The sequence below is a fragment of the Ranitomeya variabilis genome, chromosome 5 (genome assembly GCF_051348905.1).
Source record: "Ranitomeya variabilis isolate aRanVar5 chromosome 5, aRanVar5.hap1, whole genome shotgun sequence".
Classification (NCBI taxonomy): domain Eukaryota; kingdom Metazoa; phylum Chordata; class Amphibia; order Anura; family Dendrobatidae; genus Ranitomeya; species Ranitomeya variabilis.
The window spans coordinates 322754735-323331450 of NC_135236.1; the positions used below are offsets into that span (position 1 = coordinate 322754735).

The 576716-nt window shown below is 44.1% G+C and overlaps 1 protein-coding gene across 2 annotated transcripts; it reads left to right on the forward strand.

Moving 5' to 3' along the window:
• Positions 1-183229: 183229 nt before the first annotated feature.
• Positions 183230-473036, forward strand: SEMA3E (semaphorin 3E). Of its 2 annotated transcripts, none has more exons than XM_077264657.1 (17): positions 183230-183814; positions 348286-348446; positions 367964-368023; positions 370421-370540; positions 407849-407942; positions 417952-418071; positions 418847-418986; positions 422333-422447; positions 424585-424654; positions 429194-429338; positions 432133-432355; positions 441555-441646; positions 442032-442073; positions 445719-445885; positions 446944-447011; positions 448624-448763; positions 469823-473036. In XM_077264657.1, the coding sequence occupies exons 1-17, from the start codon at positions 183712-183714 to the stop codon at positions 470276-470278; spliced, it is 2316 nt and encodes a 771-aa protein (XP_077120772.1). In that variant the 5' UTR covers positions 183230-183711; the 3' UTR covers positions 470279-473036. The 2 variants fall into 2 exon arrangements, with proteins under 2 accessions (XP_077120772.1, XP_077120773.1); XM_077264658.1 differs by having other exon boundaries at positions 183582-183814; positions 445722-445885.
• The last annotated feature ends 103680 nt before the right edge of the window (positions 473037-576716 follow it).

Here is a 576716-nt window from a genome sequence, read left to right on the forward strand (position 1 = left end):
ATCTTGATGCAGAGTAACTGGGGCCATACAAAGTTAAAAATCAGAAAAAAAGGTAATAGTTATGCAATGTATTTTTACAATATTTCATGATTAATTAAAATTAAATGTCTCAATCAGCCAAAATATTTAAGATGCCAAAGGGATTATTTCCGGTGACAGCTGCCAATAAATGCCCACATTGACTGTACAGAAGAGCTCTTGCCTCTTAATGTACCAGGTGTAGCGTGTAATATTTGTGGCATGCAATATATCACCACTTATGAATTTGACAAGCAAGTGTCACCACGCCCTATCATGCCCCCCGCACCACCCCAGCTCTACCCACTTTGTCAAAGCTGGGAAAAAATGGCATAAAAGAGCCAAAGGTAGCAACATTTTTCTGCAGCCTCATATTGCTAAAAATAAATGTGACTTTTCAAAGCTTTTATTCCAGTTTTCTGGTGTAAAAGCTATGATGAATCAGGGGTTTTCTTTTCAGGTTGCTCAAGACGTATTTTACTTAAATATAACCTATTATATTATTCCAGTTCAAGAAACTGAACTAAACTAAGATGTGCAAGAATCATTAAAACAGGAATAAATCAATGATAACTCTTAAAGAGGACATTTCACAAATAGTAGCCTTATAAACTGTGTAGTCCTGCACAGTAGCAGGAACGTAGATAGCTTTTTTTTCCCTTTTTGTTCTTTTTCCCCTACTGTTATGGAGATACAGAACACTGAAATTACCAGCATTAAATATGCAGATTTTTCTATCATTCAATGGGGCATTTAATTTTGTTCAGCTATATGACACTGTCCAATTATACAAAGGCACCATCATAAGGAGGAAAAGTTAAATGCCTACAGTTCTGAATGAAATGAACTGCCCATAGAGAAGTCCAGAACTCTTTTTGATTCCAATGTTTCAACCTACTGTATTAGATGCTGCTGTCCACTGCAATCATGAATCATATTTATCGATTGTAATCAAAGGTTGCTCATGAAGCCTAGTATTATGGTTTGAAAATCTTAGGCCACATTCACAAATTTAGTATTTGGTATTTTGTCTCAGTATTTGTAGGCCAAAACCAGAAGTGGGTGAAGAATGTAGAAGTGGTGACGTTTTTCTATTTCTCCTCTGATTTCCTGAACAAAACCGGACATTTTCTGCAAGAAATCCGCATGAGTTTTTTTCGTGTTTTTCTTGCGTTTTTTGTGCGTTTTTTTCTGGAGCTTCCCAATGCATTAAATAGCAGCAAAAATGCGAAAAATCCGCAAAATTAATGAACATGCTGCATTTTTTACCGCGGAAAAAAACGCATCATGTGCACAAAAACTGCAGAATGCATTAAAAATGATGGGATGCTTAAGTATGTGTTTTTTAAGGTTTTTTTTCAGCGGAAAATGGCCAAAAAACATGAAAAAACGTGAAAAATCCTGAACGTGTGCACATAGCCTTAATGTTTCAGATCAAATTTAAATATTACACAAAGATAACACAAGTAAACAAAAAACACAGTTTTTAAATTAAGGTCTTTATTATTAATGGAAAAGGAAATCCAAACCTACAGGGTCCTGTGTGAAAAAATGATTGCCCCCCCCATAAAACATAAATTAACTGTGGTTTATCACATCTTTGGGAAGCGGAGTTCAAATTCACCATGCCTGATTACTGCCACACATGTTCTCAATCAAGAAATCACTTAAACAGGACCTACCTGACAAAGTGAGGTAGACCAAAAGATCCTCAAAAGCTAAACAACACGCCACAATCCAAAGAAATTCTGGAACAAATTTGAAACAAAGTAATTGAGATCTATCAGTCTGGAAAAGGTTATAAAGCCATTTCTAATGGTTTGGGTCAGGAAGGGGGCAAACACTTTTTCACACAACTGTATGTCATCATCTACATTACTTCTTATTTCTACGTTACCAGTACTTTATACATGACCACTGTACTGCTAGCAGGATATGTGTCATTAATAGTGTTGAGCATTCCGATCCTGAAAATATTGGGTATCGGCCGATATTCGCTGTATCGGAATTCCGATACCGAGTTCCGATATTTTTGTGATATCGGAAATCGGAATCAGAAGTTCCCAGTGTATGGTTCCCAGGGTCTGGAGGAGAGGGAGACTCTCCTTCAGGCCCTGGGATCCATATTCATGTAAAAAATAAAGAATAAAAATAAAAAATATGGATATACTCACCCCTCCGGCGGACCCTGGACCTTAGCGGTGTAACCGGCAGCCTCCGTTCGTAAGAATGCAGTGAGTGTAGGACCTGCGATGATGTCGCGGCTTGTGATTGGTCATGTGAGTGGTCACATGAGCGGTCACGCAACCAATCACAAGCCGCGACGTCATCGAAGGTCCTTCACTCTGCATTCTTTATATCCATATTTTTCATTTTTATTCTTTATTTTTTACATGAATATGGATCCCAGGGCCTGAAGGAGAGTTTCCGCTCTTTCAGACCCTGGTAACCATACAGGATACCTTCCGATATTTGTGTCCCATTGACTTGTATTGGTATCGGGTATCGGTATCGGCGAGATCCGATATTTTGCCGGTATCTGGCCAATCCAATCCGATACCGATACTTTCGAATATCGGAAGGTATCGCTCAACACTAATCATTAATAAAACCTATCACACATTCGATTTCAGATATCACTGACACTTTATAAAATAACTTTTTTAACCACTTCATGACCATGCATTTTCCTTCCTTCCTGTGCAGGCACATCTTCGTTTATCATACATGCGCTTTTGGCTCCTTTTTCTTCTTGTTTGGATATTAAAATAATTTGTATTTTTTTTATTGTGATAAATGGGGTTTAATTAGTACATATTTTAATATTTTTATTTTTGGCTGATATAGATGGAAAATGTAAAGAAAAAAATAAATACAAGCCTATTTTTCACATACTTTTATTTTATATTTTATTTATGACTCCACTGGACTACTGCAAACATTTAACATTGTTTTCCCACATTTTATATGAATTATTTTATATTCTGAACTTATCTTTTTCAATGGGGATGGAGCTAAAAGAGCAATTCAAACTGCTAGTGTCTTTTTTATAGTTTCACTTTATTTATTTATTTATTTATTTATAATCATGGTTTTTATTTTTTTTTTCATTTATTTTGCACAATGTAACCTCTATGTGGTTGTGTAAGACCTTTGGGGGTCATTTGAACACACGAAAGCATTTCTTTTGTTGCTGACTTCCTCTGTAAGTGGAGATGGTATATTCAACTCAGTTACAGGAGAAAAACAGTCTCTTCTCTGCTCAACAGTGCTGACTGGACTTACTTTGACCCTGCTGCTTCTGTACTCTCCCTACACCCAGAGTTCACTTGATCTCTGGGTTTGGAGGAGGAAGCACTCTCAGTGCATCCTAACATGTACACATACTGCTTGTTCACGATGGCATATAAGGCAATGGAGAAGATAGACATGATAATTAATTATGTCTGCCTTTTTTGCATGAAGTCTAGTTATGTTTGACAGTTGGCTTCCTGTCCACACAGCTACATAATGTGTGCAGCAGTTCTATTATGCACTGATGTCAAAGAACATCGTTATTAGTGTTGAGCGATACTTTCCGATATCGGAAAGTATCGGTATCGGAAAGTATCGGCCGATACCGTCACAGTATCGGAATCCAATCCGATACCGATACCCGATCCCAATGCAAGTCAATGGGACGAAAATATCGGAATTAAAATAAACCCTTTATACACTTGTAGGTTCATTCTACATGAAGGAAAACAACTAAGAATATTGTAGGATGTATTGGGGGACGTGGCGGAGATATTAAAGGGACAGAGGTTTAGCCCAATGTAATAGAATAGCAGGATTTTTTATTTTTTTTTATGAAGTTCGGCGTTAGAAAGAATTTGACTATGTTTTTTTTTTTTTTTTTATGTCAGATATTGATGTTTCACTACTTCCACGCCCTTCACCTTCTTTTTTACTTCTCCCACGCTTTCTTCTTAATTATCCTCATCATCAGCTTCTTTGACATCAACTTCTTCACCTTATTCATCTTCTTCTTCATCTTCTACCTATTATTTTTTGGGTTACATTGTTCATATTCTTTTTATTTTACTATTATCTTCATCATATTCAACTTCTTCATCATATTCTTATTTGTGACAGGCATTCCCGTAGTTGTTATCTATAAAAGTTTGAAGATTACACCTTCCGTTCTGCCTGTCACAAAACAGTTACATTTGTCCGCGTTCAGTTTGGCCTGCAGCATCAGGCTTTATCCAGGGGCACCACGAGGAGGAACGGACTCACCCCCATACACTGCTTAGTCTTCTTCTGCTTATAATTTAGATAATATTTTTTGCTCTGATATTTTGTGTTATGCTTAATGTCCTTCTGCTCTTTGTTCTGCAGCCTCTTGTTCTTCTGCTTCTCGGTCTTCCAGGTCGTCGTCGTCTCCAGGGTCGTCGTCTCCGGGGTCGTCGTCATCGGGGTGGTCTTCAGGGTCGTCGTCTCCGGGGTCGTCGTCATCGGGGTGGTCTTCGGGGTCATCGTCTCCAGGGTCGTCGTCATCACGGTGGTTGTCGTCTCTGGTGTCGTCGTCATCTTAGGGGTGGTCTTCTGGGTCATTGTGTTTAGTCTCTTGAACTTGGAAATGTAGCAGAAGGTACAAGAAGGCTGAGAAAATGCCGAGAACCAGCTGATGGAACTGGAACTCGGATGGCTACCCGAAGGTCCAAGAGCCAATGGAACTACCGAGGACCAGCTGACGTTACTGGAACCCGGTTACTAAGCAGGAGGTACCTGTGCTGAAAGCACTACCAAGGACCACCTGACGTTGGTGGAACTCGGATACCCAGAGGGAGGCACCTAAGCCAAAGGCTCTGCCCGGAACCAGCTGACGGTACTGGAACCAGGATGGGGAGCAGAAGGTACAAGAGCAAAAGACACTGCCGAGAACCAGCTGACGGTGCTGGAACCCGGATGGGTAGCCGAAGGTCCAAGAGCCAATGGAACTACCGAGGACCAGCTGACGTTACTGGAACCCGGTTACTAAGCAGGAGGTACCCGTGCCTGAAAGCACTACCAAGGACCACCTGACGTTGGTGGAACTCGGATACCAAAGGGAGGCACCTAAGCCAAAGGCTCTGCCCGGAACCAGCTGACGGTACTGGAACCAGGATGGGGAGCAGAAGGTACAAGAGCAAGTGTCTGCGTGGCTTTTGCAGGACACGATGCCGGCTGCACAGCAGGGGAACAGCTGGCGGTGCTGGACCCCACTGACACATTGGCGAGGTGTTTTTCTCTGTGCAGCTAGCACATCTGGGCCCCAACTGGCGGTTTGTTAGAGCCCAGGGTCAGCAGGAGGAGGAGCAGGAGGAGGAGGAGCAGGGGGAGGGGAGTGTAGGCCGAAGCCTGCACTGGCGGCAGCTTTGGGTCTGTTGTGTCTGCGTGGCTTTTGCAGGACACGTTGCCGGCTACACAGCAGGGGAACAGCTGGCGGTGCTGGACCCCACTGACACATTGGCGTGGTGTTTGGCTCTGTCTAGCCAGCACTTCCGGACAGCAACGATCGGTGTTGGAGCCCGGGCTCTGCAGGGGGAGCAGAGTGTAGGCCGAAGCCTACTTGAACCGATTTCAAAGGTCACCTTTAACCCCCCCTCAGGGGTTAGAAAGTAGAAGAGCCACAGCTTATGCAGCAGTAGTGCTGCACAAGTCAAAGGTTGCTCTTTTAATTTTTCTCCTTGCACACGCTGAATGAAACACATATAACATTCAGCCCTTTATACAGTCAAACTGTGTTGGAGGCGCGAGTTCCCTTTGTAATGAGACGCAGCACAGATGTCAAGAATCCCACCTTGGTGCTGGGTGCAGCCTCCCGAGCGTTGTTATTTGCTGTACAGGAGTCTGCGCTGTCGTGTTATCCCCTGGCCTAGCGCCGTTAGCGCTGCCCATCTTCTGGCATCATGTAATGTCGGCCGGTGCGGTTCGCGATGACCATGAATCCCAGCCCCGCAGTGTCTTAACATTGTTAAAACACTGCGGGGCTGGGATTCAGGGCCTGGCGCAGCACATATGTTGGCCTCTCACACTCGGGTCCTTACACCCGCTTCAGACTGTGCGGCGTCATCTGATCCCTTATCGCATGCCACGGCCATGAAGCCGCACAGTCCGAAGAAGGCGGAAGGAGAGGAGGGACAGGCGAACTGATGCACTGATCCTGCCCATGAATCACACCCTCGCAGTCCCAATAAATAAGACACCGAGGGGCGTTGTGTGGGTCAGGGCGGCCGCAGAGGCGCAGCCAGCCAAACAATGATGCCAGAAGACGGGCAGCGCTACCAAGGGGGTTGCAGCGTGTCATTACAAAGGAAAGTCACACCACCGGGACGGTTAAATGGTCACACAGAGGACACATTTCAGACGTGTTTTCAGTTCCACATGTGCGAGGAGAATACGTTTCTGAGCCACCTTGCACACATGCAGCATTACCGCTGTACAAGGTGGCTGGATAACGTAAAAACGCCTGGGGGAGGGGGGACAGGTTCCCTTCAATTTCAGTTCTTGTGTCTGCGTGGCTTTTGCAGGACACGTTGCCGGCTGCACAGCAGGGGAACAGCTGGCGGTGCTGGACCCCACTGACACATTGGCTGGTGTTTTTCTCTGTGCAGCTAGCACATCTGGGCCCCAACTGGCGGTGTGTTAGAGCCCAGGGACAGCAGGAGGAGGAGCAGGAGGAGGAGGAGCAGGGGGAGGGGAGTGTAGGCCGAAGCCTGCACTGGCGGCAGCTTTGGGTCTGTTGTGTCTGCGTGGCTTTTGCAGGACACGTTGCCGGCTACACAGCAGGGGAACAGCTGGCGGTGCTGGACCCCACTGACACATTGGCGAGGTGTTTGGCTCTGTGCAGCCAGCACTTCCGGACAGCAACTAGCGTTGTTGGAGCCCGGGCTCTGCAGGTGGAGCAGAGTGTAGGCCGAAGCCTAATTGAACCGATTTCAAAAGTCACCTTTAACCCCCCCTCAGGGGTTACAAAGTAGAAGAGCCACAGCTTATGCAGCAGCAGTGCTGCACAAGTCAAAGGTTGCTCTTGTAATTTTTCTCCTTGCACACGCTGAATGGAACACGTATAACATTCAGCCCTTTATACAGTCAAACTGTGTAATGGAGGCGCGAGTTCCCTTTGTAATGAGACGCAGCACAGGTGTCAAGAATCCCACCTTGGTGCTGGGTGCAGCCTCCCGAGCGTTGTTATTTGCTGTACAGGAGTCTGCGCTGTCGTGTTATCCCCTGGCCTAGCGCCGTTAGCGCTGCCCATCTTCTGGCATCATGTAATGTCGGCCGGTGCGGTTCGCGATGACCATGAATCCCAGCCCCGCAGTGTCTTAACATTGTTAAAACACTGCGGGGCTGGGATTCAGGGCCTGGCGCAGCACATATGTTGGCCTCTCACACTCGGGTCCTTACACCCGCTTCAGACTGTGCGGCGTCATCTGATCCCTTATCGCATGCCACGGCCATGAAGCCGCACAGTCCGAAGAAGGTGGAAGGAGAGGAGGGACAGGCGAACTGATGCACTGATCCTGCCCATGAATCACACCCTCGCAGTCCCAATAAATAAGACACCGAGGGGCGTTGTGTGGGTCAGGGCGGCCGCAGAGGCGCAGCCAGCCAAACAATGATGCCAGAAGACGGGCAGCGCTACCAAGGGGGTTGCAGCGTGTCATTACAAAGGAAAGTCACACCACCGGGACGGTTAAATGGTCACACAGAGGACACATTTCAGACGTGTTTTCAGTTCCACATGTGCGAGGAGAATATGTTTCTGAGCCACCTTGCACACATGCAGCATTACCGCTGTACAAGGTGGCTGGATAACGTAAAAACGCCTGGGGGAGGGGGGACAGGTTCCCTTCAATTTCAGTTCTTGTGTCTGCGTGGCTTTTGCAGGACACGTTGCCGGCTGCACAGCAGGGGAACAGCTGGCGGTGCTGGACCCCACTGACACATTGGCTGGTGTTTTTCTCTGTGCAGCTAGCACATCTGGGCCCCAACTGGCGGTGTGTTAGAGCCCAGGGACAGCAGGAGGAGGAGCAGGAGGAGGAGGAGCAGGGGGAGGGGAGTGTAGGCCGAAGCCTGCACTGGCGGCAGCTTTGGGTCTGTTGTGTCTGCGTGGCTTTTGCAGGACACGTTGCCGGCTACACAGCAGGGGAACAGCTGGCGGTGCTGGACCCCACTGACACATTGGCGAGGTGTTTTTCTCTGTGCAGCTAGCACATCTGGGCGCCAACTGGCGGTGTTAGAGCCCAGGGTCAGCAGGAGGAGCAGGGGGAGCGGAGTGTAGGCCGAAGCCTGCACTGGAGCAAGTTGAAAGGAAACCTTTAACCCCCCCCCCCAGGCGTTTGTAGCTGGAAGAGCCATCGTGTACAGCACTAATGCTGGAAAAGGTAAACTTAGCTCTTTTAATTATGGTCCTTGCAGATGCTGAACCTAACACTTATGAAATGTGTCCCCTCACAGCTTTCAACCGTCCGGTCGGTGGAACTTTCCTTTGTCATGTGACGCAGCACAGCCATCATTTTTACCCCCTTGTCGCCGTGCGCCGCCTCCTCAGCGTTGTTTGAATCTGTCCCGGAGCCTGCGCTGTTAGGTTACCCCTTGGCCATGCACACATTTTGCGCTGCCCGTCTTCTGACATCATTTGCTGTCAGGCTGGCTGCGCCTGTGCGGGTGCGCTGTCCGAGATTCAGCCTCGCGGTGTCGTCTAATGTAATCCCACCGCGGGCCTGGGATCCGTGTCCATGCGCAGTGCATATCCTCGCCTCTCACTCCCCTCCCTACGGCTTCTTAAGACTGTGCGGTGTCACGGCCGTGGCATGCTATTAGGGACCAGCTGACACCGAACAGTCTTTAGAAGCCGTAGGGAGGGGAGTGAGAGGCGAGGATATGCACTGCGCATGGACACGGATCCCAGGCCCGCGGTGGGATTACATTAGACGACACCGCGAGGCTGAATCTCGGACAGCGCACCCGCACAGGCGCAGCCAGCCTGACAGCAAATGATGTCAGAAGACGGGCAGCGCAAAATGTGTGCATGGCCAAGGGGTAACCTAACAGCGCAGGCTCCGGGACAGATTCAAACAACGCTGAGGAGGCGGCGCACGGCGACAAGGGGGTAAAAATGACGGCTGTGCTGCGTCACATGACAAAGGAAAGTTCCACCTACCGGACGGTTGAACGCTGTGAGGGGACACATTTCATAAGTGTTAGGTTCAGCATATGCAAGGAGCACCACGAAAAGAGGCACTTTTTCCCTTTGCATCATTACTGCTGCACAAGGTGGCTCCTTCAGTAACAAACGCATGGGGGGGGGGGACAGGTTCCCTTAAATTTAACTTGTTGTGCCTGCGTGGTGGTCGCAGTACACGTTGCCGTATACACAGCAGGGGAACAGCTGGCGGTGCTGAACCCCACTAACACATAGGCGAGGTGTTTGGCTCTGTGCGTACAGCACTTCTGGACGGCAACTGGCGGTGTTGGAGCCCAGGGACAGGTGGAGGAGGAGGAGGAGGTTGGAGGAGGTAGGAGGGATTGCCACACACACAGCAGGGGAACAGCTGACGTTACTGAACCCCAATAACAGAGGAGGGACTGTTGACTGTGCGTACAGCACTTCTGGACGGCAACTGGCGGTGTTGGAGCCCAGGGACAGGTGGAGGAGGAGGAGGTTGGAGGAGGTAGGAGGGATTGCCACACACACAGCAGGGGAACAGCTGACGTTACTGAACCCCAATAACAGAGGAGGGACTGTTGACTGTGCGTACAGCACTTCTGGACGGCAACTGGCGGTGTTGGAGCCCAGGGACAGGTGGAGGAGGAGGAGGTTGGAGGAGGTAGGAGGGATTGCCACACACACAGCAGGGGAACAGCTGACGTTACTGAACCCCAATAACAGAGGAGGGACTGTTGACTGTGCGTACAGCACTTCTGGACGGCAACTGGCGGTGTTGGAGCCCAGGGACAGGTGGAGGAGGAGGAGGTTGGAGGAGGTAGGAGGGATTGCCACACACACAGCAGGGGAACAGCTGACGTTACTGAACCCCAATAACAGAGGAGGGACTGTTGACTGTGCGTACAGCACTTCTGGACGGCAACTGGCGGTGTTGGAGCCCAGGGACAGGTGGAGGAGGAGGAGGTTGGAGGAGGTAGGAGGGATTGCCACACACACAGCAGGGGAACAGCTGACGTTACTGAACCCCAATAACAGAGGAGGGACTGTTGACTGTGCGTACAGCACTTCTGGACGGCAACTGGCGGTGTTGGAGCCCAGGGACAGGTGGAGGAGGAGGAGGTTGGAGGAGGTAGGAGGGATTGCCACACACACAGCAGGGGAACAGCTGACGTTACTGAACCCCAATAACAGAGGAGGGACTGTTGACTGTGCGTACAGCACTTCTGGACGGCAACTGGCGGTGTTGGAGCCCAGGGACAGGTGGAGGAGGAGGAGGTTGGAGGAGGTTGGAGGAGGTAGGAGGGATTGCCACACACACAGCAGGGGAACAGCTGACGTTACTGAACCCCAATAACAGAGGAGGGACTGTTGACTGTGCGTACAGCACTTCTGGACGGCAACTGGCGGTGTTGGAGCCCAGGGACAGGTGGAGGAGGAGGAGGTTGGAGGAGGTTGGAGGAGGTAGGAGGGATTGCCACACACACAGCAGGGGAACAGCTGACGTTACTGAACCCCAATAACAGAGGAGGGACTGTTGACTGTGCGTACAGCACTTCTGGACGGCAACTGGCGGTGTTGGAGCCCAGTGTTGTGAATTTGGATTCTGGGCTCCCCCGGTGGCTACTGGTGGAATTGAACTTGTGACATCATCTTCCCTGTTCACCTGTTCTGATTAGATCTGGGTGTCGCTATATAACCTGGCTTCTCTGTTAGATGCTTGCCGGTCAACAATGTTATCAGAAGCCTCTCTGTGCTTGTTCCTGCTCCCAGACATCTACTAGATAAGTTGGACATTCGTCCATGTTTTGTTTTTGTATTTTGGTTCCAGTTCACAGCTGCAGTTTCGTTACTGTGTCTGGAAAGCTCTTGTTGATCAGGAATTGCCACTCTGGTATTATGAGTTAATGCCAGAGTCCTAAAGTAATTTCTGGATGTGTTTTGTTAGGGTTTTCTACTGACCATGAAAGTATGCTTTCTGTCTTCTGCTATCTAGAAAGCGGACCTCAAATTTGCTAAAACTATTTTCCTGCTGCGTTTGTTGTTTCATCTCATATCACCGCCAATATATGTGGGGGGCTTCTGTCTCCTTTTTGGGCATTTCTCTAGAGGTGAGTCAGGTCTTATATTTCCCTCTGCTAGCATTATTTAGTTCTCCGGCCGGCGCTGGGCATATAGGGATAAAAAGTAGGACATGCTACCTGGCTACTTCTAGATGATGCGGTAGGTTTAGTTCATGGTCAGTATAGTTACATCTTCCAAGAGCTTGTTCCTATTGAGGCTTATGCTAGTTCTCTGGCCATGGAGATCATGACAGTTTGACCGGCCCACTAAAGGGTTAAAATCCTTGGCTGAGAAAGGAGAGAAATAAGAAGTCTGCTGAAAATTTTTTTTTTTTTTTTTTTTTTCTCTAGTAGTTAGTGTGCTCTTAATTGGATCACTTGCCAGTCTGTCTATGCTGCAGTCTTTCTTTTTTTTCTCTCTCCTTCTAATCTTTGAATGGCTCTATGTTCACCTGTCTATAATGGATCTACAGAGTGTAACTGCAGGTTTGAATAATCTCGCCACGAAAGTACAAAGTTTGCAAGATTTTGTTGTTCATGCTCCGGTATCAGAGCCGAGAATTCCTTTGCCGGAATTCTTCTCAGGGAATAGATCTAGCTTTCAGAATTTTAGAAATAATTGTAAGTTATTTTTGTCCCTGAAATCTCGTTCTGCTGGAGACCCTGCACAGCAGGTTGGGATTGTGATTTCCTTGCTCCGCGGCGACCCTCAAGATTGGGCTTTTGCATTGGCACCAGGGGATCCTGCGTTGCTCAATGTGGATGCGTTTTTTCTGGCCTTGGGCTTGCTGTATGAGGAACCTCATTTGGAACTTCAGGCAGAAAAAACTTTGATGTCCCTATCGCAGGGGCAAGATGAAGCTGAAATTTACTGCCAAAAATTCCGTAAATGGTCTGTGCTTACTCAGTGGAATGAGTGTGCCTTGGCGGCTACTTTCAGAGAGGGTCTCTCTGATGCCATTAAGGATGTTATGGTGGGGTTCCCTGTGCCTGCGGGTCTGAATGAGTCCATGACAATGGCCATTCAGATCGATAGGCGTCTGCGGGAGCGCAAACCAGTGCACCATCTGGCGGTGTCCACTGAGAAGACGCCAGAAAACATGCAGTGTGATAGAATTCTGTCCAGAAGCGAGCGGCAGAATTTTAGACGGAAAAATGGGTTGTGTTTCTATTGTGGGGATTCTACTCATGTTATATCAGCATGCTTTAAGCGTACTAAAAAGCTTGATAAATCCGTTCCCATTGGCACTTTACAGTCTAAGTTTATTTTGTCTGTGACCCTGATTTGCTCTTTGTCATCTATTACTACGGACGCCTATATCGACTCTGGCGCCGCTTTGAGTCTTATGGATTGGTCCTTTGCCAATCGTTGTGGGTATGATTTAGAGCCTTTGGAGACTCTTATTCCTCTGAAGGGGATTGACTCCACCCCATTGGCTAATAATAAACCACAATACTGGACACAAGTGACTATGTGTATTAATCCGGATCACCAGGAGACTATTCGTTTTCTGGTGCTGTATAATCTACATGATGATTTGGTGCTGGGATTGCCTTGGCTGCAATCTCACAACCCAGTCCTCGACTGGAGAGCTATGTCTGTGTTGAGCTGGGGATGTAAGGGGGCTCATGGGGACGTACCTTTGGTGTCCATTTCATCATCTATTCCCTCTGAAATCCCTGAGTTCCTGTCTGATTATCGTGACGTCTTTGAAGAACCCAAGCTGGGTTCACTACCTCCGCACCGTGAGTGCGATTGTGCTATAGATTTAATTCCGGGTAGTAAATACCCAAAGGGTCGTTTATTTAATCTGTCTGTGCCTGAACATACTGCTATGCGAGAATATATAAAGGAGTCCTTGGAAAAGGGACATATTCGTCCATCGTCATCTCCCTTAGGAGCCGGTTTTTTCTTTGTGTCAAAAAAAGACGGCTCTTTGAGACCATGTATTGATTATCGGCTTTTGAATAAAATCACGGTTAAATATCAATACCCATTGCCGTTGCTGACTGATTTGTTTGCTCGCATAAAGGGGGCCAAGTGGTTCTCTAAGATTGATCTCCGTGGGGCGTATAATTTGGTGCGGATCAGGCAGGGGGATGAGTGGAAAACCGCATTTAATACGCCCGAGGGCCACTTTGAGTATTTGGTGATGCCTTTTGGTCTTTCTAATGCCCCTTCAGTCTTCCAGTCCTTTATGCATGATATTTTCCGCGATTTTTTGGATAAATTTATGATAGTGTATCTGGATGATATTCTGATTTTTTCGGATGATTGGGACTCTCATGTCCGGCAAGTTAAGAGGGTTTTTCAGGTTTTGCGGTCTAATTCTCTGTGTGTCAAGGGTTCTAAGTGCGTTTTTGGGGTTCAGAGAATTTCCTTTTTGGGATATATTTTTTCTCCCTCTTCCATTGAGATGGATCCTGTCAAGGTTCAAGCTATTTGTGATTGGACGCAGCCCTCTTCTCTTAAAAGTCTTCAGAAATTTTTGGGCTTTGCCAACTTTTATCGTCGATTTATTTCTGGTTTTTCGGATGTCGTTAAGCCATTGACCGATTTGACTAGACAGGGTGCTGATGTTGCTAATTGGTCCCCTGATGCTGTGGAGGCCTTTCAGGAGCTTAAGCGCCGTTTTTCTTCTGCCCCTGTGTTGCGTCAGCCTGATGTGACTCTTCCTTTTCAGGTTGAGGTCGACGCTTCTGAGATCGGGGCTGGGGCAGTGTTGTCGCAGAAAAGTTCTGACTGCGCCGTGATGAGGCCTTGTGCCTTCTTTTCCCGTAAATTTTCGCCCGCTGAGCGGAATTATGATGTTGGGAATCGGGAGCTTTTGGCCATGAAGTGGGCGTTTGAGGAGTGGCGCCATTGGCTCGAGGGGGCCAGACATCAGGTGGTGGTATTGACTGACCACAAAAATTTGATCTATCTTGAGACCGCCAGGCGCCTGAATCCTAGACAGGCGCGCTGGTCATTATTTTTCTCTCGGTTTAATTTTGTGGTATCGTACCTACCGGGTTCTAAGAATGTTAAGGCGGATGCCCTTTCTAGGAGTTTTGAGCCTGATTCACCCGGCAACTCTGACCCCACAGGTATTCTTAAGGAGGGAGTTATCTTGTCAGCCGTTTCTCCAGACCTGCGGCGGGCCTTGCAGGAGTTTCAGGCGGATAGACCGGATCGTTGTCCGCCTGATAGGTTGTTTGTTCCTGATGATTGGACCAGTAGAGTCATCTCTGAGGTACATTCTTCTGCATTGGCAGGTCATCCTGGAATTTTTGGTACCAGGGATTTGGTGGCAAGATCCTTCTGGTGGCCTTCCCTGTCACGAGATGTGCGAGGCTTTGTGCAGTCTTGTGACGTTTGTGCTCGGGCCAAGCCTTGTTGTTCTCGGGCTAGTGGATTATTGTTGCCCTTGCCTATTCCTAAGAGGCCTTGGACACACATCTCGATGGATTTTATTTCAGATCTGCCTGTTTCTCAGAAGATGTCTGTCATCTGGGTGGTGTGTGACCGTTTTTCTAAGATGGTCCATTTGGTTCCCCTGCCCAAATTGCCTTCTTCTTCCGAGTTGGTGCCCCTGTTTTTTCAAAATGTTGTTCGTTTGCATGGTATTCCTGAGAATATCGTTTCTGACAGAGGAACCCAATTTGTGTCTAGATTTTGGCGGGCATTCTGTGCTAGGATGGGCATAGATTTGTCTTTTTCGTCTGCTTTTCACCCTCAGACTAATGGCCAGACCGAGCGGACTAATCAGACCCTGGAGACATATCTGAGGTGTTTTGTGTCTGCTGACCAGGATGATTGGGTTGCTTTTTTGCCATTGGCGGAGTTCGCCCTCAATAATCGGGCCAGCTCTGCCACTTTGGTGTCCCCGTTTTTCTGTAATTCGGGGTTCCACCCTCGATTTTCCTCCGGTCAGATGGAATCCTCGGATTGTCCTGGAGTGGATGCGGTGGTGGAGAGATTGCATCATATCTGGGGGCAGGTGATGGACAATTTAAAGTTGTCCCAGGAGAAGACTCAGCTTTTTGCCAACCGTCACCGTCGTGTTGGTCCTCGGCTTTGTGTTGGAGATTTGGTGTGGTTGTCTTCTCGTTTTGTCCCTATGAGGGTCTCATCTCCTAAGTTTAAGCCTCGGTTCATCGGTCCGTATAAAATATTGGAGATTCTTAACCCTGTTTCCTTCCGTTTGGACCTCCCTGCATCCTTTTCTATTCATAACGTTTTTCATCGGTCGTTATTGCGCAGGTATGAGGCACCGGTTGTGCCTTCCGTTGAGCCTCCTGCTCCGGTGTTGGTTGAGGGTGAGTTGGAGTACGTTGTGGAAAAAATCCTAGACTCCCGTGTTTCCAGACGGAGACTCCAGTATCTGGTCAAGTGGAAGGGATACGGCCAGGAGGATAATTCTTGGGTCACTGCATCTGATGTTCATGCCTCTGATCTGGTTCGTGCCTTTCATAGGGCCCATCCTGATCGCCCTGGTGGTTCTGGTGAGGGTTCGGTGCCCCCTCCTTGAGGGGGGGGTACTGTTGTGAATTTGGATTCTGGGCTCCCCCGGTGGCTACTGGTGGAATTGAACTTGTGACATCATCTTCCCTGTTCACCTGTTCTGATTAGATCTGGGTGTCGCTATATAACCTGGCTTCTCTGTTAGATGCTTGCCGGTCAACAATGTTATCAGAAGCCTCTCTGTGCTTGTTCCTGCTCCCAGACATCTACTAGATAAGTTGGACATTCGTCCATGTTTTGTTTTTGTATTTTGGTTCCAGTTCACAGCTGCAGTTTCGTTACTGTGTCTGGAAAGCTCTTGTTGATCAGGAATTGCCACTCTGGTATTATGAGTTAATGCCAGAGTCCTAAAGTAATTTCTGGATGTGTTTTGTTAGGGTTTTCTACTGACCATGAAAGTATGCTTTCTGTCTTCTGCTATCTAGAAAGCGGACCTCAAATTTGCTAAAACTATTTTCCTGCTGCGTTTGTTGTTTCATCTCATATCACCGCCAATATATGTGGGGGGCTTCTGTCTCCTTTTTGGGCATTTCTCTAGAGGTGAGTCAGGTCTTATATTTCCCTCTGCTAGCATTATTTAGTTCTCCGGCCGGCGCTGGGCATATAGGGATAAAAAGTAGGACATGCTACCTGGCTACTTCTAGATGATGCGGTAGGTTTAGTTCATGGTCAGTATAGTTACATCTTCCAAGAGCTTGTTCCTATTGAGGCTTATGCTAGTTCTCTGGCCATGGAGATCATGACAGCCCAGGGACAGGTGGAGGAGGAGGAGGTTGGAGGAGGTTGGAGGAGGTAGGAGGGATTGCCACACACACAGCAGGGGAACAGCTGACGTTACTGAACCCCAATAACAGAGGAGGGACTGTTGACTGTGCGTACAGCACTTCTGGACGGCAACTGGCGGTGTTGGAGCCCAGGGACAGGTGGAGGAGGAGGAGGTTGGAGGAGGTTGGAGGAGGTAGGAGGGATTGCCACACACACAGCAGGGGAACAGCTGACGTTACTGAACCCCAATAACAGAGGAGGGACTGTTGACTGTGCGTACAGCACTTCTGGACGGCAACTGGCGGTGTTGGAGCCCAGGGACAGGTGGAGGAGGAGGAGGTTGGAGGAGGTAGGAGGGATTGCCACACACACAGCAGGGGAACAGCTGACGTTACTGAACCCCAATAACAGAGGAGGGACTGTTGACTGTGCGTACAGCACTTCTGGACGGCAACTGGCGGTGTTGGAGCCCAGGGACAGGTGGAGGAGGAGGAGGTTGGAGGAGGTTGGAGGAGGTAGGAGGGATTGCCACACACACAGCAGGGGAACAGCTGACGTTACTGAACCCCAATAACAGAGGAGGGACTGTTGACTGTGCGTACAGCACTTCTGGACGGCAACTGGCGGTGTTGGAGCCCAGGGACAGGTGGAGGAGGAGGAGGTTGGAGGAGGTAGGAGGGATTGCCACACACACAGCAGGGGAACAGCTGACGTTACTGAACCCCAATAACAGAGGAGGGACTGTTGACTGTGCGTACAGCACTTCTGGACGGCAACTGGCGGTGTTGGAGCCCAGGGACAGGTGGAGGAGGAGGAGGTTGGAGGAGGTTGGAGGAGGTAGGAGGGATTGCCACACACACAGCAGGGGAACAGCTGACGTTACTGAACCCCAATAACAGAGGAGGGACTGTTGACTGTGCGTACAGCACTTCTGGACGGCAACTGGCGGTGTTGGAGCCCAGGGACAGGTGGAGGAGGAGGAGGTTGGAGGAGGTAGGAGGGATTGCCACACACACAGCAGGGGAACAGCTGACGTTACTGAACCCCAATAACAGAGGAGGGACTGTTGACTGTGCGTACAGCACTTCTGGACGGCAACTGGCGGTGTTGGAGCCCAGGGACAGGTGGAGGAGGAGGAGGTTGGAGGAGGTAGGAGGGATTGCCACACACACAGCAGGGGAACAGCTGACGTTACTGAACCCCAATAACAGAGGAGGGACTGTTGACTGTGCGTACAGCACTTCTGGACGGCAACTGGCGGTGTTGGAGCCCAGGGACAGGTGGAGGAGGAGGAGGTTGGAGGAGGTAGGAGGGATTGCCACACACACAGCAGGGGAACAGCTGACGTTACTGAACCCCAATAACAGAGGAGGGACTGTTGACTGTGTGTACAGCACTTCTGGACGGCAACTGGCGGTGTTGGAGCCCAGGGACAGGTGGAGGAGGAGGAGGTTGGAGGAGGTTGGAGGAGGTAGGAGGGATTGCCACACACACAGCAGGGGAACAGCTGACGTTACTGAACCCCAATAACAGAGGAGGGACTGTTGACTGTGCGTACAGCACTTCTGGACGGCAACTGGCGGTGTTGGAGCCCAGGGACAGGTGGAGGAGGAGGAGGTTGGAGGAGGTTGGAGGAGGTAGGAGGGATTGCCACACACACAGCAGGGGAACAGCTGACGTTACTGAACCCCAATAACAGAGGAGGGACTGTTGACTGTGCGTACAGCACTTCTGGACGGCAACTGGCGGTGTTGGAGCCCAGGGACAGGTGGAGGAGGAGGAGGTTGGAGGAGGTTGGAGGAGGTAGGAGGGATTGCCACACACACAGCAGGGGAACAGCTGACGTTACTGAACCCCAATAACAGAGGAGGGACTGTTGACTGTGCGTACAGCACTTCTGGACGGCAACTGGCGGTGTTGGAGCCCAGGGACAGGTGGAGGAGGAGGAGGTTGGAGGAGGTTGGAGGAGGTAGGAGGGATTGCCACACACACAGCAGGGGAACAGCTGACGTTACTGAACCCCAATAACAGAGGAGGGACTGTTGACTGTGCGTACAGCACTTCTGGACGGCAACTGGCGGTGTTGGAGCCCAGGGACAGGTGGAGGAGGAGGAGGTTGGAGGAGGTAGGAGGGATTGCCACACACACAGCAGGGGAACAGCTGACGTTACTGAACCCCAATAACAGAGGAGGGACTGTTGACTGTGCGTACAGCACTTCTGGACGGCAACTGGCGGTGTTGGAGCCCAGGGACAGGTGGAGGAGGAGGAGGTTGGAGGAGGTTGGAGGAGGTAGGAGGGATTGCCACACACACAGCAGGGGAACAGCTGACGTTACTGAACCCCAATAACAGAGGAGGGACTGTTGACTGTGCGTACAGCACTTCTGGACGGCAACTGGCGGTGTTGGAGCCCAGGGACAGGTGGAGGAGGAGGAGGTTGGAGGAGGTAGGAGGGATTGCCACACACACAGCAGGGGAACAGCTGACGTTACTGAACCCCAATAACAGAGGAGGGACTGTTGACTGTGCGTACAGCACTTCTGGACGGCAACTGGCGGTGTTGGAGCCCAGGGACAGGTGGAGGAGGAGGAGGTTGGAGGAGGTTGGAGGAGGTAGGAGGGATTGCCACACACACAGCAGGGGAACAGCTGACGTTACTGAACCCCAATAACAGAGGAGGGACTGTTGACTGTGCGTACAGCACTTCTGGACGGCAACTGGCGGTGTTGGAGCCCAGGGACAGGTGGAGGAGGAGGAGGTTGGAGGAGGTTGGAGGAGGTAGGAGGGATTGCCACACACACAGCAGGGGAACAGCTGACGTTACTGAACCCCAATAACAGAGGAGGGACTGTTGACTGTGCGTACAGCACTTCTGGACGGCAACTGGCGGTGTTGGAGCCCAGGGACAGGTGGAGGAGGAGGAGGTTGGAGGAGGTTGGAGGAGGTAGGAGGGATTGCCACACACACAGCAGGGGAACAGCTGACGTTACTGAACCCCAATAACAGAGGAGGGACTGTTGACTGTGCGTACAGCACTTCTGGACGGCAACTGGCGGTGTTGGAGCCCAGGGACAGGTGGAGGAGGAGGAGGTTGGAGGAGGTTGGAGGAGGTAGGAGGGATTGCCACACACACAGCAGGGGAACAGCTGACGTTACTGAACCCCAATAACAGAGGAGGGACTGTTGACTGTGCGTACAGCACTTCTGGACGGCAACTGGCGGTGTTGGAGCCCAGGGACAGGTGGAGGAGGAGGAGGTTGGAGGAGGTAGGAGGGATTGCCACACACACAGCAGGGGAACAGCTGACGTTACTGAACCCCAATAACAGAGGAGCGACTGTTGACTGTGCGTACAGCACTTCTGGACGGCAACTAGCGGTGTTGGAGCCCAGGGGCAGGTGGAAAAGCAGAGGAACACAATGTAGGCCGAAGCCTGAGAAAGTCGAAAGGGAACCTTTAACCCCCCCCCAAGGCGTTTGTAGCTGAAAGAGCCAGCTTGTGCAGCACAAAAGATGCAAAAGGAAAAGGTGGCTCTTTTCATCATGCTCCTTGCAAACACAGAACTAAACACTTATAAAATGTGTCCCCTGAAGCCGTGAAACCGTCCCGGAGGTGGGACTTTCCTTCGTAATATGACGCAGCACAGCCATCATTACTACCCCCCCGCCGCCGTGCCCCGGCTCCTCAGCGTTGTTTGATTCCGTCCCGGAGCCTGCGCTGTTATGTTATCCCGTGGCCAGGCACACTTAGCGCTGCCCATCTTCTGACATCATTTGGTGTCAGGCTGGCTGCGCCTGTGCGGCCGCGCTGGCCGAGAGCCCGACTCGCAGTGTCTTCTGATGTAATCCCACTGGGGGCCTGGGATCCATGGCCATGCGCAGTGCATATCCTCGCCTCTCACTCCCCTCCCTACGGCTTCTTTTTCAGACTGTGCGGTGTCACGGCCGTGGCATGCTATTAGGGACCAGCTGACACCGAACAGTCTGAAGAAGCCATAGGGAGATGAGTGAGAGGTGGAGGTTCAGATATGCACTGCGCATGTCCATAGATCCCAGGCCCCCAGTGGGATTAAATCAGAAGACACTGCGAGGCGGGCTCTCGGCCAGCGTGGCCGCACAGGCGCAGCCAGCCTGACACCAAATGATGCCAGAAGACGGGCAGCGCTAAGTGTGCCTGGCCACGGGATAACATAACAGCGCAGGCTCCGGGACGGAATCAAACAACGCTGAGGAGCCGGGGCGCGGCGCCGGGGGGGTAGGAATGACGGCTGTGCTGCGTCATATTATGAAGGAAAGTCCCACCTCCGGGACGGTTTTACGGTATCAGTGGACACATTTTATAAGTGTTAAGTTTTGCGTGTGCAAGGAGCAAAACCAAAATAGCTACCTTTTTCCTTGTGCAGCATTACTGCTGCACAAGGTGGCTCTTTCAGTAACAAACGCCTTGGGGGGGGGGGGACAGATTCCCTTACATTTCAGTTGTTGTGTCAGCGTGGCGGTCGCATGACACATTGCCGGCTACACAGCTGGGGATCAGCTGACGTTACTGAAACCCAATAACACTGGGTCGTATGTTTTGACTGTGCAGACGGCACGTCTGAGCCTCAACTGGCGGTGTTGGAGCCCAGGAATTTAAGTTCAGGTGGTAGAAAGATGAACACAACAGGAGACCTGGATAACGTATACAGTGACCTAATTATTTAATCAGGAGGAGGAGTGGCAAATTCCTGCGAGATCCAGGCCTTGTTCATTTTCAGAAAAGTAAGCCGGTCAACGTTATCGGAGGATAGTCGCATGCGACGGTCAGTTAGTACACCACCTGCAGCACTAAAGACACGTTCCGATAATACACTGGCCGCAGGGCAAGACAGCACCTCCAATGCATACTGGCTTAGCTCTGGCCATGTATCCAGCTTTGAGACCCAAAACTTGAAAGGGGAAGAGCCGTCTGGGAGTACAGCAAGAGGGCAAGACATGTAGTCTGTCACCATCTGACGGAACCGTTGCCTCCTGCTGACTGGAGCCGTCTGTGATGGTGTAGACTTTTGTGGGGGGCACACAAAACTGTGCCACAGTTGGGCCATACTGGTCTTGCCTTGGGCAGAGGCACTGCTTCTGCTCCCTCTTTGTGCAGAGCCTCCACCACTGCCTGGACGCACTGAGCTGCTTTGGAATGCAGTAGCAGCACTTCTCTCAGTTGGAATGGAGAAGATGATGGAACTGACCAGTGTGTCTTGGTACTCCCGCATTTTTCGCTCCCGGTTCAACGGTGTGATGAGGCTTTCTACGTTGTCCCGGTAGCGAGGATCGAGGAGGGTGAACACCCAATAATCAGACATGTTGAGAATGTGGTCGATGCGGCGGTCGTTTCTCAGGCACTGCAGCATGTAATCCACCATGTGCTGCAGACTGCCAACTGCCCAAGAAACGCTGTCCCCAGCTGGAGGCGTGATCTCTGCCCGCTCGTCATCACCCCACCCTCGCTGTACACACTGAGTACTGGACAATTGTGTAACTCCCTCCTCTGGACGGATGTCTTCCTCCTCCATTGACTCCTCCTCATCCTCCTCACAAACTGTCCCCTGCCTACGCGTTTGTGAGGAACCACGTGGCGCTGACTGTCCAGAAGATGATGGAAGTGGTGAATCCTCATCCTCCACCTCTTCCACAACATCATCCCTTAGCGCTTGCAGTGATTTTTCAAGCAGGCAGATAAGGGGGACAGTCATGCTGACTAGTGCATCATCTGCACTCGCCATCCGCGTGGAATAATCAAAGGGACGCAAAACCTGGCAGACATCCTTCATAGTGGCCCACTCTGTGGTTGTGAAGTCTGTACGGCGCTGACTGCGACTTTTTTGCGCCTGATACAGCTGGTACTCCATTACAGCTTGCTGCTGCTCACACAACCGCTCCAACATATGTAACGTGGAATTCCACCTGGTAGGTAGGTCACATATGATGCGATGTTCCGGCAGGCGGTGTCGGCGCTGCAGAGCCGCAATGCGCGCTTTTGCCGTGCTGGAACGCCGCAAGTGAGCACACTCTAGGCGGACCTTGTGCAGCAGTGCATCAAGATCCGGATAGTCCCTCAAAAAACTCTGCACGACCAAATTGAGCACATGTGCCAGACATGGGATGTGAGTGAGGTTGCCGAGGCCCAGGGCTGCCACCAGATTTCGGCCATTATCACACACTACCATGCCTGGCTGGAGATTCGCTGGCTCAAACCACACATCGCTCTCCTGCTTGATGGCATTCCAGAGCTCCTGCGCTGTGTGGCTACGATTCCCCAAAAAAATTAATTTCAAGACGGCCTGTTGACGTTTGGCCACGGCTGTGCTCATGTCGGTCGTAACAGGTACACGTTCATCACGGGTCCATGTGGAGGTGGACTGTGACGGCTCCTGCAGCGATGATTCTGAGGAACTGGTGTAAGAGGAGGAGTCAATGCGTACAGAATGGATTCCTGCAATCCTTGGAGTGGGCAGGACACGTCCTGCGCCACTCGCACGGTCTGTACCCGGCTCAACTACATTAACCCAATGGGCAGTGAGGGAAAGGTATCGCCCCTGTCCATGTTGACTGGTCCACGCATCGGTGGTGAGGTGGACCTTGCTACTGACGGCGTTCAGTAGCGCGTGTTTTATGTGTCCCTCCACATGCTTGTGCAGGGCAGGGACGGCTTGCCTGCTGAAGTAAAAGCGGCTGGGCACATTGTACTGTGGGACTGCCAATGACATCAAGTCACGGAAGCTGTCAGTCTCCACCAGCCTGAATGACAGCATTTCCAGTGACAGAAGTTTGGCAATGCCTGCAGTCAGAGCCTGTGCTCGTGGGTGGTTTGACGAGAAAGGCCGCCTTTTCTCCCATGCCTGTACTACCGATGGCTGTAGACTGGGCTGGGAGTGTGTGGATGACTGGGAAAGTGGTGCTGCGGGTGGAATGACAGCGGGTCTCTGGACAACAGGGCCAGAGGTTCTTCCACGGCGATCCTGGGAGGAAGCCGAACCAGCTGCGTGTGAGCTAGAGGAAGAGGCAACACGAGCTGAAGAGGTGGTAGCTGCCGCTGTTGGTTGGCCTAGCTCTTCAGTGTGTTTGTCTAACTCCGCCGGGTGCCTGTTGCGCACATGTTTCCACATGTTGGAGGTATTGAGGTTGGCGACTTTTTGACCTCTTTTGATTTTTTGATGACACACCTTGCATCTGACATAGCAAATGTCATCTGCAACTGTGTCAAAAAAGGACCAGGCACTGCAAGTCTTGGGAGCCCCCCTTTTGACTTTTGGAAGAGACATGCTCCTTACGGGTGCCAAAGCGGAGGCTGCAGGATCCGCAGTCTTCCCCCTCCCTCTCCCTCTTTGGGCCGTACGGGGAATCTCTTCCTCAGAGCTGCTCCCACCACCTTCCTGTCCCTGACGCCAAGATGGGTCAAGGACCTCATCATCTACACTACCCTCTGCCCCCAACTGCTCCTCCTGGGTAGTCTCAGCAGCAGAGCACGCACCAGTAAGTGGCACCTGAGTGTCATCATCAGCTGATGCGGCCTGCGAGGTGGTGACCGGAGCCACTGGCCCACCCGCCTCTTCAGAGGAAGACAGAAAAAGCGGTTGGGCATCACTGCACCCTGCCTCTTCTTCCATTTCTCCAATGCTGCTTGGCTGGCCCCCTGTTTCCAAGCCAAGAGATGATTCAGAGAACAGAAGTAGAGACTGCTCCTGTCCTGGGATCTCTGTCTGCCTGGGCAATTTTGCAGGTGGTGAAGAGACAGATGGCTGCTCTCCAGTGCTCTGTGTCTGAGAGGATGTGGCACTAATGGAAGTTGATGCATTAGCTGCCATCCATCCCACAACGGCTTCAATTTGGTCTTCACGCAGCAGCGGTGTACGGCGCTCGGCGACAAAGCTGCGCATGAACGACTGTTCCCTTGTGAAAGTGGGTGCTGATGACTCACCGGTGCCCGCAGCAGGCACAGAATCCCCACGTCCCCTCCCTGCTCCGCGCCCACGCCCACGCCCACGTGCCTTACTCACTGCCTTCTTCATCTTGGTTGACTGATAAAGATAAGCAGAAAAGTACTAACGGCTTTGTGTGCTTATTCCTGAGCAACTCCTCCTAACAGGTATAAGACACACTAATTTTCTAAAGTGTGGACTAGACTTGAATATGAGCTAATGTGGCCTACACAAATGTAAAGTGGTGTGTAACTGGTGTGTTTGGTGAACTTTATTATTTATTTATTTTTTTGGGGCTGAACTGACAACGGATAGAGCTGCAATCACACGGAGACCGTGCAGACAGCCGTAAACGGCGCTGCAAGGCCCAAAAACCCTCCTCTACTTTATCCTATGTAGTGTTTTTCCACAAATTAGCTGGAGACGGGTGGAAAGACACTAATAGGATTTTTTAAAATAAATTAGCAGCAGACTACACTACTTTGAAAAAAAAGAAAATTGATTTGGCGGTATGACGCAGTGAAAAACCCTGAGCTGCAGACAACCAGGCTACGGCTGCTCACAGACTACAGGGCGAGCTGCAGTCACACGGAGACCGTGCAGACAGCCGTAAACGGCGCTGCAAGGCCCAAAAACCCTCCTCTACTTTATCCTATGTAGTGTTTTTCCACAAATTAGCTGGAGACGGGTGGAAAGACACTAATAGGATTTTTTAAAATAAATTAGCAGCAGACTACACTACTTTGAAAAAAAAGAAAATTGATTTGGCGGTATGACGCAGTGAAAAACCCTGAGCTGGAGACAACCAGGCTATAGCTGCTCACAGATTACAGGGCGAGCTGCAGTCACACGGAGACCGTGCAGACAGCCGTAAACGGCGCTGCAAGGCCCAAAAACCCTCCTCTACTTTATCCTATGTAGTGTTTTTCCACAAATTAGCTGGAGACGGGTGGAAAGACACTAATAGGAATTTTTGGAAAAAATGTGCAGCAGCCTGCACTACTTCAAAAAAAAAAAAAAAAAGGACAGTATGAGGCAATGAACCACCCTCCCTGAACTGAATACAACCAGCTATGGATGGCCTATGTGGCTGCACTCAGACTAGAGAGTGGGCTGCACTCACACACACACACACAGAGAGACCTTGCAGATCGCTGTGAAAACAGCGCTACAAGGCAAAAGGAAGGTGAATAGTAGGTGAACACAGCGGTTGCTAAATTAGCCTTTGGAAAGCACAAAGAAGCAAATCGCTATCTCTAAACTGTCCCTCAGTCAGCAAACAGCGTCCTGTCACTAACTGAATTCACAGCAGAGTGATCGCAAAATGGCGCCAGCGACTTTTAAACTGCATCATGACATCATTTCAGCAGCCAATCACAGCCATGCCAGTAGTTTCATGCCCTCCATGCTGAACAGGATGTGCCCACACTTGAAATCATTCTCATTGGCTGAATTTCTGCATTTTGAATCTGGGAACTTCCGATTCCGGTATCCGATACGCGGCAAGTATCGGAATCCCGGTATCGGAATTCCGATACCGCTAGTATCGGCCGATACCCGATACTTGCGGTATCGGAATGCTCAACACTAATCGTTATACAATGGAATGGGGATCACTTAGATATTTAAAATCTATGAGCAGCCCTGAAGTAGTTAAAGGTAATCTGCCAGCAGATTTTTGTCATTTAATTTGAGATTAGGATAATATAGGACAAGAGAGGCTGATTCCAATGATGTATCACTTAGTTTGCTGGGAGCATCAGTTTGATGCAAAGTTAGTTTTATGTTACATGAAGCTGAAAAACAATAGCCTTACCAACTCCAGGTCAGATTATCAATACACTAGCAGGATGCAGCAGACAACCAATGATAAAGATGGGGCAACACAGAGCCAAAATATCAAGCAATACTTCATTTATTTTATACATTACTTTTCATATCTTTATTGCATAGTTTCTATCTTTTTGCAGGGTACAGCCAGGCCCTTTACTGTTGGTTGGGTGATTTGGAGTCTCTGTCATGTGGGGTGCACTTATATAGTGCTTGACAGTCCACCTGATCTAACAGTATGGGCATCATTAATAGGCTGTAGGCCATGTGCACACGTTCAGTATTTTTCGCGTTTTTTCGCTATAAAAACGTGATAAAAACGCGAAAAAAATGCTAACATATGCCTCCTATTATTTACAGTGTATTCCGCATTTCTTGTGCAAATGTTGCATTTTTTTCCGCGAAAAAATCGCATCGCGGAAAAAAAAGCAACATGTTCATAAAAAATGCGGAATTGCGGGGATTCCGCACACCTAGGAGTGCATTGATCTGCTTACTTCCCGCACGGGGCTGTGCACACCATGCAGGAAGTAAGCAGATTATGTGCGGTTGGTACCCAGGGTGGAGGAGAGGAGACTCTCCTCCACGGACTGGGCACCATACAATTGGTCAAAAAAAAGAATTAAAATAAAAAATAGTGATATACTCACCTTCGATGTCTTCCCGTCTCTCAGGTGCATGCTGCCGCTTCGGTTCCTATAGCTGGTGTGCGGTGAAGGACCTGCGATGACATCATGGTCCTGTGATTGGTCGCGAGACCGGTCATGTGACCGCTCACGTGACCGTGATGTCATGGAAGGTCCTGCGCACACACACACCAGCTATAGGAACGGACGCCGCTGAGGAGATTTTTTTATTTTTTTAATTATTTTTAAACATTCTATCTTTTACTATAGATGCTGCCTAAGCAGCATCTATAGTAAAAAGTTGGTCACACTTGTCAAACAGTATGTTTGACAAGTGTGACCAACTTGTCAGTCTGTTTTCCAAGCAATGCTACAGATCGCTTGGAAAACTTTAGCATTCTGCAAGCTAATTACGCTTGCAGAATGCTAAAAAAAACGCGAAAAAAACGGAAAAAAAACGCAAAAAAAAAATGCGGATTTCTTGCAGAAAATTTCCGGCTTTCTTCAGGAAATTTCTGCAAGAAATCCGGACGTGTGCACATACCCGTAAGCCAGACACTGTGCATCACACATATCTGGGTAACTGGCGCCCTATGCAAGTTTCATCTGTGTACATTTTTAATACTAGGCAACCACCCCTCCATGAATTAGTAGGTACGTGAGTGGCTGTTCATCAGTATTTTGCACCTGTGTTATTTTTCCTGAATTTATGTCTTTTGTGAGCCCTAAATTGTCTATTGACAGTAAGTTGCTTACCAGAGAAGGGTTGGAACATTGCCCAATTCAGCACCAGTCTGGCAGTCATAATCTCCAAGTGATAAAACCTTCATTGTAAGTAAAGAGCACACAGACTAATATGTGACACATAATTCAAATTTATATTTTAGCCACTATTTCCTGCTGTCTATATAGCAAAAACCTGCTGCCAGATTCCCTTTAATTAATTGCCTTCAAATTTACAAACATTTGGAGGCATTGAAGGATACTCATACTAGGTAGACTGGTGTGCTTTTCTAGGCTGAGGACGCATCTATATACTGTCACCGACAACTTATATTAGCCCTGAGAAGAGCGATTTTTTTTTGCCCATGACAAAAGTACTATTTGTCGAATGATATTCTTTGGGGGAAAATTTTTCAATAGGCAAGCCACTCATAAAACGTTCAAAAATCCACCCAGCATGGTTTTGAAGAGTAGAAATGTTAACATACAGTCCAATATTATACAACTAAAGAGTTTTTTTTTAGGTCAACATGCTGACTATACATACAGGATAAATAAATATATATATGTATGTATATATATATATATATATATATATATATATATATATATATATATACACATACACAGTATATATTATTGTCATTAGCAATTATCTAATGATCAATTGAAATTCTTCCGTTTGGTAAACAGAATTAGGTTCACTATTTGGGCTTAAGTCATCTGGAAAATCTACATCTCAGACTGCCGAGGGCACATTACTTGGACAAACATGTGCCTAAAGTAAACTTTTCAACAAGAAGTTTATCTATCACAAAGACAACATTTATCACAAAGATAACATTTATCACAAGGTCAAGTGAATCTGAAACCATTACAACCCCAAGTAACCACAATCTCCACACAAGAAACCGTACGTATTTTCAGACATCTGTTTCACGAGTAGATTCCAAAGTAATATAAACATGAATATAATGTGTTGTTTCAGATTCAATTTCACCACCTCCTGTAAAATAACACAGAGGTGTAATGTAATCTGGAAAGTTTTGCAGCCACTGTTCAATTTCACTTTCTAGGTCTTTGCATGTATATTTCTTTTTAATCTTTTACTTACAATGGCTGAATACTTTAGTATCTTATTCCTGAAATAACATTATTGTAACCAACACTTAAGTTATTTACCTGAGGGGAGCATTACATCGGTATCACAATGATATTATCTATATTTAAAATTCATGTAGCAGTGAAGTAAAAAATCTGTTGGCATCAGAATGATTAATGTCCTTCATGAAGTAACATTTTATAACCTTTCTCAATGATCTGCAGTCTCTTTTAATAATAGCTCTGGTCCTACCGTTGCCTTAAGTCTGCTGTCTATGGCCTCACTATTTTGTCAGCTGTTTGAGCCTTCCTGCCTCTGAGCAGGAAGAATATACAAAAGTGTGCGGCATGAGAGTGCAGCATGGAAACACAGAGGAGATCTTTACTGTTGTCTTACTGCTGTTTTCTACTTTATTCTGAACGCTGTTATCAAGAGGCAATTGTGTATTAGGAAGCAGGGTGAAGAGGCTAGAAATAGCAGCTGCTAAAAACGCAGTCATAGCTTTCTGTGAGTTTCTTTGAACAGTTTACAGTGAGGACATAAAGGGCTACAACCACTTCTCATCCTGTGCATTACAAGTTCCAAATTAGTAAAATGTCAACTAAATGTAATTGGAAGTAATTCTATCAGTACTGAATACTGATTTCTTGCATTGTCGATTAAAGGGACATTGCGTGCGCAATGCAATTTTCAGTGGCGCACGCACAGTATGCTTTGCCCATCTACGGGCAAAGCCGAAAAGCATTACTGCGCATGCGCCCGCACACTATGTCCTGCATCACAGCTAAATACTTCTGTGGCATGCGCAGTAATGCTTTTGGCTTTGCCCGCAGTTGGGCAAAGCATACTGCGCATGCACCACCGAAGATTGAATTGCGCACACGCCAACTATGGCGCACACAAACTCTAATTCACTAACATATTGTGGACAACAGGGACAGACGGGGTGGAGAAATGAAGAGGAAATGGCGCCCATCGGACAGTTAAAAACTCATTTAAATATCCCGCCAATTTGAGGTGACAGGTTCCCTTTAACCTTCTACAACCAGCTATATCCCGTTCTTGCAAAATAACCCTTTACTGTAGATGCAGCTATGTCTTAATCTTGCAGAGTGACACTTTAGAAACAGCTGTATCTTCCTCCTTTATCTTGGCGGCAGAGTGCACAGACACATCTTATTGTGAATAACAATAAGACATTTGTCATCTTATTTGTCTTTCAATGAGTCACTGCCTTTTGGAGTTTATTATCGAATTAAATCATCATGTTAGTGATTTCTTTTGGCAAATTAAAAAAACAATAAGTGAATAACAGAACAAATGGTGAAAACGGGCAAATCCTGCCAAATCAGAGCACATGGCTCCACTTCAAGGAATGAGAATCTCACCAGATTTTGTGCTCATTCTGGTAAAATTAAAGGAAAACCTGCATTGCTGTAATACTGAGGGAAATGATCTGTCTTGCTCTTGTTAATGATATCTATTTGAGAAAAGTCTTAGAATTTCATCTACTGTCACTTTTTATGTTGTTCTCATTACTTTTAAGTCTTATTTAATTTTATGGTTCAGGAAAGAGGATCTATTATCTACATTAACCCCATATATGGAAAGCTGACTACACCTCTTGCCTTAATATTAGCTTTAATATAACATTATTAGTGACTATTAATAATATCGGCTCAGTCCCCGCTTGTCAGATGTCTTTCACATCTGAGACTCCACATTGATACTTGGTACTTCAGCCACTAATACCTAGGATTAATCAAAGCCAGGTTAAACATACAGACTGATCAATTTAAGTATTGCTGAGAGATCCTCGTAATTACTCCTTATATACTCTAGTACATTGATGAACATCTTGATGACCGAAACGTTTATGACCACTTTATGTATTTTTTTGGAACATATTAAATCTTTTCACCTCGACTAAACAAAGAGTGCCAAGTTGTTTACACAACATTTCTAAGGAGAGGACACCTCTGAGGATAAGAGGTATCTGGGAACTTGTGCGACTATCATGGACAGTTAACGGATGCTAATCCGCACTAGGTACACCGGGCTTAGTGAGGACCCTGGGTACTGTAGAGCCAAATAGTTGCTGGTCGGTGCACGGGGTGCTGTATGTTTCCAAGTTCCTGAAGTGAGGTTTATGCTGTACTAATAAACCGAATGGACTTGTAACCCTGAGGGTCCTGGGTATATTCCTCAACAACCACCCAAGTGAGTTCTCTCCCGTCCAAAATAGTGGAGACATGTTACAATATATATTGTGTATGCACTGTATATACATACAGTATATAACTCTAGAGTCCTCAGTGATAAAATGCTCTCAATTTTTCAAGTGGATGAAAATTGTGAGTGGAAGGCTTTGAACATGAATGAGAAAAAAAGTTTACTAGTTTGTTTTTATTTGCTTTATTTTTCATTTCAATAACAGGTACTGCAGTTTATTAGATACATATGTACTGCAAATTACATAGTGGACGATCTGTATCATTAACTATCATTCTATTTGAGTGATTGTATATGCAAATGTGTTATCCCATCTAATTGTTTGGTCATGCTGTCCAAATAACACTGACATCTTTACTGTCCAATTTATAATGGTGTCCCACATTACCATGCATTATACATGAGCTGTTATCTTCTCTGAGCAGTTATGTTACATATAGCCATTAAAATCTTCAGTATGTCATGGTGCCTGGTTCTCCTATCTCTACTTTGTATACTTACATTGTCATAATTCTCTCTTTACACTACATCAACCATTTATTGCCCACATTCATTCATTTATCAGTAGACACTTGGGTTTATTTGATGCCCTTTGTGACCTAATTATTTTGTAAGGCATACCATTAACTGTATACAGATTAGGATTTGTTTCTTGTCTATTACTCAAATGGACAAGTATTAAATAAATATGAAGAATTACACCTGTACACTTACAGCATGATCAGTTCTTCACAAGTATTATTTTCATTTTGTTTTTAGTTGGTTTACACTATAGATTTATATTTTGGTTTGTAAGAGACACAGATATGTTACTGGGGTGATAAAAAACAAATGGATATGAAAGTGATACAATAGTTTGTATATTCTTGTGCTTTCCACATGGAAATTCGAGTTTTCTCTGGAAGCGTAGCAAATGAATAATCCCAGATGAATTAACAAGTCAAACATTGATAACTGGTGCCTATACCATAAGACACTGTCATTATGAACTGGCTAGAAGATCATCTATAAATGGTACTTAACGTATTTATTGAAGAAAGACTCAACATACACATAGAATTGTATTAGGCCATGTATGGAGAACAGCTTCTATAATGCAAATAATGATTTCATGCGGTACTGTTTTCTGTGTATTTAGATGTCCAACTTTCCAAAACAATTGATATGCATTTAAGAGGAGATCAGCATCAAGATTAGGACTGAGATACAAATAGTCAGGATTCTGCCTCAAATTCTAGGGTTCAAGATAAGTTTTCCCGCCATCAGTGTACCCATGTAGATGCAGCAAAATCTATTGGTGTTTAAATGACTTCCTGTGGCTAAGGGGGTTGGTCCTCCATTATTAGAATACTGGTTGGGCCACCAAACATGGCCAGCAATTTTGCCAGTACCATGATTTATCATACATCATCTTTATTATCATTATATGTATACACTTTTAGCCCCTGAAGATTCAGATCAGTAACCAATTATTGAAGAAACACGTAGGGCTATCTCTGCAGTTCTTAGCGCTATTAATTTATACTATACTAATATTGACAGCTGTCAGTCAGTTCCTATATGAACAGTGAACCATGAGGATACCTCTGCTGTTCCTAGGGCTATCAATTTAGGGTTATATTCACAAACACAGTTGTTAGTCCCTATAGTATTATAGTAGTAGGAAATAATATTCGTTACTGTACCAATTAGTGGCTAATATACAAACTACCTTGGCTATCTTAGTATGGTTCAGGGCCTTGTAATATAAATGTTGTTGTTATCAATATGAACAATGATAACTATCAGTTAGGTTCTAAAGGTACCTTCACACATAACGATTTCGTTAACGATATCGTTGCAACGTCACGCTTTTTTGTGACGTAGCAACGATCCCACTAACGATCTCGTTATGTGTGACAGCAACCAACGATCAGGCCCCTGCTGGGAGATCGTTGGTCGTAGGGAATGATCAGAACCTTTTTTTGGTCGCTGATCACCCGCTGTCATCGCTGGATCGGCGTGTGTGACGCCGATCCAGCGATGTGTTCACTTGTAACCAGGGTAAACATCGGGTTACTAAGTGCAGGGCCGCGCTTAGTAACCCGATATTTACCCTGGTTACCATTGTAAAAGTTAAAAAAAACAAAAAACACTACATACTCACATTCCGATGTCTGTCACGTCCCCGCCGTCAGCTTCCCGCTCTGACTGTCAGTGCCGGCCGTAAAGAAGAGCACAACGGTGACGTCACCGCTGTGCTCTGCTTTACGGCCGGCACTGACACAGTCAGTGTGGGAAGCTGACGGCGGGGGATGTGACAGACATCGGAATGTGAGTATGTAGTGTTTTTTTTTTAACTTTTACAATGGTAACCAGGGTAAATATCTGGTTACTAAGCGTGGCACTGCGCTTAGTAACCCGATGTTTACCCTGGTTACCCGGGTGCTGCAGGGGGACTTCGGCATCATTGAAGACAGTTTCAATGATGCCGAAGTCGTTCCCCTGATCGTTGGTCGCTGGAGAGAGCTGTCTGTGTGACAGCTCCCCAGCGACCACACAACGACTTACCAACGATCACGGCCAGGTCGTATCGCTGGTCGTGATCGTTGGTAAGTCGTTTAGTGTAATGGTACCTTAAAGTATATAATCAGCAGGGAACCAAATTCCTGAGTTGATATTCAATATATGGATAATTGGTGTGGTGAAATATGTGTATATATATATATATATATATATATATATATATATATATATATATATATATATATATATATGTGTGTGTGCAGTGGACTATGTATAGATTTATTGTGTCACTGGCAATAATGTAACATCTGTCTTGAAAGCTGCATGTCGCACCCAGGTGTTAATATGTATTTTCCTGGGACAAGTAGACTTCTGTCCCCAAATCTCACCAGGGGGTCGTGCTGAGATCCAAGAAGAAAGGTAACATTTGCCACCTCCTAGCTCTTGGAAGAGAGATGTTAATTACGGCCTGATAGTATCTCTGTGACAGCTGTTACACAAAGGATCTCAAGGGAAGTAATATATTCATTGGGGGGCGCGGCCGTGGTCCAATCAAAAACCAAGCAATTATGATATTAACCTGAGGGGCTGGTCTAGAAACCTGACCTCCAGACCAAAGATATAAATTAGACCTGTATACAGAGACACATGTTCACATGTGAGGGCAGCCTGAGACACTGATGTGTTCCACCAACTCCATTCACTCCCCCTCAGGGAGCAGAAAGCAAACTACCAGTTAGATGATTTCTGTAAGTTTTCTCCTGTTATTTTATACTGTTTTGCATAAGTTGTATGTCTTTTTATTATCATATTTTTATACCTTTTTCTTACTGTAAGCATTGAACTTTTTGTATTAAAATATAAAACTTTAACAAGTTGAACCTTAAATCTTCTAAAAGAATCCATAGCCTGAGGTGTGTGAGCCTTATGAGTGGTAAACATTATTATAGTGCTTTGTTCCAAAGCACTATACTGTTATTCCACCGTGGATAACTTCTTCTTATTATAGTGCTTTGGAACAAAGCACTATATTGTAATCCGATCGTGGATAACTTCTTATTATAGTGCTTTGGAACAAAGCACTATACTGTTATTCCACCGTGGTAAACTTCTTCTTATTATAGTGCTTTGGAACAAAGCACTATACTGTTATTCCACCGTGGTAAACTTCTTCTTATTCTTATTATTCAGTCCGCACGTAATGTGGCCCGAACCGCTAAACTCACAGACTCCAGTGAGGTGTCATTTCGAAGCCAGCGTCCCCAAGAGGTGTGCTAAGTATTTTTCGTGCCGATCGGATTTGTAGTTTTTGCGCAATTTGTGTTTGAAAAAAGTCTTTCAATGCGTTTCAATGGAGAAATTTTCCTATACGTTTATAATGGCCTGGTTTCTGAGGCAATTTCTAAAAATAACTGCCACCTGGCTGATTAGCTCATTGATATGCGCAGTCAGACACAGTTACTATGCCAACGCCTATGAAATCTACATCAGCTCACCAGGTCACAAGTTTTGTCAGATAATATCAGCTCTTAAAGTGACAGTACAGCACAATTCCAAACCACTATCTGTAGTCTTATGATTATTAGATGGTGGCCCGATTCTAACTCATCGGGTATTCTAGAATATGCATGTCCACGTAGTATATTGCACAGCCACGCAGTATACAGTGCAGAGCCGTGCAGTACACAGCGCAGAGCCGTGCAGTACACAGCGCAGAGCCGCGCAGTACACAGCGCAGAGCCGCGCAGTACACAGCGCAGAGCCGCGCAGTACACAGCGCAGAGCCGCGCAGTACACAGCGCAGAGCCGTGCAGTACACAGCGCAGAGCCGCGCAGTATAAAGCGCAGAGCCGCGCAGTACAAAGCGCAGAGTCGCGCAGTATAAAGCGCAGAGCCGCGCAGTACACAGCGCAGAGCCGCGCAGTACACAGCGCAGAGCCGCTCAGTACACAGCGCAGAGCCGCGCAGTACACAGCGCAGAGCCGTGCAGTACACAGCGCAGAGCCGTGCAGTACACAGCGCAGAGCCGCGCAGTATAAAGCGCAGAGCCGTGCAGTACACAGCGCAGAGCCGCGCAGTACACAGCGCAGAGCCGTGCAGTACACAGCGCAGAGCCGCGCAGTATAAAGCGCAGAGCCGTGCAGTACACAGCGCAGAGCCGCGCAGTACACAGCGCAGAGCCGCACAGTACACAGCGCAGAGCCGCGCAGTACACAGCGCAGAGCCGCGCAGTACACAGCGCAGAGCCGCGCAGTATAAAGCACAGAGCCGCGCAGTACACAGCGCAGAGCCGCGCAGTACACAAAGCAGAGCCGTGCAGTACACAGCGCAGAGCCGCGCAGTATAAAGCGCAGAGCCGTGCAGTACACAGCGCAGAGCCGCGCAGTACACAGCGCAGAGCCGTGCAGTACACAGCGCAGAGCCGCGCAGTATAAAGCGCAGAGCCGTGCAGTACACAGCGCAGAGCCGCGCAGTACACAGCGCAGAGCCGCGCAGTACACAGCGCAGAGCCGTGCAGTACACAGCGCAGAGCCGCGCAGTACACAGCGCAGAGCCGTGCAGTACACAGCGCAGAGCCGTGCAGTACACAGCGCAGAGCTGCGCAGTACACAGCGCAGAGCCGCGCAGTACACAGCGCAGAGCCACACAGTATAAAGAGCAGAGCCGCGCAGTACACAGCGCAGAGCCGCGCAGTACACAGCGCAGAGCCGCGCAGTACACAGCGCAGCCATGCAGTACACAGCGCAAAGCCGCGCAGTATAAAGCGCAGAGCCGCGCAGTACACAGCGCAGAGCCGCGCAGTACACAGCGCAGAGCCGCGCAGTACACAGCGCAGAGCCGTGCAGTACACAGCGCAGAGCCGCACAGTATAAAGCGAAGAGCCGTGCAGTACACAGCGCAGAGCCGCGCAGTACACAGCGCAGAGCCGCGCAGTACACAGCGCAGAGCCGCGCAGTACACAGCGCAGAGCCGCGCAGTACACAGCGCAGAGCCGCGCAGTATAAAGCACAGAGCCGCGCAGTACACAGCGCAGAGCCGCGCAGTACACAGCGCAGAGCCGTGCAGTACACAGCGCAGAGCCGCGCAGTATAAAGCGCAGAGCCGTGCAGTACACAGCGCAGAGCCGCGCAGTACACAGCGCAGAGCCGTGCAGTACACAGCGCAGAGCCGCGCAGTATAAAGCGCAGAGCCGTGCAGTACACAGCGCAGAGCCGCGCAGTACACAGCGCAGAGCCGCGCAGTACACAGCGCAGAGCCGCGCAGTACACAGCGCAGAGCCGTGCAGTACACAGCGCAGAGCCACGCAGTACACAGCGCAGAGCCGTGCAGTACACAGCGCAGAGCCGTGCAGTACACAGCGCAGAGCCGCGCAGTACACAGCGCAGAGCCGCGCAGTACACAGCGCAGAGCCGCACAGTATAAAGAGCAGAGCCGCGCAGTACACAGCGCAGAGCCGCGCAGTACACAGCGCAGAGCCGCGCAGTACACAGCGCAGAGCCATGCAGTACACAGCGCAAAGCCGCGCAGTATAAAGCGCAGAGCCGCGCAGTACACAGCGCAGAGCCGCGCAGTACACAGCGCAGAGCCGCGCAGTATAAAGCGGAGAGCCGCGCAGTACACAGCGCAGAGCCGAGCAGTACACAGCGCAGAGCCGCGCAGTAGACAGCGCAGAGCCGTGCAGTACAGAGCGCAGAGCCGCACAGTATAAAGCGCAGAGCCGCGCAGTATACCGCGCAGAGCCGCGCAGTACACAGCGCAGAGCCGTGCAGTACACAGCACAGAGCCGCGCAGTATAAAGCGCAGAGCCGTGCAGTACACAGCGCAGAGCCGCGCAGTACACAGCGCAGAGCCGCGCAGTACACAGCGCAAAGCCGCGCAGTATAAAGTGCAGAGCCGCGCAGTACACAGCGCAGAGCCGCGCAGTACACAGCGCAGAGCCGCGCAGTACACAGCGCAGAGCCGCGCAGTACACAGCGGAGAGCCGCGCAGTACACAGCGAGGGGGCCGAGCAGTACACAGCGCAGAGCCGCGCAGTACACAGCGCAGAGCCGCGCAGTACACAGCGCAGAGCCGCGCAGTACACAGCGCAGAGCCGCGCAGTATACAGCGCAGAGCCGCGCAGTACACAGCGCAGAGCCGCGCAGTACAGAGCGCAGAGCCGCACAGTATAAAGCGCAGAGCCGCGCAGTACACAGCGCAGAGCCGCGCAGTACACAGCGCAGAGCCGCGCAGTACACAGCGCAGAGCCGCGCAGTACACAGAGCAGAGCCGCGCAGTACACAGCGCAGAGCCGTTCAGTACATAGCGCAGAGCCGCGCAGTATACAGCGCAGAGCCGTGCAGTACACAGCGCAGAGCCGCGCAGTACACAGCGCAGAGCCGCGCAGTACACAGCGCAGAGCCGCACAGTATAAAGAGCAGAGCCGCGCAGTACACAGCGCAGAGCCGCGCAGTACACAGCGCAGAGCCGCGCAGTACATAGCGCAGAGCCATGCAGTACACAGCGCAAAGCCGCGCAGTATAAAGCGCAGAGCCGCGCAGTACACAGCGCAGAGCCGCGCAGTACACAGCGCAGATCCGCGCAGTATAAAGCGGAGAGCCGCGCAGTACACAGCGCAGAGCCGAGCAGTACACAGCGCAGAGCCGCGCAGTAGACAGCGCAGAGCCGTGCAGTACAGAGCGCAGAGCCGCACAGTATAAAGCGCAGAGCCGCGCAGTATACCGCGCAGAGCCGCGCAGTACACAGCGCAGAGCCGTGCAGTACACAGCGCAGAGCCGCGCAGTATAAAGCGCAGAGCCGTGCAGTACACAGCGCAGAGCCGCGCAGTACACAGCGCAGAGCCGCGCAGTACACAGCGCAAAGCCGCGCAGTATAAAGCACAGAGCCGCGCAGTACACAGCGCAGAGCCGCGCAGTACACAGCGCAGAGCCGCGCAGTACACAGCGCAGAGCCGCGCAGTACACAGCGCAGAGCCGCGCAGTACACAGCGCAGAGCCGAGCAGTACACAGCGCAGAGCCGCGCAGTACACAGCGCAGAGCCGCGCAGTACACAGCGCAGAGCCGCGCAGTACACAGCGCAGAGCCGCGCAGTATACAGCGCAGAGCCGCGCAGTACACAGCGCAGAGCCGCGCAGTACAGAGCGCAGAGCCGCACAGTATAAAGCGCAGAGCCGCGCAGTACACAGCGCAGAGCCGCGCAGTACACAGCGCAGAGCCGCGCAGTACACAGTGCAGAGCCGCACAGTACACAGCACAGAGCCGCGCAGTACACAGCGCAGAGCCACCCAGTATATAGCGCAGAGCTGCGCAGTACGCAGCGTAGAGCCAAGCAGTATGCAGCGCAGAGCCGCGCAGTATACAGCGCTGAGCCGCGTAGTATACAGCGCAGAGCCCCGCAGTATACAGTGCAGAGCCCCGCAGTATACAGCGCAGAGCCGTGCAGTACACAGTGCAGAGCCGCGCAGTACACAGCGCAGAGCCGCGCAGTATACAGCGCAGACACGCGCAGTACACAGCACGGACACGCGCAGTACACAGCGCAGAGCCGCGCAGTACACAGCGCAGAGCCGCGTAGTATACAGCGAAGAGCCACGCAGTATATAGCGCAGAGCCGCGCAGTACAAAGCGCAGAGCTGCGCAGTATACAGCGCAGAGCCGCGCAGTATACAGCGCAGAGCCGCGCAGTATACAGCGCAGAACGCGCAGTACACAGTGCAGAGCCGCGCAGTACACAGCGCAGAGCCGTGCAGTACACAGCGCAGAGCCGCGCAGTACACAGCGCAGAGCCGCGCAGTACACAGCGCAGAGCCACGCAGTACACAGCGCAGAGCCACGCAGTATACAGCGCAGAGCCGCGTAGTATACAGCGCAGAGCCGCGTAGTATACAGCGCAGAGCCACGCAGTATACAGCACAGAGCCACGCAGTATACAGCGCAGAGCCACGTAGTTATACTGCCCAGTCACGTAGTATATTGTCCAGTCACATAGTATACTGCATATCCCTGTTAAAAAAAAAAAAAAGAATTAAAATAAAAAAGTTACATACTCACCTCCTGGAGCGGCCGGTATCTGATGGTTGTTGCACCTCCTAGAGCGGCCGGTACACGATGCTTGTTGCACCTGGAGTGGCCGGTACCCGATGCTTGTTGCGCGCTCCGGTCCCAAGAGTGCATTGCGGTCTCACGAGATGATGACGTAGCGGTGTTGTGAGACACAACACCAATGATATACCCAATAGTGGTTCACCATATATAGAATATATACCTACAAAGAAAGGCACCACACAAATACTCAATTTTAGAACAGTTTTTATTTATATACTTTAGAAGACTGAAAAAATAGTCATAAAAAGCCTACAATAGGCAGCAGGTAAAATACACTTAATGCAGGAAAAGGGGAAGACACCTGGTGAGACATCATAATCATATATAAACACATGTGTGTGATGTATGCTCACATTGTATGGGATTAGCACATATGCTCTAGGATATATAATAGATAATAAATATAATGAGCCAATCAAAAAATAATAAGTTACTAACAAATTATAATGTTTAAATAAGATATGTGGTCAGATACATGAGGCTTGTGCCATATAGGACCACATAAAAACAAGTGTTATAGAAGGAGCCCATATACACATATAATTCAGTTTACATATGAGTACATATTTACCCAACAATAGAGCAATGACCAGGCGTCCACCACACAGACAGAAAGACGGAAGTGCCCTTAGACAATTAGATAGTAGATTACCCCGCTCACCAATTCGGAACCCGAGAGGCCCGGCCCACCAAATCGGAACCCGAGGGGCCCGGCCCACCAAATCGGACCCAGAGTGACCCCGCCCACCAAATCGGACCCAGAGTGGCTCCGCCCACCAAATCGGACCCAGAGTGACCCCTTCCACCAAATCAGACCCAGAGTGACCCCTTCCACCAAATCGGACCCAGAGTGGCCCCTTCCACCAAATCGGGCCCAGAGTGACCCCGCCCACCAAATCGGACCCAGAGTGACCCCACCCACCAAATCGGACCCTGAGGTGCCCAGCCCACCAAATCAGACCCTGAGGTGCCCAGCCCACCAAATCGGACCGAGTGACCCCACCCACCAAATTGGTCCCTAAGGTGCCCCGCCCACCAAATCGGACCCAGAGTGGCTCCGCCCACCGAATCGGACCCAGAGTGGCCGCGCCCACAGAATCGGACCAAAAGTGACCCCGCCCACCGAATCGGACCTAGATTTACCCCGCCCACAAAATCAGACCCAGATTGACCCAACCCACCAAATCGGACCGCCTGAGGGGCACCCAAGTGTCAAAGTCTTGCAGGGGCAGCCCGGGCACCATTCCAAAGCACTATCTGTAGTTCCTTCAGGAAATACCCATCTAGTTCTTATTATTATTCAGTCCGCACGTAATGCGGCCCGAACCGCTTCACTCACAGACTCCAGTGAGGTGTCATTTCGAAGCCAGCGTCCCCAAGAGGTGTGCTAAGTATTTTTCGTGTCGATCGGATTTGTAGTTTTGGCGCAATTTGCGTTTGAAAATGTTTTTTCCCCTCATTGTAATGCTTTTCAATAGGGAAATTTTCACATAGGTTATAATGGCCGGGTTTCTGAGGCAATTTGAAATGTACCTGCCACCTGGCTGATTAGCTCATTGATATGTGCAGTCAGGCCCAGTTACTATGCCAACGCCTGCGAACTGTACATGACCCCAGCACAGTTTTGCCAGATAATATCAGCTCTTAAAGTGATAGCACAGCACAATTTCAAAGCACTATCGGTAGTCTTATTATAATTATTGCCCCGCTCACCAAATCGGACCCAGAGTGGCGCCGCCCGCCAAATCGGACCCAGAGTGGCGCCGCCCGCCAAATCGGACCCAGAGTGGCGCCGCCCGCCAAATCGGACCCAGAGTGGCGCCGCCCGCCAAATCGGACCCAGAGTGGCGCCGCCCGCCAAATCGGACCCAGAGTGGCGCCGCCCGCCAAATCGGACCCAGAGTGGCGCCGCCCGCCAAATCGGACCCAGAGTGGCGCCGCCCGCCAAATCGGACCCAGAGTGGCGCCGCCCGCCAAATCGGACCCAGAGTGGCGCCGCCTGCCAAATCGGACCCAGAGTGGCGCCGCCCGCCAAATCGGACCCAGAGTGGCGCCGCCCGCCAAATCGGACCCAGAGTGGCGCCGCCCGCCAAATCGGACCCAGAGTGGCGCCGCCCGCCAAATCGCACCCAGAGTGGCGCCGCCCGCCAAATCGCACCCAGAGTGGCGCCGCCCGCCAAATCGCACCCAGAGTGGCGCCGCCCGCCAAATCGGACCCAGAGTGACCCGGGCCACCAACTCGGACCCAGAGTGACCCGGGCCACCAAATCGGACCCAGAGTGACCCGGGCCACCAAATCGGACCCAGAGTGACCCGGCCCACCAAATCGGACCCAGAGTGACCCGGGCCACCAAATCGGACCCAGAGTGACCCGGCCCGCCAAATCGGACCCAGAGTGGCGCCGCCCGCCAAATCGGACCCAGAGTGGCGCCGCCCGCCAAATCGGACCCAGAGTGGCGCCGCCCGCCAAATCGGACCCAGAGTGGCGCCGCCCGCCAAATCGGACCCAGAGTGGCGCCGCCCGCCAAATCGGACCCAGAGTGGCGCCGCCCGCCAAATCGGACCCAGAGTGGCGCCGCCCGCCAAATCGGACCCAGAGTGACCCGGGCCACCAAATCGGACCCAGAGTGACCCGGGCCACCAAATCGGACCCAGAGTGACCCGGGCCACCAAATCGGACCCAGAGTGACCCGGGCCACCAAATCGGACCCAGAGTGACCCGGCCCACCAAATCGGACCCAGAGTGACCCGGCCCAGCAAATCGGACCCAGAGTGACCCGGCCCAGCAAATCGGACCCAGAGTGACCCGGCCCACCAAATCGGATCCAGAGTGACCCGGGCCACCAAATCGGACCCAGAGTGACCCGGGCCACCAAATCGGACCCAGAGTGACCCGGGCCACCAAATCAGACCCAGAGTGACCCGGGCCACCAAATCGGACCCAGAGTGACCCGGGCCACCAAATCGGACCCAGAGTGACCCGGCCCACCATATCGGACCCAGAGTGACCCGGGCCACCAAATCGGACCCAGAGTGACCCGGGCCACCAAATCGGACCCAGAGTGACCCGGGCCACCAAATCGGACCCAGAGTGACCCGGGCCACCAAATCGGACCCAGAGTGACCCGGGCCACCAAATCGGACCCAGAGTGACCCGGGCCACCAAATCGGACCCAGAGTGACCCGGGCCACCAAATCGGACCCAGAGTGGCCTCAACCCTGAGGGGCTACAACTACCAAACCAGCGCCTGAGGGGCACCCAAGTGTGAAAGTCTTGCAGGGGCAGCCCGGGCACCATTCCAAAGCACTATCTGTAGTTCCTTCAGGAAATACCCATCTAGTTATTATTATTATTCAGTCCGCACGTAATGCGGCCCGAACCGCTAAACTCACAGACTCCAGTGAGGTGTCATTTCGAAGCCAGCGTTCCTGAGAGGTGTGCTAAGTATTTTTCGTGTCGATCGGATTTGTAGTTTTGGCGCAATTTGCGTTTGAAAAAAGTGTCTCAATGCATTTCAATAGGGAAATTTTCCAATACGTTTATAATGGGCCTGATTTCTGAGGCAATTTCTAAAAATAACTGCCACCTGGCTGATTACCTCATTGATATGCGCAGTGAGACCCAGTTACTATGCCAACGCCTATAAACTCTACCAGCCCACCAGGTCACAAGTTTTGTCAGATAATATCAGCTCTTAAAGTGACAGTACAGCACAATTACAAAGCACTATCTGTAGTCTTATCATTATTGCCCCGCTCACCAAATCGGACCCAGCCCACCAAATCGGACGAGAGTGCCCCCGCTTGCCAAATCGGACCCAGAGGGCCCCCGCCCGCCAAATCGGACCCAGAGTGGCGCCGCCCGTCAAGTCGGACCCAGAGTGGCGCCGCCCGCCAAATCGGACCCAGAGTGGCGCCGCCCGCCAAATCGGACCCAGAGTGGCGCCGCCCGCCAAATCGGACCCAGAGTGGCGCCGCCCGCCAAATCGGACCCAGAGTGGCGCCGCCCGCCAAATCGGACCCAGAGTGGCGCCGCCCGCCAAATCGGACCCAGAGTGGCGCCGCCCGCCAAATCGGACACAGAGTTGCGCCGCCCGCCAAATCGGACCCAGAGAGGCGCCGCCCACCAAATCGGACCCAGAGTGGCGCCGCCCGCAAAATCAGACCCAGAGTGGCGCCGCCCGCCAAATCGGACCCAGAGTGACCCGGGCCGCCAAATCGGACCCAGAGTGACCCGGGCCGCCAAATCGGACCCAGAGTGACCCGGGCCGCCAAATCGGACCCAGAGTGGCGCCACCTGCCAAATCGGACCCAGAGTGGCGCCGCCCACCAAATCGGACCCAGAGTGGCGCCGCCCGCCAAATTGGACCCAGAGTGGCGCCGCCAGCCAAATCGGACCCAGAGTGGCGCCGCCCGCCAAATCGGACCCAGAGTGGCGCCGCCCACCAAATCGGACCCAGAGTGACCCGGGCCGCCAAATCGGACCCAGAGTGGCGCCGCCCGCCAAATCGGACCCAGAGTGGCGCCGCCCGCCAAATCGGACCCAGAGTGGCGCCACCCGCCAAATCAGACAGAGAGTGGCGCCGCCCGCCAAATCGGACCCAGAGTGACCCGGCCCGCCAAATCGGACCCAGAGTGACCCGGCCCGCCAAATCGGACCCACAGTGACCCGGCCCGCCAAATCGGACCCAGAGTGACCCGGCCCGCCAAATCGGACCCAGAGTGACCCGGCCCGCCAAATCGGACCCAGAGTGACCCGGCCCGCCAAATCGGACCCAGAGTGACCCGGCCCGCCAAATCGGACCCAGAGTGACCCGGCCCGCCAAATCGGACCCAGAGTGGCGCCGCCCGCCAAGTCGGACCCAGAGTGGCGCCGCCCGCCAAGTCGGACCCAGAGTGGCGCCGCGCGACAAGTCGGACCCAGAGTGGCGCCGCCCGCCAAGTCGGACCCAGAGTGGCGCCGCCCGTCAAATCGGACCCAGAGTGGCGCCGCCCGTCAAATCGGACCCAGAGTGACCCGGGCCACCAAATCGGACCCAGAGTGACTCGGGCCACCAAATCGGACCCAGAGTGACCCGGGCCACCAAATCGGACCCAGAGTGACCCGGGCCACCAAATCGGACCCAGAGTGACCCGGCCCACCAAATCGGACCCAGAGTGACCCAGCCCACCAAATCGGACCCAGAGTGGCGCCGCCCACCAAATCGGACCCAGAGTGGCGCCGCCCGCCAAATCGGACCCAGAGTGGCGCCGCCAGCCAAATCGGACCCAGAGTGGCGCCGCCCGCCAAATCGGACCCAGAGTGGCGCCACCCACCAAATTGGACCCAGAGTGACCCGGGCCGCCAAATCGGACCCAGAGTGACCCGGGCCGCCAAATCGGACCCAGAGTGGCGCCGCCCGCCAAATCGGACCCAGAGTGGCGCCGCCCGCCAAATCGGACCCAGAGTGGCGCCGCCCGCCAAATCGGACACAGAGTTGCGCCGCCCACCAAAATCGGACCCAGAGAGGCGCCGCCCGCCAAATCGGACCCAGAGTGGCGCCGCCTGCAAAATCGGACCCAGAGTGGCGCCGCCCGCCAAATCGGACCCAGAGTGACCCGGGCCGCCAAATCGGACCCAGAGTGACCCGGGCCGCCAAATCGGACCCAGAGTGACCCGGGCCGCCAAATCGGACCCAGAGTGACCCGGGCCGCCAAATCGGACCCAGAGTGGCGCCGCCCGCCAAATCGGACCCAGAGTGGCGCCGCCCGCCAAATCGGACCCAGAGTGGCGCCGCCAGCCAAATCGGACCCAGAGTGGCGCCGCCCGCCAAATCGGACCCAGAGTGGCGCCGCCCACCAAATCGGACCCAGAGTGACCGGGGCTGCCAAATCGGACCCAGAGTGGCGCCGCCCGCCAAATCGGACCCAGAGTGGCGCCGCCCGCCAAATCGGACCCAGAGTGGCGCCGCCCGCCAAATCGGACCCAGAGTGGCGCAGCCCGCCAAATCAGACCCAGAGTGACCCGGCCCGCCAAATCGGACCCAGAGTGACACGGCCCACCAAATCGGACCCAGAGTGACCCGGCCCGCCAAATCGGACCCAGAGTGACCCGGCCCGCCAAATCGGACCCAGAGTGACCCGGCCCGCCAAATCGGACCCAGAGTGACCCGGCCTGCCAAATCGGACCCAGAGTGACCCGGCCCGCCAAATCGGACCCAGAGTGACCCGGCCCGCCAAATCGGACCCAGAGTGGCGCCGCCCACCAAGTCGGACCCAGAGTGGCGCCGCCCGCCAAGTCGGACCCAGAGTGGCGCCGCCAGCCAAGTCGGACCCAGAGTGGCGCCGCCCGCCAAGTCGGACCCAGAGTGGCGCCGCACACCAAGTCGGACCCAGAGTGGCGCCGCCCGTCAAATCGGACCCAGAGTGGCGCCGCCCGTCAAATCGGACCCAGAGTGACCCGGGCCACCAAATCGGACCCAGAGTGACCCGGGCCACCAAATCGGACCCAGAGTGACCCGGGCCACCAAATCGGACCCAGAGTGACCCGGGCCACCAAATCGGACCCAGAGTGACCTGGGGCATCAAATCGGACCCAGAGTGACCCGGGCCACCAAATCGGACACAGAGTGACCCGGGCCACCAAATCGGACCCAGAGTGACCCGGGCCACCAAATCGGACCCAGAGTGACCCGGGCCACCAAATCGGACCCAGAGTGACCCGGGCCACCAAATCGGACCCAGAGTGACCCGGGCCACCAAATCGGACCCAGAGTGACCCGGGCCACCAAATCGGACCCAGAGTGACCCGGGCCACCAAATCGGACCCAGAGTGACCCGGGCCACCAAATCGGACCCAGAGTGACCCGGGCCACCAAATCGGACCCAGAGTGACCCGGGCCACCAAATCGGACCCAGAGTGACCCGGGCCACCAAATCGGCCCCAGAGTGACCCAGGCCACCAAATCGGACCCAGAGTGACCCGGCCCACCAAATCGGACCCAGAGTGACCCGACCCACCAAATCGGACCCAGAGTGACCCGGCCCACCAAATCGGACCCAGAGTGGCCTCAACCCTGAGGGGCTACAACTACCAAACCAGCGCCTGAGGGGCACCCAAGTGTGAAGGTCTTGCAGGGGCAGCCCGGGCACCATTCCAAAGCACTATCTGTAGTTCCTTCAGGAAATACCCATCTAGTTACAGTGCTTTGGAAAAAAGCACTATACTGTTATTCCACCGTGGTAAACTTCTTATTATTATAGTGCTTTGGAACAAAGCACTATACTGTTATTCCACCGTGGTAAACTTCTTATTATTATTATTCTTATTATTATTCAGTCCGCACGTAATGCGGCCCGAACCGCTAAACTCACAGACTCCAGTGAGGTGTCATTTCGAAGCCAGCGTTCCTGAGAGGTGTGCTAAGTATATTTTGTGTCGATCGGATTTGTAGTTTTGGCGCAATTTGCGTTTGAAAAAAGTGTCTCAATGCGTTTTAATAGGGAAATTTTCCAATACGTTTATAATGGGCCTGATTTCTGAGGCAATTTCTAAAAATAACTGCCACCTGGCTGATTAGCTCATTAATATGCGCAGTGAGACCCAGTTACTATGCCAACGCCTATAAACTTTACATCAGCCCACCAGGTCACAAGTTTTGTCAGATAATGTCCGCTCTTAAAGTGACAGTAGAGCACAATTCCAAAACACTATCTGTAGTCTTATAATTATTGCCCCGCTCACCAAATCGGACCCAGCCCACCAAATCGGACCAGAGTGCCCCCGCTTGCCAAATCGGACCCAGAGTGCCCCCGCTTGCCAAATCGGACCCAGAGTGGCGCCGCCCGCCAAATCGGACCCAGAGTGGCGCCGCCCGCCAAATCGGACCCGGAGTGGCGCCGCCCGCCAAACCGGACCCAGAGTGGCACCGCCCGCCAAATCGGACCCAGAGTGGCGCCGCCCGCCAAATCGGACCCAGTGTGGCGCCGCCCGCCAAATCGGACCCAGAGTGGCGCCGCCCGCCAAATCGGACTCGGAGTGGCGCCGCCCGCCAAATCGGACCCGGAGTGGCGCCGCCCACCAAATCGGACCCGGAGTGGCACCGCCCGCCAAATCGGACCCGGAGTGGCGCCGCCCGCCAGAGTGGCGCCGCCCGCCAAATCGGACCCGGAGTGTCGCCGCCCGCCAAATCGGACCCGGAGTGGCGCCGCCCGCCAAATCGGACCCAGAGTGACTCGGGCCACCAACTCGGACCCAGAGTGACCCGGGCCACCAAATCGGACCCAGAGTGACCCAGGCCACCAAATCGGACCCAGAGTGACCCGGCCCACCAAATCGGACCCAGAGTGACCCGGCCCACGAAATCGGACCCAGAGTGACCCGGCCCACCAAATCGGACCCAGAGTGACCCGGCCCACCAAATCAGACCCAGAGTGACCCGGCTCACGAAATCGGACCCAGAGTGACCCGGGCCACCAAATCGGACCCAGTGTGACCCGGCCGACCAAATCGGACCCAGAGTGACCCGGGCCACCAAATCGGACCCAGAGTGGCACCGCCCGCCAAATCGGACCCAGAGTGGCGCCGCCCGCCAAATCGGACACAGAGTGGTGCCGCCCGCCAAATCGGACCCAGAGTGGCGCCGCCCGCAAAATCGGACCCAGAGTGGCGCCGCCCGCCAAATCGGACCCAGAGTGGCGCCGCCCGCCAAATCAGACCCAGAGTGGCGCCGCCCGCCAAATCGGACCCAGAGTGGCGACGCCCGCCAAATCGGACCCAGAGTGGCGCCGCCCGCCAAATCGGACCCAGAGTGGAGCCGCCCACCAAATCGGACCCAGAGTGGCGCCGCCCACCAAATCGGACCCAGAGTGGCGCCGCCCCCCAAATCGGACCCAGAGTGGCGCCGCCCGCCAAATCGGACCCAGAGTGGCGCCGCCCGCCAAATCGGACCCAGAGTGGCCTCAACCCTGAGGGGCTACAACTACCAAACCAGCGCCTGAGGGGCACCCAAGTGTGAAAGTCTTGCAGGGGCAGCCCGGGCACCATTCCAAAGCACTATCTATAGTTCATTCAGGAAATACCCATCTATTTCTCTCTGTTATCAGCCATTCCCCTGTCCTGCTTTCAGTCTATTCTCCCTGTTATCAGCCATTCCCCCATCCTGCTGTCAGTCTTTTTCTCTGTTATCAGCCATTCCCCTGTCCTGCTGTCAGTCTATTCTCTCTGTTATGAGCCATTCCCTTGTCCTGCTGTCAGTCTATTCTCTGTTATCAGCCATTCCCTTATCCTGCTGTCAGTCAGAGTGACCCGGGCCACCAAATCGGACCCAGAGTGACCCGGGCCACCAAATCGGACCCAGAGTGACCCGGGCCACCAAATCGGACCCAGAGTGACCCGGGCCACCAAATCGGACCCAGAGTGACCCGGGCCACCAAATCGGACCCAGAGAGACCCGGGCCACCAAATCGGACCCAGAGTGACCCGGGCCACTAAATCGGACCCAGAGTGACCCGGGCCACTAAATCGGACCCAGAGTGACCCGGCCCACCAAATCGGACCCAGAGTGACCCGGCCCACCAAATCGGACCCAGAGTGACCCGGCCCACCAAATCGGACCCAGAGTGACCCGGGCCACCAAATCGGATCCAGAGTGACCCGGGCCACCAAATCGGATCCAGAGTGACCCGGGCCACCAAATCGGACCCAGAGTGACCCGGCCCACCAAATCGGACCCAGAGTGACCCGGGTCACCAAATCGGACCCAGAGTGACCCGGGCCACCAAATCGGACCCAGAGTGACCCGGGCCACCAAATCGGACCCAGAGTGACCCGGGCCACCAAATCGGACCCAGAGTGACCCGGGCCACCAAATCGGACCCAGAGTGACCCGGCCCACCAAATCGGACCCAGAGTGACCCGGCCCACCAAATCGGACCCAGAGTGACCCGGGTCACCAAATCGGACCCAGAGTGACCCGGGCCACCAAATCGGACCCAGAGTGACCCGGGCCACCAAATCGGACCCAGAGTGACCCGGGCCACCAAATCGGACCCAGAGTGACCCGGGCCACCAAATCGGACCCAGAGTGACCCGGGCCACCAAATCGGACCCAGAGTGACCCGGGCCACCAAATCGGACCCAGAGTGACTCGGCCCACCAAATCGGACCCAGAGTGACCCGGCCCACCAAATCGGACCCAGAGTGACCCGGCCCACCAAATCGGACCCAGAGTGACCCGGGCCACCAAATCGGACCCAGAGTGACCCGGGCCACCAAATCGGACCCAGAGTGACCCGGGCCACCAAATCGGACCCAGAGAGACCCGGGCCACCAAATCGGACCCAGAGTGACCCGGGCCACTAAATCGGACCCAGAGTGACCCGGGCCACTAAATCGGACCCAGAGTGACCCGGCCCACCAAATCGGACCCAGAGTGACCCGGCCCACCAAATCGGACCCAGAGTGACCCGGCCCACCAAATCGGACCCAGAGTGACCCGGGCCACCAAATCGGATCCAGAGTGACCCGGGCCACCAAATCGGACCCAGAGTGACCCGGCCCACCAAATCGGACCCAGAGTGACCCGGGTCACCAAATCGGACCCAGAGTGACCCGGGCCACCAAATCGGACCCAGAGTGACCCGGGCCACCAAATCGGACCCAGAGTGACCCGGGCCACCAAATCGGACCCAGAGTGACCCGGGCCACCAAATCGGACCCAGAGTGACCCGGCCCACCAAATCGGACCCAGAGTGACCCGGCCCACCAAATCGGACCCAGAGTGACCCGGGTCACCAAATCGGACCCAGAGTGACCCGGGCCACCAAATCGGACCCAGAGTGACCCGGGCCACCAAATCGGACCCAGAGTGACCCGGGCCACCAAATCGGACCCAGAGTGACCCGGGCCACCAAATCGGACCCAGAGTGACCCGGGCCACCAAATCGGACCCAGAGTGACCCGGGCCACCAAATCGGACCCAGAGTGACTCGGCCCACCAAATCGGACCCAGAGTGACCCGGCCCACCAAATCGGTCCCAGAGTGACCCGGCCCACCAAATCGGACCCAGAGTGACCCGGGCCACCAAATCGGACCCAGAGTGACCCGGGCCACCAAATCGGACCCAGAGTGACCCGGGCCATCAAATCGGACCCAGAGTGACCCGGGCCACCAAATCGGACCCAGAGTGACCCGGGCCACCAAATCGGACCCAGAGTGACCCGGGCCACCAAATCGGACCCAGAGTGACCCGGGCCACCAAATCGGACCCAGAGTGACCCGGGCCACCAAATCGGACCCAGAGTGACCCGGGCCACCAAATCGGACCCAGAGTGACCCGGGCCACCAAATCGGACCCAGAGTGACCCGGGCCACCAAATCGGACCCAGAGTGACCCGGGCCACCAAATCGGACCCAGAGTGACCCGGGCCACCAAATCGGACCCAGGGGGACCCGGGCCACCAAATCGGACTCAGGGGGACCCGGCCACCAAATCGGACTCAGGGGGACCCGGCCCACCAAATCAGACCCAGAGTGACCCGGCCCACCAAATCGGACCCAGAGTGACCCGGGCCACCAAATCGGACCCAGAGTGACCCGGGCCACCAAATCGAACCCAGAGTGACCCGGGCCACCAAATCGGACCCAGAGTGACCCGGGCCACCAAATCGGACCCAGAGTGACCCGGGCCACCAAATCGGACCCAGAGTGCCCCGGGCCACCAAATCGGACCCAGAGTGCCCCGGGCCACCAAATCGGACCCAGAGTGCCCCGGGCCACCAAATCGGACCCAGAGTGCCCCGGGCCACCAAATCGGACCCAGAGTGCCCCGGGCCACCAAATCGGACCCAGAGTGCCCCGGGCCACCAAATCGGACCCAGAGTGGCCCCGCCCACCAAATCCTCAACTACCAAACCAGCGTCTGAGGGGCACCCAAGTGTGAAAGTCTTGCAGGGGCAGCCCGGGCACCATTCCAAAGCACTATCTGTAGTTCCTTCAGGAAATACCCATCTAGTTCTCATTATTATTCAGTCTGCACGTAATGCGGCCCGAACCGCTTCACTCACAGACTCCAGTGAGGTGTCATTTCGAAGCCAGCGTCCCCAAGAGGTGTGCTAAGTATTTTTCGTGTCGATCGGACTTGTAGTTTTGGCGCAATTTGCGTTTGAAAATGTTTTTTTCCCTCATTGTAATGCATTTCAATAGGGAAATTTTCCCATAGGTTATAATGGCCGGGTTTCTGAGGCAATTTGAAATGTACCTGCCACCTGCCACCTGGCTGATTAGCTCATTGATATGCGCAGTCAGGCCCAGTTACTATGCCAACGCCTGCGAACTGTATATGACCACGCCAGCACAGTTTTGCCAGATAATATCAGCTCTTAAAGTGATAGCACAGCACAATTTCAAAGCACTATCTGTAGTCTTATTATAATTATTGCCCCGCTCACCAAATCGGACCCAGCCCGCCAAATCGGACCCAGAGTGGCGCCGCCCGCCAAATCGGACCCAGAGTAGCGCCGCCCGCCAAATCGGACCCAGAGTGGCGCCGCCCGCCAAATCGGACCCGGAGTGGCGCCGCCCGCCAAATCGGACCCGGAGTGGCGCCGCCCGCCAAATCGGACCCGGAGTGGCGCCGCCCGCCAAATCGGACCCAGAGTGGTGCCGCCCGCCAAATCGGACCCAGAGTGGCGCCGCCCGCCAAATAGGACCCAGAGTGGCGCCGCCTGCCAAATCGGACCCAGAGTTACCCCGCCCGCCAAATTGGACCCAGAGTGGCGCGTCTCGCCAAATCGGACCCAGAGTGACCCCGCCCGCCAAATCGGACCCAGAGTGGCGCCGCCCACCAAATCGGACCCAGTGTGGCGCCGCCCGCCAAATCGGACCCAGAGTGGCGCCGCCCGCCAAATCGGACCCAGAGTGGCGCCGCCCGCCAAATCGGACCCAGAGTGACCCCGCCCGCCAAATCGGACCCAGAGTGGCGCCGCCCGCCAAATCGGACCCAGAGTGACCCCGCCCGCCAAATCGAACCCAGAGTGACCCCACCCGCCAAATCGGACCCAGAGTGACCCGCCCACCAAATCGGACCCAGAGTGGCCTCAACCCTGAGGGGCTACAACTACCAAACCAGCACCTGAGGGGCACCCAAGTGTGAAAGTCTTGCAGGGGCAGCCCGGGCACCATTCCAAAGCACTATCTGTAGTTCCTTCAGGAAATACCCATCTAGTTCTTATTATTATTCAGTCCGCACGTAATGCGGCCCGAACCGCTTCACTCACAGACTACATTGAGGTGTCATTTCGAAGCCAGCGTCCCCAAGAGGTGTGCTAAGTATTTTTCGTGTCGATCGGATTTGTAGTTTTGGCGCAATTTGCGTTTGAAAATGTTTTTTCCCCTCATTGTAATGTATTTCAATAGGGAAATTTTCCCATAGGTTATAATGGCCGGGTTTCTGAGGCAATTTGAAATGTACCTGCCACCTGGCTGATTAGCTCATTGATATGCGCAGTCAGGCCCAGTTACTATGCCAACGCCTGCGAACTGTATATGACCACGCCAGCACAGTTTTGCCAGATAATATCAGCTCTTAAAGTGATAGCACAGCACAATTTCAAAGCACTATCTGTAGTCTTATTATAATTATTGCCCCGCTCACCAAATCGGACCCAGCCTGCCAAATCGGACCCAGAGTGGCGCCGCCCGCCAAATCGGACCCAGAGTAGCGCCGCCCGCCAAATCGGACCCAGAGTGGCGCCGCCCGCCAAATCGGACCCAGAGTGGCGCCGCCCGCCAAATCGGACCCGGAGTGGCGCCACCCGCCAAATCGGACCCGGAGTGGCGCCGCCCGCCAAATCGGACCCGGAGTGGCGCCGCCCGCCAAATCGGACCCAGAGTGGTGCCGCCCGCCAAATCGGACCCAGAGTGGCGCCGCCCGCCAAATCGGACCCAGAGTGGCGCCGCCCGCCAAATCGGACCCAGAGTGACCCCGCCCGCCAAATCGGACCCAGAGTGGCGCCGCTCGCCAAATCGGACCCAGAGTGACCCCGCCCGCCAAATCGGACCCAGAGTGGCGCCGCCCGCCAAATCGGACCCAGTGTGGCGCCGCCCGCCAAATCGGACCCAGAGTGGCGCCGCCCGCCAAATCGGACCCAGAGTGGCGCCGCCCGCCAAATCGGACCCAGAGTGACCCTGCCCGCCAAATCGGACCCAGAGTGGCGCCGCCCGCCAAATCGGACCCAGAGTGACCCCGCCCGCCAAATCGAACCCAGAGTGACCCCACCCGCCAAATCGGACCCAGAGTGACCCCGCCCACCAAATCGGACCCAGAGTGACCCCGCCCACCAAATCGGACCCAGAGTGACCCGCCCACCAAATCGGACCCAGAGTGGCCTCAACCCTGAGGGGCTACAACTACCAAACCAGCACCTGAGGGGCACCCAAGTGTGAAAGTCTTGCAGGGGCAGCCCGGGCACCATTCCAAAGCACTATCTGTAGTTCCTTCAGGAAATACCCATCTAGTTCTTATTATTATTCAGTCCGCACGTAATGCGGCCCGAACCGCTTCACTCACAGACTACAGTGAGGTGTCATTTCGAAGCCAGCGTCCCCAAGAGGTGTGCTAAGTATTTTTCGTGTCGATCGGATTTGTAGTTTTGGCGCAATTTGCGTTTGAAAATGTTTTTTCCCCTCATTGTAATGTATTTCAATAGGGAAATTTTCCCATAGGTTATAATGGCCGGGTTTCTGAGGCAATTTGAAATGTACCTGCCACCTGGCTGATTAGCTCATTGATATGCGCAGTCAGGCCCAGTTACTATGCCAACGCCTGCGAACTGTACATGACCACACCAGCACAGTTTTGCCAGATAATATCAGCTCTTAAAGTGATAGCACAGCACAATTTCAAAGCACTATCTGTAGTCTTATTATTATTACAGTACACAGCGCAGAGCCGCGCATTATACAGCGCAGAGCCACGCAGCATACAGCGCGGAGCCGCGCAGCATACAGCGCAGAGCCCCACAGTATACAGCACAGAGCCGCGCAGCATACAGCGCAGAGCCGCGCAGTATACAGCGCAGAGCCGCGCAGCATACAGTGCAGAGCCACGCAGCATACAGCGCGGAGCCGCGCAGCATACAGCGCAGAGCCCCACAGCATACAGCGCAGAGCCCCACAGTATAAAGCGCAGAGCCGCGCAGCATACAGCGCAGAGCCGTGCAGTATACAGCGCAGAGCCGCGCAGCATACAGCGCAGTGCCCCGCAGCATACAGCGCAGAGCCCCGCAGCATACAGCGCAGAGCCCCGCAGCATACAGCGCAGAGCCGCGCAGTATACAGCGCAGAGCCCCGCAGCATACAGCGCAGAGCCCCGCAGTATACAGCGCAGAGCCCCGCAGTATACAGCGCAGAGCCCCACAGTATACAGCGCCCACCAAATCGGCCCCTAAGGGGCCCCACCCACCAAATCGGACCCAGAGTGGCTACAACTACCAAACCAGCGCCTGAGGGGCACCCAAGTGTGAAAGTCTTGCTGGGGCAACCCGGGCACCATTCCAAAGCACTATCTGTAGTTCCTTCAGGAAATACCCATCTATTTCTCTCTGTTATCAGCCATTCCCCGTACTGCTGTCAGTCTATTTCTCTCTGTTATCAGCCATTCCACTGTCCTGCTGTCAGTCTATTCTCTCTGTTATCAGCCATTCCCCGTCCTGCTGTCAGTCTATTCTCTCTGTTATCAGCCATTCCCCTGTCCTGCTGTCAGTCTATTCTCTCTGTTATCAGCCATTCCCCGTCCTGCTGTCAGTCTATTTCTCTCTGTTATCAGCCATTCCCCGTACTGCTGTCAGTCTATTCTCTCTGTTATCAGCCATTCCCCTGTCCTGCTGTCAGTCTATTCTCTCTGTTATCAGCCATTCCCCGTCCTGCTGTCAGTCTATTTCTCTCTGTTATCAGTAATTCCCCTGTCCTGCTGTCAGTCTATTCTCTCTGTTATCAGCCATTCCCTTGTCCTGCTGTCAGTCTATTCTCTGTTATCAGCCATTCCCTTATCCTGCTGTCAGTCAGAGTGACCCGGCCCACCAAATCGGACCCAGAGTGACCCGGCCCACCAAATCGGACCCAGAGTGACCCGGCCCACCAAATCGGACCCAGAGTGACCCGGCCCACCAAATAGGACCCAGAGTGACCCGGCCCACCAAATCGGACCCAGAGTGACCCGGCCAACCAAATCGGACCCAGAGTGACCCGGCCCACCAAATCGGACCCAGAGTGACCCGGGCCACCAAATCGGACCCAGAGTGACCCGGGCCACCAAATCGGACCCAGAGTGACCCGGGCCACCAAATCGGACCCAGAGTGACCCGGCCCACCAAATCGGACCCAGAGTGACCCGGGCCACCAAATCAAACCCAGAGTGACCCGGGCCACCAAATCAAACCCAGAGTGACCCGGGCCACCAAATCGGACCCAGAGTGACCCGGGCCACCAAATCGGACCCAGAGTGACCCGGGCCACCAAATCGGACCCAGAGTGACCCGGGCCACCAAATCGGACCCAGAGTGACCCGGGCCACCAAATCGGACCCAGAGTGACCCGGGCCACCAAATCGGACCCAGAGTGACCCGGGCCACCAAATCGGGCCCAGAGTGACCCGGGCCACCAAATCGGGCCCAGAGTGACCCGGGCCACCAAATCGCACCCAGAGTGACCCGGGCCACCAAATCGGACCCAGAGTGACCCGGCCCACCAAATCGGACCCAGAGTGACCCGGCCCACCAAATCGGACCCAGAGTGACCCGGGCCACCAAATCGGACCCAGAGTGACCCGGGCCACCAAATCGGACCCAGAGTGACCCGGGCCACCAAATCGGACGCAGAGTGACCCGGGCCACCAAATCGGACCCAGAGTGACCCGGGCCACCAAATCTGACCCAGAGTGACCCGGGCCACCAAATCGGACCCAGAGTGACCCGGGCCACCAAATCGGACCCAGAGTGACCCGGGCCACAAAATCGGACCCAGAGTGACCCGGGCCACCAAATCGGACCCAGAGTGACCCGGGCCACCAAATCGGACCCAGAGTGACCCGGGCCACCAAATCAGACCCAGAGTGGCCCGGGCCACCAAATCAAACCCAGAGTGGCCCGGCCCACCAAATCGGACCCAGAGTGACCCGGCCCACCAAATCGGACCCAGAGTGACCCGGGCCACCAAATCGGACGCAGAGTGACCCGGGCCACCAAATCGGACCCAGAGTGACCCGGGCCACCAAATCGGACCCAGAGTGACCCAGGCCACCAAATAGGACCCAGAGTGACCCGGGCCACCAAATCGGACCCAGAGTGGCCCGGGCCACCAAATCGGACCCAGAATGACCCGGCCCACCAAATCGGATCCAGAGTGACCCGGCCCACCATATCGGATCCAGAGTGACCCGGCCCACCAAATCGGACCCAGAGTGACCCGGGCCGCCAAATCGGACCCAGAGTGACCCGGGCCGCCAAATCGGACCCAGAGTGACCCGGCCCGCCAAATCGGACCCAGAGTGGCGCCTCCCGCCAAATCGGACCCAGAGTGGCGCCGCCCGCCAAATCGGACCCAGAGTGGCGCCACCCGCCAAATCGGACCCAGAGTGGCGCCGCCCGCCAAATCGGACCCAGAGTGGCGCCGCCCGCCAAATCGGACCCAGAGTGGCGCCGCCCGCCAAATCGGACCCAGAGTGGCGCCGCCCGCCAAATCGGTCCCAGAGTGACCCCGCCCACCAAATTGGTCCCAGAGTGACCCCGCCCACCAAATCGGACCCAGAGTGGCCTCACCCCTTTAGGGGCTACAACTACCAAGCCAGCGCCTGAGGGGCACCCAAGTGTGAAAGTCTTGCAGGGGCAGCCCGGGCACCATTCCAAAGCACTATCTGTAGTTCCTTCAGGAAATACCCATCTAGTTAGTATTAATATTTCCGGGACTCATCGCCCGTGTATTCGGTGAGTGGTGGCAGCGTGTATGAGCGGGTGTGTGGCCTGGGTCAGTGTGTGATTTATGCTCCCATTATAGCATAGGACAGAGGTTGGATGCTGGACTGAGAGTGGGGAGATAGATTAACCCTTGCAGGCACAACCCAAGTCGCGTGCTGAGAGCGGGCACGTGACGAATTAGTTACACCACGGAGAAGGGATCTGTGACAATTGGTGGCAGTGGTGGGAGATAATTATTTTTATTAGAGCATCAGTGCATGGTTTAACAATTATTCCCTGTACTAAAGAATTGGTATCCTTGCGAGGAATGCATCAGTTCTACAAGGTTCAACTCAGTGCTTACTTAGACATACTTGCAAACAGTTTCCCTTCCTCATTTTTCTTTTCTATCTTTTACTTGGCAAAGGCTGTTCATCGATATGGCAGCCCTGTACAAGAAGCTGAGCAAAGAGGCTCTGACCTAACACCAGAAGTGTATCGGAGAAAGTTCCGGAACCTACAACGTGGATCAACTGACAGCTATGCAGATGTTGTGAGCACCTTGAGGACCACGTTCCACCAATGGATCAGGGGACATTCTGTTAACAGTTTTGAGGACTTAATGGATATTATGGTCAAGGATCAATTTCTTTACATGTGCCCCACGGATGTATGACAATTTGTTTGTGATCGGGAGCCACAAACTGCGGATCAGGCTGCAAGGATTGCAGACTATGCGGCTAACAGGTGCGGAAGCCATCGGGATTCAGCTGGAGGGGAGGTAAGCCAAACGGTGGCCCTTCTCCCTCTGCCGGCCAATCACCCAAGCTGTCCAAGCCCACCTTCTATGGGGCCCCAGGGAATAGATATTCTCTAGGTGATGCACACCGGTGCTTCTCCTTTAACAAAGTGGGACATGTTAGCGCTGTCTGCCCTGATAGGGGAGAAACGCCCAACTACAACCAAAAAGCCATCTGTGTCCCCATCATCTGTCCTCTTTGTGGCCAGCTCTGATGTGAGGGCTAATGAAAACTGTCAATCTGTCACTTTTGGCAATACCACCATTGGTCTCAGGGACACTGGGGCAGAGGTGACCCCGGTGCATCCAGCCATGATAACCCCTGCCGATATCATACCAGGGAAAACTGTGTCTTTAACCGGGATTGGAGGGGTCAGCCCTACCATGCCCCTGGCCCGTGTGTACCTGGACTGGGGAGCAGGGAAAGGATTGAGGGAAGTGGGAATATCAGAGGCTATCCACACCAATGTGTTGCTAGGCACGGACCTGGGGAGGATGGTGTCCCACTATGTTCCTCCCTTGCAAGTAAATGATACAGAGAAGGTGGAAGCAAGTGACCCACCTGAGATCCCGTGCGAGGAGGGAAAATGTCCCAATGCACAGGACTGTAAATATGTGGCAGCTGTCAGGCTGGGGCTCAGACTCAGGCCCAGAGATTAGAGGATGAGTCTCAGACAGAACTGCCAGGACAGGAGGCCCATGCTGTGGTCCTGGAACCTCCTTACATGGCAGACCCAACAAGGTCCCTGATAACAGACACTGAAGACTCAGATTCAGACCAGCGCCTGGCAGTCACACTAGGCCAGGGCCTGCAAACTGACAGTAAGAGCTTCCAGGAGGCCCTTTGGACAGATGTCAGTCTGGAAGGGCTCAGATGTCTTGCAGACCAACCCCCTGCCACTTCTGACAAAGAGAGAATATACTGGGACCAGGGCAGACTGTATACAGAGACTATTCCCACTGATACTACAGAATCTTGGGACTCTGAAAGGCTCTTTGCAAGTCCCTTATCCATTTAAGGAACAATTATTGAGATTTGCCCATGAAATTTGTTAGGCCGGACACCTTGGAATACAAAAGACTAAAGCTCGCCTGACACATAACTTCTATGGGCCCAAGATGGGGACAGATATTGCCAATTACTGTCGATCATGTGTAGTTTGTCAGAAAGCTGGAATGTCCGGAAATATACAGAGAGCTCCATTGATACCACTGCCTGTGATTGATGAGCCTTTCCAGCGAGTGGCTGTGAATATCATAGGGCCACTTGCAAACCCTAGCAGCTCTGGCAAAAAGTACATCCTCACAGTGGTGGACTATGCTACATTATACCCGGAAGCTGTGGCACTGTCCTCCTTCCAAGCAGACAAAGTTGCGGATGCTTTACTGACTCTCGTGTGGGTTTCCCCAGGAAAATGTTCACTGATCAGGGAACCCAGTTCATGTCCGATCTGATGGAAAGCCTCTGTGAAAAAATACAATTACAGCATTTTGTGGCCAGCGCCTATCATCCCCAAACCAACGGACTCTGTGAGCGTTTTAACGGAACATTAAAGCAAATGCTCAAAATGCTGGTGGAGACTGTGGGGAGAGACTGGGAGCGGTACCTCCCCCATTTGTTGTTTGCCTACAGAGAGGTACCCCAGGCGTCTACTGGATTTTCCCCCTTTGAACTAGTTTATGGAAGGAGGGTCAGGGGGCCACTTGATTTGATTAAGGACTGTTGGGAGGACGACCCCAGAACTACTGGAGTCTCAGTGGTCGAATATGTACTGCGGCTCAGAGAGAGAATGCAAAAACTGAGCAACCAGAAGGTCTGGTATGACCGTAATGCTAGACTGAGTGCCTACGAGGAGGGACAGAAGGTGTGGGTGTTGGTCCCTATGTTACAGAATAAATTGCAGGCCACATGAGAGGGACCATCCACTGTACACAAGCGGCTAAATTATGTTAATTATGTGGTGACACTAAATGAGTATACAAAGCGTCAGAAAGTATTTCATGTGAATATGCTGAAGGCTCATCATGCCAGGGAGACCAGTGTCTTACCTGTCTGTAGCCTGCCTGAAGAGGGGGAGGCTGATCTGTTGCTAGATGTGGAGGCTGGGACTCAGTACATGGAGTCCCTGGAGTCAGCAGAGTTTAACAATGTGCTATCCCACAGTCAGAGGTCTGAGCTGATGGGGCGCTCAGCGAGTTCACTGAAGTCTTCACAAGGGAGCCTGGGAGGACGCACTTAGCAGCTCACCATGTGGACACTGGTACTAACCCCCCAGTATGGCAGTCTGCATACTGTGTGTCAGCAGAGGTGAAGACACACATGAGGGAACAGGTAGAGGAGATGCTGAACCTCAAAGTGATACAAAAATCCCAGAGTGCCTGGGCCTTGCCTGTGGTTCTTGTCCCAAAAAAGGACCATACTACCCGGTTCTGTGTAGACTACAGGAAATGAAATGTACTGACTACCTGTGAGGTCTACCCCATGCCGAGGATAGATGAGCTGTTAGAGCAGCTAGCTAAAGCATTGTACCTCACCATCATGGACCTAAGTAGAGAATACTGGCAGATACCCCTGACCAGAGAAGCTCAGGAGAGGTCTGCCTTTATAACGCCATTCAAGCTGTTTGAGTTTCTGGTGTTTAGGGTTGAGCGAAACAGGTCGGCCATTTTCAGAAGTCGCTGACTTTTGGCAAAGTCGGGTTTCATGAAACCCGACCCGACCCCTGTGTGGGGTCGGCCATGAGGTCGGCGATCTTCTGAATCTGGTTTCGGAATTCCGATACCAAGTTCCGATATGTTTGCGATATCGGGAATCGGTATCGGAATCCATATTTAAGTGTTAAATAAAGAATCAAAATAAAAAATATTGATATACTCACCCTCGGACGTGCCCTGGTACTAACCGGCAGCCTTCCTTCCTAAGAATGAGCGTGTGAATGACCTGCGGTGACGTCGCGGCTTGTGATTGGTCGCGAGCGGTCACAGGGGCGGTCACGCGACCAATCACAAGCCACGACGTCATCTAAGGTCCTTCACGCGCTCATTCTTAGGAAGGAAGGCTGCCGGAAAGAAGCAGGGCGCATCCGAGGGTGAGTATATACCTAATAGGAATACACTCACCCTCGGACGCGCCCTGCTTCTTTCTGGCAGCCTTCCTTCCTAAGAATGAGTGCGTGAAGGACCTTAGATGACGTTGCGGCTTGTGATTGGTCGCGTGACCGCCCATGTGACCGCTCGCGACCAATCACAAGCCACGACGTCACCGCAGGTCATTCACGCGCTCATTCTTAGGAAGGAAGGCTGCCGGTTAGTACCAGGGCGCGTCCGAGGGTAAGTATATCAATATTTTTTATTTTGATTCTTTATTTTACACATTAATATGGATCCCAGGGCCTGAAGGAGAGTTTCCTCTCCTTCAGACCCTGGGAACCATAGTATCCCATTGCACTGCATTGGGTTTCGTGTTTCAGCCGACCCCGACCCCGACTTTTTTATAGGATCGGCCGATTTCACTTGACCCGACTTTTGAGAAAGTCGGGTTTCGTGAAACCCGACCCGATCCTATAAAAATAAAAGTCGCTCAACCCTACTGGTGTTGCCATTTGATATGAAAAATGCCCCTGCCATCTTCCAGAGGTTGGTCAATCACTTATTGGAAGGATGTGATTGCTTTGCCGTCGCTTATCTTGATGATATAGCCATTTTTAGTGATTCTTGGGAGGAACACCTCATACATATTTCTCAGGTGTTGCAAAGCCTTAAAACTGCAGGTCTTACTGTTAAGCCAGGGAAAAGTCAGGTAGCCATGTGGGAGGTACAATACCTAGGACACCGGGTGGGGGGAGGACTGATAAAACCTGAACCAGGGAAGGTAGAAGTCATTACAGCCTGGGTCACCCCATGAATCAAGAAGCAGGTACTGTCCTTCCTGGGTACAGCTGGCTACTATAGGAGGTTTGTACCAAACTAAAGTGCTCTGGCTAAACCATTAACTGATCTGACCAGGAAGAAACTTCCCAAAATTGTTTCCTGGAGTCCTCAGTGTGAGGAATCATTTTCTGCCCTAAAGTCGGCATTGGTTAGTTCACCCATCCTGCAGGCTCCAGATTTCACTCGCCAGTTTGTAGTGCAGACAAATGCCAGCACCTATGGGCTAGGTGCGGTTCTCAGCCAGGTGAACCAACAAGGAGAGGAGCACCCAATTCTTTACCTAAGCAGGAAACTCCTGCCCAGAGTAGTGGCTTATGCCACCATTGAAAAGGAATGTTTGGCAATTGTGTGGGCTCTGCAGAAGCTGCAACCATACCTCTATGGGCACAACTTCACCGTGATCACAGATCATAACCCATTGAGTTGGCTCAGCAGAGTAGTTGGGGACAACAGGAAATTGCTTAGATGGAGTTTGCTACTTCAGCAATATGATTTCATAATTCAGCATAAGAAGGGAGTCAATCATGGCAATGCTGATGGCCTATCTCGCCAAGGTGGGGTGGAACCAGATACGTGCTCGGGAGCTGACCTGTAAGTCAATCCGCATACATGTTCATAATGAGGGATGTGTGGTGAAATATGTATATATATATGTGTGCAGTGGACTATGTATAGATTAATTGTGTCACTGGCAATAATGTAACATCTGTCTTGAAAGCTGCATGTCGCACCCAGGTGTTAATATGTATTTTCCTGGGACAAGTAGACTTCTGTCCCCAAATCTCACCAGGGAGTCGTGCTGAGATCCAAGAAGAAAGGTAACATTTGCCACCTCCTAGCTCTTGGAAGAGAGATGTTAATTACGGCCTGATAGTATCTCTGTGACAGCTGTTACACAAAGGATCTCAAGAGAAATAACATATTCATTGGGGGGCGCGGCCGTGGTCCAATCAAAAACCAAGCAACTATGATATTAACCTCAGTGGCTGGTCTAGAAACCTGACGTCCAGATCAAAGATATAAATTAGACCTGTATACAGAGACACGTGTTCACATGTGAGGGCAGCCTGAGACACTGATGTGATCCACCAACTCCATTCACTCCCCCTCAGGGAGCAGCAAGCAAACTACTAGTTAGATGATTTCTGTAAGTTTTCTCCTGTTATTTTATACTGTTTTGCATAAGTTGTATGTCTTTTTATTATATTTTTATACCTTTTTCTTACTGTAAGCATTGAACTTTTTATATTAAAGTATAAAACTTTAACAAGTTGAACCTTGAATGTTCTAAAAGAATCCATAGCCTGAGGTGTGTGAGGGGTAGACATTATTAGTATTATTATTTCCGTGACTCATCGCCCGTGTATTCGGTGAGTGGTGGCAACATGTATGAGCGGATGTGTGGCTTTTATGCTCCCATTATAGCATAGGACAGAGATTGGATGCTGGACTGAAAGTGGGGAGATAGATTAACCCTTGCAGGCACAACCCAAGTCATGTGCTGAGAGCAGGCACGTGACGAATTAGTTACACCATGGAGTAGGGATCCTTGACAATTGGTCTTTAGTGTGGTATAGGTTATCTTATACTGAGACTCACAATTGAGACCTATGTATTACTGCAATATATAACATAATACTTACATTAGGAATGTGTATTGATTGACCAGTTTGTAAGACAATAGGAATCCGTGGTCAACAGACTCACCATCCTAGGTACTTGGAGATGATTGGGGATTCATTTTGTAAATATTATTTTAAATGAAATATTTAAAGTTATGCTTTAAAATCACTATAATTACACCAATTGGATTAGATGGTGAATTACTAGATGCAGCGGTTCAAAGCAGCTGTATAAGTTAACTGGTTTGACAGAGGAAAGGCTTTTTTGTTACCCTATTGTCTCACTATTCCTTGGAATAGTCTGTGGAGTGCTGATGGGTTGCTATGGCAGTATGGAACCTAGCAATGGCCTAATACAATGCTAAACATAAAAGTACAAGTCCTAAAGGTGAATTAATAAATTTAAAAAAAAACAAAACACAGAAAAATAAATCCCATTAAAAAAGCATTATGTATAAAAGGAAAAAAGTACACGTAATTGGTATCAATATACCTGTTTCAAAGCAAGATGTAAATCACATTATTTGTGCCACTTTGCATATGATATAAAAATAGTAATTTTTGGTCATATGACCTCCAAATAAAATGTAATAAAAATCCATACAAATGTCACAGTAGCCTAAAAAGGCATTAACAAAAACATCAACTCATCATAGAAGAAACAAGACTTCAAAAGCACAGTTGATAGAAAAATAAAAAAGTTAGATAAAAAAGCACAAACATATGCAGATTTTAAAGGGATCCTGTGAGCAGGATTGTGCACAGTAACTTATAGACATTGTCAGGTTGGCGCCATTATGCAGGGTGGGCCATATATATGGATACACCTAAATAAAATGGGAATAGTTGGTGATATCAACTTGCCGTTTGTGGCACATTAGTATATGGGAGGGGAAAAACTTTTCAAAATGGGTGGTGACCATGGTGGCCCTTTTGAAGTCAGCCATTTTGGATCCAGTTTTATTTTTTCCAATGGGAAGAGGGTCATGTGACACATCAAACTTATTGAGAATTTCACAAGAAAAACAATGGTGTGCTTGGTTTTAATGTAACTTTATTCTTTCTTGAGTTATATACAAGTTTCTCTTTGTTTGCAGCCATTGACACGTCGCAGAGGTTACACGTGAGGAGCAGATAAATATTGTGTTGATGTCTGGTGAACGCAGTACCCGGGTCATTGCAGCAGATTTCAATGTAAGACACCCTACCCAAGAAAACTGTCATCATTCCCATGTTTAGGTGTATCCATATAAGTAATCAATCCAAAAAAGTTTGCCTCATCACTGAACACATGTTCTGTGTAAACTGAGGGTCCTGTTCCAATTTTTGTTTTGCCCATTCTGCAAATTCAGCGCGCCGATCTGGGTCATCCTCGTTAAGATGCTGCAACAGCTAGATTTTGTAAAGGTGCCATTTGTGAGTAGTTAATATCCGCTGAAGGGATGTTCGACTGATGCCAGATCGGTTTTGAGTTAATGATTAGGGATGAGTAAATTTTTAAATGTTAAGTTTGGACTACGATCACTAAATTTGCAATATTCACCAATTTATTTGTCAAATATTTGCCAAACACAGCTGAACGCCATTACAGCCGATGGGAAGCAAAAACAAAATCATACACAACACTGTGAAATGGCCCAAAAGCTGCCAAAACATGTCAAATGAGGGACAGACACTAGGAAAGTGGCATCAATTCACCCACAATACAAATTGTAGCATGGCATGGCAGTAATCAGCATGAGGTGTCGGGGTCTGGGCCAGCATTTACAGCTTTGAATTGAATGTCAAAGTTAGACAATGTGGGTGAGGGATCAATGTAGGCTTGCTGTGCTGGGAGCCCTGATACCACATGCAACAGCTCAACCTGCTTTCATGCTCAGCCACATTCAGGTGGCACAAATATCAGTTTCATAGACTACTATTGTCAGAAAACTCTAAGAATAGTAACACGGGTAGTTGACTCAAAGCAAGTGGAGGCCTGACGGTCTCGGAGGTCTACTACCACAGGCAGCATGCATGAAAGAGACCCAGCCAGTCTACAGTCTACACATTTAGAAAAATTAGTGACAGACACCAACAAAGTGACATCAACTGCAATAGAGTAGAACCAACCCAGCAGATGGAGACTGTAACGGGCCAGGTGGGGGAACCACCTTGGAAAGCCTAGAGGGTCATAACTAGGTGGCCTACCAAATCCCAACTCGAATAAGTGGCAGCAGGCAAAAAATGTGACCAAAGGAAGGACAAGTAGGTGGCACCAGGTGTTACTCCAGGGCTGATCTACAGAGGGTGGCAGCTGACACCCTCAAGCGTGTAGGCTGCTACAGCCTGAAGGAGGGATGAAGAATGCAGGCAGGCACTGTAGGGACACTGGAACCACAGGTGCAGATGGGACTGGATGAGGAACAGAAGAGCACTGGCAGGTGTGGGCTGGAGCGGGTGTTAGACAGATGAGCCATGAGAGGTGTGATCTGGACCTGCTGATGGACAGAACAGGTATGAGCAGACAGGTACAGGATAGATAACCAGATGGGCGGATCTGGGGAACCTGACAATTAGCAATCATGCAAAGCAAACTAACAACCTAGCTCAGGCCCCTCCATATTGGAGAAGCCTTAAATAGAAGGTGATGCCCAGCTATAGGCTGGGAAAACCTTATGTTGACGTGGGCGGTCCCTTTAAAAAGGAGGGAATGCACATGTGCCCTAAGCATAGGGCCTGGACCAACAACTGAACCTTGGGGGAAACTAACACATAGGTGAGATGAGGAGGTGGTGTGTGAGAGGGAGACACAGAATGTCTATAGTAAAAGGGAATGGTCCACTGTGTCAAAGGCAGATGCCAGGTCCAGGAGAAGGAGGAGGACAAACAGTGTTGCTTTGATTTGGTGGTTAGTAGGTCATTGGTGACTTTAGTCAGGGCAGTTTCAGTGGAATGGTGTGGTCTGAAGCCAGATTGTAAGCAGACAAAGAGGAAAAGTGGGAGGACAGTTCAAAATGGACGTGTTGTTCCAGTAGTTTGGAGGCATAGGGGAAAAATGAGATGGGGTGATAGCTAGACACAGAGGATAGGTTAAGGGTGGACTTTTTGAGGATGGGTGTGATTGAGGTGTGTTTCAATCAGGAGGGTAAGACACCAGTTGTTAGTGATAGATTGAAGAGGTGGGTTAGGCTTGGTATGAAGAATGTGATAAGGTTTGGAATTAAGTGGGACTTTTTGGCTCAAGTCCACAGGTGGTGAGGCAAAGTCTTCAGCTGAGATGAGAGAAGAGGGAGGGGGTGCTGGTGGGCGGAGGAGAGAATTTAAAGTACTGAATAGCTCTTTAAGGTTGTGAGACAGGTATGATATGAGGGATGAGAAATAGGTATGTTTCGCTGCAGTGAGCAATTGCATTTTTACAACTTCTGTTACTAGACAGGCTACCCCACTGCTTTTCTTTGGCAGCCGCACAGCTGTACACTTTAAAGATGAGGGTCAGAAAGAACATGTGCTCCAGTAGAATACAAGTGCTGCATCAAGTGGCCTCTGCTCCTCTTCCTCCACCTTAACATCGCACACAGTACAGTCCTCAGAGATGGCACCCCAATTACCCTTGATTTCCCCCACATCATAACTCTCCAACCGCCCAACTGACTGTTGAGATCCACAGATGGCTGAGTCTGCTGATCTGTTCACACATTGCATGCCATTGGCATCAGAACTATACTCCAAAGATTCACAGAGTCAAGAGGAGGAAATCATCTGCACCGATGCCCACATTTTTTTCTGTTTGATCCAGGGCCGGATGAAGTAGGGTCTGAGCAGAATCCAAACCCTCGTCAACAGACGTTAACCCCGGTGTGGAGGTGATCCATTCACAAACTTGAGGCGCCCGTGGACTGTATTTTGCTGTCAGGGCAGAAAGAGGAGGAGGATAGGATGATGATAATGAGGTAGTAGATCACCCTTGATGTAAACCCAGAGGCATGCAGCTGAGTAGCTCAGCAGAGGAGGAGGTAGATGAGGAGGTTATTTTGAAGCTTCAAGCAGACACAAAGTTATGCAACCATAACAAGCAGTACATCCTGAGCCCCAACTCAGGCAGTGGCCAGCGGCATTCGCAGGTCTGCAGTTGCCCAGTTGCCTCTTTTTTTCATACCAGCAAAAATGTTAAAAAATTACGTTATCTGCCAATTTTTAAAAAAACGACATATTAGAGTTTAATAAAACTCAATAATTTGAGTACTACATGCATGAACTGCACATGCATGACCAACATGCGTTAATCTTGGAATCTCACTGTGCTAAAATGGAGACTAGGGGGCCTCACCAACCAGCATCCATCGTATCAACCTCATCTTCTGATTCTTCCTCCTCCCTCATTGTGGCAAGCGTTGTCACACAGGTCTACTGGCGCAGAATCTCCAATTGTTTACCACCCACAGTTGGAGTGACTGAGAGGTCAGCTGATATGGAAGTGGACATGCCTGCTGTTTTTGACTGATCTTACATATCAAGCACACCCCATCTTTCTCAATCCACCGTAGCATCTCTGCATGCACCTCTCTCACAGTCCAGCAGCTTGTCTTGTTCACCCTACCCTACCCTACAAGTCCTCGCTTGTGTAGTTGTGCTTGCATAAAAGATTGTTTCTTCCTACACATGGTAAAGCGAAGCGCTTGAGCTTCACCATCTTCAATATACTAATAATAATAACGCGTTATTTATTTATTGAAAAAATATTCCGCAGAGCTTTACAAGTCAGCAGTTCATATAAAACAGTCAAAAGTTGCAAAGTTTAAGATAATCAAACAATTAAAGCAAAAATAATTATGACCCTGCTATACAATCTACAATGAGGTGGGGGTGATACAAAGTACAGTTGCTTATTTACAATGATGGTCCAACCATCTTAAGGAAATGTAGAGTAGATAAAGGCTGCATGAGGCTTTTGGATGCGGTTGACTTTGATGGCAAATTATGTTCAGAGAAGTTGAGAATAGACTATATATAATAAGGACTTTGATTAGAGAACGTGCTAGGCTGCTCTAAAAAGATGTGTTTTAGGGAGGGCCTAAAAATGTTGTGGTTATACTCCTAATTTCATGGGGGACAAAGGGTAAGAGGTGAGTTATCTAGGTAGAAGATTGAACTGAGCTGAACAAAGACCAGATCAGGGGTGTTATCATCTTTGTGTGTCTCAGAGGTTAAAAACTGTGAGAAGCAGCAAGAATTGGATACAGATAGAATTTGGCATGCAGTTGTGGAGGTGGGGCTGCTGAAGTCTCCCAGGATAAGGGTTGGCAATTCTGAGGACATGAAGTGTGGCAGCAAGGCAGAAAAGTGGTCAAGGGAGTGAGTGGGTGAGCCTCTGGGATGGTATATGTCTTCTTACTTGGAGGGGGAGGGGATGGATGACCCTGATGGTGTCAAACTCCAAAGAAGAATGGCGTCCAATGAGCCTATATTTATAACTTTTTAAAAACAGGATTGTTGTTGGCAGCAAAGAGTGTGGAGTTAGCAATGATTGTGTGGTGGGATATACACCTATTCCATACATTCTAATCTGGAGGTGGATAAGCCCTACGCTCAATATTAGTGTTCCGAAAAATTATTATTGTGAACAGCCTGTGGCCTCCTCGAATGGTCGTCGACCAATCACTAAATAGTATAACTGAACTAACAGACAACAGGGGTTGGAGAGCTAAACTACTAAACAGCTATGATTGTAGAATGAAACAAATACACACCAGAACATGGAGAGCTAAACTAATAGACAACAGGGGTTGGAGAAATAAACTACTAAACAGCTTGTGTTGGAGAACTAAACTAGTACACCCTAGAGATATAGAACTAAAGCACTAGACACCAAGTTGTCACTAGACACCAAGTCTTGGAACCCCCAGGGTTTGCGGAACAAACCTCTGTATCTAACACTATCTCCAGTGCTTCTGCCTCCTCCACCTGCTCTATGGCCTCCACCTGAACCCTCAACCTCTGCCATAATTAAACATATGTTCTAACAGTTCAGAGAGTATCCCCCCCACCTCCGTACTGTGCAGCCAGGGCTCACCACAATCAGGCAGTGTTTAAACTAATATGCCTTGGAGATAGAAGTCATACAGATCTAGAGTTGTGGACAACTATCCATGCTGAGTTTGAGCAATGGCTGTCTACACTCAACCTGGAGCCAGGGAAGGCCATGTGCAATAACGGTCCAAACTTGGTGGCGGCCCAACGCAGGGTCAACCTCACACACATGCCTTGCATGGATCACATCCTCAAACTGATGGTACAGCAATTTCAATTCCACTGCCCCAGCCTGGATGTGCTGCTGCAGAAAACACTGTTGTGTGCTCACTTCCACCATTACACTTAGGTTTGTATAGAGATCTTTCTGACTACTGGTTGACCAGTTGATATGCGATGTGACTACACCATAGAATTCAACTCTGCACATGTTGTAGCGACTGTAGCAGCAGCGCCGAGACCTGGTGCAGTATGGCATTATGCATAGCCTGGCGCAATGCAGTACGGACGTGGTGCAATTCACAGTTGTGCAGTGGACACAGATAAAGGACCTCTGCACGCTTCTGCACATTTTCTAAATGGCTACTAAGATGGTTAGCGGTGATGATGCCATCATCAGCATCACTATTACTGCATGCTGGCGCACACTTTAAATAGTCTGGGTGAGGAGGTAGTGGTGGTCCCGAATAAAGAGGAGGAAGCAGAGGAGGAAGCCTTTAGGGTCAGCAATATAAGTTCCGGTCTGTCAACTCATAGGCAGTTGCCATGGGAGGAACAAATGGAGAAGGACCATGAAAAGGATGAGAAGGAAGAGGTGATGGACACGCAATAGTTAGTAAATGAAGACGATAATGATTCCCTCTCTGTTTTCCGTGGTTGCCAGGAGGGAATGGAGAAAGAAAGATTGAGTGTTATCCCACCACCAACACACTGTAGAGTTGGATCTCATGAAAGAAACTCATGAGTGCCTTTTTGCAGCACTATCTGCACCATGATTGTTACCCTTACAGTTATGATTTGAAATAGTGCTGACTACTGGGTTGCCAGTGTGTTCTATCCACGATCCAAAAGTAAATTTTGACAGTTGCTTCCCCCCTCAGAAAGGGACACACCCATGCTGCAGTATCACAACTTGCTTGAAGACAAACTTGACAGTGGTTTTTCCCAACACAGCAGTGAGGCACACAGCTTCCATCTCAGTGATAGGCTTCCAACCCCAGAGTTGTCAACACTAGGGTTGAGCGACCTTTAGTTTTTTAGGGTCGAGTCGGGTTTTGTGAAACCCGACTGTCTTAAAAGTCGAGTCGAGTGAAATCGGCCGACCACAGTGAAAAGTCAGGTTTCGGCCGAAACACGAAACCCAGTGAAGATAATTTTTTTTTTTTTTTAATCTCTCTCTCTCTCTCTCTCTCCTCCGTCCCAGAACAGAAAATTTCGATTTCCACATTCCAAATCGCTACTGCGCACAAGCGATAACATGACGATAGGCGTTCACTCCCCTAACACCTATGTCATCACTCTGCCCACGCTCATTCATTGGCTGAAAAAATGGCGCTAATCGCGTCATACGAAACGCGACTTTGGCGCCAAGATCGCGTACCGCATGGCCGACCCCACACAGGGATCGGGTTTCATGAGACGCCGACTTTGCCAAAAGTCGGCGACTTATGAAAATGAACGACCCGTATTGCTCAACCCTAGTCAACACAAAACCATTAGCAGTCTTGCAGCGCTGGAGTACTGTGTTCTAACCCCACCAAGGACAACATCTGCAAAGAGTTTGCATGTTCTCCCCGAGTTTGAAAGGGTTTCCTCCCATTACTTATTTTTCTACCCACACTTCAAAGACATACAGATACTAAGTTAAGATAATATTTTAGCCCCCAATTTTTTTATTTTCACAAGGGTAAAAGGATGAATTGGACCCTAAAAGATGTTGTTCAATTTGTCTTGAGTACACTGATACCCCATATATGGGAGGGCACGGAAGGGAAGAAGTGATGTTTTGGAATGCAGACTTTGATGGAATGGTCTGCGAGCATCATGTTGCGTTTGCAGAGCCCCTGATGTGCCTAAACAATAGAAAATCCCCATAAGTGACCACTAGTGTATCGAAATAGTGTATATGCAGAAATAGGCATTCAGGACCTGAAATTACGTCACGGCTTGCTGTGATTGGTCGCGTCGTGGCCACATGGGCGGCACGCAACCAATCACAAGCCGTGACATAATTTTAAAATGCGCGCGTGTCCTGCCTCCCGTGACGTCACGGCTTGTGATTGGTCGCGTCGCCCATGTGACCGCGACGCGACCAATCACAAGCCGGAACGTAATTTTAAAATCCTGAATGCCTAGAATTAGGCTTCCAGGACCTCAAAATTACGTCACGGCTTGCTGTGATTGGTCGCGTCGCGGCCACATGGGCGGCACGCGACCAATCAGAAGCCGTGACGTCGCGGGAGGCAGGAAATGCGCGCATTTTAATCAAACAACGCTGCCGGTTCCCTCGGTGAGGTCCAGGTTGCGTCGGAGAGGTGAGTATAGCAATATTTTTTATTTTAATTCTTTATTTTACACATTAATATGGATCCCAGGGCCTGAAGGAGAGTTTCCTCTCCTTCAGACCCTGGGAACCATCAGGAATACCATCCGATACTTGAGTCCCATTGACTTGTATTGGTATCGGGTATCGGTATCGGATTAGATCCGATACTTTGCCGGTATCGGCCGATACTTTCCGATACCGATACTTTCAAGTATCGGACGGTATCGCTCAACACTAGTGACCACATTTTGGAGACTAGAACCCCCAAGGAACTTATGTAGAATTGCCTAAACAGTGGCAGTGCCCAACACGTGCACCTTTTTGGAACTATTCTACTGTTTCCTGGTATGTGAATTTTATAATGTAGTGGCAAACATGAATTGTGCAGTGTTTGTCAGGTTGTCATACATCAGTTGTGTAGTGTTCATCAGGTTGTCATACCTCAGTTGTTTAAGTCAGAAATGAATTTCATAGTGCAAGGAGGAGTGGTACAGTCTGAAGCATTCTTTCATACACAGGCCAGATATCTTGAGGCAGGTGTCACATTGATAAATGGTTTCCTTGCGCATTCCCCTTTTGTAACTCACTCGGCACTTCTTTTGCGACTTACCTTTTTTTTTTAGTTAGAGGGACCTCCCCCAGGAAATGTTGACCTTGTATGATATGAGTACCTTCAGTTCCGAAAGTACTGGGGCCCTCTACTTCCTGATCTCCAAAGATTAAGGCCGTGGTCACTACCTCCTTGAACTGAAGGTATGACGTATCGGTCTGGCCTGTACATCATGACAGCAGGAAAGCGTTGAGTATTGCCATCTGTATGATGTGCATGGCCATCTTCTTGTATCACTCCTTGGCCTTTCTAAAAGCACTGTACAGCAGGAGGAGTTGATCAGAGAGATCAATGCCCCCCATGTTTTAGTTGTACCCAATATATAGTTCGGTTTGCAGACATGTGCAGCGGTACCTCGTACATTGCCGAGGGTGCTGCTATCACCATGTATGGTGGTCAAGAAAAAGACATCCCTCTTGTCCCTGTACTTGACAACCAGCAGGTTATCACTACATTGGGCTCTGCTGTCACCCCTTCTGAGCATCTGCCCAATTAACATTTTCATGAGGCCTCTGATTTTTGCGGACAGTATCACAGGCTGTGGTACCTTGAGCAGAGAGGGATTTGAAAAGTTGGATGCTGGTATAAAAGTTATCCACGTAGAGGTGATAATCTTTATCCAGCAGTGGGTGCACCAAATCCCTCACAATTTTCTCACTCACTTCCAGGACAGGGGGGCATTCATGGGGTTCAATCCGGGTGTCCTTCCCTTCATAAACGCTAAACCTGAGGGTGTACTCTGAGGTACTCTCACACAGCTTATAAAGTTTAATTCCATACCTAGCCCTTTTATGGGACAGGTACTTATGGAATTTGAGCCTCCCCTTGAAATGAGTTAAGGACTCATCCACTCGGATGTCCCTTTAGGGCATGTAGACTTCACCAAACTTTTTATTGAAGTGTTTGATGACCGGCTGAACTTTGAACAGACTGTCAAAGTTGGGGTCATCTCGGGAAGGAGGCTATGCATTATCAGAATTTGTTGATGGCCTCATAACATGTCTGGGCCATGACCATTCGAACACTGGAGCGTTGTATAAAACATTAACACTCTAATATTGCCGAAGTTCTGGCTTCTTCAGGATCCCCATGTGAAGGACCAGGCCCCAAAACTGCATCATTTCAACTGCGCCTACAGGAGATCAGTTAGAAAATGATGAATCAGGGTTTTGTAGCAAAAATTGATGAGTATACAAATTAGTTTGTCCCACCATCAGGTTATCAAAATCCTCAGAGAAAAAGACTTTGAAAAATCTATTTCTGTGAGGCTGGTGGTGTCAAACTTGATTCCTGATTGTGCCACAAAATCAGGAACCAGTGACTCATAATTTTCGGGGGGTGAGGCCCATAAGAGTTAAGGAATGGGGACGCTGGTTCATCTTCTGTTCTGGAACATCTGCGTGCAGGTCAGCAGCACCAGAGGAGGAAGATGATGAGGAGGAAGAGGACGAGGAGGACAAATCTGAAAAATAAAGAAATGTGGGATCCTCTCCCTTGCTATCCATGTCGGAGGCAAGAAAAGCACTTGCCTCTTCCACTGGATAGCGCTTTTGGTACAAACGGGATCACATTTTTTATGTATGTGGTGAATGTGTTAGTCCTTTATTTCACTGTTTGTGTGTGTGAGATAGTGCTTGGTGTAAACTTTGTTTGAAAAGAAAAAGCTAAATGAAAAAAGCCACAACCAGGGAAAAAAAGTCAGTGAAAATAAAAGTGTAAAACAGCAGGCATGAGCTCTGATGAGTGATCTGCATCACTTATCAAAGCTCAGCATCTGCTGGATATGCCCACGGGGTGGTGCTAAAGGTTAGTGAAAAAGAAAAGTGGAAAACAGCGAGCAAGAGTGCTGATCGATGAACTGTCACCAATCAACGCTTGGCGGCTGCTCATGCGACCATGGTTATTAGAGTGTTGGGGGGTCTGCAATACGAAGATAGATTATTACACTTGAGGTTATTTAGTTTGGAAAAGCAAAGGCTAAGGGGTGATCTTTTTACAATGTATAAATATATGAGGGGACAGTACAAAGACCTTTCTGATGATCTTTTTACTCTCAGATCTGAGATGGGGAGACAGGGCATCCTCTACGTCTGGAGGAAAGAAGGTTTAATCATAATAATAGCCGCGGATTCTTTACTGTAAGAGCAGTAAGACTATGGAACTCTCTGCCATATAATGTTGTAATGAGTGATTCACTACTAAATTTTAAGAGGGGACTGGATGCCTTTCTTGAAAAGTTTAATGTTACAGGTTATATATACTAGATTCCTTGATAGGGCGTTGATCCAGGGAACTAGTCTGATTGCAGTATTTTTTTTCCCCAAGCTTAGTGTTTGCCGCAGGGTTTTTTTTTGCCTTCCTCTAGACCCACATGTTAGGCTATGGGTTGAACTAGATGGACTTAAAGTCTTCCTTCAACCTTAAATATTATGTTTCTATGTTACTATGTAAGATGTAATGTGATTATGTATAGCTCCAGAGGCACTAACAAGGTATTGACTGACACACATCGTACCACTGTGACATCAAAATATGCATATAGAACAGTGATGTCAGATGCCTAGTTAGCGCCAGAAGCCCTGGTATTGAGAGGTGCAGCTTGAAGAACATGCGCTCGTCAGGAGAAGGAAAAAAGAATCGCAGAGGACTGAATGGTGGGAGAGTTGCACAGTGGTTTTTTTTTAACCTTTTGAAGATCTTCTACAGTACTGCAAATTGTGGTCACATCAGCCAATTTGATTAATTTCATGAAGTGAAGAAAAAACTTTTTGTTTCTCCAGTGATCAGTCCAATGGTAGAATAAAGTATACCTTTTATTTATCCATTAAATAGCATGAAGTGAAGTGCAAAAAATCCATACTCTGGACAGCACAATTTTTTTGTCAAATTTTAGGAAAATTAAATTCCACTCTAATGAATTCGCTTATCTTTAGTACCAATATAATAAAGAGGTTCCTAAGCTACATGATTCTTTTTCTGATATTATCATCTCAGATGGTACCTAGTGTTAGAATATGTAGACTACAGTATGTGCCAGTGATATTTGCTTTATTGGCAGAGATACTACGTTGCAAATTATTGTTAATTTCTCAGACTACTTATAAAACTTCTGAGAATGTTTGAAGTCATGACTCATGTGGAATCAATTTTAACTATTTTGCATTTTGTCTAATCCCTGACCAGCCAAGCTCAATGTGGGCAATGATTCCCGTTTAAAGCCTATCTTTTGATAATACATATGGGCTTAGTTAGTGGTTGCGAATTTCTTGATTGTTTAAAGAGACTTGGGCTATAGCCTAAGAGACCAAGGAAGCTGTTAGGAATTTCACACATGTTAAATGAGTGCACTCTCACAGCCTGTGAGGCACAAAATACAGCAGGCGATGTCTCTCTCCATATCCTTGCAAGGAAATGGTTCTGCCACGTTTAATCCATCACCAAAAGCTAAACTACTGCCATAACAAGGTGCTCTGGCTTTACTGATTTCAAAAAGAGATTAGATAGTAAATGTCAGCACAGAAATCTTTTGTTGAGTCTTGCCCTGATCTGAACTTACATTTTTTTGTTGCAAGCAATCACCTTGGCAAGGTCTTAAAAAGAAAAGCTCTTTGCTTTTTCACTGACCCACAACTATGCCTACATTTTAAGGACAGTACAATTTTCATGGCTTGCATCCCAAAACAACATGAGAACTCAGCAGCTATTTATATTACAAATAGAACGTCCCCAGCAACAAAGTAACACATTACTGACCCCTCAGGAATGTAAGATCTCCAGGGTCTTTTCTAGGTAGAGTTTAAAATAGATTTTTTTTCTATATTACTTCAAATTACAAGATATACAAGTAGAAGAAAAATACCCTCATTTACAGTCTATATGGCAAGTGCAGTTACTGAATGTAATGCTTTTCAAAATTAAAAGGTTTTTATTCATTTTAGATATAGGAAATGCCATACAACACCATCAGACCAACTTTAAAGTGAAAATCTATCTTTATTCAAGATTCAAACAATAGAAACTACAAACAATACCAATTGTGAAGCTGAAAACCATAAAACGCTTTACTTTAAAATTGCCAACATAAAAAGTGGCCAAATATTGCTTATGTTTTATTGCCGTTTCTGTTTTTTTTTTTTTGCTTACTTATTTTTTGTAAATCAGCCAAATAGTTCCAAAGATATGGCCCTTTCAATTTATTTCATATCCTTATAGTCTATTACAAGGGGGCATTGCCCGCAGGGAAATTATGCAGAGCCCCCCACCCGGAATCATGTGTGGTATGCAGCCTTGTCAAAAATAGCACCACGTAAAAAGACCCTTATGTCTGAAAGTGTATGGCAAATTTACAAAAAGCAAAAGCCAGAAGCAAAACAAGTGCAACAACTGCCCAGATTTGACCTGGTAGCATAGAATGTCATAGTGAGTTATGATCTGATCTATACATAGAGGATAGAGATAAGACATCAATACCAACAAGGAAAGCAATGGGTCAACAGCCGGATTATTACAAACAGTAGGTGAAAAGTATATACTATAACTAAGCTAATATTGTTTATCATTCTCACATGCAAAGTAGACCCATATTAGTGCTAAGAATTAATTTTCTAATTATTAGTTAATATTATTAATGCAAATGTTTTGACACAAAATAAATACGGTACATTTTTAAAACATCAATAAAGAATTTTATATTTTGACAGGTGTATAAACTATTTTCTTATACCCTGCTCATTTTTTAAAATGCATAACTTTTGCGGTCGTTCACCAGGTGCAGAATTTGAGCTGTCGTACACACTCTGTAGACCATGACAGTGCTCTACTTTTTACTTTTCCCTTTTGCTGGTAATCAAATTTACGTGTGAGCCCACACCCATTTTTTATTTTAATTCTTAATTTAACATATGATGTACACAGCGTCTGCTGAATACAACTCCCATCATTGTCGCTTGGTCGGGTTTATCTCTATGAGACCAGACGAAAATGATGAGAGCGGCCTTCAGCACTCAGCGCATGGGAATAGCGCAAACTGTGCCGCTTCTTCCCAGGCACTTGTACGTGTCACCCGGGCAAACTGATGGCAAATGGAAGTCACACAGATGCAACACATGGGAGGATAACAGATACACGGATGTCACATACGTACAAACAGATGGCACACGGACATGGACCACAGATCTCACCAGTACTGGTTTTTCCAGTACAGGAATCATCAGGATTAGGCCGGGATCACACATGCGAGAAACACGTCCGAGTCTCGCATGGTAATACCTGGCATTGCCGCCATCACTCAGGAGCGGAGAGTGCGGCCACATAACAATACATAGAGCTGCACGCTCCGCTCCTGAGTGACAGCGGCAATGCCAGGTATTACCATGCAAGACTCGGACGTATTTCTCGTATGTGTGATCCCGGCCTTAGTGAAGGGGACCTTAATAATCTGAAAATCGGTGCTCACTGAAGACAGATATTACTCCTGCATGGAGAGTAAAAGATCATCTCAGGATGGAAAAAGAGGCAGATTTCCGAGATAAGATATAAACAAAGATGCTTACTTTCACTTTTCTATTAATTAATGAAATAAAAACTAAAACTATAAATACTCTTTAAAAACCCCTTAACCCCATAAGGACCCTGGATATTTCCATTTTTGCTTTTCCATTTTTTGCCCCCCTTCTTCCCAGGGCCATAACTTTTTATTTTTCCATCAATATGGCCATGTGAGGGCTTGTTTTTTTGCGGGACGAGTTGTCCTTTTGAATGGCATCATTGATTTATGACTTATCATGTACTGGAAAGCTGGAAAAAAATTCCAAATACAGTAAAATTGCAAAAACGTGCAATTCCTCACTTGTTTTTTGGATTTTTTTGACCATGCTCACTAAATGCTTACATTGACCTACCAATATGATTTTCCATGTCATTATGAGTTCACAGACACCAAACTTGTCTAGATTCTTTTTTATTTAAGTGGTGAAAAAAAAATCCAAGACCCGTAGCGTCTCTATTTTTCGAGATCTGGGGCCGGGTAAGGGCTTATTTTTGTGCGCCGATCTGACATTTTTATTGATACCATATTGGTGTGTGTAGGATCTTTTGATCGCCTGTCATTGCATTTTATTGCAATGTTGCAGCATCCAAAAAATAATAATTCTGGCGCTTCTATTTTTTTTCTCGCTACACCGTTTACCAATTGGATTAATTCTTTATATATTTTGATAGATTAGGCAATTCTGAATGCGGTGATACCAAATATGTGTACACTTGATTTTTTTATTGTTTTATTTTGAATGGGTCGATTGGGGGGTGATTTGAACTTTTATATATTTTTTATCTTTTAATTTTTTTAAAAACTTTTTTTTACTTTTAACTTGCTTCAATAGTCTTCATGGGAGACTAGAACCTGCGATCATTCGATCGTTTGTACTACACAGAGCAGGGCTGCAGAAAGTGCTCATAGATATCTGGCTATGACAACCACAGGGGTCTCCTGCTGACCCAGGGTTGTCATGCCAAACCATTGGTGATCCACGGTAATGTGACACGGGCGACGATGGAAGGAGGTAATGACGTGCTTATTCGGCTGCCATTATTCGGTGAATAACGTTGATAGCATCACTGGGGACAGTAAAAACTGACCCAATTATGTTCTCCGGGGTCTCGGCTACCCCTGCTAGCCGAGACCCTAGAGATTTTTCAATGCTGGGGGGCACTATAACCTTATTTCTCAGCTCCGTTAAAATGGCGCAGAGGAATAAGTGCCCTTAACTGCCTCCGTTAAAAAGCGTATCGCCGGTCGTTAAGGGTTTAAAAGAGACTAATAATGATATTTATTATTTTTGTAGAGCCAACACATTCTGCGGCACTTTACAATTTTGGTAGGGACTTGTACAGACAATAAAGACATTACAGAATGAGCATAACTTAGATAACAAAAGGAGTAAAGGCTCTCAAGCTTATAATCTAGGAGGAAAGAGGGGAGACACAAAAGATAAATAGTAAAATGTTCTTACATTGTACAATACAATACTTCACTTTTTTAACATGATCGCCATTATTCATTGAATAATGGCGATGCTGTGAACAAGGATGGAAAAAATAGCTCTGATCGCGTTCTCCAGGGTCTCAGCCACCCTCGTTAGCTGACACCCCAGAGATTTTCTGATGCCTGAGGGCACTATTCACTTACTTCTCAGCATTGTTAAAAAACTGGTGCTGAGGAATAAGGCCTCTTAATTGCCTCTGTTAAAAGGAGTATCATCGGTCATTAAGGGGTAAAACACCAGCAAATAAAAATATCGACCCCTTTGCTGAAGTAAAAATGTATATATTGTGTGTGTATCAACACTTTTCCGACTATTCATGATCTAACTAACTTGCTAGAGACTGGTGATGACATGTGGATCACCAGACTCTAGCAAATTATTTAGATCAGAGGTGTCAAACTGCATTCCTCGAGGGCCGCCAACAGGTCATGTTTTCAGGATTTCCTTGTATTGCACAGGTGATAATTTAATCACCTGCACAGAATGATTCCAGCACCTTGTGGAATGCTAAGGAAATCCTGAAAACATGACCTGTTGGCGGCCCTCGAGGAATGCAGTTTGACACCTCTGATTTAGATCATGTGCAGTGCATGATCTTACTAACTTGTGTTAGTGCAGCATTGCAGCATACTCCTGCAGCGCTATTCTTTATAACTGCGATCAGAGTGCTAAAAGTGAAATTTAGTGTAACTTAGTAAAAACATTAAAAAAGATAAAAAAATTGTTAATATTAAAAAAAAATCAGAAAATATAAAAAAAAATGTAAATATATGGTACCAATAAATTAGTATTTCTTTTTAAAAAATACAAATAAAAACAAAAAAGTACACATCTGGTATGGCTGCATCCAGAACGACAAGCACCATAAAACTGTCACACTAGTTAACCCCTTCAGTGATTACAGAAAAAAAATACAGTGGGGGAAATAAGTATTTAATCCCTAGCTGATTTTGTTAGTTTGTCCATTAACAAATATGTGAACAGTCTGTATTTTTAAGGGTAGGCTAATTTTAACATTGAGAGATAGAATATCAAAAATAAAATCCAGAAAATCACATTGTATGAATTATATCAATTTATTTGCATTTTCAGTGAGAAATAAGTATTTGATCCATCTGGCGAACAAGACTTAATACTTGGTGGCAAATCTTGTTGACAAGCACAGCAGTCAAACTTTTTTGTAGTTGATGATGAGGTTTGCTCACATGTTAGGAGGAATTTTTGTCCACTCCTCTTTGCAGATCACCTCTAGATCATTAAGATTTTGAGGCTGTCGCTTGCCAAATCGTAGCTTCAACTCCCTCCATAAGTTTTTTTATGGGATTATGATCTGGAGACTGGCTAGGCCACTCCATGACCTTAATGTGCTTCTTTTTGAGCCACTTCTTTGTCACCTTGGCTGTATGTTTTGGGTCATTGTCTTGCTGGAAGACCCAGCCACAACCAATTTTTAATGTCCTGGTGGAGCGAAGGAGGTTGTCACTCAGGATTTTTGGTACATGACTCCATCAATTCTCCCATTGTTGTGGTGAGTTAGTCCTCTGCCCTTAGCAGAGAAACACCTCCAAAACATAATGTTTCCACCTCCATGCTTCACAGTGGGGACAGTGTTTTTTGGGTTATAGGCAGAATTTCTCTTCTTCCAAACATGGCTAGTTGATTTAATACCAAAGAGATCAATTTTTGTCTCATCTGACCACAGCACCTTCTCCCAATCACTCACAGAATCATCCAGATGATCATTGGCAGACTTCAAATGGGCCTGCACATGTGCCTTCTTGAGCAGGGGGACTGCAGAATTTTAAACCCTTACGACATACAGTAATGTGTTACAATGATTTTCTTGGTGACTGTGGTCCCAGCTGCCTTGAGATCATTAACAAGTTCCCCGATGTAGTTTTGTTCTGTGCAAACCTGAGGGTCCTGTTCCAATTTTATTTTTACCCATTCGGAAAATTCAGCGCGCCGATCTGGGTCATCCTCGTTGAGATGCTGCAGCAGCTGGATTTTGTAAGGGTGCCATTTGTGGATAACTAATATCAGCCAAAGTAATGTTTGACTGATGCCAGATCGGCTTGCTGAATTTGTAGAATGGGCAAAAAAAAATTGGAACAGGACCCTCAGTTTACACAGAACATTATGTTCAGTGATGAGGCAAACTTTTTTGGGTGGGCCACTTATATGGATAAACCTAAATAACATGGGAATGGTGACAGTTTTCATGCATAGGGTGTCTTGCATTGAAATCTGCTGCAATGACCCGGGTACTGCGTTCACCAGACATCAACACAATTTCTATCCGCTCCTCACATTTTAACCTCTGCGACATGTCAATGGCTGTAAGCAAAGAGAAACTTATAAATAACTCATGAAAGAATAAAGTTAAGTTAAAACCAAGCACACCATTGTTTTCTTGTGAAATTCTCAATAAGTTTGATGTGTCACATGACCCTCTTCCCTTTGGAAAATATAAAGTTGGATACAAAATGGCCAACTTCAAAATGATCGCCATGGTCACTACCCATCTGGCAATGTTTTCCCCCTCCCATATGCTAATGAGCCACAAACAGGAATTTGATATCACCAACCATTCACATTTTATTTAGGTGTATCCATATATATAGCCCACCCTGTAATTCATGGATATTAGATATTCGAATAAATCTTAATGAAGTATCTCCACGTGACTTACGGTGTGCAATTCCTTTTTTCCATTCCCTTCTTGCAGCAGAATGTCTGTATGTGTCTCTAGCTCCTCCTCTCCATTGAATTTTATGCGCAGCAACTGCCATCTCCTATCACAGTAATGTGAAAGTCTGCCTTCACTAAAGATACATCTTGCCCATGAACTGAGAGTGAATAATCAGTCCAGGAACAGACAGAAGCAGATTAATACCATACGATATGTTACAAAGTTTCCAATCCTCACTTATATTGTTGATTAAAGAAAAAAATAAGGCAACTATTTCGTTTTAAGTTTTGCAATTTGTGCTATTAAAAGGGATCATAAAGGTCCGAAACCTACCAGTTAACTGATTTTCTCTTATTTTCAAATTACTGCTTGGAAGTTTTTATTTGAATTTAAAGATTAAAAGTTTTTACATTTACATTGTGACTATGTGCTCCATTCATCAGCATAATGCTTAAAGTAAATAATTGAGTTAATTAAAATGTATTCAATAAATAAATTATTGAACAAGCAACTCTTAAAGTTAATACCTATACAGCATCTTTTGGCTGAGAACAGTATATTAGTGTTTATAACACATGTATTGAGCTAATACTACTTCATTACCTACCACTGCATTAGTATAATATAGACCTGACTATTAGGGATTAGTTCCTTTACTAATTAAGCTCCCCTTAGGCTCTGCACCTGAGAATTGTGCAGTCTTGAGATTAAATGAGGGCCACAAAAAGGAGCATAACATATTAAAGAGAGAAAAAGGACAAAAGGGTGATTTAGGTGCTCATCAACATACACAAAAACATTACCACCCAGACTAAATACAGACTAATTGTTGAGTGACCTTTTTTAACTAGTGAAAAAAATTAGTACAATAAAAGAAGAAAATGATCTAAAAAATGTTTTGCAACATAGAACATAAAGTATACTTCTTTAATGAATTTTATAGCTAGATGAAAGGGGAAAAAGGAAATCATATTATTACTTATATAGCATCATTGATGCCATGGTGCTGTACATGAGAAGGGTTACATACAAAATATACATATAATTGACAGTCAACAAACTAACAATGACAGACTGGTACAGAAGGAAGAGGACCCTGCCCTTGAGGGCTTATATTCTGCAGGATGATGAGAAAGGAGACAGTGGGTCGAGGAGTTGCTGTAGCTCTGGTGGTGTTGAGATGACAACGTGGTCATTGCAGGCAGTAAGCTATCTTGAAGCAATCGGTTTTCAGGTTCTGTCTGATGGATCCAAATGTGGTGGATAATCAGAAGTGTTGGGGCACAGAATTCCAGAGAATGGGGGATATTCAAGAGAAGTCTTGGAGGCACACAGAATCATATATTTCTATTTGATTGTGGCTGATTGAGTATGAAGTAGAGGCTTTTAATCATGGTATCTTCTTAGAAATCGAGGAGGGAAATGGAAGGCTCCTGAATTGAGAAAATGTGGCATTATCCCTGCTATCATAAATGTCATACAGTAAGAAAAAGTAGGCAAGGTACAGGGTAGATTGCACCATTGACTAAGAAATGTAAAGGTGATGTTGCTGAAGCAACTTTTGAGAAGTTAATTTATAAGAAAACATCCTGGAGAATTAAGTGGCATATGACGATTCAGATTTACTAGAAATAGCCTCTGAAAGTGGTGTGCAAATACTAAGAGGGAGTACTGTTCCCATTAAAGTGTAAACTAACCTTCATAAACAAGAGAAGCATAGCAGATAAGCCAAGTAGGAAATATACAGACCGATATGCTGAGTAGGGTTGTGGACTTCATTCCCTTCCTCTATTGTTTGATCACTCACTCCCATAAACAACTGATTCACTAATATATAGGTGTATCGTTCTTTTTGTTTGTTCTAAAAAGTGCAGGTTTTTCAAGCAAAATGGCACAATACTGGCTACTGGCTGTACTGTTTGGTGTAAATAATACCAAAAACATGTCCCTTTAATATGCAACTCTTAAATCATACTATGATGACAAATCCATTTGTAAAAATCCAGTTTTTCTATTTCACATATTTCCATCAGTATTGCTAACAAGTGATTTCAATGTATTAAAAAATGTGCAATTGCAACTTAATGGTAACTTAATGATAGGCCTAAGCAATCATTCCTTTATTGGTGGTATCATTTAGACTACATGCATTTCTTAATAAAATTGTGTCTTTAAATAATTACTTAACTCTCTATACAGAAAGTTACATGGTGTGAGCATCCAGCTGCCAATTTATCTTAACAATGCCTCCTGCTTTTATTAATAGATTTTATCCTCAAACTCCTGTTTATCAGCCTAAAAACAAATACAATTCACAGTTTTCATTTTATGGAGTAAATTACCAAAATTTCAGCAACAGTAAATAAATGTGGAATTTTGTTCACCAGGAGTATAAATGTGAAGAGATTTTAAAGCACATTTGCAAATATCTACTAAAGCATATACCCAATTTAGTAAAGGTTTGAGTCATAAACCATATCTTGTTACCTGGTATTTGCAATATTATATTGTGTTTTGAAACATTTTAATCTTTGACCCAAAACTATAAAATTAGGCCAAACACTATTGTGGTAAAAGGAAATTCCTATTATTTTCAGCAACCATAAGCATTTGCTGTCAGAATGAATTACTGATACTGACATTTTTTTTAACAATGGTTTAAAAATCAGCGAGTATGCAGACATAGAAATCAAGTATTATGACTATATTGACCAAATCTTAACACAAGGACCTTCTTGCTGTGGGAAAAATAGTCTTCCTCTTGACAACCTAAAATCATAACACTAAATCTGTCACATTTATTTGAGATAAGAGAGTGCATTAGTGAACTAATGATTTTACGCTTTAGTAAAATCTAAACAGACCTTCAGTCCACAATGAATAATTACTAATCAGAACATTTTCTACTACTGTGGGAAATTAGATGAATTTGCACTGACGGGATTTTTCTCTTAATCATCAGCCATAAGAATATGTATAGGTCTTTCAAATGATAAGACTTTCTATAAAGAAAAGGGATCTTTGCTAATTGTAAGTGGCAAACTGAAATTAGACTTTCTTCTCCATATTCCCTTTCACTTGTTTTTGCATATGCATAATAATGTAATTTTTACTATTATTATACTATTTAAAGATCCCACTAGTGAGCTCTGTATTCACCTATTCTTTGTACTGTAAATTGAAATTCCAGTTATCTAATGTTTGACAATAAGTACGGAAGTAATATGTGTATATCAATCCTTCCTGCCTTAAACTCTAGCTAAAGGCTTAAAGAATAACAAAACTTTTTCTTCTATTTTTTCTAGGCATTGACGTGATATTTATTTTTGTGAGACCCCATTCATAAGTCATGATATTTCCAGTACAGTAAAAACCAGTACCAGGGCTATATGTCCAAGTGTACGTGTGTGACATCCGTGTGGCATCCGTGTGACATCCGTGTGACATCCGTGTGACATCCATGTGACAAGTACTGGAATAGAATGCAGAATAGAAATGACAGATGTATAGGTGTTAGATGTGTAAAGATAGATAGATAGATAGATAGATAGATAGATAGATAGATAGATAGATAGATAGATAGATAAATAGATAGATGCAAAAAGGAAGGCAACACTCCATTAGTATTCCAAGTGATATTGGATTTTATTCAGACCCATATGGTGTAGTAATGTTTCAGCTCAACTGAGCCTTTCTCAAGTTCAGCCGAAACGTTGCCACTCCATGTGGGTCTGAATAAAATCCACTATCACTTGGAATACTAATGGAGTGTTGCCTTCCTTTTTGTTTCTATGGAATTCTGGCAAGTAATGGATGTATTGCTGGGGAAGCCTGAGCACCTGATGTGCTAATATTGTGCTGTTCCATTTTTTCTGCATAGATAGATATCACTGATTCTATGGTCTTAAATGTTGCCCATATATTGGTGCCCTTAATGCTTCTAAATAAAGGAAGATTTTTATCCATCAAACTCTACCATCAAGGAAGAATTTGATTGGCTACAAATTTAATCTTCAGCGAAACAACCCCAAACTTACATCCAATGTCACTATCTTCAGCATGTAAAAGAACAATGAGTCCAGTTAGAGATTATATGGCCCCACAGAACTCTGATTTCAACATCATCAAGACTGCCTGAGATTGCATGAAATGACCTAAAGAGAATCCTACATCCACAGTAAATCTGAAGTTAGTCCTAGTGATGAGCGAGTATGCTCATTACTCGAGTTTCTCCGAGCATGCACGGGTGGTCTCTGAGTATTTCGGCATGCTCAGAGATTTAGTTTTTGTTGATGCAGCTGCATGATTTGTGACTGCTAGACAGCTTGAATACATGTGGGAATTGCCTGTTTGTTAGCATGCTCTGAGAAACTCGAGTAACGAGCATACTCGCTCATCACTAGTTGGTCCTCCAGTATGACTTGAATAACCTTCCGACCATTTTTCTTAAAAAAATGGGTTACAAGTAGTGTTGAGCATTCCGATACTGCAAGTATCGGGTATTGGCCGATACTTGCGGTATCGGAATTCCGATACCGGGATTCCGATACTTGCCGCGTATCGGATACCGGAATCGGAAGTTCCACGATTCAAAATGCAGAAATTCAGCCAATGAGAATGATTCCAAGTGTGGGCACATCCTGTTTAGCATGGAGGGCATGAAACTACTGGCAAGGCTGTGATTGGCTGCTGAAATGATGTCATGCTGCAGTTTAAAAGTCGCTGGCGCCATTTTGCGATCACTCTGCTGTGAATTCAGTTAGTGACAGGACGCTGTTTGCTGACTGAGGGACAGTTTAGAGATAGCGATTTGCTTCTTTGTGCTTTCCAAAGGCTAATTTAGCAACCGCTGTGTTCACCTACTATTCACCTTGCTTTTGCCTTGTAGCGCTGTTTTCACAGCGATCTGCAAGGTCTGTGTGTGTGTGTGTGTGAGTGCAGCCCACTCTCTAGTCTGAGTGCAGCCACATAGGCCATCCATAGCTGGTTGTATTCAGTTCAGGGAGGGTGGTTCATTGCCTCATACTGTTCTTTTTTTTTTTTTTTTTCAAGTAGTGTAGTCTGCTGCTAATTTATTCAAAAAAATCCTATTAGTGTCTTTCCACCCGTCTCCAGCTAATTTGTGGAAAAACACTACATAGGATAACATAGAGGAGGGTTTTTGGGCCTTGCAGCGCCGTTTACGGCTGTCTGCACGGTCTCCGTGTGACTGCAGCTCGCCCTGTAGTCTGTGAGCAGCCATAGCCTGGTTGTCTCCAGCTCAGGGTTGTTCACTGCGTCATACCGCCAAATCAATTTTCATTTTGTTTTAAGTAGTGCAGGCTGCTGCACATTTTTTCAAAAAATTCCTATTAGTGTCTTTCCACCCGTCTCCAGCTAACTTGTGGAAAAACACTACATAGGATAACGTAGAGGAGGGTTTTTGGGCCTTGCAGCGCCGTTTACGTCTGTCTGCACGGTCTCCGTGTGACTGCAGCTCTATCCGTTGTCAGTTCAGCCCCCAAAAAATAAATAAATAATAAAGTTCACCAAACACACCAGTTACACCACTTTACATTTGTGTAGGCCACATTAGCTCATATTAAAGTCTAGTCCACACTTTAGAAAATTAGTGTTTCTTATACCTGTTAGGAGGAGTTGCTCAGGAATAAGCACACAAAGCCGTTAGTACTTTTCTGCTTATCTTTATCAGTCAACCAAGATGAAGAAGGCAATGAGTAAGGCACGTGGGCGTGGGCGTGGGCGCGGAGCAGGGAGGGGACGTGGGGATTCTGTGCCTGCTGCGGGCACCGGTGACTCATCAGCACCCACATTCACCAGGCAACAGTCGTTCATGCGCAGCTTTGTGTCAGAGCGCCGTACACCGCTGCTGCGTGAAGAACAAATTGAAGCCGTTGTCGGATGGATGGCAGCTAATGCATCAACTTCAATTAGTGCCACATCCTCTCAGACACAGAGCACTGGAGAGCAGCCATCTGTCTCTTCACCACCTGCCAAATTGCCCAGGCAGACAGAGAGCCCAGGACAGGAGCCGTCTCTACTTCTGTTCTCTGAATCTCTTGGCTTGGAAACAGGGGGCCAGCCAAGCAGCATTGGAGAAATGGAAGAAGAGGCAGGGTGCAGTGATGCCCAACAGCTTTTTCTCTCTTCCTCTGAAGAGGCGGGTGGGCCAGTGGCTCCGGTCACCACATCGCAGGCCGCATCAGCTGATGATGACACTCAGGTGCCACTTACTGGTGCGTGCTCTGCTGCTGAGACTACCCAGGAGGAGCAGTTGGGGGCAGAGGGTAGTGTAGATGATGAGGTCCTTGACCCATCTTGGCGTGAGGGACAGGAAGGTGGTGGGAGCAGCTCTGAGGAAGAGATTCCCCGTACGGCCCAAAGAGGGAGAGGGAGGGGGAAGATTGCGGATCCTGCAGCCTCCGCTTTGGCACCCGTTAGGAGCATGTCTCTTCCAAAAGCCAAAAAGGGCGCTCCCAAGACTTGCAGTCCCTGGTCCTTTTTTGACACAGTTGCAGATGACATTTGCTATGTCAGATGCAAGGTGTGTCATCAAAAAGTCAAAAGAGGTCGAAATGTCAGCAACCTCAATACCTCCAACATGTGGAAACATGTGCGCAACAGGCACCCGGCGGAGTTAGAAAAACACACTGAAGAGCTAGGCCAACCAACAGCGGCAGCTACCACCTCTTCAGCTCGTGTTGCCTCTTCCTCTAGCTCACACGCAGCTGGTTTGGCTTCCTCCCAGGATCGCCGTGGAAGAACCTCTGGCCCTGTTGTCCAGAGACCCGCTGTAATTCCACCCGCAGCACCACTTTCCCAGTCATCCACACACTCCCAGCCCAGTCTACAGCCATCGGTAGTACAGGCATGGGAGAAAAGGCGGCCTTTCTCGTCAAACCACCCACGAGCACAGGCTCTGACTGCAGGCATTGCCAAACTTCTTTCACTGGAAATGCTGTCATTCAGGCTGGTGGAGACTGACAGCTTCCGTGACTTGATGTCATTGGCAGTCCCACAGTACAATGTGCCCAGCCGCTTTTACTTCAGCAGGCAAGCCGTCCCTGCCCTGCACAAGCATGTGGAGGGACACATAAAACACGCGCTACTGAACGCCGTCAGTAGCAAGGTCCACCTCACCACCGATGCGTGGACCAGTCAACATGGACAGGGGCGATACCTTTCCCTCACTGCCCATTGGGTTAATGTCGTTGAGCCGGGTACAGACCGTGCGAGTGGCGCAGGACGTGTCCTGCCCACTCCAAGGATTGCAGGAATCCATTCTGTACGCATTGACTCCTCCTCTTACACCAGTTCCTCAGAATCATCGCTGCAGGAGCCGTCACAGTCCACCTCCACATGGACCCGTGATGAACGTGTACCTGTTACGACCGACATGAGCACAGCCGTGGCCAAACGTCAACAGGCCGTCTTGAAATTAATTTTTTGGGGGAATCGTAGCCACACAGCGCAGGAGCTCTGGAATGCCATCAAACAGGAGAGCGATGTGTGGTTTGTGCCAGCGAATCTCCAGCCAGGCATGGTAGTGTGTGATAATGGCCGAAATCTGGTGGCAGCTCTGGGCCTCGGCAACCTCACTCACATCCCATGTCTGGCAATTGTGCTCAATTTGGTCGTGCAGAGCTTTTTGAGGGACTATCCGGATCTTGATGCACTGCTGCACAAGGTCCGCCTAGAGTGTGCTCACTTGCGGCGTTCCAGCACGGCAAAAGCGCGCATTGCGGCTCTGCAGCGCCGACACGGCCTGCCGGAACATCGCATCATATGTGACCTACCAGGTGGAATTCCACGTTACATATGTTGGAGCGGTTGTGTGAGCAGCAGCAAGCTGTAATGGAGTACCAGCTGCTTCAGGCGCAAAGAAGTCGCAGTCAGCGCCGTACAGACTTCACAACCACAGAGTGGGCCACTATGAATGACGTCTGCCAGGTTTTGCGTCCCTTTGATTGTTCCACGCGGATGGCAAGTGCAGATGATGCACTAGTCAGCATGACTGTCCCCCTTATCTGCCTGCTTGAAAAATCACTGCAAGCCCTAAGGGATGATGTTGTGGAAGAGGTGGAGGATGAGGATTCACCATTTCCATCATCTTCTGGACAATCAGCGCCACGTGGTTCCTCACAAACGCGTAGGCAGGGGACAGTTTGTGAGGAGGATGAGGAGGAGTCAATGGAGGAGGAAGACATCCGTCCAGAGGAGGGAGTTACCGAATTGTCCAGTACTCAGTGTGTACAGCGAGGGTGGGGTGATGACGAGCGGGCAGAGACCACACCTCCAGCAGGGGACAGCGTTTCTTGGGCAGTTGGCAGTCTGCAGCACATGGTGGATTACATGCTGCAGTGCCTGAGAAACGACCGCCGCATCGCCCACATTCTCAACATGTCTGATTATTGGGTGTTCACCCTCCTCGATCCTCGCTACCGGGACAACGTAGAAAGCCTCATCACACCGTTGAACCGGGAGCGAAAAATGCGGGAGTACCAAGACACACTGGTCAATTCCATCATCTTCTCCATTCCAACTGAGAGAAGTGCTGCTAGTGCATTCCAAAGCAGCTCAGTGCGTCCAGGCAGTGGTGGAGGCTCTGCACAAAGAGGGAGCAGAAGCAGTGCCTCTGCCCAAGGCAAGACCAGTATGGCCCAACTGTGGCACAGTTTTCTGTGCCCCCCACAAAAGTCTACACCATCACAGACGGCTCCAGTCAGCAGGAGGCAACGGTTCCGTCAGATGGTGACAGACTACATGTCTTGCCCTCTTGCTGTACTCCCAGACGGCTCTTCCCCTTTCAAGTTTTGGGTCTCAAAGCTGGATACATGGCCAGAGCTAAGCCAGTATGCATTGGAGGTGCTGTCTTGCCCTGCGGCCAGTGTATTATCGGAACGTGTCTTTAGTGCTGCAGGTGGTGTACTAACTGACCGTCGCATGCGACTATCCTCTGATAACGTTGACCGGCTTACTTTCCTGAAAATGAACAAGGCCTGGATCTCGCAGGAATTTGCCACTCCTCCTCCTGATTAAATAATTAGGTCACTGTATACGTTATCCAGGTCTCCTGTTGTGTTCACCTTTCTACCACCTGAACTTAAATTCCTGGGCTCCAACACCGCCAGTTGAGGCTCAGAAGTGCCGTCTGCACAGTCAAAACATACGACCCAGTGTTATTGGGTTTCAGTAACGTCAGCTGATCCCCAGCTGTGTAGCCGGCAATGTGTCATGCGACCGCCACGCTGACACAACAACTGACATGTAAGGGAATCAGTCCCCCCCCCCCCCAAGGCGTTTGTTACTGAAAGAGCCACCTTGTGCAGCAGTAATGCTGCACAAGGAAAAGGTATCTATTTTGGTTTAGCTCCTTGCACACGCAGAACTTAACACTTATAAAATGTGTCCACTGATACCGTAAAACCGTCCCGGAGGTGGGACTTTCCTTCGTAATATGACGCAGCACAGCCGTCATTCCTACCCCCCCGGCGCCGCGCCCCGGCTCCTCAGCGTTGTTTGATTCCGTCCCGGAGCCTGCGCTGTTATGTTATCCCGTGGCCAGGCACACTTAGCGCTGCCCGTCTTCTGTCATCATTTGGTGTCAGGATGGCTGCGCCTGTGCGGCCGCGCTGGCCGAGAGCCCGCCTCGCAGTGTCTTCTGATTTAATCCCACTGGGGGCCTGGGATCCATGGACATGCGCATTGCATATCTGAACCTCCACCTCTCACTCATCTCCCTATGGCTTCTTCAGACTGTTCGGTGTCAGCTGGTCCCTAATAGCATGCCACGGTCGTGACACCGCACAGTCTTAAGAAGCCGTAGGGAGGGGAGTGAGAGGCGAGGATATGCACTGCGCATGGCCATGGATCCCAGGCCCCCAGTGGGATAAAATCAGAAGACACTGCGAGGCGGGCTCTCGGCCAGCGCAGCCGCACAGGCGCAGCCAGCCTGACACCAAATGATGTCAGAAGATGGGCAGCGCTAAGTGTGCCTGGCCAAGGGATAACTTAACAGCGCAGGCTCCGGGACGGAATCAAACAACGCTGAGGAGCCGGGGCGCGGCGCCGGGGGGGTAGGAATGATGGCTGTGCTGCGTCATATTACGAAGGAAAGTCCCACCTCCGGGACGGTTTCACGGTTTCAGGGGACACATTTTATAAGTGTTTAGTTCTGTGTTTGCAAGGAGCATGATGAAAAGAGCCACCTTTTCCTTTTGCATCTTTTGTGCTGCACAAGCTGGCTCTTTCAGCTACAAACGCCTTGGGGGGGGTTAAAGGTTCCCTTTCGACTTTCTCAGGCTTCGGCCTACATTGTGTTCCTCTGCTTTTCCACCTGTCCCTGGGCTCCAACACCGCCAGTTGCCGTCCAGAAGTGCTGTCCGCACAGTCCCAACAGTCGCTCCTCTGTTATTGGGGTTCAGTAACGTCAGCTGTTCCCCTGCTGTGTGTGTGGCAATCCCTCCTACCTCCTCCACCTCCTCCTCCTCCACCTGTCCCTGGGCTCCAACACCGCCAGTTGCCGTCCAGAAGTGCTGTACGCACAGTCAACAGTCCCTCCTCTGTTATTGGGGTTCAGTAACGTCAGCTGTTCCCCAGCTGTGTGTGTGGCAATCCCTCCTACCTCCTCCTACCTCCTCCTCCTCCACCTGTCCCTGGGCTCCAACACCGCCAGTTGCCGTCCAGAAGTGCTGTACGCACAGTCAACAGTCCCTCCTCTGTTATTGGGGTTCAGTAACGTCAGCTGTTCCCCTGCTGTGTGTGTGGCAATCCCTCCTACCTCCTCCACCTCCTCCTCCTCCACCTGTCCCTGGGCTCCAACACCGCCAGTTGCCGTCCAGAAGTGCTGTACGCACAGTCAATAGTCCCTCCTCTGTTATTGGGGTTCAGTAACGTCAGCTGTTCCCCTGCTGTGTGTGTGGCAATCCCTCCTACCTCCTCCTACCTCCTCCTCCTCCACCTGTCCCTGGGCTCCAACACCGCCAGTTGCCATCCAGAAGTGCTGTACGCACAGTCAACAGTCCCTCCTCTGTTATTGGGGTTCAGTAACGTCAGCTGTTCCCCTGCTGTGTGTGTGGCAATCCCTCCTACCTCCTCCTACCTCCTCCTCCTCCACCTGTCCCTGGGCTCCAACACCGCCAGTTGCCGTCCAGAAGTGCTGTACGCACAGTCAACAGTCCCTCCTCTGTTATTGGGGTTCAGTAATGTCAGCTGTTCCCCTGCTGTGTGTGTGGCAATCCCTCCTACCTCCTCCTACCTCCTCCTCCTCCACCTGTCCCTGGGCTCCAACACCGCCAGTTGCCGTCCAGAAGTGCTGTACGCACAGTCAACAGTCCCTCCTCTGTTATTGGGGTTCAGTAACGTCAGCTGTTCCCCTGCTGTGTGTGTGGCAATCCCTCCTACCTCCTCCTACCTCCTCCTCCTCCACCTGTCCCTGGGCTCCAACACCGCCAGTTGCCGTCCAGAAGTGCTGTACGCACAGTCAACAGTCCCTCCTCTGTTATTGGGGTTCAGTAACTTCAGCTTTTCCCCTGCTGTGTGTGTGGCAATCCCTCCTACCTCCTCCTACCTCCTCCTCCTCCACCTGTCCCTGGGCTCCAACACCGCCAGTTGCCATCCAGAAGTGCTGTACGCACAGTCAACAGTCCCTCCTCTGTTATTGGGGTTCAGTAACGTCAGCTGTTCCCCTGCTGTGTGTGTGGCAATCCCTCCTACCTCCTCCTACCTCCTCCTCCTCCACCTGTCCCTGGGCTCCAACACCGCCAGTTGCCATCCAGAAGTGCTGTACGCACAGTCAACAGTCCCTCCTCTGTTATTGGGGTTCAGTAACATCAGCTGTTCCCCTGCTGTGTGTGTGGCAATCCCTCCTACCTCATCCTACCTCCTCCTCCTCCACCTGTCCCTGGGCTCCAACACCGCCAGTTGCCGTCCAGAAGTGCTGTACGCACAGTCAACAGTCCCTCCTCTGTTATTGGGGTTCAGTAACGTCAGCTGTTCCCCTGCTGTGTGTGTGGCAATCCCTCCTACCTCCTCCTACCTCCTCCTCCTCCACCTGTCCCTGGGCTCCAACACCGCCAGTTGCCATCCAGAAGTGCTGTACGCACAGTCAACAGTCCCTCCTCTGTTATTGGGGTTCAGTAACGTCAGCTGTTCCCCTGCTGTGTGTGTGGCAATCCCTCCTACCTCCTCCTACCTCCTCCTCCTCCACCTGTCCCTGGGCTCCAACACCGCCAGTTGCCATCCAGAAGTGCTGTACGCACAGTCAACAGTCCCTCCTCTGTTATTGGGGTTCAGTAACGTCAGCTGTTCCCCTGCTGTGTGTGTGGCAATCCCTCCTACCTCCTCCTACCTCCTCCTCCTCCACCTGTCCCTGGGCTCCAACACCGCCAGTTGCCGTCCAGAAGTGCTGTACGCACAGTCAACAGTCCCTCCTCTGTTATTGGGGTTCAGTAACGTCAGCTGTTCCCCTGCTGTGTGTGTGGCAATCCCTCCTACCTCTTCCTACCTCCTCCTCCTCCACCTGTCCCTGGGCTCCAACACCACCAGTTGCCATCCAGAAGTGCTGTACGCACAGTCAACAGTCCCTCCTCTGTTATTGGGGTTCAGTAACGTCAGCTGTTCCCCTGCTGTGTGTGTGGCAATCCCTCCTACCTCCTCCTACCTCCTCCTCCTCCACCTGTCCCTGGGCTCCAACACCGCCAGTTGCCGTCCAGAAGTGCTGTACGCACAGTCAACAGTCCCTCCTCTGTTATTGGGGTTCAGTAACGTCAGCTGTTCCCCTGCTGTGTGTGTGGCAATCCCTCCTACCTCCTCCACCTCCTCCTCCTCCACCTGTCCCTGGGCTCCAACAACGCTAGTTGCCGTCCAGAAGTGCTGTCCGCACAGAGCCAAACACCTCGCCAATGTGTTAGTGGGGTTCAGCACCGCCAGCTGTTCCCCTGCTGTGCAGCCGGCAACGTGTACTGCGACCGCCACGCAGGCACAACAAGTTAAATTTAAGGGAACCTGTCCCCCCCCCCAGGCGTTTGTTACTGAAGGAGCCACCTTGTGCAGCAGTAATGATGCAAAGGGAAAAAGTGCCTCTTTTCGTGGTGCTCCTTGCACATGCTGATCCTAACACTTATGAAAAGTGTCCCCTCCTACCGTGATACCGTCCGGTTGGTGGAACTTTCCTTTGTGATGTGACGCAGCACAGCCGTCATTCTTACCCCCTTGGCGCCGTGCGCCGCCTCCTCAGCGTTGTTTGAATCAGTCCCGGAGCCTGCGCTGTTAGGTTATCCCTTGGCCATGCACACATTTTGCGCTGCCCGTCTTCTGACATCATTTGGTGTCAGGCTGGCTGCGCCTGTGCAGCCGCGCTGGCCGAGAGCCCGCCTCGTACTGTCTTCTGATTTAATCCCACTGGGGGCCAGAGATCCATGGACATGCGCAGTGCATATCTGAACCTCCACCTCTCACTCATCTCCCTACGGCTTATTCAAACTGTGCGGTGTCAGCTGGTCCCTAATAGCATGCCACGGCCGTGACACCGCACAGTCAGAAGAAGCCGTAGGGAGATGAGTGAGAGGTGGAGGTTCAGATATGCACTGCGCATGTCCATGGATCTCAGGCCCCCAGTGGGATTAAATCAGAAGACAGTACGAGGCGGGCTCTCGGCCAGCGCGGCCGCACAGGCGCAGCCAGCCTGACACCAAATGATGTCAGAAGACGGGCAGCGCAAAATGTGTGCATGGCCAAGGGCTAACCTAACAGCGCAGGCTCCGGGACTGATTCAAACAACGCTGAGGAGGCGGCGCACGGCGCCAAGGGGGTAAGAATGACGGCTGTGCTGCGTCACATCACAAAGGAAAGTTCCACCTACCAGACGGTATCACGGTAGGAGGGGACACTTTTTATAAGTGTTAGGTTCAGCATGTGCAAGGATTATAATTAAAAGAGCTAAGTTTACCTTTTCCAGCATTAGTGCTGTACACGATGGCTCTTTCAGCTACAAACGCCTGGGGGGGGGGTTAAAGTTTCCCTTTCAACTTGCTCCAGTGCAGGCTTCGGCCTACACTCTGCTCCCTCTCCTCCTCCTGCTGACCCTGGGCTCTAACACCGCCAGTTGGGGCCCAGATGTGCTAGCTGCACAGAGCCAAACACCAGCCAATGTGTCAGTGGGGTTCAGCACCGCCAGCTGTTCCCCTGCTATGCAGCCGGCATCGTGTCCTGCAAAAGCCACGCAGGCACAACAGACCCAAAGCTGCCGCCAGTGCAGGCTTCGGCCAACACTCTGCTCCATCTCCTCCTCCTGCTGACCCCGGGCTCTAACACCGCCAGTTGGGGCCCGGTACTGCCAGCTGCACAGAGAAAAACACCAGCCAATGTGTCAGTGGGGTTCAGCACCGCCAGCTTTTCCCCTGCTGTGTAGCCGGCAACGTGTCCTGCGACCACCACGCAGACACAAGAACTGTAATTGAAGGGAACCTGTCCACCCTCCCCCAGGTGTTTCTATGTTTTACAGCCACCTTGTACAGCAGTAATGCTGCATGTGTGCAAGGTGGCTCAGAAACGTATTCTCCTTGCACTCGTGGAACTGAACACGTCTAAAATGTGTCCTCTGTGACCATTAAAACGTCCCTCAGGTGTGATTTTCCTTTGTATTGACATGCAACAAGCTCCTTGGTAACGCTGCCCGTCTTCTGGCATCATTGTTTGGCTGGGTGCGCCTCTGCGGTCACCTTGCCCCACACAACGCCCCTCGGTGTCTTATTTATTTTGACTGCGAGGGTGTGATTGACGGGCATGAACTATCATGATCTCTGCAGGCAGAGATCATAGCAAGCCTATAGAGGGACAAGCTCTCGGAAGATGGAACTATACTGACCATGAACTAAGCCTGCCGCGCAACTAGAAATAGCCAGGTAGCATTTCCTATTTAACGCTAGATGCCCAGCTCTGGCCTAAGACCTAAATAGCTAGCAGAGGGAAATATAAGACCTGGCTCACCTCTAGAGAAATATTCCAAAGAAGACAGTAGCCCCCCACATATAATGACGGTGAGTTCAGATGAAACAACAAACGCAGCAGGAAAATAGTCTTAGCAAATTTGAGGTCCGCTTACTAGATAGCAGAAGACAGATAGTATACTTTCATGGTCAGCAGAAAAACACTAACAAAACACCATCCAGAGATTACCTTAAACTCTGGCATTAACTCATAACGCCAGAGTAGCAATCCCTGATCAACGAGAGCTTTCCAGACACAGTAACAAAACTTCAGCTGTGAACTGGAACAAATAGGCAAAACAAAACATGGACAAAAGTCCAACTTATCTAGTAGTAGTCTAGAAGCAGGAACAAGCACTGAGAGGCATCAGATAACATTGGAGACCGGCAAGAAACCACCAGAGAAATGAGCTTAAATAGCGACACCCACTACTGATGGAATCAGGTGAAACAGGAAAGAGGATGACAAGTCCAATTCCACAAGCGGCCACCGGGGGAGCCCAGAATCCAAATTCACAACAGTACCCCCCCCTCAAGGAGGGGGCACCGAACCCTCACCAGATCCACCAGGGCGACCAGGATGAGCCCTATGGAAGGCACGAACAAGATCAGAAGCATGAACATCAGATGCATTGACCCAAGAATTATCCTCCTGGCCGTAACCCTTCCAGTTGACCAGATACTGGAGTTTCCGTCTGGAAACACGAGAGTCCAAAATTTTCTCCACAACGTACTCCAACTCACCCTCAACCAACACCGGAGCAGGAGGCTCAACTGAAGGTACAACAGGTACCTCAAACCTGCGCAATAACGACCGATGAAAAACGTTATGAATGGAAAAGGACGCAGGGAGGTCCAAACGGAAAGAAACAGGATTAAGAATCTCCAATATTCTATAAGGGCCGATGAACCGAGGTTTAAACTTAGGAGAAGAGACCCTCATAGGGACAAAACGAGAAGACAACCACACTAAATCTCCAACACAAAGCCGAGAACCAACACGACGATGACGGTTGGCAAAACGCTGAGTCTTCTCCTGGGACAACTTCAAATTGTCCATAACCTGCCCCCAAATGTGATGCAATCTCTCTACCACCGCATCCACTCCAGGACAATCCGAGGATTCCACCTGACCGGAGGAAAATCGAGGGTGAAACCCCGAATTACAGAAAAACGGGGACACCAAGGTGGAAGAACTGGCCCGATTATTGAGGGCGAACTCTGCCAATGGCAAAAAAGCAACCCAATCATCCTGGTCAGCAGAGACAAAACACCTCAGATATGTCTCAAGGGTCTGATTAGTCCGCTCGGTCTGGCCATTAGTCTGAGGGTGAAAAGCAGACGAAAAAGACAAATCTATGCCCATCCTAGCACAGAATGCCCGCCAAAATCTAGACACAAATTGGGTACCTCTGTCAGAAACAATATTCTCAGGAATACCGTGCAATCGGACAACATTCTGAAAAAACAGAGGAACCAACTCAGAAGAAGAAGGCAACTTGGGCAGAGGAACCAAATGGACCATTTTAGAGAAACGGTCACAGACCACCCAGATGACAGACATCTTCTGGGAAACAGGCAGATCTGAAATAAAATCCATCGAGATGTGTGTCCAAGGCCTCTTAGGAATAGGCAAGGGCAACAGCAGTCCGCTAGCCCGAGAACTACAAGACTTGGCCCGAGCACAAACGTCACATGACTGCACAAAGACTCGCACATCTCGTGACAGAGAAGGCCACCAGAAGGATCTTGCCACCAAATCCCTGGTACCAAAAATTCCGGGATGACCTGCCAATGCAGAAGAATGTACCTCAGAGATGACTCTGCTGGTCCAATCATCCGGAACAAACAGTCTATCAGGCGGACAACGATCCGGTCTATCCGCCTGAAACTCTTGCAAGGACCGCCGCAGATCAGGAGAAACGGCCGACAAAATTACTCCCTCCCTAAGGATACCTGTGGGTTCAGAATTACCAGGAGAGTCCGGGTCAAAACTCCTAGAAAGGGCATCTGCCTTAACATTCTTAGAACCCGGTAGGTATGACACCACAAAATTAAAGCGAGAAAAAAATAAAGACCAGCGCGCCTGTCTAGGATTCAGGCGTCTGGCAGTCTCAAGATAAATCAAATTTTTGTGGTCAGTCAATACCACCACCTGATGTCTAGCCCCCTCGAGCCAATGGCGCCACTCCTCAAACGCCCACTTCATGGCCAAAAGCTCCCGATTCCCAACATCATAATTCCGCTCTGCGGGCGAAAATTTGCGAGAAAAGAAGGCACAAGGCCTAATGACGGAGCAGTCGGAACCTTTCTGCGACAACACTGCCCCAGCTCCGATCTCCGAAGCGTCAACCTCAACCTGAAAAGGCAGATTCACATCAGGCTGACGCAACACAGGGGCAGAGGCAAAACGGCGCTTAAGCTCCTGAAAGGCCTCTACAGCATGAGGGGACCAATTAGCAACATCAGCGCCTTGTCTGGTCAAATCAGTCAGTGGTTTAACGACATCCGAAAAACCAGCAATAAATCGGCGGTAAAAGTTGGCAAAGCCCAAAAATCTCTGAAGACCCTTAAGAGAGGAGGGCTGAGTCCAGTCACAAATAGCTTGCACCTTGACGGGATCCATCTCAATGGAAGAGGGAGAAAAAATATACCCCAAAAAGGAAATTTTCTGGACCCCAAAAACGCACTTAGACCCCTTCACACATAAAGAATTAGACCGCAGAACCTGAAAAACTCTCCTGACCTGCTGGACATGAGAGTCCCAGTCATCAGAAAAAATCAGAATATCATCCAGATATATTATCATAAATTTATCCAGAAAATCGCGGAAAATATCATGCATAAAAGACTGGAAAACTGAAGGGGCATTAGAAAGACCAAAAGGCATGACCAAATACTCAAAGTGGCCCTCGGGCGTATTAAATGCGGTCTTCCACTCATCCCCCTGCCTGATCCGCACCAAATTATACGCCCCACGAAGATCAATTTTAGAGAACCACTTAGCACCCTCTATACGAGCAAACAAATCAGTAAGCAATGGCAATGGGTATTGATACTTAACAGTGATCTTATTCAGAAGCCGATAATCAATACATGGTCTCAAAGAGCCGTCTTTTTTTGAGACAAAGAAAAACCCAGCTCCCAAGGGAGAAGAAGATGGACGAATATGTCCCTTTTCCAAAGACTCCTTTATATATTCCCGCATAGCAGCATGTTCCGGCACAGACAAATTAAACAAACGACCCTTTGGATATTTACAACCCGGTATCAAATCTATGGCACAATCGCACTCACGGTGCGGAGGTAACGACCCAAGCTTGGGTTCGTCAAAGACGTCTTGATAATCAGAGAGGAACTCAGGGACTTCAGAGGGAATGGACGACGAAATAGAAACCAAAGGTACGTCCCCATGAATACCCTTACATCCCCAGCTCAACACAGACATTGCTCTCCAGTCCAAGACTGGGTTGTGAGACTGCAACCATGGCAATCCCAGTACCAAATCGTCATGTAAATTATACAGCACCAGGAAACGAATAATCTCCTGGTGATCCGGATTGATACGCATGGTTACTTGTGTCCAGTATTGTGGTTTATTATTAGCCAATGGGGTGGAGTCAATCCCCTTCAGAGGAATAAGAGTCTCCAAAGGCTCTAAATCAAAACCACAACGATTGGCAAAGGACCAATCCATAAGACTCAGAGCGGCGCCAGAGTCAACATAGGCGTCCGTGGCAATGGATGACAAAGAGCAAATCAGGGTTACAGACAAAATAAACTTAGACTGAATGGTGCTAATGGAAACAGACTTATCAAGCTTCTTTGTACGCCTAGAGCATGCCGATATAACATGAGTAGAATCCCCACAATAGAAACACAATCCATTCTTCCGTCTAAAATTCTGTCGCTCGCTCCTGGACAGAATTCTATCACACTGCATACTTTCTGGCGTCTTTTCCATAGACACCGCCAGATGGTGCACCGGTTTGCGCTCCCGCAGACGCCTATCAATCTGAATAGCCATTGTCATGGACTCATTCAGACCTGCAGGCAAAGGGAACCCCACCATAACATCCTTAACGGCATCAGAGAGACCTTCTCTGAAAGTTGCCGCCAAGGCGCACTCATTCCACTGAGTAAGCACAGACCATTTACGGAATTTTTGGCAGAAAACTTCAGCTTCGTCTTGCCCCTGAGATAGTGCCATCAAAGTTTTTTCTGCCTGAAGTTCCAAATGAGGTTCCTCATAAAGCAAGCCCAAGGCCAGAAAAAACGCATCCACATCGCGTAACGCAGGATCCCCTGCTGGCAATGAGAAGGCCCAATCTTGAGGGTCACCCCTGAGCAAGGAAATCACAATCCTAACCTGCTGAGCAGGGTCTCCAGCTGAACGAGACTTCAGGGACAAATAAAGCTTACAATTATTTCGGAAATTCTGGAAGCTAGCTCTATTCCCTGTGAAGAACTCCGGCAAAGGAATTCTCGGCTCAGATACCGGAGCATGTACCACAAAATCTTGTAAATTTTGTACTTTCGTGATGAGATTATTCAAACCCGCAGTTACACTCTGGAGATCCATTATTGTCAGGTGCACACAGAGCATACAGAGATTAGGAGGAGAGAGAGAGAAAAGACTGCAGCAAGGCAGACTGGAGGAAAAAAAAAAAATTTCAGCAGACTTCTTATAACTCTCCTTTCTCAACCTGGGTCTTTAACACTTTCTGGCCGGTCAAACTATCATGATCTCTGCAGGCAGAGATCATAGCAAGCCTATAGAGGGACAAGCTCTCGGAAGATGGAACTATACTGACCATGAACTAAGCCTGCCGCGCAACTAGAAATAGCCAGGTAGCATTTCCTATTTAACGCTAGATGCCCAGCTCTGGCCTAAGACCTAAATAGCTAGCAGAGGGAAATATAAGACCTGGCTCACCTCTAGAGAAATATTCCAAAGAAGACAGTAGCCCCCCACATATAATGACGGTGAGTTCAGATGAAACAACAAACGCAGCAGGAAAATAGTCTTAGCAAATTTGAGGTCCGCTTACTAGATAGCAGAAGACAGATAGTATACTTTCATGGTCAGCAGAAAAACACTAACAAAACACCATCCAGAGATTACCTTAAACTCTGGCATTAACTCATAACGCCAGAGTAGCAATCCCTGATCAACGAGAGCTTTCCAGACACAGTAACAAAACTTCAGCTGTGAACTGGAACAAATAGGCAAAACAAAACATGGACAAAAGTCCAACTTATCTAGTAGTAGTCTAGAAGCAGGAACAAGCACTGAGAGGCATCAGATAACATTGGAGACCGGCAAGAAACCACCAGAGAAATGAGCTTAAATAGCGACACCCACTACTGATGGAATCAGGTGAAACAGGAAAGAGGATGACAAGTCCAATTCCACAAGCGGCCACCGGGGGAGCCCAGAATCCAAATTCACAACAATGAACGCTGCATTTCTTCGCCTGTCCCTCATCTCCTTCCGCCTTCTTCGGACTGTGCGGCTTCATGGCCGTGGCATGCGATAAGGGATCAGCTGACGCCACATAGTCTGAAGCAGGTGTAAGAACCCAAGCGAGAGGCGAACATATGTACTGCGCCAGGCCATGAATCCCAGCCCCGCAGTGTTTTAACTATGTCACGCAGACACAAGAACTGAAATTGAAGGGAACCTGTCCCCCCTCCCCCAGGCGTTTGTACGTTTTTAAGGCCACCTTGTACAGCGGTAATGCTGCATGTGTGCAAGGTGGCTCATAAACGTATTCTCCTCGCACATGTGGAACTGAAAACACGTCTGAAATGTGTCCTCTGTGTGACCATTTAACCGTCCTGGGGGTGTGACTTTCCTTTGTAATGACACGCTGCAACCCCCTTGGTAGCGCTGCCCGTCTTCTGGCATCATTGTTTGGCTGCCTGCGCCTCTGCGGCCGCCCTGACCCACACAACGCCCCTCGGTGTCTTATTTCTTGGGACTGCGAGGGTGTGATTGATGGGCATGAGCAGTGCATCAGTTCGCCTGTCCCTCATCTCCTTCCGCCTTCTTCAGACTGTGCGGCTTCATGGCCGTGGCATGCGATAAGGGATCAGCTGACGCCGCACAGTCTGCAGCGGGTGTAAGGACCCGAGTGCGAGAGGCGAACATATGTGCTGCGCCAGGCCATGAATCACAGCCCCGCAGTGTTTTAACAATGTTAAGACACCGCGGGGCTGGGATTCATGGTCATCGCGAACCGCAGCGGCCGACATTAAATGAGGTCAGAAGATGGGCAGCGCTAACAGCGCTAGGCCAGGGGATAACACGACAGCGCAGACTCCTGTACAGCAAATAACAACGCTCAGGAGGCTGCACCCAGCACCAAGGTGGGATTCTTGACATCTGTGCTGCGTCTCATTACAAAGGGAACTCGCGCCTCCAACACAGTTTGACTGTATAAAGGGCTAAATGTTATACGTGTTTCATTCAGCGTGTGCAAGGAGCAAAATTAAAAGAGCAACCTTTGACTTGTGCAGCACTACTGCTGCATAAGCTGTGGCTCTTCTACTTTGTAACCCCTGAGGGGGGGTTAAAGGTTACCTTTGAAATTGGTTCAAGTAGGCTTCGGCCTACACTCTGCTCCCCCTGCAGAGCCCGGGCTCCAACACCGCCAGTTGGGGCCCGGTACTGCTAGCTGCACAGAGCCAAACACCAGCCAATGTGTCAGTGGGGTTCAGCACCGCCAGCTGTTCCCCTGCTGTGCAGCCGGCAATGTGTCCTGCAACAACCACGCAGGCACAACAGACCCAAAGCTGCCGCCAGTGCAGGCTTCGGCCTACACTCTGCTCCATCTCCTCCTCCTGCTGACCCCGGGCTCTAACACCGCCAGTTGGGGCCCGGTACTGCTAGCTGCACAGAGAAAAACACCAGCCAATGTGTCAGTGGGGTTCAGCACCGCCAGCTGTTCCCCTGCTGTGCAGCCGGCATCGTGTCCTGCAAAAGCCACGCAGACACAAGAACTGAAATTGAAGGGAACCTGTCCCCCCTCCCCCAGGCGTTTGTACGTTTTTAAGGCCACCTTGTACAGCGGTAATGCTGCATGTGTGCAAGGTGGCTCATAAACGTATTCTCCTCGCACATGTGGAACTGAAAACACGTCTGAAATGTGTCCTCTGTGTGACCATTTAACCGTCCCGGGGGTGTGACTTTCCTTTGTAATGACACGCTGCAACCCCCTTGGTAGCGCTGCCCGTCTTCTGGCATCATTGTTTGGCTGCCTGCGCCTCTGCGGCCGCCCTGACCCACACAACACCCCTCGGTGTCTTATTTCTTGGGACTGCGAGGGTGTGATTGATGGGCATGAGCAGTGCATCAGTTCGCCTGTCCCTCATCTCCTTCCGCCTTCTTCAGACTGTGCGGCTTCATGGCCGTGGCATGCGATAAGGGATCAGCTGACGCCGCACAGTCTGCAGCGGGTGTAAGGACCCGAGTGCGAGAGGCGAACATATGTGCTGCGCCAGGCCATGAATCACAGCCCCACAGTGTTTTAACAATGTTAAGACACCGCGGGGCTGGGATTCATGGTCATCGCGAACCGCAGCGGCCGACATTAAATGAGGTCAGAAGATGGGCAGCGCTAACAGCGCTAGGCCAGGGGATAACACGACAGCGCAGACTCCTGTACAGCAAATAACAACGCTCAGGAGGCTGCACCCAGCACCAAGGTGGGATTCTTGACATCTGTGCTGCGTCTCATTACAAAGGGAACTCGCGCCTCCAACACAGTTTGACTGTATAAAGGGCTAAATGTTATACGTGTTTCATTCAGCGTGTGCAAGGAGCAAAATTAAAAGAGCAACCTTTGACTTGTGCAGCACTACTGCTGCATAAGCTGTGGCTCTTCTACTTTGTAACCCCTGAGGGGGGGTTAAAGGTTACCTTTGAAATTGGTTCAAGTAGGCTTCGGCCTACACTCTGCTCCCCCTGCAGAGCCCGGGCTCCAACACCGCCAGTTGGGGCCCGGTACTGCTAGCTGCACAGAGCCAAACACCAGAAAATGTGTCAGTGGGGTTCAGCACCACCAGCTGTTCCCCTGCTGTGCAGCCGGCAACGTGTCCTGCAACAGCCACGCAGGCACAACAGACCCAAAGCTGCCGCCAGTGCAGGCTTCGGCCTACACTCTGCTCCATCTCCTCCTCCTGCTGACCCCGGGCTCTAACACCGCCAGTTGGGGCCCGGTACTGCTAGCTGCACAGAGAAAAACACCAGCCAATGTGTCAGTGGGGTTCAGCACCGCCAGCTGTTCCCCTGCTGTGCAGCCGGCATCGTGTCCTGCAAAAGCCACGCAGACACAAGAACTGAAATTGAAGGGAACCTGTCCCCCCTCCCCCAGGCGTTTGTACGTTTTTAAGGCCACCTTGTACAGCGGTAATGCTGCATGTGTGCAAGGTGGCTCATAAACGTATTCTCCTCGCACATGTGGAACTGAAAACACGTCTGAAATGTGTCCTCTGTGTGACCATTTAACCGTCCCGGGGGTGTGACTTTCCTTTGTAATGACACGCTGCAACCCCCTTGGTAGCGCTGCCCGTCTTCTGGCATCATTGTTTGGCTGCCTGCGCCTCTGCGGCCGCCCTGACCCACACAACGCCCCTCGGTGTCTTATTTCTTGGGACTGCGAGGGTGTGATTGATGGGCATGAGCAGTGCATCAGTTCGCCTGTCCCTCATCTCCTTCCGCCTTCTTCAGACTGTGCGGCTTCATGGCCGTGGCATGCGATAAGGGATCAGCTGACGCCGCACAGTCTGCAGCGGGTGTAAGGACCCGAGTGCGAGAGGCGAACATATGTGCTGCGCCAGGCCATGAATCACAGCCCCGCAGTGTTTTAACAATGTTAAGACACCGCGGGGCTGGGATTCATGGTCATCGCGAACCGCAGCGGCCGACATTAAATGAGGTCAGAAGATGGGCAGCGCTAACAGCGCTAGGCCAGGGGATAACACGACAGCGTAGACTCCTGTACAGCAAATAACAACGCTCAGGAGGCTGCACCCAGCACCAAGGTGGGATTCTTGACATCTGTGCTGCGTCTCATTACAAAGGGAACTCGCGCCTCCAACACAGTTTGACTGTATAAAGGGCTAAATGTTATACGTGTTTCATTCAGCGTGTGCAAGGAGCAAAATTAAAAGAGCAACCTTTGACTTGTGCAGCACTACTGCTGCATAAGCTGTGGCTCTTCTACTTTGTAACCCCTGAGGGGGGGTTAAAGGTTACCTTTGAAATTGGTTCAAGTAGGCTTCGGCCTACACTCTGCTCCCCCTGCAGAGCCCGGGCTCCAACACCGCCAGTTGGGGCCCGGTACTGCTAGCTGCACAGAGCCAAACACCAGCCAATGTGTCAGTGGGGTTCAGCACCGCCAGCTGTTCCCCTGCTGTGCAGCCGGCAACGTGTCCTGCAACAGCCACGCAGGCACAACAGACCCAAAGCTGCCGCCAGTGCAGGCTTCGGCCTACACTCTGCTCCATCTCCTCCTCCTGCTGACCCCGGGCTCTAACACCGCCAGTTGGGGCCCGGTACTGCTAGCTGCACAGAGAAAAACACCAGCCAATGTGTCAGTGGGGTTCAGCACCGCCAGCTGTTCCCCTGCTGTGCAGCCGGCATCGTGTCCTGCAAAAGCCACGCAGACACAAGAACTGAAATTGAAGGGAACCTGTCCCCCCTCCCCCAGGCGTTTGTACGTTTTTAAGGCCACCTTGTACAGCGGTAATGCTGCATGTGTGCAAGGTGGCTCATAAACGTATTCTCCTCGCACATGTGGAACTGAAAACACGTCTGAAATGTGTCCTCTGTGTGACCATTTAACCGTCCCGGGGGTGTGACTTTCCTTTGTAATGACACGCTGCAACCCCCTTGGTAGCGCTGCCCGTCTTCTGGCATCATTGTTTGGCTGCCTGCGCCTCTGCGGCCGCCCTGACCCACACAACGCCCCTCGGTGTCTTATTTCTTGGGACTGCGAGGGTGTGATTGATGGGCATGAGCAGTGCATCAGTTCGCCTGTCCCTCATCTCCTTCCGCCTTCTTCAGACTGTGCGGCTTCATGGCCGTGGCATGCGATAAGGGATCAGCTGACGCCGCACAGTCTGCAGTGGGTGTAAGGACCCGAGTGCGAGAGGCGAACATATGTGCTGCGCCAGGCCATGAATCACAGCCCCACAGTGTTTTAACAATGTTAAGACACCGCGGGGCTGGGATTCATGGTCATCGCGAACCGCAGCGGCCGACATTAAATGAGGTCAGAAGATGGGCAGCGCTAACAGCGCTAGGCCAGGGGATAACACGACAGCACAGACTCCTGTACAGCAAATAACAACGCTCAGCAGGCTGCACCCAGCACCAAGGTGGGATTCTTGACATCTGTGCTGCGTCTCATTACAAAGGGAACTCGCGCCTCCAACACAGTTTGACTGTATAAAGGGCTAAATGTTATACGTGTTTCATTCAGCGTGTGCAAGGAGCAAAATTAAAAGAGCAACCTTTGACTTGTGCAGCACTACTGCTGCATAAGCTGTGGCTCTTCTACTTTGTAACCCCTGAGGGGGGGTTAAAGGTTACCTTTGAAATTGGTTCAAGTAGGCTTCGGCCTACACTCTGCTCCCCCTGCAGAGCCCGGGCTCCAACACCGCCAGTTGGGGCCCGGTACTGCTAGCTGCACAGAGCCAAACACCAGCCAATGTGTCAGTGGGGTTCAGCACCGCCAGCTGTTCCCCTGCTGTGCAGCCGGCAACGTGTCCTGCAACAGCCACGCAGGCACAACAGACCCAAAGCTGCCGCCAGTGCAGGCTTCGGCCTACACTCTGCTCCATCTCCTCCTCCTGCTGACCCCGGGCTCTAACACCGCCAGTTGGGGCCCGGTACTGCTAGCTGCACAGAGAAAAACACCAGCCAATGTGTCAGTGGGGTTCAGCACCGCCAGCTGTTCCCCTGCTGTGCAGCCGGCATCGTGTCCTGCAAAAGCCACGCAGACACAAGAACTGAAATTGAAGGGAACCTGTCCCCCCTCCCCCAGGCGTTTGTACGTTTTTAAGGCCACCTTGTACAGCGGTAATGCTGCATGTGTGCAAGGTGGCTCATAAACGTATTCTCCTCGCACATGTGGAACTGAAAACACGTCTGAAATGTGTCCTCTGTGTGACCATTTAACCGTCCCGGGGGTGTGACTTTCCTTTGTAATGACATGCTGCAACCCCCTTGGTAGCGCTGCCCGACTTCTGGCATCATTGTTTGGCTGCCTGCGCCTCTGCGGCCGCCCTGACCCACACAACGCCCCTCGGTGTCTTATTTCTTGGGACTGCGAGGGTGTGATTGATGGGCATGAGCAGTGCATCAGTTCGCCTGTCCCTCATCTCCTTCCGCCTTCTTCAGACTGTGCGGCTTCATGGCCATGGCATGCGATAAGGGATCAGCTGACGCCGCACAGTCTGCAGCGGGTGTAAGGACCCGAGTGCGAGAGGCGAACATATGTGCTGCGCCAGGCCATGAATCACAGCCCCGCAGTGTTTTAACAATGTTAAGACACCGCGGGGCTGGGATTCAAGGTCATCGCGAACCGCAGCGGCCGACATTAAATGAGGTCAGAAGATGGGCAGCGCTAACAGCGCTAGGCCAGGGGATAACACGACAGCGCAGACTCCTGTACAGCAAATAACAACGCTCAGGAGGCTGCACCCAGCACCAAGGTGGGATTCTTGACATCTGTGCTGCGTCTCATTACAAAGGGAACTCGCGCCTCCAACACAGTTTAACTGTATAAAGGGCTAAATGTTATACGTGTTTCATTCAGCGTGTGCAAGGAGCAAAATTAAAAGAGCAACCTTTGACTTGTGCAGCACTACTGCTGCATAAGCTGTGGCTCTTCTACTTTGTAACCCCTGAGGGGGGGGTTAAAGGTTACCTTTGAAATTGGTTCAAGTAGGCTTCGGCCTACACTCTGCTCCCCCTGCAGAGCCCGGGCTCCAACACCGCCAGTTGGGGCCCGGTACTGCTAGCTGCACAGAGCCAAACACCAGCCAATGTGTCAGTGGGGTTCAGCACCGCCAGCTGTTCCCCTGCTGTGCAGCCGGCAACGTGTCCTGCAACAGCCACGCAGGCACAACAGACCCAAAGCTGCCGCCAGTGCAGGCTTCGGCCTACACTCTGCTCCATCTCCTCCTGCTGACCCCGGGCTCTAACACCGCCAGTTGGGGCCCGGTACTGCTAGCTGCACAGAGAAAAACACCAGCCAATGTGTCAGTGGGGTTCAGCACCGCCAGCTGTTCCCCTGCTGTGCAGCCGGCATCGTGTCCTGCAAAAGCCACGCAGACACTTGCTCTTGTACCTTCTGCTCCCCATCCTGGTTCCAGTACCGTCAGCTGGTTCCGGGCAGAGCCTTTGGCTTAGGTGCCTGCCTCTGGGTATCCGAGTTCCACCAACATCAGGTGGTCCTTCGTAGTGCTTTCAGGCACGGGTACCTCCTGCTTAGTAACCGGGTTCCAGTAACGTCAGCTGGTCTTCGGTAGTTCCATTGGCTCTTGGACCTTCGGCTACCCATCCGGGTTCCAGGACCGTCAGCTGGTTCTCGGCACTGTCTTTTGCTCTTGTACCTTCTGCTCCCCATCCTGGTTCCAGTACCGTCAGCTGGTTCCGGGCAGAGCCTTTGGCTTAGGTGCCTCCCTCTGGGTATCCGAGTTCCACCAACGTCAGGTGGTCCTTGGTAGTGCTTTCAGGCACGGGTACCTCCTGCTTAGTAACCGGGTTCCAGTAACGTCAGCTGGTCCTCGGTAGTTCCATTGGCTCTTGGACCTTCGGGTAGCCATCCGAGTTCCAGTTCCATCAGCTGGTTCTCGGCATTTTCTCAGCCTTCTTGTACCTTCTGCTACATTTCCAAGTTCAAGAGACTAAACACGATGACCCGGAAGACCACCCCTAAGATGACGACGACACCAGAGACGACAACCACCGTGATGATGACGACCCTGGAGACGATGACCCCGAAGACCACCCCGATGACGACGACCCCGGAGACGACGACCCTGAAGACCACCCCGATGACGACGACCCCGGAGACGACGACCCTGGAGACGACGACGACCTGGAAGACCGAGAAGCAGAAGAACAAGAGGCTGCAGAACAAAGAGCAGAAGAACATTAAGCATAACACTAAATATCAGAGCAAAAAATATTATCTAAATTATAAGCAGAAGAAGACTAAGCAGTGTATGGGGGTGAGTCCGTTCCTCCTTGTGGTGCCCCTGGATAAAGCCTGATGCTGCAGGCCAAACTGAACGCGGACAAATGTAACTCTTTTGTGACAGGCAGAACGGAAGGTGTAATCTTCAAACTTTTATAGATAACAACTACGGGAATGCCTGTCACAAATAAGAATATGATGAAGAAGTAGAATATGATGAAGATAATAGTAAAATAAAAAGAATATGAACAATGTAAGAAAAAAAATAATAGGTAGAAGATGAAGAAGAAGATGAATAAGGTGAAGAAGTTGATGTCAAAGAAGCTGATGATGAGGATAATGAAGAAGAAAGTGTGGGAGAAGTAAAAAAGAAGGTGAAGGGCGTGGAAGTAGTGAAACATCAATATCTGACAAAATAAAAAAAAAAATTAACATAGTCAAAATCTTTCTACCGCCGAACGTCATAAAAAAAAAAAACCTGCTATTCTATTACATTGGGCTAAACCTCTGTGCCTTTAATGTCTCCGCCACGTCCCCCAATACATCCTACATTATTCTTAGTTGTTTTCCTTCATGTAGAATGAACCTACAAGTTTATAAAGGGTTTATTTTAATTCCGATATTTTCGTCCCATTGACTTGCATTGGGATCGGGTATCGGTATCGGATTAGATCCGATATTTTGACGGTATCGGCCGATACTTTCCGATACCGATACTTTCCGATATCGGAAAGTATCGCTCAACACTAGTTACAAGTCTACCTAGAATAATTGATGCTTTTAGTTGTTTTGAAAACAAAGGACCATCACATCAAACATTTATTTAATTTAGCTTTCTCTTTTGTTCATTTATTTTGTGCTTTTATTAATTGTTAAAATAAACTTATAACTTTATTTTTAAAAATTTTGCAGTAAATTCTAAAATGTTTCCGCAATACTGTACTTTATTATCTTATTTTGCTTCCTTATCTCACAAAAACAATGATGCATTACTACTTTAATGCAAAGTTCATGCTTCTTTAGAAGCTGCTTAGAACTACTGATCATGAAATATCCATAAACCACATCCATACAGTCTGTGTATGGGAATTCTCTTGTCTGTGTATAGGTGTGAGGAAAGTCCTGTACACAGACTGTTTGAATACAGTGTGCATATTTTTGGTAAGCAAGAACAAGTGACACTACTCTGTCCTCCTCCTCCTGGACCTGTCTTCTGCCTCTTGGACCACTCCTCCTATTACAGATTCTCTCATCTCTTGGCATCACAGACTTGGCCCTATCCTGGATCTCATCATATCTAACAGACCAGAAATTCAGTATCTCCCTCTCCCACACCACCTCCTCATATTGCCCCTTTGTCTGTTGGTGTTCCCCAAGGCTCAGTTCTAGGACCCCTACTCTTCTCCATCTACACCTTGGAACATCTCATAGAATCCCACAGTTTACAATATCATCTCTACACTGATGACATGCTGATCTACCTATCTGGACCCGACCTCACTTCCTTACTGACCAAAATCCGACAATATCTGTCTGCTATTTCATCCTTTTCTGCTTATTTTCTAAAACTGAACATGGACAAAACAGAATTCATCATCTTTTCCCCATCTCACTCTACCCCTCCCCCGACCTATCCATAAATGTCAATGGCTGTTCACTTTCCCCGGTCCCACACGCTCGGTGCCTCGGAGTGATCCTTGACTCTACCCGCTCTTTCAAGCCACATATCCAAGCCCTTGCTTCCTCTTGCCGATTCCAACTCAAAAACATTTCCCGGATCTGTGCATTCCTTGACCATGAAACCACAAAAACACTAGTACATGCCCTTATCATCTCCCACCTTGACTACTGCAACCTCCTTCTCTCTTGCCTCCCCTCTAGCACTCTGGCACCACTCCAATCCATCCTAAACTCTGCTTCCCAACTAATCCACCTGTCTCCCCATTACTCCCCAGCCTCTCCTCTCTGCCAGGCCCTTCACTGGCTTCCTATTGTCCAGAGGCTACAGTTCAAAACACTAAAAATAAGAAAAAGAAGCGCACATAGAGTAATACCTTCAGGTATCGCAATCACCTGGACCCCCACAAAACAGACTCACCTGGTCTGGTTGTGATAAGTCACAACTCCCTTGGATAAGCACGTATTACCCCCATTGACCATGTGCCTGTGAATACACCTAGGAGATTGGAGATCTTGGCTAAAAAAGAAACATATTGGATATTTAAGTTGGGCACTTTAAGCCCTGGTGGATTGAATGAGGTAAGTGACCTCTTCTAGAAACCAATCTATAATATAACGCTGGGAGCGTCACTCTGTCCGAAGCCTCTATAGACTGCGCAAGCGCAAGCGCCGGCGCAGTCTGGACCGCACAGAGCGACGCTCCCAGGAGATCGCGGTATGCGTAAGCGCTGAACGCACACCGCGATCTCCACCGGACAAGCAGGGACGAGCCAGGAGGCGGAGGGTGAGTATACTTACCTGACCCGTTCCCCCGACGCGCTTCCGGGCCGTGACTGTCCCCCTGTTCCCGGAATCGGCGCCTGCGCAGTCCGCGCTTTCCGGCGCCATTTTCTTGAAGACACATTGCAGTGTCTTCAAGAAAATGGCGCCGGAAAGCGCGGACTGCGCAGGCGCCGACTCTGGGAGCAGGACCAAGAAAATGGCCGCACCCAGCACCGCCGCCGCGCCCAGCACAGCCACGCACAGCACAGCCGCCGCACCCAGCACAGCCGACCATAGCCGCCCACAGCCACGCACAGCCGCCCGCTGCACCCAGCACAGCTGCCCACAGCCACCCATAGCCACGCACAGCCGCCGCACCCAGCACAGCCGACCACAGCCACGCACAGCCGCCGCACCCAGCACAGCCACGCACAGGCGCCCACAGCCACGCACAGGCGCCCACAGCCACGCACAGCCGCCGCACCCAGCACAGCCGACCATAGCCGCCCACAGCCACGCACAGGCGCCCACAGCCACGCACAGGCGCCCGCTGCACCCAGCACAGCCGCCGCACCCAGCACAGCTGCCCACAGCCACCCATAGCCACGCACAGCCGCCGCACCCAGCACAGCCGACCACAGCCACGCACAGCCGACCACAGCCACGCACAGCCGCCGCACCCAGCACAGCCACGCACAGCCGCCCACAGCCACGCACAGCCGCCGCACCCAGCACAGCTGCCCACAGCCAGCACAGCTGCCCACAGCCACGCACAGCCGCCGCACCCAGCACAGCCGACCACAGCCACGCACAGCCGCCGCACCCAGTACAGCCGACCATAGCCGCCCACAGCCACGCACAGGCGCCCACAGCCACGCACAGCCGCCCGCCGCACCCAGCACAGCTGCCGCACCCAGCACAGCTGCCCACAGCCACGCACAGCCACCCATAGCCACGCACAGCCGCCGCACCCAGCACAGCCGACCACAGCCACGCACAGCCGCCGCACCCAGCACAGCCGCCCACAGCCACGCACAGCCGCCCACAGCCACGCACAGCCGCCGCACCCAGCACAGCCACCCACAGCCGCCGCACCCAGCACAGCCGCCGCATCCAGCACATCCGCCGCACCCAGCACAGCCATGCACAGCCGCCACAGCCACGCACAGCCGCCACAGCCACGCACAGCCGCCTACAGCCACGCACAGCCGCCGCACCCAGCACAGCCGCCCACAGCCACGCACAGCCGCCCACAGCAACGGACAGCCGCCGCACCCAGCACAGCCGCCGCACCCAGCACAGCCGCCCACAGCCACGCACAGCCGCCCACAGCCACGCACAGCCGCCGCACCCAGCACAGCCACGCACAACCGCTGCACCCAGCACAGCCACCCACAGCCGCCGCACCCAGCACAGCCGCCGCACCCAGCACAGCCGCCGCACCCAGCACATCCGCCGCACCCAGCACAGCCGCTGCACCCAGCACAGCCGCCACAGCCACGCACAGCCTCCGCACCCAGCACAGCCACGCACAGCCGCCTACAGCCACAGACAGCCGCCGCACCCAGCACAGCCACCGCACCCAGCACAGCCGCCGCACCCAGCACAGTCGCCCACAGCCACGCACAGCCGCCTACAGCCACGCACAGCCGCCGCACCCAGCACAGCCTCCCACAGCCGCCCACAGCCATGCACAGCCGCCCACAGCAACGGACAGCCGCCGCACCCAGCACAGCCGCCGCACCCAGCACAGCCGCCGCACCCAGCACAGCCGCCCACAGCCACGCACAGCCGCCGCACCCAGCACAGCCACGCACAACCGCTGCACCCAGCACAGCCACCCACAGCCGCCGCACCCAGCACAGCCGCCGCACCCAGCACATCCGCCGCACCCAGCACAGCCGCTGCACCCAGCACAGCCGCCACAGCCACGCACAGCCTCCGCACCCAGCACAGCCACGCACAGCCGCCTACAGCCACGGACAGCCGCCGCACCCAGCACAGCCACCGCACCCAGCACAGCCGCCGCACCCAGCACAGCCGCCCACAGCCACGCACAGCCGCCACACCCAGCACAGCCACGCACAGCCTCCCACAGCCACGCACAGCCGCTGCACCCAGCACAGCCACCGCACCCAGCACAGCCGTCCACAGCTGCCGCACCCAGCACAGCCGCCCGCACCCAGCACAGCCACGTCACATACAGCCGCCCGCACTCAGCACAGCCACATACAGCCGCCCGCACTCAGCACAGCCGCCCGCACTCAGCACAGCCGCCCGCACTGATGGGGGCGCAGGATGGAGCAGCACGTGATAGGATGGGGGCGCAGGATAGGAGCACATGACAGGATGGGGATGAGGATGGAGCAGCACATGACACGGTGGAGTGGCACATGACAGGATGGGGGCGCAGGATGGAGCAGCACATGACACGGTGGAGCAGCACATGACAGGATGGGGGCGCAGGATGGAGCAGCACATGACAGGATGGGGATGCAGGATGGAGCAGCACATGACACGGTGGAGCAGCACATGACAGGATGGGGGCGCAGGATGGAGCAGCACATGACAGGATGGGAGCAGCACATGACAGGATGGGGGCGCAGGATGGAGCAGCATATGACAGGATGGGAGCAGCACATACCAGGATGGAGACCATATTCCAATATAAATGCTCGCCACCCGGGCGTAGAACGGGTTCAATAGCTAGTATCTAATATCATGAATTTTCATCACATTGACATTTCTCTGTGATGGATTTTTTTGATGGTTGAAGTTCCTCCGTGTGACGATGTGGCGAGAGACTATTGACTATAGTGGCCCCCATTTTCCATGAATCCAGGTGGCTGACTGGTCTAGGGTGCTGCTCATTTCTTTGCAGTGTCTGTAGACCTCTAGATCAAATGGGTTCAATTCCTGAATGAACCGTTGAAATAGAGTATATGGGAATTTACCCTCCCCCCTACTTCTTTCATTTCATGTGATTCTTGTTCCAATTAATCCTATTGATATTGAAGTACACTACAGACACGCTATGTAGTGTCAGTTATCTCATATTGGCCCTTGGTTTCTTTTGCTATGGGTCAATATATGATATTTTAAGTGTTTTGAATGGGTTAAACTGGTGAATCAAGATAAATAGTTGCCCTCACCTTAGACCACTTGGTGGTTTAGTGGTATAAGACGGAGGTTTAATCTCTGGAGGATAGTTTTTAGGTTTCTTCCAGCGTGAGTTCTAATCCTGGTTTATCTGGATACCAGAAATGTTTACATTTGTTTTTATTATTTATTGATGAATATATATGGTTTTAAAGATCGATCATTGTGTTTCAATGTATTTTAATGTTTTGTATCCAATATTATGGGTGTATTTACAAATTTTTGATCTAAAGTGGGTGTTCCCACCAGAAGTGATGTCGTAAGAGGGTGCAGTTTATACATGTTTTGTGTTTTTTTGATTGTATTCGTGGGTATATATACCTGGTTTTACTGATGAATCTTGATGCCCTGATGAAGTGGCCTGTTTGCCACGAAACGCGTAGGCTAATAAACAGAGTGTGTGTGTAACTCTGTTACCTTCATTGTGGTCTGCGCGGCTTCTATCCTCCGGTTCTATTTCTTTCCATGTGAAAACACTAAAAATGACATACAAAGCCATTCACAACCTGACTCCTCCATACATCTGTGACATGGTCTCCCAGTACCTACACACACACCCAACCTTCGATCGTCTCATGATCTCCTTCTCTACTCCTCTCTCATCTCTTCCTCCCTCAACAGCATCCAAGACTTCTCCCATGCTTCCCCTATACTCTGGAACAATCTACTCCAACACATCAGGCTCTCGCCTATCACGTAAACCTTCAAAAGGAACCTGAAGACCCACCTCTTCCGACAAGCCTACAACCTGCAGTGATCCCCAGTCTACTGAACTGCTGCATGACCATCTCTACCCTCTCCTAATGTATCCTCACCAATCCCCTGTAGACTGTGAGCCCTCACGGACAGGGTCCTCTCTCCTCCGGTACTTGTGTGTGCATGTACATGTAAAGTGCCATGGAATAAATGGCGCTATGAAAATGTATAACAATAATAATAATAAACAGTACGGATAAGCGAACGTGCTAGGTGATACTCGATTATAACTGGGGTATCATGTTGCTCAGATGTGCTCATTACTTGGCGAGTAATGGGCAGTGCTCAATGTAAAACTCGACTACCTACCCCACATCTTTGGTGACTGTTATGCAGCCAATAAGCATGTGGGGATTGCCTGTGAGTCACTGTAATGCCGTAGCCATCTTTTTTGTGGCATTACTGTGATAGGCTGTCCGTGTTACATCATCAGAGGTTATAAAAGGACAGGCGTCACCCAGTTCGGCACACTGATGCCATTGCACAGCTCTGTGACACTTCATATTGGAGGGAGACAGTGCTTGAAAAGGCCTGTGTGCACAATATAAGAAATCAGAGACTTGTAGTGTGGATATTGGTGCAGACTTCTAAGAGCTAATCGTTTGTAGCACATACAATCTGCATTTATCCTAGGGAGGGAGAGAGAATGGCAGGAGCAAGAAGAGGGACATAATCCAGTTTGTAGACAGGGATTAGGCCTGTGCAGTATGTTGGCAAATATATTACTGCATTTTTTTGTGAATATATTTTCATTAATCTATTATTACGTGCTTTGAGGATCTTTTTGCATTATATAAGACTCCCAAAAATCATGAAAACATTTTTGTGGGCTACAGTTCTCAGTTGTACCCTGTTCTGTAATGTGTAGTAAATTTCTTTGAACTCTAAAACTGCTAAAAAGCTTTTTAAAAATTTGTAGGCCTCCATGTTTCAGACATAAAGTGTCATGTGGTCTGTGAACATTTCTGTAATCTGTCAAACTGCTAAAAATCTTTTTAAAAAATTGTGGGAATCCATTTTTCAGATAAACAGTGTTACTTTGTTTGTGAAGATTTTTGTGAGGTCTAAAAGTGAATCAAAGCATTTAAAAATGTTGTAGGTTTCCATTTCTCAGACATACAATGTTACGTAGTGAATATTTTTTGTTGTCTAAAAGTAAGAAAAAGCTTTTAACATTTTTTGTAGGTTTCCATTTCTCAGACATGCAGTGTTACATGGTCTGCGAGCATCTAAGTGACCTCTAAAACTAAGCAAAAAAATTGAAACATTTTTCTGGATTGAATTTGATTGTCATCTATACACTTTTGTGTTCTTTCTGTTGCATTATGGTGGAGTGAACTCACAAAAATCACTTTGTTTCCTGCAGGTGGTCAATCTTTTTCTTTTTTTTTAAATAAACTTTTTAAAATAAACTACCAATTACAAAATGCATAAGGCATACATTAAAGGACAGGGAAGTGGAAGTGCTGATGATGGTGCACGCAGATGCTGAGGACGTGGGACAGGTGCAGCTACGCCTTTTGCTGGAGCACAAAAAACACACCCATCCACAACATATAGGTTCCTGTCCCACTTTGCAGGGAGGCACGCTACACCAATTCTGAAGCCAGAGCAGTGCTAACAGATGGTTGGTTGGACAGCAGATAATGCTTCCAGCAGGCTTGGCAGCTCCACACATCTTCCACACGGTCCTGGAAAACTTAAAGGGAATCTGTTACCTCATTTTGGCCCTATAAACTGCGGCCACCACCATCAGGGGCTTATCTACAGCATTCTGTAATGCTGTAGATAAGCCCCCGATATAACCTGAAAGATAAGAAAAGCAAGTTAGACTATACTTACCCAGGGGCGGTGCCATGTGGTCCGGTCCGATGGGCATCGCAGGTCCAGGTCCGGCGCCTCCCATCTTCATGCAAGGATGTCCTCTTCTTTGCTTCCTGTCACAGCTCCTGCGCAGGCATACTTTATCTGCCCTGTTGAGGGCAGAGCAAAGTACTGCAGTGCGCAGGCGACGGAAAAGGTCAGAGAGGCCCAGCGCATGTGCACTGCAGTACTTTATGCTGCCCTAAACAGGGCAAATCAGTACACCTGTGCAGGAGCCGAAAAAGAAGCAAGGAGGATGACAACATCGTATGAAGATGGGAGGCGTCGGACATAGACCTGCAACACCCATCAGACCCTAATCCGGACCGCCCCAAGGTGAGTATAATCTAACTTGTTTTTCTTATCTTTCAGGTTACATCGGGGGCTTAACTATAGCATTATAGAATGCTGTAGATAAGCCCCTGATGGCGGTGGCCGCAGTTTATAGGGCCAAAATGAGGTGACAGATTCCCTTTAATGCTCAATCTGATCCTACTTCTTCCCACCATATTGAGTCCCAGTCCCACACTAGCACATTCCAAGAAGCTCTTTACCACTAAATTTCTTGATTATGGCCTCTCACCCTGCATGCTTCATGAGCAACAGGATGAAATGCTATTTAGTGATGCACAAAAATTAGAACAGCCATGGCCAAAAGAACAGGAAGGTGGGAAAAAGGCAAATTTATTATAAGGAGGAGTAGGATGAGACACAGTTGCCACTAAGTTTTGCTGTTGTAAACTCACAATATCAGGAGGAACAGGGTGCGTTGGTGGAAGATGAGGTGGTAGATGACAAAATCACCGACCAAACCAGGGAAGCTGGCATGCAGCCGTGCTGAGGGGGAGAGATCAGCAGCACTGAAACAGACAGGAAGAGGCAGTTGGGTGACAAAAGGGAGAAGGTGGGTAACTGTTTTGTAGAGCACAAAGAGTACTGAATTTCTCTGTCAAAGAGGTAGGCTTTCCCTAGTCTGGGACTATTTTAAAGAGAGTTCTGATGCAAACAAGATGGTAAGATTAGCAGGGGCATGACCACTAAATACCTAACCACCACCAGCATAATCGGGCACAAGTCATTTAAGCACTCAACTTAGTGGGCAGAACACCTGGGTTCAAGACTGGTGCCACCAGATGACACTACTGCCTCTTTGCCTGTGCTAAGTGCTTCCCAATCTCCTGTCCAAAACCCTGGTGCAGCTGCTTCTTGCCCTGCACCTATACTTGCATATTCTGACTTACAGACACTTCCAAATCCTTGTCCCAGCTCAATGTTCAGCTGTCCCTACCCCAGGCCTTTGAGCGAAAATGAAAGTTCCCAGCAGCCCACCCCAGGCCCAAATGCTAAATGGGCTGCTTGCCATGGAAATTGATCCATTTAGGCTGGTAGACAAGGACAATTTCTGCTGACTCTTGGCGGCAGCCGTCCCTCAGTACTCGTCCCCAGGAAACACTTTTTCTCCCTGTCTGGTGTCCGCGCCTGGTACCAGCACATGTCCAGGAACATCACCCATCCCATTACCAACACACTTACTGGCACTGTCCACTTAACAACTGACACATGGACAAGCACTTGTGGCCAGAGATGCCATATTTCACAGAGGGCACACTGGGTGAACATAGTGGAGGCTGGGGCTGAGTCACATCTTGACACCGTGCATGGGCTCCCAATGCCAAGGATTGCTGGCCCTACTTCTATCAGGTTAACTCCTCTTTCTACAGCAGTTCCTGCACCCCCTCCTGCTCCTTCTCGTGCTCTATTTACGATGTGGTATCTTAGAGCACATCATCCACATCAGCTGGAAGCTGGAAGCTCTACAGCACTGCCTGTTGTGAATTCTGCTCTTGGGCTCCCTCCGGTGGTTATAAGTGGTAGCGCTGCTGTCTCTGGATCGCAGCATTCATCAGGTGTGTCCACTTTTTGCAAATCTGACTGGGCTATTTAGTCTTGCTTGACCCTTTAGTCAGTGCCAGTTGTCCATTGTTCCTGGAGGATTCACATCCCTGCCTGGTCTCTCCTGCTTTGCTGTTCATTTCAACAAAGATAAGTTCTGGCCTTGATTTTTGCAGTCCACTTGTTGTGGGCCTTATTGTTCAGTTCTTTTCCATGTTTTTGTATTGTCCAGCTTGGTCTGTATAAGGATTTGTTTAGCCAAACTGGTATCTCTGGAGATGCAGATATACCCTCCATATCTTTAGTTAGATGTGGAGATTTTGTATTTTCTGTGGTGGATATTTTCTAGTGTTTTAATACTGACCGCATAGTACTCTGTCCTATCCTTTCTATTTAGCTAGAAGTGGCCTCCTTTGCTAAATTCTGATTTCACTCTGTGTATGTTTTTTCCCTCTCCTCTCACAGTCAATATTTGTGGGGGGCTGTCTATCCTTTGGGGATTTTCTCTGAGGCAAGATAGTTTTCCCTTTTCTATCTCTAGGGGTAATTAGTCCTCCGGCTGTGTCGAGATGTCTAGGGAGTGATAGGTACATTCCACGGCTACTTCTAGTTGCGGTGTTAAGTTCAGGGTCTGCGGTCAGTACAGGTACCACCTTCTCCAGAGTACGTCTCATGCTGCTCCTAGGCCACCAGATCATAACAGTACAACTGGCCAACAATGAGTTAACCGCATCTCAGAAGAGGGGAAGGAAAGTGCTGAGCCATTTTTTTTTCTGTAGTCTGTTGTGGGTTTTTTTCCCTCTTTACCTCTGGGTGTCTCAGGAGTTTGGCGCTGGCATGGATGTTCAGGGATTGGCTTCTCATGTGGATCAACTTGCTGCTAGAGTACAGGGTATTTCCGATTATATCGTTCAGACTCCGGTTTTAGAGCCTAGAATTCCAACTCCTGATTTGTTTTTGGGGGACAGGTCCAAATTTTTGAGCTTTAAAAATAACTGTAAACTGTTTTTTGCTCTGAAACCCTGTTCCTCTGGTGATCCCATCCAGCAGGTTAAAATTGTTATATCTCTGCTGCGTGGTGACCCCCAGGATTGGGCATTTGCCCTGGAACCTGGGAATCCGGCTTTGCTTAACGTAGACACCTTTTTCCAGGCGCTTGGGTTATTGTATGATGAACCTAATTCAGTGGATCATGCTGAGAAGACCTTGTTGGCCCTGTGTCAGGGTCAAGAAGCGGCAGAATCATATTGCCAGAAATTTAGAAAATGGTCTGTGCTGACTAACTGGAATGAGGATGCCTTGGTGGCAATTTTCAGAAAGGGTCTTTCTGAATCCGTTAAAGATGTTATGTTGGGGTTCCCCACGCCTGCTGGTCTGAGTGATTCTATGTCTCTGGCCATTCAGATTGATCGGCGCTTGTGCGAGCGCAGAGTTGTGCACACTATGGCATTGTCTTCCGAGCGGAGTCCTGAGCCTATGCAGTGTGATAGGATTGTGTCTAGAGCTAAACGACAAGGATTCAGACGTCAGAATAGGTTGTGTTATTACTGCGGTGATTCTGCTCATGTTATTTCTGATTGCCCTAAGCGTACCAAGAGAATCGCTAGTTCTGTTACCATCAGTACTGTACAACCTAAATTTATGTTATCTGTGACCCTGATCTGCTCATTATCGTCATTTTCTGTCATGGCATTTGTGGATTCAGGCGCCGCTCTAAACTTAATGGACTTAGAATTTGCCAGACATTGTGGTTTCCCCTTGCAGCCTTTGCAGAGTCCTATTCCTTTGAGGGGCATTGATGCTACACCGTTGGCTAAAAATAAACCTCAGTTTTGGACACAGCTGACCATGTGCATAGCGCCAGCCCATCAGGAAGATTGTCGTTTTCTTGTGTTGCATAGTTTGCATGATGCTATTGTGCAGGGTTTCCCATGGTTGCAGGTGCATAATCCTGTATTAGATTGGAAATCTATGTCTGTGACTAGTTGAGGTTGTCAGGGGGTTCATGGTGACGTTCCTTTGATGTCAACTGCCTCCTCCCCCTCTTCTGAAATTCCTGAGTTTTTGTCAGATTTCCAGGATGTATTCAATGAGCCAAAGTCCAGTTCCCTTCCACCGCATAGGGACTGTGATTGTGCTATTGACTTGATTCCAGGATGTAAGCTCCCTAAGGGCCGACTTTTCAACCTGTCTGTGCCAGAACATACCGCCATGCGGAGCTATGTTAGGGAGTCTTTGGAGAAGGGGCATATTCGGCCATCTTCTTCACCATTGCGATCAGGTTTTTTTTTGTTGCCAAGAAGGATGGCTCCTTGAGACCCTGTATTGATATCGCCTCTTGAATAAGATCACGGTCAAATTCCAATACCCTTTGCCTTTGCTTTCTGATCTGTTTGCTAGGATTAAGGGGGCTAGTTGGTTTACTAAGATTGACCTTCGAGGGGCATATAATCTGGTTCGTATTAAGCAGAGGGACGAATGGAAAACTGCGTTTAATACGCCCGAAGGCCATTTTGAATACCTTGTGATGCCATTCTGACTCTCTAATGATCCATCTGTGTTTCAGTCCTTCATGCATGATATATTTCGGAATTATCTTGATAAATTCATGATTGTATATTTGGATGATATTTTGATTTTTTCAGATGATTGGGAGTCTCATGTGAAACAAGTCAGGATGGTATTTCAGATCCTTCGTGATAATGCCTTGTTTGTGAAGGGGTCTAAGTGCGTCTTTGGAGTACAGAAGGTTTCTTTTTTGGGCTTCATTTTTTCTCCCTCATCTATAGAAATGGATCCAGTTAAGGTTCAGGCCATTCATGATTGGATCCAGCCCACATCCATGAAGAGCCTTCAGAAATTTTTGGGCTTTGCTAATTTTTATCGCCGTTTCATTGCCAACTTCTCCAGTGTGGTTAAACCTCTGACGATTTGACAAAGAAAGGCGCTGATGTGACGAATTGGTCCTCTGCGGCTGTTTCTGCCTTTCAGGAGCTTAAACGCCGATTTACTTCTGCCCCTGTATTGCGTCAGCCAGATGTTTCTCTTCCTTTTCAGGTTGAGGTTGACGCTTCTGAGATTGGGGCAGGGGCCGTTTTGTCTCACAGGAATTCTGATGGTTCCTTGATGAAACCGTGTGCCTTCTTTTCTCGAAAGTTTTTGCCTGCGGAATACAATTATGATGTTGGCAATCGTGAGTTGTTGGCTATGAAGTGGGCATTTGAGGAGTGGTGACATTGGCTTGAGGGGGCCAAGCACCGTATTGTGGTCTTGACCGATCATAAGAATCTGATTTACCTCAAGTCTGCCAAACGGCTGAATCCTAGACAGGCCCGATGGTCCCTGTTTTTCTCCCGTTTTGATTTTGTGGTCTCGTATCTTCCGGGTTCTAAGAATGTTAAGGCTGTTGCCCTCTCTAGGAGCTTTTTGCCTGATTCTCCCGGGGTCCTTGAGCCGGTCGGCATTCTGAAGGAAGGGGTGATTCTTTCTGCCATCTCCCCTGATTTACGACGGGTTCTTCAGGAATTTCAGGCTGATAAACCTGACCGCTGTCCAGAGGGGAAACTGTTTGTTCCTGACAGATGGACTAGTAAAGTGATTTCTGAGGTTCATTGTTCTGTGTTGGCTGGTCATCCTGGGATTTTTGGTACCAGAGATTTGGTTGGTAGGTCCTTTTGGTGGCCTTCTTTGTCACGGGATGTGCGTTGTTTTGTGCAGTCCTGTGGGACTTGTGCACGGGCCAAGCCTTGCTGTTCCTGCGCTAGTGGGTTGCTTTTGCCTTTGCCGGTCCCTGAGAGGCCTTGGACGCATATTTCTATGGATTTTATTTTGGATCTTCCGGTTTCCCAGAGGATGTCGGTTATCTGGGTGGTTTGTGACCGGTTTTCCAAGATGGTTCATTTGGTACCTTTGCCTAAATTGCCTTCCTCTTCTGATTTGGTTCTATTGTTTTTTCAGCATGTGGTTCGTTTGCATGGCATTCCGGAGAATATTGTGTCCGATAGAGGTTCCCAGTTTGTTTTTAAGTTTTGGCGGGCCTTTTGTGCTAGGCTGGGCATTGATTTGTCTTTTTCTTCCGCATTTCATCCTCAGACAAATGGCCAAACCGAGCGAACTAATCAGACTTTGGAAACTTGTTTGAGATGCTTTGTGTCTGCTGATCAGGATGATTGGGTGGCTTTCTTGCCATTGGCCGAGTTTGCCATTGGCCTTAATAATCGGGCTAGTTCTGCTACCTTGGTTTCACCCTTCTTTTGTAACTCTGGTTTTCATCCTCGTTTTTCTTCAGGGCAGGTTGAGCCTTCTGATTGTCCTGGGGTGGACTCTGTGGTTGACAGGTTGCAGCAAATTTGGGCTCATGTTGTTGACAATTTGGTGTTGTCTCAGGATGGGGCTCAGCGTTTTGCTAACCGTCGTCGGTGTGTTGGTTCCCGGCTTCGGGTTGGGGATTTGGTCTGGTTGTCTTCCCGTCATGTTCCTATGAAGGTTTATTCCCCTAAGTTCAAGCCTCGGTTTATTGACCCTTATAGGATTTCTGAGATTATCAATCCAGTGTCTTTTCGTTTGGCCCTTCCAGCCTCTTTTTCCATCCATAATGTTTTTCATAGATCTTTGTTGCGGAAATATGTGGTGCTCCGATGTTCATGCTGAGGATTTGGTTCGTGCCTTTTATTTGGCTCGTCCGGATCGGCCTCGGGGCTCTGGTGAGGGTTCGGTGACCCCTCCTCAAGGACTGGGTACTGTTGTGAATTCTGCTCTTGGGCTCCCTCTGGTGATTATAAGTGGTAGCGTTGCTGTCTCTGGATCGCAGCATTCATCAGGTGTGTCCACTTTTTGCAAATCTGACTGGGCTATTTAGTCTTGCTTGACCCTTTAGTCAGTGCCAGTTGTCCATTGTTCCTGGAGGATTCACATCCCTGCCTGGTCTCTCCTGCTTTGCTGTTCATTTCAACAAAGATAAGTTCTGGCCTTGATTTTTGCAGTCCACATGTTGTGGGCCTTTTTGTTCAGTTCTTTTCCATGTTTTTGTCTTGTCCAGCTTGGTCTGTATAAGGATTTGTTTAGCCAAGTTGGTATCTCTGGAGATGCAGATATACCCTCCATATCTTTAGTTAGATGTGGAGATTTTGTATTTTCTGTGGTGGATATTTTCTAGTGTTTTAATACTGACCGCATAGTACTCTGTCCTATCCTTTCTATTTAGCTAGAAGTGGCCTCCTTTGCTAAATTCTGATTTCAGTCTGCGTATGTTATTTCCATCTCCTCTCACAGTCAATATTTGTGGGGGGCTGTCTATCCTTTGGGGATTTTCTCTGAGGCAAGATAGTTTTCCCTTTTCTATCTCTAGGGGTAATTAGTCCTCCGGCTGTGTCGAGATGTCTAGGGAGTGATAGGTACATTCCACGGCTACTTCTAGTTGCGGTGTTAAGTTCAGGGTCTGCGGTCAGTACAGGTATCACCTTCTCCAGAGTACATCTCATGCTGCTCCTAGGCCACCAGATCATAACAACTGCCTAAGCGAATTGGCAATAGGCTTTGCCGTCGGGTTTAGCCACAACAGACAGGCACTTTCGCTTGTCAACAGAGAATGCAGACAGGCACACTCTGATAAAAATTAACAAAGCCTGGATTAGCCCACACTTTTCTACACCACCAGATGACAGGTGCACATAAGGTGTTTGTATACTCTTTTTCCTTCTTCCCCTCCCCAGGAGCTGTGGTATGATCAGACCATGCTCTTGTATAGTCAGACACAGCAATTACACACTATATAGCAAGGGCACATTTATAATATTGAAGTACAACAGTCTATTAGAAAATGTGAGCACTCACCATCCGCTAAAATCCACTTCTTTATTATGACATGTAGTCAAAAGGCAGGAAGAATCAGGGAACAAACGTGATTCCACAAGATGATGGCCATTTCACACTGCCGCGCTTCCACGGGTCTTGGACCCACCAAGACCCGTGGAAGCGCGGCAGCGCGAAATGGCCATCATCTTGTGGAATCACGTTTGTTCCCTGATTCGTCCTGCCTTTTGACTACATGTCATAATAAAGAAGTGGATTTTAGCGGATGCTGAGTGCTCGCATTTTCTAATAGACTGTTGTATTTCAAGTTTGGATTTTTTCATGGAGAGCACCCGATATCTGCATGGGCATTTACGCATGATGAGGACATAGAATAAGTGTGTGCAGGTGACATAAACCAGCTGTTGGTGCAGCTTCTTGCTCTTTTTTTTCCAGACATTTATAATATTATCTCAGTACAGGAACATTTTTTAGAAAAACAAATCCAATTGTGGAACTTATTATGTCTCTTGATTAAATGGTTGATTAAAATTAACTTTGTTCATGGGAAAACCATTGCCTCATTGCTGTTTTAAAATGGTGATTCGGAATAAGGCTGTAGCACCCCCCCAGAGTCTGAAAATCTCTGGGGTCTCGGGAGCTGAGACCCCAGAGAACATGATCAGAGTCATATTTTCTGGTGTCCAATCACATGATTACCATTATTTAGTGAATAACAACAATCAAAAAAAAAGTGTACCGGTTGTTTCAATTATTTCTCTCTCTTCTGACAAGATTTACATGCCAGAGAAGAGAGAAATGATGCCCCCCTTTCAAAGTCCCTTCAAATGTGAGGTGGTCCCTATAAAAAATGGCTTTGTGAATTTTGTTGGAAAATTTTGAAATTGCTGGTCAACTTTTAACTCTTATAGCTTACTAGCAAAAAAATTTTGATTAAAAAATTGTGCTGATGATAAGTAGACATGTGATAAATGTTATTTTTTAAATTTTTTGTGTGGCATATCCGCAGAGTAACTCACCAATGCATGCTGCAGTTGAAACTCCACTATTACTTGCTGCTGCTAGAGAAGTGTCTTTAATGGCTAGAAGGTTGGAGGAGTGTTTAAACTAAGGATTGGGGGGAGGGTATTCAATTTATAGGAGGGGAAGATAGGGCAGATAGAGACCTGGGCACAAATAAGGAAGTTGGGGGTGGCGGTGGCATGGGGGGTGAGGTTAGAACAGTTAATAATTTAAGAAAGAATAGAGGTACAGAGAGGAACATCAAGTGCATGTATACTAATGCCAGAAGCCTCGCCAACAAAATGGACGAATTAGAATTAATGTTGTTGGAGCATAATTATGACATGGTGGGGATATCTGAAACATGGCTGGATGAAAGCCATGACTGGGCTGTTAACTTGCAGGGCTATAGCCTTTTCAGAAATGACTGTACAGATAAGCGAGGGGGTGGGGTGTGTCTATATGTAAAATCATCCTTATAACCCATACGGCGTGATAATATAGGTGAATTTAATGAAAATGTAGAGTCCCTGTGGGTGGAGATAAGGGGAGGGGGAAAAAATAATAAATTACTGATGGGGTTTGTTATAAATCTCCAAAAATAATGGAAGCAATGGAGAATATCCTCGTAAAGCAAACAGATGAAGCTGCGACTCAAGGAGAAGTCATTATTATGGGGGACTTCAACTACCCTGAAATAGATTGGGGAACAGAAACCTGCAGTTCCAGCAAAGGTAATCGGTTTTAGACAACTATGAGACAATTACCTTTCACAACTGGTTCAGGACCCAACAAGAAGGGGGGCACTGCTAGACCTAATATTAACCAACAGGCCAGACTGCATAGCAAATATAAGGGTTGGGGGTCACTTGGGGAATAGTGATCACAAAATAATAAGTTTTCGTGTATCCTTTAATAAGATGTGTAGTAGAGGGGTAACAAGGACACTAAACTTCGGGAGGGCAAATTTCCAACGGATGAGAGATGATCTTGGTGCAATTAACTGGGACGATATCCTGAGACATAAAAATGCACAAAGAAAATGGGAGACGTTTATTAGCATCCTGGATAGGACCTGTGCACAGTATATACCGTATGGGAATAAACATACTAGAAATAGGAGGAAAACAATATGGCTAAATAGAGCTGTAAGGGGTGCAATAAGTGACAAAAAGAAAGCATTTAGAGAATTAAAGGAAGTAGGTAGTGATGAGGCACTAAATAAATACAGAAAATTAAATAAATTCTGTAAAAAGCAAATAAAGGCAGCAAAAATTGAGACAGAGAGACTCACTGCCAGAGAGAGTAAAAATATCCCAAAATATTATTTAACTACATAAATAGTAAGACACTAAAAAATGAAAGTGTTGGCCCCCTTAAAAATAGTCTGGGGGAAATGGTGGATGAGGATGAGGAAAAAGCCAATATGCTAAATGACTTTTTTTCATCAGTATTTACACAAGAAAATCCCATGGCAGACAATATAATCAGTGATAACAAAAATTCCCCTTTAAGTGTCACATGCTTAACCCAGCAGGAACTACGGCGGCGTCTAAAAATTACTAAAATTGACAAATCTCCGGGCCCTTATGGGATACACCCCCGAGTACTGCAGGAATTAAGTACAGTCATTGATAGACCATTATTTTTAATCTTTAAAGAGTCCATAATAACAGGGTCTGTACCACAGGACTGGCGTATAGCAAATGTGGTGCCAATATTCAAAAAGGGGACAAAAACTGAACTCGGAAATTATAGGCCAGTAAGCTTAACCTCTACTGTGGGTAAAATCCTGGAGGGCATTCTAAGGGATGCTATACTGGAGTATCTGAAGAGGAATAACCTCATGACCCAGTATCAACACGGGTTTACTAGGGACCGTTCATGTCAGAATAATTTGATCAGCTTCTATGAAGAGGTAAGTTCCGGACTGGACCAAGGGAACCCAGTAGATGTAGTGTATATGGACTTTTCAAAAGATTTTGATACGGTGCCACACAAAAGGTTGATACATAAAATGAGAATGATGGGGATAGGGGAAAATATGTGTAAGTGGGTTGAGAGCTGGCTCAGGGATAGGAAACCAAGGGTGGTTATTAATGGAGCACACTCAGACTGGGTCGCGGTTAGCAGTGAGGTACCACAGGGGTCAGTATTGGGCCCTCTTCTTTTTAACATATTTATTAATGACCTTGTAGAGGGCATTCAGAGTAGAATTTCAATATTTGCAGATGACACTAAACTCTGCAGGGTAATCAATACAGGGGAGGACAATTTTATATTACAGGATGATTTCTGTAAACTAGAAGCTTGGGCTGATAAATGGCAAATGAGCTTTAATGGGGATAAATGTAAGGTCATGCACTTGGGTAGAAGTGATAAGATGTATAACTATGTGCTTAATTCTAAAACTCTGGGCAAAACCGTCAATGAAAAAGACCTGGGTGTATGGGTGGATGACAAACTCATATTCAGTGGCCAGTGTAAGGCAGCTGCTACAAAAGCAAATAAAATAATGGGATGTATTAAAAGAGGCATAGAGGCTCATGAGGAGAACATAATTTTACCTCCATACAAGTCACTAGTTCGACCACACTTAGAATACTGTGCACAGTTCTGGTCTCCGGTGTATAAGAAAGAAATAGCTGAACTAGAGCGGGTGCAGAGAAGAGCGGCCAAGGTTATTAGAGGACTGGGGGGTCTGCAATACCAAGATAGGTTATTACACTTGGGGCTGTTTAGTTTGGAAAAACGAAGACTAAGGGTACCGTCACACATTGAAATTTCCATCGCTACGACGGTACGATTCGTGACGTTCTAGCGATATCGTTACGATATCGCTGTGTCTGACACGCTACTGCGATCAGACACCCTGCTGAGAATCGTACGTCGTAGCACATCGTTTGGAACTTTCTTTTGTCGCTTGATCACCCGCTGACATCGCTGGATCGTTGTGTGTGACAGCGATCCAGCGATGTCTTCACTTGTAACCAGGGTAAACATCGGGTAACTAAGCGCAGGGCCGCGCTTAGTAACCCGATGTTTACCCTGGTTACCAGCGTAAACGTTAAAAAAACAAACCGTACATACTCACCCGTCGGTGTCCTTCAGGTCCCTTGCCGTCTGCTTCCTGCTCTGAGTGCCGGCCGGAAAGTGAGAGCAGATCACAGCGGTGCTGCGCTCTGCTCTCACTGTACGGCTGCACTCAGAGCAGGAAGCAGACGGCAAGGGACCTGAAGGACACCGACGGGTGAGTATGTACGGTTTGTTTTTTTACGTTTACGCTGGTAACCAGGGTAAACATCGGGTTACTAAGCGCGGCCCTGCGCTTAGTTACCCGATGTTTACCCTGGTTACCGGGGACTTCGGCATCGCTCCAGCGCCGTGATTGCAACGTGTGACTGCAGTCTACGACGCTGGAGCGATATTCATACGATCGCTGCGACGTCACGGATCGTGCCGTCGTAGCGATCAAAATGGTACTGTGTGACGGTACCCTAAGGGGTGATCTTATTATAATGTATAAATATATGAGGGGACAGTACAAAGACCTTTCTGATGATCTTTTTACTCTCAGATCTGAGATGGGGAGACAGGGCATCCTCTACGTCTGGAGGAAAGAAGGTTTAAGCATAATAACAGACGCGGATTCTTTACTGTAAGAGCAGTGAGACTATGGAACTCTCTGCCGTATGATGTTGTAATGAGTGATTCATTACTTAAATTTAAGAGGGGACTGGATGCCTTTCTTGAAAAGTATAATGTTACAAGGTATATACACTAGATTCCTTGATAGGGCGTTGATCCAGGGAACTAGTCTGACTGCCGTATGTGGAGTCAGGAAGGAATTTTTTTCCCCAATGTGGAGCTTACTCTTTGCCACATTTGCCTTCCTCTGGATCAACAGTTTTGCAGAATATTGTAGCTAAAAAGAATGGTGTCATTCCTAATTTGACCCACAAAAAAAATGCCTCATACTTCTACGTCGACTGAAATGTATAATATACGTTATGGCTCTTGAAAGAAGGGGATTGAAAAATGCTATATAAAATCGAAAATTGACTGTGCAGTCAAAATACTACTAATCCATCAAAAGCATACTGTGAAACAGATTGGAAACCTCACAGTAGTCATCCAGTTTCTATTGTGAAACAATCTTAGTTCATTATTATATATATTATTTATTGGAAACATTAGTGTAATTAAAGTTTGAAAGTTTAATTTCCTTCATTTTTGTTGATAAATTCACTAAATAATTCACTCATAAAAAAAATCACAGAAAAAAGTAGCCATGACCCCAAGATAAAAGGTCAAGGCAGCACAGGTGCAAAATATTTTTTTTTAACAAACACTCACACACCTACACATCTACTATCCTATGATGTTTAGTATTGTAAGATAATAATCATTCTGAGTTTTTGGAATAATTTTTGCAGCAGAAACTTGCTGGAAACTCCCCAAATCTACATCAAAAATGCAAAAACTCCTGAAAAAGCAGTTTCTACTCAGGTTCCACTCCAAAAACTCAGCTTAGTATGCACACAGACAATGCATGTACAAGGTGCCAGTCACACAGACACTTGTGCTGACTTACAGCCTTTGACCACGTTCATTATTTGGACAGTATTTTACATCCATATTTATAAGTAAAAACTAGGAGAGATAAAATCAGAGGAAAAGTAATCATAGAGACATGTCACAACTTCTGAATTTTCAAATACTTACCGAAATACTGTCACGTAAATGTGGCCTATTGGTGACACCAATAGTATTAGATCATGCAGACTGCCTAGTCAATATAACTGCATCCCACATTGAAAGAGACCTCAATTCCCCCCACCAACACTATAGGGTCCAGTTGTATCACTCAAAGACGAAAAATACACAAAGTATTAGCTGAGATTTTAAGTTATGCAATGCTAGGGCTAGCAGAATGCACTGATTAAATATAGATGTTTTTATTGGTGCACCGTGCAGGAGGAACCTGCTGCTAGCAAATGACGGCACTATATGGCGGTTTAAGCGAACTCTGTTACTTCACAGAGTCGCACGGAAACAAGACGCTGTGCCCTGTTAACCCCACAGGAGTTCACAGCTAACTGCTGAGCTGAAGGCAGTCTGTGGTCACACACACATACAATCTCCTCACCAGAGAAGCCGGTATTCTAGGGGCTTATTTCAGCCGGGGCCCTAGATCCACACACACAATCTCCTCGCCGGAGGTGCCGGCATTCTAGGGGCTTATTTCAGCCGAGTCCCTGAACAAACATAAATGTGACCACACTGACGCATGCACATAACAGATTTGATACTAGCGCATGGCCGTGTGGCCATGCGAGCCTTATATAGCTGCAGCAAGTAAAAGACCTTCCTAGAAGGACCAATGAGAGACTGCCATACCTGAGCATGTGACCCTAGATCTCCACTGAGAGATCTTGCCCTGGGCATACTCAGTGTGTGCAGAGAAGGACTTAGTCCTAGCACCTACAGGACCTTCCTGAAAGGACCAATGGACTTAGCTGCAGTATCTGACCATGTGACCCTCGATCCCCACTGAGAGATCTTACTCAGGTAATGCTCAGAACGAGAAAAGCAGGACTTAGTCCCAGAAGCATCTGCTCGCCGCTGCCCAGCACTGACTTCAATGGCAGAAGCAGGAAAAGTAGCAGTAACTCTTTGTACAGAGTGGGACTGAGCATGATGCTGGGACCGACGTCTCCGCTGAGCAGGCTCCACTGCAGCAGGAGAAGAATGGGAGACAGCAGCGGAGATGGCCCGAGATTCCCCCTGTGCAGAGGCGGGAACTCGACAACTAACATTACCCCCCTCCTTGGGCCTCGCTACGCTCAAAGGCGGCAATGAGCTGCAGAGCCCGAATGTGCTCAACAGGCTCCCAGGACCTGTCCTTTGGACCATAACCCCTCCAATCCACCAAATAAAATATTTTGCCACGTACCACCTTGCACCCCAAAATAGCGTTCACCTCATAATCATCCGAAGATGAACCCGATGTCCCAGCAGATGACTCAGAAAACTGGGCCTTATGAGGGACACATGAAATGTGTCAGTGATACCCAGGCGTGGAGGAAGGGCCAGACGGTAGACCACAGGGTTAACCTGTTCTGGACCTTGAAGGGACCCAAGTAGCGAGGTGCAAACTTAGTGGACTCAACTCGCAGCCTGATGTTACGGGCGGAGAGCCACACTAAGTCGCCAGGAGCAAAGATCGGAGCGGGGCGCCGATGTGCATCGGCGGAGGACCTCATTCTCACCTTGGAGGCCCGGATGGCATCCTAAGTGCGGTCCCAAATGTCCCGTGCCTCCACAGCCCAGTCTGCTACCCTGGAGTCGGCAGAAGACGCGGGCATAGGCACAGGAACCCGCGGATGCTGACCGTAATTAAGAAGGAATGGAGTCTGAACAGTGGAGTCGGCTACGGCGTTGTTAAGCGCAAACTCCACCCACGGTAGCAAGGATGCCCAGTCATCCTGCCTAGCAGAAACAAAATGTTGCAGATATGTGACCAGAGTCTGGTTGGCCCTTTCTACCAACCCATTCGTCTCAGGATGATATGCTGAAGAGAGATTCAACTCAATGCTGAGTAGATGACAAAGCTCTCTCCAGAACCGAGACGCAAACTGGGGACCCCGGTCACTGACAATTTTGTCCGGCATGCCGTGTAGGCGAAAGACATGTTTAATAAACAACGCTGCCAGAGCCCGTGCAGAAGGTAGCCGTGGAAGAGGCACCAAATGCACCATTTTGGAAAAATGGTTGGTGATCACCCAAATAATGGTGCAGCCACGGGACTTGGGTAAGCCCACCACAAAGTCCATCCCGACCATCTCCCAGGGCCTGTCTGCCACCGGCATGGGATAAAGTAAACCAGCTGGCCATTGTCGAGGAGACTTATTTTTGGTGCATGAGACACATGCCCGAATATAGTCTCCGACGTCACGGGCCATATGTGGCCACCAGTACGTCCTCGCCAGAAGCTTAGATGTCCTTTTGGTCCCAAAGTGTCCACCCACCCTGGACGAGTGAGCCCAAGAGAGAACCTCCGGTCGCAAATTTGCTGGCACGAAAGTCTTACCCGGGGGCACAGACTCTAGCGAAACCGGAGCCACAGTCCTCAGACTCTCAGATGGGACAATAAGCTGAGGTTCCTCCTCCGCTGATGACACTACGGAGCTGGAGAGAGCATCAGCACGAATGTTCTTCTCCCCGGAGAGAAAATGGAGGGTGAAATGGAACCGGGAGAAGAACAGGGACCATCTGGCCTGGTGAGAATTTAGCCGCTGGGCAGTCTGAATATAGACCAAGTTCTTGTGGTCGGTGAAAACTTGGAAGGGAAAACGAGCCCCCTCCAAGAGATGTCTCCACTCCGAGATGGCCAACTTCATAGCTAGCAACTCCCTGTCCCGATGGAATAATTCCTCTCTGCTGGTGTGAAGGTCTTAGAGAAAAAGAAGCAGGGATGCTTCCGACCTTGAGCATCCTTTTGGAATAGGACTGCTCCAGCACCGACAGACGAGGCATCCACCTCCATTATGAAAGGTTTATCTACATCAGGGTGATGTAGAATGGGAGCACTAGCAAAGTGGGACTTAATAGAGAGGAAGGCCTTGGAGACCTCTTCTGACCACAACTTGGGATTTGCTCCCTTTTTGGTGAGGGCAACCAATGGAGCTACCAAAGTTGAGAAGTGGGGAATGAACTGGCGATAGTAATTAATGAACCCCATAAAGCGCTGCACCGCTTTGAGAGAATGGGGTTCTTGCCAGTCCATCACAGCCTGTAGCTTGGCAGGATCCATAGCCAATCCTTGGGTGGAGATGATATAGCCCAGGAAAGGCAAAGACTCCTGCTCAAACACACACTTCTCCAACTTGGCATATAGGGAATTTGCCCGTAGGAGGTTGAAGACTTTGCGCACATCTCTCCGGTGGGAGTCTACATCTGGAGAGTAGATGAGAATATAATCCAGGTAGACTACAACCGAGGTGGAGAGCATATCCCGGAAGATATCCTTTACAAAGTCTTGGAAAACGGCGGGGGCATTACAAAGCCCAAAGGGCATCACCAGATATTCATAGTGCCCATCCCTGGTGTTAAAAGCCGTCTTCCATTCGTCCCCCTCACGGATGCAAATCAGGTTGTAAGCACCCCGCAGATCTAATTTAGTAAACGCTTTTGCTCCCCGAAGCCTGTCAAAAAGCTCAGATATCAGGGGCAGAGGGTACTTGTTCTTAACGGTGATGGCGTTAAGACCCCTGTAATCTATGCATGGACATAATTCTCCGTTCTTCTTCTGCATGAAGAAGAAACCGGCCCCTGCAGGTGACAAAGACTTCCTAATGAATCCCCTTGCCAGATTCTCCTGGATGTACTGAGACATTGCCTCCGTCTCTGGGAGAGACAATGGGTAGACTCGACCCCGGGGAGGCTCTGCACCAGGCAAGAGGTCAATAGGACAGTCATAGGGGCGGTGAGGTGGAAGAGTCTCCGCAGCCTTTTTGGAGAACACATCCGCATAGGGCCAATATTGCTTGGGGAGAGAGGAGAGATCTGCGGGTACCTCTGTAGTAGCAACCTGAATGCATTCCCTCTGACATCTACCCCCACAAGATTCACTCCATCCCAAAATCCTGCCTGTGGACCACTCAATATGAGGAGAGTGGTACCGTAGCCAAGGTATCCCTAAGAGGACCTCATCAATTCCCTCAGGAACGACGAGCAGAGATATTATCTCCTGATGAGATGGCGACATGGATAGAGTAAATGGGATGGTCTGGTGTGTAATCTGTGAGGGCGGTGTCGACCCATTCACCACTCGTACGGTCACTGGTTGGGCGAGCATCACCAGAGGTATTGCGTGTCGTTGGGCGAAGGCAGAAGACATAAAATTGCCCTCCACCCCGGAATCCACGCAAAGCTCTACCGAATAAGTGGATGGGCCAATGGTAATTGTCCCCTTAAAGGACAATTTAGAGGCAAACGTTGCCGTGTCTAGTGAACCTCCACCTACTACCACTAGACGCTGACATTTCCCCGACCGCTGAGGACATCTGGTGGCAAGATGTCCTGACTGCCGGCAAACATGACAGACCCTAAGTGCACGAGCGGTCCGGGACTTAGGCCTCGCTCGTAGCACCTCCATGGCCTCATGTGACTCGGGTTCCTGGACCGGAGATTCCAAAGGTTTGGCGAAGGTGAGAGCCAGCCGAAACCTCTGCCTGCATTGGGCTCGCTCTAACCTCCACTCATTAAAACGGAGGTCAATACGAGTAGATACAGCTATTAACTCCTCCAGTGTGGTGGGAATTTCCCTAGTGGCCAGAGCATCCTTAACATGGTCAGCCAGCCCCCTCCAAAATATAGGGATGAGGGCTTTATCCGACCACTCCAGCTCAGATGCTAAGGTGCGGAAGTGGACGGCAAAATGGCTGACCAAGGACGAGCCCTGAGTCAATGCCAACAGTTGGAGCACCGTATCATGGGTGACTCGAGGTCCTAAAAAGACCTGTTTCAGAGAGCTCAGAAACAGCGGAGCACTCTGCACCACATGATCGCCACGCTCCCACAGCGGCGTAGCCCACTCCAACGCCCTGTCCGACAGGAGAGACATAATGAATCCCACCTTTGCCCGCTCTGTAGGGAAACGTGCAGCCAGGAGCTCGAGGTGTATAGAGCACTGGCTCACAAAACCCCTACATGATTTGCCATCACCAGAGAATTTTTCTTGCAGCAGGAGGCGAGACAGGGTCGGAACAGGAGTGGCAGTGGACAAAGCTGCTGCAGCCACGCTAGCAGCCTGAACAGCTACTGCGGTAACATCCACAGCTGAGGTTGTGCACTCGAGAGCCGCCAACCTACCCTCCAGCTGCTGGATGTACTGCAAAGATTGCTGTTTGTCCGCCATTGCTAGCCAGACCCTGGCGCTAGTATTATGTTAGGGCTAGCGGAATGCACTGATTAAATATAGATGTTTTTATTGGTGCGTTCGCAGCCCGGAGTCCACCGTGCAGGAGGAACCTGCTGCTAGCAAATGGCGGCACTATATGGCGGATTAAGCGAACTCAGTTACTTCACAGAGTCGCACGGAAACAAGACGCTGTGCCCTGTTAACCCCACAGGAGTTCACAGCTAACTGCCAAGCTGAAGGCAGTCTGTGGTCACACACACATACAATCTCCTCACTGGAGAAGCCGGTATTCTAGGGGCTTATTTCAGCCGGGGCCCTAGATCCACACACACAATCTCCTCGCCGGAGGTGCCGGCATTCTAGGGGCTTATTTCAGCCGAGTCCCTGAACAAACATAAATGTGACCACACTGGCGCATGCACATAACAGATTTGATACTGGAAAGCCGGAGAAGCCGTGCGGCCATGCAAGCCTTATATAGCTGCAGCAAGTAAAAGACCTTCCTAGAAGGACCAATGAGAGACTGCCATACCTGAGCATGTGACCCTAGATCTCCACTGAGAGATCTTGCCCTGGGCACACTCAGTGTGTGCAGAGCAGGACTTAGTCCTAGCACCTACAGGACCTTTCTGAAAGGACCAATGGACTTAGCTGCAGTATCTGACCATGTGACCCTCTATCCCCACTGAGAGATCTTACTCAGGGCATGCTCAGAACGAGAAAAGCAGGACTTAGTCCCAGAAGCATCTGCTCGCCGCTGCCCAGCACTGACTTCAATGGCAGAAGCAGAAGAAGCAGCAGTAACTCTTTGTACAGAGTGGGACTGAGCAAGACGCTGGGACTGACATCTCTACTGAGCAGGCTCCACTGCGGCAGGAGAAGAATGGGAGACCGCAGCGGAGATGGCCCGAGATTCCCCCTGTGCAGAGGCGGGAACTTGACCCCTAACATGCAAGCTCACAATGCATGGTGAGAGGTTTGTCTGCATTTTGCAGTACATTAGTATAGTGACGAGGTATTTGTATGTACGGCTGCTTTTTTCTGTGATTTTGTTTCATTATTTTTGGTGCTCAGTATCACAAAAGTCAACCTAAATCATTTTATTTTTTGTATTAATGGTACAATAAATAAATAATTTTTGTACATAGAAACCTAAAAAGCCTCAGAGGGTTTGTGCTTTTTAAAAGACACTGTAATATTGTATTTGTAATTCTAAAATTAACAAATTTACATTTTATGTTCTTTTTTGGGGTTATAATGTATAATTAATATATGATTAATTTTCTCTTGTTGCCCGCTGTGAGTGACATGATGTAAACCTTGATTGTTCATTGTTGAACATCTAAATTAGGCCTGTCACTTATTACTCTGCGTTAAACCTTTTTATATTCCGACAGCACCCTTTTAAATAAACGCTTTTCCCATTTCATGTGATGACTGATGGCTATCACAGATCGGTGTACATATACAAAGCAAAGTTCATTCAACACTGCTTATTTCTAAACTAGATCCAATATTATGCCAATTTGTCAAAATGAAGTGAGCTTTTGGAAGACGTAAGAGGTCATCAGATAATCTCTTGCCAGGAGAAGCAAGGACATTTTATTGAAACGTGTGTTATTTTGTATATCTGCTCACACTAAGTTTTTGAAAAGGTTTTCAATTGATGACAGATATTTCATTAGCCTCAACATTGTTAAAGAGAATAAATAATAGCTTTAATTTACTGGAGAAATATTCAATTTCCAATGGCAATAAGGGCTCCATGCCAAGATGTTTTGATATATAACCAATATTTAAATACTGACATCATGTGTGACTCACAGTAACACTTTGTCCAATAATACCCAGTATAATACACTTTTATGTTAGTGGTTGAAATAATTGTTAAAGTGCTTAATAATTAAACAATGCTTTCATCAGGTTTCTGTCTTGCAGCTAAGTGAAGTTTCCTAGTTCTGGCAATTGGTGGGTGCCTAGGTTCTGAGAACTCCACAGATCGCTCAAAAGGTAGTAAAAATGAGCTCCACTTAGCAAACGAAATCACTCAGCTCCTGCTTCAGTGTAGTTTTATAGATGTCTAGATTCTGAAACCCCATTGAATGCTATAAGGACTGTGTAGAAAAGTACAGATTATCAATCAAAAGTGCTCAGTTCTTGCATGAATGGGAGCAAGTCATGAATCCATAGGTGAGCTGAGCATTTCTTCTTGTTGAGCAGTGCTGTACAGTCAATTGAGCAATTGTTGAGAATTTCAAAACCTGGACCACTAATCTACAGCACATAAAAGGAAATAGCACATGTAAATAACATTGTAAATTATAGGTGTACTTTAATTAAAACAACTGGGGAAGACAAAAATTGAATGCTAGACTGGGGCTCTACTAATGGTTCTCCCACAACGTGTGTTTCCGTTTTCATCCACTAACATCAATTTACTGATGCTGGGAGTTGAAATAAATATCTTTTTTTAGTCTGTCCTTTTCGATATGCATTTATAGCACTGAGTAAAATATAATGTACTGTTAATAGCATCACTTCTTCAAACGCATGATTTATCAGTTAGCTTTCGATGCTTCTGTGTGCGTAAATGATTTGTGTTTTTGACATGGCAACAAACATTGAATTTAGATGTAAATTTGGAACCATAGTAAATTCTTTCCTGAAATACTAATTTTGAACTACATGTTATTTTATTTAAATCACATCCAATGCAAAAGGAAAAAATATCAACTGATACTTTTTTGGATACAAGACCTTCACCATTTGGTGGAATCCAGCAGAATAAATATGTAAACTATACTATTTGAAAAACATTAATTATATCTGTATTTAAATATATCATGCATAAGCGGAGATTTGCCTGAAGAATGTATCCATGTTAAACTTATTGCAGGCTACCACGTAGCATAGGAATGCATTCTGATGTTTCCATTCTTTTCACTATGTGTTTGTAATCATTCTATATACCAGTGATTTTGCCCTTAACTTCTCATTTTCCTTGTTATCTATTTATGGGCCATTTCCTTTATGAGCCAGTCACTAACAGAGTATACTCCTAACAATACTGCTGCTATTACTTCTTGTACAATGGGTAAACAACGCTACTTGTTATATAGATTTATAGAACCATAATACTGTCTAAAATTTAGGAGAAGAAAAACTCAAATTGCCCTAAGGGTAACCAGTCAATGAATAGAAGAAGTGATTAACTGCACACTTAAATTGCTTAAGGTAACAATAAAAGGCAACATATTTGAAGAAAGGAAAAAAAACTACAGCCAGACACAAAGGTCATATCAGGTCACTTTGAAGATATAGGATGGTAAGCTCAAAGCAAGTGTCAACCCACTAAGTTGTAGGTGTATGAAAAGGCTTTCTAATCACTAGTCCCGTAATTTAAGGAAACATCTAGTAAGCAGAAGATAACCTTTTAAAGCTTTCAAATGAGATTCCTCTCATGGTTGTGTTTAACAATCAGTTGGTAAAGTCATGTGAATTCTTAGCTACTTTACGTCCACACTGGCCAATTTTGTTCAGTTGAAGATATATATATATTTGGTCTTAAATTTTACTCTTCAAAAAGTTTAGGAGATATTTCCAAAATACAATTATTAAATATTCTTAACTGGCCCTCGGTCTTCCATATGATAAGTTGGCTGTTTCAGAAGTTCAAACAAATACAGAATTTATAATGTAGAATTATGTAAAATAGGAATTAACGATTATATAGGTAGATATTTTCCCTCAAGTGCATGCCATGACCCAACAGGTTAATACTGTAATAGGTTGTTGATTACTTTTAGTTAAATATGATTGAAAGCATCAAACCCATATGCATTTTGTGCAAAAAAACCTCTTTGTTGGATCTTTAGTATTCATGCTTGTGAAGTACCCTTCAATGAAGATGTTGCAAAGGCATATCCCAAAGCTTTACCTGAACTCAACACCTAACAGAAAAATACTCAAAGATCCACCGAATCCAAATTGAATTACATTGTATGTGATCTATGTATTGTGGAGAGATTATTTAAATCAGTTACTCAATGAGACGCTCAAACAATCAGAGAAGCTATGTCTGGAATCATGATGCAGGCTCTTGGCATGTAACTTGTAGATGAGACATTGAGAGAGCTTGTTGCTAGTGTTGGAGAGCTTCAGGGGCACATGAAGTGGTTCTCATATATGAAGTAGAAAAGAGAAAGCATTACTAAATAGTGTTGGTGGTTGGCGTGGCAAGCAGAGCTCAGCAGGTCAATGTGAAGGATACCAGTAAGAGCTAGCAGAATTAGCCTGTTCAGCAGAAGATGTGGATGTAAGAAAGGACCAGTAGTTGAATAGATGCTGTCTACGGTCCATTTATTTTCTCCTAAAGACCTGAACCATGAGGCCTTACATGACACTCACAGCTAAGTGTTTGCTCCTCAGTGTTAAAAGAAGTCAAAGACTGAAGGAATTGGACTGACAGTATGATAAAGTCATTTATACGTACTCGGAAGAAGGACAAATCAAGACCATGTTAAGATACTGTAAATCAATTTGCTGCTGAAAGAACCTTTGTAGAATGCTAACAATGGAGCTAGGGCAATAAACACCTGGTGCTACATCCTTGGTATTCTGCACTGGAGGGTGGCTTTTCCATGATTCACTGAGATACTTTTCTGGCAATAGATTAAAGTCTACGATCAGCAGATATAGGAGAAATCTACAATGGTGATCAAGTACCGAAGCCTCAAAGAGATATTTCTGCTCCAAAAACATTAGTTGTTCTTCAGCAATTAACAAATAAATATTCTTTAATGCAAGAAGGGATGTCCTTAGTAAAGCCATCAAAGATGCCAGATGCCATATGATAGACTTATAAAATGCTTGGGGAATTAATACCTTTCTTGTATATTATCATGTAATTGATAGCAATATTTTTTCTTCTGCATGAAATAATATATGACAAAAATTTTATCCCTGAAGAAAGCGCTGCACAACACAAAGAAGGTTCTCTGATGAGCTGGCATGTGTCCAACTTAAATACTAAGATTCACTCTATTAGTCTGCTATTAATTTTATAGAATGCATTTGCAATCATGGTTACACATTCTCGTATATCAAAGAAGTTGTCTCACAGATGTGTTCTGTTCCAAAACATGCATGATATCACTGTGTAAAACAGTTGTTTTAATACACCCTATTATGACATAATACTTACTATGGGTCAAGTCTGCAGGTTAACAAAATGTTTCAATGTCATGATGCAACAGAAAGAATTTTACTATCCACCCTGTATAACAGTCATTAGTATGACATTGAAAAATATCTGGGGATCTGACTAAAAAAATCTGTTCTATGTTGGTTTACACTCTGCTCTTCGCTCACTCAAGTTTTCTTCATTATTGTCAGTAAACCATTATTCATAGCCTCTCAGTCTTCACCAAACGGTTCATTTTGGCAAAGTATTTGCTGACACACATTGTTTTAGATATGACTAGCTTGTTCTTGTGGCTTTTTATGTTTGCTTTACGGGTCACTAATAAGACATCTATTTTCAATTCAAAAATCAACATCGGGGCATTGTTTATATAAAAAAAAAGTTGACTTGTACATTTTTCTAAATTAACCAGGCCATTTACCGCCACATATTTTGAGCGGATTTTTTATGCATGCTTTTTAAAGAGCTGTACTTTATTCTCTCATTCAGATAGTCAAATAATTTTTGTATTTTTTGTGACACATGGGGCTTCATTTCTCTTTCAAAATCATACTCTTTTTTTTATTTTCAATATAGGAAATGCATATGTATTTAACCTTGTTTTAATTTTTTTATGAACAAACGGACAACTAACATAACTTAAAATGTGTTCCCCTTTTTGCATAAATAATTTTTATACATCGGACTTATTTTTTTCTACAGTGCATTGCTAATGACAATGATTTGGATTGGCACAGGTTTTATTTATTTATGTATTTGTTTATTAGCTTCTGTTTATTTATTTACTTATTATTTTTCAGTTATTTCACAGATTGTGCCCCCAATAACATCAGGAACAACATTTAGGGGGCATTTCAACATTTGATTTTTTTTATGCCTGATTTTTCCAACAACTGAGGATAGTATATTAGCAGAAGTTATTGTGGAAATGTAGCTATTAGCGCTTCCTATATCCACAGCACTTGTCCTGTGCTGTGTATGCAACAAACTGGAAGTTAGAGACAGTAATGAACCGTCATTGTCTTTTCTGTGGGAACTCGGCTGTGTTTGACAGCCAGCTACTAGACCCCGCAGCTGCACAATGTGCATATAGTAATGTTTTAGAAAATCACTGCAGAGTAGAATGTGGACCACCCTGACATTTATTGCCTTTGAGTGGTCAAGAAGCAGTTAACTTGAAATCATGCAAAATCATACAAAATATAATCACACTATTTGCTTCCACAAATATTTCTCCCAAAATATTGGCAAAATAGTTAAATAAGAAATGGCAAGTAAAAAGTAATGGTCAATCAAATCTTGCTTTATTTACTTATACACTGACTAGCAAAAGGGCAACGATGTTTTGAACTTTTGACTGTCAGGCTCCATATCTCACCATCCTCTACTTTTTGAACGTGAAATGATCATCATTTTATAGACAATCATCTTGACTATCGCATACATAAATTTGATTTGCAACTATTTTGCATCTGATTAGTTATGGAGATTCGTGTCAAGTCACTGAATTGTTACTTTTTTGCTCCTGGTGGTGAAAAAATATTTTTCTTTCTGTATACTACAAATTACAACCTGTTCTCACATTCCTTAATAGTTCAGGGTGTTATTAGGTTGATTCTCAAGTGAAAGGTCACTGTCTCGAATCGAGAAACCGCATCATCCAACTCATTGATAGTGTTCTCTTGGCCAAGAAAAATGCCAAACTACATCATTATTTTAGTGCCACGATAGTTCTAAGAATACGAAATGAAGTCTGGCCAAGCCATTCAAAAGCCAAGAGGTAGATGTTCAGGCAAAATATCGTAGTCAACAAGTCAGCTCATCACAAGGTCTATCAGTTCTGGTGCAATAAACAAGGCAATGGAGGTGGCTCATATGCTTCGTAATAGTGAGATCATGGATGTCCATGCAAGTGCCATGCAACGCACATTAGACAAGTGTAGAATAGCGGTCCAAAAAAAGGCAAAGAAGCCCCGACTTCGAGAAGCTTCGGCTCGAGTTTGCCAAGAAGTATTAAATGTGGACAGTAGAAGATTGGAACCAGGTGATTTAGAGCAATCAGATGAAAATCTATGGACTAGGCTCTGTTGAGGGCAAATGGGTCTGGAACAAACAAGGGAAAAGAGGATAACAGATTGAGAAATTGAAGGAAATGTCAAGTTCAGTTGAAGAAGCCTGATGATATCGAGTTGTTTCATAGCCAAAGGCATTGGATACTTGACCAGGATTGATGGTAGTCTCAATGCTGATATATACTGTATGTGAGTGTCCTACAAGGTGAGTTACTTCACACACTTGAGTACCATGGGTATGAAAATGACAACATAGTATTCCAGTAGGACAACAACCAGAAGCGTACGTCGAGACTGGCAAAGAAATGGTTCAAAGAAAATGAAGCAGAGGTGCTGGATTGGCCCTTACAGTTCCCAGACCTCAATCCATTTGAACACTTGTGGGTACAGCTGAAGAAAAAGTTGTATATTGTACATACCCAAGTGAGTCGAACAGTATGCACCAACTTTGGGAACATGTAGAAGAGACCTGGGAACAGAGTTTGGTCAAGACCTGCTTGATAATCACGAGCATGTCCAGAAAGAGTCAGGCATTGCAGAAAGTCAAAAGTGAATTTAAAGAATACTAAAAAAAGAATAAAAATCAAAATTTAGATTTTTAGGAGCAATGTGCTGACATGACAAAGAATCTGCATAACTAATCATATGCAAAATAGCTGCAAGTTAAATTTATGTCTATGATAGCCAAGAAAACTGTCTATGAAATGTTGGTAGTTAGAGATGACCGAACCCGAACGGTAAAGTTCGGGATTTGAACATGGTACCAAACCCTCAACATGCACTTTTGACCGTACATACGTTTTCCTTTTTTGGTTCGGCAGACTAATAAAGCTTGTTGAAAGGCAGCAGCTCAGCCAATCAATCAACAAGCTTTTTGTCTGTGGACACTTCTGCAGCCATCCCAAACAGGCTGTGTGTCACAACTCTGTTGCTAGGTGTCCTGAGACCAAGGGCTCCTTCCTTGACCATAACGCTAGGTGAGCCCTAGCTTGTCCTATTCCCTGGATTACTTCTGATGGTTAAGATGCTGGGGACACGTACCTTGCCTTAGCTCCTGAATCCACCCTCAGTCTGTACCCTTCCACCCAGGGATTAGAGAAGTAGTAGTATACAATAATACACCAACTAGACAAACAAGGTAATACCAATCATGCAAATATACTCACACAAACAACAGAGGTAAACACCGGGGAGTGGAGGATGGGGTAAAACCCCATAGGAGAAGAATGGGAATTAGCACACACCCAAAATCTAGAAACATTCTCAGATAAATCTATGAAATGCCTTCTCAAACAACAGCCACAGACCACCATTTCCTAACCATGCAGCATCAAGCTAATTCTGGCAATGAGTGCTAGCCAGGACCCAGAATATAGAGGAGAGGGGAGTGGTCAACAGTGAACAGCTGAGAACCTGAATGCAGGAAAGCTTCCAAGAACTCTCAAATTAGCAGATTAACCTCTGCACTATTAAAAGAAACCTGCACCAATTAATATAAAGGTGAAGTGTTTCCAAACAGTGCAGTGGTAGGAGAAATCAGACGCTGTGATCTCCTGGCTCGTCTTTTGCGGTAAACCCATGACATTGTGATTGGCCGAAGCAGCACGTGACCTGACCTGTATGGAATGTTGCCCATTTCTTATGTGAGAAAAATGGGCTTGGGTAGTATGTTTACCATCTGTATGCAGGCTGGATCATGAGTGCTGCTGCCATTAAGCTCTGATTAATGTAGGGAGAGGGCTCAGCTGGTGTGAGGGACATTGTTAGGTAGCGCAATTTTCTAGAAAGCTGCTATGTGCACCCATCACGTGTCTCAGTGGGAAAACTGTCCCATAAAGCCACTGTGTGTGCGCTGCACCCATATGTGTGGAAGTTCTGTGCCAAAAGCCGCTGTGGGTACTCTTCCCCCCGCCTTTGGGAGTACTGTCTAAAAATGCTGCTATATGTACTCTGCAACATCGCCTGTGGGAGTACTGTGCCTTTAAGCTTCTGTGTGTACTATGGCCCCCACCTGTGGGAGTACGGTGCCAAAAAGCTGCTGTATATACTCTGCACACCTGCCTGTTAGGAGCACTATGCCTTTAAGCCACAGTGTGTACTCTGCACCAATATATGTGGGAGTACTAAAGCCACTGTGTGTGTACTCTGCACCACCACATATAGTAGCACTGTATCAAAAAGCTGCTGTGTGTACTCTGTACCACCACCTGTGGAAGTGCTGTGCTAAGAATTCTCTCTGTACTCTGCAGCCATGTCTGTACAAGTAAAGGGCCTTCAAAATAAACTATGCCGCTGTGTCTGTATGAATAGGATGCCTAGATAAAAAATAAACTGTGCCTCTGTATCTTTACAAATTGGGGGACTAAAAAATAATTATATTCTACTACTCTATCTGTATGAGTTGTGGCTGTGCCTTAAAAATTTGTATTCTACCGTTGTGGCCGGGCCTAAAAAAATAACTGTTCCTCTAAACCTCTGTGTATACTCTGCACCCCTCTGTGGGAGTACTGTTCCAAGAAGCCTTTGTGTCTAAAAAAAAATTAAACTGGTATTTTTTGGGGGAAACTAGTGTGTCTTCAACAGCAGAAAAAAAGGCAGCAACACTTACCTGCCTAGAACAAATGCACTGCAGGCTGCAGCCAGCCCATAAAGCAAGATGTTAGCAACACAGGGGCAAAATACCAGATCAACAGCCACCCTCCACATACCCACTCCTGGAGGGGGTGACTGCCCAGTATACAAGTTCACCATAAAGGCCCACAAAGGGTGTTGTTCACACAATGGTACTGCATAGTGTCTGGTTCACAGCCTATTAGTCACGCCCCTACTTTTCAATTAGGCGGGCTGGCCAGTACACTCTCAATGCATCCCAGTGCAAACACTCCTCATGCGAGACCAAACGTGTTTGGGCTTGGCTGCACCCCGAAAAGTATAGTGCAAAAAAATATACAAAAATAGTGAGGTATCAGTTGATATTTTGGCCAAAATACACAAGCTGGTAACCCACGCCAAGAGTCCCCACGCTTACGAGTCCTACACTAAACTATATAGCAAAGCCACTAGAGACTCAAGGTCTACAAAAATTCAATAGTGCAAAAAAGATGCAAAAATAGTGAGGTATAATTTATAAAAACTATTTTTCAAGCCAAAATCTTTGTGTTTCTCAAATCATTATGACATCATAGCCAATCATTATGTTCATATAAAGCTAATAATTAAGTCAAAGCAACACATATAGTTCAGTAATTCAATGTAGAATTTTATATATATAGAATATGAATAAACCAAACAATTACAACTGAGAAATAGCATAATCCTGCCAGGGAATAGCACCCTGAGGAGAAAGAAAATAATTTGTGTAAATATCCCTCACTTTTAGGCCAGAAAGGGGATGCCGCAGAGGAGGGCCATGTGGTGTAGGACTACCCACATTATTAGTCAACATGTCTTGAACACTATCAGCTGAGGAGCAATCATGATGTCGCGTAAAATTGTGTAAAATAACACACGCTTTTATTACTTCATTAACATTAGCCTCACTCAGCTGAATGGCAGACTGGAGGACACGCCATTTGGCACGCAGAATCCCGAAGGCACACTCCACCAGTCGCCGCACCCTGGAAAGCCTCAAATTAAACACCCGCCGCCGGTGGTCCAGGTTGTGCCGGGGATGAGGCCTCATCACATGCCTCGTCAATTGAAAGGCCTCATCTCCCACAAAAACATATGGCACGGCTTCAGCATTGGAGCCTGGGAGTTGTCATGATGGGGGGAGGTCAAACTGATTTTCACGTAGCCGCTGACCCATAATGGATGAATTGAGGACCCTAGAGTCTCCAGTTTGCCAATAGGCCCCAATATCTACAGTTATAAACCTGTAGTTACTGTCAACTACAGCTAACAAAACTACAGAGAAAAACTGCTTATAATTGAAGAATTGGGTGCCCGAGTTTGGCGGCTTACGCACCCTGAGATACTTCCCATCCAGGGCTCCGATGCAGTGAGGGAATTGGCAAGTGACATTAAATCCACGGGCTATTTTGAGCCAATCATCCACTTTTGGCTCAGGCATGACAAGTTCGTGGAGTTTTGACCATATTTCCATACATGTTGCACGCCCAATGCCAGAAATAGTGGATCGTCCAATGAGAAACTCCAGATGTAGGCCGCCATAAGACAATCCAGTTGACAGGAAGCTGAAACTACAGACCAAATAAGATTAGCTAAGTTAAAATCCAAAAAAACAGAGTTAAAAACAAAACAGTATAAATGTAAAAAGGCAGGATAAACAGTGTAACTTGCAAAATCTTCACTGGGTATGTAATTGAACATTGTAAATACATATTTTGTATCAGCTTTGTGTCTAATTTACACATATAATTTTATAGAGCTGCTAAGAAACAACATAAAAAATAAAACATCATCAACATACAGTATGTAAGGATGGTGAATATATACCGTAAGGTAAGGAGAAGACGTTCCTCTGCAGATATGCATTTTCGCATACTAGTGTCCTGAAATGTTAGTCCTGGACGTACTGTCTCCAACATGATGTCAAAGGTTGGTATTGTCTTTCGACAGTAAAGAAAAAATTTGTCAGGATGTGCCCGCAGAGCTCTATACAGCCTCTGAAAAGGTCCTTTACTGACGCGTTGTCTCAAAAGTGGATGCACCCACATTCTTCTCCTCCTTCACGGATCCACTATCACGGGGTATGGCTGGCCAAAGCGACAAGAAAACACCCAGTTAAATAACACCCGCTGAGTTGGGGTGAAATGCACCAGCTCAGACATGGTGCCAACATACCAACAATACACCAACAGATGCACTCCCACAAAATGGCCAGATGGGAGTGTGCCACCTGTTGCAGAGGCTTTAAATAGGGTTGGTGATGATGATTTTAATCAAATTCAGGCCTGAAAACCGTTAAATGTCCATTTTGTAAGGTTGCGAGAAAAACGCATTACAGATGTCATACGGATTACATACGCAGAAGTACATGCGCAAAATACGCTGCCACACCCTGCCTACTGATGACATACGGATCACTATTTTGGGATAATTTCTGCGCATTACGCATGTAAAATACGGACCGTATTTCCCTATGCTGAGTGTGACACCAGCCTGAGAGGGCTGAGACACACTGGAAGGGTGAGACAAACCTGACATTACAGACACATTGAGAGGTGAGGGGGGAGGAATTGAGATAGTCTGATGTTTCTTTTTCCCTTTTTGGAATTGGCGCTGCGGTCTGGGGAGCCTCGGTGGGCTAATTTCTTGCGGCCTGGTCATAGTGGCCAAACTGTCAGGGTCTATGTGCCGCTGCTGCTGCATGGTTGCGGTTGGAAGTTGGAAGGCCATGCCAGGGTCCTGCTGCTGTTGCATGGTTGTGGTGCGGAAAGCCATGCTAGGGTCCTGCTGTTGTTGCATGGTTGTGGTGCGGAAGGCCATGCCAGGGTTCTGATGCTGTTGCATGGTTGTGGTGCGGAAGGCCATGCCAGGGTCCTGCTGCTGATGCATGGTTGTGGTGTGGAAGGCCATGCCAGGGTCCTGCTGCTGTTGCATGGTTGTGGTGCGGAAGGCCATGCCAGGGTCCTGCTGCTGCATGGTGGAGGCAGTGGAGGAGGTCCAAGCAGGAGCAGCAGTTGTCATGGTGGTGGCGGTGGGCTGTCCAACAGCACTCGGCATGGTGGTGGTGCTGTAGTGGTGTCCGGCAGTGCTTGGAATGGAGGTGGCCGTGCAGTGGTATGCAGCAGAGCTTGGCATTGAGGTCAAGCGTGACAGTTTGGGCACAGGTGGATATGCCACCACTGTCTGCTGAAAATACTGACTCTGCTGCATAGCCTGCATGTAAGCAGCATTGCAGGCCTGCAGGCCACTAAGCTGGAAATCAGGAGTAAGGTGTTCCGACATGCCCTGTTCAATTTGATTGAAAAAATGATGTGCTGGCCTCTGGAGGTCAGCTTTCACTTGGTCAAGGCTTTTTGTGACCTCCTGGATACATGTATTCATATTGTTTATGGCACTATCCCATCGCCTTGAGTCCATCATGAAAGACCGAGCTCAAGTGCAAAAACTCGGGCATGAGTGACCTGTCCGAGGCCCTCTGCCGCTGCTTGGAAGAGCCCCCCAAAAAAGAGGCAGAGTCAGAGGACTGGGACAGGGGAACACCTGATTGACCAGCTTCCTGGCCTCCAGTCTGTGTGGCAGGCCCACTTGCTGCAGTGCTGCTGGAAGGCTGGGATGGGTCCGTGGCTGTTTGAGGAAGGATCGCTCCAGAACCAGGGTCAAGAGTGCTGCTCATGTGCTGTGAAAAAAGAAGAAAAAAACACATTACTACCAAACATTTACAATAGTAAAGCGCCATCTTTTGTGGAATAGAAAAATACAGATTAGGCAATCCAACACAACCCATTACACCACAATCAATACTTACGTTCTCTGGGCAAGGACCGGTCTCAAAAATGCAAGGATGCGGTGATACTTGTATTTGCAGATCCTTGCTCCAGAACCACTAGGAACCCAGCTCTCTTGACGAAGGTCCATGTTGAAGCGATCCTTCATCGAACGCCAACGTGTTTTGACTTTGAACACTGTTGAAAAATATAAATAATGGTTACACAATGCACTTTTGACCATGATGATCACACAACTGTGTGTGATGACAGAAACTCTCAGGAGTTTCTCTCATCACACACAGTTGTGTGATCACAGCAACGCGTGCGTTCACAAACGCAAGCAAACGCATGTGCTTGCGAATGCATGCATTCTCATAGACCGTAATGCATTTTTTTCCTCATTCCTTCCACTAACAACCGCATACATATTTAGGTGGCAAATTGACGCCTCTAAAATTACTACATGTAGCGTTTACCATGCCAAACCGCAGACGACGAAATGACGCATGCGTCGTCTAATGCGGCAAAATGCAACCGATCGCAGACACATGCGTCCCTAATGTAAAAGATAGGAATACACGACGCATGCAGATAACTGCAGCACAAACGCTGCGGGCACAACCACAAATGTGAAAGCAGCCTTAGCAAACATTTAAATATTCGCCAAACTGAACGAAACTCAAAGGGTTCGCTCATCTCTAGCTATCGCTAAAAAAAACAGAAAAAGGATTCAGAAGGACCTAGATAAGCTTTAACAACGAGTGGCGACTAATAAAATGATATTTAACAGGGAGAAATGCAAGATTCTACATCTGGGCAAGAAAAACGAAAATTACACATGCGGAATGGAAGGAACAGCATATGTGAAAAAGACTTGGGTATACTAATTGATCACAGAGTTTACATGAGTCAACAGTGTGATGCAGCAGCTAAAAAGGCAAACACAGTTCTAGGATGTATTAAGAGTAGCATAGAGTCTAGATCATGTGAAGTAATTATCCCCCTCTACTCCTCCTTGGTCAGACCTCATCTGGAATACTGTGCCCAGTTGTGGGCACCACATTTTAAAAAAGATATTGAAAAACTGGAACAATTTCAGAGGAGAGCTACCAGGATGGTGAGCGGACTGCAAAGTTTGCCCTGTGAGGAATGGTTAAAGGATCTAGGAATGTTTATCTTGCAAAAAGGAGGTTAAGAGGAGACTTAATAGCTCTCTACAAATATCTGAAGGGATGTCACAGTGTAGAGGGATCATCATTATTCTCATTTGCACATAGAAACACAAGAAGCAATGGAACGAAGCTGAAAGAAAGAAGATACAGATTAGATATTAGAAAAAACTTTTTGACAGAGAGGGTGATCAATGATTGGAACAGGCTGCCATGAGAGGTGATGAGTAGTGATGAGCGAGTTTGCTCAATATTCGAGTTTTCCGAGCATGCTCGGCTGTTCTCTGAGTATCTTGGGCGTGCTCGTATATTGCTCGTACATTATGTTTGAGTCCCGCAGCAGCATGATTTGGGGCTGCTAGACAGCCTGAATACATGTGGGGATTCCCTAACAAACAGGCAATCTCTGTATGTGTTCAGATTGTCTAACAGCTGCAAATCATGCAGCTGAGGGGACACAAACATAATCTACGAGCATGCCCAAAGTACTCGAACACCCGAGCATGCTCAGAAAACTTGAGTAATGAGCACACTCACTTATCACTAGTGATGAGTTCTCCTTCAATGGAAGTCTTCAAACAGAGGCTGGCCATGTTGTCTGAGATGCTTTACTGAATCCTGCACTGCATTGAGTTGGACACAGTGAGCCTGGTGGTCCCTTCTAACTTTAACATTCTATAATTCTATAAAGCACTTTAAAAACTGCAGAAAGTAGTGCTACTTTTAAAATATATGCTGTCTGGGTGGTTGAGTTGGAAAAACACATATTTGGTCAGTAGTATTAAATAAGCAATGTAAATGGCCAAGATTATCAATGATCTAGTTACTTGTGAAAACAATCTACCCATAACATAACCAGTGAGGTCGTTTTTACATTATTCATAAACCTGCTGTATGACTGTATCACCACTTAAAGAGTAGTAGAAGCAAAATCAGAGAGTGTGAGGTTATGTGGAAATAATTTGTTGGGCAAGATCTTTATATTATGTAAGCTTATTCTGGATCTGTTTTTAGAGGTTGTACAGCTATAATGACCTTGCTGTCAGAAAGCATATAGAAAAGCATATGTCCCTTCAGAAAATATGGTTTTCACTATGCTTCTTAATATGTCTTTAATACACTCTATTGTCATTTATTTCAAAGCACTTAAAGATATTTCAAGCTTTTTATCAACATTTTTAATGGTGTTTGTTGTGGTTGGTTTAACTTTGTATACATTTCCTTCATCCCTAAATATCACTAACACCAAAAACTAACTAAAAAGAATAAAAAAGCAAAAATGCTATGAAGTATATTTACTATATTAACCCCTTCACGACCTTGGACATACCCAATACTTCATGGTTGGGAAAGACTTTCCGAATTTGGATGTACTGGCTACGTCATGGTGATTGAGGTCGACACCCGGCTCCCACTGCCAGGAGAAGTGCCCACACTGCTCCTGGCAGTTTAACCCCCCTCGATGCTATGATTGGTATCAATCACAGCATTTAGAAGGCAGGAAGAGGGAGTGAGCTCTTTCTGCCCTCTGATCGTCACCCCTGTAACATCATCGCAGGAGCCCGATCATTGCCATGATTACCTGAGGTCATCATGACAATATCCGGGTCACCAGACTCTAGCAAAATTGTTAGACAATGTGGAGAACATGGTCTACGAAGCTTGTGTGAGAGCAGAAATGACAAAGACTAAGGGACTAAGTAAAAAAGAAAAAAAAAAGAAAAAATCAGAAAAAATTAAAAAAATATATATATATCACAGAATAATTAAAGATAAAAATATATTGTACCCATAAATTTGTATTTTTATGTAAAAAAAACAAACAAGAAAAGTACATGCTTGGCATAAATAAAAACTGGGGAAAAAAATATGCTTTTTCATCATACTGCCGAACAAAATGTGGACTAAAATGCAATCAAGAAGACTAAAGTAAATAAAAATGATATTGCTGAAAATGTCATCTTCTCCGGCAAAAACAAGCTGCCAAATGACTCCATCAATTTTAGCACACGTAGAACATCATGAAAAAAAAATATTCCTGAATTGTTGATTTATGTTCATTCTACCTCCAAAAAATTGGAAGAGAAAATGATCAAAACCTTTATGTGCCCAAAAGTGGTACCAATAAAAACATCAACTCATCCCGCAAAAAAAAGCCCTCACATGACTCTGTCGGATGAAATATGGAAAAATTATTGATCTCAAAATATGGCGATGTAAAAAATTGTTTTACAATAAGAAAGCATTTTTAGTGTGACAGCAGGCAAACATAAAAAAAATCTAAATCTGATATCCATTAGAATATAGCCATCTAATCACTTATACTGCATGAGGAACGGCATAAACGATAAAATTAATTCTTCAACTGCTGTTGATTTGTTTATTTTGCCTCCCAAAGAATACAGTAAATCTGCTATAGTGTACAGTATGTAGATTTTTCCAAATTTTTCCACCGATTGTAAATAAATATTTAGGCATTCATTTCATCAAGCAGTTGACACTAGAATAATGGTCTAAAACTTTAAAATGTCAAAAACAATTGTGAATCTCATAGTTGAGCAAAATGTTTGCGTATTTAAGCATTTTTACTTCAACTCCGCAGGCTCCTCCAACTTTTTGAGTGAGCAGGGCTTTGTCTGAATGGGTGTGGCCCAACTATGGCCTGACAATGAATCAATTATGTCACAAAAATGGTGTAAGTCATGAAATAAATTGACTTCAATCCCGGCCTTATGCATGAGAGCTAAAAGATTAAATTAATTAAGAGGAATGTGTTTGCTAATGAATTTGTCACATGTTACTCCAGCACTGTTCATCAAGACGGGCATGTAAAATGCTAGTAATGATGAATCGAGATATGTGGTTTTGCTCAGTTGAGAGCTCATTGGACTATATATCTGGCATTAGTTGATTCACTAGTAGATTAAAAAGTATTATGCTAGCAACAAAAGCTGTTTGTAACCTAATTATGACTAGCAGCCACCCATGGCTTACAAGAAAAAATAATTTGGATATATCTTATGGAGTTTCTTTGTTGCGTGATGTAGACATTAGTGCCTTCTGTATAAGAGACATGAGATCTCATGCATACAACCTATAAATGATCAAATCTGCCATGATTCAAATTCACTAAATCATATGGACTTTCCATGGTGATTTGATTTGCAGTAAACATAGTCAATGCAAATTGAAAATTTCTTATTATGCTCTGAAGTCTCTCCAGATCCCAGAGCATAATAAAGGTAGGTGAAGCAGAAGTCCAGTGTGGGTGATATCCAGAAAAAATAACTTTTATTCCATTTTCATTAAAAGCACATAAGTCCAAAATCCATCTTTATATCCAGAGACACAAAGCGGGTCATTCATACCAGTGACAGTCACAGGCTTAAAGGGCATTTAAAATCATACGTGTTTCAACAGTCGTGCCGCCTTAATCATTGTGATCACAATGCACTTTAAGCCTGTGACTGTCACTGGTATGAATCACCCGCTTTTGTGTCTCTGCATATAAAGATGGATTTTGGACTTATGTGCTTTTAATGAAAATGGAATATAAGTTATTTTTTATGGATATCACCCATGCTGGACTTCGGCTTCACCTTCATACTACTTGCAGCACTGCATGATCCGCGTGGTGGGACTGAGAGGAGTTGAGCTGATCTTTGTTGCTTTTTTCTTTCATAATAAGGGTAAGATTTAAAAAGAAATGAATATTCACCTAACCGCTCACCTGACCTGCTGTCCCCATAGCATGTCGCCTTGTCCTTCATGCGTCTTATATTCTCCTTCCCCCTTTACCTTTGACATCTTCACTCCAGGCCTTGGATTCTGGCTTGCCTTGGCCTCTGACAACACTAGTGCCCGCCATTTTGATAAATTCGTGTAGAGGGTATTGCAAAAAATCCATATTCTTTAAATAACCTTTTTTTTTGTAAAATACAAGGAGAATTCAATTCCACCCAAATAGCTTCAGTCACCTCTAATACAGGCTGCTTTATGAAAATGTTTCCTACAGCAGCCAGTCAGGTTCATTTTTCAGAGCATGTTAAAAGAAAAAGGAGGGACCTGATTAGTTCATATTGGTGTAACTGACACGTTTTCCCAAAAAAAGTTTTGGTGTATGAGAATCTTCTGTGTTCCTCAACATACTACATGTAATGGCATAGTTTTTACTGCTAGATTGCCACGATACTCTGTCCAGAATCCTTTATTTTGGCTCATATCCAGGAGTTTGTTAGATATGTGTGTCCATGTATGTGTATATAATCTTAAAACAAACAAATAGACAGCATTTGTGAGAATTCTGCCAGTTTAGTATTTGTATTCTCTTATTGTGCTACTATTTAGGGAATTAGATTCTATTTTTCCTGACGCTATAAATAAATGACAGGCCTTGATGGTTCGAATGATGTAATTTACTGATCACATCTTTTAGTGTTTTAACAAAGAGGTGTATTACTGAGTATAATGACATGCTTCAAAAGTGTAGCATTAGGTATAAATACTTACTTGCAAAGGTTTAAAATTCTTAATTATTGGTTGTGACCAAAATCGGGCAGAAAAACCTCTGATTTTACTGTGAGAATTAAATCATATACTAGTGACAGGAGCCAACTATAGCATGTACCAATGATTGCATATGAATTGAATCAACATAATGAACCAGAATCCCCCTGCTAAATATAGGCTAGACTGTTCACATGGCACAACCCAGTTTGAATTCTGAAATAAATCCCATTTTCTTAAAATATACCCCCAAAACGCTAATCTCAAGTTGTCCTGCTGCTGAAATCAAAATTTGGAACTTTCAAGAAGTATTGTTAGGTTAGTAGAATACAGTTTGTTCACACTTGGTAAGCCTATGCATTATAAAAAAAATCTTCAAAAACTATAGAATTTTTGGAAGAAAGTATGCAAATTGTCTCTTCAGAGAGGAAGAGGACTGGAACTCTAGTGCCACCTATTGGAAGTAGTAATCCTAAAAGTTAATGTCGACTCTTTAACCCCTTCCTGACATCCGACGTACTATCCCGTCGAGGTGGGGTGGGCCCCCATGACCGCCGACGGGATAGTACGTCATAGCCGATCGGCCGCGCTCACGGGGGGAGCGCGGCCGATCGCGGCCGGGTGTCGGCTGCATATCGCAGCTGACATCCGGCACTATGTGCCAGGAGCGGTCACGGACCGCTCCCGGCACATTAACCCCCGGCACACCGCGATCAAACATGATCGCGATGTGCCGGCGGTGCAGGGAAGCATCGCGCAGGGAGGGGGCTCCCTGCGGGCTTCCCTGAGCCCCCCGCAGCAACGCGATGTGATCGCGTTGCTGCGAGGGTCTTACCTCCCTCCCTGCCTGCTCCAGACCCGGATCCAAGATGGCCGCGGATCCGGGTCCTGCAGGGAGGGAGGTGGCTTCACAGACGCCTGCTCAGAGCAGGCACTGTGAAGCAGCCTGCACCTCTCGCAGATCGGTGATCTGTCAGAGTGCTATGCAAACTGACAGATCACCGATCTGTATTGTCCCCCCCTGGGGCAAAGTAAAAAAGTTAAAAAAAAAAATTCCAAATGTGTAAAAAAAAATTAAAAAAAATATTCCAAAATAATGAAAAAAAAAAAAAAATATTATTCCCATAAATACATTTCTTTATCTAAATAAATAAAAAAAACAATAAAAGTACACATGTTTAGTATCGCCGCGTCCGTAACGACCCCACCTATAAAACTGCCCCACTAGTTAACCCCTTCAGTAAACACCGTAAGAAAAAAAAAAAAAAAACGAGGCAAAAAACAACGCTTTATTACCATACCGCCGAACAAAAAGTGGAATAACACGCGATCAAAAAGACATATATAAATAACCATGGTACCACTGAAAACGTCATCTTGTCCTGCAAAAAACAAGCCGCCACACAGCATCATCAGCAAAAAAATAAAAAAGTTATAGTCCTGAGAATAAAGCGATACCAAAATAATTATTTTTTCTATAAAATAGTTTTTATCGTATAAAAGCGCCAAAACATAAAAAAATGATATAAATGAGATATCGCTGTAATCGTACTGACCCGAAGAATAAAACTGCTTTATCAATTTTACCAAACGCGGAACGGTATAAACGCCTCTCCCAAAAGAAATTCAGGAATTGCTGGTTTTTGGTCATTCTGCCTCACAAAAATCGGAATAAAAAGCGATCAAAAACGGTCACGTGTCCGAAAATGTTACCAATAAAAACGTCAACTCGTCCCGCAAAAAACAAGACCTCACATGACTCTGTGGAGCAAAATGTGGAAAAATTATAGCTCTCAAAATGTGGAGACGCAAAAACTTTTTTGCTATAAAAAGCGTCGCTGGTTTCACACTTGCGTTTTTGTCTGCAGCGTTTTTTGCACAAAAAAACGCATGCGTTTTTTCCCTATATTTAACATTGAAAACGCATGCGTTTTTTTTGTACACGTTTGGTCGCGTTTTCAAACGCATGCGGTTTTTTTCTGCATGCGTTAATTTTCAGAAATACAGCCTGCAGTATTTTCTTGCGTTTTTAAGCACATGCGTTTGTTTGCGTTAAAAACGCATGCATTTTTATCGAAAAAAAAAACAGAAAACACACTGAAAAGCCACCCACCACCATCATTGTGATAAAGGGATCCAAACCCTAACCCTAACTCTACCCCTAACCTCACCCCTAACCGTTTAATGAACATTTTCTGACAGTCATAGTGCCACGTATTTCAGTGCCACGTATTTCAGTGCCACGTATTTCAGTGCCACGTATTTCAGTGCCACGTATTTCAGTGCCACGTATTTCAGTGCCACGTATTTCAGGGCAACGTATCACATATTTCAGTGCCACGTGTTTCAGTGCCACGTATTTCAGTGCCACGTATCACGTATTTCAGTGCCACATATTTTAGTACCACGTATTTCAGTTGCACGTGTTTCAGTGCCACGTATTTCAGTGCCACGTATTTCAGTGCCACGTATTTCAGTGCCACGTATTTCAGTGCCACGTATTTCAGTGCCATGTATCACGTATTTCAGTGCCACGTGTTTCAGTGCCACGTATTTAAGTGCCACGTATCACATATTTCAGTGCCACGTATTTCAGTGCCACGTATTTCAGTGCCACGTATTTCAGTGCCACGTATTTCAGTGCCACGTATTTAAGTGCCACGTATCACATATTTCAGTGCCACGTATTTCAGTGCCACGTATTTCAGTGCCACGTATTTCAGTGCCACGTATCACGTATTTCAGTGCCACGTGTTTCAGTGCCACGTGTTTCAGTGCCACGTATTTAAGTGCCACGTATCACATATTTCAGTGCCACGTATTTCAGTGCCACGTATTTAAGTGCCACGTATTTCAGTGCCACGTATTTCAGTGCCACGTATTTCAGTGCCACGAATTTAAGTGCCACGTATTTCAGTGCCACGTATTTCAGTGCCACGTATTTCAGTGCCACGTATTTCAGTGCCACGTATTTCAGTGCCACGTATTTCAGTGCCACGTATTTCAGTCACGTTTAGGGTTAGGGGTAGGGGTAGGGTTAGGGTTAGGGCTAGGGTTGGAGGTAAAGTTAGGGTTGGGGCTAAAGTTAGGGTTGGGGCTAAAGTTAAGGTTGGGGCTAAAGTTAGGGTTAGGGTTTGGATTACATTTACGTTTGGATTAGGGTTGGGATTAGAATTATGGGTGTGTCAGGGCTAGGGGTGTGGTTAGGGTTACCGTTGGGATTAGGGTTAGGGGTGTGTTTGGGTTAGGGTTTCAGGTAGAATTGGGGAGTTTCCACTGTCCAGGCACATCAGGGGCTCTCCAAGCGCGACATGGCGTCCAATCTCAATTCCAGCCAATTCTGCGTTGAAAAAGTAAAACAGTGCTCCTTCCCTTCCGAGCTCTCCCGTGCGCCCAAAAAGGGGTTTACCCCAACATATGTGTTATCAGCGTACTCGGGACAAATTGAACAACAACTTCTGGGGTCCAAGCTCTCTTGTTATCCTTAGGAAAATAAAAATTTGGGGGGCTAAAAATCATTTTTGTGGGAAAAAAAAGATGTTTTATTTTCACGGCTCTGCGTTATAAACTGTAGTGAAACACTTAGGGGTTCAAAGTTCTCACAACACATCTAGATAAGTTCCTTGGGAGGTCTAGTTTCCAATATGGGGTCACTTGTGGGGGGTTTGTACTGTTTGGGTACATCAGGGGCTCTGCAAATGCAACGTGACGCCTGCAGACCAATCCATTTAAGGCTGCATTCCAAATGGTGCTCCTTCCCTTCCGAGCTCTGTCATGCACCCAAACAGTGGTTCCCCCCCACATATGGGGTATCAGCGTACTCAGGACAAATTGGACAACAACTTTTGGGGTCCAATTTATCCTGTTACCCTTGTGAAAATACAAAACTGGGGGCTAAAAAATCATTTTTGTGAAAAAAAAAAAGAATTTTTATTTTCACGGATTTGCGCTATAAACTTTAGTGAAACACTTGGGGGTTCAAAGTTCTCAAAACACATCTAGATAAGTTCCTTGGGAGGTCTAGTTTCCAATATGGGGTCACTTGTGGGGGGTTTGTACTGTTTGGGTACATCAGGGGCTCTGCAAATGCAACGTGACGGCTGCTGACCAATCCATTTAAGTCTGCATTCCAAATGGCGCTCCTTCCCTTCCGAGCTCTGTCATGCGCCCAAACAGTGGTTCCCCCCCACATATGGGGTATCAGCGTACTCAGGACAAATTGTAAAACAAATTTTGGGGTCCAATTTATTCTGTTACCCTTGTAAAAATACAAAGCTGGGGGCTAAAAAATCATTTTTGAGAAAAAAAAAAATATATATTTTCACGGCTCTGCGTTATAATCTGTAGTGAAACACTTGGGGGTTCAAAGCTCTCAAAACACATCTAGATAAGTTCCTTAGGGGGTCTACTTTCCAAAATGGTGTCACTTGTAGGGAGTTTCAATGTTTAGGCACATCAGGGGCTCTCCAAACGCAACATGGCGTCCCATCTCAATTCCAGTCAATTTTGCATTGAAAAGTCAAATGGCGCTCCTTCCCTTCCAAGCTCTGCCATGCGCCAAAACAATGGTTTACACCCACATATGGGGTATCAGCGTACTCAGGACAAATTGCACAACATTTTTTGGGGTCCAATTTCTTCTCTTACCCTTGGGAAAATAAAAAATTGGGGGCGAAAAGATCATTTGTGTGAAAAAATATGATTTTTTATTTTTACGGCTCTGCATTATAAACTTCTGTGAAGCACTTGGTGGGTCAAAATGCTCACCACACATCTAGATAAGTTCCTTAGGGGGTCTACTTTCCAAAATGGTGTCACTTGTAGGGAGTTTCAATGTTTAGGCACATCAGGGGCTCTCCAAACGCAACATGGCGTCCCATCTCAATTCCAGTCAATTTTGCATTGAAAAGTCAAATGGCGCTCCTTCCCTTCCAAGCTCTGCCATGCGCCCAAACAATGGTTTACACCCACATATGGGGTATCAGCGTACTCAGGACAAATTGCACAACATTTTTTGCGGTCCAATTTCTTCTCTTACCCTTGGGAAAATAAAAAATTGGGGGCGAAAAGATCATTTTTGTGAAAAAATATGATTTTTTATTTTTACGGCTCTGCATTATAAACTTCTGTGAAGCACTTGGTGGGTCAAAGTGCTCACCACACATCTAGATAAGTTCCTTAGGGGGTCTACTTTCCAAAATGGTGTCACTTGTAGGGAGTTTCAATGTTTAGGCACATCAGGGGCTCTCCAAACGCAACATGGCGTCCCATCTCAATTCCAGTCAATTTTGCATTGAAAAGTCAAATGGCGCTCCTTCCCTTCCAAGCTCTGCCATGCGCCCAAACAATGGTTTACACCCACATATGGGGTATCAGCGTACTCAGGACAAATTGCACAACATTTTTTGGGGTCCAATTTCTTCTCTTACCCTTGGGAAAATAAAAAATTGGGGGCGAAAAGATCATTTTTGTGAAAAAATATGATTTTTTATTTTTACGGCTCTGCATTATAAACTTCTGTGAAGCACTTGGTGGGTCAAAGTGCTCACCACACATCTAGATAAGTTCCTTAGGGGGTCTACTTTCCAAAATGGTGTCACTTGTAGGGAGTTTCAATGTTTAGGCACATCAGGGGCTCTCCAAACGCAACATGGCGTCCCATCTCAATTCCAGTCAATTTTGCATTGAAAAGTCAAATGGCGCTCCTTCCCTTCCAAGCTCTGCCATGCGCCCAAACAATGGTTTACACCCACATATGGGGTATCAGCGTACTCAGGACAAATTGCACAACATTTTTTGGGGTCCAATTTCTTCTCTTACCCTTGGGAAAATAAAAAATTGGGGGCGAAAAGATCATTTTTGTGAAAAAATATGATTTTTTATTTTTACGGCTCTGCATTATAAACTTCTGTGAAGCACTTGGTGGGTCAAAGTGCTCACCACACATCTAGATAAGTTCCTTAGGGGGTCTACTTTCCAAAATGGTGTCACTTGTAGGGAGTTTCAATGTTTAGGCACATCAGGGGCTCTCCAAACGCAACATGGCGTCCCATCTCAATTCCAGTCAATTTTGCATTGAAAAGTCAAATGGCGCTCCTTCCCTTCCAAGCTCTGCCATGCGCCCAAACAATGGTTTACCCCCACATATGGGGTATCAGCGTACTCAGGACAAATTATACAACAACTTTGGGGGTCCATTTTCTCCTGTTACCCTTGGTAAAATAAAACAAATTGGAGCTGAAATAAATTTTGTGTGAAAAAAAGTTAAATGTTCATTTTTATTTAAACATTCCAAAAATTCCTGTGAAACACCTGAAGGGTTAATAAACTTCTTGAATGTGGTTTTGAGCACCTTGAGGGGTGCAGTTTTTAGAATGGTGTCACACTTGAGTATTTTCTATCATATAGACCCCTCAAAATGACTTCAAATGAGATGTGGTCCCTAAAAAAAAATGGTGTTGTAAAAATGAGAAATTGCTGGTCAACTTTTAACCCTTATAACTCCGTCACAAAAAAAAATTTTGGTTCCAAAATTGTACTGATGTAAAGTAGACATGTGGGAAATGTTACTTATTAAGTATTTTGCGTGACATATGTCTGTGATTTAAGGGCATAAAAATTCAAAGTTGGAAAATTGCAAAATTTTCATAATTTTCGCCAAATTTCCATTTTTTTCACAAATAAACGCAAGTTATATCGAATAAATTTTACCACTAACATGAAGTACAATATGTCACGAGAAAACAATGTCAGAATCGCCAAGATCCGTCAAAGCGTTCCAGAGTTATAGCCTCATAAAGGGACAGTGGTCAGAATTGTAAAAATTGGCCCGGTCATTAACGTGCAAACCACCCTTGGGGGTGAAGGGGTTAACGAACCTTGTCACATGACTCAGCCAAAACAAGAATCTCAGTTTGCAGACACTGTGTTTCTGGGTACTGCCCCTCATCAGTGCAAAGTGTGAGATCTAGTTTGGCTGTGTGAGAGGCGTCTGACTGGGATCCAAGAAGTATCATTACTTCTTGGATCCTGCAAAAAAGTTACCCCTGGAAAAAGCCTTACCCCTTAGACCTCAGTCCAGAGCCTCTCACCTAGCCAAATCAGTTTTAATACTTTGCACTGATGAGTAGAGATGAGCGAATATTTCAGTGTTCGGTTCGGATTACGTTCGTCAAATTTGTAATATTCGCCGATTAATTCACCTAATGTTTGCCGAACATAACCGAATGCCATTCATGTCAATGGGAGGCAAAAACAAACACATGCACAACACCTTCTAATGGCCCCAAATGCTGCCAAAATGCATCAAATTAGGGGCAAACACCAGGAAAGTGGCCTCCATTCACCCACAGTATTAATTGTAGCATGGCACTGCAGCAATCAGTCAAGCTTGAGGTTTCGGGGTCTGGGACAGCATTTACAGCTTTCAATTTAATTTCACAGTAAGACGAGGTAGATGAAGGATCTGTGTAGGCCTCTGTGCTGGGAGCCCTGTTATGATCTGGTGGGCTAAGAGCAGCATGAGACGTACTCTGGAGAAGGTGGTACCTGTACTGACCGCAGACCCTGAACTTAACACCGCAACTAGAAGTAGCCGTGGAATGTACCTATCACTCCCTAGACACCTCGACACAGCCGGAGGACTAATTACCCCTAGAGATAGAAAAGGGAAAACTATCTTGCCTCAGAGAAAATCCCCAAAGGATAGACAGCCCCCACAAATATTGACTGTGAGAGGAGAGGGAAAAAACATACACAGACTGAAATCAGAATTTAGCAAAGGAGGCCACTTCTAGCTAAATAGAAAGGATATGACAGAGTACTATGTGGTCAGTATTAAAACACTAGAAAATATCCACCACAGAAAATACAAAATCTCCACAGCTAACTAAAGATATGCAGGGTATATCTGCATCTCCAGAGATACCAGCTTGGCTAAACAAATCCTTATACAGACCAAGCTGGACAAGACAAAAACATGGAAAAGAACTGAACAATAAGGCCACAGCATGTGGACAGCAAAAATCAAGGCCAGAACTTATCTTTGTTGAAATGAACAGCAAAGCAGGAGAGACCAGGAAGGGATGTGAATCCTCCAGGAACAATGGACAACTGGCACTGACTAAACAGTCAAGCAAGACCAAATAGCCCAGTCAGAATTGCAAAAAGTGAACACACTTGGTAAATGCCGCGACTCAGAGACAGCAGCGCTACCACCTACAACCACCGGAGGGAGCCCAAGAGCAGAATTCACAACAGTACCCCCCCTTGAGGAGGGGTCACCGAACCCTCACCAGAGCCCCCAGGCCGATCCGGACGAGCCAAATGAAAGGCAAGAACCAAATCCTCAGCATGAACATCGGAGGCAGCAACCCAAGAATTATCCTCCTGGCCATAACCCTTCCATTTGACAAGATACTGAAGCTTCCGCCTCGATAAACGAGAATCCAAAATCTTCTCAACCACATACTCCAACTCCCCATCAATCAACACCGGGGCAGGAGGATCAACAGAGGGAACAACAGGCATCACATATTTCCGCAACAAAGATCTGTGAAAAACATTATGGATGGAAAAAGAGGCTGGAAGGGCCAAACGAAAAGACACTGGATTGATAATCTCAGAAATCCTATAAGGGCCAATAAACCGAGACTTAAACTTAGGGGAATAAACCTTCATAGGAACATGATGGGAAGACAACCAGACCAAATCCCCAACCTGAAGCTGGGAACCAACACACCGACGACGGTTAGCAAAACGCTGAGCCCCATCATGAGACAACACCAAATTGTCAACAACATGAGCCCAAATTTGCTGCAACCTGTCAAACACAGAGTCCACCCCAGGACAATCAGAAGGCTCAACCTGCCCTGAAGAAAAACGAGGATGAAAACCAGAGTTACAAAAGAAGGGTGAAACCAAGGTTGCAGAACTAGCCCGAGTATTAAGGGCAAACTCTGCCAATGGCAAGAAAGCCACCAAATCATCCTGATCAGCAGACACAAAGCATCTCAAATAAGTTTCCAAAGTCTGATTAGTTCGCTCGGTTTGCCCATTTGTCTGAGGATGAAATGCGGAAGAAAAAGACAAATCAATGCCCAGCCTAGCACAAAAGGCCCGCCAAAACCTAGAAACAAACTGGGAACCTCTATCGGACACAATATTTTCTGGAATGCCATGCAAACGAACCACATGCTGAAAAAACAACGGAACCAAATCAGAAGAGGAAGGCAACTTAGGCAAAGGTACCAAATGAACCATCTTAGAAAACCGGTCAAAAACCACCCAGATAACTGACATCCTCTGGGAAACCGGAAGATCCGAAATAAAATCCATAGAAATATGCGTCCAAGGCCTCTCAGGGACCGGCAAAGGCAAAAGCAACCCACTAGCGCGGGAACAGCAAGGCTTGGCCCGCGCACAAGTCCCACAGGACTGCACAAAAGAACGCACATCCCGTGACAAAGAAGGCCACCAAAAGGACCTACCAACCAAATCTCTGGTACCAAAAATCCCAGGATGACCAGCCAACACAGAACAATGAACCTCCGAAATCACTTTACTAGTCCATCTGTCAGGAACAAACAGTTTCCCCACTGGACAGCGGTCAGGTTTATCAGCCTGAAATTCCTTAAGAACCCGTCGTAAATCAGGGGAGATGGCAGAAAGAATCAACCCTTCCTTCAGAATGCCGACCGGCTCAAGGACCCCAGGAGAATCAGGCAAAAAGCTCCTAGAGAGGGCATCAGCCTTAACATTCTTAGAACCCGGAAGATACGAGACCACAAAATCAAAACGGGAGAAAATCAGGGACCATTGGGCCTGTCTAGGATTCAGCCGTTTGGCAGACTCGAGGTAAATCAGATTCTTATGATCGGTCAAGACCACAATACGGTGCTTGGCCCCCTCAAGCCAATGTTGCCTCTCCTCAAATGCCCACTTCATAGCCAACAACTCACGATTGCCGACATCATAATTGCGTTCCGCAGGCGAAAACTTTTGAGAAAAGAAGGCACACGGTTTCATCAAGGAACCATCAGAATTCCTCTGAGACAAAACGGCCCCTGCCCCAATCTCAGAAGCGTCAACCTCAACCTGAAAAGGAAGAGAAACATCCGGCTGACGCAACACAGGGGCACAAGTAAATCAGCGTTTAAGCTCCTGAAAGGCAGAAACAGCCGCAGAGGACCAATTCGTCACATCAGCGCCTTTCTTCGTCAAATCGGTCAGGGGTTTAACCACACTGGAGAAGTTGGCAATGAAATGGCGATAAAAATTAGCAAAGCCCAAAAATTTCTGAAGGCTCTTCATGGATGTGGGCTGGATCCAATCATGAATGGCCTGAACCTTAACCGGATCCATTTCTATAGATGAGGGAGAAAAAATGAAGCCCAAAAAAGAAATCTTCTGTACTCCAAAGAGGCACTTAGACCCCTTCACAAACAAGGCATTATCACGAAGGATCTGAAAAACCATCCTGACTTGTTTCACATGAGACTCCCAATCATCTGAAAAAATCAAAATATCATCCAAATATACAATCATGAATTTATCAAGATAATTCCAAAATATATCATGCATGAAGGACTGAAACACAGATGGAGCATTAGAGAGTCCGAATGGCATCACAAGGTATTCAAAATGGCCTTCGGGCGTATTAAAAGCAGTTTTCCATTCATCACCCTGCTTAATACGAACAAGATTATATGCCCCTCGAAGGTCAATCTTAGTAAACCAACTAGCCCCCTTAATCCTAGCAAACAGATCAGAAAGCAAAGGCAAAGGGTATTGGAATTTGACCATGATCTTATTCAAGAGGCAATAATCAATACAGGGTCTCAAGGAGCCATCTTTTTTGGCAACAAAAAAAAAACCTGCTCCCAATGGTGAAGAAGATGGCCGAATATGCCCCTTCTCCAAAGACTCCTTAACATAGCTCCGCATGGCGGTATGTTCTGGCACAGACAGGTTGAAAAGTCGGCCCTTAGGGAACTTACAGCCTGGAATCAAGTCAATAGCACAATCACAGTCCCTATGCGGTGGAAGGGAACTGGACTTGGGCTCATTGAATACATCCTGGAAATCTGACAAAAACTCAGGAATTTCAGAAGAGGGGGAGGAGGCAATTGACATCAAAGGAACGTCACCATGAACCCCCTGACAACCCCAACTAGTCACAGACATAGATTTCCAATCTAATACCGGATTATGCACCTGTAACCATGGGAAACCCAGCACAATAGCATCATGCAAATTATGCAACACCAGAAAACGACAATCTTCCTGATGGGTTGGTGCCATGCACATGGTCAGCTGTGTCCAAAACTGAGGTTTATTTTTAGCCAACGGTGTAGCATCAATGCCCCTCAAAGGAATAGGACTCTGCAAAGGCTGCAAGGGGAAACCACAACGTCTGGCAAATTCTAAGTCCATTAAGTTTAGAGCGGCGCCTGAATCCACAAATGCCATGACAGAAAATGACGATAATAAGCAGATCAGGGTCACAGATAACAGAAAGTTAGGTTGTACAGTACTGATGGTAACAGAACTAGCGATTCTCTTGGTACGCTTAGGGCAATCAGAAATAACATGAGCAGAATCGCCGCAGTAAAAACACAACCTATTCTGACATCTGAATCCTTGTCGTTCAGCTCTAGACACAATCCTATCACACTGCATAGGCTCAGGACTCCACTCGGAAGACAATGCCATAGTGTGCACAACTCTGCACTCGTGCAAGCGCCGATCAATCTGAATGGCCAGAGACATAGAATCACTCAGACCAGCAGGCGTGGGGAACCCCACCATAACATCTTTCACGGATTCAGAAAGACCCTTTCTGAAAATTGCCGCCAAGGCATCCTCATTCCATTTAGTCAGTACAGACCATTTTCTAAATTTCAGGCAATATGATTCTGCCGCTTCTTGACCCTGACACAGGGCCAACAAGGTCTTCTCAGCATGATCCACTGAATTAGGTTCATCATACAATAACCCAAGCACCTGAAAAAAGGTGTCTACATTAAGCAACGCCGGATTCCCAGGTTCCAGGGCAAATGCCCAATCCTGGGGGTCACCACGCAGCAGAGATATAACAATTTTAACCTGCTGGATGGGATCACCAGAGGAACGGGGTTTCAGAGCAAAAAACAGTTTACAGTTATTTTTAAAGCTCAAAAATTTGGACCTGTCCCCAAAAAACAAATCAGGAGTTGGAATTCAAGGCTCTAAAACCGGAGTCTGAACGATATAATCAGAAATACCCTGTACTCTAGCAGCAAGTTGATCCACACGAGAAGCCAATCCCTGAACATTCATACCAGTGCCGAACTCCTGAGCCACCCAGAGGTAAAGAGAGGGAAAAAAAAAAACACAACAGACTACAGAAAAAAAAATGGCTCAGCACTTTCCTTCCCTTCTTCAGAGATGCGGTTAACTCATTGTTGGCCAGTTGTACTGTTATGATCTGGTGGCCTAAGAGCAGCATGAGACGTACTCTGGAGAAGGTGGCACCTGTACAGACCGCAGACCCTGAACTTAACACCGCAACTAGAAGTAGCCGTGGAATGTACCTATCACTCCCTAGACATCTCGACACAGCCGGAGGACTAATTACCCCTAGAGATAGAAAAGGGAAAACTATCTTGCCTCAGAGAAAATCCCCAAAGGATAGACAGCCCCCCACAAATATTGACTGTGAGAGGAGAGGGAAAAAACATACACAGACTGAAATCAGAATTTAGCAAAGGAGGTAACTTCTAGCTAAATAGAAAGGATATGACAGAGTACTATGCGGTCAGTATTAAAACACTAGAAAATATCCACCACAGAAAATACAAAATCTCCACAGCTAACTAAAGATATGGAGGGTATATCTGCATCTCCAGAGATACCAGCTTGGCTAAACAAATCCTTATACAGACCAAGCTGGGCAAGACAAAAACATGGAGAAGAACTGAACAATAAGGCCACAGCATGTGGACAGCAAAAATCAAGGCCAGAACTTATCTTTGTTGAAATGAACAGCAAAGCAGGAGAGACCAGGAAGGGATGTGAATCCTCCAGGAACAATGGACAACTGGCACTGACTAAAGGGTCAAGCAAGACCAAATAGCCCAGTCAGAATTGCAAAAAGTGAACACACCTGATAAATGCCGCGACTCAGAGACAGCAGCGCTACCACCTACAACCACCGGAGGGAGCCCAAGAGCAGAATTCACAACAGAGCCCTGAGACCACATGCAACACCTCTACCTGCTTTCATGCTGAGCCACACTCAGGTGGCACAAATATCAGTTTTGTAGACTCCCATTGTCAGAAAAATTTAAGGATAGTAAAACAGGAAGTTGAGTCCAAGGAAGTGGATGCCTGGCGGTCATGGAGGCCTACTGCTACAGGCATGAAGGAGACCCAACCAGGAGTCTAGGCATTTACAAAAATTAGTGGCAGACACCAATAAAGTGGCATCAATTGCGATAAAGTAAAATTAGTATAACAGGGACCGACATCTCTTCCACTACAAACAACTCAGCAGATAGAGACTGTAAGGGGCAAGGTGGTGGAATCACTGTCCTGTATCCCCCTGAAAGCCTGGAAGGGGGGACTAGGTGGCTTATCAAATCCCTACTCGGACTAGTGGCAGCAGGCGAAAACTGCAACCCAAGGAGTTACAAAGAGGTGGCACCAGGTGCTACTCCATGGGTGACCTACAGAATATGGCAGCTGATCCCCTACAGTGAGTAAGCTGCTATGGCCCAAAGGAGGGATGGAAAATGCAGCCAGGCACTGTAGGGGCTCTGGAACCACAGGTGCAGATGGGACCAGCTGAAGAGCAGAAAAGCACTGGCAGGTGCAGTGTTATGATCTGGTGGCCTAGGAGCAGCATGAGACATACTCTGGAGAAGGTGGTACCTGTACTGACCACAGACCATGAACTTAACACCGCAACTAGAAGTAGCCGTGGAATGTACCTATCACTCCCTAGACATCTCGACACAGCCGGAGGACTAATTACCCCTAGAGATAGAAAAGGGAAAACTATCTTGCCTCAGAGAAAATCCCCAAAGGATAGACAGCCCCCCACAAATACTGACTGTGAGAGCAGAGGGAAATAACATACACAGACTGAAATCAGAATTTAGCAAAGGAGGCCACTTCTAGCTAAATAGAAAGGATATGACAGAGTACTATGTGGTCAGTATTAAAACACTAGAAAATATCCACCACAGAAAATACAAAATCTCCACATCTAACTAAAGACATGGAGGGTATATCTGCATCTCCAGAGATACCAGCTTGGCTAAACAAATCCTTATACAGACCAAGCTGGACAAGACAAAAACATGGAAAAGAACTGAACAATAAGGCCACAGCATGTGGACAGCAAAAATCAAGGCCAGAACTTATCTTTGTTGAAATGAACAGCAAAGCAGGAGAGAACAGGCAGGGATGTGAATCCTCCAGGAACAATGGACAACTGGCACTGACTAAAGGGTCAAGCAAGACTAAATAGCCCAGTCAGAATTACAAAAAGTGAACACACCTGATAAATGCTGCGATTCAGAGACAGCAGCACTACCACTTACAACCACCGGAGGGAGCCCAAGAGCAGAATTCACAACAGGAGACAATAGGTTGAGGATTGTAGCAGCTCCGGTGTTGGTGAGGCGGTAGCTTCGGTAGTGGTGAGGAGGCAGCAGGGTCAGTGCAGGCTGTAGGCTTTCCTGAAGAGGTGTAACAACTCTGATGGCATCACGGCATGGCCTCTCATCTCTCACACTATCTTACCGACTGCTCCAGGTCATATTGCTGTGTGCATAGGGGGGCAGCACCTGAACTCTCTGGTTCTTATAGGAATCAGGTGCACCTGTCTAATCTGTTTCTGACCAATTACCAAGAGGCCTTCAGTATTTAGTGCAGCTCCACCCAGTGGACTGGGCCTGTGCAATGTGTTAGCTCAGTTTGTGTTTAGCTTCAGAGTTTGCCAGGCCTTGCTCTGAGTTACTCCCTCTCTAGAGGCTTTTTTCAGTTTTCTTGCCTTGATCTTGTTGTCCGCCCTCCAGTAGGCAGAATATCCTGGTCCCTGTGTCTTTGTTCTTGTTCCTTGTCTTGTTCCATTACCTTGTCTGAACTTAGTCTTATCTCGGTCTCCTTGTCTGTGGCTTCCTTCCCTGCTGTGTCTTTCCTTGTGTTCTCAGTCTGCTTATGCTCCGCACTCTTGTGACTCTGCCTGCTCTTTACCTTTGTGGCTTTACCTCTGCTCTGCACTCCTGCAGTTCTGCTCCGTTCTACTCTGCTCTGCTCCTGTTGCTGCAGTAATCTCTTGCTGCAGCTCCTCTCCGCATTTCCTTGCGGTTCTGCTCTGCTTTGCTGCTGCAGAAACCTCTTGCTGCAGCTCCTCTGTGCATTCCTTGTGGTTCCACTCTGCTTAGCTTCTGATGCTGCAGTAATCTCTTGCTGCAGCTCCTCTCCGCATTCCTTGCAGTTCTGCTCTGCTTTGCTGCTGCAGAAACCTCTTGCTGCAGCTCCTCTGTGCATTCCTTGCGGTTCCACTCTGCTCAGCTTCTGTTGCTGCTCCATCTCCTGCTGCTCTACCATTCCTATCCGCAGCCTTGCGGTTCTCTTCCTGTGTGAACAGGTCCCAACTTGTTCCTTCATACTTCATTCCTTTCTGCTTGTTTTCTGACCTGCACCTCCAGTGTGAACAGGTCCCTACCTGTTCCTTCATACACCACACCAACCAGCCCTGTGTCTCTGCCGTACCTGCTAGCCCTGTGTCTCTGCTGCACCTGCCAGCCCTGTGTCTCCGCTGTACCTGCCAGCCCTGTGTCTCCGCTGTACCTGCCAGCCCTGTGTCTCTGCTGTACATGCCAGCCCTGTGTCTCTGCTGTACCTGCCAGCCCTGTGTCTCTGCTGTGCCTGCCAGCCCTGTTTCTCTGCCGTGCCTGCCAGCCCGGTGTTTCTGCCATACCTGCCAGCCCTCTGTCTCTGTCGCTCCTGCCAGTCCTGTGTTTCAGCCGTGCCAGCCTACTCGTCTGAGTTTCATCCGTGCTCATCTACTAGTCCTGCCTGATGCCTGCACCAATCCTGGTGTTCCTGTTTCCCAAATGGGATCAGCAGCCACAGCCAGACACCACCATGGAGTAGCACCTGGCAGCTGCCTGCCACACAAGTCTGACCTCACCATCAGAGGCTCCAGAGAAGACCAAGGCTGCTCTCATAGTCATGCCCTTTCCAGGGTTGTCTGGTTTGTGGCACGGTGGGGCCACAACCCCCCCCCCCCCGAGCTCTCGTCCGCTCCAGTTAGGGCGTGAGCATGACAAGAGGTGAGTTTTCAGGTTCCATCTGAAGGATCCTAATGTGGTTGACAGTCAGATGTGTTGGGGCAAAGAATTTCAGAGGATGGGGGATATTCTGGGGAAGTCTTGGAGGCAGTTGGGTGAGGAGCGGATAAGTGTGGAGGAGAGAGAAGGAGGACTTGGGAGGACCAGAGATTACATGAGAGAAGATATCGGGAGATTAGTTTAGAGATATATGAAGGAGACAGGTTATGGATGGCTTTGTAGGTCAGTATTAGTAATTTGAACTGGATATGCTGAGAGAATGTGAAGAGATTTTCAGAGGAGGGAAGCAGACGAGTAGCAAGGAGATGGATTAGTCGGGCAGCAGAGTTAAGGATGAACTGGAGAGGTGCAAGGGTGTTAGCAGGGAGGCCACAGAAAAGGATGTTGCAGTAGTCAAGGCGGGAGATGATGAGGGCATGCACAAGCATTTTAGTAGATTGACAATTGAGGAAAGGATGGATTCTGGAGATATTTTTGAGCTGGAAGCGACAGGAGGTGGAAAGAGCTTGGATGTGCGGTTTGAAGGGTAGGGCAGAGTCAAGGGTTACTCTGAGGCAGCGGACGTCCGGTACGAGGGAAAGAGTGATGTCGTTGATTGCGATAGATAGGTCAGGTATGGAAGATCTATGAGATGGAGGAAAGATGATGAGTTCAGATTTGTCCACACTGAGTTTGAGGAAGCGAGAGGAGAAGAAGGACGATATGGCTGATAGACACTCCAGGATTCTGGACAGAAGAGAGGTAACGTCTGGACCATAAAGGTAGATCTGAGTGTCATCAGCATAAAGGTGGTACTTGAATCCATGTGACTTTATGAGTTGTCCCAGGCCAAGTGTATAGATTGAGAAGAGTAGGTGTCCTGGAACAGAGCGGGATGAGGCTGGGATGAGGAGGTAGTGTGGGAGTGAGAGACGCTGAATGTGCGGTTGGAAAGGTATGAGGAGATCCAGGATAAGGTGAGGTCTTTGATGCCAAAGGAGGAGAGGATCTGTAGTAGGAGGCAGTGATCAACTGTGTAAAAAGCAGAGGACAGGTCTAGAAGGAGGAATACAGAGTATTGTCCATTAGCTTTGGCTGTAAGTAGGTCATTAATGATTTTGGTCAGGGCTGTCTCAGTTGAGTGATGGGGCGGAAACCAGATTGTAGATTGTCAAAGAGCAAGTTAGATGAGAGGTGGGAGGAAAGATCAGCGTGGACGTGCTGCTCCAGGATTTTGGAAGCAAATGGAAGCAGTGATATTGGGCGATAGTTGGACATAGCTGTTGGGTCGAGGGTTGGCTTTTTAAGGATAGGTGTGATTGTGGCATGTTTGAAAGCAGAAGGGAAGGTGCCAGAAGGTGCCAGAAGTAGACATTGATTTTCCATGTATTTTCTATTAGACCCAGACTGGTGTCACCAATTCTTTAATTCAAAACTCTTGACTGCAAAATGTAGAGATCTTTGGCTTTCTGTTTTTGAAGCACCTGCCTCACATTCTCCCACTTCTATACAAACCATATAGACCTATAACCATTGTTCTAGACAGGATCCTCCTTTGGTGTCCAACACAATAACTCTGCCACCTCTGTACCCCTATAAACTAATAATGTTTTCTCTGTGCTTCTTTGTAGTAATAATGCTCTCATATGACTGAATACAGTTATACATCACCATATAGTAACAATGTCCTCCTGGTTCTTCTTTAACTTTAACCCCCTTGTGCCTCCTTTAATGATAACCCACCATATACTTTTATGCAGTAAATACCTGGTAACCCCCTTATAATAAAAACTACCACTCCTATGGTTTCTTTTAATACCCTGTGCTTCGGATAACAATGATACCCATTTTTCTTCCTTATAATGATACATCAAAGCCTTGCATGTGTAGTATAATGGCCATCACAGCCCCCCATACACAGTATGATGGCCAACACAGCACCTCGTACACAGAATAATTACCCCAGAGTTCTCGAACACAGTAAGATGGCCACCACAGCCACCCATTCACAGGATGATGGGCCACATAGCCCCCCATACACAGAAGGATGGACTCCACAACCCATCAGTATTATGACTGCACAGCCCCCACATACAGTATGATAGTTATGACAGCCCCCCATTCAAAGTATGATAGTCCCATTGTTCCGTACACAGTATGATGGTAACCATAGCCCTCAAAATACACAGTATGATGTTCTATAACCCCCTATATACAGTATAATGGCCCAGAGCCCCTGTATTCAGTATGATGCACTATAGCCCCCTACATGTAGTATGATGTCCCTATTCACATATAATGGGCCATAGTTTCCTATATACAGCATGATGCTGCAAAGCACCCTATGCAAAGTGTGATGGATTGTAGCCCATCTATAAACAATATAATGACCCATAACCACCTTATACATGTGAGTGTGAGTGTTTTTTCATGAATTCATTGTTGGGGCCATTCAATTCATAGGTGGGCTATATGGGGCCATTATACTGTTTGCATGTCTATGTGGGGACCATTATACTGTTTGGAGAGCTATGTGGGGACAGGCATACTGTCTGAAGGGCTATGTGTGGCCATTATACTGTTTGAAGAGCTATGTGCGGGCCATTTTTTTTAATAAAGTAACTTTATTGAAGTTTTCCATTAATTTTTACACGCACATATTACCTGCTTCGGGTAAACACAGAAAATTAAGAACAACTGGGAATGGGGAGAATGGGACATGGAAAGGGAAAGACCAAATTGCATTAAAAAGAAAAATTCCCATTCTACAAACAAAAAAAGGGACAAAACACACAGCCATCACCACTGTAATTCCTAGAAAGAAAACATCCCTTTTGGACCTTCTAGCCATGCAATCATTATTATTGTTCATGGGATAAACATGGATCATATCTCTCGTAATCCTCTTTATTATATCAAGCCCAATGTATATCTCACTATTTCCCTTGACAGGAGCCCTGGTTAATCCATCTAGGCACCCCAAAGCTGTTCAAATTTATTAATATTGCCTCTTTTTTTGTACACAACTTTTTCCAAACTTATAAACCAATTTATTTTGTTGATATATTACTTTTTTGATGGGCTCTCAGTATCCAACCATTGTTGCGCTATTAGTTTCCTTGCTAAATACAGCATTCGTGCTATAGCTATTTTACCCGGCTCAGTTGTCAGTAGATTTCCCACATACCCCAGCACACAAACTAAGGGCGTAGTTTCCAATACCACCTTAAACACTAGTCTAATTAATCCTAGTACTTTCCGCCAGTATATCTCCAGTTTAGGACATGACCACATCATATGAAGTAGATTAGCCATATGGGGGCCATTTTACTTTTTGTAGGGCTATATGGAGGCTATTATACTGGCTATTATACTGTTTGGAGGGCTATATAGAAGCCAGTATATTGGTTGAATGGCTATGTGAAGGCCATTATACTGTTTAGGGGGCTAGTGGGACCGTTATACAGTCTGAAGAATTATGTGGGGACCATCATATAGTGCATGGGGTTGGGTGTTGGCCATCATATTGCACGGAATCATGGTGGGGGCCTGATAGTGTGTGGTGGACTGTGGGTGCATCATACTGTGCTGTGGTCACTGAAGGGGTATCGTACTATGTTGGAGTCATTGTGTGGGGTATCATAATTTGCATGGTGGGTACTTTAGGGTCATCATGCTTGCTTGTGGAGGGTACTGTGGAGGAATTCATTGTAGGGTATCATACTGTGCTGTGGGGGCACCTTTGTTGGCATCATTCTTTACGGGAGCCATGAAAGGGGCATCTTATTGTTTGGGAACACTAAAGGGTTTCAGGAGGAGCTAAATAACTTTACGAGAGCTGCAGTGTTGTGAAATATGCTCTTCTTTGACCATGTTGAATATTTTTTTTTAGTTGGAGGAGGGGATCCCACTTAAGACTGTCCCATGAATTCTGTGTACGCACCTAGCACCCACCTGTGTATAAACACCAGCAAAGCAGGCATCTGCTCCAAAAAAGGGATAATTTGTGGACTGTTTTTACAATTTTCAAAGTCTAAAAAGTATGTCAACGCTGTGCGTTGTTAAACTGGTTGTTGGTTACCGCCTGTTACTATCCATTTTCCCATAGACAGATATATTGAGGTCACTTTGACATTTCTGAGTCTGTGTTTTTATTAAATAGCTTAAACGAGGTTCAATATACTACAATTGTATTCCAAAATATGTGATCATCTTTACTCACTGTACTGGTTAATCCATCTTTACTCACTGTACTGGTTAATCCACTGTACTACTGACTGTTTCTACTTGCCAGTTCTGTAGAAAAAATAGAAAAATATGAGATTCAAACCTATTATTGAGTTGCTAATTTTAACAATTTTCTTTAGCATAAGGCTACAAATGACCAAAAGATCTAAAGTCAAGAAAAAATTAATAAACATACTTGCTACATTCCATAAGAACATGATGAACTCCCACACAGATAAACTATGTTGGCTCTTAATCCCAGGTGTTTATATTTATCATATCGTGTCAGCAAGCGGGCGTAGATATAGGTTCTCCATAGTGGTCAAATAGACTAAAGATGCTAAATCTATTCTTGACAACTCATCAAGCGAGTGATAGGTAAACTTTCTTTACAGGGTTACATGGCTAAATGATCCTTCTTTTTTTCTCCCTCTGTTCTATGACTAATGAATAGACAGCTTTGTTCCAGCTACTTGGATTATGTCCACTGCAGTGTTTGTTAAAATATGTCATTGAATTTTCTGAAACAAATTTTAATTTTACACTAATCTAATTATTAAAACAGTTTATGACTGAAAAAATAGCTTGACTCTATTGCCATTATAGCTTTAAGATAAACATCTGAGTCTGAGAGTCAGGTTACTAAGACTAAACTGCATTGAAAAATGTTAATACTATTGTGAGACAACAGTCAGACTATTTCTGACTATAGTTTTTCAGCAGAAAAGCATAGCTATCTTGTCAGGTACATTTTTACCGTAAGTCATCTTGTATGTACATGAGTGAAATATGATTTCTGGCAGCAGTCATCTTTGGCTTTCTGCTTTTGCAACCCATGCTTCACATTCCCCCACCTCTACACAAACGATATAACCCTATAACCATTGCTCTAGACAGTATCCTCCTTTGGTGCCCCACACAGTATCATTGCCACCTTTATACCCCTGTACATTAATTATATTTTCTCTGTGCTTCTTTACAGTAATAATGCTCCCCTGTGAATACTTGAAAGGATACCTGAGTTCAAGACATCGGGTCACACGGAAGCTCCAGTGTCTGATTGTTGACTCCTTTATTTGAAAAAAAATGTATAACAGTTATATTCACCTTTATGCCTAATCCATTGATGCCCATGTCCCCTAAAAAAATATAAAATAATAAACAACCAGATCCCTCACCTATCCAATGTGAAGATAATACTTACTGTCCCACAACGATCCTGATGACTTGGAGAGCAGTCACATTACTGACCGTTCTCCACACCAGCTGGCTCACACTGACACAGGAGCGTAAATGCTCCTGCTGTGTGTAGTGCTAAGCTGTTGTCAGAAAGCTCACCAGAGGTCAAAGTTGATGGACCCCGGTGACCTCAATTAAAGCACTGCTTGCTGCATTGGAAATTTCTCACTCAGCTAGTGGTATCGTAAGTGAGGTCTCTAGGGTTCATCAGCTATGTTATCCATGATCAGTGTCAGTGTGCCATGTGTGTTGCTGTATGCTGCATCCCTGTGTCCCTATGTCTGTGTCACAGTGCTAGCGATGATTTCACTCAGGTCACCACAGTTCATCGGGCCGCTCACAATTTACTGCCCGTGGAAACAACAGCTTCAGTGATCTCAATGACATCACCGCAGGTCACTGTAAATGCGCCTTGATGCTCAGCTCAGAGTCTCCTGGATGCCAGACTGAACAATCGCTTCATGCCATCATTTATCAAGGCATTCAGGTAAACAGAGATGAATTACAGCATGGGACAAATGCATTATCATCGGGCGGGTGAGGAATATGGTACTTTTTTATTTTTTATTTTATACTAATAGTTAAAAGAGGGAGGGGAGTATCTATTACAAATAAAGGAGTCTGTCTCTTTCAACGAAAGGACTTTATTCTGGCTGTGTATTTTTTACAATATGACTATGGGGCTAGCATTGGGGGCATCTTATAGACAACTTTCCATTATTAACCCCTGAGATTGATGTCAACAGCCATAAAAAAAACTGACATCAACCGCAGCCCTATTACCACACTTGCCACCGTACCAGGGCAAGTGAGAAAAGCGAGGTTAATAGCCAGATGTGATGCATCGCATTGATGCAACATTTCTGGGGCCACTGAGGGCTAATGGGGAGCCAATATACTCTGCCCCTTCGCTGGCTATTAATATGAGCCCATAGCTGTCTGTTTATCCTTTGCTGGTTAGAATTTATATGGGGATCCTATATCCTTTTTTGGGGGGATCCCCCTGTAAACTAACCAGTAAAGACTAAGCAAACAGCTGTGAGTTGTTATTAACAGACTGGGAACATATAGGGCTAATGGTCCCTGCCATAGATTATTATTAGCCCCCAGTGGTCGGGTCCTCCTCAGCTGGTTATGAAAAATACATGGGAGCCCACGCCTTTTTTCAATTTATTTAATACATGAAGGCCGATGACTGCAACTATCATCAGCATCACCTGCTCTCGCTGATCTCAGGGGACAATGATAACAGTTGCAGTTAGAGAGATACACACTTGCCTGTCACTGAATACAACTATCATCAGAGTTACCTGCTCTCATTGATCACATAAAGAGCTGGCAACAATGATGAGAGCTGCCTTCAGCACTCAGCACTGGGGAAGAGCACGAACTGTACGGCTTTTCCCAGGTGCCGGTATTTGTCACACTAATGACGCATGAATGTCATATGTGTATCATTAGTGTGCACATGTGTGGCACGCATTTTGTCTGTAGTGCTGGCAAGAAACAGACATGTCTGTGGGTGCACACCACCACTAAACACAATGGATATGCGTGTGTCTGTATTTGCTTCCTTAAAAAACGGACCCCATACAGATATGAAAAACGGATATGTGAAGAGGGCCTAAAATAGATCTTTTAGACCTGATGAGACTGATGTACTTACATATAAAAATCACATTAAAATGGTTGAATGATTCTCAAATTATAATTACATTTTTATGAGTACAGGTGGAGCTGGAGTTATAAAATGTAAAATTCTAATATTAAACAGGGAACATTTCATAAAGGTATATATAAAAAAATGAAAGCGGCGCTGGTGATCTAGAGTATATAGCTACCTGCAGCGAAAAAACACACAATCACCACCAGATTGTGAAAAACTAATACAAAAAATATATAAAAGACTGCACTTCTCAGGTCTAATCGGAGACCGGAGTGATTTATATTTGGTAAACAATAACTGTGTCTTTTATTGGGGTATAAACTGCGATACAGCTACACATTGGAATATTGATTGCATGAACGGGTTGTGGATAGACACTTATGTGGACATCCGGACTATACAGTATATGCAATTTTATTATCTCATAACTTATCTTGGCAATTCGGTTGTTATCCAGAGTGTACCAGCGCGAAAAAATTATTTTATATATTTTTTAACATTTCATAAAGGATTATACAGTCATTCACATATTTTTTTTAAAGTGAATATACAAGCATCATCAAGTCTAAGAGGTCCAATTAAAATGAATGTGTGGCACAACAGGAGGCCGGTTGCCACAATGGCATTGCCTTCCTCAGGGGGGTGATGCCATGCTTGGAAGCAAGAGGGGTCCCCTTTCCAGGTATTTTCAGCATACAACACCTTTCCTGACTCCATACCAGAAAGGGGAGCTCTATCCCGTTTTTCAGGGGAATTTTCCTATAAGTTCTGGTCTAGAGGCGGAGTTAATCAGTTTCAGTCAGAGAGCAGACAGTGAAGGAGGAAGAGGCAAGAAGTGAGGAGAATCTGGGGGATAGGAGCTGCAACTGAGCTCACATCAGGACTAAGCGGCAAAGACTGGACACCGGAGTCCATGTTTGTGTGGGAACTTCAGGCTCCGCAATTAAATCCAGAGGACAGGAGATTGCAGGTCTCCTGGCCCAAGCTAACACCTGAAAGCACAGCAGCATACAAGAGCCCGGAGTCACCATGAGGGAGTGACACCTGGAACAGGCTCAAGCTGCCTGCCATGTGGGTAGTGTTTCACTTAGTGGACAGACTGAGAGAAGGACTTAAGGAGAACTAAAAGCACCAAGCACCCAGAGAACAGTCTAGTAGGAAGGCCTCCAACCTCACTTGGCTAGGGGGGACTCCGAATTGCTTCCAGGTTGCCCAGATCACCATCACCAGCTGTGACTTGTGCCCCGGACTGCACCTTCAACCTGAGGTTAAAGGTAAAGAAACTACAGTCCCTTTGTCTTCTAGTTATTCCCGCACCCTCAGTCCTGGACCCTCATTCCTGCACCCCAATGTCCACAAGTCCCTTACAAAACTGTACTGGTAGCCCTGGGGCCCTGCTCCACCTGTGAGGAGCAGATTCATCCAAGCTGCATCACCATCAGCCCCAGCAGTCTACATAAGCAGTATCAGCCATTTATAGCTGAACACCACAGGTGGTGTCATGAACAATCCTCCTTTCCCTATACAAACTTTATTCCCATTTCCACCATCATCCATTCTCTATTCTTCATCCTTTTAATTGCACGACAAGGGCCACGAACTGGATCACTGCTATCGTGACCACCCCTTTAAGAGTCGTTTGACCTGGTTCCGAGTATCCCACGGCCCTAGCGGGTTTTGAAAATGCAGATTGTATTTTGAAATCTAGTGACAGATGCCCTATAAATTAGTTTGGTTAAGCGATTAAGTATTTAGATTCTAGTGTATAAACTATCTATTGTCAATAGGGATGAGTGAACCCTTAGATGTTCAAATTCATTGGGTTCAGCCGAACCTTTGTCCAAATTTCGGTTTGGGTACCAGAACTCTACCCGAACTTGAACCCAAACCCCATATAAGTTAAGGAGGACCCAAACTTTGGTGCAAAATGGTATTGGTAAGGGCTATGGGGGCTGCCAAAGAAAGCAGAGTAGAGTTGAGTGAATTTGCTCGGGTCCCTGCTTATTCGGCAAGCTATAGCGCTTACTGAATAAGCTGCAGAGGGAACCCGGCTTCCTGGATCGCTCCTGCTAATCAGCTGTTCAGCTCCGCAGCTGCATGTGTCTCAGCTGTTTCACTGTCACAACACATGCATGTAGAGCCTATTTGTTGGGTTCTCCACGCATGTGTTGTGACTGTCACATAGCCGCAGGGACCTGAGCAAATTCGCTCAACTTTAAAGCAAAGTACCCTCACACAGTCGCTGTGTTCCCACAAAACTCTGAACACTGAAACAGACTTCCAGAAGTCCATGTTCTGAGTTCAGCACTAGACACTAGGGTGTCCGGTATGAGCCCAGAACTTTATTGTTCAGGTTTGCTATCTCTAATTGTAAATATGTATTTCCTGCAATTTCTGACCTTGAATAAAGAATTATTTTACTTTGCTTTCTTGTGTAGTCAAATACAATTTCCTAACCTATCAAAATAGTGCATTGCGAAAAAATGTTAATTGGGCAATGACACAAACAGCTACTGTGCAGTTGGTAGGAGTTGCCTGCCAGATGAGTAGTGAAGTACTTTCTCTCATCTTTCGCCGATCTCATGAGCTAGAGAGGGCAGCATACAGCCTCGCATCCCTGCTGCTAAGATCTAACAGCTTTTAAAAATTATTTTTTTCCTTTCTAATTACATAGGGTGAAAGGTGAATTAAAACGAACTGTCTGGCAGGTTTTAGCAAGGAGCAGATTTCTCAGCAGCTTGTAGCAAGGAGGCGTTTATTTAAATGGCTTGCAATAGAATGTACTGATTGCCTGGTTCTTCTGAACGCAGGACTAGGAGACAGCACAGCACTGGCAAGGACTGAGGAATGACATGTCTGTCTGTAAACAAATGTCATGCAAAGAGACCACTCTGTAATACACATTGTAATGAGGCATGACAAATAGGAAATGTGCACTAGGAAGAGAAGGGATTCCTAAGGGAGACACAGACGGCACTGAAAAGAAAGCTATTTTCCAAACTCCAGCAGAAAAACTAAAGTCTTTCCTAAGGAGAGCCACACAGAACTGACCAGCATGGCATATCTTCTCATTAACACTTTGCTTTTTCTTGGACTTCATGTATTTTCATCTTTTGCCACCGACACCAGCCAGCCGAGACTTCGCTTGTCCTATAAAGGTAAGATGGCGATATTAATTACTAATAAAAGTCTAGAATCTGTTTACTGAAATAGATGTAAAAGTAAGACTTACTATTCGACAGCTTTAAAAATTGGAATTTGTTCAGCCAGGGCATCTTTACACGTCACATTTGGAAACTGTATGGATAAAGGTCACTATCATCGCTTATTTTTCATATGTGATGACAATGCCTAATTATTATTCACTTTTTACATGTTAAAGCCATAAATTGTTCATAATATGCTGAAAAATATCTACAGTATACTCAAAAATTCAATGATGCAAACTAAGGACATTTAATAACGGTGCAATTTTAAGCCAACAAGATGTTAAGTAAATTGAATGGTTTTACGCATCAGGATTAAAGAACTGAAAGAAAAACTATAATATGGGGTTGTGTGTGATGTGTAATTGCTGTGCTGTAGCTGTATATGAAGGGAAATATGATGCCATAATTACAGAATACTCAATTTTCCTAGGTCAGATGTTGTGTTACAGATTCTTCAAGGCTAACAGATCATAAGTGCAGCTGTTCATAAAGCATGTTATATAACAGACACCACAGTAATACTTTAGAACTGCCATACAACAGAATAGAATTATTCTAATGTGTCCATATGACTTAAATGACTCATCACATACATTAATTAAATATAAAAAAAAACATAATAAACTAAACCAAGATACTTACTTTATAATGGAACTTTTAGCCCATTCTTATCCTAAAAAATGCTAGCTGGAGAAGCTTGTGGAGGGAACTGTGAATGCAATTATCTTTTTGCAGATAACTGGAAATATAGCTATTATGTTCCTATTAGTATTCTGACATACACTACCTGCAGTCTTTATCATAAAGCTTTGGTTTCCCAATTGGGCCACAACACTTTTGTTTCCGATTATAAATTAGAAAAAAAAGAAACTGCATAATATACTTTAAATCTGGACATGAGACAAGAGATAAATATTGAACAGATTAAATAATTTTGATAGGCCTTCATAAAGTGATCATGTTCTTTCATGCAAACTACTAATAGCTGACAATGTGAGATCTGTTGTCATTTTTGTTCTTTAGTTGACTTAAAATCACCCACTACTTGATACTTGTAAAATCAATGTAATGACCAATAAATACCAATTAGTCTTAAAATGAATGCTCTTGTTTTCTCTTTTTCCTTCCAACTGAATCCTATATTTTATGCCGAAATTGTAAATATGTGTAATCCTATCAGCCAAAGATATATGTCAGATTCTCATGGCGGGAGGCTGATTTAAATCTCCTGTCTAGAGTAAACTTAAAAAGTTAGAGTTAGAAAAAAAATGATTTGTCGATTTTCCAGAAAAATGTGTCTATTTTCCAGAGCCACATTTGCCCTTGTGCTACACCTATACTTGCTGCTCAACCTGATTTACTTGAATAGGCGTAAGCTGTATTACCAGATAAAGAATAAGAAGCCAACCTTGTTCCTTTAATACTGGACAACCTCTTTAAAGAATATTATTTTATAGAAACAAAATCTCACATCATCCTAATTTAAAGACGTTAAACCATTTTCCACTTTTGTCACATTGCATTTACTGTTTCTAACCAATGCTTAAATATATTCTGCTATAGCCTACAGAAGAATCCATTGTGATATTGATTCAAATTACAACCTTACTTTGAATTGTCTATTCTGTATTACTATGGATTGCATTAACAGGATTTCTATTAAATAGTCTCAAATCTATATATATAATTGTCTAAGGGTTTTTCCGTCTGTCTGTCTGTCTGTCTGTCTGTCTGTCCTGAAAATCCCGCATCTCTGATTGGTCGAGGCCGCCAGGCCTCGACCAATCAGCAACAGGCACAGCATGGCGACAATGATGTCATAATGGAAATCCCGCGTCTCTGATTGGTCGACGACGCCAGGCCTCGACCAATCAGCGACGGGCACAGTATCGATGTAGATGTCATAATGGTTGCCATGGCGACGATGATGTCATAAAGGTTGCCTCGACCAATCAGCGACGGGCACAGTCTGCCGCGAATTCTGGAATCATCATTGTCCATATACTACGGGGACATGCATATTCTAGAATACCCGAAATGCAATTCTGGTGTTTAAAATTTTTCATTGATTTACAGAGTTTACCATACTGACAAAATCTATATATATATATAATTGTCTAAGGGTTTTTCTGTCTGTCTGTCTGTCCTGGAAATCCCGCGCCTCTGATTGGTCGAGGCTGCCAGGGCACAGCATGGCGACGATGATGTCATAAAGGTTGCCTCGACCAATCAGCGACGGGCACAGTCTGCCGCGAATTCGCCTCGACCAATCAGCGACGGGCACAGTATCGACGTATATGTCATAATGGTTGCCATGGCGACGATGATGTCTAAAAGGATGCCTCGACCAATCAGCGACGGGCACAGTCTGCCGCGAATTCTGGAATCATCATTGTCCATATACTACGGGGACATGCATATTCTAGAATACCCGATGCGTTAGAATCGGGCCACAATCTAGTCTCTTATAATTAGTAAAAGTCTTTATTCAGCTCCTTAGTGACTTTTAATCCTGAGTACTAATTACAGTAAGGTCCTGAACATTCGTGTGGCACCCCAGAGTCCAGTTGCCATGGTGACATTGCCTCCCTCTGTATGGTGATGTCATGCCTGGGTGAAGGAAGCGGTCCCCATGCCAGGTAATACACAGCATGCATCACAATTCCTGCTCCAGGCCAAAGGGGGGAGCTCTAGACCCGACTTCAGGGGAGCTGCTCTCTCTGGTCGAGAGGAGGAGTCAGTTTAGTCTGTGAGGAGATAGTGAGGTGAGAGGAGCAGAGACAAGGGCTCTGGGGAATTGCAGCTACATCAGAGCTGACCCCGGGGTGGAACGCTGACAAGGAGGATGCCAGAGTCCTTGGCTGTGTGGGTGCTGTAGGCCCCAATAGCCGAATCTGGAGGGCAGGGGACTGCAAGCTCCATGGCCACACCGAACACCGAGAGGCACCGCAGCAGACCAGGAGCCCGGGGCTGCCAGTGAACAGGCAGTGCCATCATAGGCTTGTGCTGTCTGCCATACAGGTCGAAGCCACCATGCAGGAGAGGGCCGCAGCTAGCTACAGGCAGCAGTGACCCAAAAATAGAGCACAGCAGGAAGGCCTCAAACCCAACCTGGCAAGGTGGACCCCTGATTGCTTCCAGGCTAGCCAGACTCCTTCTGTCATCTGTAACTGGTACCCCTGATTGCATGTTCATCTACCAAGAAGTAAGGGTAAAGAAAAATGCTCTTTTCTGCTTCACATGCTTATTTTGTGCACCCCAACATTCACCACCACTTGAACCGACTGTTATTTCTGCCATGGGGAGCTGTACCATCTTTGCTGCATCACCACTGGCCCCAGTGGACCTGAAACGCAGTGCCGGCCATCCCTTGCCGGACACCACGGGTGGCGTCATGAATCAATCCCATATAACTTTCCACTTGCATTTCTATTGCACACCCAGGGCCACAGAGTCAAGTGACAGCCCCATGACTTCCCCAAAGAACTGTCTGACCCAGTTCCGAGTATCCCACAGCCCTGGTGGGCTTCACATTCGCACTCTGCATAAACTGTCCAGGTGAGATGTACTTACAGTAAATACAAAATATACAAACATGCCTTGGAAAACAAACCTACAACATGCCCTCATTTAACCTGTCCCACTTCCAAAATTTCAACCGTTTTCCTATTTCTCTTCACTTAGAAATACAGGTGCCTCTATTCATCATAGTTACATGCAGCCATTGACACACATATACGTCATCGGCCGTGTCCCTGCCTTTGATGCCGGTTCTGGTGCTGAGCCTGCATGCTTCCCCACACTTGATGGCTGATTTAATCAGCCATCAAGTTCCTCTGACAGCCGCAGATGGATACAAGATCCACCTGTTGCTGTCCATCAATTAAATGCCACTGTCAATCACTGACAGTGGCATTTAACATGTGCAGACAGGAAATGTGTCATTGTTCCCACCCATAGGTGCACTTGCCACATAATCGCATTACCCCAATGGATTGTCTTTACAGCTAGAGATGTGTTGAAGACCCTCTGTGCCTGTCATCACAATCTTCCTGTGAACACAGGCCTGTGGCCTAAGTTCATAGATCGCAATTTCTGTTATGTGTAGCACAGGCAATCATACAATTGCAGCCAGAAATCTCCTAAAAGGACTGTTAAGACTGTAAATAGTAGAAAAAATGATTTAGAAAATATGAACATTTTTAAAAAAACATCGAAGTTCCAATCACCCCCCTTTTTCCCCATTAAAAATAAAACAAACAAAAAATATGCATATTTAGAATCATTGCATTCAGAAATGTCCGATCTATCAAAATATAAAATAAATTAATCAAATTGGTAAATGGCGTAACGAGAAAAGAAATCAAAACGCCAAAATTACATTTTTTGGGTAGCCACAACATTGCAATATAATGCAATAAAAAGCAGTCAAAACATTGTATCTACCCCAAAATGATTTCAGTAAAAACATCAGCTCAAGGCAAAAATAATAAGCCCTTACGGCCCGAGATCTAGAAAAATTAGACCATTATGGTTCTTGGAAAATGGCAACAAAAGCAAAAAATATATATATTTTTTTACAAATTTCAGAATTTTTTTTCATCACTTAAATAAAAAAAAACTATGCATGTTTGGTATCTGTGTACTCATACTGACCTGGGTAATAATATTTCCAGGTCAGTTTTACTAAATATTAAACAGGGTAAAAAAAAATCTCCCAATAAATAGAGGTTTTTTGCAATTTCATTGCATTTGGAATTTTTGCCATTTTCCAATACACTACAGCTCTGGCAAAAATTAAGAGACCACCACATCAAACCCTGTCATGGGAAGCCCAATCTCCAGACCTGAACCCCATTGAAAACCTCTGGAATGTAATCAAGAGGAAGATGAATAGTCACAAGCCATCAAACAAAGAAGAACTGCTTACATTTTTGCACCAGGAGCAGTGTGAAAGACTGGTGGAAAGCATGCCAAGACACATGAAAGCTGTGATTAAAAATCATGGTTATTCTACAAAATATTGATTTCTGAATTCTTCCTGAGTTAAAACATTAGTATTGTTGTTTCTAAATGATTACGAACTTGTTTTCTTTGCATTATTTGAGGTCTAAAAGCACTGGTTATTTTTTTTTTTATTTTGACCATTTCTCCTTTTCAGAAAAAAAATACAAAATGTATTGCTTGGAAATTTGGAGACATGTTGTCAGAAGTTTATAGAATAAAAGAACAATATATATTTTACTCAAAAATATACCTATAGAGAGAAAAATCAAACAAACTGAACATTTTGCAGTGGTCTCTTAATTTTTGCCAGAGCTGTATATAGTTTTAAGTATCGGTGTAAAGAAAAATGAGTAATGTAAAAATGCTTTTAAAAATAGAAGTATTAATAGTTTGTTTTTATTAATGATCAAAATGCTAAGTGCATAAACAAAAGAGAAATCTAAATCTAATCAATATTTTGTGTGACCACCTTTTGCCTTCAAAACAGCATTAATTCTTCAAGGTACACTTGCACATAGTCAAGGATTTTGTAGGATTATAGTCAGGCGAATAACTGACTAATTATACCAAACAGGTGATAATGATCATCATTTCTATATGTAGGTTGAGAAAGTAATTAATTAAAGCAACAACAGCTGTGTAGGAGGCTTAAATCTGGGTGAGAATTAGCAAAGCTCTACTACAAAAGTGATGTTGAGATGTATAATGTAATGTTGCAGGTTATACACCAACACAATATTGAGCACAGCAACAAAACACAAGGAAAACCAAAGAAATTAGCTGGTACACTTGTTGGTATAAGTAAAAGGTGCAGGTGCATATTCACGCTGTGGCCACTAACAGAAAAAACAGGATAAAACAGTGAGCAAATACCCTGCAGTAAGTAAATAAATCAGTAGTAGTACCTGTAAATAACATAGGGTATGTAGTTAAGGTTATATTGATCAATAGGAAGTTCTCTCTCAGGCAAAGATTTCATGACAGATTGGGGTGTCAAGTTGTGCTTTTCAAGCACTTTTGAAGAAGCACCAAGAAATGGTCAACATTTGGGACTGTGAGGCTGCGTGTCCACGTTCAGGATGGCCGGCGGTATCGCCGCAGTGGCGAAGCCGCTCGGCGCTAAGCCCCGCCCCCTTCTGGGACGCGATGATGCCGGATGTGTTAACTGTACACATCCGGGATCATCGCCCCCCTCCCATAGGGCCCTGTGTTATGCCTTGCGGGGATGCTGCGTCCCCGCAAGGTGTACGGACATGCTGCGATCTGAAAAGACGCGCAGCATGTCCGGAGTCGCAGGCCCGCCGCGTGCGGGTTTCCACGCATAGTGGACACGGGATTTCCAAAAATCCCCTCCACTATGCTGGAACATCTGGACGCTGCGTGTTTGACGCTGCAGCGTTTACTGACCGTGGACACATACCCTAAAGGTACCTTCACACTAAATGATTTACCAACGATCACGACCAGCGATACGACCTGGCCGTGATCGTTGGTAAGTCGTTGTGTGGTTGCTGGGGAGGTGTCACACAGACAGCTCTCCAGCGACCAACGATGCCGAAGTCCCCAGGTAACTAGGGTAAACATCGGGTTACTAAGCGCAGGGCCGCGCTTAGTAACCTGATGTTTACCCTGGTTACCATCGTAAATGTAAAAAAAAAAAAACAGTACATACTCACATTCCGGTGTCACGTCCCTCGCCGTCTGCTTCCCGCACTGACTGTGAGTGCCGGCCGTAAAGTAAAAGCAGAGCGCAGCGGTGACGTCACTGCTGTGCTCTGCTTTCCGGCCGGCGCTTACACAGTGCAGAGAAGCACAGCGCCGGGGGACAGACACCGGAATGTAAGTATGTAGTGTTTGGGTTTTTTTACGTTTACGCTGGTAACCAGGGTAAACATCGGGTTACTAAGCGCGGCCCTGCGCTTAGTAACCCGATGTTTACCCTGGTTACCAGTGAAGACATCGCTGAATCGGTGTCACACACACCGACTCAGCGATGTCTACGGGAGATCCAGCGACGAAATAAAGTTCTGGCCTTTCTGCTCTGACCAACGATGGCACAGCAGGATCCTGATCGCTGCTGCCTGTCAAACTCAACGATATCGCTAGCCAGGACGCTGCAACGTCACGGATCGCTAGCGATATCGTTAAGGCTGGGGTCACACATGCGTGTTTTACGTACGTAAGAGCGCAAAAACTACGTACGTAAAACTCGCATTACATACGGCACAATGCTTCTCAATGGGGCTGCTCCTATTAGCCGTATATTACGGTTCAGTATTATACGGCGTTCTGCGGCCGTACAAAATCGCAGCATGCTGCGTTTGTCAGCGTATTGCGCAAATAATACGCCAATGAAAGTCTATGGGGGCGAGAAAAATACGGATTCCACACGGACCAGCAGTGTGACTTGCAAGAAATACGCAGCGGTGTTAGTGAAAAGTCGGTAATTCAATTGCCGGCTTTTTCCTTCTCCTTCACATACCCGACAGGATATGAGACATGGTTTACATACAGTAAACCATCTCATATCCCCTTTTTTTTTGCATATTCCACACTACTAATGTTAGTAGTGTGTATGTGCAAAATTTCAGCGCTGTAGCTGCTGAAATAAAGGGTTAAATGGCGGAAAAAATTGGCGTGGGCTCCCGCGCAATTTTCTCCGCCAGAATGGTAAAGCCAGTGACTGAGGGCAGATATTAATAGCCAGGAGAGGGTCCATGGTTATTGGCCCCCCCGTGGCTAAAAACATCTGCCCCCAGCCACCCCAGAAAAGGCACATCTGGAAGATGCGCCTATTCTGGCACTTGGCCACTCTCTTCCCACTCCCTGTAGCGGTGGGATATGGGGTAATGAAGGGTTAATGCCACCTTGCTATTGTAAGGTGACATTAAGCCAGATTAATAATGGAGAGGCGTCAATTATGACACCTATCCATTATTAATCCAAATGTATGAAAGGGTTAAAAAACACACACACACATGATTTAAAAGTAGTTTAATGAAATAAACACAGCGGTTGTTGTAATAATTTATTGTTCTCGCAATCCATCAGGAACACCCTCGCTTGGAAAAATAATAAACGCACAAGATACATACCTTCTGGTGAACCGTCTCGTACCACGAAGTAATCCATCTGAAGGGGTTAACTAATATTACAGGCAGGAGCCCTGCTAATGCAGCTGTGCTCCGTGCCTGTAATCCCCGGCGAATGAATGAAATGTAGGTCATTGACCTACATTTCCTTCAGTCGCGGTGATGCGCCCCCTGGTGGATGTCCTCATATGACCTGGAGCGTGGGAAAAAGTTCCCAGGCTGCAGTTCATGAGAACATCCACCAGAGGGCGCCTCACCGCGACTCAATGTAAGTACAGATCACTGCTTTCCTTTCAGCACCCGGGGATTACAGGCACGAGCGAGTGGTTTATCGCAGCTCTGCCTGTAATATTAGTTAACCCCTTCAGATGGATTACCTCATGGGACGAGACGGTTCACCAGAAGGTATGTATCTTGTGTGTTTATTATTTTGCCAAGCGAGGGCCTGGAAATGGATTGCGAGAGCAATAAATTATTACAACAACCGCTGTGTTTATTTCATTAAAATCCTTTTTAATCATGTGTGTGTGTGTTTTTTAACACTTTCCAACAATTGGATTAATAATGGATAGGTGTCATAATTGACGCCTCTCCATTATTAATCTGGCTTAATGTCACCTTACAATAGCAAGGTGGCATTAACCCTTCATTACCCCATATCCCACCGCTACAGGGAGTGGGAAGAGAGTGGCCAAGTGCCAGAATAGGCGCATCTTCCAGATGTGCCTTTTCTGGGGTGGCTGGGGGCAGATGTTTTTAGCCAGTGGGGGGCCAATAACCATGGACCCTCTCCTGGCTATTAATATCTGCCCTCAGTCACTGGCTTTACCGCTCTGGCGGAGAAAATTGCGCGGGAGCCCACGCCAATTTTTTCCGCCATTTAACCCTTTATTTCAGCAGCTACAGCGCTGAAATTTTGCACATACACACTACTAACATTAGTAGTGTGGAATATGCAAAAAAAAAGGGGATATGAGATGGTTTACTGTATGTAAACCATGTCTCATATCCTGTCGGGTTTGTGCAGGAGATATGAAAAGCCGGCAATTGAATTACCGGCTGTTCACAGATATCGCGCTGAAGTAAATATAAATACAGAATATATATATATATATATATATATATGTGTCTCAATGACATATATATATATATATATATATATATATATATATATATACTGTATATATGTTTTCCCTAACATTTGAGCACATAAATCCATTAGATGTCGGTTTTGCAAGCCTGCGCGAAAATCTCGCAGTACGGATGCCATACGGATTACATACGGAGGATGCCATGCGCAAAATACGCTGACACACCCTGACTACGGATCACTATTTTGGGAACATTTCTCCGTATTACGGCCGTAGTACGGACGTATAATACGTGGCGTATTGTCTTACGCCATGTGTGACTCCAGCCTAAGTGTGAAGGTACCTTTAATGTAGTGTTTGGCCAAGGACATTTAGTGCAGCAGATGAAAGACTCATCATTTTATCTCCCTTCCAAATCAGAAAGGGTCCTCAGCTCAGAAAGAGAAGCAGCCAATGGGACCAACCAGTTATATTCATGTGCTGTTTGGAGAAATTTGGCCAGAATTTGGTTCATGAAAATAACTGTGTCCAAAAGCCATATCTTCGATATAGAAACAAGACCAAGTGACTCAACTATTCTCAAAACATAGGAAATAAAGTATAGAAAATGACAGCAGTTGCTCTGGACTGATGAGTCAAAATTTTACATTTTTAGTTATAACTAAAGTGCTGGAAAGTGGTACAATAATACACTGCTCAAAAAAATAAAAGGAACCATAAAATCCCATATCCTAGATATCACTGAATGAAATATTCCAGTGGTAAATCTTTATTCATTACATAGTGGAATGTGTTGAGAACAATAAAACCTAAAAATGATCAACGTAAATCACAACTAATATCCCATGGAGGTCTGGATTTGGAATGATGCCCAAAATCAAAATGGAAAATGAAGTTACAGTCTGATCCAACTTCAGTGGAAATACCTCAAGACAAGGAAATGATGCTCAGTAGTGTGTGTGGCCTCCACGTGCCTGTATGAGCTCCCTACAATGCCTGGGCATGCTCCTGATGAGGCAGCGGATGGTCTCCCGAGGGATCTCCTCCCAGACCGGGACTAAAGCATCCACCAACTCTTGGACAGTCATTGGTGCAATGTGACGTTGGTGAATGGTGAATGAGACTTGATGTCCCAGATGTGTTCAATCGGATTCAGGTCTGGGAAATGAGTGGGCCAGTCCATAGTTTCAATGCCTTCATCTTGCAGGAACTGCTGACACACTCCAGTCACATGAGGTCTGGCATTGCCCTGCATTAGGAGGAACCCAGGGCCAACCGTTCCAGCATGTGGTCTCACAAGGAGTCTGAGGATCTCATCTCGGTACCTAATGGCAGTCAGGCTACCTCTGGCAAGCACAGAGAGGGCTGTGCGGCCCTCCAAAGAAATGCCACCCCACATCATTACTGACCCAGTGCCAAACCAGTCATGCTGAAGGATGTTGCAGGCAGCAGATCGCTCTCCACAGCGTCTCCAGACTCTGTCATGTCTGTCACATATGCTCAATGTGAACTTGCTTTCATCTATGAAGAGCACAGGGCGCCAGTGGCGTATTTGCCAATCCTGGTGTTCTGTGGCAAATGCCAAGCGGCCTACATGGTGTTGGGCTGTGAGCACATCCCCCATCTGTGGACGTTGGGCACTCAGACCATCGTCATGGAGTCAGTTTCTAACCGTTTGTGCAGACACATGCACATTTGTGACCTGCTGGAGGTTATTTTGGCAATGCTCCTCCTGTTCCTCCTTGCACAAAGGCCTGCTGCTGGGTTGTTGCCCTCCTACTGCCCCCTCCACATCTCCTGGTGTACTGGCCTGTCTCCTGGTAGCACCTCCAGCCACTGGACACTATGCTGACAGACACAGCAAACCTTCTTGCCACAGCTCGCATTGATGTGCCATCCTGGATGAGCTGCACTACCTGAGCCACTTGTGTGGGTTGTAGAGTCCGTCTCATGCTACCACAAGTGTGAAAGCACAGCCAACATTCAAAAGTGACCAAAACATCAGCCAGAAAGCATTGGTACTGAGAACTGGTCTGTGGTCCCCTCCTGCAGAACCACTCCATTATTGAGTGTGTATTGATAATTGCCAATAATTTCCATCTGTTGTCTATTCCATTTGCACAACAGCATGTGAAATTGATTGTTAACAGTGTTGCTTCCTAATTGGACAGTTTGATTTCACAGGAGTTATATTCTGTTGTTTAAGTGCTCCCTTTAAATTTTTGAGCAGTATATATCTTCAATCAAAAGTGTAACATGGTGTAGGTTTCTTGTGCATCTGGGGCTGAATTTCAGCAAATCATGTTGGGGATTTGGCCATTAGAGATGAGAGAACTTAACCCCTTCACCCCTGGAGCTTTTTCCGTTTTTTCGTTTTCGTTTTTCGCTCCTCTCCTTCCCAGAGCCATAACTTTTTTATTTTTCTGTCAATATGGCCATGTTAGGGCTTATTTTTTGGGGGACGAGATGCACTTTTGAACGATACCATTGGTTTTACCATGTCATGTAACAGAAAACGGGAAAGAAATTCCAAGTGTGATGAAATTGGCTTTTTTGCTAGGTTCACCAAATGCTAAAACTAACTGGCCATTATGATTCTCCAGGTCATTATGAGTTCAAAGACACCTAACATGTCTACCTTATATACTCGAGTATAAGCCAACCTGAGTATAAGCCGACCCCCATAATTTTGCCACAAAAAACTGGGAAAACTTGTTGACTCGAGTATAAGCCTAGGGGGGGAAATGCAGCAGCTACCGGTAAATGTCAAAAGTAATAATAGATACCAATAAAAGTAAAATTAATTGAGACATCAGTAGGTTAAGTGTCTTTGAATAGTGTCTTTGAATATCCATATTGAATCAGGAGCCCCATAAAATGCTCCATACTGTTCATTATGGCCCCATAAGATGTTCCATATTAAAATATGCCCCATATAATCCTGCATAAAGGTTAATAAAGGCCCCATAAGATGCTCCATAGACACATTTGCCCAATATAATGCTGCACAAATGCTGATTATGGCCCCATAAGATGCTCTATAAAGATATTTGCCCCTTATAGTGCTGCACAAATGTTATGGCCCTATAAGATGCTCCACACAGACACTTGCCCCATATGCCGTAGTGCCCTACAAACGTTAATTATGGCCCCATACAGACACTTGCCCCATATAGTGCTGCACAAACATTATGCCCCTATATAGTGCTGCAGAAACGTTATGGCCCCATATAGTGCTGCAGAAACGTTATGGCCCCATATAGTGCTGCAGAAACTTTATGGCCCCATATAGTGCTGCAGAAACGTTATGGCCCCATATAGTGCTGCAGGAATGTTATGGCCCCATATAAAGCTGCAGGAATGTTATGGCCCCATATAGTGCTGCAGGAATGTTATGGCCCCATATAGTGCTGCAGGAATGTTATGGCCCCATATAGTGCTGCAGGAACGTTATGGCCCCCATATAGTGCTGCAGGAACGTTATGGCCCCCATATAATGCTCCAGGAACGTTATGGCCCCCATATAGTGCTCCAGGAATGTTATGGCCCCCATATAGTGCTGCAGGAATGTTATGGCCCCCATATAGTGCTGCAGGAATGTTATGGCCCCATATAGTGCTGCAGGAATGTTATGGCCCCATATAGTGCTGCAGGAATGTTATGGCCCCATATAGTGCTGCAGGAATGTTATGGCCCCATATAGTGCTGCAGGAATGTTATGCCCCATATAGTGCTGCAGGAATGTTATGGCCCCATATAGTGCTGCAGGAACGTTATGGCCCCATATAGTGGGGCAGGAACGTTATGGCCCCCATATAGTGCTGCAGGAATGTTATGGCCCCCATATAGTGCTGCAGGAATGTTATGGCCCCCATATAGTGCTGCAGGAATGTTATGGCCCCATATAGTGCCGAAGGAATGTTATGGGCCCATATAGTGCTGCAGGAACGTTATGGCCCCATAGATGCTCCATACAGACACTTGCCCCATTTGCTGCGATAAAAAAAAAAAATCACATACTCACCTCTCCGTCGCTCAGGCCCCCGCACTTTCAATAGTCACCTCTCCTCGTTCCGGGCGCCGATCTGTCTCCAGCACTGACGTTCAGCAGAGGGCACGCACTGACCACGTCACCGCGCCCTCTGACCTCAGCGTCACTGCTGGAGACAGATCGGCGCCCGGAACGAGGAGCAGGTGACTATCGCGCAGCGCTGCGCTCCCCTCCTCGTATACTCACCTGGTCCTGCCGCTGTGTAGATCCTGCTTCTCCGACGCCGCAGCGCTTCATCCTGTACTCAGCGGTCACATGGTCCCGCTGATTACAGTAATGAATAGGTGGCTCCACCCCTATGGGAGGTGGAGCCGAATATTCATTTACTGCAATGAGCGGGACCATGTGACCGCTGAGTACAGGAAGAAGCTGAAGCTGCTGCTGCTGGCGCCGGGGAAGCAGGGACCGCGCCTGGACTAGGTGAGTATTTTTAGACAGCCCCCGCTCCCCCTCCCCAGCCGACCCCCGGTATGACTCGAGTATAAGCCGAGAGGGGCAATTTCAGCCCAAAAAAGTGGGCTGAAAATCTCAGCTTATACTCGAGTATATACGGTAGGTTATTTTTTATCTAAGTAGTGAAAAAAAATTCCAAAATTTGCAAAAAAAAAAAAAAATTGCGCGATTTTCCGATACCCGTAGCATCTCCAGTTTTCATGATCTGTGGTCAGGTGAGGGCTTATTTTTTGTGTGCCAAGCTGGCGTTTTTAATGATACCATTTTGGTGTAGATACGTTCTTTTGATCGCCCGTTATTGCATTTTAATGCAATGTTGCAGAGACCAAAAAAACGTAATTTTGGTGTTTTGATTTTTTTTCTCGCTACGCCATTTAGCGGTCAGGTTAGTCCTTTGTTTTTATTGATAGATCGGGCGATTCTGAACTCGACGATACCAAATATGTGTAGGTTTGATTTTTTTTTAATTGTTTTATTTTGATTGGGGCGAAAGGGGGGTGATTTGAACTTTTATATATTTTTTATTTTTTTAATATTTTTAACACTTTTTTTTTCTAATTTTGGAATGCTTCAATAACCTCCATAGGAGGCTAGAAGCATTTACAACTTGATCAGCTCTGCTACATAGAGGTGAAGTACAGATCACCTCTATGTAGCAGAAATGCAGGTGTACTTCGTACGCCGATCACAGGGTGGCGCTCAAAGCAATCGGCCATCAACAACCATAGAGGTCTCAAGGAGACCTCTGGTTGTTATGGCAATGCACCACTGACCCCTGATCATGTGACGGGGGTCAGCGTTGTGAGCACTTCTGGCCGCACGGCTGGGAGCACTAGTTAAATGCCACTGTCAGCGCTTGACGGCGGCATTTAACTAGTTAATGGGCACTGGCAGATCGCGATTCCTCTCGCGCTCATTGCGCGCACATGTCAGCTGTACAAAACAGCTTACATGTCGTGGCTTTGAGGTGGGCTCACCGCCGGAGCCCACCTCAAAGCATCTGCCAGCTGACGTACTATTCCATCAGCTGGCAGAAAGGGGTTAAAGTTCAGGGTTCGGACAAGGCAGTTAGTGTCTGGTGCCAATCGCCAAACACTGACTTCTCCTGGAAGTCTGTTACAGTGTTTGTAGCTCCGGGGGAAGTCCAGGAGAAGAGAGCCAGGATTAATGGTGTTACAATGCGTTGAAATACAGACAGATACTTATTCATCATGTAATACCATTTGGTGGCATCTGATTGGCTCCAAATGTATTCTGCAGCAGGACAATAACCTCAAACTTACGGCCCTGATCTGAACATCAATGATTCTTTGTATGATTTACGCAAGCGTACATTAAAATAGGATCTGTGGTTAGCGCTCCAAGATATTTGGAACACTCTAAATTGTGAGCGCCAGTTGGAGCAATAATGATAATGTCTGTAGTATGCTGTTGAACTATATTAATAAGCTATATTAATAAGCCAGATTAATTAATAAAAAACAGTATGCAAATGTACCTTGATGCTGTTTTGAAGGCAAATTGTGGCCACATCAAATATTGGTTTGGTTTAATCTAGATATCTTTTTTTGTTCATTCGTTTTGCATATCGTTAATTGATGAAACTAAACTATTAACACTTCTATTTTTTTAAAGCATCCTTACTCTTCAGCAATTTTTCCACAACTGCCTAATACCTTTGTACAGTACTGTAGATGGCACAAGACTGCTGAGTCCAATGGTTGGTTGCAAACCTCAAGCTCTGTAGTAGTGATGTCATTGCTGTAGCCATGTAACAAACATTTTTAGACACATGATGATGAGTATTCCATAAAAAGGGGTAAATAGAGAAAACACATGCAAAGTTATGCATGAGATAGGCAGATCTATGTCAGCCATTAATAGAATGTTAGTCATACATGTCACATACTGTACATATCAGCAATATATAGGTGTGTGTGCACGCATATAAATAAATATATATATATATATATATATATATATATATATATATATATACATATATATGTATTTATTTACAATATATCAGCATACTATATGAACTGTATAGATGATGGATATTATGATAAGGCAGAACAGAAATGTAGCGCATAGGCTATTTGAGCAGACATGACTAGTGCTTTAGAGACTGGTAAAGTAATAGCTCTTCCTCAATTAAATGTTGATTATTTGTAACCTTGAGGAAGCGCAATGTAGGCTGAAAGTGAACACAAATACCCCTTGTGGAAGTTTCAGAGTTACAGGCTTGCTTTTATTCAGGACTAAAATAGACAATATCACAGCTTTAGACCACAATTTCCTAAAAAAAGTTGATCAAAGCAACTTTTATTTCTTCTTGTATAAAATACTGCTTTGTGTAATACCCTAAGGAGCATAGATGGAGTGTATACACTTAAATACAATACAATATGCCAATAGATAAAATAAGAAGCCTTCCTTTTATTCTCTTTATTCAATCTATGAACGTCTTTTTTCAATAAAAAAAAATAATTTGTGTGATATTTGTAAATTAGCACTAAAAATGTGTTTTAGTATATTAGCTGGGAAGTACCATTGTGCATTTTCCGCAAGAATACTACTATCATAAATGACAGTATTATTTATACGTGTTACCTTATACATTTGAAGAGGGTACAGGATATTAACAAGGATTGTCATAGGCCGGGTTCACACTTGCGTTTGGCTTGTGATTGGTCGCGTGAGCGGTCACATGGGCGGCCGCGACCAATCACAAGCCGTGACGTCATCTAAGGCCCTTCACGTGCTCATTCTTAAGAAGGAAGGCTGCCGGAAAGAAGCAGGGCGCGTCTGAGGGTGAGTATATACCTAATAGCAATATACTCACCCTCAGCTTCTTTCCGGCAGCCTTCCTTCCTAAGAATGAGCGCGTGAAGGGCCTTAGATGACGTCACGGCTTGTGATTGGTCGCGGCCGCCCATGTGACCGCTCACGCGACTAATCACAAGCCGCGACGTCACCGCATGTCATTCACGCGCTCATTCTTAGGAAGGAAGGCTGCCAGTTAGTACCAGGGCGCGTCCGAGTGTGAGTATATCAATATTTTTTATTTTGATTCTTTATTTTACACTTAAGTATGGATTCCGATACCGATTTCCGATATCGCAAACATATCGGAACTCGGTATCGGAATTCCGATACCAGATTCAGAAGATCGCTGACCTCATGGCCGACCCCACACAGGGGTCGGGTCGGGTTTCATGAAACCCGACTTTGCCAAAAGTCGGCGACTTCTGAAAATGGCCGACCCGTTTCGCTCAACCCTAGTGGTGACATGTTTCTATCATAGTTTACCTCTGATTGCTCCACTCCTGATTTTGGCTTACAGATACTGAGGTAGAAAGCTTACCTACTACTGAACATATGAACATGGCTTTACTTCTCCTAATAGTGGTGGGTGGGTATTGGCTCCTGCGCTGATGTCATGTCAGCAGCACGGTAGTCGATCAGTGAGCTTAGCAGGTCTGATCATGTAAACAGTATACTCCTCCCAAAGCCCCACTCAACGCCTCTGCACTTTCTGATTGGCTGCCATGTTATCAATATGACATCAAAGCAACAGACAATACCGGACACTCAGAGCAGCACTAGAAACCCACTGCTGGACCCAGGGAGGGTGAGTAAAAAGTGGTTTGTTGTTTAGTTTTTATTAAACAAACTGCAGACAGGAATGAATATTTTCTGAAAGGAGACAACTCCTTTAAAGAGCATTTCCTCTTTCTCAACCTCCAGTCAATTCAAACTTCTCCAATGTGGTCGGGGACTTACAGTAGTATCCCAGATCCAGTGACTTATCTTGAGATACATGGAGTCAGATGACCAGTTTAAAAAAAAAAATCCATGATTTTTTCAAACTTTTTTGGGTTATATATGTGCTATATGTGTCTGTGTGTTACCATACAGAGGAAGTGATGTGCATTGCCGTCTGTCCTGGTGTTGCTAGCATCTGTTGATAAAGCATAGCACTTATATAATAAAATATAGGAAAATTCATGTAAAGCTAAGGTGGATAAACCTGCATTTATATGAGATTTGCACACCCGTGCATTTAAACGATCCAATACCAGACTTTTTCGTGTGCTCCCTAAAAGAATATTTACTGTAATACAGCTAAAATACTATTTTAATGAGTGTTCACTATTTTACTATCTTCCATTTCATGGCTTTGACTTGTGCAGTTCAATTGCTGAAGTTGATTTAGTTAGTGGTCCTGGAGCCTAACGTCTGAAGAAGTATTACCCTGTGATAAGATGCAGAAAGACACACAGCTTGGTTGCACCTGGAGCAGTCTGGCATTTGTATCTTCTCTCGGCATACACTAAATTCCCTCTGATAAATGTCAAAATGGAATTCGCTCAAAAATTCTTTGCACAGTTATATAGAGGAATTGTGATTTGTAGTTACTATAAAATATTGAATTCCAATTTGTTGTTTAAGGATTACCATATGGCCCCCAATGTGAACTATTCTATAGATAAACTATTTTACTTTGTTTTTGATAACTTCATATACTTAATAAAAACTGAATGCCATTTTTAAGTTTCCTTTTTTCCTTTTAATTTTTGCATGCCGTCCATCTGAGCTGCAAGTAAGCATGACCAAAGTAGGATCTGACACCTCTTCTGTTCTCATGATATGTAATAGGCCTCTTTTTTATGGTTACTTGGGTAAATAGCCTAACAACGTTAGCGATGTAGTGACCATTACATGAGATACGGCCAAGTTTGGTAAAAATGTATTAGTAACCTGAACTGTGTTGGTATTCTTGTATTTTACAAGCCCCTAAATAAAGTGCACAGATACCTAGGTATCTTCTGTACCCCTTATAGCTATGTCATTAGCTCCTGGGTTATAATATTATAAACGAGATTAATTTAGGTATATTCTGCTAAAGCAAACCCAGTCTTATCCAATATATGGAATGGATAGGATACAATTGTTGATTAGCTGATTTGATTATTGTTTAAATTATAGAGACATTGATGGACGGTAGAATCAAAGAGAAGTTCTAATATCATGAAATCCCTACTTATTCTGGACACAGTAGTCAAGAGAGCTGTTCTTCACTGTCAATCATTGAGTTGAACCCCCTTTTGCCTTTTTAAGTCCAGAATGTGGAGGGATTTCAATTACTAAAATTCAATTATTCCAAAACTTTATATCAATATATATCAATCTGCTCAGCTTATTCTGCTCTACAACATCTGGCCTATAAATTGCTCAGCGTTTCCAAGCTCAAAAGTTGTTTTTAAATCAAGGCAATTGTGACCCAATATTCACAGCATTCTCTATTAAAACCTCTTTAGATCAGTTCAGAAATGTAGTTGCCCTTAGTAATTTGTGGCATTTGACGTTGTGCACCATTGGGTTATCACAGAGTGATGGTATTGTCCATGTCCATGACGTATTTTATCTACAAAAGATCTTCTGTTCTGTAATGATTTAGCAGAGGTGTTGTACTGAATTTGTGCATTGCCACTAGAGTAAATATCTGGAACTTCACCTCTAAATGTCTTACATGTGGTATTGATCTCTGCATCAAAGCAGCAGACGCTACATAAGGAGCTTAAGCATTTGTATGATGCAGTTCAGTTTAATACAACTCTACAGATCTTACCTTTGATGTTATCCTCCACAGTAAGTTGTTTGCTAGTTATCTCTTGATGCGCTACTTCCCAAACATTCACAATGTTCACTTAATGGAAGAGGCATAATATGGATGATTTATTTCTGGTAATGGCAAAGGAACAACCTTTAATGATAACATCTGATCTATTACTTCCACTTTCCTTTTCTCTCAAGCCCTAGGGTAGCTCTGTGTGATAGAACTTTATGAATATTTTGAATACCACACTCCTGATTGCAGTCGGTATACTGAAGGTCGTTACATAACTGAAGCGTCTATTGTATGTACAAATTTTTGACAGCATTATTATTTATTTATATAGCACCATTGATTCCATGGTGCTGTACATGAGAAGGGGTTACATCAAAATATAAATATCACTTACCGTAACAGACCGTTTCAGAGGGAAGAGGACCCTGCCCTTGCGGGCTTACATTCTACAGGGCATTAAAATCGTTCCCTATACATCCGTTGCACGCCAAGTTTAATTTAACTATGTGTTAAGGTCTGGGACCCTACTTGAGCACCAACAACTGTTGTGCCATGTTTTACATTTATATTGCTTGTAGGGTATTGGCACACTCAGGAAAAATTGGACCTTCGTTTATTGCAAAAATAAATCCTATTAGCCATTAGAAAAATTAAAAATCTGAGGCTAAAGCAACATTCTAGTGATAAAAATTTAATTTATCCTTTCTTCACCGCTCAGTGGTATACAATTATGTGAGGCACATGTGGTGTCAATATGATCATTGCACCCCTAGATTAATTTATTAGGGGTGTAGTTTGTAAAATGAGTTCACATATAGGGATTATGTTGTTCTGGCACCTCAGGGGCTCTGCCAATATGATATGGCACCCTTCAACCATTCCAGCAAAATCTGAACTCCAATATGGCACTTCTTCCCTTCTGAGCTTTGCACTATGGTGCAAAAGTAAAATTCCCCCACAAATGGGTTATCACTGTACTCAGGAGAAATTGCACAACAAATTTTATGATGCAACTTCTTCTGTTACTGAACCAGAAACACATGGGCTACTTGCACATTGAACAAGTCTGTAGGAACATGTTCACACCACCAAGAAACTTGAAGACACAAAAGAGCACAGTGAGGTCAAAAATACTTTGTTGTAAAAAAAAATCACAGTAATAAGCAAGTGCTAGTCAAAAGATGGAAAAACACAGGGTATTTAGTTGATATGTTTTTTTGCATTGCCACACGTCGCAACCGTCGTGCGTCATGTTGCGTCGGACCGTCGCCACCAAAAAATGTTGCTTGTAATGTTTTTTGGTGCGTCGTTCCCGTCTTTTCCGACCACGCATGCGCGGCCAGAACTCCGCCCCCGCCTTCCCGCACCTCACAATGGGGCAGCGGATGAGTTGAAAAACAGCATCCGCTGCCCCTGTTGTGCGGCGCATATTTTTTCAGTGCTACCATTTTCTGATACATATGACTTTTTGATTACCGTATATACTCAAGTATAAGCTGATGCACCTAATTTTACCATGGAAAACTGGGTAAGCATATTGACTTGAGTATAAGCTGGGTATGCATTGTCCCCTCATCCCTTTCCTGCGATATATGGCTCCCCATCTTGCCATGGTATGTGTGGCTCCCCCATTTTGTCCTGGTACGTGGCTCCCCCATTTTTTTCTGATATGTGTGGCAACTGCATCCTGTCCTGGTATGTGGCTCCCCTGTTTTGTCATGGTATGTGTGGCTCCCCCATTTTGTCCTGGTATGTAGCTCCCCCATTTTGTCCTGGTATGTGTGTGTTTTGCCAAGAACTCAAAGGGCTCAGATACAGCTTTAAAAGCAATTAATTTTATTACAACAATTAAATGATTACAGAAAATAGGAAATAGTGTGATATTGCGTACACTTTTGCATAACATAAACCACAATGGTAAAGTACATTGCACACCACATAAGCAAAAAGCAAAACTTCACCAGGAAATGACATCATCTATCCATAACATCAACCATAAGAAGCCAAACGGCAAAGACAGAAAATTCCTGGGATATCCACACTGTAGACCCACATGGGCGTCCCCTCCGGTCTACCGGTTACAGGCTTCTGTCTTAGCTGAAATCTTCTCCAGCTTATGTATTGTTTAGAAAAAAATGCTTGCGTAACAAAGTGTTACACAAACTCTAACAAGTTCTATTTGTCCAATATAATATCTCTCTTCTAAGCGTCCAGCTCTTCACATGTCGAATTACACAGGACAAATACGTCACCCCTGATATGACGTGCCAAAAACTCTCCTAGTACCGGATATTCTACCATATTATAAACACGGCATTTCTCACTAAACAGTAATAACAAAACTATGCAGTAATTGGATGAATATAAATAATAATAATAATAATAATAATAATAATAATAATAATAGTACACTTTCCCACTGAAGAATATAAACATACACCATTCTCACCAAACAGCAATAAAAGAACTATATAATAATTGGATGAATACTAAAAACAAGCATGTTCTCACTAGAAAATATGCAGCCCAGGTGTTAGGAAAATTACAGAAGATACACAGCTAAACTATTACTGTTTAATATCTTAAAGGGATCTTTAAAGGCAGGCTACCAATATAGGTTCCCAATGGTCATTAATATATTAGCACTACAATCCACCCTTGACCATCAGGAAACCATATATCATTTATATACAATAACATATCCTAAGGGAATAGCTTCAGCAGATAAATGATACATTGATAGGAAAGAAGGAATGCATTGCAAGGCAATGCAAGCACAGATTATAGCAAAAATTACACCTAAAATATAGCATAAATAGCCAAAATCAAGTAACCAGGAAAATAACCAATAGCACCATTTACCATTACTTTGCGTGATGTGATCAATATCATCATGTAACTGATCTATCTGCTGGAACTGTAAATCCTGGCTATGATCTGACAAGTTAAAACAACACATACCTTCAAACTCTTGACACCTATGATAGTGAATTAATAACCAATAATCTATAGTTGCTCTATTCTGTAAGATAGCTTTTCGGTAACTTTGTTCATCTAATAATATACCTTCTAAGGCTCTACTGGTAGTACCAATATGGGTTCCGGATGGTCATTAATATATTAGCACTACAGTGTGGCTCCCCCTGTTGTATGCATGGCTCCACGTCCACATGGCTCCACTGTCCCACATGGCTCCACTGTCCCATATGGCTCCACTGTCCTGCATGGCTCCCATGGTCCCACACCCCCCTCGTCCTACTCACCCTCCTCGTGCGTCCCTGCATCTCTGTCCATTTCTATGTTAGCTTACTGACTGAGCACTCCTCCCTTCACCATGTGGTTTTTAATTACATCTAATCACACTTGGCTCTGGCCAACCCATATATGTAGGCTTTACTGAGAGAGGTGTCCACATTCACCCATGCATACAGACATTAGTCTTCGGTAAGTGTTCACATTTGGACAGGGAGGTCAGGGACCCATCAGATTAATGAGACCACCTTGACGATGGTTGATTGGCTCACACTATTTGGCCAAATTCTGTACAAAGCATCTCAAATATTTTTCCTAAAGTTCAAAAAGCCATTTTGCTATTCATATTTCATGTATTTCATATTCGACATGCTTTGGCACAATAGAGTGCAACCTTTTTTTGTATATTGCATCTCTGTCCAGGCGCCGGCAGCTCTTCCTTGTTCCTGTGCTCAGCGGTCACGTGGTACAGCTCATTAAGGTAATGAATATGCGCTCCATGTCTATTGGAGTAGAGATGCGTCCAAATTCATTACCTTAATGAGCAGTACCACCTGACCGCTGAGCACAGGAACACAAAGAGCTGCCAGTGCCGGGACAGCGATGCAGGGACTGAGCTGCAGCAATGAAGGGTGAGTATTGATGTCTTCTGGAAGCTGGCAGCTGCAGCTATCATTGTGCTACAGCCGCCGTTTCCCCGCTCACCCTCCCGTGCCAGTTTTCTGGACAATGACTCATGTATAAGCCGAGAGGGGGGGTGTTTTCAACACAAAAAAATGTGCTGAAAATCTCGGCTGATACACAAGTATATACAGTACTTTTTATTACACTTTTTTGAATTTACAAAGTAAAAAAGAAACAATAATTCTGTTTTTTTTTTAACTATTCACACACACTGAAAAAATAAATTTTATATTCATTTTTGGAGATCTCACCATATTCCAAGACTCATAACTTTTTTATTTTTCCAAAGTTAGATATCGACGAGGTCTTATTTTTCCCAATACAAGTTCCCTTCCAATTTTGTTTACACAGAAATTTTGAAATTACTTGTCATTTAATTTTTTTGTGAAGCTGCATGAGCAAGATTTAGCAATTCAATATACACTACTCAAAAAAATAAACAGAACACTAAAATACCTAGATATCACTGAATGAAATATTCCAGTTGCAAATCTTTATTTATTACATAGTGGAATGCAGTCAGAACAATAAAACATAAAAATGATCAATGTAAATGAAAATTAATATCTCATGGAGTTATGAATTTGGTATGATACTCAAAATCAAAGTGGAAAATCAAATTTCAGGCTGATCCAACTTCAGTGATAATGTCTCAAGACAAGGAAATGATGCTCAGTATTATGTGCAGCCTCCATGTGCTTCTTTGACCTATCTACAATGCCTGGGCATGCTCCTGATGAGGGGGTGGATGTTCTCCTGAGGGATCAGCATCAGTAAACTCCTGAACAGTCTATTGGGCAACACGGCATTGGTGGATAGAATGAGACATGATGTCCCAGATGTGCTCAATTAGACTCAAGTTTGGGGAACATGCAGGCCAGTCCATAGCATCAGTGCCTTCATCAGGCAGGAACTGCTGACACACTTCAGACACATGAGGTCTAGCAATGTCATCCATCAAAAGGAACCCAGGGCCCATTGCACCTGCATGTGGTCTCACAATGGATCTGATGATCTCATCCAGATACCTAATGGCAGTCAGGGAACCACAGACTAGTACATGGAGGGCTGGAAATGCCTCCCCACACCATTACTGACCCACTGCCAACCAATCATTCTGGAGAATTTTTCAGGCAGCAGAATTTTCTCCAGACTCTGTCACGTCTGTCAAATGTGCTCAGTGTGAACTTGCTATCATCTGTGAAGAGCACAGGGTGCCAATGTTGAATCTGCCAATTACCCTGCGTAGAGTTGTGCTGTAATCATAACACCTAATTGTTTTTGTCAGGCCTTATACCACCCTCATGAAGTGTGTTTCTGACAGTTTAAGCAGACACGTGGATGTTAGTGGCCTGCTGGAGGTCATTTTTCAGGAATTTGGCACTGCTCTTCCTGTTCCTCCTTGCACAAAGGAGGAGATAGCGGTCCTGCTGCTGGGTTATTGTCATCTTATGGACCCATCTAAGTCTCCTGATGTACTGGCCAATGTCCTGGTATTTGCTCCATGCTCTGGACACTGTCTTAACAGGCACAGCTACCCTTCTTGCAACAGCTTGCATTGATGTGCCATCCCGGATGATCTTCACTACCAGAGCAACCTCTGTGGGTTGTAGATACCACATCATACTACTGTACAGTACCGCTGGTGGTGAGAGCAATGACAAAATGCAAAAGAGGCCAAAAAGGATAACAGAGAAATGGTGTGTGGTCACCACATCCAGAACCACTCCTTAATAGGGGCTGTCTTGCTAATTGCCTATCATTGCCATTTGTTGTCTGTTCCATTTACACAACAGCAGGAGAAATTGATTCACAATCTGTGTTGCTTCATAACTGTACAGGTTGATTTCACAGAAGTGTGATTGACCTGGAGTTACATTGTGTTGTTTAAGTGTTCTCTTTTTTTGTGTGTGCAATGTATTATTACTATTATTATTTATTTTAGGGCACCATTGATTCCATGGTGCTGTACACAAGAAGGGGTTACATACAAGATACAAATATAAATTACTTTCTATATGAATAGGAATAGGCATAGTTTTTTGTATTTTTGTATGTTTTTTTACAGTGATAGCTTCTGTAATGTTATAGTTTTATACGATAGGTCAATGCAGTTACTATGACATTCAACTTACATTATATCATTTTTTTATGACTTGCTACTTTTCCACAAGATAATCACTTATTAAAGAAAATATTATTTTGGGGGGGGCATCATGTTCTTAAAGCCATAACGTTTTAAATTTTTTATTTATAAAATTGTATGATGGCTTGTTTTGTGAAACAAGCTGTAAAATTTATTGGAACCATTTTGGGTCATGTATTACCCTTTTTGATAACTTTTTATTTGGTTTTAATAAGGTGGGATGAACAAAGATGGCAATTCTCGCTTTATAAATTCTATTTTTATTGCATCTGTCACCATTTGGGATAAATAACGATACAGTATAACATAGTGTTATGGTATGCTTCAATACGGATGCAACGATGCCAAATGTGTGTTGTTTTTAAGCTACCTTTATTTTTCCACATAAACTGTGATTTTGGGGGTGAAGTGAGTTTTTACATTTCTTTCTTAAATACCAAACATTTTATTGAGCACAAAAGGGGACTAGAGCATACCAACTTATTATTAAATTACTAATACACAGATAACTTTCAGTAGCGCTGTGTATTAGACTATCCTGTGAGTGCTGACAGGTATCTTATCAGGTCCAGTAGGATCTAATAGAATGCAATGTTTAGAGATAGGCGGACACCTGGATGTTCAAGTCCAGTGGGTTCGGCCGAACAGTTACAAAAAGTTCGTGTTCGGGTACCAGAGCAGTACCAGGACTTGAACCCGAACCCCATTCATTTGAATTGGGGGCCCGAACATCCAATGTTTACCACGCTGTCATGTGCATGACAGTGCAGCAAACACCGCTTCTGATCAGCGGTAAAATCATCCCCGCCGCTCAAAGAGCCGCGGTTCCCACACTGTCAAAAAGACATCGTGAGTGCTCAGCTGTGATCGGAGGTATAAAGTTTACCTCCTGTCACTGGTATCAGTGGATGGGACTGCAGCTCCTATCATCTGACACCTGCTGCTGCTAATAACAGCGAGAGCAGGAGTGACTGATGGGTGTATTCATTAGCCGGCTCCTGCGCTGTAAATAAATTTTAAAAAATCGGCGTGGGTTCCGCTGTATTTTTGATAACCAGCCAGGCAAAACTCACAGCTGGGGGCTGCTACCCTCAGCTGTCAGCTTCAACAAGGCTGATTATCAAGAATAGAGGGGTCCCCATGCCATGTTATTTAATTATTTTAATTAATAATTTAAAAAAACAGCATGGGGTCCCCCCATTTTTGACAACCAGCCTTACTAAACCTGACAACGCTGCTATTCTCAGGCTGGTAAGGGGCCATGGATATTGGCCTCCCCCAGCCTAAAAATAGCATCCCGCAGCTGCCCAGAAAAGGCACATCTATTAGATGCGTAAATTCTGGCACTTTACCCAGCTCTTCCTACTTGCTGGGGTTCTGGGGTTGATGTCACCTTTGTATTGTCAGGTGACATCAAGCCCACAGCTTAGTAATTGAGAGGTGTCTATAAGACACCTCTCCATTACTAATCCTATAGTTGTATTGTAAATACACAGCCAGAATAAAGTATTTTCTTAAAAATAAAACAAAACACAGTTTGCTTTTTTATTTAAGAATAATTAAAACACAGTTATACTCACCAAACGCCTATTTCACCAAAGTCCTCGTTCTCCTGTAATAAACCAAAAATAAAAAACAACATTATCCCTCACTTATCCATCGTTCTGTCCCACGCCGTAATCCATGTCTGGGGAAAAAATCCATGTCTGGGGAAAAACAGTTTTCAACATGGATGGTGCCAAGTTACGACCCTCCAGGCTGAGAACCACTGGTGAGTGAGCTGCTGCAAGTGCAGCCTCAGTGAGTGGCTCTGATGTCATCGAAGTTTTTAGCCAGGTCTCAGTCCTTCTCACCCTTTATTCACATTGCATCACTTGATGTATGGTAATGTTTTAATACTAGAGGTTAGGACTGTCCCAAATAGGGATGCCTTGACGTGGTGAGATGACTTTTACAATTTTTTTAAATCAAAATGATGTTAGCTAAGTACCCTATATTATTTTCATGCACTATTGCTATTTATTTATTTCCTCCAGGTTACTTTTTGATTTTCATTTTTGGATTTGTCTGTTTACTGGCCAATATGTGGCCAATACGTGTATTGGTGGCTTCTCTCTCCAAATTAGTTAGGCCCAATAAATACATTAAAATATTTAGAAAAATAAGTAGAAAACCTCAGAGTGTTAGCCACAGATTTTAAGGACTAACTGTAATTTGCTGCAAATTTAATCATCATGAATCAAAGTTTTGGACAAATTTGCCAAACCTGGCAAATTCGAATTTCAAAAGGTTCAATCATCTCTAGTTTTAACCTCTTCTCTACATATGATGTATATTTACATCATATATCATGTTCCTGATTAGGTGCGAGCTGTCATGTGCCTTTAACAGTCATGGGTGGAGCGGTGCTTCACTCACTGCTGTTAACCTGTTAAATCTTTCTGTCAACCTCTAACAGCAGGATTTAACACACATGGGTGGGGCGCACATAATTTCACGCTCCCATCCCTCTGACAGGGCGCGGATGGGTTGTCATGACAGCTGAGTGTCTGCTGGAGGTTCCTGTACCTGTCATTATGTTTCTTCTGTGAATGACGGCTCATGGCTGAAGCACTGCTGTGTATAGCATAGGAGATCAGACGATCGCTGCTTCAAGTCTTCTAACTACTAAAATAAAGTAATGTGAATAAGCTTTTAAAAATATTAAAAAACCCACAAAATTTCCAATCACCCCCCTTTTGCCCCATTGAAAATAAAACAATTAAAAAAGGAAAAAATACACATATTTCACACTGCTGCACATATTTGTCCAATCTATCAAAATATAAAATAAATTAATCCTATCAGTAAACAGCATAATAAGAAAAATAATCGAAATGCCAGAATTGCATTTTTACCCCAAAATGGTATCAATAATAACATCAGCTCAAGGCACAAAAAATAAGCCATCACCCAGCCCCAAACTCCCAAAAATAAAAAATGTACTGGGTCTTGGAAAATGATGACAAAAGTAAAAAAAAAAATTCATACAACTTTTGAAAAAAAAATTCACCATTTAAATAAAAAAGAACCTTATACATGTTTGGTAGCTGCATACTCATTCTGATCTGGGCAATCATATTGTTAGGTCAACACAATTGTAGAAAAAAATATAGAAAACCGGCACTAGGCACATGTAAATCAGTCAACTCTGCTTTTAAAAGACAGGATTCGTTGCGGACTATCTGAAGTGTGCAAATAGCAATCCACAGGTGGTGCTCCACTGAAGAAAATATGTAAACGATCCAATAAATAGAACAAAAGAAGTGGCACTCACCAGGATGTTGCTGAACAGTGATGCGTCCTTTATTGTAGTTTCACAACATGACAGGCTTTACATGGAGAAACGGCTGGTAAGTAGAGGGGTACGGGGAGCGAGGAAAGGACTAAGGCCGTAGGACTACGACCTGTGGAAGCGCACGAGCGCGAAACAGACGTAGTCCTTTCCTCACTCCCCGTACCCCTCTACTTACCAGCCGTTTCTCCATGCAAAGCCTGTCATGTTGTGAAACTACAATATAGGACGCATCACTGTTCAGCAACATCCTGGTGAGTGCCACTTCTTTTCTTCTATTTATTATATTGTTAGGTCAGTTTTACCATATAGTGAACATGGCAAATAAAAAACCTAATAAACAACTGTGGAATCGAACTTATTTTGCTATTTCACCGCGCTTGGAAATTTTTCCCGCTTTCCAGTACACAATATGATAAAATCAATGGTGTCATTAAAAGTCTTCTTGGTAACACAAAAAACAAGCCCTCATACAGCAATATTGACAAAAATATAGAAAATATATGGCACTCCTAACTTGTGTAGTGGTGCCCAAGTAGGGTTCCAACCCGTAAAATATATAGAAAAATATTTGGCACTCAAAAAGGGTTACTGTGTTTTCTATTTACCTATTTTTATTTCTATATGTCCTATACAGTCCCGATGAAGGTCAAAGTGTTATGACCTAAATGGTAAAATTATAAAGATTACCGAATAAACAAATTATTTGTTCACGGCAACCCGTCTTGAGTGCCAAGGAAATATAAAAAAGCTATGGCGCTTTTGGAAGAAGGGAAGGAAAAAGCAAAAATGAAAAAAATAAAAAAAAACGTAAAATTGTTCTATACTTCTCAATGTCTAACATAATGAAAGTATATCTTCCCTTAAAATATGTTTTTATTTAATTAAAATGTCATATTTTATTCCACCAACATTCTATACAGAAGGGTCAATAAAGCATAGTAGCTAACGTAAAGTTACCAACATATAGAAAATGTTGTATCATGTTGGTTATGTTATTTTTGAGACTGAATGATTTATTTCTTACTGCTGACACTTTACAACTTCAGCTCCACTAGGATTTCCATGACTTTTATGTTATATCCATGGGAACCTGTGAAGTTCACAGTTTACATAGAGAATGCACTGTACAGTGAGTATATTTGTGTTTTACTCTGGGGTCATTGAACACCTTTTAATAAAGTTCATCTATGACTTGCATGTGGTTTTAAAAATATGTAGAACTACGACAGAGTCACACATTCAATTTCATACAAATAATATACTAAAGAAGCAAAAGAATCAGACTAAAGTATAGAAGTATAACTCACATAGTAAATTAGTACAAGGATAGAATAGTCATAAAGCTATTTTCTTTGTGAAATAAGACACAGTATTGACAATTCACACTCTATATTAATCACAGTGATCAGCAAATGTGTTCAAAATCGAATTGGACAGTCACACGAATTTGATCAGAAAATTTGCTGAACATGGAAGATAATGAATGGTGTTTATTATGCTACAAGGTCTCTCCAAAAATCAGAGTATAATGCATTGAAAAAAAATAGGTTCACAATATAAATATACTTTTCCTCATTAACCAGTTCAAGACCAGGACATCCCCCCCCCCCATTATGATGGTAAAAGGAATTTGGATGGACAGTGGCTTTTTGTTTATTTTTACACTGTATTTCTTATGTATTTTTTTATTTACTGTACATATTGTACCCCCTGTAAGGTTATAAAAAACCATTGGGGGTATTTAAATGTTGAAATATTTTTATTTTTATTCAGTCACAAGAGAAATGCAGCCTCCTGGCTTCATATCTGAGTTACAGTATCTGGGTCTCCTATGACCCATCAGCTCCTGGCCCTCGTTATGCACAGCGATCACATGACTTACTATTTCACAGTGTGTATTTGGTTAGCCACAGTGTTTGTGTGATCCTGTATAGAGTACAACACACCGAAAAGTAAGAAAAAGTCAGCAGGTGATTATCAATCCAATATGTAATCAGATAGGGGTTAGAAAGGAATGTGCCAATTGTATGGGTTGTTTTTTTTTGCTAAATCAATGATAAAATATCAGAACACCTCTTGACCCTTGATGTGACCAAAGTTCCATTCAAATTCATTTTTATTGAAATGTCAACCATATGAACACCATCGGTGAGTTAATAAATGTAATATCCCATTACTATTATCTACATCATAACTTTGTCATCTACATCCAGACCAATTTGTTCTTCTGAGGGTTCGCTCACACTAGCGTATAACAAGGGCAAGTGCTTGGTGATGTTTTATCGGATAGCACTCGGCCCAGTATTGTACTATGGGGCAGTGCAGATCTGTGATTTATTTATCCTGCCATTTTGCGTCAAATTGCGAATGCATCCGATGATCGGATAACGAGCATCAAAACAAGTTTATGGGTACATGTCAACCATCTGACAGCACTCGAATGTCATCTGAGTTCAGTCCAATATATGCGCATAGAGACAATGGTGAAGTTGGAAAAATGTAGTTATCTCTCTTCTCCGTACCTGTGCTGCGATTCTGTCATACAAGAGAATCAGATCACACTCAGATGACTTTTTGATCAAACACTGGCAGAGTTTGATCCTAGTGACATTAGCATAATCATCCCGATTCTCTCGCATGAGAGAATCTACTCTTATATTTCCCCAAATTGTCAATTGAAGACATTTTGCTTCTAATTTTGCAAGCTATAAGTTAGAATTAGGTTAATATCAGCTCGTGTACAAACCTGCAAATACAAACAGAAATCAGAGGGATAAAATTAAAATGGCTGAGGGAAATTAAATATATGGTATTGAAGTGTAAGAAGTAAGTTAAGTATATGGTATTGAAATCAAGTTTGAGAAAAAAAAGTGATGAAACGTGAAAAAAGAAAGAAATCTTGAATTTTCTGCAATCATATTTGAGATTTGGTGGTTGAAGGAATCCAAAGACCTGCGGCTTTGGAAAGTTTGCCTGATGTGTGCTACACTATCATTATGTGCTGAGAGCCTTTGATTATTTTTCATATTTCCTTAGATGGAATTCTGTATCGCTATTAGTGGTATGGGTGTTGTTTGTTTTTCTCTCACTGTATTTCAGCAGGTGCTTCCTTCCACTCTACTATGCATATGTACATTGAAATGACTAATTCTAATATCTTAAAAAGCGTATTTTATTTTTAGAGATATATAAAATCGGTGACAGAACTGATTAAGACATTTAATTTAGAAGATTGGACTTGTCATGAAATGGCCTCCCATGTGGTTTGGTCTGATGGTCGTCTCTGATCTTCATCCTTCATCTCCTCTTTTCATACAACTGCCGTCCTTCTTCAATGCTTCACGTGTTTGACGCATCGTACGTCATCCCCACAATGTCCCCCATTGTGTTCCTGTGCGGGCGTATCTCTCTGCCCTTCTGAGCGCAGGGCATAGCCCATGGTTATGACCCATAGGTTAAGTCGGCAAATGCGCACTATAGTACTTTGCAGAGGTGGATCTATGCAGGAGCATGATGGAGGACACTGTGGGGATAACGTAGGATGTGTCATACACATGAAGCAGGGAAGGAGGATGGTGACTGAAAGAAGAGGAGAAGGCGCAGGATCAAGACGAGAGAGTCCCATTGGACTGGGCCAAGCCTCCTGTGAGTATACTAAAACATCTTTTTTGTGTCTTGCAAAGAGGATTGAGGACATACACACAGCATTCTAGTATTCTGTAAAAGAGGCCTTAAAGGTGCTGGCCGTACTTTACATGTGGAAAACCTAGTGACAGGTTTCCTTCAACTCAGCATCATATACTCTCCTTTCAAATACATATTAGTATGAATTTATGAAACTCGACAATGATGCACCATCAAATTGGGTGGTCAGCAAAGACATCCCCTACTGTATATATGATATTATTACAGAATTTAATGCCACTTTATGCCATTTGGGGAGAAAGGCATAAGGTAATTTGCCACTACTCGCCCCCCAAAAATATTCTTTTTGATTTCTTATAACAATTAGAGCTAATATTCAAACAATAAATGTATGCAGTTATATAAGCATGAATTTTATTTTGTTTCAAGAAATTAATAAAAAAACAGAAAGCATTAAAATGTTATTTAATCTTGTAGGCTTTCTTAATCTTCTCATATTTTTTTCACAATGTAACATTTCATCTTCTATATTCTTATTTAAAATAAATATTGAGATGATCACTTTACATTTAACGTACAGAAAAGTAAATCTTATAATTCTAAGCACCAAATATGGCCAAGAACTAGCAAAATGTATAAAAGATACATGAAGTGATCAAAATTTGTATATGAACACTTAGTGATCAACATTTACCAATATGGCGATAAAATATATACTTTACATTACCAGTTAGGAACCAAGACATCTTGTTGCAAATAGTTTACTCTGAGAGGAAGATGTTATTAAAATGATGAAAGGCATATGACTCTGTCATGCTTGTAGGATGCCAAGTGTTAAGTGCTTTGAACTGCTTGCCTGCCTGCTACTACCCAGGGCTTTACTGTGTTGTGTCAAGAGTAGATTAACCATATAGTTCATAACTATCTTAAGGAAAGTCTACTTACTGGTCTATCATTATCTATTATTCTTGTTAAATCACTGAACTATTCATATGAATACTCCTGAAAATAGAAATACAAATGTGTTTAATGATACAAATGGCAAAAGTAGAAAAGAAAAGCCTCACCATGCAATGAGTCGTATGGCTGCTCTCATTAGGTATGCGTGGATCCAGTAACCGTTGACCACCAATAATAGATGCATAAAGAAAAAAGGTTCCACGTCACAAAAGAAAATAAAATGAAATTTAAATCTTTATTCCATTCAGATAAAAAATTAGGACATCCATGGTGCACAATTAAAAACATGTTCATTCTGACGCGTTTCTGGCCGAAGCCCTTAGTCGTGTGCCATGGATGTCCTAATTTTTCATCTGGGTGGTATAAAAATTTTAATTTCATTTTATTTTAATTTCTGATGTGAATCCTTTTTGCCTTATGCAAATATGCTTAATGAGGAATAATTAAATAATCCTGTTAAATATTGATCATGCTGACTACAATAAATTTAGTTAACAAAGTTAGATAAAGTTTAATAAGGAAGGTCAGGTTTGGATTTCATCCCATTTTATTTTGCTACCTTGCTATTGCTTAAAATTACAAAAACACAAGGAGTGGCTTGTTTGAAGGTGCAATTAAGCCATCCTGCTACACCAAGGTTTTAGAAAACTAAATATTTAACCCCAGATGAAAGAAAGCTAAGCTAACTTTTGACAATACATTGCTATGGGGAAATGCTTTTGTGTTTATAGAGGCACACCTACCTGTGACTTGATTTGATAACAGTTGTCTCCACATTATGACCAGAATTGAAACTACCAGACATTTCAAATTGGCTGATTAATTTACTTCATTGAAAGACGTATGTAGGTCTCTACCAGAAGAACCTATAGCCCCTGCGAGACAAAAGATGTGAAACCTGGCAGACCTACAGCTATGGGGCCTTTGTAACAGCCTGACACCTTAACATCTCAGATTTTACAACATAAATTTCCAGTATTTTAGCAAAGAATTGTTTTAACAAAATATGAATTACAAGCTAGCCCCTATTTGGTAATGTAAGAACAGATAACTTCAACCCAGTACATCAGTATGCATTGCTGGCTCTAATATACTTTTAATAGCCTGAAATACCAAATTAAATTAGAGTGATGGTCACACATTTACACCACCGCCTTATTTAATGTCAATAGGACTTCCAGTGAAAGTACATTGAGCACAACAACCGTCTATCTCCAACAATCTCATAGATGAAGAATAGAGCACCAACACACGAGTAGCCAATGCTCCATTAGGCATTTCAGAGCCCTGTTTTCAGGATCATCAGTTGGACCCCTAGCAATTAAGCTATCGACTATACTGTGACAGGATGATAACTTGTAGATTTGGACGACATTTTTAGTTAGGCTGTTATGTGATATCTACTTTTTACAATACATGTATCCTCTGAATAATGAAGTGCTTAAGAATATATTTGAGGCTGAGCTGTTTAAATTAAGATAATAATTAAGTACCAAGTTGATAAGTATAAAAGTTCATGATAGTATACATAAGGGACGTAATGTAATGACAGATAGGTTGAAATAATTGATGTGTTAGGATCTTCTGATTATCTGTTGGTTTTACACATGCCAGATAACTTTTATCATCTTGAAACCCACATTGTAAAGATCTGTTCAGTGTTCTTCTGCAGACATTCTTAGACTCCATGCAAAAGAAGACAGCTATCATAAATATGACCTCAAGAATGTCTCAAAAACATTAAAACAGGAACAAATGTGTCAAGGTAGGGTATACATTGTCAAAACTCAGACTGGCTCACAGGAGAACAGGTGAATCCTAGGGTGGACCCCAGGCAGGAGTTGGCCACCACGCTCTTAAATGAGCAGAACTTAGCACGATACATTTGATTCATTATGTACAAAGGCCGCATCCTATTAATTTCACAATCTACCCAGTTCATTGTTATATAAATTTGTTAATGAGAATAACGTTACATTTTCATGTAACTGAAAAGTGTGGCCCTGGAGTTAATATTAATGTTGGGCCCATTGTACATTGCCAGAATGAATAACATGACTGATTCAGCATTAAAAAGAAAAGTGGCAGAGTACTCTAAATTCATCCAGATTCTAGAGTTGTTCTAGTAACAGAATAAAAAAAGGAGGCAAAGAAAGCAGAATAGGGATGTATCCAATGTATTGAAATGTGTTTAAGTAAGGTTACATAACCTGATTTAGATGTGTATACACAACATTTGAATCACTTATACATCCAGCTGCTGTAGGTCCAACAAATCATCAGACTGGGAAAACACAGATAAGGAGGAGTTGCAGATAATCTGCGCTGCTAGTATCCCATATAATAAATCCAAATCCATACCAAAAGTACATGTGTTTTTTCTTTATTTAGTCAACGCATTACGAAGTACTACAAGCTTCTTCATGAGGACATGAAAATATGTTTTTATACTTTCCTTATGTAGAGTAGTTTTAGAGCACACAGAATCAATTTACTGTATACATAATAAGTTTAAAAACCTGGACTAACCAGAGGAAGCATTATCTCCGTGTTCTGTAGCTGCAGTCACACCTCCAGGACATGATTAATAGGTCCTGTATCTTCACAGTTTGTGCTCCTCTTGGCATATATCTTCCTTTATTAATGCTCTTCCAATAGCCCAGTGCTGAGCATATCTGTGACAGGAGAATAGTAATTAGCATAAAACTCTGAAGATGCATCAGTGCACAAATTGTATATCAGGACCAAAGGGTGTTTCCGCACCTAAAGAATCTGGATTAGTATCAGTAAATAAATGCCCCCAAAGACTAGTCCTGGTTCATTAACATACAATGAGGTGCTCTATATGAGTGTTTTTTTTCTCCAATATATGTAGTTCCAAAATACAATAAACATATTAGTGGAGTAAATTAATAAACATCTAAAAGGTAATTGGGGGGGCAGATTAAAATTTTCAGGGGACCTGGCAAGTTCCTTTTAGTAGTATATACAGCTCTGGCAAAAAATTAAGTGACCACTGCAAAATGTTCAGTTTGTCTGATTTTTCTCTTTATAGGTATATTTTTGAGTAAAATGTAAATTGTTCTTTTTTTAATATAAACTACTGACAACATGTCTCCGAATTTCCAAGCAATAATTTTGGGGTTTTTTTCTGAAATAATGTAAGGAAAGCAAGTTCATAATCATTTAGAAACAACAATACTAATGTTTTAACTAAGGAAGAGTTCAGAAATCAATATTTTGTGGAATAACCATGATTTTTAATCACAGCTTTCATGCGTCTTGGCATGCTTTCCACCAGTCTTTCACACTGCTTCTGGCACAAAAATGTAAGCAGTTCTTTGTTTGATGGCTTGTGACCATCCATCATCCTCTTGATTACATTCCAGAGGTTTTCAATGGGGTTCAGGTCTGAAGATTGGGCTGTCCATGACAGGGTTTTGATGTGGTGGTCTCTTAATTTTTGCCAGAGGTGTATATGGATACCATGAGAAAGGCTTTTGTATTTGCCTGAAAAATTAACTAAGATTCATAAATCAGTAAAAGTTTTAACTATTTAGTTAGTTTTTGCCACAAATTTGAACTTTGACACTTCCTATTGATTATTCTGAAATGTTGTTATTATCAGCATATAGTATTGTTCACTTTACTGCAAACATGTGGGCTGCAGAGCTGGCAGTAGTGATTAGTCCCCTACTCTTGATGGAATTCATATTTCCCTAGAGCTACACAACTAAACTATATTCATACTCTACCATATTCATAAATTGGGTGTTGGGGAGGAAATCATAGTGATCTATATAATTTCATAGGGAAAAACACAGTAAATGCACAATAATCTCATTGTACATGCGAATAAATGAAAAGTTGGGATCTTCAATTAAACATGCAACTGTAGGCACTGCTCCCATTTTAGTCTTATATTTGTGCTATCAGAGAAGAGCAATGTATCTTATCAAGATCCGCAACCTCAGCAATCTAGGAAAATTGGTAAAGGTCAAATGGTTCAGGGTTCATAAAAGGAGTCTTCAGTAGTGTTGAGCGATACTTTCCGATATCGGAAAGTATCGGTATCGGAAAGTATCGGCCGATACCGTCACAGTATCGGAATCCAATCCGATACCGATACCCGATCCCAATGCAAGTCAATGGGACGAAAATATCGGAATTAAAATAAACCCTTTCTTTCCTTGTAGGTTAATTCTACATGAAGGAAAACAACTAAGAATAATGTAGGATGTATTGGGGGAGGTGGCGGAGACATTAAAGGCACAGGGGTTTATCCCAATCAAATAGAATAGCAGTATTTTTAATTTTTTTATGACGTTCGGCGTTAGAAAGAATTTGACTATGTTAATTTTTTATTTATTTTGTCAGATATTGATGTTTCACTACTTCCACGCCCTTCACCCTATTTTTTACTTCTCCCACACTTTCTTCTTCATTATCCTCATCATCAGCTTCTGTGACATCAACTTCTTCACCTTATTCATCTTCTTCTTTTCTACGTATATATATTTTTTTTTTTTTACATTGTTCATATTCTTTTTATTTAACTATTATCTTTTTTATATTCAACTTCTTCATCATATTCTTATTTGTGACAGGCATTCCCGTAGTTGTTATCTATAAAAGTTTGAAGATTACACCTTCCGTTCTGCCTGTCACAAAACAGTTACATTTGTCCGCGTTCAGTTTGGCCTGCAGCATCAGGCTTTATCCAGGGGCACCACGAGGAGGAACGGACTCACCCCCATACACTGCTTAGTCTTCTTCTGCTTATAATTTAGATAATATCTTTTGCTCTGATATTTAGTCTTATGCTTAATGTTCTTCTGCTCTTTGTTCTGCAGCCTCTTGTTCTTCTGCTTCTCGGTCTTCCAGGTTGTCGTCGTCATCTCCAGGGTCGTCATCTCCAGGGTCGTCGTCATCGGGGTCGTCGTCATCGGGGTCGTCGTCATCGGGGTCGTCTTCAGGGTCATCGTCTCCAGGGTCGTCGTCATCTCGGTGGTTGTCGTCTCTGGTGTCGTCATCATCTTAGGGGTGGTCTTCCGGGTCATCGTCTTTCGGGTCTTGAACTTGGAAATGTAGCAGAAGGTACAAGAAGGCTGAGAAAATGCCGAGAAACAGCTGATGGAACTGGAACTCGGATGGCTACCCGAAGGTCCAAGAGCCAATGGAACTACCGAGGACCAGCTGACGTTACTGGAACCCGGTTACTAAGCAGGAGGTACCCGTGCCTGAAAGCACTACCAAGGACCACCTGACGTTGGTGGAACTCGGATACCCAGAGGGAGGCACCTAAGCCAAAGGCTCTGCCCGGAACCAGCTGACGGTACTGGAACCAGGATGGGGAGCAGAAGGTACAAGAGCAAAAGACACTGCCGAGAACCAGCTGACGGTACTGGAACCCGGATGGGTAGCCGAAGGTCCAAGAGCCAATGGAACTACCGAGGACCAGCTGACGTTACTGGAACCCGGTTACTAAGCAGGAGGTACCCGTGCCTGAAAGCACTACCAAGGACCACCTGACGTTGGTGGAACTCGGATACCCACAGGGAGGCACCTAAGCCAAAGGCTCTGCCCAGAACCAGCTGACGGTACTGGAACCAGGATGGGGAGCAGAAGGTACAAGAGCAAAAGACACTGCCGAGAACCAGCTGACGGTACTGGAACCCGGATGGGGACCTATTCAAGCTTGTCTTCCTAGGGCCCCAACTGGCGGTGTGTTAGAGCCCAGGGACAGCAGGAGGAGGAGCAGGGGGAGGGGAGTGTAGGCCGAAGCCTGCACAGGCGGCAGCTTTGGGTGTGTTGTGTCTGCGTGGCTTTTGCAGGACACGTTGCCGGCTACACAGCAGGGGAACAGCTGGCGGTGCTGGACCCCACTGACACATTGGCGAGGTGTTTGGCTCTGTGCAGCCAGCACTTCCGGACAGCAACTAGCGGTGTTGGAGCCCGGGCTCTGCAGGGGGAGCAGAGTGTAGGCCGAAGCCTACTTGAACCAATTTCAAAGGTAACCTTTAACCCCCCCTCAGGGGTTAGAAAGTAGAAGAGCCACAGCTTATGCAGCAGTAGTGCTGCACAAGTCAAAGGTTGCTCTTTTAATTTCGCTCCTTGCACACGCTGAATGAAACACGTATAACATTTAGCCCTTTATACAGTCAAACTGTGTTGGAGGCGCGAGTTCCCTTTGTAATGAGACGCAGCACAGATGTCAAGAATCCCACCTTGGTGCTGGGTGCAGCCTCCTGAGCGTTGTTATTTGCTGTACAGGAGTCTGCGCTGTCGTGTTATCCCCTGGCCTAGCGCTGTTAGCGCTGCCCATCTTCTGACATCATTTAATGTCGGCCGGTGCGGTTCGCGATGACCATGAATCCCAGCCCCGCAGTGTCTTAACATTGTAAAAACACTGCGGGGCTGGGATTCAGGGCCTGGCGCAGCACATATGTTGGCCTCTCACACTCGGGTCCTTACACCCGCTTCAGACTGTGCGGCGTCATCTGATCCCTTATCGCATGCCACGGCCATGAAGCCGCACAGTCCGAAGAAGGCGGAAGGAGAGGAGGGACAGGCGAACTGATGCACTGATCCTGCCCATCAATCACACCCTCGCAGTCCCAATAAATAAGACACCGAGGGGCGTTGTGTGGGTCAGGGCGGCCGCAGAGGCGCAGCCAGCCAAACAATGATGCCAGAAGACGGGCAGCGCTACCAAGGGGGTTGCAGCGTGTCATTACAAAGGAAAGTCACACCACCGGGACGGTTAAATGGTCACACAGAGGACACATTTCAGACGTGTTTTCAGTTCCACATGTGCGAGGAGAATACGTTTCTGAGCCACCTTGCACACATGCAGCATTACCGCTGTACAAGGTGGCTGGATAACGTAAAAACGCCTGGGGGAGGGGGGACAGGTTCCCTTCAATTTCAGTTCTTGTGTCTGCGTGGCTTTTGCAGGACACGTTGCCGGCTGCACAGCAGGGGAACAGCTGGCGGTGCTGGACCCCACTGACACATTGGCTGGTGTTTTTCTCTGTGCAGCTAGCACATCTGGGCCCCAACTGGCGGTGTGTTAGAGCCCAGGGACAGCAGGAGGAGGAGCAGGAGGAGGAGGAGCAGGGGGAGGGGAGTGTAGGCCGAAGCCTGCACAGGCGGCAGCTTTGGGTGTGTTGTGTCTGCGTGGCTTTTGCAGGACACGTTGCCGGCTACACAGCAGGGGAACAGCTGGCGGTGCTGGACCCCACTGACACATTGGCGAGGTGTTTGGCTCTGTGCAGCCAGCACTTCCGGACAGCAACTAGCGTTGTTGGAGCCCGGGCTCTGCAGGTGGAGCAGAGTGTAGGCCGAAGCCTAATTGAACCGTTTTCAAAAGTCACCTTTAACCCCCCCTCAGGGGTTACAAAGTAGAAGAGCCACAGCTTATGCAGCAGCAGTGCTGCGCAAGTCAAAGGTTGCTCTTGTAATTTTTCTCCTTGCACACGCTGAATGGAACACGTATAACATTTAGCCCTTTATACAGTCAAACTGTGTAATGGAGGCGAGAGTTCCCTTTGTAATGAGACGCAGCACAGGTGTCAAGAATCCCACCTTGGTGCTGGGTGCAGCCTCCCGAGCGTTGTTATTTGCTGTACAGGAGTCTGCGCTGTCGTGTTATCCCCTGGCCTAGCGCCGTTAGCGCTGCCCATCTTCTGGCATCATGTAATGTCGGCCGGTGCGGTTCGCGATGCCCCTGAATCCCAGCCCCGCAGTGTCTTAACATTGTTAAAACACTGCGGGGCTGGGATTCAGGGCCTGGCGCAGCACATATGTTCGCCTCTCACACTCGGGTCCTTACACCCGCTTCAGACTGTGCGGCGTCATCTGATCCCTTATCGCATGCCACGGCCATGAAGCCGCACAGTCCGAAGAAGGCGGAAGGAGAGGAGGGACAGGCGAACTGATGCACTGATCCTGCCCATGAATCGCACCCTCGCAGTCCCAATAAATAAGACACCGAGGGGCGTTGTGTGGGTCAGGGCGGCCGCAGAGGCGCAGCCAGCCAAACAATGATGCCAGAAGACGGGCAGCGCTACCAAGGGGGTTGCAGCGTGTCATTACAAAGGAAAGTCACACCACCGGGACGGTTAAATGGTCACACAGAGGACACATTTCAGACGTGTTTTCAGTTCCACATGTGCGAGGAGAATACGTTTCTGAGCCACCTTGCACACATGCAGCATTACCGCTGTACAAGGTGGCTGGATAACGTAAAAACGCCTGGGGGAGGGGGGACAGGTTCCCTTCAATTTCAGTTCTTGTGTCTGCGTGGCTTTTGCAGGACACGTTGCCGGCTGCACAGCAGGGGAACAGCTGGCGGTGCTGGACCCCACTGACACATTGGCTGGTGTTTTTCTCTGTGCAGCTAGCACATCTGGGCCCCAACTGGCGGTGTGTTAGAGCCCAGGGACAGCAGGAGGAGGAGCAGGAGGAGGAGGAGCAGGGGGAGGGGAGTGTAGGCCGAAGCCTGCACAGGCGGCAGCTTTGGGTGTGTTGTGTCTGCGTGGCTTTTGCAGGACACGTTGCCGGCTACACAGCAGGGGAACAGCTGGCGGTGCTGGACCCCACTGACACATTGGCGAGGTGTTTGGCTCTGTGCAGCCAGCACTTCCGGACAGCAACTAGCGTTGTTGGAGCCCGGGCTCTGCAGGTGGAGCAGAGTGTAGGCCGAAGCCTAATTGAACCGATTTCAAAAGTCACCTTTAACCCCCCCTCAGGGGTTACAAAGTAGAAGAGCCACAGCTTATGCAGCAGCAGTGCTGCGCAAGTCAAAGGTTGCTCTTGTAATTTTTCTCCTTGCACACGCTGAATGGAACACGTATAACATTTAGCCCTTTATACAGTCAAACTGTGTAATGGAGGCGAGAGTTCCCTTTGTAATGAGACGCAGCACAGGTGTCAAGAATCCCACCTTGGTGCTGGGTGCAGCCTCCCGAGCGTTGTTATTTGCTGTACAGGAGTCTGCGCTGTCGTGTTATCCCCTGGCCTAGCGCCGTTAGCGCTGCCCATCTTCTGGCATCATGTAATGTCGGCCGGTGCGGTTCGCGATGCCCCTGAATCCCAGCCCCGCAGTGTCTTAACATTGTTAAAACACTGCGGGGCTGGGATTCAGGGCCTGGCGCAGCACATATGTTCGCCTCTCACACTCGGGTCCTTACACCCGCTTCAGACTGTGCGGCGTCATCTGATCCCTTATCGCATGCCACGGCCATGAAGCCGCACAGTCCGAAGAAGGCGGAAGGAGAGGAGGGACAGGCGAACTGATGCACTGATCCTGCCCATGAATCGCACCCTCGCAGTCCCAATAAATAAGACACCGAGGGGCGTTGTGTGGGTCAGGGCGGCCGCAGAGGCGCAGCCAGCCAAACAATGATGCCAGAAGACGGGCAGCGCTACCAAGGGGGTTGCAGCGTGTCATTACAAAGGAAAGTCACACCACCGGGACGGTTAAATGGTCACACAGAGGACACATTTCAGACGTGTTTTCAGTTCCACATGTGCGAGGAGAATACGTTTCTGAGCCACCTTGCACACATGCAGCATTACCGCTGTACAAGGTGGCTGGATAACGTAAAAACGCCTGGGGGAGGGGGGACAGGTTCCCTTCAATTTCAGTTCTTGTGTCTGCGTGGCTTTTGCAGGACACGTTGCCGGCTGCACAGCAGGGGAACAGCTGGCGGTGCTGGACCCCACTGACACATTGGCTGGTGTTTTTCTCTGTGCAGCTAGCACATCTGGGCCCCAACTGGCGGTGTGTTAGAGCCCAGGGACAGCAGGAGGAGGAGCAGGGGGAGGGGAGTGTAGGCCGAAGCCTGCACAGGCGGCAGCTTTGGGTGTGTTGTGTCTGCGTGGCTTTTGCAGGACACGTTGCCGGCTACACAGCAGGGGAACAGCTGGCGGTGCTGGACCCCACTGACACATTGGCGAGGTGTTTGGCTCTGTGCAGCCAGCACTTCCGGACAGCAACTAGCGTTGTTGGAGCCCGGGCTCTGCAGGTGGAGCAGAGTGTAGGCCGAAGCCTAATTGAACCGATTTCAAAAGTCACCTTTAACCCCCCCTCAGGGGTTACAAAGTAGAAGAGCCACAGCTTATGCAGCAGCAGTGCTGCGCAAGTCAAAGGTTGCTCTTGTAATTTTTCTCCTTGCACACGCTGAATGGAACACGTATAACATTTAGCCCTTTATACAGTCAAACTGTGTAATGGAGGCGAGAGTTCCCTTTGTAATGAGACGCAGCACAGGTGTCAAGAATCCCACCTTGGTGCTGGGTGCAGCCTCCCGAGCGTTGTTATTTGCTGTACAGGAGTCTGCGCTGTCGTGTTATCCCCTGGCCTAGCGCCGTTAGCGCTGCCCATCTTCTGGCATCATGTAATGTCGGCCGGTGCGGTTCGCGATGCCCCTGAATCCCAGCCCCGCAGTGTCTTAACATTGTTAAAACACTGCGGGGCTGGGATTCAGGGCCTGGCGCAGCACATATGTTCGCCTCTCACACTCGGGTCCTTACACCCGCTTCAGACTGTGCGGCGTCATCTGATCCCTTATCGCATGCCACGGCCATGAAGCCGCACAGTCCGAAGAAGGCGGAAGGAGAGGAGGGACAGGCGAACTGATGCACTGATCCTGCCCATGAATCGCACCCTCGCAGTCCCAATAAATAAGACACCGAGGGGCGTTGTGTGGGTCAGGGCGGCCGCAGAGGCGCAGCCAGCCAAACAATGATGCCAGAAGACGGGCAGCGCTACCAAGGGGGTTGCAGCGTGTCATTACAAAGGAAAGTCACACCACCGGGACGGTTAAATGGTCACACAGAGGACACATTTCAGACGTGTTTTCAGTTCCACATGTGCGAGGAGAATACGTTTCTGAGCCACCTTGAACACATGCAGCATTACTGCTGTTCAAGGTAGCTGTAAAACATAGAAACACCTGGGGGAGGGGGGACAGGTTCCCTTCAATTTCAGTTCTTGTGTCTGCGTGGCGGTCGCAGGACACGTTGCCGTCTACACAGCAGGGGAACAGCTGGCGGTGCTGAACCCCACTGACACATTGGCTGGTGTTTTTCTCTGTGCAGCTAGCACATCTGGGCAAAAACTGGCGGTGTTAGAGCCCAGGGTCAGCAGGAGGAGCAGGGGGAGCGGAGTGTAGGCCGAAGCCTGCACTCGAGCAAGTTGAAAGGAAACCTTTAACCCCCCCCCCCCCCCCCAGGCGTTTGTAGCTGAAAGAGCCATTGTGTACAGCACTAATGCTGGAAAAGGTAAACTTAGCTCTTTTAATTATGGTCCTTGTACATGCGGAACCTAACATTTATGAAATGTGTCTCCTCACAGCGTTAAACCGTCCGGTAGGTGGAACTTTCCTTTGTCGTGTGACGCAGCACAGCCATCATTTTTACCCCCTTGGCGCCGTGCGCCGCTTCCTCAGCGTTGTTTGAATCTGTCCCGGAGCCTGCGCTGTTAGGTTAGCCCTTGGCCATGCACACATGTTGCGCTGCCCGTCTTCTGACCTCATTTGGTGTCAGGCTGGCTGCGCCTGTGCGGGTGCGCTGGCCGAGATCCCGCCTCGCAGTGTCGTCTAATGTAATCCCACCGCGGGCCTGTGATCCGTGCCCGTGCGCAGTGCATATCCTCTCCTCTCACTCCCCTCCCTACGGCTTTTTCAGACTGTGCGGTGTCACGGCCGTGGCATGCTATTAGGGACCAGCTGACATCGCACAGTCTGAAGAAGCCGTAGGGAGGGGAGTGAGAGGAGAGGATATGCACTGCGCACGGGCACGGATCACAGGCCCGCGGTGGGATTACATTAGACGACACTGCGAGGCGGGATCTCGGCCAGCGCACCCGCACAGGCGCAGCCAGCCTGACACCAAATGAGGTCAGAAGACGGGCAGCGCAACATGTGTGCATGGCCAAGGGCTAACCTAACAGCGCAGGCTCCGGGACAGATTCAAACAATGCTGAGGAGGGGGCGCACGGCGCCAAGGGGGTAAAAATGATGGCTGTGCTGCGTCACACGACAAAGGAAAGTTCCACCTACCGGACGGTTTAACGCTGTGTGGGGACACATTTCATAAGTGTTTGGTTCAGCATGTGCAAGGAGCATCACGAAAAGAGGCACTTTTTCCCTTTGCATCATTACTGCTGCACAAGGTGGCTCCTTCAGTAACAAACGCCTGGGGGGGGGGGGGGGGGGTCAGGTTCCCTTACATTTAACTTGTTGTGTCTGCGTGGCGGTCGCAGTACACGTTGCCGTATACACAGCAGGGGAACAGCTGGCGGTGCTGAACCCCACTAACACATTGGCGAGGTGTTTGGCTCTGTGCGTACAGCACTTCTGGACGGCAACTAGCGGTGTTGGAGCCCAGGGACAGGTGGAGGAGGAGGAGGTTGGAGGAGGTTGGAGGAGGTAGGAGGGATTGCCACACACACAGCAGGGGAACAGCTGACGTTACTGAACCCCAATAACAGAGGAGGGACTGTTGACTGTGCGTACAGCACTTCTGGACGGCAACTGGCGGTGTTGGAGCCCAGGGACAGGTGGAGGAGGAGGAGGTAGGAGGAGGTAGGAGGGATTGCCACACACACAGCAGGGGAACAGCTGACGTTACTGAACCCCAATAACAGAGGAGGGACTGTTGACTGTGCGTACAGCACTTCTGGACGGCAACTGGCGGTGTTGGAGCCCAGGGACAGGTGGAGGAGGAGGAGGTTGGAGGAGGTAGGAGGAGGTAGGAGGGATTGCCACACACACAGCAGGGGAACAGCTGACGTTACTGAACCCCAATAACAGAGGAGGGACTGTTGACTGTGCGTACAGCACTTCTGGACGGCAACTGGCGGTGTTGGAGCCCAGGGACAGGTGGAGGAGGAGGAGGTTGGAGGAGGTAGGAGGAGGTAGGAGGGATTGCCACACACACAGCAGGGGAACAGCTGACGTTACTGAACCCCAATAACAGAGGAGGGACTGTTGACTGTGCGTACAGCACTTCTGGACGGCAACTGGCGGTGTTGGAGCCCAGGGACAGGTGGAGGAGGAGGAGGTAGGAGGAGGTAGGAGGAGGTAGGAGGGATTGCCACACACACAGCAGGGGAACAGCTGACGTTACTGAACCCCAATAACAGAGGAGGGACTGTTGACTGTGCGTACAGCACTTCTGGACGGCAACTGGCGGTGTTGGAGCCCAGGGACAGGTGGAGGAGGAGGAGGTTGGAGGAGGTAGGAGGGATTGCCACACACACAGCAGGGGAACAGCTGACGTTACTGAACCCCAATAACAGAGGAGCGACTGTTGACTGTGCGTACAGCACTTCTGGACGGCAACTGGCGGTGTTGGAGCCCAGGGACAGGTGGAGGAGGAGGAGGTTGGAGGAGGTAGGAGGAGGTAGGAGGGATTGCCACACACACAGCAGGGGAACAGCTGACGTTACTGAACCCCAATAACAGAGGAGGGACTGTTGACTGTGCGTACAGCACTTCTGGACGGCAACTGGCGGTGTTGGAGCCCAGGGACAGGTGGAGGAGGAGGAGGTTGGAGGAGGTAGGAGGAGGTAGGAGGGATTGCCACACACACAGCAGGGGAACAGCTGACGTTACTGAACCCCAATAACAGAGGAGGGACTGTTGACTGTGCGTACAGCACTTCTGGACGGCAACTGGCGGTGTTGGAGCCCAGGGACAGGTGGAGGAGGAGGAGGTTGGAGGAGGTAGGAGGAGGTAGGAGGGATTGCCACACACACAGCAGGGGAACAGCTGACGTTACTGAACCCCAATAACAGAGGAGGGACTGTTGACTGTGCGTACAGCACTTCTGGACGGCAACTGGCGGTGTTGGAGCCCAGGGACAGGTGGAGGAGGAGGAGGTTGGAGGAGGTAGGAGGGATTGCCACACACACAGCAGGGGAACAGCTGACGTTACTGAACCCCAATAACAGAGGAGCGACTGTTGACTGTGCGTACAGCACTTCTGGACGGCAACTGGCGGTGTTGGAGCCCAGGGACAGGTGGAGGAGGAGGAGGTTGGAGGAGGTAGGAGGAGGTAGGAGGGATTGCCACACACACAGCAGGGGAACAGCTGACGTTACTGAACCCCAATAACAGAGGAGGGACTGTTGACTGTGCGTACAGCACTTCTGGACGGCAACTGGCGGTGTTGGAGCCCAGGGACAGGTGGAGGAGGAGGAGGTAGGAGGAGGTAGGAGGGATTGCCACACACACAGCAGGGGAACAGCTGACGTTACTGAACCCCAATAACAGAGGAGCGACTGTTGACTGTGCGTACAGCACTTCTGGACGGCAACTGGCGGTGTTGGAGCCCAGGGACAGGTGGAGGAGGAGGAGGTTGGAGGAGGTAGGAGGAGGTAGGAGGGATTGCCACACACACAGCAGGGGAACAGCTGACGTTACTGAACCCCAATAACAGAGGAGGGACTGTTGACTGTGCGTACAGCACTTCTGGACGGCAACTGGCGGTGTTGGAGCCCAGGGACAGGTGGAGGAGGAGGAGGTTGGAGGAGGTAGGAGGAGGTAGGAGGGATTGCCACACACACAGCAGGGGAACAGCTGACGTTACTGAACCCCAATAACAGAGGAGGGACTGTTGACTGTGCGTACAGCACTTCTGGACGGCAACTGGCGGTGTTGGAGCCCAGGGACAGGTGGAGGAGGAGGAGGTAGGAGGAGGTAGGAGGGATTGCCACACACACAGCAGGGGAACAGCTGACGTTACTGAACCCCAATAACAGAGGAGCGACTGTTGACTGTGCGTACAGCACTTCTGGACGGCAACTGGCGGTGTTGGAGCCCAGGGACAGGTGGAGGAGGAGGAGGTAGGAGGAGGTAGGAGGGATTGCCACACACACAGCAGGGGAACAGCTGACGTTACTGAACCCCAATAACAGAGGAGGGACTGTTGACTGTGCGTACAGCACTTCTGGACGGCAACTAGCGGTGTTGGAGCCCAGGGACAGGTGGAGGAGGAGGAGGTTGGAGGAGGTTGGAGGAGGTAGGAGGGATTGCCACACACACAGCAGGGGAACAGCTGACGTTACTGAACCCCAATAACAGAGGAGGGACTGTTGACTGTGCGTACAGCACTTCTGGACGGCAACTGGCGGTGTTGGAGCCCAGGGACAGGTGGAGGAGGAGGAGGTTGGAGGAGGTAGGAGGAGGTAGGAGGGATTGCCACACACACAGCAGGGGAACAGCTGACGTTACTGAACCCCAATAACAGAGGAGGGACTGTTGACTGTGCGTACAGCACTTCTGGACGGCAACTAGCGGTGTTGGAGCCCAGGGGCAGGTGGAAAAGCAGAGGAACACAATGTAGGCCGAAGCCTGAGAAAGTCGAAAGGGAACCTTTAACCCCCCCCCAAGGCGTTTGTAGCTGAAAGAGCCAGCTTGTGCAGCACAAAAGATGCAAAAGGAAAAGGTGGCTCTTTTCATCATGCTCCTTGCAAACACAGAACTAAACACTTTTAAAATGTGTCCCCTGAAGCCGTGAAACCGTCCCGGAGGTGGGACTTTCCTTCGTAATATGACGCAGCACAGCCATCATTACTACCCCCCCGCCGCCGTGCCTCCGGCTCCTCAGCGTTGTTTGATTCCGTCCCGGAGCCTGCGCTGTTATGTTATCCCGTGGCCAGGCACACTTAGCGCTGCCCATCTTCTGACATCATTTGGTGTCAGGCTGGCTGCGCCTGTGCGGCCGCGCTGGCCGAGAGCCCGACTCGCAGTGTCTTCTGATGTAATCCCACTGGGGGCCTGGGATCCATGGCCATGCGCAGTGCATATCCTCGCCTCTCACTCCCCTCCCTACGGCTTCTTTTTCAGACTGTGCGGTGTCACGGCCGTGGCATGCTATTAGGGACCAGCTGACACCGAACAGTCTGAAGAAGCCATAGGGAGATGAGTGAGAGGTGGAGGTTCAGATATGCACTGCGCATGTCCATAGATCCCAGGCCCCCAGTGGGATTAAATCAGAAGACACTGCGAGGCGGGCTCTCGGCCAGCGTGGCCGCACAGGCGCAGCCAGCCTGACACCAAATGATGCCAGAAGACGGGCAGCGCTAAGTGTGCCTGGCCACGGGATAACATAACAGCGCAGGCTCCGGGACGGAATCAAACAACGCTGAGGAGCCGGGGCGCGGCGCCGGGGGGGTAGGAATGACGGCTGTGCTGCGTCATATTACGAAGGAAAGTCCCACCTCCGGGACGGTTTTACGGTATCAGTGGACACATTTTATAAATGTTAAGTTTTGCGTGTGCAAGGAGCAAAACCAAAATAGCTACCTTTTTCCTTGTGCAGCATTACTGCTGCACAAGGTGGCTCTTTCAGTAACAAATGCCTTGGGGGGGGGGGGACAGATTCCCTTACATTTCAGTTGTTGTGTCAGCGTGGCGGTCGCATGACACATTGCCGGCTACACAGCTGGGGATCAGCTGACGTTACTGAAACCCAATAACACTGGGTCGTATGTTTTGACTGTGCAGACGGCACATCTGAGCCTCAACTGGCGGTGTTGGAGCCCAGGAATTTAAGTTCAGGTGGTAGAAAGATGAACACAACAGGAGACCTGGATAACGTATACAGTGACCTAATTATTTAATCAGGAGGAGGAGTGGCAAATTCCTGCGAGATCCAGGCCTTGTTCATTTTCAGGAAAGTAAGCCGGTCAACGTTATCGGAGGATAGTCGCATGCGACGGTCAGTTAGTACACCACCTGCAGCACTAAAGACACGTTCCGATAATACACTGGCCGCAGGGCAAGACAGCACCTCCAATGCATACTGGCTTAGCTCTGGCCATGTATCCAGCTTTGAGACCCAAAACTTGAAAGGGGAAGAGCCGTCTGGGAGTACAGCAAGAGGGCAAGACATGTAGTCTGTCACCATCTGACGGAACCGTTGCCTCCTGCTGACTGGAGCCGTCTGTGATGGTGTAGACTTTTGTGGCGGGCACAGAAAACTGTGCCACAGTTCGGCCATACTGGTCTTGCCTTGGGCAGAGGCACTGCTTCTGCTCCCTCTTTGTGCAGAGCCTCCACCACTGCCTGGACGCACTGAGCTGCTTTGGAATGCACTAGCAGCACTTCTCTCAGTTGGAATGGAGAAGATGATGGAACTGACCAGTGTGTCTTGGTACTCCCGCATTTTTCGCTCCCGGTTCAACGGTGTGATGAGGCTTTCTACGTTGTCCCGGTAGCGAGGATCGAGGAGGGTGAACACCCAATAATCAGACATGTTGAGAATGTGGTCGATGCGGCGGTCGTTTCTCAGGCACTGCAGCATGTAATCCACCATGTGCTGCAGACTGCCAACTGCCCAAGAAACGCTGTCCCCAGCTGGAGGCGTGATCTCTGCCCGCTCGTCATCACCCCACCCTCGCTGTACACACTGAGTACTGGACAATTCGGGAACTCCCTCCTCTGGACGGATGTCTTCCTCCTCCATTGACTCCTCCTCATCCTCCTCACAAACTGTCCCCTGCCTACGCGTTTGTGAGGAACCACGTGGCGCTGACTGTCCAGAAGATGATGGAAGTGGTGAATCCTCATCCTCCACCTCTTCCACAACATCATCCCTTAGCGCTTGCAGTGATTTTTCAAGCAGGCAGATAAGGGGGACAGTCATGCTGACTAGTGCATCATCTGCACTCGCCATCCGCGTGGAATAATCAAAGGGACGCAAAACCTGGCAGACATCCTTCATAGTGGCCCACTCTGTGGTTGTGAAGTCTGTACGGCGCTGACTGCGACTTTTTTGCGCCTGATACAGCTGGTACTCCATTACAGCTTGCTGCTGCTCACACAACCGCTCCAACATATGTAACGTGGAATTCCACCTGGTAGGTAGGTCACATATGATGCGATGTTCCGGCAGGCGGTGTCGGCGCTGCAGAGCCGCAATGCGCGCTTTTGCCGTGCTGGAACGCCGCAAGTGAGCACACTCTAGGCGGACCTTGTGCAGCAGTGCATCAAGATCCGGATAGTCCCTCAAAAAACTCTGCACGACCAAATTGAGCACATGTGCCAGACATGGGATGTGAGTGAGGTTGCCGAGGCCCAGGGCTGCCACCAGATTTCGGCCATTATCACACACTACCATGCCTGGCTGGAGATTCGCTGGCTCAAACCACACATCGCTCTCCTGCTTGATGGCATTCCAGAGCTCCTGCGCTGTGTGGCTACGATTCCCCAAAAAAATTAATTTCAAGACGGCCTGTTGACGTTTGGCCACGGCTGTGCTCATGTCAGTCGTAACAGGTACACGTTCATCACGGGTCCATGTGGAGGTGGACTGTGACGGCTCCTGCAGCGATGATTCTGAGGAACTGGTGTAAGAGGAGGAGTCAATGCGTACAGAATGGATTCCTGCAATCCTTGGAGTGGGCAGGACACGTCCTGCGCCACTCGCACGGTCTGTACCCGGCTCAACGACATTAACCCAATGGGCAGTGAGGGAAAGGTATCGCCCCTGTCCATGTTGACTGGTCCACGCATCGGTGGTGAGGTGGACCTTGCTACTGACGGCGTTCAGTAGCGCGTGTTTTATGTGTCCCTCCACATGCTTGTGCAGGGCAGGGACGGCTTGCCTGCTGAAGTAAAAGCGGCTGGGCACACTGTACTGTGGGACTGCCAATGACATCAAGTCACGGAAGCTGTCAGTCTCCACCAGCCTGAATGACAGCATTTCCAGTGACAGAAGTTTGGCAATGCCTGCAGTCAGAGCCTGTGCTCGTGGGTGGTTTGACGAGAAAGGCCGCCTTTTCTCCCATGCCTGTACTACCGATGGCTGTAGACTGGGCTGGGAGTGTGTGGTTGACTGGGAAAGTGGTGCTGCGGGTGGAATGACAGCGGGTCTCTGGACAACAGGGCCAGAGGTTCTTCCACGGCGATCCTGGGAGGAAGCCGAACCAGCTGCGTGTGAGCTAGAGGAAGAGGCAACACGAGCTGAAGAGGTGGTAGCTGCCGCTGTTGGTTGGCCTAGCTCTTCAGTGTGTTTGTCTAACTCCGCCGGGTGCCTGTTGCGCACATGTTTCCACATGTTGGAGGTATTGAGGTTGGCGACTTTTTGACCTCTTTTGATTTTTTGATGACACACCTTGCATCTGACATAGCAAATGTCATCTGCAACTGTGTCAAAAAAGGACCAGGCACTGCAAGTCTTGGGAGCCCCCCTTTTGACTTTTGGAAGAGACATGCTCCTTACGGGTGCCAAAGCGGAGGCTGCAGGATCCGCAGTCTTCCCCCTCCCTCTCCCTCTTTGGGCCGTACGGGGAATCTCTTCCTCAGAGCTGCTCCCACCACCTTCCTGTCCCTGACGCCAAGATGGGTCAAGGACCTCATCATCTACACTACCCTCTGCCCCCAACTGCTCCTCCTGGGTAGTCTCAGCAGCAGAGCACGCACCAGTAAGTGGCACCTGAGTGTCATCATCAGCTGATGCGGCCTGCGAGGTGGTGACCGGAGCCACTGGCCCACCCGCCTCTTCAGAGGAAGACAGAAAAAGCTGTTGGGCATCACTGCACCCTGCCTCTTCTTCCATTTCTCCAATGCTGCTTGGCTGGCCCCCTGTTTCCAAGCCAAGAGATGATTCAGAGAACAGAAGTAGAGACTGCTCCTGTCCTGGGATCTCTGTCTGCCTGGGCAATTTTGCAGGTGGTGAAGAGACAGATGGCTGCTCTCCAGTGCTCTGTGTCTGAGAGGATGTGGCACTAATGGAAGTTGATGCATTAGCTGCCATCCATCCCACAACGGCTTCAATTTGGTCTTCACGCAGCAGCGGTGTACGGCGCTCGGCGACAAAGCTGCGCATGAACGACTGTTCCCTTGTGAAAGTGGGTGCTGATGACTCACCGGTGCCCGCAGCAGGCACAGAATCCCCACGTCCCCTCCCTGCTCCGCGCCCACGCCCACGCCCACGTGCCTTACTCACTGCCTTCTTCATCTTGGTTGACTGATAAAGATAAGCAGAAAAGTACTAACGGCTTTGTGTGCTTATTCCTGAGCAACTCCTCCTAACAGGTATAAGACACACTAATTTTCTAAAGTGTGGACTAGACTTGAATATGAGCTAATGTGGCCTACACAAATGTAAAGTGGTGTGTAACTGGTGTGTTTGGTGAACTTTATTATTTATTTATTTTTTGGGGGCTGAACTGACAACGGATAGAGCTGCAATCACACGGAGACCGTGCAGACAGCCGTAAACGGCGCTGCAAGGCCCAAAAACCCTCCTCTACTTTATCCTATGTAGTGTTTTTCCACAAATTAGCTGGAGACGGGTGGAAAGACACTAATAGGATTTTTTAAAATAAATTAGCAGCAGACTACACTACTTTGAAAAAAAAGAAAATTGATTTGGCAGTATGACGCAGTGAAAAACCCTGAGCTGCAGACAACCAGGCTACGGCTGCTCACAGACTACAGGGCGAGCTGCAGTCACACGGAGACCGTGCAGACAGCCGTAAACGGCGCTGCAAGGCCCAAAAAGCCTCCTCTACTTTATCCTATGTAGTGTTTTTCCACAAATTAGCTGGAGACGGGTGGAAAGACACTAATAGGATTTTTTAAAATAAATTAGCAGCAGACTACACTACTTTGAAAAAAAAGAAAATTGATTTGGCGGTATGACGCAGTGAAAAACCCTGAGCTGGAGACAACCTGGCTATAGCTGCTCACAGATTACAGGGCGAGCTGCAGTCACACGGAGACCGTGCAGACAGCCGTAAACGGCGCTGCAAGGCCCAAAAAGCCTCCTCTACTTTATCCTATGTAGTGTTTTTCCACAAATTAGCTGGAGACGGGTGGAAAGACACTAATAGGAATTTTTGGAAAAAATGTGCAGCAGCCTGCACTACTTCAAAAAAAAAAAAAAAAAGGACAGTATGAGGCAATGAACCACCCTCCCTGAACTGAATACAACCAGCTATGGATGGCCTATGTGGCTGCACTCAGACTAGAGAGTGGGCTGCACTCACACACACACACACACAGAGAGACCTTGCAGATCGCTGTGAAAACAGCGCTACAAGGCAAAAGGAAGGTGAATAGTAGGTGAACACAGCGGTTGCTAAATTAGCCTTTGGAAAGCACAAAGAAGCAAATCGCTATCTCTAAACTGTCCCTCAGTCAGCAAACAGCGTCCTGTCACTAACTGAATTCACAGCAGAGTGATCGCAAAATGGCGCCAGCGACTTTTAAACTGCATCATGACATCATTTCAGCAGCCAATCACAGCCTTGCCAGTAGTTTCATGCCCTCCATGCTAAACAGGATGTGCCCACACTTGGAATCTTTCTCATTGGCTGAATTTCTGAATTTTGAATCATTGAACTTCCGATTCCGGTATCCGATACGCGCCAAGTATCGGAATCCCGGTATCGGAATTCCGATACCGCTAGTATCGGCCGATACCCGATACTTGCGGTATCGGAATGCTCAACACTAGTCTTCAGTTATTGGGTATGCAAAACGCTGAAAGGGGAAAGGGAGTGTGGAAAGGTTATTAGCTTTCCTTGCAACACTAGATAATGGTAACATTGTTATTATTAGGGTTCAACACAGAAAGTTATGGGGGCTTTTATGGCCTTTAAGTTACCAACTGATGAGCTACCACGTGCTTCATGTTGAATGAAAGACTAGGTAATAGACTTAAGGTACCTTCACACTAAGCGACTTTACAACGATATCGCTAGCGATCCGTGACGTTGCAGTGTCTTGGATAGCGATATCGTTGTGTTTGACACGCAGCAGCGATCAGGATCCCGCTGTGAGATCGCTGGTCATTGCTAAAAGTCCAGAACTTTATTTCGTCGCTGGATCTCCCGCTGACATCGCTGAATCGGTGTGTGTGACACCGATCCAGCGATGTCTTCACTGGTAACCAGGGTAAACATCGGATTACTAAGCGTAGGGCCATGCTTAGTAACCCGATGATTACCCTGGTTACCATTGTAAAAGTAAAAAAAAAAACACATACTCACATTCCGGTGCCCGGCGTCCGCTTCCCTGCACTCCTCCTGCATCCTGTGTAAGTGCCGGCGAAGTCACCGCTCTGCTCTGTGGGAGATGCCGGAGATGTTCGGCGCTGACACAGGATGCAGGAGGAGTGCAGGGAAGCGGACGCCGGGCACCGGAATGTGAGTATGTGTTTTTTTTTTTTACTTTTACAATGGTAACCAGGGTAAACATTGGGTTACTAAGCGCGGCCCTGCGCTTAGTAACCCGATGTTTACCCTGGTTACCAGGGGACTTCGGCATCATTGGTCGCTGGAGAGCCATCTGTGTGACAGCTCTCCAGCGACCACACAGCGACTAAACAGCGACGCTGCAGCGATCGGCATCGTTGTCTGTATCGCTGCAGCGTCGCTTAGTATGAAGGTACCTTTAGAAACAAGAAAGGAGCACATTTTCTGGTGGAGTCTACTGAAGTAAAAAAGCCGTGAAACAACTCAATGGTGTCTGTGGGGGGTGTGACTGATATATTTAAATCTTTTGACCCTTTTATACATATACAGTGGCATGTAAAAGTTTGGACACCCCTTGTCAAAATTACTGTAATTGTGAATAGTTAAGCTGAAGATGAAATGATCTCTAAAAAGGCCCCAAAAGATAAACATGACACATTTCCTTTGTATTTTTAGGCAAAAAATATAAATATATATTAATATTTTACATTTTAACAGTTACAAAAAAGGAAAATTGGCCGATGCAAAACTTTGGGCACCCTGCATGGTTAATACCTAGTAGCACGCCCTTTTGAAAGTATCACAGCTTGTAAATGCTTTTTGTAGCCAGATAAGAGTCTTACAATTCTTGTTTGAGGGATTTTTATTCATTCTTCCATGGAAAAGTCTTCCAGTTCTGTGAGATTCCTAAGTCATCTTGCATTAACTGCTATTTTTAGGTCCACAGATTTTAAATGATGTTCAGATTAGGGGACTGTGAGGGCCATGGTAAAACATTCAGCTTGTGTCTTTTGAGGCAGTCTATTGTGGAATTTGACGTGTGTTTAGGAGTACTCATTATCAATTTGCAGAAGCCATCTTCTTTTCAACTTCAACTTTTTTTTACAGATGGTGTTATGTTTGCATCAAGAATTTGTTGAAACATCATTGAATCCATTATTCCCTATATCCAAGAAATGTTCCCCAAGTCATTGGCTGCAACACAACCCCTAAGCATGAATGATTTACCCCCATGGTGGCGAGATGTTCTTTTTCTAAAATACAGTATCTTTGATCATTGTGGCCAGAGAGTTCCATTTTAACCTCATCGATCCACATGACTTGTTTCCAAAATGCATCAGGCTTGTTTAGATATTCTTTTGCATACTTCTGAAGCTGATTTGTATGGTGAGAACGCAGGAGAGGTTTTTGTCAGGTTTATCTTCCATGTAAGCCATATTTGTGCAGAAGTCTTTGAACAGTATAACAATGTACCTCAACTCCAGAGTGCTAAATCTTTCTGAAAGTCTTTTGCAGTCAAGCGGGGGTTCTGATTTTCTTCTACAGCAATCCTTCAAGCAGCTCTCGCTGAAATTTTGCTTGGTTTTCCAGACTGTATCTTGAGCTCCACTGTTTCTGTTAACTGCCATTTCTTAATTACTTTTCAAAGTGAGAAAAGGGTAACTTAAAAATGCTTTGCAATCTTCTTATATTCTTCTACAGCTTTGTGGACCTCCACCATTTTCATTTTACGAGTGCTAGGCAGCTGCTTAGAAGAACCCATTGCTTCTGTTTTTTGGCACAAGGTTAGAAGAAACTGGGTTTTTATAAAGCTAGGAAATTTGCATATCCTGGTATTTTATAACAATGATAGTGAACAAGCCATAACCCCAAAATGCTAATTAAGGTCTGAAACCTTGGTCAAAGTTATCTGAGCACACAAATCTCCAAGGGTGCCCAAATTTTTTCATCAGCCCATTTTCTTTTTTGTAATTTTTAAAATATAAACGTGTAAAATATAAATAAATATATGAATTATAGTGAAAATAAATTAGTTTGATTTTTGTGTTGCATACTGATCCTATTTAGCAGCTGACTCTGATATCACTTTGCAATGAGGTCTGAAGAGCTTTAAACAAAGCCTCCACTAAAAAGCCCTGCAGGAAAAACATATGTACTGTAGGCTTATGATATATGATCTGTGGAATCAGTTATACAGTGAGGTGCTATTTGCATACAATTTGCCTTTATAAGTAGCACATTATTACCATATCTTTACTTCTGTCTCAATGTCCTCAACAAGAAATGTTTGTAACATGAATATAAATCATCTTTATTAATACTACTGTGCGCTGCTTTGTTTTTATGCTGTCTACATGTCACTTGCCAAGATGACCTTAATGGGACTGCCCGCTGATAACAGCAGGAGACTGCTTTCACAGAACACAAGATGAATCTAATCTTTCTTTGCCTGTGACTATTTTCCAACTAGAAAATGTGATACTTTACAAGTTCTATTCTATCTCACATCTTTGGAGGCGTGAAAGTTGTGTGAAAAACAGATTAGAAGACACATTATAATAGTGGGGCTTGTACGTGAGAACACAGATCTTACTGTTCCTTTTTCTTTGTATTAGTTTTATTTGCTGAAGTTCATTTTTTATAATATCATACAATCATTTTTTTCAGAAGAAAATGCTTCTCGTGTTCTGTCACTTTGGTTCCCATAAACATCAAAGTCATTGACATCTACAGTATGATCATTCTGATGATTTCATGAATTGAGTGTAATGAGTAGTGTTGAGCGATACTTTCGGATATGCATAGGTATCGGTATCGGATTGGATCGGCCGATATCCAAAAAATATCGGATATCGCCAATACCGATACCCGATACCAATGCATATCAATGGGACACAAAATATCGGAATGGTTCCCAGGGTCTGAAGGAGAGGAAACTCTCCTTCAGGCCCTGGGATCCATTTTCATGTATAAAATAAAGAATAAAAATAAAAAATATTGATATACTCACTCCTCCGACGGCCCCGGCTATCACCGGTCCAAGCGTCTGCCTCCGTTCCTAAGAATGTAGGGAGTGAAGGACCTGCGATGACGTTGCGGCTTGTGATTGGTCGCGTGACCACTCATGTGACTGCTCACGCGACCAATCACAAGCCGCGACGTCATCGAAAGTCCTTCACTCCCTGCATTCTTAGGAACGGAGGCACCGCTAAGGTCCAGGGTCCGCCGGAGGGGTGAGTATATCAATATTTTTTATTTTTATTATTTATTTTTTACATGAATATGGATCCCAGGGCCTGAAGGAGAGTCTCCTCTCCTCCAGACCCTGGGAACCATACGCACTGCACAGTTCCGATTCCGATTTCCGATATCGCAAAAATATCGGAACTCGGTATCGGAATTCCGATACAGCAAATATCGACCGATACCCGATATTTGCAGTATCGGAATGCTCAACACTAGTCATGAGCCTAATGTAATTTGAGTGGTCATTGTTTGTGGTAAGGGAATAATTGCCTAAATCCCACAGTATTCTACTGCGTTTCGGTGGTGGCTAATTTCTGCTAAATTTCTTAACATTGTGCTCAACCACATCCTGGGTTTATTGGCTCCCTATGAGCAAAGAGTGTGTTGGTGTGTTGGTGTGTGTATGTGTGCATGTGTGTGTTAAAGGGAATCTGTCACCTCATTTTTACCCTATAAACTGCGGCCACCTCTGTCAGGGGCTTATCTACAGCATTCTGTAATGCTGTAGATAAGCCCCCGAAGTAACCTGAAAGATAAGAAAAACAAGTTATACTCACCCAGTTGAGGTCCTGGTTCGGTTCATGTCCGATGGGCGTCGCAGGTCCGGATCCAGTGCCTCCAATCTTCATACGATGTCGTCATCCTCCTTGCTTCTGTGGCGACTCCTGTGCAGGCGTACTGATTTGCCCTGCTGAGGACAGTGTAAAGTACTGCAGTGCGCAAGCATCGGGCCTCTCAGACCTTTCCCGGCGCCTGCGCACTGCAGTATTTTGCTCTGCCCTCAACAGGGAAGATAAAGTACGCCTTCTCAGGAGCCGTGACAGGAAGCAAAGAAGAGGACGTCATCGCATGAAGATGGGAGGAGCCGGACCCAGACTTGCGATGCCCATCGGACCGGACTGCACGGGACCTCCCCGGGGTGAGTATAATCTAACTTGTTTTTCTTATCTTTCAGGTTACATCAGGGGCTTAGCTACAGCATTACAGAATGCCATAGATAAGCCCCTGATGGTGGTGGCCACAGTTTATAGGGCCAAAATGAGGTGACAGATTCCCTTTAAAGGAAATTTAGTTTGTGACTCCCCCTTTGTAGTGATAGTTGTGACAGCCAACATCCGATTTACCACAGGTGGTGTTAGAAGTGCAGTCAGCTTTCCCAGCAAACACCTGTGACAGCTAAAAGAAGTACTGCTTGTCCTGGCTGAAGGCAGCCACAAACCTGCATGTGACATCAGGAGAAATGGAGAAACGGCTTAAGCATTTGATAGAAGCACAGCAGCAACAGCATCAGCAGTTACAGCAGCAACAGATGTCACAACAAGAGACCAGTAAGCTGCTTATACAACAGATGCAACAGCAGCACCAGCAACAGATTGACTTGCTTGCAGAGGCAGTTTGTGGAAGGCTGGCAGCCCCTCCCTATGTCCAAGTGATGACACATACATCTGGAAGGCAGTAATACAAGGAATTAAAAAATGACTCCGGGTGATGATGTGGAAGCATTTCTGACTGTTTTTGAGCGGGTAGCAGAGCGTGAGAAGCTACCACCAGAGCAGGGCGGAGGTGTTGGCCGCCTATCCAACTGGTGAGCCCCAAAAGGCTTATTATAATTTGGCATTACAGGATGAACTGGAGTATGTCAAATTAAAGACTGAAATTTTGGCACGTGCAGGAGTGACTACGTCGGTCAGAGAACAAAGGGTTCACTACTGAGTGTTTTACGAGGACTAACAGCCTCCGATCTCAAATGTTTAATTTACTGCATCTTGTACAAAAGTGGTTACAGCCAGAGTCCTCCTCTCAAGCCCAGATGGTTGAATAGGTGATCAATGACAGATTTGTTTACTCACTTCCTAGTCCAATGCAGACCTGAGATGCCCAGGGAGAACCCCAGAATGCGGATGAACTGGTGGGCCTAGTGGAACGGTACCAGGTGGTTGAGAGGTCCCTAAGAAAGCCAGGGGGTGGTGCCTCCCCATACTGGGATACCCAGTGGGAGCCCGAGGGGTACTACAGCCAACATGGGCATGAGTCCTTGATCCCAAAGAGTAACTGAGGGGTTGTCATGGGCCATTGTTAAAGACTTGCTCTGCTGGAGGTGTTGCAGTCTGGGACATAGAGCTGCCCATAGTTCTTTGTCATCCTAAGAGATGGACTGCAGCCTAGAGAGGCGCTGCTCGTATTATGTCATCCTGCCTGCAGTGTGGACTATCAGTCACAGGCATGTCCCATGACAATAAATGGGGTGCTGGTGTCAGGACTCAGACTCAGGGAGTTTAGTTACCCTGATAAGGGCTACACTCCCTACTAGTTTATCCCAGGGAAACACGTGGGTATCCACTGTATTGGTGGCGATGCCAAGGATTGCCCCATCATCAGAATAATGATAAAAATGAACCGTGGTACTGAGCCCCATGAGGTCGGGGCAGTTAAAGACTTGCTACACCTGGTGATCATTGGGCGGAACTTTAGCTTGCTCTGGGACTTGTTGGAAATTGCGAGGGTGCCCACTAATGCAGACAGGAGTTGGGCCACCCATGAAGATTTCCCATCGCAGTCGGAAGCGGATGAGTTTCCCCTGTGTGTCCTTGCTGATGACAAGGATGAGATAGTTGCCAGTGAGATAGAGATTCCTGAGTTGGTGGTTTCTGGGGGGAAATTTGGGACTCCTCAAATGTGGGATCTTATGTTAAAAAATGTCTTTGACAATATGGCTGTGATACATGGGGCTGCTCAAGAGCCAGGAGCCGATACCAGGTTTCCATATTTCACTTTAAATGAAAAACTGCTCTATCTGGACAGTAAAGATCAGTTGTTGGTGCCAGGTCCCTGTAGGCATACAATATTAGATCTGGCCCATTCTCATGTCTTGAATAGGCATTCAGAAGTTGGCAAAACTCAAGAGGAGGTCCTTCAGAGGTTCTACTGGCCTGGGTGTCACCAAGACATTGCTAAATTCTGCCAATCGTGCTCTACCTGTTAGCCAACTGCTGCCATATCCCATTTCCGCAGTCCCTTAGTGTCAGTGCCCATTATAGAAGTTCCATTTGACCGGATTCCCATGGATCTGGCTGGGCCCTTAGTTAAGTCCACCAGGGGTCATCAATACATCACAGTGGTAATGGAATATGCAACATGATACCCAGATGTGGTGCCACTGAGAAACTCCTCCACCAGGAGTGTAGTGCGAGAGCTAGTTGATATTTTCTCCCAGATGGGCCTGGCAAAGGAGACCCTGATAGACCAAGGGACACTGTTCATGTCCAAGGTAATGAGGGAGTTGTGTAAGGCATTCCATCTTACCCAATTCAGTATTTCAGTGTACCATCTGCAAATAGACAGCCTGGTGGAGAGGTTCAACAAGACATTGAAATCTATGCTGAAGAAGGTCGTGGAGAAGAATGGCCGAACTGGGATTGATTGCTACCATACCTACTGTTCTCCATTAGAGAAGTCTCACAGGCTTCTGTGGGGTTTTCACTATTTCAGCTGTTATACTGACAACACCCTCGAGGACTTCTAGACATTGTAAAGAAGACCTGGGAAGCAGAGGTTACACCCAACTGAAGCGTAATCGAACATGTGGTCCAAATGCAGGACAGGATCGCGAGGGTGATGCCAAATCTCAGGGAGAGCTTCCTCCAAGCACAAGAGGCCCAGGTAATGGTCTAAAATCGGTCAGCAAGACTGAGACAGTTTAGTCATGGAGACCAGATGTTGGGGTTGATCTCCACAGTGGAAAGTGAGCTCTTGGCCAAGTGGCAAGGGCCATACGAGGTGGTAGAAAAGTTGAGTGCCATCAACTACAAGGTCCACCAAGGAAGGAGAAGAAAGTAGTACCAACTGTACCACATCAACCTGCCAAAACCATGCAAGAAAGGGAACGGATGGAAGCTACATGCCTTGGAGCCAGTCCGAACCCAGAGTCAAGGATTTCACAATGGCAGAAACACTGTCACCGGCCCAGAAACAACAGTGCCGTGAGCTGCTTCAGCAGAACCGGAACCTGTTTCTGGAATTACCAGGCTGTATGCAGGTTATGGAGCACAAAATCCTGACTGAACCACATGTGAGAATGAACCAAAAGCCGTATTGGATTCCCGAAGCCCGCAGCAAGGTGGTCTCCAAGGATTTGAGGTGAATGTTGAGCCTGGGCATTTTCGAGGAGTCAAAGAGCAGCTGGTCAAGCTCTATTGTCCTTATGCCAAAGCCGGATGGGGATTGGCACATCTGTAACGACAACAGAAGGCTAAATGAGATGTCCAATCTCAACGCATATCCGATGCCCCAGGTAGATGAGCTCAATGAGAGGCTAAGGTCAGGGGGTCACCCTGAACCTAACTAAAAAGTACTGGTAAATTATCCTATCCACATGTGCCAAGGAGAAGACAGCCTTCTTTACACCTGAAGGGTGCTTTCAGTATAGTAGAATGCCATTTGGACTACAAGGAGCCCCAGTTCCAGAGGGCCATGGACTGGATCCTAGCCTCTCACAAAAAGTATGCTGCCACTTATTTGAATGACATTGTGAGCTTCAGCCTGGATTGGGGAAGTCACCTGCAGAAAGTCCAGTCGGTTCTGGATGCACTGAGAAGGGCAGGGTTTACCTTGGGAAAGAAGAGGCAAAATATTTGGGCTATATCATCAGAAGGGGCGAAATAAAGCAACAAATAGGCAAGGTAGAGGCAATCCAAAAGTGGCAGCAGCTGGTCTCCAAAAAACAGGTTAGATTGTTTCTGAGAATATTGGGATACTATCGGTGATTTATCCCGAATCTCATCATGATAGCCTCCTCCTGACTGATTTTCTCAAGGTTTATAAACACAGTCTAGTAGTATGTATAATAATGGAATATATCCCCAAAAATATGATGTCTGCACCTCCCCAAATAAATAGGAAAAAGAGGGTCCATTCCACCAATTGATAATTTAAAATAACCAGTATTAATTTCCAAAATTTAAAACAATAATAAAAATTCAAGCAAGACTAACGAAAGTAACAAGTGCAAGGTCTATACATCAAATGAAATCAATCCAAGTGAACATAAGCTCATAGGTATAATAATTATATTTCAAGTATATCACTAATAGTCTATACAGTGGGGCAAAAAAGTATTTAGTCAGTCAGCAATAGTGCAAGTTCCACCACTTAAAAAGATGAGAGGCGTCTGTAATTTACATCATAGGTAGACCTCAACTATGGGAGACAAACTGAGACAAAAAAATCCAGAAAATCACATTGTCTGTTTTTTTATCATTTTATTTGCATATTATGGTGGAAAATAAGTATTTGGTCAGTAACAAACAATCAAGATTTCTGGCTCTCACAGACCTGTAACTTCTTCTTTAAGAGTCTCCTCTTTCCTCCACTCATTACCTGTAGTAATGGCACCTGTTTAAACTTGTTATCAGTATAAAAAGACACCTGTGCACACCCTCAAACAGTCTGACTCCAAACTCCACTATGGTGAAGACCAAAGAGCTGTCAAAGGACACCAGAAACAAAATTGTAGCCCTGCACCAGGCTGGGAAGACTGAATCTGCAATAGCCAACCAGCTTGGAGTGAAGAAATCAACAGTGGGAGCAATAATTAGAAAATGGAAGACATTCAAGACCACTGATAATCTCCCTCGATCTGGGGCTCCACGCAAAATCCCACCCCGTGGGGTCAGAATGATCACAAGAACGGTGAGCAAAAATCCCAGAACCACGCGGGGGGACCTAGTGAATGAACTGCAGAGAGCTGGGACCAATGTAACAAGGCCTACCATAAGTAACACACTACGCCACCATGGACTCAGATCCTGCAGTGCCAGACGTGTCCCACTGCTTAAGCCAGTACATGTCCGGGCCCGTCTGAAGTTTGCTAGAGAGCATTTGGATGATCCAGAGGAGTTTTGGGAGAATGTCCTATGGTCTGATGAAACCAAACTGGAACTGTTTGGTAGAAACACAACTTGTCGTGTTTGGAGGAAAAAGAATACTGAGTTGCATCCAACAAACACCATACCTACTGTAAAGCATGGTGGTGGAAACATCATGCTTTGGGGCGGTTTCTCTGCAAAGGGGCCAGGATGACTGATCCGGGTACATGAAAGAATGAATGGGGCCATGTATCATGAGATTTTGAGTGCAAACCTCCTTCCATCAGCAAGGGCATTGAAGATGAAATTTGGCTGGGTCTTTCAACATGACAATGATCCAAAGCACACCGCCAGGGCAACAAAGGAGTGGCTTCGTAAGAAGCATTTCAAGGTCCTGGAGTGGCCTAGCCAGTCTCCAGATCTCAACCCTATAGAAAACCTTTGGAGGGAGTTGAAAGTCCGTGTTGCCAAGCGAAAAGCCAAAAACATCACTGCTCTAGAGGAGATCTGCATGGAGGAATGGGCCAACATACCAACAACAGTGTGTGGCAACCTTGTGAAGACTTACAGAAAACGTTTGACCTCTGTCATTGCCAACAAAGGATATTTTACAAAGTATTGAGATGAAATTTTGTTTCTGACCAAATACTTATTTTCCACCATAATATGCAAATAAAATGATAAAAAAACAGACAATGTGATTTTCTTGATTTTTTGGTCTCAGTTTGTCTCCCATAGTTGAGGTCTACCTATGATGTAAATTACAGACGCCTCTCATCTTTTTAAGTGGTGGAACTTGCACTATTGCTGACTGACTAAATACTTTTTTGCCCCACTGTATATATATATATATATATATATATATATATATATATATATATATATATATAGGTACAACCAATGATTACCATGTAAAGTGCATGTGCCACACAATCACAGGGTATTATGTGCCTAAATCTATGCTAAGACAGCGAAATCGCTCTCAAATAATGGGATAATAGTGAAAATAAGGTGCTTTTGAAATACTTACATAAAGTACCTTAGAGTTTAAATAAGGTAGACTTGTTTAAGTGTCACCACCCCAACGACTCCGTTTTGTCATATGATTCTTCAAAAAGAGACGTCGGGCACTCAGACCATCCTCATGGAGTCGGTTTCTAACCGTTTGTGCAGACACATGCACATTTGTGGCCTGCTGGCAGTAATGTTGCAGGGCTCTGGCAGTGCTCCTCCTGTTCATCCTTGCACAAAGGCTGAGGTAGTGGTCCTGCTGCTGGGTTGTTGCCCTCCTACTGCCCCCTCCACGTCTCCTGGTGTACTAGCCTGTCTCCTGGTAGCGCCTCCAGCCTCTGGACACTACACTGACAGAAACAGCAAACCTTCTTGCCACAGTTCCCATTAATGTGCCATCCTGGATGAGCTCCACTACCTGAGCCACTTGTGTGGGTTGTAGAGTCCGTCTCATGCTACCACTAGTGTGAAAGTACAACCAACATTCAAAAGTGACCAAAACATCAGCCAGAAAGCATTGGTACTGAGATGTGGTCTGTGGTCCCCACCTGCAGAACCACACCTTTATTGAGTGTGTCTTGATAATTGCCAATAATTTCCATCTGTTTTCTATTCCATTTGCACAACAGCATGTGAAATTGATTGACAAACAGTGTTGCTTCCTAAGTGGACAGTTTGATTTCACAGAAGTTTGATTTAGTTGGAGTTATATTCTGTTGTTTAAGTGTTCCCTTTATTTTTTTGAGCTGTATATATATATATATATATATATATATATATATATGTGGATATATATATACCGTATATACTCGAGTATAAGCTGACCCGAGTATAAGCCGAGACCCCTAAATTTGCCACAAAAAAACTGGGAAAACTTAATGACTCGAGTATAAGCCTAGGGTTGAAAATGCAGCAGCTACCGGTAAATGTCAAAAATAAAAATAGATACGAATAAAAGTAAAATTAATTGAGACATCAGTAGGTTAACTGTTTTTGAATATCCATATTGAATCATGAGCCCCATATAATGCTCCATACAGTTCATGATGGGCCCCATAAGATGCTCCATATTAAAACATGCCCCATATAATGCTGCACAAATGTTCATTATGACAACATAAGATGCTCCATAGAGACATTTGCCCCATACAATGCTGCACAAATGTTGATTATGGCCCCATAAGGTGCTCCATACAGACATTTGCCCCGTATAATGCTGCACAAATGCTGATTATGGCCCCATAAAATGCTCCATAGACACATTTGCCCCGTATAATGCTGCACAAATGCTGATTATGGCCCCATAAGATGCTCCATAGAAATATTTGCCCCGTATAATGCTCCACAGATGCTGATTACGGCCCCATAAGATGCTCCATACAGACATTTGCCCCATATAATGCTGCACAAATGCTGATATAGCCCCATAAGATGCTCCATAGAGATATTTGCCCCATAAAATGCTGCACATGGCCCCATAAGATGCTCCATACAGACATTTGCCTCGTATAATGCTGCACAAATGCTGATTATGGCCCCATAAGATGCTCCATAAACTATTATGCCCCACATGCTGTTGCTGCGATTAAAAAAAAAATAACATACTCACCTCTCGTCGCTCAGGCCCCCAACACTTGCTATAGTCACCTTCCTCGTTCCACCGCTAGGTGCTGCTGTCTTCTGCATCCTCTGCACTGAGTTTTCAGGCAGAGGACGGCGCGCCCACTAATCACGACATAGCGCCCTCTGACCTGAGCATCACTGCAGAGGACACAGGAGATGGAGCAGCGCTGACGGTGGAACAGGGGACAGGTGAATATCGCACACTGCCCCCATCCTACTCACCTGCTCCTGGCGCGGTCCCTGCACATCCCTGGTTCTCCGAGCACCGGCAGCTTCTTCCTGTATTGAGCGGTTACATGGTACCCCTCATTACAGTAATGAATATGCAGCTCCACCCCTATGGGAGTGGAGTCGGGTCCATATTCATTACGGTAATGAGTGGTACCATGTCACCGCTCAATGCAGGAAGAAGCTGTCAGCGCCCGGAGAACCAGGGATGTGCAGGGACCACGCCAGGAACAGGTGAGTATGATTAGACAGCTGCTGCTTCCTCTCTCCTGCCGACTCCTGAGAATGACTCGAGTATTAGCTGAGAGGGGCAATTTCAGCCTAAAAAAATGGGCTGAAATGCTAGGCTTATACTTGAGTATATACGGTATATATATATATATATATATATATATATATATATATATATATATATATACTGTACATATATACACAGTGGGTAAGTAAAGTATTCAGGCCCCTTTATATTTTTCACTCCTTGTTTCATTGTAGACATTTGGAAAATTCAAAAAAGTTCATTTTTTCACATTAATTTACACTCTGCACCCTATCTTGATTAAAAAAAACAGAAATGTATACATTTTTGCAAATTTAATAAAAAAGAAGAGCTGAAATATCATATGGTCATGTTTAATTAAACTGATAGGACTTGATTTGGAAAGGCACACACCTGTCTATATAAGACCTCACAGTGCATGTCAGACCAAATGAGAAACATAAGGTCAAAACAACTGGCCAAGGAGATCAGAGACAGAATTGTGGCATGGCATAGATCTGACTAGGGTTGAGCGACTTTTCCTTTTTTGAGGTCGAGGTCTCAAAAGTCGAGTCGAGTGAAATCGGCCGATCTTCTTGAAAAGTCGGGGTCGGGGAATGACTGAAACACGAAACCCAATGCAAGGTAATGGAAAATCTATATATTTTTATATTTACTTCAGCGCGATATATGTGAAAAGCCGGTAATTCAATTGCCGGCTTTTAATTTCTCCTGCCTAAACCCGACATAATATGAGACATGGTTTACATACAGTAAACCATGTCATATCCCCCTTTTTTTGCATATTCCACACTACTAATGTTAGTAGTGTGTATGTGCAAAATTTCGGCGCTGTAGCTATTAAATTTAAGGGTTAAATCGCGGAAAAAATTGGCGTGGACTGCCGCGCAATTTTCTCCGCCAGAGTGGTAAAGCCAGTGACTAAGGGCAGATATTAATAGCCTAGAGAGGGTCCATGGTTATTGGCCCCCCTGGCTACAAACATCTGCCCCCAGCCACCCCAGAAAAGGCACATCTGGAAGATGCGCCTATTCTGGCACTTGGCCACTCTCTTCCCACTCCTGTGTAGCGTTGGGATATGGGGTAATGAAGTGTTAATGCCACCTTGCTATTGTAAGGTGACATTAAGCCAGATTAATAATGGAGAGGCGTCAATTATGACACCTATCAATTATTAATCCAATTGTATGAAATGGTTAAAAAAAACACACACACAATATTGCAAAGTATTTTATTGAAATAAACACACAGGTTTTTGTAATATTTTATTGTTCTCTCAATCCACCTGAAGACCCTCGCTCTGTAACAAAGGAAACATAATAAACCAACAATATACATACCATCCGTAGATCTGTAACGTCCCACGATGTAAATCCATCTGAAAGGGTTAAAATATTTTACAGGCAGGAGCTCTGCTAATGCAGCTGTGCTCGTGCCTGTAAACCCCGGGGAATGAAGGAAATGTAGGTCAATGACCTATAGTTACCTTCAGTCGCGGTGATGCGCCCTCTGCTGGATGTCCTCAGGAACTGCAGCCTGGGAACTTTTTCCCACGCTCGACGTCATATGAGGACATCCAGCAGAGGGTGCATCACCGCGACTGAAGGTAACTATAGGTCATTGACCTACATTTCCTTCATTCCCCGGGGTTTACAGGCACAAGCACAGCTGCATTAGCAGAGCTCCTGCCTGTAAAATATTTTAACCCTTTCAGATGGATTTACATCGTGGGACGTTACAGATCTACAGATGGTATGTATATTGTTGGTTTATTATGTTTCCTTTGTTACAGAGCGAGGGTCTTCAGGTGGATTGAGAGAACAATAAAATATTACAACAACCTGTGTGTTTATTTCACTCAAATACTTTGCAATATTGTGTGTGTGTTTTTTTAACCATTTCATACAATTGGATTAATAATGGATAGGTGTCATAATTGACGCCTCTCCATTATTAATCTGGCTTAATGTCACCTTACAATAGCAAGGTGGCATTAACCCTTCATTACCCCATATCCCACCGCTACACGGGAGTGGGAAGAGAGTGGCCAAGTGCCAGAATAGGCGCATCTTCCAGATGTGCCTTTTCTGGGGTGGCTGGGGGCAGATGTTTGTAGCCAGGTGGGGCCAATAACCATGGACCCTCTCTAGGGTATTAATATCTGCCCTCAGTCACCGGCTTTACCACTCTGGCGGAGAAAATTGCGCGGGATCCCACGCCAATTTTTTCCACGATTTAACCCTTAAATTTAATAGCTAGAGCACCGAAATTTAGCACATACACACTACTAACATTAGTAGTGTGGAATATGCAAAAAAAAGGGGGATATGACATGGTTTACTGTATGTAAACCATGTCTCATATCATGTTGGGTTTAGGCAGGAGAAATTAAAAGCCGGCAATTGAATTACCGGCTTTTCACATATATCGCGCTGAAATAAATATAAATATAAATATATATATATATATATATGTGTCTCAATGACATATATATATATATATATATATATATATAAAAACGAAACCCGACTTTGGAGCAAAGATTGCCGACGGCCGACCCGATCCCACAGTGAGATCGGGTTTCACGAAACCCGACTTTCCCAAAAGTCGGCGACTTTTGAAATTGGCCGATCTGTTTCGCTCAACCCTAGATCTGACCAAGGTTACAACAGACTTTCTGCAGTGCTCTAGGCTCCTAAGAGCGCAGTGGCCTCCATAATCCTTAAATGGAAGAAGTTTGGGACCACCAGAAGTCTTCCTAGACTTGGTCGTCCAGCCAAACTTATCAATCATGGGGGAAGAGCGTTGGTGACAGAGGTAAAGAAGAACTCCAAGATCACTGTTGCTGCGCTCCAGAGATGCAGTAGGGAGATGGGAGAAAGTTCCACAAAGTCAACTATCACTCCAGCCCTCCACCAGTCAGGCCTTTATCGCAGATTGGCCTGACGGAAGCCTCTCCTCAGTGCAAGACATTATTATTATTATTTATTTATATAGCACCATTAATTCCATGGTGCTGTACATGAGAAAGGGGTTATATACAGAGTTATAGATATCAATTACAGTAAACAAATTTACAATGACAGTCTGGTACAGAGGGGAGAGGACCCTGTCCTTGCGGACTTACAATCTATGGTATAATGGGGAAGAGACAGAAGGTCGGGGTGCAGCAGCTCTGGTGGTGGTGAGGCGGCAGCTCGGGTGGTGGTGAGACAGCAAAATAGTTATTGCAGGCTGTAGACTTTCCTGAAAAGAGTGGCAGAGGATACCGAAATCCAGGTGTGAAAACTTGTTGCATCATTCCCAAGAAGACTCATGGCTGTACTATCTCAAAAGGGTGCTTCTACTGAATACTGAGTAAAGGGTCTGAATACTTATGACCATATCATATTTCAGTTTTTCTTTTTAAATAAATTTGCAAAAATTACTTCATTTCTGGGAGTTTTTTCAGTCAAGATGGGGTGCAGAGTGCACATTAATAGAAAAAAATGATCTTTTTTGAATTTACCAAATGGCTGCAAGGAAACAAAGAGTGAAAAATTTAAAGGCGTCTGAATATGTTCTGTACCCACTGTATATAAACTGTACATATACACACTGCTTTGAGTTAACATATGCAAAGATTCATACAAAAAAAAGCCTTTTTCCCATATGCTATAATTTAATTCAGGTGCCTTATGCCAACATATTATTCATTTGTCATTCCAACAAAATGTAAAGCGTATGCGTATGCTATCTAGCACAAAGAAGGCTTTCTTTCTCTTGTCTAATTGCAATAAATGTATGTTTCGTTGATCATTTCCAAGTCACGCTGCCATTATCATCCGCAGACTGTCCGTGGTTAGAGCAGGAATTGAGTTTCACACATGAATTCAAACAGATATTTACCTCTTTTTACTGTAGTAGAGCACATCTGTTTTCTTTTTATAGCATGTGATTTGTCAAACCTTTGCTTCATGTCATTGGTGTTCTCCATGTTTTACCAACACTGTACTTGTTCTGCATTTTTTAGGACAGATTTAAGCTAATTAGTAAATAATTTATTTCTTACAAGAAAAAGTCACTAGTTTGTACTTCACAAACATAAGAGTAAGAATATGACTTCCTCAATTTACATAGTTTCTAGTTTAACTGGCCTAAATTATTAAAAATTAAGAAGACATAAGGTAGACTGGTTGCCCATTGTAGCCAATGAAATTACTGAATTTTCTCCTTTTTTCAAGTCTTTATATGACTAGTCTAGGTACTGGAAAAATACAATTTTATCTATAAGCTGTACATGCGGTATAAATATATAAATAAGGTCGTAGAACCAAAATAAAAATATGTCTTGTATTCATTTTTTTTTTAAATAGCTTTTAAATTACACGCTAATTAGTCTGGAAGTGCAATGTGGGGATAGAAATGCATTTCCTAGCTAATTTGAAGGTAGATGTAAAGATCATTGTCTCAACGCTGTCCCTTGGATTACCACAAGACAGATACTATTTGTACGGTTATAAGTTATATAGCAATACTACTAGCTTCATTAGTAAGCCCATCCTAATGGCTTCCTTTTAAAAAGTTGATACATTTTCATGATATATTATATTAAAACTAGATTCTCTTGCATTGAGCAAGGCGGCACATGACTCGTCGCCATCTGACCGTATGTATACAAATCACATACTTGCGGTCACTAGCTCCTCACTTCCATCGTCAATGCCGTAGAATCCTCAAGTTACGCAGTGCACATGCTGTAAGAATTAACAAGTCTGCAGTCACATAGAGTGACTCCAGACTTGTAGCTTAAGGCCAGACAACCAATTAAAGCTAGATCAAATTTTTATGATTTTTAAGGGGTTTCAACAGTATTTTCCATAAATATCAGATAGCTGTGGGTCCCACCTCTGAGACTGTTCGTATCTTGTGATTGAGATCACATTTTGTGACATTGTGAATGGCGAGGTTGCTGCACATGTATGTCTTCTTATTCATTTCAGAGGGCATTGTAGAGCACACTTGGTTGACTTTTTTCAAAACCTCCATACAATTGAGTGAGGCGAAGCATGTGTAGCCACTATATTATTAACAACATGAACTGGACCAGTTCTTAGATGTTATGAGACCCATATCTACCAGCTTCTAGGCATATGCTGTAAATTGTGCAAGGTTGGAATAATCCTTTACCTTTCTTCATTGTATACAAGGTGTAAGGCAGCTAATGGACACATAGTTAATAGGTTGTCATCTGTGATGTAATCCTGCAATATCGCTCTAGTGCAAATAGCACTAAGGATTGTTTGGTGCATCTTGGCCAGGTTTTTCGAGTGGCCTGAGACATGGGCGGGTTTGGCTGCCCGCATACCCCAACTCTGGGTGTGGTTAACAGGTTAAAATGATCCATTGTTTGGAACATGGCTGTCTGTGGAGAGAGAAGTCCCTTGTGTGGGATATCGAGACTGAGTCAGTGTACTAGATGCTATCCATCCTGTGTGACCAGGACTGGTTGACAAGGGACTTTGTCCAAAGAACTGTTCTCCTTGTTTTGCTTGTACTGAAGGTTGTTTATTTTTCCTTTGCTTGTGGATAGTTTATGATGCAGTAATAAACCAACATGGACGTTTAAATGGAAATCTTCCTGTTTTACCTCCCAATGCACCCAATTGAGTAGCATTCCCTACAAGGGACAGCCTGTGTAGCAGCACAGGAGCTCAAGAGGTAAGAGGGCCTCTTCCACTTCTAAAGCAGCAAGCACCTTTTGTCTCTGACACAATAAAAAGTGCATTATGATGATATATTGGCCCCAAATAACCCATATAAATTTTTTGCACAGGGGCCCTCTTCTGTCCTCTTAATGTTCATCCCTGGTTGTATATACTAAACCACAGAGCCTGCTTTTTTTGTGAACTCTATATTCAACCATTTAAGTAAATGTTACTGACTAGCACCATGACGGGAGTTAAGAAATCTTTAAAACATAGCTTTGGGAATTCTCTGGAACGTAATGGAGATTGTATTATCACATGCATATAGAAGACCAACTAGTTTAATTGATGGTTAAACTAGAAAGCCATTTAGGGACATGTCAAATATGCAATTAAAGTACTGTTTTTACACACTGCACTCTCCTAGTAAATTCCATCGCATATTTGTTAACGAAGTCCCAAAATGGATGTAAATGCATGTGAATGGTCATTTTGAGACTACATTCATTTCTATGTGCCAGAGTAAAATGCAGCACTTTAATTGCTTATTTGACAAGTCTCCTAGGGCCTTGTATGATGTCCAGGCTCCACTAATAGCAGTCATGTTTATTAGCAAAATGACAACTTATGGCGCTTTGTATTAATTCCCTATACTGTGAACAATGTCAGTAAGTGTTATGGCGCTATCGCACACTTTTGACCTTAAATTAATGAACATGTTACTTTTTTACATATTTATGCTAATATGGTGTCTTTAGTTTCTGATCTACTTCACCTGAAACTTGAAAATTCTAATTTTCGCATTAATTTGGAGTTATTGTACCTCTCAAAAAAAGGCATCACATGAATGGTCTGATATTTCAATTGAAGGTGTGAAATGCTTTAATAGTTGATCATCATTAGGGATGTGTTGCCCAAGCAGGCAGTTTGCACTAATTTCTGTACATCAGATAGTTTAGCAGTTTTACGCAGGTGGATATGGTTAAATGATCCCTATGTATCGCTAAAATAACTATACATGTACGACAGGCCAGAAGTGTCCTAAAGGATTTCCTTTGGGTTATGCTGCAACAGATTTATGAACTGTCCTATGACATTTTAAGATATATGCAGCAGATTCAGAGGTATTACAATTATAACACCAACACTATGGCTATGTGACTATACATCATCCCACATATGGTAGTAAATCAGTTAATAACTTTAACACCAAATGTGGTATAGGACATAAGAGCATGACTTCAATAAATCATTCCGACAATGGCAATATTTTACAGTTGGCTTTGAAAACAATTGGAAGGTTGCATATAAATAACATATAAAATTGCTTGCAGATTTAGCCATCAATGAGAACCTAAGCCTGACCGTGTAATGTAATGTAGCCTATAGGAACTTCCAAAGAATTCATCCCACACTTTCTCCATGAGATCGCGTTCTCTTTGCTGCAGTAGGTACCATTTCACCATCTACTACTGTTTATTTTGTCTCCTACATTAAGGTTTTAGAGCTAACTTTCCTGTCTCGGGAATGCTCTCTGGAATTTAGCTCAAAACTTTGTTTGACTCTGCTGATTTTCTATATAGGATCTATTTAGTCTCTCTGTCAAAGCTGTCTTACATGTCATTGACTAAAAACGGCAATCTGCAAAGTGCAACGTTATTTATATATCGTAGAGAAAGAAACTACTCTGCTTCTGGTGTAATGTTTTGGCTGACATGATGCTTTATATCTGTCAATGCAGATGATTGTGTACATCAAATTTAACCATTTGTGCTTGTAAAACTTCCTCCAGTGTATTGTAAGCTCAGTAAATTTGATCCCCGTTAAAAGCACAGTATCAGCGGGGGGTGAATGGTTACTTGTTCACAGCATCTGCGCACATTTATCTGGATTAATAAAATACAGCCATATGTCCTTATATATATATGTTCTATACATAAACACGTGTCTTTAAGAACCAGATGTCAGTGTCTGTCCCACAAGGCATGAATACTGTGTGTGCCCTGTGCATGGAACCTCTTTAATATCAACCTATTCAACCTTATGTATAATTTGATTTACATCACTTCCCACTGTTTAGATTTATCCTTTTATGTCTCTTTCTTAGCTCTTCAAAAGTATTTACTGCGCTACTGATATCCTGCCAAGATCCATACATAGAATATTGTATCTTATACATATCCGAAGCTGGACAAAACTTTTCAGCATGGAAACTACTTTTGGAAACACAGTAGGTCATCTAGTTTAGGACCAAAAATAGACACATGTGACATGTAGTGTGCACTGCAGCACATTATTGCATGTCCCTTTTTAAACACCCCCATGAGACCAAGTTCACATGACCGTACATTCGATCTGAGTACTGTAGGTAAAAAAAAATGACATCACATGAATAGCAGTAGAACCAATTATTTTTAATAAAGCTGTTCAGATGAGCGTTTCTTTACATGGAACAAATATGGGTGTGAAAAAAAACCTCAGAATGAACAAGTTTCTTCCATATATCAGATGAAAGACAAGGTGAAGCAAAAAAATGCAAACTGTGTGAACGCTGCCAAGGGAGGCGATGATGTAGACCTGATCAAGGAGCCTGAACGGTTCTGAAACACATAGTGCAATAAAGTATATACTCACCTTGAACCCTCATCATCGTGTCCTTGGCAGCACTAACCCAGTTCACTTTTATGCTTCACCATAAACAATCCCAGTACCGGCAGGCCCAGGATTTGGCAAATGCAGCTGCAGCCCATGGACGGAGACACTTTATACAAGCAATATGAAAAGATGAGTGGAACAGCTCACAGTTTATCATTGTGCCCCATGGTCTATCTGCACTAGGAGCGATTTTCTGGCAATCTCCTTTTATATATTAGATGAGACTCACCTCTTCAAGTCTGTCGGTACACAAAAAAAAAACCCTATCACGTACGGAGCAACTGTAAAGCATCCAATTTTTATGAATTCATTTTAATTTTTCAATAAAGGAAACTGTTTTTGATCTTGTAAATTTTAATATTTGCTAATGTATAAAAACGGAGGCCACACGGATGGTATTGGGATGACAATTGAGATGTAATTTGTCTGGATGAAACTTGAATGGTTTCTTTATATGCTCATGTGAACTTAGCCTTAAATTGATGGTGGTTCCAGCTCTTCCACTCCCACTGTCAACCAGCTGTTTGAAACGACGATGCCACAAAGAAAAAAATAATACCCTCAAGAATCAGCAAGTTGCAAGTGAAAATAAACATTGAAAACACTACCATGTTCGCACAAGTGGCAAGTATTGCACATGCTCCACACCTAATAAACTCTTTCCTGCTGTGGAAAACAATGTACTGTATATTAGCCTTAATTTGTTAAAACTTGAAAGTGTTGCTGTTGTGACAATAATCCCTGTACATAGTTCCTATTAGAATCTTTATTATTATTATTATTATTCTTTTTTATAGCACCATTTATTCCATGGCGCTTTACATGTGAAATACGGGGCAAATATAGACAAATACATTAAACATGAGCAAAAACAAGGCACACGGGTACATAAGGAGGGAGGACCCTGCCCGCGAGGGCTCACAGTCTGCAGGGGATGGGTGATGATACACTAGGAGAGGGCAGAGCTGGTTGTGCGGCGGTTCAGTAGGTTCAGGATCACTGCAGGCTGTAGGCTTGTCGGAAGAGGTGAGTCTTCAGGTTCTTTTTGAAAGTTTCTATGGTAGGCGAGAGTCTGATGTGCTGGGGTAGAGAGTTCCAGAGTATGGGGGAAGCACGGGAGAAGTCTTGGATGCGGTTGTGGGAAGAAGAGATGAGAGGGGAGTAGAGAAGGAGGTCTTGAGAGGATCGGAGGTTGCGTGTTGGTAGGTACCGGGAGATCATGTCACAGATGTATGGAGGAGATAGGTTGTGGATGGCTTTGAAGGTCATTGTGAGGGTTTTGAACTGGAGTGTCTGGGCGATAGGAAGCCAGTGAAGGGCTTGGCATAGGGGAGAGGCTGGGGAATAGCGGGGAGACAGGTAGATTAGTCGAGCAGCAGAGTGTAGGATGGATTGGAGTGGTGCCAGAGTGCTAGAGGGGAGGCCAGAGAGTAGGAGGTTGCAGTATTCGAGGTGGGAGATGATAAGGGCATGCACTAGTGTTTTTGTGGTGTCACGGTCAAGGAATGCGCGGATCCGGGAAATGTTTTTGAGTTTGAGGCGGCAGGAGGAGGCAAGGGCGTGGATATGTGGCTTGAAAGAGAGGGCAGAGTCGAGGATCACCCCGAGGCACCGGGCGTGTGGGACTGGGGAAAGTGAGCAGCCATTGACATTGATGGATAGGTCTGGTGGAGGGGTAGAGTGAGATGGGGGAAAGATGATGAATTCTGTTTTGTCCATGTTCAGTTGTAGAAAGCGAGCAGAAAAGAAGGCTGAAATAGCAGACAGACAGTGCGGGATTTTGGTAAGTAAGGAGGTGAGGTCAGGTCCGGATAGGTAGATCTGCGTGTCATCAGCATAGAGATGGTACTGCATACCGTGGGATTCTATGAGCTGTCCCAGACCGAAGGTGTAGATGGAGAAGAGTAGGGGTCCTAGAACAGAGCCTTGAGGAACACCGCCGTAATACAGGGTCAAATTGTAGTTTTGCTTTACACAATAGATAAAGCAGATCCTGGCACTCATGTGTTGAATGAATAATTGCTCTTTATTCTGTGCAAATTCTATTCGGACATTTCAGCCCATCCTAGACTATTTTCAACAATCAATCAAGATTGTTGAAAAAAGCCTGGGATGGGCTGAATCGTCCAAATAGAATTTGCAAAGAATAAAAAGCAATCATTCATTCAGCACGTGAGTACCAGGATCTGCTTTAGTGTAACACCCCAGGTAACTGGTTGTTACATATTATCATCCTCCACGAGCACCACAGCATTATCTGGAGTCTTGACCCATTACTGCGAATCATCATTGCTATACACAATAGCTGGCTGGGTCAGAAGATCCACCTTTCATTTCACTCAGAGGAAATGTAAGTCCAAACATATGATTATAAAGCTTTCCCACAACTCTGTTGAATGTAACAGACATGCAAACCTGGTGGCATGATATAAAGATTAACTGGCCTCCATGCTGAAAGTTCTAGAGATTTGCTGAAGATTTCAGCCTATTATTTATCCATTGCTATTGTAAATAATTAGGGTGATAAGATAATTTCATTGCATTAGTTAAGTTGCTTAAGCAGTCAAATATGGGAAATCTATAATATGAAGGTGCACTAATAGCCCAGTACAATAACAGTGGCATAACTTATCTTTTAGATGTCAAGAAGAGAGCAGTAGAGAAGAGTGGCAAAATTCAAAAACTTATTCCCCTTGAATGTAATGTCCTTTATTTTGCTTCAGGGTCTCTCTAGACCCCAAAGATTAGTAAACATAAGATGTAAAAAATAAGAAAAGTTGTTATTATCCTGATCTTACCGCTCACCTGTCCTCACCCCCCACCTTCTTTCCTCACTGTCAAGCATATGGTCCTCGACACATCTCCGGATCACACAGTACACGCTGAAATTCTTGCTCTGATGATGTCCATGAGAGTTCTGCACAAAGGGTCCCAGCTTAGCGTGAAAAAAACAGAGATTTTAGCGCAAGCGTTAGTAATAAGAGGATGCGGCAAAGGCCAGACGGATAATGTTGAGGAGTAGAGAGGTGAGCGGTAAATGAGTATAAGGATTTCTTTTACTTTTTTATTCTTTTGATGGACCTTTAAAGCTCAAACCAATGGCAATTAATGGACACCATTTTGCTGAATCCATGCTGAAATGAATAAAAATAAATGTTCATTTGGGCAAATGTGAATTGTTGTAAAATTTGCATATAATTACGTCCAACTCAAACATATTTTCTCATCTCTGGAGAATAGGCGTTGGAAGACATGTAGGAGATAGGAGAGAAATCTGAGACCATTTTAAAATTCAAAGTAATAATTGTCCATTTACTGTTTCTACTGCAATCTTCTAACCCTTCATCAGTAATAACTGTTGTACAGTATAAAGGACTCTATTAGCCTGGTTTCATGGTGTATCTCAAGGGGAACTTCAGAGAAACCAGAAAGTGAAATGTTTCTTAGAATGTTTACATGGCAACTTATAAAGTTTCAGTTGTTTAAGGGGCTTTATCTTTGAACCTTCACATCAGTTCTATGAAACTTAATTGTATACTTTTTATAATGTAAGTATTAATAAACTATACCTGTTACGTCTTTTCCTATGAAATGTACAGTACTGTCTGACTGTTCCCACATCAACATTGCAGGATTTACATGCAGGGTATATATCTTAAGATGCACTTCTACATTTGCATGTGGTTCTGTGCCTTTGAGGAAACCATTTGACCTTTCATTTCCTAACAGACTCTAATTTCTGGAATTATTTAGCAAAGTCTATCACAAGCACAACTCGCTAATGACCTTTCAGAAAAAATGCCGTGGAACATGTGTGGAACTGTAACAAATATTAGTTAAATAACCTTTGTCATGTGTTCACTTTAACTCTTTTGTTCTACAGTCTGTGTTCACCTTCATTACCAAGCCAATTTTTTAAATTCTGACCAGTGTCACTTTATGCAGTAATAACTCTGGAAAACTTCAATGTATCTCAGTGCCACATTGTACTTCATGTTAATCTAATATATAAAGCTGAATGTGTGTATGTGTGTGTATGTGTGTATGTCCGGGATTGGCATCTGCACCGTCGCAGCTACAGCCACAAAATTTTGCACAGTCACACGTCTGGACCCCGAGAGCGTCATAGGCTATGTTGTGAGGTGAAATTTTAACCCCACGCTTTCCAATTCACCAAACAATTTTGCCCCTATCTACATAATGGGGAAAAAGTGAAAGGAAAAGTGTTGGAGGCGTCGCAGCTACAGGCACAAAATTTTGCACAGTCACACGTCTGGACCCCGAGAGCGTCAAAGCTATGTTGTGAGGTGAAATTTTAACCTCGCGCTTTCCAATTCACCAAACAATTTTGCCCCTATCTACTCAATGGGGAAAAAATGAAAGGAAAGGTGTTGGAGGCAAATTAACAGCTGCCAGATGTGAACAAGGGGGACTTAAAGAATGAGAGCGATGGCGCCAAAGAGTATATACTGTACAGTTGCTAAGGTGGGGCCCCGACATGGGATAATCACGACACCACCACGGGGATGTGAACACACACACAAAATGCGCCACACACTACCACGTGCTCGAACACATATACCACCCTCAGCGCACATTTCACCACACATACACCAACCTCTCCCACATAAAAGTCGAAACACAAAAGTCGCCGCTCAATACTCGCCACGCGCAAAACTCTCCACATGCAAAACTCGCCACACGTGCAAAACTCACCTCATGGAAAACTCGCCACACGCAAAACTTGCACACGCGGAAAAATTGCCACATGCATAAAAGTTGCAACACATGCAAAAGTTGCCTCACACAAAACTTGCACATACTCAAAAGGCACCACACATAAAACTCACCACGTGCAAAACTCACCATGCGCAAAACTTGCTGCACACAACTTGCTACACTAACCTGTCACATGCAACTCGACACACAAAAAGTTGCTACACGCATGTCGCCACACAAAACTCATCTCACAAAAGTCGCTACATGCATGTCGCCACACGCAACTCAACACACACAACTTGACACACGAAACTCGCCCTAAAACACACACAAGTCTGGTATTATCCTTCAAAAATAAAAATCTGATTAATAAGCAGACAAACTACAAGAGCAACAAATGTACCATATAGGAATCCGGCAGCTGTCAGTCACATGACCAGTCTATTATGTGTATGTGTGAGCTAATATATACTGCCAGGGGGTGGGCTTACTGTTGGCTGGGGATTTATCAGGCTGCCAATTTAGCTTACAAATACTGAGGTAAAAATACTGACCAAATAACGCGTGAACGAGGTCTAATACAGGAGGATATGACATACAGATATATACTATATACAGGAGGAGATGACACACAGGTATATACTATTTACAGGGGAGATGACACACAGGTATATACTATATACAGGAGGAGATGACACACAGATATATACTATATACAGGAGAGATGACACACAGGTATATACTATATAGAGGAGGAGATGACATACAGGTACATACTACATACAGGAGGAGATGACATACAGGTATATACTATATACAGTGAAAATGAAAAGGTGTGAGTGCAAAATGAGAGGAGTGAGGGAAAATAGTGGAGTTTTCGGAAAATGACAGATGTGAGGTCGAAATGACAAGTGTTAGGGGGGAATGAGAGGAGTGAGGGGGAAAATAAGAGGAGTGAGGGGGAAAATGAGAGGTGTGAGGGAGAAAATGAGTGATGTGAGGGGGAAAATGAAAGATGTGATGGGGAAAATGAGAGGCGTGATGGGAAAATAAGAGAAGTGAGGTGCTATAACTAACCACAGATATTTACTATGCCCAGGCAACGCCGGGCTCTTCAGCTAGTGGTACATATATATTGATATTTTTGTGTTTGTTTGTGAAAATATTGGAATTTTGGTAAAAATATAAAAAAATTTGCAATTTTCAAGCTTTTAATTCTATGACCTTACAACAGATAGCTATATCACACAAAATAGTTAATAAATAAAATTTCTCACATGCCTACTTTACATCAGCATCATTTTTTAAGCAAACTTTTTTTGTTAGAAAGTTATAAGGATTAAAAGCTAATCATCAATTTCTAATTTTTCTAACAAAATTTACAAAACCATTTTTTTAGGGACCATATCACATGTGAACTGACCTTGTGGGGCCTATGTGACAGAAAATACCCCAAAGTGACATCTTTTTAAAAAGTGCACCATTCAAAGTTCTCAAAAGCATATTTTACCAGAATTAAAGCAATATGAAAGGAAAAAAATAAAATTTTACTTATTCCCTGCAAAAATGTTACTTTAGCCCTCCATATGTAGTAGAAAACTACTCTTTAGCTCGGAAGGCATGACTCTTTAGCTGGAATGGTTGCGGATGCCATGTCACATTTGAAGAGCCCATGACCCGCCAAAACAGCAGGCATCCACAGAAGTAACTCAATTATGGAAACTACACCACTTGTGGAATTCATCTAGAGAAGTAGTGAGTATTTTTAACCCTCAGGTGATGCACAGAGATATGTCACATTGGGCTGAGTAAATTAAATATTACCATTTTTTTCAATAAAATATTGCGTTGGCCCCAAGTTTGTAATTTTCAAAAGGGGTAATAGGAAAAACAGTACAGTTTGTCGTGCAATTTCTCTTAAGTACGCCAATATACCATACTGTAAGTGGTTGAAAACTACTTTTGAAGCACAGTGCAAAGCTCAGAAGAGAAGTTGGAGTGCAGATTTTGCTGTTATGGTATGCGTGTTCCATGTCACATAGCCAGAGTCCTTGAGGTCCCAGAACAGCAGAACCCCCCATAAGTAATCTAATTTTGCAAACTACACCTCTCAATGAATTCATCTAGGGGTGCATTGTTCATTTTGACACCACATCTGTGTGACAAAATTTTATACCATTGGGTAAGTGAAGAAAAAATAATTCTATTTTCACCACAAAAAAAATTGTTTTATCTCCAGATTTTACATTTTCACAAGGGAAATGGGTAAAAATGGTACCAAAATTTGTCACAAAATGGCAATACCCCATATGTGGCTGTACAGTATTGCACAGCACACATTGAGACTTTGGATGGAAGAATCGCTATTTGACTCCATGTGCACATTAGATGATGTCTTCAGTGATACCATTCTTATTTACATGTTTTTTATCGCATTTTATTCGACTTTTTGTTCAGCAGTATGATAAAAATGCCTAGCTTTTTGCCACTTGTATTATTTATTTTTTCAACACATGGGTTAGTTAATGTGGCATTTTTAACCCCTTAACCCCCAGAGCTTTTTTCAGTTTTGCATTTTTGTTTTTCACCCCCCTCCTTCCAGAGCCATAACTTTATCATTTTTCCATTGATATGGCCATGTGAAGGCTTATTTTTTGTGGGACAAATATACTTTTGAGCAACACCATTGGTTTTACCATGTTGTGTACTAGAAAATGGGAAAAAAAATCCAAGTGCAGTGAAATTGCAAAAAAAAGTGCAATCCCACACTTGTTTTGTGTTTGGCTTTTTTGCTAGGTTCACTAAATGCTAAAATTGACCTGCTATTCTCATTCTCCAGGTCATTATGAGTTCACAGACACCAAATATGTCTAGGTTCCCTTTTATCTAAGTGGTGAAAAAAAATTCCAAACTTTGCTAAAAAAATTTTTCACAATTTTCCGTTACCCGTAGCGTCTCCATATTTCGGGATCAGGGGTTGAATGAGGGCTTATTTTTTGCGTGCTGAGCTGACATTTCTGATGATACCATTTTGGTGCAGATACATTCTTTTAATCACTCGTTATTGCATTTTAATTCAATGTCGTGGTGACCAAAAAAATGTCATTCTGACACTTGGACTTGTTTTCTCGCTACTCCATTTAGCGATCAGGTTAATCCTTTTTTTATTGATAGATAGGGCGATTCTGAATGTGGCGATACCAAATATGTGTAGGTTTGATTTTTTTTATTGTTTTATTTTTAATGGGGCGAAAGGGGGGTGATTTAAACATTTATATATTTTTAATTTTTTTCATATTTTCAAAAATATTTTTTTTTATTCTGGCAAGCTTCAATAGTCTCCATGGGAGGCTAGAAGGTGCCACAACTCGATTGCCTCTGCTACATAGAGGCGATGTTCAGATCACCCCTATGTAGTAGAATTGCAGCATTGCTATGAGCGCTGACCACAGGGTGGGGCTCATAGCAATCTGGCATCAGCAACCATAGAGGTCTTCAGGAGACCCCCAATCACGTGATGGGGGTCACCGGTGTGCACATTTCCGCCCATAATGCCAGAAGCACTTGTTAAATGCCGCTGTCAGAGTTTGACAGCAGCATTTAACTAGTTAAGAGGCGTGGGCAGATCTCGATTCTGCCCACGCCTAATCCGGGCACATGTCAGCTGTTCAAAACAGCTGACATGTCCCAGCTTTGATGTAGGCCAGAGCCGGCATCAAAGTGGGAGTACTGACCTCTGACAAACTATTCTGTCCAAGGTCAGAAAGGGGTTAAAAATTCAAATATGTGTACTTGCTTTGCGTATTTTTGTTATTACATACGTATAAGTATTTATTGGTTTAATATTGTTTTCTTTTTTTATTTATTTTGTGATTTTTGTTTATCTGATCTCTGGACTCATGCATTGCAATACACATGTATTGCAATGTATGAGACCTGTTCACTTTACACTGGCAAATTGCCTGTTATACCCTGCTGCTGGCTTAGTCTAACAGGCCACCTTAGTTGGTGGATCATAATTTGACCTCCTGCTGCAATGACAATCATCGGCTCACCCATGATCATGTTGCGTGGGGTGTCAGAAGGGTGAGAGAAGAAGGCCTCTCCCTCTCACAAACTAATAACTGCCACAATCGCTATGGATTGTGGCATCTAGAGGATAACATGGGGTTAACATCATAGGGACCTGAGCCAATCAGGTCCCTATTATATTGAAGGTCAGAGCTATCGCTCTGCATTGGAATCCCAGTGCATGACTTTTGGAGCCCTGAGTGCTGCAAGATCAATGACCATAGAGAAATGTAGCGACTGCAAAAAGCACAGCAAGCACCAATGTTTATTTACCATCGGCGGTCATGAAGGGGTTAAGGGATGCTCAGAAAATGTTTATGATATTCATCAATCCCAATATCTGAACAGCATTAAGGATTTTGTATGCCCCAGCAATACTAATTCAGAAGGGGAAATGTACTATTCAACGATAAAATCTATCTTCCAGAACAACATATTCATCATAACAATATGCCGACCAATTGTTTGATTGTACTATTGTACTGGTTGTTATAATCATATTTACTTTAAATAAGAAAACGTAATGAAAACTTCTAAAATGGTAACTTGATAGTTTCAAAGATAACACATGATAAAGCCGATTACCCAAAGTACAGTGTAACAAATGCTATAAGTTTCCATTGACAAAAGCAATGAGGCTGAATAAACATCTGTAAAATATTTTCGAGGAAGGTTTAAGGTAAAAGCTTTCTTTTCACAAAATCATCTGTATCCAATATAATGAATCTAATTGTAATACTTCTGGTATACTGGTGGAATGTCCCCTTGTGTATAACGTGGAAAAGTAGAATTGTGAAATTATAAGACTATATTGCGGAAAAATGTCTTTTTTACACACATCACATTATAAAATGTATGTCTATGAGTAAAAAAAAAAGGATAATATTACAGAATACCCTATCCATCTTTCCATGTAAAGTATCCAAATAGCGAAAAGCCATTTTTTAGTGTTTGTAGTGACCTCTTTGATTCTGTTTCCACCACATAGATACAAGAGTCAATGTATGTGGAATATACAGAGGAATAGCGTTCGCTGCACTGTTTATTTAGACTGGTGACAGGTTGTTCTTTTGGAGCAGAATGAAATGCTATTGAAGCCTAAACCAACACTGGGAAGCAGAAAAACAGTGCATGAAGTGTGGAGTTTATCTCATAGGCTTAACTGCTGATAATACAGCCAGTAACAACTGAACAAATACACCTATCTTAGCATATTGGCTGTCTCAGCAAACTCTTTATTCTATGTAGCTAATGGAAGCTCTATTTATTATTTCCTTTTTTCATATATACTGATTTAAAGGGAACCTGTCTCCTCCAGAAATGCTATTTACTTGCAGCTATGGTGCTAATCTGTAGATACATAAAATATACATAATGTCTTACTGAGCCGCCAATACAGGGGAAAATGAAGTTATATTCCACCTGCAGCAACTCAATTCCAGTCACCGGGGTGGTGCAATGCCAGATTAAACCAATCAAGACTCCTAGACAATCAAAACCTCCAGAAAATTATTTCTTAATACATTTTTAAATCTTACCAACAATATTTTATGACCAATTGCAAAACAAAATTCAGTTAATCAAACTTCATAATAACCCAGAGGAGATAAGTAACTATTGTTGACCTTGGGTGTATGCCTATATTTACTCATCTGTGTTCCCATAATTTTCACTTATAAATATTCTATTATGAGGTAGTCAGGAAAAACACACGGCCACTTACCTCAACTCTATTCCTTGTTTTGACTAATCATGCAGTTGCCATGCTCGATAGCATAGATGCCCTTCCTCTACTACTTCTAAATTCTCAAATATACCCAACAGCAGCTGAACCATCATTTCACTGCCACCTGCTATAATGTTCACTTTAGAGCTCCGTTTCTTCATCTGGCCTCCAATAAAACGGCCATAAAACTGATTGAAAAATGTATTTCAATATCAAATCAATATTATTTTTTCCATTTTGCGGAACTGACAAAAGATGTGGTGTCTTTATTATCATAGTACTTATTATGACTAATTGGTAATCCGTCACTGCGGCGGTGTAGTAAATAGTGATAGGCGAACCCAAAAGGTAAAGTTTGGAGATCGTACCGAACATCTACTGACCAGGGTCTAGGGTCGGCTGTGTGACATCGGGAGAAACACTGGACCTGATCGGCAGTACGTTTGTTACTGTCAATGAGAATGCTGCAATTTCCACGCTGCCACACAGTAACTACTCTCATCATCGAACGCCTGCTTTTGCTGGTGCTTAGCATTGCTCTTCCCATTAGCCCTGGTGAGGTAGCAAGTGGAGTAATAGTTGTGGGGTTAATGTCAGCCTTGTATTGTCAGGTGACATCAAGACCACAGGTTAGTAATGGAGAGGCGTCTATAAGACGCCCTGTTACGCTCAAAAAGCAAAGGTATTTATTTAAATGAAGCTTTAACAAACAGAAAGAGGTGCCTGAGAGAAGAACCCTCTGGACCACAACACTGAGCCACGTAGTGGAGCACCAGGCAAGGTGTACCCCCATACAGGGATTCCCCTGTCACAACACCAGATGGCCTAAATGCCGCAGTACCCGGACCAGAGGGACGACCCGTACAGACCGTATTAACAAGACGATGGAATTCAGGCTCTGTCAGTGAAGAGAATCCTGGAAGCTCTGTGTAGTTTCGGAAAGGCTGATCCAGCCGGCAGCAATATCTGGATGGTTCCATGAGGAGCAGCTTAGTCAGCCTGGAGTGGAAACTGGAGAGTCCAGAAGGATCCAGAATAGGGAACTGCCCGTGGAGGATTCTGAGGAGACAGAGGAATTAGAAAACCGAAAGTAATGAACTACACTTTGCACAGCAGAGCACAGCAGAGTGTGGCCTGAGCAGAAGGCCACAAACAGCAGAATGAACACATTGCCCAGGCACCTCCCATAATAGGAGGATGCCTTTTATGCACAGAGCATCAAAGCACAGAGACCCTTAATAAAGAACAGGTGCTCTGCTGTTTTAAGTATGTGCAGGAAGCGGGGCACGCCTCCTGAGAGCATTTCCAAGAGACCTGCCAAGAGGATGCAGATTCTTAGCAGAGAAAGGAGCTGCTGATCGTCTGGAGCCACGGACAGGGTGAGTAGTACTAGTGGAGCTGCGTGAAAGGTGCCGGTCTCCCTTCGCTGCGGAGACCGGACCTGCAGCTGAGGGCATGACACGCCCCCATTCCAAACCCCATAGTCAGATTGTATTAAAGACAGTTCTAAATTATATTAAGAAAAGGCAGTTAAAAGGAATAAAGGAGGTCAAGATAAGATCTAGAAGACCAATCAAAATTTCAGTGAGAGCCTGTCGAAGGATTGCTAGAATAGCAAATAAGATCCCTTGAGTGACTGCAAAGGACTTTCAGAAAGATCTAGCAATCTTTGCAGTTCTGGTACATTGTTTTATTGTTCAGAAAACTCCTGCATATATATGGCCTTAATGGAAAAGTCATCAGAAGTAAACCTCTCCTACATCCTCACCATAAAAGTCAGGGTCAGAAGTATGCAAAAGAACATCTAAACAGGACCGATGCATTTTGGAAACAAGTCCTGTTGCCCGATGAGGTTAAAATAGAACTCTTTGGCCACCATTTTCATTGTGGAGATGTGTGGAGAAAAAAAGGCACAGAATTTTAGGGAAAGAACATCTCGCCAAACATTAAGCATGGACATAGATCAATCATGCTTTGGGGCTGAGTTGATCCAAAGGCATGGGTAACATTTCACAGTTAGAGGGAAGAATGGATATAAACATAACACCATCTTTAAAGCAGCTGAAGTTGAAAAGAGTATGGCTTCTATAAATGAATAATGATCCTAAAGCACACGTCAAAATCCACAACAAACTACCTCAAAAGGCGCAAACTGAAGGTTTTATAATGGCCCTCAGAGTTCCCTGATCTGAACATCATTGAAAATCTATGGCTAGACCTCAAAGTAGCAGTGCATGGAAGATGACACAGGAATATCACAGAAGTGGAAGAATTTTCCAATGAAGAATGGATGAAAATCCTTCGGTCAACAATTAAAATACACCACCACCGCAGACACCAGTACTTTCGCTGCCATAGCCCTGAACGGGACTCCTACACCCATCCAGGGACCTCCAGGGAAAAGTGTTTAATGCATCGCAGAAGTGGGATAAGAGAAGTCCTGAGTACAATTTTTTTTTTTTTTTTTTCCCTTTGCTGCAGTCTGTCCAGCTTCTCTCATCCCCTTAATCTCTGGGTGGCTTTGAGTTCAGCTGCAGACATGGATATTCAGAGTCTGACTTCTAGTGTGGATCATCTTGCTGCAAGGGTGCAAAGCATTCAGGATTTTGTTGTTCGCAGTCCTATGTCTGAGCCAAAAGTACCTATTCCTGAGTTGTTTTCTGGAGATAGATCTAGGTTTCTGAATTTTAAGAATTAATTGTAAATTATTTCTTTCTTTGAGACCTCGTTCCTCTGGTGATTCCGCTCAGCAAGTTAGAATTGTTATCTCCCTGTTACGTGGCGACCCTCAAGATTGGGCTTTCTCCCTGGCGCCAGGAGATCCTGCATTGCTGAATGTGGATGCGTTTTTTCTGGCGCTTGGTTTGCTTTATGAGGAACCTAATCTTGAGAACCAGGCAGAAAAGGCCTTGCTGGCTCTCTCTCAGGGCCAGGATGAAGCTGAGGTGTATTGTCAAAAATTCCGGAAATGGTCGGTGCTTACTTAATGGAATGAGTGTGCCCTGGCTGCAAATTTCAGAGAAGGTCTTTCTGAAGCCATTAAGAATGTTATGGTGGGGTTCCCCACGCCTGCAAGTCTGAATGACTCAATGGCTTTGGCCATTCAGATTGATCGGCGTTTGCGGGAGCGCAAATCTGTGCACCATCTGGCGGTGTTTTCTGAACAGAGACCTGAGTCTATGCAATGTGACCGAATTCTGACCAGAATTGAGCGGCAAAATCATAGACGTCAAAATGGGTTGTGCTTTTACTGTGGTGATTCAACTCATGTTATCTCAGCATGCTCTAAGCGCTTAAAAAAATCGCTAAAACTGTCACCGTTGGTACTATACAGCCTAAATTCATTTTGTCTGTTACTTTAATTTGTTCTTTGTCATCCTACTCGGTTATGGCTTTTGTGGATTCAGGTGCTGCCCTGAACCTGATGGATTTGTCGTTTGCCAGGCGCTGTGGTTTTGTCCTGGAGCCTTTAGAATTCCCTATTCCACTGAGGGGAATTGATGCTACACCATTGGCTGAGAATAAGCCTCAGTATTGGACTCAAGTGACCATGTGCATGACTCCTGTACATCAGGAGGTGATTCGCTTTCTTGTGCTGCATAATTTGCATGATGTTGTCGTTTTGGGTCTGCCATGGTTGCAGGCCCATAATCCAGTACTGGATTGGAAAGCTATGTCTGTTTCAAGTTGGGGTTGCCAGGGAATTCATGGCGATGCTCCTTTGGTGTCAATTGCTTCTTCCACTCCTTCTGAGGTCCCTGAGTTTTTGTCGGACTACCAGGATGTATTTGATGAGCCCAGATCCGGTGCCCTACCTCCTCATAGGGATTGTGATTGTGCTATAAATTTGATTCCTGGTAGTAAATTCCCTAAGGGACGACTTTTTAATTTGTCTGTACCAGAACATGCCGCGATGCGGAGCTATATAAAGAAGTCTTTAGAGAAGGGACATATTCGCCCGTCCTCCTCCCCTCTTGGTGCAGGATTCTTTTTTGAAGCCAAGAAGGATGGTTCTCTGAGACCTTGTATTGATTATCGTCTTCTAAATAAAATCACGGTGAAATTTCAGTATCCTTTGCCATTATTATCTGATCTGTTTGCTCGGATTAAGGGGTCCAGTTGGTTCACCAAGATAGATCTTCGTGGTGCGTATAACCTTGTGCGTATTAAGCAGGGGGATGAATGGAAAACAGCATTTAATACGCCCGAAGGCCATTTTGAGTACTTGGTGATGCCTTTTGGACTCTCTAATGCTCCTTCTGTGTTCCAGTCCTTCATGCATGACATCTTCTGAGAATATCTGGATAAATTTATGATTGTGTATCTGGATGACATTTTGGTCTTTTCTGAGGACTGGGAGTCCCATGTGAAGCAGGTCAGGATGGTATTTCAGGTCCTACGTGCTAATGCCTTATTTGTGAAGGGCTCAAAATGTCTCTTCGGAGTACAGAAGGTTTCCTTTTTGGGTTTTATTTTTTCTCCTTCTACTATTGAGATGGACCCAGTCAAGGTCCAGGCTATTCATGACTGGACTCAGCCTACATCTGTTAAGAGTCTTCAGAAGTTCTTGGGTTTTGCTAATTTTTACCGTCGCTTCATCACTAATTTTTCTGGCGTGGTTAAACCCTTGACGGATTTGACCAAGAAGGGTTCTGATGTGACTAATTGGTCTCCTGCGGCCGTGGAGGCCTTTCGGGAGCTGAAGTGCTGGTTTTCTTCGGCTCCAGTTTTGTGTTAGCCTGATGTCTCTCTTCCTTTTCAGGTCGAGGTTGATGCTTCTGAGATTGGAGCAGGGGCTGTTTTGTCACAGAGAAGCTCTGATTGCTCTGTGATGAAGCCTTGTGCTTTCTTTTCGAGAAAGTTTTCGCCTGCCGAGCGGAATTATGATGTTGGTAATTGGGAGTTGTTGGCTATGAAGTGGGCATTTGAGGAGTGGCGACATTGGCTCGAGGGAGCTAAGCATCGTGTGGTGGTCTTGACTGATCACAAAAATCTGATTTATCTTGAGTCTGCCAAGCGGCTGAATCCTAGACAGGCTCGTTGGTCGTTGTTTTTCTCCCGTTTCGATTTCGTGGTCTCGTACCTGCCTGGTTCGAAGAACATGAAGGCTGATGCGCTTTCTAGGAGTTTTGTGCCTGACTCTCCGGGAGTTTCAGAGCCGGCTGGTATCCTCAGAGAGGGAGTGATTTTGTCTGCCATTTCCCCAGATTTGCGACGAGTGCTGCAGAAATTTCAGGTGGATAGACCTGACCGTTGCCCACCAGAGAGACTGTTTGTCCCAGATAGATGGACCAGCAAAGTTATTTCCGAGGTTCATTCTTCGGTGTTGGCAGGCCATCCTGGGATTTTTGGTACCAGAGATTTGGTGGCTAGGTCCTTCTGGTGGCCTTCCTTGTCGCGGGATGTGCGTTACTTTGTGCAGTCCTGTGGGATTTGTGCTCGGGCTAAGCCTTGCTGTTCTCGTGCCAGCGGTTTGCTTTTGCCTTTGCCTGTCCCGAAGAGGCCTTGGACGCACATTTCCATGGATTTTATTTCGGATCTTCCAGTCTCTCAGAGAATGTCTGTCATCTGGGTGGTGTGTGATCGTTTTTCCAAAATGGTCCATTTGGTGCCCTTGCCTAAGTTGCCTTCCTCCTCCGATTTGGTTCCTCTATTTTTTCAGAATGTGGTCCGCTTGCACGGCATCCCTGAAAATATTGTGTCTGACAGAGGATCCCAGTTCGTGTCCAGATTTTGGCGGATCTTTTGTGCTAAGATGGGCATTGATTTGTCTTTTTCGTCGGCCTTCCATCCTCAGACGAATGGCCAAACCGAGCGAACTAATCAGACCTTGGAAACTTATTTAAGATGTTTTGTTTCTGCTGATCAGGATGATTGGGTGACTTTTTTGCCATTGGCCGAGTTTGCCCTTAATAATCGGGCTAGTTCTGCTACTTTGGTTTCGCCTTTTTTCTGCAATTCTGGTTTTCATCCTCGTTTTTCCTCGGGTCAGGTTGAGCCTTCTGACTGTCCTGGGGTTGATTCTGTGGTGGATAGGTTGCAGCAGATTTGGAACCATGTGGTGGACAATTTGAAGTTGTCACAGGAGAAGGCTCAGCACTTTGCCAACCGCCGTCGCGGTGTGGGTCCCCGACTTCATGTTGGGGATTTGGTATGGCTGTCTTCTCGGTATGTTCCTATGAAGGTCTCCTCTCCTAAATTCAAGCCTCGCTTCATCGGTCCTTATAAGATTTTGGAAATCCTTAACCCGGTGTCATTTCGTCTAGACCTCCCAGCGTCGTTTGCCATTCATAACGTGTTCCATAGGTCTTTGTTGCGGAGGTATGTGGTGCCTGTGGTTCCTTCTGTTGAGCCCCCTGCCCCGGTGCTGGTTGAGGGCGAATTGGAGTACGTGGTGGAGAAGGTCTTGGATTCTCGTATTTCTAGACGGAGGCTTCAGTATTTGGTTAAGTGGAAGGGCTATGGTCAGGAGGATAATTCCTGGGTTGTCGCCTCTGATGTTCATGCGGCCGATTTGGCTCATGCCTTCCATGTGGCTCATCCTGATCACCCTGGGGGTTTTGATGAGGGTTCGGTGACCCCTCCTCAAGGGGGGGGTACTGTTGTGAACTCTGTTTTTGGGCTCCCTCTTGTGGTCACAAGTGGTACTGTGTGAGTGCTGTCTTTGGGCTCCCTCTGGTGGCTCTTTGTGTCATTCTGCAGGTCTGAGGCTGGATCAGCTGTCTCGTTATCTGTTAGCTGGTTTCCTATTTAGCTCTCCTGGACTATCAGTTGTTGCCTGCTGTCAATGTATTCAGTGCTATTTTGATCTCTCCTGCCTACCTTCGTTATCAGTCTCTCCAAGAGAAGCTAAGTTTTCTTTGTTCATTTTTTGATCATCAGTGTTCAATATGTTTCTTGGTTATTTATTTGTCCTTGTCCAGCTTGCTAATATGTGATTTCCTTGCTTGCTGGTAGCTCTACGGGGCTGAGTTTCTCCCCTCACACCGTTAGTTGGTGTGGGGGTTCTTGAATTCTCAGCGTGGATATTTTGTATAGGGTTTTTTACTGACCGCACAGTTCCCTGCCTGTCTTCTGCTGTCTAGTATTAGTGGGCCTCATTTGCTGAATCTGTTTTCATTTCTACGTTTGTATTTTCCCCTTACCTCACCGTTATTATTTGTTGGGGGCTTCCTATATCTTTGGGGTCATTTCTCTGAGGCAAGTGAGGTCTTATTTTCTCTATAGGGGTAGCAAGTTTCTCAGGCTGCGTCGAGACGTCCAGGAATTTAGGCACGTTCACCGGCTGCCTTTAGTGTGTTTGGTTAGGATCAGGTTTTGCGGTCAGTCCAGTTACCACCTCCCTAGAGCTTGTTCTATGTTCAGTAACTTAGCTAGTCCAATCTGTGATCCTCAGCCACTAAGGATCATAACAATCCACCCTTGGCTGTTAGAGGCACATGACAGCTGATCAAATCAGCTGTCATGTGCCGGCAAAAATGTGGGCTGAGTGCCGGAGCCTGCATCACAGGAAGGGACACCATCTTGGACTTACTAGGTCATGAAGGAGTTAAAGGCTATCTTGGAAGTAGATGATATCATGGGAAGACTCAATAGGTGGCATCCTGGATTTTTTAAAGTGAATTTTTCATCAAGTATTTTCTATGTAATCTGAGGACAGCATGTGTTAAAACACTGAACTTAATGATGTGTCACATGTACGGCTGTGTGATGTTTATTTAGACTGAAACTTACATCATTTTGTGATTAACACTGCTGTGACTAGCTGGTTACATGAACCCTGGTCCAACTCCACCGTGTTCTGTGATAAGCACCTCACTATCTATAGAGAGAGCCTGGTGTGGGTGGAGTTAACTTTCTCAGCTCTGCTGTATTGCTAGATCTATAAACTCTGATTGCGTCAGATCTGCTGCACCTTGTAAAGTAAGTGATACACCGTTGGATTCGGAGTCTTCTTGCCTACATCATGCTGCTCTCAGATGAGGTAGTAAAAATCTGCTGACAGATTTCTTTTAACTCTTGTTGCTAACTAAACACTGATATCTTCCTGCTATGCAGAAATTACAATCACGAAACTCAGTCAATGTCCATATAGGGGCTTACAATGTAACTTTCCTATCTTTGTCATACAGACTACATCCAATTTCATAGAATGCCAATTAACCTATTGGCATGTTTTTAGGGTTTGGGACTAAACCAGAGTACACAGAGGAAGCCCACTCAAACATGAGAAGATCTCATCAAGTCTGCACTCCCAGATGTTGTCCTTGGTCAGATTCAACCTCAGGATCCTGATGCTACAAGGCAATAGTGCCAACAGTTGAGCCTCATTGCTAACCTCAAAATTCATTGTAATGAGACTTTGAGAGCTGGTGAAATGGTTCATTGACGACCATAATCAGGCTAGTGTTTATACAGCATGTTACATATGATGCCACTAAGTTTGCCAGGTGGAAAGGTCTGAGTCTGTGAATTATATCTAAATTATGTTGGTTATGCTCTGAAAAGAAATTAACTGAATATTTTACATTTCAGAAATGTGCCCTCTAATTATGAAATTCACGAGTTACACAACAATTATTCTTAACCAGTTCAAGACCAGGACATTTCTCCTTCATAAACAGGCACTTTTTTCATACATGTGGTTTTAAGCTCTCATTTCTTTTTCTCATTCAGATGTTCAATTTATTTTTGCCTTTTTGTAATATGTGAGGCCTCATTTTTGTCATTTTTAATTTTTTGTCTGTTATTGGGGAAAGCAAAAAATACAAAAAATGAAATGTATACCTATTTTTTTTAATGTTATGACCACAAGTGACCAGCAAATTACATTTGAAAGTGTGTTCATCTTTCAGTAGCTTTTATCTTTATATATTGCATGTTTGTTGTTTTTGTTTTGGATTGGCAGTGACTTTCTGTCACTTTCAAATCGAGCATAAGAGCATGGCTTCACTATGAATTGTGAATCAGGGCCATGGGAAGAAGAGCTGACAATTTCTTCCTCCATCTGTTTAATTATCCCTCCTCCCCCTTGTGGGGCTGAAGGTCTGTGATGAAGTCACCTCCTGTGATGTGGTCAGTTTAAATATGAAACAACAGTTTTGGGGGGATTTCATTACACTTTTTTGTCCATTTGTAAATATACTGACTTCAAAGCAACATGGCCAATGTCCCAGACTGTGTTGGGCCACTTTTCCAGACATGAATATTGGGTTTGTAATGACAGATGTGCGTTCTATAGATATGGCAGACTTATTTTTGGCATTGTGTTGCTGTGTTGCATTCAACACATTCAGCTGCATTGCTGTATGACCTTGCCCAACAATGATAGAGAATATGGTGTTAATATCTTTTGCCTGGAACCTCCAGGGGGTCAAATATTTTTAAGATTGGCAATCTTATCATTTTTGGTAACTAAACCCACATTTTATTTATCGGCCCTCATCTGAAGTCACCAGGGAAGGTAGTCTGGAGTGACTGGTATCTGATAAAACCTCTGTTCAGTGCTGGGAGATACAGAATGCTGTAATCACTGCTCCATTTTCTAAATTGATTGCTCCTCTTAGCAAGATCTGGGCCATTCCTATGACAACAGGTCTAGTAATTTTCTTTTGTTTAACCCTTTTTGTGACTGTATATGCTGTATTGTTATATAATTTTACAAGCACTGCCAAATTATTGGATTAAACATACAAAATGCAATAGCTTAATTTTTCTTGCTCTATACACTGCACCCTTCAAGCCTCGTGAGACTCAACGTTACCAGTAATAGGCATCCAATCGGCCTGTAATAAATGATTGCTTATGGGAGCTAGTCTTTCTTTGGTTATTGGAAAGATTGGTAGTGACTGTACCGAAGTGTATATATGTATATATATATATATATATATATATATATATATATATATATATATACACTCACCGGCCACTTTATTAGGTACACCTGTCCAACTTCTTGTTAACACTTAATTTCTAATCAGCCAATCACATGGCGGCAACTCAGTGCATTTAGGCATGTAGACATGGTCAAGACAATCTCCTGCAGTTCAAACCGAGCATCAGTATGGGGAAGAAAGGTGATTTGAGTGCCTTTGAACGTGGCATGGTTGTTGGTGCCAGAAGGGCTGGTCTGAGTATTTCAGAAACTGCTGATCTACTGGGATTTTCACGCACAACCATCTCTAGGGTTTACAGAGAATGGTCCGAAAAAGAAAAAAAATCCAGTGAGCGGCAGTTCTGTGGGCGGAAATGCCTTGTTGATGCCAGAGATCAGAGGAGAATGGGCAGACTGGTTCGAGCTGATAGAAAGGCAACAGTGACTCAAATCGCCACCCGTTACAACCAAGGTAGGCCTAAGAGCATCTCTGAACGCACAGTGCGTCGAACTTTGAGGCAGATGGGCTACAGCAGCAGAAGACCACACCGGGTACCACTCCTTTCAGCTAAGAACAGGAAACTGAGGCTACAATTTGTACAAGCTCATCGAAATTGGACAGTAGAAGATTGGAAAAACGTTGCTTGGTCTGATGAGTCTCGATTTCTGCTGCGACATTCGGATGGTAGGGTCAGAATTTGGCGTAAACAACATGAAAGCATGGATCCATCCTGCCTTGTATGGAGCATCTTTGGGATGTGCAGCCGACAAATCTGCGGCAACTGTGTGATGCCATCATGTCAATATGGACCAAAATCTCTGAGGAATGCTTCCAGCACCTTGTTGAATCTATGCCACGAAGAATTGAGGCAGTTCTGAAGGCAAAAGGGGGTCCAACCCGTTACTAGCATGGTGTACCTAATAAAGTGGCCGGTGAGTGTATATATATATATATATATATATATATATATATATATATATACCATATTTTTCGGACTATAAGATGCACTTTTGTTCCCCCAAATTTTTGGGGAAAGTGGGGGGGTGCATCTTATAATCCGAATCTGTGTGCTGTGCTGTGCTGTAGAGGAGGGGGGCAGCTCTGGAGTAGTTTCAGAAGGCTGGGGTGGGCTGCCTGCGGGCTGCTGAGACAGCAGGAGGTCCTGTGCTCCCGCTCATTAGCCTCATGTAATATTCACTGCACCTGCTGTCCATCACCTCGGTGCTGAACCTGTGCCGAGTTAATTTACAGGGGAGCAGCGAATATTAGGCTACTTTCACACTAGCATCGTACTCGGCCCGTCGCAGTGCGTTGGGCCAACGTACCGACGCTAGCAGTGAATGCGCCGCACAACGGGGGCAGCGGATGCATTTTTCTAGCGCATCCACCGCCCCATTGTGAGGTGCGGGGAGGTGGGGGCGGAGTGGAGTGAAATGGCGGTCCATCGGCAGCAAAAAACGTTACATGTAACGTTTTTTGCAGCTGACGGTCCGCCACAACACTGCGCAACCGTGGCAGGATGGTTGCGACGTGTGGCAAAGCGTCGCAATGCGACGCTAATGCAAATCAATGGTGAAAAAACGCATCCTCCAAGCACTTTTGCAGGATGCGTTTTTTCAACCAAACGACGCATAGCGACATGCAGTGCACGACGCTAGTGTGAAAGTAGCCTTACATGTGCCTGCACTCTCCCCCCTACCATCATGGATATGACGCCCGGTCAATCTTATATGCCCACCCCTGTGCTGCTGGCAGGCACATGCTTCCCCCTGTGCTGCTGGCAGGCACATGCTTCCCCCCCGTGCTTCCCCCCTGTGCTGCTGGCAGGCACATGATAAAATAACAAACATTTAACTCACCTTTCCCTGATGGCTCCGTGCTCACAGCTCCTCGGTTGCTTCCTGTGTCTGTGCTGACATCCGATCATGTGATCAGCACAGCTCAGTGATGACATCGCTGTGTGCCCAGGTCACATGATCCGATGCCTGGGAAACAGGAAGCGCAACCAAGGAGCTGTGAGTGTGGAGCCATCAGGGAAAGGTGAGTTAAGTATTTGTTATTTTATCATGTGCCTGCCAGCAGCACGGGGGGGCATGTGTCTGCCAGCAGCACAGGGAGGGGGAAGCATGTGCACTGTATATATATACTGTATATACCCATGCAATATGCAACATTGCTTTTACTTATTTACTTACAGCAGGGCATATGTTCATTTTGTTTCTATTTTAGGTTGTGTCTGTTTAATGGCCAGTGTGAACATGCTCATATATTTTGCATTCAGTCCGACTTGTATTCCAGTTCATTTTTTTCGGTTAATCCTGGATAATATACAACAAGGCCCTTTACTCAAGATAGACTTAGCCACATTTATCAAACAGTGATTGTGTATTCTGTAGGTATACCACAAATGTTTACGATTGAAAATACTTTTTGGCCATGGCGAAGTTCCTGAAACCAAAGATTGCTATTTGTTGCTACTATATTGCAACGTAACGCAAATGAGTGGCGACCTTGAGGATACTGACACAAGCAAGTCGCAAAGACTTTTTGTGACCTGCTTGTCACCATTGTGGATATATATTGGTAATAATGCAATACCATTTACTTGTCCTGCTCTTCAATGGAGCAGGAACAAATAGTGATCTTTGGCCAGGCGATCTGTATCACAACCAAAGTCGGTGAGTAGCCACAGCATAATCTATGTAAAAAAGCAAATCACCCCTTTGACTGTCATTTTATGGGTCCCAATTACTTAACTTCAGATGCTTTTTATTAGTGATTTTATTTTCTAACTAAAAGCAAAAGTGCAATATTTGCAATATTTTAAGACTCTATGTAAAGCATAGTTGTGATATGTTCTAAAAATATTATGATGTATATTGTGGTATTATGTCAGTTTTTACTATAACATATATTTTAAAAACATTGATAATCGCTTAAAGAATAAGCATATTTTCAGTAACTTTTCAGCGTAAGCTGCTCTATGTGACTACATGAGCAACAACATAATTTTTGGCCATTGTAAGACTTGTATCCTGCATTTTTACCAGTTTCCCCTGTGTAGACACTGTTAGGGCTAGCGGAATGCACCAAATGAATAGAGAGACTTTATTATAATATATGTATGCGTTCGCAGCCCGGGGTCCACTGTGCAGGAGAACCTGCTGCTAGCAGATGGCGGAACTAAATAGCGGTATGAGCTACCTCTGTTACTTCACAGAGTAGCCGTGAACTCAAAGCACTGCGCCCTGTTAATCTTCACAGTGGCACAGGCTAACTACCCAAACGAGAGCAGTCAGTGGTCATGCATGCACACAAAACTCCTCGCCGGAGGTGCCAGCATTCTAGGGGCTTATTTCAGCCAGGTCCCTGAATACTCAAACACTCAAACTCCTTGCCGGAGGTGCCAGCATTCTAGGGGCTTATTTCAGCCGGGTCCCTGAACACTATCATACGTGACCATACTGGCGCAAAGTACAACATAGAACAATACTAGCGCATGGTCGTGCGGCCATGCGAGCCTTAAATAGTTGCAGCACGTACAGGACCTTCCTAGAAGGACCTATGAGAGACTGCCACAGAGCGTGAGCACCTACAGGACCTTCCTGAAGGACCAATGGCCTTAGCTGCAGTGTCTGATCATGTGACCCTCGATCTCCACTGAGAGATCTTACTCTGGGCATGCTCAGAACGAGAAAAGCAGGACTTAGTCCCAGAAGCGTCTGCTCGCCGCTGCCCAGCACTGACTCCAATGGCAGAAGCAGGAAAAGCAGCAGTAACTCTCTGTACAGAGTCAGACTGAGCGAGATGCTGGGACCGACGTCTCCTCTGAGCAGGCTCCACTGCGGCAGGAGAAGAATAGGAGACTGCAGCGGAGATGGCCTGAGATTCCCCCTGTGCAGAGGCGGGAACTCGACCCCTAACATTACCCCCTCTAGGCCCCCCTCCTTGGGCCTCGCTACGTTCGAAGGCAGCAATGAACTGCGGAGCCCGAATGTGCTCAGCAGGCTCCCAGGACATATCCTCAGGACCGTAACCCTTCCAGTCCACCAAATAAAATTTTTTGCCACGAACCACCTTGCACCCCAAAATAGCGTTCACCTCGTAATCGTCCGTAGATGAACCCGATTTCCCGGCAGATGACTCAGAAAACCGGGACATGTATACGGGCTTAAGGAGGGACACATGAAAGGTGTCGGTGATACCTAGGCGTGGAGGAAGGGCCAGACGGTAGACCACAGGGTTAACCTGTTCGAGGACCTTGAAGGGACCTAAGTAGCGAGGTGCAAATTTAGTGGACTCAACACACAGTCTGATGTTGCGGGCGGAGAGCCACACTAAGTCGCCAGGAGCAAAGGTCAGGGCAGGGTGCCGATGTGCATCGGCGGAGGACCTCATTCTCTCCTTGGAGGCCTGGATAGCATCCTGAGTGCGGTCCCAAATGTCTGGCACCTCCACTGCCCAGTCTGCCACCCTGGAATCAGCAGAGGACAGGAACCCGCGGATGTTGGCGGTAATTAAGGAGGAAAGGAGTCTGACCGGTGGAGTCGGCTACAGCGTTGTTAAGGGTAAACTCAGGCCACGGTAACAAGGATGCCCAGTCATCCTGCCTGGCTGAAACAAAATGTCACAAATAAGTGACCAGAGTCTGATTGGCCCTCTCAACCAACCCATTCGTCTCGGGCCGAAGGAGAGATTTAACTCAATACTGAGTAGATGACAAAGCTCCCTCCAGAATCAAGATGCAAACTTAGGACCCCGGTCACTGACAATCTTGTCTGGCATACCGCGTAAACAAAAGATATGCTTGGTGAACAAGGCTGCCAGTGCCCGTGCAGGCGGTAGCCGTGGAAGAGGCACCAAATGAACCATTTTGGAAAAATGATCGGTGATCACCCAGATAATGGTGCAGTTACGAGACTTGGGTAAGCCCACCACAAAGTCCATCCCGACCATCTCCCAGGGCCTGTCTGCCACTGGCAGAGGATAAAGCAACACCAGCTGGCCGTTGCCGAGGGGACTTGTTCTTGGCGCAAGAGACACTCGCCCGAACATAGTCTGTGACATCACGAGCCATATGAGGCCACCAGTATGTCCTCGCCAGTAACTCAGATGTCCTTTTGGAACCAAAATGACCACCCACCCTGGACGAGTGTGCCCAAGAGAGAACCTCCGGTCGCAAACTGGATGGTACAAAAGTCTTGCCTGGAGGCACAGACTCTAACGAAACCGGGGCCACGGTTCTCAGGCTTTCAGTGGGGACAATAAGCTGAAGCTCCTCTTCCTCCTCCACAGATGACACAACGGAGCGAGAGAGAGCATCAGTGCGAATGTTCTTCTCCCCAGAAAGAAAATGGAGGGTGAAATTAAACCGGGAGAAGAACAAGGACCATCTGGCCTGGTGAGAATTTAACCGCTGGGCTGTCTGCAGGTACACCAAATTTTTATGGTCTGTGAAGACTTGGAATGGAAAACGAGCTCCCTCCAAGAGATGTCTCCACTCCGAGAAGGCCAACTTCATGGCTAGCAACTCACTGTCCCCGATGGAATAGTTCCTCTCTGCTGGTGAGAAGGTCTTTGAAAAGAAGAAGCAAGGATGCTTCTGACCTTTAGCATCCTTTTGGAAGACGACTGCTCCAGCACCAAATGATGAGGCATCCACCTCCATGATAAATGGCTTATCTACATTGGGGCGATGTAGGATGGGAGTGCTAGCGAAGTGTGTCTTTATGGAGTTAAAGGCCTTGGAGACCTCCTCAGACCACAATTTGGGATTCGCCCCCTTCTTGGTGAGGGCAACCAAGGGAGCTACCAAATTTGAGTAGTGCGGAATGAACTGACGATAATAATTAATGAACCCTATAAAGCGCTGTACCGCTTTAAAAGAATGGGGTTCCTGCCAGTCCATCACAGCCTGTAGTTTAGCAGGATCCATAGCCAATCCCTGGGTGGAGATCATATAGCCCAGGAAAGGTAAGGACTCCTGCTCGAACATACACTTCTCCAACTTGGCATAGAGGGAGTTTGCCCGTAGGAGGTCGAAGACTTTGCAAACATCTCTCCGGTGGGAGTCAATATCTGGAGAGTAGATGAGAATATCATCCAGATAGACTAAGACCAAGGTGGTGAGCATATCCCGGAAGATGTCGTTCACAAAGTCTTGGAAAACTGCTGGGGCATTACAGAGCCCGAAGGGCATCACTAGATATTCATAGTGCCCATCCCTGGTGTTAAAAGCCGTCTTCCATTCGTCCCCTCATGGATGCGAATCAGGTTGTAAGCACCCCGCAGATCTAGTTTAGTAAACACCCTTGCTCCCCGAAGCCTATCGAAGAGCTCAGATATCAAGGGTAAAGGATACTTATTTTTAATGGTGATGGCGTTAAGACCCCTGTAGTCTATGCATGGACGCAGTTCCCCACTCTTCTTCTGCACGAAGAAGAACCCAGCCCCAGCAGGTGACACTGACTTCCTGATGAACCCTCTTGCCAGATTCTCTTGAATGTACTGAGACATGGCCTCCGTCTCCGGGAGAGATGACGGATAAACTCGACCCCAGGGAGGCTCAGCACCAGGCAAGAGATCAATAGGACAGTCATAGGGGCGATGGGGCGGAAGGGTCTCTGCTGCCTCTTTGGAGAACACGTCTGCATAAGACCAATATTGCTTGGGGAGAGAGGATACATCTTCGGGAATCTCTGTTGAAGCAACCTGAACGCACTCCCTCTGACACCTACCCCCACAAGATTCACCCCAACCCAAAATTCTGCCTGAGGACCACTCGATATGAGGAGAGTGGTACCGTAGCCATGGTATCCCCAACAGGACCTCATCAATTCCTTCAGGAATGATGAGCAGAGATATAATCTCCTGATGGGATGGCGACATGGACAGAGTAAGAGGGATGGTCTGGTGTGTTATCTTTGAGGGCAGTGTCGACCCATTCACCACTCGTACTGTTACAGGTTGAGCTAGCATAACCAGAGGTATTGCGTGACGTTGGGTGAAGGCTGAAGACATAAAATTGCCCTCTGCCCCATAATCCACGCAGAGCTCTACCGAGTGGGTGGATGAGCCAATAATTATTGTCCCCTTAAAGGACAATTTGGAGGCAAACGTCGCCGTGTCTAGTGTACCTCCACCTACTACCACTAGACGCTGACGTTTCCTCGGCCGCTGGGGACATCTGGTGGCAAGATGTCCTGACTGCTGGCAAACATGACAGACCTTGTGTGCACGAGCGGTCCGGGACTTAGATCCCTCATGTGACACTTCCATGGCCACATGTGACTCAGGAACCAGGACCGGAGATTCCAGAGGTTTGGCGAAGGTGGGAGCCAGCCGAAACCTCTGCCTACACTGAGCTCGCTCTAACCTCCGCTCGTTAAAATGGAGGTCAATACGAGTGGAGACTGATATTAACTCATCCAGTGTGGCAGGAATCTCCCTAGTGGCCAGAGCGTCCTTAACATGACCAGCCAGCCCCCTCCAAAATATGGGGATAAGGGCTTTATCTGACCACTCCAGCTCAGAAGCTAAAGTACAGAAGTGGACGGCAAATTGGCTGACCAAGGACTCACCCTGAGTTAATGCCAGCAGTTGGAGCGCCGTGTCATGGGTGACTCGAGGTCCTAAAAAGACCTGTTTCAAAGTGTCAAGGAACAGCGGAGCACTCTGCACCACATGATCACCATGCTCTCACAGCGGTGTAGCCCACTCCAACGCCCTGTCCAACAAGAGGGAAACAATAAATCCCACCTTAGCTCGCTCTGTGGGAAAATGTGCAGCCAGGAGCTCGAGGTGAATAGAGCACTGACTCATGAATCCCCTACAGGACTTGCTGTCTCCAGAAAATTTATCTGGCAGCGGAAGGCAAGATAATGTCGGAACAGGGGTGGCAGTGGACAGGGTTGCTGCAGCCACGCTAGCAGCCTGTACAGCAACTGCGGTATTATCCACAGCTGAGGTTGAGCTCTCGAGAGCCGCCAACCTACCCTCCAGCTGCTGGATATACTGCAAAGATTGCTGAATGTCCGCCATTTACTAACCAGACCCTGGCGCTAGTATTATGTTAGGGCTAGCGGAACGCACCAAATGAATAGAGGGACTTTATTATAATATATGCGTTTGCAGCCCAGGGTCCACCGTGCAGGAGAACCTGCTGCTAGCAGATGGCGGAACTAAATAGCGGTATGAGCTACCTCTGTTACTTCACAGAGTAGCCGTGAACTCAAAGCACTGCGCCCTGTTAACCTTCACAGTGGCACAGGCTAACTACCCAAACGAGAGCAGTCAGTGCTCATACATGCACACAAACTCCTCGCCGGAGGTGCCAGCATTCTAGGGGCTTATTTCAGCCAGGTCCCTGAACACTATCATACGTGACCACACTGGCGCAAAGTACAACATAGAACAATACTAGCGCATGGCCGTGCGGCCATGCGAGCCTTAAATAGTTGCAGCACGTACAGGACCTTCCTAGAAGGACCAATGAGAGACTGCCACAGAGCGTGAGCACCTACAGGACCTTCCTGAAGGACCAATGGCCTTAGCTGCAGTGTCTGATCATGTGACCCTCGATCTCCACTGAGAGATCTTACTCTGGGCATGCTCAGAACGAGAAAAGCAGGACTTAGTCCCAGAAGCGTCTGCTCGCCGCTGCCCAGCACTGACTCCAATGGCAGAAGCAGGAAAAGCAGCAGTAACTCTCTGTACAGAGTCAGACTGAGCGAGACGCTGGGACCGACATCTCCGCTGAGCAGGCTTCACTGCAGCAGGAGAAGAATTGGAGACCGCAGCGGAGATGGCCCGAGATTCACCCTGTGCAGAGGCGGGAACTCGACCCCTAACAGACACTATCTCAGATTTGTAATTCACTGATAAATGGGTGGAAGGAGACTAACTGTAGTGATCTCTGCCATGAACAGTACAGCACACAGAGAGGAATAACTGCTCTCTATTTATTTTTTAGCATATACAGATATGCTGTAGTAGCTTGGGGAATATTGGACAGCAGTGGTAAGCTGTCTTGATCTGAACCAAGTGACATAAAATACTTGATAGAAAGCTCTACACAATTTTTCTGCCTCCCTCTGCCTGTTTCCTCTCCCTGTTCCTCACTTCTCACCTCTCCATAGAGTATAATGGGCACCTGTGGTATGTCTTGTCTGAGCAAGGCCGATTTGAACTGGTTTTTCAGAGTGGATGACAAGTTCAGGAGACGGAGAGGGGAGGAAGACATGTGATAAGGGAGGAAGGAAGCTGATTTCCCTGATAACATATATTAGGAAGATTCTTATGTTTACCTAGATTGTTGATTTCTGCAAACTTTTTGAAAATAAAATTCCACTGCAATTATAAATCCATGTTTTCTACTATACATCTATGCATACCGTTATATTCCAAAATGTAGGTATGAATCTTTTCATAATGAAAAAAATAACTGATCATCACCCAAACAAGCTATTGATCCCCAGATATATGCAGATACTGACAACCTGAAACATAAATCTTCAAAACAAAGTCACGCACATATACAAGTTAACAGTAAACAACTTCTCTCTATTCTAAACACCTAGAACAAAATATTTTTAAAAGTTAAAGTTGTATACAACTATGAAGAAAAATAAAATTCTGTCTTGCTAAAAACTGATTTTGTGTCTAATGATCTGAATGCAGAAAGCAAGCGAATCTATTCCTCCCCTGCATCTATGGTCCTGGCAATGCAGTGTACAGACCTATTTGTTATCTGCCCACTGCATAGTCATATCTCAAGGTGAGTAAGCACTATATGAACAAAATGGGTCTACAACACATAATAAATCTGACACTTTCTGGGTCTTTCATTTTTTGCTGCACTATGAGCAGAATTCTGGTGCATTTTTGAGCTGTCTTGATTTAAATCAATAATGTTTAAGGAAATTTTTCTTAGAGAAGTATTTTTTCATTAAAAATTCTGCATAGTTCTTTCCTTAGGTTCAGATGCAGTGAAACTAAGCAGCTCCAGATGCATCATTTTTAGACCTTTCTATCGATGTGTTGGCAAACAGTTTTAAATTTCTCATGGGTGTTACATGAGTAGTGCTGATAGGTATGACAAAATTCTTGACTCTAAAGTGTCAGTCAAGTATGTGACACACACTGGCTATGTCTTCTGAGAATCACCATCCTTATCCATTGTCTATTCTTTAAACTAATGAATGTAAAGTATCTTTCAGTTGGATTCATAAAGGGGTATTGTTCCATGATTTCATACACTCTAGGTGGTCCAAAGTGTTATACCAATGGTAAGAAAAATAAGGAATGGGTTCTCATTATAACTCAAAAATGAGTAATTATTAGTGACAAAAAATTGTAATAAACTTATTGAAATGGTAAAGGTTTAGTTAAGTTAAGCTAAGCGTATATTGCTATGATGGCTTCCATCATTAAACATTACTAAGGAATAGAGATATGAAGTCATAATTTACTTCTATTGTTAAGATTCATAGGCCATTTCGACATGGCTTAGTCGTGTTCACAAGGTCTAAGATCTACACAAAATAGCATTATAAAACCCTGAACACTCCATGTGCCACTTTTATATGGAGATTAGTGTTGAGCATTCCGATACTGCAAGTATCGGGTATCGGCCGATACTTGCTGTATCGGAATTCCGATACCGAGATCCAATATTTTTGTGATATCGGGTATCGGTATCGAAACAACATTAATGTAAAAATGTGTAAAAGAGAGAATTAAAATAAAAAATATTGCTATACTCACCTCTCCGACGCAGCCTGCACCTTACCGAGGGAAGCGGCAGCGTTCTTTGTTTAAAATTCGCGCTTTTCTTTCCTTTACGTGAGTCCCGGCTTGTGATTGGTTGCGTGCCGCCCATGTGACCGGGACGCAACTAATCACAGCAAGCCGTGACGTAATTTCAGGTCCTTCAGGATTTTAAAATTACGTTCCGGCGTTGTGATTGGTTGCGTCGCAGTCACATGGGCGACGCAACCAATCACAGCAAGCCGTGACGTAATTTCAGGTCCTTAAGGATTTTAAAATTACGTCCCGGCTTTGTGATTGGTTGCGTCGCAGTCACATGGGAGACGCAACCAATCACAAGCCGTGACGTCACGGGAGGCTGGACACGCGCGCATTTTAAAATGGGCGCGTGTCCAGCCTCCCGTGACGTCCCGGCTTGTGATTGGTTGCGCCGCGATCAACCAATCACAAGCCGGGAGGCTGGACACGTGCGCATTTTAAAATTTTAAAATGCGCGCGTGTCCAGCCTCCCGGCTTGTGATTGGTTGACCGCGGCGCAACCAATCACAAGCCAGGACGTCACGGGAGGCTGGACACGCGCCCATTTTAAAAAGCGCGCGTGTCCAGCCTCCCGTGACGTCACGGCTTGTGATTGGTTAATGGCGGCCATGTTGCCGGGACGCGGACCAATCACAGCAAGCCGTGACGTAATTTCGTCACGGCTTGCTGTGATTGGTCCGCGTCCCGGCAACATGGCGCCGTGACCAATCATAAGCCGGGACGTCACTGGAGGCTGGACACGCGCGCTTTTTAAAAAGCGCGCGTGTCCAGCCTCCCGTGACGTCACGGCTTGTGATTGGTTAATGGCGGCCATGTTGCCGGGACGCGGACCAATCACAGCAAGCCGTGACGTAATTTCGTCACGGCTTGCTGTGATTGGTCCGCGTCCCGGCAACATGGCCGCCCTGACCAATCACAAGCCGGGACTTCACGTAACCAAGTAAAAGCGCGAATTTGAAACAAACAACGCTGCCGGTTCCCTCGCTGAGGTCCAGGCTGCGTCGGAGAGGTGAGTATAGCGATATTTTTTATTTTAATTCTTTCTTTTACACATTTATATGGATCCCAGGGCCTGAAGGAGAGTTTCCTCTCCTTCAGACCCTGGGAACCATCAGGAATACCGTCCGATACTTGAGTCCCATTGACTTGTATTGGTATCGGGTATCGGTATCGGATTGGATCCGATACTTTGCCGGTATCGGCCGATACTTTCCGATACCGATACTTTCAAGTATCGGACGGTATCGCTCAACACTAATGGAGATACTATTCCTTGTAATATGGTGTCTAATGACTACAATAATAATACATCTGCTTTGGTCCATGAAAAGGAACCCAAATTTTCAGTAAAATCTCTAGATTTAATGTTTTTCAATTTTTTTACATGTAGTCTACCCTAAAACAGTCCTTAAGGCTTTATTGCCATCTTAACTATACAACGTAAGTAGATAGATGGCAAAGCATGCCCATCAACATCAACTAACCATTTATTGTCTTTTGGACTAATACAATTAGCTAAGCAGCGATCAGCAACTTATCAGTTATCCTGTGATAGTTGATAACTTGCTAAGCTGAGAATAACATTTATTTACATAAGGTATTGTTCTACCTTATTCTAATATAGTGCAACCAACACATACACATTGCTACATACACTAGTAAAAGTTGCAACCCTGATCATGCATAGAATGACATTATTATATAACGCACTATTGAATAGTATTGTCATGGTTTGTTTGGAAGTTTTGGCTGGGACCTCAGGGGTTAAGACTTTTCAGCCTCACTCTGGCTGTGTTAGGGCTTTATATGGCCCCAGCTGGGCTCTGGTCTTTGTCAGTTATACTTCTCCCCTTGGCTGAGTAGTTTGACCCTTGTGTGCTTGTGCCTTATGCCTGCTCTTGTGTGTTATCCTGTTACTGACCCAGTTCTGTCCCCCGTTTTTGCTGTTGTCTATTGATTCTGTACTGCTCATTTGTTCTGCCTGGTTTCTGACTTCTGCTCTGTTCTGACCACTCGTTCTGCCTGCCTCCCTGGTACGTTTGCTGCCCTGTCTGGTTTCTGACACTTGGCCTGTATTTGATTCCTCTTTTTTACCTTGCTTCTTTACCTCGCTGACCTCTTGGTTTTGACCTTGACTCTCCTGACCTTCTCTTGATCTGTCGGCGCCTGCCGTCCTCCTCTGTCTTCTCTGGGAGTGCTGCGGCTTGCTCTGCCACCGGTTCCACCCCCAGCAGTCACATGCTGCAGGTCCTGCACACCTGCAGTTGCGCCCCGTCCCAGGTAAGCTTTCTGTGCGCTGCATTGCCCCACTCATCCAGAACATATCGGAACACGTGTACTGAGTTAGCCTTACCAGTCACGGTGTTCCTCACAAGTATCCCAAACCTCTGTTTTACAACACAGCTTCTTCTTCATCATGTTGTGGGGTGTTTGACATTCATCAGTGCAAAGCAGCGGTACTCATTTGGCTGGGTAAGAAGCATCTGACAGTTATCTGTAAAGTGAGTTTCTGGTTTGGCTTCTTATCCTAAGTCATTTGGCAAGAACTTTAAAAGGTTGATATTGATTTTTAGGATTGATACTTCAAATAGTTGACGCAAGTGTTCGAAGACTCCTCCTCTCTAAAGAGGCTATTTGCATATTTAAATTCCCACGGAAACTTGAATGGCCTATAAGTCACCATAGGCAAACTTCACAAGGAGAAACTTTACACATTATATCCCATCAGACCAGCCAAATTAATACTCCTGCTTTGCACTGATGTAAGGCAAACACAGGCCTTTAGTTTAAAGAATCATAGATATGTATTTTATAATAAAGTGGAATTAATATAGAAACTTTTATTAACCTTCCAATTAAGCAAAATGCTTCTCAACAGGAATTACAAGAGATCTTTTATATGTAATAGTCACAGATGAGAATTTCATTCAGTCAGCCCATCACTTAGTGACATTTATGCTTGGTATTTTTGGCATAGACAGGCTGAAAGCATTACGGTAAGAGAAGCACAATAGACCTGCTGTTTTATATGCTTTTGCTCTTAAAAATGTCCCTTCCTGTGCCCAGTTTACAAAAGCACTTTTGGCTGCTTTTCATCTGTTACTCTTCAGTGACAGGCATGTTCTCATGTGAGCTTTTTAAGATATTCTTACACAATATCTGTATTATAGCATCACTATATAAGATAAACACACATGGATCATTTCTGCAGCTAAGTGTTAATTAGATTTTTAGTAATTTTATTTGAAGGATTAGAAGAATAAGACTTTTAAGTCATATTTTGAGCAATACTAATCTGTGACCCATTGAGTTGCCATAAATCAATAGAGAATTTATGAGAAGTAGATCTTTAACCGTAAACACCACCAGATGCATTGTAGTAAACATGCTACAATATTTCTATGCTTTAGGGTCTTTTTTAAAAAAACCTAAATATATCAGTCTCTTAAAGATTTTGAATTCTCGTTTCTAGTGCATACCTCTAAGACCCTGATTATCATTGCTGCCTCTCCAGTTTTCTGTAGTAATTTGCTCATTTTTAGTTGCTTTAGTATTGATGCCTTATGTTCTGAATGCTTTGCCCAATTTTTAAATTGTCTTTTTAAGTATTTTTTCATTACTCATCGACAACTTTGCTTATCCAGAAGTTTTAGGCAAATTCATGAAATGCAATTGTTATCAAATTTCGCATTTTCTTTGTCCATCTCACTACAATGTTACCCCAGAGGAAAGTTTCTGAAAAAGTTTTCAATTTGGCTCATTTTTGCAACTTTTTAAAGGATTACGATGTTTGATGCTAAAAAGATCAAAGAAAAAAATAAAGAGCATTTTTTTATGCTAAATTCATGAACCGCATGCACAATTTTGAAGAATTTGGAGAGAAAAAAACATCCGCAAAACAAGTCAAGAAAAGAAAAGTGAAGATGTCTTGTTTTTTTATTATACTATTATACTATTTAATTTTATATATTTTCCAGCACTCAACACACCATCTGACAAAAACGCGTATAGCGAAAAACAATTGCCATGCTTTATGTTTTTCTTCAAACGTAAAGAGTTCTCCGTAATATCTGTGTAAATTAATCTCGAGTATATAGCCTTTACTGGTGGCTTCAGGTCTTCAAAAATTCTACATTTAGTAATACCACCTCTAAAGGAAAAAAGATGATTCAAGAATACCTATGATAAAACCATATGACAATATATTTTATAATACCTATGAAATAGACATTTAGAAATGTAAAATCAGAAGGCTGTTTGATACCTGTCAGCTAATAAGCCTATGTGCACATGTCGCATCTCCCCAGCTTGGAAGTAATGTAGGAGGAAGGCAGACTTTATGTCTATTCAAGACTTGCATTTGAATATTCATGAACATCTGCTGATATCAGTGTAATTATAGAAGAAATGATAATCTTTTTATGATAAATATCTACTGGTGACATCATTTCCAGTACATTCACAGTATTTTCTGTAACTCTAAGCATTTTTTACTTCTCAGCTGTTGATTGTGCACATGTTCTTATGTTCTGATTGCCAAAATGGCCCTCAAAAATGATCTACAACCTCACCATTGATAAACCATATGTAAATGCGGTGGCATAAATTATTTGGAGTGAATATACAATATTATAACAGTCCATTTCTACAGTACAGAGTGTAAGGGTACTGTCACACAGTGGCACTATGGTCGCTACGACGGCACGATCTGTGACGTTGCAGCGTCGCTTGATTATCGCTCCAGCGTCGTAGACTGTGGTCACACGTTGCAATACATGGCGCTGGAGCGATAATTTCATGACGTATTTGCGATGTAGAAGCCATTGGTTACTGTGCGCACATCGTATACAACCTTTGTCACACGATGCAATCATGCCGCCACAGCGAGACACTTGACGACGAAAGAAAGTTTCAAACGATCTGCTACGACGTACGATTCTCAGCGGGGTCCCTGATCGCAGTAGCGTGTCAGACACTGCGATATCGTATGGATATCGCTGGAATGTCACGGATCGTGCCGTCGTAGCGACCAAAGTGCCACTGTGTGACAGTACCCTTATTTTATCACATGTACTTAGTTATTCAGATCTCATTTGCTTACTGCTGTCACTATGGGGCCTGATCTGCATGCAGCAACTATGCACATCAATAGACTACCTAGGGGTAATCAGAATGAGTAACAAGGTAACAAAAGAGATAGAGCACCTTTCTAAACAGAAGGAATGCAGTACAAAGCCAGATGGAGAATGCCAGCTGTCTAGACTTTGAAAGACTGCAGCTAGAGATGCACTAGAGGAGGACAGTGTTTCATCTAATACATCTTTTCTACCAGTTCTACAAGCTACAGTAAGCTACCATTGGTCTTAAGACTAGTGTTGAGTGATACCTTCCGATATCCAGAAGTATCGGTATCGGATTGGATCGGCCGATATTCAAACGCTGACAGCGGCATTTAACCAGCGCTCCCTGCCGCACGGCCGGAGGTGCTCGCACCGCTGACCCCCGTCACATGATCGGGGGTCATCGGTGCATTGCGATAACAACCAGAGGTCTCCTTGAGACCTCTATGGTTGTTGATGGCCGATTGCTTTGAGCGCCACCCTGGGGTCGGCGTTCAAAGCAACCCTGCATTTCTGCTACATAGATGTGATCTGTGCTTCACCTCTATGTAGCAGAGCCGATTGTGTAGTGCATTCTTCTAGCCTCCTATGGAGGCTATTGAAGCATGCCAAAATTTAAAAAAAAGTGTTTAAAAATATAAAAAAATAAAAAATATATAAAAGTTCAAATCACCCCCCTTTCGCCCCAATCAAAATAAAACAATAAAAAAAATCAAACCTACACATATTTGGTATTGCCGCATTCAGAATCGCCCAATCTATCAATAAAAGCAAAGGATTAACCTGATCGCTAAATGGCGCAGCGAGAAAAAAATCAAAACGCCCAAATTACATTTTTTTGGTCGCCGTGACATTGCATTAAAATGCAATAACGGGTGATCAAAAGAATGTATCTGCACCAAAATGGTATCAGTAAAAACGCCAGCTCAGCATGCAAAAAATAAGCCCTCACCTGACCCCAGATCACGAAAATTGGAGACGCTACGGGTATCGGAAAATGGCGCAATTTTTTTTAGCAAATTTGGGAATTTTTTTTACTACTTAGATAAAAGAGAACCTATACATGTTTGGTGTCTATGAACTCATAATGACCTGGAAAATCATAATGGCAGGTTAGTTTTAGCATTTGGTGAACCTAGCAAAAAAGCCAAACAAAAAACAAGTGTGAGATTGCACTTTTTTTGCAATTTCATTGCACTTGGAATTTTTTTCTTATTTTCTGTTACACGGCATGGTAAAACCAATGGTACTGTTCAAAAGTACATCTCATCCTGCAAAAAATAAGCCCTCACATGGCCATATTGATGGAAAAATAAAAAAGTTATGGCTCTGGGAAGGAGGGGAGCGAAAAACGAAAGCGAAAAAGCAAAAAAAGCTCTGGGGAGAAGTGGTTAAAATTAAACAATGACACGCAAATGAAGTGAAAACTTTCTGGTTTAATTAAAGGGGTTGAACAAAAATATCCTGTGAAACCTTTAGGAATTGCAACCATTTTTCTACAAAGTCTCCTCAACTTAGGGGCTCAAAAGTAATTGGACAAATTAATTTTACGATAAATCAAATGTAATTTTAATACTTTGTAGAGAATCCTTTTCAAGCAATTACTGGCTGGGGTCCGGAAGCTGTGGAAGTCACCAAAAGCTGGGTTTCCTCCCTTCTGATGCTTTGCCAGGCCTTTACTGAAGCTAACTTCAATTGTTGCTTGTTTATGGGTTCTCCTACCTTAAGAGTAACCATAGTTTTAATGTTTACTTCAAATATCAATAGTATATGTAAAAATAAGCAACTTTGTAACATATCTTGCTAAATATACAAAATGTATTACATCAAAAGATTCACATAGTAAAAATGGATATCATAGGTCAAGTACATGATTAAAGTGAACTGTGCCCAGGTGCGATAAACTGACCAAAGGTCCACACTAGAAAACCGGGGAGGATAGGCATGTGTTGCATATAGATAATTAGTCAGCGACCTGGTGTTGAATATTATCCCTCAAAAACTCAGTTCCTTTTCAGAAAACCACCCGTCGCTCTATAACAGTAATAATGAAACAACAGCCTATTTATATGTCACGAAATAAAGGTAATAATTACCCATTTCCAAACTCCAGTTCCTGTGAGGACCTTGATCAAGGTACGCCCCCGGAAGAAGGCATCAGCCGAAACGTGCGTAGGGACAGAGCACTCATAGGTATGTGGAACCTCTGTTAGTTATTTATAATATTTACCCTTTTGCTGCTAGGCTGCAGTGGCCGTATAGGTTAGCACTATTTGCACTTTACCCTTAAGCTGCCAGGCTTCAGCGGCCAAATTGGTTAATACTATTTGCACTTTAGGTATTTCCTGGTCTCAATATTATTTATGCTGCACTAGTTTATTTTGGTTGTTAGGTGGATTTTGTACTGGGTCTTAATATTAGCACAATTGCACGATTCAACACTTTATTATCCCACAATTTAGTTGGGTTTGCAATACTGCATGTGTTATTTGCACTATTTATGCCCTGATTATTATATTATATATTTTTTTTAGTATTTGGCATAAGTGCACATATATATTTGGGTTTGTGCAATATTGTGGTATATTTTTAGTCACATTTACTCAGTTTTCACATATATATTTATTTACGTGCAATATTTTATACATTTTTTTCACTATTTTTATCACACATTTAGTATTTTTTTCTTGCATGAATAATTTATTACGATCAGGGAATATAAATGTTTAGTTATTTATTCATTTTAGTGCAACATTTACATTATATATGAAATATAGGGGTATTTATTTATTTATTGGAGGTGTCCTATCATGCCATTATAAATTGTTCTATAGCTATCAGCTTTATTTTATTTATTATTAAATTTTATTGTAATATTACTAATAAAGAAATAATTTTAATACTATGTCTTTGTGTTGCACTTTTTATGTTTGGATGATTTACGTTTAATGGTGCAGGACGTATATTTTGCATACAACTGGTTACTGTTCTGATTTATTGATTTATGAAGTAAAGAGTAAAATGACAGTTATACTTTAGGTTTTGTCTTAATGCATGCTTGATGAGGATGATATCTGGTTATTGACTTATCCATTGAAGTAAATTCCACTTCTTTGCCTTAGAACTCAGTTGTTTTTTCAGTATGGTTTGGGTCATTCTCCAACTGTACAGTGAAGAGCCGTCCATTCAACCTTGCTGCATTTGGTTGAATCTGAGCAGAAATTATAGCTCTGTACACTTCAGAATTCATCTGACTGCTTCGGTCTTCAGTCACATAATCAATAAATACTAGTAACCCAGTGCCATTGGAAGCCATGCATGTCCATGCCATCACATTGCTTCCACAGAGGATGTAGTGTGCTTTCCAAGCATCCTTCATACTTTCTTCTTCCCGTCATTCTGGTATAGGTTGATCTTAGTTTCAGAATGATTTTCCAGAACTTTTTTAGATTTTTTTTGCAGAGTCTAATCTTAAGGCTAATTAATGGTTTGCACCTTGTTGTATTTGCTCTTTTGAAGTCTTCTCTTTATGGTAGACTTATATAATGAAACATCTACTTACTGAGAGTGTTCTTTACTTGGTTGGATGCTGCAAAGGTGTTTTTCTTCACCATGGAAAGAATTCTACATTCATACACCACTGTTATCCTCTGTGGATGTCCAGCCCGTTTTCAGTTCCCAAACTGACCAATGCGCTCTTTGTTTTTTTGCAGAATGTGGCTAAATGTTTATTTGGCGCTCCTAACATTTCTGATATCTCTCTGGTGTATTTCTAATTTTTTTTAGCCTAATGATGGTCTGATTCTCTTCCATTGAGCATTTCTTTAACCGTTTATTGTGGGTTCACAGTAATGGCTTCAAATGCAAATGCCATGCCTGGAATTAGTGCCAAACCTTTTACCTGCTTAATTGATAATGGATTAATGAAGGAATAGCCCATGCAGAAATTTAAGAGCTTTTGAAATAATTGTCCAAATACTTTTGGTCCCTATAAAAAGAGGCAGCTACATATTAAAGAGCTGTAATTCCTAAAGCCTTACTCTAATTAAGGTGTGCATAACCTCAAATTAAAACTGAGAGTCAGCACTTTAAGACCATATTGATTATATAATTGTTTCTTGAAAATGTTTTGGTAAACAGCTAAAATGATAAATATTTCTAGACTTAACTGTATATATTAATTTATTTTTGCTTAATTGAAGGTATGAGTGTTATGGTTCTCAATGGCAAGAGAACATAGCCCAGCAAACATAAGAACTAGCTCTTGGAAGGATGGAAACTAAACTGACCATGAACTAAACCTGCCGCAACAACTAACAGTAGCCGGGTAGCGTAGCCTGCGTTTTATCCCTAGACGCCCAGCGCCGGCCGGAGGACTAACTAATCCTGGCAGAGGAAAATATAGTCCTGGCTCACCTCTAGAGAAATTTCCCCGAAAGGCAGACAAAGGCCCCCACAAATATTGGCGGTGATTTTAGATGAAATGACAAACGTAGTATGAAAATAGGTTTAGCAAAATTGAGGTCCGCTTACTAGATAGCAGGAAGACAGAAAGGGCACTTTCATGGTCAGCTGAAAACCCTATCAAAACACCATCCTGAAATTACTTTAAGACTCTAGTATTAACTCATAACATCAGAGTGGCAATTTCAGATCACAAGAGCTTTCCAGACACAGAAACGAAACTACAGCTGTGAACTGGAACAAAATGCAAAAACAAACAAGGACTAAAGTCCAACTTAGCTGGGAGTTGTCTAGCAGCAGGAACATGCACAGAAAGGCTTCTGATTACAATGTTGACCGGCATGGAAGTGACAGAGGAGCAAGGCTAAATAGCGACTCCCACATCCTGATGGAAACAGGTGAACAGAGAGGATGATGCACACCAGTTCAATTCCACCAGTGGCCACAGGGGGAGCCCAAAATCCAATTTCACAACAGTACCCCCCCCTCAAGGAGGGGGCACCGAACCCTCACCAGAACCACCGGGGCGATCAGGATGAGCCCTATGAAAGGCACGGACCAAATCGGAGGCATGAACATCAGAGGCAGTCACCCAAGAATTATCCTCCTGACCGTATCCCTTCCATTTGACCAGATACTGGAGTTTCCGTCTGGAAACACGGGAGTCCAAGATTTTTTCCACAACGTACTCCAACTCGCCCTCAACCAACACCGGAGCAGGAGGCTCAACGGAAGGCACAACCGGTACCTCATACCTGCGCAATAATGACCGATGAAAAACATTATGAATAGAAAAAGATGCAGGGAGGTCCAAACGGAAGGACACAGGGTTAAGAATCTCCAATATCTTGTACGGGCCGATGAACCGAGGCTTAAACTTGGGAGAAGAAACCCTCATAGGGACAAAACGAGAAGACAACCACACCAAGTCCCCAACACAAAGCCGAGGACCAACCCGACGCCGGCGGTTGGCAAAAAGCTGAGTCTTCTCCTGGGACAACTTCAAATTGTCCACTACCTGCCCCCAAATCTGATGCAACCTCTCCACCACAGCATCCACTCCAGGACAATCCGAAGATTCCACCTGACCAGAAGAAAATCGAGGATGAAACCCCGAATTACAGAAAAAGGGAGACACCAAGGTGGCAGAGCTGGCCCGATTATTGAGGGCAAACTCCGCTAAAGGCAAAAAAGCAACCCAATCATCCTGATCTGCAGACACAAAACACCTCAAATATGTCTCCAAGGTCTGATTCGTCCGCTCGGTCTGGCCATTAGTCTGAGGATGGAAAGCAGACGAGAAAGACAAATCTATGCCCATCCTAGCACAGAATGCTCGCCAAAATCTAGACACGAATTGGGTACCTCTGTCAGAAACGATATTCTCCGGAATACCATGCAAACGGACCACATTTTGAAAAAACAGAGGAACCAACTCAGAAGAAGAAGGCAGCTTAGGCAGGGGAACCAAATGGACCATCTTAGAGAAACGATCACACACCACCCAGATGACAGACATCTTCTGAGAAACAGGAAGATCCGAAATAAAATCCATCGAGATGTGCGTCCAGGGCCTCTTCGGGATAGGCAAGGGCAACAACAATCCACTAGCCCGAGAACAACAAGGCTTGGCCCGAGCGCAAACGTCACAAGACTGCATGAAGCCTCGCACATCTCGAGACAGGGAAGGCCACCAGAAGGACCTTGCCACCAAATCCCTGGTACCAAAGATTCCAGGATGACCTGCCAACGCAGAAGAATGAACCTCAGAAATGACTTTACTGGTCCAATCATCAGGAACAAACAGTCTACCAGGTGGGCAACGATCAGGTCTATCCGCCTGAAACTCCTGCAAGGCCCGCCGCAGGTCTGGAGAAACGGCAGACAATATCACTCCATCCTTAAGGATACCTGTAGGTTCAGAATTACCAGGGGAGTCAGGCTCAAAACTCCTAGAAAGGGCATCCGCCTTAACATTCTTAGAACCCGGCAGGTAGGACACCACAAAATTAAACCGAGAGAAAAACAACGACCAGCGCGCCTGTCAAGGATTCAGGCGTCTGGCGGACTCAAGATAAATTAGATTTTTGTGGTCAGTCAATACCACCACCTGATGTCTAGCCCCCTCAAGCCAATGACGCCACTCCTCAAAAGCCCACTTCATGGCCAAAAGCTCCCGATTCCCAACATCATAATTCCGCTCGGCGGGCGAAAATTTACGCGAGAAAAAAGCACAAGGTCTCATCACGGAGCAATCGGAACTTCTCTGCGACAAAACCGCCCCAGCTCCGATTTCAGAAGCGTCGACCTCAACCTGAAAAGGAAGAGCAACATCAGGCTGACGCAACACAGGGGCGGAAGAAAAGCGGCGCTTAAGCTCCCGAAAGGCCTCCACAGCAGCAGGGGACCAATCAGCAACATCAGCACCCTTCTTAGTCAAATCAGTCAATGGCTTAACAACATCAGAAAAACCAGCAATAAATCGACGATAAAAGTTAGCAAAGCCCAAAAATTTCTGAAGACTCTTAAGAGAAGAGGGTTGCATCCAATCACAAATAGCCTGAACCTTGACAGGATCCATCTCGATGGAAGAGGGGGAAAAAATATATCCCAAAAAGGAAATCTTTTGAACCCCAAAAACGCACTTAGAACCCTTCACACACAAGGAATTAGACCGCAAAACCTGAAAAACCCTCCTGACCTGCTGGACATGAGAGTCCCAGTCATCCGAAAAAATCAAAATATCATCCAGATACACAATCATAAATTTATCCAAATAATCACGGAAAATGTCATGCATAAAGGACTGAAAGACTGAAGGGGCATTTGAAAGACCAAAAGGCATCACCAAATACTCAAAGTGGCCCTCGGGCGTATTAAATGCGGTTTTCCACTCATCCCCCTGCTTAATTCGCACCAAATTATACGCCCCACGGAGATCTATCTTAGAGAACCACTTGGCCCCCTTTATGCGAGCAAACAAATCAGTCAGCAGTGGCAACGGATATTGATATTTAACCGTGATTTTATTCAAAAGCCGATAATCAATGCACGGCCTCAAAGAGCCATCTTTCTTAGCCACAAAGAAAAAACCGGCTCCTAAGGGAGATGACGAAGGACGAATATGTCCCTTTTCCAAGGACTCATTTATATATTCTCGCATAGCAGCATGCTCAGGCACAGACAGATTAAATAAACGACCCTTAGGGTATTTACTACCCGGAATCAAATCTATGGCACAATCGCACTCCCGGTGCGGAGGTAATGAACCAAGCTTAGGTTCTTCAAAAACATCACGATATTCAGTCAAGAATTCAGGAATCTCAGAGGGAATAGATGATGAAATGGAAACCACAGGTACGTCCCCATGCGTCCCCTTACATCCCCAGCTTAACACAGACATAGCTTTCCAGTCAAGGACTGGGTTATGAGATTGCAGCCATGGCAATCCAAGCACCAACACATCATGTAGGTTATACAGCACAAGAAAGCGAATAATCTCCTGGTGATCCGGATTAATCCGCATAGTTACTTGTGTCCAGTATTGTGGTTTATTGCTAGCCAATGGGGTGGAGTCAATCCCCTTCAGGGGTATAGGAGTTTCAAGAGGCTCCAAATCATACCCACAGCGTTTGGCAAAGGACCAATCCATAAGACTCAAAGCGGCGCCAGAGTCGACATAGGCATCCGCGGTAATAGATGATAAAGAACAAATCAGGGTCACAGAAAGAATAAACTTAGACTGTAAAGTGCCAATTGAAACAGACTTATCAAGCTTCTTAGTACGCTTAGAGCATGCTGATATAACATGAGTTGAATCACCGCAATAGAAGCACAACCCATTTTTTTGTCTAAAATTCTGCCGTTCACTTCTGGACAGAATTCTATCACATTGCATATTCTCTGGCGTCTTCTCAGTAGACACCGCCAAATGGTGCACAGGTTTGCGCTCCCGCAGACGCCTATCGATCTGGATAGCCATTGTCATGGACTCATTCAGACCCGCAGGCACAGGGAACCCCACCATAACATCCTTAATGGCATCAGAGAGACCCTCTCTGAAATTCGCCGCCAGGGCGCACTCATTCCACTGAGTAAGCACAGCCCATTTACGGAATTTCTGGCAGTATATTTCAGCTTCGTCTTGCCCCTGAGATAGGGACATCAAGGCCTTTTCCGCCTGAAGTTCTAACTGAGGTTCCTCATAAAGCAACCCCAAGGCCAGAAAAAACGCATCCACATTGAGCAACGCAGGATCCCCTGGAGCCAATGCAAAAGCCCAATCCTGAGGGTCGCCCCGGAGCAAGGAAATCACAATCCTGACCTGCTGAGCAGGATCTCCAGCAGAGCGAGATTTCAGGGACAAAAACAACTTGCAATTATTTTTGAAATTTTGAAAGCAAGATCTATTCCCCGAGAAAAATTCAGGCAAAGGAATTCTAGGTTCAGATATAGGAACATGAACAACAAAATCTTGTAAATTTTGAACTTTCGTGGTGAGATTATTCAAACCTGCAGCTAAACTCTGAATATCCATTTTAAACAGGTGAACACAGAGCCATTCCAGGATTAGAAGGAGAGAGAGAGAGAAAGGCTGCAATATAGGCAGACTTGCGAGAGATTCAATTACAAGCACACTCAGAACTGAAAAAAAAAAAAAAATCTTCAGCAGACTTCTCTTTTCTCTCCTTTCTCTGTCAATTAATTTAACCCTTCTTGGCCGGTCAAACTGTTATGGTTCTCAATGGCAAGAGAACATAGCCCAGCAAACATAAGAACTAGCTCTTGGAAGGATGGAAACTAAACTGACCATGAACTAAACCTTCCGCAACAACTAACAGTAGCCGGGTAGCGTAGCCTGCGTTTTATCCCTAGACGCCCAGCGCCGGCCGGAGGACTAACTAATCCTGGCAGAGGAAAATATAGTCCTGGCTCACCTCTAGAGAAATTTCCCCGAAAGGCAGACAAAGGCCCCCACAAATATTGGCGGTGATTTTAGATGAAATGACAAACGTAGTATGAAAATAGGTTTAGCAAAATTGAGGTCCGCTTACTAGATAGCAGGAAGACAGAAAGGGCACTTTCATGGTCAGCTGAAAACCCTATCAAAACACCATCCTGAAATTACTTTAAGACTCTAGTATTAACTCATAACATCAGAGTGGCAATTTCAGATCACAAGAGCTTTCCAGACACAGAAACGAAACTACAGCTGTGAACTGGAACAAAATGCAAAAACAAACAAGGACTAAAGTCCAACTTAGCTGGGAGTTGTCTAGCAGCAGGAACATGCACAGAAAGGCTTCTGATTACAATGTTGACCGGCATGGAAGTGACAGAGGAGCAAGGCTAAATAGCGACTCCCACATCCTGATGGAAACAGGTGAACAGAGAGGATGATGCACACCAGTTCAATTCCACCAGTGGCCACAGGGGGAGCCCAAAATCCAATTTCACAACATATGAGTACATTTTAGGAGCTTGTATGGTGTCTGAGTAGTGTCATGGATCTGGTTTGGGGTCTGAATGTGTTTGTAGGTCTGAAATTGAGCTGTAGCCCTGTCACAGTGCGCATGATTCATAATACTATATGATATTTAGTTTAGAAAGTTTACACATCAAATATCCCTCATATTGATTTAATAATACCATGCACAAAGTTTAACCAAGTTTTTCTCTATTAATAGTTTTATATCTCTGTGACTGCTTATCTACTCTAAACTAGGACTTGGTTGGATACTTTACCTACAGCTATTTTACTATGGGATCCTATGTGGAAAATGGCAGGCAGATTAGCATCCTGCCAGGTTTCAATCAGTAACAGCACTTGCGGATGTATTGTGCACTTTTATGCTCATCATCAACTGCCCGTAGGGAGCTATACAGACTCCAATCTCCAGCTGTTTCGTCTCAGTTTTTTATTGAGAAGGATAAGCCTGCTATCTTCAAGCAACTGGGTTTTAACCATTTCTGAGTATCTTATATAAAGCTACTAAAACCTACAATATTTGTTGTCTAAATCTTTTAAAATTGCTAGATTATCTTTCCTATTATGACTTACTCATATATACCCAAATTAAGGGCACTAAATGATCAACAATCGATGCACATTTATCACTTTGCCTTCATTAATATCTTGTTACCACATGCAGATAGCATTAAGCAATGCACGTATGGATCTGTAATAGATTATTATGCGCACATAAGTTGCCATTATTCTTGGCAGTACGAGATTATTGTGGATGAGAATTTTTAAGAATGGTTGTGCACTATAATCTTTCATGCAGGGCCATATTTGCCACTAGGCACTTGAGGGCACGTGCCTAGGGGGGGACAATGCTGGGGGGCGGCACCTGAGCTGAGCAAGGTTGTTTTTTTTTCACCTTAAACCCTGCCCGCCCGCTTGCCTCCCTGAAGACACGTACAGTATGATTCATACTCACCTACTCCAGCGATGCCTGGTCTGGTCTCAGTGACAGCAGCTAGTCCTGTGTGAGCGGTCACGTGGTACCGCTCATTAAGGTGATGAATATGGATGCATATTCATGACCTTAATGAGCGGTACCACATGACTGCTCATGCAGGCAGAATGTGATGTGCCGGGACAGAGGTGGAGGATTCTGTTCTGCATGGGCGGTGTGGAAAAGGTGAGTATGACTGTATGACAGCCAGGGAGGATAGGGGGAGGATGAAGGAGGACGGGGAGTCTCAGCTGAGCCATACAAGATGGGAGCGGCGGGAACCGATGAGCCATGAATGGAGGGGCCAGGGGGAGAGATGAGCCCTACAAGATGAGAGTGGCAGGGAGTAGATGAGCCATGCATGGAGGGGGCCAGGGGGGAGAGATGAGCCCTGCAAGCAGGGAGCAGATGAGACATGCATGGAGGGGGCCAGGGGGGAGAGATGAGCCCTGCAAGATGAGAGCGACGGGGAGCAGATGAGACATGCATGGAGGGGGCCAGGGGGAGAGATGAGCCCAGCAAGATGAGAGCGGCGGAGAGCAGATGAGCATGCATGGAGGGGGCCAGGGGGAGAGATGAGCCATGCAAGATGGGAGCTGATGAGCCATGCATACAGGGGGAGGAGATGAGCCAGAGCCACCCATGCATACAGGGAGGGGGAGATGAGCCACGCATACAGGTAGGGGGATGACAGCCACCCATGCATACAGGGAGGGGGAGATGAGCCACACATACAGGGAGGGGGGAGATGAGCCACCCATGCATACAGGAGGGGGGAGATAAGCCATGCATACAGGAGGGGGGAGTCGGGAGAGATGAGCCATGCATGATGGGAGCAGGGAGCCAATGAGCCATGCATACAGGGATACAGGGAGGAGGGGGAGATGAGCCATGCATACAGGATGGGAGGGGGTGGGCCATTATACAGTATGCATGGAGCATCATATATGGCCATTATACAATATGGAGCATCATGTGTGGCAATTATACAGTATGGAGCACTGTGTAGCCATTATACAGTATGGAGCATCATGTGTGGTCATTATACAGTATTGAGCATCACGTGTGGCTATTATACAGTATTGAGCATGATGTGTGGCCATTATACAGTATTTAGCATGATGTGTGGCTATTATACAGTATTGAGCATGATGTGTGGCTATTACACAGTATTGACCATCATGTGGGATGATTATACAGTATGGAGCATTATGTGTGGCTATTATACAGTATTGAGCATCATGTGTGGCTATTATACAGTATTGAGCATGATGTGTGGCTATTATAGAGTATTGAGCATCATGTGTGGCCATTATACAGTATTGAGCATCATGTGTGGCTATTATACAGTATTGAGCATCATGTGTGGCTATTACACAGTATTCAGCATCATGTGGGATGATTATACAGTATGGAGCATTATGTGTGGCTATTATACAGTATTGAGCATCATGTGTGGCTATTATACAGTATTGAGCATGATGTGTGGCTATTACACAGTACTGAGCATGATGTGGGATCATTATACAGTATGGAGCATCATGTATGGCCATTATACAGTATTGAGCATCATGTGTGGCTATTATACAGTATTGAGCATCATGTGTGGCAATTGAACAGTATTGAGCATCATGTGTGGCCATTATATAGTATTGAGCATCATGAGTGGCTATTATACAGTATTGAGCATCATGTGTGGCCATTATACAGTATTGAGCATCATGTGTGGCTATTATACAGTATTGAGCATCATGTGTGGCTATTATACAGTATTGAGCATCATGTGTGGCCATTATACAGTATTGAGCATCATGTGTGGCCATTATACAGTATTGAGCATCATGTGTGGCTATTATACAGTATTGAGCATCATGTGCGGCTATTATACAGTATTGAGCATCATGTGTGGCTATTATAGAGTATTGAGCATCATGTGTGGCCATTATACAGTATTGAGCATCATGTGTGGCCATTATACAGTATTGATCATCATGTGTGGCTATTATACAGTATTGAGCATCATGTGTGGCTATTACACAGTATTGAGCATCATGTGGGATGATTATACAGTATGGAGCATTATGTGTGGCCATTATACAGTATTGAGCATCATGTGTGGCTATTATACAGTATTGAGCATCATGTGTGGCTATTATTCAGTATTGAGCATCATTTGGGATCATTATACAGTGTGGAGCATCATGTGTGGCCATTATACAGTATTGAGCATCATGTGTGGCTATTATACAGTATTGAGCATCATGTGTGGCTATTATACAGTATTGAGCATCATGTGTGGCCATTATACAGTATTGAGCATCATGTGTGGCCATTATACAGTATTGGGCATCATGTGTGGCTACTACACAGTATTGAGCATCATGTGTGGCTGTTATACAGTATTGAGCATCATGTGGGATCAGTATATAGTATGGAGCATCATGTGTGGCCATTATACAGTATTGAGCATCATGTGTGGCTAATATACAGTATTGAGCATCATGTGTGGCTATTATACAGTATTGAGCATCATGTGTGGCCATTATACAGTATGGAGCACTGTGTGGCTATTTTTTTTTATTTATAATTATTGCTTATGAAACAGTGTGATCAGCAGTGCTAAATGGGTGTGGTTGGAACGTGGATATGGGTGTGACTAGTTGTGAAAATGGTGTGGTCAGAGGAATGGCCTAAAATTTGCCGCGGCGCACTACGCGCGTTGCAAACTTTATACTTTTTTCCCTTCAAAAGTTGGAAGGTATGGTACCACATTTGCCAGATCGTGACAAGTGCCGCAAATCCCATAGGGAATGAATGAGGCCAAACGCAGTGTTGCTGTAAGTGATCCGTTACGCAGCAGATGCAGAAAAACTGCCCGATCTGCTGCAAAAGGCTACTTTCACATCAGCGATTCTTGCCAAAGTCACTGCTGATAGTGTCATACTCACCAAAGGGGGAGGCAGCACTAAAAGTGCCTAGGGCAGCAGAAACTCTAAATACGGCCCTGCTTTCATGGCAAATACAGTTTGTGATATGAGGATTTGAAAGAAGAAATGAAGAAGCACCATATTTACAATTTGTCAATTGGAGGATAAACCTGTGTTTGTTTATCGATGGAGATACAGTAGATAACCAATTTTTTTTAGCTATGTGTAGTTGTTTTCTATTGTTCTTGGTCCCAAACGTTAACTCTTTCACAACCTTGAGTTTTTCTGTTTTTGCGTTTTGTTTTATGCTACCTGTCTTCCCAGAGGCATAACTTTTTTATTTTTCTGTCTGTGTGAGGGCTTGTTTTTTGTGGGACGAGTTGTACTTTTGTAAATCACTATTCGTGTTACCATATTGTGTACAGGAAAAAAAAGGAATAAAATAAAAATTCTAAGTGCGGTAAAATTGCAAAAACAAGTGCAATTCCACACAATAAAAAAACACACATATGTGCTATTACCACGTTAATAAAAGTCCAATCTATCAAAATATAAAAATAATTATCTTGATCCGTAAACAACGTAAATGAAAAAAATAAAGCATGCCAAAATTATATCTTTAGCTTGCTACAATACCACAAAAAATGCTCTAGCTAACTAACAAAATGTCTTATCTATCCGAAAATTGTATCAATAAAAATGTTTTGCCCCACAAAAATAAGCTGTAAGACAGCTCCATCAACCTAAAATTGAAAATGTTATGGGTCTTGGAAAAAGGTGACACAACCCCTAACATTTTTTTTTGCAAACTTCTGTTTTATTTTTTCACCACTAAACAATAAAAACTGGACATGTTTGGTAATCATACTTAGGAACAATCATATTGCAAGGTAATTTTTACCACAAAATGTACACTGTAAAAACAATTCCCAAAAAACAATGTCAGAATTGCATTTTTTTCACAGTTTCTCCACACTTGGAATTGTATCTCTGTTTTCCAGTACATTATGTGTTAAAATGAATGGTGTCATTCAAAAGTACAAACTCGGTCTGCAAAAAACAAGCTGTCATATGACTATGTGGACAGAAGAATAAAAAAGTTATGGCTTTGGTAAGAAGGGGAGGAAAAAAATGAAAACTCAAAAATGGAAATTGGCTGTGTTGTGAAGGAGTTAAATATATTTTTCATATTGTGGTTTTCCATTAAAATTAATGCAGAACCCTTTGAAACCACTGCAAGAAATCTGCAATGTGTGGACACTGCTTTGTAGTATAGTTATCAGTACATATGAGTAAATATGTCTAGATTTGAATTCAGCAAGTCATGCCAATTTTACCAGGTAATTTGATTTGCAGCAAATGTATTCTCTGCAAGCTTAATGTCCCTTATTATGCTGTGGTGTCTGGTCCCTGGACACAGAGCATAACAAATGTAAGAAAAAATAAGAAAACAGCTAATACCCACCGCTCATCTCCGCTGCTCACTGTCCCCATATGATCCTTGGCTCCTCTTCTAACCACCACCGAACATTGAAACCTTGGCATCTTCTCACTAGGCCACAACTTCTGATTGTGGTGTATTACATTTGGTTCTCAAACAGATTGAAAATGGGAGTTTCAGTGTAAGTCTGTGAATAGTAATCAAAAACTCAGTGTGTTTTGATTGATAAGTAATCATAAAATATACATTGAAAACAAGGAGGGTAATATTACATTTCTTAGCTTCACACATGCAGTATTCATGGTCCAAGTATGGACTGCGATATTGGGACCAGACATCATCTACTGACCTGAACTCAGCAGCTCTGTAAACTTTGACTATGACTATGAGACTGTTAAGTTGGTGTCAAGAGACCCGTAGCCTGTCCGGACATCATGGTCTGTACTGGGACCATATATGTTGGACTTTTAAAACCAGCCTAACAGTGATTGATACAAACTTATTCAAAAACTCTGACAGTTCTGTTCTTCCTTAACATACAAATCTTTGAATGTTAAAATGTCCAAATTCAGCCACAGATGCAATGTAGTGTTGACTAGAGATGATCGAATTTGATAGGGTCAAGGCTTATTTGGCAAGCTATAGTGCATACCGAATTACCTGCAGATGGAACCCGGCTTCCTGGATTGCTCCGGCTGATCAGCTGTTTGGCTCCGCAGCTGCATGTGTCGCGGCTCCTCATGCATTGTGACTGTCACACAGCCATGACACATGCAGCTGCTAAGCCGAACACCCGGAGTGATCCAGGAAGCCGGGTTCCCTCTGCAGCTTATTTGGTAAGCGCTATAGCTTGCCGAAAAAGCCCCGAGCCGATCAAATTCGCTCTTCTCTATTTTTGACCAATAACAGTAAAATAAAATTATATTTACATGAGAATAGAAGTGTTCATGTTCACGTTTTCTCTGTCCGTTACATCGTCATTGATTAATTACCATGCTAAGTAAACAATGTAATCTCTAATCAAGCTTCACTAGGGTTATGAATATTTATTTTACATCCACGCACATGTACTATACTTTACTTCAACCAGATCCATGCTTGGAATTCCTGACAGATTTTTTGCTAGCACGTTTTCTTGTTGATTAGTTCAAGCTATAATTAATAGTATTATTCCTTAGGGTGGGTTCAGTCAGTATGAAAAATGATACGGGTTGCTTACTATGTAAGAAGCAGACACTTGTTATTTCATAATTACCGTACTTTATTTATTTCAAGAAGCAGAAAATGGATACTCTTATTCATTAATCCCAAATCTATAGAGAGATACAATCTAAGGATCCTGTTTACTGCAGGTATCACATTCAGTGTGACCTGACAGATTGTAATGGGCTGTCATTTCCAATCATAGGCACATTTTCTTAAAATATGCAGTAAGCTCGACATTGAAATCCCATTCTCTATCTTAATTCTTTTAGTGTACATTAGTGTCACCTTTCATGAACCCAATGTGTACCTTCACTCTTCAATGATATTGTCTGTGACACAGTTCTCTAAAGTACTTTTCATTTTGGACTAGCTTCCTTTATAAGTAAAATATTCTGTTCATAGTGCAGGAAATCCATGGCAAATTATCATATTGTGGTGGATCTCCTGTTACTGCCAGTGTTTTATATTAGTTTGCATTTGGTTGTCAAGATAAATTAGCAAATTAGTATTGCTAATATGCCCAGCCATTTTCTTAATCTGCTATGATAAAGATAAATTTCTATACATTTGATAAAAAAATGAAGATGTACAGTATATAATAATGCAGTGTTTAATGGAAATATTAACTATTTCAATTATTTTCAGCAGATGAGATAAGCTGCACAAGTAATGCAGAAGTAGTTAGTTCTAGTAATTAACATATATTAAACAGCACTTGGTTGGTCAATTGTAGAATATGGTTTATGGATTATACAGTTCACCTTGAATAACCCATAGTTAGTTGATATGCCAGGACAATGTTTCTACAATATTTGCATAAGCCAGCAAACAGAAAAATGATTAGTAATCTATTGGTTTTCCTTAATACTCCTTGGCAAAGCAATGTTTGGAATGTACAATTATGGTTATACCTAACCAATAACCATGCATTTATGTAGTTTATTTGATATTTAATGCTACCTACTGTATATAATAAAATCTTAAGCAGAACTGGTCTAAAAGGAATATTCCAAACTTTCATTAGTTACACAACGCATTTTGAATAATACAAAATGTCATCCTTTTCCTACAGTTTTCATAACCATGTATAATGTAATGGGTTTGTAAAAACTGGTTGCAAAAGGATCTTTGCCAAGTATTATTCCTTGATTATGCTTTTCCAGACAGGCTTATAATGTCTCAATGTAAGGGTACCGTTACACAAAACGATTTACCAACGATCACGACCAGCGATACGACCTGGCCGTGATCGTTGGTAAGTCGTTGTGTGGTCGCTGGGGAGCTGTCACACAGACAGCTCTCCAGCGACCAACGATGCCGAAGTCCCCGGGTAACCAGGGTAAACATCGGGTTACTAAGCGTAAAGGTACCGTCACCGCTGTGCTCTGCTTTTACTTTCCGGCCGGCAGTCAGTCAGTGCGGGAAGCAGACGGCTAGGGACCTGACGGACACCGGAATGTGAGTATGTACGGTTTGTTTTTATTTACATTTACGATGGTAACCAGGGTAAACATCAGGTTACTAAGCGCGGCCCTGTGCTTAGTAACCCGATGTTTACCCTGGTTACAAGCGAACGCATCGCTGGATCGGTGTCACACACACCGATCCAGCGATGACAGCGGGAGATCCAGAGACAAAATAAAGTTCCAAACAATCTGCTACGACGTACAATTCTCACCAGGGTCCCTGATCGCTGCTGCATGTCAGACACAGCGATATCGTATGGATATCGCTGGAACGTCACGGATCGTACCGTCGTAGCGACAAAAGTGCCACTGTGAGACGGTACCCTTAGAATTATCCTTTTAATTCTATAATTAGCATTGGATCCTAAATACACAGAAAAATTTTACCAAAATGACTTCTCTGCCAGTTGCCAAGGTCTCAAATCTACATCATGTTAGAAAAATAAAACAGAAAAGCATAAGATAGGTAGGCTAGGTAAACTAGGCAGGTATATACCTGTACTTATTTTAAATTACCATATATACTCGTGTATAAGCTGAGTTTTTCAGTACATTTTTTGGTGCTGAAAACGCCCCCCTCGGCTTATATACAAGTCACGATACAGAAAGCACACATCAAACTCACCTACCTGCGTGCCCTGGGTGCTGGCACTGCATCTTGTTCTGGCCACCAGAGCCTGTCTGCGACTCTTCCTGTGCTCAGTGGTCACGTGGTACTGCTCATTAAGGTGATGAATATGGACGCGTCTCCACTCCCATAGAGGTGGAGTGCATATTCATCACCTTAATGAGGGGTACCATGTGATCGCAGAGCACAGGAAGAGCTGGAGGCAGGTACCGGCGGCTGGAACGAGGTGCAGGGCCAGCACCCAGGGCACGCAGGTAGGTGAGTATAATGTGTTTTTTTTCAATAGGAAACATGCACACAGGGATAGGGAATAAGGAGGCATGCATACAGGGACGGAACTGGGAGGCATGCATACAGGGACAGGGAGGGGGGAGGCATTCATACCAGGGCAGGGAAGGGGGAGGCATTCATACCAGGACAGGGAAGCGGGAGGCATTCATACCAGGACAGGGAAGGGGGAGGCATGCATGCGGGGACTGAATGGGGGAGACATGCATACAGGGACTGAATGAGAGAAGGCATGCATACAGGGAATGAATGGGGGAGGCATGCAGACAGGAGAAGGGATGGGGAGGCATTCATACCAAGACAGGGAAGAGGGAGGCATGCATACAATTACAGGTACAGGGGAGGCATGTAGACAGGGACAGGGATGGGGAGGCATTCATACTAGGACAGGTAAGGGGGAGCCATGTATAGCAGGTCAGGGACAGGGGAGGCATGCAAGCAGGGACAGGGATGGGGAGGCATTCATACCAGGACAGGAAAGGGGGAGCCATGCATAGCAGGACAGGGATGAGGGGACAATGCATACCCGGCTTATATTCGAGTCAATAAGCTCACCCAGTTTTCCGTGGCAAAAGTAGGTACCTCGGCTTATATTCGGGTCGGCTGATACTCGAGTATATACGGTACTTCAAATTACCAGTGTGGAAACTAATTTGTCAAAGAACCTATTGAACAATACTGAACTGATAGAGGGGGAACGTAGAGTGACTACCAATAGTGACACAGAAAACCAATTAAATTCACACTGCTAGGATTTACAACAGAATACAGCTTTTTATGATATTGGTTCTAATTGCCGAATTATTGTCCCATCACATGGACAAATGAGGAGCAGAATGGCGATGGATCCAGGAGCGAGCAGTGGTAGTTGAATATATAAATACATTCACACTATGTACATGAACATATACACACATTTAATAAAAAAAATAGATGGGAGTGCTTCTTTAACGTACCATTCCAAAGTGGATAACCTCTTTAAATTGATGTTGTACTCAATGCACCATCAAAACTTTTCATGATCAATTTAACAAATGGACAGTAGCCCACAATGAAAAACCAAAGTTTGTGAAGAATGACCAAATACAGTGTTACTCTCCAATATTTCCAAGATCTTCTCAAACTAAAGGGGGGGGGGGAGTGGCACATTTCTACCTTCATTATACAATTGTGTGTCACATTTCTACCTTCATTTTACGATTGCATGAGCTTTAGGTGTGATATCTGTTGCTTATTTCATGCCAACATTTTCTGCAATGCTGCAAAAGATTTTAATCTAATTACCATCAGTATGTATGTCATGTATGAGAAGAAAACACATAAGTATATTTAGGTATAGAACAACAGAACCCATCATTGATCCACATTACCTATCTAAATCAGAACATGATTATAAATGATGCTTGTAGCTGACCATTCTTCATGTATTGTTCTAAGGGTTAGCCAGACTTATCCAGTCTTAGAATTACAAAAACTAATTTCACTCTGTTTGGAAATTTTTATTAATTAAGTATTGACTTGACTGATAAAACATAAAAAATCTGACAACAAATCTAGCACTCATTATTCTACATATGATACACATGTTATGGGGTTATTTAATAAGGTTAACCACTATACAATTCATTTTTTCTAATGGAGTATACATCAAGCAGCTCCAGTGAAAAAGGGTAATTTAGTCAAATGAAAATCCCATTATAGCATCTAATGTGCTCTAGAATACATTTTTACCCAATTTCAAAGAGAATATGGATCCAACTCTTGACCTAAAATGTATGTGGAATTTGGAGCTCAAAGTATTAACCCTGCCAATCTATTTAACAGGCATGTGATTAAAGTGATTAAAGCTTCCTTTAAAATGACATGTGGAAAGAATTGAAATAAACGTAATATGTCACTGACCAGTTACTCAAGTATTGCTTTACAAAAATATTACAAATGAATGAGACATTCAGTGGAGCAGAACAGGCAATACAGCTTGCTCTGTTTGGACACTGCCCTTCATTAACTTGCTTAGTACGGTAATTTCTCCCATTATGTAATAATGTTTATATTAACATCTAGTTCTTCCAAACTTGTACAAAGTAGAGAAAGAGAAAAGTAGAACTAGGGCTTAATAAGTCAGTCATGCTTAATATTCAAAAAGTTGTATTGTGAAATCAAAGGGGTTGTCCAATTTGTGGAAAGTGGGCTCTAAACTCTATAAAATACTTACTGTAGGTTAAAAAACTCAGCAATTACTCGCCCACCCTAAGCTCAGCATGGAGTTTTGGTCGCAGTGGTCATATCACATCAACCGCGGGTGTCACCACTCCAACCAGTCACTGAGCTCAGCAGCTGTGCCGAAGTAAACTGCTTGTCATACTGCTCTGAGTGCACAAGCACTGAGCTCAGGTGGAATGGTGATGTGTGCTGTTGACATGACATCACCACTGCAGCCGAAACACCAGGACCAGAGAAGCAGCGGGAAGCTAGTGCTGAACCCGGGCAGGGTAAGGACCTGCTGAGTTTGTAATTTTTGGTATTTTACACAGTTTGTGGCACACTTTCCTCAAAGTGGACAACTCTTAAAGACTTCCATGCATCATATACACATGCATACAGGATTATATTTCTTATATAGGCCACAATGAAATAATAATACACCTTAAAAATATAATTTTGAAAGAAGTACTGTATTTTCCGGCGTATAAGATGACTTTTTAACCCCTAAAAATTGTCCCAAAAGTCAGTGGTCGTCTTATATGCCAGGTACGGCATGTGCAGGGAGCGATCCTGGATGTTCCCAGGGTCTGAAGGAGAGGAAACTCTCCTTCAGGCCCTGGGATCCATATTCATGTAAAAAATAAAGAATAAAAATAAAAAATATGTATATACTCACCCCTCCGAGAAGCCTGGCTGTCACCGCTGCAAGCGTCTGCCTCCGTTCCTAAGAATTGCAGAGCGTGAAGGACCTTCGATGACGTCACGGTCAGGTGACCGGTCACATGAGCGGTCACGGACCAATCACAGGACTGCAACGTCATCGAGGGTCCTTCATGCTCTGCAATTCTTAGGAACGGAGGCAGACGCTTGCAGCAGTGACAGCCAGGCTTCTCGGAGGGGTGAGTATATACATATTTTTTATTTTTATTCTTTATTTTTAACATGAATATGGATCCCAGGGCCTGAAGGAGAGTCTCCTCTCCTTCAGACCCTGGGAACCACAAGCCGTATAAGATGACTGGGCGTATAAGATGACCCCCGTCTTATACAGTGGGCATATCCCAAATTCCATATTTTATATGGAAAAGTTGGGGGTCAACTTATACGCCCAGTCGTCTTATACACCAGAAAATACGGTAGATTTGATTCAACATATATGTGTGATTAGATATACAGTAAATAAGTATGTTTTATAACTATACAAGACATAAGGAATGGAGTCTAAAGCACCAGACATGTGGTGTCAGGATAATTTTTTTCTCCTGTCATCTATGGATAACTATTGTGACATTAGTTTCTGTACCATACAATACCTGAAGCTGCTAATTAGTTACGGTATAATAACTCTTATCATTCTGGATTTTTTTATATGGCTTCAACTATTTCAGAGATTACTGCAGATTATAATGAAGACTACAACTTGAGTATATTTATGCCTTGCATATTTGTTATGCCACACTTAGGCCACCTTGGTTATTATTAATAGCAAACAAGTTGGCATTTCCATACTGTTATTAGTCTTATTGGCCTGATGTACATCTTGTCTTAAATGTATTATTTTATTCCAACATTGTTTACGTTCATTCTTCTGATTGAAAATCATTAGATTTTATCATAAGGGACTAATTATTGTTTTAGTAATGAGAACCAAAGATTTCATTGCTGTTTTTACTGACCTTGACCTGACATGTCAATTCTGATTGCTGCCACCTGCACCAACCTTGGGCTTGGCCTTCAAACTGCCTTTACATTATGAGTCTATGCCTGTGATCCTGTTTGGTTTTATTATTTCCTGTTCAAATACTCACTGTCTACTATCTCTGAACTCTATGACTGGATGCCTCTTGTGTTCCCAGGAGAGTGCGGCATTCCTAGACATTCTTCACAAAGGGACATGACAGTCAATGAAGTTTCAGGGCAAAATCACAGGAAAGGTTAGGCTCACTGTCATTCTAGCTCAAGAATAGAAACCTAAACAAAAGAGATATGATAGAAACCCTGTAGATATAGCATGGAGCCATGAGTTGAAATTCTAGCCTTTCCATGTTTTTAAACAATCCATAAGCACATTACTATTCAAGTCTATAATATGAAAGTGAAGAATCTTAAATGATCAACATCAGTGTGTCATAAAACAAATGTGTTGCAAAATTCAGAGAAAAAAAAAAGAAAGAACTTAAGAGTTTTCCCGGGAAATCATTGCTCACGAACCACCCCTCAAAGAGAAAAGAATCGCATATAATATACTGTATAATCATTCTGACATTTGATCTCTTTACAAAAAGGGGCATCAATAATAATAAAGAAGACAAAGGAGAACTCTTAAGAACTGAAATCCTAGTATGAAGATCAGTTAACACAAGCTAGGTTTACATTATATTCAACTTCCTAGTAAGTTTGTGGGTTTTCCTTTAGCAGATCCAAGATATATGTGAATATTTAAACCTCTTGTGAAAAAATTAATGTGACATGTCTATAATTGTTCAAAACATTTACATTAATATTATAGATATGTAATTTTAATTAACTACTTATCCTTAGATCCCATGGAATGAAGTAAGCTGAATCCAAGTAGAATTGTCATGTGAAATCTGGTTTGGAATGAGGGAGAGTGAATAATAATCTAAACAAACATTATACATCATGGACTGAGAGAAGATAGAACAATGTTATATCTGAACAGGATTAAGATTGATAAAACACCTGTCCCTCATGGCTTTGATACTATATAACAAGTTCATTTTTATGAACAGAGAAATATAGGGATGTTGTGAGTCCCTGATGAACTGGGACTCACTATAATGTGCTTCTGTATGTGAAACTACATGCTACTTGTCTTTGGCAATGGAACAGATATGATATGGTAGCTTTTAGCTAGAGAAATGTAATTTAATGACGTTGTCCAACAAAGTTCATTGTAATCAGTATTCTTGGAATAATAATAATTTCCACAATTGGATGTGTTAAAAAAATGTTCCTGTGCTGAGATAATGTTATACATGTGCCCCTGCTGTGTACTGTGTGATGACCGTGTCTGACAATACAAGGACGTTGTCTGATTGTATCACAGCTACTGGCCAGGGAAGGAAGAATAAGGGTATACAGACATTATAGCATGGGATCACAGCTGATTCTTTGAGGTAAAGCATTTTTTAAAAATCAGCAGGAAATGCTTTACCTTACAGAAAAAAATAGCTGTGATCCTGTGCTGTCCTGTCTGTATCCTCTCTTTTGCTTCCTCCCCTGCCCAGGAGCTGTGGTATGATCAGACCATGTTCCTGCACGGTCAGACACAGCCATTACACAGCACACAGCAGGGGCACATTTATAAGATTATCTCAGCACAGGAACATTTTTTAAAACATCAAATTGTGGAACTTATTTTTTATACCAAGATCTATTGATTAAAATGTACTTTGCTCATAAGACAACATCTTTAAGCTTGCTACAAACTGAATTTAGAATTGCATTCATCAGGGAAAGGTAAAAAGGAACGTTTACTTTCATGTAACATACAATCTACAGGGTGTCTAGGTAACCACTTAGGAAAAGTAAGGGTCACTACTGTACTCCAGTGCATAGTTACATACATAGTTATTAAGGTTGAAGGAAGACTTTAAGTCCATCTAGTTCAACCCATAGCCTAACCTAACATGCCCTAACATGTTGATCCAGAGGAAGGCAAAAAAAAAACATGTGGCAAAGAGTAAGCTCCACATTGGGGAAAAAAAATTCCTTCCCGACTCCACATACGGCAGTCAGACTAGTTCCCTGGATCAACGCCCTATCAAGGAATCTAGTGTATATACCCTGTAACATTATACTTTTCAAGAAAGGCATCCAGTCTCCTCTTAAATTTAAGTAATGAGTCACTCATTACAACATCATAGGGCAGAGAGTTCCATAGTCTCACTGCTCTTACAGTAAAGAATCCGCGTCTGTTATTATGCTTAAACCTTCTTTCCTCCAGACGTAGAGTAGCCCCCTTGTCCCTGTCTCTGGTCTATGATTAAAAAGATCATCAGAAAGGTCTTTGTACTGTCCCCTCATATATTTATACATTAAAATAAGATCACCCCATAGGCCGGCCTCACACTTGGCGTAAGACAATACGCCACGTATTATACGTACTACGGCCGTAATACGGAGAAATGTTCCCAAAATATTGATCCGTAGTCAGGGTGTGTCAGCGTATTTTGCGCATGGCATCCGCCGTATGTAATCCGTATGGCATCCGTACTGCGAGATTTTCGCGCAGGCTTGCAAAACCGACATCTAATGGATTTATGTGCTCAAATGTTCATTAAAACATATATACAGTATATATATATATATATATATGTCATTGAGACACATATATATATATTCTGTATTTAGATTTCATTCAGCGCGATATCTGTGAACAGCCGGTAATTCAATTGCCGGCTTTTCATTTCTCCTGCACAAACCCGACAGGATATGAGACATGGTTTACATACAGTAAACCATCTCATATCCCCTTTTTTTTTGCATATTCCACACTACTAATGTTAGTAGTGTGTATGTGCAAAATTTCAGCGCTGTAGCTGCTGAAATAAAGGGTTAAATTGCGTAAAAAATTGGCGTGGGCTCCCGCGCAATTTTCTCCGCCAGAATGGTAAAGCCAGGGCAGATATTAATAGCCTAGAGAGGGTCCATGGTTATTGCCCCCCCCCCCGTGGCTACAAACATCTGCCCCCAGCCACCCCAGAAAAGGCACATCTGGAAGATGCGCCTATTCTGGCACTTGGCCACTCTCTTCCCACTCCCTGTAGCGGTGGGATATGGGGTAATGAAGGGTTAATGCCACCTTGCTATTGGAAGGTGACATTAAGCCAGATTAATAATGGAGAGGCGTCAATTATGACACCTATCCATTATTAATCCAATTGTTGGAAAGGGTTAAAAAACACACACACACATGATTTAAAAGTAGTTTAATGAAATAAACACAGCGGTTGTTGTAATAATTTATTGTTCTCTCAATCCATCAGAAACACCCTCGCTTGGAAAAATAATAAACGCACAAGATACATACCTTCTGGTGAACCGTCTCGTCCCACGAAGTAATCCATCTGAAGGAGTTAACTAATATTACAGGCAGGAGCCCTGCAAATGCAGCTGTGCTCCGTGCCTGTAATCCCCGGCGAATGAAGGAAATGTAGGTCATTGACCTACATTTCCTTCAGTCGCGGTGATGCGCCCCCTGGTGGATGTCCTCATATGACCTGGAGCGTGGGAAAAAGTTCCCAGGCTGCAGTTCATGAGAACATCCACCAGAGGGCGCATCACCGCGACTCAATGTAAGTACAGATCCTGCTTTCCTTTCAGCACCCGGGGATTACAGGTACCAGCGAGTGGTTTATCGCAGCTCGTGCCTGTAATATTAGTTAACCCCTTCAGATGGATTACTTCATGGGACGAGACGGTTCACCAGAAGGTATGTATCTTGTGCGTTTATTATTTTTCCAAGAGAGGGTGGTCCTGATGGATTGAGAGAACAATAAATTATTACAACAACCGCTGTGTTTATTTCATTAAACTACTTTTAAATCATGTGTGTGTGTGTTTTTTAACCCTTTCCAACAATTGGATTAATAATGGATAGGTGTCATAATTGACGCCTCTCCATTATTAATCTGGCTTAATGTCACCTTACAATAGCAAGGTGGCATTAACCCTTCATTACCCCATATCCCACCACTACAGGGAGTGGGAAGAGAGTGGCCAAGTGCCAGAATAGGCGCATCTTCCAGATGTGCCTTTTCTGGGGTGGCTGGGGGCAGATGTTTTTAGCCACGGGGGGGCCAATAACCATGGACCCTCTCCTGGCTATTAATATCTGCCGTCAGTCACTGGCTTTACCATTCTGGCGGAGAAAATTGTGCGGGAGCCCACGCCAATTTTTTCCGCCATTTAACCCTTTATTTCAGCAGCTACAGCGCTGAAATTTTGCACATACACACTACTAACATTAGTAGTGTGGAATATGCAAAAAAAGGGGATATGAGATGGTTTACTATATGTAAACCATGTCTCATATCCTGTTGGGTTTGTGCAGGAGAAATGAAAAGCCGGCAATTGAATTACCGACTTTTCACTAACAGCGCTGCGTATTTCTCGCAAGTCACACTGCAGGTCCGTGTGGAATCCGTATTTTTCTCGCCCCCATAGACTTTCATTAGCGATTTTTTTGCGCAATACGCTGACAAACGCAGCATGCTGCGATTTTGTACGGCCGTAGAAAGCCGTATATTACGGAATCGTAATATACGGCTAATAGGAGCAGCCCCATTGAGAATAATTGTGCCGTTTGTTTTGCGAGTTTTACGGACGTAATTTCTGCGCTCTTACGTCCGTAAAACTCGCTAGTGTGAGGCCGGCCTTAGCCTTCGTTTTTCCAAACTAAACAGCCCCAAGTGTAATAACCTATCTTGGTATTGCAGACCCCCCAGTCCTCTAATAACCTTGGCCGCTCTTCTCTGCACCCGCTCTAGTTCAGCTATGTCTTTCTTATACACCGGAGACCAGAACTGTGCACAGTATTCTAAGTGTGGTCGAACTAGTGACTTGTATAGAGATAAAATTATGTTCTCCTCATGAGCATCTATGCCTCTTTTAATACATCCCATTATTTTATTTGCCTTTGTAGCAGCTGCCTAACACTGGCCACTGAATATGAGTTTGTCATCCACCCATACACCCAGGTCTTTTTCATTGACGGTTTTGCCCAGAGTTTTAGAATTAAGCACATAGTTATACATCTTATTACTTCTACCCAAGTGCATGACCTTACATTTATCCCCATTAAAGCTCATTTGCCATTTATCAGCCCAAGCTTCTAGTTTACATAAATCATCCTGTAATATAAAATTGTCCTTCCCTGTATTGATTACCCTGCAGAGTTTAGTGTCATCTGCAAATATTGAAATTCTACTCTGAATGCCCCCTACAAGGTCATTAATAAATATGTTAAAAAGAAGAGGGCCCAATACTGACACCTGTGGTACCCCACTGCTAACCGCGACCCAGTCCGAGTGTGCTCCATTAATAACCACCCTTTGTTTCCTATCCCTGAGCCAGCTCTCAACCCACTTACACATATTTTCCCCTATCCCCATTATTTTCATTTTATGTATCAACCTTTTGTGTGGCACCGTATCAAAAGCTTTTGAAAAGTCCATATACACTACATCTACTGGGTTCCCTTGGTCCAGTCCGGAACTTACCTCTTCATAGAAGCTGATCAAATTAGTCTGACATCAACGGTCCCTAGTAAACCCATGCTGATACTGGGTCATGAGGTTATTCCTCTTCAGATACTCCAGTATAGCATCCCTTAGAATGCCCTCCAGGATTTTACCCACAGTAGAGGTTAAGCTTACTGGCCTATAATTTCCGAGTTCAGTATTGTCCCCTTTTTGAATATTGGCACCGCATTTGCTATACGCCAGTCCTGTGGTACAGACCCTGTTATTATGGACTCTTTAAAGATTAAAAATAATGGTCTATCAATGACTGTACTTAATTCCTGCAGTACTCGGGGGTGTATCCCTTCCGGGCCCGGAGATTTGTCAATTTTAGTGATTTTTAGACGCCGCCGTACTTCCTGCTGGGTTAGGCAGGTGACATTTAATGGGGAATTTTTGTTATCACTGATCATATTGTCTGCCATGGGATTTTCTTGTGTAAATGCTGATGAAAAAAAGTCATTTAGCATATTGGCTTTTTCCTCATCCTCATCCACCATTTCCCCCAGACTATTTTTAAGGGGGCCAACACTTTCATTTTTTAGTTTCTTACTATTTATGTAGTTAAAGAATATTTTGGGATTATTTTTACTCTCTCTGGCAATGAGTCTCTCTGTCTCAATTTTTGCTGCCTTGATTTACTTTTTTACAGAATTTATTTAATTTTCTGTATTTATTTAATGCCTCATCACTACCTACTTCCTTTAATTCTCTAAATGCTTTCTTTTTGTCACTTATTGTGCCCCTTACAGCTCTATTTAGCCATATTGGTTTCCTCCTATTTCTAGTATGTTTATTCCCATACGGTATATACTGTGCACAGGTCCTATCCAGGATGCTAATAAACGTCTCCCATTTTCTTTGTGTATTTTTGTGTCTCAGGATATCGTCCCAGTTAATTGCGCCAAGATCCTCTCTCATCCGTTGGAAATTTGCCCTCCTGAAGTTTAATGTCCTTGTCACCCCTCTACTACACAACCTATTAAAGGATACATGAAAACTTATTATTTTGTGATCACTATTCCCCAAGTGACCCCCAACCCTTATATTTGATATGCGGTCTGGCCTGTTTGTTAATATTAGGTCTAGCAGTACCCCCCTTCTTGTTGGGTCCTGTGAAAGGTAATTGTCTCTCATAGTTGTCAAAAACCGATTACCTTTGCTGGAACTGCAGGTTTCTGTTCCCCAATCTATTTCAGGGAAGTTGAAGTCCCCCATAATAATGACTTCTCCTTGAGTCGCAGCTTCATCTATTTGCTTTACGAGGATATTCTCCATTGCTTCCATTATTTTTGGAGATTTATAACAAACCTCTATCAGTGATTTATTATTTTTCCCCCTCCCCTTATCTCAACCCACAGGGACTCTACATTTTCATTAAATTCACCTATATTATCACGCCGGATGGGTTTTAAGGACGATTTTAGATACAGACACACCCCTCCCCCTCGCTTATCTGTATGGTCATTTCTGAAAAGGCTATAGCCCTGCAAGTTAACAGCCCAGTCATGGCTCTCACCCAGCCATGTTTCAGATATCCCCACCATGTCATAATTATGCTCTAACATTAATTCTAATTCGTCCATTTTGTTGGCAAGGCTTCTGGCATTAGTATACATGCACTTGATGTTCCTCTCTGTACCTCTATTCTTTCTTAAATTATTAACTGTTCTAACCCCACCCCCCCATGCCACAGCCACCCCCAACTTCCTTATTTGTGCCCAGGTCTCTATCTGCCCTATCTTCCCCTCCTATAAATTGAATACCCTCCCCCAATCCCTAGTTTAAACACTCCTCCAACCTTCTAGCCATTTTCTCCCCCAGCACAGCTGCACCTTCCCCATTGAGGTGCAGCCCATCCCTAGTGTAGAGCCTGTAGCCCACTGAGAAGTCAGCCCAGTTCTGCAGGAACCCAAACCCCTCCTTCCTACACCAATTCTTGAGCCACTTATTAACCTCCCTAATCTCCCGTTGCCTCTCTGGCGTGGCACGTGGTACAGGCAGTATTTTGGAAAATACCACGTTGGAGGTCCTTGCTTTCAGCTTGCAGCCTAATTCCCTGAAATCATCTTTAAAGACCTTCCACCTACCTCTAACTTTGTCATTTGTGCCAATGTGCACCATGACCGCTGGGTCCTCACCAGCCCCTCCCAGTAATTTGTCCACCCAATCAGCGATGTGTCGGACTCGAGCACCAGGTAGGCAGCACACCATCCGACGATCCCTGTCTTTGTGACAGATTGCCCTATCTGTTCCCCTAATAATTGAGTCCCCCACTACCAGCACCTGTCTGGCCTGCCCTGCTCTCCTATTTCCCTCCTTACTGTAGCAGTCACTCCTCCGGCTTTCAGAGGACATGCCTGGCTGCAGCAGTGCTACCCCTGTACTGGCACCCCCTCATCTGCCAACTTAGCAAACTTATTGGAGTGTGCCAGATCAGGAATAGCCTCCCTGGCACTCTTCCCTCTACCCCGCTTTCTTAATGTCACCCAGCTAGCTACTTCACTGTCCTGCAGCTCCATCCTACCATCCCCCCTCATCTATCCCATTGAGCGTCTGCTCAGTGAGCAGAAGACTCCTCTCCATATTGTCTATGGATCTCAGTGTTGCCAGCTGCACATTTAGATCCAGAATCTGGGCTTCCAGATGCTCAACGTGCTCACATCTCACACAGTGTATGCACCCTCGACCGGCTGATCAAGGACTGCATACATGTGGCAAGATGTGCACTGGATGGCATTAACAATAGTGGAGCACATTTCCTAATGGGGATTGCACCAGACAGAAACGTTAAATAAAAATAAATACAAAGTATTAATAAAATACAGACAGCAATTCAGCAATTCCTCTCTTGGAAACTCCCTGAATCCAAAGTCACTGAATCACAAGTCACACTTACCGCCGTTCACACTTACGCTCAGGTCACACTCAGCTCGCTCACACTCGCTAAGCTTAAGATCTAAAGATTTTTTTCCCCCCCTCAGCAACAATCAATAGGGTTGAGCGAAACGGGTCGATCATTTTCAAAAGTCGCCGACTTTTGGCTAAGTCGGCGTCTCATGAAACCCGATCCGACCCCTGTGCTTGTCGGCCATGCGGTACGCGACTTTCGCGCCAAAGTCGCGTTTCAATGACGCGAAAAGCGCCATTTCTCAGCCAATGAAGGTGAACGCAGAGTGTGGGCAGCGTGATGACATAGATCCTGGTCCCCACCATCTTAGAGAAGGGCATTGCAGTGATTGGCTTGCTGTCTGCGGCGTCACAGGGGCTATAAAGGGGCGTTCCCGCCGACCGCCATCTTACTGCTGCTGATCTGAGCTTAGGGAGAGGTTGCTGCCGCTTCGTCAGAAGCAGGGAGAGCGTTAGGCAGGGTCCACTAACCACCAAACCGCTTGTGCTGTAGCGATTTCCACTGTCCAACACCACCTTCGGTGTGCAGGAACAGTGGAAGCTATTTTTTTTTTTTTTCCTCAGCGCTGTAGCTCATTGGGCTGCCCTAGAAGGCTCCGTGATAGCTGTATTGCTGTGTGTACGCCACTGTGGAAACCAACTGCTTTTTTCAAAGCACATATCCTCTTGTTCCTTTCTGCACAGCTATCTTTTTTGTTTGTCCACACTTTTTATTTAATTTGTGCATCAGTCCACTCCTATTGCTGCCTGCCATACCTGGCTTAGATTACTGCAGGGAGATAGTAATTGTAGGACAGTCCCTGTTTTTTTTTTTTTTTGTGGGAGATTAAGATTGGCATTTCTGCTACAGTGCCATCCCTGTGTGTGCCATCTCTCACTGAGTGGGCCATAGAAAGCCTATTTATTTTTTCCGTGATTTGTGTTCTAAATTCTACCTCAACACAAAAACACTACATCAATCAGTGGTAGAAAAATATTGGCCTCAGTCAGGGCTTGTGTGCCACTGCTGTGTGTGCTATCTCTTATTCAGTGGGCTATAGAAAGCCTATTTATTTATTTATTTTTTTTCTTATTATTTGGTTTCTAAAGTCTCCCTTAAAAAACAAAAAATACATAAAAAACAGTGGGAGAGTAATATTGCCCTTTCAGCTTGTGTGCCAGTCTTGACTCCTGGGTGTGCCACCTCTCTCTCTCATTCAGTGGGCCATAGAAAGGCTATTTATTTTTTTGGTTTTTTTAATATTATTTGGTTTCTAAAGTCTCCCTGAAAAAAAAAAGACATAAAAAAACAGTGGAAGAGTAATATTGCCCTTTCAGCTTGTGTGCCAGTCTTGACTCCTGGGTGTGCCACCTCTCTCTCTCATTCAGTGGGCCATAGAAAGGCTATTTATTTTTTTGTTTTTTTTAATATTATTTGGTTTCTAAAGTCTCCCTGAAAAAAAAAAAAACATAAAAAAACAGTGGGAGAGTAATATTGCCCTTTCAGCTTGTGTGCCAGTCTTGACTCCTGGGTGTGCCACCTCTCTCTCTCATTCAGTGGGCCATAGAAAGGCTATTTATTTTTTTGGTTTTTTTAATATTATTTGGTTTCTAAAGTCTCCCTGAAAAAACAAAAAATACATAAAAAAACAGTGGGAGAGTAATATTGCCCTTTCAGCTTGTGTGCCAGTCTTGACTCCTGGGTGTGCCACCTCTCTCTCTAATTGTGGGCCATAGAAAGCCTTTCTTTTTTTTTTTTTTAAATATTATTGGGTTTCTAAAGTCTCCCTTAAAAAACAAAAAATACATAAAAAAACAGTGGGAGAGTAATATTGCCCTTTCAGCTTGTGTGCCAGTCTTGACTCCTGGGTGTGCCACCTCTCTCTCTCATTCAGTGGGCCATAGAAAGGCTATTTATTTTTTTGTTTTTTTTAATATTATTTGGTTTCTAAAGTCTCCCTGAAAAAAAAAAAAAACATAAAAAAACAGTGGGAGAGTAATATTGCCCTTTCAGCTTGTGTGCCAGTCTTGACTCCTGGGTGTGCCACCTCTCTCTCTCATTCAGTGGGCCATAGAAAGGCTATTTATTTTTTTGGTTTTTTTAATATTATTTGGTTTCTAAAGTCTCCCTGAAAAAAAAAAAAACATAAAAAAACAGTGGGAGAGTAATATTGCCCTTTCAGCTTGTGTGCCAGTCTTGACTCCTGGGTGTGCCAACTCTCTCTCTCATTCAGTGGGCCATAGAAAGGCTATTTATTTTTTTGTTTTTTTTAATATTATTTGGTTTCTAAAGTCTCCCTGAAAAAAAAACATAAAAAAACAGTGGGAGAGTAATATTGCCCTTTCAGCTTGTGTGCCAGTCTTGACTCCTGGGTGTGCCACCTCTCTCTCTAATTGTGGGCCATAGAAAGCCTTTTTTTTTTTTTTTTTTTAAATATTATTGGGTTTCTAAAGTCTCCCTTAAAAAACAAAAAATACATAAAAAAACAGTGGGAGAGTAATATTGCCCTTTCAGCTTGTGTGCCAGTCTTGAATTCCTGGGTGTGCCACCTCTCTCTCTCATTCAGTGGGCCATAGAAAGGCTATTTATTTTTTTGGTTTTTTTAATATTAATTGGTTTCTAAAGTCTCCCTGACAAAAAAAAAAATAAAAAAAACAGTGGGAGAGTAATATTGCCCTTTCAGCTTGTGTGCCAGTCTTGACTCCTGGGTGTGCCACCTCTCTCTCTCATTCAGTGGGCCATAGAAAGGCTATTTATTTTTTTGGTTTTTTTAATATTATTTGGTTTCTAAAGTCTCCCTGAAAAAAAAAAAAACATAAAAAAACAGTGGGAGAGTAATATTGCCCTTTCAGCTTGTGTGCCAGTCTTGACTCCTGGGTGTGCCACCTCTCTCTCTCATTCAGTGGGCCATAGAAAGGCTATTTATTTTTTTGGTTTTTTTAATATTATTTGGTTTCTAAAGTCTCCCTGAAAAAAAAAAAACATAAAAAAACAGTGGGAGAGTAATATTGCCCTTTCAGCTTGTGTGCCAGTCTTGACTCCTGGGTGTGCCACCTCTCTCTCTCATTCAGTGGGCCATAGAAAGGCTATTTATTTTTTTGGTTTTTTTAATATTATTTGGTTTCTAAAGTCTCCCTGAAAAAAAAAAAACATAAAAAAACAGTGGGAGAGTAATATTGCCCTTTCAGCTTGTGTGCCAGTCTTGACTCCTGGGTGTGCCACCTCTCTCTCTCATTCAGTGGGCCATAGAAAGGCTATTTATTTTTTTGGTTTTTTTAATATTATTTGGTTTCTAAAGTCTCCCTGAAAAAAAAAAAAACATAAAAAAACAGTGGGAGAGTAATATTGCCCTTTCAGCTTGTGTGCCAGTCTTGACTCCTGGGTGTGCCACCTCTCTCTCTCATTCAGTGGGCCATAGAAAGGCTATTTATTTTTTTGGTTTTTTTAATATTATTTGGTTTCTAAAGTCTCCCTGAAAAAAAAAAAACATAAAAAAACAGTGGGAGAGTAATATTGCCCTTTCAGCTTGTGTGCCAGTCTTGACTCCTGGGTGTGCCACCTCTCTCTCTCATTCAGTGGGCCATAGAAAGGCTATTTATTTTTTTGGTTTTTTTAATATTATTTGGTTTCTAAAGTCTCCCTGAAAAAAAAAAAACATAAAAAAACAGTGGGAGAGTAATATTGCCCTTTCAGCTTGTGTGCCAGTCTTGACTCCTGGGTGTGCCACCTCTCTCTCTCATTCAGTGGGCCATAGAAAGGCTATTTATTTTTTTGTTTTTTTTAATATTATTTGGTTTCTAAAGTCTCCCTGAAAAAAAAAAAAACATAAAAAAACAGTGGAAGAGTAATATTGCCCTTTCAGCTTGTGTGCCAGTCTTGACTCCTGGGTGTGCCACCTCTCTCTCTCATTCAGTGGGCCATAGAAAGCCTTTTTTTTTTTTTTTTTTTTAATATTATTGGGTTTCTAAAGTCTCCCTTAAAAAACAAAAAATACATAAAAAAACAGTGGGAGAGTAATATTGCCCTTTCAGCTTGTGTGCCAGTCTTGACTCCTGGGTGTGCCACCTCTCTCTCTCATTCAGTGGGCCATAGAAAGGCTATTTATTTTTTTGGTTTTTTTAATATTATTTGGTTTCTAAAGTCTCCCTGAAAATAAAAAAAAAAAACTTAAAAAAACAGTGGGAGAGTAATATTGCCCTTTCAGCTTGTGTGCCAGTCTTGACTCCTGGGTGTGCCACCTCTCTCTCTCATTCAGTGGGCCATAGAAAGGCTATTTATTTTTTTGGTTTTTTTAATATTATTTGGTTTCTAAAGTCTCCCTGAAAATAATAAAAAAAAAACTTAAAAAAACAGTGGGAGAGTAATATTGCCCTTTCAGCTTGTGCGCCAGTCTTGACTCCTGGGTGTGCCACCTCTCTCTCTCTAATTGTGGGCCATAGAAAGCCTTTTTTTTGTTGTTTTTTTTTTTGTTTTTTTTTTAATATTATTTGGTTTCTAAAGTCTCCCTGAGAAAAAAAAATAAATAAATTAGGTGGGAGATTAATATTGACATTAGTGCTTGAGTGACAGTCCTGCGTGTGTGTCATCTCTGTGATTTTGTGCCACAGAAAACAGAGTGTGTAACATTGTGCCTGATTTTCCTTGTGGTCTCACCAACCTGTTAAGGGATATTGAAATCATACTGAAGTTATAGCTCACCGTGTAAGTTGTTTGACAGCAACAAATAAAGTTACTTTGGTTAAGATTTTAAAACAATGAGGAAATCTGGTGCAAGAGGTCGTCGTGGGCGTTCATTGTCAGCTGGTAATGATGGTAGTGGTAGTGGAGCATCAGGTGGTCGTGGGGATAAAAATATTCCACCTAAGTCTGGAGCTGTGGAGCCAGTTTCGTCGTCAGGCTACACAAGGCCTCGAACGCTCTCTTTTCTGGGAGTAGGAAAACCGCTTTTAAAGGCGGAGCAGCAACAGCAAGTTTTGGCTTACATTGCAGACTCAGCCTCTAGCTCTTTTGCCTCCTCTTCCGAAACTGGTAAATGTAAAAGCAGCGCATCGCTTGTGGATGTTCACGGTCAGGGACAAGTCGCTTCCTTGTCCTCCTCAGCAAAAACTACAACAAGAGAGAAGGATGCAGCAGGCGACACAACGGGTCACTCCATGGAGCTCTTTACACATACCGTGCCTGGCTTAGAAAGTGAAACATTTAACAGGCCATGCCCATTACAAGTATATTCTGACATGGAGTGCACTGATGCACAGCCACAGCCAGAGTACTATGCTGCTCCTTTGACTCAGACCACCACATTGCCCTCTCAGGGTACAGATCCACAATCAGACCCTGATGAGACTATGTTGCCCCGCCACGAACGCTATACCACCGACCGACACAGTGACACAGACGAAGTTGCACACGAGCTCGAAGAGGAGGTAATAGATGACCCAGTTATTGACCCCGATTGGCAGCCATTGGGGGAACAGGGTGCAGGCGGCAGTAGTTCAGAAGCGGAGGTGGAGGAGGGGCCGCAGCAGGCATCAACATCGCAAAAGGTTCCATCTGCCGGGCCCGTATCTGGCCCAAAACGCGTGTCAAAGCCAAAACCTGTTGGAGGACAGCGTGGCCATCCGGTTAAAGCTCAGTCTGCAATCCCTGAAAAGGGATCCGAGTCTAGGAAGAGTGCAGTCTGGCATTTTTTTAAACAACATCCAACTGATCAGCGCAAAGTCATCTGTCAAAAATGTTCAACTAGCTTAAGCAGAGGTCAGAATCTGAAAAGTCTAAATACTAGTTGCATGCATAGACACTTAACCACCATGCATTTTCAAGCCTGGACTAACTACCAAACGTCCCTTAAGGTTGTAGCACCCTCGGCCAATGAAGCTAGCCAGCAACGCAACATCCCTTCCGTCACTGTAAGGCCACCATTTTCCGCACCACCGGCAGTATCTGTGCAGGTTTCTTTGCCAGCCAAAAGCAGTCAGGGTCAGGGAACCACCAGTTTTGTAGGAGGAAATATTGCATCTAGGGCACCGGCGGAAACAATACCGTCTCCAACCGTCTCTCAGTCTGCCATGTACACCGGCACACCCGAAAGTTCCACGATCTCCAGCTCTCCAGTCCAGCTCACCCTACATGAGACTCTGGTTAGAAAAAGGAAGTACTTATCCTCGCATCCGCGTACACAGGGTTTTAACGCCCACATAGCTAGACTAATCTCGTTAGAGATGATGCCCTACCGGTTAGTTGAAAGCGAAGCTTTCAAAGCCCTGATGGAGTACGCTGAACCACGATACGAGCTACCCAGTCGACACTTTTTTTCCAGAAAAGCTATCCCAGCCCTGCACCAGCATGTTAAACAGCGCATCGTCCATGCACTCAGGCAATCTGTGAGTACAAAGGTGCACCTGACTACAGATGCATGGACCAGTAGGCATGGCCAGGGACGTTATGTGTCCATCACGGCACACTGGGTGAATGTGGTGGATGCAGGGTCCACAGGCGACATCAATTTAGGGACAGTTGTGCCTAGCCCACGGTCTAGGAAACAGTTGGCTGTAGGCGTTCGCACCCCCTCCTCCTCCTCGTCCTCCTGCAGAAGCTACAGCTCTTCCACAGAACGCAGTCTGCCAACCACTCCATCGGCAGATGACACTGTTGCACACCAGTTGTCCCATTATGGGCCAGCTACTGCCAAGCGTCAGCAGGCTGTATTGGCTATGAAGTGTTTGGGCGACAACAGACACACCGCGGAAGTTCTGTCCGAGTTCTTGCAACAAGAAACGCAGTCGTGGCTGGGCACAGTAGATCTTGAGGCAGGCAAGGTAGTGAGTGATAACGGAAGGAATTTCATGGCTGCCATCTCCCTTTCCCAACTGAAACACATTCCTTGCCTGGCTCACACCTTAAACCTGGTGGTGCAGTGCTTATTGAAAACTTATCCTGGGTTCTCCGACCTGCTCCTCAAAGTGCGTGCACTTTGCTCATATATCCGACGTTCGCCTGTACACGCCAGCCGTATGCAGACCTATCAGCGGTCTTTGAACCTTCCCCAGCATCGCCTCATCATAGACGTTGCAACAAGGTGGAACTCAACACTGCACATGCTTCAGAGACTGTGCGAACAGAGGCGTGCTGTTATTTATTTGTGGGAGGATACACGGGCAGGCAGTAGGATGGCAGACATGGAGTTGTCAGGTGTGCAGTGGTCTAAGATACAAGACATGTGTCAAGTCCTTCAGTGTTTTGAGGAATGCACACGGCTGGTTAGTGCAGACAACGCCGTAATAAGCATGAGCATCCCCCTAATGCGTCTGCTGATGCAAAGTTTGACGCACATAAAGGAGCAGGCGTCTGCACCAGAGGAAGAGGAAAGCCTTGATGACAGTCAGCCATTGTCTGGTCAGGGCAGTGTACAGGACGAGGTAGCGGGTGAAGAGGAGGTGGAGGACGAGGAGGATGATGGGGATGAGTATATTTTTAATGCCGAACCTTTCCCGGGGGCACAGGAAATTGGTTGCGTGTCACGGCCGGGTTCTGGTTTTTTGAGGGACACAAGTGACGTAGATTTGCCTGCAACTGCCCCTCAACCAATCACAACCGGAGATTTGACAACTGGAACTTTGGCCCACATGGCGGATTATGCCTTACGTATCCTAAAAAGGGACACACGCATTACGAAAATGATGAACGATGACGATTACTGGTTGGCCTGCCTCCTTGATCCACGCTATAAAGGCAAATTGCAAAATATTATGCCACATGAGAACTTGGAACTAATATTAGCAACCAAACAATCAACTCTTGTTGACCGTTTGCTTCAGGCATTCCCAGCACACAGCACACGTGATCGTTCTCACACGAGCTCCAGGGGGCAGCAGACTAGGAGTGTTAGGGGTGCACACATCAGAAGTGGCGTTGGACAGAGGGGTTTTCTGACCAGGTTGTGGAGTGATTTTGCTATGACCGCAGACAGGACAGGTACTGCTGCATCAATTGAAAGTGACAGGAGACAACATTTGTCCAGTATGGTTACTAACTATTTTTCATCCCTTATCGATGTTCTCCCTCAACCGTCATTCCCATTTGATTACTGGGCCTCCAAATTAGACACCTGGCCAGAATTGGCAGAATATGCATTGCAGGAGCTTGCTTGCCCGGCAGCAAGTGTCCTATCAGAAAGAGTATTCAGTGCTGCAGGTTCAATATTAACCGAAAAAAGGACTCGTCTGGCTACCCAAAATGTTGACGATCTAACATTCATTAAAATGAACCACAACTGGATTTCGAAATCTTTTGCCCCACCTTGCCCGGCCGACACCTAGCTTTCCTATGAAAAGCTCTTGCCTGTGAATTACTTTTCTAATGTCTAATTTGCTGCAGCTGATTGTACAGCATACGACATGTTTACACCTCCCTAAATGGCAAAACTCCCCACACGGGGCCGTGGTATCGCGACTTGGCGCAAGCACCCGTGAGACTGCTGTTTGTCTGAAGAGGTGGGTGTGCTCGCTTTTGGTTGACGGCATTGCTACTGGGTCCCTCATAGTACAATGTAGTGTCTCTGGCGGTGGCGGTGCGCACCCAACGTCAGACACACCATTGTAACATGAGGGGCCCTGGGGCGGTCCCGCCGGCCTCAAGAGAGTTCCCCCCTACCCCAGCTCAAAATGTGCTCTACCACGTGCAAAATTATGTCGCACAGCTCCACCAATCTTTAGTCTATTCGCTGACATCATTCAATGTCTGGCACTGACAATACAAATTTGTAGACATCTATGATGCAACTTAAAGTAGTCTGTGTCTGTGTCCTATATTGGCACCATTAAATAGTTACTGCCAAATTACTATGTCAGAAACTCAGTAGATGAGCCCACCCCTGTACCTAAGTATGCCACCTTTTTTTTTGTTTTGGTTGTTTTGCGAGACATTAACATCTATTTATATTTTGGGAGTACTGGGACAGACACTCCTTGCACTACTCCTCCACTCACCACCAAGCTGCCTGTGTATCCATGTAACCGCTGTAAAGCTGCCATGAGCCTATTGTTTGTTATTTTAGGCCTTTGATAGCCTGTCTGCGGTCCCTACTTTAAATACTCCTCCACTCATCACCAGCTGCCTGCCCGTGTATCCATGTAACCGCTGTAAAACTGCCATGAGCCTATTGTTTGTTATTTTAGGCCTTTGATAGCCTGTCTGCGGTCCCTACTTTAAATACTCCTCCACTCATCACCAGCTGCCTGCCCGTGTATCCATGTAACCGCTGTAAAACTGCCATGAGCCTATTGTTTGTTATTTTAGGCCTTTGATAACCTGTCTGCGGTCCCTACTTTAAATACTCCTCCACTCATCACCAGCTGCCTGCCCGTGTATCCATGTAACCGCTGTAAAACTGCCATGAGCCTATTGTTTGTTATTTTAGGCCTTTGATAGCCTGTCTGCGGTCCCTACTTTAAATACTCCTCCACTCATCACCAGCTGCCTGCCCGTGTATCCATGTAACCGCTGTAAAACTGCCATGAGCCTATTGTTTGTTATTTTAGGCCTTTGATAGCCTGTCTGCGGTCCCTACTTTAAATACTCCTCCACTCATCACCAGCTGCCTGCCCGTGTATCCATGTAACCGCTGTAAAACTGCCATGAGCCTATTGTTTGTTATTTTAGGCCTTTGATAGCCTGTCTGCGGTCCCTACTTTAAATACTCCTCCACTCATCACCAGCTGCCTGCCCGTGTATCCATGTAACTGCTGTAAAACTGCCATGAGCCTATTGTTTGTTATTTTAGGCCTTTGATAGCCTGTCTGCGGTCCCTACTTTAAATACTCCTCCACTCATCACCAGCTGCCTGTGTATCCATGTAACCGCTGTAAAACTGCCATGAGCCTATTGTTTGTTATTTTAGGCCTTTGATAGCCTGTCTGCGGTCCCTACTTTAAATACTCCTCCACTCATCACCAGCTGCCTGTGTATCCATGTAACCGCTGTAAAACTGCCATGAGCCTATTGTTTGTTATTTTAGGCCTTTGATAGCCTGTCTGCGGTCCCTACTTTAAATACTCCTCCACTCACCACCAAGCTGCCTGCCCGTGTATCCATGTAACCGCTGTAAAACTGCCATGAGCCTATTGTTTGTTATTTTAGGCCTTTGATAGCCTGTCTGCGGTCCCTACTTTAAATACTCCTCCACTCATCACCAGCTGCCTGCCCGTGTATCCATGTAACCGCTGTAAAACTGCCATGAGCCTATTGTTTGTTATTTTAGGCCTTTGATAGCCTGTCTGCGGTCCCTACTTTAAATACTCCTCCACTCATCACCAGCTGCCTGCCCGTGTATCCATGTAACTGCTGTAAAACTGCCATGAGCCTATTGTTTGTTATTTTAGGCCTTTGATAGCCTGTCTGCGGTCCCTACTTTAAATACTCCTCCACTCATCACCAGCTGCCTGCCCGTGTATCCATGTAACCGCTGTAAAACTGCCATGAGCCTATTGTTTGTTATTTTAGGCCTTTGATAGCCTGTCTGCGGTCCCTACTTTAAATACTCCTCCACTCATCACCAGCTGCCTGCCCGTGTATCCATGTAACCGCTGTAAAACTGCCATGAGCCTATTGTTTGTTATTTTAGGCCTTTGATAGCCTGTCTGCGGTCCCTACTTTAAATACTCCTCCACTCATCACCAGCTGCCTGCCCGTGTATCCATGTAACCGCTGTAAAACTGCCATGAGCCTATTGTTTGTTATTTTAGGCCTTTGATAGCCTGTCTGCGGTCCCTACTTTAAATACTCCTCCACTCATCACCAGCTGCCTGCCCGTGTATCCATGTAACCGCTGTAAAACTGCCATGAGCCTATTGTTTGTTATTTTAGGCCTTTGATAGCCTGTCTGCGGTCCCTACTTTAAATACTCCTCCACTCATCACCAGCTGCCTGCCCGTGTATCCATGTAACCGCTGTAAAACTGCCATGAGCCTATTGTTTGTTATTTTAGGCCTTTGATAGCCTGTCTGCGGTCCCTACTTTAAATACTCCTCCACTCATCACCAGCTGCCTGCCCGTGTATCCATGTAACTGCTGTAAAACTGCCATGAGCCTATTGTTTGTTATTTTAGGCCTTTGATAGCCTGTCTGCGGTCCCTACTTTAAATACTCCTCCACTCATCACCAGCTGCCTGTGTATCCATGTAACCGCTGTAAAACTGCCATGAGCCTATTGTTTGTTATTTTAGGCCTTTGATAGCCTGTCTGCGGTCCCTACTTTAAATACTCCTCCACTCATCACCAGCTGCCTGTGTATCCATGTAACCGCTGTAAAACTGCCATGAGCCTATTGTTTGTTATTTTAGGCCTTTGATAGCCTGTCTGCGGTCCCTACTTTAAATACTCCTCCACTCACCACCAAGCTGCCTGCCCGTGTATCCATGTAACCGCTGTAAAACTGCCATGAGCCTATTGTTTGTTATTTTAGGCCTTTGATAGCCTGTCTGCGGTCCCTACTTTAAATACTCCTCCACTCATCACCAGCTGCCTGCCCGTGTATCCATGTAACCGCTGTAAAACTGCCATGAGCCTATTGTTTGTTATTTTAGGCCTTTGATAGCCTGTCTGCGGTCCCTACTTTAAATACTCCTCCACTCATCACCAGCTGCCTGCCCGTGTATCCATGTAACTGCTGTAAAACTGCCATGAGCCTATTGTTTGTTATTTTAGGCCTTTGATAGCCTGTCTGCGGTCCCTCCTTCCACTAGGCCTCCACTGACCAGACCACTGCTGCCCGTGTACCCCTGGAACCAATTTTAAAGTGCCTACAGCCAGCCCATTTTATTGTGTTAGGCCTTCGAAGCCTGTCTGCGGTCCCTCCTTCCACTAGGCCTCCACTGACCAGACCACTGCTGCCCGTGTACCCCTGGAACCAATTTTAAAGTGCCTACAGCCAGCCCATTTTATTGTGTTAGGCCTTCGAAGCCTGTCTGCGGTCCCTCCTTCCACTAGGCCTCCACTGACCAGACCACTGCTGCCCGTGTACCCCTGGAACCAATTTTAAAGTGCCTACAGCCAGCCCATTTTATTGTGTTAGGCCTTTGAAGCCTGTCTGCGGTCCCTCCTTCCAATAGGCCTACACTGACAAAGGTACACCTGACAACAGACACATGGACCTGTAGGCATGGCCACGGAAGGTTACGTGTCCTTTGTGGCTCAATGGGTTAATGTATTGGATGCATGGTCCACACAGGGGACAGCCTGCTAAGTCTGTATGCAGTCCCTAATTCAAGTTGTCCTCAACTGAATAAAGCTGAGCTTCTACCTTCTGGCTCTCATTAAGTGTTTTTTAAAAAACAAAATGGTGGTTCCGGCCTACTAACGGTGTCTGCCCCTGCCTGGTGTTGCCCTCAACTGAATAAAGCTGAGCTTCAACCTTCTGGCTCTCATTAAGTGTTTTTTAAAAAACAAAATGGTGGTTAGGGCCTACTAACGGCTTCTGCCCCTCCCTGGTGTTGCCCTCAACTGAATAAAGCTGAGCTTCTACCTTCCGGCTCTGATTAACTGCTGTTTTTAAACAAAATGGTGGTTCCGGCCTACTAACGGTGTCTGCCCCTGCCTGGTGTTGCCCTCAACTGAATAAAGCTGAGCTTCAACCTTCTGGCTCTCATTAAGTGTTTTTTAAAAAACAAAATGGTGGTTAGGGCCTACTAACGGCTTCTGTCCCTCCCTGGTGTTGCCCTCAACTGAATAAAGCTGAGCTTCTACCTTCCGGCTCTGATTAACTGCTGTTTTTAAACACATTGCTGGTTCCGGCCTACTAACGGTGTCTGCCCCTGCCTGGTGTTGCCCTCAACTGAATAAAGCTGAGCTTCAACCTTCTGGCTCTCATTAAGTGTTTTTTAAAAAACAAAATGGTGGTTAGGGCCTACTAACGGCTTCTGCCCCTCCCTGGTGTTGCCCTCAACTGAATAAAGCTGAGCTTCTACCTTCCGGCTCTGATTAACTGCTGTTTTTAAACAAAATGGTGGTTCCGGCCTACTAACGGTGTCTGCCCCTGCCTGGTGTTGCCCTCAACTGAATAAAGCTGAGCTTCAACCTTCTGGCTCTCATTAAGTGTTTTTTAAAAAACAAAATGGTGGTTAGGGCCTACTAACGGCTTCTGCCCCTCCCTGGTGTTGCCCTCAACTGAATAAAGCTGAGCTTCTACCTTCCGGCTCTGATTAACTGCTGTTTTTAAACAAAATGGTGGTTCCGGCCTACTAACGGTGTCTGCCCCTGCCTGGTGTTGCCCTCAACTGAATAAAGCTGAGCTTCAACCTTCTGGCTCTCATTAAGTGTTTTTTAAAAAACAAAATGGTGGTTAGGGCCTACTAACGGCTTCTGTCCCTCCCTGGTGTTGCCCTCAACTGAATAAAGCTGAGCTTCTACCTTCCGGCTCTGATTAACTGCTGTTTTTAAACACATTGCTGGTTCCGGCCTACTAACGGTGTCTGCCCCTGCCTGGTGTTGCCCTCAACTGAATAAAGCTGAGCTTCAACCTTCTGGCTCTCATTAAGTGTTTTTTAAAAAACAAAATGGTGGTTCCGGCCTACTAACGGTGTCTGCCCCTGCCTGGTGTTGCCCTCAACTGAATAAAGCTGAGCTTCAACCTTCTGGCTCTCATTAAGTGTTTTTTAAAAAACAAAATGGTGTTTAGGGCCTACTAACGGTGTCTGCCCCTCCCTGGTGTTGCCCTCAACTGAATAAAGCTGAGCTTCAACCTTCTGGCTCTCATTAAGTGTTTTTTAAAAAACAAAATGGTGGTTAGGGCCTACTAACGGTGTCTGCCCCTCCCTGGTGTTGTCCTCAACTGAACAAAGCTGAGCTTCCACATTCTGGCTTTCGGCCTATACTATCAGATATTAAACTGCATTTGGCCTACTAGTGTGGTTAGGCCCTTGAAACAGTGTCTGCTGCTCTTGGGTTTGCTACTCCACTGAACAAAGCAATGCCGCCTGTTTAGTCCTGTTACCAATTTTGATCTGCATTTAGCCTACTTTATTCTTTGGCCCTATATCTGTTTCCTCATCATCCTGCCCATTGCCCAGCCACTGCTAGATGAGTCTGCTGGTACATTGACCTAGACCACTACATTCCCCTTGTACTCTACACAGCCAGAATCTGACCCTGCTGAAAGTAAGGTTCCCCTTCCCGCATATTATACCACCTTACACAGGGACAAAGAGGAAGGTGCAGATGAAAGTGCAGGTTCCTTCATCAGGTGGGGGGGCATACTCGTTGGTGACGTCACTGGCACAGGGCCACTCAGAGTACGCAAAAGTGTCGCTGCTGGTGGGAGGCGCCCCCGCCATGCAAACACACCGCCGTACTTTGAGGGGCCCTGTGCCAGTGCCAATGCGAACGAGTGGGCCCCCCCTGCTTGCTCAGGATCACAGCACTTGCAACGTTGAAATACTTACCTCTCCCTGCTCCACCGCCATGACGTAGTCCATGTTTCCTGGGCCCACTAAAACCTTGAACCAGCCCTACCCCCACAACTTTTGCCAAATGACCCCCAATTTCCAGTGCCCAACTATTATTATAAAGTTAATTAAGATTGACAAGCTTCAGAAAACAAGAATGGATGTTTTTGGCAGTAAAATGTGCACTGTAGGTGTTTTCCTGGCCTCCACTCACTGCCGGCTATGCTTCCCCATTGACTTGCATTGGGTTTCGTGTTTCGGTCGATCCCCGACTTTTAGCGATAATCGGCCGACTTCACTCGACTCGACTCTGGACTAAATCGGGTTTCACAAAACCAGACTCGATCTTAAAAAAATGAAAGTCGCTCAACCCTAACAATCAACCTTGCTGTTCAATGCTCTACCAAAAAGGACTTGAGTCCCAAACAGCTGCCCCTTGTAACCCCTTAATTATGAGCCCCCACCCTAAGATAACCCCTTGTGAATATAGCTACTCCCAATTCAGCAACTCACACCAATTCACACAGGTATTTGTTAAAAGCTTTCCAAATACCCCTTCACTGAATCACAAGTCACACTTACCGCCGTTCACACTTACGCTCAGGTCACACTCAGCTCGCTCACACTCGCTAAGCTGAAGATTTAAAGATTTTTTTTTTCCCCTCGGCAACAATCCACCTTGCTGTTCAATGCTCTCTAGAATATGTATTTTATTAATCTCATTACTAATACACATGATTACAAAATTAAATAATTACAAATACAGAAGGCAGATGAGGTAAACCAATATCTGGTACTGAAGGGCACTTTGAACTCACCATAAAAACTGTAATAGACCTCATATGGAGTCATACAGTTGCAGTCAAAATTACTCAACCCCCGATTACAAATTAGGTTATTATCAAAATCTTCAAACTATCTTCTGTTAGTAATAAGCCAGTCAAGTAAAAACAATTTAAATAACTCAACCCAACTAATAAAACAAGTGGCTTCCCTAAGTTCAAGACAAAATGACACTTTTAATAACAACTGTAGTCTCAAAATTGTTCAACAACTTAATGATAAGTGTCTTTAGTAATAGTAGGTTAACCTTTTGCTGTTATAACACCAGCATCTGGCAAAGTTCATGAGCAATCTTAGCCCATTTCTCATGGGCAATGGCCTCCAGTTCACTAATATTCTTGGATTTGCTTACTGCAATCAGCTTCTTCACATCTGACTAAAGATTTTCTAAGGAGTTCTATGTCTGTGACAGTCACTCCATAATCATCAGGACTTCTTCTGAAACCAAGTCATCATGGACTTTGAGGTATGATTGGGATTATTGTCCTATTGGATATCCCAATGACGGCCAAGCTTCATTTTCTCTTAGGATTTCATGATACTTGATTGAAGTTATCTAGTCATGTTCATGCTGGCATGGTTCTAGTGTAAGAGGAAACAAAATACTCCCCAGAACTTCACTAAGCCACTGCCATGATTCACTGTAGGCAGGGTATTTTTTTTGCATATTCTTCATTCTTCCTCCTCCCGACATACCAATACCTGAAAATGGCAAAATATTAAAATTAATAGTAAAAAATATGCGCGTATCAGGACAGAAATGACATATATACCATATATACTCGAGTATAAGCCAACTCGAGTATAAACCGACTCCCCTAATTTTGCAACAAAGAAGTGGGAAAACTTATTGTCTCGAGTATAAGCCTAGGGTGGAAAATGCAGCAGCTACCGGTAAGTTTCAAAAATAAAAATAGGTACCAATAAAAGAAAAATTAATTGAGACATCAGTAGGTTAAGTGTTTTTGAACATCCTTATTGAATCAGGAGCCCCATATAATGCTCCACACAGTTCATGATGGGATCCATAAGATACCCCATACAAAATACGCCCCATATAATGCTCCATAAAATTTATGATGGTCCCCCTAAGATGCTCCATATTAAAATATGCCCCATATAATGCTGCACAAATGCTGATTATGGCCCCATAAGATGCTCCATACGGATATTTGGCTCATATAATTCTGCACAAATGCTTATTATGGCCCTATAAGATGCTCCATATAAACATGTGCCACATATAATGCTCCATACAGTTCATTATGGCCCCATAAGATGCTCCATATAACAATGTGCCACATGTAATGCTCCATACAGTTCATTATGGCCCCATAAGATGCTCCATATAAGAATGTGCCACATGTAATGCTCCATACAGTTCATTATGGCCCCATAGATGCTCCATATAACAATGTGCCCCATATAATTCTCCATACAGTTCATTATGGCCCCATAAGATGCTCCATATAACAATGTGCCACATATAATGCTCCATGCAGTTCATTATGGCCCCATAAGATGGTCCATATAATAATGTGCCACATATAATGCTCCATACAGTTCATTATGGCCCTATAGATGCTCCATATAACGATGTGCCCCATATAATGCTGCTGCTGCAATAAAAAAAATGACATACTCACCTCTCGGCGCGGCCCGCTGCTCTTCAGTGTCCCGTCTCTCTGCAGTCACTGTTTAGGCAGAGGGCGGCGCGCACACTAATACATCATCGCGCCCTCTAACCTAAACAGTCACTGCAGAGGATGCAGAAGACGGGGCGGCGGTGGATCGAGGAAAGGTGAATATGAAATACTCACCTGCTCCAGTGCTGGCAGCTTCTTCCTCTGTTCTGCGGTCACTGGTACCGCTCATTACAGGAATGAATATGCGGCTCCACCCCATATGGGAGTGGAGTCCATATTCATGACTTTAATGAGCGGTACCATGTGACTGCTGAACAGGGGAAGAAGTTGCCGGTGCCGGAGACCATGGGACATGCAGGGACCGCGTCAGGAGCGCCAGGAGCAGGTAAGTATGTGACCGTCGTCGCTCCCCCTCACCCGCTGACCATAACTCCAGTATAAGCCGAGAGGGGCACTTTCAGCCCATTTTTGTGGGCTGAAAATCTCAGCTTATACTCGAGCAGACCCACTTGCCTTATTTTACAATTATATTCCCCAAACACCTAAAAAAAATTAATTAATTAAATAAATTACAAGTGGTATGATGCAATAATCAATATAGATGATAAAAAAGTGCAAATAATGTCCATAGACCAGAAAATTCAACAGACCATTCAACAGATGGGATGTGGCAACCCTTTAAGGTACATTGTAATCATTTTGGTACTTTTCCTCTTTGCACCTTTGCATATTTTTGTTTCTTTTGATAAACTATGTGATGACCATAATGGTCTGTTGAATTTTCTGCTCTACACTGTGCATTTTTTTATGGCACATTTTTGCAATTTTTATTTTATATGTTTACCACATTGATATGTCTATGGACATTATTTGCACTTTTTATCATCTATATTGATTATTGCATCATATCACTTGTCATTTATTTAATTAATTATTTTTTTTAGGTGTTTGGTATGCCCAAGTGGGGAATATAATTGTAAACTAAGGCAACTGGTTCTGCCATTTTGTATTTGATATTTTACATATATATTTATTTTCTGTCCTGATATGTGCACATTTTTTACTATTAATTTTATTATTTTGCCATTTCTACGTAATAAAGGCATTTTATTACTGATTTTCTGCTTGTGATATTTTTTTGACAATCCATGTTTTTGGTTGGTGTGGTTGGTCTCCCACTGGGTCAATGTAGTGGGTGCTGGGACAGAGACGGAAGTTGTTCCAGCAAATGTGCTACCACCACCGAATATTTCTGGATGTATCTTGGTACATGTTGCCTCCTCCTCCTACTCCGCTTCCTTCACCACCTCCTCATCAGGTCACAGTGAGCCCTGCATTACCGATTTCAGCTCAGCCAGGGGGAAATTTTAGCCATGTGTTCTGCAACTCATTTGTTTGGTGGGGCAGATCCCATACTGAGCAGGAGCTGTGGACAGGGATCAAACAGCAGACAGACGAGTGGTTGGTGTCTGTGAACCTCAAGCCCAGCCAGGTGGTTTGCGATAAAGGACAAAATTTGGTAGCAGCTCTGGGCCTCACATGTCTTGCCTGGCGCATCTGCTGAACTTGGTGGTACAGGGCTTCCTGAAGAACTACCCACTTATGTATGATTTGCTTCTGAAATTGTGTGCAGTGTGTGCATGACTACGACGTTCTCACCCTGCTACTGCAGCATCACTTCTGCCTTCCAGCTCAATGCCTTTTATGTGAAGTACCAAAAAGGTAGACCTCCAGAGACTGTGTAAGCAGCAGAAAATAATTTCACCATGAAGGAGTGGGCCTCCATGTGGGACGTGTGTGCCATGTTGCGCTGCTTTGAATATTCCACCAATATGGACAGCATTGATGATGCCCTAATCAGCGTTACTATCTCACTGCTATGTCTACTTAAAAAACCCTTCAGTGGATGATGGATGAGTTGGTTGCACAGAAGAAAAGAGGAGCAGGAGGACCAGGCAACATTCATACACATGACTCGGAGGATGCATTCCTGTAACAACAGTGGCCTGGTACACAAGAGTCCAACCAAAGGACAGTTTTGGAGGATGAGGAGGATAATGAGGAGCGGCTCACGGACATCACTCAAGCGTGGCTGGGGAGATACAGAGGACCCACAACATACAACTCCCTCTGAGGACAGCTTGTCATTGACTATGGGCAGCCTGGCACAAATGAAACAATACATGCTGCGGTGTCTAGGTAATGTAGAGTTGCCAGTATTATTACCAGTTCTGATTACAGGGTTTCAACACTGCTTGATCCCTGCTACAAGGACAACATATAATCTTTACTTCAGTCCTTGGACTAGAATTGCAAAATGTGTGAATACAAGTACATGCTGGTAGAGAAACTAATGATGGCTTTCCCACCTGACAGCAAAGGCTCAGTGGAAGAACAAGGTAGAGGCAGAGGAGGAAGTTGTCAACACAGCTGGGGCATCGGCAGCAGCTCAGAAAGCAGGTTAGCATGGCTGAATTGAGGAAACAATTCCTCCACATGCCACAACATCCAGCACCATCATCTGATATGGTCCATATTAGCAAGAAGCAACATTTCCACAACATGGTGGAAGAGTACCTGTCCACATGTCTCCATATTATAACTTATGGGTCAGCCCCATTTAAATTTTTCATTCTTCAAATTGGACATATGGTCTGAGTTTGCCCTTTATGCTTTGAAAGTGCTGCTTTGCCCTGATGCAAGATTTTTGTCTGAAAGTGTGTTTAGCATGGCAGGGGGGTGTCATCACAGATAGGCGCATCCGCCTTTCCACATCCAATGTGGGCAAGCTCACATTCATTAAAATAATAATAATAATTGATTAATAATAATAATAATAATTAAAATGAACTAGGCATGGATCACAAAGGACCTTTAACTGACTAGACAACTATACCTGCTGAAACCAGCCAGGGTTAAATTCTATATGTTATCCGTTTAATTTTCTAAACTCCCCCATCAAAATTTAAAAGAAAAGGTGTTGGCTACCTCCTCTTCCACCTTCTTCCACATCCACCTCCATTTCCTCCTTATCCTTCACTTGGCTTCTGGCGTTGTCTATTGGTCATGAGTGGCTTGACACAAGGAATGCGACACTTGTAGCCCATGCCCTGGATATGTCTGTGTGTGGTGGCTCTTGAAGCAATGAATCCAGCAGCAGTCCACTCCTTGTAAATCTCCCCCAAATTTTTGGATGGCCTTTTCTTAACAATCCTTTCAAGGCTGAGGTTATCCCGGTTTCTTGTGTGCCTTTTTGTGCCACACTTTTTCCTTCCACTCAACTTTCCATTAATATGCTTGGATACAGCACTCTGTGAACAGCCAGCTTGTTTAGCAATGACCTTTTGTGGCTTACCCTCCTTGTGGAGTGTGTCAGTGACTGCCTTCTGGACATCTGTCAAGTCAGCAATGTTCCCCATGATTGTGGAGCCTACTGAAACAGAAGAAGGGACCTTTTTAAATGCTTAGGGAGCCTTGGCAGGTGTTTTTGTTAATTATTCTAATTTACTGAGATAATGACTTTTGGGTTTTCATTGGCTGTAATCCATAATCATCAACATTATCAGAAATAAACACTTGAAATAGATCACTCTGTTTGTAATGACTCTATATAATATATGAGTTTCATTTTTGTATTGAAGAACTGAAATAAATTAATTTTTTTATGATATTCTAATTTTGTGACAAGCCCCTGTACATTTATCCTTTTAAATTAAAACGTTTTGAAACAGAAAGACAACTTTTTTTTAGGATAAATGTGCAAAGTTGCTACTGCAGTTTCCATTTTTTCTTAAGGATTCATTACAACTCATTTCTAATCTACAAAGTTGATACAAATTTACAATCCATACAATCCTCTTGCTATTTCTTTTTTTCTGGCATAAAAGCTCCAGTTCCAGTTATGCTTCCTTCATGTAGAACTCATTCTAATTCTTTGTTAACTCATAGTTAACATGTAAAACGTAGTTTAACCAATTGATTTGTATTTCAGAGCTGTGGGATTTAAACAGAACCTCAATCTTCCAGAATCAGCTTGGAGGTCTTGACCTACGTACCATGTATTTGGATGAATATCAAGAAAGACTGTTTGTGGGAGGTAGAGATCATGTGTATTCACTTAGTCTGGAAAACATCACTGAGAAACATAAAGAGGTAATGTACAAAAATAATTCAAGCCAAGGTTGTATTTGATTACAGTACAGTAAAAAAGATGTTGCGCCAAATGCTCTACATACATAAAGTGGCCCTCAGGCTAAGACCACATGAAATATTTATAGGATGGAAATACAGCAATTCCTTAAAAAATACTAATAAAATTGTTTAAATGCACCATTCCAGGATTTTTATTTCATCACTGGAGTGGTATCACTAATGTCTGTGCCCTGCCTCTAGTAATACACTTAACAGCTGCCATCTTCTGTTCTTCCAAGCACCATTCTGGTTCTGATCCGCTACCTTGTGACTGCAGCTTCTTACTCACCAGAAGTCAGAGGTTACGATCACAAGCACACAATCTACCATATATTTTGGATTATAAGACGAACTTTTATGATGCCCAAAATAAGGGGGGAAATGGGGGTGTGTCTTATAAACTGAACACTGTTCTTACTGAGGGGTCAATGCTGTGGGCCCGGAGCTGAGGGTGTTGCGTGTGTGGTGCGGTGGTCCTGCAGTGTGTGGTGGTGGTACAGCAGCGAGCGGTAGCGACATATTGTAGCCGCCATTCTTCTTCTGGGGTCCAGCATCCAGCTTCCTGTTTCTCACTTGGTGCAGATGGAGGAAAGCCAACATCTCCATCTGCGCATGCCTCTACATGATGTTTCCAGGAAAATGGCTGTGGATGCGGCGCAGGAGCAGATGGAGATCTCGGTGCCAAGATCTCCATCTGCACATGCGCTGCCCCGATAGGCATTTTCCAGGAGTCCACCACAAAGTAAACAGTGCGGGGACTCTGGGCTTTCACAAAATGTCAGCATAGCCTCTGCACCACCAAACACCCGCAGTGCTACTCTTGTCTCCTCCAGCAGTGACCCTGTGGCATGCACCACCGAACACCCGCAGCGTCGCACATCTGAACACCCCTTTCTCCCAGTCTGAAGTCCACAGCAACGTCCCACTCCTACCTCCGCCAGCAGCGACCCTGCAGCCATCACCCCCAGTAAGCAATAAGACACCTGGATTGTAAGAAGCACCACCATTTTACTAAAACAAGTATTTTTCCCTATTTTTCCTCAAAATTTGGGGTGCGTGTTATAATCTGGTGTAGCTTATAAACTGCAAAATACGGTAAGTCTATAGGAACCTCGTTCTGGCTCTCACAGACTTACATTGGCTTCCAGCTCACCCAACAATCACTGGAGTGATCCAGCTGGTCACAAACTGCAGAAGATGACCAGAATGGCTCAGGTAAGTATATTATTAGGAGCCGTGAACTTACATTAGTGACACCACTCAGCAGCTTCTGTGACTAATCTTTTTAGTATTTTAATTTTTTACTGCCCTTCTTAATATCCCCTGCAGATCTGCAGCTGCAGGCTTATCATAGGAACAAGCATAATGCAAAGGGGGCAACACTATTAACAGCACTATAATGATAACCCTTCCGGGACCAGCTGATTTTTCTTTTTTGCAGCTTTGCTTTTTGGGCCATGAATCATACATTTGTACTTTTCTTTTGATATAGCTGTTAGCAAAGCAAACTGATTTTTTTTATATTGAAGTGAAAAAATATCCTAAAAGTTGTAAATATTTTATGGGAGAATGTAAATCTGATCTGGCGTTTTGATATTTGTGTTCTGGCATTCAGTGTATGTTTTAAATTATTTTATGTGTTCACAGACAGGACTTTTATGGATGCTGTGATACCAATTATGTCTATTTATTTTTTGATTATTTTAGAACTAGGTTAAAGTGGTGATTTAAACTTTATTTTTATCTTTACTTTATTTCTTTAGTTCCTCTAGGGGACTTTAAACTGTACTTTCATGTGATTGCTATATATATATATATATATATATATATATATATATATATATATATGTACATATACTGTATATACTATGGTAGATTGGCTCACTTGGCTGCTCATAAAGGTAGACACAGGAACACTATCTCTTTAAATTTTCTACTGGTTTCTTTAGGTACAGCATAAACCAGGGCAGGGTTTGCAACATAAATATGGCCTTTCTAATCTAACGGAAAAACAAAACCAAAACAAATGGCATAGTCTGTGCCGAAAGGATCCGCCTGCTCAGGAAACAACCATAGGAATAAAAAAATATCCAATTTTGCTTTCTTCACACACAGCCATGGAGTTCACATCTCCAGGCACATCCATTGCCGAATGACTCAAAAGGCTTACGATTTACCTCCTAAACCACACCCTGTGCTGTTCACTAAACATAGTCCTTAACATGGCTGATTAAACCTTTTCAGCACTTAGTGTACTGGATAATTTTTCTAGGTTTATATTACTGAAGCTAACAACCTTAGATATACATATCTCCCCTCCAGTATTTTGCCAGTGACTTTGCCACATATCCCCCCTCTGCCCAAAACCAGGGGTTTTGGCACCTTCAGTCACCAGACAGGAGAGTTTCCCACTTAAATGCAGGACTGGATGTTCCTCCCCATTTATTTTCTTGGACAACAAGGCTCCCAACCCGACCTCTGATGCATCTGTCTGGACCAAGAATTCCTTACCAAACTCAGGTGCGAACAAGACCGTCTGTTTACACAGAGAGAGCATCAACTCTTGGAATGCTACCTCTACTTCAAGAGACTATTTTGCGATCAATGTCTTTTGTGTTCTTCAGAAGGTCAGCCAGGTGTGTGGCTATCATGGCAAAATTTGGGATCAATTGACAATAATATCCAACAATTCCTAGAAACGCCCAAACCTGTTACTTGGAGACCAGTTGCAGCCAATTCTGGATTGCCTCCACCTTATTCACTTGCTGCTTTATTTTGCATCTTTCAACCATGTAGCCCAAGTCTTTGCCTCCTCTTTCTCAATGGCACACGTCTTTGGGTTTATGGTAAACCCCACATTCCTCAGCGCAGCCAGTACGCTCTGGACCTTTGGCAGATGACTTCCCCAATCCGAGCTGAATAGCACACTATCATTGAGGTAAGCTGCGGCTTACTTTTTTGTGAGGGGCTAGGACCCGGTCCATAGCTCTCTAAAAGGTAGCTGGGGCACCTTGCAGCCTGAATGCCATTCTATTATACTGGAAGCAGCAGTCAGGTGTACAGAAGGCCGTCTTCTTGGCACTATGGGAGAGGAGGATCTGCCAGTACTCTTTTGTTTGGACCAGGATGGTGATATATCTGGCTGACCCTAGTCTCTCAACGAGTTTACATACATGGTGCATCGGATATGCGTCAAATTTGTAAACCTAATTTAGCATCATGTAGTTGTTCCATAAATGCCACTCTCCATCAGGCTTCAGCACAAGGATAGTAAAGCTGGACTCTTTGACTACTCAATAACACCCAGGCTAAACATTCTTCTAACCTCCTTCAAAATCACCTCTCAGCTGGCTTTTGGGATTCCATATAGCTTTTAGTTCACCCGCACATGTGGTTCTGTCAGGATTTCAGGTTCAAAAACCTGCATACGTCCTGGCAACTCCCAAAACAGGTTCCAGTACTCAGCACTGTTGTTTCTAGGCTGGTGACATATTCTCTGCCATTGTGACATTCTCAATCTTGGCTTGCAGATTGGCCTCCATGCATGTAGCTTCCACCGATTCCCTGTTTCGCCATGGTTTATGCAGGTTGATTTGGTACATCTGGTATGGTTTTCTTCTCCCTGGCTGGTGGACCTTGTAGATGATGTCACTTAGATTCTCAATCACCAATCTGCCACTTGGACCATGTGGATCAACACCAACCCTCAGTCTCCAGGGCTAAATTGTCTCAGCCTCACTAATCAACTGAAGACCCTTGCCATGGGCTCTTGTGCTTGAAGGAGGCTATCCTTCATGATTGGCATCTCGTTTGCAATCCTGTCCTGTATCTGGGCCATATGCTTGATTATGATTTGATGGCATGTAACATCTGCTTTCCCAGGTCTTCTTCGCAATATCCATAAGTCCCCGAGAGTGCGGTCTGTATTATTGCTCGAATGGTGAGAACCCCGTAGAGGGATGTGTAACTTCCATAACAGAGAATAGCAGATACGAAAGTAGGCAATCACAGTCTTGTCCATCCTTTTCCATGACCTTCTTAAGCATGGACTTCAAGGTCTTTTTGAACCTTTGCACTAGGCTGTCTGTATGCAAAAGGTACACCAATGTCATGAGTTGTGTAATCTGGGGAGCCTTATATAACTCTCTCATTACTTTGGACATGAACGGCGTTCCTTGCTCCATCAGAATCTCCTTTAGCAGGCCCAACTGGGAGAAAATGTGGATTAGCTCTCAGGCTCTTGGTGGAGGATCTTCTCAGTGGTACCGCTTTGCATAGTTTTGCATAGTCCAAGACCACCAGGATATATTGGTGCCCTCTGGCAAACTTAACTATGGACCCAACAAGGTCCATTGCAATCCAGTCAAATGAAAACTTCTATAATGGGTAACAGCACTAAGGGACTGCGGAAGTGAGATGGGAGCAGTTAGCAAACAGGTAGGACAGGACCAGCAATAATTTACAATTTTTTGGTAATGCCCAGGCCAGTAGAACCTTTGCAGGACCATATCTCGGGTTTTGTCTATGCCCAGATGCCCACCCAAGATATGAGAAAGGGACATGTTTAGTACCTTACGCCTATAGGATCCTGGCACTAACAGCTGGTCTAATACTTCCCCTCTCAGTTCAGTGACCCGATATAACAAATTCTCATGGAAACCTGGTGTCAGCCCCAGGATCATGGGCAACCCCATTTATCACAGTAACATTATCTAAGGCCCCTTTTAATGTAAGGTCCTCCATTTGAGCAGTCCCAAATTTCCCCCCAGAAACTCCCAACTCAGGAATCTTGGCCTCATGGGTCACCACCTCGTCTTCATCACCCACAAGGACACACTGAAGGAATTGATCCACCTCCGACTGCAATGGGGATTCATGCTTCGAACAACAGTCCCGCCCTATTATCACTGAGTATAGCAGGTCTTTTACTACTCCGACCTCATTGGACTCAGTGCCACAGTTCATTTTTATCAACTGTTGGAGGAGTGTGGCCCTTACCAGGGTAATCTAACTCCCCAATTTTATGAGTCCAGACACCAGTACTCCATTTATTGTAACAGGACATGCTTGTAGCCTCTCACTGAGCTGATAGCACACACTAAAATCTGGATTGGCATAAAACAAAATGCCAGAATTATTTTTTTGCTGATGCAACATTGCAATAAAATGCAATAAAAGGCTATAAAAACATTGTATTCTCCCCAAAAATGGTATCAGTAAAAATGTCAGGGCAGTAGGCAAAATATAAGCCAACACACTGAAATATATCACCAAAATGTATAGAGTTATAGGTCTCGGGGGAAAAAGGCTACACAAGCAAAGATTTTTTTTATTTTTTTACAAATTTCAGGTTTTTTTTTCATTCACCACTGTACGTGTTTGGTTTCTATGTAAACGTACTTAACTGGATAATCAAATTGCCAGGTTTTACCATATAGTGAAAATTATAAATAACTCCACCCGCAATACTTGCATTGAAAATTTTTTTAAATTAAACCTTTTTTTGCAATTTGAATGCACTTTGATTTCTTTCCCACTTTCCAGTGCATCGCATGACAAAACTAATGATTAGTGTTGAGCGATACCGTCCGATACTTGAAAGTATCGGTATCGGAAAGTATCGGCCGATACCGGCAAAATATCGGATCCAATCCGATACCGATACCCGATACCAATACAAGTCAATGGGACTCATGTATCGGACGGTATTCCTGATGGTTCCCAGGGTCTGAAGGAGAGGAAACTCTCCTTCAGGCCCTGGGAACCATATAAATGTGTAAAAGAAAGAATTAAAATAAAAAATATCGCTATACTCACCTCTCCGACGCAGCCGGGACTTCAGCGAGGGAACCGGCAGCGTTGTTTGTTTAAAATTTGCGCTATTACTTGGTTACGTGAATTCCCGGCTTGTGATTGGTCAGGTCGGCCATGTTGCCGGGACGCGGACCAATCACAGCAAGCCGTGACGAAATTACGTCACGGCTTGCTGTGATTGGTCCGCGTCCCGGCAATATGGCCGCCCTGACCAATCACAAGCCGTGACGTCACGGGAGGCTGGACACGCGCTCATTTTAAAATGGGCGCGTGTCCAGCCTCCCGTGACGTCACGGCTTGTGATTGGTTGCGCCGCGGTCAACCAATCACAAGCCGGGAGGCTGGACGCGCTCATTTTAAAATGGGCGCGTGTCCAGCCTCCCGTGACATCACGGCTTGTGATTGGTTGCGCCGCGGTCAACCAATCACAAGCCGGGAGGCTGGACGCGCTCATTTTAAAATGGGCGCGTGTCCAGCCTCCCGTGACGTCACGGCTTGTGATTGGTTGCGCCGCGGTCAACCAATCACAAGCCGGGAGGCTGGACGCGCTCATTTTAAAATGGGCGCGTGTCCAGCCTCCCGTGACGTCACGGCTTGTGATTGGTCAGGGCGGCCATATTGCCGGGACGCGGACCAATCACAGCAAGCCGTGACGTAATTTCGTCACGGCTTGCTGTGATTGGTCCGCGTCCCGGCAACATGGCCGACCTGACCAATCACAAGCCGGGAATTCACGTAACCAAGTAATAGCGCGAATTTTAAACAAACAACGCTGCCGGTTCCCTCGCTGAAGTCCCGGCTGCGTCGGAGAGGTGAGTATAGCGATATTTTTTATTTTAATTCTCTCTTTTACACATTTTAACATTAATGTTGTTGCGATACCCGATACCCGATACCACAAGAGTATCGGAATCCCGGTATCGGAATTCCGATACAGCAAGTATCGGCCGATACCCGATACTTGCAGCATCGGAATGCTCAACACTACTAATGATATTATTAAATTGTATAACTTGTCCCACAGGAAAACAAGCTCTCATACAGTTATGTGGATGGAAAAATAAAACAGTTATGGCTCTTGGAAGAAGAGAAGGAAAAAATGAAAGTGAAAAAATGGAAAATTGTCAGTGCATAAAGGGGATAATGAAATCACAATATATAATTATTTGCTTTTAATTCACTGTGCTGGATCGAGAAACCTTTAGGCTGTGTGGATTTTTCATGTTTTTTTCATGTTTTTTCGCTATAAAAATGCAATAAAAACGCTTAAAATACGCATACATATGCATCCCATAATTTATAATGAACACAAAAACCTCAGTGACATGTTATTACTATCACATTTAGGGCTTAAAAATAGCCCATATGCCGACAGGCAAAAACAAACCAGCTCCAGAATATAAATATATAAACCAGGAGAAATTTATGATCAATTAGGTATAAAAATAGACAGTTTTATTCAAAAAAAAAATCTGAAAATTATATACTAAATAAGAACAATCAAAAAAAGAAATCACAAGATTAAATGCAGGAGAGCATACAGTACAGACTCCAATGATTATCCCTGATCATTTTGTGCAAATATTTCATTCAATAATGTGCAAGTGCAGTCATAAGTCGCACATCAGTAGCAAGCTACGTTGCCCTGCGGTAGTTTATCAGCACATTCCATCATATGAACATCATATCAACAGCAGGGAGTACATTGTGCTTACCAAGAGCAGGAATAAAGGAGTCCTAAACGGGGTGTGGATACCCCAACAGTCCCCGATGCATGTTTCGCGGGTAGATAGACCCACTTTCTCAAGGGGAATACCGGCATTTTAGTGATCAGGACCTTTTATGATCCCCTGACCCTGCATGTGGTCTGTGGCCAGCCTATCACAGCGGGAATGCTGGCGCATGCACACCGACTGCCCGGGGCCCCAGCAATGAAGCAGAGCGTCAGCGTCATCACGTGCGCCCAGGGAGGAGGAGCAATCCCTGCTCGCACGGACAAGGCAGAAGACGCACACCACCGCTGAATCACCAATGAATCCTATGTGTGCTAGAAAGAAATGCCACACAATTAACCTCACTACGGTGGCCATCAATGAGTATATCAGGAGCAAGCAATAACACAATGACATATAGATACAACAAGTATAGAAGGAAACAAATTAAACATAGTATCATATATCACTCCAGTTTTATATATATTCATCCATGTCCTTCTTTTCCCACATTGAATCTTGTACATCATGTATGCTTTTGCAATATGCTGATAGTTTTGATGTTTGAAAGATCACAAACAGGTACAGTTGGGTCACATCTAGTGTCCTGTGTAGAAGAATAAATAAATATCAAATATTTATAATGCATTCTGCAATTTTTGTGCATCTATTGCATTTTTTTCCATGAAAATAACGCACTGGGGAAAAAAACACAGCATGTTCATTAATTTTGCGGATTTTTTGTGGATTTCCCACTCTATTATTGCATCCCAGAACCACCGGAAAAAAAACGCAAAAAATCCACACAAAAAAAACGAGCAAAAAACATGAGAAATACGGGAAAAAAACACGAAAAATCCGCATGCGGATTTGTTGCCGAAAATGTCTGGTTTTGTTCAGGAAATTTCTGCAAGAAATCCTGACGTGTGCACATAGCATTATTATCACTATGTACACTGATGCTCCATTTTAATTGCGATATAAGTGTCCCATTATGCTGATCAGTATGGATCCAGTGGTTAGACCCCCACTGATTAACAAGATATTATCTATTCTGGGAATTGGTGATAACATTCTCAGACAACCAACTTAAATAAAATTCTGATTGTAGAGAGGATGCCTCTGTCATCCTCTCTACAATCATGTCATTCTCTGTTTCAGTTAATTTTTAATTAAATTTTGATATTATATTTATTAGGCTGCCGTCACACTAGCAGTATTTGGTCAGTATTTTACATCAGTATTTGTAAGCCAAAACCAGGAGTGGAACAAATAGAGGAAATCCACCCACTCCTGGTTTTGGCTTAAAAATACTGATGTAAAATACTGACCAAATACTGCTAGTGTGACGGCAGCCTTATACATTTTGTGGGATCTCAGAGAAAGTGGATAAATTTGTAATAAGATCGAGTCATCTTGTATTCCCCTTCTATTAGAGCATAACAGTTTCCATGCACAGTAAACTGAATAACACAAGGGCACGTGTCTCATTGCACATTTCAAGCTTTCACATGGGAGTTTAATAAGTCACCCATAACTGGTATATCCATGATTTTTGCAAAGTTTTAAACTTAATTGACAGATTTACTGTTTGTTGAAAAGAAGTCTGAACTTGTCATCCTGAATTACCTCAGTAAAAGCACGATTTAGTTTCATTATGGAATTTTTTGTGATAATCACCTTTCCTACCCTGTGCTGCTCTTGAGGTTTAACTTGATGAAATGAGAAAAATATTTCTTTGCAACTTAATCTTAGATGATCTATGAAGACTCAACCACCAATGAGTCATAGAACCACAATAAAAACCATTAAAATCACTTAAATGACAAACAGATAATATTATATCTATTTTGTATGTTTAAATCAATATTATAATGGTGTGTTATCAGTCTGCATCAGGTAGCACAATATACATTTTTGACAATCTAGTAACTTTTTTATTACATAGATCATGTTTATAAAATATATAAATATATAAAATATATATATAAAATTGTATAAGATCTAAAATCTTGTCTGTTTTGTTAGATGTACATAACCCAACTAAATAATAGAATTTCTAGTTTACAGTTCACTATAAATAATTGACAGTGTTGTCCACTACTCAGACAATCCCCTCTCAATACCTGTGCTTTCCCCCAGTAAAATAATGACACCCATACTCATCTCTAGTGTTGGCATCATTCCAGCAGTGTTGGCACTAACTCTCCCAGTCTGTGCTTGTCTCTCACTTCCTCTAGATGTATGTGATTTGCTTGAAGGTGGGGAGAGTAATGTGGCCAGTTTTTGGCCTCAGGGATTACGTGACACAACAGTGTCATGCAATCCCAGAGGAAGCCAGTGCTGACACCACTGGAACAGCGCTAGCACTAGAGTTTGATATAGGTTTTGTTAATTTATAAATGGGGAAACATAGGTATTAAGGAGAGGTTTAAATATTTATGTAAATATGCACATTCCATTTTTTACCTGAGGTTAATTTAACATTGGCATGTCAGGGCTATGATCAAAATGGTGTATTAATAATTTAAAGTGGCAATTCAAGCTCGTTATTACAAAATCTCATTTGCTTTGATATGCATTTAGAGATTTCCTTGTAATCTTATTTTTCTTGCTAATTGTTTAGTAATTTGTACTTAGAAATTATTCTTTACTTGCTGTAGTACTAATGAGTTCTCCATACACTCACTTCTCGATAATCCTCTGATTGTACCCTGCAGCTAATCTAAAGTCAGCAGCAGCTGGAACCAATGATGAACCGGGGGGTGCGTCTCAGACTCTAGGTAGAAATGGCAGTTACCATAGCAGTATTAAAAAAAAGTGCTGGATGATTTTCTTACAATAAATGGTATCGGGGGATATAAATACTCTAATGATAGAGAATACATAACTGGTGGAGAAACTTTGAACCTGATGGACCCTTTTTCAACCTTCATTACTATGTATATTTCAGAGCAAATTTAGAGGGTTGCTTGGATAGTTACTGTATAGGAACAATTTAGATGATGTAAAAATATAATTATAGAGGTTATCTATAAAAACAAAACACAGTCTGGGACACAGCATGGGAAATTAGAAGACAAAAAATAATGTTTGACTGGATGTAAAAGTGTCATATGAGGGAATTCAAAACTTTTAACTTTAATTTTAAACACATACACTACAGTAACAGTAACGCTACAAAGTGAACGCACTTTACATAGATTTGTTCACTTAAATCTCTAGCCTCTTATCAACTTTGCTAAGATAAGATGTCTTTACCCTAAAAAGAAGGGAATGGTTTGGCTGCTTTTCAAGAAAGATTATTCTTGAATATTTTCAGCATAATCTTTGAAAGAAAGATAATGCTAAAATGTAAACCAGGCTATGTTTAATTACCATAACTTTTGGGGTCAATTTATTGCACTTTTCAGTACAAAGCCTAGGCTTGATACCATGGTTATCCAGTTTAAAGTGGATTATCCATTTCATAATTCAGTAGAGCTATTATCACTCATTCACAGTCTACCAAAAAAAAAAGGATGACATCACATAAACAGATAGAACACAACTAAACTTAATTATGGGGTTTAAAATAATCACTTCAACTATAGAAACCTATAGAAATTTTATTCAACATTGATTCTTCTATCGTACTTCTTGAAGATACAATGGTTATTGTATGAATGAATCTGATGTAAAATAAGCTTGGTTACTGTTAAAATTAGTTCAGTTAAATAATTAAGTAAAAAAAAATGATTCGCTTGATAATTTTGTTAACCCATTTCCGACGAGGTGAACATTGAAATTTCAATTCTACCAATTTGAGATATATATGATGGCTTGGTTGCTTTCCATTGCATTTTTAGTGGAATACGTGGCAACCAAAAATCAGCAATTTTAGCATTTCATTTTTTGTCTTTTGTGACATTGTTAAATAATAGTTAAATCATATTGTATTTTGACAGGACTTTGTGGTTGCTAAATATGTTTATTTTTAACAGATTTTTACAATAGATTTTTTATGTTTTTGCCGATTTGCTAATTTTTTTTGACGACTTCTATACCAGCTTGAAAGGACTGCAATTGTACTGATCTGCAGAATCATATTGCCAGATAATATTTACAGCAAAATGAATGTCGTAAAACCAAAACCTAAATAACCAGTACGGCCCAAGAGCAAAGTAAACACATAGGGATGTAGGCAGTATTCACATGTGTGGTGCACAATATCTAAAAAAGCTCAATGCAACGTGTCAACAAGTAGATTGACCCTCACCACGCAGCATGATATAAAACAGCTGCTCATCTTTCTTGCATGATCAATAGGTCCCCCAAAAAGCAAAACTCTTGTGAAATCTTTTGCACAGTTTCAACCCACTTGAATTTTTTTCCCATTTTCCAGCAAATTGAATGGTGACATTAAAGGGAATCTGTCACCCAAAAATTCGCCTACAAGCTAAGGCCACCGGCATCAGGGGCTTATCTACAGCATTTTGTAATGCTGCACAAGTCATCTATCAAAGAATGGTTAAAGGAGAATAAAGTTAAAATTTTAGAATAATAAAGTTAAAGCCCTGGCCTTAATCCTATAGAAATGTTTTCGAAGGACCTAAAGTAAGCAGTTTGTGGAAGAAAACACTCCAACATAATAGAGTTGTAGCTGTTTTGTAGAGATAAATAAATTCAAATTCTTCTAAGACAATTTGAAGGGCTAATTAAAATTTGCCAAAACATTTATATGTAGTTATAAAACAAGGGGGTTACACCAGGTACTGAATCACAGACATGTAATATTGGATAACTTTTCCCAATAAAAAAATGAGAATGTCTTATATTTTTGGCTTGTTTGTTACACTTGGTTTTCTTCTGAAATTCTGAATGGTTTGCAAGCTTTCAAGCACCATTGTATGCTCTGTATGATCAAAAACAATTAGAAAAAAATATTTTAATAAGCTCTATGGTAGTTCAACTTATATGACACTACAAGGAGGTAGAAAACGGGAACACCGTCTCTTTAAATCTTAGCGTGGTTTATTATATGGCGGCATAAACTGACAAGAAGGTGAAAGTAAACAAAACACTGTAGTACAGTCCATACGTATGCAGGTAGCAACCAGTTCTGGAGCAACACAGATTCAGTCTTTCCTCCTCAGGACACAAAACCACTGGAGATCCTCTCTCCTGTATTGCTGAACAAAGACTGCCACTGGAGCCCAGCTATGTAAGCTCCAGGCCATGTGTCTCCTCTCCCATGTGACTTATCACATGACTGTGACATCACACAGGTCCTGACTGCACACGACGGTGCCAGCTCTGCAGGTAGAGATAAGGTGGACAGCCTCTCACCCACTCTATTTATGTCCATATAAAAGCCAGGCCATTTAGGCAACTTAGCTTAATCTTCACAATAGCTGGTGTGCTGGAGGAAAATACTCTGGGTTTCACATCACTGATGCCAGTAAGTGTAGTGACACATATCTCCCCTCCAGTATTTTACCAGTGACTTTGTCACAGCTCAATCACCTTTACAAGATTTCCACTAATTGATCCCAGCATAAAAAGTCAAAACCATACCCAAAGAGATCAAACTGAGCTGTAGGATAGGTGATCAAGGGAAATAAAATTCACATCACATCAATAAATCCCTATTAAATGGTGTGACAGGCATGTAGCTCAGTAGAAATATTAAACAAGTATATATGTATGTGTCTTGAAGTTGAGCAGAACAATCCACGGAGGAACAGGTTTTAATTGAATTTTCTGAAATCAAGCACTTTGAGATTCAATTTGCGGTTCACAAAAAAAGAAAAAACTTCCCTGACACCATTTCCCATGCTGCTCAAGCATCACAGAGCAGTCCTATGTTTCGTTGTGTTGCTTATCCTTAGGGCCCTATAGCAATTACATCTAGCGGATTATCATATCTTTTACAGTGGTGGTCAGTACCTGGGCCATCTGAGATCAACGGTTCCCAGTGGAGCATAGTTTGTACAGAAAAGTCATTTTCCACTTCCAGAGTCATTGGGTAAATCAATCTCTCCTGTAGAGTATATGTTCTTATGATCATCAGGGTCCTCTTTCCTTCTCACTTTCTCAAAGAGTGTAAGCCCTTATGACTAGCGGGATCCTCTCTCTTACTCGCTTTCTTGTGGAGTATAAGCCCAGTCACAACGAGATTCTCTACCTTTCTTTCCTCTCCCTCACATGTAGTTTCCAATCAATTAAAACATTTTTAGTATTAAGATACAAGCAAATTAATTTGCCGCAAATCCAATTTTGGAAACAAATTTGCTCATCTCGAGCATGTTTGAGTACTTGATTATTGTTGCACAAAACATATGGGCTCTCCATATATTGTATATAAAGAGCCAATACATATCAAGCAATAATAATCAGTTGCCCAAACAATGATTTATGAATAGCACAATGATTAGGAAATCAATGTTAAGGTATTTCCCTATTATACCTTAAATATATATCCTTTCTGACCACAACATAGATTGTTATACTAAAAGGTAACTATGCCAATAGTTACAAAAATTATTTGAAACTTTATTAAATAACCTATACACACATAAAATCAATAGTGCACACAATGTGCACAAAGCCATGAGCAATATAGTAAATGTTGTAACATCATGAGGTAATTGATATGACATTCCAAGAAAAATGAGGAACGGTGCACCTGGTCAGTACATATGGGTCATAGTACAGATTTGGCTTGTTTACGTATAAATAAATCTAAATTTTGGCATTAAATATGTATAGGGCGCCACAAAAAGGTGGTGGATGATATAATGTTGGGCACACTGCAGCCAAGGAAGGTATGGCAGTCAGCAACTCATAATGGTTGCCTAACACCTGTAGCAGCCAACTAATAAATAGTGGTCCAAGGACTCCAACCAACCCATAGTAGCCAAAAAAATGATTCCCCAAATGCCAAATAAGAAAGATCAAAGTGTAGGCAGCCTAACAAAGGTATTTACCCATAACGTGACAAAGACCGGCGCCACCGTGCTCTTACCCCGGGGTTAGATTTATTTATACGTAAACAAGCCAAATCTGTACTATGACCCATATGTACTGACCAGGTGCACCGTTCCTCATTTTTCTTGGAATGTCATATCAATTACCTCATGATGTTACAACATTTACTATATTGCTCATGGCTTTGTGCACATTGTGTGCACTATTGATTTTATGTGTGTATAGGTTATTTAATAAAGTTTCAAATAATTTTTGTAACTATTGGCATTTTTGACTCTATTTTCTCCGGTTTTGCAAATTCAGTGTTTGAGTCGCTTTTTGCCTTATATTCTAAAAATGCAATTTAGCATTAATATGCAATTACATGCATGGTAAAAGTCGGATTATAATTATGTTTTGGGGACTATTTGTATAAAAGGTAACTATCTAGCACCCCTGCTCAATGTCATCTTTTTCATATGTCACCCTATTGGTCATCTCTACTTGACTCCATTCAGTAAAAAATTATACACAAATATTTACATTACCATTGAAAATTTGGCGAATCCTCATATTATATCATGGTAATATGTAAATTATAAAAATATGAAAAATAGTCATGTTACCATGATATAATAAACAACCGTATCCCTCACCTTTCCGAAGTGCAGCTAATCCTTACTGTTCCACGAGGATTCAGATTATTTGGAGAGCGATCACATTAGTGACCACTCTCCCTGACAGACTGCACACACTGACAGGAACGTAATAGCTCCTGTCAGTGTCTAGCTCTAAGCTCCTGCCATGAGAAAGTTTTCCAGAGTTCATAGCTAAACCCAGGTGAACTCATGTATGGCACCACTTCCTGTAAGTTCTCATGCAGCGGTATCATAATTGAGTTCACCGGGGTTCTGCTATGAATTCCGATGTACCTTCTCACGGTGGTAGCTCAGCACTAAACACTGACAGGAGCTATTACGCTCCTGTCAGTGTGTGCCGACTGGCAAGGAGAGTGATCACGTGACCACTCTCCAAATCATTAAAATCATTGTGGGACACTATGGATTATCTGCACTTCGGACAGGTGATGGATATGGTTGTTTATTATTTCTCTTTTTTTAAAAGGGACATGGGCATCGGTGGATTAGGTGTAAGGTGAGAATATAGATGGTTGTTTGTTATTTGCTGTTTGGAATTGATGTAAGGTGAGTATAACTGCTTTCTTTTTATTTCAAATATAGGAGTCTGTGCCACCTATTTCAAATAAAAGATTTTATTTTGGCTGTGTCTTTATAACAATATGACTATGGGGTAAGTAATGGAGAGGCGTCTCATACAAAGGTGAGATGAATCCCATAAATACAGGTGCTTCTCACAAAATTAGAACATCATCAAAAAGTTAATTTATTTTAGTTCTTCAATACAAGAAGTGAAACTCATATATAGAGTCATTACAAGCATAGTGATCTGTTTCAAGTGTTTTTTTCTGTTAATGTTGATGATTATGGCTTAAAGACAATGAAGATCCAAAAGTTATTATAAACATTTAAACTGTAAAGCGCTGCGGAATATGTTGGCGCTATATAAATAAAGATTATTATTATTATTATTATTATTATTATTATTATTATTATCTCAGTAAATTAGAATAATTAACAAAAAACACCTGCAAATGATTCCTAAGTGTTTAAAAAGGTCCCTTAGTCTGTTTCAGTGGGCTCCATAATAATCTGAAAGACTGCTGACTTGACAGATGTCCAGAAGGCAGTCATTGACATACTCCACAAGGAGGGTAAGCCAGACAAGGTCATTGATAAAGAAGCTGGCTGTTCACAGAGTGTTGTATCCAAGCATGTTAATGGAAAGTTGAGTGGAAGGAAAAAAATGTGGTAGAAAAAGGTGCACAAGCAACCGGGATAACTGCAGCCTTGAAAGGATTGTTAAGAAAAGGCCATTCAAAAATTTGGGGGAGATTCACAAGGAGTGGACTGCTGCTGGAGACATTGCTTCAAGAGCCACCACACACAGACATATCCAGGACATGGGCTACAAGTGTCACATCCTTGTGTCAAGTCACTTATGGCCAATAGACAATGCCAGAAGCATCTTACCTGGGCCAAGGAGAAAAAGGACTGGACTGTTGCTCAGTGGTCCAGGGTGTTGTTTTCAAATGAAAGTAAATTTTGCATTTCATTTGGAAATCAAGGTCCCAGAGTCTGGAGGAAGAGGGGAGAGGCACACAATCCAAGCTGCTTGAGGTCTAATGTGAAGTTTACAAAATCAGTGATGGTTTGGGGAGCTAAATCATCTGCTGGTGTAGATCCACTGTGTTTTATCAAGACCTAAGTCAGTGCAGGCAACTACCAGGAAATTTTGGAGCACTTCATGCTTCCCTCTGCCGAAAGCTTTTTGGAAATGGAAATTTCATTCTCCAGCAGGACTTGGCACCTGTCCACACTGCCAAAAGTACCAATACCTGGTTTAAAAACAACAATTTCACTGTGCTTGATTGACCAGTAAATGCGCCTGATATTAGCCCCATAGAGAATATATGGGGTATTGTCAAGAGGAAAATGAGAGACACTAGACCCAACAATACAGACGAGCTGAAGACTGCTATCAAAGAACACTGGGCTTCTATAACACCTCAGCAGTGTCACAGGCTGATCACCTCCATGCCACGCTGCATTGATGCAGTAATTGATGCAAAAGGAGCCCTGCCCAAGTATTAAGTGCATTTACTGGACATACATTTCAGAAGCCCAACATTTTGGATTTTAAAATCATGTTTTAAGCTGATGTCACAAAGTATTGTAATTTACTGAGATAATGACGTTTTCATTGGCTGTAAGCCATAATCATTAACATTAGCAGAAATAAACACTTGAAATACATCATTCTGTTTGTAATGACTCTACATAATATATGAGTTTCACTGGGACAAGTGTTGAAATCTCGGCCTATGTGCTTAGTGATAAACCAAGGTCTAAGAATGATTCGTAAATCTAGTGTTATGATCTGGTGGCCTAAGAGCAGCATGAGACGTACTCTGGAGAAGGTGGTACCTGTACTGACCGCAGACCCTGAACCTAACACCGCAACTAGAAGTAGCCGTGGAATGTACCTAGCGCTCCCTAGACATCCCGACACAGCCGGAGGACTAATTACCCCTACAGATAGAAATGGGAAAACTATCTTGCCTCAGAGAAAATCCCCAAAGGATAGGCAGCCCCCCACAAATATTGACTGTGAGAGGAGAGGGAAAAAACATACACAGACTGAAATGAGAATTTAGCAAAGGAGGCCACTTCTAGCTAAATAGAAAGGATAGGACAGAGTACTATGCGGTCAGTATTAAAACACTAGAAAATATCCACCACAGAAAATACAAAAACTCCACAGCTAACTAAAGATATGGAGGGTATATCTGCATCTCCAGAGATACCAGCTTGGCTAAAAAAAATCCTTATACAGACCAAGCTGGACAAGACAAAACATAGAAAAGAACTGAACAATAAGACCACAGCATGTGGACAGCAAAATCAAGGCCATAACTTATCTTTGTTGAAAAGAACTGCAAAGCAGAAGAGACCAGGCAGGGATGTGAATCCTCCAGGAACAATGGACAACTGGCACTGACTAAAGGGTGAAGCAAGACTAAATAGCCCAGTCCAAATTGCAAAAAGTGAACACACCTGATAAATGCTGTGATTCAGAGACAGCAGCGCTACCACTTACAACCACCGGAGGGAGCCCAAGAGCAGAATTCACAACATCTAGACCTTCTAGGTTCTGTCTCAGTGGCAATATGTCAGTCATAATGACAAACATAAGGCATCACACTAAAATACCACAAGAGTTAATCCGACTTTGAGGTTTCATGTTGGTAAAAAAATTTGCTTACAATCTGATATTTATGCCCCTTCTATGTGTCACAGATTGGTTCTAGAGGTTTCAAAAATTGATAATTTGCACCTTGATTTGCCTAACTTTTTAACTTGTACTTCCTCAGGGTGTATATATGATTTATGTTGCTATAGTTTCTGTACTGGGCCCCATGTATGTCCTGTTATTTAGTAGGGGTTTATTAGGGTGATATTCAGAATTTTATTACCTATCACAACCTATACCACATTTCTAATTGATCTGTTTGGGTACGGCCTTGGCTTAATGCTGGATTCCATTGTGAATGCAATATCATTTTATGCATTCATGTTAAAGATAAGTGGTTTTTTTCACCCTATTTTTGTTTATGTGTAACCCCCTAGTGCTTTATGTGGTTTTATCTTGTAGTAGGCTTTGGCTTTGTTACAAGATATTGTTACACATTTTTCGTGTGTGTGATAAGTGGAAGTTTAAGTTGGTATCTCTGGTTTATTATGATTAATGTATTATTAATTATCTCATTTCATTCTGAAGGCATGCAATTTATTGAGCCATAAAGCTGTGCCTGTACGTGGAAAGCATTGCATATTTTACTCTCTGGATAAACTAAGTAACACTTTCCTGTGAAAAGGACAGTATTTAAAGGCTTAAAAATACTGGAATATTTAAGTCAATATTTTTTTCAGTAGGGAATGTATGAGTTAATTATTTTGATAGATGACTTTGTTATTACGTCCGCACCAATCAGGGTGTGGTTTATGTAATTACAATCTGCCAGGATGCTGAGTAAAATAATAGATTATATAAACAACATTAATCTGCTTGTTAGCAGTTAACCAGCCATTCACTCAACCACACTAAGCATTCAGAAAGAAAAAGAAACCCAGTGGCTATAAAAGTATACTGGGAAAAACTGCTTGTTTCAGCTATATCTTCACAGCAAATTACTTTATTTTCTATGTTCGATCACTAAAACAGATAAGTAAGTGTTTCTGCGTCGTTCTAAGCAACTAAATGTTCTCATTTTACTGAGATTCATATTTTTATGATTGTTTAAAGTTCCTTTTTTAAAGGTATATGGAAAGTAATGTTATAAAGGTTATGTTTTCTTTCTCCCAGATCCATTGGCCAAGCTCAGAACAGCAAATTGATGATTGCTACAGAAAGGGAAGAGAAGAGGTAAATACTAGATAACAGCAGTGTGTATCATTTTGGATTTACGCAAATCACCTGTATAAAAGCTATTGCAAATAAAAGCAGTGGTGCTGCTCATCTTTACACGTCAGACGCCAGAGAGCAGAAGGATGGTGGAACATATTGACCCTCAACACTTTTTTAAAGCTTTTATTCAATTGTTTGTTAATGCTTTGCCAAATAAATATGGAAGTTTTAATCTGGCATAAACGCTGCTGTTCTCCTGAATCTTCTACTTTTTTTTTGCACCTACATGTCTCCATTCCTAAGATGTAACCCCCTCTTGTGTGCATGTACAGCTGTGCTCAAAAGTTTACAGACCCCTGCAGAATTTTTGCGTTCTTGACCTTTTTTTGCAGAGAATATGAATAACATCAAAAAAAATTTCTCCACTCATAGTTAGTGGTTGAGTAAAGCCATTAATTGGCAAACTACTGTGTTTTCTCTTTTTATATCATAATGGCAATCCAAAACATCCAAATGACCCTGATCAAAAGTTTACATACCCTGGTGATTTGGGCTTGATAACATGCACAGAAGTTGACACAAATGAGTTTGAGTGGCTACTAAAGGTAACATCCTCACCTGTGACCTGTTTGCTTGTAATCAGTGTGTGTGCATAAAGGCTGAGTGAGTTTCAGGGATCAAGAGAGACTCTTGCATCTTTCATCCAGTCACTGACGTTTCTGGATTGTGAGTCATGGGGAAAGCAAAATAATTGTCAAAGGATCTTTGGGAAATTGTAGTTGAACTGTATAAAACAGGAAAGGGATACAAAAAGATATCCAAGGAATTGATAATGCCAGTCAGCAGTGTTCAAACTGTGATTAACAAATGGAAAGTCAGGGGCTATGTTAAAACAAAACCACGGTGAGGTAGACCAACCAAAATATCATCCACAACTGCCAGGAAAATTGTTTGGGATGCAAAGAAAAACCCACAAATAACATCAGCTGAAATACAGGATGCTCTGAAAACTAGTGGTGTGGCTGTTTCAAGATGCACAATAAGGAGGCAATTAAAGAAAAATGGGCTGCATGGTCGAGTCGCCAGAAGAAAGCAATTACTGCCCAAATGCCACAAAGTATCTCACCTACAATATGCAAAACAGCACATAGACAAGCCTCAAAACTTCTAGAACAAGGTAATTTGGAGTGATGAGACCAAAATTTTACTTTTTGGCCACGACCATAAGCGTTACATTTGGAGAGAGGTCAACAATGCCTATGATGAAATGAACACCATTCCTACTGTAAAGCACAGAGGTGGATCGCTGATGTTTTGGGGATGTGTGAGCTATATAGGTTCAGAAAACTTGGTCAAAGTTGAAGGAAAGATGAATGCCGCAGGTTATCAGCAAATGCTGGAGGCAAATTTGCACTCATCAGCCCAGAAGCTGCACATGGGACGTACTTGGACGTTTCAACATGACAACGATCCAAAACACAAGGCCAAGATGACCTGTCATTGGCTACAGCAGAACAAAGTGAAGGTTCTGGAGTGGCCAGCTCAATCTTCTGACCTCAATATCATTAAGCCACTCTGGTGAGATCTCATGCACACAGTTCATGCAAGATAGCCCAGGAATTTACAGGAACTGGATTTATTTGTGGCCAAGAAGAGTGGGCAGCTTTACCATCTGAGAAAATAAAGAACCTCATCCACAACTTCCACAAAAGTCTTCAAGCTGTCATTAATGTTAGAGGGGGCAATACATGGTATTAAGAAATAGAGTATGTGAACTTTTGATCAGGGTCATTTGGATGTTTTGGGCTGTCATTATGATTTTTAAAGAGAAAACACATTAGTTTGACAATAAATGGCTTCACTCAACCACTAACCATGAGTGGAGAAAAATGTTTGGTTTTAACATTCATATTCTCTGAAAAATGGCAAGAAAGCAAAAATTCTGCCGGGGTATATAAACTTTTGAGCACAACTGTATATATACTATACACTGTGGCATGTAACCGATTGTGAATAGTTAAGTAAGTTGAAGATAAAATGATCTCTAAAAAGCCTACATAAGATTTAAATAGTCTATTCTATTAGCCATCATAAGGAATATTTTGAAATCACAAATCCAAAACACCTAAAATGCCTGCAATCATTGCAGGAGGCCAAAATCAAGAACATCTCCAGCTCTTTCACATGTATTTGGCAACCTCCCAATAGGCTTAAAATTGTAAATGATATGATAAGAAAAAAGTAATTTGTCTCTCTATGTCCCTACTCTCTATGTTTATATAAGTACTGTACAGGACTATCCATCTATATATCTATATATCTATCTACCTATTTATCTATCGATTTTAATGGTATTTTTCATACATTCTGTCAATATTGATTGTTATTTACATATTATTTTTTACATATTTGCAGAGAGAATGTGCAAATTTTATTCGGATTCTTCATCATTATAATCGTTCTCATATTTTGGCTTGTGGAACAGGAGCATTTGATCCAGTTTGCACTTTTCTAAGAGTTGGACTCAGGTCACAGGTATGTGCTTTTTTAGGTATGCCTCAGGCACTTACATGCAGCTCTGCATATTCTTATTGCTCTTCAGGGTTTTATGTATGTCTTTGATTTGTAGCTTTAAAAACTTTTACAAGGTATCTGCTGGAATTCCTTTTTTTCAATACTGTAAGTTTGCTTCTAAAGTTACATCTAAAATAACTGGTGATCACTGGAAACCTTTGAAGACATTCTTCAAAGTTGTAGTGATGTTTACTCTATTTTTTCAGCTTTTTTGAATTCCTTTATTCAGTACCAATAAAACATTAAAGGGAATCTGTCACCACAATTGACCAATCTAAACTATTAAAATGGACAAATAGTTTATAGACTGCTGAAAACAGTCCTACCTGTATGCCTCATATCAAATGCCGTGTTGAGAAATCATCTTTTATCACTTTATGTAAATTACCTCTTCTAGGCTCTGGGGAGGACACTGCCTGAAAAATAACTCTGCCTCCAGAGTTTATTATAAATGAAGGGGTGTTACTAGCATGATGTGTAATGGCCGCTCTCTGCTCTCCTTATCTCACTGCATACCCGTATGTGATTATACCTGACACATCTGTAGTTTCATCGGAGCTTCCTTCTCACAGGCAGACAGGGTTGCAATATTCAAGCAACTGTCACTTCCAAACAGAAAGTTAGTGTGTACTGGTGCAAACTAAGAGTAGCCATCTCTATACATAACAAATAAATAAAGTTGCACTCTGTAGCGCTACAGCATGTAAATATAAAATACATGAAACATGAATGCAGCGCCCCAGAGTCCTGGTCGTTGCAGTAATGTCGCTCTCCCACCAGGGGGAGTGATATTACGTCTGATGGTACTAAAGGAGTTCATCTTTCCAGGTATCACAAAACAGACACCACACTTCACACTCCAGTCCACCAGGGGGAGCCTTGTTTCTATCTATTAGGACACTCCTCACATTAGGGTAAAACTGGTGGGCTGGATAGAAAGTGAGGGAGAAGCAGACTGGGCTTCGCCCAGGTAACATCTAGTGAGATAGAAGCTGCCTGGGTTTGACCCAGAGAGGACCTGTCAGGCAGACAGGGGGAAAGGAGGAACATCTGAGCTGCAGACAGAGGTCCCTTGCCAGGAGTGGGATCCTGACAGAGGCCTAGCACGAGACAGAAAGACACGGAGCTGCGCCTGCCCCACCTGCAGCAGCATCCTAAGAAAGGACAAGAAAGGAATTGTGTTGCAGGGAGTGAGAAACGAAGTCACAGCACAAGGAGACAACACCAGGAGGAGTTCTGTCCTGTAAGAGGCTGCCTCCTTCTGAGGCGCGTGGCCGGAACACCGAGGGAGTAATTGACTCCACGCTTTACTTCAAAGACCGGCAGGACAGTCAATTCCAGTTGGCTGCTCGACCTTAAAACCTAAGAAGACACAGTGGCAAATTGTGGGGGTCGAGGCGTCTCTAGGGTCCCTATAAACAAGCCTCAGGCCATCAGTCATATGGGTATGTCCTATCCATACCATCTGGGGGACAGAGAGGAAGAAATAACATCTAGAACATCTACAAAGGTTGTGAGGACTATCCCGTGGTGCTCAGCAGGGAGGTACTACAACACACAGGCGCTAGTAGGAAGGCTACTGATTTCCACCTGGATAAGAGAACTCTGGTTTTGCCTTCGGACCGGCTGGACTCTGCTTGCCCTGTGATCTGTACTCTGGACTGTGGACGCTGAAGTCTTCAGTAAAAGGTAAAGAGACTGCAACCTTTGTGTCCTCGTTATTCACTGCGCTTTAATTCGTCCACCATCACCACCTACAATTCTGGGAAGCCCTGGGGGTACACTTCACCTGTTGGAAGGTATACCATCTAGCGTGGGGGAGATCCATGAATACCATTACTACTTTAGATAATAAGAAGAAATGGAAATGCTTAGTACATAATTTGGCCAATTCATGGGTGCCCAGCAGCCATAACAAGGCAATTTCCGCGTGCTGGAAACCTATCTATTGTGAATCTTCTCCTAGGCTAAAGCCTGCATTTATGGGTAGGAAGGCCCCTGCTGCAATTACCATATTTTTGAGACTATAAGATGCACTTTTTTCCCAAAAAAATGTGGGAGGAAAATTGGGGGTGCATCTTATAGTCCAAACGCAGGCTTAACAGGGGCATGCGGCAGTGGTGTAGCAGCATCCCTTCCTCAGGGAAGCCTCTTATAGGCTGTTGTCTTCAGGAAAATGGCCCCTGGAGGGCGCACGTGTGCAGATTGAGATCTTGGCAGCCCTCGGCTTCAGGACAATGGCCGCCGATAAACCACTGATGCACTCGACTCTGTTCACCATGGACACTGGGTCGCAGCATTGCCACATTTCTGCTGCTGGCATCCTGAGGAAGGGCCCCTGCTCCATGCAATGCACTCTGCTCTGTCTCAGCGCCGACATTGCACCGCTGGGATACCTCGGGACTGCATCATTGCCCACTTCTGCTGCCTCTGGCTTCCTGAGGAAGGGACCATTCCTCCTGTGACCCCTCTCTACCACTGCCGACCCTCAGGTAAGATACCTTAAATTTGGATGATAAGACGGATTCCCATCTTATAAAAAAATTTTTTTGCTACTTTCCACCCCAAAATTTGGGCTGCCTCTTATGGTCCAGTGCATCTTATAGTCCAAACAATATGGCAAAACCACCAAAGGCTGGTGTATGGAGTGCTTGCTCAGAGAGTTAATATGCAAATAACAAAAGACTGATCATCATTTCCAAGCAGAAAGCTAGTGTGTACAGGTGCAAACTACAAGTAACCATCTTTATACATAACAAACAAAGTTGTACTCTGTAGTGCTATAGCAATAAACATGAAATATATGAAATGTGAATTACATTACTGTCCTAGATAATAAAAAATAGACATACTTAGCACATTATCTGGTGAATTCATGTGTGTCCAGCAGCTAAAGACAAAGTGATATCCGGTTGCTGTGATTCTAATGTGAATCCTCTCCAAGGATGAAACCTGCTTTCATGGGTAGGTAGGTCACTGCTGCAATTAAAACTGACACAGGCTGGTTGGTATAGTGCTCGGTCAGATAGCTAATATGCAAGTTACCAGCGTGATGTGTAATGGCCGCTCTCTCCTCTCCTGATCTCACTGCTGAGCTGTTTGTGATTATAACTTACACATCTGCAGTTTCCTCTCAGCTTTGGCATTCATTTCACAAGCAGACCGGGTTGCAATATATTTGCAAATCAGCAGAGCTCAAAGAGACAAATCTCAGTTCTTCTGTTCTGTTACTTACTTATCAAACACTGGTAACTCCTGCTTCCTGTAAAACAAGCTCTGGAGGCAGTTATCTTCCATGCAGCATCCTCTCCAGAGCCTGGAAGAGGTAATATATAAAAAGTGCTAAAAGATGATTTATCAAAAACAAGGCATCTGCTAAGAGGCATGCAGACTAATTCCCTTTAACCCCTGTCTGGCATTGAGTGTAATAGTACGCCGATGTCGGACTCTCCATGCTTGGTGCATGATATATACAGCTGACGTGCCCACAACAACCAATGGTGGAATCGCGATCCACCCGTGGCTGTTATCTAGTTATATGCCTCTGTCAATTTCTGATAGCGGCATTTAATTTGCTCTTCCCGGAGGAGCGTCGTAAATCCCACCCATCAGTGACCCGTCACATGATCACTGGTCACCGATGGGTTGGCATGACAACCAGAGGTCTGAAGCAGTTTTCCAGAACACAATATGTTAAAGCCAATTATGTATTTCAAAAGTACAAGTTGTTCTGCAAAAAACAAGCCCTCACATGGCTATTTTGACAAAAAAAAAATTAAAAAAGTTATGGCTCTGGCAAGAAGAGGAGCAAAAAACAAATGCACAAAAATGGAAATACCTCTGGTCGTGAAGAGGTTAACATCTTAATGATAATTTTTGATGCACCAAGGTTACTGACATGATAATATTCAATTGCCTCAGACAATCAAAACTTTATATGACAAGCATAGTCCCAAATATTAACATATGATTGTATTTTTTATTGATATATGTTAATCACTTCCCAGAATGCCAGCATAGAATGTACTCTTCCATTCAATGTCTGGCACCCCTATATGGAGCGTAGCCTGCACCACATTTTTGTTAGAAGAATCTCTTTCAAATGTGTAAGCCATGAAAGAAGTGTCTGTTCTCTTAGTTGAATCAAGCATCTGACCTGTGTCTGGGATTCATAAGAAACCATTCATTTCTTATACTGTGATACTGCAGTATACAGCACAAGTGATCAGACCATCGCAGGTTCAAGTTCCACAAGGGATTAAATAAATAACTATAGAAGAGAAGAAGCGCATATAGGGTATTTGCCAACAATTTCAGAATCTGTTATTCAGAAAACTGCTCACCTGGTGCCCCTTTGATAGGGCATATAAATGTCAGCTGCCACAGATCCACAGGTTAAAGATTGACCATATCAGGAACCATATAAAGGATTTTTGTGGATACTGTCCACGCTGCTGAACAAATGGAAATCCAAACGTATTGATGAAAAGGAATGGTGGTTTTATTCAATGCGCTTCGAAGTCTGTATATGACTTCTTCCTAAGGAAACACCACACACAGATATGCCCAGAACTACATACAGGGGTTGGACAAAATAATGGAAACACCTGGAAACATGAACAAAAGTTAGTTTAATATGGTGTAAGGTCCACCTTTTGCGGCGACTACAGCCTCAATTCTCCGAGGTATGGATTCATACAAGGTGTGAATTCTTTCCAAAGGAATTTTAGCCTATTCTGCAGTTAAAACACCCTCCAGTTCTTTGAGCGACGATGGCGGCGGAAATCGACGTCTAACTTGAATCTCTAAAATCTACCATAAATGCTCAATAATGTTGAGGTCTGGGGATTGTGGGGGCCAGATGAGATGCATTCATTAAAATGTTCCTCGTGCCATGCTTTAACGATTGTAGCTGTATGAATTGGTGCATTATCATCCTGAAAGATGGAGTTCCCCTTCAGGAACAGTGCTTGAACCATTGGATGCACTTGGTCGCCCAAAATGCCTAAATAATCTTGGCTGTTAATTCTTCCATGAAGGGATATCATTGGCCCGGTGGATCTCCACGAAATAGCACCCCAGATCATCACAGAACCTCCGCCATGTTTTACAGTTGGGAGAAGGCAGTCTGGACGGAATGCTTCTTTCAGCTGTCTCCAAACGTACACTCAGCCGGAGGTTGGAAACAGGGTAAACGATGATTCGTCTGAGAATATCACATGTTTCCACTGCTCGAGGGACCAATTCTGGAGGTTTCTACACCACTCTAAACGCTTGGAAACATTTGTCATTGAGAGCAGCGGTTTTCTAATTGCAGCTCTACCATGGAATCCAGATTTGTGCAGCTCCCAATGAACAGTTTTCATGGAAACTGGGTTCTGTAGGTGTTCATTGAGCTCAGCAGTGATTTTTGGAGCCATGGTCTCGCGATCTTCTCTCACAATTCCCTTTAGAGTCCGACGGTCTCTCTCAATCAACTTTGACTTTCGGCCGGACCTGTGCTTTGCTGCGGACGTTTTTCCTTCTCTTTCAAATGCAGTCATTACTTTGGAGACAGTACCTCTTGACTAGGGTTGAGCGAAACAAATCGTTCATTTTCATAAGTCGCCGACTTTTGGCAAAGTCGGGGTCTCATGAAACCCGACCCGATCCCTGTGTGGGGTCGGCCATGCGGTACGCGACTTTCGAGCCAAAGTTGCGTTTCAATTATGCTAAAAGCGCCATTTCTCAGCCAATGAAGGTGGACGCAGAGTGTGGGCAGCGTGATGACATAGATCTCGGTCCCCACCATCTTAGAGAAGGGCATTGCAGTGATTGGCTTGCTTTCTGCCGCGTCACAGGGGCTATAAAGGGGCGTTCCCGCCGACCGCCATCTTACTGCTGCTCATCTGAGCATAGGGAGAGGTGCCGCTTCGTCAGAAGCAGGGATAGTGTTTTGCAGGGTACATTCACCCCCAAACCGCTTGTGCTGTAGCGATTTCCACTGTCCAACACCACCTTTTGTTTGCAGGGACAGTGGAAGCTACTTTTTTTTTCCTCAGCGCTGTAGCTCATTGGGCTGCCCTAGAAGGCTCCCTGATAGCTGCGTTGCTGTGTGTGTATGCCGCTGTGCAAACCAACTGCTTTTTTCAAAGCACAAATCCTGTTTTTCCTTCCTTTCTGCACAGCTATCTTGTTTGTTTGTCCACACTTTTGTGTGCAGCAGTCCTTTTTATAGCTGCCTGCCATACTTTTCTGAGATTACTGCAGGGAGATAAAGATTGGCAAGTCTGCCTCTGTGCCAGTGCTGTGTGTGGCATCTGTCTCTCATTGTGTGCCACCGAAAACCAGTGTGTAATACTGGGCCATAATTTATTTTTTTTAAATTCTCCCTGAAAAAAAATAAATAAATAGTGGGAGATAAAGATTGGCAAGTCTGCCTCTGTGCCATTGATGTGTGTGGCATCTGTCTCTCATTGTGTGCCACCGAAAACCAGTGTGTAATACTGGTCCTTTATTTAGTTTTCATTTTTTTTGTATTGTCCCTGAAAAAAAAAATGTAAATAGTGGGAGATAAAGATTGGCAAGTCTGCCTCTGTGCCATTGCTGTGTGTGGCATCTGTCTCTCATTGTGTGCCACCGAAAACCAGTGTGTAATACTGGTCCTTTATTTTATTTGTATTTTTTTTTATTGTCCCTGAAAAAAAAAATGTAAATAGTGGGAGATAAAGATTGGCAAGTCTGCCTCTGTGCCATTGCTGTGTGTGTCATCTGTTTCTCATTGTGTGCCACCAAAAACCAGTGAGTAATACTGGGCCATAATTTTTTTTTTTGTAAATTCTCCCTGTAAAAAAATAAATAAATAGTGGGAGATAAAGATTGGCAAGTCTGCCTCTGTGCCAGTGCTGTGTGTGGCATCTGTCTCTCATTGTGTGCCACCGAAAACCAGTGTGTAATACTGGGCCATAATTTTTTTTCTTTAATTCTCCCTGAAAAAAATAAAAATAAATAGTGGGAGATAAAGATTGACAAGTCTGCCTCTGTGCCATTGCTGTGTGTGGCATCTGTCTCTCATTGTGTGCCACCGAAAACCAGTGTGTAATACTGGTCCTTTATTTTATTTTTATTTTTTTTATTGTCCCTGAAAAAAAAAAATTAAATAGTGGGAGATAAAGATTGGCAAGTCTGCCTCTGTGCCATTGCTGTGTGTGGCATCTGTCTCTCATTGTGTGCCACCGAAAACCAGTGTGTAATACTGGGCCATTTTTTTTTTTTTTGTAAATTCTACCTGTAAAAAAATAAATAAATAGTGGGAGATAAAGATTGGCAAGTCTGCCTCTGTGCCATTGCTGTGTGTGGCATCTGTCTCTCATTGTGTGCCACCGAAAACCAGTGTGTAAGACTGGGCCATTTTTTTTTTTTTATAAATTCTACCTGTAAAAAAAAAAATAAATAGTGAGAGATAAAGATTGGCAAGTCTGCCTCTGTGCCATTGCTGTGTGTGTCATCTGTCTCTCATTGTGTGCCACCGAAAACCAGTGTGTAATACTGGGCCATTTTTTTTTTTTTTGTAAATTCTACCTGTAAAAAAATAAATAAATAGTGGGAGATAAAGATTGGCAAGTCTGCCTCTGTGCCATTGCTGTGTGTGGCATCTGTCTCTCATTGTGTGCCACAGAAAACCAGTGTGTAATACTGAGCCTTTTTTTTTTTTTTTTGTAAATTCTCCCTGAAAAAAAAAAATAGTGGAAGATTAAGATTGGCATTTCTGCTTGAGTGCCGGTCGTGTGTGTGCCATCTGTCTCAACTTATTGGGGCACAGAAAACCTAGTGTGTAACATTGGGCCTGGTTTTCCTTTCAGTGTCAGCCACCTATAAAGGTGTATATAAATCCTACAGAAGTTAGAGTTCACCTTATAAGTTGTTTTACAGTAACAAATACCGTTACTTTGGTTACGTTTTGAAAACAATGAGGAAGTCTGTTGGAAGAGGTCGTGGCCGTGGGCGGTCATTGTCAGCTGGTAATGATGGTAGTGGTGGTGGAGCATCAGGTGGTCATGGTAAAAGCAGTACAGCACCTAAGTCTCGAGTTGATGAGCCAGGTTTGTCGTCTGGCTACACAAGGCTCCGAACGCTCCCTTTTCTGGGAGTAGGAAAACTGCTTTTAAAGCCGGAGCAGCAAGAACAATTTTTGGCTTTCCTTGCTGACTCAGCCTCTAGCTCTTTTGCCTCCTCTTCTGAAAGTGCAAAATGTAAAAGCAGCGCGTCGTTAGTGGATATTCACGGTCAGGGACAAGTCGCTTCCTTGTCTTCTTCACCCAGAACAAGAGAGAAGGATGCATCAGAAGACACAACGGGTTACTCCATGGAGCTCTTTACACATACCGTTCCTGGGTTAGACAGTGAAACAGTTAACAGGCCATGCCCATTAGAAGTTGAATCGGACATGGAGTGCACTGATGCACAGCCACAGCCAGATTACTATGCTGTTCCTTTGACTCAGACCAGAACATTGCCCTCGCAGTGTACTGAGCCAGAATCAAACCCAGCTGAGACTATGGTGCCCCGTCACGAATGCTCTACCACCGGCTTACACGGTGACACAGACGAAGTTGCACACGAGATAGAAGAGGAGGTCATAGATGACCCAGTTGTTGACCCCGATTGGCAGCCATTGGGGGAACAGGGTGCAGGTGGCAGTAGTTCTGAAGTGGAGGAGGAGGAGGAGCCGCAGCAGGCATCAACATCACAACAGGTTCCATCTGCCGGGCCCGTATCTGGCCAAAAACGCGTGGCAAAACCAAAACCAGTTGGAGGACAGCGTGGCCATCCAGTTTAAGAAGCTCAGTCTGCATTGCCTGAAAAGGTATCCAATAGTAGAAAGAGTGCAGTCTGGCATTTTTTTAAACAACATCCAAATGATCAGCGCAAAGTCATCTGTCAAAAATGTTCAACTACCTTAAGCAGAGGTCAGAATCTTAAAAGTCTAAATACAAGTTGCATGCATAGACATTTATCCACCATGCATTTGCAAGCCTGGACTAACTACCAAACGTGCCTAAAGGTTGCAGCACCCTCAGCCAATGAAGCTAGTCAGCAACGCTACATCCCTTCCCTCACTGTAAGCCCTCCATTTCCCGCAACACCTGCAGTATCTGTGCAGCTTTTGTCTCCAGGCCAAAGCAGTCAGGGAATCACCAGGTTCGTAGTAGGAAACACTGCATGTAGGGCACCGGCAAGAATACCATCTCCAACCCTCTCTCAGTCTGCCATGTCCACCGGCACCACCGCTAGCTCCACGATCTCCAGCTCTCCAGTCCAGCTCACCCTACATGAGACTCTTGTTAGGAAAAGGAAGTACTCATCCTCGCATCCGCGTACACAGGGTTTGAACGCCCACATTGCTAGACTAATCTCATTAGAGATGATGCCCTACCGGTTAGTTGAAAGCGAAGCTTTCAAAGCGCTGATGGACTACGCTGTACCACGCTACGAGCTACCCAGTCGACACTTCTTTTCTAGAAAAGCCATCCCAGCCCTCCAACAGCATGTTAAAGACCGCATCGTCCATGCACTCAGGCAGTCTGTGACTACAAAGGTGCACCTGACAACAGATGCATGGACCAGTAGGCATGGCCAGGGACGTTACGTGTCCATCACGGCACACTGGGAGAATGTGGTGGATGCAGGGTCCACAGGGGACAGCAATATTGGGACAGTTCTGCCTAGCCCACGGTCAAGGAAAGAGTTGGCTGTAGGCGTTCGCCCCCCCTCCTCCTCTTCCTCGTCCTCCTGCAGAAGCGAGAGCTTGTCCACAGACCGCAGTCGCACATCTACTCCATCTGCAGCTGCCACTGTTGCACACCAGGTGTGCCATTACGAGACAGCTAGTGGCAAGCGTCAGCAGGCTGTATTGGCAATGAAGTGTTTGGGCGACAACAGACACACCGCGGAAGTTCTGTCAGAGTTCTTGCGGAAAGAAACTCAGTCATGGCTGGGCACTGTACATCTTGAGGCAGGCAAGGTAGTGAGTGATAACGGAAGGAATTTCATGGCTGCCATAGCCCTTTCCCAACTGAAACACATTCCTTGCCTGGCTCACACCTCAAACCTGGTGGTGCAGTGCTTCCTGAAAAGTCATCCGGGGTTACCCGACCTGCTCCTCAAAGTGCGCAGACTTTGCTTGCATATCCGCCGTTCGCCCGTACACTCCAGCCGTATGCAGAACTATCAGCGATCTTTGAACCTTCCCCAGCATCGCCTAATCATCGACGTTGCAACAAGGTGGAACTCCACACTGCACATGCTTCAGAGACTGTGCGAACAGAGGCGTGCTGTTATGTATTTGTGGGAGGATACACGGGCAGGCAGTTGGATGGCAGACATGGAGTTGTCAGGTGTGCAGTGGTCAAAGCTACAAGACCTGTGTCAAGTCCTTCAGTGTTTTGAGGAATGCACACGGCTGGTTAGTGCAGACAATGCCATAATAAGCATGAGCATCCCCCTAATGCGTCTGCTGATGCAAAGTTTGACGCACATAAAGGAGCAGGCGTCTGCAGCCGAGGAAGAGGAAAGCCTTGATGACAGTCAGCCATTGTCTGGTCAGGGCCGTGTAGAGGACGCGGTAGCGGGCGAAGAGGAGGAGGAGGACGAGGAGGATGATGGGGATGAGTACTTTTTTAATGAGGAAGCTTCTCCTGGGCCAACAGAAATTAGTGGCGTTGCAAGGCCGGGTTCTGTTTTTTTAAGGGAGACAAGTGACGTAGATTTGCCTGTAACTGCCCCTCAAACCAGCACAACCGCAGATTTGACAACTGGAACTTTGGCCCACATGGCGGATTATGCCTTACGTATCCTCAAAAGGGACCCACGCATTATTAAAATGATGAGCGATGACGATTACTGGTTGGCCTGCATCCTTGACCCTCGCTATAAAGGCAAATTGCAAAATATTATGCCACATGAGAACCTCGAACAAATATTAGCAACCAAACAAGCTACTCTTGTAGACCGTTTGATTCAGGCATTCCCAGCACACAGCGCCGGTGATGGTTCTCACACGAGCTGCAGGGGGCTACAGGGCAGAGGTGTTAGAGGTGCACAAATCAGAAGTGGCATTGGACAGAGGGGTTTTCTGACCAGGTTGTGGAGTGATTTCGCAATGACCGCAGACAGGACAGGTACTGCAGCATCTATTCAAAGTGACAGGAGACAACATTTGTCCAGTATGGTTACTAACTATTTTTCATCCCTTCTCGATGTTCTCCCTCAACCGTCATTCCCATTTGATTACTGGGCATCCAAATTAGACACCTGGCCTGAATTGGCAGAATATGCATTGCAGGAGCTTGCTTGCCCAGCAGCTAGTGTGCTATCAGAAAGAGTATTCAGTGCTGCTGGTTCAATATTAACCGAAAAAAGGACTCGTCTGGCTACCCAAAATGTGGATGATCTAACCTTCATTAAAATGAACCACTCCTGGATTTCAAATTATTTTGCCCCACCTTTCCCGGCTGACACCTAGCTTTCCTATAAAAAGGTCTTGCTTGTGGACTGGTCTTACTGAGTGTTCCAATCTCTTAATTTGCAGCAGCTGTTTGTCCAGCATACGACTTGTTTACACCTCCCTCAATTGGAAAACTCCCCCCACGGGGCCGTGGTCTCGCCACTTGGCGCAAGCACCCGTTAGAGTGCCGTTTGTCTGAAGAGGTGGGTGTGCCCGCTTTTGGTCGACGGCACTGCCACTGGGTCCCTCATAGTACAATAAAGTATCTCTGGCGGTGGTGGCGCGCACCCAACGTCAGACACACCATTGTAACATGAGGGGCCCTGGGACGGTACCGCCGGCCACAAGAGAGTTCACCCCCCCCAGCTCAAACTGTGCTCTACCACGTGCAAAATTATCTCTCACAGCTCCACCAATGTTTAGTCTATGCGCTGACATCATTCAATGCCTGGCACTGACAATACCAATTTGTTGACATCTATGATGCTAGTTAAAGTAGTCTGGGTCAGTGTCCTATATTGGCACCAGTAAATACTTACTGCCAAATTACTATGTCAGAAACTCAGCAGATGAGCTCACCCCTGTACCTAAGTATGCCACACTTTTTTTTTTTTGTTTTGCGAGACATTAGTATCTATTTATTTTTTGTGAGTACTAACTGTGTCAGACACTCCTTGCAATCGTCCTCCGCTGACCACACCAATGCTGCCTGTGTACCCCTGCGAGATAACTCTAATTGCCTTGAGCCTATTTTTAGTTATTTTAGGCCTAGTAAGCCTGTCTGCGGTCCCTCCTTGCAATCCTCCTCCACTGACCACAATGCTGCCTGTGTATCCATGTAACCTATTTAAAACTGCATTGAGCCTATTTTTAGTTATTTTAGGCCTAGTAAGCCTGTCTGCGGTCCCTCCTTGCAATCCTCCTCCACTGACCACAATGCTGCCTGTGTATCCATGTAACCTATTTAAAACTGCATTGAGCCTATTTTTAGTTATTTTAGGCCTAGTAAGCCTGTCTGCGGTCCCTCCTTGCAATCCTCCTCCACTGACCACAACAATGCTGCCTGTGTACCCCTGCGAGATAACTCTAAGTGCCTTGAGCCTATTTTTAGTTATTTTAGGCCTAGTAAGCCTGTCTGCGGTCCCTCCTTGCAATCGTCCTCCGCTGACCACACCAATGCTGCCCGTGTACCCCTGGAACCTATTTAAAAGTTCATAGAGCCTATTTATATATTTTATTTAATATTAATAAAGCCATGATGGACTACGCTGTACCACGCTACAAACTAACCAGTCGACACTTCTTTTGCGAGAAAAGCCATCCCAACCCTCCACCAGCATGTAAAAGACCGCATTGTCCATGCACTCTGGCAATCTGTGAGTGCAAAGGTGCACCTGACAACAGACGCATGGACCTGTAGGCATGGCCACGGAAGGTTACGTGTCCATTACGGCGCAATGGGTTAATGTGGCGGATGCATGGTCCACAGGGGACAGCCTACTAAGTCTGTCTGCAGTCCCTAATTCAAATTGTCCTCCACTGTATAAATCTGAGCTTCAACCTTCTGGCTCTCATTAAGTGCTTTTTAAAAAAAAATTGGTGGTTGGGGCCTACTAACGGTGTCTGCCGCTCCCTGGTGTTGTCCTCCACTGTCTAAATCTGAGCCTCAACCTTCTGGCTCTCATTAAGTGCTGTTTTTTAAAAAAATTGGTGGTTACGGCCTACTAACGGTGTCTGCCGCTCCCTGGTGTTGTCCTCCACTGTCTAAATCTGAGCTTCAACCTTCTGGCTCTCATTAAGTGCTGTTTTTTAAAAAATTGGTGGTTACGGCCTACTAACGGTGTCTGCTGCTCCCTGGTGTTGTCCTCCACTGTATAAAGCTGAGCTTCAACCTTCTGGCTCTCATTAAGTGCTTTTTTAACAAAAAATTGGTGGTTACGGCCTACTAACGGTGACTGCCGCTCCCTCGTGTTGTCCTCCACTGTATAAAGCTGAGCTTCAGTCTTTAGGCTTTTGGCCTATAGTAGCAGATATTAAACTGCATTTGGCCTACTAGTGTGGTTGGGCCCTTAAAACAGTGTCTGCTACTCCTGGGTTTGCTACTCCACTGAACAAAGCAATGCTGCCTGTTTAGTCCTGTTACCAATTTTGAACTGCATTTAGCCTACTTTATTCTTTGGCCCTATATCTGTGTTTCCTCCTCATCCTGCCCATTGCCCAGCCACTGCTAGATGAGTCTGCTGGTACATTGACCTAGACCACTACATTCCCCTTGCACTCTACACAGCCAGAATCTGACCCTGCTGAAAGTAAGGTTCCCCTTCCCGCATGATATACCACCTTACACAGGGACAAAGAGGAAGGTGCAGATGAAAGTGCAGGTTCCTTCATCAGGTGGGGGGGCATACTCGTTGGCGACTTCACTGGCACAGGGCCCCTCAGAGTACGCAAAAGTGTCGCTGCTGGTGGGAGGCTCCCCCGCCGTGCAAACACACCGCTGTACTTTGAGGGGCCCTGTGCCAGTGCCAATGCGAACGAGTGGGCCTCCCTGCTTGCTCAGGATCACAGCACTTGCAAAGTTGAAATACTTACCTCTCACTGCTCCACCGCCATGACGTAGTCCACGTTTCCTGGGCCCACTAAAACCTTGAACCAGCCCTACCCCCCACAACTTTTGCCAAATGACCCCCAATTTCCAATGCCCAACTATTATTATAAAGTTAATTAAGATTGACAAGCTTCAGAAACAAGAATGGATGTTTTTGGCATTAAAATGGGCACTGTAGGTGTTTTCCTGGCCTCCACTCACTGCCGACTATGCTTCTCCATTGACTTGCATTGGGTTTCGTGTTTCGGTCGATCCCCGACTTTTAGCGATAATCGGCCGACTGCACTCGACTCGACTTTGGACAAAGTCGGGTTTCGCAAAACCCGACTCGATCTTAAAAAAATGAAAGTCGCTCAACCCTACTCTTGACACACCAAGCATTCGGGCACTTTCTGTTACACTAGCGCCTGCAATATGAGCACCAACAATTTGGCCTCTTTGAAAATCCGAGAGGTCTGCCATTGGTACAGGTTCTCATCAATGTTCTTACAATTATGCGAAACAAACAGTTAATTTACATACACATCACATAACACAAACAATCAACTACAAAACATTACCATATGTCAAGGTTTGCATGTTTATCACATGTTCGAAGATTATGATGCCAAAACGTTAGGTGTTTCCATTATTTTGTCTAACCCCTGTAGGAGGACCTGTTCAATGACCTGAAGAGAGCTGGGACCATAGTCTCAAACATTACTGTTAAAACACACTACGCCGTCAAGGATTAAAATCCTGCAGGGTGCGCAAAGTCCCCCTGCTCACGCCAGCACATGTCCAGGCCCATTTGAAGTTCATCAATGACAATCTGGAGGATGGCATGGGAGAAGATAATATGGTCAGATGAGGCCAAAATATAACTTTTTGGTATTAACTCTGCTCCAGGCCAAAATCCCTGCTGCAGTGTGTGTAAACTTTGCTAACTACAGGAAACATCTGTAATTGCAAACAAATATTTCTGTACCAAATATAAAGTTCTGTTTTTCTATTGTATGAAATACTTAGCTCTTGCAATAAAATGCAAATTATTTATGCAGAAGTCATGCAATGTGATTTTCTGGATCTTTTTTAGATTCTGTCTATCACAGTTGAAGTGTACTCACGATAAAAATTACAGACCTCTCTATTCTTTGCACGTGCGGAAACTTGCAAAATGGGCAGTGTATCAAATACTTATTTTCCACACTGCACCTTTGATCACTGTGGCCAAAGAGTTCTATTTTAACTGCATCGGTTCACAGGACTTGTTTCCAAAATGCATTAGGCTTGTTTAGATGTTCTTTTGCATAATTCTGATGCTGAATTTGATGGTGAGGATGCAGGAGACGTTTTCTTCTCATGACTCTTCCATGAAGGCTATATTGGTGCAGGTACTCTGAATAGTACAACAATGTACCACAACTTCAGAATCTGCTAAATATTTCTGAAGGTCTTTTGCAGTCAAGCAGGGGTTCTGATTTGCCTCTCTAGCAATCCTAAGAGCAGCTCTCACTGAAATTGTGTTTGATCTTCCAGACCTTTCTTGACCTCCACTGTTCCTGTTAACTCCCATTTCTTAATTACCGTTCGAACTGAGGAACGGGTAACTTGAAAATGCTTTCCTATCTTCTTATAGTTTTCTCCTGCTTTGTGGGCCTCCACCATTTTCATTTTCAAAGTGATATGCAGCTGCTTAGAAAAACCAATGGCTGATTTTTGGCACAAGTTTAGAGGAGGCTGGGTTTTTATAAAGCTGGGAAATTTACATCATCTGGCTTTTGCTAATGATGATAGTGAACAAACCATAACCCTAACATGCTAATTAAGGCCTGAAACCTTGGTCAAAGTTTTTTGAACTCACAAATCTCCAAGGGTGTTCAAACTTTTGCATTGGCCCATTTTCATTTTTGTTATTTTTAAAATGGAAAATATTTTTTTGCCTAAAATACATAGGAAATGTGTTACCTTTAACTTTTGGCCTTTTAGAGATCATTTAATCTCCAACTTGCTTAACTGTTCACAATAACAGTAATTTTGACCATGGGTGCCCAAGCTTTTACATGCCACTGTATCTGTCAATTAATGGCCTCAATTCTCTCAATAACAGTAGATGACTGCCATCTGGTGTAAGGATTTGTCTATATTTTATTTAGTTTTGTCTTCAGCCAATGGTCCCCAGTTGTATCTTCTAACACCAGAGCGATTCATAAAAAAAATATACCTGCCTGCAAGTATACAACAAGGACCTGATTCACAGTTCCATTGTTTGAGTATCATGAATTATCTGATAGGTTCCATTTAAACTTACAGTGCCTACAAGTAGTATTCAACCCCCTGCAGATTTAGCAGGTTTACACATTTGGAATTATCTTGGCATTGTGACATTTGGACTGTAGATCAGCCTGGAAGTGTGAAATGCACTGCAGCAAAAAGAATGTTATTTCTTTGTTTATTTGTTTTTTAAATTGTGAAAAGTCTTTTCAGAGGGTCATTTATTATTCAACCCCTCAACCCACCAGAATTCTGTTTGGTTCCCCTAAAGTATTAAGAAGTAGTTCAGGCACAAAGAACAATGAGCTTCACATGTTTGGATTAATTATCTCTTTTTCCAGCCTTTTCTGACTATTTAAGACCCTCCCCAAACTTGTGAACAGCACTCAAACATGGTCAACATGGGAAAGACAAAGGAGCATTCCAAGGCCATCAGAGACCAGATCGTGGAGGGTCACAAGGCTGGCAAGGGGTACAAAACCCTTTCCAAGGAGTTGGGCCTACCTGTCTCCACTGTTGGGAGCATCATCCGGAAGTGGAAGGCTTATGGAACTACTGTTAGCCTTCCACGGCCTGGACAGCCTTTGAAAGTTTCCTCCCGTGCCGAGGCCAGGCTTGTCCGAAGAGTCAAGGCTAACCCAAGGACAACAAGGAAGGAGCTCCGGGAAGATCTCATGGCAGTGGGGACATTGGTTTCAGTCAATACCATAAGTAACGTACTCCACCGCAATGGTCTCCGTTCCAGACGAGCCCGTAAGGTACCTTTACTTTCAAAGCGTCATGTCAAGGCTCATCTACAGTTTGCTCATGATCACTTGGAGGACTCTGAGACTGACTGGTTCAAGGTTCTCTGGTCTGATGAGACCAAGATCGAGATTGTGCCAACCACAAACGTGACGTTTGGAGACTGGATGGCACTGCATACGACCCCAAGAATACCATCCCTACAGTCAAGCATGGTGGTGGCAGCATCATGCTGTGGGGCTGTTTCTCAGCCAAGGGGCCTGGCCATCTGGTCCGCATCCATGGGAAGATGGATAGCACGGCCTACCTGGAGAGTTTGGCCAAGAACCTCCGCTCCTCCATCAAGGATCTTAAGATGGGTCATCTGTTGTGAATTAAACTTTTTTGGCTCCCTCTTGTGGTCACTAGTGATATGACTCTGGGATTCTCTTTCCCTAGTTTGGCACCCACCTGGGTCGTTAGTCCAGGGGTGTTGCTATATAAACTTCCTGAATTCTCAGTCTGGTGCCTGGCATCGTTGTAATCAGTTCCTTTCTGTTTGCTCCTGTCTGCTGGTCCTGGATCTTGCAAAATTAAGCTAAGTCCTGCTTCCTTGTTTTTTTGGTTATTTGCATTGCTCTTATTTATTTGTCCAGCTTGTACTAAATGTGATTCCTGATTTTGCTGGAAGCTCTAGGGGGCTGGTATCCTCCCCCCGGGCCGTTAGACGGTTCGGGGGTTCTTGTATATCCAGCGTGGAAATTTTGATAGGGTTTTTGCTGACCATATAAGTCATCTTACTATATTCTGCTATTAGTCAGTTGGCCTCTCTTTGCTAAATATCTAGTTCATTCTTACGTTTGTCTTTTCTTCTTACCTCACCGTTATTATTTGTTGGGGGCTTGTATCCAACTTTTGGGGTCTTTTCTCTGGAGGCAAGAAAGGTCTATCTTTTCCCTTCTAGGGTTAGTTAGTTCTCCGGCTGGCGCAAGACGTCTAGAACCAACGTAGGCACGTTCCCCGGCTGCTGCTATTTGTGGTGCTAGGATTAGTTATACGGTCAGCCCAGTTACCACTGTCCTATGAGCTGGTTTTTTGTGTTTGCAGACTTGGTAATTACTTCTGAGACCCTCTGCCATTGGGGTCATAACAGTATGCCAGGCCCAAGTTGAATGTTTAATGCATTGCAGAAGTGGGATAATAAGAAAGGAAATTCTGAGTTTTTTTTTTTTTCTTTCTTCCTCCCCTTTACCTCTGAGTGGCTTGTGCTTGCTGCAGACATGAATGTCCAGACCTTGATTACATGTGTAGATCAGCTTGCTGCTCGTGTGCAGGGCATACAAGATTTTGTTACTAGTAGTCCTATGTCTGAACCTAAAATACCTATTCCTGAACTGTTCTCTGGAGACTGATTTAAGTTTAGGAATTTCAGGAATAATTGTAAATTGTTTCTGTCTCTGAGACCCCGTTCATCTGGAGACTCAGCTCAGCAAGTTAAAATTGTTATCTCTTTTTTGCGGGGCGACCCTCAGGATTGGGCTTTCTCGCTAGCGCCAGGAGATCCGCCATTGGCAAATATTGATGCGTTTTTTCTGGCGCTCGGATTGCTTTACGAGGAACCCAATCTTGAAATTCAGGCAGAAAAAGCCTTGCTGGCTATTTCTCAGGGCCAGGATGAAGCTGAAGTGTATTGCCAAAAATTTCGGAAATGGTCCGTGCTTACTCAGTGGAATGAGTGTGCTCTGGCCGCAAATTTCAGAAATGGCCATTCAGAAGCCATTAAGAATGTGATGGTGGGTTTCTCCATTCCTACAAGTCTGAATGATTCCATGGCGCTGGCTATTCAAATTGACCGGCGTTTGCGGGAGCGCAAAGCCGCTAATCCTCTGGTGGTGTTGTCTGAACAAACACCTGATTTAATGCAATGTGGTAGAATTCAGACTAGAAATGAACGGAAAAATCATAGACGTCAGAGTGGGTTGTGTTTTTACTGTGGTGATTCTACACATGTTATATCAGCATGCTCTAAACGCCTAACAAGGGTTGTTAGTCTTGTCGCCATTGGTAATTTGCAACCTAAATTTATTTTGTCTGTGACTTTAATTTGCTCATTGTCCTCCTACCCTGTTATGGCGTTTGTGGATTCAGGTGCTGCCCTGAGTCTTATGGATCTGTCATTTGCCAAGCGCTGTGGTTTTGTTCTTGAGCCGTTGGTAAATCCTATCCCTCTTAGAGGTGTTGATGCTACGCCATTGGCGGAAAATAAACCGCAGTTTTGGACACAGGTAACCATGTGCATGACTCCTGAACATCGGGAGGTGATTCGTTTTCTTGTGCTGCATAAAATGCATGATTTGGTCGTTTTGGGTCTGCCATGGTTACAGACCCATAATCCAGTCTTGGATTGGAAGGCAATGTCTGTGTCAAGTTGGGGCTGTCAGGGAATTCATGGTGATTCCCCCCCAGTGTCTATTGCTTCCTCTACTCCTTCGGAAGTTCCTGAGTATTTGTCTGATTATCAGGATGTATTCAGCGAGTCCAGGTCCAGTGCTCTTCCTCCTCATAGGGACTGTGACTGCGCTATAGATTTGATTCCAGGTAGTAAATTTCCTAAGGGAAGATTATTTAATCTGTCTGTACCTGAGCATACCGCAATGCGTTCGTATATCAAGGAATCTCTGGAGAAGGGGCATATCCGTCCATCCTCTTCCCCTCTTGGTGCGGGATTCTTTTTTGTGGCCAAGAAGGACGGATCTTTGAGACCTTGTATTGACTATCGGCTTCTGAATAAAATCACTGTTAAATTTCAGTATCCTTTGCCTCTGTTGTCGGACTTGTTTGCCCGGATTAAAGGTGCCAAGTGGTTCACCAAGATAGATCTTCGTGGTGCGTACAACCTTGTGCGCATTAAGCAAGGAGATGAATGGAAAACTGCATTTAATACGCCCGAAGGTCATTTTGAGTACTTGGTGATGCCTTTTGGGCTCTCTAATGCTCCTTCAGTGTTTCAGTCCTTTATGCATGATATTTTCCGGAAGTATCTGGATAAATTTATGATTGTTTATCTGGATGATATTCTGTTTTTTTCTGATGATTGGGACTCGCATGTAGAGCAGGTCAGGATGGTGTTTCAAGTTTTGCGTGAGAATGCTTTGTTTGTTAAGGGCTCAAAGTGTCTCTTTGGAGTACAGAAGGTTCCCTTTTTGGGTTTTATTTTTTCCCCTTCTGCGGTGGAGATGGACCCAGTCAAGGTCCGAGATATTCATGATTGGACTCAACCCACGTCAGTTAAGAGTCTTCAGAAGTTCTTGGGTTTTGCTAACTTCTACCGTCGTTTTATCGCTAATTTTTCTAGCGTTGTTAAACCTTTGACGGATATGACCAAGAAAGGTTCTGATGTTGCTAACTGGGCTCCTGCAGCCGTGGAAGCTTTCCAAGAGTTGAAGCGCCAGTTTACTTCGGCGCCTGTTTTGTGCCAGCCTGATGTCTCACTTCCCTTTCAGGTTGAAGTGGATGCTTCTGAGATTGGGGCAGGGGCTGTTTTGTCGCAGAGAGGCCCTGGTTGCTCTGTAATGAGACCATGTGCTTTTTTCTCTAGGAAGTTTTCGCCCGCTGAGCGGAATTATGATGTTGGCAATCGGGAGTTGTTGGCCATGAAGTGGGCATTTGAGGAGTGGCGTCATTGGCTCGAGGGTGCTAAGCATCGTGTGGTGGTCTTGACTGATCACAAGAATCTGATGTATCTCGAGTCTGCTAAACGCCTGAATCCTAGACAGGCCCGTTGGTCATTGTTTTTCTCCCGTTTTGACTTTGTGGTCTCGTATTTACCAGGTTCAAAGAATGTGAAGGCTGATGCTCTTTCAAGGAGCTTTGTGCCTGACTCTCCTGGAGTCGCAGAACCTGTTGGTATTCTTAAAGAGGGAGTAATCTTGTCAGCCATTTCTCCGGATTTGCAACGTGTGTTGCAGAGATTTCAGGCTGGTAGACCTGACTCTTGTCCACCTGACAGACTGTTTGTTCCTGATAAGTGGACCAGCAGAGTCATTTCCGAGGTTCATTCCTCGGTGTTGGTAGGGCATCCGGGAATTTTTGGCACCAGAGATTTGGTGGCTAGGTCCTTTTGGTGGCCTTCTTTGTCACGGGATGTGCGGTCATTTGTGCAGTCCTGTGGGACTTGTGCTCGAGCTAAGCCTTGCTGTTCTCGTGCCAGCGGGTTGCTCTTGCCCTTGCCTGTCCTGAAGAGGCCTTGGACACACATTTCCATGGATTTCATTTCAGATCTTCCGGTGTCTCAGGGCATGTCTGTCATCTGGGTGGTATGTGATCGCTTTTCCAAGATGGTCCATTTGGTATCTTTGCCTAAGCTGCCTTCCTCTTCCGATCTGGTTCCTTTGTTCTTTCAGAATGTGGTTCGTTTACACGGCATTCCTGAGAATATCGTGTCTGACAGAGGATCCCAGTTTGTTTCCAGGTTCTGGCGATCCTTCTGTGCTAAGATGGGCATTGATTTGTCATTTTCGTCTGCCTTTCATCCTCAGACTAATGGACAAACGGAGCGAACTAATCAGACTCTGGAGGCTGATTTGAGGTGTTTTGTTTCTGCAGATCAGGATGATTGGGTGACCTTCTTGCCGTTGGCTGTGTTTGCCCTTAATAATCGGGCTAGTTCCGCTACTTTGGTTTCGCCATTTTTCTGCAACTCTGGTTTCCATCCTCGTTTTTCCTCGGGACATGTGGAGCCTTCTGACTGTCCTGGGGTAGATTCTGTGGTGGATAGGTTGCAGCAGATTTGGAATCATGTGGTGGACAACTTAAAGTTGTCACAGGAGAAGGCTCAGCGTTTTGCCAACCGCCGCCGCGGTGTGGGTCCCCGACTTCGTGTTGGGGATTTGGTATGGCTGTCTTCTCGATTTGTTCCTATGAAGGTCTCCTCTCCTAAATTTAAGCCTCGCTTCATCGGTCCTTACAAGATATTGGAAATCCTTAATCCCGTGTCCTTTCGCTTGGATCTTCCTGTGTCGTTTGCCATTCACAACGTGTTCCATAGGTCTTTGTTGCGGTGGTACGTTGTACCTGTGGTTCCTTCTGTTGAGCCTCCTGCTCCGGTGTTGGTTGAGGGCGAGTTGGAGTACGTGGTGGAGAAGATCTTGGATTCTCGTCTCTCCAGGCAGAGGCTTCAGTATCTGGTCAAGTGGAAGGGCTATGGTCAGGAGGATAATTCCTGGGTGGTTGCCTCTGATGTGCATGCGGCCGATTTAGTTCGTGCCTTTCACGCTGCTCATCCTGATCGCCCTGGTGGTCTTGGTGAGGGTTCGGTGACCCCTCCTTAAAGGGGGGGTACTGTTGTGAATTAGACTTTTTTGGCTCCCTCTTGTGGTCACTAGTGATATGACTCTGGGATTGTCTTTCCCTAGTTTGGCACCCACCTGGGTCGTTAGTCCAGGGGTGTTGCTATATAAACTTCCTGAATTCTCAGTCTGGTGCCTGGCATCGTTGTAATCAGTTCCTTTCTGTTTGCTCCTGTCTGCTGGTCCTGGATCTTGCAAAATTAAGCTAAGTCCTGCTTCCTTGTTTTTTTGGTTATTTGCATTGCTCTTATTTATTTGTCCAGCTTGTACTAAATGTGATTCCTGATTTTGCTGGAAGCTCTAGGGGGCTGGTATCCTCTCCCCGGGCCGTTAGACGGTTCGGGGGTTCTTGTATATCCAGCGTGGAAATTTTGATAGGGTTTTTGCTGACCGTATAAGTCATCTTACTATATTCTGCTATTAGTCAGTGGGCCTCTCTTTGCTAAATATCTAGTTCATTCTTACGTTTGTCTTTTCTTCTTACCTCACCGTTATTATTTGTTGGGGGCTTGTATCCAACTTTTGGGGTCTTTTCTCTGGAGGCAAGAAAGGTCTATCTTTTCCCTTCTAGGGTTAGTTAGTTCTCCGGCTGGTGCGAGACGTCTAGAACCAACGTAGGCACGTTCCCCGGCTGCTGCTATTTGTGGTGCTAGGATTAGTTATACGGTCAGCCCAGTTACCACTGTCCTATGAGCTGGTTTTTTGTGTTTGCAGACTTGGTAATTACTTCTGAGACCCTCTGCCATTGGGGTCATAACAGTCATCATTTCATCTTCCAACAAGACAACGACCCAAAGCACACAGCCAAGAAAACCAAGGCCTGGTTCAAGATGCAAAAAAACAAGGTGTTGCAGTGGCCTAGTCAGTCTCCTGACCTTAACACAATTGAAAACTTGTGGAAGGAGCTCAAGATTAAAGTCCACATGAGACACCTAAAGAACCTAGATAACTTGGAGAAGATCTGCATGGAGGAGTGGGCCAAGATAACTCCAGAGACCTGTGCCGGCCTGATCAGGTCTTATAAAAGATGATTATTAGCTGTAATTGCAAACAAAGGTTATTCCACAAAATATTAAACCTAGGGGTTGAATAATAATTGACCCACACTTTTATGTTTAAAATTTATAAAAATTTAACTGAGCAACAAAACTTTTTGGTTTGTAAGATTTATGCATCTGTTAATAAATCCTGCTCTTGTTTGAAGTTTGAAGGCTCTAACTTATTTGCATCTTATTAAACCTGCTAAATCTGCAGGGGGTTGAATACTACTTTTAGGCACTGTAAATACCTATTCTTAAAGGAGAGATTAGCTGCCAGATGTATCTTGCATTGGTTTTCTCTTCTTTTCCCAATTAAATGGGGATGTCAGAACAAATTGCTGTCAGTGAACACAGTGATCCGTATGGGTATGTATAGCTATGGCCATCTTTAGCCTAAAGAGCTTAAAACAATATTCTTTGCATTTTTAAAAGATTTTTAAAAAGTTTAGAACTTATTCTCTATCAATATTAATATATTCTGTATCACTAGTGGTCTGATAGCTGGACCCTCATTAATTCCAGATTGTCTTCTGCAGTCCCATGGAGAATAATGGACCGGAAGTGTGAATATTCAACCTCTGATCCATTCATATAGGATTCTGCTTAGCCATGTTCTTGGGAAAGGTGATGATCCTAGCCCCACCTCCAACAACCATAAAGTTATCCCCTACCTTATGGAAATGGGATTACATCAAACCTTGAGAAGACAAAAAAATCCAGCAGCAGAAGATTCTTGAAAAATCTAATGGTATATTAGGAAAAAATCAAATTACAAATGCAACAATAACACCACCACGTATAAAAAATAATTCAAAAGTCAGGCAAATGCGTTTTGGATGCATGTCCTTAATCATTGCAATCTCCGCAGTCTCCAAGCAGGAGAATTCCTTTTGGGTGAGCTGACTACAGAGGCCCCCTCTGCGCTATTTCTTTTCACTTCAAACTTTGGTACAAGCCTGTTAAGGATTTCACCTTGTCTCTTCATGATCAAAAGGAAAAAGTGTTTTTACATTCCTTTGGGATCATCAGTATTATACCTAACATAATAACTTAAATAACCAATTGTACCAGTAGAAGCAGTGAAACTATAAAAAAAAGTCAGCTTACCATCACAAGTGTGTATCCTCCCAGTTGCAAACCAATGCCTCGCATGGATAAGGGTGAGACAGCCACAACAGAGAATCCAAAAGGAAAAGGAAATCCAGAGAAGGGCGAAAGTTGCTAAAAATGTTAAAATTTTATTCCAAGCAGATAAAATCATTTAGCTAACATATTCTGTCCAGCACCGTATTACACTTATGAAACAAGTTCAACGCCTTTCGACTTGCGTCTTATTCATGATCTAGATAGGTCTAGATAAGTCTGCTTGGAATAAAATTTAACAAGTAGAAGCAGTGCTGTTGTACGACGCCATGATGCTGCCTTCAGAGTGAACATGTTTCTGATTCAAGGAAGTTCCTAATTTTCTAATATGCATTAATTTAAAATTATTCTAGCATATGTTTACTACTACTGTGGAAGACCTTTGTTTTGCCACTTTATAATAGTAAACATCATGGCGAATTATTCATATGTTAAACATTTTTAGTCAGCCTGATCAAAAATAGTTGCACTCACACCTTATATTTCAAGTGAATCCATCATTCAGTTAGCAACAGGACTCTACCAGGTCACATAAAATGCACCATATTTAGATGTTAGCATTGCGTTATTTAGAATTCGGTCCAAGAGCATAACTGCTGGTCAAGGAGCAGACCTTACATTTTTTTTCTTATTACAGCAACATACTCAGCATGTCTCACCCATCATGAGTATCTCCTCCATTGTCATTTGCAGTCATTCAGTAGAAACATCAACATTTAATTCCAGCTGATAAAAATCTCTGCAGTCATTTTTTAGATCACTTATGTAATGAGCCGTGCACCTCTGTGAACATCATGTGATAGATTTCAATCATCAGGAAGTAAAGATTCAGGGTTCCTACTGAATGATTGAAAGAAGAGATCTTGAAATGCTGACGTTTCATTCTACAATGAATACCTCTTAACATATTGGTGGTATTTTTTGCACAGAAATCATTTTAACTTCCTATCTGAGAAATATGTTATAAACTTTGCAATCTTGTTATGTGCATTGGGCAAAATTACTGTAAATGTTTTCGACAGGGTTAAAAAGATGTAGCTTTTTAATCCTAACTTTGTCTCCTTTTCCATTATCCTGTAGACTATAACCACAAGGTCAAGGTTCTTTTCTCTGTACCAGTTTGCCATTGTTGCTTTATTTATTTTTATTTTTTATTTGCATCTTGTATGTAACCCCTTCTCATGTACGGCACAAAATAATCAATGGTGCTCTAAAAATAAATTAATAATAATAATAATAATAATAATAATAATCTAAAATGTTATTAAAGACATTAGCAGGAAATTAGTAAGGCTGACAATAACCAAAAAACTTAAAGAAAACCAAAAAGCGGAAACATTATAACCATGTCCAATACATTATATTTATGTTTAACCAAGAAACCACAAAATTGCAGTGACCTCCTTGAAACTCGAATAGTTTAAAATTTCAAATCCCATTATTTTAGCTGTCACATGGTTAGAAAATGGAACACCAGGGCGTTACTTGAGCATGTCTCAATAATTACATCATTAAGCATATTTTTCTTTGCTGCTTTTGGACTTACTTGTAGCTGTCCAGCCAGGAAAAAAGGAATGACTAATATTATTTTAATAGGAGCCCAAACCCTTACTCAGCATCAGCCTTCAGATGTGCTAGTTGATATAACAATTATATTTATGTCATGTTTAAATTGACAAATACTAAATAGTTTTCAATGGACCTTCTAATTATGAAAATATGAATGGTTTGATAGAAATTAATTTGACTAAAGTAAAGGAATAATGTTGATAAAAGAACATACCATTAAAAAAGAGCTAGAATGCTAATAGTATCTTATATCAGTAAGAAAATAGGAGCTTCTCCGTACATTTTTCTTCTTCTTCCTTTTCTTCTAAATATCTAGGATTAGTTGCAATTGTGTCAATAGTTTCCCTAAATAACATAGGCAGATTCCACTTTTAAAGTTCAGTATACAACATACATCATGGGCAAAATTCTGATAACTGCACGCCAATAGAGAACTATGAAGACTCTGGATCACAGGATAAATATTTAAAATCACAACTTTTATTACAAAACATCTAAAAATACATATAAATTGGAAAACATGCTGGTGAGACGTTATAATAAACGAATACAGGGTCAAAACAGAAGCTACAGACTGGTAGGACCCCTACTATATATCACAAGTCAGATGGCAAATAACCATAACATCCAAGTGGCCATAGCATATTGCCAACTCCCTAGTACTGCCAAATATATAATAGAACCACGGTATGTGTGTAACTCATACTACACTCTAGCATCCCATAATAGACACAATAGTCAACAGCTAAATAGTAAGTCCCAGCTAGGAGCGGTAGTTACCTGTGGTCATGTTGAAACCAGGGAGGGAGGGGTCGTACAGACTGAGCGCACCTCAACGCGCATTTCACTGCGACAGCAGCTTCGTCAGGAGGTAAAGTACTGTTGTTGTTAAAGCCCTTATATCGTGAACCTAATGAGTGAATGTCCGGCACCTGTACAGCGGCGCACCGGCGCCATGTTGCAGCATCACCTAGGGGACCGCGCTCAGCGTGCGCGTCACCCAGTCACGTGTGCCGGTCACCTGACCGGGCACGTAACCTAGGCGACGTCACTAGCAAAAGAGCGCTTCCCCACGGAGGCACAGCAGCACATGCGCGACGTGCGTTCACAGGTACCAATAGAAAATAGTGTGAAAGCCTATACAAAATAGTAAATCTAACGTAGCACCACCAGAAATAAGATAACCCCCCGATACAAAGAGTTAACCCATGAGAAATCTATACCCTACCCACACAAGATAAAACCCATATCTGGACAGAGTCATATAGATATATAAGGGGATAGTAAACAAAAACTAATGTGTGAACAGTGCCCTACCAAGAAGGGATATTATTAAACTACTATTACTGCTGAACTGCAAAAATATCCTAGAGGCATGAACGATATTGCACTTAATACTACATGTATAGCATAATTTGATCATAAGTCATACAGCCCCCATACAGGGGCTCAGCATATCATGCCATAATCATAGCGTGCTTCATCAGTCCTCCTTGAAACTGCCTCGATCATCCAAAATTCTGATAACTACTGGAGATAGAGAGCTTGTTAGTACGAAGCTAAAATCACATTCTAAACCTGTGCGATTATCTTTCTTTACACTGTTGCTCCTCATGGGCTTCACTGTGCAGAACAAGTGGGCTTGGTTTCAGCCCATCACACATTGCTAACACCTACTCTCCCATGTAGATTCATGGCTGCTGAAGAGCAAATCTTCCACTTCTAATTCATTTCATGTTGTGTTCCCTCATTGTTGAGCTTTTGACATTAGAATTCAGTCTTGGTGCTAGAAATAAGCATGTCCAGCTGGAAAAGTAAAATAAAAGTACTGGTGGTAATAACACTATCCAGCATACCATAATCATCAGGTCAATAAATTGCAAATCATTTTGTGATTATTTAAATTTTATGAAAGGGCTAAAATTTCAACATTTAAAACCTAGCAACTTTGCAATTATAAAATATAAATTGTCTCCATTCTAAAGAGCCTAGGGATTTTAAATTCTATAAATTCTGCATTGTACATTTAGGTGGCCGGTCTGTACAGAATTTAGGTGGTCTCTTAGTCCATGAATGTGTGATTACAAGCTCTTTGCTATATAGTTTGCAAGCACTGCTGCTACATTGATCCGGCCTCAGTGCCCTCGTGCTTCAGAGACAAAGTTCTTTTTGCTAGAAGCATGAGAGAGTGCACAGTTAGGGAAGTGGCTTAGCCATGCCACTGGCCTGAGCTGTCAATCATCACTGCACTCCTGAAGATACAAACATGAGACAACCAGTTTAAGCATTATTAAAGAGTGCACATTTTAACCACTAACCGTCTGACACAAATAATCACATAAAAAAATTTGTGCAGCAGTGTCTGCATACCTCCACTCATTTCCCAAGGCAACCACTTGTCCATCCTAACAAACTTTTCTGGTTGCTGAAGTCCATAAAATTTGGCACCATCCATTCAACTTTTGTACCCCTTCAGACAAGAAATCCCTTCTTCACAGCTTGTAATTATCTTGTTGTAGCCCATTTGCTCGTCCTCCTTGTCTGTGATGTGCCGCAAACCCACCACACAACAGAGAACATCACAACAAAACATAATCATTTAACAAAATAGTATAATGATAATACTGGCAGAATGGATGGGATTTCCCGTATCCTGTAATGTAGAATTAGCATTTTGTGACTTGTCACTCTATATTGAGGATTTTTACCTGTAGTCAATTTTTTTACTTCAGACTACAAATTTTAAGTGTTATTTTTTAGGGTGGAGTAAAAATTAAGTAAAATTTTTACAAAAAAATTGTTTACCCGTCAATAAGAACTTTTTGCAATTTGCTTCTCGTGAATTCAGCAACATGTAAGCCAGCTGCAGCCACCATTTTCCTGAACCATACAAGGCCGAGAAAACAGTTAAGAAAAATTGATGCAAATCGAATTGACCTGTAAAATCAGCGCAATCTGGCAAATTCAATCATATTTATTCAGTTTCCCCATAATTCTTGGATTGAAGGATCACCATCATTGCTTTTGTGAGGTGACATTTGGACTGTTCATATGCATTTTTGGAAAATGGTTGTGAACTGTTAGAAAATAGTTATATTTACTTTGGGAAAAAATATGAGAGTAATGTCTCTTTGCCTATTTTTTATACTTATTTAATAATAATAATAAATAATTTTATTTTTATAGCACCATATTCCTCAGCACTTTACATCTTAGAGGGGACTTGATCATAATATCAGATTTTCAAAAAGTTAAAATGTACATGACCTTTATAGAACTGCGTATTGGGACCACACCTAGCACATTTTGCACTGCTTTATATTACTTAATGAAAATATAAAGCTTGGTCAGCTCCAAGGGAGATCTTACTCGAGTGGCTGTTTTTAATTTATTTCAATTTCCGCATTGCTTATGCATAGGACATGTCAATGTCAAAAGAGCTGAAATCCCTAAGGTTATAACCTTATCTAATAGATATTATCATATAATTGTAATCCCTCTTCAGCTCAAATTGTGCACATGTGGAATCAAGCAGATGCAACACGTGAAATATATTGAGTTATCCTACTTTCAAACTGTTTCCAGCAGTCACACATTGCTGCATGGAGAATGTCACATCTTTGAAATCATGATTATTATTCATTCAGCAGTTAGTGTGAATAGTTCTGTAAATTTGAAGGAAATTGTCGACAAATCTTATAAATTTGTTATATTTTTATTGCTCTGAGCGTTCAGTTCTCTCTTTAAATTTTACACGTTAAAGGTTTCAAGAGCATGTAGAGGTAAAAAGAGTGTTATCTCAATCTCCTACAGGTACATAAGTACAGCATAGCAGACTATACTTTCCATAGACTGGATCCGGTATTAAATCCTTTCCGAAGAGGCCAATTTACTTTTTTCCTTTTTTTTCCTTCCCTTTTTCCAAGAGCCATATTTTTTCATTTCTATCCACATAAACGTATGAGGGCTTCTTTTCTGGAGGACGAGTTGAACTTTTGAATGACACCATTCATTTTACAACAGAGTGTACTGGAAAATTTGAAAAAAACTTCACAGTGCAGTGAAATTGTAAAAATACATAATTTAGCTTTTTGGGAATTGCTTTTACAGCGCACATTTTCTGGTAAAAATTGCCTGCCAATATTCATCAGTATGATTATGGTGATACCAAACTTGTCCAGTGTTTATTATTTTTTTAGTGTTGAAGAAAAAAAACAGAACTTTGAAAAAAAAAAATTTTTTATTTTGTTTTCAATTTCCAAAACCTATAACTGGTGATGGGCAAATCCATAGATGTTCATGTCAGGTGAGTTCGGCTGAAGATCTAAAAAAGTTTAGTTCAGGTACCCGAATGGTACCTGAACTCGAACCTGGACCCCGTTCAGATTAATGCAGGGCCTGAACATTTGTTGTTTGCCATAGTGTCATCTCCATGACAGTGTAGCAAACACGGGCTCTGATCAGTGGTAGGATCATTACTGCCAGTCAGAGGGCCAGTCACAGGAGTCGGCTGATGGGAGAGTGCTACTCATGGGAGTATTCATCAGCCAGTGCCTGTATGCTATAAATAACTAAAAAAAAATGTAAGTGGATTCTCTCCTATTTTTGATAACCAGTTCAGGCAAAACTGAGAGCTGGGGGCTGCAACCCTCAGCTGTCAGCTTTCGCATAACTGATTATCAAGAATAGAGGGGTTCCACACTGTTTTTTAAACTATTTAAATAAATAACCCACTTTTGGCAACCAGCCAAGCTAAAGCAAACAGCTAGGGGCTGGTATTCCCAGACTGGGAAGGGGCCATGGACATTGGACCCCGCAGCCTAAAAATAGCAGCCTGCAGACACCCCAAAAAAGGCACATTTATTAGATGGGACAATTCTCGTGCTTTGCTCAGCTCTTCTCACTTGCCCTGGTGTGGTAGCCAGTGGGGCAATAGTTGTGGGGTTGATGTCAATTGTTTTATGGCCACTGACATCAAGCCCACGAGTTAGTAATGGAGATGTGTCTATAAGCCACCCCATAACTAACCAACTAACTCCATAGTTAAATTGTAAAATAAGCCCAGCCAGAATAAAAGCCTTTCAGATAATGACAAATACTTATTTTAACTCCTAATCCATACAAGCCCATGTCACTTGCAAAAGACAGAAAATAATAAACAACCATAAAACTCATCTTTACACCTACTTCGCTGATGCCCATATCACCTGTAAAAGAAGAAACATAATAAACAACCATACCACACCTGTGCGATGTGAAGATAATTCATACTGTTCTACGACAATCTGGATGATATGACTATGATATATGACTGATAGCACAGCAGTCATATCAGTGACCGCTCTCCCCACCAGCCAGCAAACACTGACACATGGGCATAATCGCTCCTGCAGTGTCTAGCCTTGAGCTGTGCTAAGAAAGTTCATCATGGTTTGTCGAGCGGTCATCAATGGGGTGATCTCTCACCACGCCAGCCGGAACTGAGCTGAGAGTGAGAATGCGATTGCATGTGACAGGCAGTGACATCTTAAAGGTTAAGATTACTGACCTCAGGTTAGCATCCTCAATAATTAGAACCTCCCACTCCCGTCTCCAAGACTTTTCACGAGCTGTGCCAATTCTTTTTTGAATGCACTACCCAGGTGTATACGATTAATCCCCAATCCCCACAGTTTTAAGCGTGCCCTAAAAATGCACTTGTTCAGACTGGCCTAACATCTTAACACATTAACCTAACTATCCCTGTGTTGCCCATTCAAAATTTGTAACATAACCAGTTTCCTCGCATCATGTTCTCAAATGCTTTATGCATTTAATAGCCCTCTGTTTCTGTATTGTTGCATACTTAGGTTGATAACCTGTTCATGCAGCATTACATGAACACTAGATTCTTACACTTTGGCTGGTCCGAACAACGAAAGCAATTGTTACCATCCACCTTTTGTGTCTCCCTTTTCCTCATAAATTGTAAGCTTGCAACTTGCAAGCACGGCCCTCATTACTCTTGGTATCTGTTTTGATCTATGTGTTTATTGTTTTGCTGTAATGTCTATTGTATGTACAAGTCCCCTCTAAAATGTAAAGTGCTGCGGAATATGTTAGCGCTATAGAAATAAAATGATTATTATTATTATTAAGGTTACTGGCGGTCACAGGCAGTGCTTCTCATGCTGAGCTCAGTGTGTTCTGGCTGGTGTTTGTAGTCCTTAAAAACCGGACCACATATGGAAATATACACATGGCCAAATTGTTGATACCCCTTGTTTAATCCCTTTCTGACATCGCGCATTATAGTACGCCGATGTCAATACCCCTCCCTTTGATGTGGGCTCCAGCAGTGAGCCCATATCTTTCTGAGGACATGTCAGCTGTTTTGAACATCTGACATATGCCCGCAATAGCCGCAGGTGGAATTGCGATCCACCTGCGGCTATTAACTAGATAAATGCCGCTGTCAATCTCTGACAGCGGCATTTAAATGGTGCTTCTGGTAATTGCGCCAGAAATGTGCAGACCGGTGACCTGTGTCACATGATCACGGGTCACCGGTGTGTTGGCATGACAACACGAGGTCTCCTGGAGACCTCTATGCTTGTCATTGCTTGATTACTGTAAGCGCCACCCAGTGGTTGGCGCTCATAGCAAGTCAGCAACTCTACTACATAGAGGCGATCTGACCATCGCCTCTATGTAGCAGAGCTGATCAGGCAATGGCAGCTTCTAGTCTCCTATGGAGTAAATTGAAGCATGCCAAAATAAAAAAAAGAATGTTTTTAAAAATATAAAAAAATATACAAAAATATAAAAGTTCAAATCACCCAAATCAAAAAGAGATTAACCTGATCGCTAAACGGCGCAGCGAGACAAAAAGTCAAAACAACAAAATTACGGGGGTTTTTAGTCGCAGCGACATTGTTTTAAATTGTAATAACAATCAAAAGATCGTATCTGGACCAAAGTAGTATCATTAAAAATATCATCTCAGCACGCAAAAAATAAACCCTCAACTAACCCAAGATCAAAAAAAATGGAGACCCTACGGGTATCGGAATATGGTGCAATTTTATTTTTTTAACAAAGGTTGGAATTTGTTTTCACCACTTACCGTATATACTTGAGTATAAGCCGACCCGAGTATAAGCCGAGACCCCTAACCCCTTCATGACCTTGGGATTTTCCATTTTTCCATGTTCGTTTTTTGCTTCCCTCCTTCCCAGAGCCATAACTTTTTTATTTTTCCATCAATATGGCCATGTGAGGGCTTATTTTTGGTGGGACAAGTTGTACTTTTGAATGACATCATTGGTTTTAGCATGTTGTGTACTAGAAAACGGGAAAAAAATTCCAAGTGCGGTGAAATTGCAAAAAAAGTGCAATCCCACACTTGTTTTTTGATTGGCTTTTTTACTAGGTTCACTAAATGCTAAAACTGACCTGCCATTTTGATTCTCCAGGTCATTACGAGTTCATAGATACCTAACATGACTAGGTTATTTTTTATCTAAGTGGTGAAAAAAAATTCCAAACTTTGCTAAAAAAATAAATAAAAAATTGCGCCATTTTCCGATACCCGTAGCATCTCCATTTTTCATGATCTGGGGTCGGGTGAGGGCTTATTTTTTGCGTGCTGAGCTGGCGTTTTTAATGATACTATTTTGGTGCAGATACTTTCTTTTAATCGCCCGTTATTGCATTATAATGCAATGTCACGGCGACCAAAAAACGTAATTCTGGCATTTCGAATTTTTTTCTCGCTATGCTGTTTAGCGATCAGGTTAATGTTTTTTATTGATAGATCGGGCGATTCTGAATGCGGCGATACCAAATAAGTGTAGGTTTGATTTTTTTTATTGATTTATTTTGAATGGGGCGAAAGGGGGGTGATTTAAACTTTTATATTTTTTTATTTTTTTCACATTTTTTAACTTTTTTTAACTTTTGCCATGCTTCAGTAGCCTCCATAGGAGGCTAGAAGCTGGCACAACGCAATCGGCTCTGCTACATAACAGCGATCATCAGATCGCTGCTATGCAGCAGAAATGCAGGTGTGCTATGAGCGCCGTCCACAGGGTGGCGCTCACAGCTACCGGCGATCAGTAACCATAGAGGTCTCAAGGACCTCTATGGTTACTATTCAGAAGCATCACTGACCCCGATCATGTGACGTGGGTCAGCGATGCGCTCATTTCCGGAAGCGCCGGTTAAATGCCGCTGTCTGCGTTTGACAGCGGCATTTAACTAGTTAATAGCAGCGGGTGAATTGCGATTTCACCCGCCGCTATTGTGGGCACGTGTCAGCTGTTCAAAACAGCTGACATGTCCCGGCTTTGATGTGGGCTCACCGCCGGAGCCCTGCATCAAAGAGGGGGATCTGACCTCGGACGTACTATCCCGTCCGAGGTCAGAAAGGGGCTAATTTTGCCACAAAAAACTGGGAAAACTTAATGACTCGAGTATAAGCCTAGGGTGGAAAATGCAGCAGCTACTGGTAAATTTCAAAAATAAAAATAGATACCAATAAAAGTAAAATTAATTGAGACATCAGTAGGTTAAGTGTTTTTGAATATCCATATTGAATCAGGAGCCCCATATAATGCTCCATACAGTTTATGATGGGCCCCATAAGATGCTCCATATTAAAATATGCCCCATATAATGCTACACAAATGTTGATTATGGCCCCATAAGATGCTCCATGCAGACATTTGCCCCATTTGCCCAATATAATGCTCCACAAATGCTGATTATGGCCCCATAAGATGCTCCATACAGACGTTTGCCCCATATAATGCTTCACAAATGCTGATTATGGCCCCATAAGATGCTCCATAGACACATTTGCCCCGTATAATGCTCCACAAATGCTGAATATGGCCCCATAAGATGATCCATAGAGATATTTGCCCCATATAATGCTGCACATGGCCCCATAAGATGCTCCATAGAGATATTTACCCCATATAATGCTGTACATGGCCCCATACAGATATTTGCCCCATATAATGCTGCACATGGCCCCACACAGACATTTGCCCCATATAATGCTGCACATGGCCCTATACAGATATTTGCCCCATATAATGCTGCACATGGCCCCATACAGATATTTGCCCCATATAATGCTGCACATGGCCCCATAAGATGCTCATTACAGACATTTGCCCCATATGCTGTTGCTGACATACTCACATCTCAGGCCCCCGGCACTTGCTATATTCACTTGTCCCACATTCCACCGCCGAGCGTCGCTGTGCCTTCCCCGTCCTCCGCACTGATGTTCAGGCAGAGGGCGACACGCACACTGATCGCATCACCGCGCCCTCTGACCTGAGTGCCACTGCGGAGGATGGGGAAGAGGCAGCGGCAGCTGTCGGTGGAACGGGGAACAGGTGAATATCGCACACTGTGTTATACTCACCTGCTCCTGGCATGGTGCAGTCCCTGGTTCTCCGGCGCCGGCAGCTTCTTCCTGTATTGAGCGGTCACATGGTACCACTCATTCCAGTAATGAATATGCGGCTCCACCCCTATGGGAGTGGAGCCAGGTCCATATTCATCATTGTAATGAGCGGTACCATGTGACCGCTCACTACAGGAAGAAGCTGCCGACACCCGGAGAACCAGGGACATGCAGGGACCGCGCCAGGAGCAGGTGAGTATTATTATACAGCTGCTGCTCCCCCTCCTCTGCCAACCCCTGGGTATGACTCGAGTATAAGCCAAGAGGGGCAATTTCAGCCTAAAAAAATGGGCTGAAATTCTCGGCTTATACTCGAGTATATACAGTAGATAAAAAAGAACCTAGACATGTTTGGTGTATATGAACTTGTAATGACCTGGAGAATCATAGTGGCTGGTCAGTTTTAGCATTTATTGAACCTATTAAAAAAGCCAAACAAAAAACTAGTGTGGGATTGAACTTTTTTTTGCAATTTCACCGCATATGGAATTTTTTTCCCATTTTCTAGTACACAACATGGTAAAACTAATGGTGTCATTCAAAGGTACAACTAATCCCACAAAAAAAGCCTTCACATGGCCACAGTTATTTCTGTGACCATTGTAGGTTTTTCTGTCATTAAACAAGGGGTACCAACAATTTTGACCACGTGTGTAAAAAATCGGACAAGTAAAGAAGGCCTAAGACAGTTCTCAGGAGGTGAAGACTAGAACTAGACTGAAGACTAGACAGAGTACTCAAGCAGTGAGTCAGACTTCTATGTGGACCTAAGTAGGATCAAACAGGAAATAAGATGATTTCCACAGGTTCAAAATCAGCCGTCTTAGTAAAGGGCGATTTCCGATACACAATATCAGGCTTCAGCAGTAAGGAGTGAAGACGCAGCACAATTTCTCAACAGATTCCTGATGCTTAATTTGACTCTCAATAATCACATATTGAATTATACCTAGTAACACTGGTGGGGTGAATAAAACCTTTATTGTTTGTTCCATTTTTCTTTCTAATTGTCCTAATAAAGTAATTGTTTTAAATATTAGTCAGTAACTTTTCCTGCATATAAGACAAAACAAAGACCAGTAAAAGGGTTTTCCACCAAGGGAAAAGTCGCCTAAATGCTTGTATACTTATAAAATAACATTAAGAGCAGTTTCTGACCCTCAGAGGCCCCCGCCACTGCTCAACCTACATATCTGCAGCAGTGATGATGTAAGGCCAATGGTGCACATCATTACTGCAGCCAATTACAAAGCTCAGCAGCTGTACTGATGTGGATGACATGAAAAGCTGGACTCAGTGATTAGCTGCAGTGATAATGTGCGCTGTCGATGTCACCACTGTAGCCACAGTAGCAAAAATACAGAGATAAGAGCAGAAGATGAGAGCCTGTGCTGAACCCTAAGAGTACCTGCTGTGTTGACTATTTTACAAGTATAAAAGTGTTTGCAGACCAATTTTTCTTACAGTGGAGAAACCCTTTAACACAATATGAGCATAGCGTACCTTTATCTATTATAATTACATAACTTTATTTCAATTGTCAGTTAAAAAAATTCCTCTGTATTTTGCATGTAACCTGTGCACATTGGTCACACAGGATTTACCTTTATTTCTGCACCGTTGTTATCTGATTCTTACAGGAACATATTTTCCAACAAGAGCTCCAGAAATCTGAGCGAGGACGAGGCAGATGCCCTTTTGACCCGGACTCATCTGTGGTTTCTACATTAGCAGGTAATTCTCAGCATGTGACTAAATGTAGAAGACATAATTTTTTCCCTTTTATCTTGTTCATCAGTTAATCATATGTCAATCAGCTATGAATAATAAACCTCATTTATCCAAAGTATTTATCCAATGTTTTGGTGGCCAGTTGGAACCAATCATAACTCAGATTTAATATCACAAAGAGCATCTGTGACCAGGATTAACAATACAAACTGAATACATTATTAAATAGATCCTTTAGCTCTATTGAGGCTGGTGTACCTAGGTTGCAAATCAATGTCAGAAATTCTATATAATTCTGGCATTAAAATAAGCATTTTATGGGTCCAGCTGAACAGTGAGAAAATGTAGGAGTTTAAGTGTATTCATTCACATGACCATATTTGTGGTACAAATGCTGTTCATGGAAAAAAACGATCACAATCCGACCAATGTTATACAATGGGACACAGTCTGACCAATGTTATTCAACAGGGCACAATCTGACCAATGCTATTTAATAGCGCATAATCCAACCAATGTTATACAATGGAGCACAATCCAACCAATGTTATAGAATGGGGCACAATCCGACCAATGTTATTCAATGGGGCACCAAAAATCTCAGCATGCAAGAGTTTCTTCTGTAAATTGGATGAAACTCGGATGCCATACGGAACCACAGAATAGTATCTGATTTTCATGGCTACATTGCAGTTCTGTAACAGTAAACTTGTAAATGATTAATAGCTGTTAAGTAAGAACCAGATTGTATACAGATGACACATTACATAGCTACATAGGTCGAAAAAAGACCTAGGTCCATCAAGTTCAACCTTTCACCACCAATAGTTTTTTTGTCACTAAATTAACTATAGCCCACAATGCTATGTGTACTGAAGAAATATCCAGACCTTTTATAAAAGCTGTTATAGTGTCTGCCATTGCTACCTCTTGTGGTAGGGCATTCCACAGTCTGACTGCTCTAACTGTGAAGAACCCTTTACTATTTAGCTGCCGGAATCGTAATGAGTGCCTCCTGGTCCTTAGTATGGTCCTTGAAAGGAATAAGTCATGCACCCAGTCCTTTGTACTGACCACACATATATACATACTAGATGGTGGCCCGATTCTAATGCATCGGGTATTCTAGAATATGTATGTAGCTTATTTATGAAGTTTTCAGAATAATGCAATTTATACAAAGGATTCGGCCGGCCGGCAGCAACCAATTAGAGAAGCATGGTTCAAATTCTGCACCAATTCGCGGGCGGACTGCGACTGTCACTGATTGTTCACGGCCGGGTGTGACCAATCAGTGAAGCCAGGGTCGGCTCCAGGTTTTTGAGGACCCCGGGCGAAAGAGTCTCAGTGGGCCCCCCTCTATAACACATACCATGATTCATGATGCACAGATACAGCAGAGAAATATAGCACAGCCAAGTAGGGTATAACACAGCCCACATAGTATATAACACAGCCCACGTAGTATATTGCCCAGCCACGTAGTATACTGCCCAGCCACATAGTATATTGCCCAGCCATGTAGTATATAGCACAGACGCGTAGTATATAGCACAGACACGAAGTATATTGCCAAGCCATGTAATATATTGCACAGCCACGTAGTATATTGCACAGCCACGTAATATATTGCACAGCCACATAGTATATAGCACAGCCACGTAGTATATAGCACAGAGACGTAGTATATAACACTGCCCATGCAGGATATAACTCAGGCCACATAGTACAGAGCACAGCAATATAGTATATTGCCCAGCCATGTAATATATACCACAGCACATAGTATATAGCACAGCCCACATAGTATATAGCACAGAGATGTAGTATATAACACAGCCCACACAGTATCTGACACAGCCCACGTAGTATATAGCAAAGTGGGCACCATATCCCCCTGTTAAAAAATAATTAAAATAAAAAATAGTTATATACTTACCTTCCGTCGGCCCCCGGATCCAGCCCAGGCATTTACCGATGCTCCTCGCGACGCTCCGGTCAGCAGAGTGCATTGCGGTCTTGCGAGATGATGACGTAGCGGTCTCGCGAGACTGCAATGCATGGACCGCACCGTCGCGAGGAGCGGGAAAGGCCTGGGCTGGATCCGGGGGCCGACAGAAGGTGATTATATAATGATTTTTTTATTTTTTTTATTATTTTTAACATTAGATCTTTTTACTATTGATGCTGCATAGGCAGCATCAATAGTAAAAAGTTGGTCACATAGGGTTAATAGCAGCGTTAACGGAGTGTGTTACACCGCGGCATAACACGGTCCATTAACGCTGCCATTAACCCTGTATGAGCGCTGACTGGAGGGGAGTATGGAGCGGGCACTGACGGCAGGGGAGTAGAGAGTGGCCATTTCATGGCCGCACTGTGCCCGTTGCTGATTGGTCGTGGCTGTTTGATTGCGACCAATCAGTGACTTGGGATTTCCGTGACAGACAGACAGATGGAAGTGACCCTTAGACAATTATATTGTACATAGATAAGATACCCTCTGAGGTGTCTTTTTTCTAAGCTAAACAAGCCCAACTTTTTCAACTTCTCATCATATGAGAGGCTTTCCATCCCTTGTAATAATCTAGTTGTCTGTCTAGGAGCTGACTCTAATTTCTGAATGTCCTTTTTTAAATGTCAGGCCCAAAACTGGATCCCATATTCTAGATGTGGCCTCACAAGAAAAAATAAATTGTCCCATTTTTCTGAATGAAACTCTGAATGAATTTTTCATAGCCTCGTGTGAACCTGCCCTAACCATCAGCCTAACTAACAGTAGCTGCTTGTACCTAACAGTGAGAGATTTCAGCTGCTCAAGGAGGAGGGACACTGAGACGCTGTCAATCAGGCTATGAGAATGAAAATTGAGTTTAAACTTTCAAAATGTACTATATATTATTGATTAGCAAATCTGCCTAAATTCTAATTTTGTAGCTCACTTGAATTTTGCCTGAAAATGTGCAATTGTTTGATGGAAATGGATGTATATTATTTAGCTCTGAGATCTCACCAGACCCAACAGCACAAAAAACATGTAAAAAAAAATTATATTCACCCGACCCTATCATGTCTCGCCACGCAGCCTCACTCTAGACCAGTCACCTTCTTCCCTGTTCTGGCCACCAAAGATCTTCATTAGGCTATCTTTGGGTGTCTCCAGTCTTGTTTTGACAGGACTGCAATATTATGATGTAGGCTTGTCAGCACAGGAAATACCAGAAATTCTGGGAGCCAAAGGATGTCAATGATGGTCCAGTGAATACCGCACTGGTGACCGAACTGACAGTGATGAGAGCTGGGTTAGCATTATTTGTTTTTTAAACCCTTCACAAAAAGGGAATCTAGAAAAAAGGCAGCCAGCAGCCATTTTTCTGGATTCATATAAATTGAAAGATATTCAGATTCTTGTCAGTCTGAATATTTTCTGAAATTCAATTTGAATAGGATTTGTGAATCAGTGATTCACTCATCTCTATTCTGCATCCATTTTGATATGCATTTCCAAAGTAAGAAAACCTGCCTGATCAGACAGATAGATCTACCTCTGAGAGATCTATCTTATAATAATGTATGCAATTTGTAGTGTGAAATCTGTTGACATACAGTATGTGCTTTAAACTGTACTGGAAGAACATAAGCTTTAACCCCTTAACAACCACTGATATGCCTTTTAACGGCGGCAGTTAAGGGTACTGATGCCTCAGTGTAGCTTTTTAATGGCACTGAGGAATAAGGGCATAGTGCCCTCCAGATTTGGAATTTTTCTGGGGTTTCGGCTACAAAATTTTGCAATTTTCAAACTTTTAATTTTTGTACCCTTAAATAAGAGAGTAGTGTCACATAAAATAGTTAATAAATAACATTTCCCACATGTCTACTTTACATCAGCACAATTTTGGAAACACAATTTTTTTTTTGTTAGGACGTTATAAGGGTTAAAAATTGACCAGCGATTTCTCATTTTTCCAAAAAAATTTACAAAACCATTTTTTGGGGGGAGAACCTCACATTTGTAGTAAGTTTAGGGGGTCAATGTAACAAAAAATACCTAAAAGTAACACCATTCTTAAAACTACACCCCTCAAGGTGCGCAAAATCACATTCAAGAAGTTTATTAACCCTATAGGTGCTAAAGAAATGTGGAAGGAAAAAAATGAACATTTTACTTTTTTCACAAAAAAATTTACTTTGGAACCAAACTTTTTTATTTTCACAAGGGTATCTGGAGAAAATGGACCACAAAATTTGTTGGGCAATTTCTCCTGAGTAAACCAATACCTCGTATGTGGGGGAAAGCCACTGCTTGTATGCATGGCAGGGCTCAGAAGGGAGGGAGCACCGTTTGACTTTTTGAATGCAAAATTGGCTGGAATCAATGTTGGGCGCCATGTCACATTTGAAGACCCCCTGATGTACCTAAACAGTGTAACCCCCCAATTCTATCTTCAATCCTAACACAGCCCTAACCCAACACACCCCTAACCCTAATCCCAACCCCAACCCTAAACCCTAAACCCAACACCACCCTAACCCCAACCCCACATCCCTAACCCCAACACCACAACCCTAACTCCAACCCTAGCCAAAACCCTAACCCAAAGCGGCTATCTTAGGTTTTTCACACTCCCCTGATGAGTCCGTATGGACGAAACGCGTCGGGAGACGCCACACAGGATAGAGGCTGTCTCACCCTCTGAGAGATAACGGCATTCTCTTCATCTTTTGGGTGAGATCTATCCGATATATGGATATTTTGCATTTCACATATATCTGCACATATGGGGCCTGATGGATACAGGGTCCTGTGCAAAAATACACTGACCTCACTGTCTTGATTGGAAGGGACGCTCGTGACATACGTTCATGAGGTAGCATGATCCTAATTTATTCAAGTATAGTGGCACATTGTCAGGTCGTGATTTGCTTGTAAAAGCCTCTTGTTATTGCTGCTATTTACTGTTGACAGTGCTATAGGTACGAAATATGCCTGGAGGGCACTCCTTATAGGCTCCTATATCAAGGTTTTGGTATATACACCCTGGGCCAATAAGCATTGTGGTTGATTATTTGTATGTGTCCATGTGGGGGATCTTGGTATCATATGGGGGTACGTGAGATAATTGAGTTTTTGGATTATTTCATGTGACCAATACCACGACCACGATATACACGTGGAGCATCTTTATAACATAAAGGGACAACGCATTGCCATACCTAGGAGCTCCACATACCAAAACAGGCATTGGTTATTAATTTGTATCCCTAGCCAGGTATCAGGGTCATTATAACATTGTGACCCTTAGTCACTGTCAACTCTTTTCGTTTTTATTGTTGTTTTCCCCTCATTCTGTTTGGTTAGGTGGCACTCAGCACAAGGGTGTTTGTTGTTTTGTCCTTTTTGTCTATTTTCATAGTCTATATATATGCACCATTTTATTAAGACCAATTAAAGGTTAAGTTTTATCCAATCGCTAATACTAGCTCTAACCTTAACCCCAACTCTAACGCTAGCCAAACCCTAACCCTATCTCTAACCCCAACCCTGACCCTGGCCCCAATTCCCACACTGGCCCCAACTCTAACCCTAGCCCAACCCCAACCCTAGCTCTAACCCTAACCCTAGCTCCAACCCTAACCCTAATGGAAAAATGAAAAAAAAAATCATTTTTTAATTTTATTATTTTTACCTAATTAAGGGGTTGACAAAGGGGGGATTTATTTACTTTTTTTAAAATTTTGATCACTGTGATAGGGTCTATCACACTGATCAAAATGAGCCAAAAGGAAAAATCTGCTATTGTTGACGAGTGCCAGCCAGCAGATCTCAGTGGGCACACTGCACATGCGCCAGCTATTTTCTTCCCAGAAGAAGACGCCGAGGGACAGAGAAATAAATTTGAAATCAGACTTTTTTTGCAGTCGCCGTTATTCAGTGAATAACGGCGATTGTAACACTGGGGAAGGTAAAAACTGACCTGAATCATGTTCTGACGCCGAGGAGCGCTATACACACTTATTGCTCAGCACCGTTAAAAAGCATTTCTTTTGGAAATCAAAGTCCCAGAGTCTGGAGGAAGAGTGGAGAGGCTCACAATCCAAGCTGCTTGAGGTCTAGTATGAAGTTTCCACAATCAGTGATGGTTTGGGGAGCCATGATATCTGCTGGTGTAGGTCCACTGTGTTTTATTAAGACCAAAGACAGCGCAGCCGTCTACCAGGAAAGTTTACAGCACATCATGCTTCCCTCTGCTGACAAACTTTTTGGAGATGGAAATTTCATTCTCCAGCAGGACTTGGCACCTGTCCACACTGCCAAAAGCACCAATACCTGGTTTCAAAATAACACTATTACTGTGCTTTATTGACCAGCAAACTCGCTGGATAGAGAATCTATGGGGTATTGTGAAGAGGAAGATGAGAGACACCGGACCCAACAATGAAGATAAGCTGAAGGCTGCTATCAAAGCAACCTGGGCTTCCATAACACCTCAGCAGTGCCACACGCTGATCGCCTCCATGCAGCACTGCATTGATGCAGAAATTAATGCAAAAGGAGCCACAACCAAGTATTGAGTGCATTTACTAAACATACATTTCAGAAGGCCAACATTTCAGACTTTAAAATCATTTTTCAAGCTGTTGTTATAAACTATTCTAATTTACTGACATAATGACTTTTGGGTAGTGTTGAGCGATACTTTCCGATATGCAAAGGTATCATATCGGATTGGATCGGCCGATACCCAAAAAGTATCGGATATCGCCGATACCGATACCCGATACCAATGCATATCAATGGGACACAAAATATCGGAATGGTTCCCAGGGTCTGAAGGAGAGGAAACTCTTCTTCAGGCCCTGGGATCCATATTCAGGTATAAAATAAAGAATAAAAATAAAAAATATTGATATACTCACCCCTCAGATGGCCCCTGGCTCTCACCGGTCCAAACGTCTGCCTCCGTTCCTAAGAATGCTGAGTAAAGGACCTTCGATGACGTCGCGGCTTGTGATTGGTCGCGTGACCGCTCATGTGACCGCTCACGTGACCAATCACAAACCGCGACGTCATCGCAGGTCCTAAACTCACTGCATTCTTAGGAACGGAGGCTGCCGGTTACACCGCTAAGGTCCAGGCTCCGCCGGAAGGGTGAGTATATCCATATTTTTTTTTTATTCTTTATTTTTTACATGAATATGGATCCCAGGGCCTGAAGGAGAGTCTCCTATCCTCCAGACCCTGGGAACCATACACTGGGAACTTCCGATTCCGATTTCCGATATCACAAAAATATCGGAACTCGGTGTCGGAATTCCGATACTGCAAATATCGGCCGATACCCGATACCCGATACTTGCGGTATCGGAATGCTCAACACTACTTTTGGGTTTTCTTTGGCTGTAAGTCATTATCATCAACATTAACAGAAATAAACACTCGAAATAGATCACTCTGTAATGACTCTATAATAATTGAGTTTCACTTTTTGCTTTGAAGAACTGAAATAAATGAACTTTTTGATCATATTCTAATTTTGTGAAAAGCACCTGTAACTATGTGAACTGAAAATCTCTGTTTAGTTCTACTCACTTTCTTTCTCCTATTGATAAGTGTACATATACAATACTTGATTAAATGTACAGTATATTGATATCCCAACTTTATAGGGGCAACCACTGTTTAGCCTGAATGAATGGCTGGGCATATTGCAGTCTCCATATGCATACATTAATGCTGAAATCACTCAACAATTTTTATCGCACTTTTTATTCTCTGCTTTGAGCCAAACCAAGTATATAGATGGAAAGTATGGAGGAAAATGTATTCCTTCCTACTGTACTGGAAGCTTAGAGGCTACTAAAACAGTAAAATGGGTATAAACTTCTTATTAATACCCATGGCTTTTAAAACTGGATCAAAAGTAAAGTATGTGTGGATGTCTCAAGATATCTTTTTACATTCTACTCTTTAAAATATATTGCTCAGTTTATTTAAGAACCAGTGTTTGGTGTTTGTGAACATACTGTAATTTGTTTTCATTTATGATAATAAGCTATCTAAGGTTTTCAGCTGCAGTACACTGAGACACATACAGTTCACGAACATTAGTCAGCCTTTCTATTTCACTTGTAATGTAGGTCTGCCATCTAGTGGCCATTCATTTTATTATTTGTTGCGTTAAAATGTACTCGATTAAAAGATTGATATGTTGAAAAATAATGCTGTACATGCCCCAATTTATCAAATGTCCAGTGGTTTTCCTCGAACAGATGTGAACCAGGATGCAGCAGTAAAAGAAGTCTCAGCAGTTATGTACTTATAAATAATAAATATAAATATATATATACTGCTAAAAAAATAAAGGGGACACTAAAATACTAAAATTCAGTGTCCTAGATATCACTGAATTAAATATTCAATTTGCAAAACATTATTCATCACATAGTAGAATGCGTTGAGAACAATAAAACATAAAAATTATCATTGTAAATCAAAACTAATATCCCATGGAGGTCTGGGTTTGGAATGATAATCAAAATCAAAGTTGAAAATCAAATTACAGGCTGATCCAACTTCAGTGAAAACGCCTCAAGACAAGGAAATGATGCTCAGTTGTGTGTGTCACCTCCACGTGCCTGTTTGACCTCCTATATTGCCTGGGCATGCTACTGATGAGGTGGCGGATAGTCTCCTGAGGGATCTCATTCCAGACCTGGATTACAGCATCAGTCAACTACCGGACAGTCTGTGGTGAACCATGGCATTGGTAGATTGAACCAGTAATGATGTCCTAGATGTGCTTGTTTGGATTCAGGTATGGAGAATGTGCAGGCCAGTCCATAGCATCAATGCCTTCATCATGCAGGAACTGCTGACACACTTCAGCCACATGAGGCCTAGCATTGTCATGCATTAGAAGGAACCCAGGGCCCCTGTATATGGTCACCCAATGGATCTGAGGATCTCATACCATACCTAATGGCACTCAGGCTACCTCTGGCTAGCACATAGTACATGGAGGACTGTGTGGCCCTCCAAAGAAATGCCTCCCCACACCATTACTAACCCACTGCTAAACCAGTCATGCTGGAGGATGTTGCAGGCAGAAGGACATTCTCCATGGTGTCTCCAGACTCTGTTACGTCTGTCATGTCTGTCATGTATGTCGCATGTGCTCAGTGTGAACCTGTACTCATTTGTGAAGAACACAGGGTGTCAAAGCCAAATCTGCAAATCTTGTTGTTTTCTGGCAAATACCAATTGCGCTGCATGGTGTTGGGCTGTAAGCACAGCACTCACTTGTGGACATTGGGCCCTCATACCACCCTCATGGGGTCTGTTTCTGACAGTTTGAGTAGACATATGGATGTTAGTGGCCTGCTGCAGAACTCTGGCACTGCTCCTCCTGTTCCTCCTTGCACAAAGGAGGAGGTAGAAGTCCTGAGTTGTTGCCCTCCTACGGCCCCCTCCACATCTCCTGGTATGTGCTTCATGCTCTGGACACTGTGTTGACAGACACAGCTACCCTTCTTGCCACAGCTTGCATTGATGCACCATCGCAGATAAGCTGAACTACCTGAGCAACTTCTGTGGGTTGTAGAATACGTCTCATGCTACTGTACAGCACATCTAGGGGAGAGAGCAATGACAAAATGCAAAAGTTACCAAAACTACAGCCAAAAAGGATAGGAACAGAGAAATGGTCTGTGGTCACTATTCACTGAGCAAACATTATAAACCAGTGACCCGCAGTCATCCCTTCCCAGCTTGTCAAGAGATAAGATGCCTTATCACCCAAAACTGTACAGTATCCATTCTTTTTGAGCAATATAAGTATGACTGACACAATAAAAGTGATGCCGTTAAGTATTATCACATTTACTCTCTCCATATCATGCACCATATGGAGCAGGTAGATCTACTGGATGTTCAAATGTAATACTTATAGTGATGTGTAGAATATATAAATAAGAAATTGTCTGTTGTTAACACTTTGTTTTACTGTAGGTGGTGAGTTATTTGTTGGGCTTCACAATGACTTCTGGGGAAGAGATGCAACTTTATTCAGGAGCATGGGACACCTACCATACATAAGAACAGAACATGATGATGATCGCATCTTAAAAGGTGAATTATATAAACTAGAACCTGTTTGGTGTTGGAGATGAGCAAATCTTTTGAAATTATAATTTAGCGGATTTGTCAAATTTTGCCAAGAAATTTGATTCACAGCTAATTGATTTGCCACAAAAATCTTAGGAAATTCAAGGCCATTATTGCCATGAAAAGATGAGCAGGGGAATAATAATTGTGGTCACACAGGGTGCAACCATGGCCAGGATCAAGCGAGAATGGGGTCTGCCGGCTCCAGTGTCTATTTCACCTTGATGTACATCCTTGGATGCACATTCAGCTGGAATTTATTGCAGCACAGAGACCTGCTGGCTTCCTCCACTGCAATACATGCTGCCGGCCAAACAAAGGTTGGTAGCTAACAACAGCGTGCCTAGAAAGGGCTGGTGCATGGCAGTGACCTTATAATCCATCTGTGGTGGGTATGCTGGAGTCAGCAGCAGCAGCATTATTACAGAAAAGGCCAGCATGGGGACATTATTACTTGGGGCAAACATGTATGTTTTTATAGGATCTAGAACACAACAAGAGCCCATACATCTGACCAACATGCAGTTGGAGGCCCAGGTCCAAATGTTGCAATGTGTCCCTTTTGACACTAGTTACGCCACTGAAGACGAGTATAGCACGCTAAGGTCTGATATGGCTGGATTCAATATATAACCACTCTCTAGGTGGTTATACTCAGTTTATGATTAATATAAAAAGGAATAAAACCATATAGTGAAGAAAACTATAAATTACTGTTTATTTTCATGTTTGTATTTAGAGCCAAAATTTGTAGGATCCTATATGATTCCAGACAATGAAGACAAGGAAGACAATAAAATCTATTTCTTCTACACTGAAAAGGCAATAGAAGGAGATGGAGTTCAAGCACTTTATTCTCGAGTAGGACGAGTCTGTGCGGTAAGTGAATTACTTAAGTATATTATAATATACATCTTTTTTTATAATAATATATATTTTACTGAATCGTATTTTAGGACTGTGCTATACTTTCTAAAGTGGTAATCCCCCTCAAAAAATCATATACTGTGTCAGAGATATATGTAAGATCATTACATTGGTGAAGACTGGGATCTACAATCACAGCAAATTTTTAGAAAGGGTATTAAAGAGTGCTCAAACCCTCAGGCACTGTGCCAAAATCTCTATTACTACAAAAATGTATTTAACCCCTTCATGACCTTGGGATTTTCCATTTTTCCGTGTTCGTTTTTCGCTCACCTCCTTCCCAGAGCCATAACTTTTTTATTTTTCTGTCAATTTGGCACTTTGAGGGCTTATTTTTTGCGGGACGAGTTTTACTTTTGAACGACATCATTGGTTTTACCAAGTTGTGTACTAGAAAACGGGAAATAAATTCCAAGTGCTGTGAAATTGCCAAAAAAGTGCAGTCCCACACTTGTTTTTTGTTTGGCTTTTTTGCTAGGTTCACTATGCCATTATGATTCTCCAGGTCAGTACGAGTTCATAGACATCTAACATGACTAGGTTATTTTTTATCTAAGTGGTGAAAAAAAATTCCAAACTTTGCTAAAAAAAAATAAAAAAATTGCACCATTTTCCGATACTCGTAGCGTCTCCATTTTTCATGATCTGGGGTCGGTTGAGAGCTTATTTTTGTGTGCCGAGCTGACGTTTTTAATGATTACATTTTGGTGCAGATACGTTCTTTTGATCGCCCGTTATTGCATTTTAATGCAATGTCGCGGTGACCAAAAAAAGCTTAATTCTGGCGTTTCGAATTTTTTTTTTGTTACGCTGTTTAGCGATCAGGTTAATGCTTTTTTTTATTGATAGATTGGTCGATTCTGAACGCAGCGATACCAAATATGTGTAGGTTTGATTATTTTTTTATTGATTTATTTTGAATGGGGCGAAAGGGGGGTGATTTAAACTTTTATATTTTTTAATTTTTTTTCACATTTTTTTTTACTTTTTTTTTTTACTTTTGCTATGCTTCAATAGCCTCCATGGGAGGCTAGAAGCTGGCACAACACGATCGGCTCTGCTACATAGCAGCGATTTGATGTTCGCTGCTATGTAGCAGAAATGCAGGTGTGCTGTGAGCACCGACCACAGGTCTCAAGGACCTCTATGGTTACTATTCAGAAGCATCGCCGACCTCCGATCATTTGACGGAGGTCAGCGATGCGCTCATTTCCGGCCACCCGTTTGACAGCGGCATTTAACTAGTTAATAGCGGCGGGTGAATCGCGATTTCACCCTCCGCTATTGTGGGCACATGTCAGCTGTTCAAAACAGCTGACATGTCCCGGCTTTGATGCGGGCTCACTGCCGGAGCCCTGCATCAAAGAGGGGGATCTGACCTCGGACGTACTATCCCGTCCGAGGTCAGAAAGGGGTTAAAAAAATGTGATTTCACAAATGAATTATGAACCAGGATGAAAAAAAACCCCACTATACATAAGTGCATGTAGCAGGTCCAGCGATATCTTTACCCAGCCATTCCAGGGTTGCCAAGTTGACTTTTTAATTTTTCTCGACAGCTTTTCAAAAAATCACGGACAGACAATTTTTTGTACAGACACATTGGAAAACCATTACAAATCATAATGATTCCAAGTGGCACATGTCTACAGCACATAATTCTGGAATGAAGATATCAGCTGCATTCAGTGAAAACTGTAAAATGATGATAAAAACAGTAAAAATAATTTGTATATGTTTGTTCAGCTTCAAAAAATCAAGAGCGCAGTAAATTTTTCTGATGGGCATGTAAAAAAAGTGCCCTATTTTTACAGTCTGTCCTGGAATTTCTGGATGGTTGGCAACCCTGTGCCAAGCCTTTCCGCTGATAATGAGAAATCAGTGGTTTAATCGATATGCAAATGAGGCTGAAGTGCTTTCAGTGAGTGAAAGCACTTCATGAGCTCTCCGCCAACTCAACTCTTCTCACAACGCTGCCTTCTGCTGCTTGACTTATAGCTCTTGTTGGGCAACTTCAAGCAAATGAACTGACAGACAAGCAGAACGTGGCAGTGATGGGTTGTTAGCAGATCTGGGGAGAGCAGAGGTTTAGGAAGAGCTTAAAAATTTCAAATTACTTTAGCCTTATTTGTTTAGCAATTCAAACACTAAGGGTATGTGCACACGTCAGGATTTCTTGCAGAAATTTCCTGAAGAAAACCGGAAATTTTCTGCAAGAAATCGGCATTTTTTTTTTGCGTTTTTTTTCCCGTTTTTTTCACGGTTTTTTTTAGCATTTTGCAAGCGAAATTAGCTTGCAGAATGCTAAAGTTTTCAAAGCGATCTGTAGCATCGCTTGGAAAACTGACTGACAGGTTGGTCACACTTGTAAAACATAGTGTTTGACAAGTGTGACCAACTTTTTACTATAGATGCTGCCTATGCAGCATCAATAGTAAAAGATAGAATGTTTAAAAATAATTAAAAAAATAAAAAATGCTTATACTCACCTGCAGACAGCTGATCTCCTCAGCGGCGTCCGTTCCTATAGATGGTGTGTGTGTGCAGGACCTTCCATGACGTCGCGGTCACGTGAGCGGTCACATGACCGGTCTTGTGACCAATCACAAGACCGCGACGTCATCGCAGGTCCTTCACCGCACACCAGCTATAGGAACCGAAGCGGCAGCATGCACCAGAGAGGCGGGAAGACTCCGGGGCCATCGAAGGTGAGTATATCACTATTTTTTATTTTAATTCTTTTTTTTGACCAATTATATGGTGCCCAGTCCGTTGAGAAGAGTCTCCTCTCCTCCACCCTGGGTACCAACCGCACATGATCTGCTTACTTCCCGCATGGTGTGCACAGCCCCGTGCGGGAAGTAAGCAGATCAATGCATTCCTAGGTGTGCGGAACCTCGCAAATCTGCAAATTTTATGAACATGCGATGCGATTTTTTCCCGGAAAAAAATGCAACATTTGCACAAAAAATGCGGAATACCCTGAAAATAATGGGAGGCATATGTTAGCGTTTTTTTCACGTTATTATCACGTTTTTATAGCGAAAAAATGCGAAAAAAACGCAAAAAATACTGAACGTGTGCACATGGCCTAATGGTGACTGGCCTGGCCATATAAAGGTATTTTTAGATTTGCCTTTGAAAGAGCTACATACATATAAATAGTTTGGAGGGTGGAATCCTGCTGCTGACAGAATCTCTTTATTTTTATGAATTTTGGATGGGAGACTTCACTGCCTAGCTAATTTCTGTGGGCGTAGAAAAAATAATATATTGTACTGTAATTTTTTTTTTCTAGAATGATGTTGGAGGACAAAGAATGATGATAAATAAGTGGGCCACATTTCTTAAAGCCAGACTCACCTGTTCCGTACCTGGTCCTAATGGAATTGACACACATTTTGATGAGCTTGGTAAAGTTTGTTTGTTATTTTTCAATTTAATTTCTATTTTGCCTTTTGCCACCATGAATAATGTGGACGCAGAGAATAAAATAGCAGAATAGAGAGCAAAATGTAAGAAATAGAATTTACCAATTAGTATTTAACTTAGTGGCTAAATAATGCTACCTAAATAATTATGATAAACTCTGGAGAGGGACAGAAGCATGCACAACATAGGGTGATACACCCCAACTATCACCCCACTTTTCACCGCTACAGGGCAAGTGGGAAGAGCTGGACAAATTGCCAGAATTGGCGCATCTAATAGATGTGCCTTATCTGGGCAGCTGTGAGCTGCTATTTTTAAGCTGGGGGGGCCAATATCCATGGCCCCTTACCAGCCTGAGAATACCAGCCCTCAGCTGTCTGCTTTAGCAAGGCTGGTCATCAAAATGGGGAGGACTTCATGGCATTTTTTTTTAAATTATTTATTTAAATAATAAAAAAATACGGCATGGGGACCCCTCTATTTTTGATAACTAGCCTTGCTGAAGCTGAAAGCTGAGGGTTGCAGCCCCCAGCTGTGAGTTTTGCCTGCCTGGCTAATAAAAATACAGGGGAACCCATGCTGCTTTTTTAAAATTATTTATTTACAGCTCAGGAGCGGCTTATGAATACTCCCATCAGCCTCTCCTGCTCTCGCTGTTATTAGCAGCAGCAGGTTTTGGATGATGGGAGCACTTGTCCCATCAGCTGATACCAGTGACCCGAGGTAAACTTTATACCTCCGATCACAGTTGACAGCGTGGGAACCGCGGGACTCTGACTGGCGGGGATGATTTCACTGCCGATCGGAAGCGGTGTTTGCCATGCTGTCATGAACATTACAGTGCAGAAAACACTAGACGTTCAGGCCCCCCATTCAAGTGAATGGGGTCTGGGTTCGAGGTCGGGTCCGGGTACTGTTCTGGTACCTGAACGTTTTGTAACTGTTCGGCCGGTCCTGAACATCCAGGTGTCAGCCCATCTCTAATCATGAGTTGAAGGAATTTGAACTGAGTACTTTATATATAAACCCAGACATGAGCTTAGAAGCAGCATTTTTTAACAGAAACTGTGACTAGTTTGTCTGGTAGTGGGTCTTAAATATGATTGAAAGATTATATTCATTTGAAAAGAAAAAAGATAATGAGGCTACTTTTTAAAGCTAAATGAAGCATAATTCTGGAATAATATTTACTTTATGAATTACACCATATTTAATGTGTGTTTTTAGAGACTTTTTAAGATTTGTATAAGACGGGCTCTACTGAAAAAGAGTATGGTTATTGTAACAGGAGTATGACCTTATGCACAAAATTGTTGGCATCAATTTCTGTCACAAAGTATGTCAATTAATAGGCGATAAGCTTATTCTAGTGAGTCTTAACCCATTACTTGCCAAATTAGACATTTTCATTTTACAGATTTTTCAGAAAAGGGCATCCCAATATTCAATTAAAAATGACAATGACATGATTTCCTATTTTGAAAACATTAATTTTACAAACACAACACAAAAAATTGGACCTTATTATAAAAATTATAAAATCTTAGTTGCTAGAAGCAAAAGATTAGGCGTCCCAAAAAAAGGACATTGGTAGATAATGGGTTAAAAGTAGACAGATTTATCAAACATTATAAATTATGCATTTTATGACCGTTTTAATTTTGCACTGTTAACAGATTAGATAGTATAACACTAATAAAAATCCCCTACATCTGTCTTAGTAAATATCTGCATTTTCCAGGAAATTACGTGTTTTTTTCAACTTCATTATTTTTTTCCTCTGTTATTCCTTCTAATCATTTTTCAGTCAATTGACAACTTGGCAGCATTGATTGGATAATGTGAGTAGTAATATTTGGTTGTAAATTAATTCACACATTTCTTGGAGAAATAACAGAGGAAAAAAAACAATTCAGTTAAAACAAAACTCATTACAGAATTGTTCTTTCATACGGAATACAAGTATTTACTAAGACAGAAAATTCAAGAGCGGTGACAGTTTCACTTTATTTTATTTAATTTCAAGCAAGAAATCTAAAGATTAGCTGATTATAATTCAAATTGAAAGCTATAATCTTTGGATTACATAGTAATTTGCATGTTTTTTGTCTAATATAGAGGATATATTTCTAATGCACACCAGAGATGCAAAGAACCCAGAGATTTTTGCGCTATTCAGCACCACAAGGTGAGCATTATAAAAGAAACTAGTAAGAAACTAATGTATCCCATTGCCAACATGAAATGTACTTGTGTATTTTTAAAAATGTTAAATCTGTTTTATAGATGCTTTGATACATTGAAAATACTCTATGATTATTATTTTATACAAATCACCCAAAAAAAATTTCCCAGATTAATATACATAATTCCAATGCACAGGCAGATAAGATTAACACCAAGAAAGAGGAAATAAACTAGGAGAGGGAAAAATTCAAAATATAGAATTATCTTTATTGGTATACAAATAGTCGACAGACAATGATAAAAGCAATGCCACAGAGCAGAAAATGCATAATTATAAAGTGCAAAAGCCACGTACAGTGTATAAAAATAAATGTCAAGTAAATGCTAGAATTTTAATTACAAAAAAAAGACGTTTCTAAAGTCATGTTATAAAAAGAAGTAGTATCAGGAAGGGGGCAAACACTTTTTCACTCCACAGCATATATACAGCTCTGGCAAAAATTAAGAGACCACTGCAAAATGTTCAGTTTGTCTGATTTTTCTCTTTGTAGGTATATTTTTGAGTAAAATGTAAATTGTTTGTTTATTCTATAAACTTTTGACGACATGTCTCCGAATTTCCAAGCAATAATTTTTGTATTTTTTTTCTGACAAAAAAAAATGGTCAAAATTAAAAAAAAATCAGAGCTTTCAGACCTCAAATAATGCAAAGAAAGCAAATTTATAATCATTTAGAAACAACAATACTAATGTTTTAACTTAGGAAGAGTTCAGAAATCAATATTTTGTGGAATAACCATGATTTTTAATCACAGCTTTCATGCGTCTTGGCATGCTTTCCACCAGCCTTTCGCACTGTTTCTGGTGCAAAAATTTAATCAGTTTTTATTTGATGGCTTGTGACTATCCATCATCCTCTTGATTACATTCCAAAGGTTTTCAATGGGGTTCAAGTCTGGAGATTGGGCTGCCCATGACAGGGTTTTGATGTGGTGGTCTCTTAATTTTTGCCAGAGCTGTACAATTCAATATAGAACTATATAGGATCAAGTACATGTGTCAAAGAGATTAATAAATATAGTGTGGCATAGCGACTGGTCATGTGATTAATGGGCGATATGTATCGCAGAGGTGGGTGGCCCTGTGATGGACGCCTGTGCATGTTTTGCTCAGCAGATCTACTGCTGAGGGATTTGTTTTACATTGGGAAGGTTTCCAGGTGATTGGAAAGATGGGTGGGTCCAGTCACCTACAAACCCACCCAAAGGGGTGTGTCTGAACACCTAAGATGGTTGTGTGTTTAAGGATCTGTGGTGATGTCACTATCACCTGACTAGCCATGTGATAGGTACCTGGGTGTGGTTACACCTATGTAATGGAGGTGTGTTTGGCACATGGGAGCGAGTGCAGGCTAGTCTGAGCAAGAGCAAGGAGGCCTGTGAGATGCCTCCAGAGTGAACGGTCTGATAACCGTGAGTGATACTAACCGGAGTCAGTGAGAGATGTCTGTGGGATACCTCTGAGGATAAGAGGGATCCGGGAACCTGTGTGGCTGACACCAACAGATAACGGAAAGGGATCTGTGTTACACTGACCGGGGTCAGAGAGAGAGACACTGTGTTTACTCTATGGGATACCTCTGAGGATGAGGCATCCTGGAACCTGTGTGATGGTTGCCAACTTGTAACTGACTGTAATCCGTGTTATGCTGACCGGGGTCAGTGAGGGACTGTGGTTCCACTGTAAAGCTTAATGTGTACAGATGGTGTTCAGGCTGTTGCATACTACCAAGTTCCTGAGATTGCGGTTTATGCTGATGTGGAAATAAACCTAATAGACTGTTTTTGTAAGAAAATCGTGCCTGAGTGTGTTTATCCTGTTGCCAAGCGAGTGTCCCCCAAGACACGCAGTAAGCATTATCTTACAATAGAGAGAAAAATAGTCTATTAGAGTTCAGGTAAGTGTATTCACCCTCACTTACCCTGTCTTGGCACCCTAAGTTCAATATGATGCCCCCGCCCAATGCAGGCTATCCCTAAATGACCCTATAAGGGACCAACTATCCAAAAGCCACCACCATCACCAAAAAGTGCTACAGTGCAAATTACTCGGATATGTCTGGTAAATTACCTTAAGGAAATACAGAGTTATAAACTGTAAGAATATACAGAAAATGAAATAGTCACTATTGAAGTGAACCCTCAGAACATATGGCTGTTTTATTAATAACCCAAGTGCTGATTACAAAGCCATAGCAGTATATACCAATAAAGCCTAATAAATGTGTGTAGCAAATATAAACACATTAGATATAGTCAAAATATACCAACCAATTATAGATATATATGAGTGAAATATGATCAGCAATATGTACTACAGTGTGGAAAATAAGTATTTGATACTCTACCAATTTTGCAAGTTTTCCCACCTACAAAGAATGAAAATGTCTGTAATTTTTTCTCATAGGTACACTTCAACTGTTAGAGACAGAATCTTAAAAAAATCCAGAAAATCACATTGTCCGATTTTTACATAATTCATTTGTAATATATTGAATGAAATAAGTATTTGATACAATAGAAAAAGACATAATATTTGGTACAGAAACCTTTGTTTGCAATTACAGAGGTCAGACATTCCTGTAGTTCTTGATCAAGTTTGCACACACTGCAGCAGGGATTTTGGCCCACTCCTCCATACAGGTCGTCTCCATATCTTTCTGGTTTCTTGGCTGTTGCTAGGCATCATTGAGTTTCAGCTCCTTCCAAAAATGTTCCATTGGGTTCAGGTCTGAAGACTGGCTAGGCCACTCCAGGACCTTGAAATGCTTCTTACTGAGCCAGTCCTTAGTTGCCCTGGCTGTGTGTTTCAGGTCATTGTCATGCTGGAAGACCCAGCCACGACCCATCTTCAATACTGTTACTGAGGAAAGAAAGTTGTTGGAGAAAAATCTTGGGATACATGACCCCATCCATTCTCCCTTCAATATGGTGCAGTTGTATTGTACCCTTTGCAGAAAAGCACCCACAAAGAATGATGTTTTCCCCACCATTCTTCATGGTTGGAAGGTGTTCTTGGTCTTGAGTTGTTCATGATAGCACAGTGTGTTGCTAAAAGTAATGTTTGAGACTCTGGTCCCAGCTCTTTTCAGGTCATTGATCAAGTCCTCTCGTGTAGTTCAGGGCTGATTTCTGACCTTTCTCAGAATCATCCTTACCCCACGAGGCAAGACCTTGCATGGAGCCCCAGACCAAGGAAGATTGACAGTCATCTTGTGTTTCTTCCATTTTCTATTAATTGTGCCAAAAGTTGTTGCCTTCTCACCAAGCTGTTTGCCTATTGTCCTGTAGAACATCCCATTTTTTAAGGTCTACAATTATGTTCCTGGTGTCCTAGACAACTCTTTGGTCTTGGCCTTGGTGGAGAGGTTAGAGTCTGATTAATAGTGTGTAGACAGGTGCCTTTTATAAAAGTAAAGAGTTCAAACGTTCAGTTAATACGGGTAATGAATGCAGAGTAGGAGGGATTCTTAAAGAAAAGCTAACAGGTCTGTGAGAGACAGAATTATTGTTGGTTGGTAGCTGATCAAATACTTTTTCATGTAATAAAATGCAATTTAATTATTTAAAACTCATACAATCTAATTTTCTGGTTTTATTTTTAGATGTTGTCTCACAGTTGTAGTGTACCTACAATAAAAATGATAGACCTCTCCATTCTTTGTAGGTGGGAACATTTGCAAAATCAGCAGTGTCTCAAAAACTTTTGTATATGTGTTCATACAGAACAGCCTCTCACCGGACAAATATTTTGCAGTGAAGCAGGAGTTCGGATTTGCATCTTTAGCAATCCTAAGAGCGTCTCTCCCTGAAATTTTGCTTGGTCTTCCAGACCTTATTTTGACCTCCACTGTTTCTGTTAACTGACATTTCATAATTATATTTTGAACTTGGGAAAGGGCAACTTGAAAACCCTTTGCTATCTTCTCATTACATTCTCCTTCTTTGTGGGCATCCACCATTATCATTTTCAGAGTGCTAGGCAGCTGCTTAGAACAACCCATGGCTGCTGTTTTTGGCACAGGGTTAGAGGAGCTGGGTTTTTATAAAGCTGAGAAATTTGCATCCCTTGACCTTTCCTAACGATGCTAGTGAACAACAGGCTAATTAAGGTCTGAAACCTTTGTCAAAGATATCTGAGTACGCAATTCTCCAAGGGTGCCCACATTTTTGGAACAGCTCATTTTCTTTTTTCTAATTCTTAAAATGTAAAAGATGACAACAATATATATTTTTATTGCTTAAAATAGAAATGTGTCATCTTTAATTTTAGGCTGTTTAGAGATCTTTTCATCTTCAACTTGCTTAACTGTTCACAGTAACAGTAATTTTGACAAGGAGTGCACAAACTTTTATATGCCACTGTATATATCTAATATAATAATAATAATATATTATATTTGTATTTTGTGTGTATATATATATATATATATATATATATATATATATATATATTTGTAATCCTTTTTTTTATTTCCCAGCAACATTTTTACAGGGTATGCAGTCTGTGTCTTTCAAATGGCCAGCATACGTGAAGCATTTAATGGCCCATATGCGCACAAAGAAGGACCAGAGTACCACTGGACAATTTATGAGGGTAAAGTCCCTTACCCAAGACCTGGCTCAGTAAGTTTTTTTATAGCAGTATATTAAGTTTTTTTTTTGGACAACTAAATTCACATAAGTCAAGCAACCTGCCAAAAATAACTACCAGCTTTCTGCAATCATTCTTTTGCTATTCCTTTGCCTCCAGCTGAGCTAAATTATTCAGCGTGGAAGGGTATGACACATCAAGCTAATGTATTGCCAAGCAGCAATCAAGTTGCATACGACTTTTAAATAAGCTATGAGAACTCAGAACAGAACCGTCAGTGTATTGGCTGTGTGAAGCTCTATTCTTGGAATTATTCATGCCATTGTTGGGAGGGCTAATTATTTAGTTTCTTCTTCTCAGGAAGGTCATATTTTTGGATAACTAGAAAATAAGTATCGGCGGAATTTAAGTTACTGGAAAATAACACTACAACAATGGATTCCACGAGTGCTAAGAATATTGCTAGCTGAACATAATTTTATGAGTCAGTCAGAAGGCAACCAGGACGCATTCCTATATATTGTTTACTTTTGATATTTGGGCAACACTATATGTGGCATAATGTTTATATACATTGTAGATTTATATCAAGATTATTTAATAACATTACTATAGTGGTTGTAAATGCACAAAAAAAAATATCTGAGGAGGCATTGAGGACAGCTTTCCATGAATGCAGCTCAACAGTTTTCAGAAAATCTGTCACCAGTTGCATTTTCATTTTATTTTTAAACTAACAAACTGCAGTTTAATCATCCTTTCTGGGTCCAGTGCTCAGTCTCCATGTTGCTCCCAGTGTATGTTATGGTCTTCAGCACTGATGTCACATCAACAGGGCTGCACCTAATCAGTGAACTCGGAGGCTTTGAGTTAATCATGCTATCTACTTGGGCAGCGCTATCAATGTGACACCAGCACCACAAACAATCATAGACATTAGGAGCAGCGGCAGAGACTCAGCGCTAGACCCAAGTAGAGTAAAGCATAGTTTGTGCCTGAGAAAAGGGATTTCTTAAAAAAAACCTCTCCAACTACTCCCCATCAAAACACTGACTATTCACATGTTAATAGACTGTGCCACTTTCCATAAGAACTAAAATAACTTTCTTCATTTTCCTTCTCTCATAACGTTCCAATAATTCCAAATCTTGTCTTTTTGCAGCCAATTACAGAACTGGTACTTGCCCAGTAATGCCTGAGCCAACATCTTTGATTAACTACTTGCAATGATTCATGGAGTTGTCAAATAGAGGTTTTATTAGGATTTTATAGCCATACCTTAGTGAAAATGGAAAATGTAACCCCTTCATGACCTTGGGATTTTCCGTTTTTTCCGTGTTCGTTTTTCGCTCCCCCTCCTTCCCAGAGCCGTAACTTTTTTACTTTTCCATCAATTTGGCCATGTGAGGGCTTATTTTTTGCGGGACAAGTTGTACTTTTGAACGACATCATTGGTTTTACCATGTCATGTACTAGAAAACAGGAAAAAAATTCCAAGTGCGGTGAAATTGCAAAAAAAGTGCAATCCCACACTTGTTTTTTGCTTGGCTTTTTTGCTAGGTTCACTAAATGCTAAAACTGACTTGCCATTATGATTCTCCAGATCAGTACGAGTTCATAGACACCTAACATGACTAGGTTATTTTTTATCTAAGTGGTGAAAAAAAATTCCAAACTTTCCTAAAATAAAAAAAAAATTGCGCCATTTTCCGATACTCGTAGTGTCTCAATTTTTCATGATCTGGGGTCGGTAGAGGGCTTATTTTTTGCGTGCTGAGCTGGCATTTTTAATGATAGCATTTTGGTGCAGATACGTTCTTTTGATCGCCCGTTATTGCATTTTAATGCAATGTTGTGGCGACCTAAAAAACGTAATTCTGGCATTTCAAATTTTTTTCTCACTACGCCGTTTAGCGATCAGGTTAATGCTTTTTTTATTGATAGATCGGGCGATTCTGAACTCAGCGACACCAAATATGTGTAGGTATGATTTTTTTTATTGATTTATTTTGATTGGGGCAAAAGGGCGGTGATTTAAACTTTTATATTTTTTTTATTTTTTTCACATTTTTTTTAACTTTTTTTTTAACTTTTGCCATGCTTCTATAGCCTCTATGGGAGGCTAGAAGCAGGCACAACGCGATTGGCTCTGCTACATAGCAGCGATCTGATGTTCGCTGCTATGTAGCAGAAATGCAGGTGTGCTGTGAGCGCCCACCACAGGGTGGCGCTCACAGCTGCCGGGGATCAGTAACCATAGAGGTCTCAAGGACCTCTATGGTTACTATTCAGAAGCATCGCCGACCTCCGATCAGGTGACGGGGGTCGGCGATACGATCATTTCCGGCCGCCCGGCCGGAAGCGGTAGATGAATGCCGCTGTCTGTGTTTGACAGCGGCATTTAACTAGTTAATAGGCGCGGGCAGATCGTGATTACAGGCACATGTCAGCTATTCAAAACAGCTGACATATCCCGGCTTTGATGCGGGCTCACCACCAGAGCCCACATCAAAGCGGGGCTTCTGACCTCGGACGTACTATCCCGTCTGAGGTCAGAAAGGGGTTAATGGTGAAATTTTTTTAAGACTTATATCCTGGCAAGTTTCTATTAGTAGAGTATTATTATTATTATTATTATATTTTTTATATTTTTTATATATTATTATACATTTAGTATAAGCTTTTTATAAATATATACATTTTTAAAAACAGCAACCCTCAACTGTAGTTCTGGATAACGCTTTACTGCAGTTTATAGATTTCAGATTTGATTTCTGTTATCAATTAATGAAATTACATTTGTGCTGATTTCTTTCTACAATCTAGTGTCCAAGCAAAGTTAATGGAGGTCACTATGGAACTACCAAGGATTATCCAGATGAGGCCTTGCGCTTCTCTAGAAGCCATCCTCTGATGTATGAACCTATTAGGCCAGTACATAAAAGACCGACTATTGTAAAGGTTGATGGAAAATACAACTTAAAACAAATTGCTGTGGACAGAGTACAAGCAGAAGATGGACAGTATGATGTAATGTTTCTAGGAACAGGTAAGTCATATTAGGGCTGCACATATAGGAGGTGAAGAAGGAGCACTTGTACTAAGACCATGGTTGGTTGTAATGCCTCAATGACCCTTCATGCCTCAGTAAAAGAACATACTATTCAAAATGTTGCATGGTTGGTGGGAACCTGTGAAAATTTTGTATTTTGGTCCTTCAATTTACAACTCTTAATCTCATACAGTGACTTCTATCCAAATTCGTTGACTTTATCTAACAATAACCACTACTTAGATCTTAAAACACAGGTTTAGTACTGTTGAAATCTGTGCACAATGACTTTTTTTAGCTGATCCCTACTTTTTCGTAGTAAGACAATAAATATGATGGGCGAATGTGCTCTGATAAAGTGTTATCCGAGTATCTTGGGTGTGCTCATATATTTTGGTTGAGTCCCTGTGACTGCATTATTTGCATTTGATAGACAGCATGTGGGGATTCCCTAACAAACAGGCAATCCCTGCTGGTGTTCTGGCTGTCTAATAGCTGCAAATTATGCAGCCACAGGGACACGAACATAATATACAAGCATGCCTGAGATACTCTGATAACACCTGAGTGTGCTCGGATAGGATGTTATCCGAGCACGTTTGCTCATCACTAATAATAAATGGAATATTTCACCAGGTTTTTACTACCCAAACTGATAGAAAGAAAAACAAAGACAGAAATATACCGTATTTTTCGGACTATAGGACGCACCGGACTATAAGGCGCACCCAGGTTTTAGAGGTGGAAAATAGGGGAAAAAATATTTGAAGCAAAAAAAATGTGGTAAAATATTTAATAACATAAATAACATACTATTATATGTGGTGCTATATATAATAGTACGTTATTATGTTGGAAGCTGCGGGACCAGTGTGGTGTCTGTGAAGTACTATATGAAGATGCTGGAGGGTGAGTATAAGAATGGGGGCACAGGGCTTATATTGAAAGCACCACTCCAGCACTGCAAAATAACACTGGAGTGCTGCTTTAAAATCCCATGGGAGAACTATAACTCCCAGCATGTCCTGCAGATCCTATGACATGCTGGGAGTTATAGTTCACCAAAGGAGTGGCAGAGTGCTTTATTGTGTTTTGTAAAGACTAACCTCTTAATTGTGGGAGCCAGCCTGTGGTGAGGTAAAAGCTGGAGCATCCCATGGCTGCACACACACAGCCCTCTCTCTTGTTGCCTTTCCACAGCGCACGCGCAGGACATAAGTGGAAGCTGCAGATTCTAGGTGGGAGTCTGAAGGACCTATGATGATGTCAGAAGAGGGAGGGCTCTGAGCTGCCATGTGATGCTCCAGCCCGCCCACTTCTGACATCACACAGGTCCTCCTTGTGCACCACAGACAGCTCAGCGTCCAGCACAGGCAGGTATGCAGCGATCTCCTGGCCCCTGCTGCTGCTGCCTCCTCCCCCGGACACACAGATTCTCCCCAGAATCAGTGCTGGGGAAACTGTGTGTAGCTGCTTAAGTGCAGCATTCATTTGCTGCTCCCCGCTCACCACTCAGCTGGTCAGTGGGCGGGGAGCCGCTAATGAATATTCACTGCACTTAATCAGCGGGGCCATGTGGTTTCCCCAGCAGCTGATTCCGGCAGCGGGGACATCCTGAAGTGGGATAACATTGCGATCCCACTCGCTGCTGTCCCCCTCCCCACATGCTATATCCGTACTATAAGACGCACCCACACTTTCCTCCCAAATTTGGAGGAAAAAAAGTGCGTCTTATTGTCGGAAAAATACGGTAATGATTAAATACCCTGCAGTTAATAAATAAATAGCATTGTGCATGAAAATATTATACGGCACTTAGTTAACATATTTTTTGATAAAGAAAATGCAAAAGCCATCCCACCACTTCACCGTGACCTTGCTTGGGATGGTCCTAACTCTAATATTAAAAACTTTACTGTTTGTCAAGTGACATGCATGTTCAGATCTTCAGTTGTTTTCAGTCTGTTTGCACCATTCATATATAAAGATGTGTCCTGCCATTTCTCTGAGCTGGACATTATATTGAGGTGGTCTCCCATGGCTGTGTGTCTACTAGCTGGGTCCAGTCCTTTTCTGCCCTTACCCACATGCATGTGACTTGACAAATGGTAAGGGTTTATTATTATAGTTAGAACCATCCCAGTCATGGTCACCGTGAAGTGGTGGGATAGCTTTTGCATTTTTTTAAATTAAAAAATGTGTTCACTAAGTACCATATATTATTTTCTATAGCACGATGCTATTTATTTACTTACTGCAGAGTATTTAATCATTATGTTTCTGTTGTCATTTTTTTCTGTACAATGGTCAGTGTGAACGTGCACTTACATGCTGCATGCACACCCATCTGATAGCAGTATAATGTAGGAGCAAAGGCTCAGATTCCTGTGATGCATCACCTACTTTACTGGTTTCTACAATTTTGACATGAAACTGTTTTATCTGTTGCAAATCTAGCAGTTTTCTGTATCCTAATCTCTGTATAACTCCACACCACTGATTGGCTAGTTTCTGTGTACACTGTGCATAGGCAGACAGCTACCAACCAGTGGTGGAGGCATGTTCGGACTACCTAGCAGCAGAAGCAACACTAGGCCTCTATTGATAATATCCAACTGATAAAACAGTGATTTTATAAAAACTACAGTAAGCAGCATCAGCTAAGGTAGCAAACATCTGGCGGCAGATTCCATTTAAATGAGACCTGTCAGTAGAATTTAGCCTTACAGTGAATTATCAGCACTGTATTAGCATCTTAGTTACATTTCTTATCATGTTCTTAATATAGCCAAATGTTGCAGGAAATAATAATAATAATAATAATAATAATAATAATAATAATAATAATAAAATGCAACATTGGTGCACCAACTATTTAAGAAGTCCTTGGTAATTCACAGCCAATAATGGGACTGGCAAGCTGAATCCACCATCACAGCCTTAGCGTTGTGATTAGTGTTGAGTGATACCTTCCGATATTCAAAAGTATCGGTATCGGATTGGATAGGCCGATATCCAAAAAATATCGGATATTGCCGATACCGATACCCGATACCAATGCAAGTCAATGGGACACAAATATCAGAACGTAAATAAGCCCTTTCTGTCCCTCTATATGCTGTTCTGGAGGGGCGAAGAGTGTGGGCGGTGCGTGGGCAGACACTGAGTGTCTGTGTATGTGGGCGGGGTCTGTGCTTGCCTGCCAGGGATGTGTACGTGCCTTCCGGGGCTGTATGCGGCGTGCAAGGGATCTATGTGGCGTGCCGAGGCTGTATGTGGGCTACCTGGGCTCTGTGCGGCGTGGGGGGGTCTCAGTGCGGCGTGGGGGGTATTTGTGTGGCATGGGGGGTCTCTGTGTGGTGTGGGGGGGTCTCTGTGCGGCATGGGGGGGTCTCTGTGCGGCGTGGGGGGTCTCTGTGCGGCATGGGGGGGTCTCTGTGCGGCATTGGGGGATCTCTGTGTGGTTTGGAGGGGTCTCTGTGCGGCGTGCCAGGGCTCTGTGCGTGTGTGCAGGCATCGTCCGATGGGACTACAAGTCCCATCGGACGATGCCTGCTACACTGACAGTGATTGACACATTAGCCAATGATGGGACAGTAGTAGTCCCATCATCTGGCTAATGTGTTGAATGAAAAAAAAATACTCCCTACATGCTACATACATGCTACATACATGCTACATACATACATGCTGCACACATACTACATACATACTACATACATACATACTACATATATGCTACATACATACTACATACATACATGCTACATACATGCTACATACATACATACATGCTACATACATACTACATACATACTACATACATGCTACATACATACTACATACATACTACATTCATGCTACATACATACTACATACATACTACATACATGCTACATACATGCTACATACATACATGCTACATACATACTACATACATGCTACATACATACTACATACATACATACATGCTACATACATACATGCTACATACATACTACATACATACATACTACATATATGCTACATACATACTACATACATACATGCTACATACATGCTACATACATACTACATACATACATACATGCTACATACATACATACTACATACATACTACATACATACTACATACATGCTACATACATACTACATACATACTACATACATGCTACATACATACTACATACATACTACATACATGCTACATACATGCTACATACATACATGCTACATACATACATACTACATACATACATACTATATACATGCTACATACATGCTACATACATACTACATATATGCTACATACATACTACATGCATACATACTACATACATGCTACATACATGCTACATACATACTACATACACACTACATACATGCTACATACATACTACATACATACATATGACATACATGCTATATACATACTACATACATACATACTACATACATGCTACATACATACATACATACTACATACATATTCCATACATACATACTACATACATACATACTACATACATGCATACATACTACATACATACTACGTACAGTACATTCATATATTACATACATGACATACATATAGACATACTGTACATTAAACATAGATTACAGACTCACCATTACTTGTCACTTTGTTCCCCGAAGCCAGTGTCAACCTGTAAAAAATATGAAAAAAACAAACAACCAATATACTCCCTGTCCGCAGAAATCCACGAGTGTCCCACGACGATCTCCCATAGAGAACGGCAGCAACAGCTGTTGCAAACGCTCTCCAGGAGACCCAGAAACACAATGACGGAGGAAGGTATTCCTCCGCTGCTGTAAAAAAAAGTCCCTAGTTTCACTTTATGGCATTGCTGTATGAGAAATTTTCCCAGGCAGCAATTCCCATAAAGTGAGACTTTGAACTCAGGTAACGTCAGTGATACACTGCAGGAGCCATTGTCTCCTGTCAGTGTGTCTCTGAGGGTCCTATAGAGCAGTGACATCACCCGATGTCACTGTTCTATAGGGGAAATCGTCATGGGACACTCGTTATTAATTGGACTACGGCGGACAGGTAGTATGCGGTTTATTATTTTACGTTTTTTGCAGGCGCTGAAGTATGGTAAGTATGGTGAAATGAAGAATATTAAAATACTTTTTCCTAATGTGGGCGTGTTTTATTAACCCTTTCTTACTATTGGATTAATAGTGGATAGGCGTCCTATTGACTCCTCTCCGTTATTAACCCGGCTTAATGTCACCTTACAATAGCAAGGTGACATTAACCCCTTATTACCCCATATCTCACCGCTACACAGGAGTGGGAAGAGAGGGGCTAAGTGCCAGAATTGGCGCATCTTCCAGATGCGCCATTTCTGGGGCGGCTGCGGACTGTTTTTTGTAGCCGGGGGGGGGCAATATCCATGGCCCCTCTCTAGGCTATGAATATCAGCCCACAGCTGTCTGCGTAGCCTTTCTGGCTATAAAATATAGGGGGACCCCCCATCATTTTTTTGGGGGGTCCCCCTATTTTAATAGCCAGTAAAGGCTACGCAGACAGCTGCGGGCTGATACTCATAGCAGGCTACAAATATTTTGTCCCCCGGCCGTTGGCTTTCCCCCTCTGGTGCAGAAAATTGCGCGGGAGCCCACGCGTTTTTTTTTTCCGTTTTTTTGTGTTTTTTTAAATTCAACGCTCATAAAGGCCTGTTTCACACTTGCGTCGGTACGGGTCCGTTGCTATGCGTCGGGCCGATGTACCGACACACGTTGTGAAATTTGTGCACGACGTGGGCAGCGGATGCAGTTTTTCAATGCATCCGCTGCCCATTCTGAAGTGCGGGGAGGAGGGGGCGGAGTTTCTGCCGCGCATGCGCGGTAGAAAATGGCGGATGCGACGGACAAAAAAACGTTCACTTGAACATTTTTTCTGCAGACGGTCCACCAAAACACGACAGATCCGTTGCACGATAGACGAGACGTGTGGCCATCCATCGTGATCCGTCGCTAATACTAGTCTATGGGAAAAAAATGCATCCTACGAGCACATTTGCAGGATCGTTTTTTTTTCCACGGGATCCGTTTTTTTCCACCAGATCTGTTTTTTTCTCATAGTTGTATTAGCGCCGGATTGTGCCTGATGGCCACACGTTTCATCCGTTTTTTGCAGGATCCGTCAAAAAAGCTGTTTCCGCCGGACGGAAAACACATACAGAGGAACGTTTTTTCTGTCCGGCGAAAAAACGCACAGCGACGGATCCAGCAAAAAACAGGTGAAACAGATGTGAAATGATGAATCCGGCCTCCGAATCCATTTTTACATCCATGTTTCCATTCAAATCATGAACATTTTCCATTTCCAAAAAATGAATCAAAACCGGTCAAAAAACGGAACGAAAACTGCATCAAAAACAGCATCAAAAACTGCACCAAAAACTGCAACAAAAACTACATTTCGTGTTTTGGCAGACCATCAGCACGAAAAAACGTTCAAGTGAACGTTTTTTTGTCCATCGCGTCCGCCATTTTCTACCGCGCATGCGCGGCAGAAACTCCGCCCCTCCACCCCGCACTTCAGAATGGGCAGCGGATGCGTTGAAAAACTGCATCCGCTGCCCACGTCATGCACAAATTTCACAACGTGCGTCGGTACGTCGGCCCGACGCATAGCGACAGACCCGTACCGACGCAAGTGTGAAACAGGCCTTTATGAGAGTTGAATTTAAAAAGCACACAAAAAATGGAAAAAAATGTCATGGGCTCCCGCACAATTTTCTGCGCCAGAGGGGGAAAGCTGACGGCCGAGGGATAATATTTGTAGCCTGCTATGAATATCAGCCCTCAGCTGTCTGCGTAGCCTTTACTGGCTATTAAAATAGGGGGACCCCCTCAAAAAATGACGTGGGGTCCCCCTATATTTTATAGCCAGAAAGGCTACGCAGACAGCTGTGGGCTGATATTCATAGCCTAGAGAGGGGCCATGGATATTGGCCCCCCAGCTACAAATACCAGTCCACAGCTGCCCCAGAAATGGTGCATCTCTAAGATGCGCCAATTCCGGCACTTAGCCCCTCTCTTCCCACTCCCGTGTAGCGGTGGGATATGGGGTAATAAGGGGTTAATGTCACATTGCTATTGTAAGGTGACATTAAGCCGGGTTAATAACGGAGAGGTGTCAATAAGACGCCTATCCGTTATTAATCCAATAGTAAGAAAGGGTTAATAAAACACGCACACATTAGGAAAAAATATTTTAATATTCTTCATTTCCCCATACTTACCATACTTCAGCGCCTGCAAAAAACATAAAATAATAAACCGCATACTACCTGTCCGCCGTAGTCCAATTAGTAACGAGTGTCCCACGATGATCTCCCCTATAGAACAGTGACATCGGGTGATGTCACTGCTCTATAGGACCCTCAGTGACACACTGACAGGAGACAATGGCTCCTGCAGTGTATCACTGAGGTTACCTGAGTTCAAAGTCTCACTTTATGGGAATTGCTGCCTGGGAAAATTTCTCTTAAAGCAATGCCATAAAGTGAGACTAGGGACTTTTTTTTTACAGCGGCAGAGGAATACCTTCCTTTGTCATTGTATTTCTGGAGCCCCTAGAGATCGGTTGCAACAGCTGTTGCTGCCGTTCTCTATGGGAGATCGTCGTGGGACACTCGTGGATTTCTGCGGACAGGGAGTATATTGGTTGTTTGTTTTTTCATATTTTTTACAGATGACACTGGCTTCGGGGATCAAAATGACAAGTAATGGTGAGTATGTAATCTATGTTTAATGTACTGTATGTCTATATGTATGTCATGTATGTAATGTATGAATGTACTGTATGTAGTACGTATGTAGTATGTATGAATGTACTGCATGTAGTACGTATGTAGTATGTATGCAGTATGTATGTATGTAGTATGTATGCAGTATGTAGTATGTATGTAGCATGTATGGATGTATGTAGTATGTATGTATGTAGTATGTATGCATGTAGCATGTATGTAGCATGTATGTAGCATGTATGTATGTAGTATGTATGTAGTATGTATGCATGTAGTATGTATGTAGTATGTATGTATGTAGTACGTATGTAGTATGTAGTATGTATGTAGTATATATGTAGTATGTAGTATGTATGTATGTAGTATGTATGCAGTATGTATGTAGTATGTATGTATGTAGTATGTATGGAGTATTTTTTTTTCATCATTCAACACATTAGCCGGATGATGGGACTACTACTGTCCCATCATTGGCTAATGTGTCAATCACTGTCAGTGTAGCAGGCATCGTCCGATGGGACTTGTAGTGCCATCGGACGATGCCCGCATTGAGACACCCCGCATGCCGCACAGAGACACCCCACATGCCGCACAGAGACACCCCGCACGCCACACAGAGACACGCCAAACAGAAACCCCCGCACGCTGCATAGAGCCCCGGTACACACGCAGAGAGCCCCACGGTCACGCACAGACACCGCCCGCACACACGCACACACGCAGTCTCCGCCCACGCACCGCCCACACTTCATTTCACTGCATAATTTCACTATAGGAACTTCCGATTCCAATTTCCGATATGGCAAAAATATCGGAACTCGGTATCGGAATTCCGATACAGCGAATATCGGCCGATACCCGAGATTTGCAGTATCGGAATGCTCAACACTAGTTGTGATTGACATCTCAGCAAATCTTTTTTCTCCTCCTCCCTGCTCTTGAAATCTCACACGTTCCACAATGTCAATCACACATCTATGGGTATGAATAGCAGCAGATTCGGGAGCTGCTGCCAATGGAATCTGCAACTACTCTCTCATAGAGAACACAAAAGCACTCAGCTGAGCCAGGAGAACACATAGAGAGGGGAGTCAAGGGTACTTGTGTAATGGAGATTCCAAAGCAACAGATGTCAGCCGAACTAATGTGTATGGAGGTCTTTAAGTATTTTTTTTCCACCACTATAATCACTCATGCTACAATGAAAATGAGCTCTGTACATTAATCTCTATGTATTACACAAAAATAATTCATCATTTGGTATAATTTGCATCATTATTTTTACAGTACTGTTATAAACTTTTGGTACTTTCAATAAAAGTGAACTGCTTCTCTCATACAGTATGTTAGCACTTTTTTACCACTCCAGCATTATCTGCATTTATTCTCTATTTTAATTCCCACTGAAACAGACAATGGAATTGTCCTGAAAACTATCACCATTTACAACCAAGAAACTGAAACAATGGAGGAAGTTATTCTTGAAGAACTTCGGGTGTTTAAGGTAACCTGATCCTGATAACTAATTATTGCAAGATTTGAGCTTTAGTTCTATAATTTTTACCTTAATACTACATCATTTTCACGAATCATAGGTCTGTTTTCCTGGCTGTGATGGAATGTGACCTTGTGAAAATGAGAAAAGCAGATTTAGGAAATATTATATTAGTTTCAGTGGAAATCAAAAACACTTCCAAGTCTAGTCTATGTGTGTCCAGAGAACTGAGGTATTTCAGCCATGTTCTCATTGTTTTAAAGCTTATGCTCATGGAATATCTTCCACATTGTACCATTGTACCATACTATACATAGAAAAAAATCCATTAAATATAAGCATTATGGCTAAGTATTGTGGCATTTGTGTTATCCTTTTGTTTTGTTGTTTTCAGATTCCTGAGCCTATTCTTGAAATGGCGATTTCAGCAAAAAGAGTAAGTCTTATAAAACATAAGTGGATATATACATAAACAGATACTTAAAAATGACAGTTCTGAGGATAATAGAGGAGAAAAAAATCTAAATAAGAACACATTCTATCAATGACCTTGATTTAGATACTGTATATGTATATATAGTGGTGATGGTAGGAACAAGACAATTACTCTCACTATACAGTTTTGGCTCAAAGAAAAGGAGAAATAAACATGTAACTAGTGTTGAGCGATACCGTCCGATACTTGAAAGTATCGGTATCGGAAAGTATCGGCCGATACCGGCAAAGTATCGGATCCAATCCGATACCGATACCCGATACCAATACAAGTCAATGGGACTCAAGTATCGGACGGTATTCCTGATGGTTCCCAGGGTCTGAAGGAGAGGAAACTCTCCTTCAGGCCCTGGGATCCATATAAATGTGTAAAAGAAAGAATTAAAATAAAAAATATCGCTATACTCACCTGTCCGACGCAGCCTGGACCTCAGCGAGGGAACCGGCAGCGTTGTTTGTTTAAAATTAGCGCTTTTACTTGGTTACGTGAAGTCCCGGCTTGTGATTGGTCAGGGCGGCCATGTTGCCGGGACGCGGACCAATCACAGCAAGCCGTGACGAAATTACGTCACGGCTTGCTGTGATTGGTCCGCGTCCCGGCAACATGGCCGCCATTAACCAATCACAAGCCGTGACGTCACGGGAGGCTGGACACGCGCGCTTTTTAAAAAGCGCGCGTGTCCAGCCTCCAGTGACGTCATGGCTTATGATTGGTCACGGCGCCATGTTGCCGGGACGCAGACCAATCACAGCAAGCCGTGACGAAATTACGTCACGGCTTGCTGTGATTGGTCCGCGTCCCGGCAACATGGCCGCCATTAACCAATCACAAGCCGTGACGTCACGGGAGGCTGGACACGCGCGCATTTTAAAATGGGCGCGTGTCCAGCCTCCCGTGACGTCCCGGCTTGTGATTGGTTGCGCCGCGGTCAACCAATCACAAGCCGGGAGGCTTGTATAATACATCAGCTGAGAGGTGATACATGGGAATGTGAGACACATCCTGCAAATTCGACCAAACTTATTATGCAATAATTGATGTTTTGACAACATTGGCAGTTTCCCCTTGTTTGGTTTAGTTCATCCTCACTCATTTTGTGCGCCGCGGTCAACCAATCACAAGCCGGGAGGCTGGACACGCGCGCATTTTAAAATTTTAAAATGCGCGCGTGTCCAGCCTCCCGGCTTGTGATTGGTTGATCGCGGCGCAATCACCAATCAGTATAGCAATATTTTTTATTTTAATTCTCTCTTTTACACATTTTTACATTATTGTTGTTTCGATACCGATACCCGATATCACAAAAATATCGGATCTCGGTATCGGAATTCCGATACAGCAAGTATCGGCCGATACCCGATACTTGCAGTATCGGAATGCTCAACACTACATGTAACGCATAAGGTCCAATTTTAAGTAAAAAAAAAAGTTTAATTTACTTAAAACCTTATATGTTACTTTTCTTTAAAGGAAATGTGTAATTAGAAAATGACTTATGCTTTAAACATGTTTCATGTATTTTTAAACATTTTTTATATTTTTTATTTTTCATATCACTATTGCTATAAAAAAGATCTTGCAAATGTTCACACTAGGCCTAATACTGGACTCCTAATTCCTGTTCAGAACAAGGATATTAATAACAATAGTCTGACTCAGACCCTACATTTTCCATAGAAATCTTCTGAGATTCCTATTTGATAAATTTGCCTCACTGGTATACTTATGCATGTAGAATTCACATATTGTGGATGGTAGTTCTATGTTAACTCCTATATACACTGCTCCAAAAAATAAAGGGAACACTAAAATCCCACATCCTAGATATCACTGAATGAAATATTCCAGTTGTAAATCTTTATTCATTACATAGTGGAATGTGTTGGGAACAATAAAACCTAAAAATAATCAATGTAAATCACAACTAATATCCCATGGAGGTGTGGAGTTGGAATGATGCTCAAAATCAAAATGGAAAATGAAGTTACAGGCTGATCCAACTTCAGTGGAAATGTCTCAAGACATGGAAATGATGATCAGTAGTGTGTGGCCTCCACGTGCCTGTATGATCTCCCTACAATACCTCGGCATGTTATTGATGAGGCGGCAGATGGTCTCCTGAGGGATCTCCTCCCAGACCTGGACTAAAGCATCCACCAACTCCTGGATAGTCTGTGGTGCAAAGTGACATTGGTGGAAGATGCAAGACATGATGTCCCAGATGTGTTCAATAGGATTCAGGTCTGGGGAATGGGCGGGCCAGTCCATAGCTTCAATGCCTTCATCTTGCAGGAACTGCTGACATGCTCCAGCCACATGAGGCATGGCATTGTCCTGCATTAGGAGGAACCCAGGGCTAACCGCCCCAGCATATGGTCTCACAAGGATTTCTGAGGATCTCATCTCGGTACCTAATGGCAGTCAGGCTACCTCTGGCGAGCACATGGAGGGCTGTGCGGACCTCCAAAGAAATGCCACCATACACCATTACTGACCCACTGCCAAACCAGTCATGCTGAAGGATGTTGCAGACAGCAGATCACTCTCCACGGCGTCTCCAGACTCTGTCATGACTGTCTCATGTGCTCAATGTGAGCTTGCTTTCATCTGTGAAGAGCACAGGGTGCAAATGGCGAATTTGCCAATCCTGGTGTTCTGTAGCAAATGCCAAGCATCCTGCACGGTGTTGGGCTGTGAGCACAACCCCCATCTGTGGATGTCGGGCACTCAGACCATCCTCATGGAGTCGGTTTCTAACCATTTGTGCAGACACATGCACATTTGTTGCCTGCTGGAGGTCATTTTGCAGGGCTCTGGCAGTGTTCCTCCTTGCACAAAGGCTGAGGCAGCGGTCCTGCAGCTGGGTTGCTGCCCTCCTACGGCCCCTCCACGTCTCCTGGTGTACTGGCCTGTCTCCTGGTAGCGCTTTCAGCCTCTGGACACTATGCTGACAGACACAGCAAATCTTCTTGCCACAGCTCGCATTGATGTGCCATCCTGGATGAGCTGCACTACCTGAGCCACTTGTGTGGGTTGTAGAGTCTGTCTCATGCTACCATGAGTGTGAAAGCACAACCAGCATTCAAAAGTGACCAAAACATCAGCCAGAAAGCATTGGTACTGAGATGTGGTCTGTGGTCCCCACCTGCAGAACTACTACTTTATTGAGTGTGTCTTGATAATTGCCAATAATTTCCATCTGTTGTCTATTCCATTTGCACAACAGCATGTGAAATTGATTGTCAAACAGTGTTGATTAATACGTGGACAATTTGATTTCACAGAAGTTTGATTTACTTGCAGTTATATTCTGTTGTTTAAGTGTTCCCTTTATTTTTTTGAGCAGTGTATAAAGAGAGGTGTCACATGTGATTATAAACCCTGTCTGTGATGATAATGGAAAATAAAAAAATGGAAATAATGGAAAACATAAAAACGTGATTTAAACAGGTCATTTTCTGATGACACATTCCCTTTCAGAAAGTACATTGGATTCTCATGAAGTAGTCAGCTTATTATGTTTGAGCTGATTCAATAAGCAGACTCTTTCTTCCTTCATTAAAGGTCTATTTTTATTTGTTACAGCAGCAACTGTACATTGGATCCAAATCAAGTGTGGCCCAAGTAAAGCTTCATCAGTGTGAAATGTATGGCACAGCATGTGCTGACTGTTGTCTTGCACGTGATCCTTACTGTGCTTGGGATGGTATATCCTGCACAAGATACTTTCCAGTTGGAACACACTCTAAGAGGTAGGTACAGGACAAGATTGATTTTGGACCAAAATCTTTAAAAAAAAGTATGTACATTTTCTTATATAAGAAACATAAAATATACATTTTAGTGCATATATTATTTTGTAAAGGTTCAGAATTGCAGAAAAAATGAAGTAGCATTCACTTTGCTGGTTCCTCTCTGCTCTTGGATGCTTCGCGAGTCCCTGCTGAGTAAAGAAAAGCTGGAAAAACAATAGCACAATATGGTCTAAAGGAGATCAGGTTGCTCACCTGACGGAGTTATGTGAAACTTGAAAATGCTGACTGCTGCAAACCCACAAGTTAATCCGAGACAAAGAAACAATGGAGAGATGGTGTTCACTGCACTGCTGAAGATACCAGTAGATGAAACCATGAAATACTGGTAGATGAAAGCTGAAGACCACTAGTGGTTTTTCCAGATTAAGAAGTTTGTTAACTTTGAACTTTATTGACAATAAACCACTCAGAAATATCCATGGTTTTCTGGTTTCATCTACAGATATTTCCTGGTTTCTTCTACTTGTAATTTCGACAGCACAGTGAAACCCATCTCTCCATTGTTTATTCTCTTGAGATTCCCTGCTGGTTTCTACTTTGCCATGCCCTTGGATACACAGGAGAACATAGTTTAGACAATCGCTGGCTAGAGTGACCAATCTAAACCAGTGATTGGTTGAGTAGTTATTTCCTCCATGTTGGTAGGGACTGGGGATGCTTCCAAAACTGCAGTCGGAAATCGATCAAGTGAAATATCTCCACACTTCTCAGAATCTGTTGATCCGAGTTAAAAAAAAATCCCCTGCTAAAGTGCTTATGAAAAACCCAAAGCCCAGAAGAATATAATATCTTTTATCTGTGTTATGTGTTTCACTGCATGTTTTCTAGCAAGTAACATACTGTTAATGTAACTACATAGCTAGTGATAGGTGACAGGTAACATATATCTATTTTAATTATTTTGAATGCAATTAAGTTAAAAATATACGTAACAAAAATTTCAGAATGTTTCTATATTTTCCAATGGCAAGTATATAATGGCATCATTTTGTCAGACGTTTCAGAAGACAGGATGTTCGACATGGAAATGCAGCTCAGCAATGTTCTGGACAACATTTTAATGGTAAGTTATAGATACATAGTTAATTGCCATAAAATGAATGCATTAAACACAATAAAACATTTAGGCGAGAGCCATTAGCACATTTGTCGTCTTACATTGTTAAAGGCATCTAAAAATTACATAACTATCCTCATTCATGTGTAATGCTATCACATAGGGAGCTATAAATGTCCTTCTATTAGAATTAAAGACAGCCACAGGCCGGAGCTCAGATCTTGGAAAAAAGGTGGGACATAAAATCAAACCTATATATATACATTTAATTATTCCAGTGCTAATAAACCTCTAGAGAACCCTATGTTAAAAGTAAAACAGAAATCTATGTTATGTGGCATTTAAAGGACTTCTACACCAAACTATTTTTGGAAAAGGTTTTCATCTTCTTTATCATCTGATCAATGTGCAGACATCATCAATCCAAAGTACATTTCCCATTTCTATGTATTTGATGTGTGCGAAGAAACTCTCGCTATCTTGGAGGGAACATACAAATTCCATGCAGATGTTGTCCTCTGTGGGATTTGAACCCAGGACCGCATGCTGCAAAGAAACATGGCTATCCACTGAGCCACCTTTAATTGGATTCTTCTATATGTGTAACCTTTGTTTACATTTTTATTTCATAAACCAATAGTACGCATGAAAATAAGTAACTTTGTAATATATTTTATGCTTCTTTCTCTGCCAAAATTGATCAGTCATTATCAAAATTCTCAATTCTGAAGTAAAATTTGTATTCAGTGAAGACAGACTTTCCCATTACTGAGAGAGGAGATGGCCGATTCAATGCTATGTGAATGGGAGAGGGAGAAGCTAGAGGCAGAGCTCCGCCTCCTCTCCCACCTATCTACATAGACTCTTATCATGTAGAATCAGTAGGATAAGGAGTATAACTAGTTTGAATGGTAATTTTTAATCCACAAAATATTAGACAGTCTATAAAAAGCGTTTGAAAAAGACCGACAAATGGATAGCAGCCATGAGTTATCAAAGCACAAATAATCAGGAAAAATATTCCAATAAGTGCAAATAGGTAACTCTTAGTACAGATTTTACCTCAGAATTGAGAATTTTTATTATAACTGATCAATTCTGACAAGAAAGAAGCAGATTGCTCTGATAACATATATTACAAAAGTGTTTAAAGGTGAAATAAAAATCAAAACTACTTACTCTTTAAAAATATATGTTATAATTTGCATCTTTAATAACAATGAAGTGCCAATAATACTGACAAAGCTACCATGGTGTTGTGGTGTGTATATGCAAACATTACGCAGACTGCATACAAACCTTTAGGCCACGTTCACACGTTCAGTATTTGGTCAGTATTTTACCTCAGTATTTGTAAGCCAAAACCAGGAGTGGGTAAAAAATGCAGCCATGGTGCATATGTTTCTATTATACTTTTCCTTTGATTGTTCCACTCCTGGTTTTAGCTGATGAAATACTGAACATTTGATAAATGTTCTTTTGAAAAATGTTACATCTGAGGACACAGAAAATGTAGTCATCAATATCATATATAAAAAAAATTGTATCTTCTCTTTTTAAGAATAATAAGAACAAATTCATTTCACATTTCTATTATATTTTTCTCCTGATGGTCTAGGTGAAAGTCTAGGAAAGACTGAGGAATACACAGCATATGGTGTAGAACATAACAGCACTTTATTGGAATGCATGCCTCGATCTTTACAATCTAAAGTCATCTGGTTTGTGCAGAAAGCTCATGAAGCAAAGAAAGATGAGGTATGATAGAAATATTGTAGAAAATTAGTAGCCAAGTCAAATTACTATATTTTTTGGACTATAAAATGAACCGGACCATGAGTCGCATCCCAAATTTAGAGATGGAAAATATGGAAAAAAAAAATTTAATTTGAGAATGGGGTCAATCTTGTAGTGCGAATTTAGCTTACCATGTGTTAGGGCTAGCGGAACGCACCAAATAATTAGAGAAAAGGAATAAGGTGCGTTCGCAGCGCGGGGTCCACTGTGCAGAGATGGAACCTGCTGCTAAGCAATGACGAACTATATGGCGGTACAATGAGGATACACACACGGGTTAGCATCACCATGTGGGAAAGAAGCAAACCCTGTTGTGTCACAGGGCCACGGTACCACACGTAACAGAAATAATAACACTGGTCAACGCAATTTTTCTGGCAAAAGGTTTTAAAAAATATTTTAAGTCAATTTTGGCTGCTGATTACGAATATGAACTCCGTTTTTGGCTATCACTTCAGGATTTCGAGATATTTTCAATTTTTGATGAAAATTACTCCTATCTAATGTTTTATGATAAAAACACATGACTTTCGATACTACATTGTATATTTTTAATCAAGGAATAACAAAGATTACAAAGTCTATGTACAGCAAATCAAATATACCTACAGAATTAAACTACAAAATATAAATACACATATATATGGCACACAGATGAATGGCAAATGGCAGTTATTTGAACTTTCTTTTCTTGGCTGATCTGTGATGTACAGCTTCTGGGTTGTCTCTCATCAAGCTCCAGCAATAGTCAGCCATCATATGTGAGTCCCACTGGCCTTGATACCGTTCTTCCATTGTTTTATTGCCCTGCTGAAAACGCTCCCCTTGTTCCTGGCTCACATCCCCAAGGTTCTCTGGAAAAAAGTCCAAATGGCTGTGTAAATAGTGAATCTTGATACTCATTCTACATCCAAGATTTTGCAGACTCATTAGTAGCTCTTCCACAATCTCTTCATAGTTGTCTGCTTTCTTATTCCCTAGAAAATTCTGCACCACATTACAAAATGCATTCCAAGCTCTTCTGTAGAAAAATATTTAGAATTGAGAGTCCTCAGTGGTTGATACCTTTTAATGGCTAACTGGCTAACACGGTACCAAGATATATTTCTTTCCTGTAAGCTCTTCTGTCTCATTCATTGATGTGATGAAATTTGGGTCTCTCATAAGTGTTCTTCTCTGAGTTCCATCAAATATTCCAGCCTTTTTCTTCTCTTCACTAAGACCAGGAAAATTTGAACATATATAGTTAAAGCATTCTCCACTGTGATTGAGAGCTTTGACGAACTGCTTCATCAACCAAGTTTTATGTGTAAGGGAGGAAAGACAATATTCTTCCTATCCACTCTGTCACTGAGGCCATTCAGTTTTCACCTTGTGCTCTGCTGTAGCTCTACTGTCCCAGTAGCACAGAAAACAAGGGTGTTATCATAACAAATGGGAATTATGCATGTTCAAAGAAAACAAAGATATTCTTATATTTATTGGGAGACTAAATTAAAACTAAATTTACCTTAGTGAACCGTATAAACCGGCACTTTTCATACACTACTTATATTTATCATGGAACTCTTGAAAATGGGCTATACACCTGTAGCGCAAAAACGTGATGTGATAGAGAAATTATAAGATCAGATTTCAATTCAGCACCCTCAAATTAGTCTAAAACTGTTCTTAAAGTCCATGCCAGAAAAATAGTTTTTTTTTTGTAGACCAGTGTAATAAAGTAGCACGAGAGTGCACCCAGACTTGGGTTAGGAAAGCGCGGAGATAGCGCACAGCGCCACACTGGCGGTCACAGTAATAGGCGCTGTTTGTGTACTAGTGTTGGTAACAAGTCGGGCGCTATATTACAATCATCCTCCTTACGCGAGCATTCAAACACAAGGGAGGGGATGTTTAAAGAGCGACTTTCACTCACAACACACACACATAAACAAGTGTATACTAGTGCATGGCCGTGCGGCCATGCAAACCTTTTATAGCTGCAGCAAGTTCAGGACCTTCCTAGAGGACCAATGAGAACTGCTACAGTAACTGAGCAACTTCAGGACCTTCCTAGAGGACTAATAGGAGCTGCTGCATTACCTGAGCATGTGACCCCAGACCTCCACTGAGAGATCTTCCTTTGGGCATGCTCAGAAGGGAAAAAGCACGACTTAGTCCCAGAGACGTCTGCTCGCCGCTAATCAGTACAGGCTACAATGGCAGAGCCTGGAAAGGCAGCAGTAACCCTTTGCACAGAATCAGACTGAGTGAGACACTGGGACCAACGTCTCCGCTGAGCAGGCTCCACTGCGGCTGATGCAGAATGAGAGACTACAGCAGACATGGTTCGAGATTCCCGCTGTGCAGCGGTGGGAACTCAACTCCTATCACCATGTGTTAGGATTCTCCCACAGCACAGGATAGATCCCAAGCCTTGTCTGCCTCTGCGGTCTCCCATTCTGCTTCGGCCACAATGGGAGCTGCTCAGCAAAGACATCGGTCTCAGCGTCTTGCCCAGACTCGTGCTGTTTGCTTGGTTACTGTGGGCTCTCCAGCCAAAGCTATTGTAACTAGTAGTGATGAGCGAATATACTCGTTACTCGAGATTTATCGAGCATGCTCAAGGGTCCTCCGAGTATTTTTTAGTGCTCGGAGTTTTAGTTTTTAGCACCGCAGCTGAATGATTTACATCTGTTAGCCAGCATAAGTACATGTGGGGATTTCCTAGCAACCAGGCAACCCTCACATGTACTTATGCTGCCTAACAGATGTAAATCATTCAGCTGTGGTGCTAAAAACTAAAACTCCGAGCACTAAAAAATACTCAGAGGACCCCCAAGTGTGCTTGAGAAATCTCGAGTAACGAGTATATTCGCTCATCACTACTAACTGGCAATAGGCAGCGGCAAACATACATTTCAGAAGCTAAGTCCAGAAATCACCCCACTGAGCATGCTTGAGAGCTGGCGACCTCTCATTGGTGATCGGTCGTCAGCTTCTCGGGTAACGTGGCAGTTCTGGATTGGTCCATGAGCAAGGTCCTTTCTGACTGGACTTGAACAGGAATGTATAAAAGGTTTCCTGGAGCGCACTAAGATCATTAATGTCATGTATGTCGGTGGATACACGTCCACTCTATGTGTGCACGTATGCCGCATCTAGCACGGCGATTGTGTGTCTAGGTGGCAGTGTAGAGTGGGAACTCTCGCTTGGCTTAGCATCTGACTCCGGGCTGCTCAAGTCGTGTGTGTGTGGTTAGCACAGCCAAGTGTCAGAGTGAGCACAACCACCAGTCTAGACTTCCCTGGGGGGTAGCGATAGGGACCCCAACTAGTGTCATTACTGCTTTACTTCTGTGACATCTAACAGGGTAAAGCTCAGCAATTTAATTCTTTTGATTCTTCACTTAATGATGACCCTTTCATCTAACTACTTTGACAAAGGTATGGGGCTCCCTAGGTATTTTTGTCATTTCCAAGATGCAATAGAATGGTGCTGATGGATTTCTATTCCTGTCTGAGTCATAACTGGACTGTTATGTATGGAGGTTTTTTTTACTTTAAAGGAGTTCTACGGTCTTCTGCTAAAAGGCTGCAGTCTCTCGATGGGACTGCAAACTTCTGAATCCTTACAGTGTACACATTGCATGCTGTCAGAATTCTGTAAAGATTCAGAAGTCAGCAGTCCCATAGAGTGACTGCAGACTTTTAGCAGAAGATCAGACATTTTTAACACTGACATGCATAAGTCAAACAGGCAGACAATACAGAAGTAATTCATTTAATTAAATGGGAAATAACCAGGTGTTGTGCATCCTGCCCTGCAATAAACAAAATAACAAGTAATCAAAAAATTGTATATGCTCTAAAATATTAACAATAGGAACTACAAGTGGTCCCATGAAAAACAAAGGTTAGTAACGCAGATTTTTTTTAATGCAACCCAAAAAAAATGATATAAAACTAAATGTTCTTAATGTACAAAAAAGAAAAGATATTTAAAAAAAGATTGTACAAATTTGGTTCAGTGTTAATAATAATTACTTACCTCTCGGTGAATAAGATATATTATATTTTTGATGATTTTCAAGCCCTCTAAAAATTAAAAAAGAAAAATACATTATTTTACTGCAAATTTTGACATACAACTTATCCTATAAATAAAAAATAATGATGCCCTAATGCAGCTACTTTGAAAGTAAAATGTAGTTATGACTTTCAAAATCCTGAAATCAAGGAACAAGATAAAAATTCTGCACCATTAAATACAAAACTAAACTAACTCCTAAACTCATTAATGCTATATGAAGTATGTATCTATTATGAGTACATGTCACTTTATGCTCCATGATGGATATATATGGTCATGCTGATTGCATGGTACAGCTTCTGTACTGGTGTAGTGTGAGCACCAGTAGCCTAATGATGTACAAGGCTGGGATCCTTCTGTAACTGCCAAGATTCTCATCAAACCCAGCAATTGAACCCCTCATATCCCACTGTGACAGCTAAAAATGTGTTTAACAGACCATTTGCAACCCAAGCAGCATGATAATTGGGTCTATGTTATTTGTAAACCTCAGCCTAAAGGTACCGTCACACAGTGCCATTTTCATCGCTACGACGGCACGATTCGTGACGTTGCAGCGTCGTATGATTATCGCTCCAGCGTCGTAGACTGCGGTCACACGTTGCAATACACGGCACTGGAGCGATAATTTCATGACTAGTGTTGAGCGATACCGTCCGATACTTAAAAGTATCGGTATCGGAAAGTATCGGCCGATACCGGCAAAGTATCGGATCCAATCCGATACCGATACCCGATACCAATACAAGTCAATGGGACTCATGTATCGGACGGTATTCCTGATGGTTCCCAGGGTCTGAAGGAGAGGAAACTCTCCTTCAGGCCCTGGGAACCATATTAATGTGTAAAAGAAAGAATTAAAATAAAAAATATTGCTATACTCACCTCTCCGACGCAGCCTGAACCTCAGCGAGGGAACCGGCAGCGTTGTTTGCTTAAAATTCGCGCTTTTCTTTCCTTACGTGAAGTCCCGGCTTTGTGATTGGTTGTGTCGCAGTCACATGGGCGACGCAACCAATCACAGCAAGCCGTGACGTAATTTCAGGTCCTTAAGGATTTTAAAATTACGTCCCGGCTTTGTGATTGGTTGCGTCGCAGTCACATGGGCGACGCAACCAATCACAAGCCGTGACGTCACGGGAGGCTGGACACGCGCGCATTTTAAAATGCGCGCTTGTCCAGCCTCCCGTGACATCCCGGCTTGTGATTGGTTGCGTCGCGGTCAACCAATCACAAGCCGGGAGGCTGGACACGCGCGCATTTTAAAATGTGCGCTTGTCCAGCCTCCCGTGACGTCCCGGCTTGTGATTGGTTGCGTCGCGGTCAACCAATCACAAGCCAGGAGGCTGGACACGCGCGCATTTTAAAATGCGCGCGTCTCCAGCCTCCCGGCTTGTGATTGGTTGACCGCGACGCAACCAATCACAAGCCGGGACATCACGGGAGGCTGGACAAGCGCGCATTTTAAAATGCGCGTGTCTCCAGCCTCCCGTGACGTCACGGCTTGTGATTGGTTGCGTCGCCCATGTGACTGCGACGCAACCAATCACAAAGCCGGGACGTAATTTTAAAATCCTGAAGGACCTGAAATTACGTCACGGCTTGCTGTGATTGGTTGCGTCGCCCATGTGACTGCGACGCAACCAATCACAACGCCGGAACGTAATTTTAAAATCCTGAAGGACCTGAAATTACGTCACGGCTTGCTGTGATTGGTTGCGTCCCGGCCACATGGGCGGCACGCGACCAATCACAAGCCGGGACTTCACGTAAAGGAAAGAAAAGCGCAAATTTTAAACAAAGAACGCTGCTGCTTCCCTTTTTAAGGTGTAGGCTGCGTCGGAGAGGTGAGTATAGCAATATTTTTTATTTTAATTCTCTCTTTTACACATTTTTACATTAATGTTGTTTCGATACCGATACCCGATACCACAAAAGTATCGGATCTCGGTATCGGAATTCCGATACCCGCAAGTATCGGCCGATACCCGATACTTGCGGTATCGGAATGCTCAACACTATTCATGACGTATTTGTGATGTAGAAGCCGTTGGTTACTGTGCGCACATAGTATACAACCTGTGTCACACGATGCAATCATGCCGCCACAGCGGGACACTAGACGACGAAAGAAAGTTTCAAACGATCTGCTACGACGTACGATTCTCAGCGGGGTTCCGGATCGCAGTAGCGTGTCAGACACTACGATATCGTAACGATATCGCTAGAACGTCACGAATCGTGCCGTCGTAGCGATGAAAATGGCACTGTGTGACGGTACCCTAAAAGATCTAGCTGGAGGTTGGATCTGATCAGCTAAGTAATGCACTGCTCTGTATGGTTAATGCACTGTATTATTACCTATGTGATCAAAGGATCACATGTCTGGGTGACCTTGGAGTATTGATAAGCTAAGTAAAAATATATTTGTTTAACACCTTTACCCCCGAGGGTGGTTTGCACGTTAATGACCGGGCCAATTTTTACAATTCTGACCACTGTCACTTTATGAGGTAATAACTCTAAAACACTTCAACAGATCCCAGTAATTTTGAGACTGTTTCTTCTTGACATATTGTACTTCATGACAGTGGTAACATTTCTTTGGTATGACTTGCGTTTATTTGTGAAAAAAATGGAAATTTGGCGAAAATGTGAATAATTTCGCAATTTTCCAACTTTGAATTTTCATGCCCTTAAAGGGAAGGTGCCACCAGTTTTCTTGTAGTTTGTTTTTTGTGAAATTAAGCTTAAAATAGTAAATAAAATGTATTAATGCAATGTTTGCACTGTTTGCAAACATTTCTATATGAAAAATATTATATATTTTCTTACAAATATATATATTGACCACTAGGGGGAGCATTTTCCGTTTTAGACCTCAAGCAGCTATAGTGAGACTTACCAGCTTTACTGTTAGCTGGAAAATTGGGGCAGTAACTGCTGACATCAGCATTTCCCTCCCCTTTTGGGTGGTCTAATATCCCTGGGGCAGAATGAAGAGCAGCATCACAGGGCAGAGCCATTTTGTGTGTGACTGCCCTGTGATCTGCTATCACCAGCAGTTACTGCATCAGAAGCACAGTTAGTTTATGTGGTGTGTATGGAGCAGCATTGTCTGTGCAGAGCTGTCTGTGACTCATCCCTCAGTAAGATAAGAAAGAGCTCCAGGTCTGCAGTGAATGGCCAGGCATTGTGGAGGGAGGGGAGAGATACATTGTATGGCAGAGACAGGTGTGTCAGGTGTCACCTCTCTCTGCAGGCTGTGCATGCAGCTTACCAGAGATCACAGGGAGTGGGACTGTCTGTGAGGGGGGATGCGGAGACACAGCAGGAGAAGCACACAGGGCAGCATGTGAGGGGCAGAGGATGTCTGCCCAGTGCCTGGAGTACAGAGGAGCAGTGCACATTTCTCCTGTGATAGAGAGCAAGTGGAGCTGGGCAGAGAGCACTGGGCTATAATAAAATGGCGGCTAGTCACACCTACAGCAGTGATTTGTGCAGCCCACAGAGGCGTGCCCAGCTCACTGCTAACGCCTCTCCAATGTTATAGATAGGGTCCTCGCCAGTCTATTATCTCCTATGTCCATGGGGTGCTGTGAAATGACACTGTTAGTGTCGTGAACTGCTGTGAAACCAAGATGTCAGCCCCCAGTTCCTTCTTTAAACACATATAACACACGAAATCTGTTTCACATGCATTTAAAACTTGGTTATAGCAGCATGTTATGCTACATTACAGTGATTTATTAATGATCTACAAACGCGGTACCTTACCTTTAAATTACAGAGATATGTCACACAAAATAGTTTCTCACATGTCTTCTTTACATCAGCACAATTTTATAGGCAACTTCTTTTGTTAGGAAGCTATAAGGGTTAAAAGTTGACCAGCAATTTCTCATTTTTACAAAACCATTTTTTTTTAAGGACCACATCAAATTTCAAGTCATTTTGAGGGATCTATATGATAAAAGATACCCAAAAGTGACACCATTCTAAAAACTGCACGCCTCAAGGTGCTCAAAACCACATTCAAGAAGTTTACTATCCCTTTAGGTGCTTCACAGGAGTTTTTTGAAAAACAAATTAACATTTATTTTTTTCACAAAAAATTGAATTCAGATAAAATTTTTTGTATTTTGACAAGGGTAACAGGAAAAAATGCACCCCAAAATTTCTTGTGTAATTTCTCATGAGAATGCCGATACCCCATATGAGGGATAAAACCCCTGTTTGGGCGCACAGCAGAGCTCGGAAGGGAAGGATTGAAATTTGGCTTTTTGAATGCAAAATTTGCTGGAACAATTGGCAGATGCCATGTTGCATTTGGAGAGCCCTGGATGAACCTAAACAATGACAATGACCCACAAGTGACACTATTTTGGAAACTAGACCTCTCAAGGAATTTACTTAAATGTGTGGTGAGCACCTTGAACCCACAGATGCTTCACAGAAGTTTATAATGTTGAGTCATAAAAATAATAAAATCACATTTTCCTCACAATATTGATATTTTAGCCACCATGGCAACGATTGGGACCCCGCATCACGCCACGGGGTCTCCGATCAAAAGGCAGAGGGGCTGTCAGCCCTCTGCCAGCTCCAGGAATGCTGCAGTCCCGTTTGATCACAGCATTTCAGGGGTTAAAGAGTCGGGAGCAGTGCGTGACTGCTCCTGACACTTAGTGCCAGATGTCAGCTGTCAGAATCAGCTGACACTCAGTGGTGATCACCCGTACACCACTCATGTGCGCGGGCTATTGCGCAGACTTAATAATCCATCTCTGGTCAGATAGACCCAGGTCACATGGATGGATTATTACGCCTAATGTCAGAAAGGGGTTAAGTGTTTTAATAAAACTCCCTAAAAGCTCATTTCTTCACACCTACCAACAAAACTAGAAAAAACTGCAGTGGCTTGAAAAGTATTCACTCCTTTGTCATTTTTTCCTGTTTCTCTACCTCTCAACCTGGAATTTCACAGTTTTTTTGAGGGCTTGGATCAGTTAATGTAAAGAACATGCCTACAGCTGTGAACAGTTGGTTTTCTTTTTATTGCAAAGCAAACCACAAATTGGACAAAATAACTGAAAACATCAGTGTGCATAACTATTCACCCCCCTAAAGTCAGTTCTTTATAGAGCCTCCTGTTGCAGCAATTACAGTTGGGTAAGTCTTTATGAGCTTTCCACATCTTGCCACTTTTTGAAAAAAAAAAACACTGAAAAAATAAACCAGCAGACCTTCGAATACATAAGAACCAAAACAGAAAATAGACCACGAAAAATTAACTTTTATTAATTGTCTAAAAGTGTAACACTCACAACAAACTTCTTAAAAATGGTGATGTACAAGTTGTAAACAATCAGGGCAAAAGGAGGTATGGAAAAAATGTATTGAATCACAAGCCATAAAAAAGTTGTATAGGCGGCTAATCAATCTCTAGAAATCCATGAGAGTCGCACTACCTGCCAGCAGAGGTTCGCACCCTAAGTGTCCTGGACCCGTAGAGGCGAGTAATCGTTAAACAGCCATCGTTCGTCTCTCACGTCCCCCAGCATTCCTCTCACGTCCTGCTTGTCCTCTCTTTTGTCCATGGCACAAATGTGAAATAAAGGACATATAACTTTTCAGTTCAGCTGGTGAGTGCTGCATTTTTTTTCTTCATGAATCATTTCTAATTAATCACATGTGCTGCAGCAGTGGATAAGAACACAAAAAGAATTGCTCATTATATGTTTGTATGCCTTTGAGAAAGGACCATTTTTAACGGGTCCGAAACGCGTCAATCTGAATAAAGAAAATTATTTTTTAAGAAAAGGACTCCTGTGCCGGAAAAATCCTTTGTTTCTACATGTGCTTATACGTGGTAGTCAGCCACTGAATTCCAGGCACAGATGTCTCTAGCATATTCTGGTGAACAACTATCCTCCTTCCCCTTCCTTTAATTTGACATGGTGTTTACCTTGGTGGCCAAAAAGTTCAAATTTTGGTCTCATCTGACCAAATCACCTTCCTCCATACATTTGGGGAGTCTCTCACATGTCATTTGGCAAACTCAAAACGAGCCTTACAATTTTTGTATGTCAGTAAAGGCTTTTCTCTGCCCACTCTTCCATAAAGGTCTCTTCTATGAAATGTATGGCTTATTGTGGTTGTATGTACAGATACTTCAGTCTATGCTTGGGAACTCTGCAGCTCCTTCAGGGTTACATTTGGTCTCTGTGCTGACTCTCTGATTAATGCCCTGCTTCCCAGGGCTGAGAGTTTTGGTCTTCTCTTGGCAAGTTTATTGTGGTACCATGTTCTTTCCATTTGATGATAATTAATTTTGTGCTGCTCTGGGGGATCATCAGAGATTGGGATTTTTTTTATAACCCAACTCTGACTTGTACTTCTCAACAACTATGTATACCCCTCCTCACATTTAAAGCGCCATGGAATAAATGGCGCTATAATAATAAATAATAATAATAACTTTGTCCCTGACTTATTTAGAGATCTCCTTGGTCTTCATGGTGGTGTTTGGTTAGTGATGCTTCTTTCTTAATGGTGTTGCATTTCAGAAAGGGTTTGTATATACAGACAGACCGTTTGACACTTAGATTGCACACAGGTGGACTTCCTTTCAATAAGCATGTGACTTATGAATGTACTTGTTGCACCAGATATTTTTAGGGACTGACTTCATATCACAAGGGATGAATACATATGCACGCGCCAATTTTTAGTTATTTGATCTCATAAATTTAATTTATGCCTACAGTTTTCTCACTTCACTTCACCAAGTTAGAATATTTAGTGCTGACGCTTCACATAAAAATCGGATTACAATAATATTTAAACAAAGGTTTTAATGTAGCAGAATAGGTAAAAAGCTAAGGGAGTTGAATTTTTTCGCAAGCCACTGAGCATATGAGGCATTGCTGTATTCATAATGAACTTTATTAAAGTTTATCATTATTTATCCCACAATGTGAAATCCACAAAAAAATATAAATAGCAGTGCCATAGTTGCTTTTTTTATTTATTCCACCTAACAAAAATTAAATTAAAAGTGAACAAAAAGTCATGTCTCTGAATATGGTACCAATATACACTCCAACTTTCAACACAAGAAACATGCCCTCATAGAGATCTGTAAACAAAATATTTAAAAAATTATGCTTTTCAGAACATGATGCCACTTTTTTTGTTAAAAACTTATTTTCTTGTGTAAAAGGAGTAAAACATGAAAAGCATGTAAATTGGGTATCACCATAATCGTACCAACTCATATTATAAAAATAAATTATTATTTTTCCCATATGGTGAATGCTGTAAGTACAAAGTGGGCTACCAGCCCTAGTTTTCGGCCGCCGGCCCTCCAACTGCAGGTAGTGTGCATGCATGTGTGCACTCATGACGCTGCAGCAGTGCACACAAGTAGAGTACCCGTGTCAGGAAGTTTTTTTGTGGGCAGAGCTCACACTCTGCTCTGTCCCGGTGTCTCCATGGAATCTGCTCCACTCTGCCGTCTTTTATCATCCCCTCATCTCCAGGATCAGGGTGAGTCTTGAGATGGAGCCTTTATAACTGTATGCAACAGTCACACTCTCCTATGATGTATATGCCCCAGTGTCAGCCTCCTATGATGTATACACCGCACTCAGGCTCCTATGATGTATATACCACACTCAGCCTCCTGTGATGTATACACTGCACTCATCCGTCTATGAAGTATATGCTACTCTCAGCCTCCTATATTTCATTTGCCGCAGTCAGCCTCCTATGATATATGTGCTGCACTCAGTCTCCTATGATGCATGTGCCGCACTCAGCCTCCTATGATATATGTGCCGCACTCAGCATCCTATGATATATGTGCTGCACTCAGTCTCCTATGATATATGTGTCGCACTCAGCCTCCTATGATATATGTGCCGCACTCAGCATCCTATGATATATGTGCTGCACTCAGTCTCCTATGATATATGTGCCGCACTCAGCATCCTATGATATATGTGCTACACTCAGTCTCCTATGATATATGTGTCGCACTCAGCCTCCTATGATATATGTGCCGCACTCAGCATCCTATGATATATGTGCCGCACTCAGCATCCTATGATATATGTGCTGCACTCAGTCTCCTATGATATATGTGTCGCACTCAGCCTCCTATGATATATGTGCCGCACTCAGCATCCTATGATATATGTGCTGCACTCAGTCTCCTATGATATATGTGCCGCACTCAGCATCCTATGATATATGTGCCGCACTCAGTCTCCTATGATATATGTGCCGCACTCAGCATCCTATGATATATGTGCTACACTCAGTCTCCTATGATATATGTGCTGCACTCAGCCTCCTATGATATATGTGCTGCACTCAGTCTCCTATGATATATGTGCCGCACTCAGCATCCTATGATATATGTGCTGCACTCAGCCTCCTATGATATATGTGCTGCACTCAGTCTCCTATGATATATGTGCCGCACTCAGTCTCCTATGATGCATGTGCCGCACTCAGCATCCTATGATATATGTGCCGCACTCAGCATCCTATGATATATGTGCTGCACTCAGTCTCCTATGATGCATGTGTCGCACTCAGCATCCTATGATATATGTGCTGCACTCAGCATCCTATGATGTATGTGCCGTATTCAGCCTCCTATGATGCATGTGTCACACTCAGCCTCCTATGATGTATACACTGCACTCAGCCTCTTGTAATGTATATACAACACTCAGCATCCTATGATGTATATTCCACACTCAGCTTTATATGATGTATATGCCGCACTCAGCCTCCTATGATGTATATTCCGCACTCAGCCTTATACAATGTATATGCCGCACTCAGCCTCCTATGATGTAAATTCCACACTCAGCCTCCTATGATGTATATGCCGCACTCAGCCTCCTATGATGTATATTCCGCACTCAGCCTTATACAATGTACATGCCGCACTCAGCCTCCTATGATGTATATTCCACACTCAGCCTCTTTTGATGTATATTCCACACTCAGCCTTATATGATGTATATGCCGCACTCAGCCTCCTATGATGTATATTCCGCACTCAGCCTTATACAATGTATTTGCTGCACTCAGCTGTTATGACCCCAATGGCGAGGGTCTCAGAGGAACGTGGAAGTCTGCAGAATACAAAAATCCAGCTCATAGGGCAGTGGTAACTGGGTTGACCATATATCTACTCCTAACGCCAACACTAGAAGTAGCCGGGTATCATTCCTACGTTGATTCTAGATGACACGCGCCAGCCGGAGAATCTAGCTACCCCTAGTAGAGGAAAACAAAGACCTTTCTTGCCTCCAGAGAAGGGGACCCCAAAGCTGGATAGAAGCCCCCCACAAATAATGACGGTGAGGTAAGAGGAAATGACAAACACAGAAATGAACCAGGTTTAGCACAGAGAGGCCCGCTTACTGATAGCAGAATAAAGAAAGGTAACTTATATGGTCAACAAAAACCCTATCAAAATCCACACTGGAAATTCAAGAACCCCCGAACCGTCTAACGGTCCGGGGGGAGAACACCAGCCCCCCTAGAGCTTCCAGCAAAGGTCAGGATATAGATTTGGAACAAGCTGGACAAAAATACAAAACCAAAACAAATAGCAAAAAGCAAAAGGCAGACTTAGCTGATATAACTGGAACCAGGATCAGTAGACAAGAGCACAGCAGACTAGCTCTGATAACTACGTTGCCAGGCATTGAACTGAAGGTCCAGGGAGCTTATATAGCAACACCCCTAACTAACGACCCAGGTGCGGATAAAAGGAATGACAGAAAAACCAGAGTCAAAAAACTAGTAACCACTAGAGGGAGCAAAAAGCAAATTCACAACAGTACCCCCCCCTTAGTGAGGGGTCACCGAACCCTCACCACGACCACCAGGGCGATCAGGATGAGCGGCATGAAAGGCACGAACTAAATCGGCCGCATGAACATCAGAGGCGACCACCCAGGAATTATCCTCCTGACCATAGCCCTTCCACTTGACCAGGTACTGAAGCCTCCGCCTGGAGAGGCGAGAATCCAAGATCTTCTCCACCACGTACTCCAACTCGCCCTCAACCAACACCGGAGCAGGAGGCTCAGCAGAAGGAACTACAGGCACAATGTACCGCCGCAACAAGGACCTATGAAATACGTTGTGAATGGCAAACGACACCGGAAGATCCAGGCGAAAGGATACAGGATTAAGGATTTCCAATATCTTGTAAGGACCAATGAAGCGAGGCTTAAATTTGGGAGAGGAGACCTTCATAGGAACAAAGCGGGAAGAAAGCCATACCAAATCCCCAACGCGTAGTCGGGGACCCACACCGCGGCGGCGGTTGGCAAAGCGCTGAGCCTTCTCCTGTGACAACTTCAAGTTGTCCACCACATGATTCCAGATCTGCTGCAACCTATCCACCACAGAATCCACCCCAGGACAGTCAGAAGGCTCCACATGACCTGAAGAAAAGCGAGGATGGAAACCAGAGTTGCAGAAAAAAGGCGAAACCAAAGTGGCGGAACTAGCCCGATTATTAAGGGCAAACTCAGCCAACGGCAAGAATGTAACCCAATCGTCCTGATCAGCAGAGACAAAACACCTCAAATAAGCCTCCAAAGTCTGATTGGTTCGCTCCGTCTGTCCATTAGTCTGAGGATGGAAAGCAGACGAAAACGACAAATCAATGCCCATCCTACTACAAAAGGATCGCCAGAACCTGGAAACGAACTGGGATCCTCTGTCTGACACAATATTCTCAGGGATGCCGTGCAAACGAACCACATTCTGGAAAAACACAGGAACCAGATCGGAAGAGGAAGGCAGCTTAGGCAAAGGAACCAAATGGACCATCTTGGAGAAGCGATCACATATCACCCAGATAACGGACATGCCCTGAGATAGCGGAAGATCAGAAATGAAATCCATGGAGATATGTGTCCAAGGTCTCTTCAGGACAGGCAAGGGCAAGAGCAAACCGCTGGCACGAGAACAGCAAGGCTTAGCTCGAGCACAAGTCCCACAGGACTGCACAAATGACCGCACATCCCTTGACAAGGAAGGCCACCAAAAGGACCTGGCCACCAGATCTCTGGTGCCAAAAATTCCCGGGTGACCTGCCAACACCGAGGAATGAACCTCGGAAATGACTCTGCTGGTCCACTTATCCGGGACAAACAGTCTGTCAGGTGGACAAGACTCAGGCCTATCAGCCTGAAATCTCTGCAACACACGTCGCAGATCCGGAGAAATAGCTGACAAGATAACTCCATCTTTAAGAATACCAACAGGATCAGCGACTCCAGGAGCATCAGGCACAAAGCTCCTAGAAAGAGCATCGGCCTTCACATTCTTTGAACCTGGTAAATACGAGACAACAAAATCAAAGCGGGAGAAAAACAATGACCAGCGGGCCTGTCTAGGATTAAGGCGTTTAGCAGACTCGAGATACATCAGATTTTTGTGATCAGTCAAGACCACCACACGATGCTTAGCACCCTCGAGCCAATGACGCCACTCCTCAAATGCCCATTTCATGGCCAACAACTCCCGATTGCCCACATCATAATTTCGTTCGGCAGGCGAAAACTTCCTAGAGAAAAAGGCACAAGGTTTCATAACAGAGCAACCAGGGCCTCTCTGCGACAAAACGGCCCCGGCCCCAATCTCCGAAGCATCCACCTCAACCTGAAAGGGAAGTGAGACGTCAGGCTGGCACAAAACAGGCGCCGAAGTAAACCGGCGTTTCAACTCCTGGAAAGCCTCCACGGCAGCAGGAGCCCAGTTAGCTACATCGGAGCCCTTCTTGGTCATATCCGTCAAAGGTTTCACAATGCTAGAAAAATTAGCGATAAAACGACGGTAGAAGTTAGCGAAGCCCAAGAACTTCTGAAGACTCTTAACTGACGAGGGCTGAGTCCAATCAAGAATAGCTCGGACCTTGACTGGGTCCATCTCCACAGCAGAAGGGGAAAAAATGAACCCCAAAAAGGGAACCTTCTGTACACCAAAGAGACACTTTGAGCCCTTGACAAACAAAGAATTTTCACGCAAAATTTTAAAGACCAACCTGACCTGCTCCACATGCGAATCCCAATTATCAGAAAAAACCAAAATATCATCCAGATAAACAATCAAAAATTTATCCAGATACTTCTGGAAAATGTCATGCATAAAGGACTGAAAAACTGAAGGCGCATTGGAGAGCCCAAAAGGCATCACCAAGTACTCAAAATGACCTTCGGGCGTATTGAATGCGGTTTTCCATTCATCACCTTGCTTAATGCGCACAAGGTTGTACGCACCACGAAGGTCTATCTTGGTGAACCACTTGGCACCCTTAATCCGGGCAAACAAGTCAGACAACAGCGGTAAAGGATACTGAAATTTGACAGTGATCTTATTTAAAAGCCGATAATCAATACAAGGTCTCAAAGATCCGTCCTTTTTTGCCACAAAAAAGAATCCCGCACCAAGAGGGGAAGAAGACGGACGAATATGTCCTTTCTCCAAAGACTCCTTGATATATGAACGCATAGCGGTATGTTCAGGTACCGACAGATTAAACAGTCTTCCCTTAGGAAATTTACTGCCTGGGATCAAATCTATAGCACAGTCACAGTCCCTATGAGGAGGTAGTGCACTGGACTCAGACTCACTGAAGACATCCTGATAATCAGACAAATACTCCGGAACTTCCGAAGGCGTAGAAGAAGCAATAGACACAGGCAGGGAATCCCCATGAATACCACGACAGCCCCAACTTGAGACTGACATAGCCTTCCAGTCCAGGACTGGATTATGGGTCTGTAACCATGGCAGCCCTAAAACAACCAAATCATGCATTTTATGTAAAACCAGGAAACGTATCACCTCGCGGTGTTCAGGAGTCATGCACATGGTAACCTGTGTCCAATACTGCGGTTTATTTGCTGCCAATGGTGTAGCATCAATACCCCTAAGAGGAATAGGATTTTCTAATGGTTCAAGAGTAAAACCACAGCTCTTAGCAAATGAGAGATCCATGAGACTCAGGGCAGCACCTGAATCTACAAACGCCATGACAGGATAAGATGACAGTGAGCAAATCAAAGTTACAGACAGAATAAATTTAGGTTGCAAATTACCAACGGTGACAGGACTAACAACCTTAGCTATACGTTTAGAGCATGCTGAGATAACATGTGTAGAATCACCACAGTAGTAGCACAAGCCATTCCGGCGTCTATGAATTTTCCGCTCATTTCTAGTCAGGATTCTATCACATTGCATTAAATCAGGTGTCTGTTCAGACAACACCATGAGGGAATTTGCGGTTTTTCTATCACATTGCACCGAATTAGGTGTCTGTTCAGACAACACCATGAGGGAATTTGCGGTTTTGCGCTCCCGCAACCGCCGGTCAATTTGAATAGCCAGTGCCATAGTATCATTCAGACCTGTGGGAATGGGAAAACCCACCATAACATTCTTAATGGCTTCAGAAAGGCCATTTCTAAAATTAGCGGCCAGTGCACACTCGTTCCAATGTGTCAGCACGGACCATTTCCGAAATTTTTGGCAATACACTTCAGCCTCGTCCTGCCCCTGAGACATAGCCAGCAAGGCCTTTTCTGCCTGAATCTCAAGATTGGGTTCCTCATAAAGTAAACCGAGCGCCAGAAAAAACGCATCAAGATCAGCCAATGCCGGATCTCCTGGCGCCAGCGAAAAAGCCCAATCCTGAGGGTCGCCCCGTAAGAACGAAATAACAATTTTTACTTGCTGAGCAGAATCTCCAGATGAACAGGGTCTCAGGGACAAAAACAATTTACAATTATTCACGAAATTCCTAAACTTAAACCTGTCTCCGGAAAACAGTTCAGGAATCGGTATTTTAGGTTCTGACCTAGGATTTCTGATAACATAGTCTTGTATGCCCTGCACACGAGTAGCCAGCTGGTCCACACTTGTAATCAAGGTCTGGACATTCATGTCTGCAGCAAGCATAGCCACTCTGAGGTAAAGGGGAAGAAGAAAAAAAAAAACTCAGAATCTTCTTTCTTATAATCCCTCTTCTGCAATGCATTAAACATTTAATACTGGCCTGGCAAACTGTTATGACCCCAATGGCGAGGGTCTCAGAGGAACGTGGAAGTCTGCAGAATACAAAAATCCAGCTCATAGGGCAGTGGTAACTGGGTTGACCATATATCTACTCCTAACGCCAACACTAGAAGTAGCCGGGGATCATTCCTACGTTGATTCTAGATGACACGCGCCAGCCGGAGAATCTAGCTACCCCTAGTAGAGGAAAACAAAGACCTTTCTTGCCTCCAGAGAAGGGGACCCCAAAGCTGGATAGAAGCCCCCCACAAATAATGACGGTGAGGTAAGAGGAAATGACAAACACAGAAATGAACCAGGTTTAGCACAGAGAGGCCCGCTTACTGATAGCAGAATAAAGAAAGGTAACTTATATGGTCAACAAAAACCCTATCAAAATCCACACTGGAAATTCAAGAACCCCCGAACCGTCTAACGGTCCGGGGGGAGAACACCAGCCCCCCTAGAGCTTCCAGCAAAGGTCAGGATATAGATTTGGAACAAGCTGGACAAAAATACAAAACCAAAACAAATAGCAAAAAGCAAAAGGCAGACTTAGCTGATATAACTGGAACCAGGATCAGTAGACAAGAGCACAGCAGACTAGCTCTGATAACTACGTTGCCAGGCATTGAACTGAAGGTCCAGGGAGCTTATATAGCAACACCCCTAACTAACGACCCAGGTGCGGATAAAAGGAATGACAGAAAAACCAGAGTCAAAAAACTAGTAACCACTAGAGGGAGCAAAAAGCAAATTCACAACACTCAGCCTCCTATGATGTAAATTCCACACTCAGCCTCCTATGATGTATATGCCGCACTCAGCCTCCTATGATGTATATTCCGCACTCAGCCTTATACAATGTATATGCCGCACTCAGCCTCCTATGATGTATATTCCGCACTCAGCCTCCTATGATGTATATTCCACACTCAGCCTCCTATGATGTATATGCCGCACTCAGCCTCCTATGATGTATATTCCACACTCAGCCTCCTATGATGTATATGCCGCACTCAGCCTCCTATGATGTATATTCCACACTCAGCCTCCTATGATGTATATGCCGCACTCAGCCTCCTATGATGTATATTCCGCACTCAGCCTCCTATGATGTATATTCCGCACTCAGCCTTATACAATGTATATGCCGCACTCAGCCTCCTATGATGTAAATTCCACACTCAGCCTCCTATGATGTATATGCCGCACTCAGCCTCCTATGATGTATATGCCGCACTCAGCCTCCTAAGATGTATATTCCGCACTCAGCCTTATACAATGTATATGCCGCACTCAGCCTCCTATGATGTAAATTCCACACTCAGCCTCCTATGATGTATATGCCGCACTCAGCCTCCTATGATGTATATGCCGCACTCAGCCTCCTATGATGTATATTCCGCACTCAGCCTTATACAATGTATATGCCGCACTCAGCCTCCTATGATGTATATGCCGCACTCAGCCTCCTATGATGTATATGCCGCACTCAGCCTCCTATGATGTATATGCCGCACTCAGCCTCCTATGATGTATATTCCACACTCAGCCTCCTATGATGTATATGCCGCACTCAGCCTCCTATGATGTATATGCCGCACTCAGCCTCCTATGATGTATATGCCACACTCAGCCTCCTATGATGTATATACCACACTCAGCCTCCTATGATGTATATACCACACTCAGCCTCCTATGATGTATACACTACACTGAGCCTCTTGTGATGTATATACCACACTCAGCCTTATACGATGGATATACATCACAATGCTATTGTATCCTATGTGATGTGTACAGCATAATGCAGTATATACAGTAGCATGGCGCTATAAATATATGGTTTCTCTTGTACATTGTATTGTTGTGTATATATAGTGTAGATATGCTTATATAGTAGAGGGGTGTAATTTCCAAAATTGGGTGACTTGAAGGGAGATTCTACTATTCTGGTACTTAGGGGCTCTGTATATGGTGTCTGCAAATTATTCTACAATAATTTGTTCTCTGAGAGTCAAATAGCGCTTCTTCCCTCCTGAATCTCACCATGTGGGTAAGCAGTACTGTATATCTTCATATGGGGTATTGCCACATTCAGCAGAAATTGTGTTACAAATTTTGGTGCAATTTTTACTCATTTCCCAGGTAAAAATAAAAAATGTGGGGCTGAAACTACATTTTAGTGGTAAAAATGTAATTTTTTCTTCACTGCCCCATTGTATATCAAAAAAGTCACATCACTGTACAATTTACACTACACAAAGGGTTAATATCTAGAAAGCTGCTGGAAAGACTAGTGTATTTGTATTTTATAATTAATAATTGCAATTACTGTAAGTATAACTTAACATTTGCTTTTTAATTAGTTTCTAAATATAACTTTGTAATTATCAATTGATATAAAGTCATCTGGAAAGTTAGAAAAATGTTGTAGTGGATGAGGTGCCACTTCTGCCCACAGACTGGTACTGTACCTCATATTCATAGTCTTTAAAGGGGTTGTCCAGAACTTTATCATTGATGGCCTATCCTTAGGATAGGTCATTAATGTCTGACTGGTAGAGGTGCAACTCCCAGCACCCCCGAAACTCAGCTGATCTTGGTATTGGCCGGAAGTGCTCAGATACGGAGCTGCACTGCACCGCTCCATCGACTAAATAGTGGTGGCGGCCAAGTACTGCACATCCATGCCCTATTGATTAAAATAGGATTGAAAAGGATAGGCCATCTATATTAAAGTCCTAGACAATCCCTTTAAATAATGTATACTTTATTAGTCCAAGTATTTTTAAAAGCAATTATTATAGTGATGAAAACATTACATTTTTTTCCTTTAGGTCAAAACAGGTGAAAGAGTTATAATGACAGCATTTGGACTTCTATTTCTAAAATTGCAAAAATCAGATGCTGGGATATATTATTGCCAAACTGTGGAGAATTCTTATGTCCATACAATTAGAAAAATGACTTTGGAAATTTTTGAAGAAGAGCGTGTTGATGACATGTTCCACAAAGAGGAAGAAGAAGAAGTTACGCTCCCAAAAATGCCATGTCCCGGACAGCCAAGCATTCCCCAGTCATCCAAACAATGGTATAAAGAGTTCTTGCAGTTAATTGGATATAGCAATTTTCAAAAAGTGGAAGAATATTGTGAAAAAGTATGGTGCACAGATAAAAGGAAGAGAAAACTGAAAATGTCTCCAAATAAATGGAAACATATAAACCCACAGGAGCGTAAGTCACGTGGGAAATCAGACCATCACCGCATGCCAAGGCACATACCACAACCATAAGTTATCTACTTGGAACTGTTTAAGACTCTCTCAGCAATAATTTACATGAGTGAAGAAGACAACTAAATATAGTCAACTATCATTTTGCGTCACCATATCTTATGAAGCATCAACAACGTATGAACTGGTTTGGCATTATGTACATAACTTATCTATTTTATTAAAACTTTAAATATGTTTATATCCATAATTTAAAATGGATTTACTGGATTTTCTTCTTTTTGTCTGTTTGTATGTTATAACCAAAACATAATTTTCTTACATTTTTGATATGATGTATCAAGGGCTAGTTAATTTTATCAATTAGTGAACAAATAATAATAGTTTGCGAATGGTTCAAAATGTAAATGATACATGGTAACATGTATAAAAAAAAGGTGGAGAAAAGACAGGAGGCGATTAGGTTTAATGTTTATGCAATCTTTAATTAAAATTCATAAAGCTGTGTTAGTCCAAAAAAAAAAGGCAAAGCAATACTCAAGAGGCATCAACCAGATTAATATCTGAAGGAAAAGAAATAAAACTTTCATACAACTCAATAAACGAGATATGAGGATTCAGCATGTTTATAGTAAAGTATCAGTTTAGTTTGTCTGGAAGGCATTTTTTCTTGTTTTATTAATTATTTTTTTCTTTTAACACAAACTAAAGCTTGTTCAGCATTGTCCCCCATGTACACGGTCACCTATATCTCCACCTGCTATTTAAATGAAAAAGTGTCCGGTACTCCCAAGTATTTGATGTTGGAAAAAATCCTGTATGGTCCAATGTAGTGTATACTTTATGTGACGCTTTGGTTAATTTGACATTTTTCAAACATGCACAATTATTGTGAGACTACGTGGATCTCTTTATAGAAAACCTTACTCCCAACAACGTTTCCCATCCCATAGTGCAGCCTATATAACGCGATCCATGTGGTCCCACAATAATTAGTAAGTTTGAAAAATTGGCGCATAAATTATACACTACATTGTACCATACAATTAAAGATTTTTGTTCTACTGTATATCAAACACTTGGGAGTGCCGGATTCTTGTTCACTTGACTACTAAGGGAGTTGGGCCGTATCCAAACACCCACATCCATATTTCCCTATTATTTTGCCCGCCAGAAAATAACTTGTGGTCTAGTAAATGTACAATTTTATTGCACTGCACAATTTTACTGAAGTGGATGAAACTGCACTTCTTCTGGAGTTCTGCACGCCCATCTTTACCATATCCCTGTACATCATTTGCCACAATGTTAGCCAACTGACACCGGCCCACTAAATGAAGACCGATAGCTCATGTTCTTGTCAATTTGTTCCATTGACAATTATAGAATCTGTGCATTGTTAACACACAAATTCCTTTGGATATGACAGAAAAGTGCATAACAAAGTCTTTTTTCAGAGCTAATTCCAAATTATATGCAAAGCAATAAAGGAATTCAACAATTTATATCGATGTACACCATACCACATGCAAACTGCTGTGCGCAATGTACAGATAAATTATATTTTTAAAAAGACATAATAGCTTGACAATAGCAATAAGCATATCATACCATATTCCAATTAGAATATTCACCTATTGTCCTGTTTTGTTTCCCAGGAAATTTGATTAACAGAGAAGTTATGTCCCTTAATAGTAATGCCCATTATTATGCTCGTGCTGCTGGTGTCCCACAGTGAACTACAACGCAATACCAATTAGTAAATATCAAAATAAATGCAATCTTCTCTTGACCACAGTATTGTCTAGTTCACTGATTGTTAAGATGAAAGAAATGTCTACATCAAAGGGTTTATCAGGATTTTCAATTATTGGCTGATTGGTGGGGTCCAAGTGTCTTAACTGTCTCTTCTTCATAGTGATCATACATGGAAGCCTCTCAGTTAATTCCTATAAGCCTTTTTAAGCCAAGATCCCATGTGCACCTTTTGATGCATTATTTTGAGGCAAACACAGGAGTTGTAATAAGGAATAAGAGGTATATGAACCATATCCCAGGAATGGGGAGACATGGGAACCCAAGAAAAACAATGCCAGATTCAAGACAACAATGGTATCAGCTAAAAAATTACATATTTTTGACAACTGACAAATCCTCTTTAAGGCTACTTTTTAACATTGTAAATTAGGTTTGTGATATGCCAATTGCATTAATATTTTTTGATGATTAATTCATTGTGAATGTTTTCATTTATTGCCTAGTTTTTATATAATGTTGAAAGCTCATTTGATAAATGTGCATACAGTCAATTCATTGCTCACAATTCAGCGTACTTAGTAATGCTATTTCTCTGAAGATCGCGCATCACAAAGGTCTCGTGTCATTCAATATTTATATGATCTCATCTATGAATTTTCCAATGCTGTATTTCACTGTAAAATATGAATTAGCAGATGGATTAGCAAAGCGCAATAAGTATTATTTTGAAGGTACATCAAAAGAATGTAATACTTACACTGGTGTTTTCATGCTCAATCTTATGTACATTAATTTCTTTTCATAGTATTAGAACAATGAACTAATGAATGTTTATATTTTTATATAAAATCATTTTTAGTTACTGTTTTGTGTCCCCCAACAGCACCCCAAAAAATATATGCACATCTCCTTCATGGCTAAAGCTTTCCATTGTGTATAAACATGATATAAACTGTATATAAAATGTCCTTTTCATTTTTCTTTCTGTGAATGTGTGGATCATTCTGTTTGACATGATGAAATAATTACATTAGATTCTAAAATAGAATAAAATTTAGCCAATAAAATGTTGTAATTATTTTTTTATATGCATGGAATTAATTCAAAAGTGTTTCAAACTCATTATAACATGAATTACAGAAAAACCAAAACAGAGCAAACATACTATAGTGGAATGAAAAGTGCCTCCAAATTTAAAATGAATATTTAATCTCCCCTGATGATCTACTGAATAACATTTACTGGTAGGGGTCCAGAAGCTGGGACCCTCACTATCGGTTGAAACAAAAGGGCAAAAGCGCTCAACTAAAAGTTCTGAGCCTCTGGTCGTAGTTGACTAAACAGGAGCCTGTCTTCAGCTCCTTCCGCTCCTCAAATGAAATGGGACAATTTCATCACTGATCAATAGATCTTCACCATTCAAAACTTCTGATTTGTCACTATGATATGTAAAACGTTTTCTGAAAATTAACTCTTGATCTTATTATCCTTCATTTTTCACCCACATTTTTCACTCAAACTCCAGTTTTTCTTTTAGTTCGCTGTAGACAAACAGTAGGGCTTAGTTTATATTTTAATATATCAAAGTCATGATTACCTCTTATTAAATACTGTGCTTCAAATTGAAAAATAAATCTCTGCCTCGATGGGGTTATGTATATTACTAGATTTAGCTTAATGCTAAACCAGAGGACAGTGTTTGGGAATGTTGTAATTTTTTATTATAAAATACCCCTGTTATGGCTACAGACTTTGCAAGAAATAACCAAATTAAATATGTTGCTTTATGTCTGTCAGATTTAGAAAAGCTGAATTGTTTTAGTATCACATTGAGTTAATGACAGGAGTTAAAAGTTACGGTAAATCTCATTAAGCGCATTTATAAAAAGTGTAAGAAAATATGAAAGTTTGGTGAAACTTCTATTTAGGGCATTAAAGACAACATATTATTGTGCCAAAAAGTAAACAGGGGACTGGGACAAAAGGTCAAAGACAACCTGTATGCTTATTTTTAGATCTTGGAGAACTTCAAGGAGGGTTTTACAAATTGTAAGAAACAACCTTTGAATTAATAAATGTGACAGCAGGCAAACAATTTAATTATATTTGGTTATTTTTGGAATATCTCAGGAGTGATCCAAAGGTTTATGATGTGCTAAGTTTAGAAATTAGTGGCTGTGGTGAGATTCAAATTCACCAAATCATGCAGATTTTCTGGGGATTTTTGATTTGAAGTGAAGTTATTCTCTACAAATTGAATGTTCTATATCATGCTCTGCATTCCTAGATCCTCACAGTATATTAAATCTGAAATGCTAAAAAAAATAATACTCGCCTCATCACTCATCTCTCCCCGATATCTAATGCCCACTATCTGGTCTTTGGTATCTATTCTTTCTGCTGCACCTCTGGCCTCAACACTAAAGCGAGGAACTTCTGGTGGTAGTCCAGCCTCAGACATCCTTGCACATTGTAAAGATGATGAGGTCAAAGATGCAGAAAGAATAGGCCTTGAGGAACGGATGGCAGGCAGTGAATAGTGGGGTAGTCAAAGAGGTGAGTGATGAGATTTTAGGTTTTTTTTTTACCATTTGCCAGCCTTGTATGGTTTAGTTGGTTACCTGGCAGTCACTTTACTGAATTTGCAGAGAGGTAATTACAAAAAATCTGTATTCTGGAGAATATGGACTTTTGCAAAATTTTAGGAAAATTCAATTCCACTAAAATAAATTCTCCCATCTCTACCTAAGGGGTGTCATGACATCACCCTCTGTGAGGAGGGATCATGGCTAATGATTTCTCATTACTGTCACTGTCATGTAATCTCTGTTCACCATGAATCTTTAATGTTATTATTAGATCTCTTAGGCCGGTTTCACACGTCAGTGGCTCCGGTACGTGAGGTGACAGTTTCCTCACGTTCCGGAGACACTGACACACGTAGACCCATAAAAATCAATGCATCTGTGCAGATGTCATTGATTTTTTGCGGACCGTGTCTCCGTGTGCCAAACACGGAGACATGTCAGTGTTCGTGGGAGCGCACGTATTGCACGGACCCATTAAAGTCAATGGGTCCGTGTAAAACATGGACCACACACGGACCTTCTCCGTTTGCAGTCCGTGTGGCGTGCAGGAGACAGTGCTACAGTAAGCGCTGTCCCCCCCACTGGTGCTGAAGCCGCCATTCATATCTTCTCTGCAGCAGCGTTTGCTGCAGAGAAAATATGAATAATAGTGTTTAAAAGAAAGATCTATGTGTCCAAAGCCCTCCCACCCCCTGTGCGCCCCCCCCGCTGTTCTGAAAATACTCACCCGCTCCCTCGCAGTGTTCTGTGCTGGCCGCCCCTTCTACTGTATGCGGTCACGTGGGGCCGACGATTAGAGTCATGAATAAGTGGCTCCACCTCCCATAGGGGTGGAGCCGCCTATTCATGACTGTAAATGAGCGGCCCCATGTGACCGCATACAGGAGAAGATGGGGCCAGGCCAGGAAGCAGCGACAGCCAACGAGGGAGCGGGTGAGTATTTTCAGAACAGCGGGGGGGGCGCACAGGGGGTGGGAGGGCGGGGGACACATAGATCTTTATTTTAAACACTATTATTCATATTTTCTCTGCAGCAAACGCTGCTGCAGGGAACATATGAATTGCGGATTCAGCACCAGATGCTGGTAGTAAGTTTGGTACCCAGCACGGTGCGTGTGGTACCCAGTGGGCACACGGGCGGCACACGTGTGCCACACTGATGTTCACCAGAAACGCAGGGGCACACGGACACGGATAATTCCGGTACCGATTGTTTCCGGTACCGGAATTATCTGGACGTGTGGGACAGCCCTTACAGTGTTTTAGAATCTTACAATTCATCACATGTTTCAATACATTATTTTTATCTTATTTATCAATATCTCACTGTGACCAAACAAAGCAGGATAAACAATGTCTAAGTGAGGTCTGGAAAAATGTTCTCTCTTCCTTTGCTCCCTTTGTTGATTGCTCAGCTCTTTGAAAATGATCTGAAGACTGGCCCCTCACTTACCCTGAAGTCCTAACACTGATTTTATATTAAACAGAAAGATGTAGTCTAATGTGTTGGATATTTGTAGTTCTAATTACATAATACATTTCAAAGTCTTATATTTTTAGTGGTATAAAATAGTTTTCAATTATTTTTATTCAGTTCTCAAAAGGAGATCAACTATACTCTGTACTGAAAAGGTATTTTAAAAATGTCAGCAGTATCTAAAATGTCTTTTCTTTGGCGCTTAAAAACAGCTGACAACACATATGAGTAAACCTTACCACTTATTAAAATTGTCTCCTGTTGTGTACTGCATATTGGATTGCATCAGACCAGTCCTCCACCTTATGTCTTTCATGTTGATGACGTTGCAGCAAGTCATCTCTAAAGACTTGGATCCACTTTTGCATCAGATCAGCTCTTTGGGATATGCCGCACAAGTTTATGAGGTTGCATTAAGCTATCTTTCAAGAATTGGTACCATCTGACTAGCCTCCATGTGATGTCTCTCATGTTGACAAAGTCACAACAAGTAATCATTAAAGATTTCTAGTTCTTCCATTCAACACATTTACATGAAGTGAATGTTGACATCATCATATAGTGGACCTACCTCTATTGTCCTACTAGTTTTCTGATGTTGTGCTACTATTAGTAAGGAAGCCATGGTGTCTTCTTTCCCCTCAATTTTTGGTACAGAAGCTCCTCAACACCAATGTATTGGGTGTAAATTGAAATCATGGATTATGCATCGTTTTCCCTAACACTTGGTTTTCTGATCAGAGGGTCTACTAGCGTAATCACAATTCTTTCACATGACTTGTTGTTAACACTGGAATAGATAAAATATGTATTGGGTTCTTGTGGTAGCATGCATTTTATATATTGGGTTTTCGTGATAGTATGCACTTTGTGTCTTTTATGACCACCACATAATTTTTAACATACTCCTATACTGTATAGTTCCCATGACAATTCTATTATTTTTACTGAGATCTATCTATTTGTGTGAACATGGCAATAGGCATTAGCTTTCTGCACCGCCTGCAGACCTAACCTCATATTTAATTCAATCATGTACTATTTTTTCATATTCGACAGTCTTCACACTATGCACTTTATTCTCTTTACATAGTATTATCATAAGCACTTTAGTTCCCTTTATGCATGTAGTCATTCCTTGCACCTTTTTAATATACCTATATACACTAACCTTCATGACTAGGGTTGAGCGACCTTGCCTGTTTTAGGGTCGAGTGGTGTTTCACGAAACCCGACTATCTGAAAAGTCGAGTCGGGCGAAATCGGCCGATTACTGCGAAAAATCGGGGATCGGCCGGAACAGGAAACCCAATGCACGTCAATGGGGAAAAATTCTTCTCTCTCTCTCTCTCTCTCTCTCTCTCTCCCCTTCGTCCCGTCCCAGCAAAGAAAATCTCGTGTTACACATTGCAAATCCCTACTGCGCACAAGCGCTAAAATAGCGATAGGTGTACACGCCCCTAAGACCTATGTCATCACTCTGCCCATGCTCCTTCATTGGCTGAAAAAATGGCGCTAAACGCGTCATATGAAACGCGACTTTGGCGCCAAGATCGTGTTCCACATGGCCGACCCCACACAGGGATCGGGTCGGGTTTCATGAGACGCCGACTTTGCCAAAAGTCGGCGACTTATGAAAATGACCGATCCGTTTCGCTCAACCCTATTCATGACCCTTTTCTTACCCACAGACGAAGCAAGGGTGAAATGTGCATTGGAATATTTATTTCACTTAGGTCTATGCCTTTTCTGTGAACACTTGTTCCCCTATGAGTTAATGTCTTAGACACTGGCAAGCATTTGCTATGTATATTGTTGGATATGTCTCATAAAATGCATACATTTGATAATAGAGAATACTTTATATATTTAGCGCATACATGAAGTGCTCCATCGTGTAAGTCTGCTTTTTACTATTATATTTACATTTTAATAATTCTAATAAATATTTAGTTTTATGAGACCTAGTGCACCAATGTGTCCTATGTTGTTGGTATTCATTGTAGAGGTGGGTCTCGGGATAATGTATCTCAGGTATGTTGGTTCTAATTATATTTTTAGTGGTATAAAATAGTTTTCTATTCCTTTTATCCAGTTCTCAAAAGGAGGTCAACTATTTGCAGCACTGTACTGAAAAGGTATTTAAAAAATGTCAGCAGTACCTAAAATTTATTTTCTATGGCATTTAAAAACAGTTGAATAGCACCTATGACTAAGCCTTACCACTTACTAAAATTGTCTCCTGTTGCGTATAAGTCTGACATATATAATCCAGGCAGTTATCTACCACTGAGCGGTCCTATTATACATTCCGATCTGCGCTATTAACACTCTGTATGGGGGAGATGTATAGTAATAAAATGTTTTAATGACAAGGTAAAATAAATATTCTTAAAGGGCAAAATAATTAAGAGACTAATGCTACTAATTTAACCCTGCACTAGAAGACATCAGTCATCTGTAGCATAGGTCTCCACTGTCCCTCAGTCATAGATCCACCAGTGTGGCAGGAAAAACCTGTTGATTTCTGTATTCCTATAGACAATTTCAGAATCAGCATGAAGCTACAGTAAATGCCACAAATAAGGCCTATCAGCCTTATACTGACATGTTTGTTTCAGTGAATATTTGTATTCTCTTAAACAAACAGTTCTGAAGCATAATTTCTCAGAACTCTGAAAATGTATTAATAAATTGACAACTGGGTGCTGCCAATCCATTCGACAATGTAGCATTTGCCTATACAGTGTCACTGCCTAATCACTACTGACATTGCCATAATGTGCAAAAATGCACACAATTAATAAAAGGGAATGGTAACAACAAGAGATTAGTGGATTTTTTTTAAATTAACATTTTCTGACATAACTGAATTTCATCCAAAAATTTATTTTGTAGCACATAAATTTGTGCTGGAAAGCCTATAATTGCTTACAAAATACAAGTGAGGGGAGAAGAGATAGCGAGAACCCCGCTGACCACAAGAGTTTACATTCTACAGTAGAGAGAGAGACTCTGCTGACAACAAGAGTTTACACACTACAGAAGAGACAGGAGCCCAGTGACCAAAAGAGCTCACATACACACAACAGAAGAGAAAGATTTACACAGTGACCTTGATGCTGAAAAACATCTCTGTCAAACAAACTGTGCTCCACTGGGAGATACCAACAGGGCCGGTTTTAGGCTAAGTGGGGCCCTAGGTAAAAGTTTAAAATGGGGCCCCAAATACTAACATATTGCACATCACACAGAAACATTTTGTCAGCATAAACACGGGTTCTGTCACCCGGTATAAACTGACGCGAACTCTGTTGCGTCACAGAGTCACAGAGAAAGGAAGCAAACGTTGTGCCCTGTTAGCAATCACAGGGTGCAGCAGATGTATACTAGTGGGATCCCTGAAATTCACCCCCACTATGCTGGTGATTGATCCCACTCTGACCCTCGGTGGATTTTGAGCCCGCGCCTGAGGACGCCGTGAGTCAGATGCTGAGATCAAGTGGGAATTCCCACCCTACACTGACCAGTAGTGTGAATGTAGCTGAGAAGCCAAAATTAGGTGCTGACTGCTTGCTCCACTCACCCTAATACCCAGACAACAACCAAAGGGATGGGGATCATTAAGGAGCATTCACCAGTAACAATCTCTCAGCACACACATACATAGTCAGGTCTATACTAGCGCATGGCCAAGCGGCCATGCGTACCTTTTATAGTCGCAGCCTTCCGGGACCTTCCTGGTGGTCCAATCAGAGCCACTACAGGACCTGGGCATGTGACCTCCAACCTCCAATGAGACGTCGTCCCACGGGCATGCTCAGTAGATGAAAAGCAGGATTTAGTCCCTGGAACATCTGTTCGCTGCTAAGCAATGCTGGTTACAAAGGCTGAATCTGGGACGGCAGCTGTAACCAGATGCACAGTATTAGCTTGAGCCAGATGCTGGTGCAGCGCCCCAGAGTCCTGGTTGCTGCAGTAATGTTGTTCCTCCACCCGGGGGAGCAATATTACATCTGGAGGCAATAAAGGAGATCTCCTGTCCAGGTATCACAGACACACCACACATTTCACATTCCAGCCACCAGGGGGAGCAAAGGGTTCTATCTATTAGGCCACTCTTCACAGTTAGGTAAAACTGGGGGTTGGAGGGAAAGTTAGAGAGGGAGTTCCTGGCTGGAGACCGAGAGAGAAAGGTCTCCAGGCTGAGCTGTCTGGAGTGATCTCCAGCAGATCCAGACTTCGGTCTGAGGAGGACGAGGGTACACGGAGCTGCGCCTGCACCCCATGCGGCAGCCTCCAACGGAAGAGACATTGAAAGGAAGCGTGTTTTAGTGAGTGAGAAATGAAGGTATAGCAACAAGTGGATACCAGAGAGGATAGTAGACGTGAGGAGCTGCATCCTTCTGGTGCGTGTTCCGGTAGCCAGGATACCGAGGGAGTAAAGTGCTCTACGCCATTGCTTCAGAGACTGGCAGGACAGTCAATTCCAAGTTGGCTGCCTGACCTAAAATACCTAAGAAGACATCTGGCAAGTTGAGGGGGTTGGGGCGTCTCTAGGGTCCCTATAAACAACCCTCAGGCCATCAGTCATACGGGTTTTGTTCTATCCGACCACGGGGAACAGAGAGAGAAGAGTAATAACAGTGAGGACTTCATTAGAGCTTAAAGCAAGTGAGGACCTACTGTGTTACTGTGCGCATAGGAAGGCTATTACATTCCACCTGGATAAGGAGACTCTGGATTTGCCTTCAGACCGGCCGGACTCTGCCTACCCCGTGATCCAGCACCCAGGACTGCGGACACTGAAGCCTTCAGTAAAAGTTACATAGTTACATAGTTACATAGTTATTAAGGTTGAAGGAAGACTTTAAGTCCATCTAGTTCAACCCATAGCCTAACCTAACATGCCCTAACATGTTGATCCAGGGGAAGGCAAAAAAACCCCATGTGGTAAGAGTAAGCTCCACCATGGGGAAAAAAATTCCTTCCCAACCCCACATACGGCAATCAGACTAGTTCCCTGGATCAACGCCTTATCAAGGAATCTAGTGTATATACCCTGTAACATTATACTTTTCCAGAAAGGCATCCAGTCCCCTCTTAAATTTAAGTAATGAATCACTCATTACAACATCATACGGCAGAGAGTTCCATAGTCTCACTGCTCTTACAGTAAAGAATCTGCGCCTGTTATTATGCTTAAAACTTTTTTCCTCCAGATGTAGAGGATGCCCCCTTGTCCCTGTCACCGGTCTATGATTAAAAAGATCATCAGAAAGGTCTTTGTACTGTCCCCTCATATATTTATACATTAACATAAGATCACACCTTAGCCTTCGTTTTTCCAAACTAAATAGCCCCAAGTGTAATAACCTATCTTGGTATTGCAGACCCCCCAGTCCTCTAATAACCTTGGTCGCTCTTCTCTGCACCCGCTCTAGTTCAGCTATGTCTTTCTTATACACCGGAGACCAGAACTGTGCACAGTATTCTAAGTGTGGTCGCACTAGTGACTTGTATAGAGGTAAAATTATGTTCTCCTCATGAGCATCTATGCCTCTTTTAATGCATCCCATTATTTTATTTGCCTTTGTAGCAGCTGCCTGACACTGGCCACTGAATATGAGTTTGTCATCCACCAATACACCTAGGTCCTTTTCATTGACAGTTTTACCCAGAGTTTTAGAATTAAGCACATAGTTATACATCTTATTACTTCTACCCAATTGCATGACCTTACATTTATCCCCATTAAAGCTCATTTGCCATTTATCAGCCCAAGCTTCTAGTTTACATAAATCATCCTGCAATATAAACTTGTCCTCCTCTGTATTGATTACCCTGCAGAGTTTAGTGTCATCTGCAAATATTGAAATTCTACTCTGAATGCCCCCTACAAGGTCATTAATAAATATGTTAAAAAGAAGAGGGCCCAATACTGACCCCTGTGGTACCCCACTACTAACCGCGACCCAGTCCGAGTGTGCTCCATTAATAACCACCCTTTGTTTCCTATCCCTGAGCCAGCTCTCAACCCACTTGCACATATTTTCCCCTATCCCCATTATTCTCATTTTATGTATCAACCTTTTGTGTGGCACAGTATCAAAAGCTTTTGAAAAGTCCATATACACTACATCCACTGGGCTCCCTTGGTCCAGTCCGGAACTTACCTCTTCATAGAAGCTGATCAAATTAGTCTGACATGAACGGTCCCTAGTAAACCCGTGCTGATACTGGGTCATGAGGTTATTCCTCTTCAGATACTCCAGTATAGCATCCCTTAGAATGCCATCCAGGATTTTACCCACAGTAGAGGTTAAGCTTACTGGCCTATAATTACCGAGTTCAGTTTTTGTCCCCTTTTTAAATATTGGCACCACATTTGCTATACGCCAGTCCTGTGGTACAGACCCTGTTATTATGGACTCTTTAAAGATTAAAAATAACGGTCTATCAATTGACTGTACTTAGTTCCTGCAGTACTCGGGGGTGTTTCCCATCCGGGCCCGGAGATTTGTCAATTTTTGTGATTTTTAGACGCCGCCGTACTTCCTGCTGGGTTAAGCAGGTAACATTTAATTGGGAATTTTTATCACTAGTCATATTGTCTGCCATGGGATTTTCTTTTGTAAATACTGATGAAAAAAAGTCATTTAGCATATTGGCTTTTTCCTCATCCTCATCCACCATTTCACCCAGACTATTTTTAAGGGGGCCAACACTATCACTAAAAGGTAAAGAGACTGCAACCTTGTGTCCTCATTATTCACCGCGCCTTACAGCATCACCATCTACTCTTCTGGGAAGCTCTGGGGATACACTTCACCTGTGGGAAAGTATACCATCTACCTGCCATAACATCACCCCAGCGGACCCCTAAGCAGCGTCGGTCACCCTGACCGAATACCACAGGTGGCATCACGAACACCGTACAAACTACACCTTTAATTGAATGCCCCTCAAAAGGGCCAAGGACCGGGTCGGGCCACCGTGACATTCCCTAGAACTGAGAAGGACCCGGTGCAAAGTACCCCATTGCCCTTAACATAGGGGCGCTCCACTGGGACCGATGTCTCTGCTGAGCAGACTTCACTGCAGCTGGGGAAGAATGGGAGACCACAGAGGACATGGTGCGAGATTCCCCCTCTGCAGCGGCGGGAACTCCACACCTAACATAAAGTGCTTGAAGTTGCAGAGAGGCCCCTGTCATCAGTGTGCGAGCAGCAGGGCAGGCAGCGCGCTGTGCACCCAAACCCGCCGGCGCTGCGACGGACTGCAGCAGACAGACCCGGTGGCCTAAAGAGAGATCAGGTGCAGGACTTCCATCTGCACCCTGATTCACCAGGGTATATCTGCCAGGCCATGTCAGGCTCAGACAGTGCCAGAGCCCACTGTAGTAATAAGGAAAGAGCAGAGAGCCCTGTTCAGCTAAGCACCACATGCCAGCCTAAGAGCCAGGGCACAGTTCAGGACGGTTCACTGGAACCCACATTGTCGGACCGTGGTCTTCAGGACCACGCTGGAGAAGCAGCATGCCAGTGGTTGTCGGCATTTCTGTCTTGGTGGGAACAGGCAGTGCACAGCATAGAAAGTGCAGCGCGCCCCATAGCTGACAGAGATCAAGGTGCCATGTGCTTCGTGACCGTGAGTACAGCACATGTGCTGCAAAGAGAGAACTGAGTATTGAATAGACTTTTGTAACCCACCTTACCAGCATATACTTTTCCACCCAGGGAGACCCTGATTGTGCTGTGGCCTTGTTTGCTCCTGCCACATATGTTCATAGACTAGGGGCTCAGTGGGAGGTATCGGACACCGACCACTGCAGTCAGAAGACAGACCACCATTACCAGCAGGACCTTCTTGGACAAACACCGCACCAGCTGTTGTCGGCAATACTGACTTTCAAGCAGCATCTACAGTCAGAGAAACTTCTGACACGATAAGTGTACAAATGAACTGCCATTACTGAATCTACTGTTTTGCAACCCTGCATATCTTTTTGCCATTGAACAATGCATTATGCCATTTAACTGTTTATTTCCCTGTTTAAACTGTTTGCCTCCCTGAGTGGAGTACCCCCTGTTAAAGTAAAGTTGTTAACTCTTGCTCTGCCTCCTGTCTGTCACTGCATCCAACAACCTGCTCACATATGACTGCAAAAAACGGCAGCAAGGTTTGGTGACAGTAGGCACTGAAGTTACAGTTTGCACAGCAAGATCTCCATGCCCAATCATCAAGATGCACACCTCTGTTGGCACAAAAGCAAAAGTAAGCTCAGCTTCAATATGCTGAAAACCATATAAATAAACTACAGAAGATTTTGTGATGTAATATAGCAAAACTTTAACTTTTCGGGCCTATGAATCAGTTGTGTGTATAGAGGAGGAAGAATGAAAATAACACCATCTCCACACCATTATCGCTCCAGCGTCGTAGACTGCGGTCACACGTTGCAATACACGGCACTGGAGCGATAATTTCATGACTAGTGTTGAGCGATACCGTCCGATACTTAAAAGTATCGGTATCGGAAAGTATCGGCCGATACCGGCAAAGTATCGGATCCAATCCGATACCGATACCCGATACCAATACAAGTCAATGGGACTCATGTATCGGACGGTATTCCTGATGGCTTCCCAGGGTCTGAAGGAGAGGAAACTCTCCTTCAGGCCCTGGGAACCATATTAATGTGTAAAAGAAAGAATTAAAATAAAAAATATTGCTATACTCACCTCTCCGACGCAGCCTGAACCTCAGCGAGGGAACCGGCAGCGTTGTTTGCTTAAAATTTGCGCTTTTCTTTCCTTACGTGAAGTCCCGGCTTTGTGATTGGTTGCGTCGCAGTCACATGGGCGACGCAACCAATCACAGCAAGCCGTGACGTAATTTCAGGTCCTTAAGGATTTTAAAATTACGTCCCGGCTTTGTGATTGGTTGCGTTGCAGTCACATGGGCGACGCAACCAATCACAAGCCGTGACGTCACGGGAGGCTGGACACGCGCGCATTTTAAAATGCGCGCTTGTCCAGCCTCCCGTGACGTCCCGGCTTGTGATTGGTTGCGTCGCGGTCAACCAATCACAAGCCGGGAGGCTGGACACGCGCGCATTTTAAAATGCGCGCTTGTCCAGCCTCCCGTGACGTCCCGGCTTGTGATTGGTTGCGTCGCGGTCAACCAATCACAAGCCGGGAGGCTGGAGACGCGCGCATTTTAAAATGCGCGCGTGTCCAGCCTCCCGGCTTGTGATTGGTTGACCGCGACGCAACCAATCACAAGCCGGGACGTCACGGGAGGCTGGACAAGCGCGCATTTTAAAATGCGCGTGTCTCCAGCCTCCCGTGACGTCACGGCTTGTGATTGGTTGCGTCGCCCATGTGACTGCGACGCAACCAATCACAAAGCCGGGACGTAATTTTAAAATCCTGAAGGACCTGAAATTACGTCACGGCTTGCTGTGATTGGTTGCGTCGCCCATGTGACTGCGACGCAACCAATCACAACGCCGGAACGTAATTTTAAAATCCTGAAGGACCTGAAATTACGTCACGGCTTGCTGTGATTGGTTGCGTCCCGGCCACATGGGCGGCACGCGACCAATCACAAGCCGGGACTTCACGTAAAGGAAAGAAAAGCGTGAATTTTAAACAAAGAACGCTGCTGCTTCCCTTGGTAGGGTGCAGGCTGCGTCGGAGAGGTGAGTATAGCAATATTTTTTATTTTAATTCTCTCTTTTACACATTTTTACATTAATGTTGTTTCGATACCGATACCCGATACCACAAAAGTATCGGATCTCGGTATCGGAATTCCGATACCCGCAAGTATCGGCCGATACCCGATACTTGCGGTATCGGAATGCTCAACACTATTCATGACATATTTGTGATGTAGAAGCCGTTGGTTACTGTGCGCACATCGTATACAACCTGTGTCACACGATGCAATCATGCCGCCACAGCGGGACACTAGACGACGAAAGAAAGTTTCAAACGATCTGCTACGACGTACGATTCTCAGCGGGGTTCCGGATCGCAGTAGCGTGTCAGACACTACGATATCGTAACGATATCGCTAGAATGTCATGAATCGTGCCGTCGTAGCGATGAAAATGGCATTGTGTGACGGTACCCTAAAAGATCTAGCTGGAGGTTGGATCTGATCAGCTAAGTAATGCACTGCTCTGTATGGTTAATGCACTGTATTATTACCTATGTGATCAAAGGATCACATGTCTGGGTGACCTTGGAGTATTGATAAGCTAAGTAAAAATATATTTGTTTAACACCTTTACCCCCGAGGGTGGTTTGCACGTTAATGACCGGGCCAATTTTTACAATTCTGACCACTGTCACTTTATGAGGTAATAACTCTAAAACACTTCAACAGATCCCAGTAATTTTGAGACTGTTTCTTCTTGACATATTGTACTTCATGACAGTGGTAACATTTCTTTGGTATGACTTGCGTTTATTTGTGAAAAAAATGGAAATTTGGCGAAAATGTGAATAATTTCGCAATTTTCCAACTTTGAATTTTCATGCCCTTAAAGGGAAGGTGCCACCAGTTTTCTTGTAGTTTGTTTTTTGTGAAATTAAGCTTAAAATAGTAAATAAAATGTATTAATGCAATGTTTGCACTGTTTGCAAACATTTCTATATGAAAAATATTATATATTTTCTTACAAATATATATATTGACCACTAGGGGGAGCATTTTCCGTTTTAGACCTCAAGCAGCTATAGTGAGACTTACCAGCTTTACTGTTAGCTGGAAAATTGGGGCAGTAACTGCTGACATCAGCATTTCCCTCCCCTTTTGGGTGGTCTAATATCCCTGGGGCAGAATGAAGAGCAGCATCACAGGGCAGAGCCATTTTGTGTGTGACTGCCCTGTGATCTGCTATCACCAGCAGTTACTGCATCAGAAGCACAGTTAGTTTATGTGGTGTGTATGGAGCAGCATTGTCTGTGCAGAGCTGTCTGTGACTCATCCCTCAGTAAGATAAGAAAGAGCTCCAGGTCTGCAGTGAATGGCCAGGCATTGTGGAGGGAGGGGAGAGATACATTGTATGGCAGAGACAGGTGTCAGGTGTCACCTCTCTCTGCAGGCTGTGCATGCAGCTTACCAGAGATCACAGGGAGTGGGACTGTCTGTGAGGGGGGATGCGGAGACACAGCAGGAGAAGCACACAGGGCAGCATGTGAGGGGCAGAGGATGTCTGCCCAGTGCCTGGAGTACAGAGGAGCAGTGCACATTTCTCCTGTGATAGAGAGCAAGTGGAGCTGGGCAGAGAGCACTGGGCTATAATAAAATGGCGGCTAGTCACACCTACAGCAGTGATTTGTGCAGCCCACAGAGGCGTGCCCAGCTCACTGCTAACGCCTCTCCAATGTTAAAGATAGGGTCCTCGCCAGTCTATTATCTCCTATGTCCATGGGGTGCTGTGAAATGACACTGTTAGTGTCGTGAACTGTTGTGAAACCAAGATGTCAGCCCCCAGTTCCTTCTTTAAACACATATAACACACGAAATTTGTTTCACATGCATTTAAAACTTGGTTATAGCAGCATGTTATGCTACATTACAGTGATTTATTAATGATCTACAAACGCGGTACCTTACCTTTAAATTACAGAGATATGTCACACAAAATAGTTTCTCACATGTCTTCTTTACATCAGCACAATTTTATAGGCAACTTCTTTTGTTAGGAAGCTATAAGGGTTAAAAGTTGACCAGCAATTTCTCATTTTTACAAAACCATTTTTTTTTAAGGACCACATCAAATTTCAAGTCATTTTGAGGGATCTATATGATAAAAGATACCCAAAAGTGACACCATTCTAAAAACTGCACGCCTCAAGGTGCTCAAAACCACATTCAAGAAGTTTACTAACCCTTTAGGTGCTTCACAGGAGTTTTTTGAAAAACAAATTAACATTTATTTTTTTCACAAAAAATTGAATTCAGATTAAATTTTTTGTATTTTGACAAGGGTAACAGGAAAAAATGCACCCCAAAATTTCTTGTGTAATTTCTCATGAGAATGCCGATACCCCATATGAGGGATAAAACCCCTGTTTGGGCGCACAGCAGAGCTCGGAAGGGAAGGATTGAAATTTGGCTTTTTGAATGCAAAATTTGCTGGAACAATTGGCAGATGCCATGTTGCATTTGGAGAGCCCTGGATGAACCTAAACAATGACAATGACCCACAAGTGACACTATTTTGGAAACTAGACCTCTCAAGGAATTTACTTAAATGTGTGGTGAGCACCTTGAACCCACAGATGCTTCACAGAAGTTTATAATGTTGAGTCATAAAAATAATAAAATCACATTTTCCTCACAATATTGATATTTTAGCCACCATGGCAACGATTGGGACCCCGCATCACGCCACGGGGTCTCCGATCAAAAGGCAGAGGGGCTGTCAGCCCTCTGCCAGCTCCAGGAATGCTGCAGTCCCGTTTGATCACAGCATTTCAGGGGTTAAAGAGTCGGGAGCAGTGCGTGACTGCTCCTGACACTTAGTGCCAGATGTCAGCTGTCAGAATCAGCTGACACCCAGTGGTGATCACCCGTACACCACTCATGTGCGCGGGCTATTGCGCAGACTTAATAATCCATCTCTGGTCAGATAGACCCAGGTCACATGGATGGATTATTACGCCTAATGTCAGAAAGGGGTTAAGTGTTTTAATAAAACTCCCTAAAAGCTCATTTCTTCACACCTACCAACAAAACTAGAAAAAACTGCAGTGGCTTGAAAAGTATTCACTCCTTTGTCATTTTTTCGTGTTTCTCTACCTCTCAACCTGGAATTTCACAGTTTTTTTGAGGGCTTGGATCAGTTAATGTAAAGAACATGCCTACAGCTGTGAACAGTTGGTTTTCTTTTTATTGCAAAGCAAACCACAAATTGGACAAAATAACTGAAAACATCAGTGTGCATAACTATTCACCCCCCTAAAGTCAGTTCTTTATAGAGCCTCCTGTTGCAGCAATTACAGTTGGGTAAGTCTTTATGAGCTTTCCACATCTTGCCACTTTTTGAAAAAAAAAAACACTGAAAAAATAAACCAGCAGACCTTCGAATACATAAGAACCAAAACAGAAAATAGACCACGAAAAATTAACTTTTATTAATTGTCTAAAAGTGTAACACTCACAACAAACTTCTTAAAAATGGTGATGTACAAGTTGTAAACAATCAGGGCAAAAGGAGGTATGGAAAAAATGTATTGAATCACAAGCCATAAAAAAGTTGTATAGGCGGCTAATCAATCTCTAGAAATCCATGAGAGTCGCACTACCTGCCAGCAGAGGTTCGCACCCTAAGTGTCCTGGACCCGTAGAGGCGAGTAATCGTTAAACAGCCATCGTTCGTCTCTCACGTCCCCCAGCATTCCTCTCACGTCCTGCTTGTCCTCTCTTTTGTCCATGGCACAAATGTGAAATAAAGGACATATAACTTTTCAGTTCAGCTGGTGAGTGCTGCATTTTTTTTCTTCATGAATCATTTCTAATTAATCACATGTGCTGCAGCAGTGGATAAGAACACAAAAAGAATTGCTCATTATATGTTTGTATGCCTTTGAGAAAGGACCATTTTTAACGGGTCCGAAACGCGTCAATCTGAATAAAGAAAATTATTTTTTAAGAAAAGGACTCCTGTGCCGGAAAAATCCTTTGTTTCTACATGTGCTTATACGTGGTAGTCAGCCACTGAATTCCAGGCACAGATGTCTCTAGCATATTCTGGTGAACAACTATCCTCCTTCCCCTTCCTTTAATTTGACATGGTGTTTACCTTGGTGGCCAAAAAGTTCAAATTTTGGTCTCATCTGACCAAATCACCTTCCTCCATACATTTGGGGAGTCTCTCACATGTCATTTGGCAAACTCAAAACGAGCCTTACAATTTTTGTATGTCAGTAAAGGCTTTTCTCTGCCCACTCTTCCATAAAGGTCTCTTCTATGAAATGTATGGCTTATTGTGGTTGTATGTACAGATACTTCAGTCTATGCTTGGGAACTCTGCAGCTCCTTCAGGGTTACATTTGGTCTCTGTGCTGACTCTCTGATTAATGCCCTGCTTCCCAGGGCTGAGAGTTTTGGTCTTCTCTTGGCAAGTTAATTGTGGTACCATGTTCTTTCCATTTGATGATAATTAATTTTGTGCTGCTCTGGGGGATCATCAGAGATTGGGATTTTTTTTATAACCCACCTCTGACTTGTACTTCTCAACAACTATGTATACCCCTCCTCACATGTAAAGCGCCATGGAATAAATGGCGCTATAATAATAAATAATAATAATAACTTTGTCCCTGACTTGTTTAGAGATCTCCTTGGTCTTCATGGTGGTGTTTGGTTAGTGATGCTTCTTTCTTAATGGTGTTGCATTTCAGAAAGGGTTTGTATATACAGACAGACCGTTTGACACTTAGATTGCACACAGGTGGACTTCCTTTCAATAAGCATGTGACTTATGAATGTACTTGTTGCACCAGATATTTTTAGGGACTGACTTCATATCACAAGGGATGAATACATATGCACGCGCCAATTTTTAGTTATTTGATCTCATAAATTTAATTTATGCCTACAGTTTTCTCACTTCACTTCACCAAGTTAGAATATTTAGTGCTGACGCTTCACATAAAAATCGGATTACAATAATATTTAAACAAAGGTTTTAATGTAGCAGAATAGGTAAAAAGCTAAGGGAGTTGAATTTTTTCGCAAGCCACTGAGCATATGAGGCATTGCTGTATTCATAATGAACTTTATTAAAGTTTATCATTATTTATCCCACAATGTGAAATCCACAAAAAAATATAAATAGCAGTGCCATAGTTGCTTTTTTTATTTATTCCACCTAACAAAAATTAAATTAAAAGTGAACAAAAAGTCATGTCTCTGAATATGGTACCAATATACACTCCAACTTTCAACACAAGAAACATGCCCTCATAGAGATCTGTAAACAAAATATTTAAAAAATTATGCTTTTCAGAACATGATGCCACTTTTTTTGTTAAAAACTTATTTTCTTGTGTAAAAGGAGTAAAACATGAAAAGCATGTAAATTGGGTATCACCATAATCGTACCAACTCATATTATAAAAATAAATTATTATTTTTCCCATATGGTGAATGCTGTAAGTACAAAGTGGGCTACCAGCCCTAGTTTTCGGCCGCCGGCCCTCCAACTGCAGGTAGTGTGCATGCATGTGTGCACTCATGACGCTGCAGCAGTGCACACAAGTAGAGTACCCGTGTCAGGAAGTTTTTTTGTGGGCAGAGCTCACACTCTGCTCTGTCCCGGTGTCTCCATGGAATCTGCTCCACTCTGCCGTCTTTTATCATCCCCTCATCTCCAGGATCAGGGTGAGTCTTGAGATGGAGCCTTTATAACTGTATGCAACAGTCACACTCTCCTATGATGTATATGCCCCAGTGTCAGCCTCCTATGATGTATACACCGCACTCAGGCTCCTATGATGTATATACCACACTCAGCCTCCTGTGATGTATACACTGCACTCATCCGTCTATGAAGTATATGCTACTCTCAGCCTCCTATATTTCATTTGCCGCAGTCAGCCTCCTATGATATATGTGCTGCACTCAGTCTCCTATGATGCATGTGCCGCACTCAGCCTCCTATGATATATGTGCCGCACTCAGCATCCTATGATATATGTGCTGCACTCAGTCTCCTATGATATATGTGTCGCACTCAGCCTCCTATGATATATGTGCCGCACTCAGCATCCTATGATATATGTGCTGCACTCAGTCTCCTATGATATATGTGCCGCACTCAGCATCCTATGATATATGTGCCGCACTCAGTCTCCTATGATGTATGTGCCGTATTCAGCCTCCTATGATGCATGTGTTACACTCAGCCTCCTATGATGTATACACTGCACTCAGCCTCTTGTAATGTATATACAACACTCAGCATCCTATGATGTATATTCCACACTCAGCTTTATATGATGTATATGCCGCACTCAGCCTCCTATGATGTATATGCCGCACTCAGCCTCCTATGATGTATATGCCACACTCAGCCTCCTATGATGTATATACCACACTCAGCCTCCTATGATGTATATACCACACTCAGCCTCCTATGATGTATACACTGCACTGAGCCTCTTGTGATGTATATACCACACTCAGCCTCCTATGATGTATATACCACACTCAGCCTCCTATGATGTATACACTACACTGAGCCTCTTGTGATGTATATACCACACTCAGCCTTATACGATGGATATACATCACAATGCTATTGTATCCTATGTGATGTGTACAGCATAATGCAGTATATACAGTAGCATGGCGCTATAAATATATGGTTTCTCTTGTACATTGTATTGTTGTGTATATATAGTGTAGATATGCTTATATAGTAGAGGGGTGTAATTTCCAAAATTGGGTGACTTGAAGGGAGATTCTACTATTCTGGTACTTAGGGGCTCTGTATATGGTGTCTGCAAATTATTCTACAATAATTTGTTCTCTGAGAGTCAAATAGCGCTTCTTCCCTCCTGAATCTCACCATGTGGTTAAGCAGTACTGTATATCTTCATATGGGGTATTGCCACATTCAGCAGAAATTGTGTTACAAATTTTGGTGCAATTTTTACTCATTTCCCAGGTAAAAATAAAAAATGTGGGGCTGAAACTACATTTTAGTGGTAAAAATGTAATTTTTTCTTCACTGCCCCATTGTATATCAAAAAAGTCACATCACTGTACAATTTACACTACACAAAGGGTTAATATCTAGAAAGCTGCTGGAAAGACTAGTGTATTTGTATTTTATAATTAATAATTTCAATTACTGTAAGTATAACTTAACATTTGCTTTTTAATTAGTTTCTAAATATAACTTTGTAATTATCAATTGATATAAAGTCATCTGGAAAGTTAGAAAAATGTTGTAGTGGATGAGGTGCCACTTCTGCCCACAGACTGGTACTGTACCTCATATTCATAGTCTTTAAAGGGGTTGTCCAGAACTTTATCATTGATGGCCTATCCTTAGGATAGGTCATTAATGTCTGACTGGTAGAGGTGCAACTCCCAGCACCCCCGAAACTCAGCTGATCTTGGTATTGGCCGGAAGTGCTCAGATACGGAGCTGCACTGCACCGCTCCATCGACTAAATACTGGTGGCGGCCAAGTACTGCACATCCATGCCCTATTGATTAAAATAGGATTGAAAAGGATAGGCCATCTATATTAAAGTCCTAGACAATCCCTTTAAATAATGTATACTTTATTAGTCCAAGTATTTTTAAAAGCAATTATTATAGTGATGAAAACATTACATTTTTTTCCTTTAGGTCAAAACAGGTGAAAGAGTTATAATGACAGCATTTGGACTTCTATTTCTAAAATTGCAAAAATCAGATGCTGGGATATATTATTGCCAAACTGTGGAGAATTCTTATGTCCATACAATTAGAAAAATGACTTTGGAAATTTTTGAAGAAGAGCGTGTTGATGACATGTTCCACAAAGAGGAAGAAGAAGAAGTTACGCTCCCAAAAATGCCATGTCCCGGACAGCCAAGCATTCCCCAGTCATCCAAACAATGGTATAAAGAGTTCTTGCAGTTAATTGGATATAGCAATTTTCAAAAAGTGGAAGAATATTGTGAAAAAGTATGGTGCACAGATAAAAGGAAGAGAAAACTGAAAATGTCTCAAAATAAATGGAAACATATAAACCCACAGGAGCGTAAGTCACGTGGGAAATCAGACCATCACCGCATGCCAAGGCACATACCACAACCATAAGTTATCTACTTGGAACTGTTTAAGACTCTCTCAGCAATAATTTACATGAGTGAAGAAGACAACTAAATATAGTCAACTATCATTTTGCGTCACCATATCTTATGAAGCATCAACAACGTATGAACTGGTTTGGCATTATGTACATAACTTATCTATTTTATTAAAACTTTAAATATGTTTATATCCATAATTTAAATGGATTTACTGCATTTTCTTCTTTTTGTCTGTTTGTATGTTATAACCAAAACATAATTTTCTTACATTTTTGATATGATGTATCAAGGGCTAGTTAATTTTATCAATAAGTGAACAAATAATAATAGTTTTCGAATGGTTCAAAATGTAAATGATACATGGTAACATGTATAAAAAAAAAAGGTGGAGAAAAGACAGGAGGGGATAAGGTTTAATGTTTATTCAATCTTTAATTAAAATTCATAAAGCTGTGTTAGTCCAAAAAAAAGGCAAAGCAATACTGAAGAAGCATCAACCAGATTAATATCTGAAGGAAAAGAAATAAAACTTTCATACAACTCAATAAACGAGATATGAGGATTCAGCATGTTTATAGTAAAGTATCAGTTTAGTTTGTCAGGAAGGCATTTTTTCTTGTTTTTTTAATTCATTTTTTCTTTTAACACAAACTAAAGCTTGCAATACTCTTGGAATGATTTGATCTGTTTATGGGGCCTCTAGAATTCAGAATTGTCCCCCATGTACACAGTCACCTATATCTCCGCCAGCTATTTAAATGAAAAAGTGTCCGGTACTCCCAAGTATTTGATGTTGGAAAAAATCCTGTATTGTCCAATTTAGTGTATACTTTACGTGACACTTTGGTTAATTTGACATTTTTCAAACATGCACAATTATTGTGAGACTACATGGATCTCGTTATAGAGAACCTTACTCCCAACAACATTTCCCATCCCATAGCGCAGCCTCTATAAAGTGATCCATGTGGTCCCACAATAATTAGTAAGTTTGAAAAATTGGCGCATAAATTATACACTACATTGTACCATACAATTAAAGATTTTTGTTCTACTGTATATCAAAGACTTGGGAGTGCCAGATTCTTGTTCACTTGACTACTAAGGGAGTTGGGCCATATCCAAACACCCACATCCATATTTCCCTATTATTTTGCCCGCCAGAAAATAACTTGTGGTCTAGTAAATGTACAATTTTATTGCACTGCACAATTTTACTGAAGTGGATGAAACTGCACTTTGTCTGGAGTTCTGCACGCCCATCTTTACCATACCCCTGTACATCATTTGCCACAATGTTAGCCAACTGACACCGGCCCACTAAATGAAGACCGATAGCTCATGTTCTTGTCAATTTGTTCCATTGACAATTATAGAATCTGTGCATTGTTAACACACAAATTCCTTTGGATATGACAGAAAAGTGCATAACAAAGTCTTTTTTCAGAGCTAATTCCAAATTATATGCAAAGCAATAAAGGAATTCAACAATTTATATCGATGTACACCATACCACATGCAAACTGCTGTGCGCAATGTACAGATAAATTATATTTTTAAAAAGACATAATAGCTTGACAATAGCAATAAGCATATCATACCATATTCCAATTAGAATATTCACCTATTGTCCTGTTTTGTTTCCCAGGAAATTTGATTAACAGAGAAGTTATGTCCCTTAATAGTAATGCCCATTATTATGCTCGTGCTGCTGGTGTCCCACAGTGAACTACAACGCAATACCAATTAGTAAATATCAAAATAAATGCAATCTTCTCTTGACCACAGTATTGTCTAGTTCACTGATTGTTAAGATGAAAGAAATGTCTACATCAAAGGGTTTATCAGGATTTTCAATTATTTGCTGATTGGTGGGGTCCAAGTGTCTTAACTGTCTCTTCTTCATAGTGACCATACATGGAAGCCTCTCAGTTAATTCCTATAAGCCTTTTTAAGCCAAGATCCCATGTGCACCTTTTGATGCATTATTTTGAGGCAAACACAGGAGTAGTAATAAGGAATAAGAGGTATATGAACCATATCCCAGGAATGGGGAGACATGGGAACCCAAGAAAAACAATGCCAGATTCAAGACAACAATGGTATGAGCTAAAAAATTACATATTTTTGACAACTGACAAATCCTCTTTAAGGCTACTTTTTAACATTGTAAATTAGGTTTTTGATATGCCAATTGCATTAATATTTTTTGATGATTAATTCATTGTGAATGTTTTCATTTATTGCCTAGTTTTGATATAATGTTGAAAGCTCATTTGATAAATGTGCATACAGTCAATTCATTGCTCACAATTCAGCGTACTTAGTAATGCTATTTCTCTGAAGATCGCGCATCACAAAGGTCTCGTGTCATTCAATATTTATATGATCTCATCTATGAATTTTCCAATGCTGTATTTCACTGTAAAATATGAATTAGCAGATGGATTAGCAAAGCGCAATAAGTATTATTTTGAAGGTACATCAAAAGAATGTAATACTTACACTGGTGTTTTCATGCTCAATCTTATGTACATTAATTTCTTTTCATAGTATTAGAACAATGAACTAATGAATGTTTATATTTTTATATAAAATCATTTTTAGTTACTGTTTTGTGTCCCCCAACAGCACCCCAAAAAATATATGCACATCTCCTTCATGGCTAAAGCTTTCCATTGTGTATAAACATGATATAAACTGTATATAAAATGTCCTTTTCATTTTTCTTTCTGTGAATGTGTGGATCATTCTGTTTGACATGATGAAATAATTAAATTAGATTCTAAAATAGAATAAAATTTAGCCAATAAAATGTTGTAATTATTTGTTTATATGCATGGAATTAATTCAAAAGTGTTTCAAACTCATTATAACATGAATTACAGAAAAACCAAAACAGAGCAAACATACTATAGTGGAAGGAAAAGTGCCTCCAAGTTTAAAATGAATATTTAATCTCCCCTGATGATCTACTGAATAACATTTACTGGTAGGGGTCCAGAAGCTGGGACCCTCACTATCGGTTGAAACAAAAGGGCAAAAGCGCTCAACTAAAAGTTCTGAGCCTCTGGTCGTAGTTGACTAAATAGGAGCCTGTCTTCAGCTCCCTCCGCTCCTCAAATGAAATGGGACAATTTCATCACTGATCAATAGATCTTCACCATTCAAAACTTCTGATTTGTCACTATGATATGTAAAACGTTTTCTGAAAATTAACTCTTGATTAGTGTTGAGCGATACCGTCCGATACTTGAAAGTATCGGTATCGGAAAGTATCGGCCGATACCGGCAAAGTATCGGATCCAATCCGATACCGATACCCGATACCAATACAAGTCAATGGGACTCAGGTATCGGACGGTATTCCTGATGGTTCCCAGGGTCTGAAGGAGAGGAAACTCTCCTTCAGGCCCTGGGAACCATATTAATGTGTAAAAGAAAGAATTAAAATAAAAAATATCGCTATACTCACCTGTCCGACGCAGCCGGGACCTCAGCGAGGGAACCGGCAGCGTTGTTTGTTTAAAATTCGCGCTTTTACTTGGTTACGTGAGGTCCCGGCTTGTGATTGGTCAGGGCGGCCATGTTGCCGGGACGCGGACCAATCACAGCAAGCCGTGACGAAATTACGTCACGGCTTGCTGTGATTGGTCCGCGTCCCGGCAACATGGCCGCCATTAACCAATCACAAGCCGTGACGTCACGGGAGGCTGGACATGCGCGTATTTTGAAAAGCGCGCGTGTCCAGCCTCCAGTGACGTCCCGGCTTATGATTGGTCACGGCGCCATGTTGCCGGGACGCGGACCAATCACAGCAAGCCGTGACGAAATTACGTCACGGCTTGCTGTGATTGGTCCGCGTCCCGGCAACATGGCCGCCATTAACCAATCACAAGCCGTGACGTCACGGGAGGCTGGACATGCGCGTATTTTGAAAAGCGCGCGTGTCCAGCCTCCAGTGACGTCCCGGCTTATGATTGGTCACGGCGCCATGTTGCCGGGACGCGGACCAATCACAGCAAGCCGTGATGAAATTACGTCACGGCTTGCTGTGATTGGTCCGCGTCCCGGCAACATGGCCGCCATTAACCAATCACAAGCCGTGACGTCACGGGAGGCTGGACATGCGCGTATTTTGAAAAGCGCGCGTGTCCAGCCTCCAGTGACGTCCCGGCAACATGGCCGCCATTAACCAATCACAAGCCGTGACGTCACGGGAGGCTGGACATGCGCGTATTTTGAAAAGCGCGCGTGTCCAGCCTCCAGTGACGTCCCGGCTTATGATTGGTCACGGCGCCATGTTGCCGGGACGCGGACCAATCACAGCAAGCCGTGACGAAATTACGTCACGGCTTGCTGTGATTGGTCCGCGTCCCGGCAACATGGCCGCCATTAACCAATCACAAGCCGTGACGTCACGGGAGGCTGGACATGCGCGTATTTTGAAAAGCGCGCGTGTCCAGCCTCCAGTGACGTCCCGGCAACATGGCCGCCATTAACCAATCACAAGCCGTGACGTCACGGGAGGCTGGACACGCGCGCTTTTCAAAATACGCACATGTCTGGGTGACCTTGGAGTATTGATAAGCTAAGTAAAAATATATTTGTTTAACACCTTTACCCCCGAGGGTGGTTTGCACGTTAATGACCGGGCCAATTTTTACAATTCTGACCACTGTCACTTTATGAGGTAATAACTCTAAAACACTTCAACAGATCCCAGTAATTTTGAGACTGTTTCTTCTTGACATATTGTACTTCATGACAGTGGTAACATTTCTTTGGTATGACTTGCGTTTATTTGTGAAAAAAATGGAAATTTGGCGAAAATGTGAATAATTTCGCAATTTTCCAACTTTGAATTTTCATGCCCTTAAAGGGAAGGTGCCACCAGTTTTCTTGTAGTTTGTTTTTTGTGAAATTAAGCTTAAAATAGTAAATAAAATGTATTAATGCAATGTTTGCACTGTTTGCAAACATTTCTATATGAAAAATATTATATATTTTCTTACAAATATATATATTGACCACTAGGGGGAGCATTTTCCGTTTTAGACCTCAAGCAGCTATAGTGAGACTTACCAGCTTTACTGTTAGCTGGAAAATTGGGGCAGTAACTGCTGACATCAGCATTTCCCTCCCCTTTTGGGTGGTCTAATATCCCTGGGGCAGAATGAAGAGCAGCATCACAGGGCAGAGCCATTTTGTGTGTGACTGCCCTGTGATCTGCTATCACCAGCAGTTACTGCATCAGAAGCACAGTTAGTTTATGTGGTGTGTATGGAGCAGCATTGTCTGTGCAGAGCTGTCTGTGACTCATCCCTCAGTAAGATAAGAAAGAGCTCCAGGTCTGCAGTGAATGGCCAGGCATTGTGGAGGGAGGGGAGAGATACATTGTATGGCAGAGACAGGTGTCAGGTGTCACCTCTCTCTGCAGGCTGTGCATGCAGCTTACCAGAGATCACAGGGAGTGGGACTGTCTGTGAGGGGGGATGCGGAGACACAGCAGGAGAAGCACACAGGGCAGCATGTGAGGGGCAGAGGATGTCTGCCCAGTGCCTGGAGTACAGAGGAGCAGTGCACATTTCTCCTGTGATAGAGAGCAAGTGGAGCTGGGCAGAGAGCACTGGGCTATAATAAAATGGCGGCTAGTCACACCTACAGCAGTGATTTGTGCAGCCCACAGAGGCGTGCCCAGCTCACTGCTAACGCCTCTCCAATGTTAAAGATAGGGTCCTCGCCAGTCTATTATCTCCTATGTCCATGGGGTGCTGTGAAATGACACTGTTAGTGTCGTGAACTGTTGTGAAACCAAGATGTCAGCCCCCAGTTCCTTCTTTAAACACATATAACACACGAAATTTGTTTCACATGCATTTAAAACTTGGTTATAGCAGCATGTTATGCTACATTACAGTGATTTATTAATGATCTACAAACGCGGTACCTTACCTTTAAATTACAGAGATATGTCACACAAAATAGTTTCTCACATGTCTTCTTTACATCAGCACAATTTTATAGGCAACTTCTTTTGTTAGGAAGCTATAAGGGTTAAAAGTTGACCAGCAATTTCTCATTTTTACAAAACCATTTTTTTTTAAGGACCACATCAAATTTCAAGTCATTTTGAGGGATCTATATGATAAAAGATACCCAAAAGTGACACCATTCTAAAAACTGCACGCCTCAAGGTGCTCAAAACCACATTCAAGAAGTTTACTAACCCTTTAGGTGCTTCACAGGAGTTTTTTGAAAAACAAATTAACATTTATTTTTTTCACAAAAAATTGAATTCAGATTAAATTTTTTGTATTTTGACAAGGGTAACAGGAAAAAATGCACCCCAAAATTTCTTGTGTAATTTCTCATGAGAATGCCGATACCCCATATGAGGGATAAAACCCCTGTTTGGGCGCACAGCAGAGCTCGGAAGGGAAGGATTGAAATTTGGCTTTTTGAATGCAAAATTTGCTGGAACAATTGGCAGATGCCATGTTGCATTTGGAGAGCCCTGGATGAACCTAAACAATGACAATGACCCGCAAGTGACACTATTTTGGAAACTAGACCTCTCAAGGAATTTACTTAAATGTGTGGTGAGCACCTTGAACCCACAGATGCTTCACAGAAGTTTATAATGTTGAGTCATAAAAATAATAAAATCACATTTTCCTCACAATATTGATATTTTAGCCACCATGGCAACGATTGGGACCCCGCATCACGCCACGGGGTCTCCGATCAAAAGGCAGAGGGGCTGTCAGCCCTCTGCCAGCTCCAGGAATGCTGCAGTCCCGTTTGATCACAGCATTTCAGGGGTTAAAGAGTCGGGAGCAGTGCGTGACTGCTCCTGACACTTAGTGCCAGATGTCAGCTGTCAGAATCAGCTGACACCCAGTGGTGATCACCCGTACACCACTCATGTGCGCGGGCTATTGCGCAGACTTAATAATCCATCTCTGGTCAGATAGACCCAGGTCACATGGATGGATTATTACGCCTAATGTCAGAAAGGGGTTAAGTGTTTTAATAAAACTCCCTAAAAGCTCATTTCTTCACACCTACCAACAAAACTAGAAAAAACTGCAGTGGCTTGAAAAGTATTCACTCCTTTGTCATTTTTTCGTGTTTCTCTACCTCTCAACCTGGAATTTCACAGTTTTTTTGAGGGCTTGGATCAGTTAATGTAAAGAACATGCCTACAGCTGTGAACAGTTGGTTTTCTTTTTATTGCAAAGCAAACCACAAATTGGACAAAATAACTGAAAACATCAGTGTGCATAACTATTCACCCCCCTAAAGTCAGTTCTTTATAGAGCCTCCTGTTGCAGCAATTACAGTTGGGTAAGTCTTTATGAGCTTTCCACATCTTGCCACTTTTTGAAAAAAAAAAACACTGAAAAAATAAACCAGCAGACCTTCGAATACATAAGAACCAAAACAGAAAATAGACCACGAAAAATTAACTTTTATTAATTGTCTAAAAGTGTAACACTCACAACAAACTTCTTAAAAATGGTGATGTACAAGTTGTAAACAATCAGGGCAAAAGGAGGTATGGAAAAAATGTATTGAATCACAAGCCATAAAAAAGTTGTATAGGCGGCTAATCAATCTCTAGAAATCCATGAGAGTCGCACTACCTGCCAGCAGAGGTTCGCACCCTAAGTGTCCTGGACCCGTAGAGGCGAGTAATCGTTAAACAGCCATCGTTCGTCTCTCACGTCCCCCAGCATTCCTCTCACGTCCTGCTTGTCCTCTCTTTTGTCCATGGCAAAAATGTGAAATAAAGGACATATAACTTTTCAGTTCAGCTGGTGAGTGCTGCATTTTTTTTCTTCATGAATCATTTCTAATTAATCACATGTGCTGCAGCAGTGGATAAGAACACAAAAAGAATTGCTCATTATATGTTTGTATGCCTTTGAGAAAGGACCATTTTTAACGGGTCCGAAACGCGTCAATCTGAATAAAGAAAATTATTTTTTAAGAAAAGGACTCCTGTGCCGGAAAAATCCTTTGTTTCTACATGTGCTTATACGTGGTAGTCAGCCACTGAATTCCAGGCACAGATGTCTCTAGCATATTCTGGTGAACAACTATCCTCCTTCCCCTTCCTTTAATTTGACATGGTGTTTACCTTGGTGGCCAAAAAGTTCAAATTTTGGTCTCATCTGACCAAATCACCTTCCTCCATACATTTGGGGAGTCTCTCACATGTCATTTGGCAAACTCAAAACGAGCCTTACAATTTTTGTATGTCAGTAAAGGCTTTTCTCTGCCCACTCTTCCATAAAGGTCTCTTCTATGAAATGTATGGCTTATTGTGGTTGTATGTACAGATACTTCAGTCTATGCTTGGGAACTCTGCAGCTCCTTCAGGGTTACATTTGGTCTCTGTGCTGACTCTCTGATTAATGCCCTGCTTCCCAGGGCTGAGAGTTTTGGTCTTCTCTTGGCAAGTTAATTGTGGTACCATGTTCTTTCCATTTGATGATAATTAATTTTGTGCTGCTCTGGGGGATCATCAGAGATTGGGATTTTTTTTATAACCCACCTCTGACTTGTACTTCTCAACAACTATGTATACCCCTCCTCACATGTAAAGCGCCATGGAATAAATGGCGCTATAATAATAAATAATAATAATAACTTTGTCCCTGACTTGTTTAGAGATCTCCTTGGTCTTCATGGTGGTGTTTGGTTAGTGATGCTTCTTTCTTAATGGTGTTGCATTTCAGAAAGGGTTTGTATATACAGACAGACCGTGTGACACTTAGATTGCACACAGGTGGACTTCCTTTCAATAAGCATGTGACTTATGAATGTACTTGTTGCACCAGATATTTTTAGGGACTGACTTCATATCACAAGGGATGAATACATATGCACGCGCCAATTTTTAGTTATTTGATCTCATAAATTTAATTTATGCCTACAGTTTTCTCACTTCACTTCACCAAGTTAGAATATTTAGTGCTGACGCTTCACATAAAAATCGGATTACAATAATATTTAAACAAAGGTTTTAATGTAGCAGAATAGGTAAAAAGCTAAGGGAGTTGAATTTTTTCGCAAGCCACTGAGCATATGAGGCATTGCTGTATTCATAATGAACTTTATTAAAGTTTATCATTATTTATCCCACAATGTGAAATCCACAAAAAAATATAAATAGCAGTGCCATAGTTGCTTTTTTTATTTATTCCACCTAACAAAAATTAAATTAAAAGTGAACAAAAAGTCATGTCTCTGAATATGGTACCAATATACACTCCAACTTTCAACACAAGAAACATGCCCTCATAGAGATCTGTAAACAAAATATTTAAAAAATTATGCTTTTCAGAACATGATGCCACTTTTTTTGTTAAAAACTTATTTTCTTGTGTAAAAGGAGTAAAACATGAAAAGCATGTAAATTGGGTATCACCATAATCGTACCAACTCATATTATAAAAATAAATTATTATTTTTCCCATATGGTGAATGCTGTAAGTACAAAGTGGGCTACCAGCCCTAGTTTTCGGCCGCCGGCCCTCCAACTGCAGGTAGTGTGCATGCATGTGTGCACTCATGACGCTGCAGCAGTGCACACAAGTAGAGTACCCGTGTCAGGAAGTTTTTTTGTGGGCAGAGCTCACACTCTGCTCTGTCCCGGTGTCTCCATGGAATCTGCTCCACTCTGCCGTCTTTTATCATCCCCTCATCTCCAGGATCAGGGTGAGTCTTGAGATGGAGCCTTTATAACTGTATGCAACAGTCACACTCTCCTATGATGTATATGCCCCAGTGTCAGCCTCCTATGATGTATACACCGCACTCAGGCTCCTATGATGTATATACCACACTCAGCCTCCTGTGATGTATACACTGCACTCATCCGTCTATGAAGTATATGCTACTCTCAGCCTCCTATATTTCATTTGCCGCAGTCAGCCTCCTATGATATATGTGCTGCACTCAGTCTCCTATGATGCATGTGCCGCACTCAGCCTCCTATGATATATGTGCCGCACTCAGCATCCTATGATATATGTGCTGCACTCAGTCTCCTATGATATATGTGTCGCACTCAGCCTCCTATGATATATGTGCCGCACTCAGCATCCTATGATATATGTGCTGCACTCAGTCTCCTATGATATATGTGCCGCACTCAGCATCCTATGATATATGTGCCGCACTCAGTCTCCTATGATATATGTGCCGCACTCAGCATCCTATGATATATGTGCTACACTCAGTCTCCTATGATATATGTGCTGCACTCAGCCTCCTATGATATATGTGCTGCACTCAGTCTCCTATGATATATGTGCCGCACTCAGCATCCTATGATATATGTGCTGCACTCAGCCTCCTATGATATATGTGCTGCACTCAGTCTCCTATGATATATGTGCCGCACTCAGTCTCCTATGATGCATGTGCCGCACTCAGCATCCTATGATATATGTGCCGCACTCAGCATCCTATGATATATGTGCTGCACTCAGTCTCCTATGATGCATGTGTCGCACTCAGCATCCTATGATATATGTGCTGCACTCAGCATCCTATGATGTATGTGCCGTATTCAGCCTCCTATGATGCATGTGTTACACTCAGCCTCCTATGATGTATACACTGCACTCAGCCTCTTGTAATGTATATACAACACTCAGCATCCTATGATGTATATTCCACACTCAGCTTTATATGATGTTTATGCCGCACTCAGCCTCCTATGATGTATATGCCGCACTCAGCCTCCTATGATGTATATGCCACACTCAGCCTCCTATGATGTATATACCACACTCAGCCTCCTATGATGTATATACCACACTCAGCCTCCTATGATGTATACACTGCACTGAGCCTCTTGTGATGTATATACCACACTCAGCCTCCTATGATGTATATACCACACTCAGCCTCCTATGATGTATACACTACACTGAGCCTCTTGTGATGTATATACCACACTCAGCCTTATACGATGGATATACATCACAATGCTATTGTATCCTATGTGATGTGTACAGCATAATGCAGTATATACAGTAGCATGGCGCTATAAATATATGGTTTCTCTTGTACATTGTATTGTTGTGTATATATAGTGTAGATATGCTTATATAGTAGAGGGGTGTAATTTCCAAAATTGGGTGACTTGAAGGGAGATTCTACTATTCTGGTACTTAGGGGCTCTGTATATGGTGTCTGCAAATTATTCTACAATAATTTGTTCTCTGAGAGTCAAATAGCGCTTCTTCCCTCCTGAATCTCACCATGTGGTTAAGCAGTACTGTATATCTTCATATGGGGTATTGCCACATTCAGCAGAAATTGTGTTACAAATTTTGGTGCAATTTTTACTCATTTCCCAGGTAAAAATAAAAAATGTGGGGCTGAAACTACATTTTAGTGGTAAAAATGTAATTTTTTCTTCACTGCCCCATTGTATATCAAAAAAGTCACATCACTGTACAATTTACACTACACAAAGGGTTAATATCTAGAAAGCTGCTGGAAAGACTAGTGTATTTGTATTTTATAATTAATAATTTCAATTACTGTAAGTATAACTTAACATTTGCTTTTTAATTAGTTTCTAAATATAACTTTGTAATTATCAATTGATATAAAGTCATCTGGAAAGTTAGAAAAATGTTGTAGTGGATGAGGTGCCACTTCTGCCCACAGACTGGTACTGTACCTCATATTCATAGTCTTTAAAGGGGTTGTCCAGAACTTTATCATTGATGGCCTATCCTTAGGATAGGTCATTAATGTCTGACTGGTAGAGGTGCAACTCCCAGCACCCCCGAAACTCAGCTGATCTTGGTATTGGCCGGAAGTGCTCAGATACGGAGCTGCACTGCACCGCTCCATCGACTAAATACTGGTGGCGGCCAAGTACTGCACATCCATGCCCTATTGATTAAAATAGGATTGAAAAGGATAGGCCATCTATATTAAAGTCCTAGACAATCCCTTTAAATAATGTATACTTTATTAGTCCAAGTATTTTTAAAAGCAATTATTATAGTGATGAAAACATTACATTTTTTTCCTTTAGGTCAAAACAGGTGAAAGAGTTATAATGACAGCATTTGGACTTCTATTTCTAAAATTGCAAAAATCAGATGCTGGGATATATTATTGCCAAACTGTGGAGAATTCTTATGTCCATACAATTAGAAAAATGACTTTGGAAATTTTTGAAGAAGTTTATAGTAAAGTATCAGTTTAGTTTGTCAGGAAGGCATTTTTTCTTGTTTTTTTAATTCATTTTTTCTTTTAACACAAACTAAAGCTTGCAATACTCTTGGAATGATTTGATCTGTTTATGGGGCCTCTAGAATTCAGAATTGTCCCCCATGTACACAGTCACCTATATCTCCGCCAGCTATTTAAATGAAAAAGTGTCCGGTACTCCCAAGTATTTGATGTTGGAAAAAATCCTGTATTGTCCAATTTAGTGTATACTTTACGTGACACTTTGGTTAATTTGACATTTTTCAAACATGCACAATTATTGTGAGACTACATGGATCTCGTTATAGAGAACCTTACTCCCAACAACATTTCCCATCCCATAGCGCAGCCTCTATAAAGTGATCCATGTGGTCCCACAATAATTAGTAAGTTTGAAAAATTGGCGCATAAATTATACACTACATTGTACCATACAATTAAAGATTTTTGTTCTACTGTATATCAAAGACTTGGGAGTGCCAGATTCTTGTTCACTTGACTACTAAGGGAGTTGGGCCGTATCCAAACACCCACATCCATATTTCCCTATTATTTTGCCCGCCAGAAAATAACTTGTGGTCTAGTAAATGTACAATTTTATTGCACTGCACAATTTTACTGAAGTGGATGAAACTGCACTTCGTCTGGAGTTCTGCACGCCCATCTTTACCATACCCCTGTACATCATTTGCCACAATGTTAGCCAACTGACACCGGCCCACTAAATGAAGACCGATAGCTCATGTTCTTGTCAATTTGTTCCATTGACAATTATAGAATCTGTGCATTGTTAACACACAAATTCCTTTGGATATGACAGAAAAGTGCATAACAAAGTCTTTTTTCAGAGCTAATTCCAAATTATATGCAAAACAATAAAGGAATTCAACAATTTATATCGATGTACACCATACCACATGCAAACTGCTGTGCGCAATGTACAGATAAATTATATTTTTAAAAAGACATAATAGCTTGACAATAGCAATAAGCATATCATACCATATTCCAATTAGAATATTCACCTATTGTCCTGTTTTGTTTCCCAGGAAATTTGATTAACAGAGAAGTTATGTCCCTTAATACTAATGCCCATTATTATGCTCGTGCTGCTGGTGTCCCACAGTGAACTACAACGCAATACCAATTAGTAAATATCAAAATAAATGCAATCTTCTCTTGACCACAGTATTGTCTAGTTCACTGATTGTTAAGATGAAAGAAATGTCTACATCAAAGGGTTTATCAGGATTTTCAATTATTGGCTGATTGGTGGGGTCCAAGTGTCTTAACTGTCTCTTCTTCATAGTGACCATACATGGAAGCCTCTCAGTTAATTCCTATAAGCCTTTTTAAGCCAAGATCCCATGTGCACCTTTTGATGCATTATTTTGAGGCAAACACAGGAGTAGTAATAAGGAATAAGAGGTATATAAACCATATCCCAGGAATGGGGAGACATGGGAACCCAAGAAAAACAATGCCAGATTCAAGACAACAATGGTATCAGCTAAAAAATTACATATTTTTGACAACTGACAAATCCTCTTTAAGGCTACTTTTTAACATTGTAAATTAGGTTTGTGATATGCCAATTGCATTAATATTTTTTGATGATTAATTCATTGTGAATGTTTTCATTTATTGCCTAGTTTTTATATAATGTTGAAAGCTCATTTGATAAATGTGCATACAGTCAATTCATTGCTCACAATTCAGCGTACTTAGTAATGCTATTTCTCTGAAGATCGCGCATCACAAAGGTCTCGTGTCATTCAATATTTATATGATCTCATCTATGAATTTTCCAATGCTGTATTTCACTGTAAAATATGAATTAGCAGATGGATTAGCAAAGCGCAATAAGTATTATTTTGAAGGTACATCAAAAGAATGTAATACTTACACTGGTGTTTTCATGTTCAATCTTATGTACATTAATTTCTTTTCATAGTATTAGAACAATGAACTAATGAATGTTTATATTTTTATATAAAATCATTTTTAGTTACTGTTTTGTGTCCCCCAACAGCACCCCAAAAAATATATGCACATCTCCTTCATGGCTAAAGCTTTCCATTGTGTATAAACATGATATAAACTGTATATAAAATGTCCTTTTCATTTTTCTTTCTGTGAATGTGTGGATCATTCTGTTTGACATGATGAAATAATTAAATTAGATTCTAAAATAGAATAAAATTTAGCCAATAAAATGTTGTAATTATTTTTTTATATGCATGGAATTAATTCAAAAGTGTTTCAAACTCATTATAACATGAATTACAGAAAAACCAAAACAGAGCAAACATACTATAGTGGAAGGAAAAGTGCCTCCAAGTTTAAAATGAATATTTAATCTCCCCTGATGATCTACTGAATAACATTTACTGGTAGGGGTCCAGAAGCTGGGACCCTCACTATCGGTTGAAACAAAAGGGCAAAAGCGCTCAACTAAAAGTTCTGAGCCTCTGGTCATAGTTGACTAAACAGGAGCCTGTCTTCAGCTCCCTCCGCTCCTCAAATGAAATGGGACAATTTCATCACTGATCAATAGATCTTCACCATTCAAAACTTCTGATTTGTCACTATGATATGTATAACGTTTTCTGAAAATTAACTCTTGATCTTATTATCCTTCATTTTTCACCCACATTTTTCACTTAAACTCCAGTTTTTCTTTTAGTTCGCTGTAGACAAACAGTAGGGCTTAGTTTATATTTTAATATATCAAAGTCATGATTACCTCTTATTTAATACTGTGCTTCAAATTGAAAAATAAATCTCTGCCTCGATGGGGTTATGTCTATTACTAGATTTAGCTTAATGCTAAACCAGAGGACAGAGTTTGGGAATGTTGTAATTTTTTATTATAAAATACCCCTGTTATGGCTACAGACTATGCAAGAAATAACCAAATTAAATCTGTTGCTTTATGTCAGATTTAGAAAAGCTGAATTGTTTTAGTATCACATTGAGTTAATGACAGGAGTTAAAAGTTACGGTAAATCTCATTAAGCGCATAAATATAAAAAGTGTAAGAAAAATATGAAAGTTTGGTGAAACTTCTATTTAGGGCATTAAAGACAACATATTATTGTGCCAAAAAGTAAACCGGGGACTGGGACAAAAGGTCAAAGACAACCTGTATGCTTATTTTTAGATCTTGGAGAACTTCAAGGAGGGTTTTACAAATTGTAAGAAACAACCTTTGAATTAATAAATGTGACAGCAGGCAAACAATTTAATGATATTTGGTTATTTTTGGAATATCTCAGGAGTGATCCAAAGGTTTATGATGTGCTAAGTTTAGAAATTAGTGGCTGTGGTGAGATTCAAATTCACCAAATCATGCAGATTTTCTGGGGATTTTTGATTTGAAGTGAAGTTATTCTCTACAAATTGAATGTTCTATATCATGCTCTGCATTCCTAGATCCTCACAGTATATTAAATCTGAAATGCTAAAAAAAAATAATACTCGCCTCATCACTCATCTCTCCCCGATATCTAATGCCCACTATCCGGTCTTTGGTGTCTATTCTTTCTGCTGTCATATGCTGCACCTCTGGCCTCAACACTAAAGCGAGGAACTTCTGGTGGTAGTCCAGCCTCAGACATCCTTGCACATTGTGAAGATGATGAGGTCAAAGATGCAGAAAGAATAGGCCTTGAGGAACGGATGGCAGGCAGTGAATAGTGGGGTAGTCAAAGAGGTGAGTGATGAGATTTTAGGGGTTTTTTTTACCATTTGCCAGCCTTGTATGGATTAGTTGGTTACCTTGCAGTCACTTTGCTGAATTTGCAGAGAGGTAATTACAACAAATCTGTATTCTGGAGAATATGGACTTTTGCAAAATTTTTGTAAAATTCAATTCCACTAAAATAAATTCTCCCATCTCTACCTAAGGGGTGTCATGACATCACCCTCTGTGAGGAGGGATCATGGCTAATGATTTCTCATTACTGTCACTGTCATGTAATCTCTGTTCACCATGAATCTTTAATGTTATTATTAGATCTCTTACAGTGTTTTAGAATCTTACAATTCATCACATTTTTGAATACATTATTTTTATCTTATTTATCAATATCTCACTGTGACCAAACAACGCAGGATAAACAATGTCTAAGTGAGGTCTGGAAAACCGTTCTCTCTTCCTTTGCTCCCTTTGTTGATTGCTCAGCTCTTTGAAAATGATCTGAAGACTGGCCCCTCACTTACCCTGAAGTCCTAACACTGATTTTATATTAAACAGAAAGATGTAGTCTAATGTGTTGGATATTTGTAGTTCTAATTACATAATACATTTCAAAGTCTTATATTTTTAGTGGTATAAAATAGTTTTCAATTCTTTTTATTCAGTTCTCAAAAGGAGATCAACTATACTCTGTACTGAAAAGGTATTTTAAAAATGTCAGCAGTATCTAAAATGTCTTTTCTTTGGCGCTTAAAAACAGCTGACAACACATATGAGTAAACCTTACCACTTATTAAAATTGTCTCCTGTTGTGTACTGCATATTGGATTGCATCAGACCAGTCCTCCACCTTATGTCTTTCATGTTGATGACGTTGCAGCAAGTCATCTCTAAAGACTTGGATCCACTTTTGCATCAGATCAGCTCTTTGGGATATGCCGCACAAGTTTATGAGGTTGCATTAAGCTATCTTTCAAGAATTGGTACCATCTGACTAGCCTCCATGTGATGTCTCTCATGTTGACAAAGTCACAACAAGTAATCATTAAAGATTTCTAGTTCTTCCATTCAACACATTTACATGAAGTGAATGTTGACATCATCATATAGTGGACCTACCTCTATTGTCCTACTAGTTTTCTGATGTTGTGCTACTATTAGTAAGGAAGCCATGGTGTCTTCTTTCCCCTCAATTTTTGGTACAGAAGCTCCTCAACACCAATGTATTGGGTGTAAATTGAAATCATGGATTATGCATCGTTTTCCCTAACACTTGGTTTTCTGATCAGAGGGTCTACTAGCATAATCACAATTCTTTCACATGACTTGTTGTTAACACTGGAATAGATAAAATATGTATTGGGTTCTTGTGGTAGCATGCATTTTATATATTGGGTTTTCGTGATAGTATGCACTTTGTGTCTTTTATGACCACCACATAATTTTTAACATACTCCTATACTGTATAGTTCCCATGACAATTCTATTATTTTTACTGAGATCTATCTATTTGTGTGAACATGGCAATAGGCATTAGCTTTCTGCACCGCCTGCAGACCTAACCTCATATTTAATTCAATCATGTACTATTTTTTCATATTCGACAGTCTTCACACTATGCACTTTATTCTCTTTACATAGTATTATCATAAGCACTTTAGTTCCCTTTATGCATGTAGTCATTCCTTGCACCTTTTTAATATACCTATATACACTAACCTTCATGACTAGGGTTGAGCGACCTTGCCTGTTTTAGGGTTGAGTGATGTTTCACGAAACCCGACTATCTGAAAAGTCGAGTCGGGCGAAATCGGACGATTACTGCGAAAAATCGGGGATCGGCCGGAACAGGAAACCCAATGCACGTCAATGGGGAAAAATTCTTCTCTCTCTCTCTCTCTCTCTCTCTCCCCTTCGTCCCGTCCCAGCAAAGAAAATCTCGTGTTACACATTGCAAATCCCTACTGCGCACAAGCGCTAAAATAGCGATAGGCGTACACGCCCCTAAGACCTATGTCATCACTCTGCCCATGCTCCTTCATTGGCTGAAAAAATGGCGCTAAACGCATCATATGAAACGCGACTTTGGCGCCAAGATCGTGTTCCACATGGCCGACCCCACACAGGGATCGGGTCGGGTTTCATGAGACGCCGACTTTGCCAAAAGTCGGCGACTTATGAAAATGACCGATCCGTTTCGCTCAACCCTATTCATGACCCTTTTCTTACCCACAGACGAAGCAAGGGTGAAATGTGCATTGGAATATTTATTTCACTTAGGTCTATGCCTTTTCTGTGAACACTTGTTCCCCTATGAGTTAATGTCTTAGACACTGGCAAGCATTTGCTATGTATATTGTTGGATATGTCTCATAAAATGCATACATTTGATAATAGAGAATACTTTATATATTTAGCGCATACATGAAGTGCTCCATCGTGTAAGTCTGCTTTTTACTATTTTATTTACATTTTAATAATTCTAATAAATATTTAGTTTTATGAGACCTAGTGCACCAATGTGTCCTATGTTGTTGGTATTCATTGTAGAGGTGGGTCTCGGGATAATGTATCTCAGGTATGTTGGTTCTAATTATATTTTTAGTGGTATAAAATAGTTTTCTATTCCTTTTATCCAGTTCTCAAAAGGAGGTCAACTATTTGCAGCACTGTACTGAAAAGGTATTTAAAAAATGTCAGCAGTACCTAAAATTTATTTTCTATGGCATTTAAAAACAGTTGAATAGCACCTATGACTAAGCCTTACCACTTACTAAAATTGTCTCCTGTTGCGTATAAGTCTGACATATATAATCCAGGCAGTTATCTACCACTGAGCGGTCCTATTATACATTCCGATCTGCGCTATTAACACTCTGTATGGGGGAGATGTATAGTAATAAAATGTTTTAATGACAAGGTAAAATAAATATTCTTAAAGGGCAAAATAATTAAGAGACTAATGCTACTAATTTAACCCTGCACTAGAAGACATCAGTCATCTGTAGCATAGGTCTCCACTGTCCCTCAGTCATAGATCCACCAGTGTGGCAGGAAAAACCTGTTGATTTCTGTATTCCTATAGACAATTTCAGAATCAGCATGAAGCTACAGTAAATGCCACAAATAAGGCCTATCAGCCTTATACTGACATGTTTGTTTCAGTGAATATTTGTATTCTCTTAAACAAACAGTTCTGAAGCATAATTTCTCAGAACTCTGAAAATGTATTAATAAATTGACAACTGGGTGCTGCCAATCCATTCGACAATGTAGCATTTGCCTATACAGTGTCACTGCCTAATCACTACTGACATTGCCATAATGTGCAAAGATACACACAATTAATAAAAGGGAATGGTAACAACAAGAGATTAGTGGATTTTTTTTAAATTAACATTTTCTGACATAACTGAATTTCATCCAAAAATTTATTTTGTAGCACATAAATTTGTGCTGGAAAGCCTATAATTGCTTACAAAATACAAGTGAGGGGAGAAGAGATAGCGAGAACCCCGCTGACCACAAGAGTTTACATTCTACAGTAGAGAGAGAGACTCTGCTGACAACAAGAGTTTACACACTACAGAAGAGACAGGAGCCCAGTGACCAAAAGAGCTCACATACACACAACAGAAGAGAAAGATTTACACAGTGACCTTGATGCTGAAAAACATCTCTGTCATACAAACTGTGCTCCACTGGGAGATACCAACACGGCCGGTTTGAGGCTAAGTGGGGCCCTAGGTAAAAGTTTAAAATGGGGCCCCAAATACTAACATATTGCACATCACACAGAAACATTTTGTCAGCATAAACACGGGTTCTGTCACCCGGTATAAACTGACGCGAACTCTGTTGCGTCACAGAGTCACAGAGAAAGGAAGCAAACGTTGTGCCCTGTTAGCAATCACAGGGTGCAGCAGATGTATACTAGTGGGATCCCTGAAATTCACCCCCACTATGCTGGTGATTGATCCCACTCTGACCCTCGGTGGATTTTGAGCCCGCGCCTGAGGACGCCGTGAGTCAGATGCTGAGATCAAGTGGGAATTCCCACCCTACACTGACCAGTAGTGTGAATGTAGCTGAGAAGCCAAAATTAGGCGCTGACTGCTTGCTCCACTCACCCTAATACCCAGACAACAACCAAAGGGATGGGGATCATTAAGGAGCATTCACCAGTAACAATCTCTCAGCACACACATACATAGTCAGGTCTATACTAGCGCATGGCCAAGCGGCCAGGCGTACCTTTTATAGTCGCAGCCTTCCGGGACCTTCCTGGTGGTCCAATCAGAGCCACTACAGGACCTGGGCATGTGACCTCCAACCTCCAATGAGACGTCGTCCCACGGGCATGCTCAGTAGATGAAAAGCAGGATTTAGTCCCTGGAACATCTGTTCGCTGCTAATCAATGCTGGTTACAAAGGCTGAACCTGGGACGGCAGCTGTAACCAGACGCACAGTATTAGCTTGAGCCAGATGCTGGTGCAGCGCCCCAGAGTCCTGGTTGCTGCAGTAATGTTGTTCCTCCACCCGGGGGAGCAATATTACATCTGGAGGCAATAAAGGAGATCTCCTGTCCAGGTATCACAGACACACCACACACTTCACATTCCAGCCACCAGGGGGAGCAAAGGGTTCTATCTATTAGGCCACTCTTCACAGTTAGGTAAAACTGGGGGTTGGAGGGAAAGTTAGAGAGGGAGTTCCTGGCTGGAGACCGAGAGAGAAAGGTCTCCAGGCTGAGCTGTCTGGAGTGATCTCCAGCAGATCCAGACTTCGGTCTGAGGAGGACAAGGGTACACGGAGCTGCGCCTGCACCCCATGCGGCAGCCTCCAACGGAAGAGACATTGAAAGGAAGCGTGTTTTAGTGAGTGAGAAATGAAGGTATAGCAACAAGTGGATACCAGAGAGGATAGTAGACGAGAGGAGCTGCATCCTTCTGGTGCGTGTTCCGGTAGCCAGGATACCGAGGGAGTAAAGTGCTCTACGCCATTGCTTCAGAGACTGGCAGGACAGTCAATTCCAAGTTGGCTGCCCGACCTAAAATACCTAAGAAGACATCTGGCAAGTTGAGGAGGTCGGGGCGTCTCTAGGGTCCCTATAAACAACCCTCAGGCCATCAGTCATACGGGTTTTGTTCTATCCGACCACGGGGAACAGAGAGAGAAGAGTAATAACAGTGAGGACTTCATTAGAGCTTAAAGCAAGTGAGGACCTACTGTGTTACTGTGCGCATAGGAAGGCTATTACATTCCACCTGGATAAGGAGACTCTGGATTTGCCTTCAGACCGGCCGGACTCTGCCTACCCCGTGATCCAGCGCCCAGGACTGCGGACACTGAAGCCTTCAGTAAAAGTTACATAGTTACATAGTTACATAGTTATTAAGGTTGAAGGAAGACTTTAAGTCCATCTAGTTCTCTTTGCCACATGGGGTTTTTTTGCCTTCCCCTGGATCAACATGTTAGGGCATGTTAGGTTAGGCTATGGGTTGAACTAGATGGACTTACAGTCTTCTTTCAACCTTAATAACTATGTAACTATGTAACTAAGTTCAACCCATAGCCTAACCTAACATGCCCTAACATGTTGATCCAGGGGAAGGCAAAAAAAACCCATGTGGTAAGAGTAAGCTCCACCATGGGGAAAAAAATTCCTTCCCAACCCCACATACGGCAATCAGACTAGTTCCCTGGATCAACGCCTTATCAAGGAATCTAGTGTATATACCCTGTAACATTATACTTTTCCAGAAAGGCATCCAGTCCCCTCTTAAATTTAAGTAATGAATCACTCATTACAACATCATACGGCAGAGAGTTCCATAGTCTCACTGCTCTTACAGTAAAGAATCTGCGCCTGTTATTATGCTTAAAACTTTTTTCCTCCAGATGTAGAGGATGCCCCCTTGTCCCTGTCACCGGTCTATGATTAAAAAGATCATCAGAAAGGTCTTTGTACTGTCCCCTCATATATTTATACATTAACATAAGATCACCCCTTAGCCTTCGTTTTTCCAAACTAAATAGCCCCAAGTGTAATAACCTATCTTGGTATTGCAGACCCCCCAGTCCTCTAATAACCTTGGTCGCTCTTCTCTGCACCCGCTCTAGTTCAGCTATGTCTTTCTTATACACCGGAGACCAGAACTGTGCACAGTATTCTAAGTGTGGTCGCACTAGTGACTTGTATAGAGGTAAAATTATGTTCTCCTCATGAGCATCTATGCCTCTTTTAATGCATCCCATTATTTTATTTGCCTTTGTAGCAGCTGCCTGACACTGGCCACTGAATATGAGTTTGTCATCCACCAATACACCTAGGTCCTTTTCATTGACAGTTTTACCCAGAGTTTTAGAATTAAGCACATAGTTATACATCTTATTACTTCTACCCAATTGCATGACCTTACATTTATCCCCATTAAAGCTCATTTGCCATTTATCAGCCCAAGCTTCTAGTTTACATAAATCATCCTGCAATATAAACTTGTCCTCCTCTGTATTGATTACCCTGCAGAGTTTAGTGTCATCTGCAAATATTGAAATTCTACTCTGAATGCCCCCTACAAGGTCATTAATAAATATGTTAAAAAGAAGAGGGCCCAATACTGACCCCTGTGGTACCCCACTACTAACCGCGACCCAGTCCGAGTGTGCTCCATTAATAACCACCCTTTGTTTCCTATCCCTGAGCCAGCTCTCAACCCACTTGCACATATTTTCCCCTATCCCCATTATTCTCATTTTATGTATCAACCTTTTGTGTGGCACAGTATCAAAAGCTTTTGAAAAGTCCATATACACTACATCCACTGGGCTCCCTTGGTCCAGTCCGGAACTTACCTCTTCATAGAAGCTGATCAAATTAGTCTGACATGAACGGTCCCTAGTAAACCCGTGCTGATACTGGGTCATGAGGTTATTCCTCTTCAGATACTCCAGTATAGCATCCCTTAGAATGCCATCCAGGATTTTACCCACAGTAGAGGTTAAGCTTACTGGCCTATAATTACCGAGTTCAGTTTTTGTCCCCTTTTTAAATATTGGCACCACATTTGCTATACGCCAGTCCTGTGGTACAGACCCTGTTATTATGGACTCTTTAAAGATTAAAAATAACGGTCTATCAATGACTGTACTTAGTTCCTGCAGTACTCGGGGGTGTTTCCCATCCGGGCCAGGAGATTTGTCAATTTTTGTGATTTTTAGACGCCGCCGTACTTCCTGCTGGGTTAAGCAGGTAACATTTAATTGGGAATTTTTATCACTAGTCATATTGTCTGCCATGGGATTTTCTTTTGTAAATACTGATGAAAAAAAGTCATTTAGCATATTGGCTTTTTCCTCATCCTCATCCACCATTTCACCCAGACTATTTTTAAGGGGGCCAACACTATCACTAAAAGGTAAAGAGACTGCAACCTTGTGTCCTCATTATTCACCGCGCCTTACAGCATCACCATCTACACTTCTGGGAAGCTCTGGGGATACACTTCACCTGTGGGAAAGTATACCATCTAGCTGCCATAACATCACCCCAGCGGACCCCTAAGCAGCGTCGGTCACCCTGACCGAATACCACAGGTGGCATCACGAACACCGTACAAACTACACCTTTAATTGAATGCCCCTCAAAAGGGCCAAGGACCGGGTCGGGCCACCGTGACATTCCCTAGAACTGAGAAGGACCCGGTGCAAAGTACCCCATTGCCCTTAACATAGGGGCGCTCCACTGGGACCGATGTCTCTGCTGAGCAGACTTCACTGCAGCTGGGGAAGAATGGGAGACCACAGAGGACATGGTGCGAGATTCCCCCTCTGCAGCGGCGGGAACTCCACACCTAACATAAAGTGCTTGAAGTTTCAGAGAGGCCCCTGTCATCAGTGTGCGAGCAGCAGGGCAGGCAGCGCGCTGTGCACCCAAACCCGCCGGCGCTGCGACGGACTGCAGCAGACAGACCCGGTGGCCTAAAGAGAGATCAGGTGCAGGACTTCCATCTGCACCCTGATTCACCAGGGTATATCTGCCAGGCCATGTCAGGCTCAGACAGTGCCAGAGCCCACCGTAGTAATAAGGAAAGAGCAGAGAGCCCTGTTCAGCTAAGCACCACATGCCAGCCTAAGAGCCAGGGCACAGTTCAGGACGGTTCACTGGAACCCACATTGTCGGACCGTGGTCTTCAGGACCACGCTGGAGAAGCAGCATGCCAGTGGTTGTCGGCATTTCTGTCTTGGTGGGAACAGGCAGTGCACAGCATAGAAAGTGCAGCGCGCCCCGTAGCTGACAGAGATCAAGGTGCCATGTGCTTTGTGACCGTGAGTACAGCACATGTGCTGCAAAGAGAGAACTGAGTATTGAATAGACTTTTGTAACCCACCTTACCAGCATATACTTTTCCACCCAGGGAGACCCTGATTGTACTGTGGCCTTGTTTGCTCCTGCCACATATGTTCATAGACTAGGGGCTCAGTGGGAGGTATCGGACACCGACCACTGCAGTCAGAAGACAGACCACCATTACCAGCAGGACCTTCTTGGACAAACACCGCACCAGCTGTTGTCGGCAATACTGACTTTCAAGCAGCATCTACAGTCGGAGAAACTTCTGACACGATAAGTGTACAAATGAACTGCCATTACTGAATCTACTGTTTTGCAACCCTGCATATCTTTTTGCCATTGAACAATGCATTATGCCATTTAACTGTTTATTTCCCTGTTTAAACTGTTTGCCTCCCTGAGTGGAGTACCCCCTGTTAAAGTAAAGTTGTTAACTCTTGCTCTGCCTCCTGTCTGTCACTGCATCCAACAACCTGCTCACATATGACTGCAAAAAATGGCAGCAAGGTTTGGTGACAGTAGGCACTGAAGTTACAGTTTGCACAGCAAGATCTCCATGCCCAATCATCAAGATGCACACCTCTGTTGGCACAAAAGCAAAAGTAAGCTCAGCTTCAATATGCTGAAAACCATATAAATAAACTACAGAAGATTTTGTGATGTAATATAGCAAAACTTTAACTTTTCGGGCCTATGAATCAGTTGTGTGTATAGAGGAGGAAGAATGAAAATAACACCATCTCCACACTAAAGCATTGCGTTGGACAATAGGGAATCTTTGGTTGATTTGATCGATACTTCCAACAGGTGGCGCTATAGAGTTAAGTCCTCTTTTTCTCAGAAGAGGCAATTTGCATGGTTGATTTTAAAGAAGGCAGTTGCAGCAAAAAAACAAACAAACAAGAATATCAGTGAACTGGAGGTCATTGCCCATGAGAAGTGGGCTAAGATTCGTCTGGCATGCTGTCAAAAGCTGCTGACTGGATATGCATCATGTCTGCAGCAGGTCGTAACAGCTAGAGTGCTCGAATAAGTACTACAGCAGCTTGCTATGAGGTTCAATAATTCTGAGACTGCAGTAGACATTAAAAGTGGCATTTTGTGATAAGTTTGGAGGAACCATTTGTTATATTTGTTGTGTTAAGCTATTTAAATTGAAAGAAGAAGAAAGGTGTTGAGTAATGTTCAATAATACTAAAAAAATATAATGTTCAATGGGTTTTGAATAGGGTTGAGCTTAACGGATCAGACAAATTCAAAAATCGCTGACTTTCGGCAAAGTCGGGTTTCATGAAACCCAACCCGATCCTAGTGTGGGATCGGCCATGCGGTCAGCGATCAGCGCGCCAAAGTCGCGTTTCATATGACGCGTTAAGCGCCATTTTTCAGCCAATAAAGAAGGACGCAGAGTGTGGGCAGTGTGATGACATAGGTGTCGATCCCCACCATCTTAGGGAAGGGCATGACAGTGATTGGCTTGCTTTCTGCAGCATCACAGGGGCTATAAAGGGGCGTACACGCCGACCGCCATCTTACTTCTGCCGATCGTAGCACAGGGAGAGATTGCTGCAGCTTCATCAGAAGAAGGGATATAGTTATGGAGGGAAGATTAACCCCCAAACTGCTTATGCTGTAGCGATTTCCACTGTCCAACACCACCTTTTTTTTGCAGGGACAGTGGAGGCTATATTTTTGTGCATCAGCTCTGTAGTGAAGGATGCGTCAGGCGATACTACAGGTTACTCCATGGAGCTCTTTACACATACCATGCCTGGGTTAGAAAGGGAAATTGTTAACTGCCCATTACAAGATGAATCGGACATGGAGTGCACTGATGCACAGCCACAGCTAGATTATTATGCTGTTCCATTGACTCAGATCACTACATTGCCCTCGCAGTGTACTGAGACAGAATCTGACCCTGATGAGACTATGGTGCCCTGTCCCGAATGCTATAGCACCTTATACGGTGACACAGAGGAAGGTGCACATGACATTGAAGGGGAGGTGATAGATGACCCAGTTGTTGACCCAGATTGACAGCCATTGGGGGAAGAGGGTGCCGCTGCCAGTAGCTCAGAAGCAGAGGAGGATGATCCGCAGCAGCCATCTACTGTTGTGAATTCTGCTCTTGGGTTCCCTCCGGTGGTTGTTGGTAGTAATGCAGTTGTCCCTGGGTTGCAATCCTGGGCAGGTGTCCCTGCTGATTGCAGCTCTGACTGGGATATTTAGGTGTGCAGGATTCATTAGCCCTTGCCAGTTGTCCATTGTTCTTGGAGGTTTTGCATCTCTGTCTGGTTCCCCCTGCCCTGCTGCCAAATCAGCAAAGATAAGTGTCTGGTTTTGTTTCTGCAGCACACATGCTGTGTGCTTTACAATTCAGTACTATTCAATGTTTTTTCTTGTCCAGCTTAGACTGTGTTTGGATATTTCAGTCAAGTTGGATTCTCAGGAGATGCAGATATACATTCCATGTCTTTAGTTAGATGGTGGAATTTTTGTATCATCTGCTGTGGATATTTTTAGGGTTTTAATACTGACCGCTTAGTATTCTGTCCTATCCTTTTCTATTTAGTTAGCGTGGCCTCTTTTGCTAAATCCTGATTTCTGCCTGCGTGTGTCTTTCCTCTAATACTCACAGTCAATATTCGTGGGGGGCTGCCTATCCTTTGGGGTTCTGCTCTGAGGCAAGATAGTATTCCCATTTCCATCTATAGGGGTATTTAGTCCTCCGGCTGTGTCGAGGTGTCTAGGATGTGTTAGGTACACCCCACGGCTACTTTTAGTTGCGGTGACAGTTTAGGGTTTGCGGTCAGTACAGTTTCCACCTACTCCCGAGAAAGTCTCATGCGGCTCCAAGGTCACCGGATCATAACAGTACAACTGGCACTCAATGAGTTAAATGCATCTCAGAAGAAGGGAAGAAAGCCATTTTTTTCTGTAGCCTCCTTTGTCTTTTCTTCCCTCTTTTTCTCTGGGTGGCTGAGGAGTCTTGTGCTAGCATGGATGTTCAGGGATTAGCTTCTCGTGTAGACCAGCTTGCTGCTAGGGTACAGGGTATTTCTGATTATATTGTTCAGATTCCAGTTTTAGAGCCTAAGATTCCTACTCCTGATTTGTTTTTTGGGGACAGGTCCAAATTTTTGAGTTTTAAAAACAACTGTAAACTGTTTTTTGCTCTGAGACCTCGATCCTCTGGTGATTCCATTCAGCAGGTTAAAATTGTCATCTCCCCGCTGCGTGGTGATCCTCAGGATTGGGCATTTTCCCTGGAATCTGGGAATCCGGCCTTGCTTAATGTAGACGCCTTTTTTCAGGTTTTAGGATTATTATATGATGAACCAAATTCTGTGGATCAAGTGGAGAAGACCTTGTTGGTCCTGTCTCAGGGTCAAGAAGCGGCAGAATTGTATTGTCAGAAATTTAGAAAATGGTCTGTGTTGACTAAATGGAATGATGATGCTTTGGCGGCAATTTTCAGAAAGGGTCTTTCTGATTCCGTTAAAGATGTTATGGTGGGGTTTCCCACGCCTTTCGGTCTGAGTGATTCTATGTCTCTGGCCATTCAGATTGATCGGCGTTTGTGGGAGCGCAGAACTGTGCACGCTGTGGCGTCGTCCTCAGAGCAGATGCCTGAGTCAATGCAGTGTGATAGGATTCTGTCTAGGACGGAACAACAGGGATTCAGACGTCTGAATAGGTTGTGTTTTTATTGTGGCGATGCTTCTCATGTCATTTCAGTCTGCCCTAAGCGTACAAAGAGGATCGCTAGTTCATTTACCATCAGTACTGTACAACCTAAATTTTTATTACCTGTGTCCTTGATCTGCTCATTGTCATCATTTTCTGTCATGGCGTTTGTGGATTCAGACGCCGCCTTGAACTTAATGGACTTTGAGTTTGCCAGGCATTGTGGTTTTCCCTTGCAGTCTTTGCAGAACCCTATTCCTTTAAGGGGCATTGATGCTACACCTTTGGCTAAAAATAAGCCCCAGTTCTGGACACAGGTGACCATGTGCATGGCGCCAGCCCATCAGGAAGATTGTTGATTTCTGGTGTTGCATAATTTACATGATGCTATCATGCTGGGTTTTCCGTGGTTGCAGGCACATAATCCTGTGTTGGATTGGAAGTCTATGTCTGTGACTAGTTGGGGATGTCAGGGGGTTCATAATGACGTTCCTTTGATGTCAATCTCCTCTTCTTCCACTTCTGAAATTCCAGAGTTTTGTGTCTGATTTTCAGGATGTATCAGATGAGCCCAAGTCCAGTTCCCTTCCACCGCATAGGGACTGTGATTGTGCGATTGACTTGATTCCAGGCTGTAAGTTTCCTAAGGGCTGACTTTTCTTCAACCTGTCTGTGCCTGAACATACCGCCATGCGGAGTTATGTTAAGGAGTCTTTGGAGAAAGGACATATTTGGCCATCTTTTTCACCGTTGGGAGCGGGATTTTTTTTGTTGCTAAGAAGGATGGCTCCTTGAGACCCTGTATTGATTATCGCCTCGTATAAGATCACGGTCAAGTTTCAATACCCTTTACCTCTGCTTTCTGATTTGTTTGCTAGGATTAAAGGGGCTAGTTGGTTTATGAAGATTGACCTTCGGGGGGCATATAATCTTGTTCGTATTAAGCAGGGTGATGAATGGAAAACTGTGTTTAATACGCCCGAAGGCCATTTTGAATACCTTGTGATGCCATTCGGGCTCTCTAATGCTCTATCTGTTTTTCAGTCCTTCATGCACGATATCTTCTGGACTTATCTTGATAAATTCATGATTGTATATTTGGATGACATTTTAATTTTTTCCGATGATTGGGAGTCTCATGTGAAACAGGTCAGGATGGTATTTCAGATCCTTCATGATAATGCTTTGTTTGTGAAGGGGTCTAAGTGTTTCTTTGGAGTGCAGAAGGTCTCTTTTTTGGGCTTCATTTTTTCTCCCTCATCTATAGAGATGGATCCGGTTAAGGTTCAGGCCATTCATGATTGGATTCAACCCACATCTGTGAAGAGCCTTCAGAAATTTTTGGGCTTTGCTAATTTTTATCGCCGTTTCATTCTAACTTCTCCAGTGTGGTTAAACCCCTGACCGATTTGACGAAGAAAGGCGCTGATGTGATGAATTGGTCCTCTGCGGCTGTCTCTGCCTTTCAGGAGCTTAAACGCTGATTTACTTCTGCCCCGGTGTTGCGTCAACCGGATGTTTCTCTTCCGTTTCAGGTTGAGGTTGACGCTTCTGAGATTGGGGCAGGGGCCGTTTTGTCTCAGAGGGATCCTGTTGGTTCCTTGATGAAACCGTGTGCCTTCTTTTCCCGTAAGTTTTCGCCCGCTGAACGCAATTATGATGTCGGCAATCGGGAGTTCTTGGCTATGAAGTGGGCGTTTGAGGAGTGGCGACATTGGCTCGAGGGAGCTAAGCACCGTATCGTGGTCTTGACCGATCATAAAAATCTGATTTACCTCGAGTCTGCCAGACGGCTGAATCCTAGACAGGCTCGATGGTCCTTGTTTTTTTCCCGTTTTGATTTCGTGGTCTCGTATCTTCCGGGTTCTAAGAATATTAAGGCTGATGCCCTCTCTAGGAGTTTTTTGCCTGATTCTCCTGAGGTCCTTGAACCGGTCGGCATTTTGAAAGAAGGGGTGGTCCTTTCTGCCATCTCCCCTTATTTACGACGGGTTCTTCAGAAATTTCAGGCTGACAAACCTGACCGCTGTCCAGTGGGGAAACTGTTTGTTCCTGATAGATGGACTAGTAGAGTGATTTCTGAGGTTCATTGTTCTGTGTTGGCTGGCCATCCTGGTATTTTTGGTACCAGAGATTTGGTTGGTAGGTCCTTTTGGTGGCCTTCTTTGTCACGTGATGTGCGTTCTTTTGTGCAGTCCTGTGGGACTTGTGCGCGGGCCAAGCCTTGTTGTTCCCGTGCTAGTGGGTTGCTTTTGCCTTTGCCGGTCCCTGAGAGGCCATGGACGCATATTTCTATGGATTTTATTTCTGATCTTCCGGTTTTCCAGAAGATGTCTGTCATCTGGGTTGTTTGTGACCGGTTCTCTAAGATGGTCATTTGGTGCCTTTGCCTAAATTGCCTTCCTCTTCTGATTTGGTTCCATTGTTTTTTCAGCATGTGGTTCGTTTGCATGGTATTCCGGAGAATATTGTGTCTGACAGAGGTTCCCAGTTTGTTTCTCGGTTTTGGCGGGCCTTTTGTGCTAAGCTGGGCATTGATTTGTCTTTTTCTTCCGAATTTCATCCTCAGACAAATGGCCAGACCGAGCGAACTAATCAGACTTTAGAAACTTATCTGAGATGCTTTGTGTCTGCTGATCAGGATGATTGGGTGGCTTTCTTGCCATTGGCCGAGTTTGCCCTTAATAATCGGGCTAGTTCGGCTACCTTGGTTTCACCCTTCTTTAGTAATTTTGGTTTTCATCCTCGTTTTTCTTTGTGGCAGGTTGAGCCTTCTGACTGTCCTGGTGTGGATTCTGTGGTTGACAGGTTGCAGCAGATTTGGGCTCATGTGGTGGACAATTTGGTATTGTCTCAGGAGGAGGCTCAACGTTTTGCTAACCATCGTCGGTGTGTTGGTTCCCGGCTTCGGGTTGGGGATCTGGTCTGGTTGTCTTCCCGTCATGTTCCTATGAAGGTTTCTTCCCCTAAGTTTAAGCCTCGCTTTATTGGTCCTTATAGGATTTCTGAGATTATTAATCCGGTGTCTTTTCGATTGGCCCTTCCGACTTCTTTTGCTATCCATAATGTCTTCCATAGATCTTTATTGCGGAAATATGTGGTGCCCATTGTTCCCTCTGTTGATCCTCCGGCCCCTGTGTTGGTTGATGGGGAGTTGGAGTATGTGGTTGAGAAGATTTTGGATTCTCGCTTTTTGAGGCGGAGGCTTCAGTACCTTGTTAAATGGAAGGGTTATGGCCAGGAGGATAATTCTTGGGTTTTTGCCTCTGATGTCCATGCTGCTGATTTGGTCCGTGCCTTTCATCTGGCTCGTCCTGATCGGCCTGGGGGCTCTGGTAAGGGTTCGGTGACCCCTCTTCAAGGGGGGGTACTGTTGTGAATTCTGCTCTTGGGTTCCCTCCGGTGGTTGTTGGTAGTAATGCAGTTGTCACTGGGTTGCAATCCTGGGCAGGTGTCCCTGCTGATTGCAGCTCTGACTGGGATATTTAGGTGTGCAGGATTCATTAGCCCTTGCCAGTTGTCCATTGTTCTTGGAGGTTTTGCATCTCTGTCTGGTTCCTCCTGCCCTGCTGCCAAATCAGCAAAGATAAGTATCTGGTTTTGTTTCTGCAGCACACATGCTGTGTGCTTTACAATTCAGTACTATTCAATGTTTTTTCTTGTCCAGCTTAGACTGTGTTTGGATATTTCAGTCAAGTTGGATTCTCAGGAGATGCAGATATACATTCCATGTCTTTAGTTATATGGTGGAATTTTTGTATCAACTGCTGTGGATATTTTTAGGGTTTTAATACTGACCGCTTAGTATTTTGTCCTATCCTTTTCTATTTAGTTAGCGTAGCCTCTTTTGCTAAATCCTGATTTCTGCCTGCGTGTGTCTTTCCTCTAATACTCACAGTCAATATTTGTGGGGGGCTGCCTATCCTTTGGGGTTCTGCTCTGAGGCAAGATAGTATTCCCATTTCCATCTATAGGGGTATTTAGTCCTCCGGCTGTGTCGAGGTGTCTAGGATGTGTTAGGTACACCACACGGCTACTTCTAGTTGCGGTGACAGTTTAGGATTTGCGGTCAGTACAGTTTCCACCTACTCCTGAGAAAGTCTCATGCGGCTCCAAGGTCACCGGATCATAACAATCTACATCGCAACAGCTGTCATCTGGCAGGCCCGTATCAGGCCAAAAACGTTTGTCAAAAACAAAAACTGTTTTAGGACAGCGTGGCCATCCGGTGAAAGTAGCACAGTGTGCAATGCCTGAAAAGGTATTCCATAGTAGGAAGAGTGTAGTGTGGCAATTTTTTAACCAAGATCCGAATGATCAGTCAAAAGTTATCTGTAAGAAATGCTCAAAGACCTTTAGCAGAGGGAAGAATCTTCAAAATTTAAATGCAACATGCATGCTTAGACATTTAACCAGCATGCACTTGCAAGCCTGGACTAACTACCAAACGTCCCGTACCGTTGGTGCACCTGCTCAGAATGAAGGTAGTCAGCAACGCTACATTGCTTTGCTCACTGTAAGCCCACCGGTTAGGACACCACCACCAGCAAATATAGAGGTATCGTCGCAAGGCGAAAGCAGTCAGGGAATCACAAGGTTCTTGGTAGGAAACACTGTATGTAGGCCAACATCAAGAATACCATCACCAACCCTCTCTCAATTCGCCATGTCCACCACCCCCACCGCTACTTCCACCATATGCAGCTCTCCAGTACAGCTCACCCTACAAGAGACTCCCATTAGGAAAAGAAAGTACTCATCCGCGTACACAGGGTTTGAACACCCACATTGCTATACTAATCTCGTTAGAGATGATGCCCTACTGGTTGGTTGAAAGCGAAGCTTTCAAAGACCTGATGGCCTACGCAGTACCATGCTATGACCTACCCAGTCGGCACTTCTTTGCGAGAAAAGCCATCCCAGCCCTCCAACAGCATGTCAAAGACCGCATTGTCCATGCACTGAGGCAATCAGTCAGTGGAAAGTTGCACCTCACAACAGATGCACGGACCAGTAAGCATGGCCAGGTTCATTATGTGTCCATCACGGCGCACACGGCCATAGTGGGACAGTTCTGCCTAGCTCACGGTCTAGGAAACAGTTGGCTGTAGGCGTTCGCCACCCCCTCCTCCTCCTCCTCCTCATCCAGAAGCGAAAGCTCGTCCAGAGAGCGCAGTCGCACAACCACTCCATCCGCAGCTGACAGTGTTGCACATACGGTGTCCCATTATCGAACAGCTAGTGGTAAGCGTCAGCAGGCTGTGTTACAAATGAAGTGTTTGGGTGACAACAGACACACTGCGGAAGTACTGGCCAAGTACTTGCAGCAACAAACGCAGTCATGGCTGAGCAGTGTACATCTTAAGGCAGGCAAGGTAGTCAGTGATAACGGAAGGAATTTTATGGCTGCCATAGCCCTTTCAGAACTGAAACACATACCTAGCCTGGCTCACACCTTGAACCTGGTGGTGCAGTGCTTCCTCAAAAATTATCCGGAGTTACCAGCCCTGCTCCTGAAGGTGCAAAGACTTTGCTCGCACATCCGCCGGTCGCCCGTACACTCTAGTAGTATGCAGAACCATCAGCGATCGCTGAATCTTCCCCAGCACCGCCTAATAATCGACGTTGCAACAAGGTGGAACTCCACACTGCACATGCTTCAGAGGCTGTGCGAACAGATGTGTGCTGTAATTAATTTGTGGGAGGATACACATACACGGGCAGGCACTTGGATGGCAGACATGGAGTTGTCTGGTGTGCAGTGGTCGAAGCTACAAGACCTCTGTCAAGGTCTTCAGTGTTTTGAGGAATGCACACGGCTGGTAAGTGCAGACGATGCCATCATAAGCATGAGCATCCCACTAATGCGTCCGCTGATGCAAAGTTTGACGCACATTAAGGAGCAGGCATCTGCAGCCGAGGCAGAGGGAAGCCTTGATGACAGTCAGCCATTGTCTGTTCAGTGAACTCTCCTGGACGAGGTGGCGGACGAAGAGTAGGAGGAGGATGATGGGGATGAATATTTATGGGAGGAGGATGCTTCTCAGGGGCAATAGAAATTGGTGGCGTTGCACGGTCAGGGACAGGGTTTTTGCGGGACACAAGTGATGTTGATTTGCAAGAAAGTGCTCCTCAACCCAGCACAAGCAGTGAATTGACACCTGGAACATTGGTCCACCATAGGCCATTTTTTTACCTCCCTAAATGGGCTGACTCCCCCCACAGGGCTGTGGTTACCACCTGGCGCAAGCACCCGTGCGAGTGCCGTTTGCCTGGACAGGTGGGTGTGCCCACTCTTGGGTGACGGCATTGGCACAGGGTCCTTCATAGTACAATGAGGTGTCTCTGACAGTGGTGGTTCACAACCAACATCAGACACACCGTCGTAATATGAGGGGCCCTGTGCCAGTACCACCGCCCACGAGAGAGTGTTCCCCCCAACTCGAACAGTGCTCTACCACTTGCAATACTTACCTCTCCCTTTTCCACCACTGTGTAGTCTGTGCTGTTAAATCCTTCAATGGCACTGCCAATACAAATTTGTTGAAATGATAGATGATAGTTAAAATATACAGGGGCCCTTGCCTCCATTTATACCAGTTAATACTTTGCACCTACTACCACTTTCTGCTACTCAGCAGAGGAGCCCACCCCTGTACCTAGCAATGCCACCTGTTTATTTATGAACAATTTTTTGGTAGACATTTTGCCCACTTTATTATTTGGGCCTTCTAACTGTGTCTGCCACTCATTACAGTTGTCCTCAACTGAACAAAGCAATGCCGCCTGTTTAGTCCTGTTACCAATTTTGAACTGCATTTAGCCCACTTTATTATTTGGGCCTATTAACTGTGTCTGCTGCTCATTACAGTTGTCCTCAAATGAACAAAGCAATGCCGCCTGTTTAGTCCTGTTACCAATTTTGAACTGCATTTAGGCTACTTTATTATTTGGGCCTACTAACTGTGTCTGACGCTCATTACAGTTGTCCTCCAATGAACAAAGCAATGCCACCTGTTTAGTCCTGCTCCCAATTTTGAACTGCATTTAGCCCACTTTATTATTTGGGCCTACTAACTGCGTTTGCCACTCATTACAGTTGTCCTCCAATGAACAAAGCAATGCCGCCTGTTTAGTCCTGTTACCAATTTTGAACTGCATTTAGCCCACTTTATTATTAAAGCCCACTAATTGTGTCTGCCGCTCATTACAGTTGTCCTCCAATGAACAAAGCAATGCCGCCTGTTTAGTCCTGTTACCAATTTTGAACTGCATTTAGCCCACTTTATTATTTGGGCCTATATCTGTGTTTCCTCCTCATCCTGCCCATTGCCCAGCCACTGCTAGATGAGTCTGATGGTACGTTGACCCAGACCACTATATTCCCCTTGCACTCTACACAGCCAGAATCTGACGCTGCTGAAAGTCAGGTCCCCCTTCCCGCATACTATACCACCTTACACGGGGACAAAGAGGAAGGTGCAGATGAAAGTGCAGGTCCTTCATCAGGTGGGGGGCATACTCGTTGGCGACGTCACTGGCACTTGGCCCCTCATAGTAGGCAAAAGTGTCTCTGCCGGTGGGAGGCGCCACCCGCCGTCAAACACACCGCCGTACTATGAGAGGCCCTGTGCCAGTGCCAATGCCGAGTGGGCCCCCCCTGCTTGCTCAGGATCACAGCACTTGCAAAGTTGAAATACTTACCTCTCCCTGCTCCATCGCCGTGACGTATTCCACGTTTCCTGGGCCCATGAAAATTTTGAGCCAGCCCTACCCCCTCACAACTTTAGCCAAATGACCCCAGTTTTCAATGTCTAACTATTATTATAAAGTAAATTAAGATTGACAAGCTTCAGTAATAAGAATTGATGTTTTTGGCATTAAAATGGGCACTGTAGTTGTTTTCCTGTCCTCCACTCACTGACGACTTTGATTCCCCATTGACTTGCATTGGGTTTCATGTTTCAGTTGGCCCCCGACTTTTCTCAATAATCGGCCGATTTCACCCGACCCAACTTTTGACAAAGTCAGGTTTCGCGAAACCCGACTCGATCCCAAAAACGTAAAAGTCGCTCAACTCTAGTTTTGAATAATTTTAATTGCAAGTGTAAGATTTGTGCACATTAGGCAATGCAATAAAAGTTGAAATCATAGACTCCTGTTAGCATGAGCAGACTAATGTTACAATTTATGTTGATTTCTGACATGAAGTATGGTAAATTGGTAGGACAAATGTCCATCTAACTGTGAATACTTTTCCTGCTACTTTTCAAAATTGGTGAGAAAATGTAAAAAGTACACATTTTAGAGTAAATCTGATATGGAGCAAAGATGGCCGAATTCATGGTATAGATGTAATTCCGTCCAGGTGATGAAAAGTTTCACCTATAATATTATATTGGAATATTATTTTAATGAGGATATGGCCCAAGGAATACTTGATAAAGGCTTGTAAGGAAATGTTGTACCTACTTGGATAAACACCTGTAGTGTAGAGATGAGCAGATCAGGAAAAATTCAAATTCAACTGTTAATGTGGATTTTCGCAGGAAATTCAATTTGCAGAGAAGTTATTCTCCACAAATTTAATGTCCCTTATCATGTTCCAGGGTATTTCCTGATCCCAAAGCATAATAAATGTAATATGTAAAAAATTGAATGAAATCCTAATGATCATCATACCGCTCACCTCTCTCGCCCCTTTGCTTCTTATTATCACTACAGATGAGCGGACCAATGGAAGTTCTGGTTCTGGTACCCGACCTGAACTTTATTGCAAAGTTTGTTTCGGGTACCCGAACTTGAACCAAAGCCTGAACCCTATTCAAAACAATGGACCTGAACTTTTGAACTGGAACATTTTCTCTATCCAGACTTTCCCTGGATTTCTGAACATTGCAATGGACTTCCGGAAGAAGACCGTGTTCGGGATTTTGCATTGGACACTAACTGTCCAGTACGAACACCGAACTTTTAAGTTCAGACTCGCTCATCTCTAATTGCCATCCATCCACTCTGCATTGCATATTATGATCACTGAAATACCCAGGCCTCTGACAAAGCTCCTGCTCTAAAGAGGCCCAGGAGTTTTCTGTGCAAGCGTGTGAAAGTTCACAATGTCATGTCATATGCCGTGACCTTGCGTGCATGAACAGAACCTTCTTGGGCCTCATTAGAGACTTAAGTCCCAGTTTAGTTTGAGAAGACAAATGTTAGGGGTCGAGTTCCCGCCTCTGCACAGAGGGAATCTCGAACCATCTTCGCTGCGGTCTCCCATTCTTCTCCAGCTGCAGTGGAGCCTGTTCAGCAGGAGACGTCTGTCCCAGCATCTGGCTCAGCCTGATAATGTGCGGATGGTGCTGCTGCCTTTCCAGGCTCAGCCATTGTAGCCAGTACTGGTCAGCGGCAAGCAGACGTCTCTGGGACTAAGACCTGCTTTTCCCCTTCTGAGCATGCCCAGGGTAAGTCCTCTCATTGGAGGTCGGGGGTCACATGCTCAGGTACTACAGCAGCTCCCATTGGTCCTCTAGGGAGGTCCTGAAGTGGCTCAGGTACTGTAGCAGCTCCCATTGGTCCTCTAGGAAGGTCCTGTTGTTGCTGCAGCTATAAAAGGTTCGCATATCCGCACGGCTCTATTTGGTAGCTTTGTTTCTCTGTGAGGTTAACAGGGTACAGCGTTCTCTTAATTTAAGTGACTCTGTGAAGTAAGAGTTCACTTATACCGCCATATAGTACTGTCAGTTACTAGCAGCGGGTTTTACTCCTGCACGGTGGACCCCGGTTTACGAACGCACCTATTACTCTTTAAATATATATTTGGTGTGTTCCGCCAAACCCTAACACAAGTTATTTTAGCTTAAGCGGTGGGGATCAGTAGATATGAAGAGGACCAGACAGTTTATGGTGAGGAACAAAGGAGCCAGAGAGCTGAGTGATGAAGTGAGTTTTAATATTCTTTTAACCTTTTGATGGTTCTAGAATTTTCAGAATAACAATGGTGGCCATTTTGCTGAATCAATGTGAAATGTATTACAAAAAAATATATATTTTGGTGAAAATGAATTTTTGTAAAAAATGTAATAAACTTGAATTGAATTTTATTTTATTGGCTCATCTCTACTGGATTTAATTGCATCTATTCTATGAGTGCTGCCTCACCTCTGCCTTTGTTAGATATCTAGAAACAGACATGCACCTGGAACCCTTCTTACTTGGAGTGCTGCCACCATTTTCCTTATATTGTGTGCATAAACATTTTTGATGCTTCTATGTCATGAACTGACATAAATCGTTAATAAATTCTTCCTATGGATTTTGCAAACAACCTATTTTTTAATGACAGTGTAATGAAAAAATAAAAGCTTGTGATTATATTATCATAATTAGTATTCAAATATTGACTTAATAGAATATTCTTGAAATATTCAGTACCCAGTCTAAAACTGGAAACTTATACTGGAAAATTATTGAATTGAAAATATATTATTCTGTATCCACAATTTACATCGGAGAATTCCATATAAAACCACAAGATGGCACATTCTGTTTTCTGTTATGTGCTGTAGATTCTGTAATGTACAGTATTTTACAAATATTAATAATTTCATTAGACAGCTCCTATGTTTAAAGTCAGTAATTAATCTGCAATGGCTATATAATCTGTCTTTAGTTCTTTGTGAATCTTCATTTTGCACGTGCTTCAACATATAAAAAATGATGCTCAGTTCTATTTTTCCAAGCCTCAGCTTCTCTGCGGTTGTATCACTGGAACAATGAGTATAAAAGCTTACTTGTACAGTAAAACTGAAAATGAATTCAAGAAATTGAAATAAATATGGCATTTGTGGGAAGTCCCTGTCACAGGGTCACCAGTTTGAACATTGGTGTAATATTCATAACAACATTTGTCATAATTTCTGCAAGTGATGTAAACTAAGCTGTAATGTCTATTGTCTGTACAAGTCCCCTCTAAAATGTAAAGTGCTGCAGAATATGATGGCACTATAGAAATAAAATTATTGTTATTATTATTATTATTATTATTAACTATTCAGAAAAAAAAAATAAAAGCATAATTGATATTTTAAACTGCATAGTAGAGCATGCAAATATACAGTGACATGTAAACGTTTGGGCACCCCTGGTCAAAATTACTGTTATTATGAACAGTTAGGCAAATTGAACAGGAAATGATCTCTAAAGGATCTGCGGACCCGTGAAAGTTCGGGTTCTGGTATCCGACTAAACTTTAGTCTAAAGTTTGGTTTGAGTACCAAAACTGCACCCAAATTTGAACTTGAACCCCATTGAAAGCAATGGGGACTTGAACTTTGGAGCTGGAAAATCTCTCTCTCTCTCCCACTGAACTCCCAAACTGCAAAACAAACTTCCAAGAGAAGTCCATGTTCGGAATTCAGCACTATACACTAGGTGTTTGGTACTAACCCCAGATTTTACAGTTCTGGTACACTGATTTCTATAAATGACTTCATAAGACCTAATAAGCACAAGAGGTGAAGAAGATTCAGGCACAAGGATGCTTTTTATAGTGTAACAATGTCACTGGCAAAGTACTGGAGGGGAGATACGTTTCACTGAGACTATACGCTTCAGTGATTTGAAACACCACAGAAGTTTGCTTCAGCACATTATGTGTTGAGAGGGGTTAATCAGCCATTTTAAGGGCTGGGTTTTTGTGGACAACCATAGAACGCGAGGGAGGATGTCCACCTTATTGCCACCCCAGGGTGTGGTCTGGGTTTTAAATAGTCGGCCTTCAGAGGCATTCAGTGTTTGGTAGGCCTGGAGAGTGGAACACCAATGCTGTGTGTCCTGATAAGGAAACTGAACCCATTGTATGTGAATTCCCCTGAACGGGCCGATCACCACAACAACACGGACTGTGCTGTATGTTATATTTTGCTTTTTCCTTAGGCCAGAAAGGCCTTGCTTATTTTTTCCAACTCTGCACTGGCTTATGCAGCACCCTTAATAAACCAGTGAGAGATTTAAAGAGACAGCATTCCTGTGTCTACCTCCATGTGCAGCCAAGTGAGCCAATCTACCACAATATAGATATATATCATTTAATCTTCGGCTTGCTTAACTGTACACAATAACAGTCATTTTAAGCAGAGATGCCCAAACTTTTACATGCTACTGTCAGCACCAAGTAGGTCCTGCCTAAGGCTGGTTTCACACTTGCGTTTTGATTTGCAGCGTTTTTAAAAAAAACGCATTTGGTGCAAAAACGCATGTAAACGCTGCGTTTTTTTAGACGCATGTTTTTGCATGCAGAAAAAAAATGCGGCGTTTTGCCGCATTTACATGCGTTTTTTCCTGCATTTGCGTTTTTTAAACGCATGCTGAGAAGTGTGTGACAGCTGCCAATCATCAAAATCAACTAGAAAACCCACTATAAACAGAAATAGCTAGGGTTAGGGTTAGGATCCCTAGTAACCCTAGGGATCCTAACCCTAACCCTAACCCTAGGGATCCTAACCCTAACCCTAACCCTAGGGATCCTAACCCTAACACTAACCCTAACCCTAGGGATCCTAACCCTAACCCTAAGGGTTAGGGTTAGGATCCCTAGGGTTAGGGTTAGGGTCCCTAGCGTTACTAGGGATCCTAACCTTAGGGTTAGGGTTAGGGTTAGGATCCCTAGTAACCCTAGGGTTAGGGTTAGGGTTAGGGTTTTCTTGTTTTTTCTTGTGTTTAGGGTTAGGGTTAGGGTTTTCTTGTTTTTTCTTGTGTTTAGGGTTAGGGTTAGGGTTAGGGTTTTCTTGTTTTTTCTTGTGTTTAGGGTTAGGGTTAGGGTTTTCTTGTTTTTTCTTGTGTTTTCTTGTGTTTTTCTATAAAAACGCATGCGTTTTTAACGCAAGCAAACGCATGTGCTTAAAAACGCATGCGTTTACATAGACAGCAATGCATTTTTTTGCCGTGAATAAACGCATGCGTTTTTTTGCGGCAAAAAAACGCAGCTAGAAATTACTACAGGTTGCATTTCTGCAACTAAACGCACGCGTCAAAAAATGCATGCGTTGCCGAAAACGCGTCAAAACGCATGCTAAAAAAACGCATGCGTTTTTAATGTTAAGTATAGAAAAAAAGGCATGCGTTTTTTAGCGCTAAAACGCTGCAGATCAAAACGCAAGTGTGAAACCAGCCTAAGTCAGTTATTGACATTATTGATTAAAGTACTAAATATTTATTACAGAATTAGAAAAACATAATAATTTATATCTTAGCTGCAATGCAAGCCACCATTCATGTGTGTGGTTCTCTTTTTGGGAAAATCCAGCCATCTTTTTCTACTCCAATATAAGACTTTTAAATATAATTTGTATTTGCTTTTAATCTCGTAGTAGCCAAAAGTGTACTTTTGGCTGCTTTTACATACCTGTCTTCCATGGTCCGATTATGGACCACATATTAGCTGGAGACCCCTTTACCCAAACTGGAAAACCACATAGGCATATATGACACTGTTGAGTTTTAATCATTAGAGTTTTAATCATTAGTCTAACACCCAGCCCGTGCTTCGGACCTTGAAACAGAGATGTGTGAAACAGGCCTAAGCATTAAAGGGAATCTGTCACCTCAAATTGGCAGCTATGAAAATGCCCTCTGTCCGGTCCGATGGGTGGTGTTTCGTCTTCTTTTCTCCACCCCATCCTTCCCCGCTGTCCGCAATATTTTTGTGAATTTGAGTAGGTGTCCTCCATAGTTCGCGTATGCACAATGCAATCTTGCCTTGCGCACGCGCAGTATGCTTTGCCCAACTGGGGGCAAAGCCAAAAAGCATGGGGCTGATAATGGAATAAGGTTAGTATAAGTCCCTATATCACTCCTTGTCGTGCTTCTGCTTTTCTCCTGCCCGGACAAGGGCAGTACCCAAGTGTGAGCCTGCTCCTCAATTACCCAAAATACCAGTGTAACCTCCCAACGCGTTTCTCCACCTGTTCAGGGGGTTCATCAGGAAGGAAATAAGAATAAACTTTATGAGTACTTGCAGTGGCAAGTTAAGCCCAGTTAGCTGACTATTTATGTCAGTGCCCCTGTCTAGGGAAAAATTGGTCTCTTCCCTTCATAATGCATGTTGTCGCTAAATAAGATCAGTGGGAGGTCCCAATATATATGCGGCGTCTGACGTCACCTCCCCATTACAGCGGATAGGTCCCCCTCATTGTAGTGCATGCACTGTGTCCCATGCCGCATATAGACCCTCAGCATATAGCTCCATGCTTAAACATCTGGTATGCATTCCTCGGCCATGTGCTCATGGAACACATGTCACCATTTGCACATATCGCTATCTCGAAGTGCCGGTCTCTTATTGGTGGGAGGTATATCATATCATCTGGATCCCTTCTACCCTGTGAACCACACCATGCTCATCGTGGAGCACAAGTACATCCGGTGACATCACTTCCAACCACCTGACCGCAGGTCCTGCAGCCAGATCATCCATTCTCTATTAAATCACACGATCACCGCATCTATTCAGTAGTTTCCATGCAAATCCAATTCAGACCAGTATATTATTTAAGAGGGATATTTAATAAGACTTTTGTAATATCTGTATCATGAATTCTGACACAACCTTGCAAATTTATATGGGACCATCCCATTGGTACAGTTGGTAGGGTGCCTCCATTACTCCAAAACATAAATGTATCCTGATTTTCTCAGATAATGTTTATTAAAGAGAGAATGAAGCCACTATACTGGATTTCCCCGTAAATGCAGTCCAGTATTGTCATAGAATGGGTATAATTTGTTAACCTCAAATCTGTTTTAACCCCTTCACCCCCAAGGGTGGTTTGCACGTTATGGACCGGGCCAATTTTTACAATTCTGACCACTGTCCCTTTATGAGGTTATAACTCTGGAACGCTTCAACGGATCCTGGTGATTCTGACATTGTTTTCTCGTGACATATTGTACTTCATGATAGTGGTAAAATTTCTTTGATATTACCTGCGTTTATTTGTGAAAAAAATGGAAATTTGGCAAAAATTTTGAAAATTTTCGCAATTTTACAAATTTGAATTTTTATGCAATTAAATCACAGTGATATGTCACACAAAATACTTAATAAGTAACATTTCCCACATGTCTACTTTACATCAGCACGATTTTGGAACCAACATTTTTTTTTGTTAGGGAGTTATATGGGTTAAAAGTTGACCAGCAATTTCTCATTTTTACAACACCATTTTTTTTTAGGGACCACATCTCATTTGAAGTCATTTTGAGGGGTCTATATGATAGAAAATACCCAAGTGTGACACCATTCTAAAAACTACACCCCTCAAGGTGCTCAAAACCACATTCAAAAAGTTTATTAACCCTTCAGGTGTTTCACAGGAATTTTTGGAATGTTTAAATAAAAATGAACATTTAACTTTTTTTCACACAAAATTTACTTCAGCTCCAATTTGTTTTATTTTACCAAGGGTAACAGGAAAAAATGGACCCCAAAAGATGTTATACAATTTGTCCTGAGTACGCCGATACGCCATATGTAGGGGTAAACCACTGTTTGGGCGCATGACAGAGCTCGGAAGCAAAGGAGCGCCGTTTGACTTTTCACTGCAAAATTGACAGGAATTGAGATGGGACGCCATGTTGCGTTTGGAGAGCCACTGATGTGCCTAAACATTGAAACCCCCCACAAGTGACACCATTTTGGAAAGTAGACCCCCTAAGGAACTTATCTAGATTTGTGGTGAGCACTTTGACCCACCAAGTGCTTCACAGAAGTTTATAATGCAGAACCGTAAAAATAAAAAATCATATTTTTTCACAAAAATGATCTTTTCGCCCCCAATTTTTTATTTTCTAAAGGGTAAGAGAAGAAATTGGACCCTATATATTGTTGTACAATTTGTCCTGAGTACGCTGATACCCCATATGTGGGGGTAAACCACTGTTTGGGCCCATGGGAGAGCTCGGAAGGGAAGGAGCGCCGTTTGACTTTTCACTGCAAAATTGACAGGAATTGAGATGGGACGCCATGTTGCGTTTGGAGAGCCACTGATGTGCCTAAACATTGAAGTCCCCCCACAAGTGACACCATTTTGGAAAGTAGACCCCCTAAGGAACTTATCTAGATGTGTGGTGAGCACTTTGACCAACCAAGTGCTTCACAGAAGTTTATAATGCAGAGCCGTAAAAATAAAACAAAATTTTTTTCCCACAAAAATTATTTTTTAGCCCCCAGTTTTGTATTTTCCCGAGGGTAACAGGAGAAATTGGACCCCAATAGTTGTTGTCCAATTTGTCCTGAGTACGCTGATACCCCATATGTGGGGGGGAACCACCGTTTGGGCACATGGGAGGGCTCAGAAGGGATGGAGCGCCATTTGGAATGCAGACTTAGATGGAATGGTCTGCAGGCATCACATTGCGTTTTCAGAGCCCCTAATGTACCTAAACAGTAAAACCCCCCCACAAGTGACATCATTTTGGAAAGTAGACCCCCTAAGGAACTCATCTAGATGTGTTGTGAGAGCTTTGAACCCCCAAGTGTTTCACTACAGTTTATAACGCAGAGCCGTGCAAATAAAAAATATTTTTTTTCCACAAAAATTATTTTTTAGCCCCCAGTTTTGTATTTTTCCAAGGGTAACAGGAGAAATTGGACCCTATATATTGTTGTCCAATCTGTCCTGAGTACGCTGATACCTGATATCTGGGGGGGAACCACCGTTTGAGCGCATGGCAGAGCTCGGAAGGGAAGGATCATCATTTGCAATGCAGACTTAGATGGATTGGTCTACAGGCGTCACATTGCGTTTGCAGAGCCCCTAATGTACCTAAACAGTATAAACCGCCCACAAGCGACCCAATATTGGAAACTAGACCCCCCAAGGAACTTATCTAGTTGTGTTGTGAGAACTTTGAACCCCCAAGTGTTTCACTACAGTTTATAACGCAGAGCGGTGAAGATAAAAAAAATAAAAAATTTCCCCAAAAAATTATTTTTTAGCCCCCAGTTTTGTATTTTCCCAATGGTAACAGGAGAAATTGGACCCCAAAAGTTGTTGTCCAATTTGTCTTGAGTACGCTGATACCCCATATGTGGGGGGGAACCACCGTTTGGGCGCATGGGAGGGCTCGGAAAGGAAGGAGCGCCATTTGGAATGCAGACTTAGATGGAATGGTCTGCAGGCGTCACATTGCGTTTGCAGAGCCCCTAATGTACCTAAACAGTAGAAACCCCCCACAAGTGACACCATTTTGGAAAGTAGAACCCCTAAGGAACTCATCTAGATGTGTTGTGAGAGCTTTGAACCCCCAAGTGTTTCACTACAGTTTATAACGCAGATCCATGCAAATAAAAAAAAAAACATTTTCCACAAAAATTATTTTTTAGCCCCTAGTTTTGTATTTTCCCAAGGGTAACAGGAGAAATTGGACCCCAAAAGTTGTTCTCCAATGTGTTCCGAGTACGCTGATACCCCATATGTTGGGGTAAACCCCTGGTTGGGCGCACGGGAGAGCTTGGAAGGGAAGAAGCACTGTTTTACTTTTTCAACGCAGAATTGGCTGGAATTGAAATCGGACGCCATGTCACGTTTGGAGAGCCCCTGATTTGCCTAAACAGTGGAAACCCCCCAATTATAACTGAAACCCTAATCCAAACACACCCCTAACCCTAATCCCAACGGTAACCCTAACCACACCTCTAACCCAGACACACCCCTAACCCTAATCCCAACCCTATTCCCAACCGTAAATGTAATCCAAACCCTAACCCTAACTTTAGCCCCAACTCTAGCCCTAACCCTAACTCTAGCCCTAACCCTATTGGGAAAATGGAAATAAATACATTTTTTACATTTTTTTAAATTTTCCCTAACTAAGCGGGTGATGAAGGGGGGTTTGATTTACTTTTATAGCGGGTTATTTAGCGGATTTTTATGATTGGCAGCCATCACACACTGAAAGACGCTTTTTATTGCAAAAAATATTTTTTGCGTTACCACATTTTGAGAGCTATAATTTTTCCATATTTGAGACCACAGAGTCATGTGAGGTCTTTTTTTTTGTGGGACGAGTTGACGTTTTTATTGGTAACATGTTCGTGCACGGGATATTTTTTTGATCGCTTTTTATTCCGATTTTTGTGAGGCAGAATGACCAAAAACCAGCTATTCATGAATTTCTTTTGGGGGATGCGTTTATACCGTTCCGCATTTGGTAAAATTGATAAAGCAGTTTTATTCGTCGGGTCAGTACGATTACAGCGATATCTCATTTATATAATTTTTTTTTGTTTTGGCGCTTTTATACGATAAAAGCTATTTTATAGAAAAAATAATTATTTTGGCATCGCTTTATTCTGAGGACTATAACTTTTTTATTTTTTTGCTCATGATGGTGTATGGCGGCTCGTTTTTTGCGGGACAAGATGACGTTTTCAGTGGTACCATGGTTATTTATATCCGTCTTTTTGATCGCGTGTTATTCCACTTTTTGTTTGGCGGTATGAGAATAAAGCGTTGTTTTTTGCCTCGTTTTTTTTTTTTTACGGTGTTCACTGAAGGGGTTAACTAGTGATATAGTTTTATAGGTGGGGTCGTTACGGACGCGGTGATACTAAATATGTGTACTTTTATTGTTTCATTCTTTTTTATTTAGATAAAGAAATGTATTCATGGGAATAATTTTTTTTTTAAATTTATTTATTTAGGAATTTTTTTTTATTTTTTTTTTACACATGTGGAAGGTTTTTTTTTACTTTTTTACTTTGTCCCAGGGGGGGACATCACAGATCGATGATCTGGCAGTGTGCACAGCACTCTGCCAGATCTGCGATCTGCTGTGCAGGGCTGCAGGCTTACCAAGTGTCTGCTCTGAGCAGACACTCGGTAAGCCACCTCCCTCCCTGCAGGACCCGGATGCCGCGGCCATCTTGGATCCGGGACCTGCGGCGAGGAGGGAGGTAGGAGACCCTCGGAGCAACGCGATCACATCGCGTTGCTCCGGGGGTCTCAGGGAAGCACGCAGGGAGCCCCCTCCCTGCGCGATGCTTCCCTATACCGCCGGCACACCGTGATCATGTTTGATCGCGGTGTGCCGGGGGTTAATGTGCCGGGGGCGGTCCGTGACCGCTCCTGGCACATAGTGCCGGATGTCAGCTGCGATAGTCAGCTGACACCCGGCCGCGATCGGCCGCGCTCCCCCCGTGAGCGCGGCCGATCGTGCTGGACGTACTATTCCGTCCTTGGGAAGTAGGGCCCACCCCACATGGATGGAATAGTACGTCTAATGACAGAAAGGGGTTAATACAGCCTGGCCTCCCAAATTTCAAACCAACACTACATTACAAATACCAAACTTATATTGGATAAACAATTGACACAGTCAGGGGGGAGAAGTAAAAGGATAAAAAGGGGTGAGGGTAAGGGGACAATATTTCAAATGAATCAGGGGAAGGAAAAAATGGGTAGTTTATAGATAAACAATTTAACTCCTCATACTCTTATAACTTCCCAACAAAAAAAATATGTTTCTAAAATTGTGCTGATATAAAGTAGACATGTGGGAAATGTTATTTATTAACTATTTTGTGTGACAACACTCTCTGATTTAAGGGTACAACATTTATCAGTTTGAAACTGCTAAATTTTTAAAATGTTTGCCAAATTTCCATTTTTGTCATAAATAAACGCAAGTTATATTGAAGAAATATTACCACTAACATGAAGTACAATATGTCATGAAAAAACAGTCTCAGAATCAGTGGGATACGTCAAAGCGTTCCAGAGCTATAACCTCATTAAGTGACAGTGGTCAGAATTGTAAAAATTGACCTGGTCATTAAGTACCAAATTGGCTCTGTCACTAAGGGGTTAAAAAAGCACAAACTAAAATAAAAATAGGGCACAAATTAAAATCAGGTACAAATACCAGGAACTAGCCAAAGAAAAAGACACAAATGCAATCATGAATTATGACCAATAGCATCTGGTGGTAGTAATGTTTTGTAGAAAATAACACCTTTTGGCCTCCTTCCTTGCTCTGTAAGTAGAAAAATATGAAAAGTACCAATGGAGTGAAAAGTGCTACAGAAGAAACAGAATATGGTATACTGTGCATGTGTCATGTCCAGATGCTTGGATGAGCTTTGCCCATAAACATTTTGTGAAAAAATCTGCATCTGGGCCTGCCAATGTGAGGATTGCAAATGTCTCTCTGCTTTAATTTGCAGTCTAAGCTATCACAACACAATATGTGAACTATTTTTAAGTTTCCTCCCAAAGGGCTTAGCTTTATAGCGAGTATGAAGTAAAATGTGTATACACTGAGTTTATAAAAAGTACATTATAATCTATATAAGTGGCATTGTGGAGCAAAATGAAATGATGCCAAGTCAGGAATGAAATTACTTATTTAGCTGTATCCCAAGGATGTCCTGGTTTCCATTTTAAAGCTCTAACATAATGCATTCTGTCATGTGTAAGCACAAAAACATCACTGAGGCAGGATAATTGACTCTTGGCTATAAATGTAAGATCTTCTTATCCTTGTTTTGCTACGACCTGTTGTACAGTAGCTGCAGCCATGACTGTCTTGATATATATCATGTTGTACAGCTCCTTCAGAGTCCTCTGATCAAAACATTGTTGATTGGTTAGGATTAAGAGAACTAAAACGTAAACCATAAATTGTGGTTTTGAACATGGCATTCAGAACAAAAGTTTGTATCCTTAATTAAACTTGTTTTTCAACCAATAGTGACACGTAGTATGCTGTGAAAAACAAAACCAAACAAAACTTTTTGTTTCAACATTTTAGATGTAAAAAGTGGCAGCTATCCCATACAGTTTATATTACCATAAGATGAGCGAATATGTTCGAAAAACGATAACCAAACATAAATTCGGCACGAATATGGCACATTCAGATTTGCGATCAGAAAAACGAGCAAATTTTTATAAATTCAGAAAAAAAACAGTAACACTTGTTAAAAAGTGTGCGAAAATATTTGAGTTGCAACTGAAGTATTTTGAGCACTTTGGCTATGATAATGGAGGTGTAGGATGAGTGAGGGACAAGTGTTGATAAGGTTAGATGGTTGGCAGAGTGCAGAAAAGCAGAGCGCTCGTAAAAAAAAAATGTTCTAGCTTTATGTGTGCACATTGCCGCTGACCAATCAGAGCGCAGGAAACATCCACATTGTTCTGACACATCTTGTTACATTAACTGCTGAAATCACATGTCCCTCTCTATATTAACCCCTTTCTGCCAGCTGACGGAATAGTACGACAGCTGACAGATCCCCCGCTTTGAGGTGGGCTCCGGCGGTGAACCCACCTCAAAGCAGCGACATGTCAGCTGTTTTGTACAGCTGACATGTGCGCGCAATGAGCGCGAGTGGAATCGCGATCCGCCCGCACCCATTAACTAGTTAAATGCCGCCGTCAAGCGCTGACAGCGGCATTTAACTAGCGCTCCCGGCCGCGCAGCCGGAGGTGCTCGCACTGCTGACCCCCGTCACATGATCGGGGGTCAGCGGTGCATTGCCATAACAACCAGAGGTCTCCTTGAGACCTCTATGGTTGTTGATGGCCAATTGCTTTGAGCGCCACCCTGTGGTCGGCGTTCAAAGTACACCACCATTTCTACTACATAGAGGTGATCTGTGCTTCACCTCTATGTAGCAGAGCCGATTGTGTAGTGCATGCTTCTAGCCTCCTATGGAGGCTATTGAAGCATGCCAAAATTAAAAAAAAAAGTGTTTAAAAATATAAAAAAATAAAAAAAATATAAAAGTTCAAATCACCCCCCTTTCGCCCCAATCAAAATAAAACAATAAAAAAAAATCAAACCTACACATATTTGGTATTGACGCGTTCAGAATCGCCTAATCTATCAAAAAAAACAAAGGATTAACCTGATCGCTAAATGGAGTAGCAAGAAAAAAAATCAAAACGCCAAAATTACATTTTTTTGGTCGCCACGACATTGCATTAAAATGTAATAACGGGCGATCAAAAAAATGTATCTGCACCAAAATGGTATCAATAAAAACGCAAGCTTGGCATGCAAAAAATAAGCCCTCACGCAACCCCAGATCACGAAAATTGGAGACGCTACAGGTATCGGAAAATCGCACAATTTTTATTTTTTTTTTGCAAAGTTTGGAATTTTTTTTCACCACTTAGATAAAAAATAACCTAGACATGTTAGGTGTCTATGAACTCGTAATGACCTGGAGAATCATAATAGCAGGTTAGTTTTAGCATTTGGTGAACCTAGCAAAAAAGCCAAACAAAAAACAAGTGTGAGATTGCACTTTTTTTGCAATTTCATAACACTTGGAATTTTTTTCCCGTTTTCTGTTACACACCATGGTAAAACCAATAGTATTGTTCAAAAGTACATCTCGTCCCGCAAAAAATAAGCCCTCACATGGCCATATTGACAGAAAAAAAAAGTGATGGCTCTGGGAAGGAGGGGAGCGAAAAACGAAAACTAAAAAACGGAAAAAGCTATGGGGGTGAAGGAGTTAAGAGTGGACATCTTCTTTTAGCACCATTTTTTTCACTAGCACAGCACAGCGCAGAGAGGCTGGTCCTGACGCTGGGCCTGAGTGCTGATAGATTTCAGCTAGTTAGCTAGGTGGTAACTTCTAAGTCAGATACAGTGGGAAGAAAGCATTTAGTCATCCACCAATTGTGCAAGTTCTCCAACTTAAAAAGATGAGAGAGACCTGTAATTGACATCATAGGTAGACCACAACTATGAGAGTCAAAATGAGAAAACAAATCCAAAAAATCACCTTGTCTGGTTTGGCAAGATTTATTTAGCAAATTATGGTGAAAATAAGTATTTGGTCACCTAAAAACATGCCAGATTTCTGGTTCTCACAAACCTGTAACTTCTTCTTTAAGAGACTCCTCTGTCCTCCACTCATTATCTGTAGTAATTGCACCTGTTTGAACTTGTTATCAGTATAAAAGACATCTGTCAACAACCTCAAACAGTAACACTCCAAACTGCACTATGGTGAAGACTAAAGAGCTGTTGAAGGACACCAGAAACAAAATTGTATCCCTGCACCAGGCTGGGAAGACTGAATCTGCAATAAGCAAGAAGCTTGGTGTGATGAAATCAACTGTGGGAGCAATAATAAGAAAATGGAAGACATACAAGACAACTGATAATCTCCCTCGATCTGGGGCTTCACGCAAGATTTCACCCCGTGGGGTCAAAATGATCACAAGAACAGTGAGCAAAAATCCCAGAACCACACGGGGACCTAGTAAATGACCTGCATAGAGCTGGGACCAACCACAGTAACAAAGGCTACCATCAGTAACACATTATGTTGCCAGGGACTTGGATCCTGTAGTGCCAAACGTGTCCCCCTGCTTAAGCCCGTACATGTCCGGGCACGTCTGAAGTTTGCTAGAAAGCATTTGGTTTATCCAGAAGAGGATTGGGAGAATGTCATATGGTGTGATGAAACCAAAGTAGAAACAAAACTAGTCATGTTTGGAGGAGACAGAATGGTGAATTACATCCAAAGAACACCACACCTACTGTGAAGCATGGGGGTGGAAACATCATGCTTTGGTGCTGTTTCTCTGTAAAGGGACTAGGATGACTGATCCGTATACATGAAGGAATGAATGAAGTCATGTTTGGTGAGATTTTGAGTGCAATCCTCCTTCCATCAGCAAGGGCATTGAAGATGAAACATGGATGGGTATTTCTGCATGATAATGATCCCAAGCACACCACCAGGGCAATGAAGGAGTGGTTTTGTAAGAAGCCTATAAAGGTCCTGGGGCAGCCTAGCCAGTCTCGAGATCTCAACCTCATAGACAACCTTTGGAAGGAATTGAAAGTCCATGTTGCCCAGCGACAAACCCAAAATATCACTGCTCTGGAGGAGATCTGCATGTAAGAATGGGCCAACTTACCACCAACAGTGTTAATGACAAAATACTTATTTTCCACCATCATTTTCAAAATAAATCTTGCCAAATCAGATGATTTTCTAGATTAATTTTCTCATTTCAACTCTCATAGTTGTGGTCTACCTATGATGTCAATTACAGGCCTCTCTCATCTTTTTCAGTTGGAGAACTTGTAAAATTGGTGGCTGACTAAATACTTTTTTCCTCACTGTAGTATAGATAGCTAGAGTCCTAGATGGATGTGAAACCGACCTTCCAACAGATTTTTTTTTGTTCCATTACTGAGGTCCACAGACAAAGACAGCAGAGCACATTTCATAGAAGTGTGTTGTGCACTGCTTCTGTTGTGCTCCATGCAAGAGTAGACCTTTCAAAACCTAATTTTTTCAGTTACTAAATTTGATACAGCACGCTATATCCCATCTTGTCATTTAGTGGTGGTGAAATTGTTCTGTGTGCAGAGCTGTTGCTCAATAAGGAAAAAAAATGGGTTCAGTTGCTAACGGGATTCAGCATGCCATATCTCACCTTGTCGTTTAGCAGTGGTGAAATTGTTCTTTGTGCAGAGCTGTTACACAGTAAAATAAATATTTTTTTCTGTGTCAAACGTGATACAGCAGGCTAGATCAGAGTATAAAATTGTTTGGAGCATATCTTCTAGGTTATACAGTCCTCATCAACACTAAAACATACTTTCTTCTGTTTCTAATATGATACAGTAGGGGAGATCTCAGTTTGAAATTGGTTGTAGTTTATAGTCTGTTATACAGGCCTCATCCACTCAAAAAAATTCTTCTGTCACTAACGTGATACAGTAGAGGAGATCTCAGTTGGAGATTGTTTGGAGCATATCTTGTAGGTTATACAGGCCTCATCCACACCCAAAAATTCTTCTATTACTAATGTGATACAATAGGGGAGATCTTAGTTTGAAATAGTTTGGAGAAAATCTTTTTCTTACAGGCCTCATCCACACTGAAATAATTCTTTCTCCTGTGACTAATGTGATACAGTAGGGGAGAGCTCAGTTTGAAATTGTTTGGGCATATCTTTTTTTTTTTAACCCCTTTACCCCCAAGGGTGGTTTGCACGTTAATGACCGGGCCAATTTTTACAATTTTGACCACTGTCCCTTTATGAGATTATAACTCTGAAAAGTTCAAGGGATCCTGGTGATTCTGACTTTGTTTTCTCGTGAAATATTGTACTTCATGATAGTGGTAAAATTTCTTTGATATTACTTGTGTATATTTGTGAAAAAAATGGAAATTTGGCAAAAATTTTGAAAATTTCGCAATTTTCCAACTTTGAATTTTCATGCCCCTAAATCACAGAGATATGTTACACAAAATACTAAATAAGTAACATTTCCCACATGTCTACTTTACATCAGCATAATTTTGGAGCCAATTTTTTTTCATAAGGGAGTTATAACGGTTAAAAGTTGACCAGCGATTTCTCATTTTTACAACACCATTTTTTTAGGGACCACATCACATTTGAAGTCACTTTGAGGGATCTATATGATAGAAAATACCAAAAAGTGACACCATTCTAAAACCTGCACCCCTCAAGGTGCTCAAAAGCACATTTAAGAAGCTTATTAACCCTTCATGTGCTTCACTGGAATTTTTGGAATGTTTAAAAAAATGAACTTTTAACTTTTTGTCACTAAAAAATTACTTCAGATCCAATTTGTTTTATTTTACCAAGGGTAATAGGAGATATTGGACCCCAAAAGTTGTTGTACAATTTGTCCTGAGTATGCTGATACACCATATGTGGGGATAAACCACTGTTTGGGAGCATTGCAGAGCTCGGAAGGGAAGGAGCGCCATTTGACTTTTCAATGCAAAATTGGCTGGAATTGAGATAGGAAGCCATGTTGCGTTTGGAGACCCCCTGATGTGCCTAAACAGTGGAAACTCCCCACAAGTACACCATTTTGGAAAGTAGACCCCCTAAGCAAATTATCTAGATGTGTGGTGACACTTTAAACCCACAAGTGCTTCACAGAAGTTTATAATGTAAAGCTGTAAAAATAACAAATCCTATTTTTTTCACAAAAATGATATTTTCTCCCCCAATACTTTATTTTCCCAAGGTAATAGGAGAAAGTGTACCCCAAACATTGTTGTGCAATTTGTCCTGAGTACTCTGATACCCTAAATGTGGGGGTAAACCATTGTCTGGGCACATGGCAGAGCTTGTAAGAGAAGGAGCACCGTTTGACTTTTTCAACGCAGAATTGGCTGGAATTGAGATCAGACGCCATGTTGTGTTTGGAGAGCCCCTGATGTGCCTAAACAGTGGAAACCCCCACAAGTAACTCCATTTTGGAAACTAGATGACCTAAGGAACTTATCTAGATGTGTGATGTGCACTTTGAATCCCAAATTGTTTCACTAAAGTTTATAATATAGAGCCGTGAAAATTAAAAAATCCTTTTTTTTCCACAAAAAATGATATTTTTGCCCCCAATTTCTTATTTTCCCAAGGGTATCTGGAGAAATTGGGCCCCAAAAGTTGTTATGCAATTTGTCCTGAGTATGTTGATACCCCATATGTGTGGGGAAACCATGGTTTGGATGCATGGCAGAGCTCGCAAGGAAAGGAGCGCCATTTTGGAATGCAGACTTTAATGGAATGGTCTGCGGGCGTCACGTTGCGTTTGCACAGCCCCTGATGTACCTAAACAGTAGAAACCCCCCACAAGTGACCCCACATTGGAAACAAGACCCCCAAGGAACTGATCTAGATGTGTTGGGAGAACTTTGAACCCCCAAGTGTTTCACTAAAGTTTATAACGCAGAGCCGTGAAAATAAAAAATCTTTTTTTTTCCACAAAGATGATTTTTTAGTCCAAAGTTTTGTATTTTCCTAAGGGTAATAGGAGAATTGGACCACAAAAGTTGTTGTCCAATATGTCCTGAATATGCTGATATCCCATATGTGGGGGTAAACCACTGTTTGGGCACACATCGGGGCTCGGAAGGGAAGAAGTGGCGTTTTGGAATGCAGACTTTGATGGAATTGCCTGCAGGCGTCACGTTGCATTTGCAGAGCCCCTGATGTACCTTAAAAGTGGAAACCCCTCACATCTGACCCCATATTGGAAACTAGACCCCCAAGGAATTTATTTAGATGTGTTGTGAGAACTTTGAACCCCCAATGTTTCACTAAAGTTGATAACGCAGAGCTGTGAAAATAAAAAATCATTTTTTTCCCACAAAAATTATTTTTAGCCCCCATATTTTCATTTTCCCAAGGGTAACAGGAGAAATTGGACCACAAAAGTTGTCCAATTTGTCCTGAGTATGCTGACTCCCGATATGTGGGGGTAAACCATTGTTTGGGCGCACGTCGGGGCTTGGAAGGGAAGAAGTGTTGTTTTGGAATGCAGACTTTGATGGAATGGTCTGCAGGCGTCATGTTGCGTTTGCAGAGCCCCTGATGTGCCTAAACAGTGGAGACCCACAATTCTAACTCTAACCCTAACCCTAACACACCTCTAAACCTAATCCCAAACCTAACCACACCCCTAACCCCAACACACCCCTAACCCCAACACATGCCTAACCCTAATCCCAACCCTAATCATAACCCTAACCACACTCCTAACCCGAACACATCCCTAACCCTAATCCCTACCCCAGCACACCCCTAACACCAACAAACCCCTAACCCTAATCACAACCCTAACCATAACCCTAACCACACCCCTAACCCTGACACACCCCTAACCCAACCGTAAAGGTAATCCAAACCCTAACCCCAACTCTAGCCCCAACCCTAACCCTAACTTTAGCCCCAACTCTAACACTAACTTTAGCCCCAACCATAACCCTAACTTTAGCCCCAACTCTGACTTTAGCCCCAACCCTAACCCAACCTTTAGCCCCAACCCTAAAACTAACCCTAGTAGGATAATAAAAAAAAAAAAATTTATTTCATTTTATTATTTTTCCCTAACTAAGGCGGTGATAAAGGGTGGTTTGATTTACTATTTATAGCGGGTTTTTATGGTTGGCAGCTGTCACACACTAAAAGACGCTTTTTATTGCAAAAAATAGTTTTTGCGTCACTTCATTTTGAGAGCTGTAATTTTTCCATATTTTGGTTCACAGAGTCATGTGAGGTCTTGTTTTTTGCGGGAAGAGTTAACTTTTTTATTGTTACCATTCTCAGGCACCTGACATTTTTTGATCGCTTTTTATTCTGACTTTTGTTAGGCAGAATGAACAAAAAACAGCAATTCATGAATTTCTTTTGGAGGGGCGTTTATGTCGTTCAGCGTTTGGTAAAATTCATAAAGCAGTTTTATTCTTCGAGTTAGCACGATTACAGTAATACCTCATTTATATTTTTTTATGTTTTGGCACTTTTATACATTAAAAACTATTTTATATAAAAAATAATTATTCTTGCATCGATTTATTCTGAGGGCTATAACTTTTTATTTCGCTGATGATGCTGTATGGTGGCTTGTTTTTTGCAGAACAAGATTACGTTTTCAGCAGTACCATGTTTATTTATATCCGTCTTTTTGATCGAGTGTTATTCCACTTTTTGTTCGGCGGTATGATGATAAAGCATTGTTTTTTGCCTCGTTTTTTATTTTTTTTTTTACGGTGTTCACTGAAGGGGTTAACTAGTGGGACAGTTTTATAGTTCGGGTCATTACAGACACGGCAATACTAAATATGTGTACATTTATTTATTTTTTTTTTACATAAAGAAATGTATTTATTGGAACAATTTTTTTTTTTTTTCTTTATTTAGGAATTTTTTTAAAAATATTAATATATAATTAGTATTTTTTTTTTACCTTTTAACATTGTCCCAGGGTGGGACATTACTATACAGTGTCAGATCGCTGATCTGACACTTTGCAGAGCACTGTGTCAGACCAGCGATCTGACAGGCAGTGCAGGAGGCTAGCCGGCACCTGCTCTCAGCAGGCACTCACAAGCCACCTCCCTGCAGGACCCGGAAGGACCCTGCTGCCATCTTGGATCCGGGGTCTGCAGGGAGGATAACGGAGGAGACCCACGGAACAACACGATCACATCGCATTGTTCTGTGGGTCTCAGGGAAGCAAGCAGGGAGCCTCCTCCCTGCACGATGCTTCCCTATGCCACCGGAAAGCTGTGATCATGTTTGATCACAGTGTTCCAGAGATTAATGTGTCGGGAGCACAAAGTGCCGGATGTCAGCTGTGATAATCAGCTGGCACCTGGCTGCAATCAGCTGTGCTCCCCCGTGAGGGCAGCTGATCACATATGACATACAATCCCGTCAATGGTCATATGGGCCACAGGTCACCTTGATGGGATAGTACGTCAGATGTCAGAAAGGGGTTAATACAGGCCTCATCCACACTGAAACAATTCTTTCCTCTGTGACTAACGCAATTCAGCATGCCATATTTTAGCTTGTAATTTAGTGCCGCTAAAATTCAACTGTGTGCAGAGCTGGTACAGAGTAAAAAATCTAATTTTTAGTTGCCAATACTGTGCTCCTACCACGCTATCTGAGCAACATGACTTAGAAAAAATGAGGTTATAGTGGAAGGGGGATTAGGCTTGGTGTTCAAGGTGCATGTGGGGTAGGTTGTAATGTCAGTGAAAGTACTAGTGAACTAACAATGTCACGTCCTATGCAAACACAACTGACAACTTATGTTACTGGACAGGCTACTCCACTACCTTTCTTTAATGCCTTGTTAATGAGGCCCAGAAAGAGCATGTGCTCAAGTGGATGGCAAGTGCAGCTTCAAGTGACCTCTCCTCTTCTTCCTCCACCTCAACCTCACACTCAGTACAGTCCACATAGGTGGCATCCCAATTACCCTTGCTTCTCCTGCATCACAACTATCCAGCCACCCAACTAACTGTAGGGAACCACAGATGGGTGAGTCTGCTGGGCTCTTCACACATTCTATGTTATGGGCATTAGTAGTGTACGCCAAAGCTTCACAGAGTCAACAGGAGGAAATCTTCTGCACCGATGTCCAGCATTGTTTTGCTTGGATACGGAGCAGGACAAAGTAGGGTCAACGTGAGTTACTCTGGGAATCTCACTGCTCTAAAATGCAGACCAGCGGACTTCAACAACCATCTGCCACTCCATCAACCACAACTGCTGCTTCTTCCTTCTCCTCTGTTACCGTCCCAAGTATTGTCATGTAGGTCTCCAACTATGGAACCTCCAGTTCTTTACCCACTCCAGTCATGCTGAATAAGAGCCCATCAGCTATAACGGAAGCGGACATGTCTTCTGTTTTTGACCAATCTCAGAGAACGAGCACACCACAACTTTATCAACCCACCATAACATCTCCACCTGCACCTCACTAACTATCCAGCAATTTTTCTGCTTCACCATACTCCGCCCTCTCTCAGCACTGTAGCCAACCCACGGTCTCGCAATTGTGGTCATGTAAAAGATTGTTTCCTTCTACACATGACAATGCTAAGATGTTGAACTCCACCATTTCCAATCTGATGGCCACGGAAATGCTGCCTTTCTGTGGATATAGACAGTTTCCAAAAGCTGATGACTGTCGCAGTCCCACAATACCAGTTGCCCAGTCACCATTACTTCTATAAGAAAGCTGTGCCTGTGATACACCAGCATGTCGCAGACAATAACACCCGTACCTTGATTAAATCTATGTCTGCTGGGGTGCATTTCACCACAGACACTTGGACAAGTATGGCCAAGTGTGTTATATCTCGCTGACTGGGCACTGGATGACTCTGGCGGCTGTGGGTGTAGGCAGCGAAAGGGCTGCTCCATAAGTCTTGGAATCCCCAAGACTTGCAGGACAAACCTCTGTTTCATACTTCTTCCACTGCTTCTGCCTCTTCCTCTATCTCCTATAGGGCCTCCACCTGTGCCCTCAACATCTGCCTTAATGAGACACGTGTTCCAACAGTGCAAAGCAAATCTCTTTACTGTGCAGCCAGGGCTCACCGCAATCAGGCAGTTTTAAAATTGATATGCCTTTGAGATCACTGTCATACAGCTGTAGAATTGTGGACAGCTCTCCAGGCCGAGTTTGAGCAATGGCTGCTTCCAGTGGACCTGGATCCATGGAAGGCCATGTCCGATAATAGTGCAAACCTAGTGGTGGCCCTATGCCGAGGCAAGTTCACACACGTGCCTTGAATGGCTCAAATCCTCAACCTGGTGGTACAGCATTTTCTCTGCAACTATCCTGGTCTGGATGAGCTGTTGCAGAAAGCACAGAAGCTGTGTGCTCACTTCTGCCGTTCTCACACCTCAGGTCATTGACTTGCATTGATACAGAAGTCTTTGTCCATACCAATTAATAGGTTGATTTGCGATGTGCCGACAGGGTGGAATTGCACTCTTCACATGTTGCAGCGACTGTGGCAGCAGCAATGAGGCCTGACACAGTATGTCATGTCGTATAGCCTGGGCTAATGCAGTACAGGTATAGCGCATATCACGTTTATGGAGTGGGCACAGATTAATGATCTTTGCACCCTTCTGCACAGTTTCAAAATGGCTACTAAGATTATTAGCGCTGACTATGCCATCATCAGCATCACTATTTCAGTGATCTACATGCTGACTTTGAATAGCCTGTGGCATTAGGTGATGGTCCCAGAGGAAGAGGAGGAAGCAGAGGAAGATGTGGAAGCGATACCATTGTCTTAAAGTTCCAGACTTTCATTACACAGGCAGGTGTCAAGGGAGAGTGGATTACTGCGATCGAGGGGGGCTGGTAATACCAGGCAAACCGTTAGTTAAGACAGGCCTCCCGAGGAAGCTAGATATAGCGAAACGTACGTCAGGGCTACACGGTTCCAGTTGTCACCGTACCCACATGGGTAAGCACCTATAGTAATGTCTATGCTGAGCACTCTTTCTACACTTTTTTATGCCTTTTGAATACCATGACTTTGAATAGGCACGGTTGCACCTTCTACTTGTTAGAGGCTCAGGCTATATAGATAATACATAGATTGTACACAGATAATATACAGTTGTCTGCAGTATATAGATTTTTGTGGGGTGTATACATATTAGATATCCCTCAGGTGCTATGTAGTGCTGCTTTTTGGCATTTTTGGTGTCACTGGTTCTGATTTTTTGTGTCATCACCATCTCCGGTCATTTTTACTAGTTATATGTCTTTTTTGTATGTATTTTAATATTTAATAAAGATTTTTTTGGTTACATTAGTTATTGTACTTTCTTATCATTCAGGGGCATTATACTCCAGTTCTCTATAGGTTTCTAGTTAGCATGGGAGTTGCTCAATTGTCCATAATTATACTTGGTACCTCCACCCTGGGTGGGTGGCAGTAGGTATTACCAATTATGTCGGTGTTTGTTCAAACCGTTAGTTAAGATGCAAGAGCCAAGGAACAAATGGAAGAAGAAGAGATGATAAGCAAGCAACTGTCAGGAGATGAAGAGGATAATCATCCCCTCTCTGTTGCTCATGGTTGGCGGGAGGGGATGGAGGAAACAAGCATCATTGTTACCCTGCCACCAACACAGCTTGAGCTGGGACCTCATGGTAGAGCCCGACATATGAGTGACTTCTTGCTGCACAATCTGCAACATGATCCCCATATAGTTATGATTCAAAATAGTGCTGACTACTGGGGTTGCCACTCTGTTAGATCCATGTTATAAGAGTAAATTTTACTAGATGATTCCTGCTGTTATGATCTGGTGGCCTAAGAGTGGCATGAGACGTACTCTGGAGAATGTGGTAACTGTACTGACCGCAGACCCTGGACTTAACACTGCAACTAGAAGTAGCCATGGGATGTACCTACCAATCCTAGACACCTCGTCACAGCCGGAGGACTAATTAACCCTATAGATAGAAAAGGGAAAACTATCTTGCCTCAGAGAAAATTCCCAAAGGATAGGCAGCCCCCCACAAATATTGACTGTGAGAGGAGAGGAAGGAACATACACAGGCTGAAAACAGAATTTAGCAAAGGAGGCCAATCTAGCTAGATAGAAAAGATAGGACAGAGAACTATGCGGTCAGTATTAAAAATACTAAGAAATGTCCACCACAGATAATACAAAAAAAACTCCAAATCTAACTAAAGACTTGGAGGGTAAATCTGCCTCTCCAGAGATTCCAGCTCGGCTGCGTAAATCCTTACACAGATTATGCTGGACAAGAAAAAACATGCAATGCACTGAACAATGAGGCCCACAACATGTGGGCAAAAAAACAAACAGAGCTTATCTTGAAGAAATGAACTGCAAGCAGGGGCGACCAGGAAGGAATGTGAATCCTCCAGAAACAATGAACAACTGGCACTCACCAAAGGGTGAGGCCAGACTAAATAGCCCCGTCCGAAGTGGACGCACCTGATGACTGCTGTGAAGGACAAACAGCAGCACTACCACTTATAACCACCGGAGGGAGCACAAGAGCAGAACCCACAACAGAATTCACAACAGTACCCCCCCTTGAGGAGGGGTCACCGAACCCTCACCAGAGCCCCCAGGCCGATCAGGACGAGCCAAATGGAAGGCACGAACCAAATCGCCAGCATGAACATCGGAGGCAACAACCCAAGAATTATCCTCCTGGCCATAACCCTTCCACTTGACAAGATACTGAAGCCTCCGTCTTGAAAAACGAGAATCCAAGATCTTCTCCACCACATACTCCAACTCCCCATCAATCAACACCGGGGCAGGAGGATCAACAGAGGGAACAACGGGCACCCCATATTTCCGCAACAAAGATCTATGAAAAACATTATGGATGGAAAAAGAGGCTGGAAGGGCCAAACGAAAAGACACTGGATTGATAATCTCAGAAATCCTATAAGGACCAATAAACCGAGGCTTGAACTTCGGGGAAGAAACCTTCATAGGAACATGACGGGAAGACAACCAGACCAAATCCCCAACCCGAAGCCGGGAACCCACACGCCGACGACGGTTGGCAAAACCCTGAGCCTCCTCCTGAGACAACACCAAATTGTCCACAACATGAGCCCAAATTTGCTGCAACCTGTCAACCACAGAGTCCACCCCAGGACAATCAGAAGACTCAACCTGCCCTGAAGAAAAATGAGGATGAAACCCAGAATTACAAAAGAAGAGTGAAACCAAGGTAGCAGAACTAGCCCGATTATTAAGGGAAAACTCGGCCAATGGCAAGAAAGCCACCCAATCATCCTGATCGGCAGACACAAAGCATCTCAAATAAGTCTCCAAAGTCTGGTTAGTTCGCTCGGCTTTGACCGTTTGTCTGAGGATGAAATGCGGAAGAAAAAGACAAATCAATGCCCAGCTTAGCACAAAAGGACAGCCAAAACCTAGAAACAAACTGGGAACCTCTATCGGACACAATATTATCCGGAATGCCATGCAAACAAACCACATGCTGAAAAAACAACGGAACCAACTCAGAAGAGGAAGGCAATTTAGGCAAAGGTACCAAATGAATCATCTTAGAAAACCGGTCACAGACCACCCAGATAACAGACATCCTCTGGGAAACAGGAAGATCCGAAATAAAATCCATAGAAATATGCGTCCAAGGCCTCTCAGGGACCGGCAAAGGCAAAAGCAACCCACTGGCGCGGGAGCAGCAAGGTTTGGCCCGCGCACAACTCCCACAGGACTGCACAAAAGAACGCACATCCCGTGACAAAGAAGGCCACCAAAAGGACCTACTAACCAAATCTCTGGTACCAAAAATCCCAGGATGGCCAGCCAACACAGAACAGTGAACCTCAGAAATCACTTTACTAGTCCATCTGTCAGGAACAAACAGTTTCCCCGCTGGACAGCGATCAGGTTTATCAGCCTGAAACTCCTGAAGAGCCCGTCGCAAATCAGGGGAGATGGCAGAAAGAATCACCCCCTCCTTAAGAATACCAACCGGCTCAAGAATCCCAGGGGAATCAGGCAAGAAACTCCTAGAGAGGGCATCAGCCTTAACATTCTTAGAACCCGGAAGATACGAGACAACAAAATCAAAACGAGAGAAAAACAGGGACCACCGAGCCTGTCTAGGATTCAGCCGTTTGGCAGACTCGAGGTAAATCAGATTCTTATGATCGGTCAAGACCACAATACGGTGCTTGGCCCCCTCAAGCCAATGTCGCCACTCCTCAAATGCCCACTTCATAGCCAACAACTCACGATTGCCGACATCATAATTGCGTTCCGCAGGCGAAAAATTTCGAGAAAAGAAGGCACACGGTTTCATCAAGGAACCATCAGAATTCCTCTGAGACAAAACGGCCCCTGCCCCAATCTCAGAAGCGTCAACCTCAACCTGAAAAGGAAGAGAAACATCCGGCTGACGCAACACAGGGGCAGAAGTAAATCGGCGCTTAAGCTCCTGAAAGGCAGAAACAGCCTCAGAGGACCAATTCGTTACATCAGCGCCCTTCCTCATCAAATCGGTCAGGGGTTTAACCACACTGGAGAAGTTGGCAATGAAATGGCGATAAAAATTAGCAAAGCCCAAAAATTTCTGAAGGTTCTTCACGGATGTGGGCTGGATCCAATCATGAATGGCCTGAAGCTTAACCGGATCCATTTCTATACATGATGGAGAAAAAATGAAGCCCAAAAAAGAAACCTTCTGTACTCCAAAGAGGCACTTAGACCCCTTCACAAACAAGGCATTATCACGAAGGACCTGAAATACCATCCTGACTTGTTTCACATGAGACTCCCAATCATCTGAAAAAATCAAAATATCATCCAAATATACAATCATGAATTTATCAAGATAATTCCAAAAAATATCATGCATGAAGGACTGAAACACAGATGGGGCATTAGAGAGTCCAAATGGCATCACAAGATATTCAAAATGGCCCTCGGGCGTATTAAACGCAGTTTTCCATTCGTCCCCCTGCTTAATACGAACAAGATTATATGCCCCTCGAAGGTCAATCTTAGTAAACCAACTAGCCCCCTTAATCCTGGCAAACAAATCAGAAAGCAAAGGCAAAGGGTATTGGAATTTGACCGTGATCTTATTCAAGAGGCGATAATCAATACAGGGTCTCAAGGAGCCATCCTTCTTGGCAACAAAAAAAAAACCTGCTCCCAATGGAGAAGAAGATGGCCGAATATGCCCCTTCTCCAAATACTCCTTAACATAACTCCGCATGGCGGCATGTTCAGGCACAGACAGGATGAAAAGTCGGCCCTTAGGGAACTTACAGCCTGGAATCAAGTCAATAGCACAATCACAGTCCCTATGTGGTGGAAGGGAACTGGACTTGGGCTCATCGAAAACATCCTGGAAATCTGACAACAGAAACTCAGGAATTTCAGAAGAGGGGGAGGAGGAAATTGACATCAGAGGAACGTCATCATGAACCCCCTGACAACCCCAACTAGTCACAGACATACACTCACCGGCCACTTTATTAGGTACACCATGCTAGTAACGGGTTGGACCCCCTTTTGCCTTCAGAACTGCCTCAATTCTTCGTGGCATAGATTCAACAAGGTGCTGGAAGCATTCCTCAGAGATTTTGGTCCATATTGACATGATGGCATCACACAGTTGCCGCAGATTTGTCGGCTGCACATCCCAAAGATGCTCCATACAAGGCAGGATGGATCCATGCTTTCATGTTGTTTACGCCAAATTCTGACCCTACCATCCGAATGTCGCAGCAGAAATCGAGACTCATCAGACCAAGCAACGTTTTTCCAATCTTCTACTGTCCAATTTTGATGAGCTTGTACAAATTGTAGCCTCAGTTTCCTGTTCTTAGCTGAAAGGAGTGGTACCCGGTGTGGTCTTCTGCTGCTGTAGCCCATCTGCCTCAAAGTTCGACGCATTGTGCATTCAGAGATGCTCTTAGGCCTACCTTGGTTGTAACGGGTGGCGATTTGAGTCACTGTTGCCTTTCTATCAGCTCGAACCAGTCTGCCCATTCTCCTCTGACCTCTGGCATCAACAAGGCATTTCCGCCCACAGAACTGCCGCTCACTGGATTTTTTTTCTTTTTCGGACCATTCTTTGTAAACCCTAGAGATGGTTGTGCGTGAAAATCCCAGTAGATCAGCAGTTTCTGAAATACTCAGACCAGCCCTTCTGGCACCAACAACCATGCCACGTTCAAAGGCACTCAAATCACCTTTCTTCCCCATACTAATGCTCGGTTTGAACTGCAGGAGATTGTCTTGACCATGTCTACATGCCTAAATGCACTGAGTTGCCGCCATGTGATTGGCTGATTAGAAATTAAGTGTTAACAAGAAGTTGGACAGGTGTACCTAATAAAGTGGCCAGTGAGTGTAGATTTCCAATCCAACACCTGATTATGTACCTGTAACCATGGAAACCCCAGCACAATAGCATCATGCAAATTATGCAACACCAGGAAACGACAATCTTCCTGATGGGCTGGCGCCATGCACATGGTTAACTGTGTCCAAAACTGAGGTTTATTTTTAGCCAATGGTGTAGCATCAATGCCCCTCAAAGGGATAGGACTCTGCAAAGGCTGTAAGGGAAAACCACAACGCCTGGCAAATTCTAAGTCCATTAAATTTAAAGCGGCACCTGAATCCACAAATGCCATGACAGAAAATGACGATAATGAGCAGATCAGGGTCACAGATAACAGAAATTTAGGTTGTACAGTACTGATGGTAACGGAATTAGTGATTCTCTTGGCACGCTTAGGGCAATCAGAAATAACATGAGCAGAATCGCCGCAGTAAAAGCACAACCTATTCTGACGTCTGAATCCTTGGCATTCAGCTCTAGACACAATCCTATCACACTGCATTGGCTCAGGACTCCGCTCGGAAGACAACGCCATAGTGTGCACAACTCTGCGCTCACGCAAGCGCCGATCAATTTGAATGGCCAGAGACATAGAATCACTCAGACCTGCAGGTGTGGGGAACCCCACCATAACATCTTTAACAGATTCAGAAAGACCCTTTCTGAAAATTGCCACTAAAGCATCCTCATTCCATTTAGTAAGCACAGACCATTTTCTAAATTTCTGGCAATACGATTCTGCCGCTTCTTGACCCTGACACAGGGCCAACAAGGTTTTCTCAGCATGATCCACAGAATTAGGTTCATCATACAATAACCCAAGCGCCTGTAAAAAGGTGTCTACATTAAGCAAGGCTGGATTCCCAGATTCCAGGGAAAATGCCCAATCCTGAGGGTCGCCACGCAACAGAGATATGACAATTTTTACCTGCTGGATGGGATCACCAAAGGAACGGGGCTTCAGAGCAAAAAACAGTTTACAATTATTTTTAAAGCTCAGAAATTTGGACCTGTCCCCAAAAAACAGATCAGGGGTAGGAATTCTAGGTTCCAAAACAGGAGTCTGCACGATATAATCAGAAATACCCTGTACTCTAGCAGCAAGTTGATCCACACGAGAAGCAAGTCCCTGAATATCCATATCAGCGCCTAACTTTGAGCCACCCAGAGGTAAAGAGGGAAAAAAAAACACCACAGAGTACAGAAAAAAAAATGGCTCAGCACTTTCTTTCCCTTCTTTTGAGATGCGGTTAACTCATTGTGGGCCAGTTGTACTGTTATGATCTGGTGGCCTAAGAGCGGCATGAGACGTACTCTGGAGAATGTGGTAACTGTACTGACCGCAGACCCTGGACTTAACACCGCAACTAGAAGTAGCCGTGGGATGTACCTACCAATCCTAGACACCTCGTCACAGCCGGAGGACTAATTAACCCTATAGATAGAAAAGGGAAAACTATCTTGCCTCAGAGAAAATTCCCAAAGGATAGGCAGCCCCCCACAAATATTGACTGTGAGAGGAGAGGAAGGAACATACACAGGCTGAAAACAGAATTTAGCAAAGGAGGCCAATCTAGCTAGATAGAAAAGATAGGACAGAGAACTATGCGGTCAGTATTAAAAATACTAAGAAATGTCCACCACAGATAATACAAAAAAAAACTCCAAATCTAACTAAAGACTTGGAGGGTAAATCTGCCTCTCCAGAGATTCCAGCTCGGCTGCGTAAATCCTTACACAGATTAAGCTGGACAAGAAAAAACATGCAATGCACTGAACAATGAGGCCCACAACATGTGGGCAAAAAAACAAGCAGAACTTATCTTGAAGAAATGAACTGCAAGCAGGGGCGACCAGGAAGGAATGTGAATCCTCCAGAAACAATGAACAACTGGCACTCACCAAAGGGTGAGGCCAGACTAAATAGCCCCATCCGAAGTGGACGCACCTGATGACTGCTGTGAAGGACAAACAGCAGCACTACCACTTATAACCACCGGAGGGAGCCCAAGAGCAGAACCCACAACAGAATTCACAACATCCTGCCCTGGAAAGGGACCCATGAATGCTGAAGTATCAAAACACACTTTTGCACAACCTTAAGAGAGGTTTTCCCCAAGACAGCAGTGAGGCACACAGTGTGCATCATAGCTCTAGACTTCCAAACTCTGGAACGTCAATTTGTCAATGCCATTAGCAGCAGCAGTAGTGTAAGTGGTAGAAGCAATTTTTGTGAGTCCTTTGACACATTTTTAGATCAGCTCATGCACCAGCACAACAGAGTCCGAGTATGACATGTGGTGAACGATTGGGGAGGATAGTGCAGGAGTATCTCGAACTGATTATCAATACCATCAGGGAGGGTTTGGACACTTTCACATTTTCACATTAAAAAATGGACAAGTTTCCTGAGTTCACTTCTTACACCTTGGAGGTTTTATCATGCCTGGCTGCCAGCGCTCTCTCAGAACGTGTCTTCAACACTGCCTGTGGTGTCCTGACAGATAAGCGCAACTGGCTGTGCCCTGAAAGTATAGACCGACTAACTTTCATCAAGATGAACAAGTCATGGATCTCTAAGGACTTTTGTACCCCAATCGCAGACTGTACAGACTAAGAGATAAAGTGATAATGTAGCTTTTAGTGTGCTGCTTTTGATGTTGCATAATTGCAATCTGTGATATATTTAGTGTGGCTAGTGTGGCTTCTGTGCCTGCTGTTGCAGCTGCTTCTCTTCTGCAGATGTTAACATTAATTTGTGGAAATATGAACAGTACTGGTTGCATCTCCATCTACTGGGTTAGCTGTAGTGGAAAACAACTGGGTCTCTATTATACTATTTCTACTCTTGTGAAATTGATGGCACTTCAGTGGTGTCAGGCCCTAATTATTTTAAATTTGAAGACTCCTGATTGGCTCTCCATCTTCTGGGTTGGCTGTAGTGGAAGAGATGTCGCTCTCCATGATACTATTTCTACTCATGTGAAATTGATGCCACTTTGGTTGTGTCTGCCACGATTTGTTGGAAATGTGAACACTCCTGGTTGGATCTACATCTGCTGGCTGTAGTGGAAGAGGTGTTGGTCCCTATTATAAGGGGTAACGTTTCTCCTTATGGAGAGTGACATACCATCTGGCTTGTCAAGGTAAGGAGGCTTATTCGCCGTGCAATGCTCCTCTGGGAAATTAAATATGCAAATTGCCTCTTCTGAGAAAAAGAGACTTAACTCTATATCGCCACCTGTTGGAAGTAGCGATCCTACAAGTCACAATCAACCCTTTAACGAGTCGTGCAATATGACTTAGGATAAAAGCCAAATCAGTATCTCAATTCGCAGACACGGTGTTTCGGGCTGTTGGCCCTCGTCAGTGCGAAGCATGAGAACTGATTTGGCTAGGTGAGAGGCTCTGGACTGGGGTCTAAGGGGTAACGTTTCTCCTTATGGAGAGTGACCTACAAGTCACAATCAACCTTTTAATGAGTCGTGCAATATGACTTAGGATAAAGTACGCATGTATGGTCCCTATTATACTATTTCTACTTTGGTGAAATTGATGCCACTTTGCCACTTTGTTGGTGTCTGCCACTAATTTTTGGAAATGTGAACCCTCCTGGATGGATCTCCATCTGCTGGGTTGGCTGTAGTGGAAGAGGTGTTGGTCCTTATTATACTATTTCTACTCTGGTGAAATTAATGCCACTTTGTAGGTGTCTGACACTATTATTTGGAAATATAAACACTCCTGGTTGGATTTCAATCTGCTGGGTTGGCTGTAGTAGAAGAGGTGTCATCCCTATTATACTATTTATACTATGGAGAAATTGATGCCACTTCGGTGGTGTCAGGCACTAATTTTTTTATATTTGAAGACTCCAGATTGGGTCTCCAATCAATCTGCTAGGTTGGCTGTTGCGGAAGAGGTAATAGTCCCCATTATACTAGTTCTACTCTATTGCAATTGATGCCACTTTGTTGATGTCTGCCACTAATTTTTGGAAATGTGTAGACTCCTGTTTGGGTCTCCTTCATGTATGTTGCCTGTAGCAGTAGGCCTTCGAGACCGGCATGCCTCCACTTCCTTTGAGCCAACTACCTATGTTATTATCCTTACATTTTTCTGACACTAGTAGCCTATGAAACTGGTATGTGTGCCACCTGAGTGTTGCAGTGCATCAAAACAAGTTTAGCTGTTTCATGTGGTATCAAGGCTCCCAGCACAGCAGGCCTACACCGATTCCTCACACACCTCATCATAATTTGAAGTTCAATTCAAAGTTGTAAATGCTGCCCCAGAACACCTGATACCTCATGCATGGCTGACAGGGGTGGATTAAGGGTAGCCAGGGCCCCGGGCTGTTCAGACACTGTGCCCCCCCCCGGTCATGTGACGGGAGTCATGTGACGGGGGGTCATGTGACGGGGGTCATGTGATGGGGGTCATGTTATACCCGAACCAGATTATTCCAGAAAAATGGCCGGGCCCTACTCTACTGTAACCTATTAAATATTTGTTAAAATCTGCAATACAATTTAGGTATATTTTGACCAATAATATCACATACAAGGAACAAATACCACCGCGCCATGACCAGACCACAAATTACAACCACAGTGATCGAATAATATCACATACAAGGAACAAATACCACTGCACCATATCAAGACCACATATTACCACCACTTGGTGACCAAATAGCACATTCAAGGGACAAATACCACAACACCATTTCCAGACCACATATTACCACCACATAGTGACTGAATACTACAATACTGATCAGTAATAAAAAAAAACAAAAAACACAATACTATCACCATAAGTGCCAGTATTCACAGGAGATCTGTACTTAGTATGCAGTGTCTGTGTAGAGGTAATACAGAGATCACTGGTGGTATTATACACAGGAGCTCTGTATATAATGTATAGGTAATACAGTGATCACTGGTGACATTGTACACAGGACCTTTGTATATAGTATACAGTGTATAGTGTCAGTGTATAGGTAACACTGACTCACCAGTGACGTCTCTAGGTGAAGTCCTCCATCTTTCATCCAGCACAGACCGCCATCATTTCTTCCAGCCAGGACTCGTTTCTGCAGGAAATAACACAGTTATCTCGAGCTCTGCTTGCAGAACACATTACTTAATTTTTTACAACTTCTACATTACACCACATGGAGAAAAAAAGGCGATATAGTGTCACTCTGCACAGTAACAGGACCGCCCCCCCATTTAAAACAGTATACTCAAAAAATAAAATAAATACATCACTGCAGTAATAATATCCCTTAATTAGCCCCTATTGTAATAATATTCCCACACCCTGGCCCCGTGTGTCTCATTCCCGGCTCCAGCCATATGTTCTCCCATCCTGCACTCATGAGTATCCATTCTACCCCATATGATCTCCCCATCCTGCCCCATCTGTGTCCATCGTATCTATCCTGCCCCATGATCCAATCCTGCCCCATGTCTTTCATTCTGCCCCGTGTCTCCAATCATGCCCCGTGTCTACATTCTGCCCATGCCTCCAGTCCTGCCCCCAGTGTGTCCAGCAATCTGCCCCAGTGTGTCCAGCATATTACCCCCAGTGTGTCCAGCATATTACTTCCAGTGTGTCCAGCAATCTGCCCCAGTATGTCCAGCATATTGCCCCAGTGTCCAGCAATCTGCCCCAGTGTGTCCAGCATTGCCCCCAGATAGTGTCTCCAGCAATCTGCCCCAGTGTCTGACTCCAGCATATTGCCCCAAGGGTGTCCAGCATTGCCCCCAGTGTGTCCAGCAATCTGCCCCAGTGTGTCCAGCATTGCCCCAGTGTGTCCAGCATATTACCACCAGTGTGTCCAGCAATCTGCCCCAGTGTCTCCAGCATTGCCCCAGTGTCTCCAGCATTGCCCCAGTGTCTCCAGCAATCTACCCCAGTGTCTCCAGCATTGCCCCCAGTGTGTCCAGCATTGCCCCCAGTGTCTCCAGCAATCTGCCCCAGTGTCTCCAGCATTGCCCCCAGTGTGTCCACCATTAGCTTATCAAAAAAAACAAAACAAAACAAAAAAAAACAAACATCTCCTCACCTGACCAGCGATCCAGGTGGCGAGCTCCCTCCGGCAGCGCACACTCGCCGGCGACTGACAATGACGTCAGACCCCGGCGACGTGTGCGCTGCGGGCGGCCGACTTCAGCTGCCAGCCTCCAATTGGCTGGCGTTTGTTGTTAACTATTGACGTGCGGGCGCAAGCCCGCATGTAAATAGGAAACCGCCGCAGCGCCGGAAGGGGCCCAGTGAGCAGATGAGAAGGGGCCTGATGCGGGCCCCCTCTCTCTGCCCACCGGGTCCGGGGGCGCATAAATGTCGGCGCCGGCGGGCACAGTACTCGGGCGGATTATCAGAGGGTCAATCTGTGCGGTATCCCAGGGCCCCCCCACACCACATTGGCCCCTGGGCTACCGCCCATATTGACCCTCTGATAATCCTCCCCTGATGGCTGATTGCTGCTGTGCCATTCTAAAATTTGTACTGTGGATGAATTGAGGCCACTTTGTTGGTGTCTGCCCCTAATTTGATGTGTTTTGGCAGCTTTTGGGACTGTTTGAAGGTGTTGTGTATACATTTGTTTTTGCCTGACATTGACTTCAATGGTGTTCGGCTATGTTTGGCAAATATTCAATGAATAAATTGGCGAATATTGCAAAATCAGCAATCGTAATCGAACATTGAAATATTTGCTCATCTCTAATTGCCAGTAGATCCTGTGGGATCTGATAACAATCTACATATAACCAGATTTAGGAAATATTCATGCACATTGCAGAAACATGTACTAGAGTCAGTAGAGAAACAAGAGCAGTGGTAGTTTATACAGTCCATCATGACTTTAAGAAAACTCCGATAGGTGTTGGTTTCCTAACTATAGCTTATCAAAATGTAAATCAAAAAAGTGTAAAAATCTATTGACTAGATTTGGCAATATAAGTTTTATGCATTATTAAATGTGTCCTATAGTCATGATGAGGCTGGTGTACTTGCATTAATAGTCCTTGTCAGAAGCTTCATTAAAATGTTTCTGTCTCATTCAAAGACATGTATTTTAGTCCAGTTAAAACTCTCACAATGACACTGCTCTTCAGTCAAATTGATCAGAAACGAAAACAGTTGAACCTAATTAATTTTGCTGTGGTAAAAACGAATATGATGCTTAAATTTGATGATTGGCTCTAATTTTCAAGACCATTCATAGAAAAATTGCATATTTATAATTCATTGTCATTATTGCATTGTTAATAACTAGTCTATTACATCAGCTATTTAAGCTATTGAGCCTTCAGCATTCTATCATCTTAGGGTGACCAATCAAAAATGCTAACTCAGCTCCAATGACGTAATTCTAATTACAATTGCATCACCTACTTTTATAAATTGTCTCTTTGTAATTTATTCAATTTTAGGATTTCTTAGCATGGTTTCTTAGCATATTGACATGTTTCTGTATGTTTTTTTCTGATATACCTTGTTCTTGCATTAATAAAGAGGATAGTTTTTGCTACATATGCAAGGAAATTAATTTTGTGTCACAAAGGCAAAACATGACTACCATGATAAGGAGAGCCTCCATCCTATATTTTGGCTGCAGAATAGCAGATTCGGACACTAGTTGGGCTCCATACATACAGTGAGGAAAAAAAAATATTTAGTCAGCCACCTCTTGTGCAAATTCTCTCACTTAAAAAGATGAGAGAGGTCTGTAATGTACATCATAGGCAGTGCACAACTGTGAGAGTCAAAATGAGAAAACAAATCCAAAAAATCACCTTGACTGATTTGGCAAAATTTATTTTACAAATTATGGTGGAAAATAAGTATTTGGTCATTAACAAAAGTTAATCTCAATATTTTGCTATATATCCTTTGTTGACAATGACAGAGGTCAAACTTTTTTTGTAAGTTTTCACAAAGTTTGCACATGTTAATGGTATGTTCACCCATTCCTCCTTGCAGATCTCCTCTAGAGCAGGGATGTTTTGGGCCTGTCGCTGGGCAACACGAACTTTCAACTCTCTTGAAATGATTTCTATGGGTTTGAGATCTGGAGACTGGCTAGGCTGCTCCAGGACCTTCACAGGCTTCTTACGATGCCTCTCCTTTGTTGCCCTGGCAGTGTGCTTGGGATCATTATCATGCTGAAAGACCCATCCACATTTCATCTTCAATGACCTTGCTGACGGAAGGAGGTTTGCACTCAAAATCTCACGATACATGGCTCCATTCATTATTTCATGTTCACAGATCAGTCGTCCTGGTCCCTTTGCAGAGAAACCACCGAAAAGCATGATGTTGCCACCCCCATGCTTCACAGTAGGTGTGGTGTTCTTTGGATACAATCCAGTGTTTTGTCTCCTCCAAACACAATGAGTTTTGTTTCTAGCAAACATTTCTACTTTGGTTTCATCAGACCATATGACATTCTCCCAATACTCTTCCCTCTACAAACCTACCTTTGCCTGACATTGCCATCTCTGTGTGCGGTTCCACCATTACTCCAAAGCAACATGCCCGCTGCCTTGGAGTCATCCTTGATTCCGAGCTTTCATTCACCCCCCACATCCGATCACTGGCTCGCTCTTCTTATCTGCATCTCAAAAACATTTCCAGAATTCGCCCTTTTCTTACTTTCGACTCTGCAAAAACTCTTACTGTCTCACTTATTCATTCTCGTCTGGACTATTGTAACTCTCTACTAATTGGCCTACCTTTTACCAGACTCTCCCCGCTCCAATCTGTCCTGAATGCTGCTGCCAGGATCATATTCCTCGCCAACCGTTACACCGATGCCTCTACCTTGTGCCAGTCATTACACTGGCTACCCATCCACTCCAGAATCCAGTACAAAACTACTACCCTCATCCACAAAGCACTCCATGGCTCAGCACCACCCTACATCTCCTCTCTGGTCTCAGTCTACCAACCTACCCGTGCCCTCCGCTCTGCTAATGACCTCAGGTTAGCATCCTCAATAATCAGAACCTCCCACTCCCGTCTCCAAGACTTTACACGTGCGGCGCCGATTCTTTGAATGCACTACCTAGGTTAATACAATTAATCCCCAATCCCCACAGTTTTAAGCGTGCCCTAAAAACTCATTTGTTCAGATTGGCCTACCGCCTCAACGCATTAACCTAATTATCCCTGTGTGGCCTATTAATAAAAAACAACAACATAATCACGTTCCTCCATCATGTTCTCATACACTTTATGCAGTTAATAGCCTCTGTGTCTGTACTGTTACATACTTAGGCAGTTAACTGGTTCATGCAGCTTTACATGAACACCCGAGCCTTACACTATGGCTGGTCCAAATAACTAAAGCAATTGTTACCATCCACCTCTCGTGTCTCCCCTTTTCCTCATAGATTGTAAGCTTGCGAGCAGGGCCCTCATTCCTACTGGTATCTGTTTTGAACTGTGATTTCTGTTATGCTGTAATGTCTATTGTCTGTATAAGTCCCCTCTATAAGTTGTAAAGCGCTGCGGAATATGTTGGCGCTATATAAATAAAATTATTATTATTATTATTATACTCTTCTGGATAATCCAAATGCTCTCTAGCAAACTTCAGACAGTCCCGGACATGTATTTGCTTAAGCAGGGGGACACGTCTGGCACTGCAGGATCTGCGTCTCTGGTGGCGTAGTGTGTTACTGATGGTAGCCTTTGTTATGGTGGTCCCAGCTCTATGTAGGTCATTCACTAGGTCCCCCTGTGTGGTTCTGAGATTTTTGTTCACTGTTCTTGTGATCATTTTGACCCCATGGGGTGAGATCTTGTGTGGAGCCCCAGATTGAGGGAGATTATCAGTGGTCTTATATGTCTTCCATTTTCTTATTATTGCTCCCACAGTTGATTTCATCACACCAAGCTGCTTGCCTATTGCAGATCCAGTCTCCCCAGCCTGGTGCAGGGCTAAAATTTTGTTTCTGGTGTCCTTTGACAGTTCTTTGGTCTTCATCATAGTGGAGTTTGGAGTGTGACTGTTTGAGGTTGTGGACAGGTATCTTTTTTACTGATAACAAGTTCAAACAGGTGCCATTACTACAGATAATGAGTGGAGGACAGAGGAGCCTCTTAAAGAAGAAGTTACAGGTCTGTGAGACCCAGAAATCTTGCATGTTTTAGGTGACCAAATACCGTATTTTTCAGACTATAAGACGCACCCGACCATAAGACGCACCCCTAATTTGGGGTGAAAATTTCAGAAAAAAGGAATTTTTTTATAAGATGAGGGTCCGTCTTATTGTCCGAATTTACAGTATCTTACCTGAGGGCTGGCGGTGGCAGAGCAGGGTCACAGGAGGCATGGTGTCAGCAGAGGTGGGGTGATGCGGTATGGCATGCACCTGAGCAGGGTCCCTTCCTGCTTAGGTGGGCGACGCCACGACCTGGTGTCCATGGGGGGTTGCAGCAGTGGTGTGGTGACGGCAGAGGTGTGGATGCAGAGGTGCGGCGGCAGAGGTGCGGTATGGCATGAGCAGGGTCCCTTCCACAGGTGAGGTGATGCAGCAGCCTGGTATGCAATGTGAGCAGCAGAGCCAGGTTAATCACCGGTTTATCGGTGGCGGCGGCCATCTTCCCGAGGCCGCGCGTGCGCAGATGGAGTGCTCTGCTTACTGGGGCTTCAGGAAAATGGCCATGGGAGGCCACGCGTGCGCAGATGAAGATCGCGGCGGCCATTTTCCTGAAGCCGAGATCTAAATCTGCGAACTCGGCTTCAGGAAAATGGCCGCCGCGATCTCCATCTGCGCACGCGCGGCATCCTGCGGCCACTTTCCTGAAGCCCCGGGAAGCACAGCACTCCATCTGCGCATGCGTGGCCTCAGGAAGATGGCTGCCGCCACGATAAACCAAAACAAACCTAAAAGCCTTCTTGCTCTATAATGGTAATGCGCTATCTTCAATTCCAGTTGGTTATGCTGTTCAACTGAAAGAAATCTATGACAGCATGAAACAGCTGTTGAGGTGCCTGAACTATGACAAACATTTGTGGCCCTTCTGTGGTGACATAAAGGTTGTTACCTTCTTACTTGGTCTCCAGGGTAGATACACAAAGTACTGCTGCTTATTGTGGGAAAAATTTGATTTTTTTTTATTTCCACAGCTCTACGCTATAAACTTCTGTGAAGCACCTGTGGGTTCAAGGTGCTCAATACACATCTATATAAGTTCCATAAGGGGTCAAGTTTTCAAAATGGTGTCACTTGTGGGGGTGTTTCCATGTTTTGGCACATCAGGGGCTCTCCAAATGCGACATGGCAACTGCTAATTATTCAATTAAATTTTACATTCAAAACGTCAAATGGCGCTCCTTCCCTTCCGAGCCCTGCTACTTGCCCAAACAGTAGATTTCCCCCACATATGTAGTTTTGAGCACCTTGAGGGGTGCAGTTTTTAGAATGGTGTCATTTTTGGGCATTTTCTTTCATATAGGCCCCTCAAAGTCACTTTAAAGTGTGATGTGGTCCCTAAAAAAACGGTTTTGCAAATTTTGTTGTAAAAATAAGAAATCGTTGGTCAACTTTCAACCCTTATAACTTGCTAACAAAAAAATTATGTTTCCAAAATTGTACTGATATAAATTAGATTGTGGGAAATATTATTCATTAACTTTTTTTGCGATATGACTCTCTGATTTAAGGGCATAAAAATGATATCTTGAAAATTGCTAAATTTTCGCCAAATTTCCTTTTTTTTCACAAATAGGCGCAAGTCATATCAAATAAATTTTACCGCTATCATAAAGTACAGTATGTCATGAGAAAACTTTCTCAGAATCACCAGGATCTGTTGAAGCGTTTCAGAGTTATAATATCAGAAAGTGACAGTGGTCACAATTGCAAAAATTGGCCTGCTCATTAAAGGGAACCTGTCAGCAGATGTGCAAATGAGAATAAAGCTGATTCCTCTATACTGTGACAGCCCTTGAGTTATTTGTAGACAGCTATTAAGTCTCCTCCCAGTCTTCTCTTTTGCAAGCTAAACATTCCTAAAACCTCTAACCGTTCCTCACAGGATATTGTTTGCAGGCCGGTCACCATTCTGGTTGCTCTTCACTGAACTTACTCCAGAGAGGAGTATAGAAGTAGAGAGGCAGGCAAGCAAGCCATTGGACAATGACAAGTGCAATGCATCCTGGTAAGTGAGAAAAAGGAAGTTCCAGCTACTATGACGCTTTCAGAAAGTGTTGTAAAAGAATAGGTAAACCTTAAATAAACAAAGCTAATACTACATTTGACATGGCTCTCAACACCACATTGTGTAGACCTAAAGTAATATCATTTAATAAAGGCTTTGTAAAAGTGGATAACCTACTGTATAAAAAATGTTCAGACTTAGAATAAAGCACTTAGAATGAGTTTATCCATTATAAGGCATAATTAGATTTGCTTTTCAAGTTGCTGTGTGCACTGTTACTAAATTGCATATTTCTGGTTTCCTCTAAAATGATACCTTTCTCTGCAGATGGATTAAAGAAAACATTATGAGCTTGCCTCTGGTGAAAGGCAGAAGACTTCTGAATTGATATTGATTTTTGATAGGAATCAAATGGGATTAACCTCAAGAGTTTACAGCTAATAAATGATATAAAAAGGTACAATCTTATTAAACAAGAACACAGATGTTTGATGCTGATATTACAGAATACAATATAAATAAATACTTTGCTTTAAAAGTTAAGGTAGAATTGGATGCTTTAGTGGTGAGTTTATTTAAATCCTGCCAGGACAAGGGTCAAGCAGTGGGTTTGTTTCTTTACCCAAGCATGAGTTTGGGCTTCTGAACTGTCCAATACACACACATATATATATATATATATATATATATATATATATATATATATATATATATATATATATATATATATATATATATATATATATATACAGTGGGGCAAAAAAGTATTTAGTCAGTCAGCAATAGTGCAAATTCCACCACTTAAAAAGATGAGAGGCGTCTGTAATTTACATCATAGGTAGACCTCAACTATGGGAGACAAACTGAGAAAAAAAAATCCTGAAAATCACATTGTCTGTTTTTTTATCATTTTATTTGCATATTATGGTGGAAAATAAGTATTTGGTCAGAAACAAAATTTCATCTCAATATCTCAATAGGGTTGAGATCTGGAGACTGGCTAGGCCACTCCAGGACCTTGAAATGCTTCTTACGAAGCCACTCCTTCGTTGCCCTGGCGGTGTGCTTTGGATCATTGTCATGTTGAAAGACCCAGCCACGTTTCATCTTCAATGCCCTTGCTGATGGAAGGAGGTTTGCACTCAAAATCTCACGATACATGGCCCCATTCATTCTTTCATGTACCCGGATCAGTCGTCCTGGCCCCTTTGCAGAGAAACAGCCCCAAAGCATGATGTTTCCACCACCATGCTTTACAGTAGGTATGGTGTTTGATGGATGCAACTCAGTATTCTTTTTCCTCCAAACACGACAAGTTGTGTTTCTACCAAACAGTTCCAGTTTGGTTTCATCAGACCATAGGACATTCTCCCAAGACTCCTCTGGATCATCCAAATGCTCTCTAGCAAACTTCAGACGGGCCCGGACATGTACTGGCTTAAGCAGTGGGACACGTCTGGCACTGCAGGATCTGAGTCCATGGTGGCGTAGTGTGTTACTTATGGTAGGCCTTGTTACATTGGTCCCAGCTCTCTGCAGTTCATTCACTAGGTCCCCCCGCGTGGTTCTGGGATTTTTGCTCACCGTTCTTGTGATCATTCTGACCCCACGGGGTGGGATTTTGTGTGGAGCCCCAGATCGAGGGAGATTATCAGTGGTCTTGAATGTCTTCCATTTTCTAATTATTGCTCCCACTGTTGATTTCTTCACTCCAAGCTGGTTGGCTATTGCAGATTCAGTCTTCCCAGCCTGGTGCAGGGCTACAATTTTGTTTTTTCTTCAGGCTGATCCAACATCAGTGGAAATGCCCCAAGACAAAGAAATGATGCTCAGTAGTGTGTGTGGCCATCACGTGTCTGTATGACCATCCTACAACACCTGGGCATGCCCCTGATGAGGTGGTGGATGGTCTCATGAGGAATCTCCTCCCAGACCTGGACTAAAGCATCAGCCAACTCCTGGACAGTCTGTGGTGCAATGTGACATTGGTGGATGGTGTGAGACATGATGTCCCAGATGTGTTCAATCGGATTCAAGTCTGGGGAATGGGCGAGCCAGTCCATAGCTTCAATGCCTTCATCTTGAAGGAACTACTGACACATTCCAGCCACATGAGGTCTGGCATTGTCCTGCATTAGGAGGAACCCAGGGCCAACCGCACCAGCATATGGTCTCACAAAGGGTCTGAGGATCCTATATCGGTACCTAATGGCAGTCAGGCTACCTCTGGCGAGCACATGGAGGGCTGTGCAGCCCTCCAAAGAAATGCCACTCCACACCATTACTGACCCACTGCCAAATCGGTCATGCTGAAGGATGTTGCAGGCAACAGATCACTCTCCATGGTGTCTCCAAACTCTGTCACATCTGTCACATATGCTCAGTGTGAACCTGCTTTCATCTGTGAAGAGCACAGAGCGCCAGTGTCAAATTTACCAATCCTGGTGTTCTGTGGCAAATGCCAAGTGTCCTGCACAGTGTTGAGCTGTGAGCGCAACCCCATCTGTGGACGTCGGGTACTCAGACCATCCTCATGGAGTCGGTTTCTAACCATTTGTGCAGACAAATGCACATTTTGGCCTGCTGGATGTCATTTTGCAGGGCTCTGGCAGTGCTCCTCCTGTTCCTCCTTGCACAAAGGCTGAGGTAGCAGTCCTGCTTCTGGGTTGTTGCCTTCCTACATACCCCTCCACATCTCCTGGTGTACTGGCCTGTCTCCTGGTAGCGCCTACAGCCTCTGGACACTATGCTGACAGACACAGCAAACCTTCTTGCCACAGCTTGCATTGATGTGCCATCCTGGATGAGCTGCAATACCTGAGCCACTTGTGTGGGTTGTAGAGTCCATCTCATGCTACCACGAGCGTGAAAGCACAACCAACATTCAAAAATGACCAAAACATCAGCCAGAAAGCATTGGTACTGAGATGTGGTCTGTGGTCCCCACCTGCAGAACCACTCCCTTATTGAGTGTGTCTTGATAATTGCCAATAATTTCCATCTGTTGTCTATTTCGTTTGCACAACAGCATGTGAAATTGATTGTCAAACAGTGTTGCTTCCTAAGTGGACAGTTTGATTTCACAGAAGTTTTATTTACTTGGAATTATATTCTGTTGTTTAAGTGTTCCCTTTATTTTTTGAGCAGTATATGTATAAGTTGAAACTAGAATCTTACATAAACTATATAAAAATACACATATGCATGTTTTTCTCAATATCCAACATGAAATCAGAATAAACCATTCCTGTTTTAGGTCAATTAGTATTACCATAATTATTAATATTTGCCAAATGCCAGAATAATGAGAGATACTGTTTTAAGGCATTTTTATTACTTACTACAAAGTCAAAAGTCTACATGCACTAAGATTACTATGCCTTTAAACAATTTTTGACTGCTCATATGATGATGTAATGTGTTTGCAAGCATCTGATATTTTTTTTGGCAATATCTGAGTTAATTGCAGACACACCTGTGGATGTATTTTAATACACACCTGAAACACACTCCTTCTTTTCTTTGTGTAGCATCATAGGAAAGTCTCAAGAAATCAGCCAAGATATCAGGAAGAGAATTGTGGACTTGTATAAGTCTGGCTCATCTTTGGGTACAATTTCAAGATACTTGAAGGTGCCTTGTTCATTTGTACAAACAATTATATGCAAGTACAAACAAGATGGGAATGTCCAACCATCATACCGCTCAGGAAGGAGACAGGTTCTGTGTCCCAGAGATGAATGTGTTTTGTGAAGATGATGGTGGAAGCTGGTAAGATTGTGTCAATATCCACTGTGAAACGAGTACTATATCAGAAAGGGATGAAAGGCCACTCTGCCAGGAAGAAGCCATTACTCCAAAAGAAACATAAAGAAAGCCAGATTAATGTTTGCAAATGCACACAGGAACAAAGACCTTAATTTTTATAGACATGTCCTGTGGTCTGATAAAACTAAAATTTCACTTTTTGCTGCAGGAGGAACTGGTGCAATTCACAAAATTGAAGGAATCATGAGAAAATAAGATTATGTAGCAATACTGAAGCAAGATCTCAAGACATCAGCCTGTAAGTTAAAGCTTGGGAGGAAGTGGGTCTTCCAAATGGACAAAGACCCAAAGTATACTGCTAAAATGGTAAAAAAGTGGCTTAACCCCTTTCTGATATTGGATGTACTATCCCGTCGAGGTGGGGTGGGCCCGTATGACCACCAACGGGATAGTACGTCTAGCGCGATCGGCCGCGCTCATGGACTGCCCCCGGCACATTAACCCCTGGCACACCGCGATCAAACATGATTGCGGTGTGCCGGCGGTACAGGGAAGCATCGCACAGGGAGAGGGCTCCCTGCGTGCTTCCCTGAGACCCCCGGAGCAACGCGATGTGATTGCGTTGCTCCAAGGGTCTCTTGCCTCCTCTCCCTGCAGTCCCTGGATCCAAAATGGCCGCGGCATCCGGGTCCTGCAGGGAGGGAGGTGGCTTACCGAGTGCCTGCTCAGATCAAGCGCTTGGTAAGCCTGCAGCACTGTAAGTCAGATCGCCGATCTGACAGAGTGCTGTGCAAACTGTCAGATCAGCGATCTGTGATGTCCCCCCCTGGGACAAAGTAAAAATGTAAAAAAAAAATTTCCACATGTGTAAAAAAAAAAAAAAATCCTAAATAAAGAAAAAAAATATATTATTCCCATAAATACATTTCTTTATCTAAATAAAAAAAAAACAATAAAAGTACACATATTTAGTATCGCCGCGTCTGTAATGACCCAACCTATAAAACTGTCCCACTAGTTAACCCCTTCAGTGAATACCGTAGGAAAAAAAATGAGGCAAAAAACGCTTTATTATCATACCGCCGAACAAAAAGTGGAATAACACGTGATCAAAAAGACGGATATAAATAAACATGATACCGCTGAAAACAACATCTTGTCCCGCAAAAAATGGGACAAGTTAGAATTGGGGAGTTTCCACTGTTTAGGCACATCAGGGGCTCTCCAAACGCGACATGGCGTCCGATCTCAATTCCAGCCAATTCTGCATTGAAAAAGTAAAACAGTGCTCCTTCCCTTACGAGCTTTCCCGTGCGCCCAAACAGGGGTTTACCCCAACATATGGGGCATCAGCATACTCGGGACAAATTGGACAACAACTTTTGGGGTCTAAGTTCTCTTATTACCCTTGGGAAAATACAAAACTGTGGGCTAAAAAATCATTTTTGTGAAAAAAAAAAAATGTCATGGCTCTGCGTTGTAAACTGTAGTGAAACACTTGGGGGTTCAAAGTTCTCACAACACATCTAGATAAGTTCCTTGGGAGGTCTAGTTTCCAATATGGGGTCACTTGTGGGGGGTTTCTACTGTTTGGGTACATCAGGGGCTCTGCAAATGCAACGTGATGCTGCAGACCAATCCACCTAAGTCTGCAT

What these genes read in the sequence shown, in the direction of transcription:
- SEMA3E (XM_077264657.1), top strand. Translation starts at nt 183,712, where the DNA reads ATGGCATATCTTCTCATTAACACTTTGCTTTTTCTTGGACTTCATGTA. An exon ending in ACAGAAAGGGAAGAGAAGAG is followed by an intron (nt 368,024 to 370,420) that starts GTAAATACTAGA and finishes ACATATTTGCAG; the next exon opens with AGAGAATGTGCAAATTTTAT. An exon ending in GAGTTGGACTCAGGTCACAG is followed by an intron (nt 370,541 to 407,848) that starts GTATGTGCTTTT and finishes TGATTCTTACAG; the next exon opens with GAACATATTTTCCAACAAGA.